Source organism: Rhinolophus sinicus, linkage group LG09 (genome assembly GCF_036562045.2).
Source record: "Rhinolophus sinicus isolate RSC01 linkage group LG09, ASM3656204v1, whole genome shotgun sequence".
Classification (NCBI taxonomy): domain Eukaryota; kingdom Metazoa; phylum Chordata; class Mammalia; order Chiroptera; family Rhinolophidae; genus Rhinolophus; species Rhinolophus sinicus.
The window spans coordinates 24,353,658-24,930,373 of NC_133758.1; the positions used below are offsets into that span (position 1 = coordinate 24,353,658).

The 576,716-nt window shown below is 36.0% G+C and overlaps 1 protein-coding gene, 1 long non-coding RNA gene, 1 other non-coding gene and 2 pseudogenes across 5 annotated transcripts; 3 read left to right on the plus strand and 2 right to left on the minus strand.

Moving 5' to 3' along the window:
* Positions 1-21,502: 21,502 nt before the first annotated feature.
* LOC141573147 (uncharacterized) lies at positions 21,503-79,065 on the minus strand. The gene is made up of 3 exons (XR_012498758.1): positions 78,931-79,065; positions 32,539-32,706; positions 21,503-22,071 (listed from the first exon to the last, which is right to left on the minus strand). It is a non-coding gene; the product is annotated as an uncharacterized LOC141573147 (long non-coding RNA).
* RIT2 (Ras like without CAAX 2) lies at positions 79,013-382,132 on the plus strand. 3 transcript variants are annotated; one of them, XM_019739662.2, is made up of 5 exons: positions 79,013-79,144; positions 151,420-151,476; positions 205,624-205,697; positions 243,378-243,569; positions 381,606-382,132. In XM_019739662.2, the coding sequence occupies exons 1-5, from the start codon at positions 79,042-79,044 to the stop codon at positions 381,831-381,833; spliced, it is 654 nt and encodes a 217-aa protein (XP_019595221.1). In that variant the 5' UTR covers positions 79,013-79,041; the 3' UTR covers positions 381,834-382,132. The 3 variants fall into 3 exon arrangements, with proteins under 3 accessions (XP_019595221.1, XP_074196147.1, XP_074196146.1); XM_074340046.1 differs by lacking the exon at positions 381,606-382,132 and adding an exon at positions 364,762-365,300; XM_074340045.1 differs by lacking the exon at positions 151,420-151,476 and having other exon boundaries at positions 79,033-79,144.
* LOC141567080 (U6 spliceosomal RNA) lies at positions 193,213-193,310 on the plus strand (annotated as a pseudogene).
* A 43,385-nt stretch (positions 382,133-425,517) lies between the features above and the next one.
* Positions 425,518-425,623, minus strand: LOC141567060 (U6 spliceosomal RNA). Its single transcript, XR_012489456.1, has one exon. It is a non-coding gene; the product is annotated as a U6 spliceosomal RNA (small nuclear RNA).
* Positions 425,624-505,980: 80,357 nt separating this feature from the next.
* LOC109451431 (small ribosomal subunit protein eS8) lies at positions 505,981-514,863 on the plus strand (annotated as a pseudogene).
* The last annotated feature ends 61,853 nt before the right edge of the window (positions 514,864-576,716 follow it).

The window sequence follows — 576,716 nt, forward strand, 5'->3', positions numbered from 1 at the left end:
TTTATTAGTCTAGGTTTCCCTCCATAACTGGATGATGTCAAGAATTGCAGAACTTTAGAGATGGACGTGACTGTCAAGATTCAGTACACCAGAGCTCTTCATTAGTTCATCTACCCATTCGTTTGTTTACTCAGTTCCTATTCTGGGGGCAGCAACAACATTTATGGAGAAGCCACCGAAAAGAGTCACCAACTTTCCAGGTGACGTCAAGATTTTCAAAAGCCAACTTGTGATCTGTATCTTGTATGTGAAGTGGAATTTTGGCAAAAAAAAAAAGAAATGTTAGGCATAAAGAATGGCTTGAACAAAAGACATTTTAATCAAGAAATTTTATTATGTTGTACTGTGGGGTAGACTTGGAATTTGTCCAAAAAGCAACCGAGACTCGTTGGAAGCCTCTTTTATTGTGTAAACACACATCCATACATGCATACAGACACACACATACACACACACACACACACACACACACACACACACAGTGGGGTGATGGTGTCAACTATGTGAAGAACTGAGTGGAATGTGGGGGTGAGGAGACAAGTTAGGAGTTTATTATAACAATCTAGGTAAAGAGTGCAGACACCTAAACCAAAGCTAGGGTGGTGAAGGGAAGAGATGTGATTCAGGGAACATTACATTGAAATGCACATATTTGGTCAATAATCGTCCCAAACACAGGTTAGAATCCAGAGCCTCCTGTGTCTAATGTATTGCATGACGACAGCTGAGCCTCGGATTAGCTGGGGAAGCTGGTAGCTAGTGATAGCAAAGAGAAGTAGGCGGCAGTTAGATTCTCCCGAGAAGGTATCACTAATCAAATCAGGGCAGTGCTGGGTCTATAGCTGAGTTGGATTAGGTTCTGAGGTTTATACCCAGAAAAATCAAGTTACCAAAGCAAAGCCTGATAACAAAGAACAATGGCCATAAAGTGCGTCTTTTGTCCTAAATTGTATGTAGTATTGTCGTATTTCTCATGTTTATTTTTTCTATGCAAATTGGTTATAAGTCATTAGGTTTAAAATAATACTCTTTCACCTCTCTCGGAAGTGGGGATTTAAAAAGAGTTAAGGTGGGGAAAAAAATCAAAACAAAATGAAAACGAATTCAGTTGTTAAGGATATCACATGTTTCTTTCATTCTTCCCTTGTTATTCCATTTGTGTTTTAGGTTGTCAACCTGATTTAAATTATTTACATTCTGGACTTGGCCTAATGGTGAGTATGTTCTTCTTTGTCCAGGGAAGAGAGACCACTGGCTTTAGAGATTAGATAACTATATACAAGTCCCTACAGGTATACCTCCCAAAGGAAATTGCTGAATTATTTGTGATAAGAAAGGGTATAATTAACTCTCTGGGTAATGTGAGGAAACTGAAAAAGGGTAAAAACCAAAGGCATAACAGGAGACTGCTCCCTAACGTTGAGACATATTAGAGATCTGATACAGAAACTTCCCCACGTGTAGTGGGAGCGCTGGCATTTTAACTACTTCATTTGCACTGGGTAGAGGCTGAAAATACTTGTCAGAGAAAAACGATGCCCTGAAAAAGAAGGGGCAGAAAAGTTAAAATCCAATCATGTTGTGATCCTTGGAATCATGAAATGTGTTCATTACTTTTCAAAAAGGGAGACAAGATTGAAGTGATCAAGGCAGTACATATTATTATAATAAAGGGTGAAACACATGGCCAGAAAATCGAACTGAGTAAAGCAGTGTGTGTTTTACCAAAACCAGTGCAGGAACTTTGCAGTTTGAACTTTACTCTCCATCTCATTTTTTGGAGTATTTACCTTGAACTCTCCCTCTACCATTTCTACACACACACCCCCATTTCTATACACACACACACACACACACACACACACACACACACACACACACACTAACTTCCTGTCCCCTCTATACATATTTCTTTCTCTGAGATGGCACTGAGAGTTATTGTGAGCATAATGAGGGAAAATAAATGGGGAAGATATTTGCAAGCAATGCATGGCATTATAGAGAAACTTGCTAATAATTGAGGGCAATTAACTATTTCACGATAAAACCACGCATGCCTATAGGTTAGTGATTTCACTTTTTTTGCCCTTATCTAAATCCAATTAGGTGAATTTGCCAGCAGTTGGCATTATAATCTCGGTATCTATGGTAACCCCTGAGAAGGATAAAAAAGGGCAGCCTTTGTGTTATGGCCTCATATTTCAGGAGTTGTTGGAAAGTGTATGTTTTAAGCTATAAGCACTACCATAAGTCATAGAGTGTTTTTGCTTAGCACCAAATCATATCCCTTAGGGATAAAATGTCATGTTAGAAGCAAACTCTACTGAAATTAGTGGTACCCAAGAGAGAGGTATTACAATGTGCCTTGTCCTTGGACTTGTCCAGCCACAGCTGCAGAAATGCCCTGCTTTCTAACATACAGATGAATGAGACTAAGAGAGGGAGGGTGGGGTCAAACATCTTTCTCCAAGTATTCAATGAGCTCTGCCCCGTGGAATTTAAATAGGCATTATTTCCACAGTGCTCAGCTGGAAATTTCCCTATGTTATAAAAGTTGGTAGAAAGGTCTCCCACATATCCAGCCATTTATTTCCATTGTTATAAATGACAGTGTTATACGTAAAGGAAAACATGTTTCTGACATCGATGTCTATTCACTTTGATCACAATTTCCATTTGTACCAGAGTAGCAGAGTCTGTTCTAAGGTGAGAACAAGATGGAACTTTGGAGATCTGATTTGAATTACCATGTTACTATTGAGTAAAGGGGGGAGGGCGGTGGTTGGTCAGGCATAAGAAGTGGACTGTAGAGAGGGGAAATGACTAGCCCAAGGTGTACAGAACTAATCAATGAAAAACCTACTTTTGATTTTCATCATGTGTCCCCACGTCCACATTCTTGCAATGAGAAAAGATATAAATATATTATAGAGGTCCTTATAAGACCAAAATGACATCCTCTTGCATAAATTGTTTTCCTCACAGTTCAGCAAGACCATGCTTTGCTTTATAACTGATTAGAATTGGTTCAATTGCAATTTAATTCTCTAACAATTATTTGGAATTCAATTTTAGCCTGAACTGCATCATTTAATTTTCCACGTGCAAATTACTTTGAACTCCCCAGAGATAATAAGCAGAGGACATCATTACAGTGTCCCTATTGCTTGATAGCTACAAGTACTAATGGATAACTTCAAGCATGGTGGTATTTGTTTTCTGCCTGATGCCAAATGTCAGCAGTTCTCCAATGGTCTGACTAATGTTAGAAGTTCTACTCAGTGATGTAGGAGAGAGGGGAGCATATGTTCTTATTTCCTATCTAAATTGAAATATTCTTCAGGGAAAGGACAATTCCTCATGTCCTTATAATTCTTCAATGCCTACCATTAATAGCTATCATGTTTTGAATCTTTATTCCATCTTAGGGACTTTAAAAACATCACTAATTGGGGCCGGCCCGGTGGCTCAGGCGGTTAGAGCTCCGTGCTCCTAACTCTGAAGGCTGCCGGTTAGATTCCCACGTGGGCCAGTGGGCTCTCAACCACAAGGTTGCCAGTTCAATTCCTCGAGTCCCGCAAGGGATGGTGGGCTCTGCCCCCTGCAACTCGAAACGGCAACTGGACCTGGAGCTGAGTGCGCCCTCCACAACTAAGACTGAAAGGACAACTTGAAGCTGAACGGCACCCTCCACAACTAAAATTGAAAGGACAACAACTTGACTTGGAAAAAAAAAAAAAAAGTCCTGGAAGTGCACACTGTTCCCCAATAAAGTCCTGTTCCCCTTCCCCAATAAAATCTTAAAAAAAAAATCGAAAAACTCAAAAAAATCACTAATCCCCATACCAATCCTACAAAGATAATGTTCGCCATTTATCTCTCCCTCTTTTTTTTTATTACAGATAAGGATACTAATGAACAAAACAGTTAAGTAATTTCTTCAAAATCTCCCAGCTAATATGTGGTAGAGCAGATTGGTAACTATGAGAGTCTAAGTCTTCCAACCTTTTCCATTACATCACACACACAGTATCTCATTCCACATGCTACCATTTTAATATTTCTGTGCTGTGCAGTGTAGTATATTAGAGCCAGGGCTTATGGGTGATGAAGGGTCTATAAAAGGAAAGAGAAGGCACACTCAATTCCATAAAGAATTTTGCAATAATAATAATAATAATACTTTGTATTATTGAACATTCTCCAATACAGTAATTTCTTCTTTGTATTTTATGTTAATAAATGTTATTATCTACATTTTTACCCAACTTGGTGCTGAGGCACGGAAATAAATAACGTGGAATCCATGACCACCAGCCGAGTAAAAGAGACTTTGGGGATTATCAGGTGCAAGTATATCGTTTAAGAATTAATAATGATGGGGAACATTTGTTCATCGTTTAAATGTGTCCGTGGATGTATTAAGCATGACAAAGTTTTGTTACATCTATCTTCACCTCATCCCTGCAAGGTTGGGATGAACTCATTCCTAATGAGCTGCAGGCAGAGTAAGTGTGAGGATTTCCCTTGACTTTTAGATTCAGGCCTCCTAAATCTTGTTTGTGTTCTTTCCTGGATGCTTAGTTACCACCCAAAATATGGGCCTTTCCCAAGGCAAGGCCCCAGGGTTTAGAATGCTGAAGAAAGAAAACCAAAAAGTTCACTAGTAACCTTAGCTACATTCCCACAGCCATTAGGTCCCATGCAAAGCTTTCACCTAAGGACCAAGTAACCAAAGAATGATCTCAAATTCTAAACCTTTTGGGTATTAGGGACAATGTACTTGTGGAAGTAGGGGTCTTTGCTACCTTCTGCATGGTTTGCAATGATGGTAATGTGATTTATTTAGTCTACAGCACAGAAGTCATGCTCCCTCAGACATCGTTTTCCCGGAACCAAAACCAGTGAACCATGAAAACATGATTTCAAAAATGACACTTCCTTGTTTAAAATTGTTCTGTGTCTCTCCAACTCATTACATTACATCTGATCTCCCTCCCGTAATGGAAACGTCTACTACAGTTTCTGTGATTTTTGTTTTCTCTTGTTAGGAATCTACTCATTCCTCCATCTCTGCCCCTGTATGACTGGGGCAGGGCTGACTGTGTGCCCAGCACCATTTGCGTCATGTGTACTCAATCAGCGCACTCCAGCTTCATGGCCTCAATAAATGTTTATGGATACACATGTGACCAAAGTCTGACCAATGAAAATCTTCCCTAGGGAGAAAGGAAAGAGGATCCATTTCTCCTCTGAGAATGCAAAGGAGAAGTAAGCTGACAGTTGTTGATGGCCATCTCTTCCACTGCATATGAATGCAGAATGGGAATGAGAAGAAAGGGAACAGGAAAGCTGGCTGGAGAAATTAAAGCGCCAGAGAAGCAGATTCCTGACACCTTGCTTGCAACCCTACATCATCCTGTAGGACTGACTTTCAGCCAGTCCCACAATGGAATTTTCAGTGATTTGAGTTAATATATTCCCTTTGATCACTTTGCCTAGTTTAAGTGGGGTTTCTTATACTTTAATCTACATGCCTTTCATCTAACCCCCATGGGCTATAAATCCCTCCTTGATCTTTATGCTACCTACTTATCAATCTTACCTGAGGTCACTCTCCTACTTGTTTACTATGTTCTTACCACACTGACAATCCATTTTCTATATGTCAAGGTCTCTCCCAACCTTACACATGTAGTCCATCTGCCTGGAATTCCTTCTCCCAGACACTTTACCAGCTTGGCCTTTCTCAGTATTTAGTTCTCAGATCAAACTTTTCTTACTCATACTGAGGCTCACTGACCACTCTCTCTAAATAGACCCCCCTCTCCACACACACATATTGTCGGTTAAAGGTTTCTGTCAGTTGCTTTGGTGCATTTTCTTAATTTTAGTTTCATCCATACTATTTGTGACACCAAGTCGTTTACTGCAATTAAAAAATGGTTACAATAAGATATTTTGAGAGAGAGAAAACCCATTCCTATAACTTTTATTATAATATATTAGTATAATTGTTCTGTTTTATTATTAATAGTTATTGTTGTTAACCTGTTACTATGCCTAATTTATAAATTAAACTTTATCATAAGTGTGTATGTATAGGAAAAAAAACATTGTCTACATAGGGTTTGGTACTATCCACAGTTTAAAGCATTCAGTGAGGGTGTTAGAACTTATACCTCACAGATAAGGGGGGACTAGATAAAGATCTATCCAACTGAGAATGTTCACTGTACTAGAGTTTCATATTATGTGCCACTATCGTGTTTCAAATTCAGTGGCCACTCTTCTGATAAGAGGCTTAATTGCCAATATGCAAATTTGAGGCACACAGACTAAAAACAAAACAAGGACACAGAACAAAATTCACCATGATTGGAGATTAAGAAGGAGCTGTCAACACTCATAATGTTAAAACAATCATCCTTCAATCAGTAAGACTGATTTTACTTGGGGGATCTATTATTCAACAGTCACTGTTTGGAATAAAATTTTTATGGGGGCAGAAGAAAACATTAAGCAATAAATAGACTAAGAAACGCTGTAGCCTGTCTGATTAGTGCTACTTTAAGAGAAAGTCATGACACAGATGAAAAAGAATCTTTGGGAAGTTTCCAACCAAGGCTTGTGAAAACCATTGTTTCTGATTCACTCCTCGTATTTTTATAGTACAATATTGAAGAATAAATTATTTATTGAATATAAAAGGCAAAAAGACTAAAGACCAGTTTATGGGTACCCTTATTAAAAAAACAACAACACAAAAAACTAAATGACTTACCCAGCTATTCATGCTGCAACCGGGATCTCTGGCCTTCCTGGGAAAGAAAAGTCCACTGATTTCTGTGTAAATTTGGGATTTCACTTATTTCTGGAGGTTTACATCAGAAAAGAAAGGGCATTCATCACTGCCACTTCTCCATATAACCTTTTTTGAACTATGTCTTCCATGGTCAGAATGAATGACTTAGTTGAATAAAGAACTTACGTATTGCTACAACATGGAAGAATCTTGAGAATATCATTCAAGCAAAATAAATCAGACAGAAAAAAATTGAGAATCATACAATTTCACACATATTGGAATATACAATTAAAAGCAACAAATGAACAAGATGAACAAACAAACAAAACCTCATAGACACAGACAACAGTTTAGTGGTTACCAGAGGGTAAGGGTGGGGGGAGATAGAAAAGACCAAAGGGGGTTAAATATATGGTGATAGAAGGAGATTTGACTTTGGGAGGTGAACACACACTGCAACATATAGATAACATATTATAGAAATGTACACTTGAAACTATATAACTTTATTAACTGATGTCACCCCAATAAATTTAATAAAATAATAAAATGATAGTGTTATGAAAAAAAAAAAAAGCCCAACTTATGTACCAAAAAGGGACTAATTGGATTGAATAAGAGATGACAATTTAACCCACATTTGGTGATAATTTTACTCAAACTGACTTACTATGCTCAGGGCTCACCTGAACATACATTATCTACGCACTTTCCTGGCCAATCTGTGTTTCAGTACACTCCTGGTACCCTTCCTGCTATCACACATCACCTCACTCTCCTCTTCTCATACTGTTTTAATTCTCTTCAATTTATATAACATGGAATTTTATAACTTAAAAAATATTATTACTGTTGCTCTTGAATTTTTTCCTTCTCATAAATCATGGAATAATAGAATTGTATACTTGAAAAATAAATCTTATGTATGCAGTTAGCTGGTAATGTCTTCATTACTTCTCCTTGAAAAGAAAATTAGTAGAGTCAAGTAGAAAACATTTTTACAGGAAATCGGAGAATCCAAAACAGACTTTGAGGATTGATAGAAGAGTCATTGCACACATCTAAGAAATATATTTAAACAAAGGAGAAATAAGGGGAAATGTCTACATGTCCTAAGGAGGAAAGTTTAGGGAACTAACACTTGGGAAGAGAGTTATAAATCAAGTATTTTATGTATGTCCTCAATTCACAAAACCCTTAGGAAGCAGACATTTTAAATCATATTTTAAGATGAGATAACTGTGTTTCTCAGAGACTAAATGACTTCCAAAACCACACAGCTGCAAAGCAGGTCTCTGGAGTGGACTGAAGCCCCATCTACCCTACTCCAGAACCCATATCATTCCCCCAACCTACCCTTTCTCTGTTATATTTAATTTGTAACTGTTTGGAGCTCACATTGCTTTTGATGGTAATTATGTGTTTTATTATATAGGCAACATAGATTGGATGAAATAGTAAATGTTTTTCATTTTGACTGGATGCTTGTGTATTTAAAATATTTTCAAACTTCTGTGAGATGGTGAAAAAAGATAAAGGTTGTCTAATTTTTGCAGTGAAGTTATCAGAACATGTTTGTCACAGCTTGCTCTCTCTATTCAGTGGATTGTCCCCTGGCATAGAAACCATTCTCTCTGAAGGTGTGCTGCTCTTTTTAAAAAAGTTATTTATTGATTTATTCCAGTTATAGTTGACATTCAATATTATTTTCTATTAATTTCAGGTGTACAGTATAGTGGTTAGACTTTTATATAATTTATGCAATGATGTGTCCGATTAGTCTAGTACTTACATGGCACTATACACAGTTGTTGCAACAGTATTGACTATATTGTTTTTTATTAATCTCAGGTGTACAAAGCAACGTAGACATTTATCCCCCTCACAAAGTGATAAACCCCAACAAGCCTACTACCCATTTGACACTGTGTATAGTTATCCTAATACCATTAACTATATTCCTTATGCTATACTTTACATGCTGTGACACACACACACACACACACACAAGTGTGTGTATAATATTATAGTTGACAATCAACACAAGTGTGTGTATAATATTATAGTTGACAATCAACATTATTTTATATTAGTTTCAGGTATACAACACAGTGGTTAGGCATTTATATAGTTTATGAACTGATCCCCCAATAAGTCTAGCACCCATCTGACACCACAGATAGTTTTTACAACATTATTGACTATATTGTCCATACTGTATTTTACCTCCCCGTGACTATTTTGTGACTACCATTTGTACTTCCTAATCCCTTCACCTTTCTCACCATTCCCCCATTTACCTTCCCATCTAGCAATCATCAGTTTGTTCTGTGTAAGTATGAGTCTATTTCTGTTTTGTTTGTTCCTTTATTCTGTTCTTTAGATTCCACATATAAGTGAGATCATGTGGTATTTGTCTTTCTCAGTCTGACTTTTTCAATGCTGCTCTGCTACAGAGCTCCAGATAAGGAAGTAAAGGCATGGAGTGGGAGATTTCATGCAATTTTAGTACAACTGCAGGTTCAGACAATTCTAAATCAATCCTCAAAAATAAAAGTTCTTTCTCCCGTGTCTGCACTCTACTAGAGTAGGGGGGTACTAGCTCTAGCAAATAAATAAAACCAAAAATGTGGTTGCAGGAACCTCGGATCTATGACCAGCTAGTCAGAAGCCTAGGAGCAGGTCAGAAGCACAGATCATGGCTTGGACTTGCAATTGGCATCTGAAGGGGGTCCGGGCTAGTTTTATAGGACTGAGCTCTTAACCTGTGGGATCTGATGCCATCTCCAGGTAGATTGTGTCAGAATCGAGTTCAATTGTAGGACACAAGCTAGTGTAGGAGAATTGCTTGATGTGGGGAAGAACAACCCACACGTCATAGTTGGGTACAGAATTGTAACTCATGATAGGTTATAGTCATCTATCATATCATTTATGGAGAGATCTTTTCACAAATATCTCTCGGTATGTAATTTTTACTCATTTCTTTTGAAGAGTTAACATGAGTTTATTTAAAAAAAAATATTTTGAGAAGTCTTAGTTTCACAGGAAAATTCAAAATTCAGCAGAGAGTGCTGACTTCGCATGCACCTGCAACACTCCCACATGTACATCCTTCCCCACTATCAACATTCAGCACCAGTGGTTCACTTGTTACACTCAATAGACCTACGTTGAGACAGTACTGTCACCCAAATCCATAGTCTACATTTGGTTTCAATCTTGATATGGTACTTGCATGGGTTTTGACAAATGTATACTGACATGTAACCACCATTATAATATCATGTAAAGTAATTTCACTGTTCTAAGAATCCTTGTGCTTCATCTATTTATTATTTCCTCTACCCTCGCTGCTGGCAGCTACTGATCTTTTTACTGTCTGCATAGTTTTCCCTTTTCCAGAATGTCATATAGTTGGAGACATACAGTATATAGTCTTTTCAGATTGGCTTATCTAATTTAGTATTATGCATTTAAGATTTAAGATTTCTTCATGTCTTTTCATGGCTTGATAGCTCCTTTTTTTTTTCTTTTTTTTTTTAAGCACTGAATAGTATGCCATTGTCTGGATGCAAAACAGTTTATTTATCCATTCAGCTACTAAAAGATGTCTTGGTTGCTTCCAAGTTCTGGTAATTATGGACATGCAGGTTTTTGTGTGGACATAAATTTTTACCTCATTTGGGAAAATATCAAGGTACATGATTGCTATATTACAATGTAAGAGTATGTTTAGTTTTGTGAGAAACTGCCACACTGTCTTCCAAATGGCCATTCCATTTTGCATTCCCATCAGCAATGAATTAAATCCTATTGCTCCACACCCTTGCCAAGATTTGGTGTTGTTGGTGTTTTGGATTTTGGTCATTCCAATAGATATGTAGTAGTATCTCACTGTTATTATTATTATTATTTTTATTCTTTAATGCCGTATAGTGTTGGCCATCTTTTCAAATACTCACTTGCCATATATATATTTTCTTTGGTGAGGTGTCTGTTCAGATCTCTTGCTTATTTTTTAACAAGGTTTTTTTGTTTTCTTATCCTTGAGTTTAGAGAGTCCTTTGTATATTTTAGGTAGCAAGCCTTCATCATATATGTCTTTTGCAAATATTCACTCAGGTTGTGACTTCTCATTCTCTTGACAGTGTCTTTTGCAGAGCAGACATTTTTAATTTCAATGAAGTTCAATTTATCAATTATTTATTTTATGAATCATGTCTTCAGTGTTGTACCTAAAAAGTCATTGTCAAACCCATTCATCTAGATTTTCTCCAGTGTTATTTGTTAGGCATTTTATAGTACTGTGTTTTACATTTAGGTCTATAATCCATTTTCATTTAATATTTATGGTATAAAGTCCATGTCTAGATTCATTTTTTAACATGTGAATTCCAGTTGTTTCAGTACCGTTTGTTGAAAAGATTATCTTGACTCCATCATATTAGTTTTCTGTATTCGTCAAAGGTCAGATCACCTTATCTGTGTGGGTCTATTTCTGGACACCCTATTCTGTTACATTAATCTGTTTATTTATTTCTCTGGTTACTCTAGGTTTTAAATATTTCCACTGATTTATATTACAGATGAAAAAGGCTTCAACATTTTGCAAAGGGAAAGGGAGCTGATTTTCAAGTCTTCCAAGACTTATTGTCTTTTGAAAGCTATACCAATTTTCCACCCTTGGCAAATTCCTTCTAATGGAATGTATACACAAGCACACAGGACAGGGTAATCCAACCTATTTTACTTAGTATTCTAGTGAATAAATATGTCAGCTCTCTTGGGGGAAAAAAAAGTCCTTAAATCTAGAACTAACTCACAGTTTAAGTGTTACTTAAATATTATGTTAATAGAAAGTTAAGTATGAAGTGGAGATTGACCAAAATGCCAATTTGCTAGTGTTCTTGGGAGTTAGAACATTGTTTGTTTCATCCAAACTGAAATGCAACCATTTTAACCTTTTCTTTCAAATCTATAATTTAATCACCAGATGTGCTCAGAAATTGCTAATACTTTCCCCCACATTCAACCCAATTTGAATTGTTTGCAGTATTTGATTATTGTTATTTCATAAAACATATTAACATATAGGAGTTGAACAATTTTAAATATGTTTAAGATGTATTAGATTTTTTTCCATTGAAATACTATTTAAGAAAGACTCACTTCTTTTTTTTTTAACTTTTTTTTTTCCCCTAACAAGAAACAGGGGAAATAAATGTCTTGCTATAAAGTGCTTTTTGACCTAGTTACTTAATTCATTGATTTGAATAATTTAGGTAGTATTTTCTTCATTGTGAGTCCAATATTAAGTATGAATCCAGGTGCAAAAACATTTAATAATTATATTATTGGATAAATGAGGCTGAACTGCTGTGATTATGAGGAGATTCTTCTGCCATTCCATTCTAAGGACACTAAAGTAACTGGAGTGGATTCTTCAACCTCTTAGATGCAGTGTTTTTTTAAATACTGAAGGATATTGCTAACAGAAATAATTTGTAAATCTTTAAAGTAATTACTCTTCAATATTACTTGTACATACACAATTTAAGAAATTGCAATGTATTTTGTTTACATCTATGCAAGTAGATTATGTATGTTTGTGAATAGTGTATCATTATAAAAACTTTTACTGTTTCTTTATAAACACTGCATGGTCTGATAAACATGGAAAACAAAACCTACATTGCAATCAAAGTAACTCATATATTCCAGATGTATGGAAGTTTAGAATTGGGGAAAAACTTAGAAATCAATCAGTATTAAAGTTTTCATTTTCTAGATTGGAAAACTGAGGACCAGAGAAGAAAAAACAAAGTCACAGACATTAGGCAATGCAAAGATTGCAAATCCTGAGAAATGGGAAACTCACGAAATAAGTCCCCAAATTTTTCCAGTTCTTTGCTTGGAGAAAGCTAATCGACTATAGCGTGATATAATCCAAGCAGAACACAGCAGTTTTACTGAGATGAGGAGGCACAGATATGTGTGAGAGGCAGCTGAAACAGTTGGTATATGCAATGCACCAGAGAGTGAGGAATTGAGGTAATCTGCAGAATCCTATTTGGGTCTCATGTAAGTCTAGCTGAGGGCTAGACAGCACATGTACAGAATGAGAATACTTAAAGATTACTGAAGAATAGCTGCTATTAAGTTGAGAGCAGAACAGAGCTAGAGGTCTAGTGATGCTGAAGGGCATGAGGTGAGGAGCATTATAGTTTCAAAGAGAGGGAGAAATACCTAGAATCTTATTAATACTCAGACATCCAGCTGAGACAGAAGAAATGTCTTCTGTAATAAACAAGCACCATACCTTAGAATAATACCTACTCTAGATGCACTCTAACAAAATCTAAGCCAAATCCTTACAAGATACTCAAAAAAATGCAGAGTTTGGAATTGGAATACCATCTAGGTAGAGGTGTTTGAGAAACATTTCAGGTTTTCCTGAGACTTGTCCCAACAATGCATCAAAGCAAGCCTATACTAGGACAAGATAATTACTCAATAATTGTACTGCCTACTGCAAAAATCAACATTCTTCAGAGAAAGATAACAGAATCTAAAATCTTTACAACATATTATTTACATTGTTCAGCATGCAATTAAAAAAATTGATAGATATGCAAAAATATTGAAAATCTATAGTTCAGAAAAAAGGCAGTAATATAAACGAATGTTGAAAAAACCCAGATACTTGATTTATCAAACACTTTAAAGTAGCTATTATAAAATACATTCACATCAATAACCATATCTTAATAAGGAAACAGGAAACTTATCAGAGAACACAAAATTATAAGAAAGAACAAAATGGATATTTAAGAACTGGAAAGTGATTTTTCCCCCCACATTCTAGATGACAGAGTAGAAAATGCTGTGCTTGCCTCTTCTCATGACCAAATTAAAATTACATCTAAACTACAGAAAAGCCATAGTGAGAATCACCTGAAGTCTAGCTGAACTAAAGCCATATAACTAAGGACATACAGAAGAAGCCACCTAGAGACTAGTAGAAGAGGTGCAGATTTGGAATGGGCTAGTCCAACACCCGTGTGTGACCATTAAAAATTGGGAGGGATATCTTAACTGTGGAGGTCCCCCTGGAGTGGTGAGGGTTCCCAGCCCAATGCCAGGCTCCCCATCCCGAGGTCCCAGTGCCAGGGAGAGAAGCTCCCTTATTCTGTCTGTGAAAACCAGCGGAGATTGTGACTGAAAGGTTGGCTGGAGTCCAAGGTGTTCCTCCTAAAGGGCCCATGAGTGGACTTACCCACTGAAAGACTCACTTGCTCTGAGCTCCAGAACTTGGGGCAGCAGCTTGAAAGGTATCAGGAACATATGGGGAAGAATTGAATTGTCTGGCTTCAGGGAGAGGGCTAGAGGACAGCTTTCAGGGCTGGAGGAAACCATTGTTTTGTTGTTGAGCCCTTCACCCACCCAGTGTGCAGACACAGGTGGCCTCCATATCTGAGTCTCTATCAACCTGGCTAATACTATCCATTTGCCCTACTCCAGGTGAATCCAAGAGACCCTGCCCCACCCAACTTTCAGTCATACGAAAGCTGCTTCCAGTGGCTTGGCTCATTCTGTGGACTTTCCTAAAATCTCTCAAAGGTTAACAAAATGTAAATAAGCAGCATTTGGCTTCAGCATTTTCCATACCTCTGGCAGAGCAGTCCCAAGCCCAGCGTTAGCCACAGCCAGTCACAGTTCACGGCTGGGCTTCTCCCAGGCACCTCCAAACGTATAATGGGTGGTGGCCATCTGTGAATTGCTTTGTGGCTCATGCCACTTGGCCCCATGCAGGGCACAGGCTGTGGGCTGAACTTGGCCTGCAGCAGGGCCCCTCCCAGGTTTCCCTGGGAACCAGCACACCTGGAGGTCAGATTTGGACCAAGCCTGAGCATCGCCCCACAGTCTCTAAGGATGACAAACTCAAAGGGCAGACTGGGCAGACACCAGAGCCCTGTGAAGTAAATCCTGCTCTGTAGGGTCAGCCTCTGCACAACAGCGCCACTGCTGTGGTCAAGGCCAATCGTCACAACCAATCAACTCAAGGATGAATCCCTCCCATTGACATGCGAACAGCAACCAAGGCTCAACTACAATAGGAGAGCACACACAACCTACACAAGGGACACACCTGGAGCACTCAGTTCTGGCGATCAAAAGACTGCACCACTGGGCCCCGGACATCTACTACATAAGACCTCTCTATTAAAACTGGGAGGCATAGCAGCCCTACCTAATACCTAGAAACAAACACAGGGAGACAGCCAAAATGGGGAGACAAAGAAACAAATAACAAAATAACAGAGCTCCCAAAACACAGCTAAACAAAATGTAGATAAGCGATCTACCAGATGCAGAGTTGAAAACACTGGTAATAAGGATGCTCAATGATCTCAGTGAGAACTTCAACAAAGAGATAGGAAACATAAAAATGGATATAGAAAACATAAAAAAAGAACTATTCAGAAGTGAATAATACAATAACTGAAATAAAGAATACATTAGAGGGAATCAGAGTAGATTAGGTGAAGTGGAGGATCAATCCAAAGATTTAGAAGATAACATAGAAGAAAACATGAAAACATCCAAACAAAACAGCAAAAAGGAAAAAGAATTAAAAAAAATGAGGACAGTTTAAAGGGTCTTTAGGATAATATCAAGCATACCAATATTTGCATCAGAGGGGTACCAGAAGGAGAAGAAAGAGAACAAGGTTTTCAATTTGAAGAAATAATGACAGAAAACTTCCCTAACCTGGTGAAAGAAATAGACTTACAAGTTCAGGAAGTGCTGAGATTCTCAAACCGTATAAACCCAAAGAAGCACACACCAAGACATTTCATAATTATGATGCCAAAGTTTAAAGACAAAGAAAGAATCTTCAAAGCAGCAAGAGAAAAGCAGTTAGTTATCTATAAGGGAGCCCCATAAGGTTGTCAGCTGATTTCTCAACAGAAATTTTGCAGGCCAGAAGGGATTGGCAGGGAATATTCAAAGTGATGATAATCAAGGACATACAACCAAGATTACTCTACTCAGCAAAGTCATCATTTAGAATCGAAGGACAGGGGGTGGGGGTGGGAGATGAAGGTAAGAGAATCAAATATATGGTGATGGAAGGAGAGCTGACTCTGGGTGGTGAACATACAATGGGATTTATAGATGATGTAATACAGAATTGTACACCTGAAATCAATATAATTTTACTAACGATTGTCACCCCAATAAATAAATAAAAAGTGTTAAAAAAAAAAAAAAAGAATCGAAGGACAGATAAAGAACTTCTGACACAAAAAAAGCTAAAGGAGTTCCTCACCACCAAACCAGCATTACAAGGAATCTTAGAGGGACTTCTTTAAGATGAAAAAAATAAAAAACAAGAAAAAAAGATTAAAAAAACACGAATAATAAAATGGCAGTAACTACATATCTATCAACAGTTACTTTCAATGTAAATGCATTAAATAACAAATCAAATTATAGGGTAGCTAACTGGATAAGAATACAAGACTCTTACATATCCCGCCTACGAAAGACTCACTTCAGATCAAAAGGCAAACATAGACTGAAAGTAATCACAAAAGATATTTAATGAAAATGGAAATAAAACAAAACAAAACAAAAAAAGCTGGATGAGCAACATTTTTTCCAGACAAAACAGACTATAATGATGGCTATAACAAGAGATGAAGAAGGACCTAGTAATCCAAACTCTAGGTGTTTGTCCGAAGAAACCCAAAATACTATTTTGAGGTGATATATACATTTATATGTTCATTGCAGCATTGTTTACAATGGCTAAGATGTGGAGGCAGCATGGGTGTCTGTTAGGGGATGAATGGATAAAGAGTAGGTGGTACATATATACAATGGATTACTAGACCATTGATGGGAGTGGGTTCCTGCCAATTGTGGCTACATGGATGGACATGGAGGTTATTGTGCTGAGTGGAGTATGTCAGACAGAGAAAGACAGATGCAATATGATTTCACTTATATGTGGAATCTAAAGAAGAAGCAAACAAACAAAATAGAAACAAACGAATAAATACAGAGAACATTTTGATGGTTGCCAAATGAGAGTGGGGTTGTAGAAGTGGAAGAAAAGGGGAAGAGATTAAGAAATACAAATTGGTTGTCACACAGTTTTTATGGGCATGCAGTGTATAGCACAAGGAATATAGTCAATGATATTGTAATAACTATGTATGTTGTCAAATAGTTATTAGATGTATCATGATGAAAAATGGGAGTGGGGTTTCGGGGCAGAATGAAAAAGCTGTAGGTGTTAAATACAAATTAGTAGTTACAAAATAGCTGTGGGGATGTAAAACTTAGGGACTATAGTCAATAACATGGCAATAACTATTTATAGTGCCAGGTGGGTACTAGACTAGTCAGGGGGATCACTGTTTAAATTATATAAATGGGTAACCACTATGCTGTACACCTGAAATTAATATAAAGTAATACTGAATGTTAACTGTAATTGAAAAATTTTGAAAACAGGGGAGGTGAAGGGGAATAAAGGTTCAAATTTCCAGGTATAAAACAAATAAGTTATAGTGATGTAACGTACAACACGGGGAATATAGTCAATAATATTGTGATTGCGTGGTACAGTGTCAGATGGTTGCTGGACTTATCTTAGTGATCACCTCTTTAGGTATATAAATGTTGAATAACTATGGTGTACACTTGAAACTAATATAGAATTTGTTAGCTATACTTTGATAATTTATTTTTAAAAATAGCTGGAATGTACTTCAACTAAAACAACAACAATAAATATATATGTACATAATAACAGAAATTTTAAGACTTATTATAATATAAAGTTAAAGAAATTTAAAAATAGTTATACTCATGTAAGAATACACATATAAGTCAATGGAACAAAATAAAGTCCTGAAATTGATTCACATCTAGATGTTCAATTGTTTTTTAGCCATGGCATTATGGTAATTCAGTAAGAGACATAATATATTCTTTTAAAAAAATGAAATTAGTATAACTGAATGTTCATATTTAAAATATGAATACTGACCCTTACCACATACCATCAAGAAAAATTAACTCAAAATGGTTAATAGACCAAATATGTAAGTTTAAATATAAAAATACTGAAAGAAAACATACGCAAAAATTGATAAACTGAAATGTATCAAAATAAAAATCTTCCCTTTAAAATTCATTATTATTAACATAGTCCCAGAGTGGGAGAAAGTATTCACAATACATATATCTGTGAAAATATTTGCATTCAGAGTATATAAAAAAAATTAGAACTCAATAATAAGAAAACAAACATCCAATTTAATAAATAGGCTAAAGTATTGAAGAGACGCTTAAAAAGAGGAGACATATGGAAGTCATGACAAGGTGCTTGATATCATTATTCATCTGGTAATTCCAAATTAAAATGCAGTGAGGTACCACTAGAAGCCATTAGAGTGGCTGACACAAAAAACTTGACCATAACAAAAGTTGGTGAGAGTTTGAAGCAACTAGAACCCTGGCATATTTCCATATTTGTAAAATTAATAACTTAGGAAACAGTTTGGCAGTTTTTATACAGTGAACATGTATTTAACACATAAGTGAACATTTTGTCCCAGTTATTTATGCCCCAAATGAAAATATCTGTCCACCAAAAAGACTTGTTTGTAAATTTTTATAGTAAATTTATATTAAAACTCAGAAACACATTCAAAATTGAGTGTTCAAAATTGAAAAAAACAAACTTTATGAAGTTGAGATCAATTTATTGGAAAGTAATCATAGATTTCAAATAGATTAAAAGTGTTACCTTTTTTGTAATATTATAACTTGTAAAATCAGGATTTTCAACCTCTGCAAATTATAGAAGTCAACACTGAACCACATATTTTATGTATAAACCTTTAGATTTGAAATTTTTGTGGCCATAAAATAGACTAAATTTTTTCTACTGGTTAGTTTTATAATAAATAAATAATTATTAAATTCATAAAATGCATGTGTGCTAATCAAATACCTATGTTCTTATGTACTGCATTACTGCCTAAGATTTTACTTGCATAAATTGTTTTTCTAATGAAATGGTCACGATGGATCGTTTTCCAACTCCAAGATTCAATGATTCTATGATCATTTTCTAATAATTATAAGCCCCAGTTGGTAATGTTCATCAATCTGCTTAATACTTGACACATTAAGTATACCTCTTCAACAGAGTTAAATCAGAAAATTATTACCTTTTGCCTGCCTAGAAGACTAATATAAATGATGCACAAATTGCTTAGTGCTGCAATAACTCAGTGAAGAAAATGGAAATAAAGAACATTTGACAGGTTTTCTAAAGGAGTCTTCAGGGGCAATACCCTGTTTATATTCAATTGTGAGGTTTCTAGTGATAATAGCTTCATTTAAAATACTACCAATTGTTTAACAAGGGAATTATCACTGAAATGCAGACAGCTTGAAGTTAAAATAACTCTTTGCAACTTCTCTTGACGTGTTATGTTCATTGTACACAGCTTTTATTGGGCCTAATTTCAAAGAAACTTAAACCTCATTAAAAAAATAAATAAATAAAACCTAAGTTATAGGCTCAAAGCATTCATTCCTTAGCTTTTAAAGTGCTTTTTATTGGACAACAAAATTATTTTTTCTTAAGATGTAATTTTCCGTGGTAAGTTACGGACCCAATAATGTCTCTGTTCTCTCATAAGTTATCTTATGGTCTGTCATTACAACCCTATTGTAATTCAAAAACTTCTTATGTGTCACACGCAATGCTTGGTTTGAAAACATGACTGTATTAGGTCTCTGCCATTGAAGAATTCCATCTATCAATTACTTTGGTCTCTAATTCTTTCTGTCTCTTTGTTTGCCTCGGTCCTTTAGAGACACACACAAAACATGGCTCGTACATGCATCTGCACACATACACACATACTCAGACTCTTGCATACAAAATTGCACGCCTTCAGTGTTTTATTACCGTGTTTCCCTGAAAATAAGACCTAGCTGGACAATCAGCTCTAATGCATCTTTTGGAGCAAAAGTTAATATAAGACCCAATATATTATATTATATTATATTATGTTATATTATATTATATTATATTATATTATATTATATTAATTATATTAATTATATTATATTATATTATATTATATTATATTATATTATATTTATTATATTATATTACTTTGTTATGTTATATTATATTATATTATTATATTAATTATATAAGACCTGGTCTTACATAACAGTAAAATAAACCTGTTCTTATATTAATTTTTGCTCCAAAAGATGCATTAGAGCTGATTGTCTGGCTAGGTCTTAGTTTCAGGGAAACACGGTACAGTACACTAGTGCTTAGTAAGGTTATTTCTTACATCATTAATTTTCAACTAGTGTGTTCCAATAGGGAGGGTATTTAATGCCCTTAGGAGAGGAGTGGTTTTCTGTCACAGAGCACATGAGTTTGTCATTCTATTCCTCAATCCAAGTGATGTGTTGCCTGTAGGAGGATAAATGGCGCATATAGTTTTGGATGGAGTAATAGCAGGACCATCTGGGAAGACACTGGTGAGTTGTTGGCAAGGGTTGGCAGCTGGGGAGCCTTCAACTAATCTGGTTTTCTTGTACTCAGCTAGATGTCTCTAAAATGAGTAAATATTATTATGACGGATTTTCAGAAAGTGTAGATAATGTCTTCTACTTTTTTTAAATTGTCTTCTATTCATATGGTATGGCCCATATTTACTTTGCACACCTTTTCTGTCTACACATATTTATAATGATTATTCTAGTTATGAAAACTAATGGGAAGGGTTGGAAATATGTTAAATACTACTACCTGGTATGGTGAATTACAATGACATTTCTCATTCAAATGCACATGTTTCTTTCATTATTTTCATGTTTGTTTTGTTGTTAGCAGTGATTTGTAAGCAGATGACAGAGAGATGCAACTCTGAGAGCAACAAGGAACATTGAAGAATTATGGAAAAAATGGCATCCAAAAGTTTTACCAGTGATTTGAGTTAAACACAGGGTGAAATTCTAGTCTGAGATGATGACTGAATTTTAATGTCATTTGGTTTCTAACTTATGTCTCAGGCAGTCGAGTTTAGAAAAATGTAAAATATCTTGGGAACTGAAGATGACATAGCATGAGTACACCTGTTTTCTTATTTAATTCTCAAGCATTTGTCAGTGTTACCTGCATGTGGAATATCTTCACGTTATTATCTGATAGCAGTTAAAGTCTCTAGTTTCATGAAGTTGTGCTCAAATTAGATTTTTCTTTAGGAGAGCATTACCAGGGAATCAGTGTACTTCAAAATGCAAAAATAAGCGCCACTTAAATTCAGGTGATGGAAGGAGAACTGACTCTGGGTGGTGAACACACAATATGATATATAGATGATGTATTACAGAATTGTACACCTGAAACCTAAGTAACTTTACTAACCATTGTCACTCCAATAAACTTTAATTAAAAAAAAAAAATCAGTCTCTTAATGTAATAAAAATTAAAATAAATCCAGAAGCAAAAACAAAATCATCAAAACTTTTTATGTACTATTATCAGTGAATAAGAATTCTTAAATAGGCATGCCAATGTTAAATTAAAATAATGCACATTTTTTAAAAATAAGACTATAAATTGTGTAAGAGTAGCACTAGAATTTATTTAGACTTCTATTTTATGTCAGGCCCAATACAAATGCATCTCAGCTTGATTATTATGTATACACCATGTACCAGTTTGAATTGTAGAGGATATAACAATGAACAAAATAGTCCACCAATGAACATTCTGAACATTATATAATTTCCATCATAAATAATGCTACAATGAAGCTTACATGTTATTGACAAACAATAATATTAATCAATTAATCTAAAGCCAAGCATTAAACTTTCTTTGAAATAAATGCTATAAAGAACAACACATATGAAAAGATTTAACAGGTAGGCCTGATTTATAATGAGAAAAGTGCAGTATTTTATTTGAGATATAGAAGATAACTTTGTAATGTTGGAGGAAATTGAAGAGAAAAAAGAAAATAACTCCATTGGAATTCAAATCAGATAAAAATCACCTACTCCTTGAAAAGCATGGTGCGTTTAAGGCGCTGAGATGTGTCCTGGGGCTGATTTGTAAACCAAATGAGGGATAGTGGTCTTCTAAGAGCAGTTATCTTCCACCAAAGTATTTTCGTATGGGAGTGACTTGTTGACAACTAGGAAAAAACAAAGGCTTGATGACTGGTAGGCTTTAGGACAAACTGACAGTGGTTTCTCTCTGTATTTCCATATTCTCACCCCCACCCACCCCCACTCTTGGAGAAGGAAAGACTTCACCTGCTTTAGCAGGTATTGGCCCAAAATTTGGGTACAATGAATCTTGGTAGGAAGCTTTAGCTTCAACACCTGGGTGGATGCTGAGATAGGACCCGGTTGCTCCCAAAAGATGAATTGAATGTGTACTTTGTTTCTAAATTAATTATGATTTGGAATGGAAATGAAATAATAATAATAGTGATAGGAATAATTGGTAAAATCGGTACAATGTATGCTTGTTGTATTCTTTGAGAGTAATTATTCAGCTTTAGTAGGGAAGAAACACAGTGGGATGGATGAAACTCATGAGAAGCAATAAATATACATAATAAGTAGGTTAGTGACTTGTGAGACATTAGTCATTGAATAAATGGAGTATATGTGTTTTGCATATAGATAAACAGGATGGAACAATTAAAAGTATGTTATAAATAGAAAATGACACAAACACCAAGTAAATCTTAAATATAGGGAACAGATCATGACAGTTCCAGATGGACAACTTGGCAGGCCTAAGGAGACAATCACTGATGTAGTGTTGCAAGATTTAGGAAATAAAAACATAGGATACCCAGTTAGGTTTGAATTTCAGGCAAACAATGCATTTTTTTTTTTTTTTTTTTTTTTTTACACTCTAAGTATGACCCATGCAATATCTGGGACATATTTATATTAAAATATATTCATTTTTTATCTGAAATTCAAATTTAACTTGGCGTCTGTGTTTTATTGGGCAAATCTATACTTTTGACACCCATTATGGTCCAATCCTGGCCTCATGCAGCTGGAGCAAGGAGTTGCTAAGCACATTAGTCAGTGAGCTACAGCTGTGGCAGTTGTTGCCGCCCTTCTATTCTACAGGACTTGTTGGCTCCAGCACTTTGCATCCCCCTTTGGTGGAGGGGAAGCCTAGAAGTTGAAAAAATGAATTTAACTAAGATCAGAGAAGACATAAACTCAGAAATTTTGACTCGATTCCATTTACCAGTGAACAACAGAGTTATTCTTTATCATTTTCAAATGATCCAAAGAATAATAATTTATTTTTTATGCTTCTTTCATTAGAGTTCATATAACCTTGGAATTCTAACCCATAATTCAATATCAAAACGATAGTTCATATTACTTATTATTTATAAAAACAATGTTCCAACATAATGTGCCAAACTTATTCCATGGCTTCATGAGACCCCTTCACAGGTCTGGGTGTGATCAGGAGTATTTTTTTTATAGTTGGAAAGTATGGCTAATAATTTGATTATGGATGCTGAAGATATCATGTCTGTCTTCTAGAAAGAATTAATTGGGAAGAAAAATCACCTATAAATAAATAAGCAATAAATGAAATGATGCCAAAATGTGATATTTGAACAAAATTCTACTTTTTCAGGTTCCTCTTAACTGTATCTGGTAACACTACATTCTCATGCTTGGAATTTGCCTTTTTAGCCGCAACTTGCATTAGATGTAAATGTTCAACTGGACATCAAAGTTTGGGGTTTTGTTTCCTTAACTGAGGGTACAAGTCTTCCCGACTACTGAAACTCTAGAAAATATGAACAATGATGGAAATGGTGATGAAGGTGTTACCGATCATTGTTTAACAACATCCAAATCCTTCATAGGAACCATCTAAGTTGATGGCTCTCCCTTTGTTACCAGATCATTATTTTGTTTCCATTTAATTCTAAGAGCTTTGGTTCTCTGATTCAGAAATCAAATTTTTCATGAGCTAGGCACATGAACTAGCCATTGGAAAGGATCTACACCGTAAATTTTAATGAACAATTTCTTTGGATTTTAGTCTATTTGTTTAATTTGTACAGTAGCTTGACTTTGACACTTTTAGATTATTAATAAGCCATATGTGCTTATTTTTAGAGGAGAAGACACAAATCTACACAGTTATTTTATTCTTTCAAACACTGTAATAAATTATTATGGAGAACTGCTTCAGTTCTTTGGACATGAGACAAAACTCAATTGTGAAGAAGCCCTTTCTCAAGGAGTGCAGGTGCTTTAATGATGTTGATATAGTGAGTTTGCTTTTAAGGGTCTACCACAATCTAAATCCTAATCTCATCAATTTATATTGATCATAATTCCATCCATTTATATACATGAGTAAAAAACCGTGAGTCAGTTTTTCACTGAAGTACACACACACACACACACACACACACACACACACACACGAAGGTTCCCAAATTTGTTGCAACGATGTTGCTGACCCTTTTTTGATATCAGAGGGATAATTCATTATGAATTTGTACAAACTGGACAAACAGTTAACCAACTTTACTATTTGGAAGTGCTGAAAAGGTTGCAGGGAAAAAGTTAGATAACCTGAACTTTTCACCAACAATTCATGGCTCTTGCATCATGACAATGCATGAGCTCACACAGCACTGTCTGTGAGGGAATTTTTAACCAGTAAACAAATAACTGTATTGGAACACCCTCTCTAGTCACCTGATCTGGTTGGCCCCCAATGACTTCTTTCTTTACTCTAAGATAAAGGAAATATTGAAGGAATATTGATGCCCCTAAATGTCATTTTGATGACATTTAGGAAATCAAGAGTAATATGACGAAGCTCTGATGGCCATTCCAGAAAGAGTTCCAAAAGTGCTTTGAAGGGTGAACTAGGTGCTGGCATCGGTGTACAGCTTCCCAAGGGGAGTACTTCGATGGTGACTGTAGTGATATTCAGCAATGAGGGATGTAGCACTTTTTCTAGGATGAATTCGCAAACTTCATTGTTAGACTTCATATATATATATATGAAATATAAATGACATATATTTAGTGTCATATATATACATATATATTTATTCACATACATATTTATTTAGTGTCATATATATAAATAAATTAATATATATATAAATTAATTAATAAAAAGAAAAAAACTAGTCTAAGTTAGTTTGAAGTCCCTCGAAGGATTGTGTTTAGCCACTTCAGGAGACCAAAGCAACCACAAACTTCATTAGGTTAGTCAATAATCATTCAATTCCAATTAATTAGCTTACATATGTATCTACAACTCGGTGTGCATTTGAAAAAGCAGCACCTTTTCAGTCAAGTGGTTTTTGAATTTAAATTGTCTGTAATTTAACTTGAACTTCTTTCCCAATGGTCTCAAATGGTTTGGATGTAACTTGAGTCCATAGATGGGAGAGTTGGTTTCAAAGAAGAATGTCACTTTAAGCTTTTCTGACCTGTCTACGCTATAACTTGAAAATGAATCCTCAGAATAGTAATAGCATTAGTATTTGGCCCATTGTCTTATAATAATCCAATTTGCTTGTTTGGAAAACAGTATGACTAATGAACTGAGCAAATGATGAGAACCAGCAATTGAAAACTTCACATTAAAGATAGCTTGCAGTTTTGTGGATAGGCATTTCCTCAGGGCTCATTTTTGGCACAACAGTTATTGAATTGTGGTAGATTTATTTAATCCAGAGCCGACCTACAATGGAAATGGCTCTCATAAATTACTACGGGGATTAGATATTATTGGCTCTGGAAGTAAACTCGATAGACACTAAAGCAAAAACTCTGTAATAACAGTCATAATTAAAAATATGGGCAGAGTTACATTCATCACACAAATCACCTTGACATAGCAAAATAGGGACATACTGTGATGTTATCAGCCAAGTTAATATTTCAGTTCAATTGATTTTACTAGTGATATATAGATGTAATTCTACAATATTTTCCATAAAAACAGTGTAGAGAAATGAACCAAAGTTCCAATTCAAAATAAATAATGATTTTTCCTGAGAAAAGTCAGAAAACAGGAATAAAGGAGCCTATGATGAAAGTAACTTAAGTTAATAAAGAATTTGCTATCCACGCTTTATTTCTTAGATTGTCCATTTATTCCACAAATTTCTACTGAATGGCTCTTGTGTACATGGCACCACTCCTGGTACTGGGAAGGAGTCAGGGCATCCTGTAGACTATATAAGGAAGAGAGTGTGACCTAGTTCTCTGCCGACCAGCTCTTTAGCATTTGAAGGAGTTATTTAAACCTTCGATATTTCAGAAAACGTTAACAAAACCTACCTTAAAATGTCTGGAAAATACTTAACACTATTATGATGTACAGTAAATTTTCTGCTAATACTGGTTTACTTTCTTATTTTTGACCTTATTTTGAGGCTTTATGTATGATAATACATGATCTTTACCTGCAAGAGCTAAAAAAATTGGGTAAGATATGAATATAAACAATTAATACTGTTATGAAGAGTCATCTTTGGTGAAAGATTCTTAAGGCCAAACACAGGGCTATGAAATACATATATATATATATATATATATATATATATATATATATATATACACACATATATATACACACACACACATATATATTAATATATATATGTGTGTATATATATTATATATATACACACATATATATATACATTTTATATATATACATGTACACACACAAAACATACATACATATTTTAAAAGGAAAACTATTAAATTCTAAAACTCAACATATACCGATCACAAAAGATGAATATAAGTCACATTTGACTTCTGCAATCACAAGAGGTGCTCAAAGTGGTTACCATCAGCGTCCAGACATTTCTGATTACAGCGAACCACTGCTTGAGCAACGTTGACCAAAGTGTCTATTTGTATATGTTTTATGGCACCCCAGTATTTACATATATATTAATACATATGATATCATATTAATATTATGTTAATATATATTAATCTTAGAATCTATTCATAATTCAAATCACAAAGCATATATAACATGGACCAACATAATGCAAAGATACAGAGGATGGTGATGATGATGATAATGGCAATGATGAAAACATTCTGCATAGCATTGTGTTAAATGCTTTCTGTGATTTTAGATATCCTCAAAATAGCATAATAAAGCTTACATTGTTAACATTATTGTTATATGTAGAAGTTGAATATTATAAATATAAAATATATTTGCCTATATCACAAAGCTCGTGAGTGTAGAGAAGTGATTAAACTCAGTTTATGTTCATAAAAAACTAATCTTGTGTTAACATTTCGCCTTAGCCCTACAACTCCAATACTACACTATCAGTTCTTCATTCATAGCATTTGTTTATTTGTTATCTAAAATGAAAAGACTATGTTTTAATATTTGCCATAGTTTTATTAAAATATAATGAAAACCCAGTTTAAAACTCTATATTGTTGATACGATATGTACTTTGTAAATTTAAAAATATTTTACTAAGATATATGTATAATTGTAAAGACATTATGCATACAATGTTGTCTTCATGTGAGAGACAGCTTAAAAACAACCTAAAATACACATACATCTATCTTGGAATAGCCTAGAAATTACTGAGTTCAGCCAACTAGAGGCCTTCCAGCTGTTTTCATTATATAAACTAATCTGACTTTCATTTCTTTCCCACTGACTTTCTTCTGTGAGGTGAATTTTTTTTATGATGTTATATTGCTTTTTTTCCTCCTGAGGCGCCAACAATAATACATTCTTTATACTCCAAGGGCATCCATTTTATGTGCTATCTTCTTGAAATTACTTTCATTTGATTAATTTAACAAATTTAGATGCTATTAGCAATCTAAATTGTTCTCAATAATACAATTTATATATAATTTCTATCTATAATATTCATTAGTTAATCAATATTATATAGATTTTTACTCTTAGAGATGATGCACGCTTTCACAAAATCATCTGCATAAACAATGTCCCAGCTACTTATTGCTCTGAGAAATAAGTGTGGCAAAAAAATTAATAGAAATACACAGATATTCCTGGAGGGAAATATATATACATTTTAGGAAGTTATTACAATAATACAAATAAGAAATAAAGTGGGCTTGAATTAGCACAGTGTCGGTGGGATTGAGAGAAAACACATATTAAAAACAAAAAAGAAAAACAGAAAAACATGAGACTTTGGAATTTATCAAAGTTTTAGAAATGGTTGCATATCTGTGTAAGAAGAAATATCACGTTAATTTTTTAATTCTGAGCTGACTTGGGGCTCTATGGAATCATTACAGCACAGAAATAGGAAGGATGCTAGAGTTCACCCAGGTCCAAAATTCAGATTGAGGCACAGTATTTGGCGGTTTAATGACGGGCCTAAGATTTCCCATTTGTCCAAAGAAAAAGAATCAGGATACTGGAATGAGAACCCCAAGCTGCCAAATGTTCAATCAAGTGTGCTTTCAGATATCCTTGATACATGAACAAAAATGGGAGAATCAGCAGGTAGAGGTGAGTGAGTGTGTGAGCGAGCAATCGAGGTGTGTGTGTGTGTGTGTGTGTGTGTGTGTGTGTGTGTGTGTGTGTGTGTTGGGAGCTGCAGGTGATGGTTTCTATGTGAGACAACAGATTGTAAGCAGAAAATTTCAGTGTTTTTCTAGTCTACTTTATTTCAGTAGCAGTGAAAGGTGTGATATAATTTGTTCCTAATCTTATTCCCCATCATATTATTTTATTTTTAATACATTGACAAGTAAAGTTGTAGGTTTCCATCAATTGTTGTGGTGTGTCATCTGAGTATAAGTTATTGGGAGAAGTCATGTAAGAGGGGAATCTGGAAAGAAACAGAGATGCCCTATTAATTTGGTTACCAAACTTGAATAGTACTAGATAGAGTCAGGGAAATTGAGGTACCGATAGAAGAAAGGTATTTTAAGGGATTGAAGAAAGGTAGACCTGGGAAAAAGCTCTCATCCCAAGCATGAATTGCTCTTGATGTCTTTTTTCAGGCTGGTTAGAGTCAATATGTAAAAGCCAGGAGTACTCAGAGCAGCTGAAACACAGCTTACTCTCACTATCTTTGAGTCCCAGGATCAATGTTAGCACTTCTATGGAATTTCATTGATCTCTTCCTTTGAAAATTCAATTTTCTTTTTCTGAACTCACTCTTACCAGATAGCTCCTATATATATTATAATTTGATACTTACATTTCTGTAATATTCTTATAGTAGTAGCTGAAAAATATACCCCTTAGAGGATCTCAAACTCCCTGTCTTCTTAATTTCTTACAAAAGAGTTGCTCAGATAATATTTTTAAGGAACGAATCAACAAATTAATGTGGTAAGGAAGATTAGGAGACTAGTATGTAATAATAATGATAGAGTCACTTTTAAGCTATGGTTTGGGCAAACATTTAACTTACCTTAAAGTTCACTTTCTTCAAGAGTAAATAAGAGTGTTGTGACACTCTTATTTGAGTGTCTTGAGACTCAAGACACTCAAGATCTTGAGATTAATATGCTAAGTAAAATATGACTTCACTGATATGTGGGATATAAAAATGAAAGCAACAAAGGAACAAGACAAACAAATAAAGAAATAAAAACTCATAGACACAAACAATAGTCCAGTGGCTACCAGAGGGTAAGGGGGAAGGAGGGTGGTAGATGAGATCAAATATATGGTAATAGAAGGAGAACTGACTCTGGGTGGTGAACACACAATGTGATATATAGATGATGTATTACAGAATTGTACACTTGAAACCTATGTAATTTTACCAACCACTGTCACCTCAATAAATTTAATAATAAAAATAAGAAATCACAATGAGATACCACTTCAAAAAAAAACGTTGAACAAGCAGCTCTCTAAAATTTGTATACTTTTAATGGGTATTGTTTTTCTATTGTTGTTTACCAAATTACCAAAAATGTATTAGCTTAAAATAACATCCATTTATTATTTCACAGTTTTTTGGGTCAGAAGTTTGGGCATAGCATGACACGACTGGGTTCCCTGCTCTGGGGCTTACAAGCTTGAAAATAAGAAGTCAACTGAGCTGGGATCTTACGTGCAGGCTCTGGGGAAGAATGCACTTCCAAGCTCCTTCAGATTGTTGGCAAAATTTAGTTTGTTACCATTGCAGAACTGAGGTATCTATTTCCTTGACATGGCACATTGAAGCCTTCTCAAGCTTTGGGTCTCTGACTTCCTCTTTTTCTTTTAATCACATCTAAAAAGTTGCCTTTGTGGTACAGAACCATGGGAGTAAAACCAAGGGGCAAAGATCATGGAGACCAAAATTCTACCTACCATAGATATTGTCATATTCAAAGAAACTGTAGAGCTGTACAAAACAGAATGGGTAGCTTTCAGAAGTAATGTTTGTCCACTGATTGGAGAGTTTCAACAGAGACATTTTGAAGAGACAACAGTTGAAACACACACTTTTCGGGACAGGCCCTTTACAACCCTGAGAATGAATCATTCTCTGAGATACAATTATGATTTAAAATATTAACTAATTGAACTTTTGTATTTACTGATGTCTATTGGTATTTATTTGCTGTCATGGAGAGCCTAGGAATGGTACCAAAGGTACTCGAGTGCATGGCAGGGTCAGCAAGGAAGGAACTCTTTGAGCTCCATTCTCTCTCCAAAGCTAAGAAGCCACAATAACATGGCTTCCATAGAATATTACATAAATGTGCACCTAATTTATCTTTAGTTAATTCATATATTTAAGCGTGCTTGGCATAAGCTTAAATATTAATGTACAGATTGCAATACAGCTAGTAAACTTGGAAAAGTATGCGAAATGTATTTAGAAATCATGCAAATTGGAGAATGAAATTCTTCAAAAATATCTGGAATGCCTCTGAATGCAGAATGAGCATCCTCTGGGAATATTCCAATTTTACCTGCTGTTATCTCTCTCCAAATCACTTCAGAAATGCCATGCTTGGTTGAGTGCTGTATACACAGGTGGCTCTGTATCAATGGTGTTTAATGATGGCATACATGGGGAAGAGAGAGGAGGAGTAAAATACCATTTTAGAATATGTGACTTTCAGTAGAACTACATTAGCAAATGTAAAGTGAATTATAATAAAGCCTCCATCATCTGGAAAGCTATTGAAGAAGGAAAAGCGTTTCAGCCACCTGAATTTCCTGGTCTGTGAATGATTACCCTGAATTTCCTTCCTACTTTCACACTTGTTGAAATACTTTTTTAAAATGCATGTATTCACATTCTTAGAGGAAAAAGTTTGGCATTCAGAAAATTATTGAATTATTGTTTGAGGAAATCGATCATGGATCTTTTCAAAGATTGAGAGTAGCAAACAGATGAGCTATAGTGAGCAGATTGGATTGAAATGCCCTGAGCTCAACACATACCCCAGAAATGGTGTGTGCAAATGACATACCTGAGGTTCAAATATATTTGTAATACTGACCTACGTTGTTGGCATTTACCACCAACACTGTAATGTGGTGAATTCAATTAGTTGAGGATATTGGTGAATAGAAGCTTACTTTGCTATGTATATGTATTCACCTGCAAAGTGGAAGATCAATTCTGGCGCTTGTTCTCTAGTCTTTTGACCCTTTGTGGCTCTATAGCCATCTGGAAGTTGGTGACAGATATGCATTGTCGTTCTTTGAAAAACCTCCTTTTTCTCATTCTGTATGGGATCAGGGACATCAAAGCAATAATTTTATAGGACCGAGTGTCAGCCTCGCTACTAACTAGTGATGTGGTTTTGAATGCCAGTTTGTTTGTTTTTTCAGAACAAAAGGGCTGGGTTAAATCAATAATTTCCATACTTGGGCCATGTATTTTAAGTGACCGTGCATCTCAGTTTGCCCAGAAAAGATCTAATTTACGTCTGACTTCACCAAGTAATTATTATTTATATATGCTTTCACTTTCAGAAGTATCCCAGTGGGATAATAAATTATATATGGGCCCTATTTTTGGACATTGTTGAGAGGAAAAAACGTATTCCTGGATCCTCAGCGTGCAAAAATAAAGCTAAGTAAAATCTACACATGGTTATAATTCTTATAGAACATTATAAACTACATAAATTTATAAATGAGATAAAGACCTATCCACAAAACCAATGAATTCTAATAACCAACATTAAAATTTTGTCATAGATTATGCTGTTTTCCTGAAATTAAATCACTGATGTTAGGTCTGATGATATAAAACTGTAGCTTGAGAGGTGGTTCTATATTTAATCTGTGTTTGGGTTGTTACAGTTTAAAATGTATCAATAATACTATTCTGAGAGTGACTATTCTTCCATTTTTTTATTTTTGTATAGATATTGCCAATAATTTCAAAGCTTTGTTTGTTGGGGAAAACCAGATTTCAGATTTCACTACACTCTACCAGTAAATTATTCTGAATGCCATTTTAAATGAAGTTTACTTGACAACTCTGTGAAGTTTTTCTGTTAATAGTGAAACTATAATGAAATCTATAATAAATACTTCATAAAAATGCTTTGCTAACATTGGGAGCACGGTATACTGTATTAAGCATTCATAACTTATTGCCAAGAACTATCACAAGTCGACTTACCTTAAATGTGGTTATAGTTCCTTGATCTTCACATGCCTTTACAATCCCCATCAAGAGCCATACCACCATACTCACTGAAATTCTCTTTCTTAATTCAGTAGAATCATCAGATGCTTGATGTACTGTGAGATGATTGGACTTTCATTTGGTGGAAATATCTCAGACTCACTGCAAAGAGGGCATTACAATTAAGTAACTATATTGGGTCATAAATGTAAGCAGGCAATGCAGAGTATGCTCATAACATATGCTATTATTACAAACGAAAGCACTCAATTACAGCTTTTTAGAGCCATCTCAATAACCTCTCAGAATGTGCTTGAAAACCCCTTCGGATACCAGGTTGAGAAACAATCCAATTGGAAATTCTAGTTATAATTTGGTGATTCTCATTGTAATTTGGCCTTTGGAAACTGAATTAAAACACATATCCTCCACATTAAAATCACCTGCTTTAAAACATTTAATAAACTATTTGGAGATTAAGTTACATTTAAAAAATGATTTGAGGACGTTACATTCATCACGTCCTAAGGTAATGTGAATTTGTAGTTACTATTTTTTAAGTTTTCTTAACTTGTTTTCAAACAAGAGAGACTTTGGAAGGATTGAACAAAAATGAATCACAAAACAACTTTAGAGATAAGTCAATGAATTCTTCTTAACAATATATGGGAAAATCGAAAATGTGAAGCATTGTGGAAGAAAAAAAGAATATCAAAACCCTGCAGTTCAGAGGCCCCAAGTCTGCCATGTCTTTGTCTTCCATTTGTGATGTTACTTTTGACATGTCTTCTTGTGTGGTGTCAAAAACATCATGTAATGCAAGAAAAGATATAATCAAGAAAAGACAGTTTGAAATGTCTGCAAAGTGATTTGCCAGCTAAAAATTTTCAAATGAGTCTCACTCCCTTTTGCTTTTACCTTCCTCTACATTTTTTTTCCTATTCACCTTTTCAAAAGTAAATCAATGCTGTGAATTACAAACAGGATTCTGTGTGATTCCAATAAACATTCATAGACTTCCCCGTTTCTGCAAAGTGGCATTCTGACCAGGTGGGACTTGGAATGGAATATGATATAATCAGTTTTTGTATTTCTAAAACAATTATGACAGTAATGATTTCCTCGAACTAAAATTGGAGAACTTGCTTATTATAAAAAGATTGTAGGCTTTCCTGAGTTGCTGAACACAACTTTGTTTTAAAATTATTTTGAATATATGGACACATTTAACCTTTGAACAAGGTGGGAGTTAGGAATGCCTATCCCCGTACAGTGGAAAATCTGCCTGTAACTTTTGACTCCCCAAAACTTAACTACTAATAGCTTACTGTTGACTGGGCCTTACTGATAACATAAACAATTGATTGATACATATTCCGCATATTATTTATATTACATACTATATTCTTACAATAAGGGAAGCTAGAGAAAAGAAAATGTTATTAACAAAATCATAAAAATCAGAAGAGAACATACATTCATTGTATTTATTGAAAAAGATCCACATATACAAGTGTAGCCACACAATTCAAAGTCCTGTTCAAAGGTCAACTGTACTTGGAGACAAGGAGAAAAGTATAAGCTAAGAGAAATTTCTCCTCTGTATTTTGAGAAGGAAAATCATGAAGTGTGATGTTCTTAAGAGACAATACAGGCTGAAAAATATACAGTCTAAGATGCTTAATCAGTGTAGGCAATTAGGAAGTTAATAAATGGTTTGGACTCATTATTAACTTATAAAAATACCAACATTGTAATAATATCACACTAAATTATAAAATTCATAAGGTCAAAGAATCTCTCTGTCTTGTTCACTTTCTTATCAATAGTTCCCACACAGTTACTTAGAAGGTACATAACATGGTTTTTGAATGACTCAGGTTCAATGATATAATCTACTGTGCCAGAAATCCAAAATGAGTCCTAACCACATTATCCAGTGGTGAAGATGCAGTTGGATGCAGTTATATGTTCTGGATACAAATTATCAAGCCATCTTAAATACTAATCTTGTTAATTTTAGCATCTTTAATAGCTGTCTGCATATTAATTTTCTACTGTTTTTCAATCGGTTTTACACTGCACCTGAAATCCTATCACAGGGAACACTTCAAGTCTCCTAGAAAAAAAAACAGATTGGAAAGAGTGCCCAGAGAGTTTAAATTATTTGATAGGAATCACTCAAAATATAATTATTAGAAAGGAAAATACCATTTGACTCCCAGTGGACAGAGCCATCTGTGGCCAGAGCAGGCCCAAGCTGTTCATTCTTTCAAACCATTCACATTATGACCTGTTTGATCTTCAAACTGATTGATTAAAGAGATTGTCTATGACTAGCCATCTATATAGATATCTAGTTGACCCAATGCCATTTACTGATAAGATCATCCTTTATTCACTGCTCTGCAGTATTATCTTTGTTGTAACTCTTATACCCACGTATGTGTGGGGCTAATGTGTTCCTCTGGTATATTGGTTTATTAATGTCTCCTTATCAAATTGCTTTTTATTACTATTTTATTTTAATCATTGTTTATAGCATACCAGAATCTTCTAGTGTTGTTGTTCTTCAACACTGATTAAGTCTTTTTTATCTGTTTTTGTTTTAATGGATTTTAGAGTCAGCTTATCAATATCTATGTCAAATTTCTGCAGAGATTATGATTGAGACTGTAATGAATTTAAATATTTATTTAGTGAGATTGACACTCGTGTAATATTGAGTATCTTATGTATAATTTAAATTTATTTCAAATTTTCATAATGTCCTAGATGAAAGTTTTCCATGTTTCATTGGATTTGTTCTAGTGAATTGTTTTTATTTCACATTTATTTTTAACATTTTAAAAGGAATCCATCTATTAGTTTCATTTTTAATTATTTGTCATTTGTGTATGGGAAAGTATGCTATTTTTCCTATTGACCTGGTATCAAATTATAAAATTTTCCCCAAGCATTATTTAAGCTGCATCTCAAAAGTTTGCGTAAATAGTTTCATTATTATTTAAGTTAAATTATTACTTATTTCCATTATGTTTTTTTTCTTTGACTCATGGGTTACTTAATGCTCTTTGTTAATATCCAAGCTGTTTTTGGCTTTCTCTTTCTAGTTTAATTCTCCTGTATTCAAATAACTTTTTTCAATTATTTTAAACTTTCAAAATTTAAGACTTGTTTTTGGTTAAGATTATAACAAATTTCAATAAATTTTCCATGTAAATTTTAAAGAAATATGTATCTTGAAAGTTGTAGACCCATTAGTTCAAATTTACGTACTATATAGTTCAACTCTTCAAAGTCCTCACATTCCCACCAGCTGTATATGAAGTTTTTAATTTCTCCAGATTCTTGGCAACACTTATTATTTTCTATTTTTTATTATAGCCACCCTAGTGAGTATGAAATACCTAATTGTGGTTTTGATTTGAATTTCTCTAATGACTAATGATGTTGTGCATATTTTTGTGTGCTTATTAGCCCTTTATTATATGGTCTTTGAAAAAATGTATTTTCAGATCCATTGCCCTTTTTTAAATGGGTGTCTTTTTATTGAGTTGTAGAACTCTTTTTATGTTCTGGATAAGTCTCTTATCAGATACATGATTTGTAAATGTTGTTTCCCATTCTGTGAGCTGTCTTTTCCCTTTATTGATAGTGTTCTTTAAAGCACAAACATTTTTTTTTTGGGGGGGTAGTCCGATTTATCTTTTGTTATTGTTGTTGATGATTGTAGTTTTGGTGTCATGTCTAAGACTACACTACCAAATCTAAGGTCATGGAGATTTATTTCTGTTTTCTTCTAAGAGTTTCATAAATTTAGCTATTACATTTAGGTTTTCTTGTTTTTTTTTAAACCTATTTTGAGTTAATTTTTGTATATATATGAGATAGGTCTTCAACTTTATGTTTTTGAATGTGGATATGAAGTTGTCTTAGCACCAGTTGTCAAAAAAACAACTGACCATAAATGTGAAAAGAGTTTATTGCTGGATTCCCAGTTCTACTTCCTTTTGTCTGTACGTCTGTCTATGCCAATAGTACCACACTGTCTTGCATACTGTTGCTTTGTAGGAATTTGTTTCTTAAATATACTTGAGTGAGAGACAGTTTGCCATAATTAATATGAAGAATTTGATTAATTTAAGACTAAATATACTCCTTGGAGAAATGCTGCTTTACACTTAATCTAAGGGTCCAGGTCCGTAGAGTCCCCAATGAATCATTATGTGTTTAAGTTGGCTTATCCACTTGGCAGAGTCTGAACTCCATCAGCTATGTCCTTCATCCTGTTAGACTGCCCAAAGTTCTGTTCAGCTCCTGAAACACTGCTTTTGAATTTGAAAATGCTGCAAGGAAAAATATAGCACCGAATGTCAGGCTCACTGATCTGTACTTCCCTTCTGTCAGACTTTAGCCCTTCAGATCTTGGAGGCATAATATCTTTCTAATGCCTTCAAACAGATTTTCTTTTTTTTTAATAGTTTATCTAGCTCTTCTAGTTCTTTTCAATGGGGGCATCAGTCACATATGAGCTTCTGCCAAAGCCAGGAGCAGAAATGAGAATTGCCTTCAATGCATTAATAGAATACAAAAATCTTGTTGGAGAATAATTAACAGATTCAACATTTGAAAGAAATTATATATATGAAAGAACACACACACACACACACACACACACACACATATATATGCTTATAATAGAAGTATTCTCAAAATCTAAAAAGAAGAAAATATTCAATTACACAGGGAAGTCTTCCTTGACAATGTAGGACCTGAGTTGATCCTGAAAGAAAAATAAAACTCTCACTAGACAAAGAGCTCTGTGAAACCAGTTATTAAGTAATAGCTCTTTGATAAACAGCATAATGAAATAAAATATCAAAGAACAGAGGAGACCTTGGGAAGAAAAGTACAGCTAGGAAAAAATCCTGATTCATAGTATAAATCCTGCAATTGTTCTACTATTGCAATTAAATCAAATACTTTATATCAATTTTATTCCATAAATTATATTATCAGAATTACTAAAGGAACCTACAAATATAAGATTCATCAATTATGGGGAAATAAACTTCAGTAACGCAAAATAAGAAGAGTAATAATGCCAACCTCTCAATCAATAACTATTGCTAACTTAATTAATACAAATAAAGCTCTCGCAGATGCTTTGATGGAAACATTTTTGAACTATTGTCCTTTTATTATTATTCATTAAAAGAGAGCTTATATAATTCATTGTGCACTCATCTGGAGGTAGCATATGTTATAATATTAACAGGAAAGATTAGTGATTTAGAATACACAGTTTTCTATAAGAATAACTGCAGTGTTTTTTTGTGTTTTTGTTTTTGTTTTTGTTTTTGTTTTTTTATGAATTCCTGGTAAACCACAGATAATTGTTCTTTTCTTTCGATGCCCATGTCAGAGCATTTGAATAACTCTATATTCCACTGAGTTTGACAAGTAGTCGTCACTCCCTACCCAAAGTCAGTTTAACACATATTACAAAACAAAGCTAGGCTCTCCTCAGTATTTCAGGGAGAAATTCTTCTCCATAGCTGAATGATTGAAAAGCAGGAGTAAAGAGAGGAGAAAAATGAAGAGAAAAGCCCAACAGAAATACTTATGTACCTGTTATGGTCACAGCAACAGAGACGATGGTTTTTATAATTGATAAGTTACTGTCATACTTAATCACTGGTGAGGTTACGTCTTAGGTCACAGTTCAGAACATCCTACTTTCATAATTAGTTCATGGGTCTTTGCCAAGTGAAGACCAAATGGGCATTACTAGCAAATTTCCAAAAAGAAAGATCTAGATTCAATTAGCATTTCAGAGTGTTAAGTTTATAAGCATGAGAAGATAATCCAACATTAAGAGGATAAGCAACACCTCCAGGGACCATCATCATTTAATGTCCTCTGAATACAGTCCCAGACTTGTTCTTTTTTCATTAGATGTGCCAACATTCTCTCTATCTCTCCTGAATTCCATTAATCACAAGAAAGCTGGCTGCCATGAACAATTTCCTCAAACCTGGAAAAAAAATGTCTAGTATCTCAGACTAAGAAAATCATAATATTTACTTTTTCTATGTCACTTCTGGATGTTTTGCATGTGCACAAACTCATATGTGAGAGTTTATGTAACAGAATGTGTGTGCTGATAAGATGTAAAATTCAGTCAAACTGATTTCACCAAAATAGGCAAATGATGCTGATTACTCAGAATATATATTGTGAAACTGAAATCATTGTTGCTGTTTTTTGCCTCAGTTTTAAAATTATGAATGTGGAAAACATGTTCTTTAAACAACATATGAGAACATCCAGTGTGGTATATTACAATAATGAGCCTAAATCTATATCTAAATCCTTTGCCATGTGACTTTTCAGGGTCCTGCCTCCACGAGCAGTGTGATTTATCCCACCCCCGAACAAAGAGATCAACCATTTGATTTGATTTGGCTAATAGGATGTGACAAACATTACCCAATCAAAAGGTTTGAAATAGGCTCATATATTTGGGCTTTGCCTGTTGTACCTCTGCCATAACCATGACAACATGCCCAGGCCATTCTTCTAGAGAGAAATATGTTATGGTGCTGGGCTAGAATTGATTTGTACAGGTTTCTAAGACTTCATTGATAAATATTCAGGAATTTTGTAAGCCAGTTATTATAAACCACTGGTAGCCTGAAATTGACCATATTGGGCTTATTTATACCACAAGAATGAGCAAATGCTGTAGCTTTTTCCTGTTTCTCCCCCTTGAGAGTCAGTTTTTATCAGAATACCACGGTAAGTGGAATAGAACCAAATTCTCGCATTTTCCCCAGACACCAACCAGTTAATTCTCAAACATGTGAGCAGACCCAGACAAGATCAGCCAATCTGCATGGCCAATTCTCACCCGAGAAATAAATTTATTGTATGCCACTCAGGTCTTGGGGTTCCTTTTTACACATTATTGTGGGAATATGTAATTGACAAAACCAAAAAGTGATTTAAAAAAAAAGGTAAGTAATCACTGTGATGAATGACGTGCAGTTTTTTATGTTTCCTGAGACTTGGATCAGACACAAGCAAAGGAGAACATATAATAAATAAATAATTATTTCATTGTGTATTAAAGAGAAGATAACTAATATTTATTGGGTACTTACAATGTTCCAAAAATTTTACATTTAACACCCATACCAAGTGTAGTAATATTGTTTACCATCAGATGACACACTAAGGCAGACATAATTTTCTAAGATGGCTGCAATAATACTTCTATATTGTATGTTCTTCTTATAATATGACACTGACTCTTTCCCACTCGAGGAACATTCTCTCCTCTTGAATCTAGGAAGTTCTGTGACTGAGGTAGAAATGATGTTATGTGATTTGGAAGGCTGAGTCATGAAGGGCATTATAGCTTCCACCTGATTCTATAGGGAGACCCACTCATGGAAACCAGCTGTTCTCTTGGAGCCCAGGCCATATGCACAGGCCATATGTAGTTGGTTAGACAGAATTCCCAACTGAGGTACCAGATGACTGCCAGCATTAATTGCCAGACATGTGAATGAGGACGCCTTTGATATGACACCAGCCTCGGCCACAGTAATCAGGAATGAGACTTTATAATCTGTATCACCTTCTGGACCACCTTCAAGCCCATTTTCAGTATGGGGAAATTGTGTACAACTTCCTTGAATTTTTAAATCTCAATTATTTTTATCCTAGAGAAATTAGGTTGTGATAAAGAGACAGATTTGAAGAGGGAAAACTCATGTGATGCAAACTTGAGGCCTGTGGGATGCTCAGTCCTAACTCCTTTAGTCTCCTTCTCACAGAAATGGAAAGGGAAAAGAGCAATTTTATGATTCACCTGCATATCAAGGCTTCCCAAAGACATGCTAGGTCACAAACCTATAAGTACAATAGAATTCTTGAACGTCTGATCATCTTCCAAGTCAAATTCTCCTCTTCAGATGTTTCCCAACCTCCTCTCTCTCCCTGGCTGGAATTCATTACTCGCTTCTTGGTGCTCTCATGCAATTGTGTCTTTTAGTTAAAGCAGAGTGTGTACTCAGAGCTTTGCATGTGTTATCTAATCTAATGCTCAGGGCAATGTAATGAAGAGGTATCACTTTCTCCACTTCACAGGTGAAGTAACGGAGACTTTGAGAAGGATAGTGATTCCTCAATCTTGGTGCTTGATCCCTCCTCCGCCTGACTCAAAACCAGGGGTTTGATCTAGTCTCCTGTTCTCCTTCACTCTCATTTCATAAAAAGAACTGGGTAAGATGCCCTTTAAACTGATCCAAAGGCCTTCAGCGTCACCCCCACAACCTTTCAGGATATCAGATTTAATTTGTGTGAATGATTAAGCATATCAAAATCCACCCTTAGTTTATCTTAACAAACCACAAGAAAAAATACTTTTTTTTTTTTTAACCTGATTTTAGGAGCCTTGATTCTGTAGCCCCGAGTTGCTCTGTTAGCTTTCTCTCTCAGTGATTGCTTATCCTGCCTGGTCCATCCAAGTTGAATTCTTCTTGTATCCTTTAAACACTTTTTTTCCTCCCTCTATGTTTTTGTACATTATATTATCATTATTATTATTATATATTACATTTAAAAAAGATGTATCTATATCTAAATCTATATCAATATTTATATATCTGTAAATATCAATAGAAGTCACAAATAAGCAACCTATAGTATTTAAGAACTGTGGATTTTATTTATTGCAAAACATACTTCAATAAAAAGACTAAAAACAAACAAACAAAAAGCCCACTACAGTTTATACTTCTTTTTCTCCTTTATTAAACTGTGACTGATTTTCCAAGTTGTAGATGCAGAAGTTAAAATGGTTAAAATATACCCTTAGTTCTTTTAGTATATTCTTTGGATATTATCTCTTAAAATGTAATAAAAAGATAGCCAAGGTATGAACTCCTTCACTCTTTAGAAAATAACCACTTCCCACAAAGCATGTATAATAGAATTCGAATTCCATTAAAATGAGGAATCAATCGGGTGAATGCCAGTAAACTGAGGTTCTTGTTGCAAGTGAAAGAAGGGCTGCCAAGACATTTCCAGTCTATGACATTGCCTCCTGAACAACTTAACCTTTCCATCCCTTATTTTCTAACTCTTGACGAAGCAGATAACTCTGTAAAATAATTCCAAACTTGTTTTTTCTTTTTTTTAAGTCTTGGAATACAGTCAGTAGAAAAGTGAAAATCATACTTGTAATTGCACTGGAAATAATGTGGTATTTAAATAAGATATAACAGTAAATTGTTCTAATAATAATGTTCTGACATGTGGAATTTTTAATGCCAGATGCACTGATGGTCTTTTCTTATCTCACTTTATGTTACATTATTTTCCTTGTGAAATGGTTTTATTATCCTTTGTACATTAAGTTCCAACCAGTAATCATATTTTGTCTTATCACCCTGGGGCAGCTATCTTTAGGGCATTTCAGATGGTATTAAGACACCAGACTGAAGTTCGACTGATTTCAGTGATGCTAAATTCCCTGAGATGGCCTATCTTACTGCTTTTCAAAAATAAAATTTGGATATAAAATAAGAATTCTGATTAGTCTTCCCTGCAGTCAGTATCTTTATGATTAAGACTGTGACCGCAAAGGAAGTTTCCTCTTCTATGACCTAAGTCTAATAATGAAGTCAAATTAAAACAAATCTGGATTTAGGTCAGGTGAAACTTTATATTAAAAAGACTGTAGCCAAAGGGCTCCAACCTCAAGATTTGTAAGCATCTCAAAATCAAACAAAAAAGGACTTCTTTCTGTGGGGAAGTAAATGTAGAGCTAGCAAGAACTTTTGAGGGGAAACTGGGAAGTGAATGGAGGTAAACAGAGTGATCAGGGTGGTTTGATGAGAAATGTTTTTAGCTGTGGTCAGCTGGTCCTCAAAATGAGCTATTAAGAGGTGATGTTCTGTACTTAGTGCTGGCTCACACTTGGGGGTGAGCCAAAGTGCAGGGACCTGTGGGGAGTCAAGGAGTCTGACTAAAGGTTTTTTATATAAATCAGTAGGTAAGTGATGAGCAATTGTGAACACTTAGTCAACGGCTTGTCAGAAATCCTATTTTTAAATCAAATTGAAATAAACTCAACAAATATTTGAGTGGTTACATGTACAGGACACTACGTCACTATGTCCTGTAGAGAATGCCAAACTCTGAGGTCATCTTATGGACAATGACCTTCTTCCTCTCCTCGGAATTGACCATTGAGAACTTTGTGTTCCACTATATCTTGATTGTGCTTGTTTCCTGTGACTTGTAATGCTTTAGTGAATAAGTGATGACAAAGCAATAGAAATAAAGTTAAGGTTTGTGTGTTCACAAAAGTGCCCCCCGGGCAGTCACAGGCATATGGTGCCAGGGAGTGCATTTTTGTTGGGTGAATTTAAAATTTTTTATGTCAATTAGGTATTATGGGGTGTGCGTGTGTGTGTGTGTGTGTGTGTGTGTGTGTGTGTGTGTGTTTTCATGCATTGAGATAATGACAAAAGAGACAAGACACAAAGTTACCGTCAAGGACAAGTGGTCTGTGATTGGATTGAGGGCCTTTGCTCCAGAACATACTTTGAGGACTTGCTAAGTAGAGCTAACCACCAAATTCATACGTGTTGCCAAAGTAATGCCACACAAAAGCATCAGGCAAGAAGCTGCATACCTATTTTGTTCCTAGAACCACCTGGAATAGTGTAGATGGTGTTGTGCAAGTCACTTAAAGCACTTTGAACCTCACTGCTAATATCGACACAGTGAAGGTATTTGATCAACCTTAGGGTTGTTATTCCCCCAACTTTAACAAACTGTGATCATCGTAGGTAATTATAAAGTTGCATGGTAAATTGTACTTGCATTTGTAGAGATATGAGGTAAATGGTAATGAGCAACATTTAGTTGGTTAGAGACAACATAACAGAGGTCAAATAGTATAAGTGATGAATTACAAATAAATGCTAGAGATATCTGTGCAGTAGTAATGCATAGAATGGTGAGAATACTTTCAAATCCATGAAAAAAAACCATGCAGAAAGGTACTAGAATTTTCAAGTTCTTTAAAAAAAAAAGAAAAAAAAACAACAGAAAAAAACTAGGCAACCTTATTTGCTATATGTTTGTAAGGTAGTATATCAAGAAAAAGAAAGCACAAGACTTACTATTTTTCTGTTTTGAGAAAATTTAAATGAAACCACTTGTGGAAATATTTTCTCAAGCTAATTCATGTTTATTTATGAGAACTGGGTCTGAAATATATGATCCCCTTGTACGTATGTATAGATGCAGTTTTAATCAATATTTGTAATATTTATATTTACCAGCAGGGTGATGTATGTAATCTTTGTCTATAAAACATGGCTTTAGAGTAAGGATAATATCATTTTCAAACCCTAAGAAAAGGAAAAAAAATGTAAGCTGATAGGTTTTGATGTTATCAATGTAGAGATAAATGGTGGCTAATCATTAATTTTTGGCCTCATATTGGGGTTAACCTCTTAGCATTTTTAATAGAACCTGTCCGAATATGTCAGAGGAAAAAAATAAATTTGCCAAGAGCAAAATGTAAACATAATTCACTTAGATATACTAAAGTCTAATACACAACAGTCCTCTTAAAGTGGCCTCAAACATAACATATTCAAAATAGGATGTGGCTATCATAGCTGAAATAAGAATGAGAGTTTGAGTAGCCACTAAAGATGAAAGAATATTAATCTATTTTAAAAAGAATGTCTGATATTTGGGGAGAAGTATTTTGGTATAGGAGAAGATAAGCATTACATGATTTGCTATGAACCAGCAAACAGTATTAATCTCCACCTATCTATCAACAAGATTGATGACCCCTTCTGCTAGTGAATGCAGGGCCCTTTTTCAAGTATCAGATGTCTTTGTGATGTGAATTTTATGGCTCAACAACTTTCCAAGGTTATTCTATTTATGGTGGAGAATAATTTGCCAATTTAACCACTGTTGCTTGGAATAACATTCATTCTGATCTCCAACTATAAGTTCATATTTATTGTGATAGATAATAAATTATCTGTCACTGCTGAGTGAGGCCCAGAGTGTCTACTGTTGTTGACTAAAAAGCAATCAAAGTTCACCCTAAATCGGTCTTGGGATTTAACATACAAATGTGCCAATATTCATATCTGTTGTTAACAAAGTCTCATACTTGACTGTTTATGCAATAGAATTTCCAAGATCTTTGTTCTGTTCTTTCTTACAATCGGTGAAAATAGAGCCAATACTTTTCAAAAATTCTCCAGGAAATATCTATCAAAATTCAGTGAGTTTCAATTATGCTTTATAAAATATACTTAGTCTGGGAAAGAGAGAAAAACCTAAACATATAACTGACATCTCTGGAGAGCTTCCTGTGTACTGGGCACTGTGTCACATATACTATTTTATTTAAATTATAAAACATTGTATTACTGTGAATATTTTATGAGTGGCTGTAGGATACCAGGGTGAGTTGTCTTATGAGGGAAGTGTAATAAATACACCCATGTCTCAAACACGAGGCCTGTCCACAGCTAAAATGCAAACCTCTTCTGATTTAAGTGTGAATAGTAGAACTGGCCAATCCAGAAATCTGGAAGACTATACAAAGACTTTTCTGGATTCAACAATTGTTTACAAAATGCTACTGAGTTTCTAGCATCTACAAAGTATGGGTGAGTATCAAGTGATGATTTAAGAATTCATAAAAATGAGGTCACACCACGGGCCAATGTAGTTTAAGAAGGCTAGAGAGAGAGATTTTCAGGCAGAAAGGTAAGAGAAATAAAGTTTGCAAGGTAGACATGAAGAGAAAGAACATAGTATAAGAGCAGAGGTAGAAAGGAGCAGGCAGGAATTATCGTTCTAAGGTAGGGACAAAGAGAAGACTGGTAAGTTTTGGGTAAGTTTTGGGTAAATATATGTTTTCCTCAATAGTCTTTCTAATTCAATAACTTTTTTTTCCCTTCAACCCCTGATTTCTCAATAAAATGCTTCTGTAAAGCTATTACATAATTATGCTTTTCCATAGGCTCTTTGTCAAGGCTAAGGTAGATGCAAGTCTTCCAATAATAAAAAGGTGGTGGTTAATGAATTTTTGTGGTGAGTATTATTCAGTGATCTAATAATAAATATTCAAACTTTCACTATATAATTCACAGAGAAAGACTAATTTTCGGCAAAACTTCTGAGTTACAGTATAGACTATTGAGGTTTTATTTTAGATACAAATATAATTTTTTTTTTAAAAAGACATAAATGACAGTGAAAAAAGTCAATCATTAAATGATTTAGAGCTGATTTAAAATAAACAGGCTTCATAGAGAAAGTATAAGTCATACTGGACTAACTTTTACTCAAAATGAATTTATTGTTTTTATTATATAGCATATATATTATATACTCATGAATGAAATTAAATCAGCAAAGACGACCACAGGGAGAGTAAAAGTCACCCAAAATTCATCACACAGAGTGTTAATCACGATTTTGCTAAACATCTTACTAGGTATTTCTCCCTACCTGTGTGTGTGTGTGTGTGTGTCTGTGTGTGTGTGTGTGTGTGCACGTGTGCATGTGTGTGTGCGTGCATACATACATGAAAATTATGTAAACAGTATTATACATGCTTCTTTCTGATGTGTTTTTTCTATTTAAAGTGTGTGTTGGAGAAGTAGACATACAAATATTTTGTTTAGTTACTGATTAGTTCACCTTTGGAGATACCAATAAGTAAACTCTGATTGTAAATTAAGGATATACTATAAATAAGTTGGATAGTAATATCTATTTTTATACATTTACTTATTCTATTATTCTCTGAGGATCAGTGCTTAAAATACAATTTTTCTGGATAAAATACTATGCCCGATTTTAAATGTATTTACTTTAGACAAGCATTTACTGTGCAACTATAATGGGCCAGGAATCTTCCGCACTAAGAACGCAACAGGTGAAATACTGCAGTCAAACTCCCTGCTCTTGAGTTCATGTTCCAGTCGGGGTGAGTTAATAAACAAATACATAATAAGTCAAGGGAGGAAATGTGCTATGAAGAAAAGTAAAGCAGGCAGTGGACATAGAGTTTGACAAGGGAAAGTATTATTTTAGGTGAGTTTTGAGCAATGTCCTGAATGAAGGGAGGATTGGACCATCCTAGTGTCCTGGGAAGATCTAAGAGGACAAGCAAATGAAAGCGTGGTATCTTGGGAGCACCCTTGGTGTGGCTGGAGCGGGTGAGGTGAAGGTGTAGGCGAGGTTGAGAGACCAGACCACTCAAAGGCTGGTAGGGCACCTGTGCTACCTGGTCTCCAAAGCAAGCCCCAGTGACCAAGCCTCCTGAGAGGTATGGGGACTCACACCCTTCCACACTGAATCTGGGTGGGTCTGTGTCACATTTCAATAGACAAAAGGTGGTGGAAGTGACACTGGGTCTGTCCATGTTGGGACTACATCTCTAGTGGGCCTGGAAGTTTCTGTTAGTGTGCAGGGAAAAGTCCTGCACCTCCATGTAAGGGGTCCAACGACCCTGCTGGCTAGGCTGCATGGAAAGGCAAGGCCCTGAGACCACACGGGACACACATTCCTCCACAGGGATAAAAGGACTTGTAAATATTAATTTTAATATAATCAAATTGTCCTGCAACATATTCACACTAATTTTTACTCACCAATAATGTGTGAATGGCACCCTTTTCTGGAGAATTATTCTTGGCTGACAGGGGTCATCTGGCCAGGGAGCTTAAGGATGCCCAGAACTCCACTCTCTCTCCCCAACAGCCCATAGCAAATTCCTGACTGATGGAGGAGGGTGCGTACAAAAGCCTGTGGGGGTCTTTTGCCTGAAGGGGAAATATTCCTGCAAGGTTATGCTCCAGAGGCGCTCCCCTCCCCACAGTGGGTGAGGCAAGGCTAGAATTTTCCTGAGACCACATCCTTATTCCTCTTCTTCCTCTTCCCTATCCTGTTTTCCTCCCTCCTTTACAGGTTTTAGTCATGAGTCCAAATCCCTGTCTTGGACTCTGCTTCAATGAAATCCAACTAAGACAATAAGAATCCTGTAGCATAGGGGTCAGCAAAACACCGTCCAGGGGCTAAATTGGGTAAGCTGCCTATTGGAGTAAATAAAGTTTTATTGGAACATAGCTATGCTCATTCACTTATGTATTATTTATGATTGCTTTCACACTACCACAGCAGATTTGACTAGTTGTTACAGAAACCATATGGTCTGCAAAACTGAAATATCTACTCTGTGGCCCTTGACAGAAAAACCTTGCTGACCCCTCTTCTAGCACAACTTTCGGGGGCTTTATTTATTGCAATAGTTTACCTATGTATTGAGCAACTACCCTTTGTGCTTCACAAGGCATAATGAATTGTCAGAGATAACTGCCCTTCAGATAATTTGCAGGCTGAAATAGGACAAATATACATAGAGACAAACACTGATTTAAACCAGAGTAGAGGTTACCTCTCTCCTCCTAAACACTCTGTTTCCGGGCTTAGCCATCACTTGGCATATATTAAGGAATCATATACTTGTTAAAAATTAAATACTAAGAAGAATATTCAGTTAAGATACTGTGTTGTGTTAAATAAACATTAAATTAGTTTGATGTTTTTGAGAAGTTTTCATGAAAAAGGATCATATCGGTCTGGACTCTGAAGAAAAGGGAAGATTTTATAAAATGAAGAATGAAGATGGCTGGTCAGGAAAAAAAATGGAACGAATTAAAATACAAGAGTGAGAATGCACACATTGGGTGTGGACACCATCACAGAGTAGTGTTTTTGTTCTTTTTTCTTCCTTGTCTCCTCTACTTGCTCCTCTTCCTCTTCCTTTCTTCCTTCTTTTCTACAGGCTTGTAAACTAAACTTATAAAGAAATGTACTGAAAAGAAATAGTGTTCAGTGTATAGCAGATTGCATTGTAGGCTGAGAACATTTTACTTATTCTATAAACATTAAGGAAAAAATTAAATAATTGTTTTCAAGGAAGTAATAAGTCTCATAACCAAATGAACCCTCACAGTAAACTTTATAAGCATAGGATTAGCACCTTCATGAAACGACTTCTCAATGAAATCAGGCAATAATTACACTTGAGCTTAATTCTCCTAATTAGAAATGACATGGAAAATCCATATACTTATTGGAGTTAATATCAATTGAATAGTATTTATTTATAATTGTAACAACTTAATGGTATTTTGGTATTTGCCTTGAAATATAAATGTCTTTACTAATTTTCTTCCTTCTTTAAAGTATGTATATAAGAACTTTCATATTCATTGTCTTAAAAATCTAAAACTCATTGGATATTTTCATGGGCCCTTGGAAAGTCCTTATGTTATTTATCTCCTCAGCCATCCTACCTCATCATTCTCCCCGGCAGAATCTGATCATGAAATTTCCTGAAAAATGTTTTGTATAAATGTGACATTTACTTCTGTAGTCACATTCATCATTGAAATGATGGGTGAAATTTCAATGTAAGAAATCCTCAGAGAAAGAATCCTTATAAAAAAGAGGGAGAAAGTATAAAGGATGAATATTACTGTAAAATGAATCTCCAGTCTTTAGTACCTCTAATTTTTCTGTTTCCATTAATGCTCAATCATTATAATCTTGTTTTACTGTCTCTTCTGGTGAGATATAGATTTTATGTTTTGGAAAAGTCAAAAATGATACACTAGTTTAAAAAGTTTAATACTGATATGGCTGTTTATATATAGTAAATAAAAAAAAAAGAAGATTGGAAAAGGGAAGCCTGTACGGACTAGATAAATGAGAAGTTGGTCAATGGGTGAACACAACATTTACAGAGTTGAAACACAGTAGCTTATTATTACTGTCATCAACAATTACAATTCAGACAAGGTGAATCAAAAAGTTAGGCCAAGATCACGACCAGAAATTTTTAGACTAAATAAAATTTTCTACATTTTTATTAAAATGACCTCTACTGCTGGCTGGACAAAAAGCATAATGTGGGCACGGTGATGAGGTGTTGTCACATAGAGAGGTAAGACATTGATAAATACGCAGAGATTATTTTACTGTGGATGGATAACTTTACAGATGAGCACCTTTAAGGGGTTTTGCCATGGAAGGAGGGACTTACACGTATGTAACTGTGAGACTTGAGTTGCTTGTTGAAGGTGCCATGAGACTTTTTCTAAAGCTGAACTGAATACTGGAAGAAAGGCTGGTTTGGAAGTTCTGTTCACTCTATTACATCGGATACCCAGGGAGATGCCAATGATTGCCTGCCCAGGGTCTCTGAGATTAAAAACTCTCTCTGGATTTTAAGATCCTTTGTCAAGGAATTTTTAGTTGTTTTAGCTATTGTTTATTTTAATTAATTCCAGGAACTAATTCAGGACATTATACACAGTAGTAGTTCGGTAATTTTTAATAAATCAATGAAAATTATATTCATTTTTAAGTGAATTTTTAAGGAGTTCAAGAAAGTTTTCAGGGAGAAAAAAAGTTGTGAAAATATTTCTCAATAAAACAACAAGAATAAGTCCTATTTCCAAATGAACTTGACTCTGTCAATCTCTACATTTGATCTCTATTTCAGGGGAAATTTGGTGGTCCATATGTTTCTTAAAACTCAGTTACAAATGATTTAGTTTCCTTGACTGGCTTAGACAAAAGGAATCTAATGTTTTGGACATCTTAGAATATTTTATGCTTTTTCCCTCTAGTGGCTATAACTCTTTCAGATCACTTATTTCTAATGCTATAAGCCAGAGGCAAAATTGAAATAGTAAAAAGTAATTTGTGAAAGTCAGGCTTGTTTCACAGGGGCCTTAGGTTAATGTGAACCATTAAGAACAGGCATGCTAATATTCACTTGCATTTTTTTCTCTCTATTTTATATTTTTTTACCTTAACTTTTAATTTATGTTAAAATTCATTAGTATTGATAAAAGATGAGGTGATACCTTGATTATTCCTCTAAATAGTGTGTTAGGTAATAAGTAATGTGATGCTTCTATTATCAGGTATGTATTGCATAATTTCGGGCATATATATATATATATATATATATATATATATGATACAGGATTATATTTTGTCTCATTAATTTTTCTATCAATTCTTACAAAAGTACCATATTGTTGTGTGAATATTGAGTAAAAATGCCTCATTTTATTAATTTTTATTTTTCAAAATATTTTAACTGCTCATTGTTTCAGATACATACTTTTTTTTTATTTTTTTTTAAATAAATATTTCTTGAGGATCTACAAGATACTAGGCACAATAAACAAAATATACGTGGTCTCTGTTCTCATGAAGTTCATAGCGTGGTCAATGTATTCGTATATTCCTGGCTAAAGCTTCTCTCCAAATTTTCCTTTGTGTTTCTGCTGAGGTGCAATAGGCCAGATTTTGAAGAAATCTCCTAAGTATTATTTTATTTGCTTCCCTGAAAGCCTTAATCAGAGTGAGAACCTATCAGGCTACTTCACGCTTTTCACCTTGTCCACTCATTAGTAACTTTTCGCTCTCCAGAATTGGGAGACTTGCAAAAATAAGTTGTATCTATGTAGTCCTAAATCCATGAGGGCAGGAATCTTATTTGTTTATTCATGTCGTATCTCTAGCTCATGACACTATTCCTAGCACATAGTAAGTATTTGTTTAATACAGCAGACTTGTTACTATCTTGACACCTCTTACAAATACAAAACATGGCTACTCAGATGCTATTCTAAGCCATTGCTCTAATCTTGCTCCTGATTGAAAATCATGACAAAAGTCTATATCTCATGACAGACTAATTCTCTAATTATGAGATCAATAGCTCATAATATTTCTACTTTTCCAGGATGTCTTGACCTAAAATCCATGTCCAATTTTAACAAGTGCCCATAGCTGACATTCTCTGTTAGAATTACCACACCCACTTCAGTTTTGGATCTCTTTTTTTGTTCTTTTGCAAGAATGTGTTGCTAAATCTAAGATCCTTTTGTTAAACCTGATTAGAAAAACAACAATAATAACTGCAATTAAAATTTACAAGCATCTCTGTCCTCTTAAGCAAGTTAAATTTAAATAAATACTAGAATTTACCTTTAGGGTACTTTATTGCTTTTTATTTTAAAAAATACCTGTTAGCAGAGCTGTGCTTTTGTGGTCTTTAATTCTGTTTGGAGACAGGAAGCTGTATCTGCATAGATCTACACTTCCTTTATATCACAAAGTATCTCCTGGTCACACTGAGTTATGTATTTAATGAACATTCTCTGTTGGCTAATCAGATCCACTTTCTTGCCTTCTTTCAGTGCTGAGCTTTACAGACTTCATCATCCAGGCCCTTGCCCTGGGCATTGGTTGGATTCAACCAAGGGAATGTACCAGCAAAAGATAAAGAGAGAGAAGAAACAGTGTGGGGTATTTATTCCCCTTGGTTCTTTCCATTGCTGATAGGTGGTTGTACAGCAGTGGCTGAGTTTCTGTGCTCCGTGGAAGGAGCATCTCCTACACCTACAGTTTCCCTGCGTCCATAATAGCATTCTCCTATTATAATGGCTTTTCTTCTGTCACTAACTTTACCATTTCTTGTTGGCCTTCTTCAACACTGCCCAACTTTGTACACAGTCCTTATTGTATACTCTTTAATTACCTTTTTTAAATTTTCCGTCAATTTCTTATCTATACCTGATCAATACATGTGAGTTTTCCTGCTTGGGCAGGAAAAATAAAGTTGACATCTCTGCCCATCCAACCCAATACTTCCAGGCTGCAGAAAGTCATGAACTTCATCTCACATGGGGAAAAAAAAATCAGAAAAAGTAGCTGAATTGAAGCAATAATGTGATATATTATAAATCTGAGCAATTTGTAGTATACTGAATATAACAGATTAGTCCGTATTTTGATTTCATTTAATTGTCCTAATGATAATTTTAGGCCAAACATTGACCCATGGAAGTGGAAGTTTTTACTGGTTATTCTCAGGAGAAGGAACTGATTCTGTGAAAGGACATGAGAAAATGGAAGATATAAAGAAGAAACATTGTCTTCTCTCTAAGATGTTATGTCAGTTGGGCCTAGATTATAAGATATGAGGGATCTTGGGCATTTCTGGTGGGTGTGAGCTGAGTTTGCATGGCATAAAGTATTGGATAGGAAGGCAGCCTTGGAAATTCCCAGTACTGCCTTTTCAATTAACAATAGTTCTCTATGTTTTGTCTGCTTTTCCTAGCGAGATTTTACCAAAAGTTGTTGGATTAATGGAATAATATGGTCATTCTAGGCCTATTGGTGTTGGTGGCCCAGTAATAATAACTAAAACGTAGTTGTATCTGGGAGAATGTAATTTTAAGAGGATCGTCTTCAAAATAGGCATCCACAAAAACACGTAGACACCTGGATCCTGGTCTTGAGACTACAGTAACTTGGGAAACATCTGAGGCAGACTAATTTCATGCAATCAAGCTGGCAAGAGCTCAGGTATACAAACAATGGTTCCTGCAAGAACGTTTGACTCTATTTTGTAATTAGTAATTGATGAAACTAGGCCATTTGTTTTATAATTGTTTAATGTCTGACTATACTCTAAGTGCTAAGTTCACTGTAAGCTGGTCTTTTACTTCAATTCATTTTATCTGCCAGGATATAAACACAGATAAATGATTAGGTACACATGCAACAAATATATGTAATAAATACCAGAAATAAAAATAGAAATTAAAAAAAAATTAAAAAGGGGGGAACTATCACATAAAGAGGCAATGTTGTATAGGGTGGGGGTCATGAGTGTTGGTAGCTAAGTAACCATAGTCAAGTTGCTTAACCCCTCTCTGCCTCAATTTCCTTATCTGTAAATTGGGCCTAAGAAAAGAATTTAGTACATGGGGTGTTGTGAAGAATTAAACCTTTTAATATATGATAAGCACTTAGATCACTGCCATTCATATAGTAAGGTCCAAATAACTCAACTATCAATATTATAACTATGATTGTTATTATTTCAATCATCATTATAACTATAATTGTGATTATTGACATTACTACCAATACTCAAGTATATAATTATGGAGAGAAATTTGATTGAAAGTGGATAGTAGTGAAAGCTGAGATCCTTGTCTTCCAAGAGATATTTCATTAATTTTCATTAATTGCTTTAGTTCACAGTCTCCTATGTTGGAACCACTGTGATTTTATTATACATACACACAATTGTGTATGGAATGATATGCTATCTTTCTTTTTCATTGGTCTTATATGTTTTACTGCCATGAGATTTCCACACTTTTATCATTTCCTTAAAGACTGGACATTTTCTCATGCTCCCTCTGCATTGTATCTTATTTCTTTTGCATTGTTGAATAGAGAGTTCAAGCAAAACCACAGAAAGTGATTAGACAGGAAATAATTATGAACATTTTAATAATTGCTGTACATCTCCCCACCATTAATTTAGTAATTAGAAATTATAACTGTTGCATTAATAATAGTTAATGGACAGATAGAGAATTTGATTACTTTATGTTTGTCGTTTCTCTTTCATGATATGACATTAGATAATGCCACAATGCAGAGGCTAGAGAGCCAGGATGTATCTGTCAGCTTTGGGGAAAATAATGGTCAACATGACATAGGTGACATAAATTTCATATCTAAGTATGGATGGCCTGAGGGCAGAGGACTTAGTTTGCTTGGACTATAACATCATCACCATCCCGGCACACTCCATAGAGAGACTGGCTTTACAGAAACAGAGTTGGCAGCTGTTTATATTTTTTATACAATTTATGATATTTGAGAAAAGTCCTATTTGATCAGAACCATCTCCCCAAAAACTACCACACCTGAAATCCCATCAGTTTGTTTTTTTCTTTTTCTAGGAGTTGATGTATGTATTCCCCCACCTCCTTTAAAATGCAAAGAATAAGGAAGAGAGAAAAATTAAGTCATTATATAGGTTAAATAGCTCTTCAGGCCTTTTCCAAAGTGACCAATATTTTGGAGTGAGAGTACCTGGATACAGGTTATAAAGTAGAAAGAATTTGGCCTCCTGAGTCAGGCAACCTGGGTTCTTACTCTGCTTTCCCACTACCTTGGTACAAATTTTGAAAAAGTGTTCATTGCTTTTAGTGTCATTTGCTCACTTACAGAACACCTCCGGGAGCAAAACAGTGCCGTGGGGTAACATAGCTTCCAGTCTTGAGAATATTATTGTCCATTCAAGGAAACAGGATGGACCCATGTCAAAATTAAATACCAACTCTAATTCAATATGTGATTCTCAAGTGACTGGTACGAAAACACAAAAATTAAAAGGATAGGGGATCACTGTGAAATTAGGGGTATGGGAGATAGGATCTGAGAAGACTGTAAAGGATGAAATGGGCTGAAGTCTGGGAAAAAACACAAGAGCGCGAGTAAAAGTGCATTGTATTAGGTAAGACTTTGGGTATAAACTTAGGATACAAGTTTTTTATGACTCATTTGAATAGATTATAATGAGGGAATTTAGTTTTATGATCTCATTACAATTCTTGATAGCTTATACAGAACATACACTTCCATCTTCATTCAGTTTGTTAGCCAAGAGTTAGCGTTCGCTGTTTAATTCAGGATTTATATGGGAGGGAAATGATGGGGAAATCTAGTTGTTTCTCTCTGCTTTAATAATAATAATAAAAATTATTTTTAAAAAATTGCCAAATGGAGCCGATTTTTATTTCAAAGTGAGCAACTACAGTCTATTCTCTGATAAAAATGAAGAATTTCCTTTTCAGCTGATAAAGCACAGAATGTTTATCTTTGGCTGATCCTAGAAAGAAGTTGGCCTGGGCTATTCATCTGCTTTTATGAGGCTTTGTTAACACAAAGAGACAATGAGGCTGAAAGTGGCTTTTGACTTATCGGATCCTTATCATCTCTGGCATTCCTTCATGAAGGAAAATAAAAGTCAGGTGGTAGTTAACTTAGATGAACTTTTCTAAAATAAAAAGAAAAGTGGGCAATGGTAGGTATCTTCCCTCATTCTCAGGAGCTATATGAGAATTAATGTCGCTTGTGATTTCCCAGAATAAAGTTCACTTTATCTCCCTGGTCTTGATGGCATGTGCTTAGCACATGTGAAAAAGGAAAGACACACAGACATTCATCCCACACTAACCCATTGTAAAAGCCTCCATGACAATTAGCTCGGTGGTCCAGGTTGTCCACTGTAGCCAGAGATTGTGATGCTCTGCATTGTGATGCTAAACATACCATGGGAAGAGAACAGCATTTTGCTCTGATATTGGACGTTTGCTCTGTGTTGTGTGCAGACTTCAACAAACATCGTTTTAACATATTAAAAATTAGAATGTTCAAAAGCACTGACTATTTTAATGATAACTGAGTTTCATTTTGGAAATAAAGTCCCTTTTCTGATTCTCTTGCTGCTACATCTATATCTTGATTGCAGAGAAAAACCTTAATAGTTAACCTTAACTCTTGGCCAACTTGTCCACAGAATTAGAATCCCTTCTTAGGATCCTTAAGAGGTGTTTCTTCAATTCCTGTTGGAACAGTTCCACTACAGGGGGTTTCTACTCCTGGAGTCATCTGGACTCATTGTGCACAGCAGTTCAGTTTGTTAGGCAACCTCTCTTTGACTGAATCTCTCTTAATAAACACTGATTAGCAATAGTACTTACAACAGAAAACAGTGTTCTGTCTACATATTTGTACTTCAAATATTTGAAGAACTCCTCTTTATTTTATTTGCCTTCACTTTCTCTTTTATTGAATGCTCACCTCTATAACTCTAAGTCATATAATTTGGTTTCTAAGCTTCTTATTCTGGCCATTCTGCTGTGGATTTGCCTTAATTATCAATACATCTTTTACATATTTTATCCAGAACTGAGTATTGTATTCCACGTGTGAGCTAACGAGTGTAGACTATAGGAAAGTGAGATTTAGACAGTGCTTCTCTTAATGTAAACTAATGTTGATTTTCATAGCAGTCATTCATGTAACTTGTAGTCAACCCAAATCTTGAGATTTATTTTCAATATGATCTGCTGACACATACTTACAGAACGATACTTTGAAAAAAATCTAGGTATCAAAGTTAACATTATTTCTGTCCAATTTCAATTTGTCTTTTGGTCCCTGAATTTGCTACATAGTAAACTTGTACACTTACGGCTCTAGGATTTCTGGGACTTTATCTAAAACACCAATTATAAACACCATAAGGAATTGTCATGGAGAGAATTTTCAAATAAATTGGGGTCCTCCAGTACTTCCTTGTAAATAGTCGTAGCAGAATGCTCTTCTCTCACAGCCTTCCCCTGCTATTCCTCAACTTTCCCTAATCTTAAAGCCTTAGCATTAATATTTCAGTTCAAGTCTAGTACAGACTAAAAGGGAGATTTAGGACTCAGCCTTGTCCTTTTCTCCCTGAACCAGAGATATTTTTCCAAAATTTTAAGTGCCCAAAGAGAAAGTAAGATAGAAGAAAGGAGACTTATAGACACAGACAACAATATAGTGATAACCAGAGGAAAAGAGGGGAGAGGGGAACTAGAAAACGGTAAAGGGGTCAAATAAGTGATGATGGAAGAATATTTGACTTTGGGTGGTGAACACACAATTCAATATACAAATGATGTATGCTGCATACATGAAATCTATATAATTGTATTAACCAACATCAACCCAATAAATTTAATACAGTTAAAAATAAATAAATGTAGAGGTTGTAAAAAAATAGAAAGGAGAGTATTAATAAAAATTCAGAAATGGGAGTTTTATACCTACAAGATAAACAAGTCCACGCAAGGCATCCTCATCAAAATAATTAATTAACAAGTAACATTAAGTCTATTATGGTACAGGACGTATAGAGGAGAGACAGACATGATTTGTGCTCTAAAGGAGCATACATTCCAATCAAGGGATTCAGGGGGACAAGACAAACATAAGAATAAATTAAGGAATAGTAAATGTTTCAAATAAGTATTCTAGCTGAAGAGATAGCAAAAATTACAGATAAGTGAATGCGTAATTGTAAAATTAGTGTCACAGGTAATGAAAGAGGTGGTCGTATGGTGGCCGGGTCCATGGAAGCTCTGACAGGAGGGGCAGCTTGAATGAGGTTTTTAAGGGGATGATTGGGGACGGATTTCTACACAGAAGAGAAACATGAAATGTCTTCATTGGCACCGGATCAGATCGTATTCTAGCATATTTTGCCACTCTTTATATATACGATCAGGGTCATATTTATTTTGGGAAATTAATTTAATTCCACTACAATTCTTGAGATAAGTACTTATTGATGGTTCCAAGGAATACAACTGAATTTTAAACAAACATTGGAATTATGTATCCCAGTGGAAGCTATTTTTCCCCCTTTTTTTCCCAAATGAGCATCTTGGAAAGCTACACATCACTTTCTGGAGTGCTAAGCGAGAAACAGGAGCAGTTTCCCCTTAGTGGTCAGGAGCATTTCCAGCCTGCAGCAGGCTACATGCAACTCTTAAAAGCCAGACCTGGGAAGGGCCATGAGTCTCAGTAACAGAAATTCCAAGGAGCCCACAGAGTTTTCTAGAGAGTTTTGAACCACACAAAACCCAGGAATAAGACTCAATTCAAGAATGTTCCACTTTGTCAGGAGCTAAAGAATGTCAATTTTGTATTAAATACATTTCAGGATTTCTTCAAATCTCCATCCTCTGAACTGTTTTTATGAGACTCCTTACTTCAGATGCTCCTAATGGGCACCAACGGACCCATGTTACTACATACTTTGACCAAAGATGCTACTTGGCTAAAAACAATCTTAGCTATTCTCTTGGAGAATTTCCATGAAGTATGACATACATTGTTTGGAATATGGTCATTGCATAGGATAATTAACAATTTGAAACAGTAAACTCATGAGGCTTATGCTTTGCATTTTGTGGACTGGATCTGAAGATAAGAGTTGCTTATCTCTCAGAAGAGGGGCTGCTGAAATATTTGAGTACCCTGTGAATACTCAACTAAATAGTGTTGTATTATAACAACTAAATAGTGTTGTATGGGGACTACTTTAAAGAATAGTGTTCACTTAAGTGCAAGAGATTTAATCTTATAATACTTAAATATTATAAGTATTATAAGTACCTTATAATACTTAAAATATCAGTTCATTAATTTAAAATTACGTCAGGTATGGTAATTATCCCTCCTTTTCAACTTGGGAATAATTTTTCCTCATATTAAAAGGCAAAAGTTGTATTCATGGTCTTCTTCTTATAATTAAGGGAATTGAAATTTTTAAAAGTCTGAATGACTTCAAATTTAATTGCAACATCTAAATGCCAAAATTCTATGCATATGTCTTAGAAAATGTCTTTGGAAAACTCCCACAAGGCACTACACTAAATAATGCTGCTTGGGAGAAGAAAATGGAGAGATCTTGGGCAATCACATTGATTAGGCACCTTCCCCCTGGTCTGTGAGCACTTTTTAAATTCACTTATTGTCACTTCTGTCTCTATCAACAGGGAGAATAGAGAATGGAATATGGCCGGATGGATTGGAATTTGTGCAGTGGCTGAATATGCTTGGTGACTGCATGGATATTTTTCCTTTGCATTGCCTTTCAGTCTTAACTCTGACATTTTTTACAAACTCAAACTTGAAAACAATTATCCTGGGATTTCTGAACTCTAAGTTCCTAGTGAATTATGGATTATAACCAGCACTGTTTTTTGTTTTTTTCATTAGTACACTGACATAATGCATAACTTTTGAATTTATTGCATTTTAATTACAAGCAAAGCAAGAGATGGTACGAAAAAGTAGGCTGTCTGTTACAGAAGATCAAGTGCATTGAAGAATCCAAACATAAATGTCCTATTGGTTGAGGAAGTGAGAGTCCTTCTCACCTGCACGAATCAGTGCCAGACTCATGCGGAAGGACTTTGTCCTACTGAGTAGAGAGGTCCTGGGAATATAATTATGCTCATTTCTCCTCCAAGTTTTGGGCAAGGTGCCTGCAGGAACATCCGCCTATAATGTGATATCTACTCTATGACTCTGCCATGGCACATGGCAGAAAACTTCAGAAAATGTGCAGCCTTTATTTGCTTTTTCTAACATGCCCATGCAGAAAGGAATTAGGAGCCTTGAGGCATAATTGCAAGACTACAGACCAAGTTTTGAATCCCGTGCTTGCCATGGTGATGTGTTACTAACATCCCTGGACCTCTGCCTCCTCTTTGACATGAAGCTCTTCATCCTTACCTCATGCACTCTTAAGTGATGATTAAATGAGAGAGTCGATGTAGTGTTTTCCCAAGAGCCAGGTGTACACCATGTCACAACGTTTTTCAAGTTCTATGTCTGGACTAACTTTCCTTTAGTTTCTCTCAGTGTGCATGTCCTCAGTCAAATATATACTCCTCCATGAGGACATTTTGTGTTTCCCCAAAGGGTAAGGGCTTCTGTCTTGGAGACCAATCACAATTGTCCTTACAGCATTGTCGAAGTTTACTTTCCTTTGAGTTATTTATTTGAGTGGCCATCTTCCTTTTTTAGGGTGTGAACTCCTTGGCACCAGTACCCATATATGATACACAAACTTGCAGCCTAGTTCCTCCTCCCTCTAATAACTCCCACAGCCGCCCCCCAATCACTTCTCCATCCAGCCAAGTTTCTTCCTTGGTGAAATGAGAAGGTTAGAGAGGTGCCTATTAATAGAGGCAAAAGTGTGCTCCTGTCCAATTTACTTAAATCCCCTCTGGTATTTTTCTTTTTCTATTTTCCAGCTCCGTTCCTCAATCCTCCTTGCTTTTTTTAGACTTTTGCCCTCTGGGCATATCCAGTACATCTTGCCGATCAGGTTATTATTCTGTCTTTATTCAATCAACCTCTGACCCATCAGAAAGTGTTCGTGTTCCCATTTACATTGATTGGACATATGATATTTTATATTAAGAAACAAAAGAGGCACAATTATAATGCACTTAATAAAATTAGGTGGGGATAGAATCTCTTTATTATAAAAAAAGGGGGGGCATGTAAGCACTTACACACCTAATAGGAACCTTCAGGGCCTGCCTATGCCAGCTTCCCTCCGGACTACCCTTTAGCGCAGAGGAAACTAGCTTCCACACTGGAACTGGCCTGTGAATGAAAATGGCTTCTCTACCTTGGCATTAATGCCCATTATAGCACTTTTGTTCCTAGGGACTGAGGCGTCGGGAGTGGGAGAGGGATGGTCAAACAGAAAGTGCATCATCAGAGAATCCTCAGTCTTGAGAGAGCTACAATGGTGTGATTTAATATTTTCTCATAGCTGCAGTTGCTCTAAAACAACTTAGATGATGCAATTCAACTGGTCTCGGTGACTTTTCCCCTCTGCTTTTCCAACTGGGCCATCTCACAATTTCCAATCCATCCCGGACCCCTGGCAAACCCCAATAGCAAGCCCACATTTACTAAAGTAATGAAGGGGGGCAGGATAACTGGACTGGTGTCTGAACCTAACTTGTTTTAGGAAAACTCAGATTTTAAAAAGAAGAGTTTAGGAAGAAGACACAAAGACGTTTAGGAAATCATAAGACTGGGAATCAAGATACTTGGTTGAAAGTCTCAACCTAGCTATTAACAAGATAAATAATGAGCCTCATCAACTCACCCAGTCTCTCTAGATTTTGAGTTTTTAATATTTAAAATGAGGAGATGTAAATAGACCATCTCTAAAAAAACCCTTTCAGCGCAAATATGTTGTGAGTATATAAATCACTAGACTTCATAACAATGATTCCATGTGAAGTAGACATTTGAAGGTAAGAGCCTCTTCCTAGTCTTCTCAAATCCCTCATAAATATGACCATATGTTCTGCTTATATGTAAGACCTGTTTACGCAAGATTCTCACACAATTTCAGCTAATAGATAGTCCTGAGCCAAGTATGCAAACTCATACACGGACATATGAGTGGAAAAGAGACCGGACACACAGGTTGCTACCTAAGGCGATATCACTGAAAACTATGCTCTACACATTCAAAGTGTTTGAGAAGTGTCTTTAAGAGGTGATTTTTAAATAAAATCAGAAAAGAGTACCTGAATTATTTTCCATCTGCAAAATAGTAATTAAAATTTGGCATACTTTACATATCACAGCAAAATTTTCTTATTTTTCATTCAAAATGCCCTATTTTTCATTCAAATTAAAATACATATTTCATCAACCTGTTATTTAGAAATGGTAATGAAGCATTTAAATTAAAATCAGACCATTCACCTGTGGCATGTGGTACTATGAAGTGTGAGGTGGACTTTTTCCAGCCTGTCAGGTTATTTCATATACAGCTTCATGTAAAATAAGGCCATATCTAGTGTCATGGAGTCCCAAAGTCCTCTACAGAACATAAGTTTATGTTTAAGTTTTAATTTTTATTCTAGCCATTCTGGGTTTATTAGAATCTGTAAACTGTGCAGAAGTATAATTTTGGTTATTTTTTAAAGACCTAATATTTTCATTTAGGGAGAAAAATGACAGGGAAAGAAAACTCATTAGGCCAGTTTGCACGTAGGGCTGATTTTTTTTGTTTTCCTTTTATAATTTCAGGGATGGAAAGAGAAGCATGCAAATTTAGGCCGTTTTGTAAAAACCAACTGTTTCCAACTGAAAATGTAAACACTTTTCAGTGCTGAAAACTTCCCCCAAAGCAGTGTGTCATCAGCTGGAAGTGACAGGCCTTTTTCTCACACAAACAGCTTGGAGTGGAAACATATTCTTCTAAGAGGCCTGGTTTCCCAATTTGAAAAAAAAGAAAAAAAACACAAACTTTCATATCTCCAAAATCCTCCCCAATGGAGCTAGCTCCCTTGGGGGCTTATTTATCTCAAAATCACAATCTGGAGAATCCAACGTGACCTTTTGCCTCAGAAAGCCATGTGTTCCCTCAGCTGCAACGGCAGCATGAGGCTCCACTGTGATGGAAACTCTAAGGGCTTTCCCTACTGCTGCTGAGGCTAGGGGCAGCCAGGGTTATTTCATGGATGTCTTATAGCTGACCTAATCACACCTTCCTCTGTGGGATATCCGCTCCAAATTTAAGGGGTGTTCCAAGAAAGTTTCCAACCGTCTAAAAATTTTCCTTTAATCTGATAAAAATGTCAGAATTTCTGCTATCAGAGAGTTGGATATTTTCCTAAAATAGATAAAAAAAGAAGAGAGAGAGAGAGAGAGAGAGAGAGAGAGAGAGAGAGAGAGAGAGAGGGAGGGAGGGAGGGAGGGAGGGAGGGAGGGAGGGAGGGAGGAAGGAAGGAAGGAAGGAAGGAAGGAAGGAAGGAAGGAAGGAAGGGAGGGAGACAGAGAGAGAGAGAGAGAGAGAGAGAGAGAGAGATGAAAGAAAGAAAGAAAGAAAGAAAGAAAGAAAGAAAGAAAGAAAGAAAGAAAGAAAGAAAGAAAGAAAGAAAGAAAATTCTCACAATTTTGGATACATTGAATTAAGAATGGAAAGGAAAATGAAAAAAAAAAAAGGAAAGAGAAACTATGAGAATGGAGGTTATAATTCATCACAACCACACACACACACACACACACACACACACACACACACACACACAATAGAGCAAAGGAACTGTCCTTTGTGGAAACTATGGGCCAGGATACAGAAGAGCAGGCAGAGTGCCCCAAATACTCTGTCCACTGTATGTTCTGAGGAGCAGCCCTGCAGTGGCAAGGGACTGCATGGTGGCTGAGCATCTCCACTCCATGGAATCAGTGCCTCTTGCTGTGCTCTAAGAAGACACAGCCTTTGCATGAGAACCTTACTTAGGTCTTCACTGCCAGATGCTCAATATTTTGCCTCTGACTTAGGTCTTCACTGCCAGATGCTCAATATTTTTCTGTTGACCTTCATTTAGGAGTGGCTCCAAGCACTTTAGCATTATATTTCACTTCCCCTTCTCCCCATTCCCCATGGTCTGTCATTCAAATGGTTAATGATCTGGAAACAGGTAAAGGTTCTGGTAACTGGGATGCTATTAAGGGACCCTTTGCCAAATGGACTTTTTAAAAGGGAACAATCATTTGCTAATGTATTAAGTTCTGATCAAGGCGTACACATTTTCTTCAAGAGGCTAGCCTGTCCTAAACCTTCACATGATGCAATGGAATTGCTTTTGTGTGACTTACATATAGACACTGTTAGTATTCACAATGCAGGCTTTTGTTGAAGATGCAATGGAGGCAGATAATCTTTGCCAGACTCATTTCTTTTTCTTTCCTGCGATTTTAATTTTCTTACCTTGCATGAGAAGAATATTCAAATAAATGCCTTTAGGAAGCTCCTGGGATATTATTAGGTTGGTGAAAAAGCAGTTACGGTTTTTGTAATTATTTTTAACCTTTTAAACCGCAATTACTTGTGCACCAACCTAATAATTAGGCTGCTGTCTGTTGAAGTTTCAAGTACGCTTTAATTGGACTCAATTTGTTTGAGGACATACTCTGAACCCAAATCTATGCCAAGAACCATTAGGATTTCAGTGGAGTAATTTTCTCTCAAAATTTGACCATCCCACTATGGAAGGCAGTGAGAGGCAATTTTTTGAGATTCCTCAAAAAATTACGAATAGAATTACCACATGACCCAGCAATCCCTCCCCTGGGTATCTACCCAAAAAATCTGAAAACATTTATCCGTAAAGATATACGTAGTCCGATGTTCATTGCAACTTTATTTATGGTGGCCAAGACAAGGAAACAACCATAGTGTCCTTCAATAGATGATTGGATAAAGAAGATGTGGTGTATATACACAATGGACTACTACTCTGCCATACAAAAGATGAAATACTGTCATTTGTGACAACATGGATGGATTTTGAGATTATTATGCTAAGCAAAATAAGTCAGAAAAAGTCAAGAACCATGTGATTTATATGTGGGATATAAAACTGAAAGCAGCAAAAGAACAAGACAAACAAATAAATAAACAAAAACTCATAGACATAGATAATAGTTTAGTGGTTACCAAAGGGTAAGGTGGGAGGGGAGGGGTGGTAGAAGAGGGTAAAGGGGATCAAACATATGGTGATGGATGGAGAACTGACTTTGGGTGGTGAGCCCACAATATTGTATATAGATGATGTATTACAGAATTATACACTTGAAACCTATGTAATTTTACTAACCATTGTCACCCCAATAAATTCAATTAAAAAATTTTTTTGACCATCCATTTAGTGAAATAAATAAGAGTCACAAAATAACAATAAAAGGAAGATTTGAATGAACATGCCTATGCAAAAACCAAGAAAAACGTTATTTTAATAAATGCACAGAAAACTAAGTTAAAGATACCTAAATAAAAGCATAGCATTCTGGCCTGAGTCATGCTGCTGTATCCAGAAGCCCTCGGTGATACCGGAAGTGTTAGGCTTACTTCTAACCCAGCATTGTTTGTGCAACACTGAGAAACTGAATGTGATACACACAGAGGATGGTAAGCAGAGTTAAGTGTCTCAGAGGAGGAACCCTGGTAGTAACTTAGGGCACTTGCCTGCAAAAGGCAAGTACACTGGAGGAAAGTAACTACCTCCAAACATTTGGACACTCATTTTTGAAAAGGATTGTATTTGTTCCCTGATGCTGCACACAGCAAAACTAAAACAAATAGGAAGAAATTACAAAGAAACCAATTTTACTTATAGTTACTGTTCTTCCATTAGTCACTTTAGTCTTAAAAAAAATGACAATGAAAGAACCATATACCATATGATTTTACAATTTAGAATAAACAAAACTCAGTTATATTTTATAGTGTATGGTGGATATTATTTTACAGGAATATATATGAAATTCTAAAGTATAGTACTTCATCCTTGAAGTAAATGGAGGAGCTGAGAATTAATCATGTCTTCTGGAGCTAGATACCTAATTGAGCCATCACTGGCACCTTGGATTCATGCTGAAGACGGGGTTTACTTTCTGTCACTGAAGGGATTCAAGCAGACACAGCAGAACCATCCTGAGGGGGGGGGGGGGTTGGTCCCTAATTAGGTGGCAAATTTTACTGAGAAAAACACTCCTCAACATGACTGCAGCTCTGAGAACTTGTTAAAAAAAAAAGTTAGTTGCAGAATCTTCAAAGTAATTCACAAGATAATTTCTGTTAAGCTTGTTCATGACTTAGATAAGCTATGTTCAACTGATCCCTTTCTTATTTGAAAATATAAGTTTCCTAGTGGTATGGTCTGTAGAAAACCCAGCTGGGTTTCAGATTGGAAGACTCTTAATCTCTACTTTAAGTATCTAACAGATATCTAATGATATTTCTACCTCCATCCTTAGCCAACCTCATTTTGTTCAGAGACTGCAGAGAACTGAAGGCTGTAATTCTTGATGAATAGTAATTCTTCCCCCCACATATTCTGATCTTGCTTTGCAAACCCAGTAATACCTCAGCAGCATTTCTGATGCTTTAAGAGGCTTAACGTGTATACTTAGACTCACAGTGAATCAATACCTACCAATCTCAATAAGGAATTTGTCTTACTTTTTAATTTGTGTAGCATGTAGTCCACATTATTTCCTTAGAGTTGTCAATGTCTTCTCCCATTGGAGACCAAGATTAACCACCTAAATCCACTACACTTTACATTCTTGGTCTATTTTGGGGTGTTTATGAGATGCACTGAGTGCATCAGCAAGGACAGAGAAATGCACAGCTAGTGAATATTTCATGGCTTCTGCTGTCCAGGAAGTTGGCTGAGGAGTTTCTGTATCCAAGCACAAATCCATATTTGGGCGGGGGGAGATGGAGGCTGTGTCCATACATAAAAGCCGCGATTAAACCAAAGAATTACTTCCGTTGGGATTTGATGCCCCATAGAACAGTGAAGGATGGTGGTTGGATACTAGGATTGCAGCTGACTTTTATCAGTTCCTTCTGTCTTACTGTGAGGAGGGTCATGGTTAGATTAGTTATCTGGATGGATAGGCAGATGTTATGAGTTTTCTAAGCTATAGCAACAGGAGGAATTCAGAAGAGGACTTTTATATGGGGGTGACTAGGATACTGAAAAGTCTTCATCCACGTCACAAAACTGTTTTGGAAACTTGTGATGTTGTGCCTAGAATAAGATCATAAGAAGATAAAGTTGTGCCAAACGATGAAAAGGGCTTTCTCATCAAAGTGCGACTAGACGGTTTCTCTCTCACTTCTGAAGGCACAGCTAAAACAAGTAGAAAATAAGAGAAAGTATTCATCTCCATATAAATCAATTCTTTGCAATCATCACAACAATAAAACACTAAGTGAGTTCCCCCTTGAGCTCCTGGTCTCTGAAGTACCAAGCTGAAGCTGAATGATTGTCCGTCTAGGATGTGGAGGAGGTTGTTGCCGAGAAGGAGACAGACCTACGTCTACATGACTGACAAAGTCTGTCTGTCTAGAATTCAGCATTCAGATGATCTTCCTGGAAGGACACGTTTAAATCCAGAATCTGCTCAATGGACACGGAATTAATAATCCATGTGCTTAAGGCAGTGGTGGGTTCTAATGGCTCCTAGGGCTGTCCCCATCACAGAATGGGTCTCTGACCTGACACATAGGTATATGCACTGAGGCCCTGGCAACTCTTTCCCCACTGATTCCAATTTCATTTTTTAGGTTTCTTGCTGGCCGTGCATATTTATTTAGAGCAACACACTCTCTCTTAGGCATTTTGATGAACTATGCTCAGTAATAAAATAAGACCTCTCACATGGGCTCAAAACCTAACCGACACCTGAATTATTTGGATTTGTATAAGTAACATTTTCTGGGAATCAGATCCTCTCCAGGCAAGGTTGGCCTCTGGAAGAGCTATGTCACATATTGCATCTAATGACACCTAATGAAACAGATTCACCAGTTCAGGAAATGTCTCCTGGTAGGATCCCCCAGTGTCTGATTTGCGTTCTTTTGTTTTTGCTGGAGTTTCTTTGCTTCCACATTAGTGGTGTGTCATCGGACTCCTTCCTCGGACTAGCATCGTTTGGCTTTTGTTTTAATTTCTTTCCAAGATACTGTTCCTGTATTTTTTTCATAAGGAACACACATAGTAGTTAAGTGAAGAAAAAAATTATATTTCCTGCCTGCTTTATACCTGCTCCTGCAGCAACTGGCTTTTGACCTGGTGGTTTATGCTTTGCGTAAAATCCAGCTCTATGCCCAGTGTATTCACCCTCCACTTCTCTAAGGGGAATAAGGAGAAGAAAAAAGAGTTGGGTGAAAGGACGGTGTTCCCTAGGTTTAACATTCCTTTCATTATGGTCATAAACCTTTTTTTTTTCCTCTCTGCATCCTGGGAAAAGTTCTTAAGTTTTTGCTCTGCTCCTCTGATTTAAATTCTAATGATGACAAATCTGATTTTAGCATCTTGAGTTTGGGTATAAATTCCATTATTGAGATAGAAGTTTCTTTGCGTTTTTCAGTTACTCCCTATTAAGTTGTATCAATCTGCTGTGATTGCATGCAGGAGCTAATATTTAATGAGAACCCGCTAAGTGCCAGTTCTGGTACCTGGTACTAAAGTAACATACAGTATTTTAGTATTATTACATTGTATCTCCTATTACTGTACTTTAATCTGCGAGCCTTCTCTTTTTATAGCTTTATACTTTTCTAATAAAGGGCATTCTGGCACACTCTTAAGAAAATGTAAATATTCTTTTGGCTCAGATTATATTAATAGGATTTTAAGATTTTCAGAAGTATGACTTTCTTTTTTGTCATCATGATAACATTTCTTTTCCTGTGCCACAGTGCTTTTCAGAAACTCCATTTCTGGTTACTTATCCTCAAATGTGTAGATCTTTCTGAGCTTGTTTGGCCAGACTGCTTGGTCCTCACTCTTAGTTTCCTGAACAGGAGTACTTAGATAATTCACAATATCTAACATACATTCCTTCTATGACTATTCTTTTCTCTGGTTTTGTTGAGATTACCCTTCCAGTTTGCAATACTTAACTATCCATGCCCCTCTCATGTAACCTGACATACTGCCATTTTTCATGAGTTGTAATTATGAATAGATTTTTTTAAGTAATAGCAAAGCAGGCTTATGACCATCTCAAATATCAACACTTGCAAAGTGGAATAATGCATGTGTGGTTTCATGTTTTATGCAAACCCTCATCTCTAAGCAAGGGTGAGGGTGCAGAGAGTGTGTAAGTTTCACAATTCTCCTTATTAATTTTGGGGACAGCAGACTGATTAATTTAATCAAGGCACATCCAGATATGTCAGCAATATTTTTTCTCTCCAGTCTTATTATTCCTTAGCTTTTTCTACAGTATAATAGCTTCTCTATTTTCTACATCTTCATGGGTATTTTACTTAGAATGTTGGAGAAGCTGTATCTTGGCTCTTTGCTAGATATCATTTCAAACCATTAACTTCCCACCATAATTTCTCTTTGCAATACTGACAAGCTATACAGGTGAATTGAGAAAAAAAATTCAGAAGGTCAACAAAATATATCCCAGGATTACAGGGAGAGACATGTGAGTTTAGACATAAGGAACTAAATTTATGCAGTCTACAAAAGAGAGGTCTCCAAGGGAAGCTCTCTGTGACATGATCTATAAATATCATCATGGTAACAAAATAAACAATACAAACTATTTACAGGCACAAAAGATAATAGGACAAGAATGATTGTCTGGAGCTAAGTGAGGGAAAGTTTATAATAGGTTATAAAGAGAAAGTTCTTAGCTGAAAGCAATACCAAATAATATAACTAACACAAAAGTCAAGATCTATCACAGATCTGGGATAAAGTATAGTTGAAAAATTTACAAGAATAGGAAAGAAAGGTACATTTTAAAAATAAATAAAAATGATTATTAAATATTCATTGTCAAAATTAAGACCAAGTTTTGGTAGTTCTTGTTCCCTAGCTGGAGGATCTTTGACCAGCTATTTTCAAATAGGTATAACTAGAAGAACATTAATTGCTACATATGAATATTGTGCCCACTATGTCCTAAAAATGATAGTTCGTTAATTCTATAACCATCTCAGGTCATATCCTCAACAAGGACAGTATTTTTCTTTTCTGTCACTATCAAATTTTTGAAATGAGAGATATGTATATATATATATATATATATATATATATATATATATATATGTGTGTGTGTGTGTGTGTATATACGTGTATATATGTATACGTATATATATGCATATATACACATATACACACACATTCATATATATATATATATATATATATATATATATATATATATATATATGTATATTTGTGCTTAGTTTTCCAATTCCTACTCATCCCTTCATCTTTTACTATCTGATTTCCATTCTAAACCTTCTACTATATTGCTCTGCTCCCTACGGAGCTCTTGCTTCCCAAATAGAATGACCTATTGTCACTTCTATTCTTCCATGACAAATAAGACTCCTTTGATAGGATAGACCAATTTTTGCTTCATGAAATCTCTCCCTGTTTGGATTTTATTCTCCTGGTGGCACCCGATGTTTCTGTATATTTCTTCTTTTTCCTCTTAATAATATGGATATAGGCCTCAGAGAATTGTTGTGCAGATTCAATAATAAAATGCACAAAAAATTCTATCAAAGTACCTTGCACAGAGAACTCAACAAATATTATCTCGGTCTATTATAGTCCATTCATAAAGGCATCTTTTATTCTTTCTTTTTTCTAGCAAACACTCCATAGCGAATCGTATCTCTTGCTCTGTTTTCATTTACCACTAATCAGCTAAAGATATCCTAATCCATAATCCATACCCCTAAGCCTCTACCTCTACCCTGAACTCCAAACCTATGGTTTGAAACAGTTTTCTTTATATAACTAACCAAATATTCCAAAAGCACCTCAAGCTTAAGGCAATCAAAATTTGATTTATTATTCACATATGCCCTCTTTTACTTTTTCTCAATTCTGCATCACAAGCAATGATGTTGTTACCTACATGGTGTGACCAGTGAGTCAAGTAAAAAATCTCAACCGTCTTTGGTTCCTGTCCCTTTCGTATTCCCCTGCCCCTTGAAGCACGTACACCTGCCAAGATTTCTCTAGCACTAATGTGATTTGGGTCACATTCCCATTTCCCAGTTACTCATCCCTGGAACTGGGTTATCCAGTTCAGGTGAATATCTACTCTATGGGAAGACTGAAAGAGTTGCACAGCCATTTTATTGGACCCTAACTAAGCCTCATCGTAACCCATTTTTCAAACACCTCTATAGAGAACTTCTCAAGTTTTTAAAATCACACACTTGTTCATATTACATCTCTCCTTGAAGACCATCCCTGGTTCCACATCAACTACTGAGCAAGTCTGAACTTCTCAGAAATGTCATCAGATTGCTTCCAAACTATGTTTCCTGATTTCTCTCCGGCCACCACCACCACCCCCCCCACACACACACAGCACATGCTATACAGAGTAATATTCTCCAAACGTTAAATGCCTTTTCTTCAATGATTTTGTATAAACTGTGTACCTCTCTCACTGACCTGTCTCTGCTTCACCTCGCATGGGACTGAAATGACCAAAACCCTCACACTATTTCTCTCTTTCTTAAGTAGTGTTTGATAAATGAATGAACTTCCTAATATTTAATTTTATTCCTTTAATGAATGTTCCCAGGAACTGAATTTATATCATCTCATTTGAACCTCACAAAACCCAAGTATAGTAGGTTTCTGATTTGCAGATTAGAAACTAAAGCTCTGAGAATTAAAAAGATTTGTCCATTTTCATACTGTTAATAAGTTATCAAAAGAGATCAGATCAATAATGGGCCCTCTCTTACACCAAAATCTGAATGTTTTTTCACTATCTTATGTGGTTGTGGTATCCTATTTTGTAAAGCAATAAACTCTGATACTCAGTAATCAAAGAATAGATGAATAATCAGTGAATATGAGATCTCTTCCCCAGATGGAAGGTTACACCAGTGTATCCAAGGCACCGCCCTAATTCTAATTTCCTATCTCAGGGGAAATTGGGCAGTCTCACAACTAACTCTTGATAAAATTTTAATATCTCAATTTTTAAGTACTAGGAAACTATTATCTTAATGTTAATGGCAAAGCTGTGTGGTGACATTTGCAATGGAATATAAAATCATCTAAATACAATATTATAAATCATAAGTACCTACCAAGTCTCATATAGTACTATTTTGTGCATTAAGGTAGTTACAGGAGCCTCTTATTTGTCCAGAATTTGAATGCAATACTATACTGTGGATATTCAACAATTCAAATTGATAATTAACTGATAGCATGTATTACAAGGTAAAACTATAACAAGTAGATTGTATCAAAATTATACTGAATAAAATTAAATATTTTTGAATATTGTGTTACAGGATCTCACATAGCTTCAGAGACATCATTACATACAGTAATTATAACTGTACCATACGTATATAAAAGTGGAAGACAGTGGAAATCTCTGGTCAATAAATTCAGATAGAAAATTTATATATTATTTCTCTAATATGCTAGTATATGTAAAAAAAAATGTTTTTGTATGGTTTAAACATTGACTCCGTTATCTTGTCCATGTGTTAAATAGCCTATTATTTTGCTTTTACAAAGTGAAAGTGAATTCTGGTAACTGAATAATAAAAGTTGCAGTCGGTAGTGGTTACTATCAGATTTTACTATGCAGAATATTGGTCAAAAAAAGTCATAACTGATGTAGATGCCTGACCACTGTGCTGTACACCTGAAGCTGAAGCTAAATAATTTTGAATGTCAACTATAATTATATATATATATATATATATATATATATATATATATATATATATATGGTCACAGGATTTGGAGTACAGCATAGGGAATAGAGTCAATGAAATTATAACAGCTAGATATGATGTCGGAGGGGTAGAAGATTGGGGGGTAGGGTATCACTTTGTGAGGGGTGTAAATGTCTATTACATTGTATTACATTGTCTTGTACACCTGAAACTAATAAAAAAAAAGTCTTAATTTTTTTTTTTTTGTCTTTTTTTTTTAATTATTTATTTTATTTCTCCTTCATGATATGTCAAGACCTGGGCCCAGAACCATGGGAAATACAATTTTTAAAAAAGTAACAGGGGCTTCTTTCTCAAATAAATTGCTGCAATTTAGTAAATTGTGGAATGCTAAGTATCAAATTAGTGATTACAACAATAATAAATATATAGAAATTTAGCTTAGTTCCACACTGAACCATGAGGAAGACACAAAGGTTTAATGGAAGAAAAATAACTTGAACCAGACCCTGATTTTCCTCCAATCAGAGCTTGTAGTATTCACTGTATTACTCTAAAGTGGGCATCATGCTTTGCTTAAAGATAAAGGTGAAAACCTAAAAAATAAAAAATAACAAAAACTAATTCCAAACTCTGTATACTGTAATTTAAAGTTCTTCATGATTCACCTACCGTCCATCTTTTGGATTGTGTTCTTATGTTCTTATGCATCAACTATATATTATTGACTTGCAATTCACTAAATACTTGATTTTTTTAAACTTTGAATACACTAGGTTTTTTTTGTTGTTTTGTTTTGTTTTTTGTAATTTCTCCCATTTAAACTCCGACTTTAAATCTAGCACAAGGTAATCCCCCTTCCTTAATACCTCACCTTGTCTTCCTATTTTAAATCAGTCTCTCCTTCCCCCATATTTGTATCAGACTCTGCTCATTCATTCATTCATTCATTCATTCATTCATTCATCTGTTCTATTACCTGTCACATGCTGGCTTTTTCCAGAGGCTGGTATGCAGGTATCTTTCTCTCAGACATGGGTATAATCACTCTGAACTCATGGACTATATCGTGTTTTCCTTTCTTTTTCTGAAAACACTAACATAGTTGAATGAATGAATTTGAGAATGAGCAAATCAATCCACATTTAATGAATGAATCTCTGTTGAATGAATGGATGCAGGTTATTTAGATTACGTGTAAAATCCTTCTTTCCAAATATTTCAGTCTTAATAAGTCTTCATGAAGAAAGGTGAAAACTTCCACAACCAGAAGTATTACCACCTACTGTGAGTTTTACTGTATATATTTATGAGGTCAATATGGTAGAGAAATCTGTGCTTTGCCGATAGAACTCTGCTTCCCACTTGCAAAATTAGCTCTTTTCTGTTTATGCCTTGGCTTTGATGTTTCCAGTTTATTTTTTGTCCTGAGAAGTTGTGCTAGCTCCTACTTTGCAATACTGTTATATCTCATGGTGAGAATGTGCGTGCCAAACATTAATTTACCCAGAGGTTATCAACCACATTGCTAACTATCTTTTCCCTCCATGATTTATTTTTTAATTAGGGCATAAATAGTAAATAATAAACTTTGAAAGGTTAATTTCATTAATAGTGGCAACAAACAGTCACCCACTGATGTAATTAATTCCCTCATTTAACAAAACAAGTCTTAGTTACCTAGCACATGCCAGACACTGTGCTAAACTCTGGAGAGAGAAAAATGAATATGGCAGGGTCATCATTTTTTTTTTTAAGTAAGGTGAACTGGAATGTAAATAAATCATTGCAATACTTGTAATAAATGCTCCAATTAGGGGAAGAGTGGCTTTGCAGACAAGGGTGTCAGGAACTCTGCCTGTCAGTGATTGGAGAGGTAAGAAAAGAACCGAGGATGTGTCAAACTTCTTCCTTACAGACCTATCACAATTACTGGATGCTTTAGCAGTTCCTGAAGTATTTTCAATATATATCCATATTAATAGAATGAATGACCTTATTTGAAAGAATTGCTTGTTAAATTTGTTTCCCCTTTTGTCCTCTAAGAAGGATTTGAGTCCTGCTCAGGGAATTGAGTGGCTCTGAATGAACACTGACCACTGGGTTCTTCATCTACTGGAGATGGGTGTTCAAAGGGAATTGTGTGACTTTCAAAAAGGATGGCGACTGTCAGGGTAGGTTAGAGGAAGCAAATGCAAACTTCACTTTGTTTGACTTTCTATGTTTGTTTGCATGAATTAGACAAAACAGCTATATCTCCCAGTTTTGAAAAAGTGGCCTTATATAGCAGTGGCCTCTGTGCAAGCTGTATGTGCCACGTGGATTTGGCTGGCTGGTAGGAACCAAGTGGGTACCCAAGGCATCTGGCACTGACCTACCGAGCCTCATTTGTCCAGCATGGGGAGGTTGGGTACATGTAGTACTTCCTTGTTGATCTTGCCTGCTTCCTTTGTTTTGGCCAAAATGGGCTCTGGTGATGTGTCTGGGAACACACTGGAGTGACTTTGTAGGTCAGCCCCCACCCACACTATGGAGGTAAAAGGGGATGTTAACGATGGCTGATACAGGCCCTTCCAACGCTAGAGAATTCCCACAGTCTCCAGAGACCTCTCATGGCCTGCCAGCTTTCTGTATACAGTCTATCTCTTGTCATTTGTATAGAAGTGATTCCATGTAGAAGAGACCTCTGTGTAGGCTCCATGTGCCCGGTAGTTTTGGGAAGTCACTTGGAGCTAAACAGCCACTTATGGAGCCTGCGGCACTGGCCTTGGGTGATGACACCTTCTCGCTCCTGCTTGCTCCATTTGTTCAGGGGCAAAATGTTCCAGGCAATGTAGCCAGGAAAGCACCACTAAGATCTAGTGGGTAGGTCTAAGAACTGGAATAGAGCTCCTACCCGCCCTAAAGGAGTGGAGGGAAATGTAAACAATAGAACACATGGGCTACTCTGCAGTCTAGAGTTCTCACAAGTTTCCACAGCTCCCAGAGGGCTCCCAGGGCCTTCGACCTCCCATCCTTCTCTAGTCAGCCTCTTTCTCTTGTTTATTGCTCAGAAACTATTTATTCAGCCATTTGTTGTCTCACAGGAGTAATTGCTCTCTATACAAAGGATGCCCAAAAAATGTATACACATTTTAAGAAAGGAAAAACTGATTAAACTTATAATACTCAATATATATCGATAACAAAAGAATACAAGTCACGTTTGACTTCTGCAATTACAAAAGGTGCTCAGAGTGGTTACCATGAGCGTCCACATACTTCTGATTCTGGTGAACTACTGCTTGAGTAATGTTGACCCAAGTGTCCACTTGTATACATTTTTTGGCACCCCCGGTATATGTGTACATTTGAATTTAGTCATGGGAGGGGGAGAGTTCAGCGTCTTGCTATGCCACCACCATCTTGGACCTCCCAATCTTCATCTAATAATTTTCCAGAGAGCAAATTAATCTGCCATGTAATGACTTTGGTTGTTTAAAGATTCCATTTCAATCAGCATTTACAGACCTGAAAGATACCTTTGTCTTTCTCTGTCTCTGTCTCTGTCTCTGTCTCTGTCTCTGTCTCTTTCTTTCACACACACACACACACACACACACACACACACACACACATCAAACACACACCAAACACATACATTAGACTCTCGGGTGCACTGGACCAAGCACAAATCATTCAAATTCACAAAGTTCACTAACTAAAACTGAAAATCAGTAGCGTTAGAATCCTTTCTTGAGAAGAAAGCACATTCACTAGTTAAATTTCCCTCTCACAGTGCCTCTGTGATATTTGGCAAGCCATTCATTTATTTACTGTTAAAGGACATTTCCATGGACTCCCCTCTCTTAATATTAAAATGTAGGGGGAAAAAAAAAACAGCACCAAGGACACAGCTGGCATGACAATTCCTGTACTTTACCACCAAATCTGAATGGCTGACATGGAAAACAGAGTAACAGATGGTGGGACTGATAGCTAGAGGGGTAAGTAATTTGCTCAATGTCATAAGAATGTCTACACCAGAAGTAGAAACCAAATCCAGAAAGACCTTGAAGCTAAATGCTATTGTTTACATATTTCTTTTCATTGAGGAATAAAGTTTCAATGAGTCAATTACAGGATAATTATAATATAGCTATAGGTTTTGTTAGATCCAAGTACGGAAATGACAGTTTTGTTGGAGGAAAGGCAAGCAGCCCACTTTGCCTGACTTTGTTCTATCCAGTGTGAGGGCATGCATCTAGAATAAATGCTTTGCATCTCTGTGTCCCATTCTGAACTATTGGATTGTATTATTAGGCATGTGATTTATGAATATGTGTACAACAGAGTCAGTCAGGTTGACATTTTAGGTGGATTTCCCTGACATCCGTGTACAGGATGAATTGAGTGATGTGAAAGGGGAATAGGGCAGGTAGATTGTACTCAGGCAGGATAAGTTAGGAAGTTCTTTCAGTCATGGAGGTCAAATATGAGAAGAGGCAAATGTAAAGCTAGGACTTGGAAGGAGGTGGTGGTCCCTACAAAGACAGAGGCAGGGTTGGCTTTGTTATTGAGAATAAGAGTGATTTTTTTTGGAAATACTTTTGAAGTTCAGGGGGGGAAATTGGGTCTAGAATTACAGACTTAGCAGTTACTCTCTGGGAGGTAATAAAAAGTAGTATGACAACAAGCAAAGTTACAATGAAGGAGTAACAAAGATGAAAAGAGAAATGGGAATAAAATCATTGGACAAGGTGTCATTTAAAACCCGATGGATCATCCACAAAAGAAAAAAAATTACAAATTGGACTCCATCTAAATTTAAAACTCCTGCTCTTAGAACGATACTGTTAAGAAAAGCCACAGACTGGGGGAAAATATTTTCAGAACAGGTGTCTGATAAAAGGCTTACATCTAGAATATGTAAAGCACTCTCAAAACTCAACAATACAAAAACAAACAGCTTGATATAAAATAGACAAAAGGCTTGCACAGATGCTTTAACAAAGAAGATATACAGAGGCCAATAAACACACGAAGAGATGATCTTCTCTTCTGGTGAGTGCTTATATACAGTGGGCTGGGAAGACTCCTAACTCAAAACAATAATATAATAATCATAATGTCATACACTTACGCATATGCTGATTACAATTTGTCAGACACTGTTTTAAGCACTGTACATGCATACAACTCACTTAATGAGTTAATGAAGTAGGGCTTTGATAAACCATTTTATGGATGAAGACACTAAGACACAGAGAAGTCAATTAATTTACCCAAGGTCACACAGCTAGTAAGTGTCTGAGATCAGATTTGAACACAGGCAATCAGGCTCCAGAGCCTGTGCTGTTGTCTGTGAGTATATGATACCTCTCCAATTACCAGTAAGACTATATTGAGCACCTACTCTGTGCACACTTGGCTGTATACTGTAGTCATAAGGAACTGATTAAATGTAGTTTCTTTCTTAGAGGATCTTAAAATCTAGATAGAAAGAGAAGCTTATGGACACCAAACTCTTGGCTGCCTCTAATCATACAATTTCACAACCAGAAAATAGACAATAAACCTACAGAACATCCTCCTCGTCTTGTTTGAAGGATAGAATCTATGACAATTAAGAATCAATGAAAGCATTCTAAGATCTTCTGTAGTTTAGAAGCTTTCCAGAAAAAAGCAAAGACCATAAAGCTTTAAAAGAATTCAGATAAGAGGCAGGAGTGTGGATATTTGAGAAATCATCTTCTGTGATCTTTAATGCTACCATCATTGTCAGCAGAATTATTTAATTATCTCTTTAATGTTTGCAGGATCCTTGTGTTTTAGGCGGTTCCTAATAACCTGGTACCGACGAGGATGAGCCATGTTCAAACATGACAATGACCTAATTCAAATATCTCCTCATGTTAGAACTGCAGCTGTCAAGTGAGCTGACACAGTTTATGCCAGCCAGCTATTATTTCAATAATACTAAAGATCAGTTTGTTTTGTTTGTTTTTCTTCTAAATTGGTAGCCACCCTTTTCCTAGAATGAGAACTGTGCAAAAAGATGGTGATACAAAGCAAGGAAATAAGCAACAGACATCTTTCTTAGTTAATTGAGTCGGATTAGAGGAAAATAGCGTCTCTGAAGCTGTAACTACAGAAATCAGCCTGTGAGACACAGAATCTTCTAAGTCTCACATTCACTCCACTGTAGCAGCCCAGCCTGGAAGGCAGCCAACTATGCGTGCCTCTGACAACTGGGACCGTGCAGGGGGCAAGAAGGAGAAAGGAGAGAGTGAGGAAGGGAACTGGGGAAAGAAACAGAGGAGGGAAGGGAGAGAGACAGAGAGAGACAGAGAGACAGAGAGACAGAGAGACAGAGAGAGAGAGAGAGAGAGAGAGAGAGAGAGAGAGAGAGAGAGAGAGAAATCGCAGGGAGACTTGAAAGAGTGAGGGATCGGAAGGAAGGGAGGGTAGGTAAAAGCCAGATTTTTATTGGAAGCAATTGAAGTGGTTGCTATGAGACCCGCGAGCACAGGACCAGCAGCCAGTCCGACGCTGATGGTTCTTACCTCGTACTAAACCTTTCTTTTGACACAGTTTTAGAGTTGCTTAATATCTAAGCAAGCACCTGACACGGGTGACTTTTTCCTTCTTCATTCTCCTCTGGTCCCTCGGGGAAGATGGAGGTAGAAAACGAAGCCAGCTGCTCCCCCAGCAGCGCATCAGGCGGGTCCAGAGAGTACAAGGTGGTAATGCTGGGAGCAGGGGGAGTTGGTAAAAGCGGTAAGTTTTAATACCAAACGCTGGGGAAGGTGGAACCTCTGTACAGGGAATGCTACTTATTTAAAAAAAAAAAATCAAAACAACAAAAAACCAGTAAGAGTAATAATGCTGATGGTGTCAGAGGTTAGCTAGCTGTAGCAGTTAGACACCAAGTATCTGACAGGATGTTTATGAGTGTAAGGACTGTTAAAGAGATACTGATTAGCCAGGAGAATTGGGAGACAGCCAGTGATGGCATATAGAACTTTAAGAGGATTGTTTTTTCCCTTTGATTTCCTGCTGGGTAATTTATATGTTTTTATTTTAAATAATAACATGATATTTATGAAATAATCATGGTATGAGAAAATGTGCTCCTGTTCTCAAAAATATTCACATAAAGTGCTGTTAATATTCAATGAAACACACAGATTACAAACACAGACACACATTCAGGATTATAAAAGCTGATTGTTATGTTTGTTTCTTTGATTAGGGGCTTCCTGTCTCCTTTTCCTTGTCTATGATCTAACATAGCATGTGTGGGCTTTGAATTCCAAAAGGAAAGTTGGTTTTTGAAAGTGATAGCTGTTCAAGGAATGATATTCATTGTGGGTCCTCTGCAGTAATCAAGCCAAATGTTGTGGTTAACTGGATTAAAAGAGAAAACTACAAGAATAAAAAATATGGGGTGCTAATGAAGTTAAGAGTGGTAAATTGGTGTTAATACAGAAAAAGACACAAAAAACAGTTGTCATGGTTGCGTTTCTTGAGGGGTTTAAAAGGCCAAATATAACAAATTAAAGAAACAGATACGTAGTAGTGTTTGAGGCTGATTAAATGTTGGATATCTTGGAGCTGTGGATATCACTAGAACATAAATAGATAAATATGATTTTTTTACGATAAAAAGACCCCCATAGGGCTATATCTTTGGGGATGCCAGAAGACAGAAGAAATATTAAAGTTAGAATGAACAAAAAGTTTTCTAAAAAAAATCAATGGTTCTGGGCCTTGGCAAAAAGATTCACAGTTGAGGCCATCATCATTGGTATAGAACGCTCCCCCCCACCACCAAAAAAGCTGATAACTTTGATAGTGGGTCCATAAATGATACGTTGATCAGCAAAAGAGGGGGCAAAGAGAGTGCCACTTTAGCAGACAGGCAAGTAAAAAAGTTAGAAATATAGCAACAGACCTAAAGTTGAATACCCCGAAAGAAAAAAGTAGGTAAAACTGGATGTGGTAAATCGCTATATGTATGTCAAAGTGAGAAAAATTAGTCACCTCTCCTAAGAAGGAAAGATGACATGAAAAGCTTCACAAATATGTGTGAATGAGGAATTTGTAGAACCTCTCTCCTTTTTTAAAAAATGTAATGGTTTGAAAGGAAAAGAATCAAAATAGGTGAGGATCAGGGAGGGAGAAAGGACGAAGGATACAGAGAAAATAAAATAAAATTATGCTTTGCAAGAATCGTCTGATACAATGAAGAAGAAATAATGTGAGAATAAAATATCAGAAAGAGAGAGAAACGGATCTAAGGAAAAGGCAGGAGACTAATCAACAGAAGTGCCACCATCAGCTTGTGAAGTCAGAGAGATGCTGCAATGGTCCCACACTATACTCATGCTTGCTGGGTACATTACCTTTTTGTTTGCTGGCTTGGTATTTTCTTGTTTTACCAGTGGTTTGGGGAGCATAGGAGTGACTAGTTTTTAGTCGTTTATTCCATGGCAATGAAACTTGGAGAGAAGAAATATTGGATAAGCCGATCCTTCAGCAATATACTCATCCTGGAGGTGATATTAGGTTTCCTATTTTTGACCGCCCCCTTATGTTATTTGTACTGACTGGTCATTGTCACTTCTCCAATAACTAGAAAGTTTTGACATAACAAAATGGCGGGTAGAGTGACCTGGGCTCCTTTCACCTTCACTTTGTACAAAAGAAGCCAGTCCATAATTAAATATTTGGAAAAAACACAAAACAAAACAAAAAAACAAAAAAAACTTTTCCAGTGTGATCAAGACAGGAGTAGCCAGCTTACCTCAGAGATGATTGAGAATAGAAGAGGATAAATAGTTCAGTTGTACTGATTTTATAAATAGCATACTTGGCTGTTACTGTCAGAGAGAATATAACTCATACTACAATTCCAAGCTTGGAATGCTGATTTTAAGGCTAAAAATTTGGAATCAGAGTGATGGAAACATGTCTTACCCTTGGGCTTTGTCCCTATGATTCATTTGGTACACAAAATTTCAAGTACTGATTCTCAATATTCTCAAGTACTGATTCTCAATATCTTGAAGGTTAAAATGTTTGCTTTCAAATGAACAAAAGTATTTGTCTTTTAAATAAAAAGACACTTTTTATATTGCTGAAGGTCTGGATTAATGGAAGTACATTTTACTTTCCTTCACACAATTTCAGGGGCTTATATGAAAGGATCATACAAGCCAATTATATTGGATTATGTGAAGGGATTTCAAGGAGAAGTCTGCTATTCTGTAGAAATTAAAGATGTAGCAAGCTATTATCTATTTCAAATTCTGAGTCAGTTCTGAGTCAGCCTTGAACATGAATGAAAAACTCAATTTACAGGGACCTTAACTTTTAAATGAACAAAACCTTGGAGATTTTCTATGCTTACTAAGAAATTAGGGTTTTTCTCTATCCATGTTTTACTAAGACATATTTTGGTGAGTAGGAAATTTTGAAAGGATTTGCAACTTTAGTGGAGCAGAAATTCCCACAAGATATAAATGTGTAGGTGAACACATGTACTATGTGTGAGAAATTTCAAACCACAAATAATCAGTCAACTATTTATTGAGCATGTACTATGTATGGGCCCTGTACAAGTTACTACAGAGGAGAAAGAAGAAGGGCATGAACGTTTATGAAGCATCCACTATGTGGCCGGTATGGGCTACATGTTTTTCATGCTTATATTCAGTTCTCTCCACAATCTGATTAGGTGTTGCCATTTTACAGATGGAAAAACCGAGGCCCAAGGAAACAACTTGTGCCTGGTAATGGAAGTAATATTGTATAGAGTTCTGTGAAATTTTATCTAACTCTATTACATTATGTTTTAACACCCTGGGCAAGAAGAGCAAAGAATCCCACCACTTGTTATTAAAAAAACAGGGCAGTTGGTATTGCATCCTCTACCTCCTGAACGTTATATTTAGAAGAGATCTAAACCATCTAGACTAACACTCTCATTTACGCATCTATGCATTTTTAGTCTTTAAATCAATGTACATTATACGCAGTACTTATATTTTATATAAATAAAAACATACATTTATATTGTGTTTATATTTATATAACAAATTATTATACCTAACATTATCCAAGAATGCTATAAGTGCTGAGAACACAGGATAAATAAGAAACAGTTTCCACCCTATTTGAAAGGTGGAGAAAAGGAAGCAGCAAGCGTGAAAGGACTTGCCAAATTCACACATATGGTAGTGGAAGAATCGCAGCTAGAACTCAACCCTCCTGATCCCCTTGAAGCTGTTTTTCAGTCACACCAAAATTTTTACACAGGGTAAGCTAAATAAAAATGGAACCAATTATCCAATGAATTTCACGTAAGCAGGGCACATTCTTAGGCTTCTATCTCTCTTTGTTCCACTGTGTACCATCCCTTCCCCTCCCTCAAAAAAAGACAAAAAATAAAAATCTCCCAGCTATAGTTTAACAGTTTAATGGAGTATAAACAACCCTTATCACTGCTTTAAATATTGACTTCTCTATGTCTTTGTGGTTTGATGTTTATAAAGGCTGTTCCTCAATGATAGAGAATTAGTGTCTGCTTGCTTTCCTTGTATTTACATTTGTTTCTCCCAGTGCAGACTCAGATTATCCAGAATATCTAATTCAGTACTAATAAGATCTTATTTTCCAAAGTACACTTTATCTATTCTATGATCTTATTTGAGGATAAAATAATTTAAGGAGGTAAGTAGGTCATTTACTCCCTATGTTCAGATGAAGTATCTGAGGCAGAGAAATGTTAAGAGATTGGTCCAAGGGTACACAGAAATAACTAAGAACTAGGAAAAGGACACTAACTCTAAATTGTTTTCCCATCAAATTTCATGAGCAAAGTAGAGAAAGTATCCAAAGATCAGATGAGATCTATATATTCTTCTCCAGTCTCTAGGATACGTCTTGCAATTACCTTGGTGAAATTTTCTGTGAAACATTGTGAAGTGTGAAACAGGTATGAAATACTATGCAAGTCATTGGGAAATGGGGTAGGGTTATGCCTAAGTACTATTCCAGACACTATCCCTGCCCTCTAAGAGTGAACCGTCTCATGGGGGGAAAATATAATGTATACTACAAGATGATAAGTTTATATTAGGCCTCTGAATAGGAGCTGTGGAAGCTCAGGGTAAGGGTGGCTAAATCTGCATGCGAAAGTTAAGAAGAAATCCCAGCAGAGATGATATTTGAATTTTGTATTGAAGGAAGAGTAGGATTTATTGAGGTTGAGAAGGGAAAGTATAGGGAGAAGTGGGGTTGGAGAGGAAAACAATTTGTCGGGAGCAGAGCATGCAAAAGTAAAAAGGAAGGTGGGGTTATAATTTTTTATAAGTTGACACTCTATAACTTAGTGTCTTTGGGAGCAGTTGGGAAAATCTCTCTTTCAACTTTAAAAAATCTTAAAAAGTCTCTTTAACTTTTGCTTAAATCATATCTTAGGAGACTTAAAGGTAACAGAAAACAAAGAAGCTGAAAACATAAAAAGTATTAAGGAACTCAGAAGTTATTAGAGGGCACCCATTGTGAGTTTTTCGTAAAGGGAAAACTCACTTGTAAAAGAAGCAATCATTCTCTGCCTCACATCCTTCGGCAATTTGTCTCTTTTGTACATCAGAGTTTTGTGTAGCAGGGATTATAAAATGAAAGCAATAACAATATTTTCTGAGGTAAAGAGAAAGCACAAACCAGCTTCTCCAACCACAGTGAATTGGTATAAAAAGGGTGAAAATCGAGGCTTTATCTGATGAATTAAATCAAGGCAAACAACGAAGTGAATCATTCATGTCGCTGAGGCTGTTTTTACCTCATTAGCAGAACTCTGGATCTGACAACATGGAACAATTGTCACATCATGACCAAGTGTTATTTGAATGCTCTGCGTTGTGAAGGCAAGAGAACAAATAAACAAGGGAAAAAAATAAAATCATTTCAAGACTGGAGGGCCCTCTGCTCTCACCTTTAATTGTCACTACCCTAATTACACTGCCGATGGTCACTCACTGCAATGCTGTCAGCAAGAATTAGCCAAGAGGTTCAAAAAAGGCTCAGTAGAAAAGCAAATTGATATCCACTTGCTCAAGTAAGGATTGAAAGTACAATTTAGGTGAAGGTGTTGGCTGACAATATTTCCAAGATTATATGCGTTTACAGATTTTACACTGACAAAGAAAAAGAATTAGTATAACTCTATGTCTTCAGCAGAGAAAGTGCCTAGAGATGAATGCCTTTGCCTTGGTCTCTGACTACCCACGTGGTGCCGGGCTCCTGACACTTACACTCTTGCTCTGGTGTCCCAGTGGTTAATGGTCTATCACATTCACCTGGCTCTCATTTAATCCTCACCTTGATTTTGGGCAGTAGACATTAGTGTCTGCATTTTATGGATGAGAAAACTGAGGCCCATGGGAAAAAAAAGTAACATGACATGCCCAGAGACAAAGATATTAAATGATGAATATAATTTAATATTATATGAGGTGCCTACACGTATATGTCTAAGTTTCATGATTATACTATTTACGTTTTCCCCACCCTGAGAGTTTTTATATTATTTCTTGAGAGCTGGTACAATGAACCTGAGTTCTAACTTCCACTGAATCTTCATAGGTATATTTTAGATATCAGACAAATTCAAAATACTTGACAAATATTAATTTTCTACACACAAATCCTTACTAGGTGGGGTGAGGGGTAGCATGGGAAGTTCTGAGCAAACATTTCAACATGTAGGTACCAAAGACATATTATGTTCTGGCCTATTCAGGAGCCCCTAGGGGCCCAGATCATGTAGAGAAGAAATGACAATCCTCTCAACTTGAGAAAATCAAATAACCCAGTAATGATAAGAAATTAAAACTGGGGTGATGCTAATGAAGAAAGTAAACAAGTTTCTGAAAATATCAGGTGAACTTTTGAAATTTATTAGGTGCTGATATAGGGAGAATGTTTTCTCTCTCTCTCTCTCTCTCTCTCTCTCTCTCTCTCACTCTCTACACACACACACACACACACACACACACACGCACACACACACACACGCACGCAGTTGAGCCCCAAACAACATGGATTTGAACTGTGCGGGGTCCACTTATATGTGGATTTTTTCCCAATAAATACAGCAGATGTATTTTCTCTTCTTTATGATTCTAATAACATTTTCTTTTCTCTAGCTTACTTTATTGTAAGAATATAGTATATAATACATATAACACAACATACGTATTAGTCGACTGTTTATATTGTCTCAATAGTAGGCTAGTTAAGTTTGAATGGAGCCAAAAGTTATATGAAGATTTTCAACTAGATGGGGCGTCGGTGCCCCTAAACCCTCCTGTATTCAAGGGTCAACTGTATGTCTGTGTGTGGGGGAGAGAGATGGAGAGAGAGGGAGGGAGAGGGAGAGAGAGAGAGAGAGAAGAGTAGTTGATAGAAACTACAGGTTACAAATGGAAAATACCTTCCCTGTTCATTCATTTAGTAAGAATAGATGGTGTGTGTGTGTGTGTGTGTGTGTGTGTGTGTGTGTGTGTACCTGCGTACCTAGACCTGTGAATGGTTCTGAACTATTACCAAGAATTAGACACTCCTGCCCTGAGCTGGGGGTAAAAAGGATGAATCGTATTGCAGTGGGCTAAGTACAAACATAGAGATGTACACAAGAGAATCTGAAAGTAATGCAAACTGTGGTCAGGAAGTTTGAGTGACCTAACATAGGTGGCTCAGCTGCTCAGTTGTAGCATTGGAACCAGAAGCCTCCTGACTTACTAAAGCGTAGATTTTTTTTTTTCCCATTATGCCACGAAGCTTCCCATAAACCAGCATAAAATCTGTTTCTCTTAACTGGACGTTAGGCTGCTGATGGGGACTGGTTTTGAGTGGAGGTGTCTGTGCAGTGTGATGCAGTTGTGACTGTAAATACACTGATGGATGGCAGTCCTCTGCATCGCTTAAAGTATGCAGGAAATGCTTTTCTTATTGAATTTGGCTGTTTTTTTGCAAAGCCCATCAATATCAACTCAGTCACTCAGGCTTTGCTCATAAATGTCAGCTCTCTGATGACCGTCACCAAATGGTGCCATCTGCTCTTCTGGTTCATCAGCAGGCACCAGCTAAGTGTCATTACTGGCAACTGTGCCAGCTCATCCCTGCTGCCCTTTCTGCCTGCCATAACCCTGCTCCAGCTAACGCCATAGCACCAGCATTGGAATATGACCTGTTCTAGTCTCTACCACACTCACAGGTGGTTCATCATCCTGCCACTGCCAAGTGCATTGGAGGCATAGCAGTATGTACCAGGTTTTCCTTGGAGTAGGTGTGAAGGATGGACTCTGCTGGAGCAGGCGTGCATATGCAGGTGTACACTCAGGAGGGTGGCCTCTGTATCTCTGGGGATGTTATATTGAGGGAGGAATCACAGGCCACACAAGGTTTGGAATCCTAGGGAAAAATTCCTGAATTGAACTCAAATGAGATTGTATAGGCAAATTGTGGTCTCACAGTGGAACACCAGACAAGGATTTTTAACTAGTTAGATATGCTGTGGTGAGTGGGAGAAGTCTTTGTTCAGTAAACTGCTGGTAAAGGGAAGGCATTGTTTGCATAGTTATTCACTGAAAGGATAAGAAACCTTAGATGGTTTAATCACTCCATAGTTCCTCTAAATATACTTGAAAATGAGAAACAACCATGCCAGTGCACGTGCTTGCAAAAATCCGTGCACACTCATAAGGAAGAATGATTTGTGTTTCGTCTAAACTGTCTTTCAGTTCATTCATCCAATGAAGACAAAATAAGAGGCCACATTTTTAAATTAAATGTGTTGGGTGACAGTGGTTAATACAATTTTATAGGTTTCAAGTATACAGTTCTATACTACATGAACTCTATATTGCATTGTGTGTTGAGTCTCACATACACCTAACCCTGTTCTAAGTGCTTTATTTCATTGAATCCTCCCAAAATGCTGTAGCATAGGCGTGGCAGTTATCCCTCATTTACAGATAAGAAAAGTGAGGCTTGAAGAGGGTGAGTGATTTGCTCAGGAACCCAGAATCTGTTGGTGTCTGTGTAAGTCTTAGCCACCACCAGATGCCAGGCTCTTAACCGTTGTCCACTATTCCAGTCACCATCCCGTGTTCTTGATCTACAGAATGTGGCCTCAGCAGAGAAATCATCACAGAACAATGTGAATTGGAGGCTTGAGCATCCTAGGAAATTCAGATTTGTGTTTTGTCATCTGTAAAATAAGAATAACAATGGCTACTGCAAAGACTCATAGTCCTGGGCTGTAACAAAACCTGGCACGTAGTGAGTGTTGAATAATGCTTGTAACATAAATGGATAACCTTGTTTTTAATTATTTGTCTTTAACAGCATTTGACCTTGCACAGTTCACTTAAGCTCTTTGAGTCTCCATTTTCCTCATCCTAGAAATGGCATTCATTAAAATTACCTCAGAGAGTTGCTGGGTAATGACATTAGAAAATATTATATAAAAAAGCGAATTAGGTAGTGCTCAAGATATTATTACATCCTCATTAAATCTGTTGCCTGCTGTCAGCTTCCCTCCCTCCCTCCCTCCCTCCCTCCCTCCCTCCCTCCCTCCCTCCCTCCCTCCGGTCTATCCTTCCTTCCTTCCTTCCTTCCTTCCTTCCTTCCTTCCTTCCTTCCTTCCTTCCTTCCTTCCTTCCTTCCTTCCCTCCCTCCCTCCCTCCCTCCCTCCCTCCCTCTCTCCTTCCTCTCTTCCACACTTCCACCAAGGCAGTTTACGTCAGTAGGGTGGGGGAGGATGATAGCAGAAGATCTCTCAGATGGGTTCTAGGAAAATGCAATTTGGATTAAATATTGTAAATGTGTCATTATATATCCACCTGCTTTATGCCTACTCTTGCTCTTTATATCCTTATATTGATTAGTTTCAGCTTTAGTCTCTTGAGTGGTAATTTCAATGACAATAATAATGGTGGCTTGCTAGTTATCCTAGTAAACAATCCTTTTATTCATTCTAATAGACCCATCATACACACACACACACACACACACACACACACACACACACACACACACACATACGCACCACTGCCTGCTAGAGAAAGAACTGGGGGACAATTGCCTGGTTGCTACAATAGCTACAAAGGGTCTGCTTAGAGGGGCTACTGTTTATAGCAGAGCATGTCTGTGCTTCGATTGGGACTGAAATTAATTTCTCTAATACATGTGTTGTTTTAACAAATTTTGAATAATAAGATGTCTTCTTTGTTCTCCGCAGTAGCAATGCTGCTACATTCAAATGAACAGAGTCATATTTAATGGTTGCAGAGAAAGCTAATAAGATACACGCATACAGATTTGTTTAAATTAAAGAAGTCAGGCTTTTTGTCTAAAATCATGAGAGGCACATCTGTTATTTAAAATTGTAAAGACTGTAGCTAATTGGTCCCCCCCTATCATCTTTCAACCTCCTCCATCCCATCGCTTTCTGCTTTCCACACCACCATCAGGCCAATTGTCCTGAGATTCCACTTTGCTTCTTTCTTCTCCTGCTCAAATGTTTTCAGTGGCTTGCCCACTGCCAACAGGCTGACATCCAAAGCTCACAGGACTCCTGATGTCTGAGACATGTGAGACTCTCTGTCAACTAGTCATCAAGGAGCCATTCCCAAGGCTAGTTAGAGGGAAAGGTTATTGCGTTGGATGGCACAGAAGAGTCACGCCAGGGAGGACAGACATTTGGGAACCAGGGAACAGAGATATATGTCAGGAGCCCAGAGAGGTCAGTGAGGGGTTGAAACCGAGAGTCAAGAACACCTCGCCAATGGAGTCAGATGAAGTACAAATGGGGATTTTCAGCGCTGAGGCTACAAAGGCTGAGATGCTGAAGGAATGTTATTTGAAGTAAGCCCTGGTATATGATTTATTGGACTGTATCTCTCATCTCTCTCTTGGTCTCCTCTGTCTTTGTGTATTCCCCTCCCCCAGTGTGAGCTACACTCTGATCTAAAAAGACCCATAACTACCCCACTATTTATCTTCTAGACAAATTATTCTCAAATTCTTGAAACTTTTTCCCTGTAATATTCACATAATTATTCCACCATAAGTTCCCTCGTCCTTTCTCTCAATTTGTCAAGTTTTATCTTTCCTTCCAGATTCTGTACAAGTATTTCATGCTCCTTAATATCTTCCCAGTCTAACATTTCTCCCTTTACACTTAAAATTCTTTCTATTATTCATTTTATAACTGCTCGTAATTACACAGTTTCTTCTAGCATTTGGTTTGTAGTCTTAAAATGTTATTTAAATCTTGCTATCTTTTTATATTTTATCTCCCCATCTTGATCGCAAAGTCCTGCAGGATAGAAAATAGATTTTATATTATCTTTTTCTCCCATGAAACTTACAATAGTAAATTCTCAAAAATATTTATACATTTAATTTTCCTCTTCCATTTTTGAGAAAATGCAGAGTAATATATTCACCATATAAGTAGTGAAATAAAACTAAGTAATATTCTAAATATTATTAACATTCTAAAATTCTATGATACAAAGAGCCATGTGTATAGAGAAAGAAATTGGTACCGATAGAAACGGAATAGGTATGTGAGCATAGAGTAGGTCACGGCTTGGGAGGAAACTAGACGCAGACCAGCATGAATGGTCTTTGGTGACAATGAATTTGAAGATGTATGAGCCTACCTTATGTTTCGGATGCTCATTAACACAAAATGGCCAAAGTAAGATTGTGGGGGGAAACTTGTCAGATAGGCAAGAACAAGTAAGAAACAAATGCCTCTTTACAAGAAGTGATCACATGGCAGGCAGATACAATAGAATCAGAAGCCATGCAAATGACTTGAAAACCAAAGGGCAGGGACAGCTGGCACACAAATACATGAGAGACACTGAGAATAACTCAAGTTTTATTTTCCAAAACATTCTCTACTGGACACCAGGAGGAGGGTAGGGGGAAAGAAAGTAATTTGTAAAATGTTCTGGGAAAACCTTAGTAAACAAGTCTGTAGAACTCCTGTTGTGTTTTTGGTTTTTGTTTATTATTTTATTTCAACATGCTTATTAACATCTCAAAGAAAAATTATTTATTGGTTAACACTGAGAAGCATTGAGTTCGGTGGTGATTGTAACTCTGAATTTTGAAGCAACTGCCTTTCCACATATTTTTTTTGTGAGGGTGAAAACCATCTTGGGTCATGATTTCACTTTGACAATCTCTCTTCTAAAATGAAAGGAAAGAGGAACCACTGAGAATAGCAGACAATCACAGAACCAGATTATAATTAAAGCATCACACCTTCTCCCTGATTTCAAGAAGCTCTAACATCAAGAAAGCAAGATGTATTTCATAGGTAAAATTCTTGCTGCTATTAAAAAACAAAACAAAGTTGCTTTGCTATTGTTAAGCGCTTTTTCTTCCTATCTGTTTCCCTTTTGCTTTTCTCCTCATTCCTTTCTATTTGTTTGGTTATAGTGAAAGTACTTAAGCTAATATCGGTTTTCAACCATTTCTTTAGACCTGCTCCATAGAAGCCTGAAATATTTTTCTGCCCTTAAAAAAACTGTATCTCCCACTTACTTCATCACAGAAAAGCAACTGAAAAATATTTTTACATAGAATACTTTGCTGTGACAAGAACACAAGCTATCTGCCTCTCTAAGCTTGTTTGCATTTTCCTCGAGTGTAATTCTGAGACAGCCAAGCATGTTTGAAGATGGACAGACATGCACTGAAATTCGGTTCTGTCACTTGTAAGGCAAGGGACTTTGTGGGCTCTTCCTCTTCTTGCTGATATCTTAATGTTAGAGGACCCAGGGCTCATTCCTCGGACCTCAAGTTATCTTTAATTTCCTAACTTACGTTATCCAGGCCTTGGCTGGATTTATATATCTTTATATCTTAATTAAATTAAATTAATATCTAGATTAAAACCATAATAAGCAACTAAAATGGCAAAATTAAAGAGATAAAAAAGTATCAAATGTGGAGTAGGATGTCATGGGAGTATAAATTAATACAACCACCACAGAAAATGATTTGGCATAATTTAAGTTGAAAAAATGCATAAATTGACAATATGATCTAACAATTCTACCCCTAGCTACATATTCCCCACAGTAATTCACATATGTGTGGACAAAGGTATGGCCAGAGTATTCAAAGCAACATTATTCTGAATGGTTCCAAATTAAAAGTGTACATATTTATCAATATACGATTGAATGAATCAACTGTGTTAGAATATTCCACGTACATTATTATATATATTTATATATAGTCTACGAATGGGAGAAATAACCATAAAATCTGTGATATTAGTCACCTGCTGAGGTAGATGGGAGGCAGTGATTGGGTGGGTATGGAAATTCTGGAGTTTGGGAGATTTTCTCATTTTAGTATGGGTGATGGCAGCACGACTGTTTACTTTGTAACAGACTATAGAATTGTAAGCTTTTCTGTTTTGCATCTTCTTAAAGTATGATAAGTTTCGCAAAAGAAGTGATTTATGAAGTTTTAAAACATTAAAACTCCAGTCCAGACTTCCTTCCTAAACTCCTATCATGTAAACTCTTTACTTAACATCTTCACCTAAATAGCTAATAACAATCTCAAACTAAAAATGTCCAAAACTAAACTACTGATTTTCTTCCCAAACTTGTTTCCTGTACAGCCTTCCTCATATCAGTTGATGGCAACTCCACCCTTGTAGTTGCTTAGGCCCAAAACCTTGCCTGATTGCTTGCTCCTCTCCTCTCCTATTTCCACATTGAATTTATAAGCAAATCCTTTTGACTTTTTCTTTTATATGTATCTAGAGGTCTCCTGTGTTAAAATCTTAACTGTTGCCACCCTGGTTCAAGTTACCATTCTCTTTTGCTTGTTTCTGACCTAACAGGTCTCTATGCATGTGCCATAGTCCCCTAAAATGTATTCTCCACACAGCAGCCAGAGTGGTCCTTTGAAACTAAAATTCAGATTTTGTCATTCCTGTGCTTAAAACCCTATTACAGGTCCTATTTCACTCATAGTACTCTTAATGGCTGATACCACTTGCCACTTCTTTTATCCTACTATCACAGTGTTTCCCTGAAAATAAGACCTAGCCAGACAATCAGCTCTAATGCATCTTTTGGAGCAAAAATTAACATAAGACCCGGTCTTATTTTATTATAAGACCGGGTCTTACATAATATAATATAATATAATATAATATAATATAATATAATATAATATAATATAATATAATAATACCGGGTCTTATATTAATTTTCGCTCCAAAAGACACATTAGAGCTGACTGTCCGGCTGGGTCTTATTTTCGGGGAAACATGGCATCTCTCTTGCTCTCTCTGCTACAGCAACACCAGCTTCCTCGCTGTTCCTAAAATATGCCAGACATGCACATTCTTCTTTTAGGAACTTTGTTCTAGCTGTTCTCTCCTCCGGGAATACCTTTTTCCAGATGTCTGCTTGGCCTACTCTATCTCTTTCAAACATTGCAGTATTGTTAGTATCTCAGTGGGCCTATCCTAACCAAGTCCCTTTTATTGAAACCCTCATCTCCTTACAGTATCCCCATACCCTTTCCTATGGTCCACTTTTTCCCTTTATATAGTATCTCTTATCTTCTAATTTAGTAATTTATTATGTGATTGGTTATTGTTGGTTTTCCAGAAATCAAACGTCTGTTTTGTCCTTTCAGGTTCCTAGTACATACATAAAGTGAACAGTTACCTGAACTAGTGAAGCCCCAGTTTTTTTCATCTCTAAGCTATAGATAATACCACCTTTGTCAAGGGATTCTAAAGTTCAGGACAGTAGCAATGGAGATTAGATTCTGGATATATTATTTTAAAAATGTCAAAAGCATTTAATGTTTGGTAAAAGATGGGTATTGGCTCAAGCAAATAGAAGGATGGTTTTTCTATCAACTGAAATGTTATTATTATATGTAAAGTTCTCGGCACTAAAAAACCCACAAGCTTATTCTTTTAATCTTGTGCAACAAAAGAGTGTGCATAACTTTTAACACTGTAGAGAGATAACACATAGACACATTTTATAATCACTAGTTGCTTATACTCCAGCTGTATTCAAGGCCTTTTCAAAAAGAACGTTTCAAACACTTTGATATGATGATTACATATAATAATCTAAATAAATCAGTATCAGACTTATAGCAGGTGTTTTATAAATATTTGCAATTACTATCCGTCTTGATACTGATAAAAGACTGATATTTGAGATGAGTAAGAAACGGAAACCTTAATAGGTATAAGAATTTAAATTTACATTTGTACATTCTAATAGAAAGAGAGTCAATGAAAGCTTATTAATAGATCATAGTAATCTTAGAAATCTCTTTCTGTTTGGGAAGTTTTGAACCAAGGCATTCATTTATTTAATATGCAGCTTAAATGTACTGAGCTCTTGCTTTGCAGCCATTGCTCTGGATAATGGAAACATAGCATTGAATTAGCTCCCACCCCTACCTTTAAAAACAGCTGGCATAACAGTAAAAGAGACAGTTAATTGGGAAATTACAATCACTGAAGCTTTAAAGCTGATCTCGTTGGTGTTCACCTTCCTGTTTATCTTTCCCCCATAAACGTGCCTTATGTGATTTACCTAGAACCAAAGTAGAAAGTTGGAAAACTGCACCACCTCTTTTCCTGATTTGATCTTCTCCTGTCACTGTCATGTGCCAGTCGCATGGAGGTTTCTCCCATGTGCACAGCCCAGGTGTCACCTTCCTGTTTTTCTATTTCATTCTAAATCCTCACAAGACTGTTCACTCACCCAAGACTGGATTTGTTTGCTATGGGATGTGCTTAAGAGCACAGTTTTAAGATTCCACTACCAGTATTCAAATCCTGATTCATTTGCTTAGTAGTGGGGTAATCTTGGCACATTCCTCAGCATGTCTGAACCTCAATTTCCTCCCATCAAATGGGGATGATAATAGAATGGTCTTGCAATGAATTAATGGTTTTCCAATAAATAAATGGGAACAAAGTGCTTAAAACAGTACCTGGCACTTCTATATAAGTGCTAGCTATTTGTTACAGTTGTTACTGCTGCCATTATTATTATTATTATTATTATTATTATTTTCCCCAATCACTATTCAGTATTCTTTAGGCTGAAGACTATGCTGTCTATCTTTTGTCCAATGCTGAGATGACTTCCCTTTTCCTTTATTCCCCAAAAAGCATTTCTCATATACTTCCCTACCTGTAACAACTGTTACTTTGAGTTTAGCATTAAAAAACATTCATGCAATCCTGAGCAAATCCTAGTGTGATAATGGGGTCATTTGTTGTAACTAGTTTCTGGGGAAGAAGATAGCTTCTGATTCCGAAACCTCCAGTCCGTCCCAGGAAGGAAGAGATATATTTCTGCACTTTTGGAAATTTCTCTGTTTGATAGTCAAGAGTCACTACCTGGAATCATTCTGAACACTTAAAAAAAGAACTTTCTAATACTTTTTCCAACATTGCAAGCTTCTGTTTAGGGGTGTGTGTGTGTGTGTGTGTGTGTGTGTGTGTGTGTGTGTGTGTGAAAAACCTTATATATAATGAGGTTTTAGAATTAAGTAAATTCAAAGGGGAATTAGGGAAGACACTGGATAACCTTAGCAGTTTGTTCAATTTGAGCTTATTGTTACAATCACTCTGGGTTTCTCCCCATCACTCCTGCCATGTGCAGTTATTTTTCATTTTCAAATTTTAGAGCGAGCACTTGAGCTACACCAGCTAATCCCGATCTAACTAACAAAGTCCTCTGTTTCCACCTTTATTGATTAATCGCCTGTTGGAGTTTTTAATATCCATCTGTGTTTAATTTGCTGATATTAAAAATGCCTCATTCCTGAAGGTGATGAATGGTCTTCCAAAAGATAGGACTTCGGTTTTGATTTATGTAATGTTGAGTTCACTGGAGTCTGGCTGGAAGCTTGCCATTGGAGATCATTGTAATAAAGAGTCTTGTAAGGGACATTTTTCAGTTCTTTAAGAATTTCCCTACTGCCTGGTGGATTAACTGGTTTTGGGTGTTTTTTTTTTCATTCAGCTGTTTATGTAGGTCCTTCAGTACCAGCTTCCAAAAAGACTCCCCTAATTGAAACTACTGTTTCTTTGCACAAATCCTTTGTTCCAGCCAGTGGCACCTATTGTCTCCCCAACAAACCTTATGCATCCCTACTTAACTTTCATATAAGTAGTCCTATTCAAAGATCTTCCAGCTCCAATGACCTTCCGGAATTTTCTCCACCGATTTAAATTCCATTTATTCTTCAGGAGTCAAGAGACTGACATCCACACCCACAGTAATTTATTGTTCCTCAATAGTTCCAGCTTTTATTATCTATACTATTCATTTTGATTTGTATGTTTAACTTTCATTGTGTGTGCCCTATCTCTTCACTATAAAAGAAACTCCTTTAATGTGAAGTTTAGTTTTACATACTCTATGTCAATAATTCTCAAAGTATGGCCCTGGTTCTTAGTGGCTGCAGCATCTGAGTTCTTGTTAGAAATGCACATTCTCAGGCCCTTCCCCAGATGTGCAGCATCAGATGCTCTGAGGTTGGGGCCCAACAATTTGTATTTAAAAGCAATGGGTACTATTGATATAAACTCAGGCGTGAGAACAAAACTGGTCCTCAAACTTGATTGCACATTAGAATCACCTGGGAAAGTTTTTAAAATTCTGAAATCTGGGCACCGTCGCCAGAGATTCGAGTTGTACTTGGTCTAGGCTGTAGCCTGGGCATTGAGATGTTTTCAGAGTTCCCCAAATAGTTATATCATGCAGCAATATTTGGAAGTCACTACTGTACACCACACTGCTTTCTTTCTTTCCCAGAAAATCAGGGATAAGTATATACTGAACACTCACATATTTGTTAGTCAAAATGAGTGTCTTTTAACAAGAGCTAAAACAAGAGTCTTTAGATAGAAACAAAGACTCATCTTTTCCTGAGCATGAAACTGGTTTTGGAATTCTTTCTTCCTTTCTCTCCATTCCTCCATTACCTTCCTTTCTCAGTATATTAGATTTCATCTTTAACATCATACTTTCCAGAGAACTCCAAATACAGCATATAACATACTTATTCAAGCAATTGTGACATAAAAAAAAATTGAATTATGTTAAACAATTTTCCTGGGATTTTTCAAAAAATTTTAGTATGAAATTCTTAATACGTATTAAAAAATATATGTAACCTGGAAGTCAAGAATAATAACAAAATAAAAACCTTTGAATCCCACCATTCATCTTAGTGGGTATTTTAGTTGTTTTATTAAATATCTTTAATTACCAAACAAACTAACATGATTTTCAAACCATTTTAGATATTATTATAGGCTAATAAAAGATATAAAGGCAAGAGCATCTCTCCATCAGTCATCAACATGTCATATGTACATAACCTGTTCCCACACTAGCATGAATCTTTGGTATGGAAACATAAATATGTAGTCACTTGAACAAGATCTTGACATGTTATGAAATAATATTCACAGTCCTTCTATGATATCATGAACATGTTTTGCTCTTCTCAAAAATGTGGATTCATTTGTGGATTTAGGAGCCCTGTCACCTTTCAAAATGTGAAAGTACAGTGTTGATAACCTAATGAGGGAGAACATGGTGCCTGGCTCAGTTCTATTATTAGGCTCAGAATAATACTAACATAAAGACCATGGACCTTCAAATAAGCCAAGTTGTACATTTTCATTCAATTCGTCCGTGTCTGTCTTGCTGGGACTGGTCTAGACTGCCTTCATTAGAACATGTTCTTTTCTAGACTTCCTAACAGACCCTAAGTAAACGTTTGCTCACAAATTAGTGTTAATAGTCACTGCTTTGTTTCTTTCCTTCCATCTTTTACTCCCTATTCTGGTTGTTCTCTTTCTTGAACATGTATTCTGTAAGCGACTTTTCCTGATTATCGATGCCTCTATAAACTTTTAATTATTGTAAATGTAGATGTTGTTGTGTATGAATGTTCATTCTGCCCTAATAAGCCAGAATATTTCAACAGAGAATGGAGGGACCAAACATCTCCTAATTTTAAATTCTTCACCTTTAATTTTAGAGTAAGTGAAAGTGGTAGATCAGATAATATTCTAATTCCTTATACATGTTTTCAGAAATAATAATGTTAAATATATTATCCAGTCAAATCATCACAGCAATTGAGTTAAATATTTAAAATCTGCATTTCTGAAGTACTACATAATTTACCAAATCAGCCAGTACATGAAGTTTTTCTGCAGATAAATGCATAGATATATATTAGGGATATAATCCCCCTTGTGCCATTTTGGGTTAGATAAAATGATTACATTGAATTTAAAATGAAGTTTACTTTTTTACATATGATCTGATGATTTAAATAAATTTGCTACTAAATAGTCACTTTTAAATTTATTTGTGTATTTGTCTGTTTTCAAACTGGTTTTACCACCTCAGTTTTTCTAATTGATGGGAAAAACAGCTTCTAATTTATGTCTGATATTTTGGTTTATTTTTGTGCCTCATTTATTGGCATTATGTCTCCAGATGCCATTTCATAATAACTGTGTTAATCTATTAATTAATTGTGAAGATTTTATACAAACAAGGCAGACATATTCTCAACACAATTTCCCCAAATAGACACTATTGCCATGTGAAACTCCACATCATCAAACCCTTGCTGTCCTAAATGTCTTCTTTGGCCCCTTTAATGACTTTCAAGTCAATTCAAAATAATTAAAAATTCAAAGGGCTACCAAAACACAGCTAAAGAGAAGAAATATATTGCACAATAAATGATCACTGATACACAGTAAGAAATGACTAAAAGCAAAAGGGAAGTGAATTAGAAGCTGATCTATATGCAGGCATTTCACATCTAGCTCCAAACAAAACTGTAAATATGCATCCTCTATAATCCCATTACTCTAATATTCAATGCCATGATAATGTATAATCACTCACTTTCCCTCGGGCTTTCTTGATTTTTCATATTTTCCATCAGAGCCATACTGAGTCATATAGGAGCCTGAGACAAAATGGAAAACCACAAATAATGATTTTGATACAATTTTTGGCATTATGTTTGAATTTTGAAATATTGCGTTAAAATTATTTTTCTTAATAACTTTTTTTTTTTTTTTACCTCTACCTCAAATTTTGTTCTTGCCTCATTTTATTCCCATCTTGGCTTTCATTTTCTACTTTGCTCTACATATACCTTATTTCCTATGTAATCCAAACCTTGATAGCTCATCATGTATAAAGTCTCAATATAATGTAAAAATGAAGATTGTATGATGAAAGCAAAATTTAGTTTTCCAAGAGGCAGTGTCAGTACTGATGTGACAATTATTTTCCGCAACAATTTGCACAATCTTCACCAGTTCCTATAGAAGTCTCTGTCTCCCATATCTCCCTTAACCAAAGTATGGGAATTACATCATGCAGAAACAAAGTTGTTTTTTTCTTTCCTTCCCTTCCCTTTCCTTTCTTTTTCATTGAGCCAACACAGAAATGATTTCTTTGGAAATTTCATTTCTAAAGAAAGTATTGCCTTCTCCATGCTGACAGGTTCTATTATCTCCAGGACATTCCTCCTTTATTCCCTTGTCATATATTTAAATGTGTCTGCTTCTGAGAAACACATCTCCCATCAAATCAGTTACTAGACACAGAGAGGGGGGGCTAAGTAGAAAACAAAGGTATGTACAATAAATTGTTGATGGTAATGAACATTTTACAAAACATATTTCCCTGAGATATAGCCAAAGTAAAGGTGATTTATTGCTACAGAAAATCAGGGAAGAATATTTTCATCTTCTCAATGAAAACCAGTTGTTAAGTTTTACCATTGTTAGTAAAGAATGAGTTACAGCAGATCTGATGGACTCCGGGAGATGAGCATTTTTCCTTGATTGACAGTTACACAATTTAATAAGAAATACCACAGTAACCGTCACTCCTTTGGGACCCAGTTCTCTCATTTAAAAAATGAAAACACTGAATTAATTTAACTCAAGATGTTTTCCAGCTCTTAAAAGAATTCTCTCATCTACTCACAGTATTCCTTAAGCAGTTTCTCTGGTTTTGACTCAAGCTAATAAAATAAGTGTTAGTGGGGTTACATTGTAATTTCATTTTTTTTAAGTTATGATAGTCATTGTATAGAAATTGTGTTAAAATAATGCTGCTTACATATAAAAATACACCATGTGTTTGTCAAAGTTTATATTAGCTAATGTTTGGTGGTGAAAATGGCATTGTTTAAATTCCCTTTCAGTAACATAAAGACTGAAATTTCCTCTGACCATTCCAGACTGGCCTAACACAGAAGCAAAATAAGACACCTATCATAGGCTCTAAGTTCCAGCCATGATTCCTTGCTTTAATAATACTATATTGCTTTTATAATACTCTCTTGACACTGCCATTTCTCTGGTATTTACTTGATAATAAGAAACAGCTTGGGCAAAATAATGTGGCCTGCATGCTGAGATTTTTCCCCTACAAGTCACTATGAACCTTATATTTGAAATAATGATCCTTCCAGTTTGCAATCACATTGGTCTTTCATCTGAAGGAGGACTTAAGATGTCTAAAATGCTTTCAGAATAACTACAGTTATTCTTGAGACTATATTAAAGTCTCACAATATGTACACTCCATATTCAGTGAGAGTTTATCCTATCATTTTCATGTAAAATCAACACACTTGATTTTAGTTAACCGGATTTCAAAGAATACAGGCACTTTTACACAAGTATCTTAAGGCAACTCCTTCAAACCTCATAATACTGTGAACTGGTCAGGCAGGTATGATCCTCCGTTTTAAAGACAAAGAAACAAATCGTGGGTTGTGGGTCTTAAAATAAACATGACCCTGAGGCTTCTAACTCTACGTGCCTTAATTCTGGAGATAAAAGGAGTTAGATGTCTAAGGAGCCCTTGCTAAAAGAGCATGTTTCCTGGGATGGGGCAACTGCATGGGCATCTTGAGAGCAAAGGGTCTCTTTCTGTGTCCTGTAACAATTTTACAAAGATGATGGATATACTGGTAGCTTTGAAAGTAGGAATAGTTCAAATATTGTGTCCATATGTGATGCCATAACATAGACGTGTTCTGCGACCTATTCTAATCATAGCTACCATTAAAGTTATCCATGAAGTAATGCATGATTCAGGAAATCAATACTTGAAATTATTTCAATGTTTGCAATTATTTCATTTAGATATATGCAGCTAGTGATTAGCTAGATGTAGCTAAGATCCAAAAAGAAAAGGAGGCCTCAGATGCTTTTTAAAAATGTTGCTAAAGAAGGAAAGAAAGGTTAAATAAAACAGATGATCTCTTCTCTCAATTATCACAGGCAGGGATGGGACCAGCAGCATTCAGAATCCTAAATAACATAATCCAAAGGTCATCTTCGTCTTTGGAGCATATAATACAATTTCTTTTGTAGCACATCTTCCTGCTACGTAACTCAACAGTCAATTTTGTTTTAATTTCCAGAGAATGTTCTAGTTTAAGGTGAAGGGCTTAGGGGCACATTTGGCTCCCAGGAAATCAGGCTTACAGTACCAGTCACAGGAGAGGGTTCAAATAAGATATTCACAAAGTACTACTTAAAGCCACATTTACTAGAAATAAGGAACTTCCATACAGAGCCACAGGAAAGGCTGCATTATTCAGCACTTTATTTCCTCAACAGCTTTAAAACCCTCATAGGTCATATCACCCAAAGAAAATCCACAATATAAGTGCCAAGATAATCATACTTCTAGCTCAGGATGTTAGTGAGAAAAAAACAAAAACAAAAACAAATATGTCTCTGTCTCAAGATTTGCATTCACAGTCTAGCCTTCCAATGAATTAGGGTATAAATGCTAATTCAATAATTACATTTCCTTTGTCTTGTATTACAGCAAAGAGGCCAGTGCCTTCAACAGAGTAAATGATTTGTATATGTTGAAAGAAAAAGAAAATGAAACAGATCCTCTTTATTCACTGTTAACTGTAGGAGGAAATTTGATGTAAGAAAGAAAACTACCTAGAGAAGTACAGATTCACTTTCAGTTAACTGTGCTTTCGGTAAACCTTTATCATATGTAGTTTCCCCAAATTCCCAATGATAAAACCTTTACCATGTATTTTTTCCACAATTAACACTTCCTCATATGCTTCCTTAGATTGTCTCTGTCAGGGACAAATATTGCATGAAGGAGATCTGGTTCCCCTTTGCTAGTTATGTGGATTCAGCTGTTTGATAATAATCCAAGGAAAGTGGACTGGAAACTGAAAATGACAAGAAATATTTTTGACCAAATGCACTGTGTTCATCAAAGTTCAAGTTCAAGGAAATATCTGTGGACAAATTTCATGAATAATTCATTTTGGAGTTTGCTATTAGCTGTTAATGAAAATCATGACATGATTTATAATAAACTAATTTGCTATGATTTTGTATATTTCCCTCTTTCCTGTTACTATTCTTGCCCTGAATTCCACCAGTTCTTTTACTGAAAAAAAAAAAAAAAAATTACGTAGTAGACGTATCCATATAGTAAGTCTACCTCCTGTACTCATGCAATATAAGAACCAGGCATGCTGTCACATTTTTCTAATAAACTACTCTTACTATACTGCCTACAAATAAGATAAAATTTATAAAAAAATATTTGAGCTCTGAAAGAACATGTAATTGTTCATCATTATTTTATATGTTCTTATTTTTAAAACGTTGAGCAACTATAAAAACGTCTCTAGCAAATAATGACTTCAAGTAATAAGTCATTAATAATCTTTAATAACATTTGAAAGTCTTCAAAGTTTTTGCTCTGTTTTTGCATAGTTTCTCTAAGAGTCAATAAAAGATGGTACTGTATAGGGAATAACGTGCTCATTTCAAAGATGATGAATCAGACACCGTTAGCAATTTTGCTCAAGACTGCAGTGGAAGGTGTTGAACTAGTGCCCAACCCTTCTGATTATTGGCTATTAGCTGTGTCACTGTTCCTAGATGAGGCTGATATTTGAGTAATAAAATGAAGACACAATTATTAAGACACAATAGACTAGACAGTGTGTTTAAGTGGAGGCAAACTTTGACATTTAAATGTATCTCCCATGGCATTTTCTCTTGGTGTGTTTCCAGAAGAGAAGTTGTATTTGTCAATACACGGTGTACAAGGAATGGGGTTTCTTTCTTTATTGTCTCCACACCCATTTGCTTCTCTACTTCAACTCCTCTGTGTCCAGTTGCTTAGTGGTATTTTAGACTGGTGACCAGCAGAATGGCAGCTGGCCTCCAGTACTAACTACCACACCAAGAACCGCCAAACAATTGCAGCAACTTTAATGCAGGAATGATTAAAAAAAACAAATACCATTCAATAATCCTATAATTCTTCCTTGTACTATGGAAGAGTTAGACAAACTCCCTCAGACTTAGCTGAAACTAAGAGGGCAAAGATGCTACAAGAAAGACATCTAACAAAGGGTACTTTTGAAATAAAGTCACGTGTGGTTTTTAATTGCAATATCATTGTGTACAGGTAGTCTAAAAACAGACAGAAGAAAGAACTACACCACCACTTTTGGCTAGGACTGAGGAAGGCAAACTCACAATTAGTTAAAACTAATAAAAAAAAAATTGTCTGGGGCTCAAAGGGAGAAATAGGTGTTTTAATGCCTCATAGGGTTATTTTGACACTAGGTACATTAATATACATAAAATACTCAGAATAGTACCTGGCACACAGTAAGAGCAACACTATTATTTATAGAAAAATCTTGAAACATATCCAAGTGTTACCATGCTTACTTTTAAGATAACATGCTTTATTTTCATCTATTTCATGTTTCATAAAACATCTATTCTGGAACAGGTATTGTGTCACATGTTAGAAGCAAAGATAAACAGTGCATAGTCCCTGCCCTGAAGGGAGATTTGGACTCTCGTTGAACTCTATTTAATCCTGTTGTTTCTTGAAACTGTCTTTGAAAAGCCATTGGCTGTGGCTTTTTTTCCTATTCCTTCCCCACAGCAATATGCCTGACACAGCACAGACTTCCTACTAAGTGTCCTCAGCCCTTGCACTGTTTGTACAGAGCCATGAACAGGCTTACTCATGTTGGTCATTATATAAATTACTGAGAAAACTGGATTACTTTTGTTATATAGCAGGGACCATCACATGTCACTAGAACTTCTGGCAATTTGCTAATATAAGTGTTATGACTTTTTAAAAAGAAAACCATAGCATCGTTAAGACTGACCATCTGCTCAGGTTTCCCCAGGAATCCTGGTTTACTCCTGTTAGGCTGTCTTAAATAGTGAAAGAGGCCCCTTGCATTCTTGAAAGTGCCCTGGTTTAGATAATAAATTATATGGGCATCCTCCTTAAAAATAAAAAAAAGAAAGAGAAAGAAGGAAGGAAGGAAGGAAGGAAGGAAGGAAGGAAGGAAGGAAGGAAGGAAGGAAGGAAGGAAGGAAGGAAGGAAGGAAGGAACCCCTAGGAAAGTACACAAGACATAATGGGAGTAAGTGTCCTGTTCATAGAATAACTAACTGGGTGGCAGCAAGTGATACTAAGCCAGTCCCTGAACTGCTGTCTTGGTTTCAATATCTTCTGCAATAAATTGGGAGTTTCCCTCCCAGCCTTGCTTGTTGAAAGTTATCAAATTAAATAAGCAAAAGTATCATTTTGGAAAACAAAGTGAGTGCTTTATTGTCAATGCTAATGTTTCAAATTGAATGGCAGAGAAAAACAAAGCATCAGGAAGGCAGGAAAGGGGGAGAAGGGAAGAGTAGGAGCAGGGAGGTAGGAAAGTAGATTATCTTACCATTTAGTTTGGCATTGCTGTAGGTTGGATGCCTGAGTCAATGTGATCAAACGTCCAAACGGTGGACAAAAGCCATGCTCAACGGTGAAATTCGGAAGCAATAAATAATAGACAACAGAGTACGTGAATCAAAAAGTCCTGGATTCAAATCCCACACCTATCACTTACCAAGTGTGTGGCCTTGGACAAAACCTGTAGATCCTCCCTCTACGGACCTCATTCCTTTCATGAGTATAATAGAATGGGAATGATACTACTTGTCTTTGCAGAGGCAAGTTTAGGAATTAAGTGATGCGTATATATTCTGTAACAGAGGAAGGTGTTCGGGCATGGGTTAGTAATTGAACAAGGACTGGTAGCCTAGATGTCAATGAGACCAAAAAGTCTTAGTTCCTAATAAATAAATAGAAAGATAAGAACTGAGTGAAATTTTAGGTCCTGATGCCTCAATTCCCTCTGAGATATATATATATATATATATATATATATATATATATGTATATATGTATATATGTATATATGTATATATGTATATATGTATATATTTATGATGGAAATTAACCAACATTTTGATGAAAACACAGTGTCTCCTAGCATTTTTCGATGACAGTGAGTGAGTTTTGCAGTCTTTGTGACAGGACCCAGGCCTATAACAGAAGGTAAATTTGGCCAGCTGAAGCAGAGCAGTAAAGCTCCGAGGTCTTTCTCATGTTCTAAAGTGACAAAGGCTCTGAAATTCAAAGAGGAGATGGACCTCTTTCTCTTTGTAGGTGAGGAGTCCAATAATGATGAACTCATTGGCCTGCAGTGAGGCTGATGTAACCAGAATCACAGACTGCAAACTTACTATTAAACAGCATGTGCCCACAGAATGGAAAGACACTCCTTCATTGGTATTTCTTTAGGAAGAAAACATGTTTGGGGGAAGCAAAACATGTCTGTTTGGTAAATGCAATTGTTTTAGTAAATTTGTAGGTTCGATGGCAATATTAGGCTGGATTCACTGAGGAGAAGTTACACCTAGGTAACTTTCTCTCACCTTACACAGAGAACAGAAACATAACACCATTTTTAAAATTTCAATGTCTTAGAAAAAAATGCTATGTACTATGTGCTCTGCACCCTATTATTTTAATCTCCAATCCAGTCTAGTGAAGATTACATAAGTAAATACACATAAAATTTGTTCAGGCTATAGAAACATACATGATAGGATGGTGGGCACATACCTGTCAGACTGAAAAAAGGATTTGCTACGTTGCTCATGTTACAATTTAAATCCAAAAGATATTACATGAATTATCATTGTTGTAAAGCTAGTTAGTGTTCAATATTGGAGAAACTTGAGTCTCTGGAAAATACAGTAGTCTCACTCAAAATGTAATAAAGATAAAACAGATAGAATACCAAGTTCCAAAGGGCCAGACTTAAAGTCAACATAAAGAAGAATTTCCTTGGGATAGAAGCTGACAAAAATGTCGCAGAGGAAAGTGTTTAAGGAGATGCTTTGGCCATCTGGTCAGGGATATGCACAAAGATTTTCTGCCCAAACTGTGATTTGAACTATATGCTATTAGCTACCTGATAGATGGACATTTCACAGGTGAGAACCTAAAATAAACATCTATATCTGCACAAGCAGAATATTGTCTTCTCAATAGCTACCTATAGAAAGCATTGTTTTTTGTTTTTTGTTTTTTAATTGGAGAACTTACACACCAGACATCAAGACTTCTTATAAAACTAAAAGAATTAAGAGTACAATAGGATGGGTGGAAGAAGAGAAAAATTAACTAATGGAACAGAATTAAGATTCCAGAAACAAACCCACACATATATGATTACATGATTTAGGACAAAGATGGCCCTGAAGTAAACTGCAAATGGAAAGTATTTTCTTTTCTTTTTTTGATTTTTTAAAATTTTTTTACTAAATTTATTGGGATGGCATTGGTTAGTAAAATCATATAGGTTTCAAGTATACAATTCTATAATACATCATCTATATATTCAATTGTGTGCTCACCACCCAGAGTCAGTTCTCCTTTCATCACAGTATATTTAACTCCTTTTACCCTCATCTACCCCCTCCTCCCCGCTTACCCTCTGGTAACCACAAAACTGTTGTCTATGTCTCTAAGTTTTTGTTTGTTTGCTTGTCTTCTCTGTTTCTTGCTTTCAGTTTTATATCCCACATATGAGTGAAGTCATATAGAAAGCATTCTTACAGTTCTTTCGTTACTCTCATCCCATGCCTGAGTTTGCTCTGACAGTGTTTGTGAAGAAACAGAAATTACAGATTATATCAGATTTGATTGAAGATTTTGGATTGAGCTTCTCACAAAGAAACTACTAAATCTTTGATGTTGTTACCATGAGACCAAACAAACCCCACTGTTCTAACAGAAGGTGCCCTGGTGGGGAGGAAAATGGAGTGTCCTATACAATTGTTATTCATTCCACATATGCAGATGGTCAAGCATGCATCTCAGAATGTGTGGGCATTTGCATGGCAAAGCAGGCACTAGTTCATAGTATGAAGGCAGACGGACACCTGGTTTTGGATCTAAGTTTTTATCTGGCTCTTCTCTTAACTAGCTGAGCACAGATTTCAGTGTCCTCCCCTGGTAAATACGATGCTGTGGTTTACCTCACATAATTGAGGAGAGGATTAAAATAAATGCTATATATATATATATATATATATATATATATATAGAGAGAGAGAGAGAGAGAGAGAGGGTGCCAAAAAAATGTACACACACTTTAAGAAAGGAAAAAACTGTATTAAAATTACAGTGATGGTAACCACTTTGAGCACCTCTTGTAATTGCAGAAGTTGCAGAAGTCCAATGGGACTGGTATTCATCTTTTATCGGTATATATTGTGTATTACAATTTTAATACAGTTTTTTCTTTTCTTAAAATGTGTGTACATTTTTTGGCTCTCTCTCTCTCTCTCTCTCTCTCTCTCTCTCTCTCTCTATATATATATATATATATATATATATATATATATATATATATATATGTATATATATATATTTAAAATGCCTGACATTTTAAGCAGTCAATTTGTTATAATAATTGTTATCACTCAAAAAAAACAATGGGATAAAATCTGGTTGAGCCTGCATGTGATGTCTAGTTACTCAGATGCAGCAAGGAGTGGGAGTCACACTGTAAATTCTAAATTTCCTTTAGGATTTAACTTATGCCCAGCCCATTCTGGTTGCAAGAATATCCCCTGTCTTCCTCAGAATCATGGTCTAGAGACATCCCTCCAAGTATCTACAGGCCTTGTTCCTTTACTTCCTGTAAGGCTTTAATCAAATGTCACCTTCCCTGTGTAACTGTCCCTGCAACTGCCCCATCCCCGTCCCCTGCATATACTTTAGGTCTCTCCTTAGCACTTATCATAACCCAACATAATTCATACTGTATATTTTGTTCTTTATTGTCTGCTTCTTATCAGCCCCATCCTCTTGTCCCATCACACATACCTAGTTTGCATATAAACAATGTGGGCAGCGATTTTTTTTTTTTCTTTTCTGTTCACTGACGCTGTATCCCAAGCTTGGCATATATAACCAATGGTCAATAAATACTTATTGATTGAAAACCTGCCAATTTCAGGGAAAGAAGTTTAGTTATGCAGCTCTAGTAGAGGGACATATCATAAGCACTTAATGCGCTGCAAAAATCAGAGTCCACACATTTGGGGGACTGTTTCTGCCACTATATTACTTACTCAGATTTCACTCTTATTTCAGCTCTTTAGGAGGAAGAAATAATATGTTTTCAGAATCTAAATAATGTGAAGATGTAAGTACCACATTATAAAGCAGAGGAAATTGAATAGCAGTTAGATATTATCACACATACAAAAAGAACCTATCCAGGAATGCCAACAACACTCTAAAGCCACACCTATGTTTAATTGTCCTCCCTCTCAGCTTGTTTCTATTGAATTGGCTCCCTGTGTTAGAATGATAAAAAATGATACTTGGTATGGCAGCATTTTGCAAATATCCTTTTATTCACTAGAGCCAGAAAGGAAATGAGCTTTGGATTCATACAAAATTCAATCATCTTCTAAAAGTCCATTTTTCTCCTCCCCTTTTTTTTGTCTGTGCCGTTTAAAAAAAGCCAGGGCATTTCTGCTCATTTGATGAGGCTGACAGAGTTCTTAGACAGTGTTGAGGCAGAATGAAACTTTGTGGCAAGAGGCAAAAAGGCAGCAATTTTGAATGATGGTTGCAACCCCAATTCTGATTACAATTAAATTATGCTGAAAATATGCATGCATGTATATTTAGGCTGAGAAACAAGTAACTTATTTAAGCAAAGTCTACAGGAACTACCTGTTTTAAACTGTGTGCCTTAAGACAGGGTTCAATTTAATTTTCTATAAAAAGCCAGTCTTAAAAAATATAAGATAAATGTTTTGAGTATGCTAAGGACTGGCTGTATCTAAGCCTCTTAGATAAAATAAACATTTACAGAAGGGGAAAGATGAAAATTATTAGCTGAAAAATGTCATATGTGCAGTGTGATTTCACTTTTGCCTAAAAGTACATATGCAAATTGAAACAATCTTCACTGGGTCCATCTGGACTGATACTAAGCAATGGGATTTGGGGTTGTCATCTGACTAAGAAGATGAGGACATTAAATTCTCCCAATCATGCAACTTCTCTCCCTTTCTCTTCAGACAGCTAGCTTGTGGCCCAGTTGAGAGTCTTACACTTAAGTCACACTTCTAGTGGGAAATAGCAGTTTAGTCTAAGGTCACTTTTGAAGTTAAGATACTGAGAGTATCTGTTAACATGCCAAAGGGGGGGGGGGGGCGGTGTAGCATCGTAGAGAAAGAAGAGGGGCGTGGGATGGATAAGAAGGCCTTGAGGACAGGCAGGTACCGTGCTTTCTCCTTCCTCTTCACAGTGCCTAACTCCTACAAGTGCTTAATAAATGCTGAATGAAAGAATAAGTGGCTAGGAAGAGTTTCTTCTGACTTTCATTTACCTATTAGCATCAATTCCATTAAGAGATTAACTGGTTACCACCTTGCAAGATACGGGAAGTTATAAAAAACAAAACAAAACAAAACCAAAAAACAACAACAACAACAACAACAACTGAGCAAATAAGATTCAGAATAAGCAGATTCAATGTATAGCAGGGGAAGACTGGCAGGAAAGACTGGCGGAAGAAATCAGCATGGGAGAAAATCCCAAATGTTCTCTGACCAAGAACTAGACCAGCATTTATTTCATCGTTGTTTGGCGAGAGTTGATGACTAGCTTGCTAATTTATTGTTTTGTTTTTCACTGTATCATTAAAGTAGTAATTTCCTGAGGATTTGAAGGATTTCTTTCCATTTATCTTTAAGAGTGGTGTTTTATTCCCTTCATACAATTCTGTAGAGTCATAAAAAGCTCAAAAGAACCCTTAGCCCTAAACAACTGGCTAAATTTTTAACCCTGCCAACAACTTTAGGAACAGATTGATCTGGAAAATATTTATAAGCTATATCCCAACTCTGGAATTTTCTTAGTGAACAGCTCAGGAATAAAACTACCAATAGTTCAAATACTTAGAGGTATGAAGAAATATTCTGAAAACTGCCAATTCTTTTGGTGAGAATCTGAATCAAAGAGAGACTAAGTTTGTGTGAACAAAAAAGGAACAGGTTACCCTAGCCCCACCGGTCAGGTTTTGAGTCATATACTATGTGACACACTAGTGAAGTCCATAGAACCCCTCCTCAGAATAATGTTTTTAAATACATAAAATAAAGGGCATGGAGTTACAAAGGAAACAGATTATATTTCAATGCATTTATCATGGTATTAATAAATGTGATACGTTAATATAAATGTTTCTCTAATAACACATCACATAAAATCAATCAGAAGGGAAAATAACTACTGTAATTTCAAAGTAATGATAATCATCAGCTACATCTTGAGAAAGATGCACAACTTGCTGATAATTTGAAAATAACTGAAATAACTGTCATTTCTATTGTCACAGGTACTGTTAATAGTACTATAGTTGGTTGACTTTTCCTTGATAGAAGGAAATGCCAACTGTCAATTAGAGATTACTTAAAACTAAAGATGTTCTCTTTTTGTCACATTCAAATTCACAACTAGAATCTGTGGTCTGGTTGATTTTATTTTGGCCTCTCCAGGGACAATACTATAGGTCGGAGTTGAAATAAGAACATGAGACTCTAATAATTCAGTTATCAAAGAAAATTAAGGCTGACTGCAAGGCAGTTTGGGAGGAAAGAATCTTTAAGAATTTTAAATATATTTAATTCCAAATTTCAGAGGAACTGAGCCAATCAAGCAAACCTCTAGCTTAGAAATTCTCATTTTGTACAGATGCAACAGAATATAGTCTATGTGCTTTCTATCATTCAGAGGGAAGAAACCAGAAAATTATTGGGGAAAATAAACATTTGTCTTTGAAGTAATAAAAAAAAACTACAAGAAAAGCTAGTATTCTGGTTTGTTTCTATGCTAAATTATTTCAGAGGCACAGTTTATGCATGCGTAACAAGAAAAGGTTAATTACCAGCTCCTTTACAGGGTTTAAGGGGTGATAAAACTAGTTGTATGTGGAAAATAAGCCGATAAACATAGAGCAGGCTTGGAATTGCAGGGAGCATGTGGACCATTATAGGAATACCCAAATCTATGGGCAGACATTTAACTGACTGGATGACTGCTGTATTTCTCACGGGCATTATTATTCTGTAAAAGGGCTGCTCTGGTAATTTTCAGCTTAATATATTCATTGTGTTGGAGAAATTCACTATGTAGTAATAGCTGATACACTTAATGAACACTGTGGTAAACAGGAAAATCATGTTTTCATATAAATAACAAGATCAATAAAAGCTGCTTCTCTTATCCCTTGCTAAATTCACTCTTTAAAAATACACCCTCTGTGACCTGAGAACAAATGTGACTTCAGTTAGCCCATTGCTTTCTGTTCTAAAATGACACTCTATTGTTGGAATCTAGCTCAGCCCTGGGCACTCAGAGGCTCCCTGTAGTTTTACTGAGTGGAACCAAAATCATCATCCTTATAATCACCTTCTGCATTTACATAAATGAAGACTGTAGAGTCCCGTAGCAGGTTTTGTCTCTTAAAATATTTCTATGTGAAGAAAGAGAGATTGTGCTTATAATTTTCCTTTGCATTCTTAAGCTTTCAGATCCTGGTGAAGGTGACCTATTCATTATCAATTCCTGCTGCCTCCTATTGTCTCTGTGACAGTATGGTAATACGCCTTCTTAAATACAGCTGTAGAAAACTATTTCCCATTTGAAGAAAACTTCCAAAGAGAACCTGTGCCCTCCTTATTTTCCAGCAATGTGCAACATTACTATGAACAGTCTTTCCTTTTTCTATTCATTTAGCCCACATGTTTTAATTACTCTGTGCAAGGCTTTGTTCTAGCTGCAGAGACCTATGGAATTTACATTTTAGAAATAATACACATTAAAGATAATGAGAAGAGCTATGAAAAAAATAAGACAGGAAAAGAGGGAGAGGGAGGGATGGGAAAGTTAACTTATTGCATTCAAGGATTCCTCTTTGGGGAGGTGACATCTGTTCAGAGACCAAAAGGAAATGAGGGGGAAATCTGTGTGAATGTTTGGGGGAAAGAATACTGCAAAAAAAGGCACCATTAAAATATAACGTCATAGAGGTAGCAGGGCCCAGGTCAGGAAGACCATGAAGGCATTGGTAGGTATTTTAGATGTTACCTCAACTGTAATAAGAGGACATCGGAGGATGCGAAATGATTTATGATTTCTAAGTATCACCCTGGTGACTTTTCTGAAGAATAGACTGTAGGTACATGAGGACAAAAGCAGGGAGACTGCTTAGATGACAGAGACAAGTTGGGTCCAGTTGGGATTAAAGGGGTGGTGATAACTGGTTGTACTGCCACGTTAACGGAAATAACACTAAGACTTATTTAGAACGAACTGAATTTAGGGAAGACTCAGAAGTTACACAACCATGTAGACTGGCACCTACGCAAGTCAAATACAGTCTTCCTTCCTGAATCGCTTGCTTCCTTTTTTCTTCTGAACTTTGAAAACAGTAGTTATCGTCATATCAATCAATTACTACCTTATCAATTACAATATCCCTTACATTCCAAATTTCTACTGAAACTGCTTTTATAAATGTCACCTCGTAACTGCTAAACCAAATGACAACTTTTTACTGGCTTTTAAACTACAGTTGTACAATTGATCACTGGTTTCTTCTCCAGTCTCTTGATCACCCTGACCTTACGCAGCCTGGTGCTCCATGAATCTCTCTGATCTCCATCTCACTAACAGGTTCACCTTCTAATATATAATAAATATGAAACACGAAATGCTGTGTTTCCCCGAGTTCTATCCTTGCCCACCGCTCCTCTCACTACACATTTCCCCAGAGACGCTCTAGTGTCCTGGTTACAGGTAGATTCCCTGGAGTCACATTTCCTGAGCTTCACTCTGAGCTCCAACCCTAGCTAGCTGCGCAGCCTTGGGCTGATTCACCTCATGACACAAATCCTCAATTTACTCATCTACAAATTGGGGATTTAACTAGTACTCCACAGATTTGTTGTGAGTCTTCGATGAGATAATTCATTTAAAGGACTTTGGAAAGAACTCGGCCTCCTATAATGGCTCAATAAATTGTACTTATCTTAAACACCATCATCAAATTGTTCGACTATTAGGTTGTTGAATCTTACAACTATTTCTAGGCCTGAGTATTTGCCCAAGTTTCAGGTTTATATATTCATCTGCCAATAATCTTTGATTGGATATCCCACAGGCCCTATGTTCACAACATGTCAAAAACTAAACTCATCACGTTCTCTTTGAAATTTTCTCATTATATGTTCATTCTTAACTGATAGATATCCCTAAGTTGGAAAACTGGTTTGTCCTTGAGTTGCTACTACTATCAGTCATGACCCGTTTATAATCAGTGTTCTACTGATTTTACCTCTTAAATATAATTTTTATCTTTCTGTTATCTATCTCTATTACCAATTTCTAGCCTCGGGACTCATCATCACTTTGAGTAATGATATAATAGTCTCCTATCTACCCTCAATATTCTTTTTCTCCTCAAAGTTACCTTACTCAAATACCAAGTCATCTATTCTTTGCTTCCCGTGATCCAAGAGAAATCAAGGAAAGAAAAAACCAATTCCATAACAGCAACTTAGTACAACAGGGATCTAGCTGCTGTCTACCTTGCCAGTTTCATTCCCTAACACGCTTTGCTTCAAAGTTTTCATGTTGTCAGCATCAAAGGAACATGCATTCAGGCTGTGCTTTCTTCTTCAAATATTCCACCCCTCCCCCTACACACACACACACACACACACACACACACACACACACACACACACGTGCTCAAACTTAAACACAGTTTCAATTTACTGTTTAACACTTGGCCTAATCATTGAATCTTCTCTAGTCTCCAAGCTGGGTTTAATGGCACTTCTTTGTCAATCTCTCTATAATGTGTCCACATAATTTATTATTTTTATATGTCAAGAGGACTGTTCTCTCAACTACACTGAGCTGCTTTATGGCAGAACCCATGTATTCATCTCTGTTTCTCTAGCACCTCGCATCTAGGTGGAATCGAAGGGCTTAGCTAAACATTACTTAATAGAATAATTTAATGAACAAGATATCTCAAAAGTTCCCCAGTGTCTCTTAAGATAAAATTATCTGAAATATTTCTTCTAAAGTGCCAATTTTATTGCACCTTTAAACTCTAACGGCCCTACATGACTATGAGACAGCACCTCTTAAATTGGGGCTTACAGCTCCTTGCTCTCACAGTTTGAAATGTCTCTATGGCTTTTCTTTTTAACTTTGTGATTCATTTAAATAGCAATTTATAAATCAATGTAAGAACATTCTGGATCATTTGGGCTAGTTGCTTTGTAACCCAGACTTGCCACTTGGTTTCAGTGCATGTATCTTTTTATTACAATGACAATGCCTCAGCTGTTTACTTAGATAGTCCACCACTCAGCTTTTAATTCAACAGGAATCTATGTTCCTGACACCATGGAAATATTTTATTGGAGACCGACAAGGTTTAAATTGGAGAAATATTAGTATACATTAAAATCCATTGTCTTACAATTAAAGTATTCTGCTGCTTTGGACATAATTTTATAGTCTAAACATAAAAGCTACTCAGTAAACATTCCCTCACGGTGGGTGATTTTTTTTTTCTATCTCAACTCCATGCTTTGTATTAGCCTTTATCTACATATGTCAAAGATTTTCCACCTGCCATTTCTGCCTTTCTGAATTATATTTATTGTTCACTTCCTCACTCAATTTCTATGTTCTCTATAAAACCTTCCATGATTGTAGTAAATTGAAGTTATCTAATTCAACCCTCATTTTCCTTCTTTCGTTATTTACCATATGACTCCTAAGAGCATGTAAGTGTACCTGTCTCATCTCTTCCGTTTTTTTAAGCCAAAAGTTGGGGTGGGTGGGTGAGGATTGGAGTATTATTTATTCAAGTGACTAAAGAAGATAAACCACTTTGATTGCTGTTAAAGTACCTGGTTGGCACACATGGTTGAAGATGTTTTCTCTGCACCCAGAAAGTTATACTGATTCACATTAACTCAAGGAAAGAACGAGAAATAAAAGCCAAAACAGAAAAATGTCCATTTAAAATGAAATATGTTGCCATCATGTGATTTACTCTGCATGCTTAGAAAAGGTGAAAGGAGGGCAAAACAGAGCTCATGATGAAACTCAGTAAAACCTAAGACCTTTCAATAAAATAAATTTATTTGAATTTTTATTGTAAAGGTTATAGAATATAAAAATGTTGGTTAAGTTGTAGTTAGAAAGACATATGGCCAATTACCTCAGTGAGCATTAGAATTTGATGCTCTGATTGTGATTTTTTATTGAAAAGGGTACTTATTGGGACCATTGTTCTTCTAGAACTTTATTGTAACAAGCATTTCTGTGCTAAAACACATCATATGAAACAAGGAGAAAAATTGCTCTAGAAATCATATTGCTCTGGTGTTCTTTAAATGTTTTATGGAGACCTGCCTGGCATCTACTGATCCCCAGTACTGTGTTTTGTCTGAAATTGCATCTCTTTATTTAATCCCCATGTTTTCCTGACTGAAATGTGCATTGCTTAGTAAAAAGATGTGAAAAGAGATTTGTCACCTCTAAAATGCACATTACTTAGAGCTAGTGCAGTCAGGGGAATAAGCTATTCACCAATAATAAATGCACTTAACTCTCTTCTGAAAAGGCCATGCATTACTCTAACTTAAAACCAATGCTTAACAAATGTTTTTCTTAGTTTATTATGTATTTTAGTATATGACTTTATGGTGAGTTGAGATTCCCGGAGCTGGGAAGATGCCAGCATTCCCCTTACCTTAACCTACTTTCCTTGAACAAAACATGAACTTGGATTTCACTCATTTCTGTTCTGAAATTTGGGACCACCTTTTGTGGGCATCCATTCATTAATTTAACAGAATTTATTGATTGAATGTTAGGGAAGTCGTGAAATCTTGGGTCTGTTTCCAGTACTGCCAACTGCTTAGCTTGCATGTACCTAACCATATTGCTTAGCCTCTTTGGACATATGTTTTTTTTCATCTGTAAATAAGTAGTTGAAGTCTTGAGATGCTTTTCATTTCAAGACATTGAGGACTTGGCACCTGAGGAAGGCCTCACTCACCAAGCTCAACTCTTATGGGTCCCTAATAGGCATTTCCATCATCATTTCCATGGCCCATTTTTCATTGTTAACAAAAATGCCTGGTTATCTGTTTAGTAACAAAATGAAAGAAGTCCCTAATTCTTGATTTTGAGAAAGTGTTCTTTAGTCCTCATTATTTGTTAATTTTCTAAGCTGTCATGCAAAAATTATATTATTTTTAATCTTAATATCACCAGAAAAATCTACACCCTAAACAAAGGAAAACAACTTAGGAGTCAAAATTGAACCTAAAGGCTTTAGAATAGATTTCTGATTGGTACACATTACTAAAGAAGGGGCCATAAAACTTCTCCAAAAAAGTGTAAATCAATTTTTAAAAGGAAGTAAAATAAATGACTTTATTAAATGTGCCAGTGACTTAGAGTTGTCAATGTCCCCAAATCATCCCTTATACAAATGGAATGGTCTTGGGTGGGTATTGTGCTTTAGTTCCCTCCATGTAAACCAGGGAATGACTACTTCTTTAACTTCAAGAGTCACCAAGAGAGCCAAGCAGGTCTGTCGATATTGGTCGATACTCTTATCAGGTTGAAGGCACAAACCCTGTGTTTTTGATGGCTGGCTGGGAATAAAAGTTCCAAACACACATATGGTGACTCTTATTTTAAATCACCATCTTCCCCTGATAGATTGTACAATATAATGATCCCATACTGAAATTTATAAAATATGCTATTTCTTTTTTACACAAATATACTAATATTTGCTGAAAATATTTTTTAAAAAGGCATGATTCTAGCCATAACGTAATCTTTATGGTTTGATTTAAATCTGTGCTTCTGTGATTTAAGCTTCTTGCCCTTGTTTTTACTCTCAAAGAAAATATGTAACTGCTGCCACAGCCATGTTTTCAGCATATCCCTTGCTTCAGGATGTCCCCAGAATTGCACTTTTAAAAATAATTACAAGTTTCTAACTTTTTTCTTAATAGATCCATTTATCTTAGCTGCCACACACTCTCTAAGTTTCCTACATCTTACTTGACTAGGATGCCTTTGTCTAATGAATGTTTTCTATGCCACTCTGAATGCCTAAATGGGCATGTCAATATTGCTTTTCGTTTTCATGCACCCCATTGACAGTACATCACTAACCCATATTTAAGCATGCAGTCATTCCATGCTGTCAGATAAGATGAATATTTACCAAAAGTGTATTACATTTTTCGAGTGCTGTTCTAGAAAGTCTAGGCTGTTGGAAAGTACATTTAAACTAATGATCTTGGTGTTGTGGAGACCACCAACGCATTGGTTCTCATGGAGACAAAGGGTGGCTTATCAAAAGTTTCTGGGGGTATTTGAGTCATTTGAAAATACATATTGAATATTATAATCCAATATTTATTTTCAATGGGATATTAGAACTCATAATTTTCATATTATAAATTACAAAAAAAGTAAGGCTCAGCAAAATCTCTTCTGGAACTGATTGTCAGCTGTACTATAGGACATATGGAGACATGTAGCATACATAAAAGAGAAGGGAATACGATATTCTTATTTGTAATTGAACATCGCTGGCCATCTTGAGGAATTTTTCTGTTCTTTGTGTTGAAGTACAATATGTATGTTACTCTCAACTTTCTTGAAAGATAGTGAGGGGGTTTCCACGATATATCATGCAACACAAGTTTTAATAATAATAAAAATAAAAATATAACCAGAATTCTCTCATAATTTTTGTCCATTCATATTGCCAATATCTAAACAGGAATTCGTATAAAACATTTAAGGTATATGACCTTCCCTGTAGCAGATAGGACTCTTACAAAAGAGTCTGGTCTCCCATGCTTATTATTTTTCTGTCATTGACAAGAGAGTCCTGGACTTATTGTAAATAAGTTTATATATAGAACACAAAAAGTTTAAGAGTTTAAAAAGATTGAGAAACAATAGTGTATTTTGCAGAATATTTTTCTAATTAAAACAGTTGCAAAGTCATTGTTATTAAAAACTAATAAAGAAATTCCAAAAGGCCTTAGGGAGCCAGGAAATAAACCATCACAAAATAGTTGAAAGAACTGGCTTTGGAATTTGGCAAACTTGAGATTAAATTCTGTCTCAATCATTTATCAACTATGTGATATTGTACTGGTCATCGTATCACTGAGCCTGTTTCTTCATCTATAAAGTGAGGTTTATAATATTGTGGCCACAGGGATTGCTATAATAATTTAAATGAATGTGTGGGAAGCACTTGCCATAGAGTATACCCTGCTCAGCTATTTAGTTGCAATGATGATTTTAAAAAATCATGGGAATCTCTTTTCTATCATACTCATTTATGGCCTATGTGGGGAATAATAATACTTTCCTCAAGATGGAGTGTTGTGAGACTCTTGGTTTATATGTAAGATGGAGCTGAATAAAGACTAATTTTGATTGCCAATCTAACACCTATGAAGTTCTGTTCCTACCGCATGCAACAGAGACATTTTGTTTTAGCTCATATGCTTATTTTTTGCTGAGTTACCTTGGGTGCATGTCGTCCAATTAATATATGACCATATTTTTCAAGCTCACGTCTTTACTAATCCTTCCCTCCATGGAGTTAGTGCCATTGGCATCAATCAAGTTATTGGATCTCGCTTTGTCAGTGGAAGCTATACCAAATATCCTCTGGAATAAGACTGAGGGATTGCCACTTCTCTCAAAGCATCGCCAACCATGTGGGCACTCAACTACAAGCACAATTTTATCTGCTGGATTATTCTGGCATCACTACGACTATACTGTGGGACTTGGAATCAAGTGCCTCATTAAAAGAGATTAGTGGCATTCAGCTTCCTACCTGACTGAGTTCTATCACTCAGTCAAAACAGTAAAAGTGCTTGACTATAGATACAGCATCAGATAGGGGGAATAATATCAGACAGGGCATCAAGGCAGCAGACTTGATTCTAATCTGAGTTTTGTTGTGCTACCTTGGGCAATTCACTTACTCTCTATGAACCCTGATTTCAGATTAAGAGAGCGGGGATGTTATTCTCTATAAAGTATTCTCTGTTCTAAGACTCTATTGCTCTCTGAAAACTATCTCTCAGTACTTCCTTTCTAGTTACTAATTTATTTAAAACTCTATGTTGTTATAGAGAAATTTCAGTTAACAAAGGGAATAAAGACTGTGGCTAAAGCCTAACTGTTCCTTAGACAAACTCTCTGGAACTTCTCTGAGACAGCCACCCTTGCCTCTGAGGTGTGTCCTGTAGGTCATTTACAACTTGGTGTGAATATCTGAATTCCTGGACCTACTCTAGGCATCCCTTAAAATCAAAGGTTGCCAGTCAATTGATCTGTAAATGCGTTGAAAGCTAAAGGTAGGACTCAGTGCCATCCACTCCCTGGGATAAAAGACAAGGTGTGTTTGGTGTCCAGCCCCACAAGAAGCTCACAGAATAGCTGGAGAAATTACACATTTCTCATGGCAATAGAACAATTCAAGCTAGGAAGTAGGCAAAATGATCTGAGTCAAGTCCATTGTTATAGAAGTTCAAAGGGGGTTGGAACAGTTTAAGAACATTCCATATAAGTATAAAAATTGAACTGATTTAGGTCAGCTGAGAGGAGGGTGGACACGCCTGCTTCAGTCTGTGGTTCTATTTCTAACCTAGTGATGCCATTTTAGTCCATTTTCTGATGTATTTCTTATCTATGATAATTCCTATTAAATCCTGATATTGGTCAAGCTTGAACTAGTGCCAAATTCTTCTGATTTGGTGGCTTTATCCAAAAATGAGAATAACATAGTGGTTATGTGAACGAATCCTGATTCTTCCACATGCTACCTGTGTGACCTTAGGTAATTTACTTCAAGTTTATGAAAGTCATTATCAACATCTATAAAACAAGGGAATAATCATACCCACATCATAGTGTTGTTAGAAGGATAAATGAGATGATGCAATGAAACCCTTGCAAGGAGAGTTTACACATTGTATGTGCTCAGTAAATCTTAGCAATTATTATCCTAAGAAAATTTTCACACCAACCCTCATTGGAAAAACATATCCCTCACATTCGTCCAGCCTACAGCCCCTATGGAACTTTGCCCTTGGTGTGAGGACAGGAAGGATGGGCCGTCAGGTTGAAGCTTGGGGGCAAGCAGTTTCTGAGGAGCAGGAGACCGGAAACAGGATTAGTCGTAGGCTCAAAACTGCTGTATTGAGAAACGAAACAGCATCTTTCATAAACTGATTGTCAAGGACAGTGTGGCCTCTTGTGTTGGTGTCCTGCACACTCACATCCACGAACACGGACACATGGAATCTTTTCAGTGTTATTGAGTAGCGCATCTCAAATGTCAACTGCATACAAATCACCCAGAAATCTTGTTAAAATGCCGCTCTAATCCAGTAGGTCTGGGGTAGAGCCTGAGTGGGTGCATTTCTAACAAGCTCCCAATGAATCCAAAGCCAGACCACTCTTGGAGTAGCAAGCTCGTGTAGAATCTTAATTTCTGAGTCTGATAACTCCCAGCTGGGCCTCTCGTGTCGGCCACCTATTTGACTCTTCCTTCTGTACAACCAAAGGTAATTTTTGTGTCACTGTACATTTGAGTAATTATTTTTATCTAAAACATATGATACATAGAAAAGAATTCCCCACATTATTATCAACAAAATTACAACCAGGCTTGTGATTCTAAACCGTCTAACATGGCAGCAAAAGTATAAGTACTTGGCTCCTAAGCCACTACCCACTTCATTTTGTTCCCCCATTTTCATTACCGCTTTAATCTAGGTATAATAAGCTGGCTATGCTATACTAAAAATAAAATCTTCCCAACGCCGTTCTAATTAGTTTTTTTTTTTCTTTTTTTTTTTCTTTTTTTATTTTTTAAATTTATTGGGGTGACAATTGTTAGTAAAGTTCCAATTAGTTTTGTTTGTTCATTGTATGCTGCCTCTTATATAGATCCAGAAAGTCCAGTATTGTATTTTGTGCTGTCCAGGCAGGACACACCCAAATCCTCCTAAGGATATTTGGCTTCTGAATTCTACTTTCTTGGCGAAAGCCATTTGAAGCATCTGGCTCTGCTTTAGATGATACAGAGAAAGGGAGTGTCAGTCCTTTGACGGTTAGCTCAATTGCCAGAGTAAATATCAAATTCTGCTTTCTATGACTGTTTGATGTTCTTGAGTGGAGTGTGGCAAACTGCAGGATTCCATTGCCAAATCTTAAACCGAAACTGAAATGCCCTCTGCATTTCCCACACTAAATATTAAATGCCTATTTAATGCACACACACAATGACCCCATCAAAACCAATTCAAAAGGAGGCATGCTTAATACTCCTGATTCCTTTACATTATTGAGAATGTGTTACAACGTGAGATTTACAAATGCCTAACTTTAATAGAGGCTTGCCCTTTTTCAATGTGAGGTCATATCACGAAAGTGTGTGGTGCTATTGGAAAGAAAATCCTGGAGATGAGGTTGACTGGTTTATGGCACTGGCCTTGTCTTATTTGCAGTAACTCATTTTATACACAGTGCTTCACATTGAAAAAGCCAAGGGCTAGAGCTTTCTGTGATATAACTCAAGCAATAAGTAAGATCGTAGTATCAAAAAGGGCAGAAAATAGGTCTGATGATTAGAACAATATATTAGGGGACAATAGGAGGCAAAAATAATCTGGCTACAATAAATATGAATAAGCACTTTATTCTGTTAGGAGTCTTCCCTGCTTTAATAAATAGATAATAAAATGTGCATCCAGAAATAGTTTCCATGGGCACCCTGCATTTATACAATTACCTGGGATGATTAGACTGGCTTATCTAACCTGCATCATAAGAACAAAACAAGGAATTTTTTTTCAGAACTCAGCCCACTGAAAAGCAAAATTTCATAAATGTAATTAAATAAAAGTTTATTTTGTATGTCTGACTTATCAGAAGGCAAGAGTAATGAAACAGGAAGTCAGCTTTGTTTGCTAAAGGTGACACAAAGATTGTAATAGCTTTGTTCAGTCAAAAGCTATTGTCCTGGTCATTCTTCCTGGGAAGGCCGAGGGGACCCATGATTGCTGAGGTCCTTACTGATTGATACCCACAGCAATTTGGATGTGTTCAGTGCTTAGAATCCATCTTCTGAGTCTCCACAGAGTTTGAATTCCCAAGGCTGGGGTTTCAAAAATCTAAATTCTTTACTACCTTCATGATTTATTTCTTCAATATGTTCAAAGTGTAATAAAATGGCTGTCAAGTGCCAACTTCTTGTTTCGTAAGTGCCACCACTTATACTGTCCCCTATTGGTCATTTCTCAACCTAAAATATGATGGGTGATAGAGTTACCTTTAAAGCATGGTTCCTGTAACTACATATTTCCCTGGGAGAAAACAGCTCTGGGAAGCTTCCCAATAATCTTTTGCAATAAATGTTTATTAACTTCGATGACAACGTCTGTGCAGTCTTGGGAGGAATATTACTTTTGTTGGTTTTCAGAATCAGTGTGCTGTGGTATTGATGAGTGTTGCAGTGATGGCTTATTTACAGAGAACTTGAGTTATCCTTTGGTATCCCATACTTGATCTTTACCAGTACTTTTTAAAGCATAACACTTATTTGTACCATTAAATATATAATCATGCAAGAAATCCTGTAAGCTTAGGCTTCTGCATCTGTAATAATAATAGTCATTATTGAGTGTCCATTGTGAGCAGATATAAGCCTGTCCTCATTTAATTCACATTTTTGCAAACAGATATGGACTCTGTCTCTACGTAACCAGTTACTTCCACTTTCTAAGTCACCCACAAGAAAGCTGAGGGCTAAGTACAGAATTCACCTTGACTGGATCCTAATTTTTAGGTTGCTATTGCTAACCCATGACCTTAAGGACCTGTGAGCCAATACCTAGAGTATCTGCCCACCCTGACTCATTTATCTGCACTCACTTCCTTGCTTAGTAGATCCACAGTTTGCCTGTGAACTTGTATGTTCCTTTGAATCTAAATTCTGCTCTCCTAGGCCAACAATGTGTGGAAAAAACCTCATAAGCAGTCCTATAGTCCTGCCACTGGGATGAGACAATATCATTTATTCAGTGTGAGAACTGTGGATTTTACGTTGCGCTATATTTTAAATTACATCATTTTCTACAAACACAGTGGAGAACCGATTTTCCCTTTGTCATTAAGGAGTTACTAGAAGAGTTACAAAAACGTGTAACATGCATGTTTCCAGTTGTGGATAAGGATGCATCTATTTTATATTATCACTTTTTATTATTTTCTGGAGAACTGGAAGAACATTATGGGCACCCTCTTCCAACTTAGAGGTAGATCCACCTGCAGTTGAGAGATTGACCTAACAAAAGTGCTCCTAATTCAACCTCTGATACAGAGTTGCTGAGCACCCACAACCATAATTTCCATCTTGGTGTCCTAGTGCCATTTCTTCACCAAGCATCCATCAAGCACTGCCAGAGGATGTGGCCCTAGATGAGGCTCCATGGGGAAGGCAAAAGGCATTGTGCTGCCTGCACAGCTTTTCTTCATAAGAAGAATTTAGCTATTTCTCTTTCTATTTTTTAAGCTGTTATTTACATAAACAATTGACAAGCGATTCCTAATATACCTGGCCTCCTTTCTTTCTTAAACATGGCATTATTGTATTTCAGAAGACACAGCAAATGCACCATAAGCATCAGAGGCAGGGGTGGTCATGAACTGAAAACCACAAATATCATCATGGAGGCATCTGGACAGATTCAAGATCTTTGTTTTTCAGATTCAGAAACAAATGTTTAGAAGTGCACCATGGGAATAATAAATCCTGAGACTAATTTACCCTAATCATATTTTCTGTAAAGAAAGAATAATTTAAGAACCATAATGGACAATGTGCAAGAGTTATTCTTTTTCAAATGACTGGAAACTTCTTTTCTGCTATTCCAAGAAACCCGTCTATTATCAAGGTACCAAGCAGACAGAATAGGAAAGCAAACAGGTTTTAGAACATTAAAGAGGTAAAGGAATTGAAGGGGGCTGTGGAAAACTTTACCCAGATTATTCTGAGTCTGCCTTTCTGATGACTAAAATGCTCATTTTCCAGATATCATTTATCTCTCCTTAGTCATTGCTGAATTAACCTTGGCATATAATTACTCTTCAATTAATTTTCTTCATTCCATATAGATCACATTTCTTTATTATATCTTTTTTTAAAACATGTTACTTGACATCACCAATTTAGCTCCCAGCAGTTACACATTAGTCCTCTTTCTGAGATATACCAATATTCCCAATCTTATTTGTAATACATTTATAAATTGCCTCAAAGGGACTCTTTTCATTCTGGAATTCTGTGTCCACAGCTGGGTGCCGTCATCATCCAGTTTACCTTCAGGTCTTCCATTCTATCCAAAATGGTATCTGAGTACTGACCTAGCTGTAGACTCTAGCCTTGTTATTCTTACAACTACAGACACATATTTAAAGGTGGGCCTCGCTAGAATTTGGAGATGGGGACAAAGTAAAACTAACTTTCAACAAAGGACTAACCCCACAACTTTCCCTCTTCTGGTATAGAATTGCAAATAGTCAAAGAGTTTCATATACCCAATGCAGGCCAGGTTCTCTGTTGTTAGTACCTTTAGATATCAGAGTATTCTAAAGGGAGTAATGATTGGAAAAGATGGAACAGAGTCCATAATACATTTAGATTGCTATACTGCAGGCAAATATTAGTAAGGCATTATTCACCTCAGATTCTGAGGTAGATTATATTGATGGTATCTGCTATTAAATAGATAAAAGATAAAATGAGGAAATTTCTCTCGCTTCTCTCACAAGAAGTTCCTTTCCATAGGGTAGCATAAAACAAGTCTCCAATATTTACTATGGTTCAAATCTAAAATACTTTATACTATATTTATGTATCTGTCAATATTTGATAACACCTATTTTTCCTGCCCACCATTTTTCAAAACAATTAATATATAAAATAATAAAATAAAATAAATATTTATAAAGTAGTAACTGTATGCATAGAATCAATTTTTAATGTCATAAAAATATCTAATGTCAGTCCCCCAGTCCTCCAGACAGCACCAATAGCGAAGATAACAACAAATGCTATTTATCTAGTTACTACATGTGCAAGTCATTATGCTCAGTGTTTCCCTATTAGCCCATTCAATCCTCACAACAATCATATATCCATTTTGTACATAAGGGAAATTTTGCCTCCTAAATAAGTTATGGTAGTTTCCCGTAGAAGAATGAATAATGATTAGCATAATGATTCAGAGTAGAGACTCACACTGCCTGAAATTAAAGTCCAGTAGTGCCTCTTATTCTATGGAATAAGAGTCTAGTGCCTCTTGACTTCTGCCAAGTTACCTAAACTTCCTCTACTTCCATTTCCTTATTTATAAAGTGAAGACAATATTAGTACCATGGCTTAAGGTTCTTGCTCACAACCCTACCTGTAATTAAGGTGTGTGAAATCCTTAACAGGGAAGATAGAAATGTTTACTACATTAGACCACACAGCTAGTGAGGAGCAGCATAGCAATTTAAACCCCAGCACCCTGACTTCCAAGCCCATGACACTGTAACAATGGGTAAGAGGAAGAGGAGCACACACCAGGCAGGGCTGGATTCAAATCCAACTCCCCATTAAAAGCTGAGGTGCCTCTGGCAAATTATTTAAACCTCTCTAGGTCTCATTTAATCATCCACAAATAATAATGTCTATCTAAAATAGCACAGAGATCGGATTTTGGGTCAAGATGGTAGAATAGGCAAACACTGTGCTCACCTCCTCTCAGGACCACATCAATTACAACTAATCCACAGAACAACCATTATTGAGACTCACCTGAAGTTTAGCTGAACCTAAGCCCTACAACTACAAACACACAGGAGAAGCCACCTCAAGACTGGCAGGAAGGACAGATATGTGAAATGGGCTGGTTCCCACATCTGTGTGTGACCGTTAAAAATTGGGAAGGATATCTCAGCTGTGGGGGCTCCCCCCCAGAAAAGTGAGGGGTCCCAGCCCCTCACAAGCCCAGGGTTCCACTGAGGGAAGAGAAGTCCCCAATAATTTCTGGCTGTGAAAACCAGCAGAAACTGTGCTCCTCTTAAAGGAACCGCACATGGACTTACTTGTTGATGGACTCACTCCCTCTGAGATCCAGTGCTGGAGGAGCAGCTTGAAAGGTGCCAAGGACATACAGGGAAGAACTGAATTGTCTAGTTTCAGGGTGAGGGCTAGAGAGGCAGATTTCTCCCAAACAGGGGAGCTGGCAGAAGCCATTGTTCTTTGTTAAGCCCTCCCCCTCCCTGTGTGCAGACATAGGCAGATGTCACATCTGAGTCTCCATCAACCTTACTATCTCCTTTCGTCTACCCTGCCCTAGTGATTGCCTGAGACCACATCACAAGCAACTTTCAGGCATACCCAAGTCACTTCCAGTGGCTTTTCCATATAAATGACCTGCTTTGGCTCATGCTGCAGACTTTCCTAAAATCTCTCAAAGGTTCACAATACCCAAACAAGCAGCATCTGGCTTTGGCACGTCCCATACCTCTGACTGAGCAGCCCTAAGACCAGCGCTAGTGACAGCCAGCCTTGGTTTGCAGCTTAGCCTCCCAAGGCACCTCCAAGCACAGCACCAGTAGCAGCAATCTCTTGCTCACTTTGTGGATCATGCCAGGTGGCCCTGGGAAGTGCACAAACTTTGGCTGAATTTGGCCTGCAGCAGGTCCCCTCCCAGGGGGCCCTGGGGTTGGAGCATCACCTGGCCACTTCCAAGGATGATACACCCAGAGGGCAGGCACCACAGCCCCCCTAGAGTGAACCTTTCTCTGTAGGGTCAGTCTGTGCACAACAGCTCCTCCACTGTAATCACAGCCAGTCCTCACAATCAATCAGCCTAAGGGTCAATCATGCCCATTGATGTGCAAAGAGCAATCAAGTTCCAACTACAACAGAGGGCACACACAACCCACACAAGGGACACATCCAGAGCACCTAGCTCTGGTGACCAGGGAGACAGCACCACTGGATCCCACAGGACACCAACTACCTAAGGCCACTCTACGAAGACCGAGAGGCATAGCAGCCCTACAGAGAAAGAAGCAGAGGGAAGCAGCCAAAACAGGGAGTCAAATAAACATTTTCTAAATAAAGAACAGAACAAAGTACCAGAAAAAGAACTAAACAAAATGGAGACAAGCATTCTACCAGATACAGAGTTCCAAACACTGGTTATAAAGATGCTCAATGATCTCAGATAGAACTTCAACAAAGAGATAGGAAACATAAAAATGGAGATAGAAAACATAAAGAAACAATGAATCAGAAACATAGAATTCAATAACTGAAATGAAGAATACTTAAGAGGGAATCAACAGTAAATTAGATGAAGCAGAGGATGAAACCAAAGGTAGCATAAAACACCCAATCAGAACAGCAAATAGAATAAACAATCCAAAAAATAAGGAGAGTTTAAACGGCATCTGGGACAACATAAGTGTACCAACATTTGCATCACAGAGGTGCCAGAAGAAGAAGAAAAGGAGCAAGGAATTGAAAATCTATTTGAAGAAATAATTACAGAAAACTTCCCTAGCCTGGTGAAGGAAATAGATATACAATCCCAGGAAGTGCAGAGAGTCCCAAACAAGATAAACCCAGAGGCACACTCCAAGAAACAACATAATTATAATCCCAAAGCTTAAAGACAAAGAGAGAATCTTAAAGCAGCAAAAGAAAAGCAGTTGGTTAATTACAAGGGGGCTCCCATAAGACTGTCATCTGATTTCTCAACAGAAATCTTGCAGGATAGAAGGGATTGGCATGAAATATTCAAAGTGATGAAAAGCAAGGACCTACATTCAAGATTACTTTACCCAACAAAGCTATCATTTAGAATCAAAGGATAAGAAACAGCTAAAGGAGTTCCTCAGCACGAAATCAGTATTACAAGGAATCTTAGATGGACTTTTTTAAGACTGAAAAATAAATTTAAATATATATATAAAATAAAATGGCAATAACTCTATCAACAATTACTTTCAATGTAAATGGATTAAATGCTCCAATCAAAAGATAGGGTGATTGAATGGATAAGAAAACAAAACCCTTACATATGCTGCCCACAAGAGAGTCACTTCAGATCAAAGGATGGACACAGAAAGTAAAGGGATGGGAAAAGATATTTCATGAAAATGGAAATGGAAAAACAAACAAACTAACTAACAAACAAACCCATGGTTGCAATACTTATACTGCACAAAGTATACTTTAAAACAAAGGCTATAACAAGAGACAAAGAAGGACCCAGTAATCACACTTTTGGTTTTTAGCCAAAGAAACCCAAAACACTACTTCGAGGGTGTGTGTGCATCAATATACTGATTACAGCATTGTTTACAATGGCCAAGATATGGAGGCAGCTTTGGTGTCTGTTGATGGATGACTGGATAAAGAGTAGGTGGTACATATACGAGGTCAGACAAGTAAGTTCAAAACTCATCCTAGAAAAAGTGCTACAACCTCATTGATGAATATCACTACAGTCACCTTCGAAGTACTCCCCTTGGGAAGTTATGCACTGACAGCAGTGCCTAGTCCACCCTTCAAAGCAATTTGGGAACTCTTTTTCTTGAATGGCCATCAGAGCTGCCGTTGTATAACACAATATTCAACATGTCTTCCTTTCAATATTTCCTTTATCTTTGGGTAAAGAAAAAGTCACTGGGGGCCAGATCAGGTGAGTAGGGAGGGTGTTCCAATGCAATTATTTGTTTACTGGCTAAAAACTCCCTCTCAGGCAGTGCCATGTGAGCTGTTACATTGCTGTGATGCGAGAGCCATGAATTGTTGGTGAAAAGTTCAGGTCATCTAAATTTTTCCTGCAGCCTTTTCAGCACTTCCAAATAGTAAACTTGGTTAACTGTTTGTCCAGTTGGTACAAATTCATTATGAGTTATCCCTCTGACATCAAAAAAGTTTAGCAATAGCACTGGAAGAAGTTTGTGAACTTAATTGTCAGACCTCTTGCAATTAACACTAAAAAAAGTTTTTCTTAAAGTAATATTTTTGTAAATTAAGTTATAATGTTATTTGAAAAGATATCTGAAAGATCATCTCCTGATTTCTAGACTTATATGTCCAATTTTTTGATGAATGCCTTCCATTATAAGCCTACAGGAATCTTAAATTAAACCTATCCTACAAAGCACTGACAATTAAGTTCGTGAACTTAATGCAACAATGTTGCTAACCTTTTTTTGATTATTCATTATGAATTTGTACCAACTGGACAAACAGTTAACCAAGCTTACTATTTGGAAGTGCTGAAAAGGCTGTGTGAAAAAGTTAGACGACCGGAAATTTTCACCACCAATTCATGGCTCTTGCATCATTATATGTGTACCAACTCACACTACACTGTCTGTGAGGGAGTTTTTAGCCCGTAAACAAATAACTGTATTGGAACACACTCGCTACTCACCTGATCTGGCCCCCAATGACTTCTTTCTTTATATGAAAATAAAGGAAATATTGAAAGGAAAACATTTTGATAACATTCAGGACATCAAGGGTAATACGACGACAGCTCTGATGGCCATTCCAGAAAGAGTTCTAAAATTGCTTTGAAGGGTGGACTAGGTACTGGTGTTGGTGCATAGCTTCCCAAGGGGAGTACTTGGAATGCGATCATAGTGAGATTCAGCAATGATGTATGTAGCACTTTTTCTAGGATGAGTTCACAAACTTAATTTCCAGAGGTCGTATATATTTACAAGTAAATGGTTTCAATTTTTTCAGTAGATAACTTGGTCTTAGAGAGGATTTTATAAATTTGACCTCAAAAACAAGTAAGAGCAAAAGTAAATGAATGAGACTCTATCAAACAGAAAAGCTTCTGCACAGCAAAAAAAATCATCAACAAAACCAAAAGTCAACCAACCGAATTGGAGAAGACATTTGCAAACAGCAAAGAGGTTAATATCTAAAATTTATAAAGAACTCATACAACTCAAAATAACCCAATTAAAAAATGGGCAGACAGCCTGAACAGATATTTCTCCCAAATAGACATACAAATGGCCAATAGAAAAAAAAAAAAAAATGGAAAGATGCTCAGCCTCACTAGCTACTAGGGAAATGCAAATCAAAACCACAATGAGATACCACTTCACACTTGTTAGATGGCTATTATCAGTAAGACAAGTAATAACAAGTGTTGGAGAGGTAGTGGAGAAAAAGGAACCCTCACACACTGCTGATGGGAATGTAAACTGGTACAGCCATTATGGAAAACAGTATTGAGTTTCCTCAAAAAATTTAACAATAGAATTACCATATCACCCAGCAATTCCTCTTCTGGATTTTGTTTTCAAAATGTAATTCTGAATATGTCACTTTCCAGTAAAAATCTTTTCATGATTACCCACTACTTTTAGGGGAAAATTTAAAATGTTTAACATGGCATAATGGGACCTTGGTAATATGACATTTGTTTCTTTCTCCATCCTTCATCTAGCCCTTCCACACCTTGTCTCCACCAATACTGAATTATCAGAAATTCCTGAATTCAGTGTGTTGCCTAAGCCTTTGGGATTTCTGAGCATGCTATTTCCTTTGTCTTAAAGACTCCTCTAGTCCCTATCTCGTGTGCATTATTAACATATACTTACTAGGTTGGTGCAACAGTAATTGCAGTTTAAAAGGTTAAAAACAAATGCAAAAACTGCAATTATTGTTGCACCAATCTAATACTATTCAAAGTTCAGGATTGCCCCCACCTTCTCAGAGAAACAATTATTCACCTCCAAGTTTAGATTGCATTCCTCTCTTCTTTGCCTAAATAAGGATTTATGATTAACTCACAATATTTAGTGTCCATCAGTCAACTGAGAGTTCCTTGAAGATAGTTAACTATTTCAACTCTAACAAAACTTAAGAGTATTGAACTCTAGTGCAATTGTTTATAGAATAAAAGCACAGAAGAAATAAAAAGTATATCCAGTAAAGCCCTCATGATTTAGAGTTAAGGAAATTAAACTAGAACTGTTATTGTGATTTGTTTGAATTAACTTAAAGCTAGCTTTATCCATTGTGAGAACTCAGATCTTTTGACACCATTGCTAAATGATCTTTTTGTCAAACTGTGGCCAAATTCCAAGTATTTCCTTGTGCTATGGTTTACGAAAGGGAAGTACAGGTTGTTTTTGAGATTTCACATGCCAGAAATCACTATCATCATGCATGTCAATGATGGTTTGCCAGTTACCTCTTCATAATTAATTTTACTTTTACTCCAGAGAGTTGGAGTGTTATACTATTAACAGTAGTGCTACAATTTATATACTAAGAAGAGCAAACAACACAAAACAACTCTAACCAAGTAAGCAGGGTGTATATTCTAGATTCAAACATTTTGTTTTTAAATTCACTGTAGCATGTAGTTAAATAATTTTAGTGACCAGTACCTTGATTATATTTGCTCCTCTACTAACTCATTAATTCAACAACAAAAACAACAAAAAACAAATGAACAACTGGCATTCCCATGATAATAGAAAGACTATCAAACATGGTGTACTCATGAAAGCAAAACACCGGTTCATTGAAGTGTTATTCAAACAGATGGAATATCATCATAGGAACATATTTGAGCTGTAGTTTACAAAAGCATCATAGTTTAGCTAATTTGACCCTGAAACCACAATGCAATATGGGAAAGCTAAATCATATAAATCATTCCAAATAAGAGTTTTTAAAATCCTGATAAAGTTCATTAAAAGCTTAGAATTGCTCAGTCACTAGTTTAAGTTTTTTACATATACTGTTTTTACTTACTTTTCGTAACAGCGCAATAGTTGGTATTATTATTATTAACCCTCCTTATAGATGAGGCAACTTAGAAACAAAACAAATTATTTACTGACTCTCCCAAAGTCACAACCATGTAACAGAATCAAGATTCAAATTCCGAAAATGTCTTACTTGTCTAGTACTTGTTTCCTTAACTATTTCACCAGACTGACAATTGGGTGTAATCTTACAATCTAAACATCCATCTCTGAATTATTGGTTTTTAAAAAAAATGATATATATTATTTATATCAGTGACAAGTCAGTCACCAATCTTTACTGAATACCTACTACACTGAGTATCACGTTGGATAATGCCAATTATCAATATGGGTACAAAAGAGAAACAGAAATCAGAGATTCTGACATCCGGTAGCTTTGAACCTAGTTTTACATCTCGTACAAGATAATACTAATGAATATAATACAATTACAGTTAAAAATAATCGGATTAAAAGTCTGAAAAACTCTCAATTGAATGGGTCAAGTCCCAGCATAACATACTGGAAGGGGGTTAGTATGATCTCAAGCATCCTTTCATGGTTCTAAGGTGACTTAAATGTCCCTGAGTCAATTCACATCAGCGGCTACTTCACTGCTCTCACTTGCTTCACGTTTTGCTCTCAGCTCCTGAGCCTTCTATTGTCTTTTTTTATTTTAAATAAATATATTTGACATAGAACTGTGTAAATTTAAGTTGCACAATGTATTACTTTGACACATTTATATACAGTTGTACCTCGATATCCATGGGGGGATTGGTTCCAGGAACCCCCATGGGTACTAAAATCCTCATATGTTCCAATTTCTTCTATAAAATGGCATAGTATTTGCATATAACTTTTGTGTGACCTCTGATATACTTTGAATCGTCTCTAGATTACTTCTAAAACCTAATACAATGTAAATTCTATGTAAGTAGTTGTTACACTGTTGTTTAGGGAATGATGACAAGGGGGAAAAAAAGTCTGTACCATACTAAGCATAACTACCTGGTACAAGTCAGCAACAACTTAACATTTGAAAAAAAACATTTTCCGATATGTGGTATATAAAACTGAGAACAACAAAATAAAAAGACAAACAAATGAAGAAACAAAAACTCATAGACACAGACAATAGTTGAGTGGTTACCAGAGGGTAAGGGGGGAGATGAGTGGTAGATGAGGGTAAAGGGGATCAAATATATGGTGATGGAAGGAGAACTGACCACTGGGTGGTAAACACACAATGTGTTATTTAGATGATGTAATACAGAATTGTACATGTGAAACCCATGTAACTTTACTAACAATTGTCACCCCAAGAAACTTGAACTAAAAAAAATATATTTTCCATCCATGATTGGTTGAATCTACAAATGCAGAACCCATGGATGCATAGGGCCAATTGCATTGTAATAGAATTGCCTTTGTAGCTATATTTATCACATTACATAATTATACACAATACTGTTGTCCATATTCATTATACTGTGCATTAGATCACTATGGCTTATTTACTACTTCAAGTTTGTACCCTTAACATCACTCCTACCCATTCCCTCTCTTTTCTGGTGACCACCATTATACTATTTATTTTTTACAAGTTTGACTTTTCTTTTTTTAAGATTCCACATATAAGTGATATTACTTTCTCTATCTACTTACTTCACTTAGCATAACCAGCCAACTTTCACCCCATGATGGGTCTAAAGAGTAGAACTTCACCCTTCCCCAGCATTTTGTGTGTAAGAATTTTAGTAAAGAGGAGAGACAACGGAGTATAATTTCAACACAAAGTGACAACAACCTTCAAATTTGACATCTGTCATTAAATTGTCCAAAATAGAGCCCTGCTCTATTGTAGAGAATTTCTCTCTGGCATATACCTTCTCTCTGGGCCCTGGCTTTGTACTTAGTCACAGTAATTTCTTCCTTTTTCTTCACATTCCACTTACCTTTCTCATTTGAAACTCCTCATCTCCCAGTTCATAAATAAAATAATTTTCTTTTATGTTTATTTTCTCTTTGGTTCTCTAAGAATGTTAAAAACTATTTTGGGGGAAAATTAAAATATTATAGTAAAGTATAGCAAAATTATGTTGGGGTTTTCATGAATGTCACCAAATTTTTAATTTTAGCTATCTTGAAGGGAGAGTAGAGAGAGTGATTCGATAGATACAAAAACTTTATTAAACAAAGCATTTATTTTTAATTCCATAATTTGATTTGTGTGAAGTTACAGTAGTGGTCATGCAGCAAAAAGATGTCAGCAAGTTCTGGGAAGGAAGTGAGGGACAAGGAGAAAGAGTTGGACACAGAAAGAGAGAGTGAGAGGAAAAGGGAAAGATGAAAATAGGAAGTAAAATATGTAAGCACAATAGCCATGAATATGATATAGAGACATAGAGAAGAAAAGAGAGAGAGGAAACAAAAGGAAATGAGAAAGAAGAAAAATAGAGATCTGGAGTCAAATTTTGATGTCTTGGTCAAGTGCGTTTTCATATTGTTTTATCTTTAATTATAGGCTTTTGAAATGTTACGAATTAATGTATGAATAATAATAGTGCTTTCAACCTGCTTTTATTTAACTAGACTGAGATTTCACCCTAAATCAGTGGTACCTGAACATTTTGGTATTAGGATCTTTTTACACACTTGAAAACAAAGAGCTTTTAATTATATGGGTTATTTGTACTGATATATATACCACAGTATAAATTAAAACGGAAGTTTTATAAAACTGAACTAATTTATAAAAGTTATAAGTGTGAACTTATTTAAAAATATGTTATAACAAGTAACATTTTAAAAATCTGTGTTTTCCAAAACAACAAAAAATTTAGAGGAATTACGCTGTTTTACATAGTTTAAAATATCCACAGATAATCTAGCTTGAAAGATATCCAGAGTCTCCTATCTGTTTCTGTGTTCAGTATGCTGCAGTGAGTTGTTTTGGTTCAGTATATGAAAAAGAAAAAAAAAATCCAGTTTCATAGAGATATAAAGTGAAAAGAGAGAACTTCATTAACCGGTGAAAAGATCTCTCGCACCCCGGGGGTTATCTGACCACATTTTGAGAGCCAGTGCCCTAGACAGAATAAGTACGATTCAATTCTGTAAACGTTGACAGAGGAAGCACCTTTGTCGTCTACCAGAACAGTGCCTCCAGTCTCCAGGTAGCCAAGGCCCTGACCTATCAGGTATTTGGAGGCCAGCAGAAGAGGCACAGCTGTAGGCAGACCTCCTCTTAGCGTTGTGTTGGGGAGGAAGCATGTTGGTCATGAAGGATGGATAAAATCCAGGCCCAATGTTGAATCCAGACAATGAATTTGTTCACCATAACAAATCCAATACAAAGAACCAACCAGTGGTACGTTGAAATTAAATACTGTAGCCACAATCTGCCTTAAACTATGTATCTCCTTCAGATTTTCTCTTGTGTTAGATAATTATGTAGACCTAATCCTCAGTGCCATGTCTTTTTTCATTTGAACAGATGTCATACTAGGTCTGACTTAGTCTATACTTTTGTAATTGTAAAATTGATTATTCAAACAAAAATACAAGACTTTCACATTAATCTGTTACCTTTCATCTTTCTGGGTTTGATCCATCATTCCAGCATGTCAGGATTGTTCTAAATCTTGTTGTGATACCCAATCTATTACCCTTTGCTTTCAGATTTATGTCATGTCATACATCTTGTGAAAAGAAGCATATAGTTTAATATATTATATAAACCAGAAAAAGTCCTAACAATTATAGAATTGTAAGGGTTATCATAATTATTAGTATCATTAATGTAAACAGGTATCATCTGAGAAATGATTGGTAAAAATGTCTATTTTCTTTGTTTTATTGAGTACAAAATAAACTCTCAACATAGAGCAAATAAGTAATGACTGGTAATACTGAGTTTTTAACATCCATCATTTCTTTTTGTGTCCCATAAATCATCCTTGAAAATCACTCAGTGAAGATGGATAGAATTTTTAATGTCCTGGAAAGCACCATTTCTTTCTGTTAGCAGAGGGTTTATGGGGAAAGGAAGAAAAAGGGTCATGAAGGCAAACATTGTGGGAAGGGGAATTCCTCAGCAAAATGGACAACTGCAAGGGTTGTGTCTCCCATCCACTTCCCTAGTTTAGTGCCATTTCCCTAACCAAACAGTGTCATCTTCAATCTACCTCGCTGAACCCCCAAATCTCAACCACTTCCTTTTTAACCTTCCTCATCCTATGAGTATATCTCCACATGATGTTTCTGTTCTAAGAAAATAGTAATTGGTGGAGAGGATCCAATTCTTGGAGGCACAGGATTGGCATTTGCCTGGGTTACTGATCTCCATGTATCCTCATATAAATATGTTCAATTATGTTTTTGAGTTAGAAGGCACCAAATCACCATTGCTGAATTATGCTTTCTAAGTTTCAATTTTATAGAAATTTAGAATCTGTAGTGTCCATAGAGAAAAGAGAGGAGAACCCCATTCATGTTAGAAATACATTAATTAGGAAAAAAATGGTGGCATTAGAATGGAAATTAAGATTCTTCTAACCTAATTACTGATTCAGCATTCTTTTCGGTCTATCCAAAAGTTCGACCTCTTCAGTAGTAAAAACTGCAAAGTAAATTAAGGAGGAGTCTTTGGAAGTTTTTGCCAAATTCCATGAAGATCCTATTCTACCACTATTCTTACCATTTTTCCCTGAAAATAAGACCTAACCAGAAGATAAGCCCTAGCATGATTTTTCAGGATGACATCCCTGAACATAAGCCCTAATGCATCTTTTGGGGCAAAAATTAATATAAGACCCAGTCTTATTTTTGGGGAAACACGGTAGTACTTCCCTATTACCTTGAGTTTAAAAGGGTTCTGTCATTCCTGTTTGGAGGTATTCCAGGCACCTCATCTCACTCAAGGCTCTCAGCAGGGTGAGGTACCATCCTTGGCAAGTATCTCATGCTGTGGCTTCTCATGAGACTGTTTCTTTTTTCTTTTTTCAATTACAGTTGACATTCAATATTATATTAGTTTCACATGTACAGTATAATTGTTAGACATTTGTATAACTTACAAAGTGACCTCCCCAATAAGTCTAATACCCACCTGGCATGATACATATTTATTATTGACTCTGTTCCCTATGCTGTACTTTACACCCCCCATGACTATTTTGTCACTGCCAATTTGTACTTTTGAATTCCTTCACCATTCCATGTGGCTATTTCTGATCATTGACACAATGCATCTTAGTAAATGTCTATAAATGTGAGCACTGGTAGAAAAATAAAAGAACTATTAACTATTTTCACCTGATTTTAACTGTAAGTCAACAGATAATTTTAGATTTATTCATTTATTTATTCATTAAAAAAATAAATATTTCTCACATTATGATTCAGTAACTATCCATGGTCTACTCATGAGAAGGTACATGTTTTCAGTTAAGAGAGAGGAATTGCTAAGACGCAATTAGCACAATGGAAAGTATCTGGCTTTGGAGTCCTACGACTCCATCAATTTGTTTCCTTAATAGATCTATAATCCAGATCAAGTTCATGCATGGATTTAAAAAAAAACACAACAAAACATTTTTGTTAAATTGTTCCTTAAAGAAACTTTGAAAGATTAGGTATCCAACTTGCATACGTTAAGGATGATATCTAAAACTTTCATCATAAATTTGAATTCTTTTAAAGGATATAATTCCCAGCTTATTTTAAATAATTATGTTTTTCATAAAAATTTTATGTTTCTTATAAATCATTCATTGGGGCATAAAAGACAGTAATCCAATACTCACGATTATCCTTTTAAAAACTACATGAACAAGTCCTTTAATAGTGGAAAATGTGCCATTGTTTCTATTCTTCCTGGAAACTGCATATTCATTAAATTTTTTTCTTAAGTTCATCCTAATGTAACATTTCTTTATATTTTAATAATGATTGCATAATAATTTTACTTTTTTCACAGTAGTTGTCACCATCTAACATGCTATTAGCATGTACACAAGTATGTGACCATTTTTATTTTTTGTTTCCTTCTCCAATTTCCACCATTTTCTAGAATGTAAGCCACTAGAGGGGAGAGGTCCCTTTTGTTCACAGTTGTGTCCCAAGCACCAAAAGCAGGGTCTGACACATAACAAATATTTTTGAATACATGAATGAATGGATTAATGAATGTCAGGAAAGCGTCGTAAGGTATCCTAGTGAAAAGGAATGAGTTTCAGTTGAAATTCAGTGGTGAAAGAACACTTCCCAAAGAAGGTCACATGAGAATAATATTCTGAAAGAGGAAAGCCACACAGTTTTCTGGGGGAATAGTATTCCAGCAGAGGGAACAGCACCAGCAAAGTCTCTTTCTTAGGAAGTATCATGGCTGGAATGTTTTGAAAAACTCCCAGAAAGCCAGTGTGGGTAGAAAAGAATGACTATAGAAGACAGAATTAGAATAGAGATAACAGAGTCAAATCCTAAATGGATGAAGAACTAGTGATGATGATGGTGTGGTCAATGAGATGGAGAAAGAGGTATTGCAAAATGCTTAATCTGGATGCCGCATTAAATTGTTTTTCCCTCCTCCTCTTATTATGCAGACAAGAAAACTAATATAGAAAGTTTAAGTAATTTTATCAAGGAACCACCACAAACCAAGAGAGGAATGGGACTAAATCTTAGTGACCAGACTCTGATCTCATCTGTGCTACTCCAGCAACAGGTCTTCAAGTCCCAAAGGGAAAGCAATGACTTGCCAAACTCTGTCTCTGTGTAATTAGATTATATCAGCCTCCAAAGCATTTCAGTTTAGTACTTTCCATAAATATCAAATTCCATTTAAAAAAAAAATGGGGGAGCTGGTAGGGAGAGTAATAATGAAGGTGATTTTATGCAGTATTTTCATCTTTATTTTTTTTTGTAGAAAATGACTCTTTTCTTTCCATAATTTTCCTTTTTCATAACTGAGAGCCTTTGCCTCTGGTCAAATACCACTGACACTCCAAGGAGGGCGATATATAATATTGTCAGATTTTTCATATAGGTAAATTTGATGGTTTAATACTGAACTATGCAAAACAAGAAGCAGTGGTTTAAATTGAACTTTTAAATGAAATAGTAAATTATCAGAATATCTGAATAATAAAATGGAAATTTAAATTAAAAATATGCATGAAAAAGAAGAGCCCAATCAAAATGGGTTTGCTTTAAAAAAACGATTGTATTTAATCTCTCACCACTACATTTGTATGAACATTGAAGATGCAATTGCCCATTATTTATTGTATGCATTTAATGAATATTTTATAAGGTCTGGGCAAGCACTGCATTTATATAACATATGTTAATGGTATGGCCAATAATAAAAGAAAAGGGTCTTTGATATAAAATCCATCAGGTATTTCCTGATGTTATCTGCAACTTAATGTTAAGTAAATGTCTATTTCTGTAGGAGGAAAAAAAAGTATTTTTGTTTGCTTACAAGGGTCATCCACTAACTCTAGTATTTTTAGAAATAAAAAAGACAGAGGTTGAGTCCACCAAATATGTTCTTATTTTCATCCCTAATTAGTTTTGTTAAGATCATAGTGGATGACTCAACTTTTCTGATCTTTAAATGTCTTCTATCCTTGTAGTCACTCTGCACTTTCTTTTTATCCCTAAAGTCAGTGAAAGACAAATAGCCATAAAGGGAAGCATATATGCACAGGGTGTGGCAAAACTTCTATTGCTATTTCTTATGCTAGTTCTTATTTTTCATGATGGCCAGAAATTTGACCTGGAAAAAAAAATGTCCACCCATCATTTCTGACATATTCTTACCTATAATTAATTTTTAAATCTATTTTAAAAAGATACATAGATTTCCATCATGCAGAGAGCTGTAACCGAAAACATTTAAACAAGTGTGATCTCTTGTAATAATTTTTGTGATGCTCAGCAAAAATTAAAAGATGCTTTATTTAAAAAATTTACATGTATCCCTCAACTTAGTAAGGAAAAGAATAACATTAAGATCTTATTTAGTTTTCCAGAAAATGATTCTTGGGCAGGGGGGAAGAGAGTGATATTTTACTTTCCTTCATTTGACATTTTCATGTTTCTTCTGACTGTCCTTTTCTCCCAAATGCTAGAAACTACTATGTGTTCACCAAGACCCATTTTCTTCTCTTCCTGACATACACTTCAGCCTCATGGCTATTAAGTGGAACCAAGTAAGCATGAGAAAATAATGTGGATATAGTAATATACACCACTTAGAGGACTTATTCCTAAAAATCCCTCATGCAATGCTCCATGAATTCTCTCTCTTCACTCTTCTGCCACTTTGTTGTAAAGAATGAAGTGGGAAAGCTAACAAAATTTGTATAAGATCTACATGAGGAAAACTATTAAATTCTGAAGAATGAATTCAAAGAAGAATTAAATAAGTAGAGAGATATTCCATGTTCATGAATAAGAATACTCAATATTATCAAGATGTCAGTTCTTTGGAAATTAATATATACATTCAATGTAATCCCAATCTAAATCCAAGCAAGTTATTATATGGGTATAAAAAAACTAATTGTAAAGTTTATATGGAGAGGCAAATGATCCAGAATTGTCAACACAATATTGAAGAAGAACAAAGTTAGAAGACTGATGCTACCTGACTTCGAGACTAACTATAAAGTTACAGTAATCAAGACAGTGTAGTATTGGTGAAAGAATAGACAAATATATCAATAAAACAGAATAGATAACCCAGGAATTGAGTGATATATATTCAATTGATCTTTGACAAATGACTAAAGGCAATACAAAAGAGCAAAGATAGTCTCTCTAACAAATTATATTGGAACAACTGGACAGCCACATGAAAACAAACAAATAAACAAAAAATGAATCTTGGCACAGACTTTTACAAGTGACAAAAGTTAACTGAAAATGGATCATAGGCCTAAATGTAAAATTTAAACTTATAAAACTCCTAGAAGATAACATGCAAGAAAACCTAGAAGACTTTGGGTATGGTGATTTTTTTTTTTTTAAGATAAAATACCATGTGCACAATTCATGAACAAAAATAATTAATAAGCTGGACTTTATTAAAATTAAAAACTTCTGCTCTCCCCAATACAATACAAAGTGAATTAGAAGACAAGACACAAACTAAGAGAAACAGTAAAAGACTGTTATCCAAAATATAGAAAGAACTCATAAAACTCAACAATAAGAAAACAAACATGATTAAAAATGGGCCAAAAACCCTAACAGATACCTCACCAAAGAAAATATACAGATGGCAAATAAGCATCTAAAATGATGCTCTACACCATATGTCACCAGAGAAATACAAATTAAAGCAAGACACCACCATATACCTATTATAATGGCCCAAATCCAGAATGCTGACAGCACCAGATAATGACAAGGATGTGGAGCTAAAATTCAAATGAATGAACTCTCATCCATTGCTGGTGGAAATTCAAAGTGGTACAGCCACTTTCAAAGACACTTTGGTTGTTTTTTATAAAACTAAACATATTTGATATAGTCATATCCAAGAATCATATTCCTTGGTATTTACTCAAAGGAGTTCATAACTTATGTCTACACAAAAGCCTTCACATGTATGTTTATAGCAGTTTTATTTACAATTGCCAAAACTCAACAGTAATCGAGATGCCCTTCAGTAGGTGAATATATAGTTAATTAAACTAATGCATCCAGGCAATGGAATATTGTTCAAAGCTAAAAAAAGAAATCAGCTATCAAGCCATGAAAAGACATGGAGAAACATAAGAGTAGGTAACTGTGAGTGAACTTAACTTGCCTATTAAAAAATTCAAATTGGCTCTTAAATAAAATACAACACTATGCAATATACAATAGAATTATTTAAAATAAAATTATTTAAAAAGGTAAAAGCATAAGAAAACATACACCAAGCATATGAAAACAAAAATAAAGCAGCAGTTACAATCTTGACATCAGACCAAAAAAAAAAAAAAAAAAAGAAAAAGAATTACATGAGATGACAATTTTAATAATAAAAGCCACAAACCAGAATGAAAATATTACTGTTAAAAATACTTAAGCACACAGTGGAAAGTACATGAACATAATGGTTTGACCTTCGTATGCACCAAATAACACAGCCATTTTCTATAATTGGTGAGTTTATATATCATTCTCAATACAAGACTGAGCAGTGGACAAAAAAATTAAGGATAATAAAAAAAGTTAAAATATCATCAATAAAGTAAATCTTATTGATGCATATATCAAATACCACCTTATTATCGATATACTTTATTTTACCAAACACAATCATTATAAGTTGACACCAAAAATATCCTTAAGTTAAATAAACTGTATATGTTTGAAATAATGTTCTCTGATCACAAGCAAATAAAACAGAAATCAAAAATAAAATAAGAAAAAGTCTCTTCCAGATGGAAATTGAAAAGGCTTTCTATTTACTAACTTAGAAGTGAAAGGAAAAATACAAATAGAAATTATAAATTTCTGAAAAATATCAGAATATATAAAAGAGAATCAGAGGACAATTCAAATCTTTAAAAATAATTGCCAACAAAAATTAAAGGAATGAAAATCAATAAACTGAGTTGACACAAAAGTAAACCAAAAGAAATAATAAAGGAAAAGCACCAAGGTAAAGGAAAAAAAAATGGATGTCATTAACAATAATAACAGCAGTAATCATGATGAAGTCAAAATAAAATCCTTTGAAAAATATCAAAAAAATAATGACTAGCTAACTTAAGCAAATAAAAAATGGAGACAGCAAATAAAAAATATAAAGAAGATTCCAACCAAGATGTTAGATTAGGTGAAGGCTATGCTTTCCTCCTGTCATGATCAACATCAAAAGTACAATTAAACTACAAAACAACCATCATTGAGAATAGCCTGAAGTCTAGCTGAACAGATGTCCTATAACTAAGGATATACAGAAGAAGCCACCTCCATATGGGTAGGAAGGGTGGAGATGCAGAACAAGCTGGTCCCACACCTGCATGTGGCAGTTAAAAATCAGGAGGTATAGTTTAGCTGTGCAGGTCCCCCCTGAGGAGCGGGGAGGCTTCAGCCCTACACCAGACTTCCCAGCCCAGGGTTCCAATGCTGGGAAGAAAAGTCCCCACGACATCTGGCTATGAAAACCAGTGGAGATTATGGCTGAGTGAGACAAGGATACGACTGTTTCCCAGGCATTCCTCTTAAAGGGCCCGCGCATGAACTTACTTGCTGATGAACCACGCTCTCTGCGTTCTAGAACTGGGGCATCAGCTTGAAGGGCACCAGAGATATACAGGGAAGGACTGAACTGTCTGGCTTCAAGGTGACAGCTGGAGGGACAGCTTTCTCCCAAATAAAAGTGCTGGTAGAATCCATTGTTCCTTTGTTGATCCTCCCGCCTCCAACAGTGCAGACACAGGAGGCCTCTATACTTGACTCTTAATAAACCTGGCTAACATCTTTCTCCCTATCCTGGTGATCCCCTGAGACCAGGCCCCACCAAACTTTCAGGCATGCCCAAACTGCTTCTAGTGGCTTTTCCATACAAATGGCCTGACTTGGCTCATGCTATGGGCTTTCCTAAAAATCTCTCAAAGTTTCCCACACCCCAAACAGGCAGCATCTGGCCTCAGCATGTTGTGTACATCGTGCTAAGCAGCCCCAAGCCCGGAACTAGCAACAGCAGGCCTCGATTCACAGTTTGGCCTCTCCCAGGCACCTCCAAGCACAGCACAGGTGGCAGCCATATGAAGATTGCTTTGTGGTTCAAGCCAGGTGGTTTTGGACAGAGGCTAAACTTGGCCTGCAGTGAGGCCCCTCCCAGAAGGCCCTACCACTGGGTGGCAGGCTTTGGACCATACTGGAACATTACCAGGCCACCTCCACAGACTACACAACCAGTGGGCAGAATGGGCAGGCACCAGCATCCTGCTAAAGCAAATCCTGCTCTGTAGGGTCAGCCCCTGCACAACATCTCCTCCACTGTGGTCATGTCCAGTCCTCACAACAAATCAGCTTGAGGGTAAAACCCTCCCATTGATGTGCTAACAGCAACCACAGTTGAACAACAATAGGACGGCAAACACAACCCACACAAGGGACACATATGGAGCACCAGGCTCAAAAAACAAACACAGCCTAGCCAAAATGGGGAAACAAAGAAACATATCCCAAGTAAAAGACCAAAACAAAGATAAAGAAAAAAGAGCTAAACAAAATGGAGACAAGCTATCTACCAGACATACAGTTGAAAACACTGGTTGTAAGATGCTCAGTGATCTCAATGAACAATAACAGACTCATAAATACAGAGAATATTTTGATGCCTGCCAAATGAGAGGGCATTTGGGGAATGGGTGAAAAAGTTGAAGGGATTAAGAAGTACAAATTGGTAGTTACAAGAATAGTCATGGGGATGTAAAGTATAGTGTAAGGGTTATAGTCAACAATATTGTAACAACTATGTATGGTTTCAAATGGGTACTAGGTTTATTGGGGTGACAACTTTGTAAGTTACATAGATGTCTTATCACTATGTTGCACACCTGAAACTAATACAATATTGTGTGTCAACTGTAACTGAAAAATAAAAAATGTATATATATTTTAAAAAAATACAAGGAGGAAATAACTGGATACAATGGAAATTTAAAACATCATTAGATAAGCTTGCATACCGCTTTGAAAATAAAATAGAAAACCAAGATGGATGAATTATTTGTATACTACCATTTCCTAAAATTGTACTCAGTCAAGTTAGAAAAATTAAACAGATAAATATACACAGAATAGAGAAAAGTTTTGAGAATATACCTCTATTAAAAAGGCAGCAGATCCAGGTGGTTTCACAGGCAGTTTACCAAACCTTTAAAGACAAAATACTTCCAATGCTATATAATTTCAGAGCATAGAAAATAAATGAAAATAGTCTAAATTATTTTATAATAGAAGCACAGAATTGATACCTAATCCTGATAAACATAACCACCCCCCAAAAAAATGCAGACACATATTTCTTATGGATAATAATTTGAAAATCCTAAATAAATCATTAGTAGATTCTAATACCTCATTAAAAAATCAGATATTATCACCAAATAGATTTCAATCCTGGAATGTGAGGTTGGTTCAGTATGAGAATGTCTATTAATATGTCAACATATTAATGGTTCTCAGGAGAAAAATCACATGATTATCTCCATTATAGTGAGAAAGCCTTTGAAAAACACAACTCCTAGTTCCTTATGAAGGTTTCAAACAGCAGAAATGTGTGACTACTTCCACAATATGAAGAAATATGTAAAGATATCATAATACTAATGCCAATATCTTACCGTGAAATATAGAAGTTACCCCCACTAATGTCAAGAAAACACTCCAAGGTGATCATTACTTGCACTATTTATTATTTTATTGAAATAATGAACCAATTAATATTGGTTAATTATTGGAATATATACAAGATAAATTATGAAAATAAAAATTGGAAACTATTTCTATTTGTGCATGATATGATAGAAATTCCTAGGTACCATAATAAAATAACTCAAATAATAAAATACTTTATCAAGGTAGAAGAGTTTAAGATTAACATGAAAATCAACAGCCTTCATAAAACAAATGATAACAACCCTAGTTAGTGGTCCACTTTGATAAAGAGATTCAGGGGTCAAAACACAGTATTTGCCAGATTCATACACACAATTCTGTTTTAACTAAAGACTCTAAGATACTTCATGAGATACAACCAATTTTTGTGCTTACGTATCATCCTATTCGTTCCTCAACATTCATATTTCTGACTAATATCCATGGACTCCTGCTAAGTTCAATTTTACAGTCTCAGAGACAAGAACTGCTAAATGTACATTGGCAATGATTTTGACTATGTGTGAGTCAGTGAATACAATAAATCCAGAGGTAGCATTCAGAGGTTCAGTACTTTGTAGAACATTTCTTAAGTATTTCAAATACAAACATACAAAAAGATTCTTCCATTATTGAAAGACTACAACTTCTGTTAAACCCTGAAGTATGTTGTGAATCTGATGGTTTAGCAGATTTTCTAAAATGGATAGAAAAGTTATTCTGGCTTCAATGTAAGATTGCTCCTGTTCGAAATTTTCTAAGATGATTCCCATTATCTTTTACAAAACAGCAAACCCACAGCCAGCATAAGTTCTAGAATAATTTTTGCAAAAATTTTTTCTACTACCTCACACTGCTTTCCGATGTCTTTCTTGAATACACTGAGTATAGATTGGTCATGCTTGCTAGGTGAGTTTTGTCGACTTGATCCATTGAGGTGGTTCACTTTCAAATGTTAGGAACTTTGTATGTTAATCATCAAAGGAATTTTTTTCTATTTAAAAACATATACAATGTGATATATATAGATGATGTGTTACAGAATTGTACACTTGAAACCTATGTAACTTTACTAACCATTGTCACCCCAATAAAGTTTTAGTTAAACTTTATTGGGGTGACAATGGTTAATATCAAATATATCTATCAGTTCTTAAAACATTAGTTAAACTTTATTGGGGTGACCATATATATATATAAAGAAATGAATATCTAAACTGACTATTAGGAATTTCTGAGAGGCAGATTTAATGTTGGGGTTCTCAGATGCTCTTGTATCACATTGTTCATGTAGGTCCTCTTTCTAAACAAAAGGCTCATTTCTGACATATGTGAATATTTGCTAAGTCAAGTGCTTTTACATGGGACATATTGATCCCTACTTACCTCTGAATATTGTGTGCATCTGTGTATGTGAATGTACCTTTTGGGAACAAGACATAGATCTTCATTTTTATTAGATTCTTAAAAACCAATGTATTGATATTACAAAGTCAATACAGTTGATATATCTGCAAAGAGAGGAGGAAATGTAATTGATTTTCTTACAGAATAGCTCTTTGGCAAGGGAAAAGGATCTCAAAATTTTGATGACATAAACCTGTATGTTGTAAAATGAATGAGACTTAGTCCCCAGTTCTATTGATAGACATTTAATAGATTGCTTATCTCCAACATTGAACTTGATGAGTATTTAGGAGAGATTTTTCAAAAATTGTTTGTTTTACACAACATCTTCGCAAAGAGAAATGGCCCTTAGATGTCCTATCAGGCATCCACGATGTAAAACACACACACACACACACACACACACACACACACACACACAAAACACACACAAAAAAACTTTTACAAAATAATCTTTTGAAGTTCTGTAACAAAGCTCAGCTGTCTCTCAGTTTAAATCAAATTTGAGAATTGAAGGGCTTTTTCAATTATAAGCAGCAGGTCTCCATTAAAACACAGACTTCATCATTTAAATATATGCCGCTGTTCTTATAAATAAGTTTAACAGGTCAATTGTTGACTGGTTCATTTATTTCTAATACTGGTTCTGTGATTCTGAAGTCTAATATCAAATATATCTATCAGTTCTTAAAACACTTAATTTTTTCTAAAATTTGTTACAAACTTCTTCAGCCTTCAAAACATTTTCGTACGTTTATAGTAATTAACTTAGCCCATAACTATACACAATGTTGTCTGATACTTCCTGGTAGCTTCCATGACTATGATGTACTGGTACTTGATAGATGAAGAGTTTAAAAGTTTTGGTTGAATGATGTGACATAAGTGTAGATGTATTGATAATTATTAGCATTTTTAAAGAAAACCAGGTCTGGACAGTAATTAAAGCAGTGAACATAGATTTTATTTACGCACTATTGCAATACGGGAAAGAGAACTTAATTTAGAACTGGTCTCAGTTCCAAATCCCACAGGAACAAGTGCGAGGTTATAGCTAAGGAGCAGGGTAGTAGTCAGGGGATGGGAAGTTACTAAGAGGAACAACAGTAGTAGAGAGGATTCTGGTTAAATAGACTTAATAGGGAATTTCCTGAAGGTTGGCCAGGGTAATTAGAGGTCACCTTCGGGATGGTGAAGAATGACGAATCTGATCATATTTCATGGGTGATCAGATATCTATTGTGGGGAACTCACTCTAAACTGACTTAGCAGGATTCTTGTGAAACCTGAGCAAAGCAGAGATGAATACAGAAGCTAAAAGTTGAGATCTAGTTTTATAGAAGGGTCAGAGGAGCCCGACTAAAGTTCAGTCAAGGAGAGTCTTCATTAGTATGATATCAAAATGAAGGAGAAGGTGAAGGCCATTCTCCAGCACAAAGGCATGTTCATGGATGGAAAGTACTTCAGGAAGGCTGAGAACACAGAGTAGCTCTTTGGGTAGTGGTATATGTCAAGACTGAAAAGCTATGATGAGCATATGAAAGTCCATATTTGCTAACATGACATGTTGATAACTATGGCCTTTATCCTAATAGTGACTGACATATGAATGATATTTTTTTTTAAATGATGATTCTGGTACTATTCTGAAAGTGCTAATGGAAGGGATAGCTACAGTGAAATCAGTTTTGAGTCTATTGCAATAGAGATTTTCAAGAGAAATATAAGACTCCGAACTAGAATAAACCAGAAAGAATTGAGACATATTTGAAAGATATTTAGGAGGCAAAAATAAAAATTCATCGTTGCTGGATGGAGGATATGAGAGGGGATGTGTCCAAAGATGTCTTTAAGATTTTAGCCTAAATAATTGACCATCATAAAATGGATGTTGAGGCTCTTAATCACCATCAATTGTTGCGTTCAGCATGATGAGGGTTGTGGGGAGGGAGAAGGGCGGTGCGGGATTAAGAAAAGACAGTAGCCAGAAATAGAGTGTAAGCACAGGCCAAGGGGAACAGTCTCAGGGACTGAACCCCGAATCGGGCCAACGTGTAGTTTTTATTGGTAAACTTCTAAAGAGGTAATGATTGTTAATCTCAAGATCTGTGTGTTAGTAGCCTGCTGGCCGTCTTTCCGAAAGTTCCCATTGTGTTCCAGCCTGGACTTTGCCTTCACACAGGCACATCTCCAAGGAATCCATTGAAGGGGAGGGACCAATATAATTCCATTGGGTCTTAGTTTGCTGAGACTTCCCCTTAAAGGATCTTTTCCAATATGTCTCCATTGGGCCACAGTTTGCTGAGGCACTCTCTTGTGAAATCCTGGGAAGAGTGCGGGGGGAACAAACAGTTTGGCAGCTGTAAGGCAACAATCAACTAGTAAATAGTTGCATGTCTCTTTGCTTTGAGCAGGGCAAAGTGGGAATATCCTCATTTTATTTTCAAATTGACTAAGTCTGAGCTATCTTTGAAATTTAGTTGATTGACTAGGCAAGCCCATTTGTTCATTATGAGGCTGGGTGTCTGACCTCTATGACAATAAACCAGCCAGGCACAAAGAGATAAGGGAGACTGCTATTTTAAAACTCCAGAGACACCTTTTCTAAATTATCCTTGATATCCACGTAATAAACATGTTGCTTTCAGTTTGGCTACCAGATATATTATAACTCCTAAGGATATCTGTAAGGCATCTTGATTTGCATATCTGAAACCAGCCCTAAACTATCAAATTGAGTAATAATTTCATATGGATCCTTCCTTTGTCAATGCAAAGACAGGAGGTGAAAAGTAGTAAAGTGTAAACAGAAATTCTGTTTCACTGAGTCGGATTCCGTAGCTTTGCATTTTTCAGCAGGGTTAGACTAGTGCCTTGTACAGCTTTGTTGAATTTAGCTGTCTTTCCTGCTTTGAACACTTATTGAAGCATGTGCACACTGTTAGAGGGAACAAAAGTCAAACAGTAAAGTGTTAAAAACAGATTTTTTTAGAAACTGTTGCATTGGGGGAAAAGAGAGCTCATTGTACAATTGGACTTAGTTCCAAACACAACAAAGAAAAGTGGGACTTTATAGTCAAGAAGTGGGGGTAAGCATTGGTGGATGGGAAATTATTAAGAGGAAACATCAAGAGTAGGGAAGAGTCTTGCTAAACAAACTTAAAATGATTCTTGCTGAGGATAGGCCATAGTGATCAGATGTCTACAGTTACCCCAATAAATTTAAAGTTTTAAAAATGAGTGGGGAGGAGGGTGGGGATGGGGGAGAAGGTAAAGGGAATAGAAAGCCACAAATTAGTAGCCACAATATTGCCACAGAGATATGAAAGGCAGTTTGGGGAATATAATCAATAATGTTGTAAAGATTTTGTAGGGTTTCAGATGGACACTTGTTTTATTAGGGAGACCACTTCATGGACAGTGTAGATGCCTGATCATTGCATTGTACACCTGAAGCTGAAGTTGAATAACATTGTATGTCAACTGTAATTTTATATATATATATGGTCATTGGGTATGGAGTACAGCATAGGGAATAGAGTCAGTGGAATTGTAACAGTTATATAACACGTCAAAGGGGTAGTAGATTAGGGGAGGGGGGTTACTACTTTGTGAGGGGTGTAAATGTCTAGCTATTACATTGTTTACACACTTGAAACTAATAAAAATTAAAAAGTGGGGAATGAGGAACTTGATCTGATATTGAGAGGGATCAAGATAATCAAGATTCTTGCTACAAATGGGGTATACAGGCATAGTGTCAAGGACAAGTGTCAAGGTCAAGGTCTAGTTGAGGAGATGACTCAGTGGAGCCTAACTCAAGTTTGGTCAAGGAGAGAGTGCTTGTATCAAACGAGAGAGAGAGAGAGAGAGAGAGAGAGAGAGAGAGAGAGAGAGAGAGAGCTGTTGTATACTAATTTTTTCTTTTTTGAGTTTGTTCCTGTACTTCAAAATTCCCTTGTCTCCTAATAATGGAAATTTACATGAGAAAACTTTACAAAAGAAACATTACAAATGTGTTACAAAAGTATAAATTTAGAAGAATGTGGAGAATTTAGAGGAGATACCAAAAAAGAGTAATGGAACTTAATAAAAGTTTCTTAAAAACATATATTAGGCAAAATAAAATTGACTTCAATAACTTTAAATGTGAAACGCTAACTAAGGATAAGAACTCATATAAGCATGTACATTTCTAATTAATAGAGGCCTCAGAAATTATCTTTTTATTTTAGAAATGAAGAAGTTAAGTCCCAGAGAATGTACAGGACTTTTAGTAAAAAGATCTTCCCAACCAATACCAACCTTTTAACCAGAGGAAGACAAGAAGGATCCTACAAGTAGTTTACACTCTCATTATGTCAACAGCCTTCTCATTTTCACTCCAACGCAATTTTTATTGAAATATACTTAAAATGTAGATATATTTATTCCAAAAAAGTATCTGGCATTATTTTTCACTCTAGATATATTTTGCCCTTTAGAACTTTCTCTTATTGTCATCATTTTGTGGTCCATATTGTATAATTAAATTAGTCACTCACATAAATAAGTCACTCACTAGAACCTATTAGAACACTGATGAGTCATTGGTGAATAACTTATTGATGAATCAGTGATTTTTTTTTTTTATTAAAGTGAATTTATTTTTTTTTTCAGCAATGACAATGCAGTTTATTAGTCATCAGTTCCCTGATTATCATGACCCCACTATTGGTGAGTAAAAACCTCTTTTCTCCCTTAGCCCAAATGAAGACACTCTAAATAAATGGCTTACAAATATTGCTGATGTTTTTGGAGAATAAGAAATCTATTTTACACTATGACTCAGTAAACACACACATAAATATATAATATGTAAGCTACCACAATAAAAGCTTCAAGAAACAATATTTGTCCTTACTTATTGCCATGCACTCTCATATTTTAATTCTATTTTATTTCTTCCTGATAAATGATAATTGGAATACATTAAGTTGATTCCAGGATCCATTAATGGAGATCTACTGCTTTTGAAAAACTGCTCTGGATAATATAACTAATGTGATTGTAGTATTTATTTGGTCATTTGCTCACTTTATCAGTGTTTGTATTTTGTATTACAGAATTAGGTAACCATATTAATGGTGCGTTTGGAAAGGAGTGTAGGTATAGATATAATTTTGTTCACCATTTTCATTTGGCAGATGAGGAAACTGAGACTCAAAGAGTCAAAATGTTGTTAGAGTAAAAAATCCAAAGATGTTTCATTCTTCCTATCCAATTTTCTTTCTATCACATCAAGTGCAGGAACATTGCAATTGGGAACATGTTTTCTTCCTCAATCAAAGCAGAAAAGATTTCTTTAAAACTGCTTTACTCAATTAAAGAACCACTTTAAAGAATCAGTTGAAAATTTCCAAGCACAGTCTGTCATAGTAGTGTTCATCCAGAAACACATTGGCATTAAATACACATTAAGCATTATTTCATGGTAGCAAAAAACATGTAGCTTCTGGTCCCTTCATGCCTACAAGCTTGCCTAAACTGTGAGTTCCTATTTTAGTGTATGTGCTGCCGAAACGAGCACAACTGTGAGTTCCTTTGACTAAACCTCATCTCTTACCCTTTTTATTCACTCAAGTTTGAATATCTCCTATTCTTACCCCCAGTGAGTGTGGTTTCATCTAAATATTGTAATTCAAGGTCCTAATGTGTATATAAAATGTTATACTATACATAATTATCTTTTATTCTTTCCTGCAAATCTTCCAGGACATTTGTTTGAATACTACTGCTGAAAACCATAAAATTTACTCATTTTTTAAAAGGTTTTTATTAAAATATAGCTAACATAGAATATTATATTAGTTTCTGGTGTACATCATGGTTATTCAACATTTATATACCTAAAGAAGTGATCACCATGGTAAGTCCAGCAAACATTTGACACCATACCATGCTATCAGAATATTATTAACTATATTCCCTATGCTGTGTATTACATCTCCATGACTTATTTGCTTTATACCTGGAAATTTGAACCTTTTATTCCCTTCAGCTTCCTCCTTTTAAAATTACTCAATTACAGTTGGCATTCAATATTACTTTATATTAATTTCAGATGTACAGCATAATGGTTAAACGTTTATAAAATTTAAGAAGAGATTCCCCCTGACTAGCTTAGTACCCACCTGGCAATATACATATTTATTACCATATTATTGACTATATTCCCTATGCTTTACTTTACATTCCCATGGGTATGTTGAATCAACTAGTTGACACTTCTTAATCCCTTCCCCATTTATACCCACCTCCCAATACCCTCCCATCTGGCAACCATCAAAATGTTTTCTGTATCTATGAGTTTGTTTGTTTATTTTGTTCTTTAGATTCCACATATAAGCAAAATATCATTGCATCTGTCTTTCTGTGTCTAACATACTCTACTCAGCTTAATACCCTCCAGGTCCATCCTTGCTGCTACAGATGGCAAGAACCCATTCCCTTCCATAGCTGAGTAATATTCTATTGTATATATGAACCACCTACACTTTATCCATTCATCCATCTACGAACACAAAAGCTGCCTCCACATCTTGGTCATTTTAGACAATGCTGCAGTGAACATATGGATGCACACATCCCCTTGAAGTAGTGTTTTGGGTTTCTTTGGATAAATATCCATAAATTGGATTACTGGGTCGTTCTTTGTCTGTTGTTATAGACTTACAGTAGAATGAGCTTATGTGGCAGGTATGCTATGGGGCTCAGTGATGTAGTCTCCCTGGTCCTCTGAGCCCAGTACCCCAATGTGTCCCTTGTGTGGTTTGTATGTGATCTCTTACTGTAGTTGAGCCTTGGTTGCTGTTGGCACATCAGTTGGAGGGATTGGTCCTTGGGCAGATTGGTTGTGAGGACTGGCCATGACTACAGTGGAGGAGCTGTTGTCCAGGGGATGAGCCTACAAAGTAGGATTCACTTTAGCAGGGCTCTGGTCCCTGCCCAGTCTGCCCTTTGGGTTTGTCATCCTTGGAAGTGGCAGGATGATGCTCCAGCTCAGTCTGAAGCTGGTAACTGGGTATGCCAGTCCCTGGGCCCCTGGGCCCTGGCATGAGCCACAAAGCAATTTGCAGATGGCAGCCACTGGCACTGGGCTTGAAGATGTCTCAATAGGCCAAGACATGAATTGAGGCCAGCTGCCACTAGTGCTGGGCTAGAGGATGCTGAATAAGAGGTATGAGAAACACTAAAGTGAGATGCTGCTTGCTTGAGTTTTGTGAATCTTTGAGAGATTTTAGAAACATCTGCAGCATGAGCCAAGACAGACCATTGGTATGAAAAAACCACTGGAAGTGGCTTGGGTGGGCCTACAAGTTGACTGGGGTAAGGTCTTAGGGAATCACCAGGGCAGGACAAACAAACAGAGTCAGATAGATTGATGAAGACTCAGATATAGTGGTGTCTGCTGGGTTTCGGAAGGGCTCAACAAAGAAACAATGGATTCTGCCAGCACTTCTGTCTAGGAGAAAGCTCCCCTTCCAGCCCTTAACTGCAGCCAGACAACTCAGTTCCTCCCTGTAGGTCCCTGACACCTTTCGAGCTGCTGTCTCCATGTTGGAGCCCAGAGCGAGTGACTCCATCAGTGAGGAAGTCCATGCATAGGCCCTTTAAGGGGATCACTTGGGACTCTAGCCACCTCACTCACCTACAATCCTTGCTGGTTTTCACATCTAGATGTTTTGTGAACTTCTCTCCCCAGCACTGGAACCCTAGGATGGGGAGCCTGGTGTGGGGCTGAGACCCCTAGTTCCTTGCATTGGTGGGGAATACACAGTCAAGATATCCCTCCTGATTTTTGATGGTCACCCATAGGTGTAGGACCAAACTGTTTGCATCTCTGCCCTTCCGGCTAGTCTTGAGTTGGCTTCTTCTGTATGTCCTTAGTTGTAGGACTTCAGCTAGAAGTTAGGAGATTCTCAATGATGGTTGTTCTGTAGTTTAATTGTACTTTTTGATGTGGTCGTGAGAGGAGGGAAACAGCATTTACTTACTCCACCATCTTGGCTGGAAAAATCAAATTTATTCTTTTTTAAATGTCCCATAATTCAGCAAGACCTCTTCACCAGTAGAACTGCATTAGTAAGATTTTAAATGCAGGTGATTTGTATGTTGTTAATAATAAAGTACTTCCTTGAGGAGTTGAGTTTTGTTTCTGAACAGAAAATAATCACTTTGTAAAGTTTTAGAAGTGATTAGCTGCAACCCATGTTTGATAATTCTCTAAATCCATTTTCTAAATATCTTGATCCTGGAATGTTGGTAACTTTGTATAACCCACTATGAATTACAGAAGAGGATAAATCTCTGGACGAACGCTCTGAATCTTATCTTATTGGAAAATTTGACTGTATAATATATCATTAATGAAATCACAAATTACTCTGTTCATTGTTTTCCATCATTGTTTAAGCTTTATATGCATTGGTGTTTCTAAAACCTACCTTTTGGGGGTGGCAGGTTGGCTCAGTTGGTTAGAGCACAGTGCTCATAATGCCAAGGTTGCCAGTTTGATTCCCACATGGGCCAGTGAGCTGCACCTTCCACAACTAGATTGAAAACGACTTGACTTGGAGCTGATGGGTCATGGAAAAACACCCTGTTCCCCAATATTCCCCAATTAAAAACAAAAACAAACAAACAAACAAAAAACCAACCTATCTTTAGCTTACCAGACTCTCATGTCGAACGCATTGCATAGGGCAATATGTATGAATAAATAATAAATGGCTCCTTTAAAAGGAATAAAGGAGAAAACGTAATGATGACTCCTTTAGCTATCCATATGGCACAGCCATCATTTGAAATCAAGATAACTGGACATTCTGTACTAACAGAGATCTGAAATCATACATTTATGTGGTTATAAACAAAGTAGCTTTAAAAGAAGTTTGAAAATGAAGACACAGAACACTTAATTACTTTTAATTTGATTTTCCCATCATTTCATCTCTTGGCATCTCTAGTGGGAACGTTGGTTAATGATTTTCCATACATATCTGCTCCAGAAAGGTGAAAGTCCCAAATAATTTACTTTTCACATGCTCAAGTAACATAACTATAACTCAGTCTGGCTGACTTAATGACCCTTCAAGAGGAAATTCATATTAGTACACTTTGAAAATCATACAAAATAGAAAAGAATGCACCTATCAAGTATATTTATTTCACCATTATATAGGAAATTAATATTTTTCAATCCCTCTTCAAATCTGTCAGCATACTGACTGAGGTTTTTAAATAATTTTTCTCTGAAATCTTTGAAAGATTTGTACCTTGATTCTAGAATGTTGGTAACTTTGTATAACCCACTATGAATTACAGAAGAGGATAAATCTAGGTTCCCTCTAGAAATGTTAGAGATGTCATCTGCTACCAATGTTCTTCCCAATGTTGCTTTCCTGTACTGCAACAATTTCAAAGTCAGTAACCAATGGGTGCAGTTTTTGAAAATCCACACAACATATCTATGAAAGGGATATTGAAAAGTTTTTATTCTATTCTTCCATGTGAGAAAACTTCACTCAAAAATGAACTTCCTTAGGTTCCAAATATTAATTAATTCAAGTTTTAATTTAATCTTTAAAATGGAGTATCTCTAAGCATTAGACATTATGTGAAGTACGTTTGATTATTCTATAGTAAAAGAATTATGGGAATAATAAGAAAAAAACATTTGACCAAAGGCCTGACATCCAAACTTTCATAGTAGTAGACATACATACCATTTTTAATTAACAATAAATTATTAGAGGTAAGCATTGTATGCAATCCAATTGGCAAAAAGTATTTAAATACCTAATATGTGCAAAGGAATCTGTTTATCCTCTAAAAATAAAAGATTAAAATAGCACAGTTCAAGCCTTCAAGGGATTTTTCAATTCAGGAGGCAGAATTAAGAAAAATACGCAAATATTTATAATATCTTTGAAGTCAGTTATTACTGTAAGAAAGAAGCAAAATGCTAAGAAGTTTTGAAAAAATGCAGGGGCGGTTCCGTCATCCTCTCTGAAGTTGTATTGACTGTGATTTAGGATTACAGCTTCCTAAATCAAGAAACTCCTGCCATTCTTTCTAGAATTCAAGATCATTTGAGAAAACTTTTCAGAGAAGTCTGGACTTATTCAAGATTTTTGAGAAAGTGACCTAGGACAGTTTGTTTTGCTATGCCCTTTACATTTTACTGTAACTTGCTTGAAGTTAAAAATCTTATTGTATATAACTCTAATTTTATATGAATTAGATATCAAGTTGTTGATATTTTTTCTGCATTAGAATCTGGTGCCACTTTCCCCGAAACAAACAATATAAATATCAGGTTTTCATTTGTGGACTGTATGTTTAGTCCAAATTATTGCTCATTTATACCTTCATATGTTAAGAATTGTTTCTGTTTATGCTCACTGATAATCAAATAAATGCAAACATGTAAGCATAGAAAACCAGGTCAATGCACTTGAAAAATTAATACAGATGGAAAAAAAATACCTTGCTCTGAATAAGACATTTGATACTGGGTAGAAAATTCTGAACCATATAGAATTTGTTTTCCTTCTCAGTTACAGAGCATTATAATTTGATTAAGTCATATATATAATTGGTGATTATCTCTCACTGATATATATATATATATATATATATATGCCTATTATGTGCTAGGTATCATACTAACCATGGGATATATGGACATAAAAACATAATCTGTGCATTCAACGCCTTCCAGTTGGGTGGGAAAATTAAATCAGCAAACAATAAAACAGCACAAGGTGCTAAAGAAAATGTAGGTATAATGCCCTTGACCTGAAGGGGCATGAAATACATGTAGAGCTGTGCTCCCTGCACTGAGTTTTGAAAAACGCATAGGAGATAGAGAAGTGAAGAGAAAGAAAAAGCAGATATTTACAAAAGAACAAAAAATATAGGCACCCAAGCAAGACAACACAACATGTGACTGAGATGGGGCATTTGGCAAAACCAAAGTCCTAAGGATAAAATAAATGACATAATGCACAGGGTGGCAAGAAAGAGGTAAAGATTTGTTAGGGACGAGACCTTTGAAAATCATGTAGAGCTGGCTAAGGGTTTAGATATGAATAGTCCTGCATGCTTCTCTACTATAAAAATAAGTATTACTGACGGCCTACTTAAGTTTCACATTTAGATAGCTCCAAGACAGACAAAAGTAAGCATGCTCCAACTTTAAGAACTGATTATCCCTAGCATTTCCTTCAGGATTTTTCCTTCATGGTAAAGCCCTCATTTTACCTTCATGGTAAAGCCCTCATCTAGCAGGATCTCATGCCAGACACCCAAGAGAAATCCTTGATACCTGTTTCTCTCCTACATCAAGTCATTTGCCAAACTCTGTTGTTTCTACCTACTGAAAATATCTTGAACCTCTGCCCATCTCTCCATAGTCTGCTGCCTTCTGGTTCTAAGCCACTCACATTTCCAGTTTGGACTAGCTCTTCCAACTCGTTTTTACATGGAATCCAACAATAGCTTTATAAACACAAATTTGGACTGCTGAACAGTTCCCAATCTTGTCAATTATGTTTAGGACGAAGGATAAAATTCTCAGAATAGACTGAAGACTCACATGGTCTTGCTACTGTTGCTTACACTCTTGCTACCCTCCATCTTCTTTTTGGGCTTCAACTATATCCACCTTCTTTTAGATTCACAAACTAGCCAAGCCCCCTTCTGCCTGAAAACATTGAAGCACATGTTTTAACCATGAATGCTCTTTACTTCTGCACCTTCTATCTTTGCCTGATTAACTCATCCTTTGGTAAAGTTTCAGCTTAAATATTGCTCCCTCAAGAAAGCCCCCTTTGACTATTCAAAATAAAATAAGTCCTTCTTTCATGCATTCTGTCAGAACCTTGAATATTTATTTAATATCATTTATCCTTATGTAATTAAATATTGTTTTGTTAATTATCTGTTTAATTCAAGTGTCATGAGTGTAAGAACCCACAATATATTATTCACTAGTGTTTCCCCAGAACTTACCAGAATTCCAGGCCTATAGTAGCTCTCAATAAATATTTGTTGAATAAAAAAAATGGATGAACAAATATATTTCTAGGAAAACATGAATCATTTTTAGATTTTGGTACAGTTAATTTTAGAGTCCTAAGGAGCAATTAAACTAATAATTTATCAAAGGTGGGCCAGTGGTCTTTACTGGAAATTCCCTACGTATGTTAATGGCTATTTCTTCACCTGAAATGGTTACCAGAAGAAAATTTCTTCAAAAAATTAAAAGCACTATGCTAATGTAAATTAATATTTCTTCTGTTTTCTCTTCTTATTTCTTCTCCTTTTCTGCTTCTGCCTCTCCATTCAATATTTATTCATTAGAAAATATTTGTTGGGCAACTACAATGATCCAGGCATTGTATGAGGAGCAGGAATCAATGGTGCACAAAAATAGCAGAAATGAGTTCCTCATAGATCTTCCCTGCCTAATTTTATTTCATCTTCTCTAAGAGATTATTGTATCTCTTTCTCTGGAGCCCGATTGTCCTTTTTTCTCATTGGCTTCAGATGTCTTGAAGTCATTATATAAGAACAGCACACAATTTGATTAGAGTAAACTGGCCTTAAGAACCTATTCAATTGTTTCCTTGGGTTGTTTTTCTTGCTTGAAAAAAAAAGGAGCTTTAACAATCCAAGAATCAGTTATCACTTTATTAATCTACCTGCTCATACATTTATTCAGTATGCACAGTGCCCCCAAATTCATAAGACCAACAAGTTTCCAGCTGTACTTACATATCCTATTTTCAAGAAACACATACTCTTGTAATTGACTCAGCTGTGAATGCTTTTCCTCTTCTAGTGTTTTAGGCCTCCAATTTCACTTAGCGACCATGAATACTGCATAATACACTCATCTGAGAGATTTATATTCTTCCTGAGCAATTGGTAAGAACTGTAACAAGCTCTACAGGAAAATAATAAAATGTCATCTGTAGAGTTAAGTCTTCCTGAATGATTTCAGAAACTTGAAAAGCAAGGACCTCACGTAAGTGCCAAAGTATATTAACAGTATGGAGAATTTGTCCGTGGATAGTACAATGTCCAATGACTGTTATTTTACCACAATGCATGAGCATGAAAAATATCAATGTGATTAGCATAGGACAAACATGCCACATTAACTACACATTTCTTTGTATCTCTGGTGGAATACAAAGTTCCTAAGCTAAGGATTTTAGAGAAATAGTATGTTTGAATCACTTGAAATAACCTGCTCTCAAATCTGTGTCTAAAATCTGTACTAATAGAGTCACTTCGTTGTGTCACTAGAAAATCCCTGTTAAAATGTAAGTGCTCAGGGGAGAGGTAATGCCCAGAAACCATTAGGAGTCATTTTACATTAGCATAGATCAATGTATCCAATTATTCTAGGGAGCAAACCAAAAGCTATGGTCTACGGAGCAGCACTGAAGGGATAGCATGAGACTTAGAGAAGGGAGGGTATTACTACCAGGTAGAATAAGTGCTACAGTATAATTCTTGAAGGAAATCAATGCTTATAAACTGAAGTTGAAAAAATTGCATTTATTAGTGACTCTGGAATGCCTAACATGGTAGAATAGAAAGGAAATTAGTACAGAATCAGACCGGAAATTTAATTCTGCCTTCACAATGGCCCCTGATATTCTTTCCTGAATCATCCCATAACACCCTTTAGTTTGTTTTGCTCCAGTCACAGTAGTCTACTTTCAGTTCCTTAAATAAGACAAGCAAGCTCTTCCTTGCGTTTCAGCTTTTACCAACGTGCCAGTGCCTACCTTGAATACCTTCTTTCTGCTCTTCACTTAGCAAATTTATTTTCATCCTTTAGGTCTCCCCTTGCAAATCTTCTTTTACCTCCTTGCCTAAATTAACTGCTCAACACATAAAAACACCCACACATGTGCATGTGTAACATAGAGATGTATTCTCAACATCGACACATAACTTGTTCCCTTAATAATATCTTTGAAATGCCACATTAAAACATTGTGTTATTTTTTCTTTTTTTTCTGTATTCCCATGTGGAAGGTAGGCTCCATGATGGTAGGGACCATGTCTGCCTTAGTCACTGTATTTCACATAGGACCTAGCACAGTGCATCATTTATAAGGAAAGCTCAAAATATCTGTTGAATAAAAGAATGTATTAATGACTTTGGTGTCCTCCTTTTCCCTCTTACCTAAATTATATTCCATGATCACATAATTTTCTTAATTTCCCTTCTTCTACTTTCTTCAGTCAACACTAGCCAGGTTTTAAATCTTCTCACACCACTGAAATTGCTTTTATCAAGGTTACTTTGACTCCATAGTGGCTAATCCAATGGTCAATTTTTATTATATCCACTTTGATCAATCACCAGCATTTGATATAGTCTACCACTCTCAGATTTCAGCCACTTTTTTCACTTGGCATCCAGAATGCCACACTCTCTTGGTTTTCCTCTAACCTCTGTAATAACTTCTCTGACTCCTGCTCTGGTTCTTCCTCTTCTGCTAGCTATTGAAGTGCCTGTGAGACTCAGTGTTTAGTCCCCTTATTGCCTCTATCCATATTCCCTTCCTTGGTAATTCCATTCAGTGTCATGACCTTGCATGTCATTTATATGTTAAACACCAAAATGCATGTCTCCACCTCATATTTCTCTCCTGCTGTCTAAATTTGCATATATAATTTTCTACTCAACTTTTCCATTTGGATGTCTAATAGGCATCTTAAATTACCCTGTCCAAAACTAGTTCTTAAAAAAAATCCATCTATATTTACAGTCTTTCTCATCTCTGGCAATCCCATCCTTCTGGATGTTCATGCCTAAAACTTTTCACTTTTCCTTTATTTCTCTTTTTCCACACAACATGCCCTCAGAAAAATCCTGTTGGCTTTACTTTCAAAACATCCACTTATTTTCACTATTTCTACTGCTACCATCTTGATATGAGCTGGCAGAATCTCCAGGCTGCATTACTATGCTAGCTCCTAAGAGGTCTCACTGCTTCTACTCTTGCCCAACTCTCCAATCTAATTTCACCACAGCAGACAGAATGATCATTTAAAGAAATAATCTAGATTACTTCACTCTGTTTGAAACCCTTCAGTAGTTCCCTATTTCACTCAAAGTAAAAGCTAACATACTGACAAAGGGCTATAAAGTCCTCAAGAGTGACATGACTTGCCCCTCTGACTTTGTTTCTTACCATTCTCCCTCATTCATTCAATTTTATCCACACTAACCTCCTTCTTATTTCTTGAAGATGCCAGATAATTTGTCATCTTGGCCTCTTTGTACCTGATTTCCCCTTTCCTGGGACACTCTTTCCCCAGATGGTCACAGAGCTAGCTTCACTACCTTTTTCAATTCTTTCCATCATGTTCAAATGCCTCTTTTCAATCAGGCTAATACTGACTGCCATCAGAATTCCTGATGACACCACTTTTGTCTACCTGTTTTTCTCTGAGCATATATTACCACCTTAATTCCTGTATAGTTACATCTGTCTTCCTGAGGTAAAACTTGAACTCTATTTGGGTCACTGAAGTCTCCCAAGAATCTAGATCAGTGCCTGGTTCATAGCAGATGATCAATACATTAAATGAGAGAATGTCTAAAGTACTTCCTGGCCCTTCAACCTCGAACAAATTAGCATATATTGCTGGCCTTAACTTATTTACAAAAATGAAACGATGACACTATTTCTCATCATTGTTCTGTGAGATAATGTACATATAACTGCTTCACCTTCTGCTCAAGATAAAATGAATATTATGATTTCTTCAGTAGGAATCAATTGAACTGGAAGACAAAAATGGTCATAAGGAAAGCTGTAAGGAAAAGACCACCTAGATTTTTTGCTCTTTTTTGAAAGTCCAGCAAATCTATCTACAAAGGATGCCAAAATAATCAGAATGACAATTTATTAACTTACGATGTTACTGTCACTGCCACTAGAATTACTCAAAGAACTTATAATTATAATTGTTCCTGTGGCCGAACTACATAAAGGAGAGAAAAAAATCATAATCACAAATCCCTGATTCAATCCAAAAACTAGATATGAGCAGCATGTCACCTCCACGGTGACTATTTTACATGGGAATATAAAAGTTGCCTGTGAGGCATTGAATCAGTCCAAAGGGAGTTAATAGAACAGCAAGTTTAACGATAGGCTAAGAATGCAGGACATATCCACCCATCAGGACATCACTGTGATGGCCTATGACTGAGATCATTTCTGGAAATAACTGAAATAACACTTGCTGTTTTCTCAGCATTTCTGATAAACCAATCCCTTTCTGATTGAATGTGACATTCATTGTTTATATATGCCAATAAAATCTTATTTCTGTTGAGTTACACAGGTTACAAGTATTTCCATCTCTTTCACGTTGCTTTGCCTATTAATATTCTGGCTTATGTCCATTCATTCTTTAATAAATAGTTAATAAGCTGGACACCATTCTTGGATCTGCGCTACAGCAATGGACAAGATAAAATTTCTGTCCATGAGGCGATTAATTTCTGTGAGGGAGACAGATAATGCAAATTTACCAATAAATCTATAATGTCAGGAGGTTAATTTGGGGACACAGTTCACTTGAGTTTATTTATATATGTTTACTTGATTTGCGATCACTTCTATATATATCAAGCTGTTGCTAACTCACTTGATATGGCTTCCTGAAATACTCTTACCATGTTAAGAAAAAAATCTATACATTTTTGAATACAAATTAGGACTAGAACTTTGGAAGGGATCCCTGCAAGTGAGGAGTCCCGAAGATACAGATTCATTAGTGTCACAGTCTATTGGCCTCTGAGGTGCCCTCTCCCTCTTTTCCACACACACCTAAGGTTAAGGACACTGGGAGGGAAAAAGAGAGTCAGAGTAAAAGGAGACAATGGTCTAAGTCAAATGTGGTTACTTTGACAAATTTCATAAAGCTATTCGACCTTGTGCTTACATTGCTAGGGCACCTTCCTACTAAACATAAAAAAAAAAAAGGTAGAAAGTTCACGTCAGCAATAGTAACACTGCAATTCTCAACTATACTGTCTACTGTTTTACTTTTGCAGTGTTTGTGTGTGTGTGTGTGTGTGTGTGTGTGTGTGTGTGTGTGTGTAAGGTTGGAAAGAATATAGTCACCCAAATTAATATTATTACTGATACATTGTAAATAACATGAATGTTATAAAACTAAAGGCGTTTTACTACTTCACAGATGGAAGTCTAATGGATCTGACATTAAATACCATGTAATTCCCAGCAGTGACCCAGGGAAGATGCCTGCATTCCTACATCTGCTTTGTTGGGTACTATCGCTTCACCTGAAAAATGGAAACAATAATTGTCCCTACCACATAAGGCTGCTATGAGGATTAGTTGAGATAACAGATGTTAGCTGCTTCGCATAGATACTAGCATATTGTAATTATCCCATAACTCTCAGTACTTTTATTACTAAATAAATAAATCTTAGTACTAAGTACTGCTGTTGGAGGAAGTTAGTAAGAGGATGTGACCACCAGTTAACCCATGAGGTGGATCCACACATTCAGAGCCTCTTCTACCTCTCCCCTGTCCTTGGAATGAAGGTTCTGTCCACCATTCCCATAACTGGAGCAATTTCAAGGGTGCAATCTTGAAAAAACAATGTGTTCTTGAGACTGTCTGGATGGTACACATCATTGAACCCCATTAAGGCCTCTACATGAACTTTTAAGATATGGGTGGACTAGGCAGAGATCTACTAATCTTGTGGCCATCAAGACAAGCTTCATAAGTTCCCTTGCTTATTATAACACCTACCAATCTGGACTGGTCCGCACACTTCTTCCATCTCTCTTTTTCCTCCATGCACAGGGGCCACTGTTTGCACCAGTAATAGCAAGCCAGTCAGGAGATGAAAGAAATAGGTCTTGGGAAAGAGGCATGGAGGGAGAAATCTGAGTTGGCCATTAACCTCTATGTGGGGAGGAGTGGCCTGTATATTAGATGCTTATAGGCCATCACATGAGTGCAGGCACACTCCAAAAACACTGGCTGTTTTGATGCATTTGTTTGAGAAACTGTGCAGAGGGCACCACGGCACAGAAGGGAAAGGAAAGGCTGTGCAGTGGCCTGGCCTCTATTGTGGGCAGCTCAGTTGTCACCAGTGCTCAACTAGAGGCTGGAGCTCAAGTTAGGAAGCTGGAAGAGCTCAAATTAAAGAAAGGCATGCGATTGTCCACTACTCTGGACAGCTTTGGGGTGAACAGGCGAAGTGGGAGAGCAGAATAAGTTGGGGACCTTCGTGTGCCATTTAGCCAAGGTCACAAACTCCTGGAAGGTCACAAACTGCTGCAAATTAAGGTCCAAGTGTTTATGACAAAGCCTGATTGGGATAGACCTTAGGTGGAATTCCTGGCAAAGAGGAGAGAGAACAGGAAAACGTTATGGTGAATGACAATGAAACAGATAAAGTGACTCAGGTTGTCCCACCCCTAATACAAAGGACATTTTTAAATAGTAGTTACTCTAGACTTCTGATAATAGAGAAATAAATACACCCCTAAACTCCTAGGAATAAAAATCTTGCGTTCTTTCTCTGTTCCCTGGATATGGAAATCTTACGTCTTTGAAAATAAGCACACCAGGAAATAACGAAAACACTACCAACAATTGCCTGAGATTGAAGAATAAAAGGGGCTGAAAGAGGCTTTGTAAAATGCAGACTGCTATAAGAAGTTCCCTTGCCCAAGATCTAGTCTGTAACTGCTGCTAAGTGATGTAATAACAACAAAGTTCTGATAATTAACCTTTTAATAGAGTTTTCAGATAGTACTGCAACCACGGAAACTGTTAGTAACCATCTGTGATGTTGACTATATTCAGTAGCTGATTAAAATTATCTGTGGTCAATATAATAAACAACTAGAAACATTCACCAAGTCTGTCATTTCACGTAGACTTAGATGCCCTTGAGAACAATAGTGTGCGTACAACAGAAACACATATTTTCTTTGCCTATTCAATGATTATAACAAGTAGACACTTAGAATGAAGTCGGATGACTTGTATTTATACTTCGTCTTTTTTTCAGCAGTTTATTTTTAAATACATCTTTAGTATTCTATTGGCTCCTGATGAGCAATCTTGCATGAACAATTAGAGTGAGAAAAAATATTCATACTAGTATGTCCTAAAAATTGGCTGATTGCTATCGAATGCAACTGTGATATAAAAATTACTTTAAATATATTTTAAAAGAGCTAACAAAATTTACATTTACCTCCCTTAATTCAAGCAGTTTAAAAAAAAGTGTAAAATTTTCTATATAAGGAAAACAGAACTGTATCATACCTCTTGGTATTTTCAATCTTTTAGTGTCATATGTTTAGAAATTTGCAGAACTAGAATCCAAATCCATATTTGACTTCAAAGTCAGCATGTTTAATCATTGCCTCCTAATCTTATGGCCTCTTCAAAGGAAATCTTTATTATTAGCCATGGCTGATTCTACTTAGTGCTTTTAATTTAACTAGTATAATTTTAACTACTACGTTGAGATGATTTTTGGAGAATAAAGAGGTCAGCATTTTGACTTTTTACATCAAAGTTGTCCATATCAGCATGTATTTACTCAGCAAGAAATGAGGACCTGGAAAGACATTTAGAAATAGTCTGATTCATGTAAATAATCAAATTGAACATACCATACATATGTCCATGTTCTACAGTTTGTTTTCTTTGATTAAAGAGAGCCCCACATTGCATTTTCACTAGCACAAAGATAGCTATTATTCTTTAACATGGGATAGTTCCTGGCTTTAGCAATTTAAGATGGTGTGCATGTGATTTATCTAGAAAAAAAACAAAAACACCTTATTTTAAATCTTTATATTGCACTATGTCCCATAGAAATAGAAATTGTGTGATGGAAATGGACTAGATTGGGGTCAGAAGCAGAGTTCAAACTACTCATATCATCTTTTACAAGTCATTGGTCCAAAATGAGTCTTTGTCTGTAAAATAATGCCTGCCCTATTTTTCTTAAAAACAAAACTGTTTGGAAGCTAAAATTAGCTATGTAGGAAATCAATTTGAAAATGATCAAGCACCACACCAATAAGAGAAACGATTTTTATATTAGAAGACAGTTTAAAGTTTTTTTATCTTCCTATTTTTATTAATCATGTGATAATGATAGTAATAAAATTGTTGAGACATATATTTTTTCTATGAAGGTCAAAGTCATTTGGGGTTAGAATCATGCCCTACATAAGAAAAGTTAATTCATCTTTATGCTTACTTGACTATCTGAAGAATTTATACATTAAAAAGCAACCTCATTTTGTTTTTATTCAGGAGCTAGATAGTAGCATTTCTAAAAATCAACATTCCTTTTTCTAAGGTCCTATATGTCATGCATGTAGGAATAATGAAACCTTCCTTAATCAGAACGAAATTAATTGAAAGATTCTCAGCAGATATATGAGACCATGGTAGAGTATGTAAAAAAAGGCCAGGGCTACAATTATCAGCATGTGGTTGCTGCTGTTACCTTAAAATTTTATATATTGTCCTGTGTCATACATGTTAGCCTTCTCTCATTTTTATTAATTTTTCAAGTTGGATATTTCCATTGAGCTACTCCTTTATCTCTATCCTCTCGTCACTATCATCCTTTTAAAGAGTTGTCTCTACTAGCTTTTTTAACCTTCTACTCACTCTTTAACCTACTCTAATGTGGCTTGCACAACTAATACTTGACTGAAAAAGCACTAAGTTATCACCATGCTCTAATTTCAAAGGACATTTATGAGTCCTCATTTTACTCAGTTTCTAAGGGGTAAACTGTTTACACCCTTTGGGGAGGAAATATTCTCTTTCTCTGTTTTCTTCAAAGTCACAAGCTGCTGGTTTGTTACTTATTTTCCGGTAATCCTCACTGCTTTTGAAAACCCATCCTCTTAGATCTGGCCATTATAGCTAAGCATTGCTCAAGGCTTACTCTTCTTACTCTTGGCTCTTTCCCCCTGAAAATCTCACCCATTGTCAATATGCCTATGATGTCCACATTTATATTTCCCCTTTCTCTCTATATATAAAATAATTGTCAGATTTATTTTCTAACATCTAGACCTATGCATCCAACTACTTACTCGACATGTCTATTTGGACGTCCTGATGTATCTCAAATTTGACTATTTCAGATTAAACTCATGATCTGACCCCTATCAAAACTGCTCCTCTTGCAGTATTCTCTGTGTCACTGAATGACACAGCTATCTGTACAGTAATTCAAGCTCCAAAACTGGGAGTCATCTTTGACCTCTGTGACTCTCTCCTCATAGCCATACCACCATTGACTTGCTAATTCTAACTCCTAGCTGTCTTTCAAATACCTTTTCACTATCATAACTGCTAATGCATCTCTTTGTTGAACTGTTGGAAAACCTTTCTCACTGCCATCATTGTAGTCACTCCACCCCTGCTACATCCATTATTTATTCCCACCATGCCGATAAAATAATAAACAATTTAAAAAATAAATTTTAATTATACAAGATTGTGTGTCTATATTACCGTGTAAAAAAATAAAACATTAAATCTTCCTGAACATTTTCAATATCCCCCTGACTCCAGGGATAATGACTAGTATTGGTTAGGAAAATCTACTATGCCTTCACATAATTGCATGTGAGGAGAAAGGATATGAAATTGCTTTGTATGTCTTTTTTATATGGTATTGGATCATGTGCAACATTCTAAAACTTGTAATTTTAAATCCAAATAATGTTTTAGTGAACTGGTCATGTCAGTACAGAGAAGTTGTCAGAACATAAAAAGCTATCTCAATCTTATTAGGTAATATATGGCATTTCATGCTATATCATATATATCAGTTTCTTTTTGATACACAGTTTTGGACAATTTCTGGTTTCTCTCTTACATAAACAATACTGCAATAAACATCCTCCTTGGTTGTGAGTGTTTCTGTAGGCTACATTTTGATAAGTGGAATTGCTAGATCATAAGGCATATAAATTTTACATTTTAATAAAAAAATTACAAAATTACCTTCTGAGGAGACATACTAAATTCCAGGAGCGTATTTGATAATATTATAGCACTTAATATTTACATTTAGAAAATGTTGCCAAATGAAATATGTTGTATATTTGGTTATTTTAAACTTTTTTGAAAATGAAATATAACATACAGAAGTATGTACAAAAGGAAAAGCACTGCTCACAAATGATCACAGTAACCACTCAGGTAACTACCACACAGCTAAAACAGTGTATATTGGCAGCATCTCAGAAGCACCTATGCTACCTACCAGTAACTGTACTCTCTCTAACCCTAAATTGTCCTTGTTTTTCTTAATAGTTTTAAAACTAAGCAAGCATCCCTAAACATTTGGCTTAGTTTTGACCACTTTGTAATACTTATACAAATGGAATTGTTCAGTCTCTATCATTCCGCATCTGGCCTCTTAAATTCAACATTATGTTGGTGAAATGTATCCATATTATTGCACATAACTGTAAAAATTGTAATTTGTGTTTATTTTATAGCACTATACAGATTATTGAATGTTTTATTGCTATCTATTTATGTAGTTTATATATAATTTTTCCACTTAATCATATTATTTTTCTTTTTAATATTTTCTTTTTCTTTTTAGTCTAATCCATTCATTTTTTTGTTGCTGTTGTTTAGTGGTATATTTGGATTATCCTATATTCCTGCTATCCTATTTTGTGTTTTCTATTCACAATGATATGTCTTTACTTTTATTTCTACTTCTTTCTCTTTTCCTTCAGGTATTACTCAAAGTTTTTAATACACTAAGAGTGTCTTTCTTAGCAAAGTTCGGAAATGTTTTATTATATTTTTAAAAAATCTGTTTGTTCTTAATGATTTTAAATGCTTGGTGCAGGATTAAAGTCCTCCATCTTAAAATGAAAGTGTCCAGAGTAATATTTTGAGAATTCAAATATGATCGTATCTTCACATACAACCTCACAATACAAATACACAAGCACATACACACACACACATACACACCTTTCGTTCTGCTTAGGATTCTTCAATGACTGTCTTAGTCAGCTTGGGCTGCTAGAACAAATTACCACAAACTAGGTGGTTTTAAACAACAAACATTTATTTCTCCCTTTTCTGGCGGTGGATGTCTGAGATCAGGGTGCCAGAATGTTTGGATTCATGCTAAATGCCTTCTCCCTGGTTTACAGATGGCCCTATTTTTGCTGAGTCCTCAGCAAAGAGAGTTAGCTAGCTCACTCGCCCTTTCTTATAAGGGCATTCCATACTAATTCCATTCATGAGGGCTCCACCCTCATGACCCAATTACCTCCAAAAGGCCCCACTTCTGAATACTATCACATTAAGATTAGGGTTTCAACACATGACTTTGGGGAGCACATGGACATTCAGTCTATTGCAATGACATCTCTTGGCTTTTAGGAGAGAAAATTAATATATCCTACTAAACTGTACTTTGGTGCTCTTTGTCAACCTTTTAAGACTAATTGGGCACGATTGTCTCCCTTTCTCTCTCCGCCCTTAAGCAATACTTTCCTTTTGTACTAAATCGCAATGCCTTTCCTCCCTCCACTGTGCTCCTCCACCAAATGATCTGTGAGTTTAAAGTTATGTTCTTAGGCCTTGTTACATCTCTACTTCGAGCTCCATTTTCTCTGCTGTGCTTAGTTAACATCTATTCTTACTTCAGAACTCATCGCAAGTGTTACCTCTTCAAGGAGAAGTTCCCTGACACCCACCTTCCCCATGAGTCACCCTGTCTTCATCCACGTGATTATTGGTCTTATGATCACCTTGGCCTTTGAAATCCCAGGGCCTTGCCCAGAAATGGAATTTGGAATAAACACAATTTGTACTGGGCAAATACTTTAGATATTTTATTTTTAGTCCACAGGAGAAGCTTAGTGATTCAATTATGGCGGCATTTCATACACCCAGACTAGAGCTGATGAATCTTGCAGAAACTAAAAAGGACCTAGTTTATGAAAGGTACTTAAAGAAGAGGGTCTTGGCTCCCTTGTCAAAGTCAGTTTACCTTTTTCTTAGTTATCAAAAATTAGATATAAAAAATTTCAGTGTACTAGTAGATCATACAGATGGCTACTCTTGTAGTAACAAAGTAACAGCTTTGAAAGGAAGAGGTAGTAAGTAAAAAAAGCCACTGCTTTGGGTCTGGATAATGCCGAATTTTTCGAAGCTGTTACTATGTTACAGGAATGTTTCCAAAATTTTGGCAGTACAACAAAAATATCCCTGTTGTCTTGGCCCCAAATGATCACGTGTTCTTTCATTACAGTTGGACTTTCCTTTGTGAGCTCAACTGCAAACACTAGGAGAAATACATTTTGTCAGTGGATATGAAAGTTCAACATTCCCTCACTGGGAATCAGAAATTGCAAGAGCAGTAATTCTTAGTTCTGGTCCCCAAATAATATGCTATCACTAAATATCACCAGGAAAAATGAAAATGATTGAGACATGTTTATATTCATCACACACATTCATGCCCACTAGCTAGATCTCACATTCAACTTGCTTTAGAAAGAAGCAAACCAACCACTGGTTGATCATAAAATTGTGTAACAATTTGTAAACAAAAGTGGTAGAATCATGTATTCAGGTAAGATTGCTTCCTTCAGAGTCATCATTTTGAATAGCCATCATTTCAGTGATGTTGCAATCTTTGAAAAATGACTCTATTGTGCATTGTACAGATAGGAAAATTTCACTGTTAAAGAGAGGATTTGTTGCCAGAGGGTAAGGGGGGAGGGGCTGGTAGATGAGGGTAAAGGGGATCAAATATATGGTGATGGAAGGAGAACTGACTCTGGGTGGTGAACACACAATGTGATTTATAGATGATGTAATGCAGAATTGTACACCTGAAATCTATGTAACTTTACTAACAATTGTCACTCCAATAAACTTTAATTAAAAAAAAAAGAGAGAGAATTTGATTTCTGGAAAAAGAAGAGGCATTAGGGTGATTGGTTTGGAAAAGTGCATTTGGCACACAAAATAATGTGTACTAAAGATTTTTTTTCCCCTTTGTATGGTTTACGATCAACTAACTTTGGAAGGTTATGTGATAGAACTTCTAAAATATTTATAAAATCAATAATATTATAGTGAGTGTGTAGCATCTTCATGTGATTAATTTTTTTTCAGAATTGACTGTTTTAGCAAATTAATTAACCTTTTGGGACCAGAGTTTTTTCAATTACAAAATGTGATTACTACCGATGGAGTTTTTTCAATTACAAAATGTGATTACTACCTTATTAAAATGTGGGGTGGTGATAAGAACTGATTCAGATAATATATGAGACTGACTTTTTAAACTATCAAAAGTCCTAATTCAAAAATTACTTGAGTCTCTATAGTCATACCATGTAACTATATACTAATTTTTATCTCTATATAAACCAGCACATAATAAATATATTTAGCAACATTATGCTTGAGGGATAGGGTATAAAAAGTAAAACCAATAAAATGGGTGGGGTTAACATTCAAAAAGTTGGGAATGTGAAGAATAGAGATACTACCATTTGTATTTCCATAAGTTTAACAAGTTCTGAAAATATGTTATTTTCCCTTACATCTTCAAAAGTATAATATACAAATCTTCCAAAGTAAATGATCTCTACTATATTTTAAACATGATGGCTCTATTGTACTTAAAGTTTAAAATGCAGCTCTGAAGACGTCACTTATAGATATTACTTTTCCAATTTGAAAAACACCAGGATTTTGATTTTAGAAGAAAAAAGAAAAGCAGTATCTGAAGGCAATAAGGTATTTTTCCACTGCTTTACCATCCAGTAAATCTTAAACTAGTCTTGACCTTTGTTCAAAAATATTCAGTCCCCAGTAATTATATTTCTAGGTCACAGCATATGAAAAAGAGAAATGAGAGAGCATTAAAGAAGCTTAAATTTTAATATTCACTCCTTTCACAATTGAACTCTTGTTTTTTTAAATTTTGTATTAAATTTATTGGGGTGACATTGTAAAATTATATAGGTTTCATGTGTACATTTCTGCAATACATCATCAATAAATTGTGTTGTGTGTTCACTATCTAGAGTCAGTTCTCTTTCCATCACCATATATTTGACCCCCTTTACCCTATTCTACCTTCCCCCTTACCCTCTGGTAACCACTAAACTATGTCTATGAGTGTTTATTTATTTGTCTTGTTCATTTCTTGCTTTCAGTTTTATATCCCACATACGAGAGAAATCATTTGGTTCTTGCCCTTTTCTGTCTAACGTATTTTGCTTAGCATGATAATCTCAAGACCTATACATGTTGTTGCAAATGGCAGTATTTTACCTTTTCTAAAGTTCTTCAGTTAAACTAGTAGTGCACTCACAAATAATACAGAACTGAGATTCCCAATGGCTATTCTTTCTTTGTGAAACAGAAATACAGCCTGGGACTTCCACTGAAATTGTAACCATTTTTAAAATAAATGCTTTTATTTCATTTTCAAGATTTTGTAATTATTATTAACGACTCTAACTTGAACAAATTGTTGCAGAGGAAATGTGATTGTTTTCTTTTTGGATTATACATGAGCTGCAAAAATTGTCAGTGAAACTGAGATGATGTCAAAGGCAGACACAGAACTTAATTTTCATATTATGACTGAATGTTCAAGGAATAAAAATTTGCAAAGTTCAATCGAGTTGTGAGGGAGAGAAAAAAATAATAAAATATGATGCTGAGAACACATGTTACCTCTTCTGTTTTCTCATTATATAGCCATTTTTACATTAACTGTCTTGTATTAGAGGACTGAAGCCTAATTCAAGTTCAATAGAAATTGCTCATTATGAGAATTTCCCTACAAACCTGCAGTGTTTTATTTAGAGACTAGGGATAAAGATTGTGGAGTACAAGTTTGAAGTGTGATAAATATTGGATATTGATTAGTTCAAAGATTTGGTCTATGTAGTAAGGGGAAATATTTGCTGATACACATTTTAACAATTAATTATTCTCACAAATGGAAAACGATTTCTAAATTGCAGTGGATGTGACTGTTTTCTGATACAAATGAACAAGCATAATTTATACTGTGTGAAACCACTTGGCCACAGCTGGGAGAGTTAATCAAGTCTGATGGTGGGAATAAAGCCAACATGACAGAGTGTATGAAACTGGACACTTTCCAATATTCTCATTAATCATGTGACTAATCTGAAAATAAATGCATCATGCAAATTAGAGGTGAAAATGGCTTCCTGGTTTGGAGAGATACCAGCATGTGAAATTGTGTAAATTCTTAACACTGCATTAGGTGGGGGCATGGGATGTGTCAACGTCATGCTTTAATTGGAATACGGTGGTGGGTCGAACATGTTTTAGAATTAAACATAAATTTCCATAAAATTTAATCTGGTTAAAATGGAATCCAGTGATGCAGAGAAGCATTTCTGAAATTATCTTTAATAAGACCATGCTAATGTCAAAATGTTCTAAGAAGAATTGGGGAAGGGTTGTGAAAATATTCCAGCTGACTAACTTCTCTAAAGTCTACCAATGGCCAGCATTCTGTGGATCGACACTTCTCTTTTTCTACTCCATTTTTATTGAAAGTGGAAACATTTTAACTCTTTAAGGAAGTCTGCTTTTTCCCATCTGTGCAAGGATAGAACGAGAATGCACACAAAAAACCTCTTAAGTACATTTCCATTTGGACTGTTTTGTTTTAAATGACCTATCCATACAGTTAGTCTTGCTGAAAAATATAGCTGACGTTTTCTTCCATTTATTTTCTTTCTTTGAAAACAGCAACAGTAATACATTTTTTATTAATTTGTTAAATGTTTATGACTGGATTGTGTACATTCAACCAAAATCTTTACCACTTACACATGGGGAATTTAGTATTCTCTATTTAGCTCTTATAAAATCACTTCCTAACTAATCTTTGTAATTTTATAATCCAATAACTATAGCTTAGCTTTGCCTCCCTCAATCTCGCCAAATATATGTTGAATATGAATATATATATTTGGAATGCCTTAAATTATATTTAGATAAGTTTGAGATATTTTACTGACATTCCTATTGACTGATTGGTGTCCAAGGTATATTTTGGAACAAATACTAAATAATTAAAATTTTTACAATTTGAAGATCATTTGAAACAGTGGGAGTTTGGTAGGTTTCCTGTTGATAAGGTAATGTTTTGTGTTGCTTTTTCATGTTTTCAATCTAATATTTTACTGATCCCCACACAACTTTAACAGGACAGACATAATCCCTACATACTTTTTAACTGATTAGGAAATCGAGCTCCACAGAGACTATAGATTCCTCAAGTTTAAACAGATAGGGAATGAGATTTTCTAAATCTTTTGTTTGGTGTATGTGTTGTAATTATATATATATATATATATATATATATATATATATATATATATATATACATTGATGCCATTTGTTTAAAAGAATAAGTGATCTTATTTATGAAGGTGATATTACTCCATTTCAAAAACACTTTTTCCTAAGTAGAAAGAGATTTATGCAAAACTATCCACATTTTTTTCTCATAGCTAGTGGAAATATAAGATGTGCACAAGGATTTAATATTGAATGGTAAAATAAGGCTTATTTCATAATCAAATAAGTTATATAAATAAGTGGAATAACCAAGTATAACTTTTTTTTTTTACTTTTTATTGCTGCTTATTGAGATAATGTAAAACATGGTGCAGTGTAATAAATTATTATAAGAAAAAACATGCTTGTAACCAGCACCCCTGAAAGAATCTTAAACTTTGGCAATCACCCCAAAAGCTCTCCTTGTGCCCTCTCCACTACAGGTATTCTCTATTTAGCTTTTATCAAATCACTTCCTACCTAATCTTTGTAATTTTATAATCCAGTAACTATAGCTTACCCTCGCCTGCCTCAATCTCCCCAAATATATGTTGTATATGTACATATAATTATATATACATATACAGTGTTATACAAAAAAAAAGTATGTATATGTGTCTGGTATATACATGACAGATAGGTAGATACAGATAGATATCCTCTATCACTTTGTTTCCAAGCAATTTATCGCTTTAAAAAGCATATAATTGTTCTCTAATGTTACTGATTGTGTAGTTAATGCAGTACTCTACACTCTGAACTGCCTAAAAAATTATAGTTGGATCTAGAGGTTTATCAAATTTGGGTTTCGTATTTTGTGGGAGGACAACGTCATCTGTGCTGTATATCCTTGATCCAAAGACACATACTATCAGACTGTCTCCCTTTGTGCTATTAACAGCCATCGTACTCAATAATTATATCCTTAATTCAATAAGGGTTGCAAAAAGCTCTATTCCAACTCTTACCATTTCTACTTTATGTATCATTTGTAATGTTTTATGATGTGAAATATTCTGTCACAAGCTATTTGGTTACCCACTGATTTGGTTCCCCAGTGGTTTGGTTTGTATAGAAATGGCGAAATATTTGCTTGAGTCTTTCCCCTTGTTTACCAGTTTTCAAAGAAATAAACTGATTCTCTCGCATCCTCCAAAAGGACCAATTATATTTTATATAATTATTAATTTATAGATTTAAACATATTTGATGAGTTTCATTTCCTTGCACTCATTGTTCTTAGTGCTATTTATATTGCACCATCTTTTGCCAGTGACAGTCTTTTCAAGTTGTCTCCCAAGTCTTTTGAACATGACTCTAGTAGTTATTGATAACTTTCTTATTATCTGATATGACAAGAGGCTCTAGGGCCCTGTTGCTCATTTCCCATCACAGAACTGGATACAGCCATTTCTCTAAGTAGCTCTGGTTCAGTTCAATGCAAAACGGTTATTCAAGACCACAACCTGTGTGCTAGGAATTTTCATTACTATTGGTTTATCAATGTTCCTAGACTTTTTCAGTGAACTGAATTAGGAACGACAATTACTAAAAGTTCATAACAAAATTTTGCATATGTTGGCCCCGTTCTCTTCACTTTTTTTTAACAGTTGTAATGTATTTCTGTTTTCAGAACATATAGTCATTACATAAGCTCCCTCACAAAGTCTTAACTCTGCATGTAAATATAATATAAAAATAATGCTTATCACCATTTATGTCACTGCCTCAGTTGTTGGGTCATCTGCAGTTCCTTCTTTAGTATATTTTTAAAGATAGGGCTTATCAAAACAATAATCCTGAATTTTTGTATGTTGATGTTAGTTTGTCTATTTCCTTTTTACTTGAAAGCTAGGTTTCAGGTTGTAAAATCCTTGGTTCACATTTTCCTTTCTTAAGTACTTAAAATTTATTGCCCTGTTTATTTTTTTCTAATGAAGAATAGGAAAACAATCTAATTTTTTTGTTGTTATTTATTACTTCTTCTTTTTGCCTCGATGCCCCAAGAACATTTTTGTTTTTCTATAAAGTCCAGTCAATTTATGAGGCTTTGTCTTGGTGATGCTGATTCTGGGTTGATTCTCTCATGTACACGATCTATCTTTTTAATATGTAATTTCAAAACCTCTTTTTAATTTCAGGAAATAATCTTAAATTACAGTTTTTCATATTTGCTCTCCTTTTCTGGAGACTACTATTATTAATGTTTGAAACTTTTATCTTATACTATTCTTAAGGCATTACATTTATTTATCCTGCTTTCTTTCTTCTCTAGCGTATATTTCTGACATAATTTTTTCTTTCCTAAGTTCTATCACGTTAATTCCGAGTTCCCCTAATTTTGATTGATGTGATTTAATATCTCATATTATTTTCTTAGTGCATTTTAACTCATTTAAAAAATGTTTAGTAATATTTCCAGTGGTGTGGGCTATCTTTCTAATGTACTATTTTTGTCTACAGGGATGTTATTTTCTCCTTACGCTTTTTTTTTTTTCCAGCTTACATTTGTATAAAGATTGCTTCTATCCTGCCATACATTTTTACATGAAAGCAGTTTTCCTGAAATCTCACAAGGAAGAACCATTTAAGTTCGTTTTCTAATTTTATAACTATAAAGAGCAATTTTTTCTTTGAGGCTTATTTTCTTTTAGCTTCTGTCTTTATTCTCTTCCCCCACTTTTATCTAAACCTTCATTTTCCTTTGTCTCGATTATGCCTGTCATGCTCAATACTTATTTTTTTTTTTTTTTCAAAAAAATTTCCCTGTGTTGAACTTGCTCATGGAAGAGACCTACTTAGTTTTGGAAGTATTTGGTGAGCAGCTTGCCCCAGCACTTTCACACTTACTAAGGATCTCTTGCCCTCTTTAGCCACTGAGGTGTGCAAATCCCACTCAGTTTCAGCTTTTAGTCTTCAGCTGGCTTTCTGATCTTTTGAGTGCATACCGGTTGGTTATAGTGGGGTTGTCAGATTCTCAGTGGGGGTCATCAGCCCTCATGATGCTCACCTCTGTTTTTTCCTGCACAGATACTGACCCCATATACCTAGGAAATGTAGCTCTCAGTAATACATCTCTAGCCATTCATGTTTTGGGGTTATAGGTGTTACTTTGTCATTTAGATTATGGTTTTGCCCCGGGGAATTTTTTTACGGGGGGGCGGGGGGGGGGTTGAGGAAGATTCAAAATCTATGCCACCACCATCTTCCCAGAATCAAACTTTGACTTCTTAAGAAATACAACACTGTTTCATCTTATATCATTGCCACAAAGTTGGGCAATGCCATCCTTGCCAACATTGGAGTTACTAGAGTAATGGAGTGATCCCTTCATAATGGAAAATGGATGTACATTTGTTACACTCTGAGTGTTTTCTCACTATAATTTCATTCAGACAGATTATCTCATAGTCTCAAAAATATGGTCTTCTAATTTCAGAGAGAACAAAACCATTTATTATAGATATATAAAATATTCTGTTTGTAAACAGTTGTCTGTATATAGAGAAATAGAAAGCAAACACAACTTTGTTATTATTTATTAGGCAGTTTTCACCCCATGTTTGTGAATCAACTTAACAATAACGATTTAACTTGCAAATATCTTGTTTTTATAATCAAATTTCATATTCTCAAAATTTCATATTCTCAGTCATGAAGAGTTAATCACAGCAGGCTTTGAAACCAGACTGAGTAAAATGAGATAGAATCATCTCAAGCATCGGTGGTAAAGAGTTGAGGACTGGTGACACTCTATGATTTAATAATTGTATGTCACTATCCCAGTATTTTAATTTCCCTGCTCGCTCTTACCTACCATACATTGTGCTCATTTTCTTCCACGGCAGGAATATTCATGGTTAAAAGATGCAAATGTTTATTTCTCTAAATCTCTGGAAAGTGCACAAGAAAATTTAAAATACATTCTTTGTATTATTTGAAGTAAACTGTGGTGGGAAGATGGGTGCTGATAGGAAGATTTCCGAGTACTGTGGCAGAGGGGAGCTGCCCTTGATTGTGTTATCAGTTATAGTTTATTTAGCTGTAAGTAACAGAGACTTATATAATAGGGCTTGATCATAAAGGAGGAACTGTTCTCAGATATCAAGAAATTGTGTCATGTAATCCAGAAATTGTGACCGCAAAGGGTGACCAGCAAAGGACGAAACAGAGATGCAAGACAAATCTCCCCACTTTTAAAATGTCTTCCTGGAAGCCTCATCTACCTAAGAGACTGCCATAAGTTGGTTACATTATATTTCCTACCCTCAATAGAGAATCAGGGAGCTGACAAATATTATAACACTGCTCTTTGAACAAAATTGAGTTTCTCCACGGTAAGCAGGATTCTAAAATGAAACGCAATGATTTATATCCTTATGTAATCCCTTCTCCTGGAGTATGGGAGGGACCTGTAACATGATTCTAATTAATAGCAAAGGTGATAGAATATCACACCCATGAAATTTTACATTATATGGCAAAGGTGAAAAGATTTTGTAGATGTAATTAAGGTTTCTAATCAGTTAAGTTTATGTTAATCAAAAGGGAGATTATCTTGGATGGGAATGACCTTATCAGAGGAAAACTTAAAAGAGAGTCTGAGGTCAAAGATTCTCTTGTTGGTTTTGAAAGAGTAAGCTGCCAAGTTGTGAGAGGTTCATGTGGTTAGGCTGTGAAGGCAGCCTCCAGGAGCTAAGACTGACTTTAGTCAACAGCCAGCAAGGAAACAGGGACTATTGCAAGGGATTAAATCCTGCCAATGACCTACATGACCTTGGAAGAGGATCCAAAGTTGCAGGTAAGAACACAACCCTGCTCACACCTTGATTTCAGTCTTGTGAGATTGTAATAGGACAACTCAAATGTGCCATAATCAGACTTCTGACCAACAGGACCTGTGAATCAATAAATGAACAGTCTATTTGGGCTGCCGTAACAGAATATCAGACTGGGTGGCTTCAACAACAAAATTTATTTTCTCAGAGCACTGGTGGCTGGAAATCCAAGATAAAGTGGAAGCAGGGTTCCTATCTGGTGAGGCCACTTTTCCTGGCTCGCTGATGGCTGCCTTCTCTCTGTATCCTCACATGGCCTTTCCTCTGTGTGTGTGTGTGTGTGTGTGTGTGTGTGTGCAGAGAGAGAGCTCTGATATCGCTTCTTCTTCTTATGAGGACACCTGTCCTATGGGATTAGGTCCCCACCCTTATGATCTCCTTGAACCTTAATTATCTCCTCAAAGGCCCTGTCTCCAAATGTAGTTACATTGGGAGTTAGGACTTCAACATTTGAATTTTGAAGGAACATAATTCAGCCCATAACAGCATTGTTTTAAGCTGCCAAGTGTGTGGTAATTTGTTTTATAGCAATAGAAAACTGATAAAATAATAGGAAGAATAAAAGAGACATTGGGCAATCACCTTATAATATCTACCACAAATAATGGCAATTACAAATATTGGCAAACCTTTGAGAGTGAGGCAGGATATTAGCAAATGATTGTAATGTTGTAAAATTTCAAATCACATTTATATTATCTAAGTTTATAGCAATAACCGAGCATAAGGCAGAGAGGTTATATATCTCTGTTACCATTTTACATATAGTCAGTTCTGTTAAACAGAAAATATATTTCTAAAAATTATTGCATGATGTAAAATTAATTAATGAGAAAAAATTATTAAAAAATAGGGTGGGGCTCCTCCGTACTTGAAAACATCAAGGACATAGCTTTTAAAAAGTTAGGAATATAAGAACAGTTTCACACATGCTAGATGCTTAAGAAATACATAAATAGTACAATAAGTATGGCTCTTTTGTTGAAAAAGATCCAAAAGTGCTTGTGGAAGTGGGTATTGAAAGAATTGTAGCTTGCAAGGTATTATGCAGTTGTGGAAGAAAAGTGATCTGAAATTGAACAGAAAGTTGTATTATCAGATGTGGACAGGTGAGGCTCATAATACATAGTGAATTGAGGTAGCAAGTAGGTTAGTAGATCTTTGAGGTATGTGTGTGTGTGTGTGTGTGTGCGTGTGTGTGTGTGTGAATGTAAATGTATGTATGTATGTATGTATGTGTGTTTTCTATTTCTACTCAGCTCAGTTCATCTGGATAAAGTTCTCTGCTGTTACCTAGTGTTTCTGAAGGACCAAACTTTGCTTAAAAAAAAAACCCATGAAATTTACTTGTGCTCAAATTGTTCAATTGCTTATGCTCAAAGCAATTATATCAATTGCTTTGAAACAAATTTGAATTTACAAAACAAGTGCTATCACAGAAATCACTATATAAGGAAACGGATGCTCAGAGGACTTCAGTGATTTGTTTAAAGGCACAGAATTAAGAAGTCTTAGAGCTTCCACATGAAAATAATTTTCTAGATTCTGGCACAATGGTCTTTCCACCTCTGCCCCACCTCTCTCTTTCATAGTTTGAGTCACATTCTGTCAACCAATTAGTATGAGTCACATTCTGTCAACCAATTAGTATGTTCAATGCTATAGAAATGAATAGTATGTTCAATGTCATGAATAACACAGTCACTGAGAGTGCAGATCTAACAATCTAATAGAGAGATTATAGCCAATATAAATAATTACAATAACAAGTGGGATGTGGAAAACTTTACAACAAAGACCCATCAGTGAGTCAGGGTAGCAAATGGCAATTATTATGTCAATCCAGTGACTCACCATTCACCACTCAAGAAAGAGGAGGAAGTCCTTAGCCTGAGTCCTAAAGGCTGCCTGCTTATCTTGGCTTGTGTCTCTCCTCCTCAATCCTCAAAGCCAGCAACATAGCATCTCTCCAGTCCTGCTTTCTTAGTCACATCTTCCTCTGATTCTCTTCTTTGGTCTCCAGCTTGCTGTTTAAAGGCCTCTGCAATTATGTTGGGCACACCTGGTTAATTCAGGATAATCTGTCTACTCTGAGGTCAGTTGATTACAAATTAAGTTCATCTGCAAACTTAACTACCCTTTGCCAGGTGATATAATACATTGGTAGGTTCTGGGATTAAGACATATACTATTTAGTGATGGACATTATTCTGCCTACCACAACTATTATAATAGATCATAAATTCTACCTTAAGTAAAGAAACAAAATGGCTCAGGTTATTCCCTCCTCCCCTGGCTCAGTGATGTAAGAGTCCCTACAAGGCTCAGCTGGAGGGTGAAAACAATTTTTTCTATTATCTTCCTCATGAGGAGGGCCACCTTCAGGCTGAAGGTGATACTGAGTCAGTGATATCTGGGTGTATTTAAAAGTTACCTTTGATATGGGAGAATGCCTTTTGAATTGTTTCTGTGTCCTACAGTTCTGAAATTTCAGTCTTATTGTGTGCATACACATACACATACATGCTCACACATACACCCACACAACAGCAGAGAGGGGAGGGATTCTTAATTCTCTTAATTTTGCCAGACCCAAAACAAAACTTTAAAAAGTACTCAATCTTATGTTAATTGATGAATGGCCCTTTGATTAAAGTTAAAAAGTAAATAAGTACAGTGAAAGGTAATAACAAAGAAAATGAAGTTTAAAAGAAGTGAAACTTCTAAGTCTCCACATAAAATCCCAAGTGCTCTTAAGGAATAAATATTGTTTCTTATTCAATTTATATCTTCAAATCTCTTTATCATTATCTTCCATAATTCTTCCTGTAAAAGAAGGAAGAAATCTTGAAAGATAGCCAGTCTAATATCCCATCTAATGATTGCATTCTCTATATTCCATCCCTCTAACTACAACCCAAATTTACCTGCACCCATTTTCTCTCAAGAATACCCACCCTATCTTTGGACAGTTCCTTGCTTGTATTGTGTTTTTTTTGTTTTTGTTTTTGTTTTTAATTGAGCTAAAATATGTTTCCTTGTTCCTTTAATTAAACACTTTAATTATTTGTTGGTCTTCCTCTGCTTTCCTTACAGTCACGCAAAACATGTCTTAATTCTTGTCCACGTGGAAGCACTTAAAATTTATGAAGCTATTAAGCCTTCACTTCATGACCCTTCTCCTCTCCAAGCTGAACATCCTCCATTCCTCCTGAATCACCTTTTCTACAGTAAGGCCTTAATCCCAGATATTCCTCTAGTCCCTCCATGTGTACATCAGAGTATCAATTTCTCACTCACAAGTAGTATCCCACTGCAACTGATGCAATATTTCACTTATACCCTGAGCAATAGAGAATACGATGGGTTCTTAACTCCTTGTTCTAAAGAAATGCAGATATTTCCACCTTCTCAATTCCAACCTACTATAGCCCAAGAGAGTTTGCCCGGTTTTTATAAATACCTTACTCTGTTGACTCATATTGGAATCTTTATCAGTAGAAGAATGTTCCAGTATTTTATCATAACTAATATTTTCAATTCAAATCTCCTCCATTCACATCTCCCTTCCTTAATGTCCATAGACATTAAGGAGAAGAAACAAAAAAAGCACCCTCAGAAAATTACATCAGTCTACAGGGTGGGTTGTCCTGTTATAAACAGTCCATTTTCAACTCCATAAAAGACCTTTTGCATACCAGTTAATATAATTTAGATAGTCACTATCATTATTTATCTTTAACAATCTTCCCATATAAATATGTGTCTTTCTGTTCATTAAAACCATTAATCAAAGTGGAAAATGCATTGTGGCAAATGGCTGGGTATATAATAAACTACTAGAAAACTCGTTGCATACTGAAACAAGTTACCATTTATCATTTTGGATTGAGTAATTCAAATGTTTACTAATCCCTCTGATTATATTTGGTCCAAGTTTGCACTTCTCCATTTTATCAACTGAGACTACGAGTCAAACACCTATCTGAACCCCATTTTCCTGTACAGTGATGATTCAAAATGCCATTCATACATTTTGTGGAAGTTTAAAACATCATTAATCTGCAAAAGCAGATTCAGATTCCATTGGAGAAGCTACACACTCCCTTAAAATCTAATTACATAGCTACAGGCCTCATTCTCTCATTACAAATGTTTGTTTTATCTTGCTTCCAGTACAATTCTCCTCCTAAAAGAGAAATAGGAAGACAAGGAATTCTGATGTTTTTTGCCATTTATCAGCATTTTATACCCTCCACTTGTCACCTTTTTTCTGGATATATTGTCTTTTGAAACTTTTACCAATCTTCTCTAAAGATTGAGAGAAGTGAAATTAAAACCTTCAAGCCTCAACTTACTAGAAAGATGGCAGAGTAAGTAAACACCGTTCTTGTTTCCTTCCATGCACACATTAAAATTACAACTAAATGATAGAACAATCAATCTGGAGAAACTTCTGAAATTTAGCTGAACAGGTCCTATAACTAAAAAAATAAAGAAGCCACATCAAAATTTGTAGGGGGGGCAGAGACATGGAATGGACCCAAACCTTTGTGTGGCAGTTAAAAATCAGGAGGGATAACTTGGCCATGCAGGTTCCCCCCGGAGGAGCTAGGGACCCCAACTACACACACCACGATCCACAGCCAGGTGTTCTGGTGCTGGGAAGAAGAGCTTCCATAAAATTTGGCTGTGAAAAACAGTGGGGGTTCTGACTGTTTGGGTGGAATAAAAGGCTACAGGAAACACAGACATCCTCTTAATGATCCTCTTAAACACAGACCCACTCGCAGGCACTTACCTTGGGCTCAGTGGAGGGATGGTGACTTGGGGGGCTTCAGAGACATATTGTGGGGGGGTCAGAGTGAAGTCATGGCTTCAGGGGGGAGGACTGGAGGACAGGCAGCCTCTTCCCAGTTAGAGGAACTCCTTCTTTGCAGCCAGCAGCTGAGCGCCATCTTGCCTGTGGAAGCCCGCCCCCCACAGGCCAAATCTGAATCTGATTGGCCTGGTGAGCTCCTCTGCTCTGCCCTGCTAATTCATTCGGGACCCTGACCCACCCAACTCATGCACCGCTGGAGGCACTTTATCCTGAGCAGCCAGCCTCGCCCACATTGCACTTTTTCTTGGAAAACGATCAAAGTCCAGCAGACCCCGGGTGGGTGGTTACTAGCTTTGGTGTATTCTGAGATTTTTGCTGAGTGACTTCAGGCTCAGTACTGGCAGCAAACCAGAACTTACGTTAACCTGGTGACCACAGTTCTTCCCACTCTAGTGACTCCCTGAGACTCTGCCTCATCAACTTACGTGTCACACGAGGCTTTACCTGAGGCTGAAACTTAAGGGAGATGGCAGATGGCAGCAGGCCACTGTATTTCCTGGCTTTTTGCAGACTTATTCCAGGTCTGGTACTGTTGGAAGCTGAACTTGGTTCACAGAAGGCCTCTGTCACATGCCGCTAGGTTTAGCAAAGGCAGTAAGTAAACATGGATTGCTTTATAACTCCTACCAGGCAGTCCCTGGCTGGTCACAGGGAGTGGGTGACCTGGGCTTACACCAGAACTCCTTCTAAGAAGCCCCAAAACCAATATACTTAGAGGTTGGATTCAGACCACAGCTGAGCACTACCCAATTGCCTCCACAAGTGGCAAACCCAACAGGTGGTCTTAATAGGTGCCAGAGCCAGTTGGGGCAAATCCTGCTCCATGTAGTAAGTCCCACACAGCATCCCATAAGCTGTAGACGTGGCCAAAATCCACAGCCAATCAGCCTGAGGTTTAATCTCACCCACTGATGTGCCAATAGCCATCAAGGATCAATTATAACAGGATGGCACATACAACCCCCATAAGGGACACTCCTGGAGCATCCGGCTCAGGTGCCCAGGGAGACTGTGCCACTATGTCCCACAGGACACCTACTACATAAGGCCACCCAACCAAAACTGGGAGACATAGCAGATCTATCTAACACATAGAAACAAACACAGCAAGACAGCCCAAAAGAGGAAACAAAGAAAAGCGTCCCAAATGAAAGAACAGGAGAAAACTACAGAAAAAGAACTATTATAAATGAAGTCGTGGCAAGCAACCTACCAGACACAGAGTTCAAAACAATGGTTATAAGGATGCTCAAGGAATGTATTGAGAACTTCAACAAAGAGATAGCAAGCATAAAAAAGGGCATAGAAACCATAAAAAAGAACCCGTCAAAAGTGAACAGTGCAACAACTGAAATGAAGAATGCACTAGAAGGAATTAGGGGCAGATTAAATGAAGCAGGGGATCAAATCAGCGATTTGGATGCTAAGGTAGCAGAAAACACCTAGTCAGACCAGCAAAAAGAAAAAAAGGATACAAAAAATTAAGACAGTTTAAGTTGCCTCTGGTGCAACATCAAGCATACCAACATATGCATCATCACGGTCCTAGAAGGAGAACTGGTACCATGATCGAAAAATTCTCTCACCTGGTGAAGGGAATAGACAAGCTCAGGAAGTGCAGAATCCCAGACAAAATGAACCCAAAGAGGCCAACACAAAGACACATCATAATTAAAATGCCTAATTTTAAAGACAAAGAGAGAATCTTAAACACGGCAAGAGAAAAGCAGTTAGTTACCTACAAAGGAATTCCCATTAGACTGTCAATTGACTTCTCAACAAAAAATTTGCAGGCCAGAAAGGATTCAAAGTGAGAAAAGCAAGGATCTACAACCAAGATTATTCTTCCCAGCAAGGCTATCATTTAGGATTGAAGGACAGATAAACAGCTTCCTGCACAAGAAAAATCTGAAGGAGTTCATCACCACAAAACTAGTATTACAAGAAATCTTAGAGGGACTTTTTAAAGATGAAAACAATGACGACAACAACAACAACAAAAAAGTAAAAAGAAAATATGAATAACAAAATGGCAATTAGTGCATATCTATAAATAATTACTTTAAGTGGAAATGCATTAAATGCTCTAAACAAAAGATAGTGTCACTGAATGGATAAGATAAAAAAGACCTTTACATATGCTTCCTATAAGAAACTCACTTCAGATTAAAACACACACACACAGAGTAAAAGTAAAGGGATAGAAAAATATATTTCATGAAAATAGAAATAAACAAGCAAAAAATCTAGGGTAGCTACTTATACCAGGCAAAATCGACTTTAAAACAAAGGCTATAACAAGACACAATGAAGGATCCAGTAATCCCACTTCTGGGTATTAATCTGAAGAAACCCAAAACTGTACTTTGAGAAGAGGCATGCATCTATATGTTCATTGCGGCATTGTTTGCAATGACTAAGATGTGAAGGCAGCCTGGATGTCTGTCAGTGGATGAATGGATAAAGAGGTGGCACATATATACTATGGCATATTGCTCAGCCAGGGAGGGGAATGGGTTCTTGCCATCTGAGGAGGCACGGATGGACCTAGAGGGTATTGTGTTGAGTGGAGTATATCAGACAGAGAAAGACAGATAGATGCAATGCGATTTTCCTTACATGTGGAATCTAAAGAACAAAGTAAACAAACCAACAAAACAGAAACAAACTCATAGATACAAGGAACATTTTGATGGTTTCCAGATGGGAGTGGGGTGGGAGAGTGGATAAAACAGGAAGGGATTAAGAAGTACAAATTGGTTGCTACACAGTAGTCATGGGGATGTAGGGTATAGTATATGGAATATAGTCAGTAATATTGTAATAACTATGTATGGTGTCAGATGGGTACTAGGTTTATTGGGGTGATGGATGGGAAAGGGTTGGAGGGCAGGGTGGGAAAGGTGAAGGGTTTATAAAATACAAATTGATAGTTACAACATAATTATGGGTTGTAAAATAAAGCATAGAGAATATGGTCAATAATATGGTAATAACTATGGTACTAGACTGGGGGGGGGTCACTTCTTAAATTATATAAATGTCTAACCACTATGCCTCAGAACAGAATATGTAGAGGGTATGTAGAAGGTGCTGGAAATGTTTTTTGAACGAGTAAACAGGATACAAGATTAACATCACCAGCTGTTTCTGTCTGGCATAAAAGTATGGAACAAAGTGAACTTCAGACAGGTAGTAACTTTAGGTCATTTTGTTTGTTTGTTTTCTCAAACATTCCTTTTTTCTAAAATTCAACCATAACATTGAATATAAGAGGAAAGGGAGGAGAGAAGTTAAGAGAAAAAGACACACATCTGAAAGTACCTGCTGACAGCACCTAACCTAGTAGGTGGAGACAAGCGCCAGTCACACAGCCTCCAGACATGGCGATGTCTTCTACATTTATTTCCTGAGAAGGGAGAGAAAATCTGAAGTGTAAATTATGAATGATAAAAATCAATCAGCAGCTGTGTGCCCTTGTCTTCTGCTCTAATGCATAGCTCTGAAACACCAGGCTGTTCCCACTGAGTGGTGGAAAGGTAAATGGAGACCAGATGTGTGAAGGTGACACATAGACTGTAAATGAGAAGTGCTGCTGTGGACAAGAAAAGAGAAAACTAAATCTTGCATGTATGGAAGCCTATGCGGAGGACGGGGTAAGATTACTAGGCGGAAAAATTATTTTCACTAAAAAAGCCAGTCCTCTAAAGAGATGTGGGCAGTCACATCTCTAACATGATTTGAAGGTGCCCATAATTAAAAAGAACTGAAACATCCATTGTTCACTTAACCTACAGTGGGTTTAGAGAAGTGAATTCCAAGGATATCCGAGCTGAACCAGGTCAAAATTAAACTGTAGTTGCACCGATCAAGCAATGGAGCTGCCGTCACTGACACTGTGCATGGAAATGGCATTTGTCATGCATTATCATCCTCCCAGAAATTCAAATATCATGCACAGGGATCCTCACACGGTTTACTTTTGAATCAAGGATTTAATTGAATATACTTGCTTTGCAAATCTTAGGTCACATGCCTGTAATCTTGTTGCGAAGGAGACTGAAAAAGTGAGTCGCTGCTTCTATGTCAGTCATGGAGTCTGGTGCTTAAAAGATCCTGGGTGGCCACAAACTTAAGAAGTGTCCACTGCACTGCTTTCCTGTCTCACTAAACATAATTTCACGAAAGATTCAGCTTTCTATTATTTATAGCTGAGTATTAATTTAAGCGTGGCCCAGATTTGGGAGTTATATAGTCACTCAGTTCAATTCAGAAACAGCACGTAATCTTCAAAGTAAACCTCTTTATTCATTTAATTAATCTTTGACAAACAACCAGTGTAGCAAAATAAGAACAGCTTTTGGTGTCTAAGAGACCTAGTTTAGTCTCCCAATCACCACCTACTTCGCGAGCTTTGCTAACTTTAATACCTCTCTCTCTTTTTCCATATTTAAATTGGGTATATTGATATACAGAGGTATCAAAAAATGTATACACATTTAAGAAAGGAAAAACCTACTAAAATTGTAGTACTAAATATATACTGATAACAAAAGATGAATACAGGTCATATTTGACTTCTACAATTACAAAAGGTGTTCAAGGTGGTTGCCATCAGCGTCCAGACACATCTGATTACGGCGAACTACTGCTTGAATGACGTTGACCAGTATCCACTTGTATACATTTTTTTGGCACCCCCGGTATATGCACTATGTCATGTGACTTAAATAAGCCAACACATATGAAAGAATCGAGCAGAGTGCTAGACACAGTCAGAGAAGGTAAACCAAATTTATTGAGCACTTATTATGTGCCTGTCACAACGCTAGAAAATGCATATACAAAGATGAATAAGGCATGACTCATGCTTTCAAATTGCTGAGGCCAAGAAAAATAATTAGAACAAATTGGTTGAAGTGCTTTATAGAGCTATGTGCAGAAGTACAGGAAGGGGATAAAGTTTCTGCCTGGGCAAGTACAGGAAAACTTCACAGGGAAGTGTGATAGTTAATTTTATGTGTCACCTTGATTTGGCTATGGGGAGGAGGCCCAGACATTTGGTCAAACATTACTCTACGTATGTCTGTGAGGGTGTTTCTGGATGAGATTAACATTTGATAGTAGACTGAGTAAGGTTGGTAAGCTCTTCCTGATGTTGGTAGTTCTCATCCAATCAATTGAGAACCTGAACAGAATAAAAAGGCTGAGTTAGAGGGAATTTTGCCTGCCTGATTGGTTGAGCTGAGACATCAGTCCTCTCCTGCCCTTGGACTGTAAATTACACCACCCGCTATCCTAGGTCTCCAGCTTGCCAGCCATAGATCTTGGAACTTCTCAGCCTCTATAATTGCGTAAACCAATTTCTTATACTCAATAAGTCAATCAATCTTACATACTAAGATGTAATTGAAATGTATAATTAAAATTTTATTAAATATTGCTTCTATTTGTCTCAAGAACCTTGACTAATACAAGAAATAAACTATGAAATATTACCAGGATGATAGGGGAGTTTGCAACATAATTAGGGATGTCACTCATGTATTTATATTTTAAATTCATCTTTCTTTTTCTCGAATCAAGAAGGTCACCAATGGCTATGAAAAAAATATTCTATATTTATGTTTTGAATCTGTGGAAATACACTCAATAACTGTAAATAATAAATCCTCTGTCAAGACCTCCCTTGAGCAATACAGTAACCCTGAGCCATATGGGGCTGTGGTGCCCTTGACACGTGAGTGTCAAGTTGAGATGTACTGTAAGTTGCAAAATACACAGTGGCTTTCATTAACTTGGTACAAGAAAAAGAATGTAAGCAATCTCATTAATATTTCTCCATGATGCTTACAGATTCAAATGGTATTTTAGATAAATGTATTCAAATGACATATATTGAAATTAATTGTTCCATTTTTGGGTACTGTTTTAATGTGGCTACCAGAAAGTTTAAACTGCACATGTGTGGCTCATATTATATTTCTGTTCAATTAGTACTGCTGTAGATCAGTAGCTTGGGTACGACCTGGTAAGCACTTAGAAAATCCCAGCCCCAGACCTACTGAAAGAGACTGTGCACTTTAACAAGCTCCCCAGGAGATTGCATAAGTACAGGAGAGTTTGTGAAGCACTACTCTAGCCCATTGCCCAAAACATACCCCCCTTCTTCCTCCATCTATTAAGAAAGTTTCATTTCTGAAGCCCGTATTCCTATAGAGGCTGATGAAGTAAGGATTATCTGACTTCACAAAAGGCAAGCTTGGAATTCTACCTATCATGTTTCTCAATGTCAAATTTACCTTTAATTGCTCATATATACATAGGGTTCAATTGTCCAAATGCCATGCTCAGCAAGCTTGGGACACAACACTTCATTTTGTCATCAGTTTTGAGCAGGAGGCAGCATGAACTGTTTCCTCCCGTGTGTACATTACTCTCCAGCAGGCTGCTGCCAAAACCTGGGGTCCTTTCTGGTGCTCAGATGCCCTCGTACCTCCTGCAACTTCTTTGTACAACAGGTACTTTCCCCGTCTCTGCGGCCATAGCTATTAGCAGTATTTCCTTCCACTTCCTTTCGGCTTTTATCATCCTGGCTGATCAGCCCCTCAGGCTGTTTTCTGTTTCTCTCATGACAGATCATTTTGTGCAAAAGTAATCCCAGACTAAGGTGTTTGTGCTTGATAATAGCTTAATATTTTACCTCTCCTGTAGTTTTATTGCATTTTAATAGGGAGTTCCTGGAAACAAAATGGCTTATCTTAACTAGAGAGAATAAAGCAGAGGGTTGGCATTTGGGGCATCATGCCAGACTGGTGAGAAAGATATTTTGGACAGAAAGGCCTTTTGGTAACATTCTGGTTTTCATTTCTGTAACCCATGTTCATCAGCATTGTCAGAATTTATTCAACATGAAGAACTAAATATCTAGAAGTCATTATGTGAGATAAAATCGATATAGACTAGAGGAAGAAAGAACAAATCATTGAAAAATGAGTCAACTAATGGGTTAAATTTGGGCAAATATTGTGTTACCGTAAAAAAATATATATATGTCAACCTTTAGATAACTGGAACTGGATATTTTCTCCTGTTTTTACATTTGAATAATTGAGAATATTTCCCTTTTAAAATGTTTTTAAATAGACAAGTATAATATAAATACAGAAAAGTATACAAAACAATGATTTACCCCAAAGTGAATATCCAAATAATCTTCGTCCTGGTTAAGAAAGGACTTCCCAATAAATATAAAGTACTTTAGATGTTTATTTTTGAATTTTATATAAATGGAAACCTACAATGTGTGTTCTTTGAGGTCTAACTTACTTCACTCAACGTTATGTTTCTAATGTTCAACCGTGTTGTAGTATGCTGTAGTTTTCTAAAATTTAAAGCAAAAATAATCCACTGTAGGAGTACACTAAAGTTTATTTGCATATCGTACTGCTACTGATGAACTCTAGGTTGTTTCTAGTTTAGGGATAGGATGAATACTGCTTATATAAATATTGTACCATGTCTTTAATGCACATGTGTAACTGTGCATGTGTATATATTCCTGATGAGTGAAATTGCTTATAACAAACTGCCATAAATCTGGTAAAGAAATAATAACATTTATTTGTCCCTCACACCCCTGTAGGTTGGTTGGAATGTCTTTCCTTCAGACTGGTATCTATCTTGCTTCTGAAACCAGTGGGCATGTAAGGACGTATTCTACTAATGGTGATGGAAGAATCAAAAGCACACAAGCCCCACTGCACATGAATATGTCATGCCTTTGCTCACAGCCATTAACATTTCATTGGCCAAAGTAAGTCACATGGCCAAGCCTAAAATCAAAGAACAGGGAAGTGCTCGCCACCCATGATAAGGTCGTGGCAAGTTGTAGATATATAATATTGGCATAGAGAAAGACTGAGACCAATAGTTCAATCTAACACATAGGTTATGTGCATGATCAGCTTTAGTAGATAGCGCCAGTTTTCTGAACTGGTTGCACCATTTTCACTCCACCTATAGTATCTGAAAGTTCTCCACAGCTCCACAAGTTCACCAATACCCGATATTGTCAGTCTTTTAAATTTGCCATTCTGTTAGGAGATAATATGCATATTAGAGTTTTAATTTGTTCTTTACTGATTATTTATAAGGTTGTGCAACTTTAAAGCAATTTATCAGCCAGTGAAAGACCTCTTTATAACAATTTAATCTCTTGTGCTCTCTTCAGCTGTACACATACTAACAATGCAGAAATTAGCATGGCCCCTCTGCAAGGACGACATGCATATTTGTAAAGTGTTCCATATTTTTTAACACATTACCTTCTCAACTCTTGGTGCCTCCTAACCCCGAGAAAATGAAGGGAAGGAAGGAAGGAAGGAAGGAAGGGAAGGAAGGAAGGAAGGAAGGAAGGGAAGGAAGGAAGGGAAGGAGGAAGGGAGGAAGGAAGGAAGGAAGGAAGGGAAGGGAAGAGAAGAGAAAAGAAAAGGCCTCATATATTTTCTGATACTGCTCCCTTCATCGAGGATCCTCTTTCCTTCCTTACCTTTCCCCATTTCACACACTGAGATAACTCTTAAGATAGCAAAGGGTCATCTCTTCTAAGAAATCTTTATCTATTCACCAACCTCCAAGTGAACTTTGTTATACCTTCATTTATGGAAAAGGGCCATATCTTATTCACCTTTATATCCCTTTATACACATATTAGAAACTAAGTAAAGAGTTCATAAATATCAGGTTATACGTGAATGAAAGTTCTTCTACAATAACATACTTTTTACAAGGTGTGTGAAGTTGAGAAAATTATGAAACTTCTCCTACCTTTATTTTCTTATTGTAAATGGAGGTGGGGATAGTTCCTTTGTAGGATTATCATGAGAATGAATATAAAAAATGCATCTATATGGTACCATGCAAGCACAGTTTCACTGTTCAATGACAGTAATAAATGTCATAACTTTAAAAGGAAAAACAAAACAAAACTCAATCTCTTGCCCACTTTTTATTGGAGAAGGTTGCTGCTTTCTGACTGATTTGTAAGAATTCTTTACTTATTCTGGATATGAGCCTCTTGTTGCTACATATACTTTGTTCCACACTTTCACTTGATTTTCCTTCTCTCAGTAGTGACTTTGATGAACCAAATTTTGTTGTTTTAATGTAGTCTTACTTTTAATAAATGTATTCTAACTTGTTAATCTTTTACTTTAGTATGTTTATATTAGTCTTACCACTCCAAGCCATGAAGGTATTCTTCTACAGTATCTCCTAGAAGCTTTATTGTTCTGCTTTGCGTATTTACACTTATAATCCAACTAGAATTTATTTTATTGTATATTGTGAGGTAGTAAAATTCCATTATTTTTAATATTTATATCTGATCAACAGCCCTGTTTATTGAAAATACTTTCTTTTTCCTATTGCTCCGAAATGCCAATTCTGCCATCTAAAAAAAACAGATTCATTAGTGTGTGGATTCCCTTTTCGGTCAATTTATTTTTCTATCCATATATTAATATCACACTATCTTAACTGCTGCAGATCAAAAGTGAATATTGATATATGATAGAGTTTATTACTCCGTTTTGAGATTGTATCAACTATTTTTGGCTCATTTCATTTCCATATTAATTTAGAATTAATTGGTGAATCTCCACCCTCTCCCCAAATCTGTTGATATATATTTATGAGTAGATCAATTAAGGGAAAATTGACCTTGTTAAAATATTGAATCTTCCAATTCATAAATGTAGCATACACTTCAACTTATTTATGCTGTCTTTAATTTTTTTCATGAAGTCTTACAGCTTCCTAAGTAGAAGTCTTGCAAAACATTTAAAAGATTTATTTTTTGAGATTTGATATTGCTGATGGTATGGCAATTAATACTATTAAATATGTTCATTTCTTATTTATTTGTTGCTCATATATAGGGGAAAAAAAAAACAAACCCTTTTTTCTATGTTGGCTTTGTTGTCAGAAACCTTACTATAATTATTTATTCAATTTACTGATTTATGTAAAGAATCTTTGAAATTTTCTATATACCCAAAATACAATTTCCAGGAATAGTAACATTTTTGCCTTTATCAACTTTATTCATATGAGTCATATTCTTGCCTAACTGAATGGGTTAGAACCACCAGTATAAAGTAAATAAAAGTATTTATAATGAGTATTCATATATTGTAGTCAATCTCAGAGGGAGTGGTTTTCATATTTAATATTTGTGTTAGATTTTGTTTTGATACCTAGTATTAAGTAAGGCAAGCTGCCTTCTATGCCTAGTTTGCTAAGATTTTTTTTGGGGGGCGGGGAGTGGTGGAATTTTTTAAACATAAGAATATTATATAAATGGAATCATACTATATGTAGCCTTTTGGGATTGGCTTGCTCAATTAGAATGAGTCTCTGGGGATTCGGCTAGGTTGTTGCATGTTTCAACACTCAGTTCCTTCTGTTGTTGAGTCATATTCCATGATACGGTTATATCACAGAGTACATAAGCATTCACTCATTGAAGGATATTTGGTATATTTCCCATTTTTAACTATTATGAATAAAGCTACTATAAACACTGAGAACTTTTTGTTTGTTTGTTTGTTTTAGTATACTGTTATGTGAACATGAGTTATTTCTCTGCAATAAATGACCAGGAGCACAATTGCTGCCTTACGTATTACATGTAGACTATCTATAGCTATATTTTTATCTATCTATATCGCTATCTCTATATCTGTATTTATATCTATCTATATCTATCTGTATCATCTGTAAATGTCTACAAGGTATGATCACAAAATATGGTGAATGTTTAAATTAAAAAAAAATATTACAGTAAAACACACATTGCCATTAATTCTTCTCAAAATACTCCCCTTTGTCTTGAACACACTTATCCCATCGTTCTTGCCACTTTCCGAAGCAGTTCTGGAAGTCCTCTTTCATAAGTGTCTTTAGTTGTGCTGTCTTGCGTGGCTGCCTCGATGTCCTGAATTCACTCAAAACGTTTAACTTTCATGGTCACTTTGACTTTGGGGAAGATTCAGAATTCGCATGGTGCCAGATCTGATGAATAAGGTGGAAGAGGACACACCTTAATGTTTTTATTTGACAGAAATTGCCACAGCAGAACTGACGTGTGACATGACACGTTGTCATGATGGAGGATGAAGACACGAAAGAGGACTTCCAGAAATGCTTCAGAAAGTGGCAAGAACAATGGGATAAGTGTGTTCGAAGTGAGGGGGAGTATATTGAGAGGGATTAATGGCAATGTCTTTTACTATAATAAATTATTTTTAATTTAAATATTCACTATATTTTTATCACCCCTCATGTGTGCATATATATACATATATATATATATATATATATATATATATATATATGATTTTTAAAAAAAGATAATGTTATCCAGAGTTGCAGTACCATTTTATGTCCCCACCAGCATTGTGAGTTTAATCCAATTTTTCCACATTCTTACCAGCATTCAGTTTTGTCACCATTGCTTAAATTTCAGCCATTTTTATAGGTATGTACTAGTGATATAGTTCATTGTAGTTTTAATTTGCAGTTGCCCAAGGCTAGTGATCTTTAACATGTTTTATGTGCTTATTTGCCATCTATATTTACCATCCTATTTGGCAAAATGTTTCTTCATCTCTTCTGTTCAAAGTCTAATTAATTGTTTGTTTGTTAAGACTGAGCTTTGAGAGTTCTTCATATATGCTAAATACTAGTCTTTTGTCAAATATGTGGCTTGCAAATATGTAGTTTTTCCCACTCTAGTTTGTCTTTTCGTACTCTTAATGGGGACTTTCACAGAGCAAGTCTGTTTTTTAAAATTTAATGAAGTCCAATTTATACAGTTTTCTTTTTACGGACAGAGCTTTTTGTGCAAGTATAAGAACTTTTTCCCTAGCACTAGATCCTGAAATTTTTTTTCTATGTTTGTCCTGAAAGTTTTATCATTTTTCATTCTACATTAAATCTGTAGTCCATTTTATGTTACTTTTTTTATAAGATGTGAGATTTAGCTCAAGAGTATTTTCCCCACTGTGGATGTTTAATTTTTCCCACACCATTTGTGGAAAAGGAAACTTTCCTCTGTTGAATTTCTTCTTTACTTTTGTTAAAATGTAGTCAGTGCTATTAGTGAGTTTATTTCTGGATTCTCTGCTCTGTTCCACTGATCTATCCATCTATACATCTGTCAATATCATGCAATGTTGATTACTGTAGCTATATAAGTCTTGAAATCAGATAAACCAGTTCCTTCCGCTTGATGCTTCCTTTGAAAAATTGTTTTGGATGTTCTAGTTCCGTTTCCTTTTCATAAAAAATTTTAAATATTTGTTCTCTTTCTCTCTCTCTCTCTCTCTCTCTCTCTCTCTCTCACACACACACACACACACACACACACACACACACACACAAGCACACACATTCTGAGAATTTTATAGGAATTATGTTAAATATTTACATCAATTTGGGGAGAATCAACGTCTTTACCAGGAAAATGTTAAGCCTCTGTATTTATTTAGATCTTCCTTAGTTTCTTTTATTACTGTTGTATAGTTTTTAGCACGTAAGTCTGGTATGTGTTTTTTTCTGCACCCATTGGTATTTTCAACCTGTTATTTTCTTCTTTGGCAAGTGACAATGTGAGGCAAAAAGAAAACCCAGATAATTCAATACCATGTCATTCCTTGGGTCCTGAAATTCTTAGCTAGTCTGCCTCTTTCTCTCCACCTTTCAGAACATTCTAATTCTTATTTTATATATAATTTCCCTGGTTTTGTTTTGTATGTAGTAGGAGGCATAGGGAAAAGTAGATCTATTTCACCTTCCTAGAAGTAGCAGTCTTGGTATAAATCAAACCTGTCACTAGATGTTGTCATATTGTATCTATAGACTGCAGAGACTTCCTGGGGCCCTTTCAGAGGTGTCCATCAGGAAAGGGGAGGAGGCTGGAGGACTCGGGCACTCCCACAGTTGCCCTGACCTTTCAAACTCTTTTTATTTCTGTGAAGGGATCATCTGCATTTAAACTCATTCTGTCTTGTAAAACTTCTGGAAGGCAATCATTGCGGAGATTATGGCTCTATGATCATGGGGGCAGAAAGTTAGCACAAGAGATGCCATCAGTACTTGCTGAAGAAGCTGGGGAGAAGAGAACATCTGCTTCTTCTCCTCCTCATCCCAAAGCAACAATAAGTGAGGCAGAGACAAAGGGCTTAAGACATTCATTATCAGTATCAGGGGTGTAGTCCTTTTGCCTCTCACATCTATTTGACATAAGAAAGTCATGGAATCAGGTTTCGCATTGGACCCTGTATCCTCTTAAACTGAAAAGAAACATTTAAAGTGCTCTAACATTCAAACGATGTCCTGAAACATTTTCTGGCTTTGGGGAAGAACAATTAATTCGGCTGTTGTCTCATCAGCCTCTTGCTCAGACTGCAGGTCGACTCTTTGGAAGATGATTATTATTTTTTTGTCAAAGTTCTTTCCATTGGCTTGTCCTTGTTCTGAGAAGCCATTGTTTGGAATGGCATCTTTCAGTAGCATCCCTCTGCAAGTGCAACTCTCCAGGTAGTGCCCTGTTGTTCTACAGGAAAAACTTCAGCTTGTAGAACCTCACCGAGTTTGATGTATTGGCAAGACCTCCTGTAAACCCTCCAGAGTGAATATAGTTGGCCACCTTGTCATCAGACTTCTCAGAGCAGTGACATTGGGCTTCTATCTGGGGGCATCAGGGAGATGCTAATTGGTATAAACCACCCCACTAGGATCTGCTTATATGTCTGGGGGAAAGATTTCAATTGCTGCATAACTCATATCAAAGGAGCCCTTACCTGCCACACACCTAAATAAACTTGACTCAACTCTCAATTTTACAGTATGGGGGGGAAATCCCTGTACTGCTCATGAATTTCCAGGGCTTATTTTCTAATGGCGCCTCTTTCTTCATCTCTTATTTCCATTATGGGGAAGGTGTTCTTATTCACCCTGAGTTATCTCAGAAGCTAAATTCACCCAGTTTTCACAACATTTTTGAAACCCAACAAGCATGTATATTCTTACTAGATTTCACTGAATGTTTAAGTTCAAGAAGAGGGATTATACTAGAATGCATGCCACTCCCTTTCTCTTTTTTTGGCCTCTCAGTCTTCCTCCTTCCAAACCCTCTTTTCTATCTGTGTCCTTCAAGGACTGACCTCAGCTCAACTTCAACTCCTCTGGGTGTTTTCTGCTGTCTTCTTAAATAAGCACATTTCAAATGTTCTTAATACCATATTCATTAAAATACTGTGTAATTGCCTGTTTAGTTTTGTGTATTCCCTCAAGTTTAAAATCTCTACGTGAGTACAAATCAACTCTGTCTTTTTCGATATCAGAGTGTGCAGCACAGATTACACACTCAAATACTTATTGATGTCAATATTGACAAATATACTGATACATTAGATTTTTGTCTAATTTAGCCATGATTTAACTGTTTGTTCAGGTTAAAGTGTTCAGTGCAATATGTTCTAAAAGTCTTCTGCTTTGTAAACACACACACACACACACACACACTTAAGACGATTTAAGCAATTCTTTGAGAAAGATCTTATAAATAGATTATTCAAGTCTTTATATTTTTATTGTCCTTTATTTAAAAAAAAATGGATTGGAGACTAATATTTTAGAGATGTATACTAGTTCAGAGTTACAGAAATATATCTTTACTGTAATACTAATTATCATACATTTCAGATTTTCTGGTAAGCCATATAGGAAGTATTCAACTATCCTTAAGATTTTTAAAAAATAATCTTGTGAAAATTCAATGATAACCTAATATTTTTCCCAATTACATAATATGGTTTTGAATTGTTCTAATTGCATACTTACAACTAAATTATTTTAAAGTGATTTAAATGCATGTTTGTTCTGCAAACAAATTAAATGCATTAATTTCAGCAAATTATCCAGAATACCTTAAGGTTTTTTAATTAATTAAAAACTTTATATTTTTCATGATTACTGAAAACATATCCTGCCAAATCCTCTGTGATTTACTTGATGGGAGGAAAGAATTCTCACATGGGTAAATATAAATAGAAGTGATTTAGTTTTAATATAATTTCATGGTTAATTTGAAGCAATATTTTTAAAATGTCATAATATAACATGCCTTGAGTTTAAATTGTGATTTATTTTTTCTTTTTTTAAAGCACCATCATATTGGTTACTTTTATTGATCCTGTAGCGCTCCTATACATTGTGTTATTATCTCCATCTTATAAAAAAGGCAAGTTGCTGGCCAGTCATACTATCAATATTTAGTGATGGATTTGAGGCTTTAATCCAAGGCTTTGGTGATTTTCTTCAGGTCAAATTTGGCTGGAGAGAAAGAGTGAAGAAGACCCATCCTAAGAGAAGCAATAGTCTGAACTTAAACATTAGTGTTAGCAAATGAATTTTAAGGTTGTAGAAGGTGGCTTCATTGTGCTTTACTGTACAAACAATATAGCAGGCTGTTGCTACCATTTTTGCTTGATAAAGCTTTGTGTACATTTGGATTCTTGCTTGGGAAGATAAATGAGCTCATTTCAGGATTGGATCTGTAAGCAGATGATTGAATTTCAGGGAGGTGTTTGTATGCATTGGAGAGAGTGTTTCTGTCACTGAATTTCTTCATCGGCGATCTCAAAGGGAGTGGATGGATGGAAACAGAGGGAAAGATTGTTTATTGGGAGGAAATGAAAGGGATTCGTTTCTATGGAGCCTAGCCAGGTGACCTAGATTCACAACACTGGAATATGAACTCGGATGAACACTTTTAAAAAGAATGAAAGAAATCTTGGATAGAGGGACTGGCTTAATTTCCAGCCAATTCACATCAAGTCTCTTTGAAGGGGTTTTCTGATCCCAGGAGAAGCTTTTATTTGATATACGTTTCATATGCTGGGTTTATCTAGGGTTCAGATAATCACACAGAGCAGTTCTCATCTGGATTACTCTGTGTGCTCCTGGCCTCAGCAAGCTCTTTTGGGGGCCTTGAGTTGATATAAACAAACAGGAAACCTGAAAGACTTACATGTGATCTTAGGGTCACAGCAACATTTTCAGAGTGACTATTTGCATTTTCCTATGAAATTGAAAAACAACGCTATGTATCTTCAAAAAATGTTGCAAGTAATTCCACAAGATTTACCTTTTGTGAGAGGAAGATCAATGAAAGTACAAAGAGCAGTGGAATGAAAAATGGAAAGATTGTGTGGTTTCCCATACACTGAACTGTGTCAGAATAGAGGGAGTTGCTAAAACCACACTAGACTGACTTCCCTGCAAGTTATATTTCCTACAGCTTCATCTTCCTGGAGCATATTCATAAGGAACACGTTTCCTTCAAGATAGGCTATATGCCCTATAAATTTTTGGATCTTAAGATCTCATTGCATGTATATGTTTGTCTTCCATCAGGATTGTGTAAGTTCCCTGAGCGTAGAGACTATGAGTGTGTGTGTGTGTGTGTGTGTGTGTGTGTGTGTGTATCTTCTTATCTCCAGCAGCTAGCAGAAATCTAATTTTTGGGAGGTGCTCAGTTCAATGCATTGTGAAAGTGCCTCTTGCGGTTATTCATTACTCTTTTCTAAACAAAAAGTTGTGAAAATAATCATTTGTTTATCTGTGTTTCAAAATCAACAGTATAAATAATTCCTGAATTGTGCCAAATTCCATGCTGTTCGAAATGTTTTTAGTTGTGATTTAGTTTGCTGTTTACTTATACCATAAATTGTGGATAAAACAAAATAAAGATTGTAACCAGACTCCAGGAGTTTATGAGTTCCAGGCTGTTCTAAGCATGGTTCACAAATGATGGTATATTCACTTTGGTATTTGAACAAGTTGAAATATGTAGGATGGGATTGGCATGAATGAGGAAATAAATGGATGTAATGAAATAAGATTTTCAGATCTCACCTCAGAGCTTCAGACCCAGATATTCACTGTTTTCACTTAAATAATACACAGACATAGCAAAGTCAACATTACCGAAACTGAACTTGTGGTCCTTCTTTCTTCCTTCTCTCAGTAAATGTCATAACTATCTGCCCATCTGCAAATGCCAGAATTTGGAGAGGCTCTCTTCCATTGTCCTCCTTTTTTATCCTCCATATATTACTAAATTCTATACGTTAAATCTTTTAGACATCCTGCTAATCTATCAGCTTTCTTTCAACCCTAGGGCCACTATTGTAATATAGGCCAGTATCACTTCTCACCTAGATTACTAAATATCTACTGAATCATTCTAGTTTTCCACTTTAAAATTGATTAATCACATTTCAACCAGATGAACATTCCAAAATGCACATCTAATGGTGGCACTTACGGTTGAGTTCAAAGTTCTTAAAAAACAATGACTATACTTAACTCTTATTAAACATTCACTACACACAATGTAGTGTGCTGGATGACTTCCACACACTATCTCATTGAATCATCTGAACAACTCTATGAGTTCAATACAAACATTATCATAACTTTTTCAAATGAAAAATACACATTTTACAGAGATCAAGTGATTTTCCTAAAATAAGACAACTGGTAGTGATAGAGCCAGAGTTTAAACTCAGGCAGTCTGACTTTATATGCCCTACTCTAAAATATGATTCCTGAGAAAAGTGGCTTTTCAGGTTCTGTGCCCATTTGTTAATGGAATTGTTTGGATTTTGTTTTTGTTTTTGTTTTGTTGGAAGACATATAAATAGCCAACGGATGCATGAAAAGATGATCAACTTCACTAGATTTTAGGGAAATGCAAAATAAAATCACAATGAGATACCAGTTCACACCTGTTAGACTGGCTATTATCAACAAAACAAATAATAACAAGTGTTGGAGAGGTTATAGAAAAAAAGGGACCCTCATACACTGTCAGTGGGAATGTAAATTGGTATAGCCACTATGAAAAACAGTGTGAAGTTTCCTCAAAAAATTAAAAATAGAATTATCATTTGACCCAGTAATTGCTCTTCTGGGTATCTACCCCAAAATTTTGAGAACATTTATCCATTAAGATATATGTACCCTTATGTTCATTGCCTCACCATTCACGGTGGCCAAGACATGGAAACAACCAAAATGTCCTTCAATAGATGATTGGATAAAGAAGATGTGGTACATATATACAATGGAATATTACTTCATAAGAAAATATGAAATACTGCCATTTGTGACAGCATGGATGTATCTTGAGAATATCATGCTAAATGAAATAAGTCAGACAGAAAAAATCAAGAATCATATGCTTTCTCTCATATGTGGGATATAAAACTGAAAGCAACAAGCAAACAAGACAAGCAAATAAACAAAAAACTCATAGATACAGACAACAGTTTGGTGGTTACCAGAGGGGACGGGGGTAGGAGGGAGGTAAAAAAAGGGTAAAGGGGGTCAAATATATGGTGATGGAAGAAGGTGTGACTTTAGGTGGTAAACACACAATGCAATATACAGATGATGCATTATAGAATTGTATACTTAAAACCTATGTAATTTTATTAACCAATGTCACCAAAAAAATTTAATAAAAAATATGATTCCATGTAATATATTTATAAGCAAGTCTGATTTATCTCTTAAATTTCATCTATCAACATTCTCTTTCCTAAAATCTATGATTTAACCACACTGAAATTACATAAGTTCTTTTTTTATTCCATCATCTTTATAACATCTGGAATTCTGGCTTTCAGTTTTTCTTTCTCTCTTGCTTCACTTTCTCCTAACTGCTAATCAGGGTAGGTGCTACTTCTTCCAGGAAGCACCCATTGAGTTTCCAAGTATACATCAGAAGTAAGATTGAAATCATACAAAGTATCTTTTCCAATCACAACGAAATGAACTGGAAATCAACAGCAAATGGAAAACTCAAAGACCTAAAAATATTTGGAAATCGAGGGACCAATGAATGAAAGAAGAAATCTCAGAAAAAAAATACTTTGAGAATAATAAAAATGAAAACATATTTCTATATTTATGAGATGTAGCAAAAGAAGTAATGAAAGGAACATTTATAACTATAAATGCATACATTAAAAAAGAAGAGCTCAAATAAGAATCTCACTTTAACCATTAAGAAACTAGGAAAACAAACAAACAAACAAACAAAACCCCAAACGAATAGAAGGAAGGAAATAATAAAGATTAAATGAGAGATAAATAAAATCACAAATAGAAAAACAATAGATAAAATTAATGACACCAAGAGTTGCTTCTTCAAAAAGATAAACAAAATTGTCAAACCCTCAGATTGACTAGGAAAAAAGTTTGCTAAAATAAATAAAATGAGAAATTAGAGTGCAGATATTATACCAACCTTACCAAAAAATAAATAAATAAATATATATATATATATATATACATATATATATATATATATATAGAGAGAGAGAGAGAGAGAGAGAGAGAAATATGCAAAATAGTGAATTTGTACCCTTACCAAACATCATATAAAATTTTTACTGATAATTAATTGATGAGATAAAGGCAAGAGTTAAAATTATAAAACTCTTAGAAGAAAACTTAGGGTCAAATATTCATGACCTTGAATTTGGGAATAGATCTTTAGATATAACACCAAAAGCATAAGCAACAAAGGGAGAAAAGTTGATAAATTGTATTTTATAAAAATGAAAAACTTCCATGTGTCAAAAGTTGTTATTAATAAAATGAAAGGATAACTACAGTATAGAAAAAAAAATTACAAACATACATCTGATAAATGTTTAGAATACAGTATATATAAAAATGTCATGTAAGTTAATGAGTACACAAACAAACACATTAAAACTTTTTGTAATTTTCAGCATGTAAGTCTTCATCTCTTTGTTTAAGTTTATTCCTAAGTAATTTCTTTTGATGTTATTATAAATGGAATCAATTTCTTTTTCTTGTTCATTATCTTTGTGTAGAAACTCAACTGAATTTTGTGTATTGATTTTGTATCCTGAAGCTTTGTTGAATTTGTTTAGAAGTTCGAATAGTTTTTATTTGTGTGCATGTGTGTGATTTTTAGAGCTTTCTACATATAGGATCATGTTACCAGCAAACAGAAAATTTACCTCCTTCTTTTCCCATTTGGATGCCTTTTATTTATTTTTCTTATCTTATTGCTCTAGGCAGAACTTCCAGTACTATGCTAATTAAAAGTGGTTAAAGCAGGCATCCCTGTCTTATTTTTGATCTTAAAGGAAGAGCTTTCAATCTTTCATTACTGAGTATAACGTTAGGATACAAACTTGCGGTACACGATTAAGAAAAAACTGACACATTTGTTCGGTGATTTGTTTCTCTAGGTAACATGACCAATGCACTTCAAATAAAGAAATTCTCCCGATAAAGTAGAAATACACCTGACTTCACTTTAAGCAGAAACTCCATTTCCTATATTTTCCTGTGTTATGTCTTTCGCATTCTATGTACTCTACTTAACTAGAGTATCTGATTTTTTTACTTAGTAACCTATTTTAAAAGTCTTCTTTGTTATGAAATCTAAAAACTAATCATGGCTTTTCTGTTAAATGAGTTCAAATATAAATTTTGCCTTTTGTTTTTTCAGAAGATGCTTATAAGACCCAGGTTAGGATCGACAACGAACCAGCTTATTTGGACATATTGGACACTGCTGGTCAGGTAGGTAATTTTCTTGAATCTCTCCAATCTCTGAGGCCAGTTTAGGCTTTAATTTCAAATACATGTACCACAAAGAAGAAGATGAGTTTCCCTATTCAAACAGGAGAAGAAAAAGTTTTCAATGGCAATTGGGAATTAAGAGAAGAATTAATAGGAAAATGTGACTCATTGCCAACCAGAATATTTCAACATTCCTTTAATTTTCTAAATATAAAAGTGTAAGTGTAGATGTAATGTTGCTACTATGATTATAAAACTAATGAAATAGTTTATAATTCTTCTTCAGAAATGCAAAAAACTTTGTCCTTGACCCAAATCTGATGATGGTTTTTATTAGAAAATGTTAGTGCAGATGTGCTTAGCATATATGTTCATGGAACCAAGGCTAGGGAGTAAGTTCAATGGAATGGTAACATAGAAAAGAGTCAGCATAATCGAATGCATTAGTTTATAAACCTATACATAGGAACATAGAGAAAGAACTATGAGGAGGAGGAGGAAGAGACAATTTGTGTGACATAAAAATAAAGATAGAACTAAAATACTACACAATAATTATAAATAAAATGAGACGAAAGGAATCAGTTAAAATATTTCAAAGCCTTGCAGTATTTGGGAGGAGGGTAGAGGTTTTCTTTACTTCATGCTTTTAAAATAATAGTTTTAAAAATATAAATATATCTATTAAATGCCAGATATAAAACAAATAACTTTCTATTTGTTATAAACCTACAACTGCTCTAAAAAATGAAGTGTTAAAAAAGGTAACTTAAAAACTAGCAGAGGGGAAGGGAAGAATACATTTTGAAAAATGATTAATACAACATTGAAAAGAAAGTAGAAAAAAAGAAAAAAGTGAAAAGGAAACATAATATAATAAATAAATATAAATGTATCAGGAATCTAAATAAATGGAATTGGATGTGCCTCTCCCAGAATAGGCAAGCAAATTGGTAGCAACATATTGAATCAAAGAACAAAACTCACCTGTATCTGTTTGGTTTAAAAGAGACAAAAGGGTACAGAAAGGTGGCAAATCAAAGAATGATTAGAAAAAAAAAAAAAAAAAAAACTAGGCAAAAAGTAACCATACCTAAAGCCTGTATTAATATTAATATTGGACAAAAAAAGATTTTATTGAACAAAGCATTATTAAGACGTAAAAGTGTCAATTTGTAATAAAAATCATCAAAAAGATGAAAAAAAAATTCTGGTCTATAATGTCCAAGACAAATGGAGCAAACAATACAAAAAAATAAATATATATTAATCCCAAATCATGTATACTGGAAAATTTTAATGCACCTTTGTCAGTAAGTGCTGGATCAAGAAGTAATGTAATTGTAGAAGATTTGAAAATACATCTAACTTAAATAAAATGATGTAGTCAATATGATAGCAGGCATTCTTTTCACATACATTTGCTGTTTATGCTTTTTATTGATTCCTAATCTAATTGCAAAGAATGTGACCTGTAGAAGATTGGTTATTTGATTATGTAGAATTTTATACTGTGCCTTAGAATGTGATAAAATTTTGTAATATATTTAAGTTAGTGGTTACCTCTTGAGGAGAAAGGGAAGAATTGGGAAAAGGGAGAGATACAAAGTAGACTATACATGTAATGACTTATGTTTCCTAAAGTTCTGATTAAATATAGAAAAATGTTAATAGGTGAAAACGTAAGTGATCGATACACAGATCTTTATTATACTATTTTCCTTTGTACTTAAATAATTAATTTATATATAATTAATATATTTTTAAATGTTGTATTACTTCATCTATTTAATGTAAGTATTTAAAATAACTGCATTAATTGGAATATTCCTATCGCACAAGCCACTGAAAATAGGTGATCTCTTTCTATATTTGAGACATATCAAGACTATTTGAAACCCATATATTAACAAACTCATTTGTTTCCAGGGACATTTGGAAAATAGACTTATGGGGAGAAACACTTGAAGCCATTGAGGACACTTAGAATGGAAACATTTGTATTGGCTTAGGGGGGGAAAATAGCTAAACCATGAATTATATAAAATTCTGTGAAAGATACAGAGGCCCATCACAGTGTCCTTAATAATTCAGTGTATGTAAAATACAATTACGTGAGATTATATGTCTGTACATATCTGTGTATGTATGTATCTCACATTCTCAATTTGATTAATTTTGCATCCATAGGGTTACAATACTGGATTACTTGTTCCATAGGAATACAAAAGAAATAAAATCACTGTAGTCCCTGGCCTTAAAGAGCTTATACGTTTATTTTTTGCACGTTTTAGAAAGAATCTACCCCAGCCTGAGAAAGATGTCAAATATTATTATGTATTTAATCATATCACCTCTTTAGCTTTCTCTTATAAACAGAGAGTATTACTTATCCAACTATGTTTTAAGCATCTAATTTACTTACCAGTGTGATATGTAGTACATTAAGATTTATATTTATCATTTATATTTTTAGCTGAAATTTGCCTCAAAACTAAACTTGCCAAATTAAAAAAAGAAAAACACAAAAAACAAAGATTTGATTTAGACATAGTATAAATGCACTAAGTAAAATGACTTCCAAGATTCTATAAAGTATACTTTTGATAGAAATAGCTGAAAAACATGTCATTCAATGACCTCATCATTCAAATCATTTCCCTCAGCGTTGCATTTTTTTGTGGCGGACAATGCTAGAGTTTTGCATCCTATGATTACTGCTGGGCCACTGGGCAAACAGAACTTTCAATAAGAATAGTCCTTAGTAGAAATTCTGCAGTTGATTCATAAATATTTCTACTTAACATCCATGTAAATGACTATAATTGTGAATATTTAGAGATCACCTATTTTAGTTCCTTTGTTTACAAATAAGGACACTGGGTCTCAGAAGAGGTAAGTGGTTTATGCAAGGTGACATGGCTTCTAAATGCCATCTGTGGAGTGATCCTGGTGCTATGCCCATGAGTCATTCCTGAAAGCCTACAGTAATGTAGCTACATTATCGCTAAAAGCCATTTTTATGAATAGTACTGGACTATTCATGATTAGGAATGCTTGCTCTTTGTGCATTACTTTTTTGAGAATGTCAATGATATTTTGACTGAAAGAGTCTTAGTTGAAAAGCACCAGCACAGAATACTGGCAAGAACAATGAATCAAAAACTCAAGATGGTAAAATCAAGGAAGAATCTGAAGCAAAAAAAAAGTGATTAGTGTAAGAGTTTGTTTACAACCTTCTTTTTTTTTTTTTTAGCTTTCTGTATATTTTGCACAGAGGATTTATCTTCCCTAATTCTAAATATTGGGTATTTGTTTGCAGAGTTTCCTTAAGTTACATTGTCAATATATTAATCCATTAAAAAAGGATTTAGATGATATGAATAAATAACAATATTGCATCTATTTGGCAACTATGTGACTAATCAAATTAGCAAGAACCATAGGGTCAACTCATAGGATTTGCTATAACTCTTGTATAGTTATATCATGAAGGGGGGGCCCAGTTAAGAATAAGTACTCAATGAAAGGGAATGAAACATTTTCGCATACAACCTATATTTTTCCCACATCTGACATAAATGGGATATGTAGAATTAGACAAAATTTTATTGTCTCTATGATTCTCTTTCTTCCCATTTATTAAATAAAGAGGTAAGATTAAATGTTATTTAAATCATTTTGTGCTCTATCATTCTCAAAACTTTCCTTCCTTCAACAGTGAATTATTATGTATTAGACACTGATTATGCCCTCTCAACAGTCTCTCTGACAGATTCCAACAAATTTGAAAAATGTTCCCTGCCGTTAAGAAATTTGCAGTTTAATAGTGGAGGCAAGATATACCTGGTGTGTTAAGAGAAAATGTCATTTATGTGTCATAAAGGTAGCTCTCAATTAAGCTAAAGAATGAAAATGAACTATTTTTGCTTAGGAAAAATGATAACCAGAGAAGAACAATATAAGAGGGCTTCTTCCAACTAACTATTAATTTCACCAAGGAGGTACATTTATACACCTGACTTCCAATTATGAGTCTATTAAAAGAAAAACAAGTGGGTAAAATGCTTATCATCACAGACATTCTAAGAGTAGGACATTTTGATTATAAAACCAAAGGTGTTACAAAAACTTTTTGTTTGATTTCCCTTTTTTCTTCCTTCAAGAATATAACAATATTGTGACATTAGAAATTCTTTCTGTATGCTAATGTGGGGAATAGAGAGTGAGAGAGATTCTGGGTGGGTTTGTAGCCTCCTGTATATCTGGAAAGCTATAAGGAGTCACAACAGGAATAAGGGGAAGGGAAATAGAAAACTTGGTTCTTGAAACTAAATCAAAGCTTAAGGAAGAAGCTTGATGTTTTTTTCTAGGTCATATTTCTGCACTTTACCGCCCAAGTTGGCAGGTTGCGAACATATGTGATAATAAGAACATTCACTTGTCTGGAGTGACCTATAGAACCTTGGCATGGTAAACAGATAGCAGTAGAAAACCACTTGGGAAATACCAGTAGTCCTTCCATACATCGTAGCTAACACATCAAAACGTAAATGGGTCAGTTAGTCTCCTTTTAAAGATTAAAAAATCCTTTAAGTGAGGGACTATGTCTTCTTTTATGTCACTGTCTATGTCTGGTGTCTTGTTCGGCATATTATAGGTGTTTCTTAATCATGTAACTTTTTCAACCAATTGGGAAAGAAAATAATTTAGATTTATTTTTTCAATGTATCTATTTATGTTTTTGTTTGTTTGTTTGTTTGGTTTGGGTTTTTTGTTTTGTTTTGTTTTGTTTTGTTTTGGTTTAGACTCCTGGTGAATATTTGGTGCTAAACCTATTCTTATGCCTAAGACTCTTCAAGGGCCCTAGACAATATGTGCTGAATTTCATTCGAAATTCAGAAACAGATGGAGTTTGGGGATCTAAATTTCTCCATTAGAAATCAATTCTGCAATTAGGTAGCAAAGCTGCTGCAATGCTCTCATTCAAGGAACTTGGGTTTATTCTTTGGTCCAACTATCAGTAAATAGCATGCGGATTTTGACTTTAATGAGTAACTGGAGACAAACTGTGACCAAAAGAATTGGAAAATATATTGCCCAAGAGCCATTAAGTACCTTCAAAGTAAGTAAGAAACGTCTTCTAATCAATAGAATTGGATGAGGAGCCACTTAATATAGGATTATCCTGGAGACTGTTAAGTTTATTTGCATTCTTAAACATGCTCTGAATTCTGAATTCTTTTAATTCAAATCTAAGAGATAATGAACATCTCATTTAGAGATTACTCAAAGTTATAGGGGGCCTATGTTAGAGTAGCAGTTTAAAACTAAATGATGAGTCCTCTCACTATGGTAATGACTATCTTTGGTATCACTAAGAAATCAAAAGACATGTTTTCCCTGCTAGGCTCATAAGCCAGACATTTTGCACCCTGCTTTCAGCTTTGAAGCAAAGCTGTTTGACTCCTAAAGGCTCTTCAGATAAACACGTGTTCATTCCCTAAACTTAATACTTATGTGAGTTGCTCTGACAGTTAACTTAGGTTATTCCAGCCTATTATCCAAAAATGCTGTTCTCTCTTCCAGAATTAATTCAAGCTTCAAATGAAAGCTAAAATATCTTATCTAATGGAAATCCAAAAAGCATTTTTATCAGTAATATTGTAGTGGCTCATAAAGTGATTCCCCCCTTTTAAAACAATAAAATATATATATATATATATATAATGGTTTTAAAACCATTTTAAATGGGTTTCCCCTTTCTACTTTCTTTGTTGTTGTTTTTTCCCTTCTTTAAGGCAGGAAAGCCCCATTTATGATAAAATGCAAAGTGCTATTACTTTTCTTTGCATATATCCAACTTTGATTTCAAAATCACGTTTGCTCTTCTGGGAAACCCGAAGTGCTTCCTTGTATTCTACACATTCCTTGTATAGAATGACTGACTATTTTATTTTGGGCAGGTTTCATATATACGTTTGGTGGAGGTCTGCCTGTATAGCTACCATTTGCTCACTGCAAAACTTTTCTCTCTTTTATTCTTATACTTGAAATTTCAGAGAAAAAAAGTACTGAGTTATAGAGCAACAGAAATTGGTACGGCACAGAGGAGACAGACATTTTTGTTAAGAAAGAAAGAAGGAAGGAAGGAAGGAAGGAAGGAAGGAAGGAAGGAAGGAAGGAAGGAAGGAAGACAGAAAACTGTGATGAGCTAAAGCCAGACAAACATCATTTTCTCATGAAACTACAGGAAGTCAATGGAACCAATACATTTATAGGAACTCTGGTGCCAGTGCTATGTCAAAAGTATACCATCTCTCCCCTTTCCAGAGAAACAAAATCAATAGGGTATCTGTGTAGACATAGATATAGATTAGATATAGATTAGATATAAATAATATAGCTATAGAAATATAGATATAGATACATATAGATATATAATAAGAGATTTATTATAGTCCACACAGTTATTGAGGCCAACAAATCCCACACTCTGCAGTCTGCAAGCTGGAGAATAAGGAAAGCCTATGGTGTAAGTTCAAGTCTAAAGGCCTGAAAATTGGAGACCTGATGGTATAAGCCCTGACTGAGTCCAAAAGCCCAAGAACCAAGAGCACCTATGTTCTAAGGCAAGAGATGCACTTGGGCTCTTAACAGGTTGGATGATGCCCACCCACTGGGAAGTGCCATCTGCTTTACGCAGTTCACCAGTTCAAATACTAATCTCTCCCAGAAACACCGTGAAAGACACACCCAGAAATAATGGTTTATCAGCTATCTGGGGATCCCATAGCCTAGTCAGGTTGACACAAAAAATTAACCATCACAGATACCATTTGGGAAGGCTCTTCTATTAATTGATATCAAAATATCTATCACATGACTTCATTTCAGTCTTTGTGGTAATTAAAGAAGAATTGCTTCTATGGTGTTGTGGCTCTGGTGAGACCATAGGAAACGTAGCCTAAATAGCAGTACACTTGGTAGCTCCAGGCATATGCTTATAAAACTTTAATTGTGGGGGTCAAGTCACTTATGGGGGTCACATGTCGTTACACTATTTCAACGTGATGATGCCATAGCTGTTCTCTTGACTTGGGCCATAGGTGCCATATCAGCTCCTACCTTGGTCTTGCACTCCAGTTGTAGATAAATGTATGGTTACAATTGAGAATCAGTTAGCAAAGGGCTGGTATTATTGTAAGTTTGCTTGAGTCTTGAACAGCTTGAGAACTCTCAGTGTGAATTGATCCCATTAAGGGCTCAGCATTCCTGTGTTGAACCTGAGTTGATATATCCAGCAATAAATTGTCAGCCTTATTGTCCAGTCATTTCCAAAACTCCACTTGTGGAGTAACTAGTGACAGCTTTAATAATCTTGCTACCTAGATATTTCATCTTTGAGAGAAGAAAGACAATGCAGAATTTGAGTCTCTTCAGGAAAAACGGAAATTCTTGAGTTGTTTTTGTAGTAGAGAATTGGAGTAAAGGCGAGCTGGGTATAGAGTGACTGAACATGTATTCCTTTTGACTTTTTATTGTTTTATGTAGAAACCTTATAACGTAGAATGACTTCTCAAATAATCCCCAAAGCTCTATTACTTGTTCATCCCATGAATAACATAATCTTGAAATATGGCACCACATCTGGAATCCTACGAATCAGTCTCTCTAAGATGCACTGAGAAACTTCAAGAGCATAAATAATAAACTAACAAAAAAACTAACAAACAAGGAATTTTAGATGTTATAAAAATTTTAGAATAAAGGTCATTGATTAAAAATCTGCAAATATATGATATTTGGAGAAGTGTGTTTAATAATACAAAGATGATTTTTTTTCTATTCTGAGGGAATGGTGAGCAATACATTCTCAAAAACTAAAGAAAAGAAAACTATACTAGGTGATATATTTTTCTGGTAAAAGCAAACTATGTAATCTTGATGAATATGTGCGAGCCTATATACCACTGGGATAAGACCTATTAAGAAAATATATTTGGGAAACATCTGTACAGTTTATTAATATTACAGAGCTGTTATTAACCTTCAGCTTGGACTCATGATCATTTATGAGTTCTACTGTATACATTGGCCATAACTCAAAGAATTTGCCCCAAATCTTCTGAATTTTACATGCCTTCTAGGATTTTTGCCTATGTAAGTTTGTTCAATGTGCTAGGTAATATAAATTTCAGTGACAATTCTTAAAATTTCCTTCTGAGGTGACCCTAAGAAAAGTGAAACTTCATGAACGTTCTGTGTCCTGGGAAATCTACCACAGAAAAGCAATGCTCGAACAGGGCTTAAGGCATTTCAATTAATCTATAGAAATGAACTTTCTTATTATTTGTTGTTGATATCATTTACTTTTAAAAAATATCCTCTTTTGTCTCATTACCTGTTTGGGCGTATAGATATATTCATCTATTCTTGGAAATTTACTCTTGCTAAGTTTACTTTACTCTTGAGATATCAGCTGATCGCTTCGTCAAGGGCTCCACGTGCATAATGATCTCGCTAGTTAGCAGCTCAGAAATTTCTCAGAAATGCATGTCGGGATAAGATAAATGACTCAGTTATTTTCCGCGAGCTGTAATATCTTCACCAGACTATTGATTCCCTTTGGAACATGTAAACCTCTGAGCAATGGTTTATAGTGCAAATAAATTACAGACTTTTATTAATGAAAAAAATCATACAAATTAATCTTAAATGGAGTGCAATGACCTAAATCTGACAAATGACTGGTCCCTATAGCCTGTTAGGAGGACAGCATCATTCTAGCCTGGGCCTTCCATTCTGTTTGCTTCAAAATAGAATGAACACCTCTTAACAGGTAAATTCCAGAGAGTAAACTGATATATGAAAATTTGCCATAAGCCACAAAGCTGTCATTTTAAATTTAGGCTATAGAGTGAAAGCTGTAACTGTTCAACTATAGAGTTTAAGAGTAATAGTTTAATTCTTGCCATACTTATTATTATTATTATTATTATTATTATTATATGTATAATACTACATATTATATGTGTATGTGTATTTTAATCCTTGAAAATAGAAATGAGGTTTTATCTTAAATTTTTTTGAAGTCTTATAAAAATATTTTATTTATTGTCTTAAAATGACTATGTCCTAATATGGACAAGTTTCCTCCTAGAGTTTTTAACCCTAGCAATTAAAAAGTCAAACAATATGACTCCAAACTATTTTGCAAACAATAACAATAACCGGTTTAGTCACTTAAATTTTAATTAGGAGACTTTGATATTTACATGGCACTAGACACAAGGAAGTAGATGAGCAAAGCAGAGATGGACTCTTACCTCAAAGACCTGCTCTTGTGAAGAAGACAGATAAAAACTATCAGCTAAGTGAAACTAAACTAAATGAATAATTGCAAATGTGCTAAAAGAACCTTGTCTAATGTGGAGGGTGAAGGTTAGTTGTGGCTTTAACTTAAGCCATGAGTTTGAGCTCATGAGGCAGATAAAGAGAAAAGGGAAAAAAAAAACCCCAACTATTCCAGGTATGGAAACTGGCAAGTAGGGATATCTATAAAAGAGGAGAGGATGGTAGGTTTGCACACTAAGAGATGCCTAGCTCTTCTCAGACAAGGAACATGTATAGGGTCATGTGATAAGATGGGGCAAAAGAGGTCAGTCTGATCATACCTAGCCAGGTTAATCGTTCTGAATTTTATTCCAGAAGTAATGGGAAGTTGCTGATGACGAGTAACATAGTAAGGGCTCACCCTGGAATAGTATAGAGAAAGAACAGTAAGAAGGCAGAATACACTGTAGGAAGGTCATTAAGGGGCTTTTACAGAATTCCAAGCAAAGGATGGTAGCTTGGGTGGGTGGATGGAGAGAAGTGGCACACTCCAGTCATTTCAGATGTAGAACTATAATTTGGAAAAAATGTTTCAGAGTGACCAAACTGGCGATATTATTCCAGTCTCGTCATGGACTGACATTTTAGTATTTTTCATGCTCGAACTATACAGTGTTATTTTATGAGATTATTCTGTTATGAAAACAACTTTCCCCTGATTTTCATGAAAAGCATTCCTAGTTTATTTGGGTGCGGTAAGTATGTGCTGTATTACTATATTAGGTTGGTGCAAAAGTAATTGCAGTTTTTGCAATTCTTTTTAACCTTTTCAACCGCAATTACTTTTGCAACAACCTCACATACGCTCACTTTGGGCTTGCTGATACTGCTGTACTATTCAGAAATGATGTTATACTTGTTGCAGCACCTGGAACCAGCTGAAAAGGGCATTTCTAGTTTCTGAATGCACATGTAGGCACTGAAAGGCTAAATACCTTGGTCAACAATGTTCTACATTTTGTAACATGACAGATGCAGACCCTCAGCCCTGTATGAAACAATAGGTAAGAATCGCGGGAATGCTGTTGCAAACTTACATTTGAGAACAGAAATGTAGATCTAAATTTATCTGCCTTGTCAAAATGGGCAGTCTCTGGCTCCAAAGCCCGTGACAGAATACCTCATTCAGTTCTATCTGTTCCAGTAGGAACTCTTTTAGCCAGCCTTCTCTTTAACTCACCCACCAGGTTAACTAGTGGACCCTACTCTTCTCTAAATCAATCACAGGATCTATCCTGATGGCCAGATTAGTCTCTATTCCACCTGCAGTTCAGCTTTCCCCATAGGCTTTTCAAGAGTCGGTGATGTTGGTTCCTCAAGTTTGTCCGAGTTTTACATAATTTTGTAATTATAGAATTTAAGCAAGTTACATGACCTGGTGAAACATTGTGAGAAGAGAGTCAACTTTTAAACTAAGTTGAATATGTTTCAAAATGGCATGTTATTAATGAGTCTTAGCTTCCCCACCTCTAAAATTGTCATTGAAATAGAGATGGTGGGCAAGATGGTTTAAAAATTTGGCATTAAAAAGGTACAATTCTGAACTCTGATGGATTCATAAGTGTCTTAGATTCTTGCTCCTCTTTAAAGATATCAAAACTTTAAAGCATGAATGATGCATTATGGATGTTTTGTGCAAAAATATAACTCCATTTGGCAGACTTATTTTTAAAAGGGGGCATGTTGGCTCACCATCAAAGATTGGAAGATGAATTTACATTTGTATGTTTTAGATGAATATAAATTGTTTAAAGTATGTGACATTTAAAATTATTCCACTTTTTAACTGATGCCGATTGACGAACATTGAGGCCAGATCAGGCCTTTTATTGTGCCCAATGGTCGCTGGCCATAGGACAGCCCAGATATCAAATATTCTTTCCTCGAATCATCAGTAAACATTCTGTCCTTTAGATCTTTACTTTCCTGGGCTAGAATCTGGCTTCCCTAATTTACAACAGTCTCCACTTTACCTCCTGCCAAACAAACTCCTATCCAGCTTGCTTTCATCACCTCTCTTAGCTGCCTTCTGTGACACCAGGATTCCAGTGCAATTTGTGACACATATCAGGATCAAAACTTTTACTGCTGCTGCATACTGCCTGTTGTAAATAGTGATAAATTGAGTACATCTGAGCTTTAGGGGGGTATTTTTCCTCTGCTAGGATCCAAGAGAGTAATAATCAATATAGCACCAGATGCAAACAAACCCTCATCTAAGAGACCGCTGCCTGTTGCCCATTGATGGTGCAGCTCTTTGGAATAATTAAAACAGGCAATTTGACCACAGATGCATTTCTCTTGTTAATCATCAGGTCATTAGCCTTAATAAGATCAATCTGTGATTAGATTCACCGTATCTCAAACCAATGACATGGAGCAGAGAGGAAATCAAATTTCAGTACATGTTTCATTTATCTCTGACCTTCATCTTCTGCCACAAAGCCCGGATAGTCTGTGAAGGTTATAGATGCACTATCTTGACGACTATGTGATCAAAGATTCAGCAGGCTGACAGCAAAACGGGGACACATAGAGGAATAAAAGGGATGTTTTTTAGTGAGCTGCTCTTATTCCTGGAACACTGAGCCAGGCTTGGCTGGATTACTGCGGATTTGTCCTATTTCTTATCATCATTAGTGTCCTTCAACAGGGATGTGGGGCATGGGTAGAAGCTAGTGTTGCTTTTATGGTGCTAAGGAAGGTCGATCTCTCCCAAATGTCAAGGATTGTCTCAAAACCCTGTGTAAACTGAGACCCTCTGATTCCCCAGTGATTCAATCTTATATGAACTATTAATATCAAGAATCGGAAAAATCCGTAGAGACAGAAAGCAGATCGGTGATTGCCAAAATCTGGGGGGAAGGGGAATAACTCATGACAGCTAATGGTTTGGGGGTTTCTTTTTAAGGTGATGAAAATGTTCTGGAGTTAGTGGTGACTATTGCACAACTTTGTAAATATACAAAAAAAAAGAAAAAACACTGAATTATACACCTGAAAATGTGACTTTCATGGTATCTGAATTAAATCTCAATTTAAAATAAAAACACATTAAAATTCAAAAACATCATGAGAATCAGGTTACCTTAGACCAATTACATCAGAACATCTTGGGCAGAGATTCAGGCATATGACCAGGGACGAGGGCCTAGCCTCTGCTTTGACATTGACTTTCTGTTTTATGTGGGAAAGCCATGAAATCATAAAAGGTGAGAGAAGTGGAAGGACTTTGTTACCCTCATGCTCAAGCCTTAACCAGACAGTACCTTCTTTAAAATTTAGTTGGATAATGTTTTGAGTCAATTTATATACCAAAGAAAGGTTACTCCATAATGAAGGCTCTATTCTTCATGTGCAGAGATTATGGTCAATGCCTTCATGGCCAACTGGTCTCCTGCCTTTGCATCACCTGGTATTTTGTGTATTTATTTCCTTATTCATTTATTTGTCAAAAGTTTTATCTGAATCCCGAGGCACTCCAGGCTCTACCATTCTGCATATAGTTTGGGTTTCAGCAGCAGTAATTCTTAACTGAATTAGTAATAGTACTACTAAATAATTTCAATCTGTGGACACAGCTCTTGTGGTTTCTCTTTTGAAACAGCTTGAACTATCATATTCAACTGTTTTGTTTTGTTTTGTTTTCTGATAATTTGATCACTGCTTATCTGACCTCCTCAGAAATGTATCAAAATATGACTTTATGCAACCTACCTTAGTCTCTTCATATCTAACATGGAAACAATGGTATTCATTGCTGGAACTCCAGAGCTCAACACATATATAATAAATAGATTGCCTGACATAAAATGCTTTGATATGCTCAATAACACAAGTATTAGGAAAAATAAAATCTGTTGCTTTCTCATTTATTGTAACCTAAAACTGCTATACAGAGAAGGAAAAATATTGAAGATGGTAAGAGAGATGATGAGTGTAAAGTGGTTTATATTTTTGAAAGGCTAAGACTAGGAGAAAGATGATCAACTTCTTTAAATTCATGAAGACAATAGAAACAGGGGAGGCTGGGTTCCACCTGATACTCAACAGAGGCAAAGTTCAGTCCCTCAGAAGAGTGTATGGTACAGTTTTACACTACGGAGTAAACTAATGAAAAATGTATTTCTAAAATAGTTTAAAATGCTGTATCTAGTTCATGAATGTATTTATTCAGAATACCATCTGTGTTTATGTTATTGTTATAGACTTACTGGTATTCTTTTGCTTTTGGCCACTCCTGTCTATTCAACTTAAGTTCTCAAACATTTCTGCATGATTCTAAGAGCAGGGTAGGAAAGATTGGATTCCATGTATACTGACAAATGTTTGCACAATCTTTAGCAATATTGCAATTGGCAGTGTTGCCAGTAAGTAGGACAATTCCTGAGCAATGGCTTTGCCAACAAGGGGTTTACGATATGATTTTTATATTTATTTGTCTTCTACAATTGAAAACTCAGTATCACTATTAGAAAAAAATATATACAGAGTTTCCCATCAGTCTTTTTATACCAAAGAAAGTGACAACAATTACTTCTCCAGTCTCCCATGAGCCAGGTCTAGTCTAGAAAGGTGGTTTTGGTAGAATATAGAGAAAGAGTGACTCACTATATGGGCTGGAGTTCAGGGACCATTAAAAATGCACTGGGAAAATCAATTAAAAAGGCTATGTGGGGGCGGCCAGATGGCTCAGTTGGTCAGAGCAGGATCCCTGAACAACAGGATTGCCCATTCGATTCCCACATGGGCCTGTGAGCTGCACCCTCTGCAACTAGATTGAAGACAACGAGCTGCTGCTGAGCTTCAGGAGGAGCAGCCAGATGGCTCAGTTGGTTAGAGTGTGAGCTCTTAACAAGGTTTGCCGATTCACTTCCCACGTGGGATGGTGGGCTGCGCCCCCCCACAACTAAAGATTGAAAATGGCAACTGGACTTGGAGCTGAGCTGCACCCTCCACAACAAGATTGAAGGACAATGATTTGGAGCTGATGGTCCTGGAGAAACACACTGTTCCCCAATAAAAATAAATTTAAAAATCTTTTAAAAAAAAAGTCTATGTGGTTCCATACATATCTCATTAATACTTGAAAAATAATTTTTAAGGATAATAAAATTTCAAAATACATTCGGCTTCAAGCTAGTAAGAGAAGATTCAAAAACTAAAAACTGATCAAGTCTACAGAACTGGAACCTGTAGGGGGTCTACATCTTGAATAAAAAAGAACATGCTGTATAAGGAGGATTATATACTGGACCAAATTTTTATCATTTATCTATCTGGTTTCTTTTGGAAGTTGATACCCTCTAGAAATGTTATTTATTATATTCAAAACATGTATAATGTCACTTTATTGAATTTCTCCCTTATTCTTCCTGCGAGATTTTTTTCTTGTGATTGAAAGAATTTCATGAACATACACCCTGCAAGGGAATCTTTTTCAGCAAACTTGTGAGCCTTTCTTTTCAAGTCTCAGATGAGAAACAGATTCCCTTTGGGAAGATAAAGAAAGCATGATGTCTGTGCTCAGCCTGCAACAGTGCAGCTGGAAGGACTCTAGATAGCATCTGGTCTCTAGTGTTATTCTTTAGCACTTTCTGTTTAAAATTCCACTCTTTCTGATATTGCTTTTAAATTGTTATTTATACAGATACTAATTGAAACTTTTTAAAAGGATGACATTGGGAATAACAACTACATTTGGAAGAACTTGGTATGTTATAGGAAAAGAGACTTGTGGGGGGAATAGCCCAAGTCTTTCAGGTTGTTGTTTACAAGGATGACAAGCCACTTCCAAAGCACATGTCTGGGTGACTCTGTAAGAAGCAAATGGTCTTAACCAAATATTGGGCTGCCAATGTGCTTTTGAACATTCCTGCCCCTGAAAGGCTGGAATCAGAGGGTTATGGGAGTCAAACTAGCACTGGCTCCTCTGCAAATGCCTCCCACACTTTGATAATGTCCTCTTTGTTCTCCCCTATTTCCAAAGTAACCATTTGTTCTCCCCTCTGTCCAAAGTAACCACTGTGTCTGGCCTTATGTGTGTATCACCCTCTTTTAGGAAACACTGACATGGCTCACTCGTCTGTAAAATACCTTCCCTTTTAATCACTTATACTTGGACTCCATTTGTGATAAGTCGATACCATCATAAAGGATCAGGCTTTGGGAAGAGATTTAAATTTATATTTAAATTATGTACCATGACTTACAGGTACACATGACAGACTGTCAAATGTATCCATTTCCTCTTTCAAAACTTGTTAAAATGATATTGAAAGACTAAAACTTGGTATTAAAAGACTAAAACTATACTCAGAAAGACAAAGAAAGGGAACAACAGATGAGAGGTTGCAACCATTTTGGGAAGAAACGAAGTGAACAGATGAATAGGGCTGATTTTGTAGACTGGAGGAAACTATAACCTAGGTGTCTTCAGAGGAAGATTACAATGAAAAATAATGTGATTGATTCTGGAGATTCCTGGAAAAGCTGAGGAGTAGAAGTATAATATACTGAAGAAAGCAGGGATATATAAATATAAAGACAAGAAAGAGAGGATCAATAATGCAGGATGTTTACCTCAGAAGAAGAGCCTCTGAGGGTTCTCAGGGAGCAATATATATGAAATTTCAATAGGATGAGTAATATTGTTTTTCTCAGGTTAATGGTGGCCTATATTATTCCATGTACATTTATATACACACACTTAATTTTGTATTTAATAAAATTGTAAGAATATATTTTATTAACTAAAAGAGGATAAGGCTTGAGGTTAAGTATAGAGAAGTTGGCTGGAAATATATGCAGAAGGATAAAGCATTGGGAGGAATAGGAGAGGTAATTGGTGTTTTTTGGTATAAGCCTTGAAATATGATTTAATTTTTTTACATCTTGTACATGAATTGTTCTGATTGAAAAAAACAAAACAAAAAAACAACAATAAAAAAACTTAGAACTTCTACGACATGGTTCTCTATCATGTGAACATGAGAAGCAGATATTGATTCTTCCCTTCGTGTCTATATATAGTCCAAATCTTAAGAAAGCTCCTTTGGGGGAACAAATTGGAATGCAGATCAATTCGGATGGAGATTCAGTGCAATTTTTCCTTTTGTATTCAACCAAATTGATTCTTCAAATATTCTCTCCACCGGGGAGACAGTTCTCAGACTATTAAATCCAAAGCCCCATGGGGTTCAGTCCCTCTGCAGATCCTTCATTGAGAGATTCCTACCACAGTCAAGTCAAAGGGGACAAATTGGCACTTCACCCGGTGCCCCTGTCCCCACTCCTCCCAACACACACACCTTTTGAGTCAGAAAGATGTGTGTGTGGTCTAGTTCCTTTTGGGCTCAGAAGCCCTGGCCTACATCTCTAGGCATCTAATTAGAGTGCCCGATTGTGAGTATTGCTGCCACAATCTCTATTTTAATTTCTCCCCAGCTGTGTGACTGGTTGAAACACAGATGGCAAGTAGAGCTGTGGGAAGTCAGAAGAACTGAAAAAGTGAGGTGAAAAACTAATGAAGCTTTAACAAGAGCAGAGCTGTTCCAAGAGCTCTAAGCTCCCAGGGTGGACAGGGTTCTCTGACATTCTCATTTACTTTCCTGGGTTGTGGGGTGTAGCTGTGTCGTGAGGTGTGATGGAGAGGAAAGGGGGTGGCTGGAGGTGACTTGAGAGAAGGGTCTTGCTATCAAAATGTTCTGCTTTCTTTGGATTTGTTCCGAGGGACAGATTTTTCTCTGCTTACCATGACCATGGAATTTATCATTCAATTGGACACTTTTCAGGATATAAGGGATGTATTAATAAATAGCCAAGACAAATCAGGCATAATCCAGGATTCCTTGGACAAACTGAGACATTCTCTAGTTTGCATTCTGCCCAAGTCCATTGCTTAGAACACATGTGCGCTTCCTGAACTTGTATTTGTTGTAATGGCTCCCATTCTCATCCTCCCATCTCATAGGACTCATTGTTAGACTGATCTTTCAACAGTAAGATGTCTGTTTGTCATGGCCCTAGGAACTGCCACACTGGTACTTCCCTCTAATTGGCAAACCCTCCTGTGCTCCTGTAGACTTCAGAAGGTTGCTGAGGAAGATCAAATATTAAGAAAAATCAGGCCCTGGGTGTGAATTTGTAACAGCCAGAGCTCCCCCTTTCCTCTAACTAAGCTTGCTAATGCCTTTGAACATTTGAACAACATGTCAGGCCATTATAGTATAAGAAAATTATTCCCAACCCTTGTTTCCCATCTCTCATTATGCTTAAAGATACCACAAATGCCTCAGTATTCTCTGAATAAAATTAAATTGAATTCATTCCAATTAAAATCATATTACATGTAGCACATTTAGAATGGTAGGAGGTACGATGTATCACACAGAGACTGAAATAAGTCTGTTGAAAACTGCATTCTCTAAGCAGTTCTGCTAACTTTTTTTAATTAGGTACAATCCATCGAATTTATATAGCTGGAGACACTAATATAAATATATATAAATTATACCAGGAGGTTATTTAGTTCAGATACTTAGGTAGAAGACATATGGTGGTAAAAGTAATAGCAACTACCCTCTAGGTCTAGGATAAGAACTGCATACATTTTTTTTTTGGATTACTTAAGTATGTTTTTGTATATAGTTACTATGAGCATTGAACAGTGTGGTGTTCTGTATCAGTTCTCAGTCCTGCACCTCTCTATCCTGATCCGGATTGAGCTATGCTTTGTCCAGGCACTTGTTTCTATGTCTCATTCCTTTGCCAGCTTCATGCTTACTATGCTGTAGTAGGAGCCGTGTGGCTAATTCACGGCCTCATTCTCTGTACAGAACATACTTCATTTTTGTATCTGTACCTTTAAAAGTTCCTATCAAGTGCAGTCTTTATCAAGCAATTTTTAAGACACCTGTTTCCTGTAATGTGCTGTGCAAAACCAGAGTCATGAAAAGGCACAGGACGTAACAAAGGTTAATACAGGAAATCCAAAACAAACCACTGGAGAAACTCAATTCGGTTTCCTTAACGTGCTCAGCCATGGGCAATGAAAGGCTCACTCACTGAATTGTAAAGAATCAAATGATCACAACATTCATGAGCAATTTGACCTGCACTCCACAAATGAATTAATCAATCCAGTTGTCAACCTTGTTTTCGAGACAAAGGAATTTCATTTACTCTCATTAAACCTTCTCTCCAAATGGAAACCTCTAGTCATTCACCATTTATGCATCTCAATTTCTAACCTTCTTGCCTTCTCTTGTGTGCTTCTGTGGAGCCAGTTTCCCCCATATACACATTTCTAAATTATATCCTTGGGTCAAGAACTAACATAAATCGAGCTCTTCCTGAGTCACTCCCCAGTTTACTCAGCTGGAAATTCTGTAATGGCTCTTCATATTCAGCCATACTTTTTATACTGAAATATATGAGAGAGTGAGAAAAGAGAGATTTCTTACCTCTTTGACCCATATCCCTTCTGGTTTAAAGTAATTCTTGTCAGGCAAAGAAACTCTAGAAACTCTAGAACCAAGATGAAGAAAAAGAAAATTTAAAAAAAAGCCCATCTTCTTTTGAGCTTCTAAAAATATAGGTCAAGAAATTCAAGGCTATCAAGGGACTTTTCAAGGCTAATTTTGACCCTCATACGCATGTATATATTTTTTCTTTATTACCTTGGATCCTAACTGACTGATTCTTTCATTTTCATTTACATTTCTTTTGAACTGGCAGAGTACTTTATCTTTAAGCCTTCCGTAGAAGGAATTACATTTTTTAGATTTTCGGCCAATATATTATCCTTGGTCATTATTACTTCCCAGTTGTTTTACAATTCCCTTAAAAATAAACAAAGCTGGCAAGATTCAGATTGTAGAACTTTTTATGTTGTTTAGCAATACTCTGTTTGATACCTAAAATAATATCCCTATTAGCAAGCAAAAAGTAACTAGTCTTTAACCAATTGTAATCCCTCTCAATTGTAAGTGCTGCATACATGATTAAATAGAGATTTAAAGAATTTATCCTGTAAATTACTTTAATAGAGGATAAGATACATTGGATTCACTGGGGTTTAAAAAAGAGTGGGCTACTTTCTGAACACAAGAATTTTGTTTTGTGTTGTGTTTAATACAGTTGTATCAAACTGACAGAAAAGGAAGGATACGAAAACACATCAGCGGCATCAGTGACATTCAAAGTGTGGGTTCTAGACAAGCAGTATCAATATCACAGGGGAACTTGTTAGAAGTGCAAATTCTGGGCCCAGCAAGCTGTGTGTCAAGAAGCCCTCCAGGTGATGCTGACACATGCTAAAGTTACCAGACCACTGGTCTACATTAGGAGTTTGCTAAAAGCTGGACTTTTTGAGAACAATGCCATATCAGCTTGCTGGTTTATACCACTTTAGACTAAACTATGAGGCCTGACAATTATATTCACAACCTTGTTGCAACGATGTTGCTAACCTTTTTTGATATCAGAGGATTATTCATTATGAATTTGTACCAACTGGACAAACAGTTATCCAAGTTTACTATTTGGAAGGGCTGAAAATGCTGTGTGGAAAAGTAAGACAATAACGACCTGAAGTTTTTGCCAATAATTCATGGCTCTTGCATCATGACAATGCACCAGCTCACACAGAACTGTTTATGGGGAAGTTTTTAGCCAGTAAACAAATAACTGTATTGGAATGCCCTCCCTACTCACCTGATCTGGCCCCCAATGACTTCTTATTTAACCCAAAGATAAAAGAAATATTGAAGGGAAGACATTTTCCTGACATTCAGGATATCAAGGGTAATACAATGACAGCTCTGATGGCCATTCCAGAAAAAGAGTTCCAAAATTGCTTTGAAGGGTGGACTAGGCACTGGCATCGGTGCATAGCTTCCCAAGGGGAGTAGTTCGAATGTGACTGTAGTGATATTCAGCAATGAGGTACATACCATGTTTTCCTGAAAATAAGACCTACCCTTAAAGTAAGCCCCAGTTAAGATTCTCAGCCAGATGGACGCAGAAGATGATATGAATATATTTGAATAAGTGTAGGTTGTTGTACATGAAAAAATAAGACAGCCTGTGAAAATACACCATAATGTGTCTTTTGGAGAAAAAAAATAATATAAGACCCAGTCTTATTTTCAGGGAAACACAGTAACACTTTTTCTAGGATGAGTTCGCGAACTTAATTGTCAGACCTCGTATAGTCATTCATATTGTCCATATACCATGGTTAGTTGATTTAATTTTATATTTGAATAACTTTATTTTTGTTTTGCAGAATAATGTGCAATTACATAAAATGTGTTCATAGCATTTAAAATTTCCTTCTATATGATTTTTAAAAATAGCTAGATATTAAATAAAAAAGTACAAAATCAGTGTTTCTTTTTGTACAATGCAAATTATCTGATATTCATTTCTTCTGTTTTCTTATGCAAGTATTTCAAATGGTATAACTAGCTTAAAATCCATCAAATAATGTTTTGACTGATATCTTTGTCTCTTATTTGTTGATAAACTGAATTGAGCTCACTGTCAGTTTTCATCTGTGTAATTGGCTCATTGTGTAAATACAATCCTTAAGAGATAAGATAAAATGAGTCATTACATAAGTTTGAGAAAGAAATAAAATGTACATTTAAGAAAAAAGATCAGAAGTTAAAGAAAAATCATATTTAATACAAACTAATTACATTAACTATTGTATCAAACATAACCTTATCACTGTCTGATTGAAACAAGCTTATGTTTATTGTGTGATGGAGAAACAGCAACAAAACCCATGTTTGCTCTTGTAGGTTTTCCATGCCAAATACACTCAGTTCACACAAGTGTTGGTGTACAAATTCTGAGATATATTCAGCCTGAAAAGTTCTAACAGAAGGAATCTTTGCCAGTCTGTCCTGCCTCTTCACTGAAAAATCTTATGGCTAAATGGGTGTTAAACTGATATCTTAACATTTTCTCTCCCACGGGATGAGAAGTTTAAAAAAATAAAATTTAGATATCGTCATTGGCTACGCATATTTGTAAAATGTGATATCCTTTGTAGGAAATCTCTTATGGAATACATATCAATGAGCAGTTCAATTAAATTAATGTGAAATGGTCAGAGACATAAAATGCACCTATAAAATATCTAATAAAATACAAGTGCTGAAGTTATCAGATGGAAATTACATTTGAGAAAAAATAGATAGAAATCTACCATGTACAGTAATGTAGTTAATTATTAAGGAAAATGTTGAGAAATGCTATTTGGTAAATAAAACAGAACAAAACCCAAACACTAATGCCTGAGTTTTATTAGTATACAATAATTAAGACAATCACTCTCAGAACTCCTGTAATCATTGTAACTGCCTTCTTGCTTCTCTTAGAAAGCTTAATGGAGAGAGACTTTTCAGAAAAAAGTCTCTCTCTCTCCTAGGATGGTTGAAAATATTTACACTTATAAAGTATACACTTTTGTGGAAATAAGTTTGATCCAGTAAATGGGTCCTAGGTAGACTATTTGAGAGTTATATTTAAAAGGATTTTTAGCAAGTTAGAGGCTCAGAGCGGAGCCCCAAAAGTGGTCACTTGTGGGCCTACCTGTTTCTGTCTAATAGGGTTTATTTGGTTTGAAGAGCTAAAACAAACAACAACAAAATTTTCCTGAATCATTTTTCAATCTTAAAATCCAGAGATACCTCACAAAAACCCAGATTTCTGGCCCTCCTTACCATGTGAAAACTAAGTCGAGCATGCCTTATTGAGCTGTGTACCTGGTCTCCAAGTCATAAGCACCCAGCTGGCCAATCAGCTCAGACTCAGTGATCACCTGTCCGATGCCAGGCAAAGCCCAGGGACTAGGGGATATCATTGCAAATAAAAGGGATGCAAATCTCTGACCTCATGAAGCTTACATTCTAGTTCATAAGAGAAGCAAGAAACAACATATATAAAAATACTAGCTCAGTGGTCTATTGAATGGAATAAGGACTACAGAGAAAATATAAACAGGAAATGAGGGTGTGAAGTGGAGTTTTTAAAAGATGGTTAGAGAAAGTCTTTCCTGGAAGGTAACATTTGAGTCAAGTCCTGAAAGAGCTGAGGGAATGTGCCACGTGGACATCTGTAGGCAGAAGGACCCACCAATGCTACAGCCTTGAGACAGAAGCTTAACTAGCATATATGAGGCACATAGTAGAGGCCAGGGTGGCTGGAGTGGGATGAGCAAGGGGTATTTAGTAAGTAAGGCACATGATAAAAGAGGTGAGGACAGAGGGGTAGTCTATGTAAGGCCTTGTGGCCCATTGTTAGGACACTGCTATTTCCACTGAATGACACAGGGAGCTATTAGCCAGCTCTGAGCAGGGAGGGGACCTGGCTTACACTTGCGATGTTCTCTCTGAATGCTGTGTTGATAACAGACCTGGGAGGAACAAGTGTAGGAGCTGGAAGGGCAGCTGGGAAGCTATTGCAATGAAGGAAGCGAGAGGTGATGATGACTTGCCCCATGGTGGTATCAGTGGTGAAAAATAAAAAAAAAGTAGTTGGATTATGGATAGATCTTAAAGGTAGCATTGACAAAATTTGCTGGTAGATGTAATGTGAGGTATGGAAAAATTAAAGGGAAAAATCAACCTATCATAATAGTCCTAGTTCTTCCACTAATTAGCTGTGTGACTTTGGGCAAGTAACTAAACCTCTCTGTTCCTTAATTTCCCTTTATGGGGTCGTTTTTAAAATTAACTGAAATTATATATATATATATATATATATATAGATATATACACAAAACCTGGCTGACAATAGTTATAAAATAAATCTTAGCTCTTAGTGCTACTTAAATATGTTTGATATTAGTATTTTAAAGCAAATAATAATATATTACATTTTTGTAGCACTTTTTCCCTATAAGAAATTGATGTGACTCTTTTACAACAATCCTGTTTATTGAAAGGATGGGGATTATCCTCACTTTTCTAAAAATGAAGAAACTGGGAACGTGAGACTATTACTGAATATTTTTGGAGAAGGTCATTGAAAGGCCATGACTCTGATTGGCCTGAGAGCTGGACCCAGACAGTCAGAGGATCCTCACTCCTCCCCTGTCCTTGAATGTACATTCTGCTCACCTTGCCCACAACTGGAGTCAGTTCAAAGATAGAAGCTAGAGAGAGCAATGTGTTATTGAGACACTCTGGATGGTTCACTTGTCAGAATCCAAGGCCTCTATATAAACTCTCAAGTGGCTGGTGGGTGTGTGATAAGCCTCCAGCCACTTGAGAGTTTATGGCTGCAAAGATAAGCCTCATAGGTAAGTTCCTTTGTTTGTTAAACCACCACCTCCCAATGTGCAGTGGCCTGCCTCTTCTTCAATCTATCTTTGCCTTCCATGTAGGGGGCTAATTTCAGATTTCACCCTGGGATCTCTCGAGGTTGCAACCCAACAAGATCACATAATGGGTTGGTGGCAGAGTTTCTGTTCTTTCAAGCAGAATGTTTCCCATGGAATATTATGCATGTGAGACCCCGTAGCATCCCTAGATTGTTCTCCAAGTTCTAAATATTTATCCATGACTGCTATGGCCAGTATTGTAAGTTGAGTAGGTGACTAAGAAGAGCAATTAATTCAAGGGAGGTGTTAGAAAAATTTGTCTACATGAATTATTCTGGGTTTACTTGCATTGTTTTAAGGAATCCATTACCCTTTGCTAATCAAGCACTTCATAGTATGTCTATAAGGAAAAACAATGAAACTTTCATCCCTTCTACAGAATGTACTTGCCTGAAAAGAGAAGCTTTTGATACTTTAATACAGAAAAATAAGTAATGATGGCGTAGGGGAGGGATCAGTAGGAAAAGTATTTTTAGGCAAAGGAATGGCTTTTAGTGTCCTCAAATCATACCATTTGACAGTTTCCTATCCCAATGATTCTGTGCACAGCCAGTCTGTTTTCCTCCCTGACAGAAGCTCTTGGCTCTAGTCATGCAAATCTGCTTAAAGTGATATCCGCTACTTGCTCATTTCTGTTTTGCATCTGTAAGTCTCAGTCTGCATATCCCTTCCCTACATTCAGGACCAAACTATTCCTTCTTTTCCTTAGATGTAGCTCAAAACTCTCCTTCTGCTGAATAATGTCAGCAAGCCAAATGTATGTGTTGGAAGCCCCAGTGTCAAGCCTTATGGAATGAACACAATTTTCCAAGATATAAACTAGGAATAAATGGGACCCAGGTTTATACTAGCAGAGGGTTCCATTTAAAGCCTTAAACTGGTGGGATTTCGTGCAATAAAACAAACGATATTGTTGCCCTAAGAGTCAGCGAATTTACCAGTATGGGGTTGCGGGGAGTGCACCAGAATTAACGTCGGGTGGAGTTAAATTCAAATCCTCATCCTTCCACTTACTATCTGTATGACTTTGGTATTCAAAGTATTGAATATTCCAGAGCTTCATTTTCCTAACCTATCAAGTGGAATTCTTGATATGTTTCAATACTGTTGTGTTTAAAAAAAACACAAAAAAAACCCCACAAAGCTTATGAAAGAGCCACGTAAACTATAAAGGACTTTGTATAAAGAGTGATTCTTTGTTCCCTTAACAAATATTAATATTTGCAGAGGACCTATTAAGTGTAGTGCGCAGATTTTAACAGGCAGCCCACCATGCAGTATGAAGTGTACTACATATATTGTGTGTGTGTGCATGTGTGCGCATATGCTTGCGTATGTATGTGTATATATACATACATATAAACATGTGAGATTTCAAAAATCTGAGAGTGCTTCTACTTTGAATAGAAGCTTGAGAATGTGAGACCTGCAACATTTAAACTACACTTTGAGGAATGAAATGGGAATTTAAGGCACAGGAAGTGCAATAAGCAAATGCATAGAACATTAAAATGTCTCTTTCCAGTTATTCAGCTTCAGCTACATCGGCTTGCACAAATACATTAAATCACAAGTATTGGCTTTATCCCAGAGTGTTAATCTATAGGATTTGTACTTAGAAAACCTCATTCAGGTAGACGAACAACAGGAGAATGGTTAGATTAATGCAAATTGCCATGGATTTATATGAAATCATCTCTCAAGCAAACCCTTCCGGTTCTAGTCATTATATTTGAACTACTATACTTATAGAATGTTAAAAAACTGTTGCTGTTTTTGTTGTGGTTGTTGTTTACATAATGTGCTAACAGCTACCAAAGGTCGCATTGTTTTCTAGCATAATGCTGGAAGAGAGAACTGATTGTCACTAGAATTGCAGTTCAGTTTTTGGAAATTAATACCTGCTTTGGTAGATTTTTTAAAAAGGTATAAAGGTATTTTTACCTGAAATAAAGAACAAGCATTTGAAATCAATATGAAATCAAACAAAACATTTAAATTTAAAACAGGTATTTTCTTTTAGCAGGTAATACTAGGTGAAGGAAGCCTTCGTAAATCATTTTAGGGGATAATTAAAATTTCCTTTTGTAGGAAATTATCTGTCCCTTTAGACTCATTTGTAACTCTGTCAGCCTAAAATAGGTAGTTAAAAGGGACAAGTCCAAACTGCAAATTCCACATCCCATTCTTGATCATTTATGACAAATAGAGCTATTAAATCTATCTTGGGTTAAGCACAGGAAACAGACTTAGTTGGACAAGCAATATTAATAACAGCTAAGATGTATTGGGTCTTAACTGTGTGCCAGGAACTCTTGGAAAAGCTTTGTAAAGAGAAATCTCCACAGAGCGTTAGCTGTATTAATTTACTGGGTCCTCACAACAACCTTATGAGGTAGGCACTCTTAGTAACAAATATGGACAAATGATAAAGCAGAGTCTCAGGGAGCTGTAACGTGGCAGAGTCAGAATTCAAACCCAGGGAGTCTGGCTCTGGAGGAGCCTGTCTATGCTCAATCCCCTCTCTCTCTCTCTGGTCTCTTGTTAGTTGTAATTTTGTGACAGTTTTCATATGCCCAAATCATCTGTTTTCTTATGACCTCAAAGACTCTATTACAAAATTTCTGTTGTCAGTTGTTTTACGTAATCTCTTCCAAGCAAATCAGAAATAATCTAGCATGTGTGTCACGGTACTAATGATCTTTCATCAGAGTAGGTTAATCATTTTGGGTTGTTGTTTTTTTTGCCTAAATATAAATAGAATATTTTCCAAATTTGCATCATTCTTCAATTAAAGCTAAATTCTAACACTGGGATAGATGCTTTGCTATTTGTAGAAACAAAATCATCTCTTGAAGTGAGTTTTAAAGTTGAAATTTGGTCACCTTTGTAAGTCTTCTTTCAGCAGCTTTGAAGGATAGTGTTTTTAAGGGAGAGGACGAAAGGACTTGCACATTTTGGAAGTACCTATGAAGTGTGTTTATTTCTACTGAATCCTGAAAATTAGGTGAGAGACTTATGTTATACCGTCCTTTTACTCTGTCTTATCTAGGACAGAAATCTCATCATCACACATATGCAATCTCATTATATGTCTCTGGGACTGGCATTTCTACCTTCAGGTTTTCTGCATGTGTTGCTTAAAAGTCCCTAGTTTTTATTTTTTCTCATCATTCTTTCATCATTTTCTGAAGTTAAAACATCTATTGTTAAGACAGAGGGACTGTAATGGTGGCACTATGCCTTCTATTTTGAGATTTGTATCTCTGGTATAATTTGATGTAACAAGTGTAATTTAGTTTGGGACTTTTTGAAAACTTTTTTTGTCTCTGTCTTCTTAACGTCGATTATGTCAAGAACACAATTTGTTTATTTATTTATTTGTTTGTTTGCTTATTTTTGCTTTATTTCCCCCCCTCTCACATTAATCATTATCTCTGTGTTAAATGCTATTAGAATGTCTTGGAGACTCAAACTTGAACACCCTTCCTTTCATTTATCTACTCTGTGCCTGCTGCTGAGATTTTGTTAACACAAGGTAACCTTCTAAGGCTTCTGACAGAGGTAGAGAGAATGCTTGAGGCCTTGCGCAGCAGCCTACATTTGCCTCTCAAATAACTATGACTAATCTCTGGCCTCCTGACAGGTTTTATTTATCCAAGTCCTTCCCAAATAGTCACAATGAGGACATCCTGGGTTCTTTGATCTGGTCTGATTGCATTTGCTTTTATTTTTTTCCAATGCATTTCTATCTCTGTTGTTTACAAATGTATGTAACTCCCTGAAATATTCCATCCATGTCTTATTTACTCTCTTTTCTATTCAATCTAGATTTGAGCAAATTGGATACAACCCTGAGATATGCAGAGCAGGAAGCTTTGTGGTTAGTTGATAACTAAATCAGCTTTGCAGATGGATTTGATATTCTCCAGAGCACATCTCCTACTTAATATTTTTTTCGCTCCTGCGTAACTCTGAATCCACGCTTACCAGCCAACTTGCCACCATGTAGTCAGGAGAGTTAAGCTCTTACCATCCCCTTCATGAGTTCCTCTGATATACCACTGAAGTTCAAGTAGCATAAACCATAATTTTAGAATCACTCTGATAATAGAGTATTCCACATAGGCACTGCATATCAAAGCAGACATATTTTCAAGGACTTTTACAAATAAAGTTGCTGAACTAATTGTTCAGTAATAAAACATTGAAATTAGTGTTGGTTACTCTGGTTTCCATGAGGATTTAAAAAACAAAATGGAAAAAAAAAAAAAGATGGGAGGGATATAGCTAGTATTTTTTATCGGCAAGCCATTTTAGAACAAAACATAGTATAAAGTATTTTTATATATAATAACACATATTATTTAATCTTCATATTGGTGGTATTGGAGAGGCATTAAGTTTCTGTATTTCTGATGAGGAAATGATCAGCAAAGTAGAGAAATTTGTTCAACAAATTTAGTCATGTTTATGGGGCTCTTAAGTCATATTCTCTTCATTATATCACCTGTAGTCTGACCCTAAAGTGAATTGGAGTGACAAGACTGACAAATGGAACACAAGAACATGTACTTAAGCATTATATTGATGTTCTAAGTCTGATAGTTCATAAAAGATAGAGATCAGAGAGTGGTGAAAAGTGTCTAGGAGGTTAGAAAAATTTGTAATGTCTCAGAATCTTCACATCAGTAGTCTAAAATTTCCGAGAATGGTCCATATTTATGATTTTCCCTGAATAATAAAAACAAACGTGCTTGTACTTTTCTCTGTTGTTTCAAATACTTAAATGGAACTTCCCCAATATTATCCATTGTGACTGGAAGTTTGGTTTCTACGTTCGTTATGACAAAAGCTGTTTGGGAAATGGAAATCTATATGCATCCTGAAAACTTTACCAGTTAAATGGTAATGTACCTGATACTGTCATTTTAAAAGTTCATTCATTTACTATTTATTCAACACATGGCTAATCTAATATTATATAACAGACACTATTGTGTAAAGGCTATGTAAGGAAGAAGTCCTTACATAGACAAGTCCTCTGCCCTCATGGACAGGGTATGACAGACAATTGCAATGATGCAATCATCCAGGGAATCGTGGCACTTAACCAGCCCTGAGGCATCAGTGTATGCTGAAATCTGAAAGACCTACAGGAACAAGTCTTGTTCCACAAAAAGGTGAGGAGAAGGGGGAGTGGTTTACTCAAGGGTAGGTTGATATAGGAGATTCCATTAGTATATTTCCCATGTGAGCAGGGTGCACATTCATACCCCGGCCTCAGGGCTCTCTCTTGTGAAGCCGTTTAGAATCACCTCAGCATCTGCTCTTCTCTCTCTTCAAGCCCCCAAGTCCACCCCAGGATATTCCCCCAGATAGATTTTCTGCCTTTCTTATTAGGATCAACAAGGCTTTGAACGGGAGGCAAAAGCTGTAGCTGCTAAGGTGGAGAGAAAGGCTGTCATTTGTCCCAGCTGTTCTTTTTTTTTAATTAATCTGATAATTGCCCCCTGACCCACTCTTACTTCTGTATGTCAGTGACTCAGTGTGGGAAGATCTCCAAGACTTTATTAGAGAGCCGTCTGAGAATCTTTTTTCTTTCACCTTTAATCTTCTAAACATTTTGACATACTGTTGCCATCATTTTATTTTCCAATGATATCATAGATGTGTTTAAAAAGTAATTCTGAAATCATAGTTGCATTTTGAGAGGCAAAGAACAAAGATATTGTCTACCATCTTGAACAGCAAATTTCCCATTTTAAATATTGCTGCAATGGAGATGTTTCCTAAAAATAACTGCTTGAAATTTTTAAAGTGTATTTAAAAAAATAATAAAGCCTATATGTTATATGAGCATATATTAACATCTATGCTTTTTTTGTTGATTTATACAACTTACTAACAATTTGCAGGAATATTCTCACTTAATCCATTTTGAAGCACCTCAGGAACAATAGTATGACAGCAACCAACCTTGATAGTTTTAAAACTCAGTTTTCTTTATTATTTTGTCTCATCTTTTCCCATTATCTTCATATTTTTCTTGGTCTAATCTCATGCTATAAATTTGTTATTTAGAATACATATAATTGAATATGTACTTTTAAAACATTACATTTTAAATAGCTAGATAAAAATTATTCTGACCTTATCAAAGTGGTATTACAAAGTTATTTTGTTTTTCAGGAGCAGAAACTAACTGAGTTTAAAAATGAAATAGAGCACAATTATACTTGTAACCAAATTATTTGGTAAGCACAGTTACTGCAGGAAGTTGAAATAATTTGGGGCAAATAATGATGTTTTATGTATTCAAAATTGTCAGTATACTGGCATACAAGGATATAAACTTTTTTAAAAAAAGAGATATTGGCTAACATGGCAAAAATTCTACTAATTTTACTTTTGCAGACATGTCCTTTAAAAATACGAATTTTGAAAACTTTCCCCCAAAATTTTGTTAAAAAGATCGATCAAGGAAAATGTATCTTATATATCTTCAACAACTCCTGTGGTATTAGAAGCTTTCTGATTATCTCTATTCTAGAACAGACACATTCTCTGTAGAGCAAGCATAACTATTTATCAGAAATGGTATTTATCCATTCAAACAGAAACAACTAAAGTTTTCATAGATCCAAAATCTACTGGACAATATCAACATGAAACACAGTTTAAGCCTTGATGTTGACCCCAGAATATAAAAAAAAAAAATTCTTCTTGATGACACTAATCTAACTCAAATTATAGCAATGTGAGAAACATACTGCTAAGTTTTGAGGTTCATAGTGAGGAAAATATGCACAATAAAATAAACATCAATAAGGGCTGTGTTTTTCAGCCATAGGTCCATAAAAGAAGAAAACATGACATTGATTATAAAAGATGTGTGCCACACTGGTCACTGAAGAGAAAGGGTGGCTTCCCAACTATGTAAAAGAGATGGAAAGACTGCTTTTTTTTTTTTTTTTTTTGACCTCTCTGTGTTTTAATTAGCTATGAGTAAAGGATGGCATCACTATTTTTCTGGGCCCTGACTTTCTCATCTGCAGAATAAGAGTTGCAGGTGATAATCACTAAATTCTCTATTAGCCAGAAAAAGTTCAATTTCAGGGAACCGTATGCATACATGCATATGCGATGGTGAGCGGAGACAACTAACATGAGCCAGGCATGAAAAGAAATGACCCCATTAGAGAGTACATGTTCAGGATTAATTGGAGGTAAAGCTGGATATGCACGTATCAGAGCATATAGGATCTTAAAATCAAGCAGATGAGTATAGATTTGATGTGAAAGCAAATAGATAACCATTGGACCTTTGGAGACATAAGAGATGCATAATGAATATAGTACTTAAAGATTAGTTAGACAGGGAAATGGGTGGTGGATTGAATGGAAACAAGGGAGCCTGCGGTTAGAGCAGCCACCCAAAAATCTGTAACTAAAGTGGAGGGTGAGGCATAACCAGGAGTCTTCAAGAGCCAGGAACCAATAGTCTCTGCCTGGTTATTAAAGAAAAACCAGAGCTGGACAGCAGTTAAAGTGGTAAAAACTGATTTATTCACGACCATTGCAGTAGGGGAAAGGAGACATCAGTATAGAACGATACGCAACTCCGAATGCAGCATGAATGAGTAGGAATTTACAGCCAAGGAGCATGTTAGGGAATCAATGGATGGAAACTTACTAAGAGGAAGGCATATGGGGGGATTCTGGCCAAATTGACCTGGTAGGATTCTTAGTGAAGGCAGGCCAGGGTGATCAGACATCACCTGGAGGATGATGGAGGTTGACACGTCCAAACATTAAGATCTAGTTGAAAGTTTCAGAGGTTGCTTAAGTAGAATTTGATCAAGGAAAAAATATCTGACACAGTAATTCTGATATTATGAAAGACAAACACTTATCTTCTTTGGGCATCTTTTCCCTATTTGTATGGTGAGAGCACACCAGCTTCTCAATAAAACTCTAAAATTTTAGAATTATCTGAAGAAAAATTATTCTAAGTATTACAAAACAAGATGATTTGGTTTATACCTGGGGAATCAAATAGTAATTCATTTTTTTTTTATTCAGCCAATAGAAATATTAATTACTTTGTGTGATACTGAGGCTTTGTAAAGTATTTCATATATATATATTCCACATATCGTTTTTTTGTTATAGCACTATCCTATCATGTGCTCTATGTCAACTAGAAAATACAATTTTTGTATGTGAATTTTTTTATTCATTGTGTTTTTGTTGGGATCATCCTTTAAGTATCATATTGGGAATGACTAAAATGCAGTGGATGAAATCCTTTCATAACACAATTATGCTGCCTTCTTCCAAGATGCATTCCTGTAGGTTTTATCAGCAGGAAAGCAACTCTCAGTATGAGTGACCTTCAGGATAAACAGGAAACCAGCTGTGATAAAAAAAATATATTTTAGTGGATTTGTACCACCAGAGGCAGTCATGAAAGTTTTTGAGTAAAGTGTAAGTCAAACAGTCTGGGGAAGGCAGTCTTCTGTGGAAAAGAAATTTAATGCATACAAAGACAGTAAGATTCATCTTTCTTCTCTTATTAGAATAAGACAAATGATTGAAAGTAGAAAATGAAATAAGAAACATTAAATTGCTTTTTAATTGATGCAGATTTCAGTGGGATATACCTTTACAGGAAAGTTAAACTAGACCTGGCGTTACATGTACGGGAATGAGTAAATAACTAAAAGCTTTATCCATTTAATTTAGAGATTTGATTCCCTTTCTTTTTTTTTTTTTAATCTCCATCCTCCAGCCTCTAAACCGTATTCTCCTTAAAGTATATATCATCCAGGGAATGGTAATATTACTTAAAAAAAAAAAAAAGCATTCCATTTAAAGTAAGTAATTAACCAAATGATAATATAATTATCTGCTGGGCTCTGATCCAGGCATTGTCCCTAGTGCTTTGGAGAATACAATGCTGAATGGTCCTTGTCTCAGGTAGTTTAGAGTCTAGTGATGGGAAGGAGAGCAAAGCACGTTAATTACTATGCAAAGAAGAGAAGTGCATAAATCTGGACTGTTAAGTACGGAGCATGTTTGGCAAGAAGTAACAAAAGTAGAAGACAGCTGTCAAAAACTATTTTCATAAAATCTCCTTTAAAATAGATAAATATACTCTCAATGAGATAAAGCTGCAGATCCCCACCAAAAGTAGCAAAAACAATCCCTGTTCCCCAAAACTGACCCAAACCAGTCAACCTTGCACCCTAATTCCTGTCCTCATGATCAGTACAAAATATGTGCCTGTGATTGTGGCTTTCAACCCTGCTCTATTCAGATGTTATTCTTCCACAGAAACCCTATTTCCAGTTACCTATGGATAGATTTCGGTGTCAGGACAAATGCAAATCTGTATGTGACACAATGGCCCTTAGATTATTTACCTTCTCAGTCAACTTCTTTCTATTATGACTGCTGTTTTCCAGGCTCCAGAGCTACAAAAACTGGAGACACATTTATTCCTTTCCGTGGAGAGGCAGTGTGACATGATGTGTCTCTGATTTCCTAATTGGTAGCTTTAGGACATTGGCCATGCCATTTAATATCTCTATATGATTTTTTTCCTATCTAATGTGGGAGATAATAATATAGACCACAGAGGTATGGTATGTGCAAAAGCCCAACCAGTGGCCCAGTATTATTGATTGAATCATCTATAGCATTTTTCCATTTCTTCTCTCTCTCATGAACAAACTGGTGGTCACCAAGTCTTTCTTCCTTTTGTTAATTCTTGAAATATCAGAAATATTTCTCTTCTCTCCATTTCTCTCTATAGTGACTCCCATTCAAGAATTGTTTTTGTATATTTTTCAATTTATTTTTAAAATAATTTGTATTAAACTTATTGGAGTGACATTGGTTAGTAAAATTATATAGGTTTCAAGTGTACATTTCTGTAATACATCATCTATATATGATGAACATTCTGGGTGTTCACCACCCAGAGTCAGTTCTCCCTCCATCACCATATATTTGACCCCCCCTTTTCCTTCTTCTACCAACCCCTACCTCCTTACCCTCTGGTAACCATGAAACTGTGGTCTGTGTCTATGAGTTTTTGTTTATTTGTCTTGTTCATTTGTTTTCAGTTTTATATCCTGCACATGAGTGAAATCATATGGTTCTCAACTTTTTCTGTCTGACTTATTTCGCTTAGCACGATGATCTCAAGATCTATTGCAGCACTATTCATTGTGGCCAAGACATGTAAATGACCACTGTCCTTCGATATGTGATTGGATAAAGAAGACATGGTACATATATACACTGGAATATTACTCAGTCATAAGAAAATATGAAATACTGCCATTTGTGACAACATGGATGGCTCCTTCAAGAATTTTCCCTTCTATTTCTTCCCCCATGGAAATTCACTTCACAATATCTGCAAAAGACTTCAATAGTTTTCCCTGCCTTCAATCTCTCTTTTCTCTATTCCTCCAACTATTATCAGACAAATGCTACTGAGATAGGGCCACATATTAAATACATTTCTCTTGAGTTCTTGGTTTCCTATCATGTCCACTCCAAAACCTAGTTGTTAGGGCTTTTAGTAATGTGACTTCACTGGACAACAGGAACATGCCACTCTTTACATGAGCTATACTCATGTCTCTTTCTGTAACATCATTTCCCACATTAAGTGTATATCCCAGTCCCCCACCATATGCCCCTCACTCTCTCTCCAGCCCCACCCTTCAGGCCACCTTGCACATCTATCATTGTCCAGCTTGGTGTCCCTCACTGATTGAGTAGTGACTTAACAATCTGAGCATAATTGCCACCACCTCTTCCTCTTTCCCTCATAAGAAATTTAACCATGTTTGTGCATAGATGTTACTACACTTACTTTGGTGATCATTTTGCAATAGTACAAATATTGAATCATTATGGTATATGCCTGAAACTATGTTATATGTCAATTATATTTCAATTAAAAAGATAAAATTTAAAAAAAAAAATAAGAAAAAGAATCAAGGGCCTTTTTCAGTTTTTTCAAGCAATACAATAAAATTATTTTAATTTAATTATTATCGTTATTCTATTTTCTACAAAATATTTGCTATTCTGTTTTCTACAAAATATTTCCTATTTTCTATTATCTTACTGGAGCCTTGCCGTAGTATCATTAATTTGTCTACAAAATGTCTGGTGAGACTTACATTGAAAAATACATTTAGAGACTTAAGGAACTTAATACTACAGATCCTGTTGATACTGAAGGTGTTGCCCCTTATCTGAAACCCCATAAGAGAAATTGCTTTCAGCTCTAAGTGCTTAGAGAGAGATTTGTGTCACCTGATACATTAGTATGTTGTTTTTGGCTACAGAAGTGGTATAATTGATTCTGTTTCTATTATAGCTTCGGTTGTCTAAACGTTATGAGTCAAGTTTGCAAATCAAACTATTCTCATTTTGTCTTGGTTTTCATGTTCTAATTTTATTTGCTTTTTTTCTATATCTATCCATATTTTTGTTTTATTATATGTATTCAGTTACCTCAAACTTTACACGCCTGTCACATAGTAAGTGCTCAGTGAATATTTGATGAATGAGTTAGGCAGTATCCCATGTTGTAATGCATTCCCAAGAGTACCTGAGTGTCAAATATTGAAAAACAGATGACAAACGGATGTATAATGGAGGAGATAGTTATGTCTTCTGAAAACTGCAAAATAATATGAAGTCCCTAATTATATTTTGCCTTTCAGGTATAATCTTTGATCATATAGTATCAGCATTTATAAAAGCTTTGTTCACTTCCGTTTCAGTTGAATACTCTTAACCCTATTAAGGCATCAGATTGAGACTGAAGAACCACCACTCCTACGGAATTCAATCTTTGTACTTAGCATCAATTACAATACATTTACGATATCTACACTTTCATAATATTTTTATTTTTTATCCTCCCTTCTTTAAAAAGATGCAAACAAAAGCAAAGGGCAATCACATTGTCCCTCTCTAAACAGACACCAACACCTGAACTGTTGACTGGTATGCAGATCCCAGATGCTTAACTGCCATGGAAATACTAGATTTTAATTATAAAAGGTTGTTTAAGGGTAACATTACATACTCTTTGAGGTAGGATTGCATGAAAGTTCAGGAGCTCTTTGCAAATAATAAATTACAGAAAAAAAATATCCCATCTCATGTCCTTCCCTAAGACTCCTCCTGTAAACTGCTCTTGCCCTTCTCTGAACCGCTAGGGTTCATTTAGCACTCAATTGCTCTTCGTTTGTTTTATCCTGGCCTAGTTGTGTTTCTCTATCCAGGACAGGGTCATACTTTTTCTTTTACTTCTTAATATATCTTACTGCTGGACATATTGTTAGGTGCATGACTGACTTATTGTTTTATTTACTTTTTTTTCTTTTACTAGAAGGATAAATTTGGTGTGGAGATGTGGTTATCATGTGTAGGGCAAGCAGTATAGACAATGGTATGAGTGTATTGTACTACGTAGGTAAAAAGTAGTTGAAAGGTAGGTCTTAGAGCAGTGCTATGTAGCACATTGTGTAACTAGTGAGGCATACATGTGTTGTAGGAACACGAGTTGAGTGCATTGAGGAACTGGTTCAGTCCCCAAGTTTCCTAATACCTGCTCAAAAAACTTACTCTGACAATTGAGAAACTGCAATATGAGCTAAACCAAAAATTCTTTCTTTGTTTTCAGAATTAAGAGAATTCTCACATTATTTTAATACAAGGAAGCATATCAAAAGGAACTGATCAAACTGCAGTGCTGTACTTAGAATAGCTTGGAAGATATGAGAAATGCTTGTGTTTGTAGCATTTTCACAGTGGGTCTGTTTCATATGTATTTTGCTATCTATGGATAGCAAATGGTATCTAGTAATGTTCCTTAATAATTAACCAATGAGTTTCATTTATAGCAGGAAGCAGATGAGGAAGATATTAACATTCAGGATACACAGCACATAAAGCATAGGAATCTTTAATTCATGGGTGAATGAAGATGGAAGTAAGATGTTGAACATAGCAACTTCTTTTAATAAAAAAATTTCAGTATCATGTATTATTAAGTTGATACATTGTTGAAAAGTTTCCGCTCAATTCTCTGGGCCCCACCAGCCTCCAGTGTATCTTTTAGGAAGATGCATACCTATAGATGCTATGAAAAGAGTTGGTATGGATAAGGTCAGCTAAGAGGAGGTATCCTCCCCATTCATTGGGATAACTTAGTTACATCTATTTTATTGGTAGAAAGAGTCTTCTATTTGAAAACAAAAGAGGAAAAAGAAGGAAAAAGCTTAATGATATTCTGATTAAGCATATTTGAGAAATACTTTCACACTTATATCTAATGCAACTCTAAAATAATTTCATGCCTGTTTCCCCAGTGAAAGGTTCTATTTGGCAGGATTTGCACCATAGATAATAATAGGATTAATGTGTATTGTATTTTAAAAACTCACCAAAGCGTTTTCACATCTGTTCTCTCCTTTGATCCTCTCTACAGCCCTGTAAAAAGGGTTAAATATGTGCCCAAAACCCTTTTGACGAAAAAGCAAATTGAGTCACGGAGAGGTTATGTGATTTGATAGAAGACTCACTCTAAATGAATAACAAACCTAGAAGTCATGTACTGTGCTTCCCAGATTTTGTGCTCTTAGATCATAAAGATCACTTTTGAACATAAACACAGACTTAGGTACACCTATATCCAGGTGCAAAGCCCACAAATATACTTTTAGAAAATTTTAATCCAAACTCTTAATCTCATAATTTGTCTGCTTTTGACCTGTTATTTTATTGGTATTATATGTTAGCTTAACTGTTTTAAATTGCATCACAATTTTGCTCTTTTCCTGCAGGCAGAATTCACAGCCATGAGGGAGCAGTACATGCGAGGTGGGGAGGGATTTATCATTTGCTACTCCATCACTGACCGCCAATCATTCCAGGAGGCTGCCAAGTTTAAAGAGCTCATTTTTCAGGTCCGTCACACCTATGAAATTCCCCTGGTGCTGGTGGGTAACAAAATTGACCTGGAACAGTTCCGCCAGGTGAGTGCCAATTTTATCTGTTAGCTTCTGTCGTTTCCTGCAAGGGTACATAGTATCAAGTACGGTTGCTTTCCAAGATTCATATTGAGAATTATGAGAAAGAAGTGATGCACAGGATTTTTCTAAGAAATCTTTGATGTCCTCTTGTAGATTGTGCTAGCCACCACAATATATCCCATCCTACATGCTAACTTTGCAGTGTCCTTACCATACCCCATCAGGAGGCAGAGTTTGTTTCTCCCATCCTCTTGTACCTGAGCTGGTCTTATGATTTGTTTTGAGCAGTAGAGTGTAGTAGTAACCCTGTATAATGCCTGAGGTTGAGTCTTAAGAGTTCAACAGGTTCTGCCTTTGCCACCTGGAACACTTGCTGTTATGGTCTAGCAGCCATGTAAACAAGACCATTTGAGAAAGCCATGTGTACAAAGCAACATCCATTCGTAGCTGTCCCTGTCAACGTGCCACACATGTGGGCAAAGGCATTTTGCATGTTCCAGTACCAGCCACCATCTGACCTCATAAGGTACTCTAGCCAATTCACACGACACAGAAAAATCTCCCAGCTGAGCCTTGTCTGGATTTCTGACCCACACAATCCTGATAAAATAGCATGGAATTGTTTAAACCATCATGTTTTAGAATAACTTTTCATGAAGCAATAGATCATCAAAGCAGGACTCTTTCCACCTTCCAGAATCAGAACAAAGCACCACTTCTCAGATTGAATCAGAAATGACTCCTCTATATAATGCCATCAATCTGCATCAAGGTTCCCTAGCTGTGTCATGGTGATCCTCAGACAGTCTCACAATTTCTCCAAACAAGATTGATAATGCACAGACCAGTCTAGTATAGACTGTGAGCCATTACCTGAGTTCATGTAGTTCATTAGAGTTTATTCTCATCTGATCAGACACTATCAGGGCCTAATGGGCAAACTATGATGGCCTGGTCTCTGGAAATGTCTATAGGGTAAGGATACTTCAGTTGTTCTCAGTACTCCTGAAAAGACTAAAAGACAAAAACCTAAGTTCAGGGACCAGACAAATAATCTCACAATTCCATAGTCATGATTCACTTTGTACAAAGTTAAATTACTGAGAAGTTGCATGCAAATCAAATTTTTGTAAATCAAATTCTCTGAATCAAGTGGCTTCATTATAGTTAGAGATGCTTCATCCTTATTTGCATTGACCTTATGTTTGAACTGGGTTTGCATAGTTTATATTATTCCAGTTAATGATTTATTTTTAGATTTCTTAAAGTAGCCTGCTAATAAAACCTTTTACTAAGGTAAGAATCTTCCCTAAAACAATTAGTTTTCTCCTATGCCAATGTTTTATGTATTTGGATCTTTGTATCTAGTGCATTTTAAGTGTCTTAAAGTGAAAAGTTCTCATGTGGAGCCAATGTTTGTAAATTTATGCTTAACACAGAAACATATCATCATGATTTAGTGCAAAGCATTTTTTGATGGTATGTGTTGTATATTTTACTTGAAAATCTGAATATCTTAAAGTATCAGCTAACTATTTTTTAGGAGCTATAATATTTTTGTCTCTTCTGCACCTTGCTTTATTGTTTCTCTTTTTCCAAAGCAATGCTTAGCATCATATGGTTACATTATTATGGGATAGAATTTCAAGTTTTTCTCACCAGGTAAATATGAATCTATTCTCATATACTTGACAGAAAGGAATACGAGAGGTATAGGCCCGGTGGTGAAAACTTCACATACTCCTGTGAACCACAACAGTGCTTTACTGTTTTGTTTTTAGGACTTCTGGGAAGTAGCATGAGACAGCACCCTGAGAGTGCCATCAGTGATCACATGACCACCTTTAGTGCACTTCCCAGAACTCCTAGAAAATGTAAACCTTTAATTAGATGCCAGTCATGAGAGCCACAAGTGAATCTAAGAAAGCTAGTGAATTTAAAAACATAAGGGAAACTTCTTCTGGCAAAAGTTAATCAGATTCTCTCTAGAATGATTTTTCTCCATGATTCCAACACTGGCTGGCATGTGCTTTACCTTCACCCTCCTGGCCCTGCTTCTGCTTTCCTAAGCTCAAGAGTGGCCCTTTTCATGTCACAAAGAAATGTTCAACAGGACCCCTGTCTTAACCTCGATAATTGCATATTAGCAGTGATGTGAATCACTAACATCACACATATCACTGAAACAAATAACCAGAAAAAGATATTAAGCAGATTCATTTTGCAGATTTGACAGACTTTTCCTTTTAGATAAAAGCAAGTAAATAAGATAGTCACAGAAAGTGCAAGGACCATGAAAACTCAAATTACAAGCTTTTTAAAGATGTTCAGATAACAAAGTCTCCAATAGTGAAGTGTTGATATGCAAATTTGGCTTCTGGCTGTGGTGTTTGTGATGAAAATAATTATTCCTGTAATTGTAGAGTGGTTTTCCTTTTCAAAATGCTTTCAATTTACACTTTACTTTAATCCTCTAACTGCACTGTGGAGTTTTAGGACAAGCATATGATGGATGAGGATATTTGAGAAGTGACTATAGTGACAGAAATTGACTTTAATAAACTAGTCTGTTCATGACAAAATTAAGACTAAACTCCAGATCACATATACTTTTTTAATTATATCAGTGTTTAAAGGTTAGTTCTCTTTTGTTTGTTTGTTTGTTTGTTTGTTTCACCTTAAACAAAAACAAATATGCTGCCACTTGTATCTGTAGCTCAAAGGACTTTTGTGAAGATTCCTAGAGTAACAAAGTTAAACTCTCAAAGAGCCTGAGGGAAATCATGCTGGTACCTTGATTTAATGCTGAGAGCATTAAAAAGTAGGATTCTCCCTCAGAAGCTCTTCTCCTTCCTCAGTCTACACTGAAAGAGGTTAAAAGGAAAGCTATTTGTTACCATTTTTGTTTGGTAGAGTAAGGTACCGGCTGCATTCTTAATGCATTTTGGTGAATCCCCAGTCCCTTTCTACCAAGAAAAATAAACGAGTTTTAGTGTTTGATTTTTTAATTAAATTTATTGGGGTGACATTTGTTAATAAATGTATTTAAGTTTTAAGTGTACAATTCTATTATACATCATCTATATATTTCATTGTGTGTTCACCACCCAAAGTCAAATCTCCTTCTGTCACCATATGTTTGACCCCATTTACCCTCTGGTACCCACTAAACTATTGTCTGTGTCTGAGTTTTTGCTTGTTTGTTTTTTCAGTTTTATATCCCACGTACAAGTCAAATAATATCTGTCTGACTTATTTTGCTTAGCATGATAATCTCAAGATCCATCCATATTGTCACAAATGACAGTATTTCATTTTTTCTCATTCCCTTCTTTGAGCAAATGTATTGAAGGGCTCTGTTTAAAGTCTAGTATTTTATCTGGGAACAATATTCATTTTGATGCTGACGATGTTGATGATGCATTTAGTATTTGGAAGGTTCAGTGTCAGGCACTTAACACACATAATTGTACTTATTCCTTACCACAAGCCCATGAATAGGTTCCTTTATGACATCTATTTACCTAAGAGTCAATTGACTCTTTAATACATTTACTAACTTGCTGAGGATCACAGAGCTAGTTAGAATTGAGAGGCAATATCCAGTGTGTTCTAATTTGAAATCTCCCAATGTTATACCATTGGCTTGCAAACCATTGTTATTTTTCATGAATTAGTTTTTTATATCAGCTTCAGACTCTTAGCATGCTCCTCAGAGAATGGAAAATAAGCAAATGTATCTTACTGGCAAATTGAGGCAGGAATGATCAGAATCACCCTTTTGATGTGGAGTGAGGAGCTCCGAGCACCGGACAAGCCAGTAATAGGCAGAAGTTGGGAGGAAGAGTATGAGGAAAAAATAAAAGTAAAGAAATGAGTTTCACAACTAGTGAAAATCACTTTTCTAGTCAGCTGAACAATTTTGTCCATAGTCTATCTAGACTATTCTAAAGCCCCTTTTAAAGTCTCAGACAACATTAGGTCCCTTAACTTCCATGATCTTTGTCCCTATTTATCATATTTTCTGCTATTGCACTCGGGAGTGGAAGGGGATAATTCCTGTTGTTTTTTTGTTTTGTTTTGTTTTGTAAAGCCCTGACCAACTGTGCACGTAAATATGGTGCTATGCAAGGAATGAGTTCCAGGAATTTATTTGGGAGCTAGATTAGAAAAGTTTTACCTCGGTCACAGACCACAAACTGTTTTTATCCTGAAGATAGACCACGACAAACCCCTTAGTACTGACAGTCTAATTACAGCTTAATACTCAGCTTGAAGCCTTGAAACTGCTTCCCACAGCCTGAAACTTTTCAAATGCTGATTTGGGATTATGAAAAACCCTTTGTTTATTCTTCAGTGAGATAGCTAATGAAAATAGTTTCATTCCTATACTGAGAGGGGCATATGGAGGCTGTGGGGATCAAGAATCACTGTATTAAGGAAAAAAACATCGAGAAGAGATCAAAGATGGCAGTGTAGATAAACACTGTGCCTGCATCCTTCCATAAACACATTAAAATTACAACGAAATTATAGAACAATCAACCTAGAGAACCGTCTAAAGTCTAGCGGACCAGAAACCCTGTAACTAAAAATATAAAGAAGCCACATTGAGACTGGTAGGAGGGGCGGAGACACGGAACAGACCCTAAACTTCCCTGTGGTAGTTGAGAATCAGGAGGGATATCTTAGCCATGGAGGTTCCCCCTGAAGCAGCGAGGGACTCCAGCCCCCCACACCAGGCTTCCAGCCCAGAGTATTGGTGCCACAAAGAGGAGCCCCCACAATATCTGGCTGTAAAAAATAGTGGGAATTCCTACCATTTGGGTACAACAGAAGGCTGCAGGAAAAACCAGAGATCCTCTTAAACAGCCCACACACAGTCTCGCTCACTCATAGGCACTCACCTTGGGCTCCAGTGGAGGGATGGTGACTCGGGGGATAGGCCTCAGAGACATATGGGGGGCAGAATGAGGTGTATGTTGCAGGGAGAGAGCTGGAGGACAGTCAGACTTTTCTCAGAGAGGAGTCTTTTTTCCGTGCAGCCGGCAGGAAAACACCATCTTGCCTGTGTTAAGCCCACCCCCACAGGGCAAATCTGAATCTGATTGGCCTGGTGAACTCCACTGCTGTGCCCTGCTGTCTCAGCTGGGACTCCACCTCATCCAACTCACACACCGCTGGAAGCACTTTCTCCTGAGTAGCCAGCCCACCCACATTGCACTCTTTCTTGGAAAATGATCAGAGTCTGGTAGGCCCTGGGTGAGCTGTGACTGGTTTTGGTGTGTTCTGAGACTTTCGCTGAGTCATTCCAGGCTTAGCATTGGCACCAAACTAGAATCTACATGAACCTGGTGACCACACCTCTTCCCACACTGGTGACTCCCTGAGACCCTGCCTCACCCAACTTGGGCACTGCATGAGACTTTATATGTGGCTGAATCTTAAGGGAACTGGCAGGTGGCAGCAGGCCTCCAGGTGTCCTGGGTTTTTGTGGAGTTACCCCATGCCTGGTACTGGTGGCAGCTGATGTCGGTTCACAGCAAGGCCTTTCTAATGTACCATCAGGTTTAGCAAAGGCAGCAAATAACCATGGATTGTTTTACAGCTCTACTGATTAGCCCCAGCTTGTCACAAGCAGTGGGTGTCCTGAGACTGCACTAGAGCCCCTCCCAAGAGACTCCAGAACAAACATACTTGGAGGTTGGCTTCAGACCACAGCATAGCACTGCCCAATTACCCCCACAAGTGGCACACACAAAGGGTGGTCTCAACAGACAGCAGAGCCCACTGAGGTGAATGCCACTTCATGTGGTAAGCACCCCTGCACAGCACTCCATAAGCTGTGGATATGGCCAAAACCCACTGCCAATCAGCCTGAGGGTTAACCCCTCCCACTGACATGACAATAGCAATCAAGGCCCATCTATAACAGGAAGACACACAGAACCCATACAAAAGACACTCCTGGAGCACCTGACTCAGGTGACTAGGGAAGTTGTGCCACTGGGCTCCACAAGACATTTATTATATAAGGCCAACCAGCCAAGACTGGGAGACATAGGAGATCTATCTAATAAATAGAAAGGTAGCCTAAATGAGGAAAGAAAGAAATCCCAAATGAAAGAACAGGAGAAAAATCCAGAAAAACAACTAAACAAAGTGGAGGCAAGTAACCTACCAGAGACAGAGTTCAAAACAACGGTTATAAGGATGATCAAATAACTTAAAACTTCAACAAAAAGATAGGAAGCATGAAAAAAAGATATAAAAACTAAAAAAGAACAAGTCAGTTGTGAAGAATAGAATAACTGAAATGAAGAATACACTAGAAGGAATTAACAGCAGATTAAATGAAGCAGAAGATCAAATCAGTGATTTGGAAGACAAAGAAGCAGAACACATCCAATTGGAACAGCAATAATAATAATAATAATAATAATAATAATAATAATAATATTTTAAGAGACCTCTGGGACAACATCAAACATAACAACATTTGCATCATAGGGGTACCAGAAGAAGAGAGAAAGAAAGAGACTGAGAACCTATTTGAAGAAGTAATGACTGAAAACTTTCTTAACCAGGTAAAGAAAATAGACATACAAGTCCAGGAATCACAGAAAGTCCCTAACAGGATGAACCCAAACAGGCCCACACCAAGACATGTTATAATTAAAATGGCAAAGGTTAAAGACAAAGAAAGAATCCTAAAAGCAGCAACTGAAAGGCAACTAGTAACTTATTAGGGAGCTTCCATTAAAACTGTCAGCTGATTTCTCAACAGAAACTTTGCAGGCCAGAGGGATTGGCATGGAATAGTCAATATGATGAAAAGCAAGGACCTACAACCCAGACTACTCTACCCAGCAAGGCTATCATTTAATATTGAAGGACAGATAAAGAGCTTCCCAGACAAGGAAAAGCTAAAGGAGTTCATCCAATATTACAAGGAATGCTAAAGGGACTTCTTTAAGATGGAAAAAACAAACAAACAAACAAAAAAACCAAAATTATGAATAATAAAATGGTAATAAGTACATATCTATAAACAATTTCTTTCAATATAAATGGATTAAATGCTCCAATCAAAAGACATAGGAGGGCTGAGTGGATAAGAAAACAAGACCCTTACATAAAATCCCTAAAGAGACTCACTTCAGATTGAAAGACACACACAGACAGAAAGCAAAGGAATGGAAAAAGATATTTCATGAAAATGGAAACGAAAAAAATAACAAAAATTTTATTATAATAAATAAAATATTTATTTTTATTTTATTTATACCAAACAAAATCTACTTTGAAACAAAGGCTGTAAGAAGAGACAATGAAAGACCTGGTGCTCCCACTTCTAGGTATTTACCCAAAGAAACCAAAAATGTTACTTTGAGGGGATGTGTGAATCCATATGTTCTTGCAGCATTGTTTACAGTGGCCAAGATGTGTAGGCAGCCTGGGTGTCCTTCAATGGATGAATGGATAAAGAGGAGATTGTACTTATATACAATGGAGTATTGCTCGGACACAGAAGGGAATGGGTTCTTGCCATCTGTGGTGGCATGGATGGACCTGGAGGGTGTTGTGCTGAGTGGAGTATATCAGACAGAGAAAAACAGATGCAATGTTAGTTTGCTTATATGTGGAATCTAAGAAAAAAATTAACAAAACAAAAGCAAACTCATAAATACAGAAAACATTTTAATTGGTTGCCAGATGGGAGGAGTTTGGGGGTGTAGGTGAAAACGGGGAAGAGATTAAGAAGTACAAATTTGTTGTTACAAAGTAGTTATGGGAATGTAGGGTATAGCATAAGGAATATAGTCAATAATATTGTAGTAACTGTGTATGGTGTCAGATGGGTACTAGATTTGTTGGGATGATAGATGGGAGGGTATTGGGGGCAGAGTGCAAAAGGTGAAGGGGTTAAAAAGTACAAATTGGTAGTTGCAAAATAGTCATGGGGATGTAAAATAAAGCATAGGTAATATAGTCAATAATATGTTAATAGCGATGTGTAGAGTCAGGTGGTCACTAGACTAGTCAAGGGGATCACTTCTTAAATTATACAAATGTCTAACCACTATGCTGTACACCTGAAATTAATATAAAATAATATTGAATGTCAACTGTAATTGATAAATTTTAAAAAGAGGGGGGTAGGGGAAGGGGAATAAGAGGTCGAAATATCCAGATATAAAACAAATAAGTCACGGGGATGTCATGTACAGCATGAGGAATATAGTCAGTGATATGATAGCATAGAACAGTGTCACATGGTTCCTGGACTTATTATGGTGATCACTTCTTTTGGTATATAAATGTTGAATAACTATGGTGTATACCTGAAACTAACATAATATTGTATGTTAGCTATATTTTTAATAAAAAACCTTTGAAAGAAAAATTGCATTTATTTAGAGTTATACCAAGCATCTACTTATCTTTGCAGAGTGGTGGCAGATTTGCAACACAGTAAAGAAATAAGTAAACCACTCTTTGTCCTCAAGGACTTCCCATTCCCCTCAGAAAAGACCTACACATATGAAGTAGGTGGAAAACCATACTCATAAACAAAACTAAATGTTGAACAATATGGCATTGTGCATAAGTGCAGTTGTTGAAAACTAGAACTGATAATGTGGGCAGAATTTTTGAGGAAGGAAGACGCCAAATGGAGAAGCATCCTGATCAGGTAGAAGGAATCAGGTGAATGGTGATAATTCTTTTAGAAAGAACCAGCTAGAGTAAATCTAGAGAGTAGGAAATGAGTTGTGGGGCTGTGAGTATGCACAAGCTGTGAAGTGCTGGGGGGTCGGGGAGGGGGGGCGTGCGCTGGGAAGAACAGTCTGTCCAGGAAATCAAGCATTCTCAGTATAATTTTATAAACAGGCGTGCCTTGACACAATCAAACACAAAATACAAATATGTACCAGAGTATATTGAATATGCTGTAATATAATAATTAATTGAAAACACCACTCATTAAAAGAAAAGAAAGAGTAGCTCTTCATTTATGTTTGATCATCAGTACATTTGACATCACATACAAACACATTTTCCAAACAATGAGGGTTTTGTTTTTTTTTAAGGGAAAGGAAAGGTTTGGTGATTTACCCAGTATTATGGGAATAAACACTCAAACTTAACAATTATTTAGTCCTATTTATCCTTTCTATAGCATTTATTTATATGTTGTTTCATTTAAAAATGAAAATGTATTCCAACTCAGATGGAAAATAAAACAGAGCTTAGAGGTTTACGTAATTTATCTAAACTAATAGGTTGTAGAACTGGAATTTGAACCCAAAATCAGTTTTCTGACACTTTTTTTTTTTGCTAACATCAGTTTTTCATTCAATATATTTACCAAATATTTAATAATTATTCAGTGGGTAACAGGCACTCCTGTATCAGGAGTGAATATAACAGATAAAAACTCTATCTGTACGAATCTGAAATTATAGCAGAGGAAACAGATAATGAACAATTTGCATGGGTGTGTACCCAGTTCACACTGCAAAAAATGGTGCTATGAATAAAATTATTATATACACATACATACATATGTTCATGTGTGTGTATATATAGAAAAAATATTTCAAACATTTGAGCAGCGTTGTGGCATGAATACATTTTTATTGTCCCTCGCTGTTGGGGTGAGGCAGGAATGGAAATTGGAAGACCATTTAGGAGACTTAAGCATCAGGATGAAGAATGATGGTAGCTTGGGTGAAAGCAACAGCACTAACTATTCACAGATTCCATAGTCATGCAGCACACTGACTGGATGACAGGTGACAAAATTACACTGAGGTGTGGAGACCTTCCATGTAGGGACAAACTCTGCTACATTCCTCAGTGATACCTGAGGTCATCATTGTGTTATCACACAATAGAGTAGGTGTCCATGATGGACATCTCAAGACATAGTTAAAAAACATATTTATCAAATACAGCAAAGCAAGTAATAAAGAATCAGGTAGTCCTGAGTCGGAATCTTTACTGAGACAATTACTGTATTCTTGGACAAATTACTGGCAGACACAAGAGGCATGCCCAATTTCTCCTTCAAAGGAGTACTTCCTGCCCAGCACAGAGGTAGGAGGTATTGTCAGAAGACATTTTTCCAGCCGTCAAATGTTTCAGAGTCAGCCTCAGCTACACACAGTCTCCTTGCCTGAGGTCATATCTTTTCTGGAGAAACCTATTTCCTGAGAGGTGGGGGCATGAGTGCCCAGTCATTGCAGACCAGTGTGTGATACTGTGTGAAAAGCAAATCTCACTCCAGACTCCCCTGCTGGTTTGGCAAAGTTTCTGTGGGGCTTTTATTGTCATTCACTTTCTCCCTCTGCCCAATCCTGCTTCCTTCTTCTTTTCACAAATGTTGATCCTTAAAAATATGCACCCCAAATTCCATCCCACTGCCTGCTTCTGTAAAATGGGGATAATAATACCTCTCTCATTGTTTATCAGAATGGTTAAATGAAATAATGTCAGTAGACTATTTTGAATAGTGTTTAGCACAAAGTAGGGACTCAATAAGTATTAGGTACTACCATCCTTACCCCTGGATTGATGCAATAGTCTTTGGGTGATTATTATGCTTCTAATCTGCTTTTTTGAAGTTAGAAACTAAAAAATTAAATGTATAAAAATTGTGTGAAAAAGAAGACTAATTAAGTCTGGGTGAAGACCTTGAGAGCTTTCTGATGACCAAAGTACATAGTATTCCGTGCATGGATTTTGCAAAATTGATTTTGAAATTATTTTCCTAATTTTCAGCTGTGAAACAGTACATTCTGATGTCACTAAATTCTGAACAGCAGAGTTTTGGAGAAATCAATGTTTTCTGGTATTTTGTTTTTGTTTTTTTTTCCATTAGTTCATGAAATAAATAAAGCTAACTATATGGAGATAGAGGAAAAAGACATAAAAAAGATTATTGGCCATTCCAAAAAAGCTATGATAATTTTTCAATCTACTACTGATGGACAAACTCATCCTGGATAAGACTTGTGGTTCTCAAAGTGTGGTACTCAAAACTAGAAGAATCAGTATCACCTGGAAACATTGTTAGAAATACAAATTCTCAGGCCCAATTCTTGTTCCACTAAATAGAAAACTTGGGGTAGGCCAGTCATTTTTTTGACAAATTCTTTGAGTGATTCTGAAGCAGGCCAAAGTTAGAGAAGCACTGGGCTATAATATAAATGAAAAAATATGAAGGGTAATTTTATCTTTTAGGTCCTATAAGAGAACCTTAGAGTCTACAAGCATTTCAAAGGTCTTAAATAAAATATTTGAGATCTAAAAGAAAACACACACACTCTTAAAATATAAAAATAATTTAAAAAATAAAAAATAATGCTTATATAAAAACAACAGTGATGAAAATTTACTGATTAAATATAGTTTTGCAGTTAAATGTGTCATAAAAAAACCTAAATCTCATGGTATATATTGTGTTCCTACAACTAACTGGCCTTCCATTGGGCTGTTTCATGTTATATTGGAACAGAGGTTGTGTCTGCCTGATTTGAACTGACATCATCATTGTTTGTTTCTCTTTCGTATTTAAATGGTGCTACATTGAATTGTTTGGTTTTCATGGATCATTGACCACATTTGTAAAACAGACAAGTCAACGAAAGCTTACAGAAATAAGCTTGTTTCTTTTTAAGGAAAAGAGAAAAGAAAAGCTTTTTGGGGACTAAGATTGGCTCCTTGACATGAAATCCAAGATTACAAAATTGCTCTAAACTGATCTCTTAATAAGTTTTCAAATGAATTACTTGAAAGAACTTCCTGAAAAGAAATAAATACCAAGAGGGTAATATTTCAAATGTTTTATTGGCCTATCCAAGATTTCAGCTCTCCATGCCCTGTCCTAGGTATCCTGGGCTGGCCAAAGTCTTATTGAGATTTCTAAGAATTTTCACCTACTCCCAGTCAGGCTCTATACCCAATAAATCTGACTATGTATATACAGTTACATCTATAGGTATAAGTATCTTAAGAGACCAAGGCAATGCTGTAAATCCAAAAGAATGATATCTATAGGTTGAATTACAGTACTCTGAAAGAGGAGCACTTGCTGTTTGCACATTGGAAACTTTTCAAGTTCATTGAACCACATGTTTAGGAAATTACATAATCCATCTTGCTCGTAAAAATCTTATTTTGAAATAATTATAGAGGCACAGGAAATTGTAAACATGTGTGGAAAAGTTTGTGCACCTTTCTGTTAGCATTCCCAGTGTTAATATCTTGCACTGGATAATATCTTACATAGGATAATATCAAAAATAAGAAATTGACATTGGTTCAGTCCATAGAGCTGACTGAATTTCACTAGTTATACATGTACTCATTTGTGTGTATATGTGTATAATTCTGTGCAGTTCTATCACATAACATGTAGCTTGTGTATCTACCACCACAAGCAGGACACTCAACTGTACCATTACAATAGGACTCCCTCATGTTAATTTTTACACCCACCTTCATCCCCTACACACCCCAATCCCTAATTCCAGGCAACCACTAGTCCATCAGTCCATTCTCCAACTCTACAATTATATTATTTGTTATCTTAATTGTTACATATACGGAATCATCTAATATGCATCCTTTAGAGACTGGCTTTTTTCATTTAACATTACATCCTCGAGGTACATCCGTGTTTTTGTGCATATCAATAATGTGTTCCTTTTTACTACTGAATATTATTTAGTTTGGCTGTAACAGTTTGTTTACCCATTTATCCTCTAAAGACATTTAAGTAGTTTCCATTTGGGGGTTATTATGAATAAGGCTGCTATTTATATTCAAATACAAGTTCCTGTATGAACATAAGTCTTTAATTCTCTGGGATAAATGTCCAAGAGTGAAATTGCTGGGTCTTATGATCAGTACATTTTTATTTTTTAAAGAAAATGCCAAAGTATTTTTCAGAGTGGCTGTACTATTTTACATTCTTACTTTTGCCAGCTTCAGAGGTTATTATTTTTCCTTTTTGTATATTCTGTTAGGTATATTGTGATATCTCACTATAGTTTTAGTTTGCATTTCTCCAATGGCTAATGATATTAGGCATCTTTTCATGTGCTTATTTGCCATCCATATAGCCTCTTCAGTGAAATGTCTATGCATGTCCTTTAACCATTTTATAGTTGGATTTTTTTTAAAATATGGAGTTTTGAAAGTTGTTCGCATATTCTAGATTCAAGACCTTTGTCAGATACATGATTGGCAAATATTTTCCCCCAGTTTGTAATTTGCATTTTCATTCCTTTAACAGAATCTTTTGCAGAGGGAAAAAACAAACAAACAAACAAACAAAAACAACACATTTTCATAAGGTTCAATTTATTGGTTTTTCCTCTTATGGATCATGATTTTGGTATCAAATTGAAGAACACCACTTAGTCCTAGGTCCCAAAGATTTTCTCCTATGTTCTTTTCCAGAAGCTGTACATTTTACATTTAAATGCATGATCCATTTTGAATTTTTTTTTGGTATGAAATATTCTTTTAATTTTTTTCTGATGAATGTTTAATCGCTCCAGCACCTTTTATTGAAAAGGCTATCCCTTCTCTATTAAAATGCTTTCACACCTTTATTAAAATAAATCAGGTATATTCATGTGGGTTTATGTCTGTGTCCTCCATTCTGTTACATTGATTTATGTGTTCACCCCTCTACCAGCATCAAACTGATTTGATATTACAGCTATGTAATAAGCCTTAACATTAAGAATTCCAGTTTTTCTTCCTTGTAAAATTTACTTCAGCTTTTTTAGTGTCTTTCCTTTCCATGTGAATTTTATAAGTTTCTCTGTATCTACAAAGAAACTCAAGATTTTGATAGAGATTCATTAAATCTATAGGTTAATTTATGGTTAATTAACATCTTTACTATGGTGAGTCTTCCAATCCATGAATATGATATGCCTCTCCAACTATTAAGCTCTTTTCTGATTTCTTCATCAAAATTTTATAATTTTTATCATGCAGATGCTGTAGATGTTAGACTCCTACCTAAGTCTTTAATTTTCCTTGGAGCAATTGCAGATGGTATTCTTTTTTATTTCTGTTTCCATTTGTTCCTTGTCAGTATACTGAAATGCAGTTGATTTTTTTATATCAACATTGTATCCTGTAACCTCACTGAACTTACTTATTAGTTCTCAAAGTATTGTGTAGATTTCTTCAGGTTTTCTATGAAGACAATCTTGTTATTTGCAAATAGATACAGTTTTATTTCTTCTTTTCTAGTCTGTATGCTTTTAATTTCCCTTTCTTTCCTTATTGCATTGGCAAGACTTCCAAAACTATGTTACAAAAGTGTGAAAAAACCGACATCCTTGCAGTAAATCCAAACTTAGAGGGAAAGCATTCAGTCTTTCACCATTATGATTTTAGCTAGATTTTTTTATATGTGCTCTTTATGATATAATAATATAAAACTAAGATTGAATATTTGTCCATTGTTTTCTTGTAATTTTGTTAGTGTATGTCATACATAAGACGATTTTGTTAAGAACATGTGAGTATATGATGGTTGAATCTTCTAGATTTCTTCTTTTTCTATTATTTTATATCCTTTTTTTTTTACTGCTGTATACCTCAAATTATATTACGATGCTTTTTTTATTTTAGTTATTTTCTCTATCCCTTTATCTTCTCTATCCCTTTATCTGTTTAAATTGTCCTTTTTGTAAGCAGCATATAAAAAGATTGTTTTCATTTAAAGTCCCATTTTATAGACTCCTTTAAAGACAATGTTAATCTTTTGCATATTTTATAATTATTTGATATGTTGACATTTATTTAGTGTTTCCTATTTATAGTGTTTTTCTTTGTTTCTTTTTTAATGCATTGCTGTCTTTAATGAACAATTCTTTGTTCTTTCTTTATCCCTCATATTGTTTGAAAGTTACAGCTTACATTTCTATTGTTACCCTCCAATTTTTCGCAAATATATGTATCTTTATTTTTTTCTTAAGAAAAAACAAAATTATTAGGTGTTTAACTCTGTTGTCAAATAAGACCTTAGTATACTCCAATTGCCCTATTTTTCCCATTCCTATATTCCATTTAATTTTTATTTAGAATCCTACTTCTGTTTTAAAATTTTGAAGTAGTTGACTTAGTAGTATATATATATATACATATATATGTGTATATACATATATATATGTATATATATACATATAAAATGTTATTATGTACTTCATAACGTATACATGTTATTATGAAGTACATAATAAATGTACCTTAGTAAATTCCACACCCAGCTTCAGATCAGAACATTCTCAGTGACATTGAAGCTCACTGTGGGCCTCTCTGTGGTTGCATTTCCCTGCTGTTCTCTTCTGAATTTATATTCATAATAATTCGCTTTAATTTAGATGCTTACAAATAAAACAACAAATAGAACAAATAAAAGCCAATGGTTCTCAAGGGTTTCTCTACATTCTTAAAATTATTGGAGACTCCCAAAGAGCTTCTGTTTATCTAAGTCAGATCTATTTATATTTGCCATAATAAAAATTACACAGAACTTTTAAATTTATTGCTATATATAAGTCATTTATATTAACTGTAGTAAACTGATTACACATTAATATCAATAACACATTTTTCTAATGAAAACAATCATATCCCTCACCCCAAAATGAGTGATAGAGTGACATTGTTTTATAATCTTTGCAAGTCTCATTAAGATCTGGCCTAAAAGAAGACTGTTGGATTCCTATATCTGCTTCTTTATTCAATCTGTAGTGAACATATATGGGCTAAAGTTTATGTGACAAAAAAAAAAAAAAAATCCAAGCTCAGGAAAGGGGAGATATTTTCATAGCTCTTCCAGATATCTGTGGATATACTTCTTTGACAACACAGGAAAATTTAAGACGGATAATTTTCTTAAAAACTAGTTGCCGTGTGGACTTTAAAGCCATTTTCAGTACTCTCTTACTTTGAAATTAATTGGTTTACCTTGCATTTTGAGTAGACCTTTTGCCAAAATATGTAAGATTTTTTTAATATCATGTATTAATCTTTTGAAATATATTAGTTCACCGAATTATGCAGATTTTCCAGAGGGTAACACATTTGACTATATAATATCAAAACATCAAGTTCATTAATTTTGCTATAAATCTCATTTAAAAAGTTTTTTAGAGTAAGTGGTTAAGCAGAGGTCACAAGTTCTCCAAAATTCTAATATTTGCTTGAAAGCTCAAATTTTATTATTTGTCACAAATATTATCAGTTGTGCTTTTTGAAATGAAAGTTTCATTTCCTTAATTGTCAAGATAATGCATGCCATATATTCAAATCTGAATAACTATGGTTTATCTATTAATCATTCTTTCAAGCAAAAATAGCATTTCATAGAAATGTAGCTAATTCAGCTCATAAGTCAAACAATGGTATAAGTGCTTTAACTCAAGACAAACATTGTATTGGCAGCCGAACTGCTTCATTCATACTTCTCATTTCATTACACAATATTAAAAAGATGTGAACTCAAAGGTCAATATTTAATGAAATTAATAATGTTTACTGCTTCATCAAGTTTATTCATAAATTAAATTGCTGTTCTTTATAAAGTGAGTGTGGGCAGCACAGAATATAATACTACTAATTCGCTTTGGTGCCACTGACTTGAGTCACGCTAAAGCAGTAGCCATTTTATCCAATAATGTTTTTGCAACATCAGTACAAATGCCAACACAGTGAAAAGGTCAAATAAAATTTTAACAGTGGTATAAATGCATTTTTGACCTCACAGATCTACTAAAAGAGTCTGGGAATGGCCAGAGTTCTACATTTCATATTTGAAAATCACTGTTATAGATATGCCCTCTTTACTTACTTTCTGATTCCATTCCTTGCTATTTTTTCTATGATATAATTCCATACATTTTTTTTATTTCACTAGCATCTTCCAATTTTCTCTTTTCTGCCCAGCCCTTCTGCTTTAGCTTACAAAGTTGAATCTCTCTATTATTCCCACATACCTTGTTACTGAAATACTATCAACAGTGTTCTTAAAAAAAAAGAGAGAATCATTTAATATATTATTTATACTTTTAAAGAAGCCTGTGGTTGAATTTTAAATCAGGGAGATGATGGTATAGTATTTAGATACAGCCAATACCATCAAAAGAAACTCTTTCACTAAAAGCTACTCACAGGTGTGCTTTTTAGCTTTTTTCTTACTAAAAGCTGTTGTATAGTGAGACCATGCAGTGCTAACCTGTCACATCCTAAAACTAATCATTTATTTCTGGGGATTAGCTTAATTTCAGTAGGTGCTTGTGTCTGCATCTGTCATGGCATGGATTACTAACCTGATTTCCCATTTAAAATCTTGACTTTAAGGTAGGTGTTGTGAAAAACCCTAGAGACATCATTTTAATTTTAAAACTCATTAAGTGACTATCTGGTATCTGCCACATAGGTTATATTATAATGTTATCTTCCACCTAAGAGAAGCAAAACTGTCTCGCAATTTATAAAGCATTAAATTGCATAGAAAAAAAAGCACCTTATTAAAAATAAATTATCTTAAGTTTAAGATTAATTAAGACATATAATGTATGCTCTGTAAGTACTAATTGAATATGAAATATTATTACTAGGATTTAGTTACTAATTAACTTAATTTCTGGCTGTTCATTTTCACGAATTTTATTAATTCAATCCCATTCATTGTTTTGAAATTGTATAGTTTTATGTTTATTGGCCTAACTTGCTCAGTGTAATGACATATAGGAGTATATGTCATGCAATGTTGAGGAAGTATGTACTATTACTGATTTTTTTTTTAATGTAAATTGTATTGTCAAATGGTGCCACATATTAATGACTTAAAGAAAGTAACCTAGATGTGTTATGGAAAGCGATATAAATGTGTTATGGGAGTGTGAAATCTCTTTGAGATCATGATTTTGCTTTCTTTGAATATATACCTACAAGAAGGATTGTAGGGTCATATGGTAGTTACATTTTTAATTTCTTGAGGATCCTACATAATGTTTTCCATATCAGTTTCCTGTAACAGTTTCTATTCCCACCGCAACTGTACCTGTGTCCCCTTTTCTCCACAACCTTAGGAGCATTTGTTGTCTGCTGCCTCTTGCTTTTTTGATAATAGGCTTTCTAACAGGTGTGCTGTGATACCACATTGTATTTTTGATTTGCGATTTCCTAATGACTAATGATGAGTACATTTTCATCTATCTGTTGGCCATTTCTATGCTACATTGGAAAATGTCTGTTCAGGTCCTTTGTCCATTTTTAAATTAGGTTACTTTTTTTTCCCCCCCATTGATTTGTATATTTTGATATAAACCCCTATTGGATATGTGGTTTGTAAGTCTTTTCGTTTTGTTGGTGGTTTCCATTGCTGGAAAGAAGCTTTCTAGTTTGATGTAGTCCTACTTGTTTATTTTTACTTTTGTTGACTTTAGTTTTGGCATCAAATCCAAAAAATAATTGCCAAGATCAATGTCAAGAAGTTTACCCCCTATTTTTGTTTTTCCTAGAATTTTACAGTTTCAGGTCTTATGTTCAACTCTTTAATCTCTTCTGAGTTGACTTTTTTATATGGTGTAATATAGAGATTTATTTTTATTGTTTTGCCATGGCCTATCAAGTTTTCCCAATACCATTTATTAAAGACACTATCCTTTCTCCATTGCATCTTCTTGGATTTTTTTGTTGAAAATTAATTGACCATATATGCCTTCTTACAAATGATTCACAAATTCATGAAAACAAACTTCTCTTTAAAAATTAAAACAGTACCAGTAAATCTAAAGACTATCTTTGATTGCCTTACACTGTGCCCAACCCATCCCCCACCGTTCTGGTTCCCATCCCAGAGAAAAACCACTATTATCAATTGATGGGTTCCTTTCTAAACCTTTTTGTACACCTTTTCATGCTTTACTGAGTACTCATTGTTCTGCATATAATTTCTCCCACTCTACAATGTGACTGAGAGATCTCTTTATGTCAGTTAATAGAGATCTCAGATATTGCAATTGATAGAAGAGATAACAAAACTTAATAAAAGTGAAAGGCAATTCTAAGATCACACAGCTGTGTAGTGAAAATCCTGGACAAGAATCTGTTTCATGAATTTCAGTTAAAGTCCTTCACCTCTCAGATGTACTTAATCAGAAGAGTCCAAGCATCTTATTCTTTTAGGGACTTTTTTATTTTGGTGTTAGAAGCACTGTTACTTTAATGTTGAATTATGTGCTCAGATATCCTTCTGTTCTCAAATGATTCAAATCTGGAGCTTGACAGACGTGAAGTATAAATAAAAATATGTCTTTGAACGGAATTCAACTAGAATTTCTAAGATAGTAATGTGGAGGAAATGGAAAATGTTTCATTTTCAGAAAATTGTGATTCAATAGCAAGCTAAAATACATGTTTATTGTCCTCAATGTCAGAAAATACGGAAAATTTTATTTAATGTGAAGTCTTTAATTGGTAATAATTGCTCACTACTGCAAGCAATGTAAAGGGTATAATTGAAAGTCTGAGTATTCTGATGCAATGTAGTTTTGGCTGAAAAAAAATAATCACTATGAAGAAAACACTAAAGATTGAGGTGGAGTAAAAAGGGTTGGAGAGAAGTTCTCCATTCTCTGATTGCATGAGATTAAATGTGAAAGCTTAATTCCTCATCATAAAACTATTTGCAGATTTCCTCTTTGAGGATAAGGAGTAAGTTCTCTCTCACCTTCCCTAGATTTATTCTTGAATCCTCCCCTCTCAAACTAGGATAGTCATAATCTGAGAAGCGACTGAATAAACACCTGCATTTGTTGTCTGCTTGCTACTTGGAGTGGTGAAACCAGAAGTCATTTAATCCCTTGCTAAAACTGCGTCTCTTTTCACAGATCTATTATGGTTAGCGCCTGAACATTTCCATATAAACTGGCTTCTAAATACCCTTCAAAAGTACATCTATGTGTAGAAAACCATCACCTTCCAAAAAGTGTGATTCTCTTATCATACCACAGTATCATTTCTTCCACACAGAACACTGTAATTTTATATAAATTGATTGAAATTGTAAGTTGTCTTAATTTTTAGTAGGCTGCTTTATTTCCTTTTTAGAGTTGATTTCATAATCTATTTATCAATTTCAGAAATATTCAAGAGGTATTGCATTTATTATCATAATCCAACTCATCTATTAACTAAACTACTATTCTATCAGTAATTTCTAAATGTGTTTATTTTAAATGTGGCTCTGCTAATAACCATTTTATTCTTTACTTACTCCTTCAGGAAGTAGTAAGATTCTCTCATAACCATTGCCTGCTGATTCTGCTTAGATACGTTTTTCTTCACTGGAGATTGAAATTTTTCCACGTGTCTTGCTGATGCTTAGGTTCCCAATCATTTTCTGTTAATTTCTGCTGGAATTTAACCTCCACAAAATTCATAGTCTGTGACATCTATGCCTTTTTTGATAGGGAATTGTTTTGTTTGGCCAGCTACCTTACAAGCCCTCAGTGCTAGAGGAATGCCCCTTCTTCTCCCCATTTTCATGTGACATTGACACCACAGGGTACATGGAGATATGACAGAAGTGATGTACAGCTGCAAGAGCTCAGCTCAGCTGTGCTATTTTCACTGAATGCCTTCAGCCTTTTGACAGAGACAAAGCGCTCTATCAGGCTTGCTGTCCTGAACACAGCTCACAATCTCTCAATCAGTAAATTATGGTTTCTAAAATGTGATCTTTTAGATGCAAAGATTTCATGAAGAGATCAATCCTATTGCTCATTCACATTTCAGTGTTAATTGTTTTAACCTGATGCACTAGACACTTATGAATATGAGTTTTGACTGAGTGAGAGCAAAAAAGATCAAGGAGGAATAAAAATGAAAGAGAGCTATACCAGCCCATGCTAGAATGAAGACAATGGATCTTTCTATCTTTGACTCCCCCTTTCTTTCTTGTCTTCCATCTTTGTTACAGATGTTTGGAAATAACCTACTAGCAAGAACATACAAAAACCTATTTTAAAGGTGGTGTTTCAGTTCTAATATGGCTCATTTCTTAATATGATCAACTCCATGTTTTTAAGATCCTACAGAGAGTTAGGTTTAAAGAGCCTGGTGTAAATCTGAGGTCTCTAAATGCTCTGAGCTTTGTGTTTTAGGGTCCACTGATTAGGTATGTGTAATAAAATTTAATAAAGTCTACTCTGCTATGGTAATAATTTGTTGCCGCAAAGCCTAATGGAAGCAGAGATAATCAGCGTTAGTTACCACACTTCAACAAACCTAACTTAGACCACTTTGAGAATGGACCGTCCAGAGATCTGCCAACTCAACATTGTGAATTCTGTATGTAGGCAGACTTCTTCCCAGGCAAACTAGAATGAGTTAGACAATCGTTTTATAAGACAAGAGGACTGCAGGTAATTTTAGTTAACTGTTTTTACCTCAAAGGGAAAATAGATATTCTTAGTTTTCTCATAAGCATTTTGTCACAATGTATTTTTTTATATACATAATTCTAGTTGCTTTGTTTTCCAAACAGCTTTGGTGTTTTCTCCAACTGCATTTTCAAATGTTGTGTTTTGTTTAGATTTGAAGCAACTCCAGATTCTGAACATTTATATTTCAGGCAGCACAATGGCAGATTACATTTAATATGGGTAAGGCCATTTTGGAATGCAGACCTCAGCCTCTGAAGCTGGATGATTTCCACTGAAGCAGCAAGATATTCTGAAAGCAGTTATTTTTCTTTTTTAATATAGCTTAAGAATCTGTATAATTCAGTGGGCTCCAATTAAGTTAGTATTAAAATACATTAATTCATGAGAATTTCTTAATCATAGTAAGTCTAGCCCTGGGCTAGATTTTACAGAAAAAGTGTTCACTTGAGCTGGGAAAATGTGGCCTATACATATGAAAGTGTTTTTAACAACGCAAGGTAGAATATACAGTAGCCCCCCTTATCCATAGGGCGTATGATGTAAGATCCCCAGTGGATGCATTAAATCTGTAGATAGTACCAAACCCTATCTCTACTAATAGGTTGGTGCAAAAGTGATTGCAGTTTAAAAGATTAAAAAATTGCAAACAACGCAATTACTTTTGCACCAAGCTATATTTTTTTTCCCTAGACATACATGCATACATTTTCACTTACAGGAAGCACTTATGGTTCTTCTTTAGCATATCCAATTTGCTGTTTTTCAACTTTGGGGCCACTATTAAATAAATAAGGGTCACTTGAACACAAGCCCTGCCTTACCACAGCATTCAATTGGATAACCAGGCTGACTGCAAAGGGACTACGGGGCAGTTAGCATATGCATGGATACATTGGACACCGGGATGATTTATGTCCAGGTCTGAGTTAATACTCCAGGTAAGAAGTGCTATAGCTTTCAGAAGAGAAAACTCAGAGTGTAGAATGGGGGAGGCCACATGAACCGTAGCAGGAGATAACATTGATCTGGACCTTCAACGTTGGATAGATTTGTTGTTGTTGTTTTTTTTAAAAAAAATAGATTTCATTTGTTTGAACAGTTTTAGGTTCACAGCAAAATTGAGCATAAATTACAGCGTTCCCATATACCCCCTGCCCCCACACTGCACAGCCTCCCCCACTATCGACATGTACCATCAGAGTGGGACATTTGTCACAATCAATGAATATGCATTGACATGTCATTATCACTCAAAGTCCAAGTTTACATTAGGTTCATTCTTGGTGTTGTATATTCTATGGGTTTTGACAATTGTATAATGACATGCATTGACCATTCCAGTATCACACAGAATAGTTTCACTGCCCTAAAAATCCTCTATACTCTGCCTGTTCATTCCCCGCCTCCCTAACCTCTGGCAACCATTTATTTTTTTTAATGCCATGGTTTTGCCTTTCCCAGAATGCCATATTGTTGGAGTCACACAGTATGTAGCCTTTTAAAACCGGCTTCTTTCACTTAGTAATATGTGTTTAAGGTTCCTCTGTGTATTTTCATGGCTTGATAGGTCATTGCTCTTTAATGCTGAATAGTATTCCACTGTCTGGATATATCACAGTTGATTTATCCATTCACCATGTGAAGGGCTCCTTGGTTTTGGCAACTATGAATAAAGCTGCTATAAATATCCACACACAGGTTTTTGTGTGGACATTGGGTTGGGTTTATAAGGCTCATGTAAACAAGATCTAGAAAGAATATTTTAATGAATTGAATAACTTATTTAGAAATCATAATAATAATTGTGTATATGTTTTTAACATGGATATATGTATATGACAACTCAATAAAACGTAACTATCTGGGAAGTTTGATGTACATTCAAGTGTCTATTTTTAAAATATGAGTTATCAAACTAGAACTGAGGGTGACTGTAGCATTAGGGAAAGGCAAGGAAGAAGGACTGCTGATAACACTTTTGGGTCTTCACTTTGTCCTGCTGTCACCATATTCTGGACTTCACCAAATGCCAGCTCTGCAGTTATCCAGATCTTTCTCTTTCTAAGCTATTGAATAATGATCTATTTTGAGTTAAGTATATCTGTTGGGGAGCTCCACTTTCCCCTTCACCCGAAAGGCTTATCAAAACTTCTTTCCAACTACAAACTGAACATTACTTCTGGTTATACATTTCTTCATTATGATGCTCTCCAGTGACACTTTAGCATCCTTCCTACAATTATACTCCAGGCAGCTGACCTATTCTGTGTTTATGGAAGGCTAGTAAGGGAGAGGTGAGATGCTTTATCTTCATTATTTTAAAATTTGCTTTTTATACTTTTTCAGATTTGGTAACAAAGCTAAGGGAATGTGGAATCATACTGAGTGAGTCTAAAATTCCAGGCAATATTAATGACTTTGGCCATTACATGGGAAACACCGTAAGAGGGCAAATATTCTAGACCTTTTGTTGCCTCTTAAGAAATTCTTTCTCCCTCTCTCCTTTACCTCCTTCACAATTAAAGAATTGCAAAAAACTAACTCCCTTGCCAAATAGTGTTCAAACGGTCTAGAAAATAGTAAATAGTATTAAGAACAACTTACCTACAAGAAGATAAAAGCTAAATTGCAATTCTCATTGTTGAATATGTTTTTCTATGCTGTTTTGCTATTAAAATTTATGTTTGGAGGTTGTTTAAAATAGAATTATGATAAGGAATAGTCCAAGTAAAGAGTAACCATATTTATGTCTCCATAACAAAATAGACACTTAGAATTAGTGAGCAGTATAGTGATAAACTGCTAAAGATCTGATTTTTTAAGTTGAAACCACTCAAGTCAATGGTTTTCCTAAGGTCATCTCAGTGGTAGCCAGAAATGATGCCCAAATCACCCAGCTTCTTGTATTATAGCCTAATGCATAATACCAAAATACCTAAACATGTCAATGTGTTTAATGATAATTTTTTAAAAATCACTCAAAAGAGTCTGATCATTTAAAGAAAATGGGAGGATGTTTTATCTCTGGAGATATGTGTCCTTTGTAGAAATCAGACCAAAACAAGTTCATATAACACAAGGGCAAATCTGGTTAAGTGAATGGGATCCTTACCACTACTACAGAGTATTCAAAGTAATAGAGGATAAATAGCAAAACGTCCTAAAGTTCTTTGTGCATTTCTCTGTCCCTTTGTTGTCAACATACATGCCTGCTTATGTTACATGAGATACAGTGTGTGTGTTTATCTTCTGTAATTATATGTATAAATGTTTGATAGCAGTATACATTTTTAAAAGGGATCTTGTCAATGATGTGTCCATCACAAAATGACTTCTCCCCTTAACTTGAAGGCACATTTGCCATTCACCAACCCACTATAAAAGAAATAGATCACTGATTTCTTTAGTTGGGACATTGCAAAACCAGCACCTTTCTTCTGGTAACAACCGCTTTGAATTCATATATTCAAGATCATAAGTATCAGACCATGAAAGGATGTTAAGAAATTAAAAATCCATGGCATTATCTAGTTGACAGTACTACCTGATTAAAGTAGAATATACCTACCTGAGATGACAGGTGGGAGAAGTTTTTGGAGAATACCCGGGGGGCCAAAATAATTTGTTTCATAAACTATAGTGTCAGTTAGATGCCCCAATAAGTGGGGGCCTATAAGATAGAAATGGATTTGAGGAAAGGAAGGGCGTTCATCCCAGATGAGATAGATTGGGAATGAGGTTTGGATGTTGTGAAGGATAGTTTGGAACCTTAGTCACTGTATCTTTACTATGCAAGCTCTAGTTACACCAGAGTATTAAATTTCTCTACACTGCCTTGTGTACTCCATGATTGAGCCCCTGTAGCAAGTTGCCAGTACCCCCAACTTTCTATGACATTATCTGCTAGCCACTCTGAACCTTCCTGAACTTGGCCATCTGTTTCTCTGGATCTCGGGAGCCTATGATTGACCAGGTTCTTACATCATCAACTAAATCTGAACTCTGGAACTTCCTATTTCATGCCACTTGTCAAACTCAAGGAAAGAACACCATGAAATCACATCTGCACATTATCAGGGATAAAATTTTAGTTAAGATTATTTTTTCCAAATAGAGGTATATCTTTTTCTCAAAGAAACTACTGTTTTCTTTCTTGATATTTAGTTGAAGAATACTTATCAATTAACTATTTATATTTTATATATTTTATCTCCTTAGTAACGCCACCAACGAATCCTTAAAATTCTGGGTGCTTTTATTTAGCCTAATATCTGATTAGCTATGATTGGTCTCAGTTGCATTACATGTCTTTTTCTGTAAAACCATATTTTATAATCAATTAAATAGAACAAAACATTATTTTTAAATAGATATAGAAAATATTTTTGTGACTAAAAATCTTTTGTCTGCATTGTAATTTTATAACTACAGCACTGTCAATATCTCTGTTCTTTCTAGAAACAACCCCAAAAGACCTAAAACCTAGGTCATTTGAGCTCTGTAATCCTTAGGAATGAATGTGGTACAGAGACCTTGCAAAGAGAAAGTATTAGACCTAGCTTTTGTGCTTTTCTAAATAAATTGTTTCTAATTCAAAAAAATTTGGGGGGCAGCTAGGCATCCCTATACATTATCTCATAATTAGAAAGCAGCCAATCTTATGAGTATCATCATTTGTAGTTTAATTTACACATTGCTCTCTTATTATTCTCTATGTTGTTTCACTTTATTTGTTGTATTAATGCTCTGCACCGAAACTTATGTTAGAATTCATTATACGCTACAAAATAATCTTCCAATCCACTCACATACTGCATAGATTTCATTAAATCAAGAAAGGACAATAAAACTTAAGTGTCTAGCTACCTTTTCTCTTCTAAGATTCACAACAATTTACATAATTTTCCAAATGTTCCTGCAGGCATACTTGACCATGAAAGACTGTAAGATGGCTGGCATTGGAATGTCTCTATTACTAATAGAGACAGAATAGCCAAGATATGAGTTTAAAATTCAGACATCTCATTGCATTATAATAAACAGGCCTATTCTTTTCAAGTTTTTAAATTTTCTAACTTCCCCTTAACCAAAGTTTTACCTACTTTGGGTCTATTTTCTTGAGCAGGATATATAGCATTTTGCTCATCTGATAAATTATTCGGTGATCCGGGATAATAGTGGGTTACTGGATTACTGTTCCTGGTAACATAATGATACACTAACAGAATTCTACAGGAGGCTCAAATGAATGTCTCTAATAATGGGGGTGGGATTGGAGAATGAATATTGAGAACAAATGAGATTTACAGCCCCTCTGTAATGAAATGACCTAAGAAGTCTGCATCACACCAATAGCCAGGATGAAGAAACATTGTCATAGAAATCAACTGTGACAAAAGTTAGACCTGAGGTCCTTTTGTTTGTTTCAGGGTTATATGTAGAAATTTCCAAAGGGTACTTTTCTCAGATGACTAGTATTGCCTTGGGTTCTCATAGTTATGACCTTAAGTGCTGACATTAGGGAAGAGAGAGGTTGATTTCCTCTGAGATTCTATGCCTTCTGTGCTGAGAGAATTCCACTGACAATCCATAGGGATAGGCAGACTCAGAAGATACACAAAGTTCAAATGCTGCCAGCTTCCAAGGGGCACTGCTTAGATGCTGGGTTATCAATGTCTTCCTAGGAAAGCCTTTGAGATTCGCTTCTATGTTCTGTCTTTAGATCGACAGGAGTTTTAAGAGCATTTTTCTAAACTGCTAAGTCTTAAGATATTTTAACCCTAAAGTGGTGGTGACATTTATAATTTACATTTATTTGTAGGATTACATTGAGTTTTATTGTCTTGAAAACTTGCTAAGATTTTTTTTAAGGCTGAATGATCCCTAAACTTCTATAATATACAATATGAGGTTGGACAATTAAGTTCGCGAACTCCTTCTAGACAAAGTGTTACATACCCCATTGCTGAATAGCACTATGGTCACCTTTGAAGTACTCCCCTTGGGAAGCTATACAGCAATGTCAGCACCTAGTCCACCCTTCAAAGCAATTTTGGAACTCTTTTTCTGGAAATGGCCATCAGAACTGTTGTCATATTACCCTTGATGTCTTGAATGTCATAAAAATGTCTTCCTTTCAAAGGTTCATTTATCTTCGGGGAAAGAAAGAAGTCATTGGGGGCCAGATCAGGTGAGTAGGGAAAGTGTTCCAATACAGTTATTTGTTTACTGGCTAAAAACTCCCTCCCAGACGGTGTCATGGGATCTGGTGCATTGTCGTGATGCAAGAGCCATGAATTGTTAGTGAAAAGTTCAGGTGGTCCAACATTTTCATGCAGCCTTCTCAACATTTCCAAATAGTAAACTTTGTTTAGTGTTTGTCCATTTGGTACAAATTCATAATGAATAATCTCTGTGATATCAAAAAAGGTTAGCAACATTTTTGCAACACGTTCACAAACTTAATCGTCAGACCTCGTATAGTATGGTAGAAAAGACACTGATCTGCTACTAAGGAGTCACCTCAATAGAGGCATACCATTTCACACTACTGACATTCTGATCAGAAAATAATGGTAGTTGGGCTCATGATCTTTAACACCTCTTTTTAGAGTAATTGTTGTGTTAAAGAGTCATCTGAACAGAGGATCTCCCAGGAGTCAAATATCTGAGTATTTGCAATCACCTAGATTTAAATAAAAGTTTCCTCTCTTTATATGTATATGCATAGAATCATAAAATACAACTTCAAAGGATTATTTACATATTCACAATTCAACTGTTTCTGAAAATAGCATTGGAGCTTCCCACTGAGAGAAAAGATTTTTGCTCTTCCTCTCATGAGTTGAACAAAGCAATTGGAAATCCTAGAAATCTCAAGCAGTCTCGATAGTAACCAGTTTGCTAAAGTGCTGTTTGGACTCTGTCTCCTGCTGAGTCTCTAATGTCCAATATCTTGGACAGAGGGTTTACACATGAAGTATGATAGTGTTTGGCAAGGAAATTACAAATACAGAGTACCTCAAATTAACTACAGAGCAATTACAATGACATTATGCAGTGTGGAATAGTCCATTAAGCAATATTTGATCACCAGCTTCTTCTGTTTCTGGCTTTATTGTCAGGAACAAAACTAAGCCTTAGTAGCACTTTGTGTTAGTATTTGGGATTTTTACATATATTAACAGATCAGGTCTGCCTGAGGTCCTGAAATGCATGTTAGAAACACACACACACACACACACACACACACACACACACACACACCACTTAAAACTCCAATGTATTTCTTTAGTTGGCAATTCACAAATTCTCTTATTCTGTAACTTGTAGACCTAGTTATTGCTATTTAGATATTGAGTAAGAACAATTTCTTAAATTCTTAATGTAAAGGTATAATTTATATTAACATATAATTTCAGATATGATAAGTCCATACTTATATTTCAAATATGTAAAATCTCTTAAAGCATATAGGGATCTTATCAAGGAAGAAGATTCACACTATAAGATCCCCTGCTATCACACTTCTTCAAATAGAATTTTATCCAAATCCTCCTGGCTGCTATCTTTATTTGGCTTAAAATGCTCTAGACAAAACAAACTTACAATTTTCCTTAGGTGCAATTCCAGAATAAAAACGTCCTTTTATTAGAAGAAAATGTCTACACATAGTAATGTAAATATAACCTATCAGGGTTATAATTGTTTTCCTTTATTATTTCTGTACGGAGAACATCAGTGCTCATATACAAACATGCCCACATATGCACCTAATGTAAAGCACATGATGGACTTTGTACTGTTTGTCACTGTGCCATTAGCACCTTGAACAGTTTCTGGCATACAAGAGATGCTCAATAAACATATGATTTATATTGAAGTGAGGTGCCTGTTTAGAAATGGTGGGGTGTAGGTGGGTGCTGTCAAGGAAGTCCCTGTTTGCAAAACACGCGTTGGTCATACAATGACCCCCTCGGTTATCAACCATCTTACTCGCTGCCAAAAATTATTGAAGTGTGGGGGAAGGTATAGTATATATCTACAAATGTTCTTAGCTCTCCATCATTTTTTAGAATTGCGAACAGTATATTCATAGGCTGTAAGAGGCGTTTAGGACCAGAATTTATTATCCAAGTAAAGCTCTGCTCAGCATTACCTCCTCCTCTTAATATGGTTTTCCTTTCTTCTAACCACTTTATTTGCTAGAAGCAGAAGTCAAAGCTTGGAGTTTTATGGACTGACCCAAGTAACAGTGCCAGTGACTGGACTCAGTGATCTTGATACAAACTTTCAGCCTCTACATGTCGACCTGAAAAACTGCATCCCCTTTGACTGAATTATATACTCAGTTACACCAGCCAACTCCAGTACATGTAGTGTAAAGCATCAGCGTGAGTTAACCGGGCTGATGATTTCTGACAGGTCAAAGCACCTAGAGCATATAGCCACAGTCCCAGTTATAAGTAATTAGTCTTCACTGAATTCAACAAATACTGTTACAAGGGTAACATTTTAAAACAGAAAACCTGGAGAAATAGAAAATAGTCAACCTCATGGTAAGTAATTCACCATAGTCTAAGATCCAGCCCCCTCACTACTGGCCTGCAAGCATTTATAGACAGGTGTCAGGTAGAGGGAGAGTGGGGCAGCATTGCCTCTCATTTTATATCTTCAATGCTTCAGTAGCTGGATGATTTTCCATCATTGAATATGAATACTGGCCCATTAAGCTTCTCGTTATTGCTCAGCAATAAAATCGGATGGCAGAAAATAAATAGTTAAAAATTAATCAAATGAAAGGCAAGGACCCAATGTGATCTCATTCATCTACAATAGGGAGGTGTAAATGTCAACCAGAGGCTAATTTGGAAACAGCATGGAATAGTTGTTTTCTGGAGCAAGGAGAAATAAGATCTTGACAATCATGTGAAAAAATATTTAAATGAACAATTAGCTTTAGAATGATATTTCCCTATGCCTGGAATACAATTAAAAATGGAAGCTATATGCCTCCATTATAAAACATCTATCTTATGTGATTCAAAGCATAAATTAAGTAGGGAAAGCAGAATAGAAACTCAGTATGGACTTGGACAACAGTATAGTGAGGGTCTTGGCTGACTGGTTCTTTTACATTTGCCTTCATGCATGGAAGGTGTAATCAACTGCCGCCTTGCTGATTATAAAGCATGACTGAAAATAGTAAATCAACTGCTCACTGTCCAGTTCAATAGTGGTCAGGCCATAATAATCTCAGTTAGAAATGGCCCTCTCATTTGTTCCGTGCAGGCTGATGGATGTAGGCAGGAATAGATCTGAGCAAAACTATGAATACTTAAAGCTTTGTCTTTTTCTGCCTCCCAACTCCTTCCTTTCTTCAAAGGTGTCCCTTTGGGTATTTAGCTCTCCCTACTCATTGCCTGGCCCAACACAACAGGTGGTGTTCACAATCAAAGTCATTTAACCTTGTTCATTCAACCTTGCTTTCATTCGTTCATCCAATCAGTGTTTCTTACTTACTACTAATCAGTTACAGAACATGAATAAGATACAATTCTCATCCTTGATCTAATGGGCCATCAAGTTCTTGATTTACTGGGTATAATTAGCATAATGTTGAAAATGCCAAGAGAAAGTTATAAATAGGGAGCACAGAAGAGGGACGTCTATCCAGTCTGACCATGCTGAGAATGCTTCCTAGAGGAAAATAAACCTGGGTTGAAATTTTGAGAACTGACATTAGTTAGATACAGGAAGACATAAAGGGAACAGAAAATGCAGAAAAGAGACATGGACAATTTGAAGAATTTCAAGTCATTTGTTGGAACACTGCATGCTTGTACAGGAGAGAAGCAAAGATAGCCAGGAAGCTGGAGAGTTATTGAGACGTAGGATCATGGAGAGCCTTGAACTTTTATACAAGTATTTAGAAGAAGAGTTATTAGGGAATTTTATTGCAAGGGAGTGATTTATTCTTATTTATATATTAGCAAATATTTTCAAGACAGAATAAAGAATTGAAGGGGCAAAACCTGAGTCTACTATAATAAGAAAAGAAATGCAAGGATTGATAATAACTGAACAAGATAGTGGCAATGGGAGGCAGAAAGAGAGAGTGAAGACACTATTGAGATAACGAAGTCAATGAGATTTGTTGACCAACTGGATGTGGAAAACAAATGAAAACAATGTGTTTAAGCAAACTCCCAGTTTTTGTTGTTTTTCTTTGTTTTATTTAGTGGGTACATTGTGGTGTCATTCACAATGAGGTTCTGAGGATCAGAGAAGCAGCAAGCTTGTGGGGGTGTGGAAAAGAGGTGGAAAGGAGAAAAGGCTGTATTGGACACATACATTTGAATTTATAATCATTGCTCTGAAACAGAGGGGTGAAAACTAGGGTCAAGATGCTGGTTACACAGTCATCAATGTATATGATCTATCTGGAGTATGGTGAAGTTTCAAAGAAGGGAGAAAAGACAGGGAGACAGGAAATGGGAATATGATTTATTTAAAGACCAAAAAAAAAAAAAAAAGATAAATACCTAGAAAAGAAAATGGAAAACAACAACAACAACAAAAAAAAACACATAAAAATGAAGGAGAATAAGGAGAGAACAATGATGCAGACACCAAAGGCAAAAACAAAGTATGTTTCAAAAATGACAGAGTGGTTCTTGCTACAGATGGTATATTGAATACATACATATATTTTCAACCCTCTTGATACTATACTAAACCAATAGCAAGAGAATTTTCTTTAAAAGGATAAAACGACAAGGATCAAGAAAACGGGGAAAAAAAAAGAAATGAATAATTGAAGTTTGGAAGCTAGAAAACAGATCCTAACCTAGGAGTAGATGAGAAAGAAACTGATATATGCCGCTGTATGTTTTACTCAGCTCCCAGAAATCCATCAGCCACATCAGATTGGAGTCAGTCTATCTGGGAGAAAAGTAATGCCTATGAGAACCTAACATTTATAAATATATGGAGATCAAAACTCAATCATCCAATCCCAATCAAATCATCATAACCTCAAACCCGCAATCCACAAGTCTTGCCCATGCCCACGCACTCAGAGTTTCTTATCAACTTTTTTTTTCTTATATTTATTTAGGTTTTTAATTCCTCACTAGATGGACTAACCCCTATATGACAGAATGAAATAGTCCATCTAGTGAAAGTGGAGTTTAAATCTGTGAGATGCATATCTTAAAGGGCTTGAATTCTCTATTGCTCCTGCCAGGGCTGTCAGGATTTTTAAAAGTCTAGATCTCTGAATTTTCTAAGAATTGACCTTCAAATGTTTTAATGCATGTGATAGGAGTTCATTTTCACAAATACTAAATTGTGTAAAAACAAAGAATTAAATGTGCCCATAAAAAATATTAATAACTATGCTATCACTTAACAATTTGCTTCCTAGACCATTGATTGTTATAAAAAAAAAAGTACTAAAGTAATACGGAGCTCTAAATAAATGAACATAAAGAATGCATTTCTCAAAATTACTTCAGAACGTGTTTTCTAGTGTTATTTACTAACTTTACAATATTCAGTAATAATGTTATTCAAGGTTTTTCCTTTATTCCTCCCATTGTGATTATTTTTCTCACAAGTGGTGCAGAGCAAGAAGAGCAAAGAGGCATGAAATTGAAAACAAAGTTAATTTAATACCTCGTTCCTTCTCTGTCTCATAGTTGATACTCCCTTCCTCTCTACTCCCTTAAAAGTGATAACTTATGAATAATCTTTCTCAACAAATCAGTGTATTTTCTTGAAAAAAAAAATTCACACACAGTTCAATTCATGTTTGATTTCAAAATGCATTATGAGTATTTGAATATGTAAGGAAAACAACCTGAACTGGAAGTCACAAGACCTGAGTTATATAGTCTTGGCTGTCCTCATGACAAATGTATTAGTCACCTCCCTTTTCTGAGACTTAATCTTTACACTAAAAGTCAGAGTATTGAACTAGTAAATGGTCTGTGAAGACCTTTTCAGCTCTAAATTTTCTGATTCTAATACAGCTCAGTGACTAATTGAGTCGACTTTGTGTGTGTTTGTGATGTGCCATTCAGTCATCTGTTGATGCCTTAAGAATTATATCTTAAGAATTAATCTTTGGTATAAAACATTCTACCTTTTCCCACTGTGTTCTTTCAAATGCAAATAGCAAAGTTAGGCAATGTGCTATATCCCTAGAACTCTGTTAGGATTAAGTTGATTAGATTACTCTCTTCACCATGAAGGACAGGAGAAAAACAGGATAAGAATATTTGGATGGAGACTAAAATGGGGGGCATAAGTGATATGGTCTATTCTTCCATTTTTCTTGAAGCTATGTGTAATGGTAATAAAAATCATCCTGGTTTCTAAGTGTCCTTTCTACAGATCCCCTATAATGTGTTTTTAAACAACAGTGCAACTACCTGAAATTAATATAGTAAATAAGGAGTGTAGAAGTTGCATTAACTAAAAGCTTTACCTGCATGCCACCAAGCATCTGTTTTCACCTATTCAAATGTTTGTTATTCACGGATATTTAAAAACAGGAATAATGATACAATATCCCTTCCTGTCTCATCCTGCGCGCTGAGGGTGGTGGGGAGTGAGGAGGGCGGCACAAGGTTAAAAAAATACAGTAGCCATGAATAGAGTTTAAGAGGGGCCAAGGGACCTCCAGCCTCAAGGACTGGGCTGTGTGCCTAATGGGGCCTACCATTAGGTTTTATTAGTTAGGTGGGGAAGTAAAGGAAATAAAGCTTGTCAATCTTAAGATCTGTGAATTCTATACATCATAACAGGAAACTGATTTAAGCCAATCACCCTTGCCTGCAGGCAACTGAACCATGGGTCTCGGGATGTATGCACTTCCCCAAGGAACAAAACCTTTATGCATATGAATAGATGGAGAGCACACCATTGAATCTCTTCCCTTGCAGGTTGTGGGAAGGAATACAGCCACAGAGGCAGAGGCTTTCCTTAGCCTGGGGAAGGTGGGGTCTGTGCCCACCTCTATGAACCCCGTGGGTTCTCCTGTTGGTCCCCACTCCACTGTGCCTGGCATGAGTTGTCCACCCTGTGAGGAATCTTACTCATCATTGGTTGACCAGCCATCTTTCTGGGGCCAAACGGGGAGGCATAAGGTTCAAGCACAAAGGTGAAGCAATGCCCCTGAAAGGATCAATCTCACAGACTCTCCTGTCTTTAGGGGCAGGTTCAAGGAGACAGACGGGTAGGCTGCTGTGTGGCAACACCTTCCTAGCTCATTATAATACATAAAGTGCTATGCTCTTTTTTTATGTACTCTCAATCAAGCCTCACAACAACTCCATGAAGTGGTTATATGTATGTATGTATATATATATATATCAGAGAAGGCCATTTGTGCTTGGAAAGAGTAAATTAACATGTCCATTGGAGAGAGCCAAAATTTGAAACAAAATGAAACACAAGACTATTCATTGTCACTTGGCTCAAAGAACAAGAATACCATGCTAAAACTACAGAGAGGAGAAAAAAGGTAATATGGGAGAGCGAGAAAGACTAAGAGTGGAAGGAATTACAGACGAGGTGGCAGACAGTGCAGTAGGGAAAGCTGAGAGATAAGAAAGCCGAATGCAAAAGTGATATGTTTTAGGCCATGGCTGTCCATGGTGCCAGTCAGTGACACGCTGACTATTCTGGATGTAAATGTTTCTGCCTGCTTACATCCAAACTATGTGAGTCTACTATTAAACCACATGTTCATGACACGATCAGTTCAACTTCAGAGGAGTAGATTCCTGTCTATATGGTGGGATTCTCAGGGCACCAGGCAGCCCTGAGTGAGCCTTCTGTGTACTCTTTGCAAATTCTTCCTCACATGGATTTCATGTCTTTCCTCCCAATTGCTGTGCGAAATCATTAGAATTACAGTTTAATATTGTTGTGCCTAAGAAATTCAACTTCTCCAGTAAAAGAAAGGCATTTTTTTTTTTTTTTCAATTGATAACACAGTATGGTGAAAATTCTGTTAATAGGATCTTATTAAAGGGACAAGTTCATTGTAAATCAGGAAGTTAAACAGTGGTTTCACAGTGGCAAGACTACTCAAGGACAGGGAAATACAAGACAGGTTCTTGGTTCTGCACATATATGAATAGAAATTAAGCAAATTAAACTAACTATTACTTTTTCTGTTAAAATCTAACATTGTCAAATCTAAGGGTTTCAACAATGCAAAAGAGTACAACCATCCATCTATTATAAAGATTCCCATTTCAACCACATACAAATATTAGTTGAGTTGTGTTTATGCAAAACAGTTTGACTAAAACATGGATCTCAACAAATCTGCAAGTATAAATATGAAAAAAAAAAAGAAAATGTCCTTTACATAGACTTCAATTAAATTACAATATTAAGAAGGCAGCAGGAGTCCATTAAAGATTTAGTTACCTTCTGTGGTGAACATTAAGAAGCTATTACTCAAATTCTATTTAAACTGTTAGGAGGAATTAAAATGTATAAGAAAGACCATTACATATCATGAGCTAATTTTCTAAAGAAAGCTTAGCAGCTGATAGATTGTTTAAGTCTCTCCAAGGTTTTAGTTTCACACTCAATAATTCAGAGGCGAGAGCACAGTTATGTTGATTCATAATTTGCTCCCGTCCATCATCTCTCCACGGAATGATGCTCTGCTGGTGAATCAGCCTTCATTTCCCATTCTGTATCTAAAGCTGTGCTCTCCAAGTTAAACTCAACAATTATCAGCAAGAAAGTGACATTGTGTTCTCCCAGGGCCCACCCAGCCCTCATCATTGCGTTTTCTGATTCCTAATGCACGATGCCAGGTAGACTTACAGTTTCCACACCATTGCCAAGGACAAAGAAGTTAATTTTCTTGTATTAACTTAAAAAACGTGTCCTCTCTTTTCTGAAGAGAAATTATTTTGAGGAATGCAAAGTTCCTTCCTTTTAATTTTATTTTTAAGGAAGAATTGCTTCAAAAAGATTCCTATGTCAGCTTTTATCATCTTGAATATTCCTTCTGTTAAGCAGAAGAAAAATGTTCCTTGTTTCTCCTTAATACATTTTCACCATTTTTTAAATTGAAAAAAAAAAAAAAATCATTAAGGAGTGAGTAGCCAGAAGAATAACAAAAAATTCAAGAACTATAAAATCATTGTAAAATAAAACTATGTAAAATAAGTGTAGGGAATGTTATTTAGAATATTCCTGGGTTTTTCTTTTTTAAATTTAATTTCAAAACTTCAGATATGGAGGGATCATTTTTTACAGTACCATGATGAGAGGTAAATGGGGATGGCCCTGGAAGCTCATTTCCCTTTCCCATTTGGCAGCCTAGCAGAGATCCGTTCACTGGACTAAAGGAGTCTATGGGACAAGGCCATTGGATGATGTTCAGATTCCTGATACAATAGGATGCTTCCAGGGCCCTTGTATGTACTCCCTACCATAGCTCCTGGGCCCGAAGATGATTTTAAATAGCTCTTGTTACTTAGAAAAACTAAGTTACTTAGCGACTCTTAGGCCGATCTATCCATTTTTGCATGTGAAGGGGTAGAACTCACTGTCTTTCTGGAGTGCTTGCATTTTCAAGCTCTGCTCTCTCCTTCCTTCCTGCTGGCCAAGGCAAGCCCCCTAACCTCCCCCCACCACCACCACACACACCACACACACCTTTGTACATGATGCAAATAGAGCAGTTGTACATGGCTGGCGTAGGCTGTAGAAGAATGAGTTTGGGGACTGTGTTTGCTCTATGAGTTCTCTGTTTATAAAGTTCCCTCCCAGTGGAAATGTGTTCATGACACTTATATCCTTGACACTGGATTATCTATAGACATAAAAAATCACTTGGCATGAGGAAATTCAGTATAGATTTTTTTGTGTGTTCAGGTACTACTTTATTTGGACTAAATCAGATAATGCCCTGATCCAGTTTTATTTTGGCATCATGAAATGTAAAATGTGTGTAATTAATTAATCAATAAGTATCTGTTGGAATACACACACACACATACACACACACACACACATCATTTAAATATATTTGACTTTTACAGAGAGTTTAAAATATTGTTTAAAAATATAGTTTCCTAGATGAAACATTAGAGCAGACAAGGAAATATTAGAAGAAAATTAAGTGCCAAAATGTGTTACTGGTTATTAGTTGCAACAGCATTAAGAAGGGTTAGGTGATGAATATTGGCTGAAACAGTTCTAGAAGACTTAATTTAAGAAGTGCTTTACAAACATGCACTGAATAATTATCTCCCATGATGAAGCAGTTATTGCAACAGCAGCCCATCACGTGGTGGGAGTTCATCACAGTCAGAACATAGACCATAACTTATTCATTATTAGTTCTTCAGTCCATGTAATAACAGTGATAATAATAACACACACTCCTTTCAATTGATGAGCGAGTTAATCGCTAAAATGGAATACTCAGTCTTCATGAAGAAAATGGAATCTTTAAGGAGTTAAGGAGTTGTTTGTGTACTGTAAAACTATTAAGTGGTATATTGGCAAAACAGCTGAAAGTTCCCAGGATTTAAGGTAAAACTTCTATGTTGAATGTTCTTATCAATGAATTTCTTTCTTGATTATCTCAGCAGAGCTGCCATGTTACCCAACTTTATGAGGAATCATCCAAATGGAATAGAGTGAGCGAAGCGAGCTTAGTTCTTGGCCTACCCAGCCCTCATCATTGCGTTTTCTGATTCCTAATGCACGATGCCAGGTAGACTTACAGTTTCCACACCATTGCCAAGGACAAAGAAGTTAATTTTCTTGTATTAACTTAAAAAACGTGTCCTCTCTTTTCTGAAGAGAAATTATTTTGAGGAATGCAAAGTTCCTTCCTTTTAATTTTATTTTTAAGGAAGAATTGCTTTAAAAAGATTCCTATGTCAGCTTTTATCATCTTGAATATTCCCTCTGTTAAGCAGAAGAAAAATGTTCCTTGTTTCTCCTTAATACATTTTCACCATTTTTTAAATTAAAAAAAAAAAAGAAAAATCATTAAGGAGTGAGTAGCCAGAAGAAGAACAAAAAATTCAAGAACTATAAAATCACTGTAAAATAAAACTATGTAAAATAAGTGTAGGGAATGTTATTTAGAATGTTCCTGGGTTTTTCTTTTTTAAATTTAATATCAAAACTTCAGATATGGAGGGATCATTTTTTATAGTACCGTGATGAGAGGTAAATGGGGATGGCCCTGGAAGCTCATTTCCCTTTCCCATTTGGCAGCCTAGCAGAGATCCGTTCACTGGACTAAAGGAGTCTATGGGACAAGGCCATTGGATGATGTTCAGATTCCTGATACAATAGGATGCTTCCAGGGCCCTTGTATGTACTCCCTACCATAGCTCCCGGCCCGAAAACAATTTTAAATAGCTCCTGTTACTTAGAAAAACTAAGTTACTTAGCGACTCTTAGGCCGATCTATCCATTTTTGCATGTGAAGGGGTAGAACTCACTGTCTTTCTGGAGTGCTTGCATTTTCAAGCTCTGCTCTCTCCTTCCTTCCTGCTGGCCAAGGCAAGCTCCCTAACCTCCCCCCCACCACACACACCACACACACCTTTGTACATGATGTAAACAGAGCAGTTGTACCTGGCTGGCGTAGGCTGTAGAAGAATGAGTTTGGGGACTGTGTTTGCTCTATGAGTTCTCTGTTTATAAAGTTCCCTCCCAGTGGAAATGTGTTCATGACACTTATATCCTTGACACTGGATTATCTATAGACATAAAAAATCACTTGGCGTGAAGAAATTCAGTATAGATTTTTGTGTGTGTTCAGGTACTACTTTATTTGGACTAAATCAGATAATGCCCTGATCCAGTTTTATTTTGGCATCATGAAATATAAAATGTGTGTAATTAATTAATCAATAAGTATCTGTTGGAATACACACACACACACACACACACACACACACACACACACACACACACATCTTTACATCATTTAAATATATTTGACTTTTACAGAGAGTTTAAAATATTGTTTAAAAATATAGTTTCCTAGATGAAACATTAGAGCAGACAAGGAAATATTAGAAGAAAATTAAGTGCCAAAATGTGTTACTGGTTATTAGTTGCAACAGCATTAAGAAGGGTTAGGTGATGAATATTGGCTGAAACAGTTCTAGAAGACTTAATTTAAGAAGTGCTTTACAAACATGCACTGAATAATTATCTCCCATGATGAAGCAATTATTGCAACAGCAGCCCATCACGTGGTGGGAGTTCATCACAGTCAGAACATAGACCATAACTTATTCATTATTAGTTCTTCAGTCCATGTAATAACAGTGATAATAATAACACACACTCCTTTCAATTGATGAGCGAGTTAATCGCTAAAATGGAATACTCAGTCTTCATGAAGAAAATGGAATCTTTAAGGAGTTAAGGAGTTGTTTGTGTACTGTAAAACTATTAAGTGGTATATTGGCAAAACAGCTGAAAGTTCCCAGGATTTAAGGTAAAACTTCTATGTTGAATGTTCTTATCAATAAATTTCTTTCTTGATTATCTCAGCAGAGCTGCCATGTTACCCAACTTTATGAGGAATCATCCAAATGGAATAAAGTGAGCGAAGCGGGCTTAGTTCTTGGCCTACCTATTGATTGGTTTCCTGCTCAAAGTTTTATCATGTATGGGATCTTCATTAGTGATATTTTAAAGGTGAATCCTCATTGCTAAAGTGTTTGATACTTTTTAGAATGTTGTTTCATAATTATTAAGTAACAAAATGCAATCCTAAGAAAGAGGAATTATAGAAGGTAGAACATCCTCAGAATATTGGCTAGGTAATCCTCAGCTGATTCTGTTATTAAGGAGAGTTCTGATTATCAATGCTTGCTTCAGATATAAATTTGAACTAGATAATAAATGTCATCAGGAGAGAAACTATATTTTCTAATATTAAAGTACTGAGGCAAATAGTCCTTAAATAATTATCATCTAAGCAACCAGAATTGAAAGACTGTCATGTGGAAGAAGGAATAAATTTGTTCCATAAATAATGTTAGGATGTAAATAAAAGGGGAAATTTGCATATAAACACTTTTGGGGGTTCATCTGAGGGAGAATTCATCAATTACTGTTTCCAGCAATGTAATGGGCTGCAAAGGAAAGGAATGAGAGCTTCTTCACTCAGCGTTCTAGGCCATCATCTATTAAAGATGTTTTATAATGGGTATTCTAACTTATGGGGAAGGCTGGAAAAAGATAGCTATTAAGATTCCTGATTTTACAATGATTCTATGATATTCCAATTTCCCTTGGAATGTTACAGTTAGTTAAATTGTAGCATCCTGGTTATCTCTAAGTCATTGAGACTTCACTGTACAAATCCTTTGGTTTGGATGTTAACAAAGATGGAGCGATTTTCTCATGAACCATATATATATATACATATATATATTAATTTTAAGGTATACGTTGGTAATTTCAGTGTTTTAGGTGGAGATGGAAATAGGTGGGGATGGAAAGAAATAACCCACCAGATTCTCATGTCAGCTATTTCAAAACCATAATCTCTTCTTAGCATTTTAATGTCTTCTTTCTTGTCTTTTTTTTCCCCCTGCAAGATACAGTACTATACTATTTTGCTGCTTGTTATCCTATAGAAGGATCTAGGAATATATATAATAAATGAATGAGTGTTACCTAGAATATGTCACAAATTTGAGATCAGCAAACACTGTGCGCACATACGTCATAAGGTGAGCTGGGTCTACAGCAATCCTCACGGGCTAATGTATATGGAAGCTCCTAAAAAATAACCTAGCTCGCTAAGATTCAGTGTGGAAGTGGAAGGCGTTGAACATCTAGATTGAAGTTTCTGGAATTTTCAGCTGCACAGGAATATAGAAAGTGATACAGACACAGAGTTAGTGAAGAATTATGGTTCTTTATAATGCAGGGATGGAATGACAGATTGAGTGATATGGTTTTAATAGCACAGAATCTTACCCTGAAAAGACAAAACTTTCGATAGGCGTGAATCTCTTTATAGAGTGTCAAACTAATTAAAAAATTACATTTAATTCCCTTCCTGTGCTTCACTTATTCTAAGAGATGGCCCAAAATGCTGGCTAATTCCTATGGGAAAAAAAAAAAAAAAAAAAGTAGCTGCCATTCAGAGAATAGCAGAATATAGAATGTGCAGTGGAAATGTCAATTATTCTATTAATGATAACAGTAAAGAGGGTTGAATAATTAAATGACTATTGTACACAGCAATTTCATGGCAATTTGTGAATTTTAAAAATTGTTTTCAATTATTCAGGGGTATAATGTGAAATGGATAAAATTAAAAAGTAAATTGAAAGTCTCATTAGCGGTGTGTGTATCTTAAGTGTTGATACCAGGTTCTACTTCTTCTCTGATAGTTTAGGCTCTTCAAGTAAAAGGCAAAAAGCCAAGATAACCAGCAGCAGGCATGAATGATTGATAAAAAAGTGTTACTTAGTGTGTTATGGGTCAGGAAGTTATTGAAAGGGCTGATTGATTCTGTTTAACAGTGTCACCTCTATACAGTTTTTCTCTATTTCTTTAAACAGTCTTTTTATTCAATTTGTGGATAGAATTGCTAATTCCCCAGATCAATGTTTTATGATATTTCAACATTGTTCCTTTCCTATGGAACCAGTAATTGATTCAACTAGTTTTGCCTTCAGTCTCCCAAATTCATAGATGTCAGTTATTTATTTCTGCTTATCTCTAATTTATTTAGATTTATTCTTGAAATACACACCCTTTAGTGGTTAGTTGAAAGTAATTAGATTGCATGACCTGAGAGTAGGATTGAGCTATTTGGTAGCCATATTCCAAGTTTATATACTGGGACAGTAACTCACCGATTGTGGAAACAGGGCTGGAGATGTGGGTAAAGTCCAATTAATATCCTAAGAGTTAATGTAAAAAGTTTAATACTATCTCCTGGAATTTCCAAGGGAGCATGTTTGGGGTTCAAAAATTAACTTGTAAGATATTGCTTTACTGCTTTGTAAGATGTCCAGTTAAATTCTTTGCTACTCTCATCCAGAGAATTTTTCTCTATTTGAACTATGGAAACTAGGAAAGGCATAGATACATAGATGGAGAATGTATATCTCATTTCTAGAAAACTTCTAAAGGAGAATCAGTAATGGTTAAATATTGGCATATTTAATGGGAGACTAATGATAGTGGAAAATTATGACAATTTTGATAAGGGTCCCTTGATTTTGTCACGCTTCACTGAGGGAAGATTATAATTCCTACACTGCCTATGCTATAGCCAACCTTGGACTGATACTTCATACACACTTGTCACTTATTGAATCCACAAGCGCTTGATAGATGCTGCAAAGACCACACATAGTTTAAATTAGTGGCCCAGAAACTTCCTTTGGTCCAAAAAGCACTGTAAAAGATATTTGTTTGTTTTTTATAAGCAGACTGGTTTTCTTACTCCCCAGTCTGATTCAGTATATCTGGAATGAGACCTAGGATCTTTCCTTTGAAGACAAGTACTCCTGAGGATTTTGAGTAGAAGTCTTCTTGACCATTAGCAAATCAAAACAAATATTCTTTCGAGTAATGAGAAATCCAAAATACACACACACACACACACACACACACACACACACACACACCCTTGAATCTCAAAAGTCAACAGGATGAAGACTCTGGCAAACTATACTTCTCCGAAAATTCTCACGTATAACGGAGTTTATTTTATTGCCATTTCAACACAGTAAATTCTGTAATCCCTACACAGAGGATGACCAGGATCTATAAATATTAGTCTACAATTAGCTGCACTGAGGCTTCTGCTCAATGCCCTGGATGAAAACAGAATAAAATAAGAAGCACGTGAATCCAAAATTGGTATCTTTGTGGGTTTTTAAAAATTCTAAATATTGATAGATTATTTAGTATGCTTTTTATGCTCTACAGCATTATGCCTAATCTAATCAAAGGTGTTATTGAAAATATAAAGAATTAAGAGATCTGTCCTTTGTTCTCAGAAGTTCCATAATCTTATTAGGATGGTTGGAGATGCGTGCCCACAACAGAGAGATCAATTACAATGAAAAGCAATTCTTGCTCAGGAGGCTAAGCTGCTGATGTAGACCAGCATAGATTTGGGTTCAGGCAGTTTGAATGTTGTGTTGTACAGCATAATGACACACAGTATACAGTAAGAACGTTACCAAAAAATGTATGGAGAACCTGTGAGAATTAGCCTAGGTTTTGATGAACTGACAAAATATGGAATTGGCACTGTAAGTTCACAAGTTATAGTCTGAAAACAGTGACCTTAAATTGTTGATTACTGCTTCGTGGTGAATGCAATTATATTAAATACCATAATGAAATATGTTTGGTTTCATATATCACAGCACCTCTGTTTCTTTCTGGATCATATTACTGATGTATGTAATGGTGATATCTTAGGGGGAAAAGGAGTAATATGCTTTTCTCTTTTGATTGTCAACATGCTTGACCTTCTGCCTCATTAGGTTTCAAAGTCCAACTTCCAGAGTAGAAGGTAGGATTTGAATTGTGTTAGAAGGAATACATAAAGAAAGATATATAACTTCTGCCATTCAAAATAGTATTATGCTTTATTATAACAGGATTCAAATCTAGCCATTATTGAAAGAGACAAGGTTTTCCAATTTCCTTTAGCCCCTGTTTAGCATGGTCCTAGTGAAGGGTATAGGAATTATATTGGATACATTGACAGAAATAGGAAACAGAGATGATTGGCATACTTTTAAAGAACACTTTAAAAGAACACTTTTCTACAGGATCCCTGAATAAAATGACCCCAAACCAACATAGGAAGAGTGGAACAGCATTTTCAGACAGAGAAATGATCTCTTCTGTATTTCTGAGCCTTACTTTGTTCTCCCATCATGTGAATGCTCCATTGAGAGCAAGCATGCCTGCCATGGATCATACTCTGGTGGGGTACCTGGTGGTATCATCACAGAGACATAGATTAGAGAGTCTTAAATAAGTACCTAATTAAACACGTGACAGAGACTTAGAGTTTAGAGGCATGAGACACAAGGGGAAGTTGAATCAGCTGGCAAGCCCTCACAAAGTAATAATAAAAAAAACGACAACAACAAAAAGCACAAAAGAACAAAATAACAACAAAAAAATACACAAAAAACAAAAAAACAAAACAAAACAAAACATATACACTACTATCCAAATCATAGTCTCTTAGCAGTGGAAGCCAGAGATGGAACTTAGGTCAGGTATATCGCAGAGGATGTCACCCAGGAAATAGATGAGAAATCTCCTTACCTTAACTGTCATTGGGCTGCTCAAGTCCCTTCCCCATACTCATTTGAGAATGGTTGGAGGTAGAGGAGATGAATGTGGAATATTGAGGGAATTGTAATATAAACCTAAATAGATTGTTTGAATTATCAAATCCTAATAAACTTTAAGGCAGATTGCCCTAAATATAGTTGTTTTACTTTATTTCCTCACTATGCATAGGTGTAAGTCTTATATGAAATATCACAGATAAGGTATAGAAAAGAAAGGTACTACATCTTCTCTGTACATTTGAGTACAATATGAATAGACTTATGACCCAGATACACACACACACATCGCTCAAAGATAAACATTACTTATCAGAGATAGATATATAAAAAGGGAGAAAAATCATTTCCTTACATAAAATGTGACCTACAAAGACCCTTGCCATCCTGGGAATATATGAACATGGCTGTACAGAGTGAGGTCATTTTTCTTTTTGGTTCATCTCCATTCTTTCAAGCTCTGCCTAAGAACTTGCCCACTGCAATGAAATAATGCATAGAAAGCAGGTTTATTACAAGACCCTGTATAGCATTCTGAGGGCTACATATAGACTGGAAGAAATGTTTCTATATCTCAAGATAGGTAGCAATTTTTCTAGAAAGTGTATCCTCACTCTATTCTCTCTCATCCTCTCCCCAACTAGAGATCAAAGGAAATCACATAATAATTTTTGTTCAAATTAAAATGGAACAGAAAAGCCCATCTTGGATGGTGAAGTAAGATGAACTAAAAATCTGCTTCTCCATAAAAGTAGTGAGGACACTAGCAAAAAAATGTCAAAATCAACTTTTTCGAAACTCTGTAAATTAACCATATGCGTGCAACAATCAATGAGTATTTATTAAAGAAAAATGTCTGACTCTCAAGAAGAGCTACAAGCTTTGTGGTTTTTTTAACTTGCCCCATTTCCATCTCTGTCCCCACAGCTCCAATGCGTGTACTACAGAATACTCTTAGGTTCCAGAGTAGCATGTGTGTCCATGCTGGAGCAGAGTGGTGGCCCGCTCTCCATAGCTGGGTCACATTTTGTTGTCTGGATGCCAAATAAGTTCTACTTGACCCCAAAATTGTGGTCTTTAATGAATGTAACTACCTCAGCTTTTGTTCTTCCCTTTCTAGCCATAGGCTCTTTCTCAGTATAAGGGTTTTGAGTATTACCAGACACCATGCAATCCCCCCCCCACCATAAATCTTTCTTTAGCCTATAACCTGGTCCTAATCAAAGCATTCCATATATCCCCACTGCAAAAGTAGGTACCCCATTCAGATCAATGGATGCAAAAACATTCCGAGTCATGGCCTCTTCATTGTACAATTCTAACGCTGTGAGGTATGGAGGCCCTGACCAGCGGCTGGCTATGATATGAGTGGGATGGAGTTGTACAACCACACCAGCAAGTCTGAACTCTTTCATCTAAAATGTCTTGTTCTATAAATAGGTACCCTTTTTCCAGTAATTTATTTCTAGTATTATTTTTGTATATTCGATTATAACCAGGTACTAAGGATCTGTTAGACTAGGTCAGAAAAAATAACACTACAGTAAAAAAAATAACACTAGTGTATCCCACGACAGATAACTCAGTGCTGTTGTCCACACATGTGTAGTTTGATATAAAAATAAACTGAGATAAAAAATCTCATAGACAAATAAGTTAGAGCAAGAATTACAGAATTTGAAGGGATCTCTGAGACACTTTAGTCCAGGGTTCTCAACTGTGAAACTATTAACATTTTGGGATGAATAGTTATTTGCTGTGGGGTGTGGTCTTGTGTATTACAGGCTGTTTAACAGCATTCCTTTTTCTGTCCCCACTAAATGTTAATAGCTCCCCTACTCCAGTCATAATGATCAAAAATGCCTCTTTGTGGGGAGAGACCAAATATTCATCTCCCTCCCCAAATTATGAATCACGTTTTTAGTCCCTTATGTTCAATAGGGAACTTGAACCCGACTGATTTCAAGTGACTTGGTCTCGCTGGCATATAAGTCCAAGCAAAATCTGGTTAGAATACTTTTTTGACTTTCTTATTCAGTGATCCTCCTGACATCACCTTCAATAAAGACAATAAGACATACTGGATCTTAAAATAAAATACTAACGTTTCACTAAGTTCATGATTCAGCAGGAATAGTGACCTAATATAATTCAATATTTATTAAATGTTTGCCTGTCTTCCTCTTTTGATTGCTTCCGATATAATGCCTGAAACAAGTTAGAAAACTGCTATAGACAATAGAAAGAACAGGAGACAGTACGTTCTTCTAGGTTAAACTCTACAACTATTACCTAGACTTTGTGAGCTTTTCAAAATGGGAGAGAAGTAAGATTTATAAAAGATATATTGCTAAGTAATCTAAGGAAAACCATGAGATTACAGCAGAATGGTGACTTTCAGAAGGTGTAATTCTGTGGCATTTCCCCTTTCTACTTACATGTTGGGTCAAATGAATAGATGAATTTATTCCATTTTCTGTTCTCATTACAGGTTTTGTCAGGAAAAGTGAGTTATCGCAGAATTTTACTATGTGATATATTTGGTGAATTATAGCAATGAGCAGAAGATGGTTAACCTCTCTTATAATTGTACATCTTAAGTGACTATTCTGCCCTTTCCAAGTGCTTCTGGAATAAAAATTTACCTCTTAATCTCGATATAAATTTCAAGACGGTAATGCTTGAATGAAACTGTTAGAAGGGTTAAAAGTATTTTCTGATGAAGAAAAAGTTCCTATCCAATAACGTAACCTCAAACAAAAGCAAGTTCCCAACAGGCCACCTTATCTGAATACATATGTAAAAAAATTTTCAAATCTCATAAATAACATTTGATGTAGATTTGTCTTAGCTGTGCAAAACAATTTGCTGTTTCTCAGAACTGAGAACACTTATCATACGTAATTCTGCTGAGTGATTTCCTAGTTGGCAGGAAAGATTTTTGACTGTTGGCTCTCCCAGAAGATCACCATAAAAAACTTGTTAATAAGGTTAACAAGTGTTTTATATCTGCTGCAGTAAGGGAAAACACTACCTTCATAAGCTCTTAGTAGTGTCTCGAAAGGGGGAAGGTCAAAGGTGGGTATTTTGACCCAGGATGAGTGATTTTTAAAGTGAGTCTCACAAGGAAGATAAATGTCTGGTATTATTTAGAATTTATGACAAACTGGCTTTGGACTGAGGGATACAGCAAGGTGAAGGCGTTAATGCAAATTTTGATGAGCAAGCTATAAGCCTTCATATGAAGCTAATTTTAGCTGGGACACAGTCTTCTCTTCTAGGATCAAGCATTTCCTGCAGCAAATAATTGACTACATTGCTTGTTCTCAGTATTGTTTAATGGTATGCCTGCTCCCATTATTGTTTAACATATGGACATGAAAATATGCCTGATTCCAATTAGGCAGGGATAGAAATTTGTGTTTATTTCAGTTCCAAAGGCCAATTTGAATTCAGTTACTATTAAGACCCTAAAGGAAATGCAGGGACTAATATGAACAACATAGCATCCTGAGTTAAGACAGAAGGCTCAGAACAACCCCTCCTAAGAATGTTCCAGCCCTGTGTTTCTTGGGAATGTAGGCTTTAATTTTGTCTCTCAGCTCTTTCACTTGCCAGTTACTTATTATATGCTCACTATATTAAAGATCCTAGGCAAGGAGCTATAGAGATATAATATGAACAATACATAGGCCCCTGCCAATCAAGCAAAAGTTATATCATCTAATTCTCTGACTTACTGGTTGGAGAACTGGGATTTTTAGTAACTTAGAAAGCAATAAAGGCACAAGTGGTAAAACTACTTTGTGCAAAATCCTGGGCTACAGAAAGAATGTGGAGAAACAAAGTAGTATGAGGCGTAGTTCTTGCCCTCAAGGCATTCACAGACTAATCGTAGAGATAAAGCAAATTTGTAAAGGAAAAAAATAGTTATAGAATAAATTGCTAAATTTTATGATACAATTAAAGGATCAAGTAATGTAACAAGCTGCCAGTCATGTGAAACAATGAGCAAGAAGAGAGGAATAGGCTGTTTCCTTTAAGTCTGGTTCCAACAGACCTTCCGAGTTGAAAATAAGGTTTTTTGCATAGAAGAAATTCAACCCTTTGATTAGTGTATAAACCTCGAGTTTCTAACTAAGCATTTATTACCACCTATTTTTAAGTACACGCGTCAGAGATTTTGGAAGAAATATTTGAGTTGCATTTTTGCAAAGCCAAAAATAGCTTGAAAATCCGTGGAATCAGTTAAACTATTGAGAAGGTACACAGGGCTTAATAGCTTCTATGGGAGCTATAGTTGTATAAGAGATGTCAGATTCTCAGAAATTCTGCTGCAGAGCAGAATTATAATGATAATAGTAGCTAAAATCTGAGGAGGCACCAAAATATACTTATAGGTGAGAAAATGGATCCCACAATATGGGCAACCTGTTCAAATAGACGATTTTGTTTCCTTATTTTGGGTTTTATGTTTTTAACATGCAAATGTTAGAACATAAATACTCATGATGAAGCCATTGGAATTCAGAGAACAGAAACTATCAATTTATTCCAAATGACGGGTTTAGTTGCTATACTTAGACATAGCCTAAGTTTATGCCAGTGATTCATTTGGATTCTAACTTGTGCGTGATCCAAGTTTATGAAAATATAGTAGCTTGTCACACACAGCAAACCAGTCTTGATTGTGACAATCCTACAGCAACTCATTAAATACCTGAAATGGATTAGCAGATAGATCTATTTTTTCAATTATTATTATATCAATAGTGAATGTATATAAATAGCTAACTTTAAACATACATACAAGAAAGGTATCATACATTTATCTCAAGTCAAGGAATACTTAAATAAAAATCTCAAAAGAGAATTAAAATGAATCCACTTAATTTTACAGAGACATACATACAAACAAGCTGAACAGGCAGAGGTGATAAAAAGGGGGGGGGACACATTTTTGAGAAGGAGAGCATTTGAAAAGGTACTTCCATTGCCATTGAACTTTTGATTCTACTCTGTTTCTCAACGACATCTCTGACCAACAAATCCAGGGTAGAAGTGAGGAAGGAGCCTCCGTGTCTCAATACTGTGAGGTAAAAGCCACATTATTTCAATGTATTTCAAACCCCATCTATTCATCACATCAGTTCAACTTTTCAGGGCCTTATTAGTATTTAATCATGTCCCCTAGACCACTAGGGTTTTTAACTGTGATTCTTTATAGTTTAAATTCATTATTGACTTTCTCACTACCTTCCATTTCTATCAAAATTGACCTTTCCTAAGTTTTAGAGCCACGTTCATGGATTGTAAAACAACAGCCAGGAACCCGATTAACTAATTTATATCATAACCTCCTACAAATTTACTGTCTGAAGGTACCGTTTGTATGAGAAGGGATGTTTTAGGACTTAGTGATATAATTTAGAGGTTACAATTTTATGAGGCAGAGTTCCGAGTGATAGTAGATGGTGACCAGCTCTGTTAGATCCTTGTGGATACTTCTACCTGGAATCAGGTGCACAGTCCTAGTGTGTGGAATCAGGCAGAGATCAGAGATGACACTGTAGGCGCACATAGAATCTCAGATATCCTGCAGTCCATCTTATCTCGGCAGCTACTTCGCAGAACAAACTTTACCTACAAGAGTTAGAGTGCCTTGCTGTGAGACCCTTACCTGACTTTCAACAGTGCAAAAGTGAAAAACAAAAACCTTAACTTTTGACTTTTCCACCTGTGTCTGTGACTAATTCTAGAAATAAGATGGGATAGGTACTAATGAGCACAATTCTAGAGAATCCCCATTTGGTTTTGCTGGTTTTTTTTTTTTTTTTTTTTTTTTAACGTGTTTTTTTTTTGTTGTTGTTTCCAAAACACATGCCTTCCTAATGTTCTGTTCTGTAGTACTCAGAACCTAAAGTACTCTGCAGGAAAAAATTAGGATTTTTAAATTTGCTGCTAGCTTATGGACGTTAAACAAGATTCTATATTAGAAAATTGTAAGTCGTAAGCACATCACAAATGAAAACTATCAAGTGGTTCTTCAGATGTAGAAAGAAGAATGACCACCTCAAAATGGTCAGAGATATCTGAAAAATAGCAGTCTCATTTGGCTGGATTTAGCATCATCTGAATAAAATAGTGGAATCAGTTGAACAAAATTAAGTAGTTTTGTTTGGTTATTGGCACTACCACTTAGTTCATGAATTTATTTTCTTCAACTCCTCACTCATGAGCATCTCTTACTGTACACTACTGTAGGAGGCGATATGGAGGACATAAAAGAATATGACATTTGTTTCCTGACCGAGAATTATAGAGTAGTTGAAGAAAATGCAGATAATGAGTGACAGGACAAAATAGTAAAGAGAATGTCTAATGTGCTGTCAAGATGGTAATTTCAGAGGTAGATGAGGTCATTGGGAATAGGATCACGGAGTTAAGGAAGCATCCTGGATGAAGTGGGACTTGCAGCCAGGACTAAAAAATAGATAGGGGCCTGAACCTTTCTATTAAGGAAACAACTTCAACTGACCTTTTATGAAGGCCGAAGGAAGATCAAAAGGTAAATTTTGAGTCTTCTACACATTACTTTTATGAAACTTTTTCTTTTATTTTCAGGAAAATGTTTCCTTCTCTTCATCCATTCTCAATAATCTGCCCCAAGCCTTTGAAATCATTCCATCTTCTAGGGACATGTTTGCCAGTGACTCTGCTTGACTTATAAAAGGAATCCATGTGTAAAGGCTATTAACACATTCATCATCAAATGCAGTCTGCTACCAGATTTATGTCCAGAACAACCTTGCTCTTTACTATACAATCCATTAACTGTGCATAAACATGTTCAGGCAATTTAGATAATGTGGGTAATGGTGAAACTGAGTGATAGCCATGCCCCAGGGTAAAATCATTCAAAACTGGTGGCATTTTAAATTTCCCAGCCAGATGTTAACTGATTGTTTTGATAGCAAATTAAACAGAGAGAGGTAAAAGGGGGAGCATTCCAAAGAATTATCATTGCCAGATATCTTTATTTCCTAAATGTCCCTGTGTAGCCCCAAAGTAGATTCATTAACATTCGTTCCTTTTGTTATGTTTATTCACGCACACTCACACATATCCACACATATGGGAAGTTTTTGCTTAAGTAAAATATTTGCTTTCTAGAATATTTTAGGAATGAGAAGGAAATGGACTTTGGGTCTTAGTTGTAGAATACTTAGCATAAGAATTGTGGATTATTGTATTTCAAAGGAAACTTGGAATGTATCTAATGTGTTCTAATTATATAGATGAGAAAATTGAGGTTCTGAAGGTTAAATAGCTTGCCCCAGAAGAGGCAGATCATTGTGGGCTGAGCTGAGAACCTGGCATATTTCCTGCCTCCCTTGAATTTCCCAGCTCATCGTGCTGGATTGGGTTAGAGATAGATAACTGATAGACATTATCCTGTTAGATTTATGAGATGGTGATGGATACACATCCCCTAAGTCACTATATGATTTAGAGAATTCTGCATTTAATAGGGGTTTTTGCTTGTTCTTCTTCTTGTTGAAGCCCATTCTCAAACATAAACATAAGTTGGTGCTTCAGTAGTAATAATATAAATATTAATAATAGTAACTATTTGGGGTGCTTACAACATGCCACACACGGTGATGAACACTTAATATATATCATCTCAGTTAATAAAAAAGTTGCGTCCACTTTTACTCATGGGAGAAGTGATACTCAGAGGAGTTATACTTTGCCTAAGGTTATAAAGCTGGTAAGTGGGGGTGCTGGGATTTTAACTTGGGTAATTTGATGAAAATATGTTTAGATGCACTGGTAAACACAGGCACTAAATTAAGAATTACTCCATTTGGTTTCTCGTGATCTGATTTCATAATTACAAGAGCATAGAAGACCTAGAAATAGTAATTTACATGTTTACAGACATATCTTAAATAAAATCATTGATTATCTGATTTTTCTTTCTTAAAATTAGACAATTTCAAGAACCAAAATAGTTGCTTCAATCCTCAAATTTTCATAATTACTAGCTCCTAATTCAGTATCTTATTTGACCTCTTTGTACCATTTGAAAAGGTGACCTACTGCCTGGACTTTGTAATCTCTTTTCTTTTTGGCCTTTAATTTTTACTGTCCCATGGGGTTTCATCTTCAGCTCATTTTGTTTTCTCTACAACTAATGCCTGAGCAATTTCTGTTTCATTACGTCTCTGAAGTCACTGCTACAAACCTCAACACTTTTCTGATATCCAAGTCTCAGTTGTATATCTGCCAAAGTTCTATAGAAATAGGTCATAATAACTTTCTAAATTGGGAAACCCCTGAGTTTGCTTGCTTTATTCCAATGTCACTGAGGCCAATAAAATGATAAATGAACATGCTAGGCTTTGAATCTAGAGCATTTTCTCTCCCTCCTTATCTCTCTCTCTCTCTCTCTGTCTCTCTCTCTCTCTCTCTCTCTGTCTCTCGTGTTTGTGTGTATGCACATGTATATATACAGAAGATGACAAAAAATATATACATGTTTTAAGAAAGGAAAAAACTGTATTAAAATTGTAATGCTCAATATATACCGATAACAAAAGATGAATAGAAGTCATGCGTATACACTTGTGTGGTGCCCCTGGTTTCCTACTATTACTTTATGACTCTATTCTAGAAACCAAGTTTCTAGACCTGTGGTCATGCTCTGGAAGGATTTTGACCAGAGCATCAAAGAGTTTAATTAAAATACATCTGGTAATCTCCAAATTATTATCCTGCAATTAATATTTTATTGCTTCCTTTTGGTATCTTAGTGGTGGAGACATAGGAGAAGTTCATAGGATAGAATTTTAAGTAGCTTTCACATGTCTAGGAACTTTGAAAGACTGAGATGGCAGATTTTAAAGTTCATGGGTTTTGCAGAAACAGTCTCAGAGACGTAGAAAGGAAACTGATGGTTGCTAGAAGGGAGGGGGTGGGGAGAAGGGAGGAGGTGAGGAGATGGGAAGGCACAGATTGGAAGCCACAATATTGCTGCAGGAATATGAGGGACAGTTTGGGGAATATGGTCAATAACGTAAGGATTTTGTAGGGTGTCAGGTGAGTGCTTGTCTTGTTAGGGAGACTACTTCATGGATGGTATAGATGCCTGTTCACTGCGCTGTGCACCGGGAGCTGAAGCAGAATAATGTTGAGTGTCAACTATAATTTAACATTTATAGTCACAGGATGTGGAGTATAGCATAGGAAATAGAATCAATGGAATTGTAATAGATATATACGATGTCAGAGGGGTAGTAGATTGGGGAGGGGGGTTATCACTTTGTGAGAGGTATAAATGTTTAACTATTACATTGTTTTGTACACCTGAAACTAATAAAAATAAATAAACAAATAAAGTTCATGGGTTTTAGGCATGAACTCATTAATATAAACAGTCTTCATGGATGATGTTTTTAGTGTAACACGTTGTCATTCTCTCATCCTCCCGCTAATTCGAGTATGGCATCTCCCTTTGGCGTTCCCATAACGCTTACTGTAGCCTCATCACACTCTATGTGAACTGACTGTTTACCTAAGTGCGTTGACCACTAGTCTATAGCTGTCCAATGGCAGAGACTTAACATTAGTCCCCACTGTATCTCTAATGCTTACCATGATATTAGTGCACAGTAGTTGCTAGGTAGATATGGTGAATTTAGCTGATTCCAACAGACATTATAGAAATATCACTGGCTTAGAAATTGATGGACTTGATAAAGTCACTGAACTTCTTTGGGCCTCAGTTTTCTATTCCTAGAATGATATTAGAAGAAACTACGTACGTTTCCTTCAGATCTAACAGATGATAATTCTAAGAGGCTCAACTGAAGTCATCACAACCTGGTGTCCTTCATTTCTTGACCACATTTTCTTCTGGATGACTTCATTCTCAAAAAGTCATTCCTTGTGACTGAGTGATAGTTGCCAGCAGTACATCTCATGGGCTGTACAAGCAGGAAAGAGATTGTCTCTTTCCTACTAATTTAAATAAAAATGTACCTGATTCTCAGTCACCTCAATAATGGGGGCCTATGACTGCTTTAAAATGGATGTAATTCACTAATTGATTTAGGACTGGGTCAAGTGCTCACATCTGGATTGGGAAGGTTAGGCAGCCTCATTCAAAACATATAAATGGATAATAGATAATTACTATATAGGGGACTTGATGTTGTTAACCTAGGAAGGGAGGAAGCAAGGTGAATATTCAAAAAAGAACTTCACAAATATCACTACAATGACTGAATGAAATACCAACACTGTCCACTCTTAACATATTAAATGAAAGTTTGACATTTGGAGAGAAATCATGCCCTTCTAGTATATATGTCCTTTGGAAACTTTCTGTAAGGCTAGAAAGAATATGGATCCTACCCAGTATTATAATGTATATGTTTCAAATTGCCCCTTATTTGACGTACATCTGTTATTGGTTTATATTATTAAAAATAGTTTCACATGTTTATCTTTCCTTGCATCCATCCTAACCTTAAAGCCAATACTAGACATTCCCTATACACTAACTACATGTGCATTGATTTATTTATTGATTAAGCTGCTAAGTGATTTGGTGGAAAGTTAGTTTTGCCATAGTGGAAGCTATCAGGATTGAGGACTTTCTTTATCAAGCCATAATACATTTTTTCTTGAAGTGAGAGGTTGAAAATTTATCTGAACTTGAGGCAGGAAGTGGAAGTAAATGAATCCAAGCTCCACCTGTGTGTTTGATAAACATCTGAGAAATACATAGAGAGGGCGCTAAAAAAAATGCATACACATTTTAAGAAAGGAAAAAAACTGTATTAAAATTATAATATCATATATATATATATATATATATATATATATATCAATAACAAAAGATGAATACAAGTCATGAGCATACATTTTTTGGCACCCTGGTATAGATATATATTTCTTCTGCGATCTATTGAAAAAAAAACAAAAAAAAAACGACTTCTAGTCTTGTAATTCATATGTACATAAATTAATTTTCTTATACAGTTATATTCCATAATATTATGATTTGAGGGGAAAATCAAATATTTTATTTATATTTGCATCTTCTACTTCAACCTCTCTCTGACTAGGTAATTTATACACATTTGTTAGAGGATGTCAGACATTGACAATAAGAGACCCAAGGCAATTGTGTTTCCTAAACAGTTTGATAACATCCCTGTACCTTTTCCATCAGATGAAACTAAGTTAAACTGTGGATTATATATATTAATGGATCAATGAATACAAATAAACTTAACAGATGGCAATCAGATGCGCATCATAGCAAAAAGTGAACCTGGCAGAGTCTGAAGGAATACTGTCCCCGGAGGAAAATGTCATTAATAGACAAAGTATTTGTATATCAGCCTCCAGCAAATGAATGCTTTTTACCTCCTCAAGTGGCTGGAAATTGCCTGAAACAATGAGAAAATACCACAAAAATAAAATTTGGTAGGAAAAAGCATGAAGTCTGAACTTTATGTTTAAAATATTCCGTGATATACATATAGGATGCAGGTTACACAAGACCTGGGTGACATGAGTTTTATGACAAAACTCTGGAGGGCGGAGTGAGAACATAGACTCAACATGAACTGATGGTCAAGATTTCTCTTCAAAGCTCGAGAAATCTTAGACTGAACTAATAGAAAAAAGAAAAAAAAAGAAGATTGCTCTCCTGTACAATCATGGAAATATATACATATTTTATATTAAAAGATAACATTAAAATGCCACAAATGGGAAGGGAAAATAAATATGACACAATCTAAATTAATATACTTATTCTATTGGTGTAATATAGTTACTGAATGGTAGATACAGAAATATAAAGAGAAGGCATGATGTTAAAGGAAGCATAGGGTATGCAATCTGAAACCTAATGTTTAGAATTTAGATAAGACTTAAATTTGACTCAAATTTTGGGTTGCCAAGATATGAAGAAAGATGAGAAATTATGGGCTATATGTTTTTATTGTTAGATGAAAGAAGCAAGCCGCAAGCCACCAAGAGTAAGAAACTTTTTTTTTTTTTTTTTTTAGAAATCACATTTCATTTAAATCCATCATATAGATCTTTATAGAAGGGAAATTAGAAAACAATAAGATTTTATCATTCCATAACTTAAACACTACGCATTTTCCTGAAGGAAACTAATGTTTTATTCAGTTCAGTCTTTATGGACGTAAAGTTGCTACAATGCCAACTGAAGGCTGATTTTGTTTTCACAAGTTTAAGGTAAGTGAAGGATAGGAGACAAAGGAAAATGTGTGTTTCTCTGATATTCCTATTATAATTGTTATTTGAAAAAATTTTTAATGAGTTTCATCAGAGCATTTGTTGAAACAGGCTATTGATGTCATTCACTTACTTTCTTCCTTTCCCTAATCTATCACATCCCTCTACTTAGGATCTTTATGTGCCAATTTCTTACTCTCTGGCTCACAGATCAGTCTTTCTAAATAGGAATTTTGTGTAAATTTTATGGTGGAAATGCCAGTTTTAACTTTGAAATGTAATCTAGTAGGAAGGACACGTGCTTTGCTATTTTACAGATGTAGTTTTTAATCTTTCATTCCAGCACTCAAGCATAGCACTAAATGTCTCTAAACCACAGTTGTCCCATTTGGGAATGACAATAGGTACTTCAGAATGTTGTGAGAGTTAAACATAACATGTGTCAAACTCTCATAGCAATTTTTGGTATATAATAAGTAGGGTTACCAGAATTAGCAAATAAAAATATAGGATGCCCAGTTAGATTTGAATTTCAGATAACCAATCATTTCTTTAGTATCAGTATGTCTTATGGAAACAAAGGCCAACACATGACAACAAGCAGAGGTTATTTATTACAGCAAGGGAGTCAGCCACTGTCCCTTGCATTTTGGCAATGATGCAAAGGCAGGAAGAGAAGTGAGAAAGTTTTACAGAAAAAAAGGGAAGCTTTCAGGGATGCAGGGATGCTGACTAGAAATGGACACCCTATGTGATTGGTTAGGGGTGCATATTTTGCTTCATATAGTTGGTTCAAAATTGTAAGTGGGGTGGGGGAGCAGGGAAGCTTGATCAGTTATTAATCAAATCCTGGCTATTTGGGGCAGATTGTCAAAAAACTTATTGTTTGGCTTCCTGGATTTTTTCTAGAGATAGCAGTCTGTCTTTCTATGAGTCTGACAGCCGCTGGCTTCTTGGGCTGGTTATTGTAGTAAGGTGTTGGTTTCCTTGAGAGGTTGCTGAAGGCTATGGTTCAGAGTTCTATTTTATATATAATCGGGTTATTGTCCTTTTCTACATCTAGTCTCTCAGTCCTAAGTATTGCATGGTGTTCTGAATTTTATCTGGCAAATCTAATATTAACTACTTGTAAATGGTTGATGCTATAGAACTAATATTACAGTGATGATGACATGATGTGTTAGTCTTCCAGGAGCATATGCATTTTATAACAAGACAAGTAAGAACAAAATACTTTAATGTGATAAATTCAGTCTCTTATGATATAATTCCAGCCTATGGAATTTTCTTGAGGGAATTTTTAGGTCTTCATGTCACACTGTGCTATTAATATTAACCATCTGCTCAAAAGGCCAACTGAGGCCAAGACATAAGCTTTTCAGGTGGAAGAAATCCAGTTTAGATCAGGGAGAAAACATGTGGCTCTCAAGCAATTCCCACACCTCTCATTTCAGCGAAGTCCAGTATTCCTCCTGTATTTTGTTTTTCCTTCACTCTCTCTAGCCCCTCTAATGTTTATTGATTCTGCTTCCTTTATCACTTTTCATTGATTGGTGGGTGTCTCTAGTTATGCATTAGGGGTATTGATCCCGAAGGAATGGCCCTCTAATGGGGGTCAGCAGAAGTCAGACATGAAGCTTGGCCCTTTCTTGATTTTTGATAATTTGGTTTATTGGGCTTTTGCTCTTCTCAATTTCCAGTGTACAATGAATTGTTTGGGGATGAAGAAATACTGTTAATGTATTTACTAGCTGGGCTGGCTTCTGTCCTGTTAGCCTCTCCCTTGTCATTCTGGGCCCAGTGTTGTGATACCTAGTGCGAGGACCCATCTGGTTTGAGCTCTGCAAGGTGAGGTGTGCACTCACTCTGGCAAGCTGCTTCCTCTCAAGTGAGGGGAAGTTGTGCATGCCAGTGTCTCTAACATATGTAGCTATTTCTGTTGCTTTTTCTTTTTGGTTGTAAATAAAAGCTGAAGCAAACTATCTAGTGCTTCATTAGAACCCATGGTCTTTAGGGTATCTAAGTGAACCCACATGTTGTGGTTTTCAATTTCCGAGGCCTTCAATCAAGAAGAAGATATTGGAGCTTTAACACGGTAACATGGTCTATAGGAAAAATAAAGCAATATGAAGAGAAGAGTTTGTGGACCCAGACAGAGCTGTTTGAATACTCAGTAATAAGATTGCTACTTAGTAACTCTGTGAACAGGGACATGTAATTTGACTTCTGTGAATTTCCATTTCCTCATCAATAAACTTGGAAATAACACGCCTTAAATTGCCACAGAAGATTAGCGGGAGTACAGAACATCCATCATGGAATGTTGGCACCAACATGTAAGGAGAAGAAGGACTTGTAAAAGTCACTTAAAAACATCAACAGGACTCCAGTCCATCATGATTTCTAACCAAAAATGCCACTGCAGAATAAACTTTTGAGAGAATATTTCCAAATGGGCTGAAAAGTAGAAAGGGCTATTCCCTGGAATCTTACTCTTCCCTGTAGAATATAAAGCAACATAGTTCTACGGAGTCATATGAAAAGGATTTTAAGCCTTTGATGAACCTTTAATCTGCTTGGAGAGAAGAAAAAGTAACATATAAAACAATTAGCAGTACGATGTAATATATAATCAAGGATCAGATTGTATGGTGCCACCTAGGAACTTCAGAGAAGAGATTAATCATCCTTGGGTTGGTTGAGTTTTCATATCATCATGATATTCTCACTCCCTTCTTCCATATTTCCCCCAAAAAGTCACTCAAGTGTTATCCTTCCTGAAAGATACTTGGTAATGTGCTTCATTATTTTTTCTTCTTAATGTTGCGTGTTACTTATCTACATTTACTTAATATCATTGGTAGTATGTAGACACAAACCTCAAATATGCTGCTTCAAAAATACCTTGTTTAATTTCATGTAAAAGAATGGTTTGTGAAATGTACAATTTCATAAAAAACAACAAAAATAAACTATAAAACCTGGGCCATATGGTGTAGTAGCTCCAACTACAGAACTATAGAAAGACCATGACTTGCCCCAAATTGTAGTATATTTTTTATTCATTTTCCTTTCATTTTGTGTTTCTCTAATCTGGAGAATCTTGTCACTAGAGAATGGTTTGACAAAATTCTCATGCAAATCACTGAATAGCTTCAAAGTACACTTCTCTTCAAAGTACTGCCCTAAACAGGTGCCAGTCCATGAACGGTATGCTATTGGTACATGGTAAGTACAGAACTTGAAAGTGTGTACATATTTTCATAGGAATTTAACATTGCCATGTTATTCAAGGGAATAATCAGTTGAAATGTTTCACTGAAGAAAGTCTAGATAAGTTTGAATGTGATTGAATTCACATGGTAAAAGTTGCATGTAACTTGAGGTACATCCGAGACAGGCACAGTAGGACTATATCCACTTATGACAGTTTTAAAAGGAAACAAATAAAATAGTCCTTCACCACAGATAGTTTAGAAAGCACTGCATTAGCAAATGTAGTAAGTACATCAGAATTTCTTTTCTTAATCCATGACCGTATCCTTATTGTGGGGAGCGCCATTCTTGAGATTCTTAATACCGCGGAAAGTCTTGATTAAATCCTTATGCAAATCACAGAACATGTTAATATCTGTGAGGTACTCAAATCATAACTCTTTTCCTTTTGAAGGATGGGTGGGATAGAGAATGATATATCATCTCAGAATAATTTGATAATCTCAAAGTCAAGTGAACATTACCAGTACATTGCTACTCCTCAATAAAGCTAAAAAGTCTGGTGACATTTTTCTTCTCTATTATTGTCCATATGATTTCAATGGGCTTAATTTCCCTTCTCTTTGTGTTTATTAACCCAGCATGGGACAAAGTTGCATTATTATCCCCAAAAGAAATTTATCTTCGGTATGATCTTGACATAAAAAAATTAAAGAAAGTAGTTTGGCTACTTTGCCTTCTTGTCTCCTTTATTTCTTCTGTCTTCTTATGTCCTGGTGTCCAGTGACCAAGGCTGTCATTCTGCCTTTTAGTCCCTGTGACTATTCCACAGGGGCAGGCTCCCAAGGCAGAGCAGAAAATGAGCGGTACAAGTACCAGCCATCCCACTCTCTGTTTTTTACAAACTGAAGGCAAGGCCCTCTACCAGAAAACAGACTGACTCACTTTATTGTCATACTCACTTTACTGTGGTAGTCTGGAACCAAACCCACAGTATCTGTGAGGTCTGCCTATAGTTTCCTTTTGCTTACTTCAGACACTGGTGAGTCTAAGTCTAAAATGATGGTTTTATAAGTCATTACTTCCAGGGAAGCAGTCAACCATTTGTGATCTGAAAGTCAAGGAAGTATAGACACTTCTTAGGAATAATAAAAAATGATCATTATGAGATGAAGCTTTAGTTATTTATTTTTGGTCTGGTTTGGTACCCTATGTACCAAAGGACCTGGTACCCTATGTCCTTATAGATTGGTTTGGTACCCTATGTCCTTATAGACTATTACTGTCCCAGTTTATTTTCTGTCCACAACTCTGAAGTGAGGAGAGGAAGCATGTAAGTAATAAATAAGTTATTGAGTAAAAAATGAAGATATTACACCTAGGAAGGGAACTTAATGACTAGCTAGTTCTCTTCCGTCATTTTACAAAATAGAAAAATAAAGACCTAAGAACTGATATGATTTGGATAGTCTTACTGAAAATAAATTATTGTTGATAATAATACAATTTCATATTTGGAGAAATACAAATTTAATAATTTTATTTAAATAATTCCAATTTGAGTAAAACAACAAATATTCAGGCCAGGGCAATATGGCATTCATTTATTTACAACTCTTTATTAACTGCCAGTTATTCTGAAAGTATCTGATCCTGTGTTTTTTCATATTGGTTCCGACATTTGCAGGCATTAATTCCTTAACACAGAAAACCTTCTTTTTAAAGGTTATCATTCTAAGGTATAATTTTCACTTTATGTGTGTTTTTCTACATGTTTGTACATATCCTGTTGTCCTATCTATTGAATCTTGGGTAGCAACCTTTAAACAAATAGAAGTGGACATTTTTAAAAGAGAACGCTTAATGAATAAAGTGGACTAATGTAAGCTTTGGAGAAATGTCTTTACAAGTGCATTGAGTGTGCTAAAGTAGAACATGGATTTCCAGAAACATTTTGACCGGAATTTTTACTCTAGCTAGAAATAGTGAAAAAATGAGGGCTCTTAACTGGAAGGTTTGTGAGTTATAATTACATGTGGACCTGTAATAGAATCACTTGTCTCATGTTGAACAGTAGAGTGAGGACAGTTTGAGGACTCCCGCTTGGCTAGCTCATTCAGCAAAATTAAATGAACTTTGTTTTGTGCTTAGACAGTTTAGCAATCATGTCTGTTAGGGGACTAATTTATGTCAGACATGTCAAAAACATTCTGAAAGATGCAATGGATTTACTGTGGCATCAACTGCTTTTAGTGTAATTTGTAGGCATATATTTAAGTGGACGACATATTGACCATCTCCATTAAAATGTGATCTTTTTTTGAGAAAATAGTATGGCTCTCCATTACATAACTGCATATTTAAATTTATTTCAATTTTTAAAATCTTTTTATGTCAGCAATTCAAATTCCTTTCCTTTATTAATTAGTAGAAATTAATTTATATTTAGATAACCCTGTTTTCATTGGAATTAAATTTTGAAAGCTATTCAAAACCATTGTAGGAGTGTGTGTGTGTGTGTGAGAGAGAGAGAGAGAGAGAGAGAGAGAGAGAGAGAGAGAGAGAGAGAGAGAGAGAAAGTGAGAGAGAGAACAAATGATAGTAAAATTCTATCCCCTCCAATTGCATATATAAATACGGACTTTCAAATATCCAGTGATATAATGTAGACAAGCCAAATTCAGTTAAAACATTATTTTAAAAATAAGACAGAGCTTTGGGTTTGTAATCCAATCCATCATTTATAGGTGGAAAATTAAAGTTCATGGAGCTCATATTTTATATGAATTTCTCAACTCCACAAAAATGAGTTTAAAGCAGACAAAATCTATATTGCAGACTTTTTGATTTGCAAGCTAGAAAACTTTCAACTATACCATGAACAAATCAGTCAGGGACCTTGGACCAAACAGTTAATTATATTCCCTCCTCCTTATGAACTTACATAGTAAAAGAGTTTTGCCTGTCACTTATGCATATTTATCCTCGTTGGGAAAAAGCAAAGGATGGCGGGGAGCAGACAAGGCTGATGGCGTCCATTCCACACTAGCTTCAGTAGTCGGGGTGGGAAAGTTATGTAACATTTCTTTGCTTGCACTTCCCCCGTATAAAAGATGTGCTTTGAATGACTGATGGAAAGATTAAAATACATAGTATGTTATAAATTACCTGTCACCATACTTGGGAGACAGTGAGGACAACACAATGTTTCTTCTCCCTTCCACTTCCTCAGATCCATGCCTTTTCACTATAGTCTTCCTGTTTTTTTCTATATTAGTGCTTACCAAAATTCTGGGTGAAGTTAGTCCTCGAGTAATATTGGTTGAATTTAATTGACTAATTTGAGTTAAATCAATCAATACGAATACACTGAATACGTGACTCTCCTAGTTTAATTTGCAATTGAGATAACTTGAGGTTTTGATTTAGGAGATTCATTTTGAGTCCATAGGTGACTTTCAAGCTCCATAAGCTTAGGTGTAAGTTTACTTTGTTATGTAGGCTAGTATATGTAAATGTACGTGTACTGTAAAATGCTGTGTAAATTAGAGTGACTTTATTGCAGACAGAACGTATCCTCTCATTTCAAAGGCAAGACTTGCATTCACGATTATTTTATAATCTAACTTATTAGGAGTACACTTAAATAATATTCTGACAGTGGGAATTTCTTGAAAATCAACTTTCAGCTAAAATGATCTAAGAAGGGGAATGTCTGTTTTTATCACTTTGTGGGTAGGCTGGATAAGTAACTAACACAGAAGTCTATTTCGTTGATGCTTTCCAATTGACATTTACATTATTTGGAAACTGCTTGATCACATAGTTGTTCCAGCAACAGGTAATTTACTGCTGCTTCAGACTTAAGAATAGTCCTGAAGATTGGGTTCATTCTTACCTGGCCCAGACACTAAATGATTAAGGGTAAAATCTAGTGGCACCCACTATACTACAAGCTGCCTCCTTCACCAACCTCCTCCCTGATTCCTCATTTCCAACCCATTTTCAACATTTTTTATAAAGCTGCTCCTCTGGTGGTAGTGTGCCCTGAAGCTTTCTCCTCTGAGTCTGCATCTGACCTTGGAAAATAAAGTCAGGTCTAAAAATAGGAGATATGACACACTGTGCTTGGGTTTGCCTGAGTGTTTGCAGGATCAGAAGAAAATTAGGTGAGTATCAAGTCTGATCATCCAACTCAATGCTCTAGAAGCCAGGGGCTCAACTGCTGTTGCAGAAAAAGGGAGATGCAGGAAAGAGTAGGAGAAGCAGGGTTAGTCACTCAGGCGATGTTCCCAACCATGATTCATACTTGATGCTCGGGTGTGGGGGAGAAACAATAGTCAACCTTCCTTCGACATCTCTTTCCAAGTTTAGTTTGCATTTTGTATATCTGTGTTCCGTATCTGCAGGAATCAGGTCAAATGCAGGACACTGACATTCACAGATGTAAACTTGATTTTCTTTTTTCTGCCTCCAGTCCTCTCTCATGTCCCTTGACTCTGTCACATTTTCTGCTCTTTGGGGGCTGTCTTTTAGGGTGTCAAACAAACCCTAGCTCCACCCTCACATGGAGCATACCCCTGTATTCTTGTTATTTAGAAGAAAGGACTTAGGAAACCATCCTCAGCAATGCAAACATGTCTCAAGTGCTAGTGGATTTATATTAAAAAGAACCAATGAGGACAACTCTTAAAAGGACAAATCTGGGAGAAAAGTAAAAGCAAAAACAGGAGCTAGTTTTGTGGAAAATGGGAACTTCCTGTCCTTCAAATCAATCTTCCTTTGAAGCATTTGCTGGTTTAGACATAAAATCAGCTCTATGAGAAAACAAGTGTTTTAACACTGAGATGATCCTAAGCACAGATGTTTAATTCATATTATTTGAGAAACAATTCCTGTCTCTCATAGTATTCACAAAGAAAAGAAAAAACTATCAAGCACACACATTTACATAATCTGTTCAGTTTAAAATGATAATTAGTTAGTCCCAGGCTAAAATGGACAACTCAGCAGGCAAAAGTAATTTTAAAATCATTAGACTTATACATCATGGTCATGAGGTCAGCTCACTTGAATTTCATTATGCAATAAGGAAAAGCACTTTCAGTTTTTACATCTTTGTTCTGTGCCCTTATTTAGAAGAGTAAATTAGAAAATACTATGGGAGGGAGACTCCATTTCTATCAATTACTCTCTGAAAGAAAGTAAAATTGGTGACTCAATGATTCTAGTTTTAAGTGGAGACTTTGATCAGCCTCAATTCATATAATGGCCCTGGAAAGGGGAAAAAAAGCCCAGCAGATGACCATCAAAACGCATTTATTATCAACCCATCTCTGACGTAAGCAGGATTTGTTCATTATCTTGCCTCAAATTCCTATAGCACTGATTGTTTGACAGTCAGAAGGCACTCAGACAACATGAACAGTGATGGGGAGGACCCCTGAGTTCTAAATTTCACTTAGAAGTCCTGTTTCCAGCTCCAGACGATGAGCAAATTTGTTTTTATTTAGTTCCAGTAGAGTTTGGGTCTATACACTTTATGTCTCCAAAGTTTAATCTCCCTCCACTGTTCCAGCAAGTTTGGTGAACAGGAAGCATATAATTTTCATGGAGGCTCTTGCTCTCTGGAGAAATCCTCAGTAACTGGTTCAAGACTTTATGGAAGGAGTCCTCACTGGTATCCATTTATGGGGGTCCTGTGAAACAGTTACTATGTTGACCATCTTATAGTGGACAGTAGTCTACCCTGCCATTCCAAAGAACTATTGTGAATAAAAAACAATGGGTCAGGTAACACCAAACTAGGATCTTTTCTTAGCCTAGACTTGCCGTTGCTTTTACAACTCAGAAACTGTACCAATAGCTCTGTGAAACAAACTCACGTTTTCACCTTTTCAGAAAGTAGCTTTATCCACTTGCCCCTTCAGGAAGTGATAGCTGAGAGCATCCAACTGGCAAGTTTTCATTCCTAAATTCTGCCTATGGGGATCACATGGTGGGGAGCATGGTGGAATATACCTCAAGAAGGAAAGCTGGACAGCTCTGAGAACTCACAAATTCTCACTCCTTGATTACTTCTAGAAATGTTAATTTCCCCCCTTCCTCATCTTTCTCTCATCCTCTCACTGTTTTTATCATTTAAATATGGCTTTCCTCAGCCTTCTTTATTTTTCATGCTATGTTCATGTTATTATTCCTTTTTAATTCCTACCATTAATTTCTAAACCCATTTAATTTTATATTTAATTTTTCCATTTTGATTTTGCCAGATTTATCTTCCAATTTATTAAGTCTTTAAATTTTAATCTGAAATGTATATAATATAAATATAATTCATGTCATAATTTAAATATATATTTGAGAGTATATATATATATATATATATCTATATATATATATATATAGGAAAGAGAGAGAGAAAGAGAGAGAGAGAGAGAGTATATATAGAGAGTATATGTGTGTGTGTGTGTGTGTGTGTATACACATTGCTTTTGCTATTCCTGCTCTTATTTATTTTAGTTACAATTACTTTTTAATCTATATCTTCTCACCATTTATATTCTCTCTGTTTCTTGTCACCTTATAGTTTTCCTCAAATTTTTTTGAATTGGATTGTTCTATATGCTTATTTTCAAGAAGCATATTAAGAACGGTGGTGTTGGTTTGAGAAAATCCAGTCCAACAACAGATGGTCAGGTGACCTTCTCCTTGACCTTTAACTGCTACCACATGCTCCTTAGTACCAGAAGCCACACCTGAGTTCTCCTCTTCTCCCTCAGAAGCTCTCCCTGCCATGTACATAGACTCCTCTTAGAGACATGAAAAGCACACAGGTCAACCCTCCAATGAGGGCTAATTATCCCTGTACAGGCAGCATAAGGTGACTTTTGTGAAGGTATTACTTCCTAGCGTCTCCACTGTCTAGAGGTTATATAAGGAGATGTGTGTTTTATAGTATTAATATTACTTTTCCTTTTGTAATCTTGGTTTTAAAAACTATTTTTAAAAGCTATGGTCTTCTAACATATTATTCATCAGATTTTGGTGAACTACATTCCAATTGTAGCCATGAATCACAAAGATGAAAAGGCAGGCCTTTCTCACGAGGTGGCTTCTTTGCTCTCTGACACCCTCCTCTGCCAGGACCAATTTTGCTGTGGAATCAAATTGAATTGGACCTCCAGAGAAGCGACTGTGTCAGAACAGTTATGTTCTGGCACCAATCTGTCTCTAATATACTTACTTTCACAGGTCCAAATGGTTCCTTCCACCATCTCTGCAGGATCCCAAGGAATTTCTCTCAGTGATCACTGCCAATAGACAAGGGTAAAGAAGCTTCTCAAAATGGGCAACAATTGTGCCCCTGTTGGAAGAACATCTTAATTTTTCAAGACCTATTTTAGAGAGTTTATTGCTGTCCTGAATATCAGAGCCTAAGGAGAAGGATGCTAATTTCACTTCTAGAATATAAATTGATTTTTAGGAAACATGGCAAGGCTGAGGCTATGCTTTTTCAGTCTCCTCTCTGCTTCCCATGGAACAGCAGGATTCTGAATCTTCAGGCTCCAGGTCTTTGATTTTCCACATGTCTTTCCCTGGAACTGTTATTAGGTCTCCTTTTAAGATACCACCAAGGGTCAGTTCTCATTCCATGGCAGATCTTGGTCCATTATTGTCTAACTTGGCTGGTCGATTATCTTACATAAACTCTAAAATTCAATTGCTTTAATAGCCAATTGATCTTGTTAGTTAATTTCTGCCAAAATGAAGGGCTACACTATCAACTATGTTAAAACCAAAGTTATTGCTTTCTTTTCTTTTTTTGTTTTTTAATAGAAAGCCAATTTCCTCAATACCATTTGTTAAAATTCGTCTTTTCCCCAACAATTTATAAAATACAATACTGTCCGTATGTTTGTCATTGTCTGAATCCTCAGTTCTGCTTATCCCTGTGCAAATATTCTGTTCTAATTACTCTAGATAGACAGCATTACACTAAACCATGAACTCTATAGGGCAAGTTTCCTCTCCTTGCTTTTTTGTTTAAGAACAGTGTGCTTGGATCTTCCCATATGAATTTGGAGAACTGACATTTTAAATAACCCGATAATCATCATATCCACAATTTCTCTTATGTCCTCATTAATATTTTGTAATATTCTCTTTTAAAAACTACATATTTTTGTTAGATTTGTTCTTAAGTATATTATCTTGTATTTTAGCTGGCATGAATTTCAATTTTTAATATTCTATTTTTAAAATTTTTATGAGTAATATGTTGAAATACTATTGATTTTTGAGAATTTAACTCACATCCAGCAAATTTGCTGAACTTCTGTGCTAATTCTTATATTTTTTTCTGAAAATTCTTAGCAACTTCTATAGAAATAATCATAATGTCTATAAATAACATATTCCAACCTTTCAGTCTTTTTTAAAAAAAATCTGTATCCATTGCCTAGAACTTCCTGTATAATATCAAATTGTTGGAGTGATAGTACACTCCACACATTCTTACTTTCATGGAATGATTCTATGGTGTAAATACTAAACATTATATTTGCTGTCAGTTTATCTGGTGGTTTTTATTGCTATGGAGATATATGAATATGGAATTTTATGAAATATTATTTCTGTGTGTCTTATAGTTATAAAATAATTGTTTTCCCTTAATCTGTTTCTGTACTCAGTTACAACAATGGATATTGTTATGTTGGTATAAACCTAATTACTGTATCCTCAAGTTGGAATTCTGACCATATCACTTTCTATATGAGTGGCCTTGCAGATCTTACTTAATAACTCTATACTTCAGCTTTTTCTTTTGTAAAATGGATATAAGAAAGTGTCCACTTCGTGTGTGCATGTGTGTGTGTGTGTGTGTGTGTGTGCGCGCGTATGTGTGTGTGTGTTTATGAACTTAAAAAAGAGGTAAAATCCTGACTCATATAAATGTGAAATAAACTATTAAGAGAATCAGTAAGATGTCACAACTGGTTTCAAGGAGAATTAAAAGTGCCTCACATAAAGGCAATAGGCAATGATGAAATGAATTTACAGGTATGCCAAATAAGTTTGTTCAGGGCAACAATAAATTTCATTCCTCAATATTCAAATCATGTGCATTTCTGTATTTAAGAGTTATTTGTATTAAATCAATTTTCTAGAATTTATAGAGTAGTAAAGTAGATCATAGACAATGAAAGGCACAGAGATTCCATAGAAACCGATAAGCCCAGAAGGTGTGCTGGACTATCCCTGTTTTTCAATTGAATAATATATTTTGTTCCATTAAAACATCTATCATAATTTCCCCTAGAGATTGTTACCAATTAACATATATGAAATATACATTGTACATAAAATTCAAACTATGTCTTTGGTACTATTATTATTGATGTTATTTTATACACTAATTGAATTTAGTTACTGGTGATCGGTCTGTTTAGATTTTCCAGTTCTTCATGGTTCAGCCTTGGAAGGCTATATGTTTCTAAGAACTTATCCATTTCTTCTAGGTTGTTGAATTTGGTGGCATATAGTCCTTCATAGTATTCTTGGATGATCCTTTGTATTTCTGTGGTGTCCGTGATAACTTCCCCTTTTACGTTTCTGATTTTGTTAATCAGTGTCTTCTCTCTTTTTATCTTAGTAAGTCTAGCCAAGGGTTTGTCAATTTTGTTAATCTTCTCAAAGAACCAGCTCTTTGTCACATTAATTTTTTCTATTGTCTTTCTGTTCTCTATTTCATTTATTTCTGCTCTAATTTTTGTTATTTCCTTTCTTCTGCTGACCTTGGGTTTTACCTGTTCTTCTTTTTCTAGTTCTTTAAGGTGTAACATGAGGTTATTTATTTGGGAATTTTCCTGTTTCTTGAGATAGGCCTGTAATGAGATAAATTTCCCCCTTAGAACTGCTTTCGCTGCATCCCAAAAATTTTGATAGGATGTATTTTAATAGTCATTTGTTTCTATGTATCTATTGATCTCTGCTCTAATTTCTTCTTTGACCCAGTCCTTCTTTAAAAGTATGTTGTTTGTCACCATCAATTTGTGTTTTTTCCCGCTTTCTTTAAACAGATGATATGCAATCTCAATGCCTTGTGATCAGAGAATATGCATGGTATGATTTCAATCTTTTAAATTTGTTGAGACTGATTTTATGTCCCAATATATGGTCTATCCTTGAGAATGTTCCATGTACACTAGAAAAGAATGTGTAGTCTGATGTTTTAGGATGAAGTGCTCTATAAATGTCAATTATGTCCATTTCATCTAATGTGTCATTTAGGGCTACTATGTCGTTATTTATTTTCTGTTTGGATGATCTATCCATAGCTGTCAATGATGTATTTAAGTCCCCTAGTATAATTGTGTTTTGGTCAATTTCTCCCTTTAGTTCTGTTAGTAGTTGCTTGGTGTATTTGGTGCTCCCTGACTGGGGGCATAAATATTGATGACTGTTATGTCTTCTTGTTTTACAGTCCCTTCACCATTATGAAATGTCCATCTTTGTCTCTTGTTATCTTTTTCACCTTGAAGTCTGTTTCATCTGATATCATTATGGCTACACCTGATTTTCTCTGGGCACCATTTGCTTGGAGTGTCAATTTCCACCCTTTCACTTTGAGTCTATGCTTGTCCTTGTAGCTGAGATGTGTCTCTTGGAGACAGCATATGGTTGGGTTTAGTTTTTTGATCCAATCTGCTACTCTGTGCCTTTTTATTGGTGAGTTCAGTCCATTTACATTTAGGGTGATTATTGATATGTGAGAATTTCCTGTCATTCTATCTTTAGTTTTCTGGTAAGGCTGTGTCTCCGTTGTTTCTTTGCCGTTTTGTTGTTGTCTATTATTTTTGTGTGGTGGTATTCTATGATGTTTCCCTCTGTTTCTTCTTTTATTCCAGTATATATTTCAGTTCTGGATTTTTTTCGAGTGGTTACCCTTAAGTTTATGTAAAAGTAAGTTTGATATTTAGAGTATTCCATTTTCTTCAGCACGCTTACTTTCTCCATTCCCATATTCTGGTTCAGGCCTTTATTCTCCCCCTTTTTGAGTTTTGGTTGCCAGAAATTGTCCCTGTTGATGGTGGTCGAATAGCCTCCTTTAGTATTTCTTGTAGTGCAGGTCGTGTATTAGAAAATTCCCTCAGCTTCTGTATGTCTGGAAAGGTCTTTATTCCTCCTTCATATCTAAAGGATATCTTTGCTGGATATATTATTCTTGGCTCATGATTTCTCTCTTTCAATAGTTTGAATATTTGGTTCCACTCCTCCTGGCTTGTAGAGTTTCTGCTGAAAAATCTGATGATAATCTAATGGGCTTTCCTTTGTAAGTTACCGTCTTCTTTTCCCTGGCTGCCTTGAGGATTCTTTCTTTGTCGTTGATTTTAGACAGCTTCAGTACAATGTGCCTTGGAGAAGGCCTGTTGGGATTGAGGTAACTAGGTGTTCTATTTGCTTCTTGGATTCGAGGGTCCAGTTCTGTCCACAAATTTGGGAAGTTCTCATCGACGATTTGTTTGAATATATTCTCTGTTCCCTTCTCTCTTTCTTCTCCTTCTGGTATGCCCATTATTCTTATATTGCTCTTTCTGATGGAGTCAGAAAGTTCTTGTAGAGTTCTTTCATTTCTTTTAAGTCTAAAGTCTCTTTCTTCTTCTATCTGTGTCATTTCCAGGTTTCTATCTTCGATGTCACTGATTCTTTCCTCCATCTGGTCAACTCTACTACCTAAGCTGGTTATTTCATTCTTAATTTCTTCTATTGTGTTCTTAATCTCCAGAAATTCTATTTGGTTCTTTTTTAAAATTTCAATCTCTTTCGTAAAATGCTCATACTGTTCTTTAATTGAGTTTCTGAGTTCATTTAACTGCCTATCTGTGTTTTCTTGTATCTCGCTGAGTTTTTGCAGGACTGGAGCCCAGAATGCTCTGTCATTTAAGTCACATATTTCTGTATATTTAAGTGCCTTTTCTGGAGATTTTTCACTTTCTTTCTGAGCTATCTTGTTGCCTTGGTTACTCATGGCGATTACTGGTTTACTATTTCTCTTCCTAGACATCTACAGGAGTGACTTCTGCAACAAGTTGATAGGAAGAGGTCTTTCTTTTGTTCAGCAGTTCTGTTTACTCCTGCAGGGAACCGCCCAGATAGGTGGGGCCAGGGGCGGGGTGAGCTGTGAGAGGTGGCCCAGAGCAATGGCAGCGACCACCACCACAGCCTGTCCTGCTTCCACAGCTCTCTTCCCTTTGCCGGAACTAGTTGGGCTGTGGATTTGTGTTTGTGGGCCACAGTTCTCAAATATAGCAAATTTTCTGTTGTTTTGATCTGACACTGCTACTGTTTCGCTTTTAGCACCGGGCAGGTTGGGCGGGGCGAGCTCTGAGAGGGGAGGGAGGGGGCGGCTAGTCTCAGTGCCTAAGGCTCCGTTCTCTGCTCGGCAGTGCGGGCTTAAACCACCGTTTTCAGCCTTTTTCCCTCAGTCTTTTCTCCGAGGTCTCTGCCGTGAGCGTTGGGTTCAGCCGTGTTATATGCTGTCCCCTCAGCCCTGTGGAGCCCTGGCGGAGCCCTAGCAGTCCGATCTCCCGCAGCTGCGGTAGTTCCGGGAAGCAGCGAGCTCGGCGCACTGAGCTGGGTCTGAGTCCTGCGCCCGCGGAGCTGCGTCTCCGCCCGCTTCTCACTTTCCTCCTCCCCCTCTTTCCTCCCACCTGTAGGTGATTTCAGTCGGTAGTGGGCCTCTTCGTCTTGCCTGTCTGCTGTGCAGGGAGTCCTTTGTGGAGTTTTTGTTGTTCGATTCTTTGTAAATTCCAGGGGAGCTTTACAGAGGCTCACCTCACTCCGCCATTTTTCCGGAACTCCACAACTCCTTTTTTTAACACTCTACTTTTAAATGGACTGAACTAGATTGTAACATGAATTTAACATCAGGATCTAACACTCATTAAGATAGTCTTGCAGACAAAACAGAATATCCTTTAAAACACATGTATATCCATTGGAAACTTAAATTTTAAAATTTGTTGTATGACTTTTGAATAGACTGAAATGTTTACAGACTTCATTTTTGACAAAATAGTCCCTGCATGATTGTGGCATTACAGCTATTTGAAGGATTTTTTTTTTTTTTTTTTGAATGGATTTATTTTGGGGAGGGAATCACTATAAGTTACAAAATCTCTGGAATAGGTCGTCTATCAGAGATGTAATCAGCATGTACAGCCCAAGAGGCTTTCATCAATCCTTTCTTCCTTCCTTCTTTTCTTTTCCTCTTTCCCTCCTTCCAGAAAAAAAAAAAAAATGCATTGGTGATTTTGCTAAATGCCAGGTATTGTGCTAGACCCTAGGGTTACAAAACAAGGAAGATACGCATACTATCTTTAAGAAAGTAAAGTTCTTAAACAGAGAACTACCACACTCAAATGCTTTGCAATGTTAGCATATGAGCGGTATAGTACAGAAACAGATGCATTCTAATAGATTACCCAGGCTAACTATGTCATTCAGGATGAACTAGTTTATGCTGGAAATGTTCTTCTAATTTCAATGACTTAAAACAACAGAATGTTATTTCTTGTTCACATTGCTTGTCCATCTTGGGTTGGCAAAGAGTTCTATATCATGTGGTCCTCACTAAGGGACCCAAGCCAAGGGAAACTCCTAATCTAAATGTCCATGATTCTCAATGCAGGAAAATGGGAATATGAAGACTTGTACCCTCATACTTACTTCTATTCCCATATTATTGGCCAAAACACATAACATGGCCACAACTAATTTCAAAGTTGGCCAGGATATACAATTCTACTACATCTTGGAAAATAGCCAGAAATAGTTGGTGAACAGCATTAATAACTTGTACACTAAGAGACTTACGAAGAGACCTACCAAGGTACTCTTACCACACTTAGCACATGACTCTGCATGCTTCTAGGTCTCTAAGGTTTTTGTGCTTGAAACACCTTCATTATACCCTTAAGATCCAAGACTTCCATGTTTGTATAGAATACCCAATACTTACACACAAAGACTTCATATTTACTTTATTACCTTTTGCTTGCTTAAAATTAAACCTGGGTCTTTGTATTCTTTTGGTAATTAATTTTGTATAACATTATTGATGTTTTTCTCATCACTGTGTATGTTCCTTTGTTATTTTATGCCTTTCTCCGGGGATCATATATACAAAATTCTAGTATTTTACCCTATGTTTCAAAGGAATCATTTGACTGTAGTTACATTGTTCACTAAAGAATGAACATTTGTAGATTTTCTGATAGTATTTATTACTTATTGAATATTTATAATTTTACTTATTTTTAAATTCATCCTTTTACAAAAAAGATTTTTTTTTTTCCAGGACCCATTACAGAAGTTCAACCATTTGAATGTACATAAGTTTTTGCACTTCTGCTAGATCTTTACAGCCTGGGTGACGTTCCTGTATGACTAGCACATTGCCCTTTGTGGTCTTAGGCATTTTCACCAGATCCTTCAACCTTAGTCTAGCTCTTTGTTTTCTGGGTGTGGCCCTGTTTAAGAATTCCTGCTTTATATGTCCTTGCATATACATGTCGCCTACAGATATGACTTCAATGTGAACTGTCTTTGAACTTTCAAAAATGTTTTCTGTTATTGATGATATGGTCTTAATGTTAAATATTCAGGGGAAACCATAGATAATGCTGGAACTGCCCAAGAATCAAAGGTAGCATTTATATTTTTCCATGTCTGTTACATGTGCAGCCCTCTCTAGATCTTCTTTTTGGTCTATAGCTGAATGACAGATGACACCTTAGGGATGAATAAGAAATAAAATAATAATATCTGAGAATCGGAAGAGGGCTTTGAGGCCATCTACTCTAACTTCCTAGCAAAGTCTGGAATCTGCACAACTGTGAAGTTGAAGGGAATGGGTCTGGTATGCTAAAGTGGGAGAATGGAATGAACTAAAGCAAAGCCAGAGAAAACTGTAAAACCTCTTGGAGAGAGAACAAACTAAAAAGCTTAGGATTCAAATTAAGAGTGCATATGATACTAGGAAGCTGAAACTGAGAAGCTAGTGTGGGGTCACAGTGTTCAAAGGCCATGCAAAGGAAGTAGTTTAGATTTCATGTCTTAAGATTTGGGGGCTTCTTACTGGAGTTAGTGAGATGGCATTAAACATTTCATGTGGATGAGTGGCTCTGAACTTTAGCTCCTGTTCTTTTAAAGAAATGCAAGGAATTTCCTTAGGAAAAAAGAGATTTAATGTCATAGGTAGAGCTTTTTGAAATGGAAGCAGCTATTTATAGTACAGTCAATGAGATTAATGGACTGGTCATTGCAGAGAATAACCTCTCTATTTCCAGGTATTGAATGTAGATGACCTAATAGTTCTCTTTCATCTAGGATTTTTATGGCACTGATTACATTAATTAGGAGAAGACACTGTATAATAAAGCTCGTTGGGGAAAAAAATTAATAGGTTACTTTAATAAATTTTTTCTGTGATTTATGTTGCTGATATGAACAGCAATTATCCAGCTAAGTAATGAGCCACTAATGAGCATGTCTCTTTCTCAGATTATATTGCAAGTGCACTAGAGGAAGTATACTACAAAGGCAAGTGATGATTTCTTTTCTATCAGTAAGTAATTTTGACAGGAGTGTTTCTAAAAACCCACAACAGTGAATCTCATTATTTATTAGTATGACCCCCCAAAACATACCTCCTTAAAGTTTGTCCTACAATTATTTAATTCTCTGTCTCTTCTTTAGACAGTTACTCTACTACACACAGATTCATGAAAAACCTTTCTCAAGGCTGGCAGTAATCAATTGTACAAAATAGACTCATACAGGTGTGATGGGAAAGTTTGAACATTTATCCTAGTGGATGAACTGTACAGGATTTCATTAGAACCGTCTCTGAATAGCTAAGTAAATTATTCAATATGGTTTTTGAAAGTTATTTCAAATTTTCTAGTTTCATGGCTCAAAATGAAGCCTTGCTTGATAAGAGTTCATATGACATGTGATTGGGCAGCTTATTGTGATGTTGAGAAAATAACAGAGGGATTTAGGAGATTTGAATTTAAATAATTTACATCTGTCTCTAGTTACAGCATTTTGGTCAAATCTTTTAATCTTGTCCCGACCTTTTTTCATTTGAGTAATTTGGCTCAGATTGTCTCTAAATTTATTTTCAATACTAAAATTTTATAACTCAAATACATTATTTTCAAAGTACAATGTAATCAGAACTATTCATTGAATTAAATGTTTCTACTATCTCTTTGTCATTAATCATAAAATACAATAAGTATGTGTGACCTTTATTTTTGTTTTGCCTATCCTACTTCAGCTATATTGTACAATCCTTAAAACCAAGGTCAAACTTAATACAAATTTCCCCTAAGTTAAACATATTCTAAATAAAACCTTCTACTTATTGTAATGATACTGTGATAAAAAGTTTGGAAAAGCCAAATCTCTACTGTACACTTGAGAGGCTAACATTTCTGATAGTATTAATATAATTTTAAATTTAGTAACTGTTACTAATAGAGGACTAGTCTGAGTAGAACAGTGGAATTACACTTTGGTTATTACTAGAGTTGTTCACAATTATTTACTGAATTCAGTCTATGGTGAATTTTTACACATAGTGACGATTTACATGAGCAAATCACATATCTTACCATTCTTTCAGATATTTACAAAATAGGGCAAAAGTAGTTTTAAGAGGGAACTGTACTAAACACAGACAGTCCCATTTTCTTTTTAATCAAACTTAGTTGGTAGCTCCATTTTCCTCTTACTTACCTTGTAAAACAATACGGACTTCATTTGTTTCTCCTTTTTAGCCAACTTTCTGATTCAAATGATTTGTATTTAAGTTTATTTGAAAATAGACATTTTTCTCATGGCACCTATACTGAAATAAGAGACAGGACTATCCTTTCTCTTTACAGAGAAAATAATAACTCTTCTCTTTAGTGATAATATGGGGGTGGGAGTATGAAATCACACAAAACTGTGACTTCACATGTCCTTTATGTGTATTCTTTGAGCAAATGTATAATCTCTCCTATGAAGTACATCACTTTCTGGATTCTCTTGATATGTTAAGGAGAATGCAGACTCCAAAGCATGACAAGTCGCCAGCATCTGTGTTGCTGAAATTTGTGTTAATATTTCACTTCTTCCCAGGAGTTACTCAGTCTTTTCAGTTAGCTCATACAACTCTGAGGCGAGAAAATAGATACTAAATGATTTTGCTTTTGCTCCATTGAGCAAAACAACCTTGAGAGATGCCGTGCTAAGCCTTCCAGATATTCATTAATCCTTTGTTCGTATTTATTCCGGCATCTGAGAGTGCTGACTAGCTGGCCAAATGACAGCTCATTAGAGTCTGCTGGGCTCTTTCTAACCCATCATCCACACATGCCAAAAGAAACAGCCTTGAGTCTTTTTTCATTTCTCTATAAGCCTGCATAATAAAAACTCCTACCTTAACATCTTTAGTATCGATTGTTACCAACACCGATACCCGCTGAAGCTCCCGAGCAAACTCACATCTAATTTATTTTATTTCAGATGAGATATGTACTCACTTTCTATTAAAATCATCTTGTCTCTAGACTTTGTGCTTCTAAGGGACAGTAGTTTTCGTAACAGCAAAAGCACAATGACTGAAAATCTTTTTATTCTGACTCAGTATCTATGATACAGTTTTCAGGTACTATGTTTTAAAATATCAGCAATGTTCTCAGAACACAAACACTTTATTCAAAGTTGCCTAAAACATAAGAAATCCATGATTCATTCTCAAAGAACACAGAGGAGCTAAGGACTGTATGTTTTCCAGAAAATTTTGAGGGAGAAATGAGCCGCCCAAAATAAAATTGTCTTTTTTTTTTTTAATTTAAAGTAGCAAATGTATAAATTGGAAGACACAGAGGCACATAATTTAAAAGATCCATACCATGGGGATAATGAAATTGAAACAGAATTGTAAGAAAATATGAACAATTCAACCAATACAAGATGTATTATAAAGCCATATACCCCCTCCATTAACACATCAAAGGAAATCATCATTCAATATTTCTGTAATTAAAAGTTATTTTCTTCAAAGAAAAATAATTCTTTCCACATGCTGAGCCTAGAAATTCCTACTTAACGTTAACTGCCTTGTATTTCATCAGTATTGCTTAAATATGGCCTCCTCTGTTGGAGGATTATTGAAAAATTTATAACTACTGCATTTGCAAATTCGGTAGTCATTTACTTACTAAAGTCAAATAAATTTAGGTTCATTTATCTGCAAATGCTAATCTAGAATAGCTGCAAAGTGCATTCCACAGACCCCCAAGACCAAAACTATTTTCATAATAATATTAATATGAAGTTGTTACTGGCCTTTTTTATTCTGAAGTGTCTGGACCTTTAACACAATTCAGATCAATGGCACTAAGTTGCATTAGTACTCATTGTATTCTTCATGGTCATGCAATACTAAAACAAACAAACAAACAACAAAAGATAGTTACACTTAAAAATGCCCTTAATGAAGCAGTACAAATTATTAATCTATTGAATCTCTACCCTTGAGTACATGTCACTTTAATATTTTGTTGAGGAAATGACATAAAGCTTTTCTGTGGCATATAGAAGTATAGGAGTAGCTGCAGCTTCTCTGTATATAAAGATTTATCCATGAGCTTGGTAGCAATATTAATAAATGTGATTCTTTTGATATTGCATAATCAGCGTACTGACATTTAGATCAACATCACTCAGGAACCAATATTTTCCAAATGATCTATACATGATGTTACAAAATGAGGCATGAGTGAAAAATTCCACTCAAAATGGAAGATAGACAAACAGATTTAAATGTAAGCAGGTACAAAGCCATTTACTCATATGGTTTCAGACTCTACATTGCAACAAATTTGTAGTCATGTTTTGGCATAATAGCAAAGAAAAATATCCACAATTACCCAGAAAGGCTATTCAAATCCTCCTCCCATTCCCAACTTTGTAAGCCCATTGTCTTGATATACTACACAAAAACAATATATTATAACATAGTAAATGAAAAACAAACAAACAAACAAACAAAAAACATGTCAGAATCCAACTTTCTTATTTTGAGCCAGACACTAACAAGAATTGTAGAAATATAACACAATGCCTTTCTTATCACAAATTTGTTTTGCTTTGGAAAACACATTTTTAATAAATAATATTTATATTAATAAGAAATTTTTTATCATTGTTATTTTAAATGAATGAATAAATGCAACTAAAAGTCTTAGTTTTAATTTCTAAAATGGTAACTATCAATAGATATAACTCACGTAAACCATTAGGAGCCACTGATCTAGAACCTTGGTCTTTAGTCTCATATTTTGAGCTCCAAAGAAAGATGGGTGTTTTCTCTTGTTCTTTTTTTTTTTTTAATTTAATTTAATTTAATTTATTGGGGTGACAATTGTTAGTAAAATTACATAGATTTCAGGTGTACAATTCTGTAATACATCATCTATAAATCCCATTGTGTGTTCATCACCCAGAGTCAGTTCTCCTTCCATCACCATATATTTGATCCCCCTTACCCTCATCTCCCACCCCCCACCCCCTACCCCCCTTTCTCTTGTTCTTGATTTTGCTTTTGCTTTTTAGAAATATCTGTCCTGGTAAATATTGCCTCAGTAATTTCCAAGCTTCTCCAGTAAGAATCCTTGCTCTCCTTTATGATGTCCTCAAATTGCATAGAACTCTGCACACCCTACATTAGATTTCCTTTTCCTGATTAGGGCACATGTAGAAAAACAGAGAATGATGGAGTCCAGGTTTTAAAATTCATCCCTACTTGAAAATTAAAAGCAAAGTTAGAGCTTATAAGCTTTGGTCAGCTGGTAATGGTAAAGAACCTCAAGCAAATAGACACTGACTTAGGTCACAGTGGGGTATGATTGATGACACCTACTTTGAGGACCAACGCTATGAGCTAGTTACTTATATCTTGTTAATACGGAGGAAAGCTTAGGAACACATGGAAGACATTTATCTTTACTTTCCTAAGAATATAAACCTTAATTCTTGTTGGTATAAACATTTCTTCTTGTCCAATTTATGCTTGATATGTGTGTTGCTACTGGAAATGCTGATGTATTTGTACTAAGTTCCCTTGGGACATCCTGACTTTCAAAGTTTATTGATATATATACAGAGGGTGCCAAAAAAATGTAAACACATTTTAAGAAAGGAATAAAAAAACACTATACTAACATTGTAATACTCAATATATACTGATAACTGAAATCATTATATTCTACAAAATAACTAGTCAGTATTCATCAAAACTGTCAAGGTCAATTCAACTTCAAAAAGCAATACGTAGATAACATCACTTAAAAAGCATATACATTTTTTTGGCACCCCCAGTGTGTGTGTGCGTGTGTACCATCTGTGACCCTATTCTTCAATTATTACTATAATTCTTCACTTATAAGCAGCTTGATTCACTTGCTAGTCAAAATGCCTTGTACCCCTTTTGCTGATAATTTCCTTTTAGACCTGAAGGTAACAAAAACTGTGACATTAACAGACTATTTTCTTAAAAGCAGCATGACACCTCAAAATTTACTGTACTCTGTCCTATTCAGGGGCCATTTCTATGCTAGCTAACAATCACAGATTCTATCTCTTAAAATGGAAGCATCTCTAGAAAATTAATTAAAGCAGAGTACTTGCTGAAATTGAATTTTTAAAATGAATGTTTCCATTTTTATCAGAGCAATGTGGGTTGCAAAATGCTTTATAGGGCTATTAATAAACACCTTGGGCAGAAAATAACATGAGGTTGAAATCTACCAAAACATATATTAATTGCCCCATACAACATGCTCTGTTTTGTCTTATTGCTTAAATTAGATGGAGTTGCCAAGGCAACCCTTGCATCTTACAATGCCACTATGGCTAAAAGAGGGCATACTAAACTCCATGCTCCACTTACAGAAAGGCTAACAGGAAAGCTGCAGAGAAATAAAGAGTTCTCATCATTTACCCTTGACTGCAGACATACTCACACTGACATACAGTATTCAGTAACAAACAATATTAGATGGTGATCAAACCAGTTCAGATACCAGTTATTTTCAATGTACTGTTGAAAGTGACAGCAAAGGCTTTCTATATGCTCACTAAAGTCACATAACACATGAAATAAAACAAATATTCTTTTAACCTCCCAGTTCTACCTTCCCAGTAATCGAAAAAGCAATTGCTCTTATGTTACAAGTGAGATTCTAAGGCCTGATCCTCCTTGAGGTATTTGAACTGTTTCCTAATTATTTACCCATTAATGTCTTTATTCATTGTTTTACTTTAGTCTATTATTAAGTACAAAGTGCCTTGATAGTTGCTGAAGGCTGGCAATTTTTTCCTTCTAAAATCTAGAAGCTTATATTTTACTAGAGTAAGGGTATTACTAAGGGTAATGGTTGCTACTTCCTATAAAAACCAACAACAAAAGTCTCAGTGGCTTAACGACATGAAGTTTCACTCTAGTTCATGTTATAACCTGATGTAGATTGAGCAACTCTCCTCGGTGGCTGTTTCCAAGTAGGGACTCAGGGATCTACGCTCCTTTCATCTTGTGAAACTCATCTTCAACACATGGTGTCTACAGTTGCCATAGACGGGTAAGAAAAAGTGTGATTACACAGGTGATTTTATGATAGAAGTGCAGTAGTTTTTATCATGTTTTACATGATTCTTCCTTGTCCAGTGGTCTATGCACTAAAGAGACAAGTTATATACCTCCTATCACATCCCATACAGAATGACAGAACAGGAACTGTATAATCCAATAGACCTTACTATTCAGAAAAATGGAACAAATGGGAAACAGGGCAGTTGCCACTTCCTAGTAATTCTGAAATTCAGTTTGACAGCTATTTTAAAGGATCCTCCACTACGGGGTGAATGGACGGTTACCTTATTAAGGTCTGTTTCTTCTCTTGCCCATTGGTCTCTGTGGTACCTGATCTTAACCTCTGACTAGAGCATTCAAGAACATGCTTTCTTGAAGGACTATAGAAAGCTGATTTTTGTCCATGAAAAGTTGGGAACTGAAGGGTTATTTGAGGTCTTGAATAGTCAATCATATTTAAGAAATATATCCGATTTATTTATTTGCTTTCTTAGAATAAGTGTTGTTGTTTTTTTTTGTTTTTGTTTTTACATTTCTTAACTTGGTTCACCTTTAAATTAATTTTCTACCTTCATAACATTATTGAATTCAGTTGCCAACAAAACTCTTTTTATATTATTTCAATTTTATAGAATAATAATGTACTTATTAGCTCTGTTGCTCAGCACTAATCTACATGATGAAAACCACACACACAATGCAATAGATAGATGATGTATTTTAGAAATGAACACTTGAAACCTATACAATTTTACTAACCAATGTCACCCCAATAAATTAAAAAGAAAAATTACTACCACCTGTTCAAATATGCCTTTTAAGGTCTAAGTTCCAGCAATCTTACCAGATAAAGGAGATAAGCCTAAATAACTTGAGAGAGAGTTTCAATGGAGAGTTATATGGAATAAAAAGATAATTAGCTCCAGCATCACAAACTTCACTTCTGCTATGTTATTCATAAGTAAATACAATGTATAATTAGTAAATGGCCATTTCAGAGGTAGATAATAGATTTCAGTGAATAAAAAGATATAAATATCTGTGAATTCAAAAGGTACCCAGCTACTTCTGCTTATCTCCATAATTTATTTTAGTATTGAATAATGTGGCTCTTAGTTCCTTTCTTTGGATACTGTAAGACTGGGAAAATTTGATATATACAGTTTAATTTACCAAAAGAAGGGAATGATACTTAAATAAAGAATAGGTTCAGATGATAAAGTCAGTGGAATTTACTATTGATAAGAACAGTTGATGCTTCTTGATACTAAATAGATGTACAGTGCCTAGAGAAGATGTTAATGAATATTTAATTAAAAATGTATCAGTGAATGAAGGGATTTGTGGCAGTTTTATCTCCGTCTTACAAATGAGGAAACTAAGATTTAACAAGGTTAAGTATTTTGCTTAAGATCACAGTGCTGGTAGGTGACAGAGCCATGATTCCCCCAGGGCTGTCTGACTCCAATATCCATAGTGTACTGTCACTTAAACAAAGCTTACAATGAAATATATTAGAGGTTTGTTTTGTTTTGTTTTATAAATAGGGCATAAGGTTTCAAACTGCCTGGCAACAACATGATTTCCGGATTTTCGAACACCCACATAAAGAGAAAATGAGAGAGATATAAAGATCTAAGTAATCAACACTGTCAGGTTATTAGGTAAACCAATTATGATCATGAATAAAGTTAAAGACACAGCAATAAGATCCCTAGATGTGGTTTGAAGAGTCATTTTATGAAAAAAAGCATATCCTAAATATCAGGGAGGATTACAAAATAAGTAATGCCGCTATCCTTTTAGTCCTTTTTCTTTTCAGCAGTTTCCCATTTTTATCTTACCACTGTGCAAACAGGAAATTATACTAAACATTGGTGCTCATTGGTCTTCCACATTAGTAATACTTCTATAAATATTTTCCTTAAAACATGATGCCCAAAACTGCAGACATGACTACAGATGTTATCTGACCTGTGCCACCAGCACTATAGTTGCTAACTTTCTAATATATAGCATTTTCCTATTTATTCAGCCTAAAATTGCATTCATTTTTTGTAAGTATACCATACTACTGTTTGATCATTACTGAGCATGAAGTCTAATAAACTGCTCTCTCATTCTGCATGAACGTTTTTAAATAAGTTATCAAGCATCTCTGCATTTGTAAATTATTTTGAACCCATGTATAAGATTTAATATTTATCCTAATTATAATCCTAATTAAAATTTGTGCTTTCCGCTTTGACCCTATTTTCAAGTGTATCCAATTCTGACACTGATTTCCCATCTATTCTGCATTTTAGCTTTGCAAAATTGTGTTTCTTGTGTTGTTTACATGCCTGCTTTATAACTCATTTTTTGAGTCAAATACAAATAAGTAAGTAGATAGATGATAGATAGAGGATAAATAGATAGATAGACAGATAGATGGATGGATGGATGGATGGATGGATGGATGGATGGATGGATGGATGGATAGATTGATAGACAGACAGTGTTATTGACAGGGCTGCAGGCAAAGACCTGTAGCTCTTGGCATTTGATGTCCAAAGTGACATTGAGAAGAGGGCCAGTGTCACATGTGGTGAGTACATTGTTCAACAAACTGCAAATATATGTAAAGCACTAGCATCCAGTTAATATTTTTGCATATTGTAAAACAGACTATCATGAGAAACACTTCCATATAGTTGTTTAAATCAAGCTTCTTCCCTTTGCAGTTCAGGAACTGAGTCTGAGAAAGAGGTAAAGAATGGCAATCATCAGTAATTAACACTAGTGAAACCTATGGGGAAGAGAAAATGCCAAAGGAATGCATGCAAAATTAATAGAATGGACTCTGAATTCATCAAAAAATGGGAGCCATTAAGAGAGAAAGCGTCCAATATATGAAACGAAGAGGAAACTGTAAGAGAGAATAAAGGAGAAGTAAGAACACAGTGTTCTGAAAACAAAAGGAGGAACAATTATCTTTCAGGTGGTTCAGTTCTGAAGTTGACCTCCACGTGCAATTTAAGCAGGCAAAAGTCACTGTGCATAATAGTTTAAATATAAAACCTGGAAGTGACTTAGAAATCAAGATCCTGCGAACAGTTGCTAGGATCTGACACCTGGTTCTATGTCAAGTGGATAAAGTTACTAATAAAAGTAAGCTTAAAAAATATCAGTAAGTTCTTAAGGGGGATGTGATATCTTCAAACACATAGAGGGCCAACAACTTGTATTGTGTGTAGCTGCAGAGAACCAGGTTGTGCTATTAATGGGATGCCTATTAGGGTAGGTGGAAATGCTATTTTTTTAAATGAATGTCATTTATCATCTACTCTTGATTAACCAGTGTTTATGGAGTCAGGTTTTATGTCAGATACTTTTTCAAGTTCCGAGGACATAGTGATGACTGAGATAGGTACATTCTTACTTCGTGGAGCCTATAGACTAGTTGAAGAAGGGAGATAGAAAACTATGTACAAGTGATTATTTAAATGTTAATTATGATCAACTCAGTGAAAGACAAGTCCAAGATCTATAATAACACATAGTGGGAGAATTAGGCTGGTCTGGGAGACTCCAAGAGGCTGCTCTGTGTGGAGATGATGTTCTAGCTGAGATTGCCGAGTGAAGAGGTAGAAGAAGCCCAGGCACAAAAGACTAATGTTGCTCATTTCAAACAAGGAACTAAAAGAAAGCCAATACGATAGAGAGGTATCAACATGGGGAAGGGTAGTTTTAAGTAGAACTAGAAGATTATGCAGGATCCAGATCATGCAGGGTTTTCGGTGAGCTTTTAGTCTTCACTTCAATATTAACAAGTATTCCTTGAAAAAAAGTGACATAGATTGGTTTAAGAAGGTCACTCCAGCTGATGAGAGGAAAATAGATTACTGGGGCTGAGAGAGAATAAGGAAGTAACAATTAGAAGGATATTGCAATAGTTTAATCAGGAAATAGCGGTAGCTTGGGCTATAATACAACTAGTATATATTACTAGTACTACTCTTTTATATATTATTATATTACTATTAATATTATATTATTCTAGATTATCTATAACACATTATTTTATCACTACTATCATTATATTATATAAAATATAAGTGATATTCATTTACATTTACTTATTTACATATGTGAATTCAGTACATTTTTAAACATTTACTTTGGTGTTTAGATAAAAAGATGATTGTTTATGAGAAATGGAACAGTGAGAAATTCTGCTTTGGATAAAAGGTTTGGCTAGGTTATGTCCAAGGTTCATTTCAAGAAAGTTTATAACCTTATTGTTTTGTAACACCTTAATACATACTTATATTGAAATTCCATGGAAAGAAAAGAGACTTTGAATCCATTGTCAAAGCTTTACTACGGGTGGGGAGGTAGGAAGTTAGAATTTCATTTGGTTCACTCTAGTCTTGTTTCTTCACCCTCGGAAGGCCTAACAAAGGTGGCCTATATATTTATTTTTCAGAATACTTCATTCTCTCCTGATAACTACTGAAGTTAATATGTTGACAGTGTGACAGCAGTGGAGGATAACAAGCAATTACAAACACTAAAACTAAAATAAACTGTTTATGCAGTGAGACAGGCTGCATTTCCTTGGGTTGATCATGATTAAAGACCTGTGAAAACCCTCCAGAATTATTCTCCAGCACGCTGAGATTCTGACGGAGGGTTCTTATGGCTCCCTCCGCATTTGCATCATCACCTGGCTCTCTCTAGGAGAGACTGGAGATTTTCAATTAAGCCTTTGTAAATAAAGACAAAAACTCTTTCCTGAAGCAATTGTCTGGAAATCAGTGGCAACCCAATTTTACACATGCAGTGTGGCCATTAATTGGGTAGATGCCTGTAGAGGGTGGAAGGGATTAGGGAGAAAGTATGTCAGAATAGAACATAAGGCACAACTTAATGTCCCTTTACAAGTTTGCTATAATCCCATCAGACGGGACAGTATGATTGAAGATCTCTAATTATCTTTCCAATTTAATATCTATTGGTTATGTACTCTATTGTATTTCTTTTTTATACTTTTTTTTTTTTTTTTAGTTCAATAGACTTTAGGGAGGGAAAGCCAATAGTATAATAAACTATTGGAAATTGAATTAAAGGAAATTAGCTTTCATCAATATGCATAATCTCAATGCCTAAGAGCATAAGAAAAGGAGTGTTGTTTGCCAGAAGTGGTTTCAGTTTTAATTTTATTTGACTGTGGGGTAAAATGTTCCATAATATTAAGTTCACAAATCCTAGAGTGTTTTGTTTCTTCCAGAATTAGTAGTAATGAATTTAAAGGGGAACTTTTGGAGGCAGTTGTTCAGGGCATTCTGAACTCAGTTCTTCATACATAGACTGAAAAGATAAGCTAAAGTTCTATTTGGATAATAGCTCAAAAGATCAGATAATTAAAGCCATGCATGTCTTGGTATTATGAAATAGCCTTCATATTTTTTATGAAATTTAAGATTTATTATCAAGAATAACAGAATATGTAGATGAAAGGAAATATACAGGATGGTACAAAACTTTTAGTTGGCAAATAAGAGCACAGAGAAGCAGGTATTACATATAAGTTCTCCAAACTCAAAATGCTAGTCAAAATGATGGATGCAGAATTTTAATCTAGGTATTAACTTCTACTCTGTCATATATACCATGATTGAGCTACTTGACTGTAGGGGGTCATGTCTTGTCACTTTAGTGTTCTCTGAAATATTAAAAGTTTCCATTTCAATAAGTAAAATCCTTAGTTCTTCCCACTAGTGAGAAACATGTTTCCCATACTTGTTTTCCGTGTAAATTCAGTTCATAGCAAGGGAATAATTGTGGAACTCAGCTGAAAAGGCAAATGTATTCTGAAAACCTCTGGAGCAGTCCTGCTTCGATGCCAAATAGGGGCCCTGAGCGATGGTCACAAGAAAATCTTGATTGTCTTGGATCTGCCTATGCTTTAATAGGTTGTGAGGGCTCTTCCTCATGATTTGAAACTAACAATGTGGAAAATGCCTGGTTTTGCAAATGAATTACTTTTAACAAAATAAAATAGAAAGTTGTAAATGAATATCCACAATCCTATCACTCTCATTCATTTGCCATCTTTTGGTTTTTTCTTTTCTTTTTGAGAGAACAGAGAGAGATGAAATTTCAGTTATAGATATCAGAATTTCACATAAAAGTACGTTTACTTCATGTTGTTTGAGTGAAGAAAAGGTGGTGACACTGATGAGGTAAATACATTTCATCCTTCTTCTCAGCACAACAACCTACAACCATGGACTGTCAGATTTCCTAGATCTTCTTTAAGATCTTGAGTTCCTTTTTAGATTATGTGCCTGGTTTCCTATCCTTTATGTTTCTTCTACATAGCTACAAAGTAAGTGAAAGAAGAGGTAAGGAGATTCATATTTACTAAGGGCCTCCATATAGATGGTCGCTGTTGATACATGTTTATATTATTTAAATCTCTCAATCACCCTGCAAATCACCCTATTATTGCTCTTATTATAAATGGGCAAATGTGAATTTGGAGATATCTAAGATCAGCCAGCAGCAAGGGCAGAAAGAAAATGGGAATTTAACTCTTGCTGGTTTTACCAAAAGTCTATTTACTCTACTACCCTGGTGTCTTGGTATAATTTCTGTCTTCATTTAAGGAATCAGGAACCACAGCTGAATGTCTAGTGACCTTTGCAATCCATTCCATTCTGACCTTCCATTGCAGTTCTCGTGACTGACATCTTGGATGAACCCAGCATGCACATGTGAGGGACAGTTGTTGAAGAGCATTTAAGAGACTCAAAGAATAATGGTCTTGTTGACAGGATAAGGAAAGAGGAGGAAAAGCAGATCCTGACCCAGCTTGCTGTGGTCAGGAGTAGATGTGGGTGTTCTTACCTGTCCTTCTCCCTAGGTTCAAGAAAGCAGAAAACATTTAAAATACTACTGTGAATTTTTCTACAGCCTTTGACATAGTCAAGATTTTTCTGTGGAAAAGAAATGCCATAGGTAAATGGTATATGCCTCTTACCAGTGTCAACTTCCTTGACAGTTATTTTCATCATTTTTTATTATGTATTATTTCTCATAATGTTGAAAGAAAAATTGCCCCCTTCCCAGTTAGCAAGGCAGGCCTCAAAGATTTTTCATTCCTCTTTTGATAAATGGCATGGTATGAATCAGCTTTTATTACACAACATGAACTGCTTCCTATAATAAAAATGCACCATAGAACAATTCCATTGCCTTTATTGGATTTGGGTTTCTTTGTGTTAGATGTTTGCACTGAGACATCCATGTAAACCATTTTTTAAACCCGACGTGGAAATCAGAAGTATAAAGTGTGTCTTTAAGAGCTATCTATTTTAACCAAAAAAAAAGAAAAAAAGAAATCAAGCCCATATTAGCTTATATTTCTATTCCTCATAATCAAGAAAATTGTTAGGAAATATTTGGAAGGAGAAATGAAGAAGCAAGCATGTAATTAATGCAAAACTGACCAGTTAATTAGTTACATCCATTATTTTTATACAATAGGTTATTCAGTGATTTATACTATTCAATACGATATCATATAAATGACTTCTTTGATTTGGACTAGGTAGATATTTCTGCTTTAAAAATGAGGACTCCAATGTTTAAAACGAAAAAGTGACTTGACTATTATTACTAAGTCAGGGTAAGAGCCAGGACTAGTATAGTTAACTCATTAGCATAGTGCAGTTCTCCACTGAGGTCTTCTTGAATGTATCTGAGTGGTAATGTTGGCATAGCTCCCTGATTGGGCACGATGGAAGGAGGAAGAGGAAATGGGTCTGGCCTCACCAAGAAGGGGTACATGTTTTCTTGAGGGTAAATAAAATGCAGGCTTATACAATTACTGTATCCTTTCATGTATGCTAGCTAAGTGTTAAATGTGGGAGCTCAGAAAATATGAGTACATGACAGTATCAGAAAAAGTGCTAATTGTGGGATGCTAACGAGAAATACAAAAGAGCTTAGATGTGAGAGAGGGCTTTCCTAAAAGTTATCATGGTTTCCTAGAAAAACGTGAGAAGAAAAATAAATTAAGAAATCTTTGATTAATTTCCGTCCTCATCTTCCTCTATCAGATAACAAAAAGCATATGGGAGTAAAAGTAAATTATGACTATCAGCAGTATTAGACACAGCAGGCAACTCGCTCCTCTTTGAAATGCTTTCTTCTTTTGCTTGATTTTTCTTTTTTCTTTCTTTTTTTTTTTTTTTTTACTTTGGATCTTCTGTTTCTTTTTAGTCATTTTTCCTTCAGATCCTCCTATGTCACCAGTCCCCATATATATGTATGTATGTATATATATTTCCCCTACCTGAACCAATTACTTACTAGGTGATCTTATTCAGTCTCATGACTTTACTTAGCATCACTATGCTAAATTCCCCCAAATTCATTTCTCTAGCTGAGACTACTCATCTAAATTAGAAAAAGAAGAGAAAAGAAAAAGAGAAAAAACAGACAGAAACCAAAAGAAAAGAGTCCAGATAAGAAAGATGACTAGATTTTGTGAAGTCAGGAGAGGCATCATGGAGTTGGTGAGATTTGAGCTAGTTTTAAATGAAGGGGTAGGTTTTAGATAGAAAGGATATGTGCAGTTTATGGGGAATGGTTAAAAATGTCTACGTACTATACAAGGTAAAAAGAAGTAAAATAGTTGTGTTTAAATGAATAATTAATGGTGGACAGTATAGAAAAAAGCACTTGGAAAGTTTGCATAGAATCATTTTATGGATAAAATTCAACTGAAGGGATGAAATTTTATTTTACATGTGACTGCTTCCTCTTAAAACAGATATATTTAACGGGACCACTTGTAATATTCCTAGTTTATTTGATACTAGAGTCAATTCAAATTAATCTAAGAAGGAGATGGAAACTAATAAAAACAGAATTAAAATGCACACTCTTTTTGAGGGTTACAACAGTGAGAATACTTGTGGGGAGAGAGAGGTTCCTAAACTTCAATATTTCCACTGGCATTTGGATAAAAATATTCAATAATCAACTATTACGTTGGAGGGAAAAAAATGTTGTTAACAAAACATGAGTTTTATTCTGTACAGGAGGGCAAAAGGAGTAGAGTTAGACCTTTCAATCAAAGCTGACATTAATAAGGAAATTGTTATATGTCATGTTACTAATAAGAAATTGATTGAGGGTGGGTGTGTATTTGTTTTACAAATTAATTTCTGGTTAAACAAAAAGGTCAATCTGTGGAGTAGGACAGTATTAATAAAAAGGACATTCAACCAGCAGTGGAATTTTGCTTGGCTTCACTAGGGATGTAGTACATGAACTTAAGCATATCACATAATCTAAATATCCCTATGCTCTCATTTGTAAATGGTAAACCCTACTTTTCCTACTTCATTGAATCAAATGTCTGTGGATTCAAATAGATAATGAACATGAAAATGTTTTTATTTATATAAACCACAAGGCAAATGGAAGGTGGCATTTTGGCTACTACTATTATAAATAATATTGTATATGGACAGACTAGGAGAGACTGGAACATAGAAATAATTGAGAGTTGAGCCTGGTTACCTGAGACGACTGATGTTATGAATGTCAAGAAGTGAACTAAAGTGACTAAACAGTATTAAGTACTAAACACAGCATATATCACCAAAGAAGGGTTAGCTACACAAGCATCTACACAGTAGCCTGGGACACAAAACCACTTGCCATATTCTAACTAAATGGTAAAACAAGGAAATGAATGTACCCACCTAATTTGGCCAAGCAACCATGTATGATTTTCCTGGGTATAATATAGACAACTAATGAGCACATTGAGTAAAAAACTGCATGGTGTTAAGGAAAAGAAGAATTGACTTTCGGTGGTGAACACACAATGCAATATACACATGACGTATTATAGAACTGTACATTGAAAACTATATAATTTTACTAATGTCACCCCTAAAATTTAGTACAATTTTTAAAAAAGAAATAAAAAAGAAGAAAAAGGGGGAGGTTATTTTCTATGAGTATGTTAATTCAAATATATTTAATAATTTTGAGGATCCTATAGTCCTGCTTCTCCCTCTGACTCTCTCAAGTTGATTTAATGACTAAATAATATAGATTTGTTGCTACATTGGTTTTCCTGTTCTAGTAAAATGAACAGCATGTAGGGGGGGATCTTAGGCTGAGGATGGGTGGAGGATTACTGCCCTGGATTCCTATGTCAGTGACTTGCCAGGAATGGAGTCATCCAGGCAACTGTTGGTGGTGTTTCTTCTGTCCTTGCTATTAGCTGGGAAGATTGGGCCAGGCCGGACAGAGGGGTAGAATACAGAGCCAACAGGTTCTCATGTTCTTTGACATGAGTGTGCTCATTTACGACATGAAAATACATTATTTAACTTTTCTGCCTGTAGGCACACTTCAAAATAAAATAAGTTAATAAACTTCGAATTTTAGTGATAAAAAATAAGGGGTGTTTTTGGTATAAGTTGGTCTTCCAAATTGATTTGAGATATATATATATATATATATATATATTTTTTTTTTCTTCTTCTTCTTCTTCTTTAGAGGGCCCTGCATTCTTAAACTAGGCAGGAGATGCAGGTGTCTAGGGAAAAAGATGTATATGCCTATTGATATTTCTTTTCAGTTGAATATCATTTCAGTAGGGAACACAAGAGGGAAAATTAGACATCCTATCTTAGGATGTCTAAATTGAGGGCATTCATATTATAAGGAAGTTATAAATGTTTGAGAGGGGGCTAAGATGTAAAAGAAATTGTAGATTTGTAAATTTACTCTAGTTGGCAACAGGTGTGAATTATGTAAAATAAATGAAGTACAAAGTAGATCCACCATTTGACTATCTTTTAAGATGAAAAGCAGAATTACATTTTAATAGAAAATAAAACAAACAAAAAAAATATTTCAACATTATGACTCAAAAACCCAGTAAGATTTGGAACTATATCTGCTCTATTCTTTCTTCAGGCTACATATGACAACTCTCTCTTCTTGAATCTTAAAGGAGACAGAAAAAAATGTGTTTGTTAAAAAATAAAATCAAACAACATCTTCAATAGTAAAACTCTCCAACAACAACTATATATATATATATATATATATATATATATATATATATATATATATATATGACAGTCAATTGTAAACCTCCAATAAGAAGTTGAACAATGATATAGTTTTCCTGATTTTCTTTTCTTTTTTTTTTTTTTTCCTTTTTCAAAGTTTCCTAAGCAAGAAAATACAGTGAGTGAAGCATCTTATCTGGTGACTCTAGTGAGGACTCACATTGGGTCATTTATGTCAAACACTCCACCCAGCCTCCTGAATTATCTGACAAATTGGTTACTTCTCTCCTTTTCATCTCAGGAAATACTTCATTGTTATTCACTATTAAATTTATAGTCTATACAAAGTAAAGTGAGGAATCTGGAAACACATAGGGATGTATAGCAATCTCCTCACTGGGTTAGCATAGGTGGTGATAAAATAAGTGGTTTTTCCAAGATGTAGAGATTATTAGAATAGGAGTTTTGCCTTTATTTTTCTTCTTCTTAAACAGAGCTTTACAACAAGCTTACTCACATATGCAATTTTCCTTATCTCCACTCCTAAAATAGTTTTATTTATCTTTGCATGTGTATTTGGAATGCCTTACTATCAACCATCAAGTAGATATGTGTTCTACTCTTCATTATGTTGTTCTCTTCTTTCTTGTTGTATTGTCTCCTTTCTGAAATCTGCCTGGTCTGTGCTAATGTAGATTCTGCCTCTTGCCATAGTGCCATGCTTCATAAGTAATCTTTTATCAAGAGGAAATGGAGAAAACCAACAGTGATTTAAAAAATGTATTTATAATATACATCCCTATGTGTTTCCAGAATTGATATAAAGTGTTTTAAGGCAGTCATTTGATAGTTGAGAGACAAAATGATTCCACAGAATGGGATTACAGTCACAATAAGAATAGTCATTAGCTGCTTCTCAATTTATGAGTGTGTGCTGGATCTTAATTTAGTTGCTCAAAGTGATTAACAGATGCAGAATAGAAAGCAAACACGGGAAACATCTGCTAGAAGATCCCTTTGTAAACAGCATTGCTGGGTTTAAGAGGAGATAAACCATTATTTTCTGAGAATATAAAAGGACACATTTGTATGATTGCTGATACTTCTTTGACAATCTATCTATATATCTGTATCTATATCCATTTGGCCAAAATAGTGACATTGGTGAGCCAATGTAAATATAATCTTAAAGCAGTGGTTCTAAAGTATGGTACCAGAACCACAGAGGTTCTCCAAGATCAGTTCAGAAAATCCATAATGTAAAATTATTTTATAATAAAACAAAAACAGCATTTTTTTTTTTTTTTTACTGTGGTGACACTTGCACTGATGTACAGAAATAATGGTATATAAAACTGCTGATAGAATCAATCAATGTGGTGGTACCAAATTCTACTAGCGATTATTTTATTGTTGCCCACCACACACTCACAGTAAAAACATGTCAGTTTCATTTAAGAATGTCTTTGATGAATCAGTAGAAATCGTTAATTTTATTAAATCTGTACTCTTAAGTACATATTCTTTAATATTCTGTATGAGGAATTGGTAAGTGTGAATATAGGATTTCTGCTCCATACTAATAATAGGTGGTTATCTCCAGGAAAAGCACTTGTGGCATGCTAAATTAGCCACTTAGTTTATAGAAGAACTGTTTTTACTTGTAATAATGACTGACTGGCAAAATATGGTTATTTAGGCTTAAATATTTGGAGGATATTCTCTCAAAAGTGAATGAATGAGCTTCTTACTTCAAGGAAACCAAATGATGGTATCATCAAATTTTAAATAAAAGTGAGGGTGTGGGAAAATCCATATGAACCACAGGGAGCTAGACAGCTTTATAATTCTTAAAGACATTCCTGATGAAATCAATAGGGATATTAGTGATTCTGACTTTTTGATATTTTATATGTCAACATTTAAAAATTCAGCTTAGGTCAGAAAACCATTGTCTTCCGATGATAAATGTAAAATTTTTCAAAAAAAATTCATGGATGAAAATTCATTCAAAATATAAGATTGACCAATGGACTTTAAATGCAACAAAATATACAGCGTTTATTGATTTGGTCTCAGATTTCCACATTGCAACTAACTACCCTTGCCAAGTTTTGGTGTAATATCAAAGGAGAACATCCATAACTACCTGAAACTACATAACTATCTGAAACTACATACCCAAATACATATCTGTGTGAGCCTAGATGTTTGTTATAAACTTTAACCAAACAACATATTAGTAAATATGGAATTAAGAAGCTGTATTAGTTTGGGTTGTCCAGAGAAACAGAACCATAGGGTTATATAAATATGTATAAGAGGATATTTATTATACAAATTAGGTCACAGGCTTATGAAGACTGAAAAGTCCCACGATTTGCTGTCTGAAATCTGGAGAACCAGGGAAACCAGTGGTGTAGTTCCGTCCAAGTCTGAAGGTCTGAGAACAGAGGAGCCTATGGGTTAAGTCCTGGTCCAACACTGATGTTTGAGGGCAGGAGAACATGGATGTCCCAGCTCAAACAAAAAGAACAAATTTGGCCTTACTCTGTCTTTTTGTTTGATTCAGGCGCCCAACAAATTGGATGATACCCAGTAGCTTTGGTGAGGTGGATCTTCTTTACCCAGTCTACCAATTCAAATGTTAATCTTTTCCAGATATACCCTCACAGACACACCAGAAATATTTTGCAGGCATTCCTAAGCCCAAACTGATGCACAAAATCAACCTGACAAAAGCAGATATGAAAATCTAGCTGTCTTCTGTTAAGAACATAGGTTTGCAAAAACGTGAAACAATAATACTCTTCTCACCAAATACTTTTGTTTTGCAAATTACGGTTATTTTGTTTTTTTGTTTTATAAATATTATTTATATTAACATATAGTGAGGTTTTTATTATTATCATTAAATGTATTAATAAGTATTTTATAAGGTTTTAATTTATAATATGGAAATTTAATATATAGCCCATATAAACAAAAGGTATACAAGCTTATCAAAAATTTTTATGAGTGGGATTCTTGACCCCTATCTTAAACCACTCACAACAACTAACTCAAAATGAATTAAAGACTTTCAAGTAAGAGCTGAATCTAAAACTCCTACCGTGTTTCCCTGAAAGTAATTAATATAAGACCTGGTCTTATTTTACTATAATATAAGACCGGGTCTTACATAATATTATATAAGACCGGGTATAATATAATATAATATAAGGTGTAATATAACATAATACCGGGTCTTATTTTTGGGTAAACATGGTAGAAGAAAATATGAGGAAAAAGCTCCTTGACATTGGTCTTGGCAATGATTTCTTGGATAAAAGACCAAAAGCACAGGCAACAAAATCTATTCCCTTTACCCGGAAATTTAATTTTTCCTTTTGAGTTTCCAGTGTTATCTATGAATTTCATGATTTCTTGGGTCTTACTCTTCTCTGAACTTCTGTAGTGGTTTAATATGATTATAAGAGCTATATAAACTTGGAACAAGGTGAGGGAAAACAAGTAGGGTCATTGGGATTTCTCTGGAATAATGGAATGGGTATGAAAAATAGGTGAGTTTGACAGATGAAAAAAAAAGGTAGGCTTTTCAGGTGTAACACAAAGTTAAAACACTGAGAATTATTATGAGGATATGTGGGATGAGGAGCTCTATCTCACTAGAGCAAAGAGTTCATATAAAAGACTAGTGACAAATACCACTGGGATAATAGGATGAAAAGGGATGAGTGTCAGACCTGAGATTTAAAAGTTGGGATCTTACCTAATTGCCAAACATGTGCTCCGAAACTGTGCTTATGTGAACTAGCAGAGAAAGGCATGGCCATTTAAATAAATACACATTTACATTTTTAACATTAGTATCTTTTAATAGTTGTGGATGTATTTTTATGAGTGAATTCATTTTAATTTCCATTAGAAACAAATATACCAAGTAGTTATAAAGATATAATGGTAGCAATATAAAATATTTCTATACATATATTGACTTAATGAGTCAATTTTCAAATGCCGTAAGTAAGTAATAGTACAGATGAAAGGCAGCTATCCAATTAAACTATTTTGATTAGAAAATTCTTCTCAATAAAAAGGTCAAAATGATCAAAATAAATTCAAATCCTTTGTGTACTGGAAAACTGAAACTTACACTTAATAGGAATCAAATAACTATGAAATAAAAAATCCTAACAGATAATTGTCAATATGTTGGCTCTCCCTGCCAGTTATATTTCCAGGACAATTTCCCAGTTGATCTTTTTTTTAAATCTGACATATCAGAGATTTGGGCCATTCGCTTCCCCTTTTCATCTTTTTAAATCTGCTAAAACTTACTATTCCACTGATCTAGTTCTGAAATAATTTACTTTCATCCATAGTGCATTAAATTAGAAAAAGGTATTTTTAATTGCTTACCCAAGTGTAAACAGAATATGTTTCTGGGAATCCTGGGTTCTCATTTTAGCTGCATTGTCTTGGGCAGGTTTTCTGGGCATCTCTACTCTTTGATGATGATTGTGACTCCTTAAAATTCTAAAATGTATGAAGAATAAAAAATGTGCTAGACACAATAACAGGTGTTTTACATGCCATCTAATTTAGTTAACTATCCAACAGTTCTATAACTGTAGCTATAGATAGCACCATTTTATAAGTGAGATTGCTGATGCCTAAGGAAGATAAGTTTGACATATGCTCAAATATGAAACTATCCCTTATAAAAGGAATAGCCTTATGGTTGTCCTTCAATATCACTCAAAATTTGGAGTACTCTCTCAATTACCTTATTTTACACAATAAAATGACATATGAGGAAAACATCCTAGTTTGAAACAACCTCAATCACAGGTGGTGTTAAATGTTTACAGAAGTAGAATTGGTTTAAATTAAAAACAACAATAACAAACAAACAACAACAAAAAAAGAGGCCAAGGAATTTAACATTGATTTAATAATGATTCTTGGGGATATGATCTCACAATTCCAAATAATGGGGATAATTATAAACCAGACTTTGGATATCAATTAAAAAAAAATTATAGTAAATCATTAGGATCATAGCTATTCCTTTAAGACAAATAGAAAAAAAAATCAACTGTGCTAAAACTGCACAAATGAAACTTCAGATTTGAAATAAAATTTCCACTGACAGCAACTTTCAAAATTCAAAAATGTAACCTCAACCAGATCTAGAAAACAATGTTTGATGACCTTACAAATGACTATTCACAAGAGTCTGATGTCAAATATAATTATGAAGCGTTTAAATAAATATTTTTTATGAAATATGAGAAAAAAATGCTATATATAAATTAATACATTATTTTTAATGAATTCCTTTAAATCTATAACTAAGTTTAGAATTAAATATTATAAGCAAATATATAACTCAGTTCATAAATTCAAAACTTCTTTTGGACCTTCTCATTGGAACTTGGGGAGTCCCTTATATTTCATCAGTTATAGTTACTTGCTTAATAATATATAGCCAGGCAATGACAGACAACGGATTCCAACAGCTTGTTTGAATTCAAAGCACTTTCTATATTCTATAAATCATGTTGAAATTTTGTGTAATGTCAACGTAAGAAACATTCAAACCTGTAGAGATTTTTTATGAGTTTATTTGAGCTAAACTGACAACATATGCCAGGAAGCAAAATCTCAACGGATTTAGAAAATGCTCTGGAGAATGGCAGTTTTGCAGCTTATTTTATACATTAGAATCAAAGGAAGAGACGTCGTAGGGTTACATGAAATCCACTGGTGGTAGATTAAAGAGGTGGTAAAAAGCATAGCGGAGTAATCTCTAGGATTAGATGAAAGGCTAAATTGAGAAATATATACGTTTACATTGGTGGGTACAGAATTGTTAATAATTAACATTTACAGCACATAGAGATGGTATGCGGAAAACATGACAACAACGAGGGTTCTGTAGTCTTGTGATTTGGTGGCAGCGTTTGGGTCTTCAAGGAGTAGGAAAAGAAGATTACTTTGATATTTCAAAGACTTGTTATCCTCAATGCATAAGAGCAATGGACAGAGATCACTTAAGGTAAACAGTGACCTTTGCTAAGGAAGCTATAGGCCTGGGATAGGATTATCTGCTATGACCCGCCCAGTTAGGAATTTGTGATCAGACCATACTTTGCGGTTAATTTAGGTCTCTGAGAATGTCAGGCCTGCCATGCGCCCCCCACCCCCAAAGCTTGTCAGGTTTATTGCATAGTCCCCCTTTTATTTTTTTCCACAGTAACTTCTTATGAATACCAGGATAATTCAAAGGAGATTAATGGTTACTGGGGTATTGAAAGAGTCTTAATGATACAGGTAAAATTTGGACCGAGTATTGAAAGATAGTTAGGATTTTTATTGATAGAAAAAGCTTTGTAGCAACAGTGAATATCAAGACTAGAGTCATTCTATTTAAACTACTCTATTTAAACTAAATTTTCTGTTTTGGTGGACATATGCATATAGAAATACTGTTATCATCACTACCAAACATGCTTTACATTTACTGAGAGTTTACAGTCTAGCACCACGCAAAACATTGGAAAATGGTCTCATTCAATTTATATAACAGCCCTGAGGATTATTATCATTCTCACTCTAACAAAGAAAAAATTGAGGTTAAAGGGGGATTAAGTAATCTGCCTGATGGTATAAAGAAAATAGCAAAATTGTGGTCCAAACCCAAGTATATCCAAATATACTACCTAAACTGTAAACTGTAGTATTTTCTTGCTTTAATCTATCTTTCCATTTTAAGCTATGAAGAAAAAAAAAATCTTGAGAGTAAGAGAAAGATTAGTGAAGACTGGGATTGTTTAGTGAAAGTGGAATTTTTTTATGCAGGGACTATATTTGAGTTTGGCCTTCAAAGATATGTACCATTCAGGAGATATGGGAAATTATGATGTGAATAAAATGGTGTAACTATGGACAAAGTGTGTGTGATACATATGGAATGGGGAAATGTATATAACCATGTTTATCCCAACTGACTAGAAAATGGGAGAAACATGGCTTTGTCATTGCTATTTCTTTGGAACTTTATCCCACTGAAAGTTTTCCTTAAATAGCTAAAAATACATGGATGCTGATATATGATGACTGACCAAGCATTCAAGGGGAAAATATCCATTTTATATTAGTCTAAAGGAAATAATAAACGACTCTGCCATAATGAGTTGGCACCTTCCAGTGGACTATTAAAATTACAATCTGGCTCTTATGTCTCTGGCCACCCAATGTTCACAAATAATTTTTTTTTTAATATGAAGTTGGCATTGACTGATACAGCGTCATGTTCTATGAGACGTGCCTGATATTTGACAAAACCTGGGGAATATGAGCTTTTGAATTGCTCTCTTCTCCCTCTTTCAAACTCACTCATAGTTGCTCTCTGGATGCTTTCAGCGTCACTAAGTAGTACTTAATGTAACTATGAACAGAAACATTTCACATGCAGGCTTCACTCAGGCTGTGGGCTTCATTATCCCCACCATCTAGCCTTTGTATAATTTAAAAAGATTGTAAACTTCAAAAAAAAAAATCAAAAATTTTACTTGAAATAGCAACTTTTTTATTTGTCATCTCAGTTAGAAAAATCACATAATTTTTACTACCCTTGAAGTTAATGTTCAGAAGTGCATTTAAAATCTCAAAGGCCAAATACAATTTGGACCAACCCATGTAAAAAGCCTCATTTTCTTCTACTTATCTTGACATTCCCTCATTGCTTCTTCCATACCTTTAAGTCTAGAGTTCTCCTTGCCCTAATTTCTTCCTCACCACTCTCTGCCTGTCCATTTCTGCATACTTATCAATGCCCAGCTCAGGTTCCATTTCCTGCATGAAGCCTTCTCTCGCCATGCTAGCCTTTACTGTCTTCCCTTTCCTCTCAATTTCTTTAGTATGTTGAGTGATATATGCATATGACACACAATTAATTCCATTTTTGGTGTTAGAATTTGCATTTGTTTGATAACACATTAATATCCGGAACTAAATAGTGGGACTTATAAGTATTTCAAATACAAGCCTCTATAGACTTTATAAGTACAAACTGAGTTCCTGGAATAACTTGGCTGTTTATGACTGATCACATGTGCTGTGCCCACCAATGATTGCCTTCTGTCTCTCACCTTTATTTGTTATTAGATCCTTATGTTCATTCCCTTTCCAGCCTCTATAGAAATGATCTTGCTTTTTCAAAGTCTATCTCTGATACTTACTTTTTCTCCAGGAGCTAGAAGATTTCACCTCCCCCATGTCCTATATTTAGGGCTCTCTGTCTCGTCACTGGAGTATTTAGATTCTCTTGGTGGCCACATTGTACTTGGGTTTAAAACCAAAATTGCTAGAACTTACCCACTTTTCAGTTCCTGTGACTTACCCTGTGTACATTGACCTCCAGAAATCTTAGGATATCCTTAGAACATTTATTTTATAGTCTGTATAGTGCTTTGTATGCTACGCTTTATCTGAATTAACTTACACATATATAGTACTACTGTCCGATATTACATGTATGTATCTATTATCTATTTATCATCTTGTCAGCCAGGCAGCCATATATAGGAATAAATAAGAAATTATATGTGATAAATTATAACATTAAAAATAACATTATCTTGCTGCTTGTTGTCCAGTTAACAATTCAGTTATCTGGAGCCAAGTAACATATCACATAATGCTTAGGACTAGGAGCATATTAGGTGCTCAATAAAATATTTGTACTCAACAACACATGAGCAATAATTCCTAATTGTTAATGTTAATAATTATGGGAGCAAAAGACAATTTTTGAGCAGCCCAATTTAATGTCTGTTGAAATAATGGTTAAATGTCTGTCTTTCAGACTCCAGAGGATAATTCAATCCTTTGCATTCAGATAAAAGCAATATTGAATATGCAAAGAAACTGTCTATTTTGTTTAAGTTTTGAAAGATACTGCAGTTAGTACTTTTGTGAACTTGAAGCTAACATTTAATATATATGCAAGGTTTTATTATAAATATTTATTTTATTCATAATTACCAAAGAAAAACTTGCATATTAGGAAAAAGAGCCAAGAACAGAAGAATCCAATAAGAGAGGGAAATCACCCATTGCCCCAGGAGCAAAAATCAAAAGGCAGAAGTCTAGTCATTTCTAGCTCCTCTTTGTCAAACTTTTCCTTACATCTCTACCTGAATGATTTCATGTAAGTTTTGCATAGCTCTCTTTGTCCTTGCTTGATATGTGTTAACAGTATGCAAATAACTGAAAAGCAAAGAACAAGAGAGGGAAGTCAAGAAAATAAAAATTCCCGCAAATCTGAACTAGCTTATATTCACTAGTATATTTTCACACTCAGCTATCATTATTTATCAATAACCCAGTTCAATCCGCCCATCGTTGATATGTGACAACCACAAGGAATAAGGTGACTGATGTGTGGAGCACAGGCCTGACCTTTGGAATAGCTGCACTGAGCTCTCAGGGAGAGAACCAAGAGGCTACTGTGAGCAGATAGTCAGGCAGAGTCAATAAAAGGAAGGGTCCCCAGCTCCAAGGCTGTCTCCCCTTTGCTTTCACTGGAGAGAAGGCACAGATTCCCATCTGTCTTTCTCAGTATTATGAAGAAAATCATTCACTGAGAGATGATGTTTCCAATCTAAGAATATAGACATTTAAGAAGAGTTTTCAAATTAGTAGGAAAGAGAGAGACAGATTCACGTTTTTTTAGAATGTAGAAACTGGAAAAAATCAGGGAAGTACGATTTATAGAGTTAACGTGTGTTACTTTCCACATACCAAAATGTATAAAATCAGAGGAATTTCAGAAGTCAAGTTTGTTTTTCTTGATTTTCCAGATTGGACATTCATTTCTTTTGATATTTATCTTATTTTCCATGTATTTGATTTTGTGTTTTTTTTTGTTTTGTTTTTTTTTCCCAGTTTGAAAGCACTCTCACAGATTTTACTTTAGTGAAGAAAGCAGTAAAGTATGGTACTTGGAATTTCACTGTAGGCCAGCCATTTATGAGGTGATAACCTCGATCAAGATATTTTCTATCTCTGTACCTCAGTGTCCTCATATGTAAAATAGGGATGAAAACAATCCTACCTGAAGTTGTGAGAATTGAATGATTTAATACATATAAAGCATTTAGAAAGTTATACCTGCCACATCATAAGTGCTTAAGATTTTTTTGATATTTTTAAGTCTTATAACATAGCTAAATTATTCTCTCCATTTTGCAATGAGGAATCCAAGGTGCCTGCTTCAGGTTACAGAATAGTCAGAGGTGTTCTTTGCCCATTACTACGTAGGTATTAGCTAATGATCTTATTTAGAGACTATTTCCAAATCAGATTGACTTCTCCTTTCATAGAACCTTTCCTACCCTTACTTTTCCACTAATTCTTCTGTTCATTTTTATTTCTATTTACTAAACAGATTATAAGCGCTGTAGGATAAGAACAGTATTTATATTTTTACCACATCTCCCACAGGCCCTGCTATGATCCTAAAAGAAAATTTGCACCAGGCATCGTTAAAAATGGAAAAAAAGACAATCCAAGACTTTCACATTGGGGACCAACACTACTGTACGCTGTAAGGGAGGGAGATTAAACTCAATTCTGATGAAACAGAAAGTGGGGGATTTTTAAACAGAGGTGAAGTAATGGGGGAAAATCTGCTGGAGGGAATTGGTTCTGTGTGGCTGGTTCTCTGCGTTTGCTAATTGTCACTTATTGAAGTTAGGCTCCTATCCTTCCACACAAATTGGGAGACAGGGGTCCTATCTTACTGATTACATTTCAAATGTAGATGTTCCTGGGTTGTAGAAGATTTACATCTCAACGAGTTAGAGAATGAATTTACAATTGCAAATTCTCCAAAGGAAATCAATACTCGAATGCTTTATTAATTCATTCCTTAATTCATTCTTTAGGATCCAAAAAGATATTAGTCAAACTTCTTATTTTTATAATGTGTATTGGTTGTGCTAATATATATTTTTTTGTGGGCGAGGGGGTTTCACAGAGAAGCCAAAAGGAGCTTCTAGTCAATGAGTTTAATGAATCATAACCCATCTCTTGTCGGGAGGACTTTTTTTTTTTTCTTTTCAGTGCTGTGACTGACAAGTAGTCAAATGTATTACCTCTTTTTTGTGTGCTGTCTTTGCCTTTTTTTTCTTTTCCTGGAAGTGCTCAAAAGCATGAAAATGCTCACAAAATAGCTAAGGAGAATGCATGAAATTAAAAAAATAATAATAATTGGCTATTCAGATTTAGACTTTCCAAATCTTTAGCATCTAGGACTGAAGAGAAGGGATGCAGGCATGAGGTGGGGAATAAATAGAAATGACAATGGTGACTAGGAATTCACTGGTATAGTGCTGCGGAGGGAAGCAGTTAATTGAATTGCTCCTAAAAATGTGAGGTAACTCCATGTGTGTATGTTGTCATTTTAAATTCCAAATATTATATTTAAAGTGTTCAAAGACATTTAAAGGAAAATGTCTTTGTTTTCTTAAAAGAGTCAGTTTTAATCAGCACCAGTATATTTTAGATAAGGTCCTTATAAAAAGTCTAGTAGATATTCATACATAAGTAATCATTAGTGATCACACATTAGGATCTTTTACAAAGTTAATAGATCAAAAACAGAGGAGAAATGACTGATAGTCAGATCTCCATGGGTTAACTAAAATGATCTGTTCTCTTAACTGATGGAAAGTCGCCATCTGGAGCTGCCATATTTTCTGTAAAGATTTTTTTTTTCTTTTAGTGACACTATAAGGGAGGAAATGAGCACATAATTCCTGTTCTGACTGCTAAAGGGAGCAGTCCAGACCTAGTTAACCACGGGGCTTAATGATATGATTTTAGAGTACACGTGTGCATGCATCAGTCCCTCTCTGTGCCTTGGCTCTAAAAGTACAGCAGCCAGCCACAGACAGCGTGAGGGCTTTGAGTAGCAGAGTTCCTGATAGTAGCTATAGGACAGACCAAATAAATAAATAAATAAATAAATAAATAAATAAATAAATAAATAAAAAGTTTTCTTAAAAAACAATTTGCAAGTGAGGAACAATAATATAAGTAGTACATAAAGTTACCTTTAGAGTGGTGCCACTGTTCTTATGTATTGGCAAACACTTTACGAAATATATTTTGCACACCTATGATCATTTTATTTTGTTAGAATTTATATAGTTTATGCTTCCTAATTATATTGCAATACCTAGATACTAGACCAGAATTTGCTATTATTTACCATGTTTCCCCGAAAATAAGACCTAGCTAGACAATCAGCTCTAATGTGTCTTTTGGAGCCAAAATTAATATAAGACCTGGTCTTATTTTACTATAATAATAGACTGGGTCTTTACAACATAATATAATAAATATAATATAATATAATATAATATAATATAATATAATATAATATAATATAAATACTAGGTCATATTAATTTTTGCTCCAAAAGACGCATTAGAGCTGCTTGTCCGGCTAGGTCTTATTTTCAGGGAAACAGGGTACATATTCTAGCTTTTTATATATGTGATGAACTTAACCTTCTAATGTTCACATAATAACCAGGCACTACTGCTGGCAAGGATATGATTTTAGGAGAAAGTAGCCAGACTCTTTAATGGGGTAAACTGTGAACGTTCAATTTTTGTTAATACTGCATTCCACAGACAGACTAAGACTGTGGAATAAGGCTATGTTTCTAAAATCTCCAACAAACCAAAAGTGATGTGTGATCTCTAATCAAATAACAAGATGAATATTGCCAATGATTTCCATAATATCAAATTGAATGCTTAGTGCACAGTCTATCTTACTTGATTATCAACAACATTTGCCACTGATCACTTTTTTCCTCTTGAAACTTAAAGCATTCCTCACTTGGTGGTTTCTAGGAGCATAACTTTCTCCATGTTGTTTTCCTATTTTATTTTTGTTGGTCATTGCTTCTAAGTCTCCTCTGTTGGTTTATCTTCCTTTTCCTTATCTGCAAATATTAGAAGTCCCAGGTATTAATTTATATACAAACAGCCATGACCATGACTTAAATACCATTTATATGCAGTTGCATCCTAAATTTATGTCTGCAGTCTCATTTCCTTTTCTTTGAAATTCAGACATGTGTTTCCAACTGCCAGACTAACATCTCTTCTGCTTAATAAATCATCTTAAAGTTAAAGATTTTTGAATGCAATTTAAAATTTTTCTACCCCCCAAACTTCTCCATCCAATGTTTTCTCTCCGTCCAATATTTTTCTCTGTCTCAGTAAATAGTATATTATTCATTCAATTAACCAGGCCACAAAATTAAGAGCAATCTTTTTTCTCTTTTTTTCTTACACAAACATGCAACCTGTTGGCAATACCTTCAAAGTATGCCCTGAATCTGACCATTTTCCATCACCTCTTTTACTACAACCCTGCTTTATTTTTTCAAAATAGTTTAAGAAATTCCTTCTTCTTTCCTTCTTCGTTTACTTAGATTCCCTAAGATCTATTAGTATACACACTGATCTTTCTGAAAATGTAACTCTGATAATGTCACTTCTCTTCTTAACTCCCTCCACACGGCTTCTCATCACACTTAGACTCCTACTTAGGGCTAATTTGTGCTATTTTTTGTAATTCAACAATGAGCCTGTGAGATGTAAGGAGCCGGTCAGAGTCCTTAGATTTGAATCTAGACTCTACTTTGTAACTTTTAGCAAATTACTAATCTTCCCTGTGCCTCAATGCCCTTATCTGTAAATGGTCATGATAATAGTACTATCTCATAAACTTGGTAGCTCTGAGAATTCAGCAAGGTATTTGATAAAAATGGCATTTTCTACTTTTCTTGAAATACCCTTCTTCAGAAACCATTCTTCTTAATAGAGTCCTTCCTCTCTAACTTTGTGAACACAAGGAATGAGTTTGTAGTAAGTACTCAATGAAGGTTAAGGATTATCATGATGATGTTCATGTTTCCTCCATGAGCTGGTAAGTACCATGAAGACAAAGACTGGGTTTATTTTGTATATCCTGTGTCACAACCAACTATAGGGTCAGCACATATTAGAGGACCAGTAAGTAGCTGCCAAATGAGTGAAATAACGAAACACTCTAATAAAAATGGTCTATCCTTATTTGCAGCTCCTTTTTCGCCTTTTGATTTTCTCTTTTCCAGCTGTTTATAATATTTACATTTTCCAAAGATCTGGAAATACCCTTCTTCAGAAGCCATTCTTCTTAATAGAGTCCTTCCTCTCGAATTCTGGTCTTTTCCTACTCTGCTTTACATTAGACCCAAAAGCCAGAGCATTGGCAGCCATCTATTTTTATTACCAAAGTAAGCTGAACACACCTTTGAGCTTTTAAAGCATCTCTGATGTTCTCATTACATCAATTTATTGTCTTAAGTGTTATACTTATTTATTTCTCTACTGAATAGTCCTGGGAAGAACAAAAGAAGGTATGAAAGTGTGTGTGTGTGTGTGTGTGTGTGTGTGTGTGTATTAGGTTTCTTCTGCCCTAAGAACTAGCTTTGGGAAATTGAGCAAAGAGGAAATTCATTGATTGCTATCAGAAATCTATCTGTTTTCTGTTTTGGTCTTGAAGTCAATGTTCACTCCTAAGGGGCTTGGCAGTCATTAATACTGTACATAAAATATAACTGGCTCTTTGCCTTCTAGACATATAGAAGATTAACTCTTCATAGTTTCTTTGTTTATATGGAACCATGTGACCGGTTCTGGCCAGTACATTTTAAGTGGGACAATGAGTGTCACTTCTAGTTCAAAGCATTTAATTGCTACTGTGAGGCCCTCTATAGCTCTTTTCTCTCTCTAGCCTGGTGATTGACCTTATTAGAGATGGCGACCGTTCCAATAGGCTGGGTCCTTGAATGGCGAAAATAAGCAGAGTCCTCAGGCACTTAGTGTATGTAACACACTTTTGTCATTTGTGGGGCTGAGATTTGGAGTCTGTGTTATTTCAACATAACAAAGAGTTGTTGTTCACTTCCCTTGCTACTTACACAATGAGAAAAATATAAATGAGAACATGCTATGTCCTCAAAAACATAATGCAATTTGAAGTCTCAATCTCTGCTATCAGACTTCTGCATATAAACTTGGTAGAAAAATATACATATGGTCATGGTGCTACTTGTGCTTCTGTCACTACATATTAAGAAACATGAAATTTCAGAATCTAAGCCTCTCATTCAAAAAAAAGTTTTGCTTGTACGAAAACAAAGCTAAGACACCTAGTTAAGAATCTGGTTTTCCTTTTATTTCATACTTATATTGATATTAAAAATGAATAAACAAATAGAATAGGGCTGTATCTACATGGTGTCAAACTATTCATTTGGTTTGGTAAAAAAAAATTCTAATTATCTGAACAATTGATATGATGTACTGAAAATGTCTGGCTAACTAACTGACCAGATGTCTCCATAACACATACATACAGTCTAGGGAAAAGATAATTGTGGTGTTTTGTGTTTTATCTTATTTATTTATTTATTTTTATTTAGTTATTTTTAGCTCAGGCCAAGGCTTTCACAGAAAGTGGACTGATACTATCAATTTGTGGGGCAGCAAAAAAACATGCTTCTCTTCAAGGAAAAAGGGAAAACAACCTTTTTTTTTAACCCCTAGAATCATATTATTAGATACTGTCTGATAAAATGATCCTGCTAAGTTATCCATACATTTAAAAGGGGAAAAATAAAATAAAATAATAAAGTAAAAGAAACACCATTGAGTCTACCATTGACATGTGTAGATGTTAAAATAACATTGGGTCTCGGATTAAAACTTAAAGGAGAGAAAACATTTTGTAAATGGTCTGAATTGCTTTCTTTCTCATAAGTTCTATGGGCTCGGGAATATCTTTTTAACTCTGTTGAAAGGAAGCGCTAACCTACTGGCTCCTAGTGACACTGATTAATTGCTTTTTACAGCATTGGTAAAATTGTCAATTCCATTACTTTCCCATTCATGCCAGGTCCAACAATTTCTACAAACTCTTTTGTGTAGCCTTTAGAACTTGTAGAAAAACTAAATAAAATGAAAGACCGGAGATATTTTCCGGTGAGTCTTTTAAAATAATTATTTTAAAGAATAAAATAGAGTAATCATCTAGCTTTTGTGTTGTAGAGATAGACATGGTAAATCTAGTTAATGCCAACTCTTCTGTCACCTTTTTGCTCAGTTATTACTTCTTCAGGCTCCTTTCTCTGCCTTATCAAATTTTTGTACTCATTAAAGCTTTATGAAATTCTTTCATCGCATTTATTAATTTTATTAAATTGAATAATTACTATGTGTTTTGCATAGTGAATATAGATAGATTTATTGAGGGCAGGGACTATATCTGATTGTGTTGAGCCAACATATAGCACAGACTTAGCACGAAAAATAATGAGTACTTAACAAATTTGTTTTCCTTTAGGAGGACATATTTCAGTCTGTTTATCTCTAAATGGCCTAACTATTGAAATCCACCATTGTTAATACTTTAGCTTGCCATGCCTAAGATCTAGAAAAGAAACTATTTTTCCAGCCATCAGTTTATAGTCCTGACATTATTACTTGAAATCATTTCCCAGTGCTACTGCTGTGCTTCTATTATTTATTCCAAGCATATACAAAGAGCTCCTTTCCATTATTTTTGGTTTGAACTAATTTTCTTTCTATCTGTTTGTCTCAGTGAGTCAGAGATGTTGGTTCTGCTCAAACTTTATGATAAGTTCATAAATATTAGGAGTTTTAAAGACTTTTACTTATTTACATGCACATAAATATTTATGAAGAAAACACCAATATTTAGTCTTTGCCTTGTATGAAAGGGGGTTAAAAATAATTTTACTTTTTTTTGGATGAGCAGATGTTTATAGTATATTAAAAAACACTATAAATAGTGTTTATAGTTTGTACTGCTTATGGATGTGATTCTTATCAGAAGCTAAGTCATGTCAAACCACGGGAGCATTTTAAATATACATATATCTGCTTTCCTCTCTTGACTATTCACCCAGATATATGGTTCTCCAAACCATAGATGCAGATACATAGGGCAGGTGTTAGTCCTGGTATGTGGCAGCAGCATGTATAAGGAACTCCCAAAAGTAGTGACAAGCATCCTTCAAACCAGCCCTTCCCTCCCTCACTCCTCTTTTGTTGAAAGCCGGTGCTTATGGATTAATACAAGCAATTTTAGTGTTAAGTTCTGCAAGGGAAGGAAAAGATTCCCTCAACTTTCTTAGGGTCCCTGGCTGGGCCTAAAAATTAAACTGACAAAGACAGATTTACAGAAAGAAAGAATACAAATGTATTTAATATAAGTTTATATGACATGGAAGCTTTTATAAGAAAATGAAGACCCAAAGAAATGGTTACACATGAGTATTTTTTATGCTAGGTTTGATGAAGAATGGACAATTCTGGAGGAAAAACATAGGTTGAATGTGAGGTGAATGTGCTAAACTGGGGGAGACTTAGCAAGCCCCGTTTGTTTGGATTCTTCTCAGTGTCTCTTTGTTTTTGAAGATAGGAATGCTCCTATCTGGCAGGTATAGTGAGGGCACTTCTCACCTGAGGGTTTTATGACCTATTCAGAGGAGAGAGGTGGGAAAATGTCAGATTAATCTTCTTGCTTTCGCTATTTCCTCAAAGTCCTTGAGCTCAAAATAGTCAAAATGCCAAGGTGCCATATTCTAAGGTAGCATTTCCTGAACCTCCTTAGTTCTGATGGACTTCTCTGAATGAAACATTTGCTCACTTTCACTTTCAGTCAGTTTTTGCTGAATGATCCTGATTTTTTTTTTTTTTTTTTTTTTTTGGCTACAAATACCTTTTTATACTAATCTAATAGCCTATGCAGAAGGATAAACATTCAAACACTCAGCTGGCTTCTAAAATCCATGATTATCTCCTGTTGTTAGAGGTATCATGCTCGCTCTTGAGCCTAGCGTTTAGGATAGCTGGGATGGAATAGGACACTGTTAAGAACTGATTTGCTCATTGGGGATGGAGAAGAAACAGGGATCTACAACGCATCACTAGGAAAATGGTTTGCTATTTATAAGGCAAAAGAGGACAAAGGAATGGGAAACAACATGCATTTGTGGGAAAGTCTTTCACTGAATTTATTTTTAGACATATTAAATTTGAGAATAGAGGAAATCCAGGTAGATCTATTCAGGGGACAATGAGAAATTCAGGTCTGGATTTGGGCGGAGAGAATATGGCTAAAGGCAACAGATGTGGAAATCTATTGCATGCAGGTGGAGTTTTAAACTATGGGAATGAATAAACGTGTCTGTGGGATGTGCATAGGCAGGCCTGCTTCCAATAATCATAACCTGGCCAGGTCAAGAGTAGAAATAAATGCCCCTGGAGTTCCCAAGGCCAACCTACCTCCTTTCTTTTCACCTTGGCTTTGTCCTTTATCTCAAGGGCTCTTCTACCCACATATCCAAGCTCTATACACACACCGACACTAAGCTACCACTTGTCTACATCCCCATACTTGTTGTATGCTTACTGGTAAAGAGAAGATGTCATTGAAGGTTGGATGTAGAGATGAGGACCAGAAAATTGATTCAAGACTATTAGGACAGGTACTTCTGAGGTCCCAGATATCAAGCTCTACAAAGTTATGGAATCCAGGTTAGTATATAACCATGACCTCCTCATCCTGTGTGGATGAGTATCACAGGATGAGTGTCAGGAAAATGTCCTCTTAAATGTAGAAACCACCTGGGCAAAGGCCCTTGTCACTCAAGTCTAATGATAGTACTACTAGTAGTAAGAGTCTGAGTCCAAATCTCTGGGCAATACGTATCCTTAGTATCTGAGTAGAAGAGCAAGAAGCAGCAGGAGAGATAGAGAATCACATTTCACAAAGTCCAATGTATATTAGAAAACAACATAAATAAATAAAGGTACGACTGCAAAATAATCCTGGGTTGAGAGATACTAATAACGTATTCTTATAACTTTTTTGAGGAATAATAATAAGCAATAAAAGCTTTATTATTTTCTGTAAAATAAGTAGGATACGTTTTTGGGGTTTTTTTACATTTTTAAGACTTGTGGTAAAAAATACCCAAACATAAAATTTACCATCTTAACTATTTTTAGATGTATACTTAGCAGTGTTAAATACATTCACATTATTGTTCAACCATTTTCAAAAGTTTCTTTATCCTGCAATCCTAAAACTCTATACCCCTTAAACAACAACTTCCCATTTCTCCCTTTACCCTTCCCCGGGAAACTATCATTCTGCTTTCTGTCTCTGTGAATTTGACTCATGTAAGTGGAATCATACCATATTTGTCCTTTTGTGACTGGCTTATTTCATACAGCATAATGAACTCAGGGTTCATCCATGCTGTAGCATGTGTCAGAATCCTTTCTTTTTAAGGTTGTACGGTGTTCCATTGCATGCATATATCATGTTTTGCTTATCCATTCATCCATCAGTGGATACTTGGGTTGCTTCCAACTTTACATTATTGTGAATAATGCAGCTATGAACATGCATGTACAAATATCTCTTCAAGACCCTGCTTTCAACTTTGCATGTATGCACAGACATGGGGTTGCTAGTTCATATGGTAATTTTATTTTCTCTTTCTGAGGAACTGTTGTATTGTTTTTCATAGTGGCTACACCACTTTAACATTCTTACTAACAGTGCACAAGGGTTCCAACTTCCCCACATCTTCACCAACACATGTTCTTTTTTTTTTTTTTTTTGATAGTAGCCATTCTAATGGGTGTGATGTGGTATCTCACTGTAGTTTTTATTTACATTTCCTTAATGATTAATATGTTGAGTATATTTTCATGTGCTTATTGAGCATGTCTATTCAAGTCCTTTGTCATTTTTAATCAGATTTGTTTTTATCGAATTGTAGGTCATCTTTACATATTCTAGATATTAACCCCTTATTAGATACGTGATTTACAAATTTTTTTTTCCATTCTGTGGGTTGCCTTTCAGTCTGTTGATTATGCCTTTTGATGGAGAGAAACTTTAAATTTTGATATAGTGCAGTATAGCTATTTTTCCTGTTACCTGTGCTTTTGATGTGATATCAGAAATCATTGTCAAATCCAATGTCATGAAGTTTTTCCTCTTGTTTTCTTCTAAGAATTTTATAGTTTTCATTCTTTCATGTAGGTCTTGTTTCCATTTGAATTAATTTTGTGTATTTATATGATAAGGGTCCAATTTCATTCTTTTGCTTATATCCCATTTCCTGAACACCACTTGTTTAAAACACTGTCTTCCATTGAATGGTCTTGGCACCCTTGTCAAAAGTCATTTAACCATATATGTGTGAAGGTTTATTTCTGGGCTCTCTATTCTATTACATTGGTCTATATGTCTGTTTTTATGCCAATATCACCCTGTTTTGATTATTGTGTCTTTGTAATAAGTTTTGAAATCCAGGATTGTGAGATCTCCAAACTTTTTCTTTTTTCTCAAGATTTGTTTTGGCTGTTAGACTTCTGTTGAGATTACATATGAATGTTAGGATGGACTTTTTTCCATTTCTCCAAAATACACCACTGGTATTGACAGAGATTCTATTGAATCTATAGATTGCTTTGGCAATTATTAACATCTTAATAATATTAAGTTTACCAATCCATGTGCATGAGATGCCTTTTCATTTATTTGTGAGTGATTGGTCACTTTTGTCAGAGCAGTTTGAGTGAAGAGGTGAGGCAGATGACTAATTTTAGCAAGTTGAATTATAAGTGGTATATGAATGTGGAATATTCTTTGAACAAATCAAATTGGAAAAAGGAAGGAAACTATATGGTGACCAGAGGGAATAAAAGATCATCCAGAAAAAAATAATTCAAAAATAGAAGATACACCACACTTATTTGGTGAAGGAAAGAAGCCAGTAAAGAAGAATAAAATGAGGGTAAGAGGGAATGGGAAAAGAAATCATTTCGGGAAGATACGAAACATAGTAAAATCCATAGATCAAGTGGAAGAATAGGCCTTGAAAGATGGGGTATTTTTCATTCTTATAAATAGATCTAAAAAGGAAATAATAAAGTACAAACTCAGAGAAGTTTGATGATAGATAGTAGAGTTTTTGCCTCAACAGCCTCTCTTTTCTTTGTGATGTAGAGAAGCAGGTCATCTGCTGTGTTGGATGATGGAAGGAGCTGGCTATGGGGCCAGAGGGATGTGTAAAGATGTCAAGCAGTTACAGGAAATGTGAGGGGTGAGGGCCACATAAAAAGCAAAAAGAATGGCTGTAAAGGATAGAGGATTCAGCTGAGATTTGTCAAAGAATCACCCTGGAGATTTGAACAATTTTATCTGGCAGGATTCAAATACTTAGAAGGTCTAGAAGTTTGTAGGATTTACATATTAAAGAATAAAAGGTTGGAGAGTTGAGGATGCTGCTGAGTGAGTTCTTTATATGGTTAAGAGGTCTATGTATAGGGAGGAAGGAAGTATATTCAGGAGGAAGATGCTTATTTTGAAAACAAAAGACTCTGCCATTGAGCACAGTGAGGAAGCTTGTGCCAAGTATTCTCTGCATCCAAAGAAACTGACAAGGAGTAATTCTGAAGCAAGAGGAAACACTATGTCATGTTAGTGTCATAAAGTGCTGAACATGGTGTCAGAAGACTTGGGGACTCATGTCAGCCTTATCATTAATTTGCTGTGTGACCTAGAATGAGTCGCTTAATTTCTGGAGATCTCAAGTTCTGTAATTGGATAATTTCCAAGTTCCCTTTAGTTACTAATTATTTGACTAAACTCCATGGAGTGTTTTCTGTCCTTACCATCCAGTGACCCTATTTTAGCTATTTTATATTTCCTTGGACCTAGGATAAATTGCCATGCCAACAAGTCATACGTGGACTGACAATCAGAAAAAAGGTTACAATGGGAAATATGTCAATATTTCTAATTTCTGCCTCTCTTTAAAGGTCAATGCAATTCTTTTCACTACAATACAGCTCATATTTGAGGGAGGGACTATACCCAGAATTGCATATTTGGTACATACCAGTCAGTAAGTATCCAACTCTATTCATTAAGGCTATATTCCAACAGATACAACAATTCTATTTGAAAAAGAAATGGAAACATTTGAAAACTGTTTAATGACTTTTTCCCCTTATTCAAGGAGAAGGTGATCATAACACCTTCAGTGTACTTGTTCAGGTTAATTCCTCATAATTTTAATAATCAAACTATATATATATATATATATATATATATATATATATATACATTCAAACATTATATGTGTATATATATATACATATATACATATAATGTACACACACATACACACACACACTACATGGTAAGCACTATACAGAATTCTGGGGGAAAAAATAAATGAATTACACATAAACTGAGGCTCAGAGAGGTAAAATAGTTTGTCTCATGCCACATTACTAGTAAGTAAGTGAGCCAGGATTTGAGTAATACTTTGAATTCATGTTTACAAGACTTCATGATGCAATGTTAAGCATAAGAATTCGTGCTTCTGATCATTACACTAAGCTGCTTCCTTTCCTTCAAGGAACTTAATTTCAAGTTAAATTAATCAAAATGAAAACAAATATGGAAAGAAATGTGATAAATACCATCACAAAAGGATGCGCAAAGTACGTAAGAGAGGGCTTTTAAACTCATCTTGGAGGGCTCAAGAATGGCATTACAATGAAACTGACATTTCTTTTCTTTCTTTATATGTGATTATTGGTTGTTCAGGACTATAAGAAAGGAAAGACAATTCCAGCTAAGATAAGAGCAGGCACAGGAATAATGATTGGAAGACTAGTAAAGCACATTCAAGAAAATCTGTGTTATTTAAAATCTACTATTTGGCGTGGGTTTAGCCAAAAGGCCAGGGCATTGTAGGACATAGTTTTGTAAAAGTAAACAGATGAAGGTGACTATTGAAGTCTATGGTTGGTGTCCAAATGCCAATCCATGATAAAATTTGTACCATTCTGCTATGAAATAGAGAAAAAGGACTATGTAGGTGTTTCTTCACCTTTATCCCATATGAAATGCCATCTTTTGTTTTCATATTAGTTCTTCCTCTTCATTTGATGTTTTGCTTTGAAAATGAACTTTTATAAAATAAACTGATGGCAGTAAGTTGAGTCTTTCCTTTCCCCCCTTCCTTCCTACCTTCCTTCCTTTTTTCTTTTAACATCTGTGCTTGGATGAGAATACTGTATAGAGCAGTCTTAACTCAGAGATGTAAGTGAAATCTATTTTGCTCTTTAAAGTCTCCACCCATTGCGACTGGCACGGGAAAGGATGAAATTTAAAATTGCCAGTTAACAATATATCCATCCGTCCAAAAAAATATCTATCTGGTCCTTTGGTTTTTAACTTAGTTCCTGCTTAAGGCTATTCCATTTCAGGTAAATATTTAACCAAGTCTAGGTGTTATTGTCTGTCACAATCTGATTCTGAGTTCTATCTTCAAGAGCTTAGGCTGAGGTTTCACAGATCTAGAATGAGAGTCATGCCAAAGGAAGGGGATGCTAATTATTCACCTTGTTCAGCCCCCTCCCTCCCTCCCTGTTCCATCAATTTTCTATAGTTCCATCAAACTACTAAAAATGAATATGTCTCGGTAGTAAGGGAGGGAGAAATGAAGAAGGGATTGGTATCTGCTTCTCTCTGAATAGAAAGCTCTGCTTCTAGATCACTGTGATTTCTCTGCTGGCTATGGATACTAGTGACCACCCTGTAGGCCAGTCTTTACATCAACAATGGCCTGAGCTATCTGTGCTAGATTAGCTTGTCTTTCAATGCCCAAATAGTCTAAAAGAATTCTACCAGTGGAGATACAAGTTACACTTCTGTCCTTTTCCCATCCACTGATCTCTGCGTATCTCCCAAACACCAATCCTTGAATTTCTGGACAGTCTCTGAGTGACCAACTAATAACTGCAATTTCTTTCCAAACCTGGTATAGAACACAGGAAAGCCTATAGATTTCAGCCATGACTGCCTTGTATCTATATTGGATCTTGACTGCTTTGGAAATCAATATTGGTATTCTCCCAATGCACTAATGTCACCCCACCCTTTCCCTAGTCCAGTGGATCTGAGCATGACAGTATATTCCATAGTTCAGAAAACATCCAATCTCCATCTAGAAAATGGGATACCATTCTTATAAATACAATCACGTTTTATAAGCAATCACAGATAGAGTGGCCTCCTATGTTACATGAGATGGATAGGAGAAGAAATAGTGTCCTGCTTACCAATTTCTGGTGTGCCCAATTTTTGTTTGTTTGTTTTTAGCCGACTTTTAAGTATTTTTCAAGGCAAATAATACCTATCTAGTCCTTCAAATTTGACGCAAAATATGAATATCTAACACCAGGAATCAGGCACCTATTGAACTAGGCCATTTAAAATTTATCTTTGCTTGCATCTGTGGGTTCTTTCCAAAGCAATTCCTGCAGTTATTGTTAACCTCATAAAGGTGTAATGCTTTACATCACTGTATGTTTGCTGAAATAAAACCTTGACAACCATATTAGTCGGGACCCATTCCATTCTTACAGAACTCTACATATTCTAGTTTCAACAATAAAACAAAAACCAGAAAAAATAATATGTTAGCTCATATAACTGGGAAAACTAATTCATTTGGCTTTAGGCATAACTAGATTCAGAGTCACTAACAATATCATCATAATCTCTCTGTCTTTGTTTTTCTGATATTTCTATTGATTTTATCTTTAGATAGGCACTTATACTTCACAAACTTAGCTACTTCTATGAAGAAACATACTGTTTCCGAATAGTGCCAGCAAAATTCCTAGGAAAGGGTCTCATTAGCTTTGTCTAGGTCATACGTATTCCGTGTTTTCGGCAACAGGGAATCAGTCAATAGTATTAGAGGAGCAATAAAATCAGATGTGAGTTAAAATTTTACTTTACTGCCTTCCACAATTTCACTTATTCATCCCTTTTTGTCCTTTAATTAAAGTGGGCTTTGGAAGCCATTCATAGAAACCTGCTTTCCTCTGGTAACTAATTAGGCTAACCTCCACTGAACTCCAAGTCATCATGTTTGTGCAAAGAGCTTCTGAAGAGTTATCATTTCACCTGTACCCAGGATGAGGTATCCATGGAAACCTTGAACTTCTAATGACTGGTGGTTGGCAGGCTCAGGCACCTAGGGGGCAATTTATTGCTAGGCTGCATTGAGACCAGCACTTGGGCCTGCTATCCTGATTTAGATAAGTTTACTCATGGTAACGCCACACCAAACTTTATCTTGCGCTGATACCAGTATCATTCTGACAAACTCATTCAGAAAGGTAAGTTTACAAACTGAACTAGAGCAGTGAGCATGAGGAGCAAAAACCTCCTATTAGGAAAGTCGAGGACATGGAAAATCACAGCATTTTTTTTTAACCCTTACGTGGATATATACACACACACACTATATACTATTAGGTTGGTGCAAAAGTAATTGTGGTTTAAAAGGTTGAAAATAAATGCAAAAACCACAATTACTTTTGCACCAATTTGATATATCATATATACATTATACAATACATAAATTATATCTACCTATCTATCTATATCTATCTATCCATCTATCTATAAAATATATGTGCCTAAACATTTGTGTGTATATATACAGATACATAAAAAGAAAAGTCTTTTCCTTTAGGCCAGGGCTGGAGATCACTGATTTCGACACACTTTGTTCTTTCAGCCTCCTTGTTCTCCCTAGACCTCGTGTTTCACTTTTGTCCTCTCGGTATGTGAGGGCTGACCTTAGCAGAGAGTCGGCTGTCATAAATATGGCAGGTCATCTATCAATTCCTCCCCAGGCTGTCAGAATTCCTTTTAATCTCACTTGTAATTTTCCAGGGGAGGTTTACAAAAGCCACAAACAGAATTTTAATGTTGTAAAATACCTATGGAGACAGTAAATATTTCCTTTTTCATGAGGACAGTCTGTATGTCAACTTGTCTCAGAGAAGATGAAGACATTTTTCAAGTTAAAGCTTATTGTATCTAAATTTTCCATGAACTGGGTCATTTGCATTATTCTTCAGAAATAATACGCTTCACTTCTAGTTACAGGTAAGGCCTACATTTCTTGTTAAGGAATGCATGATTCTTGAAAGATTTTTTTTCTCCTGACATGAACAAAATATTAATTGCTTTCATAATTGTAAAATATTCATCCCACTAAGTTGCAAATACATTCATTATGCATTCCAAACATTAGATCCAGAAACTAATGGCAAAATTAATGGATATCCCAAGTCCCCATGGAGAAGAAAATATAGGCTCGGGGAAGCTTACTAATGAAGAATACACTGAATGCCCCTAAATATTGAGGCAATAATGACTTTTCAAGATAGCTAGAAAAATGGAATCTCAAATTTCTCAGATCATCTAGCAAGTAAACACTATAAACTAAATAAGGCTGCATCACAAATTAGCATGGTAAGTGAGCTTTGGTTTTAATTATTTATGCTAATACTTCATAGCTTTCTCAGAGATGGCACACACTTAGCAAAACAGGAGGGGTTAGTAGAAAGTCTTCCCATAGCAATCTCTTATACAAGTCTGTAGATGAGGGTAATGCCTTAGTGATGCTGTGACTGTATTTGTGAATCCGATTCATTCAACAAATATTTATCAAATCCTTGCTAAGGTTCTGAGAACACAAACTCAGTATGATAGTCGCTACCCTCAAGAAGTGCTGTTTATGAGGAGAAAAGAACATCTAGCCCATAAGATACCTGGGATTATGTACAGGGTGGAGGTGAAGATATTGCTTCACTTCAAAGACAGTGGGGGTTAAACTTTTAAGCTATGTGATGCATTTCTGGTAAGTATATCTAGGTAGAGGGAATGATACATTCATGAAAACGTGAGTAGTTTGAAATGGCTGGAGTGCAGAATATGGAGGGTGTGGGGTGGTTGGCAATTGGATGAGTGTTGGCAATTGGATGAGAGTTCACAATACTCCTGGAAATGAGTCATGAAAAGAGATTGATTCAAAAACAAAGTGTGGACAGGCATGATAGAGAAAGACTAAATAAATAAATAAATAAATAAATAACAATGAGTTTGAGAAATCACTGAAAACTGGGGATAGAAGTAACCTCAGATATCACCTACTGCTCTCTCTTAATTTTTAGATAAAAACACTGGCATCCAAATCAGTATGGTCACCATGCTGTCTTGAAGAGCATGAACCTAGCTTACCTCCTTTGAAACTCATGTATTAAATGTCATTTCTAAATTCATTTCTAAAATGAAACTCATGTGTTAAAGTCATTTCTAAATTCCATTGGTTTCCTCTTCCCTGGAGAATCATTTGTTTGATCCAGATCACCTTCCTCTGTCTCTGCCCATTTTGGGTGACCCACCTTAGACATGCAAAAAGCAGGTATATTATGGGACTCACCATTGTAATGTTCACCTAGACTAGTCTAGTTTAGTAAATATGTATTGAAGCTCTACTATGTACAAATACAGTGTGTTGTTTAACTTAAGATGAACAAAAACATTGTAAATGTCCATAAGAGGCTACGTGCTAGACAAAATGTATTTGGAGTAAATCATTGAAGATTTCCTAGGGCGCAGACAGTGTTAATAACATTGCCAAGGGTATATTTCAGCCTTCTCTATTTTTACTTGTGTATTTAACAAAGAGATTAAAATGCAGTGGCCCAATGATTGGCCTTTATCCTACCAGAGGGAGTAACAAAGATAGTTAAAAAATAATGTCTGGTATAATTATGCATCCTTTGTGGTTAGAAAAGTAATGACATTATAACCAACTGTTCATGGTTGTTGCTGCTATTTATCTGTTTTAGAGATACTTTTTTTTTTTCCACACATTAGTCTATCAGAACAAAGCAAAACAAAACTATCTACTCACATTTCTTCTCTCTCAGTCATTTTTTTTTTTTTTTCCAGTTTAAGATTCTTTAGGATCAAGACTATCTTCTGTAAATAAGAGAGCACCAGTTTCCAAATGCAGTCAGGGGTAAAGTCATAAGAGGAAGACATCATCTATATTTTCTAATATTAAAAGAATTGTCATATGAAAAGAAAAGGAAGGGGGGATTATTCTGAATGTCTTTATAAGGACAGAATAAGGATAACAGAGAGAAATCTAGGGAGAACCTCTTCTTACTATTATCGACTTTCACCCAGTGAGAGCTACACATTATGGCCTTGAATTCTCTCATATGTGAATCAAATCATCATTGCAAGTGTCCACAGAAAAGTCTGTATGACCCATCTCACAGGAATATTTTAGAAGCAATGATGTCTTAGTGTCTATCAGTCCATGATTGCATGGTTTACTTATCTACTCAGCATGACTTGCACTTAGACAAATCAAAACTGGTTAAGGAAATTGGGAATGTAGCTAAATTAGATGCCACTGTGAAAGACTGATCTCAAAAGCGAATTTAGTTTGCTTTGATCGTTGCATATTATGGCAAGGGAACAAACTAAGAAAAATTGACCCCCTAAGGTAAAGTTTGCATTAATTGGGAGGAGCCAAGGAGATTATGAATACTTAGTTGTCTGTTAGCTTCAGGTAAGAGCAGGAGTCAGGTTTTCAAGTCAATTTGATGGTTATGTTAGGTGAAGGAGACACGGGTGAAAAGAATACTGTGTGCTCCTGAAACTTACCCTTGGTACAGAGTAAGAAAAGCATTAGTTGTAATAGAAGATGGAGTGATCAAAAATCAACTACATAGGGATTTAAAAAGAGGGAAAATTATTCCCAGTGGGAGGAGGGTCAACAAACACTTCATGAAGTAGAATCAGTATCATTTTAGAAAAGCCTAAGTAATTAGTAGAATATTGAAGATATAAAGAAGGACAAGATGGGTCAAAAGAAAAGGTAAAGGAATAAAATGGAATAATGGGGAATTTTAGGACTTCTGGTCAGGATGGCAGAGTAAGTAAACTCTGTGCTCACCTCCTCCCACTCAAAACGGATTAAAGATTTAAATGTAAGACCTGAAACCATAAAACTCCTAGCTGAAAACATAGGCAGTAAACTCTTTGACATCACTCTAGTAATATATTTTGAACATGTCTCCTCAGGGAAGGTAAAGAAAATAAAAATAAACAGGATTACATGAAACTAAAGAATGTTTGCACAGAGAAGGAAACCATCAATAAAAGGAAACCTGCAGAATGGGAGAACATATTTGCCAATGATGCATCTGATAAGGGGCTAATATACAAAATATATAAGGAATTCATATAATTTAATAACGAAAAACAATCAGATTAAAAAGTGGTCAGAGGACCTGAATAGACATTTCTCCCAAGACGAGAGACATGACCAACAGACATATGAAAAAATGCTCAGCATCATTTAACATAAAGGAATTGCAAATTAAACTCACAATGAGTTATCACCTCACACCTGTCAGAATGGCTATCATCAATAAATCAATAAACAACAAGTGTTGGAGAAGATATGGAGAAAAGGGAACCCTCGTGTGCTATTGGAAAGATTGTAAATTAGTGCAGCCATTGTGGAAAACAGTGTGAAGTTTCTTCAAAAAAAAAAAAAAGGAACTATCCATAGAACTATCCAATGACCCAGCAATTCCACTTCTGAGTATTTATCCGAAGAAATTCAAAACACAAATTCTAAAAGATACATGCACCTCTATGTTCACTGTAGTGTTATTTACAATAGCCAGGATATGCAACCCACATGTCCATTGATAGATGAATGGATAAAAGATCTGATACATATACACCAAGGAATACTACTCAGCCAAAAAAAAAAAAAAAAAAATCTTGCCATTTTTGAGAACATGGATGGACCCAGAGGGTATTATGCTAAATGAAATAAGTCCGACAGAGAAAGACAAGTATCATATAATTTCACTTACATGTACACTCTGAAAAAACAAACAAACAAACAAAACAGAAAAACTCATACATAGAACAGATTGATGGGAGGTGCTTGGTGAAAAAGGTGAACCGATTCAGAAGTACAAATTGCCAGTTACAAAAACAGTCATGGGGACATGAAGTACAGCATAGAGAATACAGTCAACAATATTATATGGTGTCAGATGGGTACTAGAATTATCGAGGTGATCACTTCATAAGTTATATAAATGTCTAATCACTGTCATATACTTGAAACTAACATAATATTGTTTGTAAATTGTAATTGAAATTTAAAAAAAAACTCTGGGTAATGAACACACAATAGGATTTATAGATGATGTAATACAGAATTGTACACCTGAAATCTATCTAATTTTACTAACAATTGTCACCCCAATAAATTTAAAAAGAAAAAAAGAAATTAAAAAAAAATTAAAACAGTAAAATAAGTTATAATAGTACCATTTGTGGCAACATGGATGGATCTTGAGATTATTATGCTAAGCGAAATAGGTCAGACAGAAAAAGTCAAGAACCGTACACTTCATTCATGTGGGATATAAAACTGGAAACAACAAAGGAATAAGACAAACAAAGAAACAAAAACTCATAGACACAGACAATAGTTCAGTGGTTACCAAAGCGTCAGAGAAAAGGGGAGATAATGAAAGAGGGGAAAGGGGGTCAATTATATGGTGATGGAAGGAGAACTGACTCTGGGTGGTGAACATACAATGTGATATATAGATTATGTATTACAGAATAGTACACTTGAAACCTGTGTAATTTTACTAACAATTGTCACCCAAATAAATTTTAATTAAAAAATAAAATGCTAAAAAAATAAATATGTAAATAAACAAAATAAAATCAGACTTATTCCTTCGGAGGAAAAAATTATAGTAGTTTTAGACCTGCCACTATATCATGATATTGAATGTGTTAATAAAGTATTACATACAGAGGGTGTCAAAAAAATGTATATACATTTTAAGAAAGGAAAAAACTGTATTAAAATTGTAATACTCAATAAATACTGATAACAAAAGTTGAATACAAATCATATGTATACATTTTTTGGCACCCCCAGTATATTATTCAAAACATAAAATAAAAATAAAATCGAGTAATGGAAAAAAATAAGAAATTTAAAAAGCTATGCAGGATAAAGGTGAACGAACAGGGGAACTGAAACAGATTTCAGGGCTTTCCACAGAATGGGGAAAGAGGCAACACCACCCCACATTGATTATACATAACTGTAGTTGTTCCTGCAAAAAGAAAAAAAAAATGTAGTTTTAGGAAAATACTTTCCTGACACATTCAATAAAATTTGCCCAAAGGAGGACTCAACCATTCTAAGGATAGATATGGTAATGGAGTCAACTGTTTCGGAATAACTCAGATACTGGAAGCTCCCCACTCCTGGTGACCTTTGTAAAGACAAGAACCAAAGATGTCACTCAGGAGAACTGCATGATTTCTGAGTGGCGGCAAAGCCAGTCATATGTATTAAATGAATAAACAAAGCAAAAAGTCCAAATTATAGTAGTTACTATGTAATTAGCATGAGGTTTTCTGTTTATTACCTAACGTATATCTCTTATTAACCCCATTTTAGATGAGGACATGAAGTATTAGAAAGACTAAGTAACTTAGTTAAGGTCACTCAACTAGTAAGTGGCAGAGATGGGATCAGAACTCAGGCCATTTGATTTCAGAAACCACGCTGTTAAATAGGACAGTTTTCTCCCTTGTATTTTAGTGAGACCTGCTGCTGACTAAGCACTCTGTGTTCTCAGCTGCTTCTGGGGAGGATAGAGCACACATAATGTCCATGAGCTGACAAGTCACAGCAGCAATAATGTTGTTTGCGGTGTGGTCTGACATGACTGGAGTCTGGAAGAGAAAACAGGTGTCACCGATTCGGAGATGCAGTCTCAGGCCGCTGATTCCTAATAGACCTGTCAAGATTACCTTCATTGCTCTGGCATGCTGTGTGCCCAGCCATGGAGGCAGGTCGTATTGTCCACCTGAGGAGGAAGGAGTTTCTAAGGCCACAGAGAGGTTCCCTGTAACCGTTAAAAGCTGTCATCTGTGCAGTCACTGGAATCTATATATTGTACCGGTATCTCCCAAAACCAAAGGGATGGGAACTTGCCCAATGTATGGGAATATACATTCCATGATAAAAGAAATGTAAAGAACAGAAATTTTAAAAGCATATGTTTGAATTTAATAAAGTGAAAGCCCCAGAGCCAGATGTTCTGAGTCCTCAGCTGCTCGCTGACTAAACAGGGACAAATGGCAGCAGCCTCTAATCCCCATCTTCCCCACATCCATGTGAGCCTCACTGCTTGAGGAACTCTCCTCTCTAACCTTTCCCCGTGGTGTTCACAGAATCACTCATCTGATGCACTATCTTCAGCCCCGGGGTCTTTGGGTTCTAGACGAAGAGGCATATACGGTAATAAAAAGAGTCCTGGATTTTAATGCCGACTCCAACATTGAAGAAATATACTCTCTCAGAAATCTAGGTATTCCCAAACTGTTTTACTTTATTTCATTTATATAAAAAGGAATTTGGAATGTAGGGCACCTCCGGACAAGTTCAGCTCTAAAATTCAAATTCCCTTTCAGGTAAATTTAAGAACCTTTGACAGAAAGGGTCACTTCACAGAGGGATGTGTAATAAACGTGTACCTGCAGAAACTAGTAATTGACAGAGATACGTGATGAATAGGTGGCTTGAAGGTAACCCCACCGCAATCCTCAATTCTTTTGTTTTGAGGATATCCCATACCCTTTCATTTTAGTCATAGCCCAACTGATGGCTTTGATTCTTTTAAGCATCCAGTGCTTCATTAGTAATTATTATTAAGTACATATTTATTAAGTAAATTCTGTGTACTAGAAGGTTGCTGGCCACATGACTACATAATTACAGTAATCTGCACAATGAAGGAGGAAATTGAGGTTTGAGAGGCAGAGTTACTTATCCAGAGTAAGAAGTAAACCTGACTTCATCTAGCACGAATAGCTGTAGGAATAACATCACTATTGTTTGAGCCCTTATTATGTGGCACCCACTGTGGTATAATGATGGGGAATCACAGAAACATCTTAAATTGGAGAGCTACATATTTGCCTTCAGGTACGGAAATGTCCCTCTGGCTATATGGTGTGAAGGATAGATGTGGGGGAGTCAAATCTGGTGGGAAAATTGTTTAGTGGATAAATAAACAAGACCCTGAATTAAGGCAATAGCCATACAAATGCAGTGGGAGGCTGCCAGCATACAAGAATAAAGGGATAGAAATAAAATACCTTGCTTAACAATTTGATTTAGGGATGTAGGAGATAGAGGGATCTAAACAGACTTCAAAGATTCTCACCTGGATTACTGGGAATATTGGTGTCATTAGCCAAGACATACCATTTGGGAGAAAATATAATTAATTTTATTACATTAATTTTGAAGTGCTTATGGAACATTCCAGAGGAATTCCCCCCAGCAGACAGTCATACATGTGATTCTGGACTTCAACTGGGAGATGAAGTTTGAAGACATCAATATGGCACTCATGAGCACAATAATGACTAAAGCTATGGATTTGAATAAGAATATATAAGGAGGAGATGTCATCAAATGAGAATAGAAACAAAGTCACCCACATGATCCATGGGCACGTAATTACCAGAGAAGTGAGTGAATAGTAGGATTTTCAGGACACTCAGACAAGATATTCCCAAAGAGTAATCAGAAAGAGGCTATAAAAATCAGAAAAGAAGGAGGTCACCAAGTCAAAGGTGAAGCATTTAAAGATGGGAGTAGTCAATTTGTCAAATGTTACAGATAGTGAAAGATCACTGGGAGCATCTACTGGGTTAGGCAGCAGAGATGATATTCATACCTTTGAAAACCATTTTTGGATAATGGGTGGGAAGGGGGGCAGAATCCAGACTGTGAATGTTGATGGCAAATCAGGCGTGATTAAGACAAACGCGTTATGTTTTGAGATTGTGCATCCTTCACCTAACCACTTTCCTGCCTCAGCACAATTCTTCCTCTTCTTAACATTGTACAAATACTTCCCTGAATCATCTACATTTGATGGTGACTAGAAGGATAGATATAAGAAAGCAAATAGAATTGAACTCTTAAAATCGGTGACGTGTATATTTTTCCACGGAAACATAAAAGGGGCTATTAGAAAGGAAGACTGAAAATACGGGACAGATGGGACAATGAATGGTGCAGGACTGAAGTAGATACGAAAGAGGACTCAGAGCCCTGATGGAAGTATTAGACTTAGCTCAATGAGTAACTTCTCTTCATCTGAGTCTGGGGAGAGTAAGACATCTAATGATACAGATATGCTTCTAGGTGTTATAGTCATTCTTTTTGGATGTTTTGATTTCCTCGTCGGGGTGAAGTAAGAAGGCAAAAGCATCTGCAGAAAAGGGTAGTGTTAAAGACCTAAGAAGAGTAGTACAGATTTTAAAGAGTCGTTACTAAATGAGTAATAGGAAAGCATGCTGGCTAACCTAAGTAAAATGATTGACAAGGGCATTAGTGGTTCTGCTATCGAAAACTCAATTTATAGTAATACCAATAAGCACAGGTTTATGCATTCTTCTTTTCAAAAAATACTCAGCTCCCTGTATGTAAGGCCAGAGAATAAGGGACACTGGTTCATTTTTGCCTTCTGTAGATACCAGGATTAGAAGTCACACCAAACCTATTTTGTTCAGGTTCATCTTTGCTTTCATGGCACACCAATGCCAAATATAATCCAAAAGCATACACAGGTTGACCACGAGCCTGGAGGAACTCCATGTCTCTGGCTTTCTATTGGCCCTCATCAGGGTCATCTGCCACTATGATACCTGGACTCCACTCAAGAAAGCATCATAACCCAACCCTCTTTTTTTTTCTTTTTCTTCTGCTTAGAGTTTCTGTAGTGTACACGCAGTTTTATACAGAGAATGTATGTAATAAGGTGTTTGTGACACTCAAAATTAATTTTACTGGGGATGACTTAAAACCTTCTGCAATTCCAGTGAGATTCTAGTTTCTGAGCTCTCTAGTTAATTAATGAAGAGTTTTTGCTGTAATAATTCATTGATTTCTCCTTGGTCACCTTTCTATATTTAGTTCACCCACACATTCAAAGAAGAGATAGAAAAGATACTTCCTGATCATGGCTCATGTAAAAAACACTGAGGTGTTGTCGGGAATGCAATGTTCCTTGCCCTCATGGTCTTATATTCTACAGGGATCCAGGCATTATACAGTTACACATTTTATTACTCAATTATAATTGTTATGTGTTAAAAGTATAAGACATAGTTCCTTCTTTCTATTTTACCAATATAAATTTATTAATGCAATTAATTAACCATTGAAATATTTTTTATGCTTAAAGAGTAAAATTTTTGGCCATTTCAGAAACTTAATATTCATAATAACTAATTCCCCTAGGAGAACCATTCATTTAATGTACATCAAATACACACATTTATTTATTAGTGCAAATATATGAGGATGTCCTTAGGCATCCACATTCATATATGTATACTTATGCATACATATTCCTGCATATATATTTCATACACTGTCTAAGTTTATTGATTTATAATCTTAACAAGATATCTTAAAAGTGAGACCCTGAGGAGAAAAATTCAAAGAAAAAGCCAGATATTGCTGTTAGCAAAATATTTAGCATTAACCTTCTCTTTTTTCCTTTCATAGCAACTACTGGCTGCCATGGCAACCTTCCCCCCCAGCATACCAGAACTTCTTGGATGAAAAGCACAAGACCTTGGAGACTTCAAATGTCTCTTGTACAAAGCAGTCTAAACCCTTTACCCTAGAGCCATTACCATCCTGTACCTCAGAAAAACTGGCTCTGCCATTTAATTTATTATGTCCTGCCTTTCTGTCCATCTGATCAATATCTCTCCAGAATAGCAGGAGAGAGAGAAAACCTTTTACATTTCCGTGCACAGAGTAGGTACTCGAGAAATAGGCTTTATTTATTTATTTATTTGATTACACAATTGATGGGTACCAAATTCATATGGCGCTAAGTCAAATAGGCATTTAAGCGCATTCATTTCCTCTGATTGTGTTCTTCATTCACTCCTTCCTCCCTCATGCTCTGGTCTAAAGCACATGGAATGCTGATGATCCACAGATGTGCCATTAGCCCTTCTGCCTTAGGCTTTTGTTAGTCCTTTTATCTGAGACTCCTTTCTGCTCCTGAACACCCAACCCCCTCCCACCAACCCAGGTAATTCTTAGCTGTCTTTCAGGTCTCCTATGAAGATCCCCTCCCTCAGGTAGCCAAGAACCACTAATAAGGTCCGATGGTACTACTTCTAAACCTGCCAGAACACTCTGCTGTCATGGTAGTGATCACCGTGATCTGAAATTTCCTTTCTGTTTTCCTATTGTTCTAACTGACAATGAGTTCCTCTATTTACTGTAATCCCAGCTGTATTCCCATAGCCAGAGTTCCAGTGGTGTCACTCTACAAATATTGAGTTCCTACTAGGTGCCAGCCACTATGCTTGGGACCAGGTTCAGTGATAAACAAGGCAAAATTCCTACAGTAACAAAGCTTACACCGTCCTGGAGAAAAAGAGAAAATAAACACATGAACTAAGTAGTAAGATGATTTCAGAGAGTAATTAAGTGTCCCAAAAGAAATAAGGCAGAGTAACCGGATAGAATTATAGGCAATGTGCATGATATTTTTTAGAGAATAGCTAGGCAAGGTATCTCAGTGGAGGTATATTTAAGCTGGGACATGAATTATGACAAGAATACAACTAGGAAAAGTACTGGGGGGAGCACATTCCAAATAGAGGAAATAACATGTGCAAATACTTAGTCAAGAACATTGCACTGGGTGTATGTGGAACTATGTGGCTGGATGTAATGAGTGAGGGGAGGAGACTGGGTTGGGGAAGTGGAGAAAGATCACATCAGGCAGGGTTTGTAGGTCATAGTGGGAAGCATAAAAAAAAAATCTAAGCAGGGCCAACATTTAGTCTAAAGGAGTTGAAAATTTCCTTTGATCGCTTCAAACATCAGAAAAAAGAAGTAACATTTATTAGGTGCATACAGTATGCCGGGAACTATGCTAAGTGCTTTGCATGTAATAGCTCATTGACTCCCATTAACAATCCTATGAGGTGAGGTTTCAAAGATGAGGAAATTAAAGCACAGAAGAAAGACTAAGCAACTCCCCAAGAGCCCATGGCTAAGAAATGGTATGGTCAGAATTTGGAATTAGTAATGATTCCAGAATCCATCCTCTCATCTATTGTGGCAAGATTTTCTCAAGTATCTTGCAGAAACCCATACTATGGCACAAGTAAATTTGGAACTAATACCCTGGCTTTTGGAATTGCAGTTTGATGGACTCATTATAATGGTCTCTGTGGTCACCACTGATTATGGGATGTCATCATCACCATCATTAAGATTAAATATTTAAGAAGCATCTGCTACCTGCAAAGTTTGTGGCTAAACATGATGAGGATACAAACGGATAGAATACGGTTTCAGCTGCCATTCAGTTTGTTTGGTAAGATGAAACAACTAAATTGTAAGGCCCATGAACTTCCCTCATGGATGATACGTCACAGAGCAAAGCAGAGGCCACCGAGATCACCAAGCCTGAGATGCTCTGTGAAGACTTGAGTTGGTCAGGAAGAGGTGCAGGAGAAGAAAAATGGAAGGGTTACTAGACAGGGGAAAAAAGCAAAATGGCAATATTTGTGCAGAGGAGTTGTAGGTCATGAGATGTAAAAGGTATTCCATATTATAAAGAGACTCCAAGAAAAAAGGGCAACCAAAATGTCTTTGTTGACTTTTATCCTACCTTTCCCCAATCTCCACGCCCTTGCCAGTCTATAAAGGAAAATTTCAGGCACTGGAAAGTGGGCGGGAATCTGTTCTTGAAGACAAGGTGTGGAATGCTTTTCCTTGTCCTCACCAAGGAAAAGGGCAGAGGGATGCTTGCAGAGACAAAAGAAGGAGGCTCTGACAGAATGGCTCCTAAAAGTTAGAGGCACCTGCCAAGAAAACACTGACATCTCTTCTCCAGTTGAACCTAGCCTTAGGTCACAGATTTGTTTTCTGCCCATCTAGAAAAGAGAATTAGAGAAATATAGCAGGACAGAGGGAGCGTGCTGGGATGAAACACCCTGTAAGCCCAGTTTTGTCTGTCAAGAATGAGTTTCCTGTGTGTCAGTGACTAAAGCTGAGGGTGGGACACTCTTGTCAGTGCTTTCCTTTGATTTGGTTTTCCTTGCAAGGAGTTTGAGATGACATCTATGCACATATCTTTAAATTCTAAAAAAATAATAATAAGTAACTTGTAAATTAAATAAGTAAATAAATAACTCGGGTTAAATAAATCAAAAGCATTTCCATTGGAGCTGGTCAATGAAACTGGCAAAGTGACTCATATCGTTAAAACGAACTAGAAACGATTCTATCACTAAACAAAATGAAAACTGAGCAATCTAAGTTTGGGCAGCTTTTCCTTTATGTTAACACATAGGATGTTTTGGTCCCAAATTTCCCAAGAAACTGATTTCTGTGACCTTGATGATGCAGGTTTTATAATGAAAATTAATAGCTCCATGGGTAAGAACGAAATGAAACACAGACATGGAGACATTACGAAATATAAAACAAATCCCCAAAAGTTTGCTCTGTACACTAAATGTTTAAACAGGGGGTTTAATTATGAAGATATTTTGCTTACAAAGCTTCTCCTGGAAGAGCTAGACCCATCTTTTTGCCAATCATGCAAGGTTAGCAATTATAGCACAGCAGGATCAGCTTCCCTTTGTCCTATTAAGAATTATATAGCTTCCTAGACAACCACCATTACCCCAAATACCTTTACAATAACTGAGTTTATTTTTACCAAGCTCAGTTCAGGTAAAAGATAAAAAGGTGTAAACAGCAATGCAGTTCAGCAATGACGTCAGCAGATTATTGGGAATGGAGCTCTGTAATTGACCAGTATGCCTGTCGGTGCCCACTAGCAGCTGAGCCTGGACTAGGACAGGCTCTGCTTGCCATTGTTCCCCAATAGTCTCATTAACCCTCATGCAGCTGAGGCTGTGTTCTAATACCCCCTGTGGCAAATGGGAAATTGCATTTCAGGGAGTACCTGGCATATTACACAGTGATCTTCCTCAGTGAAGAAGGTCATATATATTAAAAAGATGGCTCCCCTGGGTTATTGAAATTTCCTATTACTTGTATGAAACATTTTTCTGTATTCCTTTTTTTTCCCTCATAATGCTTTCTAAGGCTTCCAGGTGGCACATTTAATCACAGTCCCCTTCTTTGCCACTGAGGGACGTGGTGGCATAATTGTATATGCATTGATTGCTCCTTCCCCACCCTAAATAGTCTATCCACAATGTTTATTTTTCCTAATGTTTCTGTACTTATTTAAATTTTTTTCTACGTAAATGAAACATAAAATAGTCTATCCCATTGGTTTACCATTTAAGAACCATCTTATGTTGTAAAATCTCACATCAGAACAATCAATTACATATGTGGAATACTATCAAGGGAACTGGAAAGACTTCATGAGAAATAGCAAGAAGGACTGGAAACAATACTTGATGGAAGAAAGTAGAATTTGATTGTCATTTTACTTAAATATGTGTGTGACCTTGCACCCTTTGTTTAACCTTTCTGGGCTTGAAATACCTCATTTGGGAAATTGAAAAAAAAATTCCTTTCTAACACTGTACTTCTTTCTTAGCAGTTGCTGTATGATGTGGGTGAATATATATGATTTAAAATTTTTTTTTTAATTTAAAAGTTGGATAATAAGGTATAACATACCTTATTCTTTTAAGTTTTACACCATAATATAAAAGCTGTTACTTATTGTTATGTTATTCTGGTTCTGAACCAGTCAAAGCACCATTACTGGATTAAAATTATTCCCAATGATACTGTTGAAATATTTATGGCCTTCAAACTGATCATAATTACTAAGTATAAAGCCCAGAATCTAAAAAATTGTTTGCTGAGCTTATTTTTTTCTTAACATGTTTGGACTCAAGTTCTTCCACTGAATTTATAGTATATCTATTACAACATCAAAGGTAGGGATGGCCAATTTATGTTTTGCCAATACTAGTGTGAGATGCAATTTATTGAAACATGGGAATTTATTTTTAAAGTATGCTTTCATGTTTTTCTTAAAAAAATAAAATCTTTAGGTCACTGATCTAGTAAGAACTTTTGAAGGAAATATGGAAGCGATCAAATGGTTTACTAAGTTTCATTTCCATTTAGATTACATTATAATGCATGTGAAAATTACTGAATTATTAAATTAAATAACATAAAATGTATGCTCTGATAATGAATCTAAGAATACATGCAATGACATTTCATGCTTTGAAATAGAGGGTTCATAATTTCTAAATTACTTACTCACTAGTAGCTACAGAGTTAAATATACTTTAACCAGCTACAAATAATATAATATATAGTTATGTCACCTATTAAAGGTGTTTTGCTATATACAATTTCAATAAGAATCTTTGCATGGAATTTGATTTCAAATTTAATTTCAGATGAGAGTTGATTGTTACATTGGACTTCTTTTAACTGAATTTTGATGTTTCCAATGAGTTATTTGTAATGGTTACCTTCTCATAATTAGGAAACGTTTTATAAAATATGTATATTTGTATAGAGAGATTTTTCACATGTGTAAAAAATATTGCAAATTTAGTTAAAGACTTAACTCAAATCCCTTTTTACTTCGATTCTCCCCAAAGGAAAATTACCTTCCTGTTTTGGGAGGAATAATCTTCATACATCAAAAATAATCCAAAATGATAACTTAATGTCAAGGTGCTATTGAACGCATCTTCACTTCCCCCGCCGACTGGGAATGCCACCCTAATAACATATCAAGCTCCCATATGTATGTTGGTTTTGTTTCTAGGTCCTCTATTGCATTGTATTGGGCTATCTGTCTAGTCCTTAACTAATACCCCACTCCTCATTTAGGAAATATGCCTGAACTTGTGTAGCTTTACAGAGAGCAGTAACAGGGTGAGTTCAATATCACTGTTATTGTTCTCTCTGCCTCCTTCTTACTAAAATTCAAATATTCTTTTCCTATTTTTACTTTTTTTCTTCCCTATAACTTTTACTATCTCTGTATGACATTTTATGATTCAAAAGATTTCAGGATCTGAATATATTTTTTTAATGAAATTACACATCAATTTGGGATAATTTGTAATCTTTATAATATTGAATCTTCCCACAATAAAACATAATACAAGTCCAAAATGTAATCTGATTTCAGAAATCTAAAATAAAAAGTAAAAATTTTTCTTAATGTGTTTGCAAAATCTGACTCGATTCGATTCATTTTGTGATAAAACGTGATCCGATGTCAACGGAGTCAATTAGAGACTTTATATAAATTCCGTGAATGTTGAAATATTTAGCTATGGAAATATTACTGTACTTGAGGATGAGATGATGTTCCAAATTCAAAGGAGGTGCCTTGTATTATAGTGCCTGTGTTTAATTGAGTTTTTAATTTACATATCATATACAGAAAGTACACAAATTATAAAATTTTATAAATTATCACAAAGTAAATCCATCTGAAACCACCCTACAGATCAAGAAAGATAATAAAAAGCATCCAGAAGACTCCCTTATGTCACCTCCCAAAGAAAATACTATATTGACTCCTAACACTAAAGAATCATTTTGTGTGTTTAAATATTGTAAAATTGTAATTGTGTACAGTATTAAAATAACAATAGGAGAAACTGGGTGTGGGGTAGTATATGGGAACTATCTGTACTATCTTTCTCACATTTGTATAAATCTAAAACTATACTAAAATTAAAAGTTTATTAGAAATGTTCTAAGGCCTGATTTATTTCATGAAATACTATTATGTTTGTAAGATTTACCTAAGTTGTATACAATAGTGTTTATTCATTTACATTTAACAGTGTTCCATTATATTAATATACAACAAATTATTCATCAAATTCATTCACGGTAACATTTGAGTTGCTTTTAGGTTATTTTGCTATTACTGATAATGCTAATACGGACATTTTTGTTCATGTCTTTTGGTACATATATCCACTCACATTCATCAAAGAAGGCTTTTGGTCACAGAGACTTAATAATTGTGGAAAGGTCTTAATTACATGTTTAATTCCCTAAGGTATAGGATAATATAGATTTTATATTTCTTCCTGTATATGTTTTGATCAGTTTTCTTAGGAATGTGTCCTTCACCTAACTTGTCAGATGTATTGGCACAAACATAATGGTTCCTAATTATCTTTTTTTTATGTTTGTAGGAACTTTAGTAATGTCTACTTTGTCATTCTTGATAGTGTTTATTTGTACCCTCCCTCTTTTTTTCTTTTTTTTTTTTTTTACATTTAATTTGCCTTGCCTGGGCTCTATCAATTTAATATGTTTACAAAAAAACTCAGATTGGATTTAGTTTCTCTACTGCATGATTGTTTCCATTTTATTTATTTCTGTCTTTATCTTTAAATTTTCCTATTTTCTACTTTCTTTGGGTTTCATTTGCTGGGCTTTTTTATTTTTATTTTTGGTAACTTTTTGATGTTGATACTTTGATCATTAACTTTGAGTGTTTCCACTTTTCTCAAACATGCATATAATACTATAAATATCATTCTACACAAATCTTGAGGTATCTCACAAGTTGTAATATGTTGCATTTTCATTATCAGTCAGTTCCAAATATTTTCCAATTTTCATGTAATATCTTTTTTGATGTATTAACTATTTAAAAGTTTATTTTTCCAAAATATTTGGGGGTTTCCTAGTTATTTTCTTTTTAAAACTAATTTCTAGCTTATTTCCGTTTGTGTGGGGATGTGCTGTGACTTAAATTCTTTGCAACGTTTTAAGACACCAGTTTCTGTAAGTGCTCTTGGTTCACTAGAACAGAATGCAAATTTTTCAGTTGTTGGATACAGCATCTTATACGTGTAAATTAGATCAACTGTGTTGTTTTGTTCAAATTTTCTCTATCCTCCCTGACTTTTTGTCTACTATTGTTTCAACTGCTGAGGAAGATGTGTTAAAATCTCTCACTGTAATTTTGGATTTAAGTTCTGTCAACTTTTCTTTCTTATAAACTGAGGCTATGATTTTTAGTAAATACAAATTTATAAGTATATTCATTATTATAAAATATCTCCCTTTAACTTTATATCCCTTTAACTCTAGTAATTTTTTTAACTTACTCTACTTTGATATTCTGTCAGTATAATAGATAACTTTGCATAAATTTCCATTCCATTTTCACTCTTTCTATATCCTTACATATAAGGTATTTCAACTACACGTGATTTTTTTAAAAAATCTGGTCTGACAATCTGTCTCTTTAAATTGGAAAGTGTACTGTATTTACATATAATTGATTTTGGTAGATTCTATTATTTCTTTACAATTTTTTGTTTTTTCTCCATTCTTGCCCTTCTTCATTATTATTTGAGGGTATAGCTTGCTTCATTGATTCTAGGTGTCTTTTGACTACTGGGATGTGGGTAAAATTGTCTCTACCCCTTGCCCACCTGTTCTGTATCATGGGACCATCATGTCCCACCCACAGTCACTCACGTTCCAGACCCATGGAGTTTCCAGTTCACTATAGACTTCCATTTGTCAGAAAAAGTGAACACACAAATATATAAACATCTGGGTAATTTTAAGGAAGTAATAGGCCAGTAAAGTCAAAAAGGCAGTCAGAACATATTGAGTAAAAGTAGTGCCAATAATCTAATAGAGAATAACAGGAATGCTAAATTTTGAGCAGGATTATTATCACCTGGTTACAGTGACGTATAATCCACTGTTCAAATATTTGCAAATCATTTATGTTTATATCTTAATTAATACTTATTAAACCCAGGTATTTTTACTAGTCATCTTTTTTAATTCCTGTAATGGTGATGTAGGCACCAGGCACTGTGGTAGACACTAAAGGGATGACAAAGGAGGCATAGTCTCTGACTTCAGTCAGTTTATCGTCTGTAGAGGAACTACTGCAATACATGAACCAAAACACACTTAAGTGCCAACAAAACAAAACAAAACAAAACAAAACAAAACAAAACACACACACACACACACACAAACACACACACAAACCCCCAAAAACTCTAAGACTCTTCTGAAGAGCTCTACTAGAGAAAAGCTTGTTTGTCATAATGGTGGTATTTTGCTTTTTGTTTTTTTTAGAAGGTTGTCTTTCAAGTTTCATGACAACTTCATTCTGATTTATTCTTCACTGAAAGTTCTGGACTATATAGCAACAAATAGTTATAGAGCTTTAAATATGTGCTCAGCATGTCCAATGCCCCTTGTATTGATGATCCCATTTAACGCTAACGGAGACTTTAAGGAAGGTATTTTTATCATCTTATGTTACAGATGAGAAAACTAAGGCCAAAAGGTTAAGAAATTTACCAAGTTTGCAAAGCTATAAAGTAGGATATCAGGTATTGGAAACCAAGCAGCTTTAATTGAAAGCCATGTTTTTAATCACTATGCTCTCGAGAGTTGATTTCCAGTTCCACTTTTAATAAGTTCTAACTAGTTGCTCTTTCAGAAATTCTGATTTCTCATTTGCTCTTCAGGTTCAGAAATTCTAGATATCTTCCCTTAAAACACAGTCTCCCATTTTTATTTTTTATTTTTTTTTTCGTGTAATAGGCCCACAGCCCTGGTAGAAAACATGCTTTTTGATCTGAGCATCGCTTTCTTCTTCTCTTTTTAATATCATTTATTTTTCCCTTAGGTCTCTACAGAAGAAGGCTTGAGTCTGGCCCAAGAATACAACTGTGCTTTTTTTGAGACCTCTGCGGCCCTCAGGTTCTGCATTGATGATGCCTATCATGGTTTAGTGAGGGAAATCCGCAAGAAGGAGTCCATGCCATCCTTGATGGAAAAGAAACTGAAGAGAAAAGAGAGCCTGTGGAAGAAGTTAAAAGGCTCACTGAAGAAGAAGAGAGAAAACATGACATGATAGCTTTACTTCTTAACTCCCTTTCTCTCTCTCTCTGCATTTTATCAGTTGGACGATTCCAAATGTTGCATTCTGCTTCAATTCACCTCTCTCTCTCTCTCTCTCCCCTTCCCTCCTTCCCTCCCTCCCTCCCTCCCTCTCTCTCTATATCTGCCTGTAGGTAAAAGCAAGATCTGCATAACTGTACTCTTGAGATAGTTTTGTTTTGCCCCTAACAGTTGGATGGATTTTGTCAATCAGCCGGATATGCTGTTTAGTTTTTACAATATATGACTAAATAAAATTGACATTCCATTGGACTTATTTCCCTTTAAAGAGTCCAGCTTCATTTGCTATGCTGTCTGGATATAGAGAAATATTCAAAATTGCAGACAGAATGCTAAAAGGCTCAGGGGATCTGCCTTTGCCTGATAAGACTCTGGTTGTTTGCATTTCAGGAATCTCAGTAAATAATGAGGAAGCTCAGGAAACAATTCAGAGCAGGAATCTGCCCCTGGTTTTTCCTTAAATGTGGAAGTTTTGGTGTTTTTTCTTGAATATTCCACAGAGGACCCTTATAGGAATTATTAATAATAGGAACTGGCAGTGGATCATTGGAGGGCTGAACTAAAATATTCCCATATGTACAGTGCTCTGCCCCAGTAGGCTTTGGCAAAATTATCACAGTGAAGTCCCTGGGCTGAGGCAAAGGGGTATTTACTGTCTTTGCAGCAGGAGGAGAGAGGCTGCCGAGAATTCGGTGGTCCACATACTCAGAAAAGGACACCCTGCTCCTTCTCAGTGAAGAGTCCCTCTTAGGATGGCTTCACCTACAGTGGGACCATCTGAAGAACAAGAGGCTTGTTGACTCCGGAGACCCTAAATTCTTATGTAGCCAGGATGTCCTATCACCTCCTACTCAAACCATGAAACAAATACTGTGTTTTCCCCAAAATAAGACCTACCCCGAAAATAAGCCCCAGTTAAGATCGTCACCCAGACGGACGCATTTAGTACGTTATAACGATGTTCCAGAAGAAAATGACATGACTGTATTTGAATAAATGTAGGTTGTTGTACATGAAAAAATAAGACATCCCCTGAAAATACGTCCTCATGAGTCTTTTGGAGCAAAAACTAATATAAGACCCTGTTTTATTTTCAGGAAAACATGGTACTACTAGCCAGAGGGCCTTTTTTTCTCATTTGTTTTACAATGGATCAACACATAAATTAAAATTGTCCATCAACTCATTTATCCCATTGTGTGAACTGGCTTACTCTAACTCAGGCTCAGAAACCACCCCACCTGAGAAAACAATTCTGAGTGCTTAATAGACAAGTATTAAATCGAAAGCCATGAACAGTAGATCACTAAGCCTGAGAAGGAATCCATCACACTAATATTCATAGGTTAGGGGCCATTTTTAATCATACGTTAGAGAAAAGGAAGGATAAAGAGCATAGTTATCATTGAATATGCAAGCACTTAGTTTTCTTTCATTCACAAGGGCCTTGGCCATTGCTAATCTCTGAGAATGCAGAAACGAATCAAGGTACCCTAACACCTAACTAGAAGACTCACTTAGCTGAACAATGGGATCATAAAATCTTAGATGAGAAGACACATGTGACAAAGTAACACAGATACAACTGGAAATAATTTAGAGATTATAAATTTTCAACTGGTGGACTGAAATTTCAGCTTTTCAAAATATTGTATCTGTGGGTTCTTTTACTGCTTGGGGCCAGAACCTTACTCAAACCCACAATGACATCACTGTTCTTGCTCCTAGACCCTGGGATCAAGACATCCATCATGTAATCGTCATTTGTTAGAACCTGCTGCCATGCTGTCCCTTGGACGTTTTCTCAACCCTCCACTTCTAGGGAGTAGGGCACAGACTAATTATTTTCCCCCATCTCATATTACCCCTAAAATCAAATCCACATATGAGGCATTCATAAATTGAGAGGAAAAAAATAAAATCTAAGAAAACAGAAACAACAAAAAATAAAGCCAGAGTTAGATATGATATAAAGACAGACTCTTATAGTCAAAGAACTGGTCTTTGCTTCCTCCTCTCCGTTTCTAGTATTTAATACTCTGCCTTTGTCCTGTTAAAATGGGTTAGTGCACCGTTAGCCACGTGTGCATTCTTTGCCTGCCGCAGCTCCTGATCCCTGGAACACTTCCAAGCCTGGGAAGACCCTGTGAATACTGCTTTCCATCACTCTTCTGCGCGCTAGAAAATGTAATCTAGGAAACAGTAATTGGCACCTAGTTTTATATGATGAACCTACGTCTTTGAACACCTGATGACTGCCCTATCTATGAATGATAATAGCGTCTGGTGCATTTCCCAACACAACTAAGTCTTCGTAAATTTTACATTACTGTCAGCTCCCTTGTCTTGGGCTCTAGAGATTTGTATCTCATCTCTCTTACTCCTTCCTTCTGTTTATATTTCTGAAGTTCTGATAAATAATTTATATAGTTTAGAAATCCCTATGAGGTTGGGATTGGGGAACTGTTACCAAGTCCAACCATTTCAATCTATAGAAAGGAGGAGGTCTGTAAATTATCACCCTAGGTGGGGGGTGGCGGCATAGATTTGAGATAGTTGTCACCAGCAGAGAAAGGGCAAACTTCTAGCATTCTTTTAAACCAGTCTATCTTCTAGAAGGATGGACCAGAGAAAATGTTCCAGAAGAATAAAACCTAGGTATTTCTGCCCAAGGGCTATTGATTCTCTCTGTTTGTCATAGGAAACACATATAGGATCTTGTTTCTGATCACCACACCTGAAAACTAACCAGATTGAGGATATTGACATCAATCTCAAAAGCTCAGAGAAGAGAACCACAATACACATGCCTGCATTGCCAACGGGCTGTCAAGAATTGGTTGAAAATAAGCAAACATGTCCATGGTAGATAAATGGGTAATCATCTGACACAATTTATCAAGTACTGACTGAATGCCTACTATATACCAAGTACTTTTCTAGATACCCTGTGTGTGTGTGTGTGTGTGTGTGTGTGTGTGTTTGGTGAGGCACTAGGAGAAATTCTGAATTCAGTTTTTGCCCACCAGAAATGTATCATCTATCTAATTTTAGGTATTTTTAAATTAACTTATCTTGTGTGTCTCCATGATAAAATAACTTATCAGATCAGACACAAACGGCAGTCTCAAATACTACATTTTGTTCAGTGGGCAACAGTGGATCCCGGACATTTCTGTAGAAAATACCAGTGAGGAAAAAGCATGGACAACTGGGCCAAACATTATTTACATCACATTTAGATGTGCAAGAAATAGATAGCCGCTTTATGTCTCTATAACTCATCTGTTCTTTCTCATGAGCCCCTGACTAATGGGTAGCTAGGGGCAGGAGTCGGGTTTCCAGGAGGGAATTCCCGCACATTCTCAGGAAATTTTTCATTTTTCTGTTCCCGAATCCTGAGAAAAGTTGGTCAGGAAATTGGGAAATCGGCTCCTTGAACCCAGCTGGTTGGTAGTATCGGCTGTCACTTTGTGGAAACGATTCATCACGGAGAACAGAAAACAGTTTATATCTCTGGATTCGGGAAGGGGAACGTGAAACAAATTCTTGAGAATGGGAGGGAATTCCCACCTGAAAACCCTAGGCAGGAGGGACTAAATGTTAGCTCAGTCTAGTAATTTAGTGCTAATCTGAGGCAATAATATAAGAAATATCTTTAAATAACACAGTCTCTGCTGGGTGCACTCAGGTCAGTATTTGATCACTGGAAGTTCTACACTGTTTATTCTCCTTTCCAAAACTGCATCTGGGTATGAAGGGAAAAGAAGGCTTTTGTGACTTCATGGCAGTAGAGTTCTCTCGTCTTCTAAGTCCTGTGGTATACTCTGCATCCACTTTGATCTTTTTAACTAAGGGTCTTGCCCGATTTTTTTTTGTGTGTGTGTAATTTTATTTTATTGTCATAAGAACACTTGACATGAGATCTACCATCTTTATAAGTTTTTAGTTTCCAATATATTATTGCTGACTATAGGTACAATGTTGTATATCAGATCTGTCAAGCTTATTCATCATTCTTGAAACTTTATGCTCTTTGATTAATAACTCCCCATTTCTCCCTCTTCCCAGCCCTGCGCAACTACTTGATTCTGTTTACCAGACTGGTTGACTCTGAGATATGTTGGCAGTAGACAAGAGGGACCATGATAAATAGGCACTTTCTCCTGGAGTCCAGGAACTTTCCCCTTTATCTTTGGTTCTCAAGCTCCTTCCCAACAGTCTCTTTATTCTGACCCCAGGTCTCTTCCAGTTCACCTCTGTCAGCGCCTCTGCCTACCCTGGGGATCCCTTGCATGCCACACACAGGCCACAGGGATTCCTGAGCACTGCCTCAATAAAAGCTTTTGCAGCTCTCCACCCCCACCTTTGTCTAATTCTGTGGGACTGCCCCAAGGAGTCCAGCTTACTCCTAGAATTCCTTGGCAAGAGTGCTATACAAGTACAGACCATTAAGAATGGAGATTGGTTGCAAACAAAAGTGTGCCCATGACCCTTGGAAATTTGGTCACTATCCCCCACCCCCAACCTCAGTGTTCATTCTCAAACTTCCCTGAGGTTGTTTGTTAGCAACTTCCCACCATTAGTCAGCCAGAGAACCCGGGGTGAAGTTTAGGATGAGGGTTCTGCTGTTTTATTAGTACCTCTCTTCCACAAACCATCTGCTGGAAGGGAAGTAGGCTACACACTTTTCCTTTCTCCAAGTAGTCCTGCATCAACATGCTGGCCTCTAAAATAAACAAGAACAGAATTCGGTAGCCAAAGATGGCAAACGACTTCCTTATTTTACGAGGCTTCTGTTCTTCCGCTGAAGCACCAAAACACATTGCTTCAAAAGATGGAAACCCCATGCAAATAAAATATATTTACATGATAGAAAGCCATGGGTCAAGAAAAATTTCAACACAGGGGAATATATAGAGAAAAGATTTCAGAACATAACGATCCGTATTACACATGTAACATCTGAGACTAAGCTTTCTTACCATCTTTATAGAAAATAAAGTTGTAGTTCTTTTGGTTTGTGTCTTTACATGATATTAAGAGATACTCTAAAACCTACCTGGCCTAAATCCTCTACCATCAGCTTGCTCTTGAACCCTTCTACTTGGCCTGCATTTTTCCCATTAAAGTTTCTATTTGGGGTTAGATGGCAAAAGTACATTCATTCAGGCCATCTATCCACTATTAAATATAAATACGAGGAAATAGAAAATTGACTCATCTCATTAAAATGTAAACAACATAAATATAGTTGTTATATGACCTAATTTCTACTTTTAAAAGCAAAGTGGAAGGGCCTATGGTGGAAGGGACAAAGAACATGTGAATTTTTATGGGTGAAAACAAGGATCTAGACCATATAGCATTGGGGTATAATATGTCTACGTAGCCTACTGTACCTGGAAACTCTGGACATATAGGGTAGAACAAATGAACCAGAGGCCACAGGGTGAAAAGAATACTAAGGGGAATATAGGGATTCTGACCACCAAAGCAGGGTAGGAAATAAGAATGCAGCACAAAACTCACACGGATAGACTATATCCTACTTGATTCATCCTTTTGGTTCCGTCTGGCTCTGCCTCTAATACTCCGTAAACTGGTGTAACTGTCTCCCTTCCAAATACTGTGCAAATCATTAAACTGTATGGAAAAGGAAGCACATTAATAAATCAACATTTTCATCTTGTGAAAATCTGATACCAAGTTCTAAAGATAATGCCAATGTGATTTGTATCCCATTCATAAAAAAAGAAAGAAAAATTTCCATAGTAACTAGCCTTTGCCTCTTAAAATAAGAAACATTCAATTAAAGAATAAATAAATAAATAAATAAATAAATAAATAAATAAATAAATAAAATACTTGTGCTTCAAGCAACTATGTAAATCATAATGACCCAGTTCCCTCCTAGAGATGAAGACACTGAGGACCAGAGAAAAGAAAAACTGCCAGGCATGTGAGGTCAGTCTTGTCAACTCACCATCTCGCTGGCCCTCCTTTAGTGCCCTCAAATGTCCTTTACGAACCTAAGAGGCCAAAATCCAGTATGGGAATTCCAGGGCGGCTACTGTCTATTTGATTTTTCCTTGTCTTTCAAGGAGGAGGCAGTGATGCAAGAAGACATGTGAAAACAACAGGCTCATGAAATGTCAGGAACCCCATATACCAATTTTTGCTGGAATAACTAAGTTATTATATCTTCCAATTTTAGTAAAAATTATCTCAAAGTAAGGGAAAAAATCTTTTTCTGATACACCCAGCATACCACCAAGATCACAGCAATCATTTATTTTGCTGTCTGTGTTGCAATTTGGGCATTGTTCAGTTTTCTCTAGAGGTATAATTACAACTAGTTAATAAAAAAATGGTTTCTGGAATAGATCCATAGTGTCTCTTTAAAATATATAAAATATGAGAACTTTATACCTCCCTTTCTAGTTTAGGCAAAGAGGGTGCTGGAAACATACTATTGTAAATCACTCCCTCAAGGGCAGTACATTAGACAAGGGGGCAAGAGAGTCAATTAAGGGGAGTTTACCAACGGTTTTTAATTTATTGCTTCTGAGCAGTGCCAGACTTTCAGCAATTAGAGTGTACAGTTATATGTAGAAGAGGTAAAGAGAGAAACAAAAGCTATCAGTGGAGATGTTTGAAAAGCTCAAAGCAACTATGATTTCTAGACTCAAAAAGCTTTCTGTTCACATCATGCCTGAATCACAGACAGATTCTGTGATTTTTGGGTCAGTCAAGTCCTAACTAATCAGAGCACTAATCCATTTCCATATCAAATGGTATGGAACCAGGACACAGAAAGATGGATAGTCTTTGAATGGGTTTAGCTTGGTCTTTGGAAGATTGTATAATTTATTTTACAGCATATCCTCTGAGTTTATTAGGGATTTTATAGGTTTATAATAATAAAAATCATGTGCATCCTTTTGACTAACATTGAGAGGAAAAAGGGACTCAATAGTAGTAAACATATGGCAAAAAAAGTCAAACTAAAATGATCAGTGACCCACAAATTCACAAGTAGTTAATTTACTTACAGATAATTTGACACGGATTTATCCATGTGTTTATTCCCCTGACAGTTTTGAGCTCCTGTTGTATGCAGCACCTACTCTGTGTCAAGTAATACACTGGGTATACAACTGTACAAAAACAGCTATGGTGTTCGGTCTCTCGCCACTTACAGTCTAATTAAGAAGAAAGATAGTGATAACATATTTAGATTTATAATTTTAAAATTGGGACTATAACCAATGCTATACTGGAGAGTCTGGGTGTAAACATTGTTCATACATTGTCCATACAAGGAAGATTTGACCTGGTTGAGGAGGTCAGGAGCTTCCCTGACATGAAAATTGGATTGGTATGTAATAGATGAGCATCATTTCTGTAGGCCGAGAGGAGAGGGACAATGTCAAGATGTTTCAGGCAGCGAGAGCAGGGGCATCAGCCATGTGACAGGGGAAGACATGGTGAGTAAAAGTGACCAGTATGACAGGGATGGAAAAGAGAAAGAGGTCGGTAACATGATGAGGCAGGAGGGGAAGTTGGGAATAAAACCTGCAGGTCTATTTAGGTGAGAGCTATGAGTTTGGTCTTTATCCTGTGAAAAAGTTAAGGCCATTAAAGGGATTTACACAGTTGGATGAAATAGCAACTATGTGTTTTTAAAATGGTAATTCTGGCTCTGGAGAATAGATGGGAAGAAGCACAGAGTAAAATACCATAATTCTATTTTATTTTATCAGAAATTATATTATTTAATGCCTATAATTTGCTCAGAGCTGAATAAAAATCTAAAAGAATTGGCCATTCTCCAGAAAAATGTGATGCTGTCATTTTCACAGCGACAAGCATACATTCTGTCTACCCCTTTACACAGACTTTTACAAAGCCCTTCTCTAAACAGACCAAGACATTTATTCAAAGCATTCTTCAGGATTCTTTCAACGATATCTAGGAAAGTATAGCTACTGCATGTCACAACTGGTTGAACATCTTTACAGTGTTCCTTAATATGCTGTGTGCCACAGATCAATCCTTTGCCTATTATGACATCTTTTTTTCTGAAACCCACCTCAATTCATTAAGGTCACAATCTTGGAGAGCCAGAACACAATTGTAGGGATTGACTGAGGTGAAGTTATTTTGTTGGGTTGAGTTGTGTTGTTTAGTGTCTTTTTATTGTAATTGAGAAGTCAATGACGTTTGTACAGATGAGACAAGGATTAAAGAAGACATCAAACCTCATTAGTAGAAAACAGGATGTGTTTGCTCACTAACTGGACCTGCTGTTATAGAGAAAGACGGTCATCAACTTTTAAGAGGTCCTGCCTAAATGAGATGAGGATGTAACACATCTGTGTGAAACGTGGGAGTGTGGTATTTGGATTTTTTTCTCAAAGTTTTTCTGTGTCTCTAGCTTAACCTGTTGTTGATCTCAGCAGAAGGAAAACAAGTGAATAAATATTTTGATATTTTATTATAGCTTCTGTACTTACATTTCTTCTAGTTCTCTAAGTTAGCATGACTTAAATGGGCTAGTTTTTTCCAACAGAATTTTATACACTTAGACTCTGAGGGCGAATAGAAAACACAATTAAACAAACTACATGCCTAAGAAAACAGTGATGGTTACAAAGGACTGGTTACTTATCCTATAAAACCAACCCCTTTCTAGTGTGCAGTAAGTGTACCTTTTCATGACACGTTTGTTGGAGGTGCCCAGCTTAGAATCTTAGGTTCCTCCTAGTTCCCATTCTCATTTCCTTGTAACCTCTTATCTAGAAAAAGAAGCTAAGCAAAGTTAGTAGAAGGAAAGAAATAACAGATCAGAGCAGAAATAAATGAAATAGAGACTAAAAAAGACATTAGAAAAGATCAATGAAACGAAGAGGTGGTTCTTCTTTTTTTTGCCTTTCTACTCTAGAAAGGAAGGCCAGAGAGGAGGGTTCTCCCACTACAACTTCAGGCTGGTAGGTACTGCTGCTAAAATCTCATGCTCAGAAAGTAGAGAGTGAAGTTTTAAGAGGATATAAGGTATACCCAAGTCCATTGAAAAGCAGATCATTCCTGCTTTTGTCTCATTTTTTAAATCAAGTCACTGACCTTTGTGTAAATTAAAGTCTGAACAAAAAAGAAAAAAATGTCCAATGATATTAAAGCATCAGTCAACTTATTAAATGCTCTATATTCAAACTGTGTTCAATAACTCCATTCTTCCAATGTTGCCAGCAAGCTTGAAACCAAAGTGATGCAGAAACCTGTTTAGGTCTCTTTTAATTATTTAAGGAAATGGAGTCTAAAGGTCATTGATGAACATCATTTAAATGTTTAAGCAGGCATTTTCCAGATGATATGCAATAGAACACAACATAATTGAGGGGAAGAGGAAGAGGAAAAGGCATCTCAGTTTTAAATACATTGTATTTCACTCAAGCTCCAAATTCACTCAACTACAAGAGCAGCAAATTAAAGTCTTCAGAGAAGAATATAAGGGCTCCACATTATGCAAAAGAGATAAGGACAACTCAAAATTGGAAACAACACATTCATTTATAGGTTGGTCTTGTAAAAATCAATCCTAAGTATGGGAATTCAATTTAAAGGAATAATTCATTCAAGACTAATTATCTACTTGCAAAGGAATTCTTCGATTACATGGGTGTTCACTTTGGTAAATGCAGCCCTGACCCTGACCCTGTGCATTGAAAATAGTTTGATTCATTCATTTAAAAAAGAAAATAAAACTTTTATATTTGGAAAGGCTAAAAGCCCTGAAAAGCATATCCAGAGCCAAGGGTTAAGAGAAACACAGTCAAAAGTCTAGAGCTAGATGAACAGTATAAGTATCAAGATCATAAGACATAAAATATCAATGACTGGAAAGGCAAATGACTACAGGAAAAGATGGGAAGAATGGGGTAAAACAGTTTTATTACATTTGAAGAATCAACTCCAAGCGAGGTAAGAAAAAAACACTGGAGGCACACAAAAATGAACGAGAAATAGTAAGGTAAAATCTTATCACTTACTTATTGAGAAGAACAAAAGACTTTTCATCACTGCAATGTTTTCTTTAAATGCAGATCCTAAACTCCTGCATGCTTCTCTCTCAGGCCCCTGACCATCTCTCTAACGTGTCTCCATCCCTTTGGGTGTACTAATTGAACCCAGACCTCACATAATACCGGTAACTAAATTCAACTCAACGTTTTCATTACCTTCTGTACCAGTTGAAATAATTTCAACTTGGAGCCTCAGAAAATCCAACGCAGTAGTACTTAAAGCAAAAAACAAAACCAAAAACCGCTTTGTCACCACATATAAAAAGAAATCTAAGTTGGGATGGCTCTGGCATGGCTCCTAGAAGGTTAATCCAGTATCTCAAAAGTGTCTTCAAGGACCCACAATCTTTCGAATGTTTACTCTGTCATCTTTAATGTTTCCTCATGGTTCCAAGATGGTTGTGGCATCACACCTCCCATATTTATATCCATAAGGAAGAAAAGGCACTATCTCCTCCTTGTTACTTTAAGAGCTAAGAAATCTTCCCAGCAGCAACATCGGTAGACTTATTCTCATATCTCATTGATTAGAATGATGTCACGTGTCATTGGTGAGGGTAATGTTATTACCATGATTGATCTACACAAAGTGAGATATGCTTTCGGGTCCAGGATTTTTTAAAATTCATAGCTGTTTGTTGTATGACAAAGTCAGAGTTCTCTTAGCAGAGAAAGGCTGCTGTGGGGGAGGAGAGCAGAGAGTAGGCTTTTGAGTGGGCCACAAACAATGGTGCTTCTGTAACAGCCCGGTAGGCCGCATGAGAAGGTAAAGATGTAAATTCTCATTGAAAATTCAAAGAACTGTAAAATTGGTACTTCTTGTTGCAAAGCTTTCCTACTTTACTTTGTTTGTGAGTGTCAAGGCATGCCTCTAAGGAATATCAGCTAGGGCATTTTTGTATTTCACATTTTGTCTCTTCTTGGATCCAGAACTACAAAGAACTATCCTAGCATTTAAAAAAAATTACTTATAAATAATTTATCACTGTACTAAATATGCAATGTTTTGCTAAAACACAGAGGAAACAAGTGAGGTCTATTAGTATATGCTTTCCTTTTAAAAGAAAAAAATAAGAAATTTGTTATTTTGATGGGTTTTCCCCCTCCATTTTCCAATCAGTCTGTGTCATATAATCTTCAATATTTTTGCCCTTTTGATATAGAAAAAAAATAAGATATTCATTACTTTGCAAAAAATAAATATGGCATTACTGATATATCTCAGTGTATACAGCAGTTATGTTCTTGAAAAGTGGTATGCATAGCTTTATTTTTATAAACTTATAAAAGTTGCCCTTCAAAGGATTTTGTGTATATACATAAATGTATGTATACAAATTGTGTGTAGTTAACATAAAGGTTTATATACAATTAAATGTCTTACCTTTCTTCACTAAATTATTTATAAACATGATTGTTAATGACTAGGAAATAGTATATCATATTTATGGACCATATATTACTTAATCATTCATCTAATTTTGGATATTTAATTTATTTCTGAGTTTTCAATATTACCAATATCATAGTGATGACATATTTATACACAATTTTTGTCTGCCTCTTAAATTATTTCCTCAAGATTTTTGGACAAATTGCTAAACATGCCAAATTGTTTCCTAGTATAGTTATAGCATATCAATTTACACTCGCCAAAAAGGTGTTATGAATAATAATTTATTTCAGCTACAAGTATAGCTAGGACTTGCTACAGAACAAGATATAAAATTTCTTTTCTTAAAATATTTCCTTCCTTATCATTCCAGTTTCAACGTACAGTGTTTTTCATTCTCTTTTTGCCCTTGTTCAAAATGCAATGCTCACTGAAAAATTAACCTCACTAAATTTCTAATGCCAGTGGATAAGACAAGGGCTAAAGTTCACAAGAATAAAGTCATGGATCTGCACACACTTTTCCTCCTCACTAAATTCTCTCCTGTTCTCAGGCGAAACCACTCCTAACTCTTCTCCCATCACCAGCCATCCCCTTCATGGTCAGGCAGACTTCAGCAGATTTCCATCATCATGGAAGGTGCCTCTCCATTTTACTCAGACTATGCTGCCTGGATATCCCATCAACTGCCTTGTCTGAGATCTGACTTAGAGAAAAACTGAGTCTTCAAAATAATCTGTTTATTGGAATTAATAATGGCAGCACAAATTATGATATACATAGCCAGCTAACTGGGAAGATATTCAAGGCCAATCCTCACACTTGCCGCCTTCTAGCCAGCATATCTGCCCCCCCACCCCTTTCCTCCATCTGCCAACCACAGTTATTCTTTGTTCTTGGTTATTTGTTCTTACTTTACCTCCTGTCTTGCAATCGCCCTGAATCCCAACCCCCTAACCTCATCCTCAGATTAAATATAAACAAGATGTTTTTATCTGGCCTTCTGAGCAGCCCTGAGGGACAGACATACAATGGGTGTTTGAAATTTAAGAAAACTTTTTTATAAAATCTAATAAAATAAATATGTATTTACTATGTAGAAATTATAAATAATGTAAAGAAAAATAACAATCATCTATAATCCTTGTGATCACAGGAAACTACAATGAACATTTTGATATATAGTCTTTCAAATCAATTTTGAAGTATCTTTTGTGATTTCTTTATAAAAATAAGACTGTGCTCAGAATTTTATTGTGGGAACTGCTTTTTCCTAATAATATATTGTGAATTCATTTCCATGCACATTATTAAATTTCTATAATCTCTATTTTAATGATTGGAATATTTTTTTAATTGCTTCCCAGTCTCTTATCATTTAGAGATAAAAAAATTTATCTAAACCAATTTTCTAGTTTTGGAGACTTAGTCATATTTCATCATTTCACAATTAGAAATAGATTTATGTTGAACAGGGTGACATTTTTAGCTGAGTGGCAGTGAGGACTGATGAAGGGAGCCTCGAGGTCTTCAGGAGGCCTGAACTCTTGCAATGCCTCTGCCACGCACCACATGTACAGCTTTTGGAAGCCACTGAAACTCAGTGGTCTTCAGCTTTCCTCTGTCTCAAATAAACTGTTTGATTAAATTATCTCTAAGTTACATTTAATGCGAGAATGATAATTTGACATTGGTCAAACCATTTATACGCTTTATAAGTCTTCAGGTGATCTTACCTGCTTGATTCTATGTCCCACTAGTTACCTACGTTTCTCACTAAAGTGCTTCTCTTAGTTTCCTGTGGCTGTTGTAACAAATGACAACAAACTTAGTGGCTTAAAACAATAGTTATGTATTCTGTCACAGTCGTGGAAGTCATAAGCTTAAAATCAAGGTGTTGGCAGAGCCAAGTTTGTTCCAAAGGCTCTAAGGGAGACTTCTCCATTGCTTCTTGTAGCTTCTAGTGGCTCCAGGCATTCTTTGATTTGTCACATCACCCCAATCACTGCCCCCTGGTCTCACTGCTTTCTCCTCTTCCATCTCAAAACTCCCTGTGCCTCTCTACTATAAGAATGCACGTGATTGCAATTAGGGCCAATCCAGATCATCCAGGATAAGCACCTCCTCAAAACATACTTCAGTACATCTTTTGTCACACAGCAGTGCTATGAACTAAACGTTTGTGTCTTTCAGATATGTGTATATTGAAATCCTAACTCCCCAGTGTGATAGTATTAGGAAGTAGGGCCTTTGGGGGGTATTTAGGTCATCAAGGTGAGACCTTCATGAATAGGATTAGTGTCCTTGTAAGAGGAGACATGAGAGCTCGCTTCCCTCCCTTTGCTCGCCACCATGCGAGGACACAAGAAAATGGCCGTCTACAATACAAAGAGTGCCCCTCATACCCTGCATCTCCCAGCACCTTGATTGAGGACTTCCCAGGCTCCAGAACTGTGAGAAATAAACGTTTGTTGTTTAAGCCCCATGGTATACAGTATTCTATGAGAGCAGCCCAAACTGACTAAGTCACATAGTAATACTCACTTTTGCCATATAAGGTAATATACATAAGTTATAGGGATCAGTGCATAGATATATCTTTTTGAAGGTGACTATTCAGCCCAGTAAAATGTTCAATATAAATTATTTCTCTCTGAGCTGTACTCCACACTCAGGGTCAAATGCATACATTCAAGTTTGACCAAAAATTAACCCTAGCAGGAATAACTAATGGGGCTCTTCAATGTAAATTATTTATTTCATTAAAAAATTACATTTAAGTATTCATTGTTATTAAGGATTTGCATATGCTGAAAACACTACCAGTAGGCACACAGGATTATATGTCAGGTGAGCAGTGGGCTGGGGCAAAGGATAAAGCTAGAGAGTTTGCAAGGACCTCTCTCAGGATAGGCATTTTTATATAATGCCACACAGAGTGGATTTTATTTTGAACACTACAGGGAACCTTGCAGAAAGATATAGCAATATGGAAAATAGATTGAAATGGATAAGACAAAGAGAAAAAGTCCAACTAAGGGGCTCCTGCAGCAAGTTAATGAATAAATGATGGATAACAGAACTATGGAAGACATGAAAGACACAGAAGTAAAAAGATATATATTGGTGATTGATTAGAAATGAGCATCCTTGGCCTCTCAATTCATATGTTTTAAAAGTAGCTCCTAATAGTAATTTGGTGCTAATTTCCTTTCATATGGGCTATTGAACATGGTGTTTTGCAAGCTTCCATACGTAATAATAACAGTTATGTTCTGTACTGCCACAGGACAGGATGCTTATTTGATCATCAGTCATCCATCCCACAATCCATTTGGCACTGTACCACAAGCAGTGGCCTGTGAAGCCCTCGGAGGGTCCTGCCAACGAGAGCAGTTGGTGATGGCACAAGTGAGTGAGTGTGGAATGACTCAGAAAGAGAAACAGCATCAGCAGTTTAGTAGGCTCTGGCGAAGACAGGCTCATCAAAATCCTGCTCCAAGCCAGCTGGTTCCCTCTGCCCCTCACAAAGCTAATGCTGTTACATTTAGGGTCATATGAGCCAAAGGAGTAGAATGAGGCCTAGGAGCACATTCTGCAGAATTTCCTTCTTTCCTTCAAGGAAGTACAAGTGTTCTTGCCCTCAGTGCCTCAGTCCACAGATTTTTCCTTATTGCTACCACCTCCACATCCAGCAGGAGAGACGAGTCAATGAACAAGTGAACAACAAACTCTTAAAAGTGTTAGAGTAGGGAGGGATTAGAGAAAAATCAAACATGACCCCCTGCCTTTTTTGTTTTTTACAAATGAAGGTGACATCTGGAGAAAATAAATTATTTGAATATTTGAATGAAGTCATTAACATAGTAAATAACAATGCTATCACTAGAACCAGGTTCCCTAATTACAAACACGTCTTTTCTAGTGTTACAGACTTACTTGGTTTTACACAGTAACTAAGCCAAGTAAAGGCCTACAGGTAGGCCTAGATTAATAGTTAAGAGATGTGAGATATATTCTCAGGTATATCAGTAATTAAATTTTTGATTATGAAAACACTTTACATTCTCTGGGTTTTTATTTTTTTTTCATTTTAAAATTAAGACGAGTGAGCCCTATTACCCTCCCTATTGTGAGGAACAAATGAGGTTAAAACAAAACAAAGTTAGGAGGTATGACAAAAAAAATATGGTGAATGTTTAAATTTATATATATATATATATATATATATATATATATATATATATAACAATAAAAGGTACATTGCCATTAATCCCCCACAAAATACTCCTTCCTCACTGTGAACACACTTATACCATTGTTCTTACCACTTTCTGAAGCAGTTCTGGAAGTCCTCTTTAGTGAGTGTCTTTAGTTGCACTGTCATGGCTGCCTTGATGTCCTGAATCAATTCAAAATGCTTACCTTTCATGATCATTTTGACTTTGGGGAAGAGCCAGACATCACATAGTGCCAGATCCAATGAATAAAGTGGATGAGGACACACCATAATGTTTTTATTTGACAGAAATTGCCGTATACCGTAAGCAATATGCGACACAGAGCGTTGCCATGATGGAGGATGGTTTATGGCACACTTTACAACACACCTTCTCTCAACGATAGCTCACACCTGACTTACTGCCCCTAACAAGTTGAAACTTGTCACACACTGTTACTAAGATTGGACGTGTCACTTCCCATATTGAAGATCCCTGCCTTTCCGTTGGATGGCATTCGGGAGCAGCATTAACCATATTGTTTGATCACACCTCATAATTCATTAGTAACAATTTGGCATTGTGTTCTTTAAACTCATGTAAGTTGTTAAGAATCTTGTGTTAATGCTGAAATAGGATGCCAGCTTCAGGTGGAGAAGAAATGGACAAGAATGCAGAGAAGACATCATTGCTACAGAAGAAAGATGCAGTCAGAGCAAAGATTTTCATAAGGTTGATTTTGAGATTCTAATTCTTATGAACAATAATCCCTGAAAATCAAGACTGGTGAGGGGAGGAAGTTGAGAGAGAAGTAGTAATGACATGTTTACACATATCAAATAGAACATGCAGGACAAAAAGGAAAAAAAGAAAAGAGTAGAATTGCAATAAGAGTATTCATTTTTTACAAAAGTCTCTGATTCTAATAAAAATGGACCTACTATAGTGTATTATAGCTTGAAGTATATGTTAGATGTACAAAATGACCTGAGAGAATGATTAGAAATCTTTAGAAATAAGTGAGGCGGGATCGGGGTTTAGATGTAGGCATTGTGGAAAAGGATGCTAAATTTCTTATAAGGCAGAAGTTTGGGTTTTCTTTAGGATATTTTTATCCTGAATTATTTTTGAGAATGTGATTAAAGCTATGGAGTCTCAAGAAAAGTGCACATAAAAATATATATCTACACATATATGTATATGTACCTACATGTACACATACACCTACACCTAAAATGATATCTATAGAAATAGACATATTTGACTATACCTACAACTATACCTATAGGTACAGAGACTTACACATGTACATATACAATTGCATGGAGTACATGGATACCCTAAAGTTGGTCTATGGATTGTTAGACCAAAAAAACAAAAACAAAAAAACACACCAAAAAATCAAAACAAACAAACAAAGAAAACAATACAACAGAGAATGAACACATTAATATTATGGATAATGTAGCATAACAAAATGAACGTTTAACCATAACTCTTTAAACTAGTTCTAGGATAAATGGACAAGCTTCTAACAATTCTATTCGTTTATAATTGAGAACAACTCATACCACGTGACAAGAGTTAAGTGAAAAAGCTGGTTAAAGTAGGATATTAAAAAACTCATACACACCTAAACATAACATTTTAATTTATATGTGTATGTATGCATGTATATGTAAATTATCTACCAATCTTTTTCTACCTATTTTATAAGTTTGACAATCTTGATCCTCATTATATAAAGAAAAAGTGATTTTTGTCACATCCAAGTTCCTTGCATTTTAGACTGAGAATACTTTAGCTTTAAAATCAGAATGCCTGAATAGTATCCTTGAATAGAAGCTAAGTGATCTCAGTTAATTAAATAATATGAGTCTTACTTTCTGAAACCTCATGGAACTGTTAGTTTTGAATGGAGTAGGTGTCCAAAGTATTTAATAAAAAGGCTATTTCACAATAGACATTCAATAAATATATAATTGTTATTACAATAATAGTAATAACAATAACTTTGAATGTAATTAAGTCAGACAGAAACAGGACAGGTTACACTTGTACAGAAAGCAAAGTACAACACAGAAATCCAAAGAAGTCAGAAATAGACCAAAAATGGAGACAGTAGTGACCAGCAGAGAGTATAAACATGGTGGTGTAAGGCCAGCAACTAAATAAAATAAGAGTCTGCTTCTCTGAAGGCTTTTACCTGGGCTCTCTCTGGCCCACAGATAGAAGTATATGGCTCTGATTACTGTGACTACCATTAGTTCAGACTCAGGCTAGTTTTTAGTCAAAGGTAAGGTGGAAAGAATCCTGAACGGTTGTCATCAAATGACTTACGAGTCCTGACCAGCATCCTGATTCACCTTGAGAAAATAATGAAGACACTTTCGCCTAATTTCTTTATCTATAAAGGATAGGATGGAAAACTACTAGCCCAAACATCTTCTGACATTACTCCTACTCCTCTTGTCTGAATTTTCTGCAAAATGGTTTTTGAAGATTTATCATAGATCAATTATAATTTATATTGGACTTTGAAAATAGCTCTTCAGAAACCCTGAATTAGCATTCACTAGATGAGGTAATTCCCAAGCTCTCTTTCAGCTATCAAAAAATTTATGATTTTAATATATTCTATCAATACACCTATGTGGCTAATAAACAGTACTATTTGCTAAGAACATTTTTGGGCTTTTTCTTTTTTGCCTCTTATTATCTGCAAAATATTTACAGAGAGAGAGAGACAGAGAGACAGAGAGACAGAGAGAGATCATTAAGGTAATCACGGCAGTGGCATAAATGAGACTAGGACATGAAATAAACTTTTACTACCTTTCAAATAGCCATTTTCCCTTTTGTTTCTTAGACCAGCACATATGCCTTCAGTCTGCTCAGGAAACAGCACACACATAAAAGCAGTTTTTGTGTACATACACCAGGATTTTATCTGTGTCATTAAATGCACATGTCACATTGCTCATGTTGTAAAATTAAAGGAAGGAGACCAAATCAAGCATTTTAAAAAGTCAATTCTATTTGGCCCACAAGGAAATTATTTCTTATAAGACAGACCAGAAATGTATAAAAAGACTCAAATACTAAAAAGCCAATCTCTTTGTGTAGCTGTAGATTAAGCCTAAACAAAAGATGGATTATGGATAAGGAAAGCGTAACTTTTGAAGTCCGAATTGAAAGAGAATTTCAACATCTTGACCAATTGAAAGTTGAAATTGAAGAAACTAAGTTCAAGTTGAATGACTTGACTGGTCATACAGTTAGGCAACACTAGAGTCTAAGTGATCAGACAAATAGAAATAGAATGTGGTGTGTGTTTGTGTGTGTGTGTGTGTGTGTGAGAGAGAGAGAGAGAGAGTAGGGAGAGAGAGATCGAGAGAGATCAGTCTTTTTATAATCTGTTTTCAGAAGAGCTAAACCATAAAATCTGCCATATTTTAGTCTTTAAGGTAATAGTGTCAAATAATTTGTGGGTATAATTTTAAAACTACCACAACCTCCCTGCCTTCAAATGAGATGTATAATAGCTATCCAAGACTACTGATTATGTTTTATCTTTCTAGCTACCTCTCTTAAAAGTCATTGTCTTTTCTCTGAGAGTCTGGACACTTCTGCTTCAAAAATTTAAGCTATGTTTTCTTTATACAAGGACTTTTACAATAAAAATCTTATATGGACTTTATAGGTAATTCCCATCCTTTAAAAAAGTAGTAATTATGTCACATCTTAGCCTTCTTGTCTCTAGGGTAAAAACATTACAGGAGAAATAAAAATTATAGAATTGTGGCTCTGAAAAAGTTCAGGGGTCATCTGCTCTAAAGAAGACTGCTTAACCCATACCAGTAAGATATATTTAAACACTAAAGTTATTCTAAGACAACTTTTGAATTTCATGGATGAAGATATTAAAGTTCAAAGATTTAACATGATTTACCAAACTAGTAGTACTAGTAGTCAGTCACTTCAATATTAGAATCTGAATCTGTTTCTACTCGTATTTCATCATCTCGCAATTTCATGTGCTTTTTAATCATTGACTTTCCTTCTCATCTTTATCAATTCAAACCTAAATTCTTTTAACTTTATCTTATTGTTCCTATAATCTCCACCATTGCTTCTTCAGTGAGGATGATGGTGTTCTGAAAATAGTTCAATTTCCAATGGAAAGGATAGCATATCTACACTTTGGTTGGGAGTGTATTTTGGCAGTCAGGATGTCAACATGGGTATCGTAACTTGTGAACCTTTGCTCAGGCAAAGACTGGGGGGTCGGGGCATGGAATGGGAGTGACAAATGAATATTAGTGTATTGGAGGGACTTTGTCATTATCACTTTCAGAATGAAAGTTGAGAACTAAAAGAAGGCTTTTTAGGAAGAAAAAGAAACAGAAGCCAAAATTTACTGGTCAGCATTTCAGGATATACATCACTATACGTATAGGATATAGGGGGAACAAAATCAATAATTTTGTTTCAGGATAAACATCTCTATGTATAGGATATAGGGGGAACAAAATCAATAACTTAGAGGTTTCTAAGAAGGTGAGATAATTCAGGTCAGGTATCTTGTCCAAAATAGGGCAAAAAACACAAAGGTTATTGAGGCTTGGGCTGGAGAAGTTTTTGTTTTGTTTTGTTTTGTTTTAATGGAAAGAAACTTCGCCCTCTTTTCTTGACCCTATCCTACCTCAAACTCTCTATAAGGACCACACTCCCATACCGTCACATACATCAGGCGTACCTATCTTCCCCAGCTTGTCGCTGACAAGCTTCTTAGTTAACTCCAGGATGATTCTTTAGATGTAGACTTTCAGGTCTCTGGGGCAGGAACCTTTTTGTTTTGTTTACTGCTGGATTCCTACAGCTGGCTTAAGACAGTGCCCAGGTCATAACAAGAGCTCGATGATAAATGTCAAGTGATAGGAAGCATGGAGGAAGACCGCAGTAGCGACCCGCCTGAGCAAGCTCCTCACGGATTACCCGCTTTTCCACAATTTGTCTGCCCTACCTTGATTTTATACAATAGTTATTCTTCCCAAATAACTATATAGACAGATGCAATTCTACTTAAAATCAAAGATAATTAGTTTTATGGATGATAATTATTTGATTGGTATAATGTAAAGTTCAAAGTATTTGGCTCACTTGGCTCAGGCCTACGAATGACTTATTTAGGTATATTTAGAGACATTAACTAGTGTTGGAAGAAATCTTAAAGACTGTTTTTGCCATTTCCATAATTTTGGAAACAAAGGGACTGAAGCACATACAGTCTGAGTGATTTATCCAATGTTCCTATGGTAGCTCATGGAAAAGTAAATATCAGAACCCTGTTTTTTTTCAAGCTGGTTCATTGTTTTACCATGTCTGCTTCTTTGTGAAGCCTGTGAGAAGTGAGAGGAGCTTTCAAGGTTGGTATGTTTGTAAACAAGAGAGCTGGAAGCAACATAAATAATCAACAACTGGTGAGTGGTGAATGGTACTCAGAGAGAAAACATATCAAGCTTAAGAAAATTTTCTATCTGAAAGTAAAGAAAAGCTATAATTTCAGGAGATGCCCTATGGTTTCAAGGGCACAATTATGAACTCACTTTTCTTATGAACCAGTAGACACTGGGCTTGTCCAGAATGATATCCGATCCTTTTCTATAGAACCATGTAAAGCCCTCTCTCCACTCTGACCAGGAGAGGCTGTGTGGGTTATTTGCATTGGGGGTTGGGGGGTGGGGTGGGAGTTACCTCCTGTTAAATGAATGTAGATGGTCCTCTTTCTGAGAATTATTATTTGTAGTGTGTGTGTGTCTGTGTCTGTGTGTGTGTGTGTGTGTCCATATGCATAAATATATACAGTGAGTTTGATCTACTAGCTTCCCTCATGAAGACTGGAGAACGATGAGAAATAAAAATATCTTCTATCACATGCCAACATCACACAGGAGACAAGACCTGGAGCCTCCCTGCCCCCAGCCTGGACTATTCTTCTGGGAAACATACACTGGCACCTCTTCATCTGGCCACCCTTCACCCCACCTCTGAAAAATGTATGTATTTCTGAAAAATGAAATACTTTGGAAAGTATTTGAAATACCTTAGGGAATCAGAGAGTTTGGGAAATGCGATACCTTAGGGTATTGTGTCCTTCTGGGGAGAGTGGCAGGGTGACAGAGAGCACATCTCAAGACAGTTCGGCGAATCAAGGTAATGGGGAGCCCAGGACGGTTTTAACATTCGATCCTTTGCCTTAGATTCCAGGAACTGCCATACTCAGCATCCAGGTTTTCTTCCACCCTAACCCCTGTCCCCAGTACCCTAATCACCTCTACTTTTTCTTCATCCTTTAGTAACACATGTTGTGCATGCACAGTCTCCTTTTTGGGAAAGTTTAGAACATTCACAGATGGGGCCTTGGACGAGTGTGCCCTTCTCTGCTTTACCCCTTTGGTGAGGGCAGCACAGTGGCTGGCTGCATTGCATGAGGAGAGAGTTGCCCTGGAATTAGTCATGGGGCCTCTGAAGAGGAATGGTGGCATGAAAAGCCAGCACACTTGCAAAACAGAGCACCTACAAAATAAATGGTCTCAGGGACAATTGTCTGGCAAATTCTCCTTTGCTCAAATGTCTGCTAGAAGAAGAGGAACCTGAAAGTGGTGAGGTTAACACTGGAGATTACATAAAACATACTGATTTTCACAATTGTTAAGTGGGGGGAAAAGCAGGACATCAAACCATATGTATAGTGTGATCAGACTTTAAGTAAAGCATGATCAATATCTAAGTGTATATATATGTGCATGTGTATGTATATATGTGTGTGTTTCATATAATTATACATACATTTGGTTATAACTATACATAGTATATAGATGAAACCATTTTATACACATGCATATTACACAGTTTACAAATAAATGACTAGAATTTAATGGCAGGAATTTAGTACTCTAAAATGTTAGCAATGGGGTTATATTCAGAATTTACCTTATGCATTATTTTAATGTCAGTCTTTTCTATATTTTCCACAATTGGCATCTATTACTTTTGTGTTTAGAAGAATTAAAATTTTAAATCCTGAGTAATCATCCCTATTTGAAAAGCCATGTAGGTAGACGTGTCCTCCGGGAAACCTGGGTATTGTCACAAGGCTTCCTCCATTATAAATTCTCACTTGATTGCTTTAAAGTCAGCCTGAGCTCCCTGCCAAGGTGAATTGCACACTAATTAAATCTGGCCTTACACTAGAATGTGATGTAAGGTTTATTTGGTTAATTCTTTTTAGCCTGGTTATTTCATGAGAAACCAAATAATAATTAAAAAACAATATATCTACTGTTATTCTTCAGCTGAGTTTCTACTGCACTGAGGTCTCTGTTCAATCCTGAAGAACATTCTGCCTCAGAGCCTGTGATGTTGCTGCCCGCCCTGCAACGCCAACCTCAGGTCAGGTATCCACTTCACCATGATCCAAAGCCATGAAGATTTCCTGATTATGGGTCCTGCCTATGTGTCCTTCTTATTGACTATCACTCTCTTTGACACTTTCACAGACATCACCTTACTGTCTCTGTAACCCCACTTCTTGCTTATGCTGCCTGTTGTACAAAGATTTCAGATGTGGCCTAGATTGTAAAACCAACAAGGTCAAGAGCTCCTCGTTGGAAGAAGGTGTTTCCTGTTTTTGGTCTTTGTTGAAATGCCACACCTTCCAGGTAACCAGCTACTTGACGTGAGCCTTTCACATGACAGATATTATGTCATGGTCTGTCATGTAACTATTTGTGTTCCCCCGTGAGACAGCAAGCACTTGTGTGATGGAGTCAACAGGGAACTGGGTTGGGAGGCAAATGCCCTGGATTCACCTTGGGGCTTCACTACCTACTAACAGTGACTTTGGGGAAGTCATATTGCTTAGATAGCCTTGGTTTTACTGTCCTGTGAATTTCCAGAAGTTGTTCTGGGAGCCAAATAAAATAATGTACACAAAACCACTCAAAAGTATATGCAAAGTGCTTATGCCATTTCCACACTTGAGTTCTGAACCATTGCTGACCATCCTGATAGCTTCCAAAACACCCAAAGCAAGACTTGCAACCTACTGAGTTCTGTATAAGTCTGTTACTTAGGTTAATAAATAAATACTGGATTTATGAGAAACTCAGGCAACATTAGCCAAACAAAACTTTGAGAACAATCCCACCCTGAGATTCCTTTTTAAAGATGAAATTTTCCCAACTTGCTTGAAAATGAATGCTTTGACGTGTCTCCTGTGCCCTGCCCCCATTTCTTCTTATCGCTGGTTTATGGGAGCTCGCCTCATTCATGACCAGATTGCTCCTGTCTCAGATGCCTCCCATTTACAACCAGCTCTCATGCTGTCCCATATTTCTTATTGATGGCTTGTAAAAAGCAAACCAGCCCTTTATCCCAGCACAGCCACCACGGTTTTCCTGTTGGATCTTGTTAATCTGTTTACAAGGCCACAGAAATACACATAAACATGCTTGACACAGCCCAGTGGTGGGAAAATATGACAGTAATAATCTTGGATTTCAGGCAACTAGTGAATGGTATATCTATACCCCTAAAGAGAGGACATTAGGAATGATTCCAGCATCCAGGTGCCATATGACCTACCTCATATAAATGATGCTGACGGGAACTAGGATATAAAGGTAGTTTGTGACTTAATGATGATAGCAGCTAAGACAGTGATGAGGGTGATGGTACTGATAAAAATACCTTATTTCAATGTCAGAATAGACTTGTGCATTCCTGTACCTTATTTATTCCTCATAAATATTATCTGATGTATGTAGGGCACTGGTTTTTAATGCAAGTAAGAGATAAGGAAATGGAAGTACTAGGTAGCTTTTTCATGCCCCCTTCATTCATTTATCAAATTTATATAAACTTTGTATAGCCGGTCCTGTGTGTCCAGCACTATTTCAGAGAAAATCTCTGCCCTCAGGCAGCCTGTGTTCTAGTAGTGGGAGTTATATAATACCCAAATAAACAAGTAATATGCAAGATACTTCAGATAATGACAAATGGAATGATGAAAATACACTTATAATGATAACTTTTAAAAAGACAAAGATATTGTTGGAAGAAAGGATACACTGGGGGCTTGTTTCAGAGTGGTCAGAAAGTTGTAACTGAGGAGAGAGATGGGGGAAGAGGAGACAGCCAATAGGAAAGCTGTTGAAAAAGAATTTCAGGAAGAAGGAATTCGAGGTACAAAGGCTATGAGGCAGGAAAGGGTCTGATGCTCTGTAGATGGAGATAGATGTCTGTATGGCCAGCATGTAGTAGCAATGAAGGGACACAAATTAGTTTGAAATAGTAGGGGCTATATTATGCAAGGTTTATAACTGTTGGTTAGGGGTTTGGTAATTTATTGTTAACCAACTTGAACATTCATATAAATCCTATTTAATCATAATATATGCTTTTGTATTATATTTTTGGAATTGATTAATACTTGATTTTGAATTTTTATATTTAATTGTATTCTCTCATCCTGTAAATCTGTGTGATTAAGAATAAAATTCATTCAAGCCCCAGAAGATAACGCAACGATCATTCCTTGTTTGCTGGAAATATTGTATAAGATAGAAAATATCTATTTCCTAAAACTTTGATAGATGACATCTAAAATATAAATAGGTGAAGCATTTTTATATTTGGGTGGAGAAAAGGAAATTGTTTTCCTTTTTTATTTAGCATTTCACTATTATTAAAATGTATTAATTTATTCATTTTTCAAAGTTTCTTCTTGAGCCACGTTAGCATGCTAGAATTTGCCAGGAATTTCTACTTCTCATTTTTCTTGGCAAATTTATTGTCACATGTTTTATGATGCTTTAAATTCTATTCTAGCTGTCCTGTTCGTTTTTTAAAATTATGTTTTATTTATATCAGTCTTTTGATTTTCATCATTCCTGCCAGAAAGTTGGTTTACTTTGTTGTTCTTTCGTGTGTGTGTGTGCGTGCTTGATTTCTAAACACCATTCTAAAGAAAAAAAGACAGTGAATAAAGTTCGTTGGAGAAATGGCTGACTCCAATACTGAAGCACGGACAATAGTAGATGAGCCCAGAACAAATTATAACAGAAAGGAAGAAAGTATGCAGAAAATGATGAAGATACGCCTTAGAGAAAAAGAAACCAGCTTGAAGGAGTTCTTATTGTCCAACAGAGGAGAATTTGAGCATAAGATATATAAATATGATCTGATATATATATATGTACATATATATATAATTTGATATATTATAACTGATACAAAGTTTATATATAATACTTTCAGGTTATAAATTAAGAGCAAAATAATAAGAACTCATAATTATATTCTGGTATGAATTAATAAGTGAAAAAATAAATGGGAAGAAGACAAGAGACAGTTCTAACTTATAGTAGAAGTCTTAATATCGTCTCATCATAAGATGCTTATTACTTATTAATAATTTAAGTACTTATTATTAATTAACACTACAGTACAGAAACATGTCAGAGACAATCTTAATCAAATGATAAAAGTTAGTATACTCAATAATGGAACAAATTGACATCATGTGTTTCCTAACATGATGCAATGAAAAGAACACAGTATCACTTTTAATATATTCTTGCCCCTTCCAAATTAGTGTTTGTTTATACATAAGTTCTGTGTAAATTAAGAGCATATACAACCAAATCTACTTTGAGAGAAATTCACAAATTAACTGGGCCATATTCTTTAAAAACATCAAAGTCAGGAAAAATGAGGAAAGACTGAAGCACTACTTTAGATTGAAAAAGATTAAAGAAATGTAATGATTAAATGCCACCCATGATTCTGGACATATAAATATTACTGGGACAATGGGTAAAATTTGAATAGGATCAGTTGATGAAATGGTAATACTGGATAATATTAATCTTCGGATTTTGATGGTTGTACTGTTGTTGTGAAGACAATGTCTCTTTTGTGTAAATATATATTAAAGCCTTAAAGGTTAAAAGGATATCCTGTGTGCAGCTTACTCGCACATGTACAGAAAAAAAAAAAAAATGAAAACAAGAGAGAAACAATACTAAGTCAAATGTGGTTAGATTTACCGTTGGGGAAGCTGTGTAAAGGTCATACAGGAGTTCTGTGTATGTACTATTACAATTGTTCTGTGTATTTGGAAATATTTTTAAATAAACAGTTCAAATAAATAATATTGCTAAAATATAATTTTATAACAATTGCAGAAACAGTAGTCCTCACTCATTCTCTCAATCCTGGAATTTGCGGATCCTTGGTAAAATTAAAAAGGAATTCTTAAAACCCTTGTGTACCAATCATAGCAATATCAATCATCATTTATAAGGTTCTGAGAACTGTTATTTGTTGATACAAAAGGCCTCTGCACTCTTAATCACGATTCTAATACCTTCCCACGCTCAGTAAACCCCCACTCACCAATATGTCCTATATAATTACAGGAGAAAGCACTGGGTTATTTTAAATCTAAATTAGTTGCATTTAAATGGATTACATGTAGTACATAGAAAGATCTCTAAGAACCAAAGTATTCTCTAGCTAGCTCTTTTTCCTTTCTTGTATGTTTCTTTAAAAAAAATCGATAAACCTGAACACGCGCAGAAAAAGTTAGTGCACCTGCATTTTTACTCATGTAGTCATCTCCAAAGGGTATATAAGAAACAAATAAAGTAGATTAAAATCTTCTAGTCATTTGTCATCAATTGTGATATCTCTTTCTGTCAAAAACTCATAGTAAACACTGATAAAGTCCAGATAATAAATGTTCTAAAGGTGCATAAAGTTATGTAGGTGTTCAAAACAAAGTGTTTCAGCCTCGAACGATGCTGACTTCAGATTTCCATTATGCCTGTTCTCTGGAATCCTTCCAGGATGAGCTGGCTATCTCTGCAAACTAAGCATAAATCACACTCAGGGTACCATCCTAAGGCGAACTGTAAACTGCCAGCTTACTGTCTCGAAACCTGTCTATTACATTCAAGTTTATTACATTCATGAGGTTCTATTTTGTCGTTGTTGATAAGTAGTGGTGAAGTGCAATACAAAGGCTACAAGACAAAACTGTTTCTTTCTCTGGGATTCCGTGGCAGTGTTTCACACCATGTATACAGCTCTCACTGTGCCGCATTATGGTAATGGTAAACATATCTGTCACCCCAGCCAGGATGCACATTCCTTGAGGGAATGAGCTTTGTTTTATTTATCTTCATTTTCCCAGGATTTTGTATATGTCTGGTGTATATAGAAACTTAATAAATATTTGTAGAGTTAAATGAAAGACATTCATTCCCTTTGGAGATTCACGGAGTTTAAAACTTAAACATGCCCAAGAGTAACAAATACCTCATGAAAATGGCTTTATAACAAAGTAGAGAGAGCTCCGACCTACTATTTGCATTTCTTTCTAGGGAATTTTGGCCTTAGTAAAAATTATCAGATTAATATAACTGGAAAAGAGGAGAAAAATGCTGTAAGGTTATGGGAGATGTCAAGGAAGGATGCTAAGTAAGTATGTCTGGTTTCCTTCCCTGAAAATATTCGTTAGTCTCTCTTTAAAAAAAAAAATCCCAGAAGACAAATTAGTATTTATAAGGGAAAATAATTAGAGACACATAGCCTGCAGGTAACCTACAACTGCAGCTGAACATGTATCTATTCAAAATTCAAGATGCCTATTCTTTGTTCTGCTTTTTTTTTCTCCCCAAAGGGCAAGGCCAGTAAAGATACTATTGCTTCATAGACAAATGTGTATGCCACAGGCTCTCTTTGCTGTTCTCTATAGATAAGAAAGGTTTTTGCATTAAATAAAACCTATGCAGCTGGCAGATTCTACTCTTGGGTCATTTGCCTCAATTAGCTGAAATATAAGAAGCTAAAATTAATGTTTCCGAGGGCTCATCATTTTTCACCTCCGAAGTGAATCTTTTCAGGGAGTTAAAACATGAGTTCTGACAATTTTGGGGTAGTGATTTAAATGCAATGGATTTACTGGGCACAGTAAAGTTGTTGTTGTTGTTTTTCATTTCAGCTAGACAACACATTCTAATATTTCATTAGATAAATATCAAAAACATGTGAAAACAAAAGAGAGCTGAAGACAAGGGTGTTGGATTAATCAGACATAGGTGAGAGCAAAGGAGGGCATGAAAAATTAATTTCAGAATTACCATGAATTTTGATGAAATGGTTAATTTTACATGTTTATTTCTTGTCATGAAATATTTGCTATACTAACATGAAAAGACTTGCTATAGAATACTTTAAACTTGGCCCATTTAATTCAATTTCCCTATTAGTTGTAGGTAACTCCGTAATTCCTGGTCTAGGCTTACTTGTTTGTGGACTTGGGTCCGCCATAGTCCTTTGTGATAATGCTCCGTGGTATAATATTCTTTGTAGTGGGGAGGTGATGACCATTCTGCCCCGAAGGGACTCTCCAGCTCATTATTAAATGACCCAGAGTTCTTGATTTCTCTGGCTATAACTTGTTTGTATTTTCTGATTCATGATTTAGTGTCCTTCCTGAAATCTCTATTCTAATTGGCACACCAATTTTACCTGTTTTTCCCCCCCCTCAAATTTTGGAGTAATTCTTCTGCTATTTCTACGTTCCGTATCATCACAGTTTTCAGGCAGTATCCTTTGAATGCTACCTACAACAAGGGAGTTATTGACCCACAATATGGCTTTTTTTTTTTCAAAATTGGGTCTGCTAACTAACATTTATCCATTATAAACTATGTGTATTTACTAAATCCAGATATTGGTGTGTTTTGAATAAGAAATAATTATCGACTTTTGCTTCTGGCCAAGTTATGTGAATCAGGATATAATTTACCCTCCCACCTTGTATCAGTTTTCTAGGGCTGCTGCAGTGATGTACAAAAAACTGAGTGGCTTAACAAACAGAAACTTATTGTCTCACAGATGTGGAGGCTGGAAGTCTAAAATCACAGTTCCTTCTGGGAGCTATGAAACAATCTGTTCCCTGCGTCTCCTTATCAGTGAATGGTAGGTAAGCTTTCCCTTTCAGACCTGCTTCACAAATGATGAAGTCTTCACTTGACCAGGAGAAATTTGATATATAAGATTTCTTTTGAAGCCAAATTTATTACTTTTAAAAACTGAGATGATTTTACTACATTTCTGATGTTAAAATGACCTTTGGGTTATCAAATTATGCTGATGATAGATGGTATGTATGGTTAAACTTATTTGTATGTCTATATATTTTTAACTGGGCAAAATATTACCAGCAAGATTATGTAAGTCCCTGAAAATGTTACTGATTCCTGAAATTCCAAAGCAGTACACCACATTATTTGTCCCTGTATATTATATATTCTCCACTGGTATGCCTCCTCTTCCAGAGAGGGAGAAAGGGAAAGAGGGAGGGAGGGGGGGAGAGAGAAAGAGAGAAAAAGAGACTGAGAGAAGAGACTGAGACATACAATAGTCTCTCTCTGGAGTAAGTGTGATAGAATAGGAAAAAGAAGAAAGAGTACCTTTACCCACTAGAAAACATGATCCACTTAGTGTACATGAATCATATGACCCACAAAAATTAGCAAACCTCCTCTTTTTTTGTGATGGGGACAAGTAGGAAGGAATTAAAAGAAAGTTTTTCATCCTTATAAGGTGTGTCAGTAGTTGTTTCTCTAGCTAAAGGGAGACTTATTCTCGTGCTAGTCTTTACTTTAAATCCCTGTCCTCTTCCCCAACCTGGTCAAACAAGCTGAATAAAAAGAAAAGACTTGAAATCTCCACAAACTGCTAACTCTCTGTTTTCCCTCAGGCCTCACTCCCCTTACTTCTCTAAAGCAAACGTCACACCTATCATTCAGCTGTGCCCCTTCCCCCCCAAATCTCATCACCAAGAATGCCATACCAAAGGGCCTAAGAAATGGGATGAAAATGAGAGTGCACGTGTCTTCCTCCTCCAAGCATAGTCCTTTCTTGGCTGCCACCACCATTGTCATCTGAAGAAGACTGAGTATCCGATGTCCACTGAGTCTCATATCCATGCGACTGGGGTGTGGAGGAAGGGGAATGTAAAACCAACGTAGGATTTTAGGAAATAAATTGGACGTATTAAACCAAGAGAGAAATAACTCAGGGTATGCTCTTCAGCACACCTCTGGCCAGGTGTGCAATTCGAACCATCCAAGTCCCTTTGTTGAGAAAGTAAAGGATAAGCTTTGCTGTTTGTTTTCTTTTCACTTTATCTCTGTTTTCCAAACTTATTTTGAGATGCTAAGCTGTCCCTCATGCTGCTCCCACCATCACAGGCCTCCATAATTGTACTGTTTCCCAATTTAACATCTCAGATAAAGAAAAAACAATGTTATCATCTTAGTCTGAGGTTGTAATTCATCTTTAAAAAAAAAAAAGAGGGGGAAAAATTGACAGGCATATATTTCAGAGTACAGGTTTTTTTTATCCTACCTTACCTCAGCCTGGCCACAGATGGGATGGCTGGCACAGTCCACGGGGAAATGATGCCAGGCTCTTCTTCATTTGGGCCTGCTCAGATCCCTTTCCCTCCCATTCCTGGGGCATTTCTCTCTCTGCTTTCTTTAGATGTCTCCCACTTCATTGGCAAAACTCAAGCCTGAATAATTGATCATTTTAAGAGGGGCATGTGACAGTGTCACTTCGTTGGCACACTGACAAAAGTTCTGATCCTAGAACATCCTCTTTCCATTTAAGGTAATGAGAGATTTTCTTTAACTCTAAACAGGAAGTGGGAGAGCCAACTGAATTTATATTAAGCAAACTGCTTTCATCAAATATAATTGAGTACCAAGATATTTGGAATTCATGTTGATTATGTAAATTTCTTATGAATGCCTCAGCAGAGTTTGTAGGCAAGCTGTCTTTCCCTGTGAATAGGAAGGATTTTTTTAAAAAATAATTTTCCTCTTCCTTTTCCCTTAGAGCTACTTAGAGAAATAGCTTGAGAAAAGCACAGTCAAGCAAATTTAAGATGGTTGCAGCAAACATCAAAATCCCCGGCTATTCAGAGAGAAAGGTTTCTTTAGGTTATACCTAGCAAAGTCTGAGCTGCCAGGTGAAGGGACTTAGATTTCATCTGTGAAAAATAGGTAACTGTTGAAAGGTTGGAAATTGGAGAGGGCTATAACAAATTTGGAGACTAAGGAAGGCGAATCTGGCAACAGTGTACAGATAGACAGGTTGAAGGGAAGGAGTGGGTTAAAGTAGATCCATATTCCACATACAAAGCCCTTCGCCATTAGTAGGAAGTGTTTAGCCATCACCAGGCACCACCTGCAGAAGCCCTCTAATTGTCCTACCCACCTCCACCCTCCCCAACATCTAAGTGTGAGCCCTTCTGACAACACACATCCCCGTGGAGAATTAGACTGAGAAAAATACACACATCCATGTGCACTTACATATTCACAATGTATATGTTCATTCTGAAGGTGAGCATTTTATAGCACATAAAATGTATATTAAGTTACATTTCAATGACAAATAGCATCCAGGCTGTTGGCTGATTTAATACAAGATGTCCTCATTAATTCAGCTCTGAGAATGTGTGCTAGTATCTAAACTCCTGATGTGCTTTTGGCAACATTGTTTATTTTAATGCCACTTTCCCAGCTGCTGATACTCCTTCCCACAGAAGGACCTTCTCAAAAGTGCTTCAAAAAAGCATTACTGTTATCTCCTCAAATCCATATCCTCATTTAATAACATCTCTTTTTTCTTAGTCACTTCCCTTAGACTTCCCATCTTCAACTCTGTTTATTTGTTGGAGAAAAGATACCTTTTTCAGTGTGACCTCTGCATACGCTTTGGGAGTACCTGCAGTCCCATAAGAGAGTGACTTCAGACTCAGAATTAAGTAGCAGCAAAACTCAACCTTTTCCTCTGAATATCTCTCCTCTTGGTCAGCTAACGTGCTTCAAATAACTCACTGCAAGTGGTAATATCTAAGCATTGGGCATTCACTCACACTAATTTGACTGTACCTAACTCTTCCAAGAAGATGTAAGAGTCACGGATGTATTTGAGGTCCCATGATGCTCCCTTTACAACCTTAGAATCAGCATTGCATTGAAAACTAGTTATAGACCAAATTTTGCTTCCTAAGCAATGTTTATTTAAAGATAAAAATACCTTTGGTGTAAGCAAAGATCACTCATACTCATTCCACCTGTGCGGTAAGCTTGTAGTCACTGGGTTCTTCTCTGATGCTCTAACTTAACCACCACCTCAACGGAAAGGTCCACACAGGACACACAGAACATCCTTCCAGAGCTACAATTCTGTTACTTATATCATCAATATTGGGCAGCCATCCATTCTCTTAAACCAATGGCAGAACCATATGGTTTAAAATGCCATCCCTAACTAAAGACTACTCATCTCACTGGATTTGCATGCTCTGTTTTTACAAAGGTGAGGAGTGTTCTCTGAATTTTTTGATCAGTCCTTATGCTTTGGATACCTTTCAATACCACCAGTGAGCAACTATTTTTATCATTACCAATCTAATTACAAAACGACTATAATTTCACTGAAAAGAAGTTTCTGCCATTCACCAGTATAACTTGCATAATGAAATGCTGATCAAGACCCCTTGTAGTTGCTGCTTCTGGAATATGGACTTTTTCACATAATGCTAGCTACCTTCCCTGAAGTGTGGATTTTCAGTGAGGAAAACTGCACCTAAAGCTGATGCTTAAACTACTTAGCATATACATAATACCTCACTGCCCATGCCAGAGTACTTTAAAGTAAATTATAGATACCATAAACTAAAAAAACATATTTGGAAACTACTGGAGTGGGAGTAAATAAAACTAAACTCTACTGATGAGTTTGTTAAAAATAATATTTATGTTCCTAGAAAAGTTACTCATTCTAATTATTACTTTCCTTCGTTTCATTCCTTTCCTCCTTCCTTCATTCCTTCTGTCTTTCTGTCCTTCCTTCGTCTTTTTCATGTATTGTTTAGGTACTCTCTTATACGCGTTCTGCTCCTAATATTATATACCAACTAACATTGTGTAGCATATTACCCTTTATATCATAACATACTGATATTATCATTACTATCATTGCAATTTTACAGATGGAAATGAGGTTCAGAGAGGGGATGTACTAGTCCAGGGGTGTCCAAACTTTTTTCAACATTTTTCACCAAGCGCCATATGTGGTAAAATACACAAACAGCCGGGCCACTCACTTGAGGTGAAGTACGTATTGCCTCACCTGGTTTATTTAAGTAAACTAAATATATTTTTGGAATTTGCTGCGGGCCAACTAACAATGGATCATGGGCCGCAGTTGGCCCACGGGCTGCAGTTTGGACACCCCTGCACTAGAGCTTCCCCTGGGCCAAACCTGGTTGATATTGTGTTCAAGAGCAAGAAAATGTCATCTCTTCCTCAGTGATGTCCTATTACAGGTTACTGATGGAGGGCCACCTCACTCTCTAGTACCTGACTGAGGTCTTACTAAAAACAGCTTTTTCAGATGTTTTCTCACAGTCCTCTCTCCCTACCTTCTCAGCTGTACTGTGAGCCTCAGTTCAAATCTAAGAGGCACATGCACCCTTTAATGACTGAATCCCTCTAAGGCTTATGTTACTGGGTCAAGCTTTTCTGTTTGATTCTTCTCTTTAGAGAAAGTGTCCCCAATGAGGGTTTTCAGTCCCTCAGAGAAGTAAACTTCTGGTAAATATGCCATGCAAATTGGTCAGACATAGCCAACATGCCATATGTCTCTCTCTCCTTATGTATTTATTTATTTATTTATTTATTAGAATTTCTCTATGATTGCTAACTCTGGAATTAAGAACTCACACTTTTTATAAAAATGTCTTGATAAAAGCTATAGGCTTCTTTCTTGTTTACTTTGTACTCATATCTAGCTTAAGCAGTCTGAAAGCTGCCATTAGTGAAATAGACACGTATTACTTAGTAGGATCTATAAGTATCTGATCTGCAGATTGAACCAAGAAACCCACCAAAGGCTTCTACCATGGCTTCACTGACTTGCTTCTCACACTATTTCCAAAAGTTTCAAGAGGCTAAAGGGTCCTCTCTTTGGTCCATGAAATGTCCCTTGTGGGATTTATTTTCTAATAAATAAAAGTATTGGTTAGTTTTCTAAATGATGGACTTGAAAGCATTGGTTAGTTTTCTAAATGATGGACTAGGTCTTCATAAATATCCCAGAGCCACACTGCACACAAAGGTATCATTAACCCTCAGTAACTGGTGGATGTGGAGAGCAGCCAGTGAAGAAATCTGCATGGCTAATGCTTATCCAGACCTGGGTCAACATACCCCACATAGTTCCAAGAGGCTCACCAGAAATGGTGCATGTTCATGGACAATTTTAAACTAGCCTCACTCCTGAAAATTTAGGATTTAAACAAATTATGTCTCTTGCAATGTCCTGACAATGACAATAATTCCATGTGAGTATGTACTAGAATCTTTTCAAATTTCATGTCAACCCATCCCATTCTCTACTGGTTTTTAAGGATCTCCTGCTTTGCCAATTACTAACTTTGTGACCTTAGTTTTATCCAGGGTTCCCAGAGATTTAGCAAATAAGAATGCAGGACAGTCAGCTAAATTTAAATTTCAGGTAAGCATGCAATAGTTAGAACATATTTAAACTTTAAAAAAAAAAAATAGTTGTTTATCTGTAATTCAAATTTAACTGAATGTCCTGTGTTTTATCTGGCAATATTCATTCAATTATTTCCCCTAACTAAATTCACTTTCCTCATCTCTAAAATGTCACCTCTTATGAGTTGCTGAACACATTAAATGTGTGAATGGCTCAGGAAGTGTTTTGTAAACTAAAAAATATTAGTCATATGTTATTACTGTAATTATTACTATTACTTCTCTGATCCAATTATCCTACTTTTATTTTCATAAGGCTTCTGTTTAATCTACTTCCAAACGTGTTATTTAAATATTTTAATATTAATGATCCCCCCCCTAAAAAAAAAGTCAAAATAATGGTTTATGTTGTTTTTTTAAGCAAGCATTTAAGACTATGTTTTGGTGTCTATGGTCATGAGAGCAGTTTCTTTGTAGTTTCCCCTGGAATTGATGGACTGCCTTCATGTGTTGTATATAATAACTGTAGAACAGCAGGAAACATGGTTTCAACTTGACTTCACTCCCTGAAATATTCCAAGCATATTGGCAAGAGCCTAGTCCCAGGTTGGAAATGTTGAGAGAGAGGAGGAGCCTACATTTTCGCATTGCTCAGTGGGATCCCGGGAGCCTTCATTAGTAGGATAGTCTCTGGAAAAAGTGCCAACATAGCTGGGTTCCTTTCTACCCCATCTAAGATGACAGAACTTAGGAAGTTTGAAATATCAGACATAGGCAAAAGAAAGCTGATCAAGAATAAATTTTTTCAACCCATTTTCAAGCAAGAGTTTACATTTTGGAAGGATGGAAAGGAAGAGAAGTAATTTTTAAAAATCTAGAGTGGCTGACTTTACGTGAAATATTAAATTCAGCATTTAAGGGAACTTCCACAGTCGGGAAACTTTCCAGATTTCAAAACAAAGAAAAACAGTAAATTTTCACACAAACATTAAAAGTCTACAGAGAAATGAAGAAATCAAAGAAGTAGGATTATTAGTATATAGTTCCTTTGTAGTTCAATATACTTTTAGCAAATAGAGCCTCCTTCATACAATTGCACAAAGATGTTTATTCTGAAGAAAAGTGGAGGACCGGCCACCTGACCAGAAAGGGTGAATTTGTAGAGATTATGTCTCACAGAATATATTAATAATCAGCAATCTTAATTGCCAATAATGGCAAACCAACTCAAACTAACTTACGGAAAAGCAATACAGAGACTGGAGTATCTCATCAAATTAGTCCATCTCTAAAAAGGTATGTGTTACCTGGCTTCTGAAACAACTAGAAACAGGCATTCAAATACATCTGGTACTCCCAATTCTGTTCTCACCTCTGATTCTTTCTGCATATCAGCCTCATTCTCCCCTATTGTAGATATCTAAGATTTTACCAAAATTTGGGGACAGTTCTGTCAAAAGCACCAGAATTCTACTCAAAAAGGGTTGACTCTGATAACTGCAGTTTGAAAAATCCTAGAAGAGAAGTCTGGTCGATCTCTTTTTCAATCGATTGTGACTGGAAGATGGTGCACAGATGGAATTAAGTGCCTATCTCTCTACTAGAAAACTGCAGTCAGGAAAGGTTATAATTACATAAGAGAAAAGGTATTTCTGGGAAAAATCACATAGGTGAAGTGGGGGAGAAAGTTTTCAGAAAGGTATTTCTGCTCATAGGAAACTTGGAGGAATACTGCTGGCAAAACAATAGGTATTCACTGCAGAGAACTGACAAATATTAAATGAATAATCAGACACAAAAGTAAATTGTAACTTTGGTAAATGCTCAGTTATAACAGGGCACCTTATTAGAAGGTTGAGAAAGGCTATTTTGGAGAAATGTCGCTTAACTTGAAACAGAGAAGAGTGGGGAAAACAGTATCCCTGCAAAGGGAATAGTATGTAAGAGGCCTTAAGGTGGGAAAGTACTCAAAACATTAAAAAAGTGACCGCCCTCCCTCTTCCCCCAAAAAGGAAGGCTACTGTGTCTAGAGAATGATGAAAACATACAATACCACAACTTGGAGTCATGAATGCATAGACGTAATCCATTGTGGGCCAAGTTAAAGATTTTGCATTTTTTCCTTCAAGTACAATGGGTTTGGGTTAAAAATGTGATAAGATGCAATGGATGTTTTCATAACTTACATCACACAGCTGAGAATTCCAGAGCCATGAAGGATAAAAGTGAAGACATAAACAAAGAAAAAATTTGTAGTTGGGAAAAAGTGAGATTTGATGACTGAAATTATTCACTACTATGTTGCTATTTTGCCAGAGCCGTTTCCTTGCACTTTCTTCTGCTTTTGTAGTTTTCCAGGTCACCTGTCTTTGTTTTTAGTTTGTTCGTTTCTTCTAACTACATTGAAAATCAGCACATGGGATATTTATATTCAGCCAGGCTGATGGAGTCTGACATTTCCTAATATGTGCCCACCTGGTCCAAGATCATAAAAACAAATATAAGTATATTGTTGACAAATTAGATTAAACTGTTATGTGAGGAGAGAGAGGAAAAAAAAGTAAATTTGAAACATCTTACCGTAATAACTGTTCCATAAAAATAACCACGTCATAGTCATACAAAGTTAGAAATGCCTGAGAGCTCGTATATCCCATAGCCCAGTTTTCAGCAAGACTTCACCAAACAGATCAGTAATGAAGGTCATCACAGAAGGTGACGACATCAACTTAAAGACATCACAGAATTTGAGCCAACAATATATGCTATGCAAACAACGCTGATGATATTTGTCTTTGTTTTTCTTTGTTGTTAATGTTTCTAGAAATATAATGTGTTTGAGATAAACTTAGAATATACCTACAATGTATAGAAGTAAAGAGAAATAGATACTCCAACTTGTCTGCAGTGAGTACATACCTGATCTGGCACTGAGTCCACACACTTTTAAAATAGAGCAGAAAGTGAAAATGGGTCAAAAATTACCAGTTACTTTTTCTACCCATTGACCACTAACCGATTTGATGAATCTTTTTTTTCTTCCAACTTGGTGATTAATTTTGGTCCTGCATAAAGATATCAATTGAATCATCAGGATAAGTTCACCAATGAAACAAAGTTATTTGCAAGGCACCATATTTTTACATAGTAAAATCCTATACATTAATTAAATGAACAGAACAACATAAACAGAGTGCTCCCTGGTTAGGATAGACTAAGCTATTCTGCTGCCAAAGAGATCAAACATTAATTTAGTGGCTTAAAAAATAACAAAGGTCTATTTCTCACTCGTGTAATAGCCCAGGGTAGGTGTTTTGGGGCAGTGGTCAGCTCCCTTCATGCCATGATTCAAACACCCAGAGGACAGTAGTTCTATCATCAACAAATGACTTCCTGAGTGGCCACACTCTGGTCATCTCAGCCAGCAGGAAGAAAGAAAAGAGTACTTACAAGACATACAATTTTTTTTTTTGGGGGGGGCGGGGAGGAGGTCACGTGAGAATTCAATTACATGGCAATGCCTACTTGCAAAGAAGTCTGATATATGTGGTCTTTGGTAAGACAGCTGAATTTTAGCCCTCCGCTATAACTTCGAATGAAGAAGAACATGGATTTTAGTGGACACCTACTAATCAGGTGTTTAGAAAAACATAAAATTCGGAAGAATGTAATTCAAAAACCTACAGAGACTTAAAATTTAAGGCCAGTCCTCAGTTCTGATGTGGGTCTGTGGATCCTCTATCCCCTTGGCCAACAGAGCAACTGTGGGAGTGGTGAGGGAGATATTCCTTTATGGGGGTGGGTGTCACCTGCACTTACGAGCTGTGTGATCTTGAGTGTTCTCATAGTAAAGTCACCTCACAGGATTCTGGTGTCAAGTTAATGACTTTAAGTAATATGATACAGGAAAACAAATACCTCAGTGATAGTCACAGAATGAAAGCAGAGCAGATGAGATGTTGCGCCTCAGTTTCCCATATCTTTTGACCAGAGAGATTCTATCTTGTGATAGAATGAGACTAAGACAGCCTCAGGCAAAATGGATCTGCTGGCTCAGAAATCTCAACACATTTAAGGTTAGGATATGTTTGCAGATCACGTAGAATTTAGGGTTCTACGAGGTGATACTTGGCTTCATCCAGAAAGTCCTGTGGCCCATCCTGCCCTTCTAACCTCAGTGTTCCTAAGGGAGCTGCACACATGAGCTGCACACGTAGTTTAGTCAGGCACCTATGAGACAACGTGGGAGTCCCTGGGCTGGGTCAGAGCCCACAGCCTGGGTTTCCCTCCCTCTTGGGAAAATCCACATCTTTATTGGTAAAGTATTCAAGTGAGAAGGAATAGGTATGGTGGCGTAGAAAGAACATAAATGAAGGAACCGATCCTATACAGTTAACTTCCTCAGCCAGCCAAACAGAAAGAGAAAAGAGAAGGGAGAGGTCCATTAGCAGGTATTGTCATTAGAATTCAGAACCAAATGAGAGAGAAATGTTGAGGAATTGGCTCACAGGCTATCAGGGGCTGCAAGATCTGAAATCTGTAGGACAGACCAGCAGCCTGGAGATTCCAGGAAAGGTTGTCACAGTCTTGATATGAATTCCTTCTTTTTCTGGAAACCTGAGTCTTTGTTCTTAAGGCTTTCAACTGCTAGATTGAGACTCACTCACATTATTAAGGGTAATCTGTTTTACTCAAATTCTCCTGATTTAAATGTTAATCAAACCTAAAAAATATCTCGCAATATCTAGACTGGTGTTTTACCAAACAATGCAGTACTAGTATAGCCCAGCCAAGTTGACACCTAAAATTACACATCACAGCAGGGAATGGCCTTTAAACACACAGAAACCTAGCAATTGAGGGTGCAGAGCCCAGCCAATACCCTGAAATTGAATTCATCAGATTAGTTAGATAATTTTTTCCTTGAGAAGCAGATAGGGAGATGCTAAAAGAAAGCAGAGACTTTCTTCTGCTACTCAGGAAGGAGGGTCCCTATTTTTTTTCTTTTTCTTTTTTCTTTTTTTGGCAGGGGTGGGTGACAGGGCTACTAAGTAAAATTTATGAGGCAAGCCAATCAAATCAAATAAGGATAAATGATCCTTATACAAGCATTGCAGTAGACTTTGAAAATCTCTACATAATTTTATAACAAACGCATCCTAAATAAATAATATGTATGTATTTTTATGAGGAGGAGAGTTAATATTTAATATTAAACTTACTCTTTTCGAAAGGAGGCAAGAAAGAACCAGGTTATTGGTTCTGGAAACATGCTAAAATGCAAGCAATGTGATAAATCTTTTGTAAGTTGTATTTTATAAGTTTGCTCTAAACAGCATTGCTGAATATTTTCTGAAAAATTGTACAGGAAATTGTCATCCTTTAAATCTTCTGAGGCACCAAATGGTAATAGAATACATTAGAATGAAGCATAGCTACAATTTATGGTGAGCATCAAAGACACGGGATAAATTTGTTTTAAATGAGAAAAGTTTATGAACTAATTAAACTATTTTTTGACTAGGGAAAATAATTTAGGCCTAGTCCTATAGAATTAGCAAATTCCTTTTTTCATGGGGGTTGAAATTTTATGGAGATATAAACAACAAAAGGAACAGATAGCCTGTAATGTGTCTAAAGAAGGGAAAACTCAATGGTTACAAAGGAACATTTGTTCACTCTTTGGTATATTTAATCAATAGATATTCTGAAAGCCTGGAATATGCAGGGCCCTAATGTGTAAGATAAACATCTCAACCCTCAGAGCAGCTCTTCTCAGCTTTGTGTTGTAGAAATATTCTATAAGACGATGTCACCTTTTTTTCCACTCATCCAATCAAAAATGGTTTGTTCTGCTAAGATGCATTTGTTTTTGATACTAAAACATTTTGTGAGAGTGCTTCATGGGAAAGGGGGTGAGAAGCTAACATGTTTCACATTCACTATATTGAAGTGATTTTTTTCCTCCCTGGAAGAATTTGAATAATAGTGGGCATTAAGAAAGTTATAAGAATATAATTCTAAAATCCAAACGTAGTTGAAGAAATCCAGCATGCATTATATCTCTCTTTTGTTAAAGAGTAATGTCCACTGTTTTCCTGACACCACCAGCACTGTGGCTAGCCCAGAGAGGACACGTTTTTGATTCTTTTAATCATATTATCACCTCTATAGAAATAAATATAGCAACTCTGCTGGGGCTGTGTGTAGTGTTTGTTCCCACTCGATGCTTCAGTGTAAGCAATCACAGTTCATATATGAAAATCATATATGTTCTCAATTTCAACAGGTAAAAGTATGAATTAAAGAAAAAACCATATGCATGTACATGTGTACACACACACACACACACACACACACACACACACACACACAGACACAGACACATTTTTCTCCCCTAGTGATACCTTTATTTCCCATAGAATTCCTCAAGTCTAAAAAAATACACTGCTTCATTCTCATTGAAACATCCTCCACACCCATTCGACCATGCACACACTTGCACAAATACACACACACTAATAAGCACACAATTGCTGGGTTATATGGTAAGTCTGTTCTTAATTTTTTGAGGAACCTCCACACTGCCTTCCATAGCAGCTGCACCAGTCTCCATTCCCACCAACAATGTATGAGGGTTCCTTTATCTCCACAGCCTCTCCAACACTCGTTATTATTTGTCTTGTTGATGATAGCCATTCTAACAGGTATGAAGTGATAACCATCAACAAAACAAAGGGCAACCAACCCAATGGGAGAAGATATTTGCAAACAATGCCTCTGATAAGGGGCTAATATCCAAAATATATAAGGAACTCATACAACTCAACAACAAAAAGACAAACTGTCCAATTAAAAAATGGGCAGAGGACATGAACAGAAACTTCTCCCAAGAAGACATACAGATGGCCAACAGATATATGAAAAAATGCTCACCTTCATTAGCTATTAGGGAAATGCAAATCAGAGCTCTGTCATTTCTAGTAGTGTGTACTTGTAAATTCCTTCTTTGCCATCCATGCTCTGATCCACGACGACACGTTGTTAGTATTTTCTGACTTAGAGTGGATGTAATTTTTCTGGCAGTTTGGCTAGACTGTACTCAGGTCATTAGTTCCCTTCTTATTTCTTCCCTGTACTTTTTCCCAGACTGCTTGCTTGGCCTCAAAGTCTTATGACAGGTGGGTACATAAGAGATTCTTTGCTGCCATTTGGTGATTTTTCTTTCTTTCTTTCTTTCTTTCTTTCTTTCTTTCTTTCTTTCTTTCTTTCTTTCTTTCTTTCTTTCTTTCTTTCTCCCTCCCTCCCTCCCTCCCTCCCTCCCTCCCTCCCTCTCTCTCTCTCTCTCTCTCTCTCTCTCTCTCTTTCTTCCTTTTTTTTCAATTATTTTAAAAGTAAGCCATATTCTATTTCCAAGTACATTGTATGTTGTTCATGTGTAGTTTTGTCTTCCTGGATTTTCTCTATTATTAGGTAGGAAATATTGAGGGACACAGACTTAATCACTACTAGCTCTTCAGCTACCCAATTCACTTCTCTTTTTGATGAGAAACCAGAGTTCAAACACTCCCCACAGGGAATAGCTCGAAGGCATTACTTAAATGCTTTCCAGTCAATGGTTAACTCTATTATTGAAGCTTTATAGGGTACCACAGTCTAACTAGGTCCAAGATAAATTTCCCTTAAAATTCTCCTTATTAGAGATTTCTTCATGTATGCATTTAAAAATATTTACTCCCCCGAAGGTGAAATTGCTGAGTCTTTAGGAAGCAGATCTCCTACTTTCAATATGCCCAAAGTCCCAGAATAAATAACTCCATTATTGAAGTTAAAACCTAGAAGAGGCCTTGGAGATTATCTGGTATGATTAGAAATTTAAAACTTAGATAAATAAAACAATTTTTTAAAGTTGTCATAGATACTGAGTCATTACCAGAAGCTAGGTCTCCAGATTCTCAGTCCAGTGCTGTTTTTTTTCCTTCATTTTTTTGCATCCAACGTGTGCTTCTTTATTTTACACTTACAAAAGAAATTGCCCATCCCTCTGTCCCCCCTTCAAAAGTGTCTTTCCACAAACATTTAAAAATTTAAACCATATGAAGATAGACAAGTAAATTTCAGTACAATTATTTTTTAGTGTAGCTGCCATAATTATTAAAGTTTCAATTTCTTACAAGTGACCAATGCCCAAGTGTCTTAAAGGCAGTGAGGAAGATTCCATCTTACAAGTTAGCAAATTCTAGTATAAGAATAGTCCATTATTAGAATAGCTTTTCCTTTAAAAAATATGGAATGCTTCATGATATGTTTGTCATCCTTGCTTAGGGGACCATGCTAATCTCTCTGTATCATTCCAATTGTAATATGTGTGTTGCCAAAGCAAACACCAGTGCTGTTTTTATGCTCTAATGCCTAGTTTGTATGAGAAAATGCTTCAACAGTATCAGGGACTGCATAATTACTAAGGGTTAAGTTTAGTACTCTAGCTTGAACAGAAAACTCAGATTCAATGTACTTCTTATAAGTTACTTGACTGCCAACCAGAGCTTCTCAATAGCACTGAGGACACAGATAAGAGTGTTACATGTGCCCTTAGTTGATAACAAACCAATCAAAAACAGAGTTGATCCTCACACCAACCAGTAAATATATGATTTCTAGCAAGTTTTGTGAAATATTTAAAATGATTATCAATCTCCATTTCCACCTTTATGGACTGGTGGTCCTCTGGGAACTCATGAACTAAAAGGGAACCCATGAACTCGATTTTTTAGATCTCTTTTAACTAGGCCATTCTTTGTCTTTCTGATAGTATATATCAAATCATTATGTCATTCAACAGAAGTAGAAGAACACCTATCTCATAATAAATATGCTAATCAACATAAAGGTATTTGAATATTGATATATTCATAAAGAAATCCTTCCTCTATTATGCAAAAAAAAAAAAAAAAAAAAAGAGTAAATTTATATTTTTGAGGGTAGGGTAAAAACTGGCCTTTCCAGCTCTCAAATATTTGAGCTCTTTGTAACACATTCTTCAAACCTTGGATGAAATAAACAGATTTGTTTTGCTAGAAACACTAATTTGTCACCACCATCGCCTATGGGTATGACATACATACTCGTCGGTGCACACTGCTTTGTCTTAGAAGGGAAGAAGGGGTGACCTTCTCTTTATAAGCTGGTTTTCACAGAAGTGACATTTTCTCATGTTGTCAGCATTTAATTTTCCACCGATGCACTTACAACTTTTCATGAACAGTTGAATGCAAATATGACACTAACCCTGAATGAAGCATGGCTTTCTTCTTAGAGCTGTTAGTGCTGAAACAATGGCAAGAAATAAACACACCACTGGCCCTTTTCCATGGTGAAGTTTCTCATTGCAAACTCACCAACTTTTGACCTCTAGACCCAAAGACCATCAATTACCCAGCATACAGGGGTGGAATACAGTGAAGCAGCAGCATCATTTAGCTGTCACCCAGTTAACATCCTACCAGAGGTTGAAAAGCAATTTGCCCAATATTTAACTGCCAGAGAGAATTCTTTATTAGCTTTTGGATAGGTTTGCCTTTCAATCGGATGATTTGAATAGCTTCTGTGGTAGGAGAGATGCTGCCCTCAGATAATGATTCTGCATTTCACCTCATCATTAATGCTTTGGACCTCAAGGGAAGTCACTGTGCCTTTTATGAAGGTCGAAGCATTTTATAACCTTAATAAAGACTCATAGCCTCAGGAATAGCAAGTGGGAGCAAGTGTGGGGGATTGACTGAATAAAAATATCACTAAATTGCCACTTCAGACTATACTACTTGAAGGATTTAGAATGCAAATCAACAGTTAAAAAGTACAATGGTACCTCAAACTTCAGTGCTATTCAAAAATACATACATAGAAACTGGCATTATTCAAAGAAAAAGGAGAAATTGTATATATTTTTCCTTTCTGGAAAAGCTTTTATTATATAATTTTATATTTAATTGCTAAATATTTCACATGAGTGCTATACAGAGATAGGTTAATAAGCCCTTGATAGAATTGAATTCAAAATAATTAATAGTCATGGTGGTTCTTAGTTATTGTAAATTTATTCCTATCTAGAATTTAGGTCACTGGATTTTGAAGTGTGAAATGAATACAAGATAATAAACAAAAGTGATTATGAAAACTATATCATTGTCTACATTTCCCAAAGGATAGATCATTCTGTCCCAAATATTACTGATAAATCACAGCTTTCAATAACTTACTTAAGGGTATTGTCCAGCAGAATCACCCCAATTTATAAATTCAGTGAATTCTTTTTTAGTTTTCTTAGGCTTCTACTTCTTCCTTTCAGGTATAGTTTACCAGCCATATCTATGTTCACAAGAATTGAGACAGAAAACAGGAGTCGCTATGTCAGGCATTGTGATAGAATAATATATAATTATCTTTGACCTTCATAGAAAATTTAGAGGAAGGTGTATTATTCCTATTTACAGACTGTAGATCAGAGAGGTTATATAATTTTGCAAAGTCATATTCCTGATGAGTATTAGAGCTGAGTTCTGCTGAATTAATTCTGTCTTTTGGGTTCAGTACATGATACTGTCTGATGCAGCAATAAGAGAGAACAGACCAGGTGCCCAAGACATGGCAACAACTGAAGTGTCCTTCGATAGATGACAGGATAAAGAAACTGTGGTACATAAATACAATGGACTAATACTTGGCCATAAGGAAAGATGAAATAGTGTCATTTGCAATAACGTGGATGGATCATGAGATTATTATGCTAAGCAAAATAGCATAATTTTGCTATTGAAGACCATATGATTTCACTCACATGTGGCATATAAAGCTGAAAGCAACATATGAACAAGACAAACAAAAATCTCATAGACACAGAAAATAGTTTAATGCTTAGAAGAGGGTAAGCGGGGTGGTAGGTGGTAGAAGAGGGAAATAGGGATCAAATATATGGTGATAGAAGAACAACTGATTTTGGCTGTTAAACACACAACGCAATATATAGGATTTATGTGATAGAACTATACACTTGAAACCTATATAATTTTACTAACCAATGTCACTCCAATAAATTTAATAAAAATTAAAAACAGAAAAAGCAGACCAGGAGGGTTGGGGAAGGGGCTAGAGTAGGACAGTGGTTGGAATGCCTGAAATGATCCTCAGCCTGGTAATACACTTGACGAGAGGGCTGGTTCTCAGGGTGAGCCCAGGGGGGCCTGATATGATACACTGACCCTGAGGAAAGTAATGCTCTAGTTTGAGTTAGCAGCTTGAAGTAGAAACTGAATAGTCAGCCTTGTAGACAGGCAACTGACTAGAAAGCCATTGGGTTTCCCAAGAAATTGTCCAATAAACTACAAGAAATTTTCAAATTTTCAACTTTATTTACCCACTACTCTATGAATTCAAGCTATGTGAGGACAGGTTGTGGATCTATTTTTCACTTAATCCCAAATATCTGGAAAATTCTTGCTAAAAAGTATATTATCAATACATGAATAACACAAGTGATCAAAATTAAAGCTAGGCAGAGGGCAAAAGTCAGGGTTAAAGTTCAGATACCCATCCTAAGGCCAAAGATACTGTTTCTGGAAGTAGGTAGCACTTAGCAACTGGAGTACATTAGTGTGCCCAAGAATTCACGGAATTTAAGAACAATGTTTAGTAACTTTAATTTTTTCATTAAAATCTGCCACATCAACATACTGACTTTTAGAATAAGAGCTTCCCTCCAGCTGGCCAGAGTTGCATTACAGAGCAGAAAGCCATTTGATCGTCTGATGTTTATTCAGTATATTCCTAGTCTTTGTAACACGTAGATATACCCACCCTTAATGCTGGAGCTGATCTGTCGCTTATTCCAGCTCCAATAAGCACCATATCTCAGCCCTAAAATGTTTATATCCTCTTACTTTAACCTTCATTCATTCATTCATTTATCCCCACATGCAGAGGGTGCCAAAAGAAGTGTACACACGTTTTAAGAAAGGAAAAAAACTGTACTAAAATTCTAATAGTCAATTTATACCAATAACAAAAGATGAATACAAGTCACGTGTACACATTTTTTTGGCAACCCCGGTATTTATTAATGTCATACTGCATCAGGCAATGGGGTATAAAAGTTAGCTTAATAGCTATCATGGAGCATACCAGTTGGCAGAGAAAACAGAAAACTATGCAAGAACTTGCAATGTAAAAGACTTTGATAAGGAAAAGTATAGAATGCTAGAAATCACATAGTTGGTATTCCCAGGTATTTTGCCGGAAGTCAGAGTGTTCTTCTGGTATCTCCTCCCTTTATTCAAGTCTTTTTTTTTTTCAGTAGACATGGCAAAGGGACATTTTTAAAGGAAATTGATCAACACAAAATGTGTCACATATCTCAGTATAAAGAATAGTCCTGACTGTGAACTGCAATAAAAAAAAATATATATATATATGTGTGTATATATATATATGTATATATGTATATATATGTATATATGTATATATACATATATATATATACAAGAAGTGGAGTACAGCATTATGAATAGAGACAGTAGAAATGTAATGCTGTATGTGACGTCAGAGGGGTAGTAGATGGGGGGAGAGGGGTTATCACTGTGTGAGGGATATAAATGATAACTGTGTATTATATTGTTTTGTACACCTGAAACTAATTTAAAAAAATAAAAAAAGGAATAGTCCTACTTATATACAATGGAATAATACTCAGCCATAAGAAAATATGAAATACTGTCATTTGCAACAATATGGATGGATCTTTAATATCCTGATAAGCAAAATAAGTCAGATGAAGGAAGTCAAGAACCATATGACTCATATGTGAGACATAAAACTGAAAGCAACAAATGAACAATCAAGGCAAACTAACAAAAACGTATTAGCAGAGACAATGGTTTAGTGGTTACCAGAGGGAAAGGGGGTTGAGGGAGGTAGAAGAAGGTTAAGGGGGTCAAGTATATTGTAACAGAGGAGACTTGACTTTGGATGTTGAACACACAATGCAATATGCAGATGATGTATTATAAAATTGTAAAAAAAGAAAGAAGAAAATAAAAAATACAACTTAAAAAATGACTGCCCTAGTAAATGGAAAAAAAATAAAAAGAATACTCCTATTTCCTGCATCAGCTTGTTTGTCCTCATGAACACTGACTCTTGAGCTGATCTGTGTTCCCTCTTTGCTCTTAAACTGGGGTAATTAAAGCGAGATGTGCAACTTCTGCCTGCAGTGATATGTACTAATTTAATCCTTTCCTGATCTTGGTCTCCATTTGTTCATTTCCTTCACTACTAACTTCATTCCCTTATCTTTTTGAGTTGCCTCAAGGAATGGAATAAAATGAGATATGAGTAAATAAATATATCATCCCAGAAAAACTCCTTTTACCTATTAGGCATCTGGTGACTTTGTATATAGCAAATTGTCTTACATATGTATTTTCCTTTCTGGACAACTAGACTGAGAATGAAATTGAAAGTTCCTTTTAATATTTAAGTGTTTGAGGGATCTAGAGGTATTACTTTCAATACAATGAAGTAAGACACATGTAGAAAGACTATATATTCATTTATTCGTTCACACCATCCTTCATTCATTACTTATTTATTATAGGGCCATTTTGTGCCAGCCACTGTTATAAACCCTGGGAGATTAAGTAGGACAAATTAAATAAAAATCTGTGGCCTCAGGGAGATGGCATTCTAGAAGAGACAAACACATGCTCTGTTCAAAGATGAGAAGTATTACAATAAAATATGATGGCAGGGAAAGGGGATAGAGATAGATGGGGTATAGTTTTATATAAGAAGGTCAGAGAAAAAAATCCCTGATAAAATATCTATGGGATATGAAAAAATGATCATGAGATTTTTCTGGGGAAGAAGCTTCCAGGCAGAGGGAACAGCAATTTCAAAGACACTAATACAGCAGTAGTGTTGGCAAGTTTGAGGAATACTAAGTAGGCCACTGTGACTGGAGTAGAATGATGGGGGTTAACAGAAAATGAGGTCAGGAAGGTAAGGATTGTACAGATTGTCACAAGATGCAAGGATGGAAACAAAGGGACCATTTCGGGGACAATATGAAACAAACCAGGGAAGTGATGATGGTGCTTAAATGACACTGGCAACAGTGGAGGTGCTGTGAAATAATTGGGTTCCAGAGACATTTTGAAGAGAAAGTTGAGAGATTTGGCTAATAGATATGATGTGTGCAGCCAGATATCTAGCTTGTGAATAAGAAATAGAAGGCTGATCAAGTTGACTAAATTGAGCAATATTAGGATAGACAAGTACAAGTCAAGCAAGGGTGAACCCTGAGTAAAGAAATGAGGATTTGGGCAAAAGCCAGGAATGAAGAGGAAGCAGATATAGAATAGAATAAAGGCAAAGGGATGGAGAAAAGCAACTTCAGGGTCAAGAGCAGCCTTATTTCAAGCTTAGGAGGACACAAGAGCTACATGCCAATGACCATTAACTATTAACTGCAACTATTGGACCAGCGCTCTCCCACTGCCTCACAATAGATGCAGGTACCACATTAGAAGGCTGTCCAACAATTCTGGCCTTGGGCCTGCCTTATTGACAAAACTGGCTTATAAAAAGTTGCTTGTGGGTGTGGCCAAATGTCTCAGTTGGTTAGAGCAGGAGCTCACAACAACAAGGTTGCCGGTTCAATTCCCACAAGGGATGGTGGGCTGCGCCCTCTGCAACTAAGATTGAAAATGGCAACTAGACTTGGAGCTGAGCTGCACCCTCCACAACTAGATTGAAGGACAACGACTTGGAGCTGATGGGCCCTGGAGCCGATGGGCACTGTTCCCCAATATTCCCCAATAAAATAATAATAATTTAAAAAGTATAAGTTCTAAAAAAAAAAAAAAAAAAAAAAAAATTGCTTGTGTAACCCATGAGCAGAGTGACTGTCACTAATGTATTTTTCCTTATTTGGATTCCAGGATTGACTCACCTTAGAGTGAATTTTCCTTTAGGTTAATTTGGTCTTGGTGAAGGTACAATATACTGTTTTTTGTTTGTTTGTTTGTTTGTTTTTTCCTGTGTACTCGTATGCTTTCCCATAAATGTGATTACATTTTCATCTGTGTATTTGCTGTGGCATTCCCAATGGCAGTGGGCATTTAGAAGTAGTGACATTTGTGGGATCTTTGTATCTATACCACTCAAATGGTTGGTCCCTCCACTAAAACCAAGGCCACTTTTTGTTACCCCAAGACAGAGGAAACTCATTTAGAGTTGTATGCCAAACAGTCTTTCTTTCCTGGGCCTCAGATATTACTGACAATTGGCAACTTTCGTATAATGAGATGTTTAGATAACCACAATGCTGTTAAATTGGGTCCATTGGGGATCTTATTTGAGTCTAGATATAAACTCTTCTAACATTGAAAGACTATTATTTTTCTTTGCTGCATAATGATGAATCATTCAGTCAATTCTAGAATAATAAGATTCTCTCACCCCAGCTCTATAAGTTAGATGTTATTTTTCTAAAAACAAATGTGCAAGGCATTATGAGGTCAGAGCCCTTCTTTCTTTTGCTTGAGAAAATACTTATTTTTTAAAGCTGTGAATGATAAGAAAAAACAGAGGAAAACAAGATTTTTATGCTGATAGCTTAGCAAAAGAAAAATTATTCTACTTCATGGAGGATTGTAGGGGAAGAAGAAAAAAGTAAAGGAGTGAAATTATATCCATGGGGAATGATGCTCTTATCCTAGGCTCTTTCCCTAGGCTCTTAAATCCTGGCTATAATTCTTCATTAATCTCCAGACTAAATTTATCATTATTAGAAATTTTATGAGAACCTTAAAATACTAATGGCTGTTAGTAGTTACTAAAGACTAATCACAAAAAAAGAAACGTGGGTAAATGTCATGATGAAACAACATACATACACACACACACACACACACACACACACACATAAATTTCCATTAAATAAAGAAAAGTTTTAACTTTATAAATAATGCAAGTAAAACAATGCCATTATTTTTACTTATAAAATTGGCAAAGATCTTCCTAAAATATAATATCCAAGTTGACAAGTAATCTTTTATGAAATAAATGTGCCTTCTCATACATTGAATAGATGACAAATTGGTATTTTTAGGAAAATATTTTGGAAATATGTGCCCAAATCACTAAAAATGCTGATAACATTTTGATCCAGACATTTCACATCTGGGAATTTACCCTGATAAAAATAAGCAATGAGTTATGGATTGACTTTGAATGATGTTTATGCAAGTGTTAATTTCAATAATGAAATATTAGAACATTTAAATATTCAAAAATAAGAAATATTTCAATAAATTATAATATGTTGTATGAAGATTAAGTACGTTTTGAAGCTGATATAAGACACATTTTTTAACATAATGTAAAAGGGAAAATTAGGATACCAATTGCATATTTGGCAGAATTACAATTGTATTAAATAAGAAAACAAATAAATATTTATATATGCCATACAGGGTAAAATAACTAAAAGAAAATTCACAAAAATATTAGCTGTGATTTCACTGACTGGGAAATTATGGATAACTGTTTATAAATATTCTTTTTTAAATTAAATTTATTGAGGATGATGTTGGTTAATTACATAGTTTTCAAGTGCACACTTCTATAATACATCATCTGTATATTGCATTGTGTGTTCACTACCCAATGTCACCACCCATCTTCTTCCATCAACATATATTTGACCTATTTACCCTTTTCTACCTTCCCATCCCCACTCCTTTTACCGTCTGGTAACCAATAAACTATTGTCTGTGTCTATGTGTTTTAGTTTGTTTGTTCATCTTTATTCATTTGCTGCTTTCAGTTTTATATCCCACATGTGAGTGAAATCACATGGTTCTCTTTTTCTGTCTGACTTATTTTGCTTAGCATGATAATCTCAAGATACATCCATGTTATCGCAAATAGCTGTATTTTAGCTTTTCTTTTGGCTGAATAACATCCCATTGCATATAGGTACCACATCTTCCTTATATAATCATCTATCAAAAGTCACTTCAGTTGTCTCCATGTCTTGGCAGTGTGAATAATATGGCCATGAACATAGGGGTACATATATCTTTACAAATGAATGTTTTAAGATTTTGGGGGTAGATTCCTAGAAGACGGATTGCTGGGTCATATGATAACTCTATTCTTAATTTTTTGAGGACCCTCCATATTGTTTTCTATAGTGTCTGCACCAATTTACCTTCCCACCATTAGCGTGTGAGGGTCTTTTTTTCTTCACAACCTCTCCAACACTTGTTATTACTTGTCATGTTGATAATAGCCATTCTAACAGGTGTGAGGTGGTATCTCATTGTGGTTTTGATTTGCATTTCTCTGACAGTGAAGATGAGCATATTTTCATGTCTGTTGGTTGTTTTCATGTATTCTGGGGAGAAGTGTTTGTTCAGATCCTCTGCCCATGCCCATTTTTTAATGGGATTGTTTTGTTGTTGTTGTTGTTGTTGTTGAGTTGTATGAGTTCTTTATATATTTTGGATATTAGCTCCTTATCGGTGGTATTGTTTGCAAATATCTTCTCCCATTTGGTTGGTTGCCTCTTTGTTTTGTTTACAGTTTATTTTGCTGTGCAAAAGCTTTTTAACTTGATATAGCCCCATTCATTTATTTTTGCTTCTATTGCCTTTGTCTTTGAAGTCAAGTTCATAAATCTAAGACCAAGATCCATAAGTTTAGTACCTATGACTTCTTCTATGCAATTTATTGTTTTAGGTCCTATATTTATGTCTTTGGTCCATTTTGAGTTAATTTTGGTATAAATATTCATATTTATATATTTCTTAAACTAGATTGTAAGCCAAAGAGAGGGAGAGAAAGATAGGTTTTTAAAGGCATGTGTTCAGAGTGAGTGCTTAGGTATTTAAGTGAAAGTAAAAATATAAACAAGCAAATACAGTTATTAAATATCTACAAAGCCCATCCTTTCAGAAAAAGCCACAGACTGAAAACTCTGAGGATAATGTATGGGTTAGCAAGGAAAGCAGCATGAATATTTTCTCTTATGAAAGAACCATGAGATTCTGCATATTTAATATAAAGCTGTGAAAATGTCTGCTTTCATGATCTGATATGAAAGATCCACACACATAAAAACTCCTCAGAGTTCAATTTGTCTCCTTTGCTGAGCAACTGAGTCAGCCTCTCCTGGGAAGCCACCTTATGTTCAGAGAGTCTGAACATTGTGGTGAGCCAAAACTTTGCCCCCAAGCCTCAATGTTCCCTTTAGGACATAGGCTAATTTCATATATATATCCCCCCCCCCCCCGCTTCCTTGAGTTTCTGACATCCAAACAGGGCACTTCCCTCAATGACCATTTCTATGTATATGTGTGTGTGTGTGTGTGTGTGTGTGTGTGTGTGTGTGTGTGAATATAAGAATGTTATTTTCTATGTCTATTGAGGCTATGGCATCACAGACTATTTGCACTATTTTTATGTTTTGTGCATTCTTTTCTCTGTATTTTTGTTCATTTTTCTTATTCCTCTTAAGAATCCTTATTTTTCTCCTCTGTTCATGTAAGTCTAATATCTCCTCCAAGGTCCAATGTAAGTCCTTCATGTTCTGTGAAAACTTCCTTGACTCAACAGTGCTCAGTGTATCTCTCCCTTGAGCACTTAAAAATCCTTCAATTTAACAATTGAACACAGAGTAATTTTTTCCATAGCTTTCCAATTTCTCTGGGGGTACTACTAGAAGTCAGATCTTAAGGAAAAATAGTCCCCTTTTTCTCCCCTATGCCTAAGACTGTGCTGTTCACATGCAGTAAAAGCTAACTGAATGATTTCCGAACATGTTTGAAGTAGTTCAACATTCCTTCAGCAGGTTTTTATCAAAACAATTCAAATCACTGGGTGCCATGAGGTTTTTAAAGAGAAAACTCCAGGGAATGCAAGAGGGCTTGGACCAGATGGGTGTTTGTTTCAATATGGCAGGGGAACATCTCCAATGCTTAAGGACTGCTTCTCTCCACCTCCTCCTGTGTAAACTCTGGCTTGTCACACCTTAATTATTTAAGAGTCCCTGCCTGGTATGAAACCAGAAAAGATGGGCTCATTAATGCTCCATTCCAGCACACTTTCCAAAAGCCTTTAAGAAACTCATGAATATTTCATCATCTCCATCAGTGCCAGGAAGATGGCACCATTATCTGAGAAACCAAATGCTACTTTATAGGTTTGCTTCCTTGAGCTTCTGACACCCACCAGGGCACTTCCCTCAATGACCATTTCTATGAATCCATACACATTAACAGGTGACATAAATGCAAAATAGAATCTGAAACACGGCAATCAATAAAATAAAGTGTTTGGGGGGCTTCTTTCCTTTAAAGGCAAATGCCTACTTCAGACTGTGTATATAAACTCAGAGCTCAGGAGTGATTAATAAAATTTAAACTGATTATTAATGGCACTTAATGAAAGTAATACACACACACATACACACACACAAACACTCACACACACATATATATCTTAATAGACAAGGGAAGAGACTCTAGTGCTTTTCTTTCCTTTTTTTTTTTCCTTTTTCTTTTTTCTTTTTAGAGATAATACTTCAAGCCAAGAAAACTACTCCAGGGAGTTTGAATCTTTAATGCTATGTTTTCCCACCCTCTCCTTTCACACTCTTCCCTATATGCTCAAGAGCCATATGATTGGGGCCATAAGGAAGAGCTGCTTGACTCAAATATATCCAAACTGTGAGCCAATTTTGAAAATAGCAACTTAAAAAAAAGTATACCATATTTCAAAGTCCACAATGGCTAGTGGATTATAAAAATGTATAGGACATAATAATGATAAACCCTGTATTGTTAACTGAAATTATATTTTCCAATTGTTTATTCCATTGAAAACATACATTTGACTCCTTAGAATTCCTGCAAAAGGCACAGGCATTATTTTATAGGTGAGAAAACTGACATGGAGAAGTTAAATAATTTGTCTCAAAAAAATGAATAGCTATCTGATGGTGGACCTAACTGTGAAATGCCCACCTTCTTATCAGTCCAGATCTCTTTAATTCAAACCATGAGCTGTATTCCTAAGGGCTATTCCTTTCCTGGAGACTTAATGATAACATTCTCTGGGAAAGATTATAACTCTCCAATATAAGTATTTAGAAGTTGAGTTCAAGATATAGTTCAAAATTGACATGGAAAACTTTGAAATATCTCCATCTGACAAATAATTTTTTCCATGATTTTACTATGATGTTTTTTGAAAATATCTGATCTCTAAGAACGTGCCATTTAGAGTACAGAGTTGGGTGTGAATTCAGCAGCTCAGTACAACTTATTTGATTTCCTTATTAGACCATGTTCCTTTCTGTTTCTTTCCAAAGGTTTATTTTATTCTATTTTCATGAAAAAAAACACAAGTCATTATCTGCAATTTGACAAAAGAAGAGACAATTAAAAAGCAGACTGACCATTACTAAAATAATAGAATCTCTATATTATAACTGCAGCCAGCTGCCTGTACTGTAAAAATAAATAAATAAATACAATCCTTGATATGATCTCTGAAAACTAAAATTTGCTATGGTTTGAAATTATTTGTTTCCCTCATAATCAATTCAGTACTTTTACCTAGATCACCTTTCTTCCTTGGCCAGTCAGCTTTGCATATAGGCAGTTATACATAGCAAATAACATCAGGTGATTTCAGGGACAAAGAGAAAGAGAATAGCTCTACCCTACTATGTAGTCCCCACCTACCAAGGTTACTGCTATGAGTAGTGGTACTTCTAAGATTCAGCAAGTGCAGTGTGGTTCCCAGAGCACCCTGAGATTGGACACAGATTCAAAGCTTTAAGTACCCGCCCTGCACAGTGAAAACTGTTTCAGGCAATTTGAATAGACTTCTCAGGTGGAGGTGTTCCTCAAATCTTCACTGTCTCTAAAACCATCTACCAAATAAATGCTTGATGGATGTGTTGTTTCTCCCTACTTGCTGCCTGACTGCTAGCCTTTGACATACGTTTTAGGAGTTTGTGACGGTAGCACCTTACCTCTATCTTAGTCAGGATAACAATAATGGCTATAAAAAAAAATGCTTATGGCTTAAAAACCATCTTTCTTTCTTTTCCATCGATGTCAATAGAATCTAAAATGGTGGAACCACATAATGGAAGGAACCCAGATCCCTGAGTTCCCACTAGGAAAACTATTTTCTTCATTAAAGTGTGTGGTAAGCAGCATAAAGTCTATTTTGTTAAGCCACCGAGATTTGGAGGTTGTTTGCTTTAACAACTAGCATTAGTTTTCTAATAAATGATTCTTTTGAAAATCCTACCTATTTCATTGAATACTGACACTATATATCCAGTTGTCTAACCCAGAAACCTGGACATTAGTTTGGCTTTACTTTTTCTTATTCCTTTCATCCAAGCTCTCACATAGTCTTTTTCATTTTAACTTCATAGATAGTATTTTAGAAATGTGTGCATTTGTTTGTACCACCAATACATAACCTTATTTCAGACTGTCAATACTCTACACAGCCTCAAAGAGTTTATCCTCCACCCCAACTTCTGATACCCAATAATTCATTTTCCACATTGTACCTGGGTAATTGTTTAAGAGTCCAGTCTGGTCATATCATCTCCCTGCTTAATATTTCTCAAGGGATTGCTATTGGCATAGGATACTGTCCTGATTATTTAGACCAGTTATTAAAACCTCTCATGACCTGGTGTCTGTTTTCCTCATCAGCCTCTCTTCACCACTTGCTCTTCAACTTTCCGGTTTCTTGAATGCATCATCCTTTCCCATATCTCTGAGCCTTTGCATATTCCCAACTTTTATATAAATCTCTCTCCATGACTCCATTGCCTCTTCCCCCTTGTTTTTCATTTTAAACGTTTCTTTTTCTTGGATGCTTCCATGACTCCTTAAAATAGATGGGTCATGTGGTTCATGTTGCATCATCATAGAAAATTGATTTCATCTTTACCTACTGCCTTCTTATCTTTCCCTAAACTCTACATTCCTCGTGGTCAGGGACGGGGTCTTAATCATCACTGTGTTCTGAGCACTAGACTTCGTGCCTGGCTCAGAGTATGCTCTGTACATGTCGAATAAGAGAACAATTAACCCTCTCTTTGTATAAACAGTTACTTATGGCAAGGTCAGTGTAATTACATAGTAGAGTCTTTAAAATCCGTACTGTTTATAAGGAGTCTTACCTGCTGCTTCAAAATTCAAAAGAACCCCACTGTTTTGCATCTCTTTGATACACAGAACATAGAAATGGCCTTGACTAGATAGGGCTAGTGGTCACATATCTAGGAAACAAAACTAGAAATTTAATATAAATATTTATATTCTTACATCTCTATTCTATAGGCTAATTATCTTTTTACAAATGTTGCCTATTGCTATACACATACGCACACAAATAAACATAAATGAAATTACTTCTGCATTTTTCAAATACAAGTGAATTTCTTAAGACTTGTATGAATACCTAGAGGTATATTCACCAGATATATCCACATAAGCATAGTTCCAATCAAGGCAAAAGATTGGACTTAAAGCAATAATAAGCCCTTAGAATCAAAATCGACAAGGAAATCCAATTCAATCATGTTTCAGTGTTTATCCTTTCAGTAGTCCAAATTTTACCCTTGATAATAACCAATGCAATTTCTTATGGGCTTTTTTTGTGTGATTTATCCCAAATACTGTTAACAAACTCATCTAAATGGGCTCATCTGAAATATTGAGTTCTACTTAATACATTCTTTTTTATTGGAAACAAATTATTTCTTTGTGTCAAAAAACTAAAGTGGGTCATTAAAGCAATTATTGTGACTGCAGAATTTTACTGCCAAAATTACCTAAATAAATAATATTTACTGCAGCAAAAGCAAGCTTAATCTCTTTTCACTTACTTTCAAATGAAAAGTAAGAAGAGCTAGCTGTTCTCTATATACACGAAAGTCTAATTTCAGGTAGACAAGATGGTTTCTATTCATGAGACCTCCATTGCTTCAGTCCCATGGTGTGACATGCTTTTAAAGGATATCCATATTTGTTGTCTTATTTTTTTTTTTAGTATGTAATAACTTTACCCTAATTTTACAATTATGGAAACTACATAAGATGGCTATGCTGTTCTGTGTCTGGACTTGTTGCATGTAACAGTACATTCTTGCCAGATGCCCTGGTATTCATTCTTTTGTGTGTTTTTTTGGAGGCATGCATAGCTCTTGAAGCACCATGCTTGTATTCAAATCTGCTAATCTTGTCAATTGGAAAGGTTAAACAATCGTCTGTAAAAAAGAAAAAGAAAAATCAAATCCGAACGTGCCTGGTGGGTAGTTTTAGGGGTTTAGGAAAGGGCTTCCCTTTTACTCTCCGCGTGCCCTGGCCATGCTTGAAAAAGGCTCAAATCCCTTCAATCAGGGTCCAATCTTCTTTCTACTCCTCCATGTAAAGTTGAAAATGCAAATGTCCAAAAGTGGAGGGAACTAGTGATTTACAATGTCTAGGATTTGAAAAACCATTATCAGTCTCTAACAAACATGTAAGTAGGAAGAAGAGAAAAAATGAGGCCACTGGACATGACAAAGAGGGAGCAGCCAGGATACGAAAGACAAATTTAATCAATTTCATAACTTTGAAGCCAATAACTCCTTCTCCACATATGATTTAACCACTTCTGACTTTAGCTAATTTATAGTGGGTAGAGGAAAGATTTAGAATAAGTAGTTCTTTCTTCACCCCTCAAAATTGAACATAGAGCCAGTCATTTATTTGCAATGGCAGGTAGCTTTTGGGTACCACCTACAGATTCAGTCATTGCATGAGAAGTATCCTAAGTCATTCAGTAATGTCTCAGAAACATTGGAAAAGTTCTTTGTCCTGGTTTTAGAATTTGTTAATGCTTTTTTTTATCCTTGAAAACTTTTACTTTAATCTAAGAAAAAAAAAAATGTGCTTTGTTAATTTGATTTGTCTTCAGAATCAAAGAGGTCAGCAAAGTAAAAAAAACAAAGCCAGGAGAACCCCTATTGATTAAACTTTGAGCATACAGCATGTCAGGTCTGACAATTAAGTTCACAAACTTGTTGCAACAATGTTGCTAACTTTTTTTGATGTCAGAGGGATTATGAATCATGAATTTGTACCAACTGGTTAAACAGTTAACTGAGTTTACTATTTAGAAGTGCAGAAAGGCTGTGTGAAGAAGTTAGACAAAAATGACCTGAACTTTTCACCAATTCATGGCTTTTGCATCACGACAATGCACCAGCTCACACAACACTGTCTGTGAGGGAATTTTTAGCCAGTAAACAAATAACTGTATTAGAACAGACTCCCTGGTGAGTAAACCTGATCTGGCCCCTAATGACTTATTTCTTTACCTGGAGATAAAGGAAATATTGAAAGGAAGACATTTTGATGACATTCAGGACACCAAGGGTAATACAACAGCTCTGATGGCCATTCCAGCAAAAGAGTTCCAAAATTGCTTTGAAGGGTGGACTAGGTGCTGGCGTCAGTGCATAGCTTCCCAAGGGGAGTACTTCGAAGGTGACCATCGTGCTTTCAACAATGAGGTATGTAGCACATTTTTTTTAGGATGAGTACGCGAACTTAATTGTCTGACCTCGTATATACCAAGCTATGCACTTTACATACATAATATTTTAATTCTTTGCAAAGACACTAAAAGGTAGGTATTATTAGCCTCATTTTGAAGATCAACAACAACAACATAGTGAGAAAGATTAAGTCATCTCCTAGCCAAAGTCACATAATGAACCTATAGATTAGATCTCAGTTCTGTATGAATGTGATTAGATCTCAATTCTGTAAGAATCCCCTTGTGACGGGAAGGTAGATGGCAGCAACCACAGCTTGAAAGTAAGATCTGAATTCCATGGATCTGGTGCTTAGCAGGAATAGGAAGGAGCTAGAACAGAGCAGGAGGGTTCTAGCCTATTCTGGAAGCTACTCTCAGTCTCCCAATGAAACACAGAACACACTACAGATACAGCAAGTGATGGGCCTACAAACAGTAACACTGAAGTGTAATCCTAATACTCCAATCAAGACTTCAGGCTCTTTGATATAAATTCTGCTAGGGATGAGTGAACAAATGTTTATTCAATTGTCTCTGGAGCAGGGAACAAACAACACCTTCGTTAGAGAGTCACCTTCCTGGAAGGACTTGCTATCTTCTGAAAAAGTACTTAGAGAGGGAATGGAAGGAAATAATATCCTGAAGCGAATAAGAGCATATCAAATCTGGACATTCTATAAGTTTCTTAGTGGTCTAGGTTTTGAGCGACAAACCACTCAGGCTTTCTGGGATCACATTTGGTTCTCTACAATGTCACAATCAAGGTTGGACTTTGCACAGGTAAGTTAGACAGCACATCATATTGTCATTCAAAGGAAGGCCAACAGCCTCTTATATCTTCATTTCTGGCCTCCTATAAGTGTTTAAATTCCCACCTAAAATACCATGCCTTTCTCAAAAGTCTACTGTTGAAATATTAATTCATGTTGAATGGGTACCCAGACGGTCCCTAAACACCCCAAGGAACATTGGTTTGGAACCATACCCACAAGAGTATGCCCCAAGAGAGTGGAAAATATTCGTTTTTATTCAGGAGAAGAACAGAAAAGTATGGAGCATAGAGCCTTGCCCAAGAGGGGAACATTGTGGTCAGAGAAGTGAACAACTCAACTTCCAGAACAATGGAGTGAAGACCTCAAGAGAGGGACATGCTTGGTTCCGGAAGGCCATTTGCAGGTGTTCTGAATAGTTAAAATGGAAAAGGAGGAGTGGTGCATAAACACAAAATACAAACCACTACCTTTGCTGCATTTGTACGCATCTTTCCTCTTCAAAGTGTAAACCTTTTACAATCTCTTCATGGTCTGATAGAGCAAAGGACACGCAGTCAGATCTAAAATCTGTTGATTTGAAATGAAATGCTAAATATCTATTTTATTTTTAAAACGAAATCCACTAACTACAGCCCCAATTAGATGATCAAAGTTAAACTTTATCCAAGTATATTATCTAAGTACCATGGTAAGTCTTACTCTGCCACACAACTCTAGTTCAAAGAAGATCTGGTTTTTCTGAAGTACATTTTCTGAAAGAAATAGAAAGAAAATCACAAAGCATGTGTAATTGAGTGCAAACAGCCGGGAGTTCTCAATCTAGCTGGCATTTAGAGTATTTCATTTGATCAAATAGATGATATATGAGTCATCAGACTAGCTCTGAAGAGACCTCATGATCATAACTCCCAGGAGTAGAGTGATTCCAAAATAGTAGCTCCAGAAAGCCATCCATTTTGCTGTCGCTTGCAGACTGCATATCACAGCAGTTCACCCTGTAATTTCCCATCTATCAGCATGTACAGCTGATGCATATTCAAGCACTCTACATTGTAGTTTCCTCATCTATCAAGAATCTTTTCAAACAAGGCCTATGAAGAAAAAACATCGGGCAACTACTGATTCATAAAAGGAACCATATTTTGGGAACTTTTGTGAGCAGACAACTAACTACCTTTATTTTTTTTTTTCATCTTTTAAAATGTTTCCTGATCTTTGAAAAGATGAGAATATAATTAAAACTGCAATGAGTGACTAGGTAATCAAGAATAACAAGAATAAAAGAGAGGAAACTGGAAAGAGGTATTATGTTAAATTAGAATCCAACCAGATTTCTAACTATAGTCTCCTGTCCTCTAAAAATAAAGGAACTGCCACATAAATTGTTGCCATGTTTCCACATGACTCTTCATTTGATGGGGGGAGGCAGGGGAAAACAACAATTTCAAGTATACGGTATTTATCGTGTTCTGAGAGAGGAAAAAAAAATTTCTGACCATCATATATATGGAAATAAATAAAGAGCAACCAAATGAGAAAAGCAAAGTAGATTTATTCAGAGCTTGCTATAGCAAAAGAATCAACTCCCATCACCTATGTTCTGACTGAGACTCAAAGAGCAGCAGAAAGTTTCATAGTGGAAAAAGGGGAAGGCTTCAGGTAGGTTGTGACTAGAAGTTACTGGCATGGGGGAAGTTGTAGGTAAGCGAATTAAAAGCCAGGCATCCTATGTGATTGACTTTTTCTGGTTGGTCCTAAGTTGAAAGTGGGGACAAAAATTAGGGAAGCAATTTTATTCCTGTACCTTTCTGGCTATTCCTTTCCCTTCCTTGCCTTTTCCTGTTAATCTCAGCTGCTTATTATAAAATCAGTTTCACCAAACTTTCACATTTGCCCCAGGCATATAAATGCTTGTCTATGGTGGTCATGCTAAGTCAGGAGAAATAGGCGATTCAATGATCAAGGGAGGAGCCTGATGCAGGAAGCGGATCACACATGAAATGAACAGACCAGAGCGATATAAACGGAAAGGAAAAAAATAAGGATGAGGCTACAGGGAAAAGAGAGCAAGTCAAGGAGTTGATTATCTGTGAACACAGTCAACACCCCAGAGAGGTGGAGAAAACTAGATGGCAAAACGTCCCATTAAAATAGTCAGTAAAGAGAACATCCCCAAAGAAGGGGCCAGAGAGCACTGCAGGTTCAATGAGTCCATAGCAAGAAGAGTTTCTCATGCTGCAGCCTCTTGGCCTAAGTGTTGAGTGCCTCCAGCCCTCCTTGCATCCTACTCAAAGCCAGCTTGGATTGAACCTACCCTGAAGATAGCGACCTGCCATGCATGTTCCTTTCATGTGCTCCAAAATGTGGGGGGAAAAAGAAATTCAAAACACTGATTTAATTAGAAATTTTCCCACTTGGCTAAATTCAGGTGCCACCTTAAGAAATGAAGAAAGGGATTGTGCTTTTGGATATGAATACATTAGAAAAGCTACCATCTTTTGAATTTCCCTTGAAAAAGAAACCACTTTTCCCCAATCCCTTTTCCAAACCAAGCTGTGTTATCACTAAATGTTGCCACGCGGCAGCCTACCCATCTGTCTCCATGTACCTGCCTCTAAAGAAAGGAGAGTCTGTGAAATGGATCCTTTCAGGGACTTTGCTTCACCTTTGTGCTTGCACCCTATGTCTCCCTGTTTGGCCCCCTAAAAGATGGCTGGTCAGCCAATGACGAGTAAGATTCCCCATGGGGCGGGGCGGGGCACTCAAGCCAGTTACAATCGAGTGAGGACCAACAGGAGAACCCACGGGGTTCATAGAGGTGGGCACAGACCCCACCTTCCCCAGGCTAAGGAAAGCCTCTGCCTCTGTGGCTGCATTCCTTCCCACAACCTGCAAGGGAAGAGATTCAATGATATGCTCTCCATCTATTCATATGCACATAGTTTTGTCCCTTGGGGAAGTACATACATCCTGAGACTTATGGTTCAGCTGCCTGCAGGCAAGGGTGATTGGCTTGAATCAGTTTCCTATTATGATGAATAGGATTCACAGATCTTGAGATTGACAAGCTTTATCTCTGTTACTTCCTCACCTAACTAATAAAAGCTAATGCATAGGCCCGAATCAGGGCATCCAGTCCTTGAGACTGGGGGTCCCTTGGCCCCGCTTACACTCTATTTATGTCTACTGTCTTTTCTTAACTCTGCACCTCCCTCCTCGCTCCCCACAAACCTCATTGTGCGGGATGCGACACTAAGGAATGTGATACTGAAGAGAGAGCTCCTACCTCCACAGCCCTAATTCTATTTACCTCTCATCATTTCTCCAAAACCATGATGGTGGTGGTTTGAAGGTGTGAAAAGGTAACTTTATATGAGATTTCTTAGAGTACTCTTACTACTTTGGGTGAATTTTTTTTCCCACCCCACAATACCCCATTCTATTTCTAATATAAGGATCTTTTATCAAATTTTAATAAGTTTATAACATATTATGAAAAAGCGCACAAAAATGTATAGCTCAATAGATTATCACAAAATGAACAACAGGATAAATATCCAGGTAAAGAAATAGTGCCAATGATACTCTAAAGCCTCTCCCTCTGCAATGCTCCTGCTTTACCACTAGTCCCTCACTCTTTTTTAAGAAAAAGTTTGCTAACCTCTGCTGTACAGTTTTCCATTATCTGATACACAAAATTGTCTTTGCTTTTTAAAATGTAATCTTTACTATTACTGATAAAACATTTGTGATTTTTGTTTTTTAAGTTGGGGCCATTAGTGTAAAGTTGTCATAAGCATTCTTGAACCTATCTCATGGAGCCATATTGTTGAGTATAGACTCAAATGAGTGTCTATAACTTTAGTAAATAGTGCCGAAAAGGTTTTATAAGTGACTGTGACAATTAACATTTCTATCAGCAATATACCAGGTTTGACAATAAAGTTTGTAAACTTGTTGCAACAATGTTGCTAACCTTTTTTGATATCAGAGGGATTATTCATAATGAATTTCTACCAACTGGACCAACAGTTAACCATGTTTACTACATGGAAGTGCTGAAAAGGCTGTGTGAAAAAGTTAGATGAAAACGACCTGAACTTTTTGCCATCAATTCATGGCTCTTGCATCACAACAATGCACCAGCTCACACAGCACTGTCTGTGAGGGAGTTTTTAGCCAGTAAACAAATAACTGTATTGGAACACTCTCCCTACTCACCTGATCTGGCCCTTAATGACTTCTTTCTTTACCTGAAGTTAAAGGAAACATCAAAGCTACTGATGACATTCAGGACCTCAAGGGTAATACGATGATATCTCTGATGGCCATTCCAGAAAAAGAGTTTCAAAATTGCTTTGAGGAGTGGACTAGGTGCTGGCATGGGTGAATAGCTTCCCAAGGGGAGTACTTCGAAGGTGACCATAGTGATATTCAGCAATGAGGTATGTAGCACTTTTTCTAGGATGAGTTCGTGAACTTAATTGTCCATCCTTGTATACAGAGAACTTTTTACTCTCCAATGAATTTTATCCAATCTGCTCTGTGTATAGTGGTATCTAATTCTGGTTTTAATTTTAGTTTTGTATTTTTATTGGCTATTGGGATATCTTCTTTTATGAAGTACCCATCCCAGATTTTGGTCCAATCGTTATTATGCTGTCTTTTTTTTATCGATTTGTAGATTTTATATATTCTGGATTCATACACGTCAACACATATATGTATTATAAATATCATACACTTCATGGCTTACCTTTTAATTTTAAGAGAAATGCTAATGTTGTTACACTTTATCAATCTTTTCCTCTATGTATTATGCTTTCTATCAACCATAATGCTTTCTACAGACTAATTTTTATCTGCCTAAAAGTTATGACAGTATATGACAGTATTCTCTAATATAACTTATTGAAGCTTTATTTTTCTAAGTTCAAAATTTAAACTACAACCATCTATGTGACACGGATTTTTGTGTATATTGTGAGGTTGAGCTCAAGGTTCACTACTTAAAAACATGTACAAGTATATCTAATTGTTCTAGCAATATTTATTAGAAGACTATCCTTTCTCCCACAGGTCTGTAATGCTAACTTAATTTTAAATCAAACATTCATATACACAAGTATCCGCTACCAAACTGGCAGAATCTACTAATGTTAAACGTATTCACATATTACAATCTAACAATTATACATCTAGGTGTATAACCAATAGAGAAGCATATATACACATATTTATAAAAGGTGTGTATAAAAACATTTCAAAACAGTACGGCTTTTAATAGGTGAAAACTGGAGACAAGCTAAGTAATCATCAGCAGTGGAACAAATAAATATATTGTATGAATTTATTTACCATGAATATCCATACAATGAAAATACTAAACAATAAAAATGATGAACTACAGTAATGTATTTCAGAAACAAATCTTATGACTATCATGTTGGGCAAAAAGAGTAAAAAACATATACTGTATGATTCCTTTATCTAAGATATAAAAACAAGTAAAATGAATCTGTTGTTAAAATTAAAAAATAGCTACCTTTGGGATAATAAAGTATAAAATGATGAATGGGAAAGAGAACAAGTGGGATTATGAGTTACTGATGATGGTCTCTTTCTTTACTGCATTTTTTATGTTAAATTTATTGGGGTGACAATACTTAATAAAACTATATAGGTTTCAAGTATACAATTCTATAATACATCATCTCTATAGTGCACTGTATGTTCACTACCCAAAGTCAAATCTCCTCTGTCACCATATATTTGATCCCCTTTAATCTCTTCCCCGCTCCCCTTACCCTCTGGTAATCACTAAACGGTTGTCTGTGTCTACAAGTTTTTGCTCGTTTGTTTGTCTTGTTCGTTTGTTGCTTTCAGTTTTACTGAATTATTTTTACATGGTTCATTTTGTGAAAATTCGTTAATCAAAGTACTTATAATTTGTACATTATTTTTCTGTATCTATGCTACATTTTAGTATAAAGTTTAGTTTAAAAAAATCAATAAAGTAGAAAACAAATATTTTCGTGTTGATGTGGCATGTATCTGTTTTGAAGAAATAGGAACACTTTGTGATATAGATGAAAGAATGCAAGAAAGTCTTCAGGAGGTAAGGCTTTCCTTGTGGCTTTGTCATTAACTAGTTTGCAAACAACAAAAAAAGTCCCTTGGCCACTCTGGAATATTGTGTTCTCATCTGGAGAGTGCAAGGCATTGAACCCTCAAAGGTACTTCCAGAAAGTATATGCTAACATTACATTTACCTGGATAACTAGATCAGAGTTGCACACTTTATGCCTGTGCCCATGGGAACTCTAATTTTTATTTCTGTTTCTTATGCTTTTTCTGTTGGTTTTCTTGTTGGCCTATCTCTATGGGCTTTTCCCATAATAGCTTTCATCTTGGAATAATCAAAAGCTAGTTAAAAAAACCAAAACAAAACTTCAGTGTTTCTCAGTGACATGTGTGCCTTGCCATCTGGTCCCATCACAACTATGGCAAGATGACGCTTTCTAGATCTTATTAATTCAGTGCATGTCTTTCTTTGAGAAGTTGGATGGTCATATGCAATTTCAACTTTCCTGTCAACACTCATGGGGAACATTTGGCCCTCTTAAAGTATAGCACATGGCCATCCCTTCACTATATTTAATGATGGGGCAGGGTTCTGTAGGCTAGCGGATGCCTTTAAGTACATCAAAATAAACACTCAGAGAGCAATCTCCTCTATTCATTCCCATGATTTAGAGCATGTATCCATCCAAACAAGATTAATGTCTGTTCTCATGCCCTTACACCTGTGTAATAACTTTCTATCTGAGTCATGGCCCCTGATTTCTCTTTGATCCAATCCATCTTGTACTATGCTGGCTTGTTAATCTTCCCAAAACACAATTTTTAAAACTGTTCAGTAGCTTCTGATTATTTTACTTATATCAGACGTCCTCAAATTTTAGCAAGCTAAGATCACTAAGGGGTATGTAGTATTGTAAGAAGCAGATTCCACATCTCCTACTTGAGAAGTTGATTTGGTTAGTCAAGAGCAAGACTCAGAAATCTACACTTGTTTGCCTGTCCAATTTAGGGAAATTCTGGCATTTTGGGAAAAAAGCTTGTTATAGACATTTTTACAGAAGCTTCTCTGTCCTCTGTAAGTGGAGGAATAATGTAAAAATGAATTCTGTTTTTGCCAAACACAGAATACTGAATCTGTGTGCTGCCAAGAAGTTATCTCCCTCAGCAGGATCTTCTGGATAATTTTAGAACTTTCCCTTACGTACTGCAAGAAAACTTGACCTGACTTGGAACATAGCAAAAAAAAAAAAAAAAGCTAAAATCAACAAGGAGTGTGACAACAGGGCCTGGCTGTTTCACAGACTTTTTTCTTAGATGTTCAGATAAGAAACTTAGGACAATTTCCCCAAAAGTAACAGAGGTCAAGCAGCTGTTACCTGGAGCTCCTAAGTAACCCCTTCAGAACAGTGTTTCAGGAAGATCTAGAGTTCATTTGATGCTATCAGAGCAGATAGGAAACCCTCAGGCTCCTACAGGAACAGCTCTGTAGCTCTGGGAATAATGGGTTCATGAATGGAAGCTCCATTAGAAATCTGCAGAGAGGCATTAGAGACAAAAATGTTTTACTCTTTGGAGACATCTATTCTCTTAGCCCACAACCCAAGGAAATTACCTACACGTCATTATTTCACATAATACAAGGAAAAATAGACAGGGGAAAGCGTATTTTACTATAAGCATCATGAGAAGGGAGAACTAGCTCTCCCATAAAGAAATACAGTTGGGAATGAAAATAATCAAGATGTATCGTATTATTCTGCCTATACCACGCATTCCTCTGCCCCACCAATGTAACACTTTCTTTTTGCAAGTAAATATTAACTCTTGTTCTGCACATGCTTGCTATTTCATGTATGTACCGTGTATTTACACAGCCACTTCCTCTTGCCTAGAATTCCAAACTGAGTGCCTCCTCATCCTTCAGACCCCAGTTCAAGCTCTCCATTCCCAATCTAGCCCTCTCAGACCTACTAGAAATAATAGGTTATTTTCATCTCTGTCACCTATTGCTAGCATCTTACCATTTTTGTACTTTAATGTGCTACATATAACACTATACTAGGATCTTTTGTTTTCCTAACCAAACTGACACTTAAGGATAGAGTCTAAGCCTTTATAACCCATATATCCCTTTCCTATGAAAATAGAGCATGCTGTGTTTGTTGAATTAAATGGAATTGAAATAATTGAGAGAGATAGCAAGTTCATTATGAAACTTTCAAAGAGTAGCTGGGTATTCAGTTCCCAGCTAAAAGGGTAACCCTGAGGGAGAAATATAAATAAATATTATATCCTCTACAATGGCTAAGACAGGGGACATATAGATGGTTTTCAAAAACGGAATGACTATATGACTGATTGTTGTACACAATGACATTGCGAGTTCACTTAAATTGGCCAGAGAATAAAAAATAAAGGGCAAATTCACCAATCACTATGTCACTAAAGTAAAAGATACATTTAGTCAGAAAGGATAAAATTACTAAAGCTTTCATCTTAAGATAATAATAGCTCACATATATTGCTCACTTAGAACAGACTGGGCACCATGCTAAATATTTAAAGTGCATTATCTCATTTAATACTCACAATAAGCTTATGATATAGGCACTGTTACTCTCTTCATTCGGAAGTAACTGACAGTATGGTTGCATAGCTCACTCAAAATCAAGTAGCTGTTGGGGTTTGCAACGAAGAAAACGGCACACAAAATAATTATGTCACACAACGTATAATAGGATGAGGTTATTGAAAAGAAAGGTATGGTCCAATGTAAATTATGAAACATTTTTTCATATCAAATGAAATTATTAAAATGCTCTTTGAAAACTCTCAGTTTAAGTGAAATTGTTCATACAGATGTTTTAACTCATTAAAAATTAATTTTGTGAATTATTTTCAAATAGATATGTTTGTGTTTAAAGGCCAGATGGCAGGTGACACTGTTAAATGGCCAATTTTAAGAGCTATCTCTACTGGACCTGATATTCTAATAACAAAATCCCCTTCCTCTTCTATGGGGAAAAACACAAAAAAAGCCCTTCTGGCTGGTACATTATGACAACATCCAGAGAACCACAATAACATGCCTCTGTGCATATCCTCCCAAAGAAAACAAAGAAGAATATGGTATTCCTTGGAGCCCTTGGGCTCCAATCGATTTTGTGAAGCTAAAGGAAATGGGAAAGTGTTACAGGAAGAAAAAGAAAAAAAAAAAAAATGGGCCATGTCATTTTTTGTGTGGCATTTATCAAGGAAGAGCCCCAAGTCAGAGATTATAAATGAGCTAAGTCCTGTTAATATGAACATTCCTCTAACAGTGTCAAACTCACAGACTTGAATTCCCATACTTGCACTTCCTCAGGGTGGGTAACCCGACCCCTCCATTCCTACCTGCATTTTCATGAAGAAATCTACTTGATATTCATTGACTGAAATAAAAACAAGTTCACTTAATCCCTTACTAGCTGACTAGGAAATTTCACAGTACCATACAACTAGTCAACTTTCATTAATCCTTATCAGAGAACTTAAAGCTAAAATCTTATTATATTGGCAACATTAGCAAAAAATGACTAATAAACACAATTAAAAGAACTTGAATATTTCACCAACTTGGTCAATCTGCTCCATTCTACACAAAATTTTAGATTTGAAACCATTCATGAGTAATTATTTGGTAGTGTTTCTGTTGACATAATTATGGATACTTTTTTTGTGTAACATTTTCATTTTGATGTATTTTCCACCTAGAGAAAAGTTGTGATACTAGTACAAGGAACTCCCAAATAAGCTCTACAGAAAGTCACCATTTGTTTGCACTCTATCCCATTTACTTTTTCATTTAATTAAATGCACATGGGACATCTTAGCCCTCACTTTCAGTAAAGATATGTGATGTTTGTTCCTTGAACATTCTTTTCAAGTCTCTCTCTGGTAAAGTACATAAACTGTCTAGGTTTCATGGCACACTTGAGAACCCCTAAACAAACATGGTCATACAAGTTACTCATCTATAATCGCAACTAGTGTCTGATCTCCTCACTCAGGTAAGCTAACCAACTCACACTGATTTTCAAGCCAACACAATATGTCTCCCCACTTCCAAATCTAAGCCCCATCTGCATACTCTACCTTGGTTAATAGCATCAGTGATTAAACGAGTTAATCCCAGTTAGAATCATCAATTAGGTAATCCTTGACATCTCTGTCTCTTTCATATTCCACATCTTTCTGAGAAATCTAAACTAATTCCCTTCCGATTTCCTCCATCACCAATTTTCACTGTTTTAGATAATATACTCTTTCTGTACCTCACTTAGACTTGAAGTAAATAGTCTGCTATGTATCTCCCTTATATATAGTCTCTGTCACCTAAAACTCATCCTCAACAATGCTATGAAACAGAAGTAAATATGACATCATGTCACTCTTTAGTCTGTAAAATTTCAGTAGATACCTGTTGCCTAAAAGATCCAAAGCCCTTAGACCAGAACATGGTGTCTTTCAAAATCTGGCTTTTGTCGCCTTTCCAGATTTATGTCCTTATATTTCACCCTGACCCCCATGAACACCAACAACTAGACAAATGAAGTCATGCACCATTAATCGGTCACAAAATTACTCTGAAGCACATGCAAACTCAGGGTTAGAGTTAAAAACCAAACCCTTCGCACTTACAGTAATTATCTTCCTGGAAAATTCCAATTGATCATACAAATTAGCACTCCTCTACGTAGTGTTTCCTGAACTTACCACCTGCCATTATTTACTTCTTCTTCCATATACTCGTAAGGTCTTATCCATGTTTCTCTTTAGTTCTTATTATATTATAATGCTCTTATTTATTATATGTCTAGTGTTCCATTAAACTGTGAGCTGTTCAATGGCACACTGTCCCCAAATTCTAGCTTGCTGCTTGTCCATAAGAATCGCTCAGGACATATTTTACAAACATTACAGCTATGAAGAGCTAACAATTCTTCTCCCCTTACTGTTTTATGGGAGCTATATGTATTATATCACATCATGTCCCCACAAACTCTCTAAGAATAGACCATCATTGTACTAACAGCCCCATTGTATAGGCAAGAAAGTTAAGATAAGTCAATTTCCTGATCTTACACTTATAGTATTGCTGTAATCAGGAATCATCCTGGATGTACCCATCCAGAGCTTGGGCTCCTAAACCCTTCACTGTAATGGAATGAGTACTATAATTTAGTCCTTCTTGTGCTTGAAGTAAAGAATTTTCTTCTTCACAAATAGCAATGTCCTTGACATTTCTCTCTATCCATGTAATAAAGGGCTGTGTTTCCAGGAATATCTCTCAGATTTCTAAATATTTTTCTTCATAAGCTTTATCATCCCTTCAAACTTTTACTTGCCCTGATATACCCAGTCAAGCCAGAACTTTTTAAAGCTCAGGAATATTTCAAATGTGAATAGCTGCCATTCAGATCCTGGTTTTGAATGACTCATCCAGACTTTTAAATTATTCAACTCAATGTTTCCATTATTGTTGCAAATAATGAACTGAATGGCTCTTTAAAACACTCATCAACTCTCTGCCACACCAGGGGAGCAGTTCTTTCCTCAAGAAAAACTCGAGAGAAATGTGCAAAAGGTAAAGGGGTTTTGTCATTAGCACTAATATTAAGGGCATCATTTGAACATACAGAATTCAGAGGAGAATTCAGCAAGACCCATTATTTCAAATTTGAGTATTTATAACCCCATTCTAAATAACTGTGAGTCTTCCCCAAACCAATTTGTGTAGGTAGTCATAACTTAAGCCTGTTTGGTTTTCCAACTCTCTATCCTCTTAGACTCTGGAGGTGCAGCAGAAACCTAGAGCCAAGCACATCAAGAACTCTTGTGTTAGAGAAGCCAGGCGAACGCAGGCATGAGCGTTTTTAACGCTCATTTTGCCACTCTCAGCCTTGGAAGCTTGAAATGACTATAGTAAGTAGAAGAGATGTTATTACTAAAATCAGCATTTCTTCTGACACTTGTTTGACTCTCTGAACAAAATCCTGAGAATAAAGGGTTGTTTAAAAATGTATCTAGTTCATAATCAGATGAGAATGTTGTAGGCTCAGATAAATTTCTTGTGGTCAAACTTTCTTCACAGTCTCTTTAATGTCTGCCAGAACGTGGTGATTTCTTTCTTTAACTCCTCCAGAAATGAAATCTACCTAACATATGATTTCAGGAAACAGGTTAGTACTCATTAGAGTCCCTTGGAAATGAAATGAGGTTAACAGACATTGAAATAACACAAGTTCTTAGAGTGCTTTAAATTGGGCCCGAGGAAGTTAGAGCTGGAAGAAGGGTCTCAAAAATCCAGGGAAGAGAGAAGACTTGTGAGTTGCGTGGCTTGAAAGGAGCAGAGGTGGGTGCTAAGCCTGCCAACTTCCCTCTGTGACTCAGCTGACATACTCACCATGTTCCCTGGGATGAGATACGATGGTGAAATGAACAAAGTAGGCAATACCATCTCTGCCATGCCCAGGCCCATGTAAGATAAATTCACACAGATAAATGAAAGGACACTGGATACAGGCTTTGCCTAATAATGCTTTTTCTTTATCACATTCATTCATATTATACTTAGGGCAAAGGGAATGATAATTAAATATGACTTGTGATTTCAAAATTAACTAAAGGTGCATTTCAATACGGCCAAGTGCTTCCCATGTCAGCTTTAATATCCTCCTTCCCTGTCTTCATTGACCAAATGTCCATTTATGAAAATAAAACGCACAATATTAATGCTCCCTTCTCTGGATGATAAGATTGCCGGGTAACCTTATTTTCTTGTATATGTATTTCATGCATTTTTCCAACTTTTCTGCAGTGAGCATGTGTTATTTTCATTCAAAAAATAAATTTAAAAAAGAGAAAAGGAACTACCCTTTAAGTAACCTCTTTAATAGGATCCCATATGAGTTTCCTCTTGGTGTTGTAACAAATTAAAATAATACAAACTGGTTATCTTACAGTTCTGGAATTCAGATGTTCCAAAAGGGTTGACAGGGCCACATTGCTTCTGGAGTCTCTAAAGGAGAACCAATCCCCTTGCCTATTCCAGCTTCTAAAACCACCTGTATTCCTTGGCTCATGGTGCCTTTCTCCATCTTCAAAGCCAGTGGCATCTTCCTCTCTCTCTCTCTCTCTCTCTCTCTCTCTCTCTCTCTCTCTCTCTCTCTCTCTCTCTCTCTCCTCTGTCTCATCTCTGCTTTCATCATCACATCTTCTATGATGCTTTTCTGTTTCCCATTTCTAAAGACGCTTCTGATTACATTGGGCTCACTTGGTAATCCAGGATACTATTCCCTTCTCAATACCCTTAACTTAATCATATCTGTAAAGTCCTTTTTGCCATGGAAGGAGAAACGTTCATTGGTTCCCAGGATCCATATGTGGACATCACTGCAGAAGGCATTTATTCAGCCTACCACAGACCCTGCTTATCAAGCCTTTCTGATTTCTTCCAAACATTCTCAATCTGTCTTTCATCTCTCTAGCTCTCTATCCTCTCTCTCTTTTCATCTACTCTCCCCTGCCTGACACACACACATACACACACAGAGCATTTTTTTTATGTCTCTACAGGGTACATAAATATTCTACTTAATATTATATCAATTAACATCCTTGATCCTCCCCCCACCCCCGGACTTTAAATACTATTTTTTTCCTTTTTCTCTCTTTCTCCCTTCTTTATTCAATTATCAAATATGAATTGAGCGCCAACAAGACCTCAGGTGCTGTCTATGTTCTAAAGATAGTATGGGAAACAACACAGATGAGGATACTGCTCAGGGAACGTTCATTATGCTAGGAAGAGTGAGACAAGCCTGCAGGCAAATATATAAAAAATTAGAGTTTCTTTTTTGTTGTTTGTTTTGTTTGTTTTTCCTAAATTCTGGGAGGAAAACAGGCAAGATGTAATGACACAGTAATAGAGATAGATGACAGGATCATCAGTGAAATTCTTTTTATGGGTGAAATTGAGGCTGAGACCTGAAATAGGAGAACAAAATGGAGGAAAACCAAACCAGACAGAAACACTGTGGAGAAAGGGTATCCCAAGTTCTTTCCTACAATATCTAAAATAAGTACTAGTATCATTTAGTGGCATGAGTACTGTTTGTGACTTGGGAGACATTCACGTACATAAATAATAGAGATATTAGAGACATAGCCTTCAGTTTCCTCATCCTTAATATTAGAGAATTGAATGATAAAATCAAATATTCTATAAGCATTTCATAACTGTGTATACAATTTCATTTTACATACTTTAAAATGCACTATCCTTTGGGATACTGAATGTCGAAGGCATTTGGCACGAACATACAGCTTTATTTAGGTTTTGTATGTGTATCTGATAACAAACATTGAGTTGGTAGAGTGTTTCATTCCAGGAATCATCAAATAGGCCAATGGACTGAAAAATAATTACAAGTTTATTATGGCCATCTAAGCCCACATTATTATCATTTCTGAAATGGGTCTTCTGATTCTTTTGTGCTTCTAATGAAAGTGTGAGCACAGCTGACATTTATTGCTCTGACTCAGATGCTGTCCACAAGCTGCGTTCATCTTTTGACCACCTCTCAACACTGGGAAATTGTCTGGCATTGCTGACCCCAATATGATTTGGATTCTATTCAATACCCAGGAAAACATTATAGATCATTCTTATTTGATCATATCAAGGCAGCTCAGCCCTGTTTTATAATGGTCATAAGTAAAAATAAATAACCAATTTTGCCTGAATGAAATAAAATCAATACGTTGCCTTTGCAATATGCTTCTCAGGAAGAAAATCCACAAATTAGTCTCATTTCGGAAGGCCTGGTAGCAAATCACTCCGAGGTATAAATTTTTTTTCAAGTCAGCATGAAATGGGCCAAAACACACGATCCAGATTTTGCATGGGCCCAACAAGCTCATAGCAGCTCAACTTAAAGTAATATTTACGGATGATTACAACGGATATATATATCCTTGTGCACCTTAGAACAACACAATCTAATTCTTTTTGGTGACCAAGCATAACATAAAATGAGATTTATCTGTGTGCTCACAATATCTATTAGGTGCTGTGGAGATGGAGATCAGGTGAGCTACCTGTTTATTCGGTAGGACATTATCACTGAGCGTATTCTGACACTTACAATAAATGCAGTTATAGCAGCATGGCTAGAAAAAGCATCCTTCATCGTTACTTTTCCATCTTGAAACTCCCAAGTTTATGGTGTAGTTCTCAGGAGAAAGTGTGAACCTTTCTCTTCGAGGTAATCATCAACTTCTCATAATCCTTTATGAATTTTTAACTAAGGTCTTAGACAATGTAAAGAACACACACATAATTGGGTACCTAATTTAGTTAAGGAATAGATCAGAAAGAAGTAAAACTCATAAGCTTTTAGCAGTTAAAAACATATCTGTTTCACCCAATAATTAGGCAGGAAAAGAAATAAATTCAATTTCAAATATTTCCATAGTTTATAATTATTTCAAGCATCTCTAAAAAAGTATGGGAATGTTTGCATGTTGCATAAGAACCAGACAAAAAGGTATATGACTGATAAAATTCATTATTTACTTTGTTGAGGTTTTTTGCTTGTTTTTATTGTTTGTTTTGTTTTTTCTTGTTTGCTGATTATTGAATATTATGGCAATAAATATACAGAGGCAAAAGTACTTTTTCAAATGTGTTATAAGATCATGGTCTTTATTGTGGTTTATCTATAACAGTCAAGGATGTCCCTCCTGTCTGATCAGCCTTTGCAGAACAACAGAACCACCAACTTCCCAATTCTATCAAAACCATGTGGTCCACTGTTCAGAGATTCCATAAGCATTTACATATCACTTATGTGGCAGTGAATAAAAATAAAAACAGCTCAACACCCACGACACTTTTGAAACCTTATTTCCTTCAGAATTAAACATGGGTGCAGTTATTTTTAATAATAACTTTATGTTTATAAATATAGTGAGACATATAGAAATGGAGTTGATTCTGAACTCTGAACTAAAGACAAAGCATCCTGCCATCGAGAGGGAGACACTCTTCCCCATGTCCACTTCTGCTCCTAGTTCCCATGGATTTCAATATTACTTCCTTGTGAGGCTGATATTCCCCTCATCTTCTTATGTTCCCATTCGTCAGTTCACCCCAGCCTTGTGTAGGGTAAATAAAGCCTTCTTCAGTTGTAACTTTAGGAAAAGGGAACACTGGAAGGAAGTACAGAGCACTTTTCTTTTGGGTTTGGTGAGAGGACTGAATTGGAAGTTGGAATTCTGGGTTCTGATCCTGATTTTCTCCTTAACTATAGTGATGCTGGATAATTTATTAATCTCTCTTTAACTCAATTTCCTTATATAATCATGCACTGCATAACACTGTTTTGGTCAATGATGGACTGAATATATGACCGTGATCCCATAAGATTGTAATGAAGCTGAGAGATTACTAACGCCTAGGGATATCATAGCCCATAGCTATTGAAACATCAGAATGTAATGCACTACTCATGTGATGCTAGTATAAACAAGCCTACTGCACTACCAGTCATATAAAAGTACAGTACATACAACAATGTACACTGCAGACTAGTTAATGATAATAAATGACTACGTTACTGATTTATGTATTTACTATACTACACTTGTTATCACTATTTTAGTGTGTACTCTTTCTACTTATAAAAAAAGTAAAACAGTATGCTGTGTTACACTGGCAGTAGCCTCATACATCTCATGTTTACCATATCTCCCTATTGCATCACTTTCTTTTGTGCTTGATTTAATCTCTTGTTTTGTACAGTAACATGTTGTGCAGGCTTGTGGACTAAGAGCAATAGTCTATACCATGTAGCCTAGATGTATACTAGGCTATACCATTCAGGTTTGTGTTAGTGTACTCATGGATGTTCACACAATGACAAAATCCCCTAATGGCACATTTCTCAGAATGTATCCCCATCCTTAAGTGATGCATGACTGTACATAACAGAAAGCGGTTGGACTAGATACTCTCCAAAACTCCTTTCAGAATCCTTATGAATTCCCAATTTCAGTGCTCTTGGCTAAGAAACTGTTTCCTTCTTCCTCTCATCATTTGGCTTATTTTATATAAACGACCTAGATCCATGAGACCGTTCATCGTTTGGCAGCTGAGTGTCAGTAGCTGACCTCCATTTTACACTGCCTATGTCTATATGGCTGAGTGGTTTGACTATTTGCAAGTCCGCCTTCTAGCAATTCAGCTTATCTTTGTAAGTTAGTAACAATTCAGTGGTTAAGACAACCGGAGTAACCTGACCGTGAAATGGCCACTCCCTGGCTCCACTTGGGCACAAAGCCAACCTTTTGTTGTCTGCTGCAGCTGAGCCTCACTCTTACAATGGTTAGCTCAGAAATTTAACATTCGTAGCCTTATCTGTGAAAAGATGACAGAGTACCACTGCCACTGAGAGGCTGCACAGCTATTTCCTCTCATACAGGTAGACCCAAAGGCAGGCAGAGAGTGGCGCCACCCAAGTCCAAGAGATGGGCCATCCTCAGGGGGTGTCACCTGCACATTGTTCCACCCATACTGAAGCAGATGCAAATCTCCTCTCTCAGAAAAGCCAAGTCAACAGAGGTGATGCAAAGATGACAAGTTTGTCAACTGGAAGGGATCATGAAAAATGGAGGAAAAATACAATTAGATTTTCAATATTTCAATGCTCATAACTTTCTGCTTAACAAAAGCAAATATTTGTCCTGGGGAAGGTTGAGGGGATCAAGTTAATACAATTGACTCAAAGGTCAAAATCAAGAAACAATTCATGTTTATTCTAAGCCTGTGGCACATTTTTATGGAGCTATACAGTTTTAAGTGTCCTTTTGTAAAAAGTAACCACTGCTGATGGAAATAGTTTATCTTATGACATCAGTTGTAAGGACTGCTAACCTACCCCTTCGAGTGCTACTGGACTATAGACCATATGTTGAGAAATGCTGTCACAAATAACTTTGGCTTTTGGCACTGAGAGAATAACTTTTGGGTTGAATGTTACCTGACAAGCATGTCCCACTTTGCAGAAGTCACTGACTAAACTTCCTTCCTATGCCACCCTATTGAACTTTACTCACCCTCTACTACAGAGTATAGCAATCCAAAATATTAATATTTAACTGTTTTCAACCTCTTTGTAAGCTATCTTTTCACACACATTAACTCATTTGAATCTCACAACAACCTCACTCTCAAAATAAGCCAAACATCTCAATATGACACAACATCAAGGAATGGCGCTGGAATTCTGATTCCAAGCCTGGTATTTGCACACAGAAGTACAACTCATGCAACTCACAGAGCTGCTCTGGGCAACCAGATCAATGATAAAGTTTGGAAGACAGGAGTCAGGAATCCAAGCAAGTGGAACACAGAAGATATGCAGAGGGAAGAGCTCTAACTACAAATGGTAGCTGATATGAGTAGAATGAAGTGGCCCCAAGCACAGAGTTTCATTCATCAAACCCTACTTCTTCAGTCTTTTATGACTCTGACACAAGTACTTCCCTTAGCCATTTAAGTGATTTTCATTTTTTCATGGAATATCTTTAGAGAATTATGAAATGCCCTTTTCTTCTCTAAATTACTTTCTCCCAAAATGATGACTGGACCTCTGACAGCTTTGCTAGTAAAAAGCCAACAAAACATGTTTGTGGACTTAGATTTTAATATTTAATGAAAGCCAGCATTCTCTCTTTAATATTAAAATAAATTTAAACATCTTTGTTCTCTACAGCCAGAGAATGAGCATCAGTGAAAAACATATAGTATTTGTACTAGGAACCCCATTTCTGAAACAAACTACTTAAAACTGAAGTGTGAGCATAGCTTATGCCAGGCCATTGAAAGTCACATTGCAGAACCTGGTTACAGATTAAAATATGTCTCCTGATTCCCCATCATCATTCCTTTCAAGGAAATAGTACGACAGGCAAATGGAGCTGACCAAAATAAATTGCTGTGCACATTCATTGAAGTTCACATTAAAAAAAGAAGAAGAAGGAGAAGAAGAAGAAAAAAGAAAAAGAACAACAAAATAAAAATCATCTGTTCTCACCAAGTGAAAAGAAACTCAAGACTGAAAGGAAGCATGTCACTTAAAGAGTCACTTCTATGAAAGAAAACATAATTTAAAATACAGCCAAGATTTTCATTGAGCATACTGAACAGGAAAGCAAACTTTGGTGATGGAAGCATCCTGTTTTATTCACATGACTGCTCTGTGGACTTTGAGAGATGGATTTGTGTTTTTCATTTCTAGGTATCAGAAATAAAATGAAGAGGTGTGCATTGTCCCAATAGATGTTCAATATGATGTGGGTCACACAAGGTCATACTTCCAAATACTTCAGAGAATTCACTATGTTTCATGCATCATTTATTTCCCTGGTTTAGTTAGCCTTTTGTCAAGAATCTCAACCCTATTATCATGATATGATGAATTGTTACTACAGGAATAACTTTTCCCCTTAACTCACACATGTAGCTTTTTCTAAGGCTGTGTCTGTACAACACACAAAAGGGTTCGTTGAGAGATTCAAATATGTCCATCAAAAATTATTGTTTTAATTCATGAGCCAAATATCTTGAGTGACTGCTTAGGGAATTAATTTGATGAGTTTTTTGGCACTGTGAAATATAGCCTTAGTTTTAACAAGGATTTGTTTCAAATGCTAGAAAATGGACTTGTCAAGTGACAAAGGCCTGTACACTGTCGATGATTTATTTCTGATGTGCTAGAGAGTTCAGTTTGATGGAATTGTGCAGATAACTATATTTTAAGCTTTGCTATCTAGAATCTAGTAGTCCACTGAAATGCACCAGGGATTTCATTAAACATTTATTTAAATTTCAATTAATATGTATCTGAACATTTCTAAATGTAATAGTAACATGCACTCACAATTCCTGTTTTGTTCTCATGCGACATTTATTCCTCCACCTATCACCTGGTCTTCTCCAACCCTTTTTCCTTTCCTGGAAGAACAGTATCCAAACCTTTAAGCTCTAAATCAGGAATAAAATCTCCGAAGCCTTCTAGGGTCAGGCATGCAATACTGGTTGAAGTCAGCAGGACGTGGAAGCATATGTATACATTGGGGAGGGGAGGGTTGGGGGAAGGAATCAGGAAGCATTCAACCTCACCCACCATTGTTGTACCTCAGTCCTGGCTTGTGTACTCTCATCTTGGGAGGAAGAATTAATTTGGGGATCGTAGCCCATCTGGAAGAAAACATTTCCATGTACCTTAAAGTTGAGACCCGTATGCTGGGGTTGCAGGAAAAGGTGTTGGTGAAGTTAGCCTGGAAAAGATGTGATCTACCCTTAGTGAGGATGAGTGGGTGGGGGTTTTCTGGAAAGGATAAGGGACTAAATTGTGAGCTCCTGACTCCCGCAGCTTGCCAGTCTTGATGGAGATGCTACAGTGAGTGTTAAGGCTGGGACTTAAGGATGGTGCTGAGACCAGTGATCAGTATGGCTTGTTTCAGCATCATTAACATATGATCTTGTGACATTCACTGATTCATCTATTCAACAAAAACTTTAGGCATCTTCCTATGCTAAGTTCTGTATTCCGTGTTGGGGACAAAAAAACTCAAAGGAAAAGTGGTTGTTTCTGTTTGAGAACTTGGGGGGAAAAAAAGAAAAAGATGAATAGACAACTTAAATGAAAGAGGTAAGATTTAAAGCTCCAAAATGGGCCTAGCATTATCAAGTTGGCCAGAGACAAGAGAAGGAAAGCTCTGTTTTAGTCACAGAGAACATTGGAAGCAAAAGCTAGGAGGCAGGAAACAGGGATGCACGATGGTGGCAGATACAAGCAGTGAAGGAAGCTGGAGAGAAGGGAGCATTGTGAGTGGAAGGAGTAGAAGAGACGTGAGAAGACTAGGAGGTATGGAGAGGATCAGGGAGTTCCCAAGACTCAGTGTGGGATGTTACACCTTGTCCTGCTGGCAGGATAATGCCTTGAGGTCTTGGAGTGTTTCTGATCAAAAAGAAAATATAAGTAGCAGGGTTTGTATGTTTTGTAAAATGTAATACTATTTTACTTTACACATGTGGAATCTGAGGCTCAGAACTATGGCAACATGCCAATAGTAATATGTTTACCAAGCAGAAATGGCACTTGAACGCAAGATTTAAACCCTGGCAGTCTGAATGCAAACTCAGGGCTTTCTCGATTATGAGACAAAACCTTTACAAAATGCCCAGCAGCACCCTGCTTTGAAGGGCCCACAGAAGCATCTGAAAACCATATAAATCAAAAAGGGAAACAAAATCCATATGGAGAGTTTTTAAATGTTGAGTTTGGATGACATGAATGCAATTATGCCCAATTTTCCACTTTCATCATGCTAACATGAGAAGATCCAGGAGCCTCTCGCTTTGGCCCATCTGAGCACTTTCTGTGAAGAGCATCTGTGCCCTCCAGACCTTGCCAGGGCCTAATCTGGAAGTACCACGATGCCACACCAAAGGTCATGCACGAGCTATTGCCACCACCATTAGAGCCGGGAACAAGTCTGTTGTCAGAGATTTTCCCACCCATCTGAGCAAATCTAACTGTTTTAGGTCAGCCTATAAAAGTATATGGTCATCCAAAACAGGTGAGGAAGAATATGATCTTCCTACTACATATCACCTACATATGTCAAGTGTTGTTTTATATTCTCCTGTTAATGATAAAAAGGGCAAGACATCTTCACTGGGGAGCTGCTCATCAATGTTCTCTTGGGCTTGTCAAAAAGAAACTCACTCCCAAGTTTCTACTTCTCTCTGTTCTCCAGTCTATTTAAAAGTCGGTCTCATAATGATCTACTCTGAGATGTCACCTGCTTTCTTGAAGTCAGACAATTATATTATTATATTAGTTTCTCCCTTGCTGGGCTCAGGTTTCCTACTTATGGCCTAGTCTTTTAAGAGAAAAAGAACGGATGACCAGTGTTCCCAGAGTTTTGTCTGTGTCCTCTGGTTATGGAGATAGAACCAAGTGTTCCCCAGTTTTCCAGCCTTCAGAAGATCATCCTCCTTTTAACACCCAGTTACTATCGTTGAGTCCCCAGCAGTTCTATCCCCAGGTAGTGACTAGTAGGAGTCCTACCAGGTAAATTCAACATTTATGGAGGTGATCTGCTTCTGACTCTCTAATTCTCCTTTCTTATTGATTGGTCCACGCTTGTCCTCCTATCCCACATCGCTTTGGCTCTCCCTTTTCCATCTCATTCCAAGCATTGTTACACACTCCTCCTTTTAGTCTGCCCGGAACAGCAAACCTCAGGCTGAAAGTCTGACACAGCCTTTCAAAAGACTTAGGGATGGGATAAGGAAAAGTGTGCATCCATGGATATTGTTCCCACCGGGCATAGTTCTGTCTGCCAAAGGCTTTCTCCTGGACTTCTCTTCCCTTAGCCTCCTGCCTGTCATCACATTGTCTGATATTTCATGCATGTATTTTTGGTGGTGTTGCTCGGGCAATCTTATATTCAACAGATGGAAATATGTTTGACCATCACCCCCTCTCCTCAGAATACAGGCCTCCAAACCTCTGTTGTACCCAACAAGGAAGATTATCCCACATCCCCTAGTCTGTGTTCTTCAGCCCATCTCAAGATCATCCTATAGTTGGTGCCACTGAGATGTCACTCTGCTTTAGTGATGACAGCTGTGTGTATATTATTAAGTGCACATTGTGTCTCATTTTCTAGACCATCTCTATTCCACAGAACTTCTACAAAACCAAAAGACTCATCAGAATGAATACTTCCAAACAGACCCAGAGATGAATATAGAAACACACCCAAAGGAGTCTCTCAGTTACATCTCATTCCTGAGGCATTACTTCATTTACAACTTGTTTCTGGGAATATTCCGTTCTACATTCTTTGGGGTTTTACCTCTTCAACCCATCTCTTAGCCTGATTCATCAAATTATCCATGGTGTTGATGAGAAAAATTACATTCAGTTGATAGGTTTATAATAATGATATAATCATCTTGCACATAGCAATATTTAGTGTGTTAGTCTGCCAAGGATATTCCAGTATTTATAGTATAAGTATTTTCAGGATTTTCACACAAAGGATCTGCTTAACAATTTTAGTGGATTCTTTCATAAGTTACCCAGAAATATAAAATAGTTCAAAAGATATTGGGACCTTGTTAATCGCCGGCACTGTAACAGGTCAGACACAAAGATAAATAAGGCATTACCTCAGCCTTCTTCACTAGTAAGGAAGGTGAATGTGGAGAACACAGACATGAATGAAGATGAGAACAAAGTTCAGAGGACGCTCATAGGAAGAAAATATGAATATACTTAGGGAATGAATAAAGCTTAACACTAGAGGTGATATGTTGACTGGGTGTGAAGAGTGGACGGGATTTGGATGGGTAGAGCTGAAAGACAAAGGTCAACAGTGGAAGTAAGTGAGGTTGAGGAAAAGGCATTTGGCAGGTGAGGAAAACAAAGGAAGCAAACATTTATTAATGTCTAAGGACTGGGATTTTGGTCCAGGGCGTTGATGGACATATCACCAAGTTGACTGTTACAAATTTGAGAGACATTCCATCTCTTCTTTAAGTAAATATATACCAATTCTCAGGACAGCCTTTTCCAGAAGGAAGAGAGCCAATTTCTTTCATTGTCAAAAACATACCCTTTCAAGCGGCAGTAGCCATCATTCGAGACTAACTGAGAAGCAAATGCAGTGTTCACTCCAAATAAATAATGTGTTCTGTGTCATAGTGCCTGGAATTGCCACTCTGAAAATAATGAGATGTTTTACAAAACATGTGCCTACAATGTAATAAAAACAGACCAACAGTCATCCGAGTGTTAGCTGAGACTCTCCAGATCTGGCTGGAATGAGTATCGAATGACCTCATTAGTTTTCTCAGAGGTGGAAAGTAGCACAGACAGATGTCCTGGGCCATGTGACTGGGCAAAGACGAATAGCCAGGATGCAGCTGTGTAGACAGCTGTCTCAACCGATTAAAAAATAGATCTATCCATTCCCTGAGGTACCGTTAAAGACTCTGGGATTATCACAATTTATACACCATCCCAAATATGTCTTCCACATAATAATATAACTTAGTCCCTCCCTGGCACTATAATATTTAAAAGCTCACTGCAAATATAGGTTCAATTTTAGAGTCTTTAAGGGAGATAAGTAGGAATTTCCAGCTGTATAGAGATACAAATATAGCATTATCCCCAGTTAATTAATTAAATCTCTGAACATTTTAGGATGTGTGATCCATGATTTCATGACTTCAGTCGAGGATATGCAGCCGCAGAGACCATGAAATCACTCATCCTAGGCCATGCATTCTGTGTCATGGAGAGGGTTAGGCAGGTTCACATTCTGGATATATCTACTGTGACCACACAGTCCCGGTCCTAAATATTAACCCAAGAGAGAAAAAAAAAAAAGCAGCAAAAAACAAAAACAAAACAGCTCAGTTGTGCATCAATAGGAGAAGAGATAAACTGTTAGATATTCATGCAATAGAATTCTAGTCATCAGTGAAAATGAACAACTTACTGTTTCCACCAGCTTTCCGATGAGATCACTGAAGCTGAGGTATGAAAAAACACTTACCCTGGTTCACTGAGGTAGGTTTGCATTGCCCGTCCAGGATCCATCCTTTGATCTGTTCATCACATTCCAGGTGGGAACTCGGAGCCCAAGAATGACCATGGAAACTGTGCTGTGTGGGTGTCCTCTGCAAAAAGGCAATTAAAAAAAAAATCACATATTGAATAATTTAACTATTTTACTAATCTGAATAAATTGTAAAAGGTTTAGGATTCTCTATGTATCTAATCAATCATCTGGAAGTAATGACAATTTGGTTTGATCCTTTCTTAAAATCAAAAACCAACCAAACAAACAAAATCTCAAACACTTATATAGTCTACACTTGAAAGATTTTCATACAAAATAATTGAAATAAAAGAAAACAGACAAAGAAATCGACATTTCTAAAACAAAACAAAAACATCTGGTTATGAAGCAGACACTCATAAATGGCAACTTCAAAAGGTGAATCAACAAAGTTGCTTGGCCTTGAAAATAAAGTAATGATAAAACCTTAATAACCAAATAAATATTTAATTATAACAAAAAATACAAAAAAATATTTGTAATGAATAAACTCAGCAAGCATAAAGAAATGTTAATGTGAATGTAAGAATGAGAAATAAAGAAGCCAGCTGTGCTACGTAACTATGTAAGTGTCATGCAGTGGTAGAATAACCACTGCTTTAAACTGGAAAAATCTGGACTCTCTTTAAAGTTTTGGCACTAAGTAGTCTATGACTTTATGGAGGTTATTTCCCAAGGATACTGACCATATCATACCTGTGATCTTTCCCTACTCAAAATTTCAATTTATTGATAAATATTCAGAAGTTTTTTTAATTGAACTTAAAGGAGTTTCTTATATGATTCCTATAGCTAAATTGACTGATAATTCCTGTGACTAGATAAACACCAAAAAAACCCAAAATAATGCCCTATGCTAATACTGTCTTTCAAAATACCTTTTCCATCATGACCTTCTTTAACCCTGATCATGACCCTGTACAGTAAGTATGAAGGGAATTAGCAGATAATGTAAGTGAAACTCAAAGTTGAGGAGTGATTTTTCAAAGGCTCTTGCAATGTATTAAAAGCGCATGAATAGTACTTAAGTCTTATTAAATAAAGCCTAAGGGTTTTAGTTCACATTTCTTCCCACAATGGTGCTCATTTGAAGAGTAATTAATGGTGAGCTTTGTATTATGAGATGGTGTCAATGGCTGAAAAGACAGACAATATGATGTGGAAAAAAAAAAAATCCAAAGGTTTGCATTTGAAGAGCTTCCAATTTGTGAGAGTTCTGGGAATGGGAGAGCAGAAAATCGCAGGGCTGGTATGTAGAAATTTAGGTGTCCTCGGCTCTTGTGACATGTGTGAAGAAACAAAAGTAGGTCATGGGCTCTGGATAAGAACAAATGCACGTGGGTACAGTGCTTACAAATATTGAGCTGTGATGTGCTGTGGCTTCAAGGATGAAACTGGCTTGCAGCATGGTAAGAGAGAACTGGCATACAGTATACAATATCTGTACATATGGCCAAGAGGCAGTGAAAGGCTATTTGAATAGAAAACTCCAGATGTTAAGGTTATCCCAGCTCCTGGATGCAGAGACAAGGAAGGTGTGGTGCCAGATCAGGACCAAGATGCCAGGTGCTGAGAATGGCAGTGTGAAGTTGGTGGAGTCCATCTGGACTGCAAAGGAGGCAGCTCCTGCTGACACATCAGAGGCGATGTGTGGGTCCTGGAATAAACCTTCTTAAATAGCCTGAGTTCATGCTTTCACAGTACTCCTAGTGACCCTCAAATGTGGGCCCAACATTGGGGAATCTCAGTGGTATCAACAAACAGTATCTATATGACAAACATGAGGCCAAATACATAGAATTCATTCTGTATTATTCACTTCTCTACTTCCAGTTCTAGATATATTTTCCTCATTCATGTCCATATTTCCAGCAGAGACAGTCAATTTTCTTCCTCACTTAATATTTCCTCCTAGAATATCAACTCATTTAATGGAAGCCTGTGATAAACTGAGTAATAACTCTCAAAGATACCCGACAAAGGTACCGTAATCCCTTGAACCTATGAACGTTACATTATGCAGCAAAAGTGACTTTGTAGATGTGAGTAAATTAAGAATCCTGAGATGGGCGGATTATCCTGGATTATCCAGATGGGCCATGAATGCAAATACAAATATTCTTATGAGAAAGATGGAGATTTGGCACTGAAGAAGAGGCAATGGAACAACTGAAGCAAAATACCATGCTGCTGACTTTAAAGATGGGGAAAGAAGCCATGAGACAAGTAGAAACAGGAACGCAACTCTGGGAGCTGGAAAAGGCAAAGGAACCCAATCTCCTTTAGGGCCTTCAGAGGAAGCACAGCTTTGCTGACGCATGATTTTGGACTAGTCTGCCTAATTGGGGACTTCTGACCTCCAATACTGTAATAAAATACATGTGTGCTGTTGTAAGCACTGAGTTTACGGTCATTTGTTCCAACAGCAAATACAAAAATAATACAAAGTCAAAACAATTAGGAAGTAGTTCTGGAAGGGATAAAAAAAAACTACAACTAACATCACAGAACTAAACAGATAATACTTTCGATGCTTGACTCTCTGTGGGTCACCCACAAACTTTCAACCTCCATTAGGTTCGGTTCACCTCTTATTCATGTCAGTCACTTCATTTGTAATGGTCCCTCCATTCTGCATATCTACATTCTACATGTGTTTCAAGATTCACTGCCTCAGCTCTCCTCCTCCAATAGGAATACTGCAAGTCTTGCACCTTCCATCCTTGAAGGCAGACACTGCACTGTGCTTTTAGTTTGTTTCCCTCAGAATTCTCCTTCAGATTGCTGCATGTGGGGGTGTTTAATAAATATTTGTTGAGTCACTCAATAATTACTTGATTAACTGTTATGAATAAGCATTGAACCAAACTAACCATGACATGACTAAAATAAATAAATTGTTCCTTTATTTGCAGTAAGGGATAAGGCCTTGTTTAACCAGCTTAGGAGCAGACAAAATATAATAATTAGTGTCAAAAAGGAAGGCAGGCATACAGACTCACATAGCCTCTAAATTCTAAGATGTGGAATTAGAGAACCTTTTGAGGAATGGTGCGCAGTGGGTAATTTTTAAGGGGTGCTGATTCCAAAGACTAGATGCTAGAATCACAGTGAAATAACAGTGACGACTGGTGACAGACGGCCATTCAGTGATAGCTCCCCTAGTCAAACCAGTTATGCTTAGAGGGTAAATTATGCGAGAACAGTAATCTAAATCAACACAAGCTTAGAAAAAAAAAATTAACATGAAGAATATAACAACAATCTCAGTTTTAAAGAGAGCAATTCTCTTAGAATCAGAAGAAATCATTAGTATGAAATGTGACAAAATACAACTTACACGATAAGCAAACCAAGTTATATTTCTATTCAATTTCATTTTGTCATGACTATATATGACCACTGTCAGCAGAGAAAAATCCCATCTTCAGTTTGATTCCAAGCATATACTTTTCCATTTTTGTTCAGTGTAGTAGTTTTGAACAAGCCCTACTTTGGCAAACTTTCTCTAATATGTAAATTACTAAAATTTTATACAATTATGCAAAACTAAATAAAGGAACCCTTTCCATGTTACTTAGCCTAAACGGAAATTAGTCAGCCTTGATGATTTAAGAATCGCTCTCACTGAGGAATCTTTGAAATATGGAAGCTCTATTTCAATTGAGGGAAATTTCTTTTAGAAAGAACCCACATCTGGAGAGAAGAGAAAAGACAAATAGACATTTTCATGTGAGGGAATCCTTTTCCAGAAAGTGTGGCGCTGCTGCTTTGAAGAACTGCCTTATCCGCTGCATGTCAATTCAAGTTTGGAGAATAAAGGTGAGAAAACTCAAAAGTTCATGAGATTTTTGCTAAATCAATCACTGGCCTCCTCTTACCTCCCTTTAATGCTGCTTTCTTTGTATTGCCTTCTGATTTCTTCCATTCTGACCTCCTACCTTGCCTAGTGTTTTGAATTTGTAGTTCTAGTTGACGGTAAGCTCAAAATCTCCCCCTTTGTTTTGTTTCTCCTCTCCTTGTCATAGCCTGTATTTTCTCCCATCTCATATAATATCTCCTTTTGACAATTCATTTTAACTCCTAATTATAAACATTTTAAAGGTATCACATTTTATAAACTGTCAATCAGATTGCAAAACCACATAATTTCTAATTTAATTTCTGTGTTGAAGCTCATCCATCTCTTCATGTCCAAGCCCATCTTAACTAAAGTTACCTCAGGCCCTTACAATTTACATTTTGTTTTTACTTGGGTAATTATTTGACCTTTTGAGATTTTTCTCATATACTTAAGACTTTTCTACCTCCTCTTCCTTCGAAGGCTAGGGTGATCCCCTGACAAGGGAAAGCTTTTATAGTTCAGGGGTTAAGGGAGAGTTGTACTATCCCAGCCTTTCCTTCAGGTTCTTGCAGTGCTCACTGTTGGTGCCATTTGGGTGACTTTACCCATATTACCCTAAACTGATATCAGTGAGATATGACTGGTCCCACTTGGTCGTTTGAGTGGGATATTGGCTATTGCTGAAATCAATGGCCATTTCTTACTTCCCAAATTGGTAAGTGCCTCAACTATAATCAGCTACTTGTAGCCACGTACATACTAAATTATTACATATGGAAGCATGCATCCTTCTCTGGTTATGCCTGAAAAGTTAAAAATCAAACAAGGTAATGTGGTACCTCTAAAATGTTTATAGTTAAGAGTTAAAATGAATCATCAAAAGGAGATATTACACAATTCTTAAATCTTTCCAAACTATCCACATTTTCTATTGCTCACATCCCCTCACACTTACCTCTGACTTCCTGCATACCACTTCTCTCTGCTGGTACCACCTTCCACTGACAGGAAAGATCTTCCTTTCCGTGTGAAACAAACTCCACTTATTTATAATATATTTTTTTGCCCTTCCTATACATTGGCTACAATAAGGTCAATCCTCCAAATGTTTTTTTTTTTTTTTCCTCTGTTGTATTTGTTACTGCTCTAATCTTGATCATTTCCTTCCTCTGTTAACTTTGGCCTCAGTTTATCCTTCTTTTTCTACTTCCTTGAGGCAGAGTCAGGTTGTTTATTTGAGACCTTTCTTGTTTCTTAATGTACTCATTTATTGCTATGAACTTTCCTCTTAGAACTGCTTTGCTACAGCATATAAGTTTTCACATGTTATGTTTCCATTTTTGTTTGTCCCAAGATACATTTTTATTTCATCTTTAATTTCTTCTTTGATCTATTTGTTGGTTCAGGAGAATGTTAATTGCCATGTATTTATGAGTTTGTGGTTTTTCCTCCTGTTTTTAATTTCTAGTTTCATATTATTGTGGTCAGAGCAGATATTTGGTATGATTTCAATCTTCTTGAATTTGTTAAGACTTGTTTTGCGGCCTAACATATGACATATCCTAGAAAATGTTCAATGTGCACTTGAGAAGAATGTGTATTGTGCTGTTGTTGGATAGAATGTTCTGTATATGTCTGTCAGGTTCATTTGTTCTATATTGCTGTTCATGTCTTCTGCTTCCTTATTGATTCTCTCTCTAGGTGATGTATCCATTGTCGAGAGTGGGGTATTAAAGTCTCCAACAATTATTGTATTGCTGTTCATTTCTAATTTTTAGCTCTGTTTGCTTTTGCTCTATATATGTAGGTGTGCTGATGTTGAGTGTAAAAATGCTTACAATTGTTTTATGTTCTTTATGGACTGGCAACTTGATCATTATACAGAGGGTTCTAAAAAATGTATACACATTTTAAGAAATTAAAAATGTTTTAAAATTGTAATACTTAATATATACCGATAGTAAAAGATGAACATGAGTCATGTGTATACATGTTTTTGGCACCCCTGGTATAATGACTTTCTCTGTCTCTTTTCACCATTTTTAATTTAAAGTCCATTTTATATGAAATAAGTATAGCTATCCCTGTTATTTTCTTCTGGTTATGATTTGCTTAAAATATTTCCTTTTCTATTTCTTCACTCTCAGTCTAAGTAATTTTAATGCTAAAGTGAGTATCTTACAGGCAACATAACATTAGATCTTTTATTTTTTACTTTTTTTAAGTGTTTTTTTTTAATACATTTAGTCATTCTATATCTTTTGATTGGATAATATAATCCTTTTATATTTAAAGTAATTATAAATAGGTAAAGACTTACTATTCCTATTTTGTTAATTATTTTCTGGTTGTTTTTTAGCCCATATAGTTCTTCTTGATCTTTACGGGCCAACTCTTGGATTTCCAAGTAAAAACAGCCTGCCTTCAAGACTATTATTTTATTAGGAAGGAAATCTAAGATGTCCTGTTTGACATTCAAATGTGATCAATGATATCTTTTACCTAGTGAGATCTGTTTTCCCTTTCTCCACGGTACTAAGGCTAGTGGAAGGGCTGACAGGAAAAATTCCAATTCAATAACAGAGTTGAAAATGTTCTCCCGCTACATAAGCTTACACTGATGTTTAGCCCTTACGTGAATACTACCTCTGTATGTAAGAGAACGCATGCTGTGGTACCTATTTTATTCTTAAAATTTTCATTATCTTTCCTAAGGAGAATGGTCACTAGAGGTTTCTTTGTTTTCTGAGTGAGTGTTCTGCATAAAATAAAATAAAAAGTTGAAGTGAACTCTATTGGTGATTAAGTGTTGTAAGGGGAGGAGAAAAAAATAGGCAACTAAAGGTTTGTAACTTGAGAGAGGGGTTAACTGGTAAGAAGAGATAAGCTAATGGGGATTCATCAGGAACTGTGCTGAGCAGCATAATATACAAAATGTTCTTCCATGTCACCAACCGACTGATCAATATAATGTATGTATTTCACTAATGCTTCTGATGAAAGTAAATTCTAGCAATTTAATGTGAAGAATTGCTGAGTCTATTAAATTGCTGAGTGCCACTGCTGCTTGGGCCAAGACACAATCAACTAATACCTCAGTTACAAATTATATATATATATATTATATATATATATATATATATATATATATATATATATATATATATATATATATATATATTTGTGTGTATATATATATATATATACACTTGTATATATATATATACCCTTGTATATATACTTTTATATATATATATATATGTGTATATATATATACACTTGTGTATATATATATATACCCTTGTATATATATATATACACTTTTATATATATATATATACATATACTTGTGTATATATATATACATATATATACATATATATATATATATATATATATATATATATATATATACTTGAGAATCTATGAATACCATGTTATACTTCGTTTATATCTAATTACATTTATACATTTATACCAGGAATGTGGATATATTAGACATTTTTTAAGTGCTTAGTGAAACAAATCAATCATACTAGTTTATTTTAAAGGGTTTTTAAACTATGAATACTTTTATATGCATACTTTTACAACATTCATCCATATAAGAGAAGAGCTGTGTGAATGTAAAAATAAGTGTAATATCTCTATACAGCCTGATGGTTCATAGTAGGGAAGGATCAGTGTGAGAAATAAAATGTATCCTTAAAACCACAATGCTTTCATTTCTATTACAGAAATTGAGGAAATTTAGTTATAGAAGACACCACACACCTAGTAAGAAGATCCTTGACCTATACCTGATTTATCTTTTCTCCTAGTACCTTCAGAAGCCATTTCTTCTAAATCCCTATGGTCAATGACAGACTCTCTCTGAATTCCTAGCAAATGGTTGGCCTAACAGAGTATAAAATATCTCTTTTTGGTTGAAAAAGTCTTTAACCACCTAAAAGCACAATTTTCCAATTACCTTTTCAGAAATGACATGAGGGAATAATCCAACTAAAAGTGAAACCTTGACTCTTTCACTGATATGAAATTGATTGCTTCCTTTGTTCCTAGTGATATCTTTCTTTAAAAAAAAAGAAAAAAGAAAGAAAGAATAAGGCAAACCAATTTAAGTTCTGAACTGACAGCCTAAAGACTAGAGTGCCAACAGACATTTATTTTAGAAAAGATAATATAAAGTAGATATAAAGATAACGCTAACTTTCCTATGATAAAAATTAAAATGCCTGAAGCATTAAATCGGTAAGCTATAGCTGGGTATTCCTAATTCCCAATGCTGGACAAAATAACCTTTCCAGAAAGGTATGAATCCTGAGTGTCAACTAAAGTAATGTTCTCAAGACACGAGGGGTCACCTTGTGAAAGAAAAATGGCATTGTTCTTTGTGGCTAAAAAGGATAGAACTACGACCACTGGGTAGAAGTCACAGGCAAGAGAACAAGGGAAGTAGCTGACTGGGATCTGGGTGGACTGGTCCTTCTCTGTCATCTGATCTCCCATGGTCTGGTGTTCAGAAGAGCACAGTGGATAGGCCCACCCATGGCCTCATTTGTCATTTACATGAATTCGGTCACGAGTGTGAAAACACAATGATGTGAGGTGACCACAGAACAAACAGAATGAATGAGAAAGTGAAGTCCCCTCCTATCTACATCCTTAGTTCTTCCTCTTCCTCGAAGAGCTCAAAGTATGTGTGGCATAAAGGTGCAAATGGGACAATTATAAAATAATTCAGTAAGTATAATGTTAGTGAAAACTGGGAATTATAGAAGAAATAACTGTACTTTACCCTGATTAGGTCAGAAACTCAGGAAAGGGCCCCTGGAAACTTTCACAAGCATCAAATCTTATATATTTTTTTAAATTTATATTTATTATTTCATTGTAAATAAGTTGCAAGTCCATGGAAAACAAATTCAAAAGGTCCAAATGAGAAGAGAGTGAAGATTAAGTATCCTTCCTTCAATTTACAACCACCCAGTTTCCTTCCCATGACATAACTGGATCCTTTGCATGTCCTTCCAGACATACTCCGTGCCTTTAAAAATATGTATATAACCTTTTTTTTTTCCTGCTACGAATGAAAATATACTAGATAGCAGAACTATTTAATAGAAATATAATTTTTAGACACATATCTAATTCTAAATTTTCTAGAAGCCAGAGGAAAAAAGAAAGTAGTAAAATGAATGTTAATAGTATGTTTTATTTAACCCAGCACACTCAAAATAGAATTTCCATGTACGTTTTTTAAATTATAAAGTGTTGTACATCTGTTCCAAATCACCAAAATCTAGTGTATATTTTATACTTACAGTAAATCTTAATTCAGACGATGATTCTCATCTGAAATACTTGCTTTGAATTTAAACTTCATAAAATGAACAGTTTAAAAAGTAGATGCACATAGGCGAATAATTTCAAACACACTTAAAATTTTTCCAATAACTGAATCAAGTATCATATTAAAATTTTAATTAACTAAAATTAAAAATTCATTTCTTCAGTCACACTACCTGCATTTCAAGTGCTCTACAGCCATACGTGGCTAATAACTACCATATTTAACAATTCTGATTTTTACATTGTTCTATATCTTCTTTTATCTTTTAATATTGTATCTTAGAATTTTGTCTCATGTCAGAACATAAAATCATTTTTAAATGGGTACATAACATTAGCTTGTATGAATGTGCTATAATATATTTACGTAGTCCCTATTGATGGGCCTTTAGGTTATTTTCCAATCCTTTGCTGAAATGATGCCAGTGAATATCCTGTAGATATAGGTCATTTCATACATTTGAGTCAGTGTACCTTTAAAACAAATTCTTACAAGAGAAATCACTAGGTCAAAGCGCTTTGAATTTTTTATTTTTGAAATATATTTCTAAATTACCAACTAATAACATAAAGACTGCCTATTTGCTTACAACCTTCCATACCTCATTATTAAAGTTTTTATCTGTGCCATTCAGAAAAGTGAAAAAAATGGTGCCACAATATACTTTTAGGTGCACTTCTCTTATTATGAGTGAAGGTGAATAATTTTTCCGAATCTTGTAAATTATTAGTATTTAGTTTTCTGTGAACTGTCTGTTCATTGCCATTGTTTACCCTGTCGAGTAACTGATTCACAGAACTCTGAAAAATTTAAACAATTAGTCATACACACACACACATACACACACACACACACACACACACACACACACACATATATTCTATATAAAATATATAAATGTATGACACAATGTCATACTTGAATCACTGGACTCCAAAAAAGATGTAACAGTCTCTAATCTGAGAATCACATCTTGTGTAACATGTTACCTTCTTCCGCTTCTTAGTGAGTGGGCAGAGTGTTCTACAGTCTAATTATAAACAAATGAGTGGTAAGCCAAGCTCTGATATATATTGCTAGGGTTGAAAATCAGCTTCAGGGCACTTCATGACATTGATTTTATTGAGGTAGTGCCTCACAGTCAATTGCAGTTTCAGAGACCAACTTTTTCCAACTATTCCTAAGAAACGGTGTCTTTAGATCAGCACTGAAATGGAAATGAAAGCAATTTAGTGGATTACATGAGATTTGGGCTTTGAGCACATCACTTAGGTTTGCATTTTTGTCTCACTGATGTTATGCTCATGGTATCAGCACTTCTCTTTGCTGCTATCCCTTCGGTAACCCAAGGATAAACATAAAAACTGAAGTTATCCCTATCTCTGAAGGCAAGTGCTTCTTTCCAAGTCAGAGCTATTTACCAAAGTCTTTATCTGACTTCTTCAGCAGTCTTGCAAAAAAGGGGCTACATATCTCAGTGAGGATGAGGTGAGCTTGTTCAGATCTTCTTCATGAGGATGCTATTCCTAGTTCTCATGTAATTTTTTAATGCAATCTTAAGAACACCTCACAAACTCTATATTTGTCAAGGATGAATTTCTACTGAAATAAGTAGTATTTAGTGTCTTAATTTGGACTCTCCAGGAAATAGGCAAAGATTCAAAAATTCAAGTGTAAGTGTTTTATGTGGACAGTGAGGGAAATGATGGCATAATAGCAGGGAATTGAAACGGGGAAGAGAAGCACAATAATAGGAAGAAAAATAATAAAGGGTACAACATCAAGCCAACCTTCACAACAGAAGCCTGGAAATTAAGCCAACAGGGTAATTCTAGGAGCTAGTGTAGCACTCACACCTGAGTATTATCCCAGCCAAAGGGTGTAGAGCTGGGGTTCCCCTTGGTGCTGGCAGGTGGAAGTTGATTGGTGTGCACTGAGGAGATGAGGTCAAAGGATATGGGTAGTAACTGATATCATCTGCTCTCCAAAGACCGAATGCTTTTAATAAGATTATATGTGCCATAAACTATCAGAAATAGAATTATCAGAATTATTTTCCAAGTCAAAACTTCCTAGAATCCAAACCTGTTTAGATGTTACTTTTTCTTTCTTTCTCCTCTTTTTTTTTTTCTCTTTTCCTTTTTTTTTTTTTTTTTTTTTGACAATACTCCTTCCCTTTTTGTAAACTGACCATATGCAGTCAGGTTAGGTGTTAAACTGGTTTTACACTGGCACAAGGAATCTATTCATACAAATTATATGTTGTGTTATAATCAGTAAAAATCTATTCAATTTTTCTAGAAAGAAGAATTTACTTCAACAACTTTACGGTCATGATGAAATTTCCCCTCTCTCTTTTTGTTGTTCAGCACCCTTTATTAATACCTACTATATGTAGAATAATCTGGTAGTCAGCATAGACAAAAAAGAACCTGAAAACATAATTGCTGGCTGTGTAATTTCCACCAAAGAAGAAAAATCATAATGAGCACACAAAAAAGATACAAAACATAGATAAAACATACATAGATAGAAAAAAAAATCAATTAATCAAAATATATTTATTGAGTGCTCCTTCTGTACTAAATCATATATTAAGTGCTATGAGGCTAAGCCAAAGACTTACCCTCACCAAAATTTACAATATACTTGGAGGAAATCAAAACAGTAAGATAATAAGAGCATTCTATAAGACAGCACATACTTTGTGCATACATTGGGTAGCACACACAGTTAAGTGATTTTGGAACAGTGAGACATGAAATGGACTATTCAGAAAATGGGTCATGGAGGAAGAACAGAGAGAACATTCCAGATTAGTGTTATCAAAAGAACAGAGGAACTCATTGTGAAGAATAAGTTATTGTGTGGATCTACTCTTTCTTTCTTTTTTTTTCTTTCTTGAATTGACTGGTGTTTTTCTGAATTAATTGAGCCAATATTCCTTTGGTAACAAAGACATATGTTTAGGCATTAGTTACAATTTCTCAACATTATAGATAAAATGAAAAAAAAAAATGATGCAAATACCAAAAATAAAGTTCTCTGTCTAAACATAATAATTGAACTTCAGTACGCAGTTTGAAAACATGACATCAAATGTGTCTCCAGAGAACCAGACCAAAAGGATTCTCTCAACAGAACCCAAGGATTGTCTTTTGTTCCCATGACAAAAGAGCCAGAGCTACGAAAACAAACCAAATATGCTAGAGATCTGAATGTTTAGTGCACAGTAGCTCATAATTATTGAACACCTGCTATGAATGTGGCACTGTTGTAACGTTCTCCTTGTCCAGACAGTAGTTTAAGAAAGTAAAATGTAGAGAAACAGGCAAGAATAAAATCTAGCCAGTGACCAAATAAAACCCTTCAGCCATGGGAAAGCTACTGGAATTATTAATAAGAAGGAAAGCTTAGGAACATTTAGAAATGCATTATTTATTAAGAAACTGTCAGTGGGACTCATAAAAAGCAGGCAGTGAGTGAAAAATACGTTTGTTTGCGTTGAGTATATTACTGCAGACAGGCTGGAGATAAGCCGGGAAACAAAGGGGGAGTATTATTTTGATTCTCAGGAAAGCATTTGTTATGGCACCAACAATTGCAGTGGTTTTCAGCAAATGAATTCCGATATGTGGTGAAAGTAAGTAGGTGTAATTAAAGAACAAAAGTTGTACATTGTCCCAGCAATGGAGGTGAATTTAGTCATCTCATCGTGGGCCCAGTGAGAGTCAGCCTACCAGGCTGCCTGACCTGCCTCCTGGGAAACGAGAAAATGAGCAAGAGACAACCAGATACAGGAGGACGAAGCGGAAGAACATTTGACTGAGCAATTGAATGATGGGGCTCATTTGCTATCAAGAAGCAGGAGCCGTTTCCTGCTCTTCCCCACCCCCACATATGACTAGACTGTGAAAAGCAGGCCAGAACTCATGAGGAGGGTAGGGGGCAGGAATTTTATCTCCTCGGCCTATAAATATTTGCTTATCCCGCACATGAGCAGAAAAGCAAATTTAATGCCACATGTAATGATGCGACGAGCTCAGACCTGAGAAAAGAAGCAGATGTAGGTTTGAACCTAAGTTCTGCCACTTATTAGCTACACAAGTTGAGCTGGTATTGTTGGCGTCCCTGTGTGTAGAGAAATAGTAACACCAATCGCAAATAATTGTATGAAGCTTAAAATTTTAAGAGATAATGAACATAAAATATCCAAGACAGTTGCTGGCACATAGCAGGGGCTGGGTAAATATTAGCTGATTTGTCTTTCCTGGGCCTAGTGTATAACGCATTCTTTAAACACAGGAGAATAATCTATATGACCTAAAATTTGATATGGATCTATTCACTTAAATTTTGGATATTATTATTATTTAAGTTAAAATTTATTGGGGTGACAATAGTTAGTAAAATGACATAGATTTCAAGTGTACGATTCTGTAATACATCATCTATATATCACATTGTGTGTTCACTACCCAGAGTCAGTTCTCCTGCTGTCACCATATATTTGACCCCGTTTACCCTCACCTACCACCCCCCCTTTCCGGCTGTCCTTCTGATAACCACTGAACTATTGTCTGTGTCTATGAGTTTTCGTTTCTTTATTTGTTAGTCTTGTTCCTTTGTTCTTTCATAATATTGATGTACTCTAAAGCTTCTTTATTTCTCTATTTGGTACAACATAGGATGAAAGGGATAAGTGGATACCTTACATAGTAATTTTGTGTTGATTTTTGAAAAATTTGTTTTAGATGGATACCTGCATTTATATTTGGTATCTGATGTTCTGGGATTTTATATCTTCAGTATGGATTCTATTTTTTATTTTTATAAAATAATGTTTTATCTATTTTGCCTTGAATTCTAGAATATTCTTAAAGTTAATAGTGTCAACATTTTCTTTTTGCTCAAATGTTTTCCATTTTACTTCTATTTGTAATTATTATATGCCATTTTATTCTTAATGAATGTTTTTATAAGCAGAATAAAGTTTTAAAAACAACTCCTAAGAGTCTTCATGTTTTAATCTGCTTAAATTAAGTGATAACTGATATATCTACACATTCAATCACCTATTATCATGATTTTTATTTTCTTTTTTAAAAATATTAACTAAAATGTTTTTGTTCTTCACTTAATTTTATTTTTTTAGAAATATATGAATTATATTTTCTTTGCTTTCTACTTCTCCAGGAACTTATAAGGTACAAAGTATGTTTTAATTCTACTAAAATTTTCCTCTAAGTTTTTCAAAATACTCTTATACCTATTGTTTTTCTAATTAGTAAAATTAAAAGTGCAGTGGTAACTTCAGACACCTTTACTCACCCATTCAAAGTATTGAGCATTTTACCACCTTTTCTACTATTCCCTAGACTTAGTCTCGCTTACTTTTTATTCTCTTGCATCTATCTGGATATATATGGTATTTGAACCCATGGACTTGATGGAGAAGAGACCTCCCCTCAACTTCAGACTCATCTATTCAGCTAGCCCCTCAAAACCTCACATGGATATCTGTTAAGCATATCAAACTTAATATGCTCCAAATTCATCTTCTTACCTTTACCTAAAAATCGGCTCCACCCAGAGTCTTCTCTGTCTCAGTTGATGGACAGTCTGTCCTAGTTACTTATGCTAAAAATCTTGGAGTCAAGCTTGACTCTTCACTTTCTCCTTCCAAATCTTATTGGTTGGCCTTTAAATATTTCTCTAATATCCTGTCTCTTCTCACCTGCACTTCTAACTCCTGTCTCCAAATATCATCACTTCTCACCCCACCTGGACTGTCACAATGGCTTCCTATCTAGTGTCCTACCTCCCCTACCTTGTGTCCTATAACCTATTGTCTATGCAGTAGCCCAAAAGAAACTGGTCATAAACTATCTCTTGTGATTTTCCATATATGTATTTTGCTCATCAGCATACATGAGATAATAGAGCCACTCTAGAAAAGAATCCACGGTCCCATGTCTTTGCTTGGAAAAGTGTCAGCTAAGAGATTCTAATCACCCCCTATATCACATGAAGCAGTGAGATAAAGATATCCTTCCACTGAGTTAAAACACGAGGTTTGGGGGAGGGGGAAAAAGGGTTGATGTTGCAGAATAGCCTCAACTAATCCAAAAATTGATACTCAAGTTGAGGGACCAGTGAAACAAAATCTTAAAACATATAGTATTTGTGTAGAAATTAGACATCAACTGCTGAAGAAAGAGATACAGAAGACTGGTTTGCTGTTATACCATGGCAAAATATTTGCTAAACCTACCACCCTACTATAACTTAGAAGGCCGATCATAAGCTTACTGAGCTTATAGCTCCAAGGGAAAAGGCTGGAAAACACAAGATTCATAGCTACATATTCACCAATCCCATTTGATCTTGCTCATTACATAGGAACACTACATTTCCAGATTTCCCTTGAATTAAGACTACATGACTAAGTACTTGACAATGGAACATGAACAGAAAGGATGACGGACACTTTCAGGCCTGCAAGATTTTCAATATGCTCTCATACACCTTTCCATGTGGTAGATACCAGAAAGTGCTGAGATGGCAGGGCCACATGTGGAAAACTGTATGATCACCATTTTTTCTGAACCTTGTCTTACCTGATAATTTTTTCTTCTTCTAATAAACAATTCTTAGTCATCAATATGTTTGCTGAAAAGTCTATGCTCCTGTAGAGTTTCATTTTCTCCTAACATTTGGTATCACTAAGAAAAATGCTGATGCCAGCATAATGTTTGGTCATTTGACATTAAATTGTTATTTTCTTATTGACACTTGCATGAGATCGCTCTCATGTTGTTTATTAACTTTTGGTCTAGTTAGTCTGTCTCCTTGGGACACACTGAATCTTTCAATCCAAATACCTACACCTCTCTTCAACTTTGGAATGTTTTCCTTTATATCTTAGATAACTGCTTCCATTCTGACTTCTCTTGTTTCTTTTTTGAGAATAGCCATAAATCTCAGTTTGAATTATTATTATTTTTTATATCTTTTCTCTCACTGTTTCATGTAGTGGTTCTATTCCTTTGCATTTAGGTGTGTCTCATTTTTACACCCTACCTTACTGATTTAACGTCCTGTGGACTGAATTCTAACCATTTGTATTTCCAATTATTACCCTTGCAATTTTAAATGGCATAATCATTCCTTTTCTCAGCCAGATATATTTTGAAAATTTGTTTTCTTCACACCTTCTACTATTATTTCCCATTTTAGTTTTTTCCTTCCCTTATGAATTTGTTATTCTTTCACAGACATGGACTATTAAAACTTGTACTCTTTTGAATATAGCATTCTTCTAAATTTTTAGCAGAACATTTCCAGATGTGTGTTCCTTCTCACAAATTTTCATTGTGCTATTTATTTCCTTTCCCATATTCTACAGTATAATCTTATGTTCATATGTCACTGACTCATGAATAAAGCAAATCTACTCACCCTCAGTACTTGTCAACATAAAGAATGTATATAGATGTTCCTTCTTTTCTTTCACCATTTACTTGAGTGATGGAAGAATCTACTTTGCAGATGCACAGCCAGAGGGCAGCTAGAATTACTAAACTTCTTCCCAAATCCCATTGTCTAGTAATCATGTATCTAGTGAGCTTTGCTAGTCTGAGGTAATATTCTTTTCTCTCCCTACTGTTTACTTATCTGATTCTCTAAATAAATACATTAAAAAACTATAATTCCAAGTATAGCCTTTTACTAGGGCTCATGCTGCATCATATCTGTTCATTTGTTAATTATTTGCTTGCTTAATATTTGAATGTTATTCTATGGAAATATGTGATCTGCCCTTAAGATGTGAGGTCAGGTAGATGAAGTTACAATCTAATATCATTCAATGGAAATATCTAGATGGAAACCTCTACCTCCTGCTTCAGCCCTACAGCACTGCACTTTCTGCCCTTATGTTATCAAAAATTGCAGTGTCTGAACAGAAGGAAAATCAAAAAGGGTTGGGTGGGCATTTCTCTGAGCAAAGGAAAAAGCAGAAAATATAACAAAACAGTCCAGTTTTCTTCAGGTTACATACCTTGGTCTCTGCTATGGGCAGCTAGTTGGAGAGGCCAAAATGTCTTTACCTCTTTCAGATAAATGGAGTTGTTTTGATTCTTGAGCTAAAATATGAGCAAGAAGTCAGTTATTTTCCCCCAGAAAGCTCAATTTGTTTTACAGTCAACAGGTTATAGCCAATAGATTGAACGTTTGTGCTTTGTCTTTTGTGTTGATAAACTTCTTCTTTATTTCTATACTTAATGCAGATGCTATGAAGCTTCTGTTCACATTACTTTCCTTTCCACACATTAAATTCTCATTCTGATCTATTTCACTGGTCACTATTCCACCAGCTTTAGCCAAAGGTTTCATGCAGAAATCTCAGAGATTAGCTCTTCAGACCTCACTACATTCCTGATCAACATCCCCACATGTACAACTCCATATTAAACATCCCACCTTGACAGTCTAATGAAAACTCAGTAGAACTCCACATGCCAACAACAAATCCCATCTTCTTTGACTCCCCCCAAAATCACTTCTCTTATTATTTCCCTCTTATATAATGAGATCGTAATCCCCTCCAACAGTCAGAGCTGAAATCTTAGCAGCACCTTTGATCTCGTCCTCTTCTTTAGTACATTTCCAATAAAGTGTTCTTTCTAAAACACCACATCACTTTCTCTGGTTTTTTTCTGCTTAGTTTAATCTATAGTAATCATTATCTTCATTCTATCCATCATTATCATATAACATGGATGAAAGCTTCTGTATACCAGAAAATGTAGTAAGAACTTTAATCTTTATGGAAACCCTATGGAAGAGTTATTTTTATGCCCAATTTATACATGAGGAAAACTATAGCTTAGGAAAAGAAAAAAAAATCTCTCAAGGTAATATAACTAGTAAAGCGTTAGGAAATTTTCTTCCTTGTAAGGCTGTCAAATATAGAAATTACATAGGCTGTGAAGTCAAATGAATCTATCTATACCTTGGTTACTTTATTTAATTTCTCTGTGCTTTGGTCTCTGAATGTTGGTCTCCACATCTCTCTCTTTCTCTGAGCTGTAGTCATCAAATCTATAAAATAAAGGTAGAAATGGAGTTATAGTGAGAATTAAACATAGATAAAATGTCTGAAACAACGAAAACGACTTTTTAATGTTAATCTTTTTCTCTAGTGAAAAAACAAAATGGCCTATTGAGCCTCTTTTGGTCAACTAACTTATGATTTAAGAGTTTCTACAATCTCTAAATCTTATCTAAGAAGCCAATGTACGTGAATACAGCTTTTGGTGCCCTGTTTTAATATTCAACTTTAAACCTTGGCATTTAAAAATGTTAAATTAATGGCTGATCAATTCCAAATAAATTACCATCTTTAGAAGTGATGCTAATCAATGGAAGATATGGTAGGGCTGGTTTCAGAAAGACTCATTTGACATTGAAGACGATGAGATAATAATGGCTTTGCATTTGTGATCTCTACTAACATGTTATTACCTCACCAAACTTAATAGCTCTAATTAAGCCTTTGATGCTATAACTTCCACCAAGCTGCTGATGGCAATCATGTTATTATGAAGATTATGTTAATAATATGACTGGCTCTTCTAGAGGTAAAGGATTGGTAACAGTAATAATTTAATTGTGTCCATGTTCTCCACGTATTAGCAGAAAAGCACAATATTAGACATGGACTGTATGAGACGACAGCCTATGAACACTGGTTGTAGAAGGAGGCTTACACATAATGTAACCAGCTGGGAAGAGAGGAAAGAAAAAGATGTGCGTGTGGGGGAGGAACAATCTAGAGATAGGTAGTCTTTGATCATTAGGATTAAGGAATGGGTCCATATCGGGGAAGACACACTATGGTATCTCAGGAACATGCAGAAAAATTTACTCAGACCCAGACAAAGTATTTGCACAATAAGATCATAATACCAGAAAAAGTGTAGAATTGTGGCCTTTATGCTCTAAGACTGAGAAATATGATTAAGGATATAAACAAGATTCTAAGTAGCAAAGGACAGAGTCTAGCCAAAGAATTTGACTGAAAGGTTAATGGACAGGAGAGAGAAGGAGGGAAGGAGGGAGGAAGGGAAGGAGGGAGGGAGGGAGAAAGGGAGGAAGGGAGGAAGGGAGGAAGGACGGAAGGGACAAAGAATTTAATTTGAACAACCAGACATTAGTCTGCATCATTCCAGGAAGTAATGCTAAGTTTAGCAATGGTCTATATCTGAGAAAGAATGAGATAAGTCTGAGATAAGTCTCCCAGCAGCCATGAAATTTTCTCCTTAGCCTCGTCTTCACAATATATTTATCAAGGACAATAGACATTTTAGTATGTTTTAAGAATGCCAAGCTAACACATTAGAGGCCAGTCTGGTTCTTAAGTACTTTCTCTGGTTCAAAGTTAAGATGTTCTTATAATGTTCCGGTTAGGAGCTTAAGGTTTTTCAGATAAAGCAATTACAAAGTTTATGTGTTTAATTAATCTGCAGCTACATAATTATACCTCTATTCTTTCAGAGAGGAGAAATAGCAAACATCAGTACAGAAATAATTTTTCTTTTTGAATATTAGTAAGAAAGGGACCAATGAGGTTCTTGATTCTAATTCCATCATTTTAAAGCTAAAGAAACTCAAATCAATGTTATATAACTTGTCTATACTGGTAACATTAGCCAGTGGAAGAGCCAGGTGTAAAGTGCCTGCCTGCTAACTCCTAGTCCCATTGTTCTTTCCTCACTAATAACAGTGTCCTAGTGTTACATTGTATAATTTCCAAAACACATTTCACATGTTGCCTCACATACCCTGTTTCCCCAAAAATAAGACCTAGCCAGATCATCAGCTTTAATGCATCTTTTGGAGCAAAACAATACAAGACCCGGTATTCCATTCCATTCCATTCCACTCCACTCCACTCCACTCCACTCCAATCTACTCTACTTTATTGTAGTATATAAGACCCGGTCTTATATTATAGTAAAATAAGACCGGGTCTTATTTTAATTTTTGCTCCAAAAGACACCTTAGAGCCTGATTGTCCAGCTAGGTCTTATTTTCGGGGAAACGGTAATTCTGAAAATATCCCTGAAAAATTAGCTAATGAGAAAACTGGGACTTAAACTAAAAGATCTTAAATATACCCCAAGTCACTTGACTCTTTGATTTTATCTTTAGTCCTTAACTGTCACTGGATACAGAGTCATGTATCTACCTGCCCTCACGACATATCTAACTGAATGTCTAATTTGCATTTCACACTTAACATGACAAAATAGGAATCCTGATTTCCTCACCCATCCTCTGCTCTTACCTGCCAGTCCCCTACACTGTTACATTTTATTAGACGGCACCACTACATATCCAACTGCTCAGACCAAAAATTGAAGCATTGTTCTTAAGTCCTGTCTTTTCTTTCTTGCAAATATCACAATCATTCAGCACATTCTACCTCTAACACACAGCCCAAATCTCTCCACTTCTTTCCAACTCTACTACTACCATGCTGGTTCATTGCCACTGTCATCTCTTGCCTAGATTATCATGATAGCGTTCTGCCTCGTCTCAATACTTCCGGCATTGCCCATCTACAATTCATTCTCCATGGGGTGGCAAATAAACATTGTAAAATGTAAATCATATTTTGATAAATATCTGCTTAATTTAAAACTGTTTAGTGGATTTAAACCACACTTAAAACATAATCTTGCATAATGTGATATAATCCATTTCTTGTTCTCCAGATTGACCCCACACGATGCCTTCATACACTACTCCCAGTCACTGACCTTTCTTTTTTTGAACAAGTTCAACTCAGTCCCTCCTTGGATGCTTTCCCTATCTATAATGCACTTTTCCTTTTCTTTGATGATCCAACTGAAAAAAAGGCACCTAGTGACCATCCATCACAAAGATCATTAATGGCAACCAAACGCCGAAATACCAAGCAGGAAAGTTTCAGTCAATAGATATTAACTGAAAGTTCAGTGAATCAAAAATTCTGCTGAATGGCTACCCTATCAAGAGAATATGCTAGACCCTGAAGGACCCAAGCTGTTATATTAGACATGAGGGAATTTTGATTTAGAGATAACTCAGAAACCACATATAAAGAAGAATATTTTAAAAGTTTTAACTACTAAGTTTCAATTAAGGCGCACATATATATGCAAAAGAAGGTATCAGGAAAGACATATCTCTATGCGCTGTGCTTATTTCATGCCAAGCTCCAAGCTAAGCACTTCATGTGTATAAGTCATTGAATCTTTACAGTAGCCCTGGGAGCTAGGAAATACTGCAGAGGAGGAAAATACACTATAGGAGAGGTTAAATGATTTGCCCAAGGTCACCTAGGTAATAAACAGTGGAGCCAACATTTGGATCTAGGAAGCCTGGCTTTCAAGTCCATGAACTTTCTTTCACCAGTCAGTAGTACCCTGTACTATACTACCAAGACCCGAACCAATAGGCAAATTTAAAGTAGATTTATTTTTAGGACACGTAAGAGAAAGTTCAAAAGAAAGTGGTCTTCCAACTGGTTAATCCATTGATTCATCAAGCCTGTAGGTGTTGTTTCTTTCTCTACTTTTTCTGCAATATTGTTAGTTTCATCTTAAAGCAGGTTGTGCTCATATTTGTAGGACAGCAGGGACCAGGGCCATGTGCTTTTCTCATTCATGCCTGGTTTTCATTTGCTTTTTTGTTTATGGCTTTATTGATATATAATTGACATAAAACACTGTGTAATTTTCAGATGTGAAACACATATATAAGGCAAATGGTTACCATGACAAGGTTAGTTAATACAACCATCACCTCACATAATTACAATTTTTGGTGTGGTAAAAATGTTTAGAGCTACTCTTTTAGTAACTTTCAAGTATGCTCATACACTACAGTAGTGTTAAGTATGGACACAATGCTGTCCATACACAATTACTACATTACATCTTCAGAACTCATTCATCTAATAACTGGAAGTTTGTACCCTTTTACCAACATCCTTCCTTTTTTCCATCCACATCCCCTAGAAACCACCATTCTACTCTTTCTATGAGGTTCTTTTGTTTTTGATTTTTTTTTTTTCAGATTCCACATATAAGTGAGATAACACATGCATTGTCTTTCTTTGTTTGACTTATTTAACATAATGCCCTCAAGGTCCATTGTTGCAAATATCAGTATTTCCTTCTTTTTTATAGCTAAATAATATTCCTCTGTGTGTGTGTGTGTGTGTGTGTGTGTGTGTGTGTGTGTGTGACATTTCTTTTATCTATTCATCCACTAATGAACACTTAGGTTGCTTTTATTTCTTACCTTTTATGAATAATACTGCAATGAACATGGGGGTTCAGAAATCACTTCAAGCTAGTGATTTCATGTCCTTCATACATATAACCAGAAGTGGGATTGCTGGATCATGCGGTAATTCTATTTTTATTCTTCTGAGGAACCTTCATACTATTTCCAAAGTGGCTGTACTAATTTATATTTCCGTCAACCGTGTACTAGGATTCTCTTTTCTCCACATCCTTGCCATCACTTATTATTTCTTGTCTTTTTCATAATAGCAATTCTAACTGGTGTAAGGTGATATTTCATTATGGTTTTGATTTGCACTTCACTGATCATAGGTAATTATGAGCATTTTTAGATGTACTGTTGACCATTTGGATGTCTTCTTTGCAAAAGTGTCTATTCAGATCATCTGGTCATTTTTTAATCATATTGTGGTTTTTTGCTATTGAGTTGTATGAGTTCCTTATATATTTTGGATAGCAACTCCTTTACTGACATACAGTTTGCAAGTTTTCTCCATTCATAGGTCACCTCTTCATACTGCTGATTGTTTATTTTGCTGTGCAGAAGCTTCTTAATTTAGTGTAGTCTCATTTATTTTTACTTTTGTTGCTTATTCTTTCAGTGTCATACCTAAAAAATCATTGCCAAGATTAATGTCAGGGACTTTTTTCTCTATGCTTTCTTCTAGAAGTTTTACAATTTTCAATAATATATTTAAATCTTTAATTCATTTCAATGTATTTTTTGTGAGTAGTGTAAGATAGGGATTCAATTTCATTCTTTTGCTTGTGAATATCCAGTTTTTCAAAAACTGTTTATTGAAAAGATTGCCTTGCCCCAATTGAGTACTCTTGGCTCCTTAGTCAAGTATTAGTTGACCATATATGCCTTAGTTTATTTTTTTGGCTCTCTATTCTATTCCTTAGTCTATGTGTTTATTTTTATTCCAATATAATACTGTTTTGATTACTATGGCTTTGTAGTATAGTCCAAAATTGGCAACTGTGATGCCTCCAGCTTTATTATTCTTTCTCAAGATTACTTTAGCTACTGTTTTGTGGTTCCATTTTAAGATTGTTTTTTCTATTTCTGTAAAAAGTGCCAGTTGGAATTTTGATAGGGATTACATGTAATCTATAGATGGTTTGGGGTAATATGAAAATTCTAACAATATTAATTCTTCTAATCCACAAACGTGGGATATCTTTCCAGTTATTTGTGTCATCTTCAATTTCTTTCATCAATATATAGTTTTCAGTGTATAAAATTTTCACCTCTTTAATTAATTTTAATATTTTATTGTTTTTGATGCTATTATAAATGAGATTGTTTTCAAATGTTTGAGAGAGTTTGGGAAAGACTGCGATTAATTATTGATATGTTTGGTAGAATTCACCTGTAAAACCAACTGACCCTGGGCTTTTCATTCTGGGAGGTTTTTTATTATTGCTTCAATCTCATTAGTCATTATTGGTTTGTTCATATTTCCTATTTCTTTATGATTCAATCTTGTTAGTTTGCATATTTCTAGGAATTTATCCATTTCTTCTAGGTTATCCAATTTGTTGGCATATAATTATTCATAGTAGCCTCTTGTGATCCTCTTGTGTTTCTGTGATATAAGTTGTGCTGCCTTTATTTTCTTTTATAATTTTGTTTATTTTAGTTCTACTTTTTTCTAAGTCTAACTAAAGTTTTGTCAATTTTGTTTATCTTTTCAAAAAACTAACTCTTAGTTTCACTGATTTATTTCTATTGTTTTTCTAGTCTCCGCCATTGTTTCTGCTCTAAACTTTATTATTTCCTTCCTCTCCTAACTTTGTGCTTAGCTGGTCTATTGGCCTTCTTGTAAGACAGAAGTAATTTTCTCAGAAAACCAGTGACATCATTTTCATAACTTGTAGGTCACCATCACTCTGAACATATTTGCATTTATTTGTTCCTGTGTCTATCTTCCAAACTGAAGAGAGAGAACATCTTAAAGGCAGATTAATATTGCATACTTTCATTATATGTGTCTATATATAATTATGCATAGTACATATTTAAGTTATAAAGTATAATAAATACCCATGTGCCCACCAATAAGGAAATCATGAAGCCCTTAATGTTGCTGGCCCCTTCATATCTGAATCCGCTGTCCTTCCCACCCTTGCCTCCCCCAAAAAAGAAGTCATGATCCTGAATTTTGTGTGTACCATTCCTATACTTCATTGTAGTTTTATAATAAATTATTATAATCCAGAGCATATGTTTATAGTTTTTCTTATATTTAAGCTTTAAATAATTGGAATCATACTTGTTATATTCTTATGTGGTTTGCTTTTTCATTTACTCAACATTTTAAAGTTTGTGAAGTTCATATACATTAATGAGTAGCTGTAGTTTATTCCTTTTTATAGCTGTATCATCCATTCTACTACTATATTGCTGTTTATCAATTTTACAATTTTTATTTCTGTTGTTTTTAGTTTCCTGGTTATATAAAAACTACTGCTAAACATTCTTGTATGTCCCCTGGTGCACATGTGCAAGATTTATTCAGAATCTATGTCTAAGAGTGGAATTTCTAGGTGTAGGATTTAGGTATCTTCAAATTTATCAAGTAGTGACAATTTAATTGTTTTGTAGAGTGGTTGTACAAATATAAGCTTCTACCCTCTATAGGCAGTCTATAAGATTTCTCCCATCTGACTTCCTTTCCAATCTTCACTTGGTAAGAAATTTTGACGTTTGCCAAAATGATGAATGTGAAATGAAAGCTTTTATGGCTTTAGTTTGAATTTCCCTGATTAATAAACAGCTTGAGAATCATTTCATATTTACTGGCCATTAATGTTTCTTTTCCTATAGAATTTTTTTGTACCTTTGCCTCAATTTTTAATTATTTATTCATAAACTTATCTGATTCATAGGTATTTTTATATATTCTACATATAAATCTTTTATTTATTTTATGTATAGTATATATCTTCATAAAACATGTAACTTGTATTTTCACTTGAAATTATATATCTTGATGAATTAAAATGTTAAATTATAATTTAATTAAATTTACTTAAACATTCTTATAGTTTATGCTTTGAAAAAAATTATCTTCTCCTAAGGCAATAAATATATTTTTCTTTTTTTTATTAGTTTCAGGAGTACAGAAAAACATAGTGATTAGACATTTACATAACTCACAGATTGATAACCCCAAGAAGTCTATTACCCACCCAACACTGTACTTAGTTATTAGAATATTATTGACTATATTCCCCATGCTTTTCTACAAATCCAGAAAGCAAACTGATGGTTACTAGATGGGAGGGGGCTTGAGAAGCTGGGTGAGAAAGGTGAAGAGATTAAGAAGTACAAATTGATAGTTACAAGACAGTCATATGGGTGTAAAGTACAGTATGGGGAATATAGTCAACACCAGTATTGTAAAAACTATGTAGTGTCAGATAGGTACTAGACTTATTGGGAGAATCACTTCATAAATTATATAAATGTCTAACTACTACACTGCATACCTGAAACTAATATAACATTGAATGTCTACTATAATAAATATATTTTTCTAATAGTTGCAAAGTTTTGCATTTTAAGTTTAAGTCTTAAGTCTGTTCTTATTGGATTATTGTATACAGTGCAGGGAATGCACCCAAACTTATAGTTTTCCTAATGGAAAACCAATTGCCATAGCACCATTTGTTAAATAGGCCAGCCTTTACAATTGACCTACTTTCCACCTCTGTCATATAGCAAGATGCTGGATAAGGCAGAGTCTACTACTGATTTCTGTCTTATGTTTCATGGGGTTATTTGTCTATCCCTAGGTGAATTTTACCTCTCTCAATTATTATGACAGAAGAGAGAGACAGTACAGCGTTGTGTTTAGAACAGTGAATTCTGGAACCAGATTATCTTGGTTTGATCTATAGTTAAATTTCATCATTGTTAGTTGTATGACCCAAAGTATGTTGCCTAACCTTGCTATTCTCTTTTTGTAAAATGAAGACAATATCTCTACCCATTCCAAAGGCTGGTTGTAAAGAATATATATATATATATATATATATATATATATATATACACACACACACACACATATATATATACACATATATATGTATATATGTATATATATATATATATATATAAAACATCTGATGTATAGTAATGCTTAATATATGTTAGCATTGCTTTAAAAATTAATTTTCACTGTATTCAGTTCTTTTAGACTCTCAAGAAAGCTGAGGGGAGAAGGTAAAATCTGTTAGATAGGCAAATAAGAACCACTTTCTTTTTGTCTTCTTCCTATTTTCAAAATGTAATTAATATCATTATCTCTTCAGGTCGTACCTGCTGTCCTCAAACCTGCTGTCATTTCTCCATGAGGAGTTGGCCTTGATAAGTATTTTGGCCCTTTGCCCTGGCCTGCTGCCAGCCTTCTGCATATTTCCTGGGACCTGCCGTGTGATGTATTGTTTCCAGCATGGGCATTGTTTAATGTTCATACACCAAACTCTAATTGAGGTTTCCAGGAGCTTATTTCTCCAAGCCAAGTTTGTGCCAATGCTGGATCCAATCTGTCCAAGGTCCCATGGGAAACCATCCATCCAAATGCAGGGTTGAATGGGTTTGGTCATCTGGCTGAAAACCAGAGGTCCCCCATGGTCCATTAGGCCTTGAAGTATTTGGCCTTGAAAGTCCACACTTTAGGAGAATGTCTGTTTGTTAATGGAGAGATTCAGGCATCTCTGAAAGCCATCCAAAATGGCTGCTGTGTCTGAGTAAAGAATAGTACAGATGTTCAGAAAAAGTGATTACATTTCCCAGGTTGCAATATGCTACTTGTGCTTTGCCTAAGACAGGGTGAAAAATTAACATTTGTTGGATGAATTAATGATAATGGTAATACATTTTATTTTTGTAAATTCCCTTCCCTTAAAGGTTTTTGCACACACCCCATTTTAATATTGTAAACTTGGAAGATAATACTCATAATTTACTCTTCACATCAACCTCATTTTTATCATTTGAAACTGAAGAAATGACAAATATGGATTTGCTCAAAGTTAAACAACTACATGACTCGTCTCATTTTTTTTTTTTTTTTCATTTAGCAATTACTGAATGCTCATCTGTCAGGAATTGCAAGCTACTAGAAAAGCAAAGAGGGTTAAAATAAGGTTCTTGACTCCCTTCTGCCTTGCCCAGTCACCTTCAGCTTCATATTATAGAAGGTGAAATAAACATTAAAATATGTAAATGTAAAACAAACTTACAAATGTTATCACAGAGATTTGTACAAAGCACTCATGAGAACAATATCATAGTCTAAATTTTACTTTGAATAGCCAAGGTCTTAAAGAATTTACAGACGCTTCCAAGATAAAGAAGGAATTAAGGCCTTTACAGACAGAAAAAAGCATAAAGGAGTAAGGTGGTTCTGTCTTCAAGAATGGAACATAGAATTCTATTGGAATTGAAAAACAGATGCTGTGCAGATTAAAAGGAGATGAAAAATAAGGTTAGGAAAAGGAATAAATCGAGTATTTCAGATACCACCAATGGTGGTTGTGAATATAAAACATATGGAAATATATAGTAAATTTTGTGTTATGATATAAATATTAGATTTTGCATTTTCTTATTTTATTATATGTAGTGGATACTATTTGCTCTCTTCCCAGCATGTGATTTGTTTAAAGATAATTTCTCTCTCTTCACAGTGACAGATCCAAAATGTGTACGTAACCCAATTTAGACCAACACAGGAGAAATATTTGTTGGGAAAGAATCTTCCTAACTTATAAAACAAACCTCCATTTTCCTCTGAATGCCATCGCATGGCAATATAGAGTAATAATCTCATGTCTTTCATATAACCAAGATATTATCACAGTCAGTATAAATCTGTGTATTGACAACCAGCCCTCTATTGCCTATACAAACAACTGATCTTTGTGGAAATCACCCAATGAATTTATTTCTAAAATAGCAAAACAGGCATAAATACTATTGCAATCTGTGAAATATGATTCGGGAGTTGTCCTCACCAAAACATTTTCCCATACTCATATCTGAATAATGCTAGATAGAGTTTAAAAATACAAATTTTCTAAGAAGGGTAATACATCAAGTCACTACAATTTACATTTAAATTAGCTAATGAGATTAATTTCTCCTGTTTTAGGAGGGGTCAGGACCTCATAAAAGCAAAAGTATTTTATGAGAGAGGAGGGGGAGTTTATATATTGCTTCATGAGGAGAAAAAGCAATAAAGTACATATCTTTGCGTCAATTCTACATAGCAGGTAATCCCTAACAGGGGTCAGTATATCAAACATGCAGGCCAGGTGACACTTTCCACAATTGGTGACATGTGGGAGTCAGGCAAATGGAAAATCAACTTGAGTGATGTTAGCTATAACTCTTTGGCCCTGTGTGAAAATCAGCATGCTGGAATTCCAATAAAATAAAGATTCTCCAAGTTTATCTCACTTTAAAATATACTTCTGTAAGAGTTTATTGGCAAATAAGGCACCTTATTATCTATGGAGAAAGACAGGTCGTTAGATTCAAGTTAATTTTCACAGAGAAGCTTTTGTACTCTGCTCTGCACAACCAACTTCAACCAGGGAAAATGATGGGAAAATTATTTGGATTATGCACATATACATGTATGTAAAAAATATGATGGAGAGAGTTACGTGATAGAGGGAAAGAACTAAACAATCATATCACTTGTTTATATGATTAGCCTGAATTTACTCTTTTGTCTCCAAAGATTCTGTGATAATAAACTGAGATTGTTTAAGGTTTGAACTAATCTTAATGTGGCTTTCATACTAATTTTTAGACAGTGAAATTATTAAGGGTTTTGAACAGCACAATAGCACAATGATGGGGTCAGAGCAACATTTTAAAGTATGCCAGCAATGTACAGCACAGAATGAGAAGGCAGACTGGTTTGGAAGCAACTGTCATAGTTGGGAAAAGAGAAAATTGGAAACCTCTCTAAAGCAATGGCTAAGAAAACAAGACAGACTAGATTTTTTAAGTGTAGTGTTTAGACAAACCTCAAGCAAAACAGAATTGGAAACAATCTAGTATTAAATCAGGATTTTAAAAGGCAGAAAAAGGAGGGTGTCTGGAATTATCTAGGCAATTGCTTCGAATATCTTTTTTATAAGAGTTGCCATAAATTTGAGTGCATGTACACTCAAATTAATATCTGCATTCTCTTGATTTACGTATATTGTTGACTCATCACAAGCTTACTTGGAATAAAAATAAATAAATAATAACCTGAGCTGCTTTTTAAAATGTTTCATCTCTCCTCTGCTATAAGGGAGATTAGACTAACCTAATCTCTAAAATCAATTTTCTCTACAAAATTATTATGCAGATTGCCACATGAATGGTCTAGTTATTTACAACCCACAAAGATATAATTACTTCATATGTTCACTGTAAATAAGGCCCACGTACTTCTGGTAGCAGCTGCCTACCAATGTGATTTTTCAGAATATCAGTGATAATTTAGCAATATCCCTCAACTCTGCTCTCTGCCTGCATGAAAGGGTTTCTCACCTTTTTTGCTCCTTGAATTGTACTCTTTCACTTCTAGTGAATCAGAAAGAGGAAGCTGAGATTTCTGGACTTCTTAATAAACCCATTCCCAAAAGAACTGCTCTGTCTTTCACTGAGATTGCTGGTTGCAGATCAGGGTGAAGGAACTGTCACATTAGAGGACTAGCCAATACTGCATGTGACTGGGATGTGGGTGAGGAACAATGGTACGTTTATCTTCAGGGCTGCAAACATGTTGCCCTTCAATTCCCTGGAGATTTTTCCTGTAGAGGAAGTGGCATTTAACAATATCCACTGACTGTTCCTGAAGGCCTCAGCTGACACCACACACACCAAAGAAAAAGAGACTGCCTTCAGTTGTTTAATTACGAGACCTAGCTGCCCTCCATGCATTCCAAATCCTTGAGATGAGACTGACTACAACCCTAATACCCACTGTGGATGCACAAAGCATTGCTTCAGTCTTCTGCTACTTCTGAGAGGCTCAAATTCTCATGCTCTTTTCTGCCTTCAAGATTTCCTTCCAAGCTCGTTCCCTCTGTTCCCCACAGCATTAACCCAGGTGTGAACTACTAACTCGCTTTTTGTTACACACACACACACACACACACACACACACACACGTGCATGAAACCAAAACACAAAATAAAAAAAACATAAAAAGGTTCTTAATAGAAACATTTAAGAATACGATGATTATTATTGAATAAATTGAGAAAGTAACTACAAGGTGGGGGACATTTACCATTTCAACTGCACGGTCACCTTAACGGGTTACTAACTGTATGCCTCAGAGAGCACCCCCTACCCCAGATATTCTGGTTCAGTTCATTGGGGTGGGGCTCAGGGATGTGAATTTCAACAATCATATGGGAATGATACCAGAGACTTGTGGGCCACACACAGAGAAACTGGATTACGGTCTCCCATTCGCACTCAGAAGCTCATCAGTGAATTTCATTGTGAGCTCCTTAAGAGGAATTCCAGACCCAGCCAGTAAGAAAACAAAATCTCTCTCCTTTTCACTTTGAATTTGGTTAGTGACCAAAATGCATATTTATAATTAAGGTCTTAAGTCACTATATACAGTCAAACTACTGGGTAACTCTACCGAGAATAACTTTTTAAAAGCAGATTCAGAAACTTGCTTGACAAAAGATTTTGTACATATTGTGTTCATTTGTTTGTAGGTACCATATTAATTTTCTGGTGAGTCTGAAGATTGTGTGTGTGTGTGTGTACGTGTGTGTGTGCGCGATACATTTAGAGCTCTGGCAGAGGGATAGATTATACATCACACAAAAACGATTAGAAGATTGTGTCCCCTCCAGTTGTCACTAAACCAAATTCCTCAATTGCATGAGTAGGTGTGGAAGGAAAAGACTTCCTAATCACGCAAGTTCCTCAGTCAATGTTAAAGGGAAAAGTGAAAAAACAGTTTTCAGTACTTTAGATTGTGATACCTTGAATCTCCAAGTAATTGAGGTATTTTTTTTTTTTTTGTTTCCTCTACCTCTTTTAATTAGGGACCATTCTAACTTAGGTTTGTCTTTTAACTTCTTTAAAAACTTTGTTTTTCAGAATGTAATGACACTGGATCATTGCATTATGATGATAAAATACTCATTATAAAACACAATACCATATGGTATAACTTAAAAAGCAGAAATCCTCCCATCTCCATTCTTCCAGATGTCGCTTTATGCGAAAACAGACATAGACAAACTCTCTCTCTCTCTCTCTCTCTCTCTCTCTCTCTCTCTCTCTCACACACACACACACACACACACACACACCACACAAGCATATATTTTTAAACATGCATTGGATTATGCTCTATATCTTTTCTTGCAATTCACTTTTTTTCTTAAATCAGTATTCTCTTTCAAAGACAGAACACTGACCTATTTTTCTTCCCAAGGGAGGCATTGGATTCTATGATAGTTACACGCAATGATTTATTCAATCAATCTCCTATTGTGGAGCTCAACCATTTATTTCACTTTAATATAGTTTTGATTTTTTAATAAAAGTGTTTGTGCATGATTTTAAATAAATTAAAACACACAAAGGAGTAAAATTTTAAAAGTCTTCCTCCTAGTCCATCCCCACAAGTAACCACTATTAGTGGTACGGAGTTTTTGTTTGTTTTGTTTTGTAATATGTTGGTTATTTTTCAGTTTTTCTGGAGGTTTCTATTAAAATTTTGAATAATTTTGAAAAATGTAACACGCTAACAATAATTTGTCTTCTGATTTCTCTGACAGTATTATTTTTGGTCTTTCAGTGATCAATGCTATAATTTTACAGACTGGTTTTTATGGTGTCAATCTCAGAGAGTACTTATGGAATCCTCAATGTGAAAAATGATAAACACATGTTTCTCTGCCCTTTTCTCTACTGTCGTGCTTTCAAATTCTGTTAATATTTAACATGTACAGCTTATTGCCAAATCGAAATCATCTTCTATGTTTTCTCTGAAAATTGATTCTAAAATTCCCACCCAATAAAAGTATTAACGATATTAGTATTGCAGAAATTCTCTAGGGAAGCAAGTAGTGAAAGGAGGTGTAATCACAGCGAAGGAAATATAATATTGTGTCCCTAAATCCATGGTTCTTGAAGGAGGATGTCTCAGGCATCCAGTCACAGAACTCTCTTTTGATATCTTTGTTCACCTTTTTACATTGATTGTTCTAACTCATACTTACAGTTATTGTTGTGACTTAGTTATTGCCATTACTGGTTTACTAGCATATATTCTACGGCAATATTTTCAAGTTGAGTGTAATACAAACAGATCAATACTTAATACCATGCATAGTTGAAAAATATGTTTCTTTCTTTGTTTTTTACTACAACACTTGATTAGTAGTTGTACGATGCATGGAGGAGTTTTGCAATGGATAGAGCTATAAGTAGATATAATTTGTTCCCTCTGAATTTTGAAGAAATTTCTTCATCATCTTTAGTATTTATGTATATGAAACTTGGAGGTAGATGGCATAGGATTAAAGGTGGCTCTCATTCTTATTTCCTTGGCAGTTCAAGTAAGTGTTTTTCACCTCACCATCCTCGTTTATAAGATGAGAAGAATACTAGAATTGTAGTAAGGATGAGTTACTACACATAAAGTATTTAGCTTAGTGCCTACCACTTAGTAATATTCAATAAAGGTTGACTATGCTTCGTGGTTGCTAAATTTCCTAATAAGAAGTCGTCATTTTCATTTTATACCTTTATATATAATCTCTGTTTATATTTATGTTGCATCTATTTCTAGAAATTTTCATGAATTCTTCTTTTCCTTGGAGAAGTTAAATTTCACAGAATGTGTCTAGGTAAGATCTGTAATCATCCATCCTCCTTACGTATAGATAGATTTTTAAGTTTGAATTCTGTCTTTGCCTCAGAGCAATTTGGTTTTATATTTCTTTCTTTATTTCCTCTACTATCTAGTTTTGCTATTTCTCGAAGTGATTTCAGAGAGAGAAATCTGTCCTGAATCTATTCTGCATTTCTCTTTATGTTTCTTATCTATATCCTATCTCTTCATACTGTTGCTATAAATTGCACATCCCTAATTTTTCTTCCCTATTGACAAATTGCCCATTCACTCAATTTTTCATTTCAGTAGTAAAATATATTTTGATTTTCAGGAAATCTTTCTTGTTGTGTGATCATTGCTTTGTCATAGCAGCCTACTATTTTTCTTGGATGTAATATCCTTCTAAGTCTCCTTAAAAATGAAAATTAGAATTTAATTCTCAATCCTCTTTTCCCTGAATTATTTCACCTTCCTCTGGGATTAGATCCTTCATTGCTCATTCATCTCAGTTCTTTTTTTTTTTTCTTTTGTTTCTCTATGTCTGCTGAACTTTGGCTATGTGTTTATATATGTAGATATTTTTATGTAATTTCAATCAAGTGAATGCATACATATATACATATTTATATATATATGATTTTTCTAAATCATATGCTCATATTTTTGTATGAACATTTACAGTTTTAAACATTTTTATGAATTAACATATGTATATGTTAAAATTTCAAATATGGCCTAAAAGACTATTGTTCAATAGCAGGCACCACACCTCTCTATCCCAAAACCTTTTCCTATGTCTCAGACTTGTAGTAGGAAGTTTCTACTGTTCCATTTCCTCTTGCATGTAACTCAGTTTTTCTAAATCATGTGCTTATATTTCTGTATGAACATTTACAGTGCTAAACGTTTTGTGTGAAGTTTCTACTGTGAAAGATGAAAACCTTAGCACTCATACCATGATCCCAGTATATACTTGCCTCTCCATATTTTCATATCACAAAATTTTTAAAATCAATATACAGTATTTACACTATAATTTTATAGATGTGCTTTTACTTTGCATCTATCCTGTTTGACGTTTGCTGTGCTTCTTGAGCCTGTAAGTTAGCGTTGTTCTCAGTGAAACAATTGCTCGGTCTTACTAGCGTAAAAGAAGAAGACCTCTTTTGACCTGAGTCAAGGGGTCAAGGTTTTTGGCTTTCTCTTTACTGCAATAAACACGTAGGAAATGTGCCTGCCATACCAACATGTTGGCCTGCCCTACCTGGATAACTAAAAGAAAAGCAGATTTCTATGAGAAAAAGAATCAGAGTATTTTCCCATTTCCCATTATCATTATTTTTAAACATGCAAAATAATGTCTAGGAAGTGCTAAATTTTCACTGCTTATCATACAATCCAATAAAAATTCCATTAAATAACTTAAAACCAATCTTATTAAAATCAGGTTTATATGTGCTTTTGACTGGTTTCCCATTCTGTGTCTCTACAACACCATTTATCTTTTAATGCAATAAGGAAAGTATCCCAACTTAGATTTCTGTTTGGTTAAATATGAATCCATAGAGAATGCAATCAGTTTCCTCGGGGCCCAGAAAAAAGCTATTTGACTCTTTTTTCAATTAATCAATTTTAAAATTAGAGTGACATACAATATTAGTTTCCAATGTACAACACAGTAACTGAGCATGTATATATATACCTTACAATGTGATCACCGTGATACGGCTAGTAACCATTTGTCACTGTACACAGTTATTTCGACACTATTGATTATAATCTCAATGCTACACAATCCCTGTGACTTATTTTATAACTGGAAGTTTTCACCTCTTTTTAAATCTGCTCTGATTTTTCAAGACATATTCCATTAGTAAATGTTTCTAATAAAAAGCTAATTTACATACTAAAAGGGTCCAAAGGTACTGATATGTTAGAAAATTCTGTGAACTTATGTCGGCTTTTATCCAACTTGACCTCATAGAAGCCTTGCACATAAATGAACACTCTCTCTTCTTTCTCTTCATGCCCATACTCAACTCGCTCCTGGTTTCTACCTTCTTCTCTCATCATACATGATCATTTTTTTCTCCCTGTTTCTAAAAATATATATATATATATTGGTATTCCTTAAAAGTTGACCCTAGTCAATTTCTGTTCTTACATTGTACTTCCTCCCTGGGCCATCGACTTAAGCCTTTGACTTTAATTATTAAAATATGTTTACCACTCCCATTCACTCATTCAGCAAACATTCTAAGTGCTAAAATACAGCACTGAACATAATAAATATATCCTTTAAAAAAATCTAAAAATTTAGGAGAGAGGTCAAATAATAAAACATAAATAAATAAGATGTGATAACATAAAATAGGATAATATGACAGGAAGTGAATCAGGACCACTCTAGTCTGGGGAACCAAGAAAAGACTCACAGAGGTTGTGACATTTCATCTGAGACATGAGTGATAAGAAAAAGCAGCACATGCAAAGAGCTATCCAAACAGAAGAAATAACTAGTGCAAAGGACTGAAGGAGGAAGCAATCTTGGTATATTTGAAGAATAGGGTTTGGAGAAAGCAACTGTGGCTGAATTATGGAAAGAAAAGATGTTAAAAGCAGCAGGTAAGTTTGGAGAGATGGACTGAGGACTGGTCATTTGGATTTATAAGCTAAGGAGTTAGGACTTGATACTTGGTGTGATAGGGAGTCAAAGAAGTGTGTTGAGCAAGGCAATGACACCTGATTGCCTTAGAAAAAGATCAATCTGCCTCCTGTGAGGAAAATGGAAAGAAATAGGGTGAGCTATGCAGCAGGGAAAAGTTTTAAGAGGCCATTGCAATAGTCTAAGTGAAATCTTATAATGGCTTGACTAAAAATAGAAGTAGCCAGATTTTAGCTTACTTAGAGGTGGAGTCAAAAGGATTCCATTATGATGAATTAAGTGTTTGGCATCATCTCTGTTATTGACCTGAGCACCTGGGTAGTAATGATGCCATTTACTAAGAAGGAGAATGTTAGGGAAGAAGCTGGTTTCAGTGGGGGAGTGGGTATATGCAAAAAAATATTTATCCGAAAGGTATATGTACTCCTATGTTCATTGCAGCATTCATAGTGGCCAAGACATTGAAAAAAACAAAATGTCCTTTGAAAGATGTAGATAAAGAAGATGTGATACATATATACAATGAAATACCACTCAGCTGTAAGAAAAGATGAAACAGTGCCATTTATGACAACATGGATGGATCTTGAGATGATCATGCTAAGCAACGTAAGTCAGACAGAAAAAGTCAAGAACCATATGATTTCACTGATGTGTAGGATAAAAAACTGAAAGCAACAAGTGAACAAGACAAAAAAACAAGCAAAATCTCATAGACACAGACAACCATTTAGTGGTTACCAGAAGGATAGCGGGGAGGGGAGAGGTAGAAGAGGGTAAAGGGAGTCAAATATATGGTGATGGAAGGAGAACTGATTCTGGATGGTGAATATACAATGCTATATACAGATGATATATTATAGAATTGTACACTTGAAACCTATATAATTTTATTGATCAATGTCACCCCAATAAATTTAATTTAAAAAATTAAAAATAAAGAATTGCTTTAAATATGTTAATTTTGAGATCCAAGTGGAGAAGTTGACTAGAATTGTATATATCAATCTGGATTTTGAGGGAGAGAATCTGACTAAAGGTGTAAGTCAATATAAAAGCCATTGGTAGATACAAGGTATTCAATGGAATGATACTTGAGATTACTTGTAAAGAGAGTTTTAATGGAGAAGAAAAATTAGTGCAATATCAAATTCAACATTTAAAGGCTGGAAAGAGGAGCAGGTAGCAGCAAAAGAAATAGAGAAGGAATCACCAGTGATATTGAAGATAACCAGAGATTGAAATATGATAAGAGCCAATAAGGAACTATGTCAAGAAACAGAATGATCTGTTCTGTTTAAAGCTGCTGAGAAGTCGAGTAAGAAAGGAAAATAACTGGGGCTACTGGTTCTTTCATTAACATCATCAGGGCAGACCTTTCTTCTGAGTTTTCGATCTATAAACCCACCTACTATTTGACATCCTCTGGATAACACCCAAGCATTTGTGGTCCAATTGAACGAATCCTCTTCCCAGATTAACTTGTTTTTCCTTCCAGGCCATAGCCTGATGAACAATAACACCATTCCTTCAATCATGCACGTCAGAAACCCTGCTGTCATCTGTGACTCTTCCTTCTTTACCATTTCCCTCATCTCATTGTGTCCACTCAATTGTACTTACTAAATATTTTTCTGAGGTTGTTCTCCTCAGCTGAGACTACCAGTCTCAAAAACCAAGCTGCCAACAATCTCTTGTTTTCATATTGGAAGAGTTACTTAACATTCAGTCTCTCTTCCTTCCAATTCAGCCTAAGTGATCTTCTAACAAGCCCAAATTTGAATTCACCTCCCTTCAACATTCCCTTCCCATCTGCTTTAAAACACCTCACGATCTCTTGTTCTCATTGCCCTTAGGAAGAAAACTTCAGTGTAACCAAAGATTAATTAGTGGAATGACAGGTTGAGAAAGTAACTTGCGTTTTGCTTTCCACTGTTGTAGTGAGAGGGACCCCTATTTGTCCTTGTGGGTGAGTGAGGAATAGTTGACTCATAAGAGATACATAACTGATCATTTTTACGCCTTATCAGACAGCCCATCAGTGCTGTTACGGGAAACAGAAGTGGAAGAAGCACCTTTGTCTTTAACATAGGAGGTAAAACCCCGAAGGAAGAACAGAAGTAGAGGGTGAGCAGAGGCCAGAGAAAGATAAGAGAAAGGGTTTGGGGTTCAGGTGATTAAACACCTAATTCTTATCTTAACACCTGTCCCAGATTTGGCCTGAGTAGGAGGAAGAGTAGCATTTTAGGAGTAGTCGTCAGACTAGAGGACACATATAGGCATAAGCCTGAGACTGATTCAGTAGAACATTCTGGACCATGGTTTAAGTGAGATCATGGCAAAGCCCATGCTGAAGACATTGCCCAAGGTCATTGTGCATCAGGTTAGGATGCATCCCAGCAACTCAGCACTTATGTGAGCTCTGGGAACCTCCAAACACTCAAATAGTTGGAGAAGGATCTCAGATGCCATTTCCTTGATCTGGGCAAGGGCTTTTCAGGGAACCTCAAGCAGAAACGAAGTGGGATGGACACAGTTATTAAACTGAAATTCTTATCAAAGCCTTGCTAGGCCCTTGTCTAATTCTAATGTCACTGGCTTCTTTGTTGTCTTCTTACAAGCTATTCCAGTTTCTTTCAATTCTTTAAATTTATGTTATTTCCCATCTTGGGCCTTTCATCATACTGTTCCCTCTATGTAGAAAACTCCCCTTCTCCCAAGATCCCTCTTCATATTCAACCAATAAATATTTAAGAGTTTGTTATGTGCCGGACTCTATGCTTTGTGCTGAAGATACTGTAGTGACTAAAGAGGCTTGTTCCTTGTCCTCCTGGAGCCTACAATCTAGTGAGGGAGACAGAAGATAAGTGAGTATGCAAATGAAAGTATGTCACTACCAATTATGCAAGTGTTCAGAATAAAACCACTGGAGTGATGAAAATGTCCTAGAATTGACTGTAGTGATGGTTTTATAACTCCATTGAATTGTCTACTTTCTCTGGGAGAATTATATAGTATGTGAATTATATCTCAATAAAGCTTTTTTCAACTAATGAATAAAACCAGTGTGTGTGTAATGATAACTACTAGTGGGGATGGAGAAGCCCATCTAACTCTGAGTTCTGAGATGAGACATATTGGTTAAGGAGGAGGAAGCCACAAGAAATAATGGGAGGTGATAGGGGAGGAGTACAGGGGATTAAGTGAAGGGCTGAGCATTCTAGAAAGTAACATGCACAATGTCCTTGATATAACAAAGAAATCAGTGTGTTTGAGGAAATAAAAAGTGGCTGGGGGAATCAGGGACCGAAAAGATCATTTTGGTCCCCAATGATGCTGCTGAGCAGGACAGAGGTGGATCCTATATAGCACTATAAGGTATTGTTTTGTTTTGTTTTTTCCGTATGTAATGAAGAGTCAGTATCAGGATATTATTGACATTATAAGAAGTTAATTCTACCAACTACAGAGAGCAGATGTGAATCAATCAACAAAGGAAACAATAAACCAGCCATGAGACGATGGTGAGTTCGAACAATGTGATTGCTGGGAGATAATTATCCCCAGATTTGGTGTTTCTCCACATCTTCCCAGCAAAAGGTGTTGACAACTTTGTTCAAAGATGTCAGCATAACAGATAGCCCTGGACACTAGGATAGTGTCTCCTCCAGGTCAGAGGTAATAATTGTTTCCTGATAAGAACAATAAAGATAATGTGTTTCCTGGAGGACAAAGACTGGGCAAGCTTGTAGCAGCTCCTATAAAAGATCGGGTGTTTCCTAAGCTCAGTTTTCCTCAGCTGTGACACAGCATGTACTGTATCCACCAGGACTTGCCTCTATTACATCCCATGGGATTTGGGAGCAAGGGGAACTGAAATGAACATAAAGTGTATACTGCCTACTGTCTAAATTGATTTGAGCTCATCGTCTCCTCACAAACTATGTAAACGTAGATGGCCAGCCTAGCTGCAGTATAACAGCTGCTTGGAAACTGCTTGATTAAGGATTAGACAGCTAATGAATTCATGATGAGAGGTGGGGGGCGTAGCCCTGTGTGCACCACACACACATACAAACCACCCTCCGTAACCAGGAACAAGACAGAAATTCATCACAGAAGGACATTCCACTCTAATTATTAGTGAGATAACTCCAGCACATACATGGTGGGGACAAAGATACCTTTTTCATACCAAAGTAAGCACACTAACCATCTAGTAGGAAGATCACATGGATGAGAGCCAGGAGAACCTGGTCCTACTTCCAGGCTGTCATTAACTAGCTATGGGACATCAAATAGGGTATTTTCACATCTCTGAAACACACATTCCTTGTGTGGAATGTCAAGGGGTGGAGTGTTTTGTCACCGTTACATTCTAGAACTTAGGATGGCTACAAAGAACAAAGTCAAATATCTTAGGAGCATTCTTACACGGCAGCGTATCAGCAAGTTTTTGTTATGTAACAAAAAAGTCCAAAATGTAGAACAACTTATTTTGCCCACATATTTGCAGGTCAGCTATGCAGGCTGGGCTCAGCTGGGCAAATCCTCTGCCCTGGACTAGACTTGGCTGATCTTATCTAGGAGTCACTCATGAGCCTGCTGCCAGCTGCTGGGTCAGTTTAGGATCTGTCGACTGTTGGCCAGTCACCTCCATTCTCCACCATATGGCCTCTCATCCTCCAGCAGATTATCATGGACACCTTCCCTTGGTAGCAGGGTGCCCCAAAAAAGCGAGAGGGAAAACCCAATGAAAAAGTGCTTGGCAAGTTTCTGCAACTGTCACGACTGCTTGCATCCCGTGGGCCAAAGCAAGTCACTTGGTCAAACCCAGAGTCAGTGTGGAAAGACACAGGGAGGCCTGAACAAATTGAAGCCTTTATTGTACTCACCATATCAGAAGAAGGGATATTAAAAATGAAAATTTGGATGATAATTGTTCACTGCTTCCTTCATAAAGCTATCATGTCTGGATTTTTCAAAGTGTTCTAGTTTCATAAATGTTCTAGTTTCATTAATTTTGAATGAGTATAATTTATTAAATATATTTATAATACTAATATACATTAATCTCACATATTTATTTGTAGATAAATTTGAAACTAAGAATTAGCATTTTTTCAGAATTTGATCCTTTATATTCAGTCTGGGAAATATGGCTACTGTAGTTATTCACTCTTGAAAGATTTATTTCTGACCAACTACTAAGAGGTATTAACATGGCACTTCATTATGGAGGGCTGTGTCATTACAAAGGTATTTTTCAATCCAAAACTGATAAGGAGAGCTAATCTAGTTTGCAACTAATACCTTTAAGAGACAAAAGCTATAATCCTTTCCAGCAGCTTTTTGGTTCTCTTGTTCAGGATTATAATAACTACTAGAGAAAAAATTGACTCTTCTTGATCTTTTCTCTTACAAAGAGCCCTTCTAAGCTAGAATTTATTTTTAATCTTTTTATCTGCTATAAATCCTATTTATTTAACTATGTACAGTCAAAATTCATTTTTCTGGAACTGTAATACCCTGTTTCAAGGAATTCAGAAGAATTGAACTGCCAATGGACCGCAGAAAGCTTTTGCCTGCCCTTAACCTGGAAAAACAAACATCCATAATGGAGCACTCCTTAGCAGAGATTCCTCTATCAGGAAACCTTCTACAAATTCGGAAATCATTTAGAAAGAGAGAAATAAGCGGAGCCTTTGTTCATGCCACTTTCTTGTCCCCAGATAAGATGAGATGATCTTCTTGTCTAATCAAAATGCTGTTAGGTAGATTAACTACTCTCACATAAACCCAGGAGAGGGATTTGGTATACCTCGGAACAGAGCCTATGTGCCATGTGGAACAGTGACTGTAAAATCTCCAAATTACAGAAGAAATGTCTCAAGAGAAAGTGGGAGGACTGTCCTTCATTTTGAGGAATGATCCATTTGGAGTCCTCATTTTCCCTGGAATTGTTTAGTTTTCTCCCAGAATGTAAGAAGGCTCTGACAAGGGCACTGCTGACACCTGCTTACAGAATCAGGATAGGCTTTGTCCTAACCACGGGAATACTTTCCTCAGAATTAAACATAGTTAGATCGATTTATGAGTATTAGTTTAATGTTTCTATGTCTTCATGACCCACCTTAACTTGTTACTAACATACATTATTAGGCATTGAAACTTTACCTAATGATTTTGAAAGAGAAATTGATCATAATCAATTCATCATTCTGAAATTGAGTCCTTTTCCTAACACCTTTTCTCTTGTAGAAAGGGAACTTTCCCTTTAACATCATGTATAATACTGGGAATGAATGTCTATGGATGAATTGATTTTTAGAACTAACAAGAATGCTAATAAGATGTAGGCATTTTGTTGCCACAGATTTGTATTTTATTGGGCAATGCATCAGCAAACTTGTTCCTTTCTTTGTGTGTTGGATAAAACAAAAGGAGTAAAAAGAAAAGAAATATGGTATATAAAAATTTAACAAATGCAAAGACCTTCAAAGTGTCACTGGGACTGAAAGTACAAAGCTTATCCCACTAATGGAATGTGCAGAAATAAAGCTATTAGAGCATTAAATTCTCTGGCCGGATGATAGGCTTGTACCTGCCCAGCTCTTTTTCCTGTCCTGATCACTCTGCCATTTTTATCACTGAATCATATTCCGTCTCCTTCATTTGCCGTCTGCCATAGGAAAGGGACTCCTGTTACTCCCCCACGATGCCCAGTGCCCTGGAGAAGAATTTTAATGGTCTACACTGTTTGGTTCTTTGCTATTACTTTGTTAAATAACCACTTGTTACTTGGACCTAACTTTAGATACAGTCAATGTTGGGATCCAAGAGCGTTTCCCCAAATTATATCAAAGTGACATTTTCCATTTTATCTCAATGGTTTAAAGGAATATTTCTATTTTAATTAACGACCTTAAAAATAACACATCTGGAGATGGAAAAACAAGCAATTAAAATGCAGAGCATCCCTGCTTGAGTGTTTCCCCTCCCCACCCCCCAGAGGGTCGGTAGGGGAATCAGCAATCTGAATATAATCATTTAAAATATCTACTTGTGAAAAATCTATACATAAAAGCCTTTCCTCCATAAACTGATACCAATTATTCCTATCTAGGCAAAAAAAGAGAAAGAGAACATTACTCTGTATCCTTCAACCCATATATGCAGAGTTATACACAGATGAACATACTCATATTTACCCTACACACACACACACACACACACACACACACACACACACACACACACTTCTAAATGAGAACTGTGCCTGGAAGTGAAAGGAAATGGTAAGAAAAATGTTTCTGGTATCTAGGTAGACATTAGCATAAAGTGGACCCATTAGCAGACGAGATAAACATTGAGAAATTCATATTTTTAATATGTTCCTCCGAAACAAAAGTTAAAAGGAAACATTGCCCCCACTCTCCCTTTCCTTAGTCATAATAAACAGAAAGAAGGAAGGGACTCCAATCTGTGGGGCAGATGGGGTTTCGCACATCTTAGCTGTTGATATAAATGGAAATCCCAGCAGCAGGAAACTGCCTATCAGTGAATTGGACTTCACTGAGCCCCTCCCATCACCCTGTGTCTTTGAGGCGTGCTACCCTCAAAGTCAAACCCTGAGAGAGTAGGGGAGGGAAACAGCTTCAAGGGTCGAAGCGTGTGGAACTATTACTGAGATACAGAAATCACATTGTTATATTATGGTCTCATTAACCATGGACAAACCCCAGCAGACCTGGCCTTTCAGACACTTAGAGCACTCAGGTGCCTAAAAGCTCCTCCCCATCTTATCTGAACCACTCTGACTGATGCTGAGAAGGGAGGATGTGAGTGCAAGATTCTCATTTATCCTGAGATTTCCAGCTCAAGTGGAAAGTGATGCAGAGGGACTAATACCATAGGCATTCAATATGTTTGAGTACAGTTTGGAGTTCCAGTAAGTTTCCTTCTGTAACTAATTACAGGATTTCTGGAAAGACTGTAAGAGACATGAAAGCTTTTAGTATACCGAAAAATTAAATTTTGAAAAAAAAGAAAAAAATTCTTGTTGCAGAGTCTAAAGACATGGTTTTTCTTTCTACAACTACCCTATTAATAAGTTATGTGACTTTGAGAAACTTGTATCTATTGCTCATTAGTAAGACAGGGAAAATTTTATCCTATTTATTAACAAATGACATCAAGAAAAACCCCTCTGAAAAGTACACACGTAAAATAGAACCATCCATGAAAGACAAGGTATGGTCTGAACATTAAAGATGGTCAGAAGTGTAAGATCTCACATTAACCCCTCTCGTCAAAGGAAACAGATAAAGAATGGATTGGTAGAAGGGATACCAGGAACACAGTGAGAAATGATGAAATGGGGATAGAATCTTAACCTTCTAAATCTAGGAGGGATCTAAACAGGTCACTAAATCTTAGACTTGTTTCTAGACCCCAAATAACACATTTGTTATGAGCGGAACTGTAACCCCTCAAAATTCATATGTTGCTCTTTCCAATCAGCACCAAGCCATAGACATCTCTTGGGACAACTGGCACAAGACTGAGGGCAAGAGAACGCCCTACCACAAGAAGAGAAAATATGAGATGGGACAGCCAGCTGCCAACAATAAGATTGGCTCCCGCCAATTCACACAGTCCGCCTGTGTGGAGACAGCAAGAAGTACGGTGCACTGAGGCTGGACGTGGGGAACTTCTCCTGGGGCTCTGAGTGTTGTATACACAAAACAAGGATTACTGATGTTGTTTACAATGCACCCAACAACAAACTGGTCTGCACCAAGACCCTCGTAAAGAACTGCATAGTTTTCATTGACAGTGATGTGGGCGAGCCCCCTCACTATAGAAATTTTAAGCCTCCTTTTCCCTAGTTTCTTAGCTCCTGGCTTTGATTACTCTTCTAATAATAAACTGCTTTTTCACTCTTTACCTCAGTGTCTCATTCAATCCTTTGCTCAAGATGCCAATAACCTGGACACCATGCCAAGGAGGGCCCACCCCCCAGGAAGGTAACAGCTATGTTTCCCACTTATCCTCCCTGAGGCCCTGGCTTGACCCCCAATGTGGGAAGCTAACCTAGACTCCACCCAGACGCCTCCGGATTCAACCCGCGGTGTGAAGGCCCAAGCCTGGACTTCTCACCCACCGAGAAGGGCCCACTCTCCGGTAACAACAGCACAGCACACCCTACCGACAGTGGTACAAGTCCCACTATGCACTGTCCCTGGGACGCAAGAAGGGGGCCAAGCTGATTACTGAGGAGAAAGATTTTAAACAAAAAACCATCAAAGAAAATTCAGAAGAAATATGATGAGAGGAAAGAGAATGCCCAAATCAGCAGTCTGCTAAGGAGCAGTTCCAGGAGGCCATGCTTCTTGCGTGCATCACTTCAAGACCAGGCCAGTGTGGCTGAGCAGATTGCTGTGTGCTGGAGGGCAAGGAGCTGGGGTTCTATCTGAGGAAAACCGAGGCCTGGAAAGGCATAGAAATCACCCTCCCTCGTAGCTTAGTCCGTGTAATCAAGGTGTTTTGTGTTCTGAAAGAAAAAAAAAAATTCATATATTGTGGTCTTAACCCCCATACTTCAAACTGTGACTGTATTTGGAAATAGGGGTCTACAAAGAGATAATAAAGTTAACATGAGCCTGTTAGGTGCGCCCTAATCCAACACAACTGGAGTCGTTATAAGAGAAGATTAGGACACAGACACACATAGAGGCAAGACCCTGTGAAGACACAGGAGAGCATGGCCAATCACTAGTCCAGGAGAGAGGACTGCGGAGAAACCAACTCTGCTGACACCTTGATCTCAGACTTCTAACCTCCAAAATTGTGAAAAAATAGATTTCTGTTGTTTAAGCCACCCACTCTGGTACTTTGTATGGCAGCCTAGCAAACTGATACGGCACTGGAAATATTTTTTTATCTATTCATTTAGCAAATATTTGTTGAGCATCAGGCATTGGGTTAACATTAAGAGGAAAAAACAAGAAGAAAAAAAAGCAAAAACAAATTCAGTTTCTGCCCGTTTCCAACTTACAGTTTATTGGAGGAGACAAACATTATCAAATCATACACAGAAATGGGCAATTGCAATTGTGGTGTCTGGTGCTCTGAGGGTATAAAACAGAAGGATGTACCCAGAGAGGTCAGGGAAACCCTCGAGAGGAAAGAACACTAAGTCATAGATGTGAACTATGAGACTGTCAGACAATGAGAGGAGATAGATAAATAGGCTCCTGTCAGACAAATGGGCTCCCGTCCTCCTTCCTGGCCCTCAGTGCAGTCTTTTCTTAGCAGTTTCCATAGGAATCCATCGAAAGCATGTGGCACAGACAAATAGAAGTTCAGTTTCCTTCAGACTGTGTTTTCTTGCCTTTTGGCAAGACATCTAATTTCTTGTTGAAAGCCAGACATTGTGTATTAGATAATAAGAACAGACACAAATAGGCCTTTTCCTGTTAGTCGTTATGTGACATTGGCTAAAAGTTGGGCTGTGTTTAATGTTTCTATAGCCATAAGTCACAGAAGCTTCACATTTTCGTGTGTCATTACTTATGGTTTTCCTGACTGGGGCTTCTCTAAGCACGCCTCCTCAGCGAGAGTCTGTATCCTGCACCTTTTTCAGCTCTAATCTGCTTATATTTTACTGGAGCCTTGTTGGTGTGATGGTAAGTAAGGGTGGAAGTGGGGGAGGGAAAGCATTTAGCAATCTTATGATGACATCTCAGTCTTTTAGGAGCCCTGTGTGTATGGGCTATAACCTTCATAAGTATCTCTCCAGTTGTATAGATTTTATTTCTTCACTTTGGTGAAACAGGAAGAGGAGAAGGGGCTAGATTGTAATGAAAGACATTCTCCAAACTGGCCTAAGCCTCAGGCAAAGACTTTTCTCGCGGGAAGTAGGCCTTTGTGATAGAGGACACTCTGGGTTTATTTCACAGTGGTTACTCACACCATCACTACCATATCCCCACCCACCCAGAGCCATGAAGGGATATTTCCAGCAGGTAAGTAGGTCTCAGCCATAACTCTCTAGATTCACCCGTCTATCCAGATTTTTGGAGTGTCGGTTTGCCCTGCAACCTCAATTCTTTGATAGGCCCAAGAAAGGTTGTTCATTTTCAGATTGTTCAAACTTTTTCTTTTGTTAAAGATGGAAGGGATGAATGCCAAGCTTTGTACATGTCAGAGTTGAAACTGGAAATACTGACTTTTCATAACACAAATTTCTTAAGGAAGGAAGTGGTGATACAAGGTCTCTTTTATGGTCACCATCACTGATATATACTACTTCCAAGCCTGCCCTGTAAAATTTGATGTATAAATTATACGAGGTATAAATTAATATGATGTGTAAATATAATATAAATAATAATGAAAATAAATAAATAAAGACGTTCATGATCGAGTTCACTGTATGTATGATTAGCTAGTATCTCCCAGAAGGGCCTTGGGAATTAGATACCTGTCAGAAATGTTTAATTTGGGAGAAAGCTTACTGGGGAGAAGGAAAAATAATGGCAAGTAATATAAAGGTCCAAAACAATGGACACTCCTAAGAAGAGGCAGTGGCCTGATGTAGAAAAATAAATAAAAGAGCATCACATATAACCTTTCCTGCTTCTAAAATATAACATGGTCCCTGTTTAATGGCTGACACTGAGGCTATGTGTGCTAGCAGAACAATCTATGTGGAAAGCATCCCATGGACTGCTGGTTTCATTCATTCATTCATTCATTCATTCATTCATAATGCTGTCCAGGTCATGTGCGGATTAAAATATCAATTCCTAGAATTCAAAATTTCAAAATTTAAAATAATCACACGTGAATCTTTTCTTTCAAGTAACTATATTATTGAGTCTACAATTACATAAGAGGCCATACAGCCAGCCTTATCTTTGTAAATGAATGTGCTTGAATCTGATGAGAACTAAGCTAACAACATCCTACTGTCAAGTAGATGCTTTTAAACCAGTAATACAGATTTTGGAATTAAAAAAAAAGAAGAAGAAGCAGTGGGCAGAGCAAGGTTCCCTCTCTAGCCTTTGAGCATTTTGGTTAGTAACCTCACTTCCACACCAGCCCAGCTCTTCATGAAACCATCTCTTCGCCAGTTCTTCCACACCTCCCTGCGTATTCAGCACAATTTACACTTGACCTGCCTCCTTTGGTCCAGGTGACCTGCTTTTCCCACTAATCCATAAGCTACTTCCATTCCCACTGAAGCCATTTATCTACACTGCTAACCTGACCCAGAACCCATTCTCTCCTCTATTCAAGTTATTTTATTGTATGCGATTTACTCTAAGTCCTGCCACCTGCATAAAACCTCTAGGATTGTCCCAGCACATAATAATAGCCAATATTTATTGGGCATGTACTACATGCAGAATGTTACTTGATTTAATGTATTTACTCTTCATAGGAGCTCTAATAATTGAAATCATTATCTCTATTTGACTGATGAGGAAACTGAGGTAAAGAGAGGCGAAAATGAGGCCACAGAGCTGGTGAATGGTAAACCTGGCTTTAAATCTGAGCAGTCTGGCCCAAAGGCTCCAGTATTTAGCCTCTACCTGATACTGGTTCTACTGTACTGATTTTTCACTTCATCCTTACTGTCAGTGATGTATTTTAGAATTTCATTGGTTCTTGGTTTCATGTATGAATGTCTCACCTCACAGAAGATAGTCAGTACCAAAATTGGGACCATGTTCATATTTTTCTGTATCTTGCACAGTATGTAACCTAGAACCAAGCCCACAGTGAGCACTCAATAAATACATTTTGATGGATTAATTCTTTTTAATCTGGTTTATTGAACTAATCCATCCAGACAAGTAATCAAAGGGCAAAAATAATATAATGCATATAAATTGTAATATTATTATCTGTATGTACCTAAAATATAGTTTTTGCATATTTAATAGGCTTCAAAGGAACATGAGTTTAAAAACACAACAGTAACACTTCGCACCAGCATCCATAGCCACAGCTGAGAAAGAACATGACTGGAATGTTCTAGTATTTCCCCCCTTGCCTCTTAAAGGACCATGGCTCTTGTTCTTCCCTTTATATATGTCACATAAGAGCAAATGGAGTGAGTCACACATAGGCATTTTGCTAAAACATCAGACACCAGGCCCCTGGAGACTCAGGGCTGTACCCACCTATTTCTGCTCTGTCTGTATGATTTTGGCCACAGAGTCTTGAACGCTTAGTATCTTTGGAACTCAGTATTTCCACTTAAAAAAAGGAGTTCATAAATTATCCTATCTAACTTATGGGCCAGGGATGAGAAATTTAAAAACGTGTGTTTAAAAACATTGAAAATAGTTTAAAGCATTAAGTGATGCCAAGAAATAATTGAACAATTGGAAACACATGTCTTCTTAGGTGTAAAACTCTGGCAAAGCACGGGGGGCAGTTCATACTGGCCCAGTCTATTCCTATGTTATAAAATAGTCTCTGACAAGCGGGGTCCCCATCTATAGCTTCTGGAGAACTTGCTGCCTTCCAGTCAAGGAGAGAAGACCTCATTTTGAGTTATTTTATTTTTTTTCCCCCTCATTGGAGACTAAATGTGTACATTCAAGAGGGAGGATTTAGAAAATAACTTTTCCCAAACCACGAGACCCTCTTTCTCTGCTTCAAATCTTTGAAATGTAGAATAATTGCTTCCATATATATTATTCACAAAATCCATGAAGAAAGCCCATGATATCAGCACATTCCAGCTCCCTAACAAAAGTCCTCTAATCCCCAAATCCTCAAATCATTATTTTGCATAGGTAAACAAATTTAACAGAGTTTTAATTAAGTATGCAAACTACTGACTTGATAGATGCAGACTCCCACTAGATTCTAAATCATTAGCTAATAAAAATTATGTAAATGTGTACATATCCAGCGTTTTCAGGAGGAGAAGGTAGTATTAATTTTCCAAGTTAGAGAGAAATGTAAATGTGGAAGCATACCTGATGTCATCATTAGTTTTCACAAATGTCTCTTCTGATACAACACTAATCAGGCTCAGATCAAGAAATTCTTCATGAACTCTCATGCACTGTTGGTGGGATTATAAATTGGTGCAGCCACAATGGAAGAAAACTATTATATGACCCACCAATTCCACTTCTGGGTATTTATCCAAAGAAAACAAAAACACTAATTTGAAAGGATATATGCACCCTTATGTTTATTGCAGCATTATCTACAATAACCAGGATAAGGAAGCTGCCTATCAATAGATGAATGTATAAAGAAATATGGTACATACACACATACACACACACACACACACACACACACACACACACACACAATGGAATATTGCTCGGTAATACAAAAAGAATGAAATCTTGCCATTCATGACAACATGGATGGACTGAGAGGGTATTATGCTAAGTACAAGTCAGACAGAAAAAGACAAATACCATATGATTTCACTTACATGTGCAATTTGAAAAAACAAGCAAACAAAACAAAAACAGACTCATAGGAACAGAAATCAAACTGATTGTTGCCAGAAGGGAGGCGAGTACGGGAATGGGTGGAAAACGTGAAGGGGAATATAGACAACAATACTGTGATAATTTTGCATAATGAGAGATGGTTACCAGACTTAGTGCTGTGAGCATATCGTACGGTATATAAATGTCAAATAACAACCTATGTTGTACACCTGAAACTGATATAATATTGTAAGTCAACTATAATTTTTTTTTAAATGTGTTTGATTCATTGTGGTCTAGAAAGGGTAAGGGCTTCAAGGAGAATTTTCATCTGTCTTCTCAGTTTTCCAAACCATATATTTTGAAATGCAAAAATTGACGTGGTCATGAAAATAAAGCCTGGTTCTCATGGAAAAAAAGAAATTGAATACTCCAGGAGACTTTAAAATTTCATCTTCTGTTTAATAATTGCTGGAGGCTGCCTTTGCATGTGAATTTAAAGGCCAAATGGACACTTATTAAGGTTTTTCAGACCAAGAACATCAGTATTGTAAGAAATAATAAAGTCAGTTACCAGTGTTGTGTGATATTTTTTGAAAGTGAATTATCTGAATAATTGTCTCAATTCTCCATAGTAGGTAATAGAGTTGTCTTAGACTGGTGAGATATCAAAAGGGAGGGAGGAAGTTAGAGAGGAAGGAGTTACTGCCAGGAAAAGAAAATGGACAAAATCAAGTGTTTTAATATTATTTTTACCTTCTGGTAATTTAAAAAAAAAAAAAAAAAAAACACCTCATGTTTAGCTTTTTGCAGAACATTCTCTATCATGAACTCTCCTGTCCTCCTGACAGCTTCTTTTTTCAGTAAGTATCATCATCACGGTAAGATTTCTTTGTGGCCCAAACCCTAGATTCTCAGGATGGTAAGCAATGGCTTATCTGCGCCAACCACTGTAAAAAGCAAATTTGGAAGCCAAGTTGTTCTACAAAAAATTAGAAAAGCCATAATTTAAGAATTTGATCGAATAGTCATGTATATCCTTCAGATAATTTATACTTATTTTCAGGTGTCAGTATTTTAGAATATGCAGCTTGAGTTTATGGTCAGTGGAAATTGGTTTGGGTGGACAGTTAAAAGTGGTTCACCACAGCCTTCCGCATTAGTTTAGCAGCTGAGTTTCAACCCAAGGATATTAGATCTCTTTCCATTATATGTTAACAATGCAATACTTGCCACAGATCATCTCTCTTCATACACTTCTTCCTTGTGTTCCTTTTCTTGCCTTGCAATGGTACATTGAGTTTTGGGTTTAGGAAACGGAACAGCTGTTTCTCTAGAGTTCCTCACTCACCCCGTTTTCCTTGCCATGACAATAAAAGAGGTTCTCTTGCAGGACACACGTTCTCCATGCTGTAGCTCCTCTTCCCTTAGGGAGTTGTCAGAAAATCTTTCACAGGCTCATCACTTACTTTTTCTATCTTCAGTAGAAAAATAAATTCAACCCAATGTACTTCTCATACTAGACTCCGGGCATCTACCCAACTGGAAAAGGGAAGTGTTATAAAATGTTCCTTTCTTATAGAAAGTAAGAAAGTAAGTGACATTCTTACTTTCTCCTAGGACAAATATTAGTGGGGAAACATTTAGAATGTACTGACTGCAATAATTTTTGTGGGTTTTCTTTCTACTTTAAAGAGATCACATGCATACAATAAAAAACACTCAAATCATATTCCTTTTTGAAGAAAAGCACAAAAATCATACTCACATAGTTTTCAAAACAGTGAACACACTCATGTAATTAGCACCCAGATCAAGAAAGAGAACATTATCAGACTGTAGAATGCATCTCCCCTTTCAAGTCCCCTTACGCACACGAAGGATAACCACTACCCTAACTTCTAATCCTATAATTTTACCTCTTTCTTTTACTCAGTTATATGTCTGTGAGGTTAATCTACACTGTTGCATGCATTTAGAGATTTTTCATTTTAGTTGCTATACAGTATTCCACTGTGTGAAAATATGAGAATGTATTTATCCAGTCTACTTTTTGTGGTCTTTTGGGTAGCTTACATTCTGAGGTGATTACCAATAGCACTGTTGTGAACAATTCTCGTTCATGTCTTTTGGTGGATATAAGCACTCATTTCTTTTGGGTAGACAGGTGGACGTGCAGGGTCACAGAGTATGCATGTGTTCAGCCTTAGCACATATTATAAACTGTTTTCCAAAGTACTTTACCTGTTTACCTTTCTATCAGAATTGTATGAGAGATTCAGTCACTCCATTTTCATGTAGTGGTCTGATTTTTGTCTCTTTCATTTCAGTTATTGTGTTGAACTTGGGTATTTTGCATTATGGTTTTAATTTTCATTTCCCTATGATTAATTTTTGTATGTTTATTGGATATTTGGATACCCTCTTTTATCAGGCACCTGTTCAAGTGTTGTCCATTTCTACACTGGGTTGATATTTTAAAGTGAGCATTAGAAATTCTTTATATGTTCTGCCTGTGAAGCCTTTGTTGAACATATGCTTTGCAATGATCTTCTTCCCTTCATATATATATCCTTCATATATATATATATATATATATATATATATATATATATATATAGAGAGAGAGAGAGAGAGAGAGAGAGAGAGAGATACATATATACATACATATATGTATATATATATGTATATATACAATACACATGTATATTTGCACACACACATATTGTTTTCTGGAAGAACATTCTCAAATGGATTGGAACTTGCCTAGGGATGTATACAAAGATTCACTGATGAATTAATGGAATTAATTTACAATGGCCAAAGTGAGAAATGTCCATGACTCCTTTTGATCTGGCTCTAACAGCTTCTAAATTTAAAAAAAATAAAAAATAAAAAAATAGTGGCATTTCAGAGAAAACTGAGGGAGCCTAAAGAACTTGGTACATAAAGGAATAGAAAGAGTGAGAGCAAAATTGGCCAAAAGCCAATTCAGTTTCTAAATTTCTTTCTTAATTTCCTTCAAAATGACAGGGGCTCTTTGTCTAGCATTCCTTGACTACCCCCTGTTTTTGTGGCTTCTTCATGGCAGCCTACAACACAACAGTCAACACTTAATTATGTGTCAATTGGTTTGATAGTTATTTCACATCATCAGTCATAACTCTAGATTGTATGTTCCTTGAAGACAACTGGGATGTCACAAGAGTAATATAATAGTGTAGCTACATTATTTGAGTGGCTTTAGGGGACTTTGAAAAGTATTATTTTTACCCCATTTATATGTTCCTTTTTTTATTTGAATGCCTGAGATTCCACTTCCATAAATTAAAGCTTTTCATTATACTTAGAAATATACTTTAAAATGGAAGTGACAAACACACACTGAAGTATAAATAAGTAATCATTTGAAAACTTATTTGAACAGCAATTTGAACAGGGAAGATGGATAAGGGATCTCAAGGTGGGTTCTCTCCAGAGAAGGATCTGAGAAACGGGAGGGATACCTCATAGACTGGCCCGAAGACACACACAAAGGAGTTTGAATGAGAATCTGGGTGGTCAAGGATAACTTTACTTAAATGAGGTTGTGTTGGGAACCTAGTCCTGAGGATGCAATTATACCCTATTTTTATTTTGTACCACCAATGTATCTCAGATTTTAATTTTTGAAAGACAAACTGAATGCAGCTAAATGTGTCTTACATCATTGAAATAACAATAATTATCCCATGTGAATTCATAGTTAAATTACTTATTGGACAAAAAACATATTGTCAGATAAAAAAAATCTTCATATTATAGGTGTTAGAACTGGGTTAATACATTCTGATTGTACAACATGCCAAAATGAGGTTGTTAAAAAAAAACAACCCTGTATTATAGCCTTTCCTTCCTAACAGACCAGTTAGACGCTGCTTCTGATTCTGGGCTTTGCCTCTGCTCCCAAATAATGAATATAAAAGGAAGTGGTTACCTAGATTTATGATGTGCTTTCATGGCATTATTGTGAATACTCATAACTATGGGACTGGGTAGAAAGTGATACCAGATATTTAACTTGAGCAGTCTGGATCTTATCCTCTGTGGGAAAACATATATTTTCTTATAGCTTAAGGCCATCTTAGAAGAATAATATTACTGGCATGAAAGTTGTAACATTTTGTGTGTGTGGAGAATTTATGCTTTGCAGTCATTTGTGGCATCACTTTTCACAATTGAAAAGCTCTATCCTCATTATGAGATACTCTGTTTCTAGTTATAAAAATGAGATTGCTTTTTTTTTTTTTCCAGAAATATTTGATTTAAAAAAAGATACAAACAACTTGCTGTCAAGTTCTGGTTTTCAGATACAAATTGTGCATTTTACAACTTCACCCAAATAAATATTATTTTTCCCAAGAGGTCACTGTTCTGAAATGCATAAACGAGAGTTATTGATACCATAAAATTACTTGGTACTTTTCAAAAAAGTAAACGGAGACAAAGCCCTTTAACATACCCAAACAATTCTCTTATTATTTCTAATTTCTACCTCAGAGCCTCAAAACTAATCCCTGTAGGTTGTGGAAATCACACACACAATACATGTAAGATGTATCTTCAACAGAACCCTTTTTTCTCAGGGTTTTCCTTTCTGCCCTTTTGTGTTATTGTAAATATATTACAAGTAGCATCATTCTAATTTGTTTCTCTACGTGGAATTGCTAACCACCCCCCTTCCATATTCTTGAAAGATCTCTTCAAAAGACTGTTAAGAAGTCTGTCAATATAATCTGAATACTTTTGTGAGGAGGCACAAAGACAAACTGGTAGAGTTTAGAAAAGTTCCATGCAGCAGATGTCTTCTGTTTGCACCACAAGGATTTTAAAAACATAACTACGTAGTCAACATTTAAAATCGGAAGAGTACGTACACACAGAGGCACAAGGAAGCTTTCTAAATTCTCTTGACTAACAGAACAATCCCTCCAGACTGAGCCCAAATTCTGGTATATGGCAATCAGTCTAGCCCTCACTCTGCTGTTTAATCATTTATATGACCTGCCTGATCCCTGCAGATCTGAGTTCTCCAGTCCCAAGGTGCAAAAGATCATCAGCCATACTGTTCACCCCACGTGAGTGCCAGGATTTGTAATGTCGATAGAACCCACAGAAATGAATTTTATTCTGCAGTGAAAACTCATGAAATTACACACAAAAAAAGAGGTGTTAGAGGACATGTATCTCCTTCTTCTCCGTCAAGAGAGCACATGAGCCTGACTAGCCCCCATCCTCCCTGTAAGTGACAACCCCAAGACCAAGAACAAGTCCACCCATGATCTGCACCCACATTCTTTCACCCAAGGGTCTTTCTTCATCATTTCCATTAGAACATGGCATTTTCTTCATTTAGTAAGTATTTTTTTGAAAACTCATCAATGGCTTGAGAACCACTTTCCCCGTGTCATCTATAGCAGGCCCTTGCTCCAGCTCTTGGCTGCAGAATGAACTTCAAGTTCCTTCCAATGCATACACTCTCCTGGGCTCTGGTACTGTGAGGAGGGAGGGCTGACACTAGCAAACAGCTTGGGGTTGTTACAGCTGCTGAGTGTGAAAGAGAAGGCAGCCTGAGGCTGCCACAAGGAGACTGGACTGATTCCAAACCTGACTTTCTGGCCACTTTGTTTCTCTGGCACCTGCTTCTAACCTGCATTCATCATGGAATGTTATGTTAAAAAAAAAAATCTCCAGTTCTGATGCACTCACCTTACCAGGGAAATCAAGCCTGGAGGAGAATGTATAAGCACATTTGGGGGAAAACATGTTAGTGAAAAGGAAAAAAAAAAAATACACAGAGCATTATAAATCTATATAAAAACAAAATCTAAATGTCACACTACATATCATCTTATCATGGATCTCCTGCTGTGTCCTTTGCTGTCTCCTCCCAGATTTGGCTCAATGCTAGCCAGAATCAGCTATGGAGGAAGACCTGTAAATATTTTTCCACCAGGAGCACTGAACAAACGGTTCTGGGAGCGATTTCCGCATTTGAATTTTAGAATAAAGGAAGAGTGGATCTTTGGCAAAATTGTGAATTAAGCAAGCATCCTTATTGGCACTGACAGCCTCACAGCGCTCTCTCTCTCTCTCTCTCTCTCTCTCTCTCTCTCTCTCTCTCTCCCCCCCTCCCCCCCATATCTCTGATGTTTTCCTTGGATCTTCCTATGGTGGTCTGCATCCACAAACCCTATTTTTACTGTTCATTTTAATACCTCCTTTTTTTCAAAGCATGAGGAAGTCGTTTACACGAAGGCATGGACATATAAGCATAGCTTTCAGTGGATAACTTGTACAAACAAAATAGTAAAGTTTTCACTAATGAAATTACAAATATCAATTATCAAGTTACGTGTATATAGGAATAATGCTGGGCAAAGTTTGGGCAAGGGTCTGAGAAGTGTGTCCCTTCCCTGGGAAAGTGCCTTACAACGTTTGGACCTAGCAGACAGTGTATTTTAAAGGGAATGGAAGAGGGAGGGAGGGAGGATGAGATACCTGACTACCATTCCAGACCATTAAAAAGTTCTATCATCAACTCTATTATCTCTTAGGTGTGGTTCCATCAAGACAATAACTGAATTGAAGTACACATAGTAAAATTCAGAAGTTATCACATGATTGTCTCATTAAAATTTGAAAGTGGGTAAGTGATTTATCTCCATGCTACTAATTTATTACTTTCTTTGATTTAAAAAAGTGGTGTAATGAGTGTAAGCGCCCATACTACGTACTTCTTTGGACACAGCCGTATTTAACTCTAGCCATTGTCTAATGACAAGAGAGAGGGTTGGGTTTGGGGGTGGCAAAAGGAGACACTTTCTGAGAAGAAGTGAAAGCAGCCATCAATAACAGATAAGTAGGGTCTGCACAGGCGTGCCAATTGTAGTCCTAGACTTCTAATGAGGCCCCATAAAGCAGGCAACTGTTTAAGAAGAGGTGGCTTGTCATCACTCTGCCTCAAGATAGCGAGCCGAGGTAAAAGGTTCATGCATGCTGTTTCCTTAGCTCCACGCTTCCCATGGGGCTATCGTTCCCTCCATCTGGCCTCTCAAATGTAATTCTGTGTTTGGGGGTTGGTGGGGGCTGGGGGCAGGCAGCTCAGAGTCTTAATATTCTTTATTAAAAATCAAATAAAAACACAAAAGGAGAGGCAGCCCAGAAAGCTTCCTCATGGCAGGGGGCCCATCTCTTAGAAAAATGACCTGCTATTTGCTTTGTCCGGTGTCTTCCCTATTAAAAGCTCCCAGAGGGCTCCTTGGCGTCATCTGTAATCACACATCCTCACTCAGGAGAACCCTGTAAGAGTGATTTTTCTTTAATGAAAAGATCAGAGCCACTGGGGAGGGGAGGAGAGGAGAGGAGAGAGAGAGGCTGTACTGTGTGTGTGTGTGTGTGTGTGTGTGTGTGTGTGTGTGTGTGGTGTTTGATCGGAAGATAAAAAAAATGTGATATTCTTAAACTTCATGTCACATATACATTAGTGGAATAAGTTAATCCATTAAAATTTTAATTCTGTGCTTTCAAAGATGTTTCACTGAAAATACTAGGTAAATATATGTCTATTTCTGGTGAACACTCTATATGACAGCAAAGACTTTCCAAGTAGCTTTATATAGGGGGACAAAACTCCTCCCACTAATGACATTTTGAAAGAGACTTTGCAAACATGTCTGTCTCCTGTCCTCATTGTATATCTGTAATATCTAGTACCAGAGACAGAACTTAGGGAGCTCCTCAATGCTAACTAATAATAATATGGTAATTCAACATAAGTGATCTGTTTTCTCCCCAACGTCTCCTCCTCAGCTCCAGGTTTATTATATTAAATGGGCTAATCTCTTTTATCCCTGTGCCTGAGCTCTGTTTATTCATTTATTCATTCAATGCATATTTATGAATAAGCCCTGAGTATTCAATTGTGAAAAACATAGGGATGTTAACTTCACAAAGTTTATATTTGAGTTGAAAAGACAGACAATAAATAGACATCAATGAGTATATACACATTGCGATAGGATAAAAAAGGGAAAAGAACCAGGTGTTGCAACATAAACAAGGACAGAGATAAGACTATGAATTGGGGTCAGACAAGACCTCTTTGGACGATGGGAAAAAGTCAGAAGGGAAAGTATTCTAGAGAGAAAGTAGATGTATGTAGATGCTAACCCTGACTTCTGTCTTGTTCCGGTATCTTACCCCTCCCTACTTAGTTTTGCTTGTCCCCATCTGATGGCCAAAAAGGGAAGAAATTAGCTCTGGAAACCAGCAGTATGTATGGGGTATGCTTCTTACCTGCAGTTTTCTGCTGGTCACTCTGTTTGCTTATATGCTGCATCCCTGACGAGACTTTATTGCATTGCTAACAATTCTGCTCCCAATTCCAATGTGTGGATTTTTTCCTCACACCACCAGGCAATTCTCTGATACCAGCTGGGCATTCTACAATTCAACTCAATTCTGACACTATTTACCTGGAGATAGCATTATCTCCAAAGGTTCAGGGCTCAGTCCCACAAGACCACTCCACTACAGATGCCAATTGCAACTGCAGGTTGTTACCTGTGCTTCTGACTAACTGGCTGTAAATCAGAGCTTCCCACGACCTTCTCCCTAGGGTCTGATTAATTTGTTAGAGCAACTCACAGAACTCAGAGAAATATTTTATTTACTAGATTACTGGTTTAATGTAAAAGAATATAATTCAAGAACAGCCAATTGGAAGAGCTGCATAAGGCAAGCTACATAGGAAGGGGCATGGAGCTTCTATGCCCTCTCCAGGTAAGCCACTCTCCCTGAAATCTCCATGTGTTCACCAATCCAGAAGCTCTCCAAAGCCCATCCTTTTGGGTATTTTTTATGGAGAATTCATTACATAGGCACGACCCATTAAATCATTAGCCATGGTAATTGATCTCAATCTCCAGCCCCACTCCCCTCCCTTGGAGTTCTGGAGGTGGGACTGAAAGTACCCCCATTCTTAGGTACTTTCTGAAAGTCATCTCATTAACATAATAAAAGACAACTTTATTGTTCTCATCACAGGAAATTCCAGAAGTTGTTGGAACTTGGAGCCAGGACAGAAACAAAGACCAAACATAGATTTATTACTTCTGTTTGGCCTGCCTCACCCTATGAGTCCCATTCCATCTACTCTTAGAACTTCCCTCATTCCTTGTCCATTATCACCAGTTTGAATCCCTTTCGCAACACTGTATTCATGAATTATACAAACTCCTTAGATCTAATTCAGGAAGCACTTCTTGTAACACTTGCCATTATCCTATGACGTATGCTGTGATTCATGCCTGACCATCACACTTTGCTTTTTTCATCTCTCTAAGAAAACCAATGGAGGACCAGCCTAGGCACATCTTGGCCAACTCCTTCATGAACGACATTCTTGCCATTTGTACCCTCTCTTCTCCAGTTAAAGCTAGACAGAGTCCAAGCATTTCCACTAAGGTGACGACTAATACCATTTCTTTCAGGCAAGTCAAAGTCACAGAAAATGTTTTTATGAGCATGGGCTCTGGAGTCAGGCTGCTAGCATTGAATTCTGGCTCAGCTATTTACTGGCTGTGTGAGCTTGAGAAAAACACAACTTTTTTCTGCTTCATTTTTGTTCAACTGTAAAATGGGTCATAGCAATTATTACCCTACAGAGCAACTGGGAGGATCAAAAAAGGAAACACACATAAAACACTTAAAGTGATACTTGGAATATAGTAAGTATCCCCTGAAAATATTATCTAGACCTACAAACGGAAATAAATTGGCAATTGCTTATGAAATCTAGCCTACACATGAGGATGCTTGGCCAAAGAAGCATAGAAAATAAAACTGTAACTTCTGAAAATGTAGATATAAGATTAGAATGGGTCCAGATTAAGGCTGAATTGTTAATGAATTTTGTGCTATAATTTTCCTTAAATTTCTTCTAAAACAGGGGTAATATCAGTGTGGATGGCAGGGCAGGAGCCAGTTATCCTTGACTTTTGGAAAGGAAAAAATGTGGGGCTCCAACACACTGAGTAGATTATTTTCCTCTTTGGGCTCTACCTCTACCCGGTTGTCTTTCATTATCAACTCAGAGGTTTGGACTGGATGACCCCTTACACAGCTCAGTGATTATTTATTTCTAGACATTCAACAATGTCAAATTTCTGTGCTGAAAGCATTGAATAATTCAAATATGAAACAGTTGCTTCCCTAAAAGACCTCATTTATCCTTAAAGATGTGTGGCATAAAGGTATGAGAATCTTAATAGCAGCATATGACAGTAATGCACAACTGTGTATGAATTTGTTACATGGACAACAAATGGATCATATTGTGACAAGGAAAGACTTCCTGTAGGACATGGAAATTGGATGGAGGTACCAACGCCATCAGTTTAGGCTGTTTGTTTTCTCAAAAGCACACAGCCAGTTTGAAATGCTGATTGCATAGGAACATGACTGCCAACTCCAGCCAGCAACAGATTCCTGTCATTAGTAATAAATGACCATGGCAGTCTTGAAAATGAATAGCATCCAGAGTTAGCGGATGGCTCTATGCCAGACAATGTTTGTTTACGTGCAGCAATTAGAGCCCAGCTGCTGTAGGAGGACAGTCATATTCCCAGCTGCACCTTAGGCACTGTGGCCTTTCATTAAGAGTCTGCCCTCAAGAAATTGGATTTATATGAACTGAAAGAGATGGACCTTGCAAAGATGCATCCAAAATGCCACATAAAATTACAACCCCCCACTGGCTCAACCTGACGTCCCAATCATGGCAGCCTGAATAGTGGCAGAATTCATTCATTCAACAAATAAGGACTTGCACTGGGTCAGCTACAGGGTAACACAGAAAATGTCCTTGACTCAACGGAACCATCATGAACTTAACATTTGGGGTGTAGACCCAAACTTCTTTTTACGAGTAGTTTTAATTGTAAGAGCTTCAATTCAACTAGGAATTGAAATAGTATGAGATCGTGGGGGAAAAGGGAGAGGAAAAGATGGTAAAATATGGGAAGAGGGAGCCATAGTTGGAAACTGGAAGACGGTCATCTGGGAAGTAAAATGAAACTCCAAAATTACAGTCCTGGATCAGAGGGAATGGTTTTATCATGGAGAGTCTGGCAGGATGCATTTATACTATCAGTGTTGTTTTTATCCTATTTCTCCATATCCATTCCTCTATATAACAGTTGTCATCCTTTCACTTAGGGGGATGTGGAGTGGACTTGTAGTCCAAGGGATTTGCCATAGGGTAGGAGGCAGAATCGGTTGAGAAGATACTTCCCACCTGATATTTCATTTCTAAAACAATATTAACAACACCACCAACAACAAAACCACACTTACCGAGAAGATTATCCTAAGTGCCCCGGACAGAGGCCATTTTAGAGACCTTCTGGCCCTGTAAATGAATGGTATCATGAATTCACTTTTTTGACCTCGTGAGCCATTTGATTTGATGATCGCTAAAACTGGATTGGAGAAGAGATGGGTGACTTCTGAGGAGAACTGAAGAGAAAGGACCCCGGATGACTGGTGAAGCACATTTCTGCTCTCTAATCTTTGGCAGTATCCTAGGGAAGGAGGAGATACTTGGAAGCATCTGGGTGCTTGGAGTAAAGCAAATTCCAGACCTCACCAAAAACTGCTGAATCCATTTCAAGGCTCAGAAAGAGTGGTGATTCAAGACTTAAATGGACCATGCGAGTTGAGCCAACAGCCTTTTCCACAATTAACAGAATGACAAAAGACCCATGGCCAGATGAGCCTCCCTGGAAAATTATATCTGCCTATCAACATGGAACCCTGGCAGCATCCTTGGCAAGTTTGTGGGGCGCAAAGCTCAAACGACCTAATGTAAAATCTCCCACCAACCTCAGCATGTCAGATTTGGAAACTAAACTGATTAAATTAAGAAAATAAATAAAAGCCATATTTCTTGCAAACTGAAAGCATGGAATTGGAATTGTCTCTCACTACTGAGACTGATGAAGAAACTGAGAGGAAAGGGTTCCATTTTTTCCTGAGTCAAGCTCCAAATATTAATCACATCCAAATGACATATTTTCCTGACGGCTGGAACTACATATAAATGCATTTCTTAAAAAAAAAACACAGAAAAGAAATTCATTCCAACAAGTAGCTATTTTAAAAATAGCTAATTGGGAAGTTCATTTAACAGCATTTCTCAGTCTTTAGAAAAGAAGGAAACACATCATCCCATTGACAGTATTATTGGTACCTTCTTGGTGATACCGAACTGGATGTCCTTGCCTTGTGGGCTTTCTAATCACACAGAACCAGAAGCAAGTAAGCTCACAGGGGTTCCACAAGCTACCTGACAAGCTCCTGACTCTCATGGACTCAACAGCGTCAGGCTCAATACACTGGATTACACTTAGCTGGCCCCAAGGCAGCCTTTAAAATCCCATCTTTTTTTCTGATAGTGTGACCTATTAAAGTGCCCCCAACAGCACACACGCATCAGCTGCTTGTATGCTCCAAAGGAGATAACATTGCAAATAAGAGGGCTGAGTTATCTGGCTTCATCACATTTAATGTGTCTTTTGAAGTTAAAAACAAGATTATCCTGCGAATGCTTGGCAAGCCAAGGTTAATCCTCAGCTTCCTAAGGAAACATAAAAGAAGATCCTTAACACTCAATATTCACTCATGATTTTGTGTGTTATTATTTCCAGAGGTGAATTTGGTGCTTCAGTGTTGAAACCCATAGCATCACTATTCTACATGACGCTGTACTGATTATAACAACAAGGCTTTGTTTTTTTTTCCCTATGAAATGTCTGCATTGGTCTTTTTTAAATATCAGATCCCCTGAAGATTTTGAATAGTGTTGCCTCAGTTTTGAGGAACTGGAAACTTCAAACTGTGGTTTATGGCAATCAGTGTCAAACAGAGATAATAATATTAATAGTGTGATTTTCGGTTGTAGAGTATGTTTCCAAATGGGTATCTTTGTCTTGCACAATAGCAAGCCAGCATGTTCTGCTTCCCAAAAACCTGTGGCTTCTTTGTAATTCAACATGTAGGAAAAACATGGGGCAATCGACATGATAGACAAAAAGGCTGGTGCTGAATGAAGAACTCATTACTTATCTATAGGCCATTCTAATCCTGATTATCATGTCATAATCAGAGGAGACTGGGGCTAAGGAAGACCTTTTATATGATCTGTAGGCCTGATAGAACTTTAGAACTGATTTATTAAATCATAAAATATATTGGCCTAATTTTGATTAGATTATTTCTGGTTCATTGATGCAAAGACCTTGCATTTCTCAAGTGGGCATGGGTGAAAGATTTTCTTGTAATTTTAAACTAAACTTCCAAAATATCTGGTAAAATGCTTTAATCTATTTGTATGCCTATCTATCAGTATACATACATATATGTCTCAGGAAAAAATGAAGCTTATAATAGAATCATTTAAAATTAAACTCTCAAAACAATGCTTCAAATGTACCTGGAATTCAATTTATAGATGTAACTGAGTGATGACACGAAAAGGTCAATACTTTTGAAAGAAGATTTTATTGTTACAATTCCTCAGAGGAGAAGGCACACCATACCACACAGAGCCACAGGAAGAAGCACCAGAGTTGGCCAGAAGACAGAAGGGGTGAGGGAAAAGGATGGGTGAGAGCCATTATTACCATAGTGGTGGGACATTGTTTGGTGGGGACATCCTCTGTTAGACCCGAAGAAAAAGCCAGATGTTAAGGTTTGTCTTGAGAGTTTTTGATATGATTTTTGTTCACCTATGAAAACACAGGAATGGTGTGGATGTGAACAGGTCTGGTCAATAGTTTGGCCCATGCTTCAAAGATGCCAAATCATCAATTATAGAGAATTAATATTGATTTTAAAATGTAGACTAACATTAAACAACTTACATGTCTTTTCTACATATTTACCAATGAATGGTCTTTCAACTATTTGAAATTCTGCTTCCTGTATGTGCTTTAGAAAAACTTAGAAATCTTCACAACCTTGCTTTCTTCAACAGCAATAACTAAATTAATTACACTTCATTTTTTTCTTCCCTTGAATGCATGAGGAAATAATTCATATTTTCCTCTCTCAGATTAATGTTCTGTTTCATCATTGTTCCTAAACTGGTCCCTAACTGTCCTAGGTAGCATTTTGAACCATGTAACCTCATTTTACAGCAGTAAATTATATACTTTGATAGAAAGCATTCATTTTATTAAAATATTTCATTCCATACTAACCACAAACTATTCAGCAACACTTAAAACACTGCTATTTTGCTTCTGTTAAGGTTGGGAATTGCTTCTGGTTAAATGCGTACTTAAATTGCTGTTTGTTGGTTTGTTGGTTGTGTGTGTGTGTGTGTGTGTGTGTGTGTGTGTGTGTGATTTAAAAGGTTCAATTAGTATTCCGTAATAATCTGCTCATCACATAGAAACAGCACCTAAGCAGAGGGCTTGACATTCAGAATCAATACTGTGCTAAACATTGAAGTGTCACAGCAAATACCAATAGGCCCGACCTCGTTCACGTGCTGGGCAGAATCTAATTGGCAATGCAACCAGAATGACCAATTTGTGTCCAATTTCCTCCCACCAGATCTTTCACCCTCACTCACATCCAGATGCTGAAATATCACAAGGTCAACAAATACAGAGGCCCACATTGGCTCAGTTCACTTGAGCTCCCCAGGAGGGCAGTGGCTCACCCCAAATCACAAAGGACTTAAACTCAAGCTGTTCTGTGTGTCTGATACTCCTTGTCCAAGTACACAGGCTTTTCCTCCTTTTTTTTTAATTTGATGCTTTTATTTTTGATGTGATAAAATAAGACTTTGAAAAAAAATAATGATAAAACTAATTGAACATGAAGAAAAAAAGTTGGTAGTTACTAAACAACATCCATAGTACTACCAAGTCAAATGCAGATGTGAGCTATAACTTCTTCGGGTTTAGTAGACATTGCCAAAATAACCTTATAATTCAAGCATTCAGATGTTCCAGGTAATAAGAAGCAGGGCAGTGTTCTGGAAAGAGCAGGGGACTAGGATATGAAGACAGGAAGTCCTCACACTCTCCTTATTTTCTCTTTATCTTTAATACCTCTCTGGACCTCAGTTTCCCTCTTGATCAAGTGAAGAAAATTATCCATATCCTGCCTACCTTGTAGTGATCAAATTAGATAATTAGAAAGTGTCATGCAAACATAACACATTCATTATTAGTGTTGTTTCCCTCTGCAAGTTCATTTGTTTTAAAGTTTGGGTATACACTAGCTAAACACTTCTTTAAAAGAATACAGTTGAGTTTAGTCAAGCAGCTAGTTGTGGACTGATGAATAGCTATTTGTATTGGCCATGCCTTATTTTAAGTAGATTGTCTATACAAATATTATCTTAAAACAAATATTACAAATATTATCTTATTACAAATATTATTTTAAAACAGTACATTTCGTATCTCAAATCAGACCAGTCTTTCAGTAGCATTGTTGCACAGATAATCCCTGATAACACAGTCTTGATTTCTCAAAACACTGGCTCAGAATTCAAGTATCGCAAGGGATAATGAACATACTTGTATCAACCCAAAACAACATCTGGCAGTCCAGGAGACCAAGGCATCTGAATCCAGACACTTCCCACCCTAGCCCTCGAGTCAATACAAAGCTCTATCAGTGGTATTAGAGGGCTATGGAGGTGGGAAGCCAACAATGTCATTAGTAGTGTCTACTTATGTGAATTTGTATCCACTATGTATAAATCCATTTGTAAGAATGGAAAATATGATGAAGACATACTCCCTTGTGAAAAACTGTCTGTGAAAGGAAACTACTCACTGTGAAAAATTCCCCAGGCATTCATCAACAAGATCCTCATCCCGGGCCTATCCCACAATAGCACATTCTTTCTCATTATAGGTACTGGGTTCAATAGTGTCTCCTTAAAATTCACATCCAACCAGAGCCTGTGAATATAACCTTAGTTGGATATAGAGTCCTTTCAGATGTAGTAATATTATGATGAGGTCATACCTAAACTAGGGTGGGTAGTCATGTAAGAAGAAAGAAATCTGGAAACAGAGAAATATAAGAGAAAATGGCACGTGAAGACAGAAGCGGAGACTGGAGTTACGCAACTACAAGCCAAGGAATGCCACGGATTGCTAGCAAATAACAGGAGCTACGAAGAGGAGAGAAGAATTCTGTCCTAGACTCTTTGGAGGGAGCACGGCTTTGCCAACAACTTGATTTCAGACTTCTAGCCTCCAGTGCTGTGAGAGAATAAATTTCCATTACTTCAACACACCCAGTTTATGAAACATTGTTATAACAGCCCTGGGAAGCTAATATACTAAGGGAATTACAACCTGTTATTTATTTATTTATTTATTTATTTATTTATTTATTTATTTATTTATTTATTTTAGAGCAAATGTCATTTAGATAGCCAGGGAGATTCCAAGTCAAGTTGTTGTCCTTTCAGTCTTAGTTGTGGGGAGCGCAGCTCAGCTCCAGGTCCAGTTGCCATTGTTACTTGCAGGGGGCGCAGCCCGCCATCCCTTGCAGGAGTCGAACTGGCAACCTTGTGGTTGAGAGGATGCACTCCAACCAACTGAGCCATCCCGGAGCTCAGCGGCAGCTCAGCTCAAGGTACCGTGTTCAATCTTAGTTGCAGGGGGCAGAGCCCACCATCCCTTGCAGAACTCGATAAACTGAACTGGCAACCTTGTGGTTGAGAGCCCACTGGCACATGTGGGAATGGAACCGGCAGCCTTCGGAGTTAGGAGCATGGAGCTCTAACCGCCTGAGCCACCGGGCCGGCCCCATGTCTTGCCTACTTTTATTAAGCATTTCTTAAGTGCTTCGCATTAAACCAAATCTTCAGGATTCCAAGTTGGACAAAGGTAATAATGGTTCCTGCCCTCCTTGCCATTTAAATTCATATTTACTTGATCCTGGGATTCATACCTTGACCCACCTGCTGGGTTCCTGTGTGGCCTCTAAGCCTCACCTGACCAGGGCAAACTCATGTCAGAATATCAAGCTCCTCACCACACCTTTACCAACCAGGGCCACTTACATTTGCCCAGTTCACTGCATTAGACTTAGAACCTTCTGATGGATGAGGATCCTTGGCTAGCATCTATCAGTCTTCTCTCCTTAGAGCTAGAGTCTCCTCCTAAATAATTCATTCAATCTGTCAAGCAGGCACTGAATATTTATTTAGAAGTTACTGTGTGCCAGAAGCCATTCTAAAGATACGGTGCTAAACATGATAGATATAGTTTCTCCTGTCATGGAGCTTGGAGTCTACATTAATAGACCAAGACAAAGAAAATAAAAAAGAAGTACAAAATAAAAATCCAAGTAGAATACATATAAAGAAAATAACTACAGGACTAAGATAGTCTATTAAAAAAAAAGAGAGAGAGAGAGAGAGAGAGAGAGATGAAAAGAGATTGACAGAGGAGATTGGGGAAGCTCTTCCCAAGGAGATGTCATTTAAACTGATATCAAAAGTAACTAGCCCTGCAATATGGTTAAAATAGACAGGGCCAGAGAAATACAAAGACCCTGAGGGACTGCACAACATAGTATATTCCAAAAACTGAAAGAAGATACATAATTAGGGCATAGTTGATGAATGGAAAAAGTGACTGTATTAGCTTCCTCCTGCTACTGTCGTAAATTACCATAGACATTTGTGGTCTAAAACAACATAAATTACAATTCCGGAGGTCAAAAGTCTGAAATGGGTCTCACGGGGCTAAAATTAAAATGTCATCAGAACTGTATTCCTTTTGGAGGCTCAAGGGGAGAATCTATCCCTCGCCTTTCCAGAATCTAGACGCTTCCTCTATTCCTAGGCCTGTGCTTCCCTTCCAGCAATCATATCATTCTAGTCTCTGCTTCCATTATAACACTTCCTTCTTTGATTCTGACTTCCCTGCCTTCCCATTCTAACAAGGACCCCTGTGATTCTATTGAGCCTACCCACGTAATCCGGACTAATTTTCCCATCTCAAGATCCTTAACTTAATTACATCTGCAAAGTTCTCTTTGCTATGTAAGGTAACATATGAATATATTTTTAGGGATTAGGACATAGACATTTTGGGGGCCATTCGTCTACCCACCACAGTTACATAGATCAGTACGTATTAGAGAGCTGTGAGAGTCCAGAGCATCAGGGAATATAGGTTATGGTAAATAATTTGGATTTTTTTTTTTAATAAAAATAGGAAGCTATGGAAGGTTTTAAGAAAGAAAGTATTTTCCAACTTACATTTTTAAAAAGATCACCTACATCACTATGTGGAAAAGGATCCAAGATGGGAGAGAGGACTAATTGGAATCAAGGAGAAAAGATGTTATCCCTATAAATTGGGTAAGAGATGATAGATGTCCAGACTAACATGGAGGCAGTAGAGATGAACAGCCAAAGGAAAATCTAATTATATGATCTGAACTAGATAGTAAATTATATGAGCGAACAAAAGAGCAAGAATTAGTCAAGGAAAGTAAAAGCGAAAATTAATGAATTGGACTATGTTAAACAAAAGCTGCACAGCAAAAGGAACCATAAATAAAACAAAAAGGCAAACAAGCAAATTAGAGATGATATGTGTAAATAACATTTCTGCTAAGAGGTTGATATCAAAAATATATAAAGAACTCAGACAATTCAACACCAAAAAAAAGAAAACAAACAGTCCGATTAAAAATGGGCAGAAGACCTAAATAGACAATTCTCCCAGGAAGACATACAGATGGCCAACAGATATATGAAAAGATACTCAACTTCACTAGCTATTAGGGAAATGCAAATCAAAACCACAATGAGATACCATCTTGCATCTGTTAGAATGGCTATTACCAACAAGATAAGTAATAACAAGTGTTGGAGAGGTCGTGGAGAAAATGGAACCCTCACACACTGTTGGTGGGAATGCACGTTGGTAGAGCCACAATGAAAAACAGTATGGCGTTTCTTCAAAAAATTAAGAATAGAGTGATCATATGACCCAGCAATTCCTCTTCTGGGTATCTACCAAAAATTCTAAAAACTTTTATCCATAAAGAAATATGTACCCCTATGTTCATTACAACATTATTCACGGTGGCCAAGACATGGAAACAACCAAAGTGTCCTTCGATAGATGACTGGATAAAGAAGATGTGGTACATCTATACAATAGAATATTACTCAACCATAAGAAAAGATGAAATGCTGCCATTTGCAACAACATGGATGGATCTTGAAAATATCATGGTAAGCAAAATAAGTTAGATGGGAAAAGTCAAGAACCATATGATTTCACTCATAGGAGAGACACAAAAACTGAAAGCAACAAACAAGACCAACAGAAACTCATAGCCACAGACAACAGTATGGTGGTTACCAGAGGGAAAGGGGGGTTGGGAGGGGTAGAAAGCTGTGTGATGAGACAAGTAAAGAGTTAACAGGAAAGCGCTTGTGAGTTGGCAGAATGGGACAGGCAAAGAGTTAACAGAAGCAAGCTTGTGGGCTAACAGGAGCAAGCTTAAACATTAACTGCTTGGCTCTGACTCCCCTAGCTAGCACTGCACCTGCAGGCTGACAAACACCTTACATTCATCATAGATCGGAACAGAGCAGTTCCCAATCTCAACAGCAACGCCCTGCAAGCTGATATCCATCATAGATGGGAACAGGACAGTTCCCAGGAGAAGACAATTGTAATGGCAGCCACCCTCTGCAAGCTGACAAGCACTCTACATCCTGCATGGAAAAAATATAAAACCCCAGGACTCCTTTTCATTGGTGCAGCTGTCCCCCATTGGACTCTACCCTGGCTAAACTCTATCTGCTAGTATCTCTCTCTTACCTCTCTATCTCCACAGCTCTCCCTCTCAGACTTCCCTGGCAAAACTTCTGCCAGTTCCAAACAGAAATAACTCTCTCTCTCTCTCTCTCTCTCTCTCTCTCTCTCTCTCTCTCTCTCTCTCTCTTCCTCCCTCTCTCTTGGAGTTTCAAGATCTTCAACAGCTGTCCTTATTAGGCTCTGTCCTGGCAAAACTTTCCTTAGCCAGAACTGTCTCTCTCTTTGTCTTTCAACAAATCTTTGCTTACCCTTGCAGAGTCTCATAAATGCTTTTACATTCTGCAAATGACCAGGGGTTATTGGGTGGTGACACCAAGACAGGAATAAAAGATGTCAAATACATAGGGATGGAAGGAGATTTGACTTTGGGTGGTGACACACAATGCAATATACAGATGATATATTATAGAATTGTACACATGAAATCCATATAATTTTATTAACCAATGTAACTGCAATAAATGTAATAAAAATAAATAAATGAATTAAGGATGACCTAGATTTTAAAAAAATCTAGTTTATGATGGTGCTATTTCCTGAAATGGGAAAGATTAAGGGAGAAGTCAGGGAGAGATTTAGAATTCTATTTGGGCATGTTATATTTTAATTGTTGATGAGAAAGCCAAGGAGAGATATTCTATCATTAGTTTAAGGTATGATTGTGGAAATCAGAGGAGGAACTGAACTGAAGAAATAAATCTGGAAGTCATCCAAGTAAAGGTAACCTTTAAATTGATTGTGATTAAGGAAGTCGCCTAAGAAGAAAATACAAGTGAGGGGGTACAGGAGAGGGAGAAGAAGAAAAGAGAAGAGGGAGAGAGAAGAAAAAGGAGGGAGAAAGGAGAGGGAAGAAGGAGGGAGAGTTCTCATCATAATTGATTCCCTGAACTCCTAGACTCCATTGTTAGACTCTGACCTCTCTACACTGGGCCTCTTACGTCTATGACCGATTCTTCCAGCCATTTCCTAATTACATTCCCACCCTGTGGGGATCTTATACAAGGCTGCTCTTACCCATTTAAACTCAAATTCCAGCTTTTATTTACATGCTCCTTACTGTCACTGCCTGTAATTCCTAGTCTTCATTAAATTTTCGATGTTCCTCAGCTAGTGACTTCCAAATTAAACTACCTCCCATCTAAAAATTACTGATTAAAATTCTAATCCTTTCTAGGAGAAAAGCCTCAGGCTCCCAGATAAGTCCTGGGATTACCCCCAAGACCTTTCAGAAAATGGAAAATTTATCAGTCACAGAATCCAATAAAGTCAGAAGAGAGTTTTGAGAACTCCACTCTAATGAACTTTTTCTTACATGTGGGGAAACTGAGGCCTCAAAATGTATTCAGTGTTTTATAGACAGATGAAGAAGAACTAAAACTCAGGCAGCAAAAACCTTCATATGACAAGGATGCTTCCTGCTAAACCATGTTATTTTTAGAAAGCTAGAAATAGCAATTGGATACCAACATGTTCTCACCCCCACAGAGACAATGATAAGAACAGTTATGGAATCTCAGTGCTTTTTCTGTACTTTGTGAGACTTAAAAAAAAAAAAAAAAAATCTTGGTGATGATTAAGCCCTCAGCTATCTCTTTAAATGAAGAAAGAAATCGGGGATAATTGTGCTGTCCTACCTAGAAGAAAAAGCCAGAAGTTGTCTCTATCATGGTATGCTAATGAAAGATGCCCACTCAGTAACTCTAGAGACTTAAATCCTCCTCTTCTAGAAAAGGGCAACACTCTAAGCCTCAATGCATGTTTGGAGAGTGCATCAGAGAGACGATAATTCAATTGCCATGACCAATTCAATCTTGGACCCTCCTTCCAACAGTGTCCAATAATCATCAATTGTAAACGTGATTTTTTTTTTTTTTCTGGCTCCGCTAAGAACTTATCTAAGACCAATAATCAATCTCATAAGTCACCAAACAGTTGACAAAGGATAATGACTTTCAGTCAATCTGAAGTAGGGGATAGATTCAAACCAAAGACAAAAGGGAAAGTCCTCTACCCAGTGTTCATTATGCAGCCTTTAGGTAGTAAATTTATGCTTAATGCACTTGTATATTTGAAAGCTGAAAAGATTTGAGCAATAATTAATCTTCAAGGATGCATTTAGCTGTAACTTTTCCTGGAAGCTTTTCCCTCAACCCACTTTGGGAAGTGGCATTCACAAATTTATCCACAAAATCATGCTGTGCTTGCCTAACCCCTGACTGTGTGTCCAGGGGTTAGACAAAAAAACATATTTTTGTAGAGCTCACTGGAGCAGCAAAGAAAAATTCAAGTTGGAGGTACATGATAATATTAGAGTTTTGGTGGTATACATATCACCAAATATATATAATATATATATTAAAATATTATATAATATATAATAAATAATATATAATAAATATAAATATATAAAACATATATCATATGTATGTATATATAATATATATAATGCATGTATATATGTATATACATGCATTATATATATATATATATATATATATATATATATATATACACACACACACACATAAATATATTGCTGAGAAAGTTTCTGTGGTAGGTGTGATAGGGATTTTTATTTTTTTATATCACTCAGTGTTTTCCAAATCCATTACTTATAAGCTCTCTATAAAGTAACACATACGAGGTCTGACAATTAAGTTCACGAACTCATCGCAGAAAAAATGCTACATAACTCATTGCTGAATATCACTACGATCACCTTCAAAGTACTGCCCTTGGGAAGCTATGCACCAATGCCAGCGTCTAGTCTACCCTTCAAACAATTTTGGAACTCTTTCTGGAATAGCCATCAGAGTTGTGGTCATATTACTCTTGATGTCCTGCATGTCACCAAAATATCTTCCTTTCAGTATTTCCTTTATCTTCAGTTGAAGAAAGAAGTCATTGGGGCCCAGATAAGGTGATTAGGGAGGGTGTTCCAATACAGTTATTTGTTTACTGGCTAAAAACGCCCTCACAGACAGTGCCATGTGAGCTGGTGCATTGCTGTGATGCAAGAGCCATGAATTGTTGGCAAAAAGTTCAGGTCGTCTAACTTTTTTACGCAGCCTTTTCAGCACTTCCAAATAGTAAACTTGGTTAACTGTCCAGTTGGTACAAATTCATAATGAATAATCCCACTGATGTCAAAAAAGGGTAGCAACATCCATCGTTGCAACAAAGTCCGTGATCTTAATTGTCAGACCTTCATATATCCATTATTATAAACACATTGAAACTTTTGGACAAGAATAGTCTACTATTAATAGGTTTTCTTTTAAACTATTCATAATCACTGAGGTTTTGGTGGAGAACTGCATACCTATGTTGTTAAAAGGTGTGAAGCTCTTTGCATTCCACAGACATATTTGCAGAATATTTCAAGCAGGAGGAGATGTGAGAACTCTCCATTCAGGCTTCTTGTTTTGTGAATAAGAGAACTGGAGCCAGTGACGTCATCAAAATGGCAGCGTGAGGTGAACCTCTGGAAATCTCCCCTGGAATTTACAACAAATTGAAAAACTATAACTCCACAAAGGACTCCCTGCACGGCAGACAGGCAAGACGAAGAGTCTCACCACTGAATTCACCTAAAGGTCGACAAATTGCGCGAGCAGGGGAGGAGAGAAGGGAGAAGAGCGGAGATGGGCCCCGCAGGCCCAGGACGCAGACCTAGCTCAGTGCTCCAAGCTCGCTGCATCCTGGAACTACCACAGCTGCGGGAGAGGGAAGAACTCAGACTGCTAGGGCTCCACTTATGGCCCACAGGGCTGAGGGGGCAGCATAAAACACGGCTGAACCCAGCGCTCAGACCTCGGAAAAAAGACTGAGGGAAGAAGGCTGAAAACAGTGGTTTAAGCCCTCACTGCCAAGCATAGAACAGAAGCCTTAGGCACTGAGACTAGCCGGGCCCTCCCTACCTTCCCAGAGCTCACCCCACCGCCACCTGCCCAGTGCTAGAAGCGGAACAGTAGCAGTGTCAGATCAAAAGAATAGAATATTTGCAGTTCTGAGAATGGTGGTTTGCAGACACAGATTCACAGCCCAGCTAGTTCCAACAAAGGGGAAGGAGCTGTGGAAGCAGGACTGGCTATGGTGGTGGTCGCCGCCATTGCTCTGGGACACATCTCACAACCCACACCGCCCCTGTCCCCACCTATCTGGGTGGATCCCTGCAGGAGTAAACAGAACTACTGAAACACAGGCTCTGAATCTGGTGCAGGAAGAGCTTTGGAATTTCAAAAGCTCTCTGTATCCCCACACGGACACGGTGCCCTATAACCCAGGCAAACTGTTAACAGAGGAGAAGCCTGCCTTCCAAGGAATCCCCCCATTGTGTGAGAAGCTGAAATAGCGCAGAAAAAACATAAAACTACAGTGTGAGAGAGAAAAAAAGGCTCCAGTTAGAGAGAAAATAAAACATTCTACCAACACGTACTGGAAAACAAAAGAAAGACCTCTTCCTATCAACCCATGTCAGAACACACTCCTGTAGATGTCTAGGAAGAGAAATAATAAATCACTAATTGCCAAGAATAACCAAGGCAATAAGATAGTTCAGAAAGAAAATGAAAAGTCTCCAGAAAATGAACTTAAAGATATGGAAATATGTTACTTAAATGACCGAGAATTCAAGTTTGCAGTTCTGAAAAAACTCAACGAGATGCAAGAAAACATAGGTAGGCAGTTTAATGAACTCAGAAACACAATCAAAGAACAATATGAACATTTTAACAAAGAGATTGAAATTTTAAAAAATAACCAAATAGAATTTCTGGAGATTAAGAACCCAGTAGAAGAAATTAAGAATGAAACAGCCAGCTTAGGTACTAGAGTTGACCAGATGGAGGAAAGAATCAGTGACATAGAAGATAGAAAGCTGGAAATGACATGGATGAAAGAAGAAAGAGACTTGAGACTTAAAGGAAATGAAAGAACTCTACAAAAACTTTCTGACACCATCAGAAAGAGCAATATAAGAATAATGGGCATACCAGAAGGAGAAGAAAGAGAGAAGGGAACAGAGAGTATATTCAAATAAATAGTCGATGAGAACTTCCCAAACTTGTGGACAGAACTGGATCTTCGAATCCAAGAAGCAAATAGAACACCTAATTACCTCAACCCCAACAAGCCTTCTCCAAGGCACATTGTATTGAAGCTATCAAAAATCATTGACAAAGAAAGAATCCTCAAGGCAGTCAAGGAAAAGAAGACGGTAACCTACAAAGGAAAGCCCATTAAATTATCATCAGATTTCTCAGCAGAAACTCTACAAGCCAGGAGGGAGTGGAACCAAACATTCAAACTATTGAAAGAGAGAAATCATGAGCCAATAATAATATACCCAGCAAAGATATCCTTTAGATATGAAGGAGGAATAAAGACCTTTCCAGACATACAGAAACTGGGGAAATTTTCTAATACACAACCTGCACTACAAGACATACTAAATGAGGCTATTCGACCACCATTAACAGGGACAATTTGTGGTAACCAAAACATAAAAAACGGGAGAGTAAAGGCCTGAACTGGAATATGGGAATGGAGAAAGTAGGCATGCTGAAGAAAATGGAATACTCTAAATATCAAACTTTCTTTTACATAAACCTAAAGGTAACCACTCAAAAAAAAAAAAAAAAAAAAATCTAGAACTGAAATATATAGTGTAATAAAAGAAGAAACAAAGGGAAACGTCATAGAATATCACCACACATAAATAATAGACAACAACAAAAAGGCAAAGAAACAATGGAGACACAGTCTTACTAGAAAACTAAAGAAAAAATGACAGTAAATCCTCACATATCAATAACCACCCTAAATGTAAATGGACTGAACTCACCAATAAAAAGGCACAGAGTAGCAGATTGGGTAAAAATAACTAACCCCAACCATACGCTGTCTCCAAGAGACACATCTCAACTACAAGGACAAGCATAGACTAATAGTGAAAGGGTGGAAATTGACACTCTATGCAAATGGTATCCAGAGAAAATCAGGTGTAGCTATACTGATATCAGATGAAACAGACTTCAGGGTGAAAAAAGTAATAAGAGACAAAGATGGACATTTCATAATGGTAAAGGAGACTATACAACAAGAAGACATAAAGTCATCAATATTTATGCCCCCAATCAGGGAGCACCAAAATATACCAAGCAACTACTAACAGAACTAAAGGGAGAAATTGACCAAAACACAATTATACTAGGGGACTTAAATACATCATTGACAGCTATGGATAGATCATCCAAACAGAAAATAAATAATGAAATAGCAGCTCTAAATGACACCTTAGATGAAATGGACATAATTGACATTTATAGAGCACTTCATCCTAAAACATCAGACTATACATTTTTTTTCTTGTATACATGGAACATTCTCAAGGATAGACCATATATTGGAACATAAAACTAACCTCAGCAAATTTAAGAAGATTGAAATCATACCAAGCATATTCTCTGATCACAAGGCTTTGAAATTGGATATCAACTGCAAAAAGAAAGCAGGAAAAACCACAAATACATGGAGATTAAACAACATACTTTTAAAGAACGACTGGGTCAAAGAAGAAATTAGAGGAGAGATCAAAAGATACATAGAAACAAATGAGAATGAAAATACATCCTACCAAAATTTTTGGGATGCAGCGAAAGCAGTTTTAAGAGGGAAATTTATATCATTACAGGCCTATCTCAAGAAACAAGAAAAATTCCAAATAAGTAATCTCACATTACACCTTAAAGAACTAGACAAAGAACAAAATGAAACCCAAGGTCAGCAGAAGAAAGGAAATAACAAAAATCAGAGCAGAACTGAATGAAATAGAGAACAAAAAGACAATAGAAAAAATTAATGTGACTAAGAGCTGCTTCTTTGAAAAGATTAACAAAATTGACAAACCCTTGGCTAGACTCACTAAGATAAAAAGAGAAAAGACACTAATAAACAAAATCGGAAATGAAAAAGTAGAAGTTATCACAGATGCCACAGAAATACAAAGGATCATCCAAGAATACTATGCAGGACTATATGCCACCAAATTCAATAGCCTAGAAAAAAATGGACAAGTTCTTAGAAACATATAGCCTTCCTAGGCTGAACCATGAAGAACTGGAAAATCTAAACAGACCGATCACCAGTAACGAAATTGAATCAGTCATCCAAAACCTTCCCAAAAGCAAAAGTCCAGGACCAGATGGCTTCACTAGTGAATTCTACCAAACCTTCAAAGAGGATCTAATACCAATCCTGCTCAAACTCTTCCAAATAATTGAAGAAGAGATAGTACTCCCTAACTCATTTTATGAGGCCAATATTACCCTGATACCAAAACCTGGTAAGGACAACACAAAAGAAGAGAACTACAGACCACTAACTCTGATGAATACAGATGCAAAAATCCTGAACAAAATTCTAGCAAATCGAATGCAACAATGCATTAAAAAGATTATTCATCACGACCAAGTGGGGTTCATCCCCAGGGCACAAGGATGGTTCAACATATGCAGATCCATCAATGTGATACATCACAGAAACAAAATAAAGAACAAAAAGCATATGCAGAAAAAGCATTTGACAAGATACAACATCCATTTATGATTAAAACACTTAATAAAATAGGTATAGAAGGAAAATACCTTAACATAATAAAGGCCATATATGACAAACCCTCAGCTAATCTCATAATTAATGGTGAAAAACTGAAGCCCTTTATTCTACATTCAGGGACACAAAAGGGCTGTCCCCTGTCACCTCTGCTTTTCTACATAGTGTTGGAAGTCCTCGCCAGAGCAATCAGGCAAGAGAAAGAAATAAAACGCATCCAAACTGGGAATGAAGAAGTCAAATTGTCACTCTTTGCAGACATGATGCTATATATAGAAAACCCTAAAGACTCCACCAAAAAGCTATTAGAAACAATCAACGAATACAGTAAAGTTGCCGGCTACAAAATCATTGTACTAAAGCCCATTGCATTCCTATATACTAACAATGAAATCTCAGAAAAAGACATAAAAAAAAACAAAAAACAAAAAAACGCAAAACACAATTCCTTTTTCAATTGCAGCAAAAAAAAAATAAAAAAATACCTAGGAATAAACTTAACCAAGGATGTGAAACACCTATATGCAAAAATTATAAGACATTTTTAAAAGAAATTGAAGACACAAAGAAATGGAAAGATAGTCCGTGCTCATGGATTGGAAGAATCAACATAGTTAACATGGCTATATTATCCAAAGCAATATACAGATTTAATACAATCCCCATCAAAATCCCAATGGCATTTTTTAAAGAAAGAGAACAAAAAATCATCAGATTTGTTTGGAACCACAAAAGACCCCGAATAGCCAAAGCAATCTTAAGAATAAAGAACAGTGCTGGAGGTATCACACTCCCTGACTTTAGCTTGTACTACAGGGCAACAATAATCAAAACAACATGGTATTGGCAGAAAAACAGACACATAGACCAATGGAATAGAATTGAGAACTCAGAAATAAAACCACATAAATATGGACAGATAATTTTTGACAAAGAAGCAAAAAACATACAATGGAGAAAAGACAGCCTCTTCAATAAATGGTGCTGGGAGAATTGGAAAGCCACGTGCAAAAGAATGAAACTGGACTGCTATCTGTCACCATGTACCAAAATTAATTCAAAATGGATCAAAGACTTAAGCATAAGACCTGAAACAATAAACTGCATAGAAGAAAACATAGGTACTAAACTTATGGACCTTGGGTTCAAAGAGCATTTTAAGAATTTGACTCCAAAGGCAAGGGAAGTAAAAGCTAAAATAAATGAATGGGACTATATGAAACTTAAAAGCTTCTGCACAGCAAAAGAAACCATCGACAAAATAAAGAGGCAACCAAGTGAATCGGAGAAGATTTTTGCAAACAGTGCCTCCGATAAGGGGCTAATATCCAAAATATACAAGGAACTCATGAAACTCAACAACAAAAAACAAACAACCCAATTGAAAAATGGGCAGAGGACCTGAAGAGACATTTCTCCAAAAAGAACATACAAATGGCAAATAGACATATGAAAAAATTCTCAACGTCACAAATCATCAGAGAAATGCAAATAAAAACCACAACGAGATATCACCTCACCCCAGTCAGAATGGCTATCACCAGCAAGACAAATACTAACAAGTGTTGGAGAGGCTATGGAGAAAAAGGAACCCTTATACACTGCTGGTGGGAATGCAGACTGGTGCAGCCGCTATGGAAGGCCATATGGAAGTTTCTCAAAAAATTATGAATACAATTACCGTATGACTCAGCTATCCCTCTCCTGGGTATCTACCCAAAAAATCTGAAAACATTTATACATAAAGACATGTGTGCTGCAATGTTCATTGCAGCTTTGTTTACGGTGGCCAAGACATGGAAACAACCAAAATGTCCTTCGATAGATGAATGGATAAAGAAGTTGTGGTATATATACACAATGGAATACTATTCAGCGGTAAGAAAAGATGAAATAGGACCATTTGTGACAACATGGATGGATCTTGAGATTATAATGCTAAGCAAAATAAGTCAGACAGAAAAAGCAGAGAACAATATGATTTCACTGATATGTGGTATATAAACCAAAAACAACAAAAGAACAAGACAAACAAATGAAAAATAAAAACTCATAGACACAGACAATAGTTTAGTGGTTACCAGAGGGTAAGGGAAGTGGGGGGTGGGAGATGAGGGTAAAGGGGATCAAATATATGGTGATGGCAGGAGAACTGACTCTGGGTGGTGAACACACAATGGGATTTATAGATGATGTAATACAGAATTGTACACCTGAAATCTATGTAACTTTACTAACAATTGTCACCCCAGTAAACTTTAATTAAAAAAAAAAAGAGAGAGAGAGAGAGAACTGAAGCCAGGATGCTCACATGACTTGTCTACACTCCCACGGCTTGGACTCTAAACCAACTCTTTTGATTAGAGCCCAAGGTTTTTTTGACTTTACCACACTTTCTTACTCACCTCACATCCTGTTGAAATATGAATTGTAGACCTGAAACCTATGCAATGTTACTAACAATTGTCACCCCAATAAGCTTTAATTAAATCAAAAAAAGAAATAGGGCAGATGCTAAATTAACAAATCATATAATTAATATGAAACTACATCATTTTAAAAGAGATGATTACTTTTTTATCTATGCATTTTTTGTTTTTAAAATAACTGTTTATTGCTCCTGCCAAATAGAAAGCTTTCTCCCAGGAAGTGACAAGCCCAGTCAGCCGTTTGGTTATTGAGTACCAGCCATGTGCTTAGACAACACCTGTGGTAATTTGAGAGAGGGCCCAAAAGTGAATAAATACTACTCCTCCCAGGAGGCATTTTGGGATCAAATTGGGAATCATGATAACATCAATAATAAAATCAGTGCTGGGATAGCAATTTAAAGTTGGAAGGAGGAAAATAACTGTGTCAGAGGAGGTTTTCAGAAAGAACTAAAACTGAAAATGGTTTGGAAACTAAACATCAAAAATTGGGGGGAAAAATAAGTACAGGAATGAAGTTGGAATCTGGAGTCATAATGTAACAGCGGTCCAAACCCTAGAGACCCATTTGGCTTTGAGAGAAAGAGTAGAAAACTTCCGGGCTCAGTCTCCTTGGTTTCAGCTCCTTGTTCATGACCACGCTTTTCACTCTGACACAATGTTTGAAAAATTATTTTGATATGATAATTTGTTGTGGGGACAGAGCCAGGAGTGCAGTTTCCAGGCTCTTGGCCTCACGTGGAAAGGTGCTTACTCAGGTAGTAAATGGCCATCAACTATGATTGGATGGCCATCAGCTGTGGCTAGTTGGCTGCCAGCTGTAACCAGTGAGCCACTGGCCACTAATATAACTGCTGTGGCTGCGCTAGCAGAAAATGGGGGCTAGCAAGAAGATGGTGGCTGAGCTAGCAAGCGTGGATTGCAATTAGCACGGTGGATTGCAGCTAGCAAGTGAGGTTGGTTGGCAGAGAGAAGTGGACGGCAGTTTGCGGATAGTGTGGCTCCTTCTTCCTGTGTCTCCAACCCAGCCACCAGCAAGACTATAGTGGTATGACTACCCTATCTATGGCTCCGTGGGTGTTCCTTTTTGGCCTCACCATATCCTGCATTCTTGTGTGGGGAGCGGGAGCTGAGACCCTGTATAACATTTGTATTTATCACTTTGCTTTTTGCTGGTTCTTTTTGCACTCAACAAAAATTTCACTTTTCATAGCTTCAATTTTCAAATTATGTTTATTCATATGCTAGAATACAGATACAATAGTGGGCACTAGAATATGATGAGGAATGAGATGAACATGACCCTAGCTTTTTACAGTCTATGGGGAGGCAGATAATTGGGAACAATTGCAATGAAGTATGACAATATCTTTGTATGATAAAGGCAGGACAGGGTGATATGCCAATACATGGTATGGGCATTTATCCAAGCTCAAGTATTCCACAGATGCTTCCCAGAGAAAGGGGAGTTGGTTTGATACCTAAAAGATGGGTAGCAGGTACCTAAAATGGAAGAGCTAACATAAAGCATTGAGTAAAATGTTCCAGGCAGAGGGATCAGCGTACACAATGGTCAGACATAAGAGAGAACATGGGAACATGCAAGTACTGAGCAAAATACGGGAAGTGGGGTCATGGCTGACAGATGATGGTCGAGGGACATAGGCAGGAGGCAACTTGAAAATTGAGATATGAAATTATATTTTCTCCTTGGGATAAAAGATTAAATTATTTTGAATAGATTCTGGTCAGCTTTCTTGAGGGGCTTATACCAACCATATTCGTGGAACTCATAAAAAGATGGTATTTTAAATGGAGCAATGTTCTCTAGAGTTTTAAAAACCAAAGTAATGGATCAGAACTTTATCTTACAGACAATGAGGGAGCCTCAATAAATATTCGTCAAAAGAAATGTGACATGAAAATGGTGTTTTATGTGTATATTCTGTACCAATGCTAAAAAAATTTTTTTTAAAAATTTTAAAAAAACTTAAAAAAAAACATGATGACAAGGATAAAGCAGAGAAAAGTAGGGAAAAAATTACATGGCAAATGCAATGTCTGTTAGATGTCATAGAGATTGACACAATGTTTCTTAAATGCACTTTTGAGGCAGTTGCCCCTTAAAGATTGGTGGTACCATGTTTCCCCGAAAATAAGACCTAACCGGAAAATAAGCCCTAGCATGATTCTTCAGGATGACATCCCCTGAACATAAGCCCTACTGTGTATTTTGGAGCAAAAATTAATATAAGCCCCGGTCTTATTTTCGAGGAAAACATGGTAGTTTGCCTATGCGATTCTTAAATGCCAGTTATAGCTGCTGCAAAATGGTGATTTTTGATCATTTAGGATTGCTTAAGTCTTATGATTTTACCTTTCTCATATACGGCTAGTAATTCTTGAGAACAATTGGTACAAAATACATAACTTGATATTTTATAAAATTAGGTGAATAGAGGCAATTATAATTTTGAAATACTGTCCTTACAGGAAATAAATAATCTTGGTACATAAAGAGAGGAATTTAAAGAGTATCTGCTAGAATACAAAACTACGAGGTGCAATTAAAACATATGGTAAGTGTTAAAATTAAAACAAAAATTACAGTAAAAGATACATCGTCATTAATCCCCCTCAAAATATTCCCCCTCACTTTGAACACACTTATACTATCAGTCCTGCCACTTTCTGAAGCAGTTCTGGAAGTCCTCTTTCGTGAGTGTCTTTAGTTGCACTGTTGTGGCTACCTCAATGTCCTGAATCATTTTGACTCTGGGGAAGGGCCAGAAGTCGCACAGTGCCAGATACAGTGAATAAGGTGGATGAGAACACACCATAATGTTTTTATTTGACAGAAATTGCCATATACCAAAGCGATGTGTGACACTGAGCGTTGTCATGATGGAGGATGATTTATGGCACACTTTAAAACACACCTCTCAACTGTAGCTCACACCCAACTGACTGCACTGAACACATTGAAACTTGTCACACACTGTTACTAAGTTTTGATGCACCACTTCCTGTATTGCAGATCCCTGCCTTTCTGTTGGATGGCATTCGGCAGCAGCATTCACCACAGTTTTTGAACACATCGTGCACATCCCTTGTCAATATTAATCATTTTAATTGATTTGACTCTGTTCTCACTCTGCCAAATGAAAGCCTGGCCCTAGCTCCATGAGAAACAGTACTTTCCTTACTCTGAGTATTCCTTGAAACGTTAAGATGGCAAGCACCAACATCCGGGGTAGGGGATACTAGCTACTCCAGGCACATTAAAGACAAACAACCAAGCTGTTCTGTTCTAAGTCCTGTTTTTATTTAAGGCTCGTGGCTTTCCCAGGTAAAATTATGGTAGCCTTACGCTCTTATATGTTTTTTACTCATTTCATAGTCCAACGAAAGAAGCTCTCCAGAACTGTTCACCCCTTTCTTAGTCTTTCCAACTGAACAAACTTTGTGCCATGTACCAAAAGCACTTGGAATGCGATGTGGGTAAAACTGAGACCTGCGTGGTTACACCTTTCTTAACCCAAGAAACACAATCCAACAAATAAAGTCCTTACAAAATAGCTCAACATTTTTGCTTCTATTTCCAAAGAAGCATAAAGACACTTTAAATATAAAATCCAGGGGAGCACTTACTAAAATATCTTAGACTCTTAATTCTACCTTTTTCACATTCTGCAACTAGTGTCTAACAATTCTCTCTTTAAACCTCTTGGGGGAAAAAAAAGAAATGCTAAGAAAACAAAGCCCAGCCTTAAATAAAATTCTTCCTCCACACTCAACTTGCTGAATTTTCTCCTCCTTCTCTTCAGTTCTTTATTATATGGGTCAAGCCTTTTCTTGAATCTTCTCTTTCCTTCCAGCTTTTTCTCTCAAGCTCACCCTCTTGTTCTGAAAATTCATTTTCAAAGTCCAAATATTCATTCTGGCACAGAGAACTCTCCTTAGAAAAATAAGTAGGGAAAGAAGGCATGTTGTCAATATTTTGGGGGAATGACACAAAATGAAGGGGAATCTAAGCAGGTAGAGACTGGAAATTATGTTTGAGGAGAGGGTGCTGTGAAACTTGCATGGTAAATACAATCTCATTCAGAATCATGTCCTCCCTCCAGCCTCCACCTTTTACTCTCTCCAACCTCCTTTCAGCACGTACTCTCGCTGATTCCTGCCTGACTCTTTTCATCATTACCCTGCCCCAGACTTGTGATTCTACACTGGAATCTCAGCACTTAAGCCATTCGGTCTCCTAGATAGCTATCCTCCACTGTGTGGTTGTATCTTTCTCCCTTTCCTAGCCTGCACATCTCCACTTACTTGATGATGAGTCCCAACTGCAGCCCTTGGTCATATTATGCTTCAAATCCAATTCTCCCTTCTAATTTAGTGATATATATGCAAATGCTCGGATTTCTGAGTTAATCAGCCCAACAATCTGAACAACTCCCAGGAATTTGCAAATCTGAACCTGGAGATACAAAATAATTTGTGATCCAATGGTGTACTGAGATATAATATAACATGGCAAGCTTATTTTTAAAGAATCAAATAATAGTTTAGTGGTAATGGTACAGATAATTCCATGTATTTATTTCTGTTGTCAGTGGCACCTCTGATATATAGCCTTCCTTCAAAGGATACAAAAGTACGTTAGCACTTTGGGCTAAGATTTGAGAGCAACTTGTTTTAAAATCACTACCATGTTCTCTGCAGATAGGTGATATTTACTCTCTCTATGCTTTGTACTTCCTTTCAGGATTGAAGTCTCCACACTTATAGATATCTCTAGATAGAAGGTTTGTGTTATTGGAGTGGAAACATTCAAACAATAAGCATAGTTTCAGGATCCAATAACAAGATTGCCGAGAAGTAAACTCAAGAATCACTTCCCAAACTCAGCAGCCTGGGATATTGTTTTGTTTACTCAGCTAATACTGTTATTGATCAACTTCTCTAAACAGAGCACTAGGCTTTTTTTGTTTTGTTTTTATTCCTCATGAAAGGCCTGACCCTCATCCTTGTTAAAGACAGAACTCACCCCCAGTGGAGCCAGTTAAAGGAAGGGGGATTGAGTAGGGAGAGTTCTTGCCTTAAAGTGAGAGGGTTTGATTTACTCTTAAGGAGACTAGAAAATAATTCCCAATGGTGGGGTGGCCCAAAAGCACCACAATGGGGATGCCCAAGATTCAATTGTAGGTTGTTTTTGTTGCTATAAATACCCTGCATTGCCCCAAATATTTTGTACATTCAGAGACATTTCATAGAGTGGATTTGGTGGACAGTCATATCAAGATAATGAGTTCAGTGTTGGGTCAGCATAGAGCCTAGGAAAGAGATTCATCATTGGACGGAAGCTGTAATGTAGAGGCCAGAAATACTTAAGCAATTGCAAGATCTTGGGATTTTACCAAAGTCTTAGAAAGGACATGGGATATCCCATAGAATGTGGGGGTGATTTGGGCTGGTTGTTTTTCATCCTCATTGGGTATGGAGACCTCTGCTGATATCCAAATTATATTCCATTTTGTGGTGTCTAGTCCAAACTATGTTTTAGGTCCCCCAAATCTATAAATTCCCAGAGAAGTTGTTCTCTTCCTTATTTTTCATGTTTATATTTATTAGAATCCATCTATGACTGTTTAAAAATATAAAAATATGTCTGTGCCATTTGTTTAAATAATTCTTCTGGGTATTAATAAGTCTCCAATTACTCTCTCATTCATTTTTTTTTTTTTTCCTGTCCTCTGCCCTTCCTTTCTCAACTGCATCCCTCATCCAAGAGTTATGGCAATGCTCTTTCCTGCAGTACCAATTGAAGATAAATATATACAATCAACCACTTACTTTCAGAATTCATTCTGCTCACTGGAATTGAGGTTTGCAAATGTCCCTTATTTCTCATAATTTAACTAAAACAGAGTACTTTTAAAAGTTCTTTTATATTTTGAGGAGTTATGAGTTCATTCTGCTTGTGCACACTGTAAAATGTCTAACCATTATAGACAGTGTTCCCAGGGCATAGGCTGTTTTCCATCAAACCTGTGAGAGTAGACAACCTTTCAAAGAAATAGATCACACCTTCCCTAGGAGTACCTGATGCTGGATTGGACATCATGGCGATCATAGAAATACAGACTGATATAGCTGGCAGGAAACTGAAAGGTCATGTAATTCAATCTTCTACATGAAGAAACTGAGTGGTTAAGATACTTGCCTAAAGCTACACAGTTAAATACTGGAAAAGTTTGGGCCAGAAATTGTGTCCCCTGACTTACACCAAAGCAGATGTGCAGGAATCAGTAGAGTCTCTGTAAGTCTTTGGGAAGGGGTGGGGGGTGTTATTTTTCTTTTCCATTTCCATAGTCATAATCCCATGGTATATATGATATAACAAGCATTTGGAAGGGGGCAAATTTACTCTAGTCAAATTCCAAAAAAGAGCCTATGGTACTTTTTTAAAAAGTACACAAAAGAGTACCAAAAATAGGAGTACTGTTTGGATTTGTTTACAACTTCCCATAATGATTACTTTAAAGGAGATAGCACCTTTTGGAAAATATAATTTTATGCTCAATAAAATTGGTAGGCAAACTTATAGCAATAGCTCATAAGACAGTGCACACTCAAGCCATATCCTTTGGACCATCTTATTAAATGGGCCCTCTGAGAAAAATGAAATGTCATTTGTATCTTAAGCAGTCACATGATATGCCATTGTTTTTGGAGATTTTACATCCACAAGATGCTAGCCTATAAGATGCAAATGCAAAATCAAGTAACTATTTATTAAGTCCCAAGCTAGAGGATTTCGCTCCACATCCCAGTTCCTGACACAAAGCCCTACAATGAGAAGAACGTGATAACAGAGAATGTAAAGATATCATGAGACTGACCTTAATGCACTCTTGGGAGCACATCAATGAGGCATTCAGGCTATGCCAAAAAGAGAATAAATTCTATAAACACTGTTTTCACAAAGGGAATTTGTCTGAATGTCCTATTTCTTTAAGACCAGAAAAGGAGAAAGATCTAATTTTCCAGTTGTATGTATAATTTTATTTGTTCCAGTTACTTTTTTTTTTTCCTATCAAACCAGTTTCTCTGTATCCTGTATGACCTTTACCTCAGTGCTTAGCTTGTTTCACAAATGCCCTTGGTGCTTACCTCAGACCTGGAACTCAGCTTTCTGGACTGATCCAGTCTGCAGTTTTCTAATAATGAGGAGTCTATCTTCATGAACCAGGTGCTTCTCTGCCCACTTTGGCACCCTGCCACCATCTCCTCATGGACTGGCAGGAAAATGTGCCAATTCTACATTCCCCTGCTCTTTTCTGCTATGCTCTCCCCAGTCTCACTCCCCTCACAATTCTGCCTCCGTCCAGTTTCTCTGGCATACCTCCCTGCTTAGATACATCCACACAGCAATTACTGTCATGAGTGGAAGTCGTTTGATACAACGGGAAGAACACAGAGTTGGGTGGAGAAAATCTGAAGGTTAGTTGTGGTGCTAATATTAACGAGCCACGTGACCTTGACCAAGTCATACAAAATTCTGAAATCTGCTTTCCCATTTATAAAAGTGAGATAATGACATATTCTCTATATTAACACAGAGGGTCATTTAAAATGATGTCACTTGAGATGATAATATGAGACAATGCTGGAAAGTACATGCAATTATTCATATTTGCAAAGTATTTCATGTTTTGGTCTAAATGGTCAATAATTACTATGACCTTTCTTGAAGTCTTTAATCACTAATCCTATGAGATGGAGGATGAAGTTTTAATATGACTCTAGATAAAACTTTCTTCATTTAGTAAATTAATGAACACTGAAAAAGAGCTATGTTTCCCTGAAGGCTATGAAGGTTAGGGTTACTGGGAGTAGGAAACATAATAGTAAGACAGTGACAGGTGATAGGCCTTACACACTGCTTTTCTATTTTCTCCAGAAATAGGACATTTTACCTAACAAGAAAACACCTACTGTGTGGGTGTGGGGGAGAGGTAGTCTTTTATACTGAATACAAATTATTTTTACAAGTTTAGGATCGAAAGAGAGGTATCAAAAATCTAATGACACTACCAAAATATACAGGAAGGGAATAAAGAAGGAAGGAAAGAGGTGGGGAAAGAAGGAAGAAAGAAAGAAAAAAAAAAGGAAGAAAGAAGGAAGGAGGGAAGAAAGAAGTGACAAAGGAAGGAAGGAAGGGAGGGAAGGAGGAAAACAGAGGAAGAAAGCAAGAAGGGAGAATAAAGGAAAGGAATGAAGGAGGAAATGAGGGAGGGAGGGAAAGAAAGAAGCTATGCATTAATAAGCTGAGTTACTGGAGTCACAACACTTCTGGGCCTGATTTCTTTAACTCACAAATAAGTGGACTTGGACTAGAGGACTGCTAAGATCTTTTCAAAATCTATTGGAAATTCTGAAACTTTAATTCCCTTTCTGAACTCCGTAGGGTGATGAGCTACTTGTTTGGTATAAGCAAAAATTAGAAAAGCGCTGTTATAAAGCATCACTCTCCAATACATTTGTGACAATGAAGAGAGAAAGACGGTTAAGGATATTTCTGCCATACAGTGTTATACACCAAATAGTTTTTCTCCTTATTAAAAATTATCAAGTCTTTCAGCATAGGGCTAATGTGTTGAATGCAGGGGTTGAAGCTATTTGTTAAACATTAAACTAAATAGAACATCATTTCATGCCTGACTTCCTTCAGCTATATGAAGATTGTGGTGGCATGTTAGAAAAGTTAGTGGGGAATGAAGGAAATAAAGAATTTCTCTTTGTAATGGGTGACAGTCTCCTCTGATTTAAAATTCTTTTTAAAAGAGCACCAATTCCCTACTCATGGGGGCAGAACACTTTTGCAGATGGCATTGCCTACTTGGACGATAGCACAGTTGTTTGTCTTCTTCACAATAAAAGGGATAGGAATAAAATGAACTGGTAACACAGAGCTTCACAGATAATAAACCAGCAATAACACACTGGTCTTGGGAAGAGAGCAATTAAATGAACAACCCTTTATATTTCACGAAACCCTGCTGGCCCAAGGCAAAATTGAAAATTAGGTTGGCCCAAAATTCCTTCTGTCACTCCCAGGCTTCTTTTTAACCTCTCTTTCCTCAATCTTCTTTTTCCTTTACTGTGGTACCATTTGTCTCCATTAATCTTAGGATCCAACAATATCTGACCCTGGTTTCTTCTATCTTGCAGCTTATAACTCATTCATATTTGAACTGTTAAGACTGTACTCTGTGGTCTCTTCTGAAACTATTTGTAAAATAGAATATTGGCAAAAGCAATGCTTAACCCAAATGCAATGTGACATAATAAGAGCATATGGCATTGAATTTAGAGTTCTGCTTCAGCTTTGTGGACAAATTGCTGTGTGGCCTGGGCGACATCCTCCTCTGAACCTTAGTTTTTCACGTGAAAGAATGATCTAGCGATTGTTTATCGATCAGGAATCAATAATTAAGGCAGAAATTCAGATCTCAATAGAAGAAAATATGGGAAGACTGGGGAAAACTGAAGCCAGTCTTATTATAGAACAGAGAAGGGAGGCTTGATTACAAGCAAGTGTAAGCCAGTCAGCCTAATGAACAAAAGCTTACCAAGTGATTCTGAGCAGACAGGCCTCTTGCTAACTTGTATGGCATTTTTGTTAAATTAGGAAGAGATGCATCTCCCTCCTTCCCCAGAGAAGATCCAAAGCATCATAATTTACTTTTAAATACAAGGTAATTCTGTTTCTAATATCTCCCTGAAGATGTTCCACGTCTTAGCAACATAACCACCTGGTTGGTGCACAAGCCACCTTTATCTTCCTCAGGCACGACAGTGTATCACTGCTGAAATTGGCACAAATGCCCACTGTCCTTTTGTTTCTTCTTGGCATTGTTAGTAAATCACTTAAAGCGTAATTCCTACCGACCTTCATGCCTTTGACAAAGTAACGGGACACAACAATGTTGTAGGTCCATTGATAATGTCCACACATTACACAAAATATGATAAGTTGACTTGGCAAGTCTTTTTAAAGAGGCCAATGCATTCTTCCTTATCTATCTCGAGAGGTTAATCTTAGGATAAATGGCTACCAAGACTGAGAGAGCATTCCCAGGCGGTACCTGAGGAGACCATGAGCTATAGACTAGTAATTGGAGTGGTCAGAGTACTGCATAAGAAGGGATAGTCCGTGAGAAAAGATGAGGATAGATTAGGGGAAACAGTACACGATGACACAGAAAAAGGCATTTTCCACAGCTAATGGGAATTTAATCACAGGGCGGTGGCTGATATTAGGGAAGACAGAGGGGTGCATTATATTTGAGACCTCTTAATATTCAGTGACGTGTTATATAAGCAGATCCGACTCTTAGCTCCCCATGAGTAGGGCTGATCCCCTTAGTTACACAGTGTGTGCACTGTACAAAGGTACCAGGTCAAGGGAGAGGTAGGTGGGGCTTGAAGTCCAGTTTACACTGTACTCACCTAGTCCTGCCTCTTGGCAGAAGTTTGGATCTGCTCTGGGGTAGGAGGGAGATGTACCTCTCCCTAATTTAACAAAAATGCCATGTAAGTTATGAAAGGTCCTGCCCCTCAGAAGCACTTGGTAAGGTTTTGTTCATTAGGCTGATTGGTTTACCATAGATAGATAGATAGATAGATAGATAGATAGATAGATAGATAGATAGATAGAGTGAACTCTTCAGAGGTGCAGTCTGTGTGCTTATTAGTTAAAGAGCAATGCGAATTATTCTCATAGGCAGACAACTGTGTCAACTACTGACCTAGCATGTCAACCAACACTCCTTCAGCACTGCTATGTCCCTAATACATACTGAAACAACCTCTCTCTCTCCCATCTCACTATCTCTATCTCCATCTATCTTCCACTACTGGGGCCCAGGAAATTACTATCTGTCAAAAACAAAGCCACCAAAGACACAATTAGGTTATTTTCCTGGAAAATATGATGCTTAACTGAGAGGAATAAAAACATCACTGTTGCTTTCTTCCTTATTGCTCTTTTGCCTCCCCCCACCCCACCCCCCCGCCCCCTTCTTTCAGAATGGTGCAATGGGGTTAGACTCGCTTTCTCTTTGAGAAGCTCTTTTACACTTGAATGTTCAGTGAAGTCAGGGAAGAACCACTGCAGCTGGGTGCTCTGGTCTGGCTCTGCAATTGGCTTTAAAGGAAAAGAGTCAAAATTCCTGGGGTTTTAGTTCTTTCAACAAATCCTCCAAGCAGGAGATCCCAAAGGAATTCAGAACCTTGCTAGAAAAGTGCTAAAATGCGCATTTGGATGTAACAATTCCTCAGAAAACCAAGAATGCCAATATTAGAGATTATACAGAACAGATCTGATTAAGCCCACAAGATGAAAGTATAATTATCTCGGGAATCCTTAATAGACCCTTTGCTTCCAAATTCTTACCAGCATACCTCCCCACACCAAAGGCTTCCAACTGACCAGTAGAGTCAAAGAAATCCTTGAAGAGCTACTTGCTCTTCAGAATTTCCAGACACAAATGGACACAGTAATAAAATATACACATTTTTAATGTCAAACAACTCCACATAGATTTTTCCATTGCTCCCTTTGGCTTCATCTATCATCATGCCCGTGTAAATGATTTGCAATCATTTCCTTTGAATCTTACCTCTCCCATGGATTCCAATCTCATATGTCCAATTGTAGAATAAATGAACATTCTCCTCAGTGTTTTGAAGTCAGCATATCTAAAAATTTAATTCATCATCCCCACCCTCAGAATCTTCCCAAGTTTCTGTTCTTTAGTTCCGAAACAATGAGTTCCTAGTTACTCTCTCAAAAACTCCCAGGGTTTCATTGTGTTGCTTTTTCTCTTTACCCTTTCCACATCTGATCTGGACTTAAGACACGTCCTCCATCACAGTATGTCCTGAATCCATTCCTTTACTTCCATTCTCATTGTAAGTGCCTTGATCCAGTTCTTCATCACTTCAAGCCCAGATTTTTATGTTTCCCAATGTATTTTCCTGCTTTCAGACTTCTGATAACCTTATCTGTTTTCTATACCAATAAGTCATTAATATTCCTAGATCAGCCGCCTCCACTGTAAAAATAACAAAAAATTTGGAACGTTTCAAGATTCTCTATGAGGTACATTCAACTACTTTTCCAAAGTTACCTCACACAAAGAATTTCACACTACTAATTTTCCAAACACAAGTAACATACTACCTTATTTTTTCTACCACCATACTCTTTCTTTCATTGCTTTCACTCATTGACTCTCCCTTTCTGCCCTTCTCTTCCCTATTGAAGTCTTTTCATCTTTAAGCAGCAAACTTCATGTTTCTTCCCCTGTGCCTTTCTTAATCATCAAGACAGAATGGACCTTCTATGGCCTCAGCACTTAGTTCTTACCTTACTACTTACATTTATACACTGCCTTGAAGTGCCGATCTGTTTATATGTATACTATCTTTCTTACTAGGGTTCTTCAGCTCAACAAAAAGTAGAATTTCTCAACAAACAGAACTAACTAAAAATAAAATTGGACACCCCCAGAGAGGTAGACAGTTACAATCACTAAAGTTGATCACAAACAGAAGCAGAGGTTATAAGATCACATAATAAATACAGTGTAGAGTCACTCAAATATCATGGGAAGGTGAGAATAGGTGACCCAAAAGTCATAAAATTTTCCTGTTAAAGGCATATTTTACTCAGGAGAGGAAATAAAAATAGTTCAAGTATTTAAAAAAGTATGTTGATTGTTAATAACATGTAAGATATGGTGCTAGGCATTATAGATGAATATTTAAAAACATAAGACTCACTTATTTAGAAAACTTTTAGTAGAAAAGGTAAGATACTGATAATACAATGGACTAGAGACTTGTATTGATCCTGTCACTAAAACAACAAAAATCCTAATTATACATGTAAATGCATAATGTTTCTTACACAAGAGATAAGAAATTCTTAGGCTAAAAAAAGAAAGAAAAAAGAAAAAGAAAAGAAAAAGAATATCTCAAAGAATTAAAGGGAGCACTGAACTCTGCATTTAATTTAAGAGCATTTGCCAAACTTGTGGTTTATAATAAATATAAAATCTAATGACATAGACATTAAAAGTAAAAGGATAGGAAGTTTTTCCCTACAATGGGAAGTATAATATCATTTTACCAATATTAGACAAAATATACTTGTAAGCAAAGGGTTTCACTAGATATAGGTGCTTCATAAAAATAAAAAGTTAAATTATCAATGCAATAACAATTTTAAACTTAAATAACAATTTTAAAGGGAATAATATCTCAGTATAGGTAGATAACACTGATATATCTTCAATAAGAAGAATATAATTAACCATCATAATAAGAGATTATAATACATCCCTCAGTAGATCAATACAAAAAGAATTAATAATACAGAAAACTTTCACAATATGTTAATAAACTGAACCTACTGATAAATAGAATATTCCACACAATAATTGCCAAGTTTACACTGAACATTTACAAATACTAATAGTTTGCAGTTATTATATAGAGGAAAATCTATAGCCTTAAAATGCATATATTAGAAAATATAAAAAATTAAATCTAATGAACTATCTTTAAAAGTTAAGAAAAAACAGGAAAATAAACATAAAAGGGTAGTAGAAAGGAAATAATAAATATAAATGAAACAATTAATAAAATGAAAAATAAATATGCAACAGGAAGTATTAACAAATCCAAAGTTGCTTACTTGAAAAAAAAAATAATAAAGCAGAGAAACCTCGGTGAGCTTGGCCAAGGGAAACAAAAAAATATATATAAAAGACACTCATAAATGAATTTGGGAAATAAAAACAAAACAGACATTACAATAGATGTTGTACACATTAAAAACTTTATAAAGTATATTATGAATAACTTTAGCCAGTAAATTTTAAATATTAGATGAAAGAAATAATCAGGAAAACATGTTTTACTAAAACTACCCGCCCCAAAATTAGAAAACCTGACGAATTCTATAACCATTAAAATAAATAAAAAAAAGGCCAAAAATATTCCCACAAAGAAAACCTTGAGCCCAGATGTCTTCACTGATGAGGTCTACCATACATCACGGAAACAAACAATTCCAATTATAGGTATGTTATACAATTTTATGAGGCTAGAACAGAGTTTCTCAACTTCAGCACTATTAACATTTTTGGCCAGATAATTCTTTGTCATGGCATGTTGTCCTGTGCATTAAAGGATATTTAGCAGCATCCCTGACTTCTACCCACTAAAAGTTAATACCCGCCCTCTACCATGAGTTGTGACAACTGTAAATTCCTTCAGATACTGCCATATGTTCCCTGGAAGGGAAAATTGGTACCTGTTGAGAACTACTGGTTTAGAATCATCTTAATACTAAAACTTGGCAAGGAAATTATGTTGTGAAAAATTATAGCCCAATATGACTCATAGCTACAGTTATCTAAGGCAAAATATTAGTAAACTAAAAATAATACATAAAAAGGATAAAAATTATGACCAAATTGGTCTCTCATAATAATTGAAGATTGATAATATTATAAATTAATGTGAATCACTGCATAGTCTAAGAAATAAAAATAATTATAGGATCTTTTCAAGATATCATGGAGGAATATTTAATAAAATTCAACGTATATTCATGATAAAAAAAATTTTGGCCAATTACAAAGAGAAGGACATTTCTTTACCTTGATATTGACACCTTTTTAAGAAAAGAAAGAAAATAAATAAATCTTAAAGCAAATGTAATGATGTTGCTGATTTTAAAGCTTTTCCTTTCAGGAAATTTCTGTATGTCTTTAATCACCACTTCTGTTTTGTCAATATAGTACCACATTTAAAAAATAAATAAATAAAAGGCATAACATTTAAAAGACAAAAAACAATCATCAGTCATAATGTTTATTTTATAAAAAGTTTTAAAAATCTTTAGATAAAATACTAGCATTAGTAAAAGAGTTTAACAAAAGTTTAACAAGATTGCTGGACGCAAAGTGATTCCACAAAAAAATAAATTAAATAGCCATATGAAAAAACAAATAGAATCTTTTTTTTTTTTAATCTAAAAGCTACCGCTTATAATAGCATCAAAAGTAAGAAGTACCTGGAAACGTATCTACCAACTGGTTTGCAAGCCCTTTATGGAGAAAATTATGAAGCATGATTAAGAGTTGAGGAGGCTTTAATAAATTGAGGGGTTATCTATGTTTTGGGGTCCTGGAGTGGGAGATTAAATATTATAAAGATGTCAGTCCTCCCTCACACTGATCTATAAGTTCAGTGTAACCCCATCTAAATTCCAGTAGATTTTACAGCAGAACTAGACAGACTGACTCTTACTGTGTATTCAAAGACAAATATAAAGAACAAATAATAGTCACGGGGATGCAAAGTGCCGCATAGGGAATATAGTCAATGATATTATGATAAATACGTATGGTGTCAGATGGGTACTAGACTTACTGAGGTGATCACTTTGTAAGTTATATAAAGGTGTAATCACTATGTTGTACATCTGAAACTGATATAATTTTGTATGTTAACTGCAATTGAACACACAATGCAATATAGAGATGATGTTTATAGAATTGTACACTTGAAACCTATATAATTCACTAACCAATGCCACCCCAAGAAATTTAATTTAAAAAATACAGATAATTGTCGCTAAAAAATAATTGAATTTCTTTTTAAATGTATTTGAAAAAAGAATAGCCAAACAATTTTGAAGAAACAGAACAAGGATGAGGGACATCCTATCGGACATCAAGACTTACAAAGCTATAGTAAGCAAGGCAATGTAGAATTAGTGGATGGACAATTAGATCAATGGAATAATACAAAGAGTCCATAACAGAATGACATAAAATATGGACATGGATACATTCTATGACAGAGATTGTAATGCAGATATATGGAGAAAGGATCAACTGTAAAATAAACGGTGTTGGAACAATTGATTATCCTTGTGGAATAATAATAAAAAAAATAGATCTTTATTTCCCATAATGTATAAAATTCAATTATGGGTTCCTTAAAATTTCAACCTAAAATACAAAACTCCAAAAACTTCAGAAGACAATGGAGGAGAATACCTTCATAATTTTGGGGTAGAGAAAGGTTCATTACACAAGACACACAATACACTAACCATAAAGGTAAAGAATGATTGATTCATCAATATCAAAGTTAAGACTCCCTATGCATCAAGAGATATCACACAAAAACCTATAGAGACATCTTATGAGTCAGTAAGAAAAACACAAACAAGCTAATGGAAAATTAGGAACATGGTTATTAAAGAATTTACAAAGGAAGAAACCCAAGTAAACACTAATATGTGAAAAAAATATATCAACTCACAATAATCAGGGAAGTGCAAAGTAAACCCTCAGTGAGATACCATTACATAATTACCAGGCCATCAAACATTAACGAAGTCTGACAATACAATGAGTAAGTATTAAGCTAGGATGGTCTAAACTAAGCAGTATTTTTTTTTTAATCCTGTGGCTTCAAACAATAAAAGATTATTTCTTAATCATGTGCTAAATCCAACACAGGAGGTTGACAGGGGATTCTGCACATGTAAATAACTTGGGGACAAGGGTAAAAGAAGTTTCACCATTTTATGACACTGCCATCTGGATGTGCTGCAGCAGTCAACGGACATGGAAAATCATTTAAAGTGTCTTAAATACTTCTAATTAGAAGTGAATGTTTCTGTCCAAAGCAAGGGCAAACTAAGTTACACACTGTTGGCTAACTTCAAAGCTGCAAGAAAGTGTAACGAGCTTTGTTGTTTCTGAACGAAGGGAGGAACTGGAATACTGATGGGCACTAGTAATATCTATCACATCAAGGGATGGCTTGCATATGGACCAATAGGAACTGCCATCCACTACTGGAAGAGGTATACACTGGTACAACCAATGTGATAAAAGTTTGGTGTTGCCTAGTAAAGTGCCCACACCCTGCAATCCGGCAATCCTGCCTCTGGGTGTTTGCTATAGAACCGCTACTGTGCGTGTGAACTGGGAGAAACAGCACATGGGTCTACAGAATCATTGGGCACAACAGCAAAAAATTTCAAAACAACCAAAACTCCATCCACATTACAACAGATGATAAAAGGATGTATTCACGCAAAGAGATTCTATAGAGTAGTGAAAATGAATGGCCTCAACCACTCAAATCAACACAGAGGAATATAATAAATATAATGTTGAGGAAAAATAGCAATACATAGAGTATGATTCCATTTATACTCAGCTCATAATAGTCAAAACTATATTATATATAAATATATACACAGATGTATGTATATTTATATAATAATATCATATATACATATATGTGTATACGCACACACACACACACACACACACACACACACAGAGGGTGCCAAAAAATACACATATTTTAAGAAAGGAAAAAACTGTGTTAAAATTGTAATACAATGAATGACACTAGCATTCATTTGATTAGCAACATCTTTTGAGTGAACGTCATACTACACATTGCTACCATAATTCAATTTAACTTCAAAAAGTAATAGATAACAGCTCTTAAAATGTGTATACTTTTTTGGCACCCCGATATGTATATCTATCTATCGATCGATCTGGATATATATATATATATATATATATATATATATATGTATATAGATAGATATATACATGCACACACATGTATTTCAAAATATACACATATATTTAAGTGCATGTATTTATATATTTATATATATTTAGGAATTCATTTATAAATAAATAGGTGGAAAGTCTGTCCGTAAAAGCAAAGAATAATTATCACAAAAGTCAGGATAGCAGTTACCTCTGGGATAGAAGTCGGAGGATGCAATTAAGGATGCACACAGAGGGTTTCTTGGATACCATCTGTGTTCTTTTTCTTACCAGGTGTTGTTGTAAAGGTGCTTGATTTATTCTTAATACTCTTTCTCTGTCCATCTGCATGTATGTAAGAAGAAAACAAGATATATACACACACACACACACACACACATATATAATACATATATAAACACTTTAAAAATAGAGAACACCATGTTCAAGCATGAAGAGGCACCAGGCAATACATTATAAATAACACCAAATGAGAGAACAGTCAGTTAATGCAAAAGTGTCAGAGAAGGATGAGGAAACGACTATGGGCTGCAATGGTCAGGGATACATTAATGAAGGAGCCAGGATGTGATTTAGGCATTGTAGGAGGATAAAATTCTAGTGAATGCTGAAGGAAAAGCCCACTAAGTGGAAATGGCACAGCAAGTAAAAGGCTGACAGATAATTTAGAAGTAGATGGTGAACAAGCAACACAGGCTTGGGTAGTGGATTTATGGAGAGTAATGGCATTGTTTGCTTTCTTTCTATCCAGTCATTAATTTCGCCTCACAGTAAGGTATATATGAGGTTAGCACAAAGTATGTGTCATTCCAAAGGCATGTGTATTTTCACTTAATCCTTAAGCCAAAACTGGAGAGCAAAAAGTATAATTCTAAATACTACCTCACCCCTCCCCTCCCCACCACACACACACACACACACACACACACACACACACACACACACCCGAGTACACAGGAAATAGGCAAGGTAAAAGTAGATTAGAAAGGGAGAAAAGAGACTCTCTGTGCCTTCCTGAAATCTTTGAAATCATATTGTAGAAATGATCCTCCAGACCAGTGTTACTTGAAGTGTGGGCAGTGCGGACTGGTGTTGGCTGAACTATCTGTTACTAGTACAGGACAAGCTCAGAAATTGAGAACAGACATTTAGAAATTGTTACAGCAATTTGATACAGTAATCTTACACTTGTTGACTAAAATAATTAAAAGTTGGGGATCTGTATTTGTATGTTTTTTATTGAACTATATTTGACATATAACATTGTGTAAATTTACAGTGTATAACATGTTAATTTGATACATTTATATATGGTAATATGATTGCCATTGTAGAGATAATAAGCACCTCTATCACATTATATGTTAGTTTTTTCATTTATTTTACTTCCATAGGAATTTATAGCACTGGTCAGTGATGGATAGGAAACATTTTTTTTAAAGAAAGGGCTCCTCACCACAGGTAATTTGAGAAATACTGATATCTAGTTTTACTAGACATGAGGTCTACACTTAGAAATACTTAGAAATCTGGATTAGACCAAGAAGAAAATGAATCTAGTGTTTTGTTTGTTTGTTTGTTTGTAGAATTTCTGCTAGTGCATGTAGTAATATCACCTGTTAAGAAATTGTTTCATTTACTCTCACACTATACCCTGGGAGAATGCCTTTCCCTGTCCTCACTTCTATGCCATAAGTAATCAGCTTTGCACCCATTCAAAAGAAAGTAATCTTACAGATTCTATCAGCTATCCCTAAAATCTTTAATTTTCACCATTTCTGTTTGCTCCGAATTTCAGCACCTATTAATAGATGCAGAGGTGAACAAGAGAAATGTTAAGTCATATAATTCTGATCTCGCCATTTCTCTGCTTTCAAATCTTGGGTTTTTCCTCATTATATTCAGAACAAATTTATTTTAGCATCCAAAGCACTTCCACACATCCTCTTCCATCCAGGTCCACTGCCTCTATCCCATCTCAGAATGTCATTATCTCTAGCTCAACCTTCTACAATAACCACCAACATGAATTCCAGCCTACAGCTCCCTCTACTATACTTTATCCCACTTATAACTGTCAGATTTATTTTCCTGAAGAGGAAATGTAATTCTAGCTCTGAAGCTCAAAACTCTTCAGGCTGCCTACTGAACAATTGCTATCGATGAAATATAAATTTCTCACACAGGGCATTCAACATTCTCCATATTCTGCCCTCAGCTGACCTTTCTAGTCTGACCTCCCGCTGTTTCTCATCACATAATGTACATGCTGTAAACAAACCGAGTACTGTTCTCTAAACACAGCAGAACCTGTGAAGCCTTTCCTACAGTCTTCAGTAGAATACACGACATCTCCCTCTTTTAACCTGAATATTCTCCTTCTTTCCTTTCATGATACTTTGCTTGGTGGGTTAATTAGCTTACCCGACAATATGTTACAGTTACTGGTCTTACAGCACACAAGAATATTAACACCTCAGGGGAGGTATTAATATCCTCACTGTGAGTGTGAGGGAGGTTCCGTGAATAGGAATCTACAATGCGTGGAAAACTGAATTCTCCAGTGACAGGAGACAGGCTTAAGCCTGTTCTTGCTTGTAACTACCTTTCCACTGCTACTGACCACTCTCACATTTCCAAAAATTTCAGTCCCTTATATGGACTTAAGAGTCGCTTCGCATGTAATTGCCCCTACTGTTCTCTCTGGCTACAATATTCTTTCAACTTTCTCTGTTCATGAAAATCTCATTTACCCTTTAAGGGCTTGTTTAAATCCCAACTCTTCCATCTTTTGTATTTTGAGAATAGGAAGTGATTTCTCCCTCTGCAACAATTTGTTTTTCGCTTCTGTATGTTACATCCCCATGACTTATTCACTCATAATTGGAAATCTGTATACCTTTTGACATCTTTCACCCACTTCACCCACCTCCCAATCCCCACTTCAGACAAACACCAATCCGTTCTCTATATCCATGAAGCTTTGTGGTTTTTTTGTTAGAATATTTTTTTATTTGAAAATTAATATTAAACTGATTTATGGTGTTATATGCATCTCTTTTTCATAGTCACGTCAGAGCAATATGTTCATTTATTAATATTTAAAATTTGAGGTGTCTGTGACTTGTCTGCCATGTAGTCAATGAGATCAACCTATGCTGTAGTAGCTAAGAGTACGCATTATGGATCCAAGTTACATGGGTTTGAATCCCAATTCTGCTACTTCTCTGCAGCATGGGAAAGGTTCGTATTGTCTAAGTGCCTCAGCTTTCCTTATCTGTAAGATGGAAAGATTAATTGTACCTAACTCACACCATTGTTGTAAGGAGAAATAAGCCAAAGCAAGGGAAACACCTAGTATAGTGCTGGCAAGTGCTCCGGAAATATCACCTTCCATTATCATACCCGGAGAATAAGGGTTTCATTGTTTTTGGTCTTCTGTTTTGTTTTGCTAAGAGCACACATTTATTCCAAGTATGTGTATTTAGTACACATAGTATACTAGCACTGGTATATACAGTGTGCTAAAAAATGTATACACATTTTAAGAAAGGAAAAAGCTGTTTAAAATTGTAATACTCAATATATACCGATAAAAAAAGATGAATACAACTCATGCGTATACATTTATTTTTTTGGCACAACGGTACTTACTGGGAATAGCAGGGTGAACAAGTTGAAGCTTATCTCCTGGTAGACGTATGTGAGCTTGTTACTTTCCTCAGCTCCCCACCACCCACACCATTTGAACAAAAGAGGCTTTACTGTTTCTAAGGTCATGAAAATTCCACGTTTCCTTAAATCCCATCTCCCCACTAAGGAAAACACTGAGTAAAATCTAGTAAACTTGAAGTTTTAGGGAGCTCATCACACCTAGAGAAAAGCCCACAGATGTTGAAATTACAAAGGCCTCAGTTCACTGTTCAGGTCACTTAGTTCACTGTACCCGATGGCTGCCTTTGAACTAATTATCCCCAGCTTAAGCTTCCTGCTCTTTAGAATCTGTATACTATCCACCATTCAGGATCATTGTGTAAATCATTTGAAATAAATATTTAAAGTGCCTTGGCATATAGTTCCACACTCAATAAAAACACGCTATTATTGTTTTTATGGAAGAGTATATATTTGTTGTAGACATCAGAGCCTTTTATCATAAAACATCCTAGACTGTGTACCCCCGTGATCCTGCTCCATTAAAATTAGACTTAATTATTTAAATGTAATGTGTTAGAAACACATTAGATAACCTTAAAAACATCATGAATTATGTGCTTTCTAATAAATAACATTTAATAAGCCTTAATGAGATTTAAATATATAAACCAATATCTTAATATAAACTCTATTTTCTCATAAAACCAAACAAAACTGGTAGTGATGCTATCTCTGAGAAAGTTTATATCTTGCCCCTGTTTTCATGCTACATCCTTTCCCTAGTCCTGGCCTCACCAATGCCAGCTTTCACAACCAGACATATTTTTAAAGTCCAGAAAAAGCAATCCTTTTCCCAAGCTCAGTTCCGATGTGGAACTGTATGGAACAGTAAAGCAGTTATGTTTTGGCTATGGAGTCTCAAAACTGACAGGGGTTCAGTCACTGTTTATTGTGTTTTCTCCCCAGGTATTTTTCCCAGCGGTGTCTACTGTAAAAAGCTCCATCCTGCCACCATACTAAGGACACATTAAAGAGAGTCCTAAACATACTTAAGACACATGTCTATCAAACATATAATTATTTTGTTTAGGAGGATGCATGGTCCAATGTGGTAGCCACTACCCACAGCAGCTGTTTAGCAGTGATGTGCTGGTAAATATGTAACAATCAGCTACCCCTCAAAACAACACAAAACAAAATTACAACAGTTGAAGATTCCTGTGGAATAAATATTCTCAGTTTAATCTACCAATGAACAGTTCATGAAATTCTAAATATTTAACTGGCTCTGGCAATCCAGTGAGAGCTGGCTCCAGCATACCACTGAGACAGCTAGTCCAAACTGAGATGTGTTTTTAAGTGTGAAATGCACACTGTATTTTTAAGACAGTTACAAAAAAGAATGCAAAATAGCTCACTATCTATATTGATTATATTTGAAATGATAGTGTTTTAAATACATTGGCTTTAATGCAATATATTAAAATTAATTACAGGTGTTATTTACCTTTGTAAAATGTGGCTACTAGAAAATGTAAAATTAATGGCACTAATCTAGAGAAATGTTTTTAAAACAAATAAACATATTTACATGTTAAACTGTATTTTATTGATATATATTATTTGCTTCATTATACTGATTTAACCAAAACCTGGTTAAATCAAATTTCCAGAAACCTTAACCTGATTAACTCAGACAACTCAGAACATGATGGCCAGAATAATATTTTGGTGTGTTTCATCTTAAATACCACACCTCCCTGCGCCCCCTGCCCCAAAAGAAAGTCTTTGAATATACACATATATCTTTTAAAAACTGTCTTGTTATAGCTCAGGTTCTGCTGGTATTAAATGGCACTTGAAAACTCTTTATCTTCAACATATCTGGTAAGGATGGGGTCAGTGGAAAAATTTTAAGTGTATAATGTGATCAAATCTCATAACCCTGAGCACTCCTTTAAGAAATAATGGGAGAAGCAAATTGAAAACTGTAGTACATGGGCTGAATTCATGGACATGTGGGTTTTACTGAGGCCTGTCATTTTCCAGTGGCTCCACTGATGGACTATGAATATACCACACGTGACTAGGATAATCCTTTGACTGCACTTCAGTGAGTTGATAGCTCAGCTCAAAGGAATGATAATGCATCCTCACAGGCGAGCAGCACCTTAATAAAGGAACGGAAGAAGGGCCAGGACACAAAAAGATAGCTTCAGTCTAAAAGTCATAACTGGCAGATGACATATGAAATTTGCCGGGTTACCATGCCTACCAGATTGTCAGAAAACATGTGTTGCAACCTCTACACAGAAAAAGGTAGAATGATTTCACTCATCAAAATTATGAATTCCAAATTCAGTAAGACTTTCACTAGGAAATTTGCAAGATCTGGTTAGTCATTGTACATCACTTTCTCACTATGCTAATGTGCATACAATTTTTGCCACCCTTGCAGAATGCCAAGATCTAAAGGCACAAACAGATATAGAACTCCACGCTGTGTCTAAGACAATAGCAGGTAGATAGGTGTTGTGGGATATATAGGGAAGGACTCTATAGAGTGGACATCAGAGGACCTCTGTTCCAGTTCTGATTTCCTCTCTGACTCTGTTTAACCCTGAGCACTCCATTTAGCCACTAGACTCCAGTTTTTCACCTGCAAAATAGGGATAACAGTAGATGTTTTACGAGGTGATTGTGAGCTTAAGTTAAGCGATTACATAAAAAAAAAAAGGGTTCTGAATGTAGAATAGTTTACACAGTGTTACTATTGAGCAGCTTTACGGAGCAAGTAGGTGTCACCAAGAAGAGTCAAAGATGGTAACTTTCTGAGAAAAATCTATCTTTCAAGATATGTTCAGATAAATAATTCACTGAGCAAGGCTGTCTAAAATTGAGAATTCTCTGCAAAGTGTTGAGAAATCTTTTTAAAAAGTCAGTTATTTCCCTGCTCTTCCGAGTTTATAATTTAGTTCAGAAAATGTGAATAAACACATAAAACTGAGGGCAATTCTAAGAAACAATTTAAATAACAGCATATTAGTGTGACTGAACTGAACTCCCTTGGCACTTTAGTTTTGAGTAGAGACCAGACTAGGTGTTGTTCTGTGAAAGTTTAAGGAAGAAAGTAAGTCTTAGGTAGGGGCATACAATATTTTTTATTTCAATGGGAAGGAAAGGCAGAATAAAAAATAAAAAAATAAAAATTGTAGCCAGGACCAAGAGTACATATTAGAAAGTCAGGGAAAAGGTCACGAAATGTTCAGAAATCAGGCAAGAAAGCTTTTGACCACTGATGTGAGGGTCTGAATGAAATGTCAAAGAAGCCTGGCTTGGATCAGTTGTTATGGAGAGAGATTGAAGCTCCCGAGTAGAGCCATATTTTCAATAAATGGAAGGCCATGACCACTAGAATTAAATATTCTAGATCTGGGTGAACCCTCTATGAGAGAGCTCGGGGAGTTCGTTGTTTTTCTAGAAAAGGGTGTCTGCCCTATTTCAAATAGCACCTGATTGGATTTAGCTACCACAGTGTGTTACTAGATTAGAAAACTTATTCACATGTTTATGCATTTACTCACTCAACAAAAATGTGGTAAGGACACACTCTGCGTCAGGTTGTAAGTGAGACACCCCCCGTAAAAATGTAAAGCTAGACTGCCAACCCCCCAGGCTGGGGTTTTACCCTTTACGTTTTCTTATTTAGAGTGTAATCAAGATCATTCTTTCCATTCCTTATAGAGGAAGCTATTCAGCAGCGTACTTTATCCATAAAACAACAATTTGCTCTTTTAGGAGACTAAAAATGGTTAAAAAAATGTTTAAGTCTCAGATATTCATAAAATGGAAAAGGAGGTGGTTGCTAAGCATTTTAAGATGGTAAGAATATCAGACAATGGGTGTGGAAAACAGGTTTCTATTTGAAGATTCTGCTCCATAGCTGTGTCACCTTTGGCTGGCTACTGGAACTTTCATCAATGGACTGCACAATAAGCCCTGATCAACCTACATGACAAGCCTGCTACGAAGACAAAATTCGGCAACTTATGTAAAAATGGTTGAAAAGTTTAGTATGCTCTATAGAGATAAAGCCATATCTGTGTGTGTGTTGAGTATCCTGAAGTGTAATAAAGATATAATTCTAACTATAGAAACAGTATTTACAAAACCCTATCAGCTTAGGTGTTTTTTTATATAAGGGCACAAACAATTGCACTGCCCTGGATGACCTGGATATTCTGAAACAGTATAAATAAAGACAAGTAGGCTGTAACCTGCTAGCTCCGTAAAGGGAAGTTACATGATCTGCCCTCAGAAACACATAATTATGCACATTGACCAGCTTCCTGGGAACAAAAGTCTCAGACTGTATGTTAAGACCTTATTAGGTTGAGACACTCGTACAAGGCAGAGGTTTTTCTTCTCCCTGGTAATGCAACATTAACAGTGGTCCACCCAGGCTACCGCACGTGGGACAGCCAACTGGGGACCATTTTGCCCTTAGATGGAAATTGTTCCTGCTCTTCTTGACTATGAGCTGACACTGCTGCTCTTGCTGCATGTGGAGAAGGGAGGGCAGGGCACTTCTAAAACACTTTAAATGGTAAAATCTGTATTGCTTCCCATCCTGGGAATTTCCCTGAAGGGCCTCCTAACTCAGAAGAGTGTGAAAAGACAGCAGTAGTAGAGAGGGGAGAGCACAGGCTTTGGAGCTTAGCTGACCTGGTTAGAAACTTCTGTGTTTCCAATTGCTGTTTTCGCTCTGTCACCCTGAGTCAACTGACATGAGAGTGAGCATACTTTTTGTGCGTCCTCAGGCATGTAGGCATGTATATAGATATGTAGCCATACATTATACAGACAACATTCACTTACGAACATATATTGTAACACATACACACACAAAGATTAAAGATGAGAAATGGAGGGACGTAGGAAGGGAGGGAGGGAAGGAGGGAATACAGTGTTCCTGGGGGAGAAATGTTGATTGTTTTGTTCAATGATGTACCTCCACCATTCAGAACAGTGTCTGACATATAGTAAGTGCTTATTTTAGTCAGCTTTTACTGAAGTAATGTTGCATTAAAGAAAAAAAAGAAGAACTTCAATGGCTCATTAACAGTAAGCATTTGTTTTGGGCTCATGGAACCTTGGATTTGCTGGAACCTGGCTTCACTCTGCTGCATCGTGCTAGCCTTTGCTGGGTTCAGCTCCAAGCTGAGGGTCAGATTCAGGTCTACTTCATATTTTTTCATAACAGGACCCCAGATTGGACATCTATGACATAAACCCACTCTCTTGCTTCAAAATTAAAATAGGAGAACTCAGAGAAAGGCTGTGGGGCTTAGTGGAATAAAAACCTGGTGGGAAGCAGAATCTGAATTCCCTGGGACTACAGAGGAGTGGTCATAGGAAGGGACCAGAGACAAGTCACTCTCCCTTGCTGAGTACTCAGAGTGGTGAGCTGAATCAGTAGTTTTCGAACTGTTTTCGGACAAGCTCACTCAGAATTACAGTGTGCACAGAAGATAAGAGTATCATGGCTTTATCAGTCCTGAGGGAGACTCCTGGGAGCACAGGGAGAAAAATGCTGCCCATAACGGTCCTTAGTTGCCCTCTTAAGCATGAGTCGTGCTCTAAGGAAGAAGGAAAGCATGAGCTTTGCGCCCCAGGAGTGGGTGTCTGAGCCACAGGAAGCAGTCTGCCCACGTGAGGCACGAGTGCTCTGAGCCGAGTGAAGTGCAGCACAGCAGTGATACATGGTCACACGTCACCACCCATTGCCCTGACCCAGGGGGGAAGCAGATAGGATGAAACCACAGCTTCCCACCTGTGCAGACAGAGATGGAAACACTAAAGATGAGCAACAGGCCTCGGAGACAAGCGGAAATTCTCTCTGCCCTTGGTCAGATGATTATGCAATGATCAGTGTCTGGGAAAAGGCACTGATATTTCTGCTCCTCCTCATTTCTTTTAACTTAAAAACAGTTCTGATACGTTAGTGTGTGTGTGTGTGTGTGTGTGTGTGTGTGTGCGCGCGCACATGCGTGCACACACTCCCAGTGACATTCCTAAAACAGCCCCATCACAGACTGAAAGAAATGAGAACCCTCTTAGCATCTCAAGACAATGCAGGTTTACTCATCATTTCAGTTTGTTTCTCCTCCCATGTCTGCGTGTGTTTTAATAACGAGGAGGCTGTTTCAGTGATTGTCCAGCTGCTGGGATCTGGGTGAGATTCAAGGTGAATTCAATATTTCTGAACATTTGCTCGTCAGAAGTCCTTAATTTATGGTAACTTTCTTTTTTTAAATAGTAAAATTGTTGCATGATAAACAACTATAAAAATAATCTTCAGACAGCAGGAGTATAGCCCAGAGATACAAAGGGAGAAGGCTTGGAGGACCTTGGGTGCTCTGCTTTTATCATCTCTAAAAACAGAGAGGAAGATTGAAGGATCTTTAAAACCCTTCTCGTTTAAGTCATGGTGAGTGTATGCTTTCAAAATTTAAATTCAAATATTGAGTTCACAATCACTGAAGAGGGATGGTGGGGGCTGAGAAAACTCCCCTGATTCAGAACCAGGAGACCAAAAAGAACCAGTGTTTAAAGAGAAGGCGTCTCTGTAGCCTTGCATCCTTATAAAAAGCTATAGATTCTACCACAGCTCACTGCGTGAATGCTGGATCAACTCTCAAGGACTACCATACGATCCTTAACTTATTTTGAAATAAGGACCTTGTTTTAAAATGTATGAATGCGATGGATCTCTCTGTAGAAAAAAATGCAACATGTGCCTAGGATCACAAAGGTACATATCCAGTTTCAGAGAGTTTGTGTCTCCCTGAAGCTCATGCATGGAGGACAAAGAAGTAATTTCCAGGATAGGAGTCAAAACAGCCTCAAAATAATAAGCTGACTTTGAGGAGATATAGGAAGAAAATACCGTAACTGCAATTTACAAAGTTTCTAAAAATTGCAAAATTTAACTTCATTAATATTTAGTATGACCTAAAAATTATACTTATTTAGTTTACAAATAATGCATACCGGGGATGCCAAAAAAATGTACACATTTTAAGAAATGTTATCTATGTGTTACTTTTCGAAGTTGAATTGAATTACGGTAACAATGTGTAGTATGACATTCGCTAAAAAGATAGTTAATCAAGTGAATGCTAGTGTCATTCATTGTATTACAATTTTAATAGTTTTTTCCTTCCTTAAAATGTGTATATATTTTTTGGGGGGCACCCTCTTT

Coding starts and splice junctions, on each gene's coding strand:
- RIT2 (XM_019739662.2), top strand. CDS start 79,042: ATGGAGGTAGAAAACGAAGCCAGCTGCTCCCCCAGCAGCGCATCAGGC. Junction 151,477..205,623: donor TTATCATGACCCCACTATTG/GTGAGTAAAAAC, acceptor TTGTTTTTTCAG/AAGATGCTTATAAGACCCAG. Junction 243,570..381,605: donor ACCTGGAACAGTTCCGCCAG/GTGAGTGCCAAT, acceptor TTTTTCCCTTAG/GTCTCTACAGAAGAAGGCTT.